The 576,716-nt window shown below is 44.3% G+C and overlaps 3 protein-coding genes, 1 long non-coding RNA gene, 3 other non-coding genes and 3 pseudogenes across 38 annotated transcripts; 2 read left to right on the forward strand and 8 right to left on the reverse strand.

Moving 5' to 3' along the window:
- Positions 1 to 4,519: 4,519 nt before the first annotated feature.
- Positions 4,520 to 4,609, reverse strand: LOC112449439 (uncharacterized; annotated as a pseudogene).
- A 2,713-nt stretch (positions 4,610 to 7,322) lies between these two features.
- On the reverse strand, positions 7,323 to 7,641 carry LOC107133051 (small nuclear ribonucleoprotein G-like; annotated as a pseudogene).
- A 6,733-nt stretch (positions 7,642 to 14,374) lies between these two features.
- LARP4B (La ribonucleoprotein 4B) lies at positions 14,375 to 105,671 on the forward strand. 9 transcript variants are annotated; one of them, XM_025000382.2, is made up of 18 exons: positions 14,375 to 15,237; positions 47,159 to 47,293; positions 47,916 to 47,975; positions 65,813 to 65,951; positions 66,179 to 66,319; positions 85,294 to 85,372; positions 86,054 to 86,190; positions 89,250 to 89,353; positions 90,632 to 90,742; positions 92,458 to 92,511; positions 92,600 to 92,809; positions 94,753 to 94,859; positions 95,340 to 95,591; positions 96,519 to 96,564; positions 99,048 to 99,212; positions 101,291 to 101,409; positions 101,506 to 101,620; positions 102,362 to 105,671. In XM_025000382.2, the coding sequence occupies exons 2-18, from the start codon at positions 47,213 to 47,215 to the stop codon at positions 102,632 to 102,634; spliced, it is 2,193 nt and encodes a 730-aa protein (XP_024856150.1). In that variant the 5' UTR covers positions 14,375 to 15,237; positions 47,159 to 47,212; the 3' UTR covers positions 102,635 to 105,671. The 9 variants fall into 9 exon arrangements, 8 of the variants coding, with proteins under 8 accessions (XP_024856150.1, XP_024856149.1, NP_001192502.2 ...); XM_025000381.1 differs by lacking the exon at positions 14,375 to 15,237 and adding an exon at positions 15,673 to 15,936; NM_001205573.3 differs by lacking the exon at positions 14,375 to 15,237 and having other exon boundaries at positions 47,213 to 47,293; positions 102,362 to 103,206.
- LOC112449304 (uncharacterized) lies at positions 61,717 to 65,817 on the reverse strand. Its single transcript, XR_003037819.2, has 2 exons — positions 64,393 to 65,817; positions 61,717 to 62,314 (listed from the first exon to the last, which is right to left on the reverse strand). It is a non-coding gene; the product is annotated as an uncharacterized lncRNA (long non-coding RNA).
- On the reverse strand, positions 79,386 to 81,430 carry LOC132346916 (small ribosomal subunit protein eS12-like; annotated as a pseudogene).
- A 46,912-nt stretch (positions 105,672 to 152,583) lies between the features above and the next one.
- On the forward strand, positions 152,584 to 446,675 carry DIP2C (disco interacting protein 2 homolog C). 8 transcript variants are annotated; one of them, XM_010811336.3, is made up of 39 exons: positions 152,584 to 152,755; positions 307,699 to 307,770; positions 309,303 to 309,470; positions 319,478 to 319,588; positions 330,346 to 330,471; positions 333,368 to 333,577; positions 347,421 to 347,555; positions 352,266 to 352,385; positions 353,800 to 353,997; positions 362,068 to 362,159; positions 368,135 to 368,245; positions 372,899 to 373,022; positions 373,281 to 373,390; positions 373,514 to 373,616; positions 375,241 to 375,305; positions 377,333 to 377,426; positions 377,506 to 377,625; positions 378,790 to 378,904; positions 391,760 to 391,899; positions 392,407 to 392,543; positions 393,698 to 393,906; positions 394,948 to 395,062; positions 395,533 to 395,734; positions 398,243 to 398,352; positions 399,597 to 399,677; positions 405,215 to 405,338; positions 405,804 to 405,925; positions 406,784 to 406,895; positions 406,984 to 407,093; positions 412,818 to 412,948; positions 420,731 to 420,899; positions 424,160 to 424,330; positions 430,194 to 430,223; positions 431,623 to 431,684; positions 434,937 to 434,994; positions 436,373 to 436,447; positions 438,066 to 438,240; positions 440,203 to 440,326; positions 443,001 to 446,675. In XM_010811336.3, the coding sequence occupies exons 1-39, from the start codon at positions 152,671 to 152,673 to the stop codon at positions 443,251 to 443,253; spliced, it is 4,869 nt and encodes a 1,622-aa protein (XP_010809638.1). In that variant the 5' UTR covers positions 152,584 to 152,670; the 3' UTR covers positions 443,254 to 446,675. The 8 variants fall into 8 exon arrangements, with proteins under 8 accessions (XP_010809638.1, XP_010809639.1, XP_010809640.1 ...); XM_010811337.3 differs by lacking the exon at positions 430,194 to 430,223; XM_010811338.3 differs by lacking the exon at positions 309,303 to 309,470.
- On the reverse strand, positions 354,128 to 354,208 carry MIR2285M-2 (microRNA mir-2285m-2). The gene has a single exon (NR_107752.1). It is a non-coding gene; the product is annotated as a microRNA mir-2285m-2 (primary transcript).
- LOC112449426 (U6 spliceosomal RNA) lies at positions 381,119 to 381,225 on the reverse strand. The gene has a single exon (XR_003037995.1). It is a non-coding gene; the product is annotated as a U6 spliceosomal RNA (small nuclear RNA).
- LOC112449447 (small nucleolar RNA SNORD31) lies at positions 439,280 to 439,348 on the reverse strand. The gene has a single exon (XR_003038012.1). It is a non-coding gene; the product is annotated as a small nucleolar RNA SNORD31 (small nucleolar RNA).
- A 15,329-nt stretch (positions 446,676 to 462,004) lies between the features above and the next one.
- ZMYND11 (zinc finger MYND-type containing 11) lies at positions 462,005 to 537,565 on the reverse strand. Of its 17 annotated transcripts, none has more exons than XM_005214444.5 (16): positions 537,480 to 537,565; positions 522,443 to 522,577; positions 501,843 to 502,002; positions 494,698 to 494,742; positions 491,886 to 492,047; positions 476,063 to 476,140; positions 475,526 to 475,618; positions 473,531 to 473,618; positions 472,987 to 473,042; positions 471,782 to 471,859; positions 470,842 to 470,960; positions 467,963 to 468,170; positions 467,520 to 467,588; positions 466,505 to 466,777; positions 466,013 to 466,198; positions 462,266 to 464,298 (listed from the first exon to the last, which is right to left on the reverse strand). In XM_005214444.5, exons 2-16 carry the CDS (start codon positions 522,556 to 522,558, stop codon positions 464,176 to 464,178), a joined length of 1,854 nt encoding a protein of 617 aa, XP_005214501.1. In that variant the 5' UTR covers positions 522,559 to 522,577; positions 537,480 to 537,565; the 3' UTR covers positions 462,266 to 464,175.
- Positions 537,566 to 576,716: the final 39,151 nt, after the last annotated feature.

Raw genomic sequence — 576,716 nt, forward strand, 5'->3', positions numbered from 1 at the left:
AAGGAGATAAAAGAAAGCCTTCCTCAGCAATCAATGCAAAGAAATAGAGGAAAACAACAGAATGGGAAAGACTAGAGGTCTCTTCAAGAAAATTAGAGATACCAAGGGAACATTTGATGCAAAGATGGGCTCGATAAAGGACAGAAATGGTGTGGACCTAACAGAAGCAGAAGATGTTAAGAAGAGGTGGCAAAAATACACAGCAGAACTGTACAAAAAAGAGCTTCATGACCAAGATAATCACGATGGTGTGATCAATCACCTAGAGCCAGACATCCTGGAATCTGAAGTCAAGTAGGCCTTATAAAGCATCACTATGAACAAAGCTAATGGAGGTAATGGAATTCCAGTTGAGCTATTTCAAATCCTGAAAGATGATGCTGTGAAAGTGCTGCACTCAATATGCCAGCAAATTTGGAAAACTCAGCAGTGGCCACAGGACTGGAAAAGGTCAGTTTTCATTCCAATCCCAAAGAAAGGCAATGCCAAAGAATGCGCAAACTACCGCATAGTTGCACTCATCTCACACACTAGTGAAGTAATGCTCAAAATTCTCCAACCTGGGCTTCAGCAATATATGAACCCTGAACTTCCAGATGTACAAGCTGGTTTTAGAAAAGGCAGAGGAACCAGAGATCAAACTGCCAACATCTGCTGGATCATGGAAAAAGCAAGAGAGTTCCAGAAAAACATCTACTTCTGCTTTATTGACTATGCCAAAACCTTTGACTGTGTGGATCACAATCAACTGTGGAAAATTCTGAAAGAGATGGGAATACCAGACCACCTGACCTGCCTCTTGAGAAACCTATATGCAGGTCAGGAAGCAACAGTTAGAACTGGACATGGAACAACAGACTGATTCCAAATAGGAAAAGGAGTACATCAAGGCTGTATATTATCACCCTGCTTATTTAACTTATATGCAGAGTACATCATGAGAAACGCTGGGCTGGAAGAAGCACAAGCTGGAATCAAGATTGCCGGGAGAAATATCAATCACCTCAGATATGCAGATGACACCACCCTTATGGCAGAAAATGAAGAGGAACTAAAAAGCCTCTTGATCAAAGTGAAAAAGGAGAGTGAAAAAGTTGGCTTAAAGCTCAACATTCAGAAAATTAAGATCATGGCATCTGGTTCTATCACTTCATGGGAAATAGATGGGGAGACAGTGGAAACAGTGTCAGACTTTATTTTTTGGGGCTCCCAAATCACTGCAGATGGTGATTGCAGCCATGAAATTAAAAGATGCTTACTCCTGTAAGAAGGAAAGTTATGACCAACCTAGATAGCATATTCAAAAGCAGAGACATTACTTTGCCAACAAAGGTCCGTCTAGTCAAGGCTATGGTTTTTCCAGTGGTCATGTATGGATGTGAGAGTTGGACTGTGAAGAGAGGTGAGTGCTGAAGAATTGATGCTTTTGAACTGTGGTGTTGGAGAAGACTCTTGAGAGTCCCTTGGACTGCAAGGAGATCCAACCAGTCCATTCTGAAGGAGATCAATCCTGGGTGTTCTTTGAAAGGAATGATGCTAAAGCTGAAACTCCAGTACTTTGGCCACCTCATGCGAAGAGCTGACTCATTGGAAAAGACTCTGATGCTGGGAGGGATCGGAGGCAGGAGGAGAAGGGCACGACAGAGGATGAGATGGCTGGATGGCATCACCGACTCGATGGATGTGAGTTTGAGTGAACTCTGGGAGTTGGTGATGGACAGGGAGGCCTGGCGTGCTGCAATTCATGGGGTCGCAAAGAGTCGGACACAACTGAGCGACTGAACTGAACTGAACTGATACCTATTTATAAGAATAACAATTATTCTCAAATTTGACTACTTAAAAATCTTTATAAGTCTTTATATATTCATTTAAACACCAGCCTCTGTAATTAAGAGCTGATATAAAACACACAATCTGTGAGGAGGATAAGGAATGTAAAGGCCTTTCCAGAAATTTTCATACAGAATGTGGAAATTAAAAGTCTACTTTTATTTTTAGCAGTTGATTTTCAGTATTCTATAATGTGGTGTTAACTTGAGAACAGATACATTTAGAAAAGTACCGGGAAGCAAGTACTATTTATAGAGACTTTTCCCCAAGGGGTCAATTCTTTCAGCACTGTGATATTCCTGGCTGTAAGTACTGTAGACTGGGTGGATTCAACAGTAGAAATTTATTTTCTCACAGTTCTGGAGGCCAGAAGTGCAAGATCAAGATCCTAGCCAGTTCGGTCACTGAAAAGGCTGCTTCCTGGCCACATTCTGGCCCTGTCCTCGCTTGGCCCTTCCTCGGTCAGCCCTGAGGGGTGAGGGCACCCAGAGCTGTCCATGTCTCTTTTCACAAGTCCCCACCCTTATGGCTGCTTTGAACCTTAATCATTTCCTTAGATACCTCACTTCTAAACACAACCATACATATAAATTCTGGGTGAACATATTCAAACCATAACAGATTGTTACTGTCATTCATCGCTAAGTCATATCCAACTTTTGCAACCTCATGGACTTCAGTATGCCAGGCTCCCCTTTCCTTTACTATCTTCTGGAGTTTGATCAAATTCATGTCCATAGAGTCAGTGATGCTATCAAACTATCTCATCTCTGCCGCCTCCTCCTGACTTTGATCTTTCCTAACATCAGGGTCTTTACCAGTGAAACAGCTCTTCAATTCAGGTGGCCAAAGTATTGAAGCCTCAGCATCAGTCCTTCCAATGAATATTCAGGGTTGATTTCCTTTAGGATTGACTGGTTTCATCTCCTTGCAGGCCAAGGGACTCTCAAGAGTCTTCTCCAGCACCACAATTCAAAAGCATCAGTTCTTAGGCACTCACCCTTCTTTATGGTCCAACTGTCACATCTGTACATGACTACAGGAAAAACCATAGCTTTGACTATATGGACCTTCGTTGGGAAAGTGATGTCTCTGCTCTTTAACACACTGTCTAAGTTTCTCATAGCTTTCCTTCCAAGGAGCAAGCATCTTTTAATTTCATGGCTGCAGTCACTGTCAGCAGTGATTTTGGAGCCCAAGGATATAAAGTTTGTCACTGCTTCCACTTTTCCCCTTCTATTTGCCATGAAGTGAAGGGACTGGATACCATGATTTTAGCTTTTTGAATGTTGAGTTTCAAGCCAGTTTTTTCACTCTCCTCTTTCTCCCTCATTGATGGGCTCTTTAGTTCCTCTTCACTTTCTGCCATTAGAATGGTATCATCTGCTTCTCTGAGGTTGTTGATATTTCTCCCAGCAATCTTGATTCTAGTTTGTGAGTTATCCAGCCTGGCGTTCTGAATGATGTACTCTGCATAGAAGTTAAATAAGCAAGGTGACAGTATCCAGCTGTCACTCCTTTCCCAATTCTGAACCAGTCCATTGCTCCATGTCTGGCTCTAACTGTTGCTTCTTGACCTGCATACAGGTTTCTCAGGAGACAGGTAAGGTGGTCTGGTATTCCCATCTCTTTAAGAATTTTCCACAGTTTGTTGTGATCCACACAATCAAAGGCTTTAGCGTAGTCAGTGAAGCAGAAGTAGATGTTTTTCTGGAATTCCCTTGCTTTCTCTATGATACAATGATTGTTGGCAATTTGATCTCTGGTTCCTCTGCCTTTTCTAAACCCAGTTTATACATCTGGACGTTTTGGTTCATGTACTGCTAAAGCCTAGCTTGAAGGATTTTGAGCATAACTGTACTAGCATGTGAAATGAGTCCAGTTGTATGGGTAGTTTGAGCATTCTTTAGCATTGTCCTTCTTTGTGATTAGAATGAAAACTGACCTTTTCTAGTCCTGTGGCACTGCTGAGTTTTCCAAATTTGCTGACATATTTTGTGCAGCACTTTAACAGCATCGTTTTTAGGATTTTAAATAGCTCAACTGGAATTCTGTCACATAGTAATGTTTCCTAAGGCCCATTTATTCATAGTAATGTTTCCTAAGGCCCATTTGACTTCACATTCCATGATGTCTGGCTCTGGTTAGTGACTACCCCTTTGTGGTTTTGTTTGGTTCTGTGTATTCTTGCCACATCTTTTTTAATCTCTTCTGTTTCTGTTAGGTCCTGTCAGTTCCAGTTTACCATTTCAAAAAGGAGTCAGGCTCGTGAAAGAGGCATAGGTAGGTAGTTCTCAGGCTGGGCATCTCAGGAGGCTGGGTCAACAAGTGAGCTTGGGCTGCGATTCATCTGAAGGTGTGCTTAGGGCTAGGGGACCCCATTTTCTTCTAGTAGAAATGAAGCTATTCTCCTCTGAGCATAGATGTCACAGTCTGACTAAATTTTATCAGAGAGTATTATAATAAGCCTGGTTGATTCTTTTTCTTTTTTTCTTATAACAATTTTCAGTAGGTTTTTAAAAAAATTTTATTGGAGTATAGTTGATTTCAATGTAATGTTAGTTTCAGGTGTACAACAAAGTGAATCGGTTGTACATACGCATATATCAACTCCCTTCTAGATTCCTTTCCCATATAGTCATTTCAGATTATTGGGCAGAGTTCCCTGTGGTATACAGTAGGTCCTAAATATATGGAATGCTTCACGAATTTGCATGTCATCCTTGGGCAAAGCTTCTGTATCATTCCAATTTTAGTATATGTGCTGCTGAAGCAAGTGCAAGTTTGATTGCTTCTTTATATAGAAAGTTATTTGTCTTCCACTTTGCCACATTAGGTAAGGTATAGCATAAAAAATTTCCACCTAGTGAGATGTGAGGTTTGCATGATTGGACCTCCATTCTGTGGACAGAGATGCGGAACACAGTATGGGGCGATGGAAAACGTACAGAGTCTGGAAGTCTGGATTCCCACTTGCTGGCAGATTAGTTTACACCTCTGGGTTCCCTTTCCTTACCTATACAGTGGAAATGATGGTAATTGACATTCCACTGTCATTTTAGGGATCTGAGACTGCGCAGTGGAAAACATCTTATACATTCAAAATGGTAAAGACATGGCAGTCATAATTACTAATATTATATAAAAGCACTATGGAGTGCTGGATAAAATTCTACATTACTGATAGGAACTACAAATAACACCCTCATCAGTATTAATATTACAGATCCAAAACCAGGATTGCAAGAATTCAGAACACTGCTGTGATGTTTGCTATGCTCCCATTCTGTGTATTCAATTTTCTGCTTCTTAAAAGTCTCTCCTATCACTCCGTGGTCACTCCCTGAACCTACTGTTCAGTAGGGAAAGTAGGGAACCTACTTTTCCCTTCTTGGCTTTCATGGTCAAACCTCTTGAAACAACTGTGTGTAAGTGAGATCTCAAACACAGGCTGTGGGTTACATAAAGACCCCTGTGGACACAGCAGTTTGTGTGTTTGTTTTTATTGGACTCTGAGCGCCTCCAGGCTGGGCAAACTCCCTTATGTCACCCCAGCCAGTCCCCATGTTTCTGTTAACTCTCTGATCCCTGAAGATGCCTTCAGCATTTATAACCTCTAGTGCTAAAGATAAAAATAGTAATCTACAGAATCACATACTTACAGACGTCAAATTAAGGAAGGAAAGATTTGCAAGTTAAGATACAATTTATACAATTATGTCATACTTTCTAAACATGGCCCCAAACTTGGCCTTCAAAAATAGTGACTTATACACACATGGACTTCCCTGGTGGCTCAGACTGTAAAGAATCTGCCTGCAATGCAGGAGATCTGGGTGGGGAAGACCCTCTGGAAAAGGAAATGGCAATGCACTTAGTATTCTTGCCTGGAAAATCTTAGAGGAGCCTGATGGGCTATAGTTCACAGGGTCACAAAAAGTTGGACACCACTGAGTGAATGCTTCAGTTTTCAGTTCAGTTTCATACACACACATACAGGGAATTGCTAGCTTGATTTTACTCACTCCTTTTTATTAATAGTAATAGTAATAATTACAAAGGTCCATCGAGTCAAGGCTGTGGTTTTTCCAGTAGTCATGTATGGATGTGAGAGTTGGACTATAAAGAAAGCTGAGCACAGAAGAATTGATGCTTTTGAACTGTGGTGTTGGAGAAGACTCTTGAGAATCACTTGGACTGCAAAGAGATCCAACCAGTCCATCCTAAAGGAAATCAGTCCTGAATATTCATTGGAAGGACTGATGCTGAAGCTCCAACTCCAATACTTTGGCCACCTGATGGGAAGAACTGACTCATTTGAAAAGATCCTGATGCTGGGAAAGATTGAGGGCAGGAGGAGAAGGGGACAACAGAGGATAAGATGGTTGGATGGCATCACCGACTCAATGGACATGAGTTTGGGTAGGCTCCGGGAGCTGGTGATGGACAGGGAGGCCTGGTGTGCTGCGGTTCATGGGGTCGCAAAGAGCCGGACGTGACTGAGCGACTGAACTGAACTGAATAGTAATAAAGTTTCTCAGTCATGTCCAACTCTCTGCAAACCCATGAACTGTAGCCCGCCAGGCTCTTCCATCCATGGGTTCTTCAGGAAGCAACGCTGGAGCAGCAGCTATTTCAAATGCTTTGGAAAAGCCACCAGCCCAGTAAACTGTATGAAAATGGAGTGAACAAGTTCACCTTCCAAGTCCTCAGGTCAGCATTTCACCAGCCAGCGGTGATCATGGTGAGTCATAAATCAACTTAAAGGATGATAACTAGACTTAACAAAAATAGAAGAGATCAAAGAAAATGGCATAAAGTAAGGGTAAATATTACCTCATAAAACTTCTTAAAAACTGTGCTAAAACATATATAACATAAAACTGACCATTTTAATCATTTTTAAGTGTACAATCTGTGGCATTAAGTACATTCACAAAGGTGTGCCACCATTAACAATATTTCATGAAACTTTGGTTTCATGTGTATGTATGTGTATGTGTGTGTGCGCACACGTGCGTGTGTGTATAATGGCCTGTACTATAAAATGTATTTCTTATTATGGGCCTTGGCTTTTTTTTTTCAAAAGTGTGAAAACTCTGCATTAGCTCACTTTTCCCATATGTAAGATAATGGCTATTTCACTAGGACTTCAGTGAAACTTGGTTGTCAGAAAAATATTTTAATCCTAAATGTGAGGAGATACTTCCAAAGAAAAAGATAAATTGAAACATCTGACATAATGAAAAATTTGTGATGCATATTTGTCTTTATGTGTGTAGGTGTTGCATATTTGTTCACGTTAACAAATGTGTGGAGACTGTGTATTCAAAGAGGGTAATACACCCAGAGTCAGGGTACAAGGTCAGAAGACGTTACCCTTAGAAACTGAAGGTAAAAAGAATGGACATACACTGGTTTAGACTTACTTTCTTGGTGGCAACTCCAACTGTGGTGCCTGCTGTGGTGTTTTTTTTTTTTTTTTGGATGACTATTATGAAAGCTTATTTAACAAAAAAGTTCAGTAAGAAAATGTACACGAGTCAATTTTTCTCCTAGTGAAGTGTGGAGAGGGGATGCATGCTGTTGATCTCGCTGGTGACATAGCCGTTGTTCGTGCTTCTTCCCTGGCTTCTAACGTGGTGACGCTCTTTCCTTGTGCTGCCACCATCCCAGGACTGTTGTGTTGCCCACCAGTTGCCACCTCCACACAGTTATCTATCACACGTTTCATAAAGGGTCAAATCCCTGCAACATTCCTTGGACATGTCTGCCACCATTTAATTTCGGTGATAACGTTTTATCCATAAGATTCTTCAACTTGGGAGGGTAAGCTTTGCTCGTGATGTCTGCTCAGTGAGTTCAAAGATGCCTCCAAATGGAACTTCAGTCGTCCCTCAGGCTGCAGCGGCACGCCTGGTGTTCTGTGTCTGACTGTGATGGCTGTGCTTCTGATGAGACTTAAGTGTTGCGCTAACCGAATCAAGGAAACAGTCTCCCAAGTCTGATCAAAGTGACTAAAATATATCCAGAGGAAAATGCTGATGTGTGGAAAATAGTCACACAACTGTAGTATATGTTATTTAAGGTTATGATGGTTGTTGTGTTAAGTCACTCAGTCTTGTCTTACTCTTGGCAACCCTGTGGACTGCAAACTGCCAGGCTCCTCTGTCCATGGAATTCTCCAGGCAAGAATACTGGAATGGGTTACCATTTCCTTCTCCAAATGTTATGATATCAAAACCAATAAACAAGGAAACAAAAATTGCTATTACCATGGAATCTAGGGGGGGAAAAAAGTGCAAATGATAAGGATTCCAAGCCTGCTGGACTCATTGTGGTGAATAGTGTCAGAAGCAGCTCACTGAGAAAGGACAAAAACCTGCCACAGGCTGGTGGGTGAGCTTGCAGAGCTGGAACGAGTTCAGTTCAGCAGACATCTATGAATGATGAATAACAATGAGGATGAATGAAGTTCCTGCGTTTGCGAAATTCCTAAGGAGGAGATAAACGACCACACACACTGGTGCTCCTACTCAAAGCAGCAGGAACTGTGATGCAGAGCCGTGGATGGCCCTGACGCCCCGGGGAGGGGCTGGGCACGGATTCAGAGAAGGCTTCCTGGAGGGGTCAAAGGGTCTGGGCTGAGTCATGGAAACTGTGGAAGACAACCAGCCGGAAGGAAGAAGGGAGTCTCAGAAGGGAAACACACAGAGGTGGAGTGGCTCGGTGTGCCTAGGAAACTACTCAGTTCAGAATCCGGGAGGGAAACCTCAGGCCCCTCCAGGTGGTGTTTAGAGGCTCCCTCCCCTGACCCTGACAGCTCATCACCACTAGGCAGCAACAGGAGCTGCCCAGCTTTTAAAGGACTGAGGGGTCCTCCTCAGGGGAGCCTGGAGCGGGGGTGGGGGTGAGAGGCACGCTTCTCGGGAGACTACTGAGAAGCCAGCACAGCACCCCCTGGCACACATGCTCCATCCTAGAGTGTGCGGGGCCAACTCCGGCCTGGGGGAGACGGGCCAAGGAAGCCAGGAGAGCCGCAGGGAAGAACACAGGGCAGCGTCCGGTGGCAGCCACGCACAGTCTAGAACTCTGGAGACAGGGGTGTCTAGACAGCAACCTTCCCTCCCCTTAGAGGAATGCCTCTGAGGGACATGGATGTGGGGCTGAGGAGAACGTGCACTTAACATGCTTCTTAAGTCTAGTCCTCTGCCTGAAACATCCAAACGGGATGTCTCTCATGATTCATCCACTTATCTTGCTTTCAATGAGAGTGACAGGCAGGCAGCAATCATAGTGAAAATACCACCTTTTCTGAGGCCTGGAGTGACGCATTTGCCTCAGTGCAGACAGGACTATGTAGGTCAACTATCCCAGAAGATATTGCCAAAAATAGTAGGAATTTAAGCCGCCATTACAGGAAGCACCCTTGGCTGAGAACAGAGATACTGTCAAAGGAAAACACAATCCAACTACAGAAGCATCTACTAGGTCTCTACTAGGAACTGGCTCCGGGGTGTTACAACATACGCTACACAGAAAAGTTCCTCAGAAACTCGCTCTAGATATGGCTCCTGTTGCCAAAATTGATCTCCCCTGGAGGCCCTCAGGCCTTCTCCCCCTGAGGGCTGGCACCTGTGGACACAGCTCTGCCCCACCCTCCCAACCTCTCAGTTTCCAGAACCAGAGGTTTGGCCCTATTGTTCCTCCTGAGGGAGGGCTGTAGAACATCCTGGGAAATGCAGTCCTCCTCTCTGACTGCTTTTTGGGCCACACGTGCTCATGGAATATTTGTAATGAATTGAAACCCTCCATTTTATCACCATATTTTTATTATCATGAGGAATTTAAAAACATATTCAAAAGTAGGGAGAAGAGTTTCATGAGCCCCCATGTATCCATCACCAGCTTTCAACAATTTTCAACACACTAGCTTGTCCCATTATTTCTTATGTATTCCTGCTGACCACCTTCCTTTACTTCCCTGGTGGCTCAGACGTTAAAGCATCTGTCTACAATGCGGGAGACCCGGGTTCAATCTCTGGGTTGGGCAGATCCCCTAGAGAAGGAAATGGCAACCCACTCCAGTACTACTGCCTGGAAAATCCCATGGACAGAGGAGCCTGGTAAGCTACAGTCCATGGGGTTGCAAAGAGTCGGACACGACTGAACGACTTCACTTCACTTTTCACCTTCCTTTAGATGGTTTGGAATCAAATGCTAGATATACATAATACAGTATCATTCATAAATACTTCAGTGTATATCTCTAAGGGCTTCCCTGGTGGCTCAGATGGTAAAGAATCTGCCTGCAATTCAGGAGACCCAGATTTGGGTGGGGAAGATCCCCTGGAGAAGGGAATGGCTACCCACTCCAGTATTCTTGCCTAGAGAATTCCCTGGACAGAACCTGGAGGGCTACAGTCCATGGGATTGCAAAGAGTCAGACATGACTGATCACTAAACAACAACAAATATATCTCTAAAGGAAAACTCTCTGCTTGACGAGCCTTATATCTACAGGCGAGTTACAAACACATATCTCACATCTAGTTCACTAATTAAGGTTCTGTTATATTCTCTTTCTGTGTAAGTGTGTATGTGTGTATTCCACTGAACTATTTGAGAGAAACTTGCAGATGTCTTGATCCCTCTCCTCTAAATACATCAGTTTATATCTTCTAAGATCAAAGATATCTTCTTACTGAGCCACAAAACAATTTACAAATAAATCCAATTGGGAAAATTGAACCTTGATTGTAAGATCAGAAGATTCCATATAGAGATTCTAATTATGATCTCTATAGTAAATTTTATTCTGATCAAGGATCTAGTCCTGGATCATACGTTACATTTAGTTGCCATATCTCCTTAGTCTCCTTAAATTTTGAAAAGTTCCTCAACCTTTCGCTGCCTTTTATGGCTGCACCGTGAGGCCTGTGGGATCTTAGTTCCTGGATCAGGGGTTGAACCCTAGCTGTCTGAGCGCAAAAGTGCAGAGTCCTAACCAGGGACTGCCAGGGAAGTCCTCAGCCTTCATATTTTTGAAGACTGACAGTTTTGTAGAATGTCTTCAGTTTGAGTTTGTGATTATCCATCATGGTTAGTTTGTGGCTTGACTGGAACATGACATTACCGATATCACGTGACGTCAGCAGGGCACCATTACAGGAGATGCCAACTTTCACCCCTCAGTTAAGATAGGGTCCATCATATTTATCCACTGTTCAGATCAGTTCAGTCACTCAGTCATGTCCGACTCTTTGCGACCCCATGAACCGCAGCATGCCAGGCCTCCCTGTCGATCACCAACTTCCAGAGTTTACCCAAACTCATGTCCTTTGAGTCGGTGATGCTATTCAGCCATCTCATCCTCTGTCGTCCCAATCTCCTCCTGCCCTCAATCCCTCCCAGCATCAGAGTCTTTTCAGATGAGTCAGCCCTTTGCATCAGATGACCAAAGTATTGGAGTTTCAGCTTCAACATCAGTCCTTCCAATGAACGCCCAGGACTGATCTCCTTTAGGATGGATTTGTTGGATCTCCTTGCAGTCCAAGGGACTCTCAAGAGTCTTCTCCAACACCACGGTTCAAAAGCATCAATTCTTCGTCGCTCAGCTTTCTTTATAGTCCAACTCTCACATCCATACATGACCACTGGAAAAACCATAGCCTTGACTAGACGGACCTCTGTTGGCAAAGTAATGTCTCTGTTTTTTAATATGCTGTCTAGGTTGGTCATAACTTTCCTTCCAAGGAGTAAGCATCTTTTAATTTCATGGCTGCAATCACCATCTGCAGTGATTTGGGAGCCCCTCAAAAAATAGTCAGTCACTGTTTCCACTGTTTTCCCATCTGTTTGCCATGAAGTGATGGGACCAGATGCCATGATCTTCGTTTTCTGAATGTTGAGCTTTAAGCCAACTTTTTCACTCTCCTCTTTCACTTTCATCAAGAGGCTCTTTAGTTCTTCACTCTGCCATAAGGGTGGTGTCATCTGCATATCTGAGGTGATTGATATTTCTCCTGGCAATCTTGATTCCAGTTAGTGCTTCTTCCAGCTCGGTGTTTCTCATGATGTACTCTGCATATAAGTTAAATAAGCAGGGTGACAATATACAGCCTTGACATACTCCTTTTCCTATTTGGAATCAGTCTGTTGTTCCATGTCCAGTTCTAACTGTTGCTTCCTGACCTGCATATAGGTTTCTCAAGAGGCAGGTCAGGTGGTCTGGTATTCCCATCTCTTTCAGAATTTTCCACAGTTGATTGTGATCCACACAGTCAAAGGTTTTGGCATAGTCAATAAAGCAGAAGTAGATGTTTTTCTGGAACTCTCTTGCTTTTTCCATGATCCAGCAGATGTTGGCAGTTTGATCTCTGGTTCCTCTGCCTTTTCTAAAACCAGCTTGTACATCTGGAAGTTCAGGGTTCATATATTGCTGAAGCCCAGGTTGGAGAATTTTGAGCATTACTTCACTAGTGTGTGAGATGAGTGCAACTATGCGGTAGTTTGCGCATTCTTTGGCATTGCCTTTCTTTGGGATTGGAATGAAAACTGACCTTTTCCAGTCCTGTGGCCACTGCTGAGTTTTCCAAATCTGCTGACACATTGAGTGCAGCATCTTCAAAGCATCATCTTTAGGATTTGAAATAGCTCAACTGGGATTCCATCACCTCCACTAGCTTTGTTCTTAGTGATGCTTCCTAAGGCCTACTTGACTTCACATTCCAGGATGTCTGGCTCTAGGTGAGTGATAACACCATCATGTTTAACTGGAAAAATACCTTTTCCCCCTTTGAAATCAATAACTTATAAGCAACTAAAAAGCCATGAAATGGCATACACAACTTTTTACTCACTGATTTTCAGCATTCACTGATGACTCTTGCCAGAATAAATGCTACCATAGTTGCAACATGGTAATTTAAAAAATAATTAATTCCTTCTCCATTCATTAGTCAGCCTTCTACTCTAAGGAACACCTTTCCCTTTTTCTTCTGCATCTCTATCACTTTTTTTACTTACTTATTTATTTCTATTTAGTAAGAACTCATGCAATCTTTTATTTCCCAATGCATTCTAATGTGTTACTGTCATATTCAGTTTGATAGTTCCATCTAATTTGACTAAGTTAGTTCCTTATTGCATTTCTACTTCAATGACTTTTTGGGGCCAGAGATTCTCTGTGAACTTAAAACCTTTTACAAGCCCTCTTTTGTCTCCTAATAAAAATCTTGACTCACTAACAAATTCAAACATCCTAAGCGGTTTAGAAGACCCTTGGGGTTCTTACCATGCTTACCCCTCCAGACTCCCATGCCTTCCACCCACCTTACCAGATTGGTTTCATGCTTTGTCATGTTCAACTATGTCCTCTCTCCCTGCTGGAAGTTGTGTTGACAGCCCCTCCACTGCGGTCTCTTTGGCCTTGGTCTACTTATCTCTTTATTTGATTCCTTCCCAAGCTGGCTGCAGACCCTCCTGTGTGCTTGCTACCTGGGCAATCCGTGCACATACCATGGTAATCCTTACTCCTCTTTATCCCTTGCTATCTGTTCATCTGTCTTATGGTCGGTGCTGCCCTGGGGCATCTCCCCAGCACTTGGCACAGACCTTGAGTACAGCAGGGATGTGGTGAGGGCTACCAGGGCCCAGGAGGGAAATCAATTTTCTGAATGGAAAATATACAAATGATTGACACTTGTGTAACTTGAAAAATAAGCTAGACTTTACCAGAAGTGGAAGCAGAAGGACACCAAAAGACCAACGTGCTCAGGAATGAAGACACTCCACTCAAAACTTCGTGAACTGCAAACACTCTAGAACTAGTGCTCCTCGCTTTGTTCTGTTCCCTAACAGGACTTAGCACACTCCGGTGACTACCTGCTGATTGGTCTTTTAGTAAACGGTAGGGTCATAGAGTGTAAAGCCTGTGTGTCATTCATATTCACACCCAGAGACTACCCCAAGGCCTTCAAAAATGCCTGTTAAAGAGAATGTGATTTGAAGGTTACGGTATCTAACCCTAGGGCAAGAAAAAAAAAAGGGGGGGGGGTACTGTGAGCTAGCTTGTGAAGGGTGTGCTAGCCCATGAAAGATAATTTGGACTTCACCCTCTGGGGCAACCAAGAAGTCTCAACTCAGAGGGGGATGGTTTTAAAGGAAAAGTAAGCTGGCATGGTGAATGGTGGGTAAGATCAGCTGTGAGGCTACTAAAACTAACTGGGAGAGAAGTAATAGCAGGCAAAACCACCAAACGCGGGAAAAGGAAACAGCTTTTGGATAGAATAGGTAGAACTTGTAACTGTTTTAGATGAGAGGTGGTTTTTTAAAAAATTGATCTTATCTAAGTAGAAATGCCATAAAAATTCACTGTGGTATATTTAACCTCACACCCTAAGGTGAAAATGGGTGCTTCTTTTGAAGTACAGGTTAAGATAATCACACAAGAAAAAAAAAAAGCCAGTTTTGATTGTTTGGGATCACACAACATTAATGGAAAGTAAGAGACGTCATTTTAATATAAAGCATTCTCCTATCCTTTAATCTCTTTTGTACAGGAATTTATCGGTGCATCAAAATTTCTGCCAGACGCAGACACAGGCAGACAAAATGGAGATCTAACTTGCCAACTTCGGAGGGTTCCCGGGTTTTCAAAGGAGGACCACATCACCGCGCCTGGGGATGACTTCCTGGGCCCCAGTCTGTGAGGTCCCATGTAGAGGTTCCTCAGAAGGGCTCCGCAACGTAGGCAACAGGTTCTCTTGGAAAGTGAACTCCAAAGGTGACTTTCTCCTCCTGAAATATGTATTGACACATGCTTTGAATCTTAGAGGAACTCTGTCTTACATGATTATCTTAGGGACATTGCCACGAGTAGCACTAGTGAAATGGCAAGTTTCTCAGAAGGGGTGTGACAACGTATCCCAAAGCAGAAAGTCAGCGCCCAGCACCGGTTGTCGATAAGTGATCTTCCCAGACCTGACGTCGAAGTCGGAGGCGCGCCTTGTGGGTGTCTGGGCCCTCAAAAGGCAAAGCTAAGAGGCGCTGGTGCACGGGTGAGGCTGGTCGGGGGGACCCTGAGCAGGCTTCAGGCCGCAAGCGTGTCTGCACAAAGCACGGCCAGGCGCAGCAGGCACGCAGGCAATCAGGCTTAAAACCGGTGAACACACTTCACTTTGTTTCCCCTCCCCTCAGAATGGGTTGGGTAGGTGGCACCAGCTCGGGTTTGGGAAGACGTCCCCAGTCTTCGGCATTTTCTCTGAAAGCGCGGAGAACGTAGCCGGCTGACGGGCAGTGGGCGCCGCCTTCCCCTTCTCTAGAGCGCACTTTGGGGTCTTTCCTGACCCAACCACCGGACAGCCGTACAGTCTCGGAGCGGAGTCTGATCTCGGGGAGAGGGTGAGGAGCCGGGGTCCGGGGCCGAGGGGCACTTGGGTCGCGGCCCTCTACTGACGGGGGCGGGGGCGGGCTCAGGGCCCTAGGGTGACTGGCGTCGGCAGTCAGGGTCCCTGAGTGAAAGGGGCGGAGTCAGGGACCCCAGCTGACGCGCCTCCTTCAGCTTGAGGCGGGGGGCTGAGCAGACAGCGTGCGCGGGCTGGGGCGGGGGCTACGTGCGCGGGGCGGGCCTGCGTGCGCGCCCCCACCAATCACAGGAGCCACCGGCAGGGGCACGCGCGCCTAGAGGCCTAGAGGAGGAGGCGGACCCGGCGCCGCGCTAGGCCAATCGAGACGCCATGTCGACATGACGTAAGGGCGCCGAGCGCCTGTCGGCGGACCCAGTGGGGAGTAGCGGGCGCGCGAGCGCGAGGGGAGGGACTTCCGGCAGGTCCCGGAAGCGGGAGCTGTGTGTTCTCATGCGAACGGGAAGGAGCGTTGGGGCGCTGGAGTCGCGAGGTTGAGACCTTTTCGGCCTGAAACGGGAAGGAGCCGCTGCTGTCCCGCCGTCAGCCCGCGCCGCTCCGACCCCCGCCGCTCGTCCGGGCCGGCCGCGCCCCTGCTCCCGCCCCTCCCTCACAGCCCGTCCGCGTGTGGCGCGGTCGCCGGGCACCGGGGCTGCGGCGGTCGGCGGCCGGGCGGCGGCGGCGGCGGCGCTGACAGGTGAGCGCGGCGGCGGGCGGGCCGCTCTTCCCCGCTCACGCTCCCGCCGCGCCGCACCCGGCCGCCGCCTCGGACCCGCGCCGCGCCCGCCTGTCACGGGCCGCCATCTTCCCGGAGGACGCGGCCGGGCAGGGCCGGGCTGGCGCAGCCGGGCCGGGGCGCGGGCCGAGGGGCCTGGGTGCGCGCCGGGGCCGGGTCGGGGCGGCGAGCAGGGCTGGGTCCGGGCAGGGCCGTGCTGAGGTCTTGGGAGCCGGGGCAGGGTCCGGGCAGCGCAGCCGTCCAGCCCGCACTGCGGCGGCCTCGCCCTGCCCTCCGCCCGGGCCCGGGATCGCGGCCGGCCGGGCGGGGAGGGCCCGGGTCCCTCGGACCAGGAAGTGGAATCCTGTTGCTTTGGGTGTGCTTGGGACGCGCCCACTCTCCTCTGAGAGGCTTGAGCACACGCACACTCTGGAAGAAATGGGAAAAAAATTCTAAAGATGCCCTGTGCTCGAGGAAGGGGCAGGTCGGGAGTCTCTTACCACCTGCTTCTCAGTCGTGTCCAATCAGAACGTAAAACTTAAGACTTGTTCAGACTTCACTGTAATTTTGTATTGCAACTTTCCGTGCAGGTCATCTTGTTTTCCCCCTCATTTCTACGTAAAATGGTCTTTAATTTAGGCTGAGTTGAAACTTGAGAAGATTTTCTGTAGAGTAGCTATCCTGTGCGTTCGAGACCCTCTGCTTGGCTGCGCTGTAACTTGCCCTAAATGTTAAGTGGAAGCTTGAAGTTTTGGAGAACTGAAGGAACGCGAAGATTTCCCTGAACTGTGCAGGGAAATGAGATATTTATCTGGTCTCTTATTTTGTGTTAAGTATATAAAATGCTTTTGAGATAGGTTCTGAGTTGTAGTTTGCAAAGACCACAGTGGGAAAGAGTGATGTTCATTTCTGTGGAGGTCAGTATGCGCAGTGTGCAATTTGCATACTTTCCCACCTACCTGGCTCCTTCTAATTTACCGTCGAGGTACTTTACAGAAATTGAAATGGTTGTGGCTTGTCAATTTTTCTCTGTATTTAATATTCTGCAAGGCAATTTTGTAATCAGGCTATATGAAACCGCTTGATAGAACTTTGCTCGAGTTGCTACGGTGAAATACTTTCTCAAAGGCATCAGATTAGCGTCTATTTATCAACCATACATTTGATTTGTGTACTTAGCTTCGAAACTTACATTTAGAAATTAATTTCATCCTGTATTTTGAAAAGTTGATATGAATTTACTTTTTAAGGAGAAAAAATGGGCGTGTGAACGAAGAGAGGTAGACATGGTTTCTTATTGATTAGAAATTACTCTCTGGGTGCTTCTCTTTCTTATCTGAAAGAGGGATAGTAATAATAACAGCTTCATAGGGCTATTTGTAACATGTTGATGTTGGTTGTTTTTAATATTTTGTTGTATTGTTAAGTTCTTACTTAGAATTTGGAAATGGTGTTTACCTTATTACTATTGTCAATATTCTTTTTGTGGCTGTCAATTTTAATTTATTAACAGAATTTTTTGTTTTTTAGTTTATCACATGCATTTGGGCAGAGAAAATAAGTTCCGAGGACAGGATGTTTATTTGGAGAAAGGAGTTTTACTATATTTGAGTAATAGGGAGAATGGATAATTTGAGTACAGAAATTTCTTGGCATTCATATTTATGTGTGTTGTTGAAGAATAGCTGCAATTAAATGGCAGCACCTTTAGGGAAAATTTTGATTTTATTTAATGTTCCTAGGGATTGTACTTCTAAAAAATTGAGATTTGGATAATTTATTCATACTAATACGGTTTTCACAGATAAGCACAAATTTTCATAAATGCATGTTTAAAATCTGTGGAAAGAAGTGTTTACACTCTTTTTTTAATGAAGCAGCCTTCATATATCATAAAGTAATTCTACAGTACATACTGAAGTGCAAGATGGGAACATCATGTTTTTAATGGTAATAACGATAATGCCTTAAAGTAGCCCCACTACTCTACACAGATTTCAACAATCTTACAGGTTTTTACAGTGATAGAGCTGCAGTTGATGTTACCCACCAAGAAGTGGCCGACAAACTCTTTTCACCATTATTTCAGAGTGTCCTGCTGGAGTTAATACTTCCTATAGTGAAAACTAGGATTATAATCTAGGTCTTCTAATTTAAGTAACGTGTTATCTTTATGATGGTTCCTTGAGGTTGCAAAACTATATATATATTTAGATCTCATTTGCTTTCATCCTAATGGGTAAGGCACAAGTTTCAAATTGGGTTTCATGCTTGTACTCTGTTGTAGAGTTCTCTCATATTTAAGGATTTTTTTTCAGATTGGTAAATGCAAGAAAATTACATATATTGTGATTCCTCCTATGAGACCATTGATTCAACTTTTCTAATGAAGAGAAGAAAATAAGCAGTAAATTTGTATTTATTAAAAGTACATTGTTAAATAGACACTGCTGCAGGGTTGGGTCACTTAAATGCTGTTTTTGTAAAACTTTATTCCTGTAAAGAGTTCTCCTTTTTCTGTAAGAGCTAATTTTAGAGCACAGTAAAGGAGGCACAGCCTTCTGAGAGGGTTACACTCACCCGACCAGATTTTAATTTAGTTCAGTTTGAACTTTTTGCTCCTAATTGTTGCACTTGTGCTATGTTTGAAGCTACTCTACTCCTAAAGTTATCTTGATTACAAAATGAATTTTTTTTTATTAGAATGTGGAATTGTAAGGTAGACAACCATTAGGGTCTCTTACTAAAAGGGGGAGAATAATTCCAACATGGAAATGAATTTTTCTTCATGTTCTAACACTTTTATTTTTCCCATGTGTAAATGTCTTTCTTATGATCAGGCAAAATGATTGACTCAGCTTGTTTCTCCTTCCTTCTCACTCTCCTCACCCACAGAGCCCTGTACCTTTTGTCACTTCATTGCCTTTGTAAACTCTTTGGCCATATTTTCTAAAGCTGTCGTGACACCTTTGTACTCAGGAAGGGTTGCAGGTGAGTGGTGCCTGTTATGCCTTGTGTCATGGTCTGGTTCCCTCTTCAGTGTCAGCCCTGCTTCCCTGCTGTAGCGAGACCTGGGCCACAGAGTGCATTCTGTAACATGGAGAGCACTTCCTACTTAACTTAAATTCAGTCAAGTCTTCACTGAAAATGTTCTTTATGAAATATGACATGCAAAAGTTTTGGCTCAAAAACTGGTAAATTAGGGTGGTATTTATTCGTGGGATAAAAATAAAATGCTCGTTTTTATTTGCACACACCATTTTTGTCACGCTGTAGCCAGAGATTGCTTTAAAGGCATATCCTGAAGCTTTAAAGGCCTTTTTGAAAACTCCTCAGTGACTGTCCCCCACCTAACTAAGATGTACCCGGGGCCTTGCCACGTCTGCTTTCTCCTTGCCAGCTGGACCACCCTTTGTTGGCCTTAGCTGACCACAGCCTTTCCCCCCAAATCTTGGTGTTGTCTTTGCTGTCTGTAGTTTCTTTGCCTGACATTGAAGGCCTTTTTTTTTTTAACTTCACTCCTTAACCCATCTTTATAAAAGTATTTCAGGAATCCTTGCCTTAATTTTTAAGGTTGTGCTGAGCACTTTCTTTTGTGTTTCCGTAGCACTGCAAGGCATTGCACTCATTAATTAACATAAGCTCCTTGTGGGCGAGATCCTTTTGTGTCCCTAACCTCTGCCCAGCCCAGGACCACATACACTACAGATGTTGTAAACTTTGTTTTTCTGGAGGGATAAAACACTTCCTACTTCAGTTTTAGAATTTTTTGCATGCTTTCATGAACAAACAGGAAAATCTTTACTCGAAAAGAATTCAATAGAAAATGCATAAAACATCATACTTAACAAAATGTTAACAGACTTGATAGCTATATGCAACGCATACAGTATTGTAGGTGGAATGATTTAACTAGGTGATCTCTTGAGAATATTCTTTCTCAGTCTTTAAAAATGTGCACCTTTTGAGAACAAATTTCTTTCTGTATTTTGCTTTAAATTAAATTATATCAGCCAAAAACAAAGCAGTTACGATAATGAAAATGTATTTTTAAACCTGAGTGGATTTTTCCATTTTTTATTCTCTATTGAGAATCATTGCTCCAGGACCTGATGCAAAGCAGGACTGCTGAGAGGAAACGCTTCATTCATTCCTTCTTTGATCAACCAGACATTAGCAGTACAAAGATGAATGCTACCGGAGCTTTTCTCTAAGGCTTGTGGTCTAGAAGGAAGTAATACTGTGAGTTGTTTTACTTGAAGTAAAATAGACCTGCATTTGGACTCTTGAAGCTTTTGTACGTGAATCTTGTTGAGGACTCTGCACCGCACATTTCCTCGAGCAGCCCCATCAGGACAGTCATGTCACTTGCATGGAGGGTGGTAGACACCCCTCATCCCTCTTTCCTGCTTTATTTTTGTTTGTATCACTTAGTACCTCGTTATAAGATGCCTTGTAATTTCTGTATCCCATGTACCTTCTGTCTTCTTGTACTTGAATGTAAACTCTGCAGTCGAAGGTTTGTCTCTTCTGTTCATTGCTGTGAACCCAGACCTTAGAACATGGTGTCCACTAAATAATTGATGAGTAAATACCACGGTTGTACTGGTGAACAAAAAGGGATAAGCAGTCCTCACTGTGAGGCAGGGAGACAGTCAGTCATGTTGTGCCAGGAGGTCATCATGTAGCCTTGCATGATGAAGCGGGGGAGGGGCCTTCCGAGCAGAGCATAAGGGTGCAGAGGCTGAGCTCAGAACTCCTTTGGAGAGGCTGCCCCCCAGGGAGGTGAGTGAGGCAGCAGGGGGTCCTGGGTGTCTGGAGCTCCTGGCGAGGGTGAGAACTGTGCTCTCTCTCCTAAGAACAGTGGGGCGCAGTCAGGAGGCTTTAAACTAGAGATTTGTGTGACTAGGATTGCCTCTTTTAAGTGGTCCTTCTGCTTTACTGTGAGTTATGTCCACAGGGAGGGATGGCTGCACATAGACTGGTATTGCTCGACCCCAGGGTGGCAAGCCCTCTTGCTTTCACTTGTGTTTATCACAGTGGAACAGTCGAAGCCCTGGTCTAAATGAAGGATACGATGCTTAGAATCCCTTTCACTTGTAATGAAGGATACGTTGCTTAGAATCCCTTTCACTTGTATTGCAGATAATCGCATGTGTGTAAAAGATACTTTAAAAATATGCCTTAAGTCTGCTAGTGTTTCTTGTTTAAAATATATTTGTTATTTCAGCTTTTATTAAGGCAGACTAATTAACAGATTCCTTTTTTAGAAACATCTCTGAAAAACGAGGACATTTTGTTTTCAGATTTCAAAAAGCTTTGTATTATTGTCAGGCTCGAAAATGCAGTGATTAAAAGCATAGTGACCAATTGGATATAGATTTACAAATTGCTTCAGTAGTGGTTATTTCTTGCTTAGTATATTAAACATTCCCTTTTCAAATATTTTTTAAATGATCAAGTCCTTTAAAACCTCTTCTCTAAGTACTTTATACTTTCTGAACATTTTTATTTGTTGATTACATATGTCTCTGTATTTTGTTGTTGAGATTTTTACCATCTGTATAATGTCTTGCAGTGTACAGTTGATCCTTGGACAACACAGGGGTTGGGGCACCAGTCCTCTGTGCATTTGAAAATTGGAGTAGAACTTTCTGGTTGGTTCTCTGTATCTGTGGTTCCACTCCTGTGGACTCAGCCAACTTTGGGTCATGCAGTACTGTAGTGTACATTTATTGAAAAAAAAATCCATGTAAAAGTGGATCTGAATAGTTCAAGCCTGTGTTGTTAAGGGTCACTTTTGTGTACGTGTGTGTTTGTGTGTGTGTATGTTATAAACAGTGCAGGTAGCATGTACTGTAATCCATTGCAGGCTAGCTTCTCACAGCTCCCATGGTCAGGGAATGCCAGCAACCTTTAAAAGCAGACTTGAAGTCCTTGTGAAGAGAGTTGCCTTTTAAACATCTGGACAAGGCAAAAGCATTTTGTCTTGTACTTTTTAGAAGGGGAAAAGATTTAAGCAGCTGATTGTCATTTAGTGCAGAAGCTCAGTGTGGAAAACCTTTGGGGTAAACTTTCCCTGGTACTCTTGTAAGGTCCTTATTTCATTTGAGTTCATATCTGTATCTCCAGCGATACTTCCTGTCAGACTAGAATGCTATTTCCAGTTTCCCTTCGTAGGTCACTTGGAGTACCGACCGTTGCACAAATGAGTAACTATGAATCAGCAGTATTTGCTTCTTCACACCTTAAATATCTAGGGAGGGGAAGGGCAGTCAGTGAAGACGGAAAGATGCAGTGAGTGAAGCAGCTCCTAGTACTTGCTCCCTGTGCCTGTGGCCCTTAGTTTTTCATAGCTCTTCCCATTTCTTTGTATACGTTGATGAGTTTTCCTACATTCTGCTGGAATCATTATCTTTCAGGGCTCAGTGCAGGAGAGTTAACCTAATCATGAAAGGACCAGAAGTAGAAATAGGATCGTCAAATAAAACTACAGAAGCATTCAGGCACACAGAATTTGAAAGCCTGTGACTTGGAGAAACTTCCAGTTAAGAGTGAAATGTTTCCCTGCAAAAGACTGCTTTGGGATACTAAATGACTTAACTTTTATTTTTATTTTTTTAGATTAATTTTTAATGGAGTATGGTTGCTTTACAGGGCTTCCTTTGTGGCTCAGCTGGTAAAGAATCTGCCTACAATGCGAGAGACCTGGGTTTGATCCCTGATTGGGAAGATCCCCTGGAGAAGGGAAAGGGTACCCACTCCAGTGTTCTGGCCTGGAGAATCCCATGGACTCTGCAGTGTTGTACAGTCCATGGACAATGGACTATGCAGTGTTGTATAGTTGTCCAATGTCCAACTGTACAATGTTGTGCTAGTTTCTACTGTATAGTCGAATGAGTCAGCCATATGTATACAGATATCCCCTCCCTTTTGAACTTCCTTACCCTGAATGACCATAACATTTGGTTTTTTCTGTCATGGACACTCTTAGCATACTGTTCCTTTGATGTTTAGAATGTCAAGAGTATTGTTTTTATTGTGGAAGTTTTTAATCTTTTAACCTAAAGTGTTTCATGAAATCACAAGATTATAGGTCAAGATGAAAACGCTATAGGTCAGGTGTTTTCCCAAAGTCACTGCTGTTGCTGCTGCTGCTAAGTCGCTTCAGTCATGTCCGACTCTGTGTGACTCCATAGACAGCAGCCCACCAAGCTCCGCCGTCCCTGGGATTCTCTAGGCAAGAACACTGGAGTGGGTTGTCGTTTCCTTCTCCAATGCGTGAAAGTGAAAAGTGAAAGTGAAGTTGCTCAGTCGTGTCCTGTATGGCCACAAATCACATTATAGTGATGCCCCCTTGTCTATGGGGAACACTTTCAGAGACTCCTGGTGGATACCTAAAGCTGTGAGTAATGCTGTAACCCATATATATACTATTTTTTCCTATAAGTACATACCTAGGGTAAAGTTTAATTTACAGATGAGGCACAGTAAGAGATTAACAACAATTAATAAAAATATGACAATTATAACCATATACCAAAATAAAAATTATGTGAGTGTGATCTCAAAATGCTTTATACAAATTTAATACCTTTTCCATCTTTGCTAGTCATTTTTCAAGCACAGTGGCTATAACTTTTGCACTTTGAGGTGCAACAGGAAAACTAGCACAAATTTCTTTTTCTTTCACAGTTTCACAGTATTCATACTGTAGATATTAACCTCAGCATACAATTTTTTTTCCTTTACTAAGTCAGAAACTTTTACCTTTTCACTTACAGAAAGCACTTTACAGCTTCTGTTTGGCATATCTCACTTGCCAGCATCATGACTCTTGCGCTTTGGTTGTTGTTCAGTTGCTTAGTTGTATCTGACTCTTTGTGACCCCATGGATTGCATGCCAGGCTTCCCTGTCCATCATTTCTCACAAGCTGTTCAAACTCATGTCTATTGAGTCGATGATGCCATGCAGCCATTGCCCTTTGGGGTAGTTATTAAATAAGAGTCCCTTGAACTCTAGCGCTGTCACACTGTGATAGTTGATGTGATGACCAGCTGGCAAAAGAGTGACTAACAGGCGGGGTACGCTGCACGCAGGTGTGAGTCACGTCCGGGCGGGTCAGTGCAAGATCAGGTCCTGCTCTGCAGACGTGCACCATTGAAAACGTATGCATTGTTTTCCTGGGATTTTCCATTTGATCTTTCTGGACCGCAGTTGACCCTGGGTGACCAAAAACATGGAACACAAACTATGGATCAGGAGAGAGTCCTGAGCTAGCTAGTCAGTTTACAGTTTGGGGTGGAGTGTGGTTAAGCTTATTGATAATTTGTGAAGAATAAGTGTTGCTGTTCAGTCGCTAAGTCGTGTCTGGCTCTTTGTGACCCCATGGACTGCAGCATGCCAGGCTTCCCTGTCCTCCACTGCCCCCCAGAGTTTGTTTAAGTTGATGTCCATTGAGTCGGTGATGCGTCTTGTCCTCTGCCGCCCCCCTTTTCTTGCCTTCAATCTTTCCCAGCATCAGGATTTTTTCCAGGCTCTTCAAATCAGGTGGTCACAGTATTGGAGCTTCAGCATTAGTCCTTCCAATGAATATTCAGGGTTGATTTCCCTGTAGGATTGATTGGTTTGATTTCCTTGCAGTCCCAGGGACCCTTAAGAGTCTTTCTTCTTCAGCACCACAGTTTGAAAATATCAGTTCTTTGGCGCTCAGCCTTCTTCATGGTCTAATTCTCATATCTGTACATGACTACTGGAAAAACCGTATCTTTGACTCTATGAACCTTTGTGGGCAAAGTGATGTCTCTGGTTTTTAATATGCTGTCTAGGTTTGTCATAGCTTTCCTTCCAAGGAGTAAGTGTCTGTCTGTACCAAGTGTTTAATAATAATTACCAATACACATAAAGCAGCCTTAATTCAGTTACATGGAGTAGTTTGTTTTTTATTTATGCCATTGTTCAGTTCAGTTCAGTCACTCAGTCATGTCCGGTTTGTGACCCCATGAATCACAGCATGCCAGGCCTCCCTGTCCATCACCAACTCCCGGAGTTCACCCAGACTCAGGTCCATTGAGTCAGTGATGCCATCCAGCCATCTCATCCTCTGTCGTGCCCTTCTCCTCCTGCCCCCAATCCCTCCCAGCATCAGAGTCTTTTCCAATGAGTCAACTCTTTGCATGAGGTGGCCAAAGTACTGGAGTTGCAGCTTTAGCATCATTCCTTCCAAAGAACACCCAGGGCTGATCTCCTTCAGAATGGACTGGTTGGATCTCCTTGCAGTCCAAGGGACTCTCAAGAGTCTTCTCCAGCACCACAGTTCAAAAGCATCAATTCTTCAGCGCTCAGCCTTCTTCACAGTCCAACTCTCACATCCATACATGACCACAGGAAAAACCACAGCCTTGACTAGACGAACCTTACTTGGCAAAGTAATGTCTCTGCTTTTGAATACGCTATCTAGGTTGGTTATAACTTTCCTTCCAAGGAGTAAGTGTCTTTTAATTTCATGGCTGCAGTCACCATCTGCAGTGATTTTGGAGCCCAAAAAAATAAAGTCTGACACTGTTTCCACTGTTTCCCCATCTGTTTCCCGTGAAGTGATGGGACCAGATGCCATGATCTTTGTTTTCTGAATGTTGAATTTTAAGCCAACTTTTTCACTCTCCTCTTTCACTTTCATCTAGAGGCTTTTTAGTTCCTCTTCACTTTCTGCCATAAGGGCGGTGTCATCTGCATATCTGAGGTTATTGATATTTCTTCTGGCAATCTTGATTCCAGCTTGTGTTTCTTCCAGTCCAGCGTTTCTCATGAGGTACTCTGCATATAAGTTAAATAAGCAGGGTGACAATATACAGCCTTGATGTACTCCTTTTCCTATTTGGAACCAGTCTGTTGTTCCATGTCCAGTTCTAACTGTTGCTGCCATTGTTGCTGCTGCTGCTGCTAAGTCGCTTCAGTCGTGTCTGACTCTGTGCCACCCCATAGATGGCAGCCCATCAGGCTCCCCTGTCCCTGGGATTCTCCAGGCAAGAACACTGGAGTGGGTTGCCATTTCCTTCTCCAATGCATGAAAGTGAAAAGTGAAAGTGAAATCGCTCAGTCGTGTCTGACTCTTAGCGACCCCATGGACTGCAGCCAACCAGGCTTCTTCATCCATGGGATTTTCCAGGCCAGAGTACTGGAGTGGGGTGCCATTGCCATTGTTACCTGCCTGTAATTACAAGACTGAGGGGGAGCTTTAATCCTTTTAAACTATTTATGTAATGTTTGATGTGGATGAAATAACACTTTGAAGTAAGTCATTTTCTGAGATTTTGCATTTTGGTCTAGATTATTTTATTAACTGAGATTTGATAATAGCTTCTGAAAACAACTTCCAAAAGTGTAGTATTGTGGTTATTTTCTTAGGATGTTAGAGCTCTAAAGATTCAGAGACGGAAGCCCACAGAAGTAAAATTAATTGGAAGTGCAGATCACAATAAACTGGAAAATTCTGAAAAGATGTGAGTACCAGAAAACCTGATCTGCCTCTTGAGAAACCTATATGCAGGTCAGGAAGCAACAGTTAGAACTGGACATGGAACAACAGACTGGTTCCAAATAGGAAAAAGAGTACGTCAAGGCTGTATACTGTCACCTTGATTATTTAACTTCTGTGCAGAGTACATCATGAGAAACACTGGGCTGGAAGAAGCACAAGCTGGAATCAAGATTGCCGGGAGAAATATCAATAACCTCAGATATGCAGATGCCATCACCCTTATGGCAGAAAGTGAAGAGGAACTAAAAAGCCTCTAGATGAAAGTGAAAGAGGAGAGTGAAAAAGTTGGCTTAAAATTCAACATTCAGAAAACAAAGATCATGGCATCTGGTCCCATCACTTCATGGGAAACAGATGGGGAAACAGTGGAAACAGTGTCAGACTTTATTTTTTTGGGCTCCAAAATCACTGCAGATGGTGACTGCAGCCATGAAATTAAAAGACGCTTACTCCTTGGAAGGAAAGTTATGACCAACCTAGATAGCATATTCAAAAGCAGAGACATTACTTTCCCAACAAAGGTCCGTCTAGTCAAGGCTATGGTTTTTCCAGTGGTCATGTATGGATGTGAGAGTTGGACTGTGAAGAGAGGTGAGTGCTGAAGAATTGATGCTTTTGAACTGTGGTGTTGGAGAAGACTCTTGAGAGTCCCTTGGACTGCAAGGAGATCCAACCAGTCCATTCTGAAGGAGATCAATCCTGGGTGTTCTTTGAAAGGAATGATGCTAAAGCTGAAACTCCAGTACTTTGGCCACCTCATGCGAAGAGCTGACTCATTGGAAAAGACTCTGATGCTGGGAGGGATTGGGGGCAGGAGGAGAAGGGCACGACAGGATGAGATGGTTGGATGGCATCACCAAAGTGATGGACGTGAGTCTGAGTGACCTCCGGGAGTTGGTGATGGACAGGGAGGCCTGGTGTGGTGCAGTTCTTGGGGTCTCAAAGAGTCGGACACGACTGAGCGACTGAACTGAACTGAACAGATGATTGGCTGGTGGTAGAGTGAGGACTGTGACTCGCTATGTTCTCCTTGGCCCTAGTATAGAACTCAGTGGGATACTTTTCAGTTTATACCCGAACAGAGGAATTTTAAAAGAAAAATGGAATTGGTAAAAGTGTTAATTTTATGTACACGATAGAATTTTGGGTCAACGTTTTAAAAAAAAATATGCATTTGTTTGGCTGTGCCAAGTGTTAATTGTGGCACGTGGGATCTTTCATTTGTGGCATGTGAACTCTTAGTTGTGAGATCTAGTTCCCTGACCAGGGATTGAACCTGGACTCCCTGCATTGGGAGCTCAGAGTCTTAGCCACTGGACCACCAAGGAAGCCACAGTCAGTATTTTATTGTTTCGTTTTTAAAGCATATTTGTAAAGCAGCCATTGAACTGTGCTTTTTAAAACATTGAATTAATGTATATATTCCAGGAAAATTAAGGGTTTTCTTTGTCATTTTAGATAGTTTAATCTGTTAGCTTTAATCCATTTAAAATCCTTCCTGTTAGCAAGGCACTAACAGGTCTTCTAGTTTGTATTATATATTCAGATTTGTTTTTGAGAACTAGCCTAAGTGAAATTCATTTAAATTCCATGGTCTCCTTCCTGAAGCGTTCAGTCCTTAACATCTGTGTCTGGTGCAGGCCTTGGCCTTCAGGCTTTGGAAGCGGTGCCCATCTGTTCACACCCACCGCGTGTCTGTTTCTGTGCAAACAGGGATCTGCCCTGAGCTCTGAGCACTGCTCAGGCCTTCATACTGGCTCCTCCACAGCCATCTTTGCTAAAATCTGTGCCTTCGAAGCCTGCACTGTTCTGGACTGGAGGCCTGAGCTGGGCCTTCCTCCACAGAGGACCAAGCTGTGACTTGGACCCAGAGCCCTGGCTCTTCCCCCCATTTGTTCTTTGGAGCACCTGTCTTGCCGCTTGGGAAACTGAGGCCTGGAGACAGGTGCCTTATACCACACAATGGCAGAAGAGCAGAAAATGGGGTTTGCCTGACTTCTTCCATATCCACTGCAAATAGTGCTCAAAGCATGGGTGTCTTGCATAAAGGTGTCTCAGGTCTAGTAACCTGGTAGATTTGAGAGCTGTAAACACAGCGTAGCTAAGCATCAGAAATGCTGGCTTTAACTAGAAAGTTTTAATGTTAGTTTTATAGTGATGATTGTTGAGATCGTGGGAGCCCACAAGACTGAGAGAAGGTTATTTACCTTGCTGAGCAGTAATTCAGAATTATTGGCGGTGATTCTGGTTCTCCTAGTTGCTTGGAACTTTTATTGTGATGTTACTTATTTTGTCATCTGTTAGAGTATTATCCTAAGTGGGCTAGGACTTGTGATTCTGTTGGAATAAGTAGTAGTATATCTTTTTAAGTTCGTAACTGTGGAATGTAAATTTTTTTTTGTTTCAAACATGGTATCACTTTTTCAAGGAGAGCTGCCTGTTAGGGGGTATTTGATGTATTTTAATATTAACCGATTTGCTGTCCTTTTGGTGAACATGAGAGTGTGTTCAGTTGTCACACCTCATCTCTCAGGCTGGTGGTTAGAGTGTGCTTGGACTCTGTGCTACTTTCTGAGTACAGTGTTGCACAGGTTCTCCCGCTGTCCTGTCTGGAAGTGGAACCTTCCATAAGCCAAAATAAAGAAGCAGTTACCTTAGGATGCATCTTGTTCAGAGAAGCACAGAATAGGTGGACACACTGCTCACAGCCGGGTGTTGGCCGGATGCTGAGTCTCATGTCTTGGGGAAGGAGCTTGGAGGGGTTGCTCACTGCTCAAGTGAGCACTGCTTCTATAGCTTTGCTGCAAAACAGACTCAGAAAGCTGGTTTTGATTTTCACAAAGGCAGAAATTCTCTTCAGATCTCTTGGTTAGCAAAAACAGGACTAATATAGGCCCTTTGTACAAGTGAACTTTGGCAAAGTGGGAGACTTCTGTGTTTCATGGCTCCCTGGGGCCAGTGCCTGACTCACTGCCACTCGTTTGAGCTCGTACCCTGTGCTGATGTGCCCTAAAGACGCTCATGGGAGGTAAAATCACCCCTGCGGAGTGGAGTCCCCTCTGTTATGTCCTCCTCCTGTGCTCTGCTGGGTGGCGAGGGTGGACTTGCATGAGGAGAATCCTCAGGCTCCTGGGTCGGTGTTTAATGTTTCTGGTCTCCATCCGCTTCTTCCAGTGCAAGGACTCATGACTTTCAGTGTATTTTCAAAAGGATCTTTTACTTCTGCTCTTAATACTAATAGTAGATCTTGTGTGTTTGCCACCTAGGAACTTCTTCTGTGAGTTGTTACTTTGAGAATTAAATGGACTTTTTTACTATCACTATCACTTTGCATTTAACTCTTCTCTATGTTCAGACCCCAAGTGCATACTTACATGTATGCATACACAAACACACAAATATACACACAGAAATGTAACAACAGAATGAGAAAGACGAGAAATCTCTTCAAGAAAATTGGAGATACCAATTTCATGCAAGGATGGGCACAATAAACGACAGAAACTGTAAGGACCTAAGAGAGGCAGAAGAGATTAAGAACAGGTGGCAAGAATATAGGGAAAAACTATACAAAGAAAGGTCTCAATGACCTGGATAACCACACTGGTGTGGTCACTCACCTAGAACCAGACACCCTAGAATGTGAAGTCAAGTGGGCCTTAAGAAGCATTACTATGAACAAAGCTAGTGGAGGTGATGGAATTCCAGCTGAGCTATTTAAAATCCTAAAAGATGATGCTGTTAAAGTGTTGCACTCAATATGTCAGCAAATTTGGAAAACTCAGCCATGGCCACAGGACTAGAAAAGGTCAATTTTCATTCCAGTCCCAAAGGAGGAGAATGGCAAAGAATATTCAGACTACCATACAGTTATACTCATTTCACATGCTAGTATGGTTATGCTCAGAATCCTTCAAGCTAGGCTTTAGAGAACTTCCAGATGTACAAACAGGTTTAGAAAAGGCAGAGAACCAGAGATCAAGTTGCCAACATCTGTTGGATCATAGAGAAAGCAAGGAAATTCCAGAAAAAACATCTTCTTTTGCTTCATTGACTACAGTAAGGCCTTTGACTGTGTAGATCACAGCAAACTGGAAAATTCTTAAAAAGATGGGAATACCAGACCACCTTACCTGTCTCCTGAGAAGCCTGTATGTGGGTCAAGAAGCAACAAGTAGAAGTGGACATGGAACAATGAACTAGTTCAAAATTGGGAAAGGAGTAAGACAAGGCTGAATATTGTCACCCTGTTCATTTAACTTAAATGCAGAGAACATCATGTGAAATGCCAGGCTGGATGAATCACAAGGTGGTATCAAGATTGCTGGGAGAAATATCAACAACTTCAGATACGCAGATGATACCACTCTAATGGCAGAAAGTGCAGAGGAACTAAAGAGCCTCTTGATGAAGGTAAGAGTAGTGAAAAAGCTAGCTTAAAACTCAACATACAAAAAACTAAGGTGATGGCTTTATTTTTGGGGGCTCCAAAATCACTGCAGATGGTGACTATAGCCTTGAAATTAAAAGACGCTGACTCCTTGGAAGGAAAGTTATGACCAACCTAGACAGCATATTAAAAAGCAGAGACATTACTTTATCAACAAAGGTCCATCTAGTCAAAGCTATGGTTTTCCCAGTAGTCATGTATGTATGTGAGAGTTGGACTATAAAGAAAGCTGAGCGCTGAAGAATTGATGCTTTTGAACTGTGGTGTTAGAGAAGACTCTAGAGAGTCCCTTGGACAGCAAGGAGATCCAACCAGTCCATCCTAAAGGAGATCAGTCCTGGGTGTTCATTGGAAGGACTGATTTTGAAGCTGAAACTCCAGTACTTTGGCCACCTGATGCGTAGAGCTAACTGATTTGAAAAAACTCTGATGCTGGAAGGGATTGGGGGTAGGAAGAGAAGGGGACGACAGAGGATGAGATGGCTGGATGGCATCACTGACTCAATGGACATGAGTCTGAGTGAACTCTGGGAGTTGGTGATGGACAGGGAGGCCTGGCGTGCTGCGGTTCATGGGGTCACAAAGAGTCGGACACAGCTGAGCAACTGAACTGAACTGAAGGTGATGGCATCCATTCTCATCACTTCATCACAGCAAGTAAATGGGGAAAAGAGTGGAAGCAGTGACAGATTTTCTTTTCTTGGGCTCTAAAATCACTACAGTGACTGCAGCCATAAAATTAAAAGACACTTGCTTCTTGGAAGGAAAACTATGAAAACCTAGACAGGAAATAAAAAGCAAAGACATCACTTTTGCCCACAAAGATCTGTATAGTCAAAGCTATAGTTTTTCTGGTAGTCATGTATGGATGTGAGAGTTGGACCATAAAGAAGGGTGAGTGCCTAAGAATTGATGCTTTTGAATTGTGCTGGAGAATGCTCTTGAAAGTTCCTTGGACTGCAAGGAGATGAAACCAGTCAATCCTAAAGGAAATCAGTCCTGAATATTCGTTGGAAGGACTGAAGCTGAAGCTCCAGTACTTTGGCCACCTGATGCAGAGAGCTGACTCATTGGAAAAGACCCTGATGCTTGGAAAGATTGAGGGCAGGAGGAGAAGGCGGTGACAGAGAATAAGATGATTGGATGGCATCACTGACTCAGTGGACATGAATTTGAGCAAACTATGGGAGATGGTGAAGGACAGGGAAGCCTGGCCTGCTGCAGTCCATGGGGTTGCAGAGAGTTAGACATGACTTAGTGACTGAACAACACATACACACCCATTCACAAAGCCTAGAGAGTATCAATTACAGTGAACTCACAATAGTTTTACCATTGTCTAAGAATGTTGTGTTTTCCCACATTAACACATCTTCTGGAATATGCAGCAACAGAAGCTTTCGCTTGGAATCATCTTAGTTTTTGCACTTTATGTTTTAACTACAAGGAGTTTCCTCCCACATGTTTAGTGGGTGAAAATGAAAATGATTAAGCATATTTCCCTGGATTCTGCTCTGCTGGGTGTTGTATCAGGAGAGCAGGAGTCAAGAAGGGAGACACTTGCCCGGCCTGCTGTAATGGAGAGGCGGCTGCCTTGCTGTGTTGTAGAAGGTTTGCAACTCAGGCTTTGTGCAAAGGGTGGGGGATGAGGGTCCAGCTGGCCTGCTTGGTTGGTTCCAGATATTACAGTGCATGGCGTGGCAGGTGCACGCTGAAGGTGAGAGATTAACTCCTTCGGGAGCATCATTCTGCAGAAGGATTGGTGCGACTGGGGGAGGGAGACCTAGGAGGTTGGGGTTGTGGTTCCATTCAGAGATGATAGTTATTGAAACAGTTTAGTGACAGTGGAGGTGAGGAGGGATAAGCTTATATGAGAGAAAGATTAAAAATTTATTTGCAGGTTTATGGTTAGAGCAGTGGGGTAGACGAGGTAGTGTATTTCCTTGAGCCTGGGGGAGTGTAAGTTTTTATTTGTTTTATATGAGGATGGATTTTTTAAACAGTTGATTTTGACTTATGAGGAATCCATAAGTCAAAAAATGTTCCCCAGATATTTGCTTAGATGCCCTGAAATTTAACAGGTGGTGGTAACTGAAACGTGGAGAAGCTGAGTGCAGGAGGCTCAACGAGGTGGAGGCTCCACGTGATGCTCTCCTATGAATGCAGCTGCCTGTGGGTAGCAGAGTGTGGGGCTGGTGTGCTGCTCCCTGCCTTAGCTCTGTCCTCTTCCTCCTCCCGGCTGGGTTGTTTGCTTATGGAAGCCAGTTCATTTTGTCCCTTAGTTTGTGCAAAGCAGTTGTGCTCATTAGTGCAAGTGCATGATTTAACTGTAGAAACTGCAGAGAAAAACTCATTTTCATTAAGTCTCTTAAAGTTTTCTAAGATGCAGTTTATATGTTTTTGGGTTCTTTGCCTTGACTTTCGAGGTCTAGTTTTTGAGAAAGAGTTGTGTAAGATTATAGTTGTTGTGGAATATTTCCCTTTCACTGAAGTGTACGGTCTTTTTTTTTTTAATTACTAAATTTATATGTGATTCCAGAACTTGAAACAGTCGTGCCGCCTCTAGTTCTGGTTCTTCGGTGCCCCCCCGGGATTGTCAGCGAGTCCCAGTTTGAGCAGCACAGGGTTGGAGGAGCTCTGAAGTGTGTGCAGTTCTTCAGAGTGCTGAGTTCTGAGCTGCTTGCTGCTGCTGCTGCTAAGTTGCTTCAGTCGTGTCCAACTCTGTGTGACCTCATAGACGGCAGCCCACCAGGCTCCCCCATCCCTGGGATTCTCCAGGCAAGAACACTGGAGTGGGTTGCCATTTCCTTCTCCAATGCAGGAAAGTGAGAAGTGAAAGTGAAGCCGCTCAGTCGTGTCCAACTCTTAGCGACCCCATGTACTGCAGCCTACCAGGCTCCTCTGTCCATGGGATTTTCCAGGCAAGAGTACTGGAATGGGGTGCCATTGCCTTCTCCGCTTACCCTCCCCCAATGTTCCTCTTGTATTGAAAGAGTATTATGTTTTTTCAACTGAAAAACTGCAGTTATGCGATTATAAATTAGAAAGCACAATAGAATGTGATAGTACTTGAAGAAATGCATGATTCATTAGAAGGATGAGATGAATTGAGGCTTTTTCCCTTAGAAAAAGAGTTAAGAAATGTACAATCTAGAGTTTATTTTTAAAGAGGACTTCTGGGTCTCTTGAAAGACTTGTGGTATTGATTCTGACTTTTGGTACAAGTGTATACTAGTACCAAATGCTGTATTTGGCCATCAGCATTTTTTTGTTTTCCAATGTAAATGAGAGAAAGTGAAGACTTTTGTGGAGAGTTTCAATAATCTCATGTTCAGTGATCACATATTCAGATTGGAAGTACTAAAGCTTTATAGTTAAAAAACCAAAACTACATATACGCAGTCCCCTAAGGTAAACATAAAATATAGAAGGTGGTTCTACATATGGAAGGTCAGCAGTAGTGGTTTTCTCCTGCTCTGTGTAGCCACATCGAGCTTTCCATCAGCACAGTGAGTGTATGGCTGAGACAGAGGTGCGGATGCTCACCCACAAGGGGCTTTGCAGCAGCTGAGCAGACTGATGTGAGAAGGACTTGGGGTCGAAGTGAGGGCCCTGAGGCAGGAAAGGATGAGGAGGTCTCTCCGCCTGGCAGACTACTGGCCAGACCCTACACATCTGGCCCCTGGCTGGGGTCGAGGAGGGGTTCACTTTCAACCTGGGAGGTAGTTCTTGGTGAAAACAAGTTGCTGCTGCTGCTGCTGCTAAGTCACTTCAGTTGTGTCCAACTCTGTGCGACCCCATAGATGGCAGCCCACCAGGCTCCCCGTCCCTGGGATTTTCCAGGCAAGAGTACTGGAGTGGGGTGCCATTGACTTCTCCGGAAAACAAGTTGAGCAGCAGACAAATGGTGGTCAGAGTTCATTCTCAACAGGCTGAACTCAGGACCGTTAACCTTTCAGCTGTGAAACAACATCATTCTGGGTGCGCTTACCCCTTCCACGTTAGGCTGGTGGTGTCGACGTGCTGCCTTGTGTCCTGCACAGGGTGTAGGCTTGGCCTCAGGACTTCCTGGTCCTGTCCAGAAAGATGTCAGTTAACAAAGCTTGCACTTTCCATTTTCTTCTCCCTCTGGTGAAAAAGTGTGTGACTGTTTTAGGAGATACTCTTCTCTTGGGAAAGAAGCAACTCATGATAAAAGCAAGAAGTTACACTTGGGGGGCAGAAGGCTGTAACTCTAAGGATGTGTTCCCCTTCCCCTTTACGCTCACATTTACCAGAATTTTACAGAACCACCATTACAACCACAAGCAGAGTAAGAGAAGAATTCTTATTTTTAAAAATATTTATTTATTTATTCAGGACTTCCCTGGTGGCTCAGATGGTAAAGTGTCTGTCTACAATGTGGGAGACCTGTGTTCAGTCCCTGGTTTGGGAAGATCCCCTGGAGAAGGAAATGGCAATCCATTCCAGTACTAAAATCCCATGGACAGAGGAGCCTGGTAGGCTACAGTCCATGGGGTCGTTCGGCTGTGCCTGGTCTCTTAGTTGCAGCGTGTGGGATCTAGTGCCCTGACCAGGGATTGAACCCAGGACCCCTGCATTGGGAGCGTGGAGTCTTAGCCACTGGACCACCAGGGGAGTCCTGAGAAGAATTTTTAAGTCCACTCCATATTGTTTTGGTTGTTTCAAATAGTTTATTTAGAATTCCTTATAACCTAGTAAAATAATCTTTTCAAATAATTGACTACTCTGGGGTAAGATTTCATGCTATGCTAAGTCACTTCAGTCGTGTCCGACTCTGTGCGACCCCACAGACGGCAGCCCACCAGGCTCCCCTGTCCCTGGGATTCTCCAGGCAAGAACACTGGAGTGGGTTGCCATTTCCTTCTCCAATGCATGAAAGTGAAAAGTGAAAGTGAAGTTGCTCAGTCGTGTCCGACCCTCAGCGACCCCATGGACTGCAGCCCTCCATGCTCCTCCATCCATGGGATTTTCCAGGCAAGAGTACTGGAGTGGGGTGCCATTGCCTTCTCCGGTGAGATTTCATAAACCAACTTTAATCCTTAAAGCTTGAAGGGACCTTTAAAATTTTTTTGTGTAGTATTATCTAGTTCTCAATTGAAAGCACTTTGTGTAAAAAGTTTTTAATGTAATTTTTAGGGTGTACATCTCATATAGATGCTTTCCCACTCTTACTTGGCTAAGACATAAGTTTTTGCATGTTGTGTTTGATTTTATGCTTTCCCTAAGAGCAGAACCAGGTTAAACTATGAATAAGAGTTACCTTTCCTCCTCCTTTCTTTTTTTGATAGAAGCACAGGTAGGTATATATAAAAGGAAATTAAAAAAAATCATACTTTATTGGCAGCATCTGTTTAAACATACATATTTCTGTACTGACTGCCAATTTAAAAGTGTAATTAAACAGCTACTACGGTGAGATTGGGTTGCTCTCTTTCATTTATCATTAAGACAACTCCGTGGACAAAATGGACCATCATAGAGACAGTGAGTCTTAAAAAACAAGAAGTTAGAGTAACAGCCCTCCTGGAAGCCGTATCCGTTGCTCTGTAGACATCCCCACCATTCAGGTCTACAGATTCAGTTAAGTATATAATCTGGTAATGTGCTGTGGAAAGTACATAGCTGATCTGCCCCAAGATACTCACAAGTTATTCTGGAGTGAGACAGGAATGTGCATTTTAGATACTATATGTGATGCAGAGTACTCTTGCCTGGAAAATCCCATGGACAGAGCAGCCTGGTAGGCTGCAGTCCACGGAGTCGAGAAACTGAGTGACTTCACTTTCACTTTTCACTTTCATGCATTGGAGAAGGAAATGGCAACCCACCCCAGTGTTTTTGCCTGGAGAATCCCAGGGATGGGGGAGCCTGGTGGGCTGCTGTCTATGAGGTTGCACAGAGTCGGACACGACTGAAGCGACTTAGCAGCAGCAACAGCAGCAGGGTGATGCAGACAGCAGTGAGGTAAACAGAATAGCCCAGCCAGCAACACAAAGCAAATGTATGAGTAACTGATTGCCATTGTGGTGTTTTATTTTCTTGTTTTTGTTTAATCAAGTTGTATCTGACTCTTTGTGACCCCATAGACTGTAGCCCACCAGGCACCCTCTGTCCATGGGATTTCCCAGGCAAGAATACTGGAGTGGGTTGCCAGGCCCTCCTGCCAGGGGATCTTCCCCAACCAGGGATCAAACCAGGGTCTCCTGGAACTCCTGGCTTGGCAGGCGGATTCTTTTATCACTGAGCCACCTGAGAAGCCCAAACACATGTTCTTCCAGTCCCAAAACGCTAGGGTTGTGCTTTAATGATTTGATTTAGCTTTTTGGACCATTTTTGTTTTTTCTAATGAGTTTTATCAGTTTCAAAGGTCTGCAAAGTAGACATGGAAAGTAACAGATTTTGACTTTTCTAATTGATTCTCAAAGGGGATCACACACTATTTAATGAAGACAATCTCTGAAGTTCTTAACAATCCATTTTCCATGTTTAGGTAAAATTGATTACTTACCTAGTTGAATGTTTACTATTTTTTTTTTTTTAATAGAATGATCCCTGTCATCATGCTGGAGCCCTCAGAACCCACGTCTGTGTGATAGCATCTTGTCTCAGCCGTCTTCTCTGCTCATTCTCTGTTCCTTGACTCATTCCTCTTGATCACACACAGTTACCAGGCATCAGAGGAGACTTGAGCATACTTAGCTGCAAATACAGAAAAAGTATTTAGACAACAGGATAGTAAAATATGTATTAGAGTTAGTGACAGAGCAAATCTCTTTGGGGTAAATTGTAGCATATCGTTGGTGGGATTTATTGTTCTGTTATGTCTTGTTCATGAGAAGAAGAAACACATGGATACCTTTGAGAAGCTCAGAGTGATTGTTGCTGTAAAGAGCAGAGAGGCTGTGGGTAATGAGGACGGGTTGAGAAGGGGACTCAAGATTGCCTCCAGGAAGGAGGAAGCCAGTTCCCTTGGGTATGTACCTAGAGGTGCAGTTGCTGAGTCATAATGGATTAAGCATTTTGAAGCTGTTCACCCAAGTGCCTGTGTGCTATTAAATTCCCACCAGCAATGTATGAAGAACTCATTTCTGCACACCCTTGTCAACACTTACTATTTGTTGTTTTGATTATAGCCATGCCAGTGAGTGATGTTTTGATTTGCATTTCCCTAGTGACTTAAGGGAGAAGGCAGTGGCACCCCGCTCCAGTACTCTTGCCTGGAAAATCCCATAGACGGAGGAGCCTGGTGGGCTGCAGTCCATGGGGTCGTGAAGAGTTGGACATGACTGAGTGACTTCACTTTCATGCATTGGAGAAGGAAATGGCAACCCACTCCAGTTTTCTTGCCTTAAGAATCCCAGGGATAGGGGAGCCTGGTGGGCTGCCATCTATGGGGTTGCACAGAGTCGGACACGACTGAAGCGACTTAGCAGCAGCAGCAGTGATTTATGATGTTAAGCATATTCTCACCTGCTTATTGGCTATTTTTATATCTTCTTTGGAGAAATGTCGATTCAGATTCTTGGCCCATTTTTAACTTGTCTCTTACTTAGTTTTAGGAATTATTTATTCGATATATAGTTATGTGTCCCTTATCAGATGTGTAATTTGCAAATATTTTCTCTCACTCTGGATGGTATTCTTGGAAGCACAAAAGTTTTGATGAAGACCAGTTTATTTTCTTCTTTTGTTGTTTGTGCTTTTGGTGTCCAATCTAAGAAGCCATTGACACAAGTACATTTTCTTGAAGCCTTTCTCTATTATCTTCTGAGTTTTACAGTTTTAGCTCTTACATATGGGTGTTTGCTTCATTTTGAGTTAATCTTTGTATAGAGAGTAAGTTAGGGGTCCAGCTCCATTCTCCTGCATGTGGATATTCAGTTGTCCAAGCATCATTTGTTGAAAAGAGTATTTTTCTGCATTGAGTGGTCTTGGTACCCTTTTGAAAATAATTGACCCTGAGTATAAGGGTTTATATCTGGATTTTCAGTTCTGTTCCATTAATCTGTCTTTTGGCCAGCACCACACTTTTGATTCCTCTAATTTTGGAGTGAGTTCTGAAATCAGGAAGGGTCCGTCTTCCAGCTTTGTTTTGTGGGTCTCTTGCATTTCCGTAGGAATTTTAGGATCAGTTCATCAGTTTCTGCAAAGAAGGCTGGTTGAATTTTTATGGATTGTATTGACTCTGTGGATCGATTGTGGGTTGATCTGTTGGCCATCGTGAGAGTGGCATGTCTTCCCAGCCATGAACACCAAGCACTTGTCAGTTAGAACTAGTTGTATCTTTTGTCAGTGGTTCTCAAACCTTGTGGGCTCAAGACCTCATTACACTTTTAAACATTGAAGGTCCCTGAGAGCTTTTGTTTACATGACTTGGTTCTTTCTATGTTAAAAATTAAGACTTAGAAATTTTAAATATGTATTTTTCTTGAATAATAACAAACTCGTTACATGTAATATAAATAACATTGCCTGTGAAAAAATAGCACTCTTTTCCAAAACAAAAAGTGATTTAATGATGAGAGTGGCATTGTTACGTATTTTTGTGAATCTCTTTAATGTGTGATTTAATTGAATCCCGGCTGGAATCTCGTCTGCTTCTGCGTTTGCTCTGTTAGTGACGTGCTGCTTTGGTGGACATATAAGAGGTATATCTGGCTTCACACATATATGTGGCTGGGAAAGGGAGTAGTATGTTAATAGTCTTCTCATGTACCCTTGAACTTTGGTCCTGTACCAGAAATCCACTGTGCTTCTGTGAGAAGAGAATAAGGGCATTCAGCATTGATCCTTTCAACCTCTTGGCCCCAGAAAGGGCTTCTGGGACCTCTCATGGGGTCCAGACCACACTTTGAGACCCCCTATCTCAGAGAACAAGACTGATGATATCATTGCATGAGAAAATGTTGTGATAACTGAACAACAGTTTTATTACCTATACTAATGGGCAACTGGGTCAGTATCTGCTCTTTCTGTAGACTCTGCTCGACCCTAAAGGATTAGGTAGTTGTTTGATAAACATGAAATCAGCCAGCCAATGAGTTTTATTAGGTATGTGTGATTATATAAATAGTTATTAAAAAAAAGTTGAACCTACAGAAATGAAGCAAAGTGGAACATGATCCTTGAGTTTTAATCTTAACTATACATTGTTAGTCATCTGGGGTCCTTCCTTTTAGTTTCGTTTGTTTCATTTTTAAATATTCACAGTTATATGAATTTTAAAAATATAGTTGCAATTATACTGTCCACAGCTTTTTAATATCCTGCTTTTTTTACTTTATATAATCATGGTGAATATTTTTAATACTTTTAATATATTGCTTTATTTTTTGCTTTTCTATAGTTCAGTGTTTATTTCCCCTTTTTGACTAAAGCTGCCATGAGTATTACTATAAAATGGTTTACATATTGTTGAATTGTTTCATTAGTACATATTTTAAATAGACGTAAGTATGGGGAGTTTTGGGTGTGTGTTGATACTGTATCCTAGTTAGATGAGTCTTGTTAGCTTTTATTATGGACTTTAACCTTAGAAGAAGGAGGATATTGCAGCAGTCCTCCATGTATGGTACCCATTACCTCAGTTTAGCTTCCATCAGCTTGCTGCATTCTTGTATTTTTGTTTCTTCTCTTTCCTTAACACTCACAAAAAAGTTATTAGCGTATTCCAAAGCTAATTATGTCCAAATTCCAGATGTGTAATTTCATCTGTAGTCTTTTAGTTTATATCTTTTAAAGATGAGACATTTAAAAATAAAAGCCAAAGCACCTTCATTGCACTCAACAAAATTATTAATCATTCTGTAATACCTTTGATCACCCACGCAACATTCAATTTTTCCTGTCAAAAATACGTTTTAATTTAATTTATTTGCATCTGGGTCCAGATACATTTCTCATACATAAGGTTATTTTGGTTAAAGCTTTTCCATTTTGTAGCAATAAAAATCTCCCCTTTTTTTTCCCCCACGTCTCAGGTTTGCTGTAGAAATGGGGCATCTGTCTGTAGTATGCCCCACATTTTGGGGTTAGCTTGTAACATTCGTTGGTGTTGTTTAACGCATACTGTTCCCAGGGTTTTCTTTAAATTGGGAGTGGGGTCTGGAAGTTTGGTTAAACACAGGTTCTGTTTTGGCAAGAATATTTCATTGACCTGATGCTCTTCATCCTGTTAAGAGTGTAATCCCCACTTGTTGCATGTTAGTCATCAGGTTGAAAAGTGGCTTCAGTCCCTCTGAGCTCCCCGTCAGCTCTTTCCCTCCTTTCTAGCAGATATCAGCGATCATTTCATTAGCGATCGCAACTTGATTTCCAGATTCTGTCATCCACCCTGTTTTTAGTTGTGACTCCTGTGTAGTGAACAGCATGCCCTGGTCTTTAGTTGTGCTAAATACTCATTCAGCAAGGGCAGGCTGATGGCTTGTTTCCCTGGAGCAATCTTCAGAAAAAGGTGTTGGTGTCTTAATAGCCTCCACTGGTCACTGGTGTAGTGGTGACCTGTAACCACTGTGGATTTTTGTACGTTTGTTTCCATTCATTCTTTGTGCCTCTCGCATTCTCTGTCTTTGGCCATCAGGAGCCCCTCTCTTCCTTTCCTGTTGCTTCTGTGACGGCACCACAGGGGTCTTAGAGAGCTTCCTTGCTGTCGCGATACAGTGTCCCAGGTTCATCTCAAACTGAGCAACATTCCGCACAAATGTGGCTAACTGAGGAGCTGTCACAGGTCGGAGGAGACTGGAGAGAAGTGACAGCTCAGTGCAGTGTGGGATCTGAGAGTAGGACCTGGCATAGGATGGGGATGTTAGTAGAACAAATAGCGAAAGCTGAAGAAAATCTATACAGCTGAGCTTGAACACCACAGGGGCTAGAGGTGCTGACCCCCAACAGTCGAAGAGCCACTTGTGATTTGACACGCAGCCCTCCCTGCCCAGGGTTCTGTACCTGGGTATCCCTGGTTCTGCATTTTGTATTCAGCCAACCACAGGTCATATCCATTTTATTGAAAAGAAAAAAATCTGCATATAAGTGGACCCACATGTGCCTCAAAAACCCCCTTGTTCAAGGGCCAACTGTAATTTTAAAAGTTACATTTACAGTAAATATAAAATGATTCTGTGGATTTTACCTAGCTTGTTTGATTTTATGTTTGTGTTTCCTTTTATGTTGAAAGTCTTAGTACTTAATGTAATTCTTATTTTTCTTATTATATTACAGTTTGTGTATGTGTGTGTATAATACATAAAATAGCTTCAAAATAATACCAATATTTGCCCCAAAGAACAAGCCTCCTGAGTGCATTTTAAGATTTTCTTGTGAGTTTTCAGGATTTTGTGTGTGAATACTCTCTTTTAATGTCACTTAGAATAACTCTTCTTTGGATATTTATGCCACCAGCTTGATAAATAGTTAGGTTTGAGATTGATTTATATTTTTTTAAGGATTGTCTTGAGTGTCCAAGAAGACCTAAATAAGTTTTTACTTATAAAACAAACATTTCAGGTATGTGTGAAAAGAATTGTTTAGAAACAGAACTAAGAGAACTATACGCTCCCAAGTAGTTGATAAGGTTAGTAAAACTTTCTGAGGTGGAGCTTTGACAGATGGAATTAACAGTCTGCTAGCCTAGAGACCACTTGGTTGGGGGGGAGGGGCCTCTGATTTCATGTCTTTGTTTTTTCATGTAAATAGAAAATTAAATCAAATCAGGAAGATGATCCCTTTTGTTTGGCTCATTAAGTTTTTGTGAAAGTTGCCTCTGAACACCTTTAGGTTGTCCTGTTACCAGATCTTACGCCAAGAAACAGTTTGCTTTGAAAGTAGATCTCTTCCCCCTTTGCCTTTTTCTCTTCACAGCCTTGAGACCTGCTTTATGCCAAGAAGCAATAGGTTATATAGCTGTAAGTCTTAAAATAGTTTTGGTTTCTTAAACAAGTAATGAAAAAATTATTTTGTGTTTTATTGGAGTTGTTGTCAGTATTCTTTAAGTCTTATTTTAGATTGAGATATTTGATAATAAAGTCTATAATTTCAGTGCTTTGTAGTTTACTCAGTATAACACCACTTGGCAACTTCAGCAATTGTTGGGTTTTTTTAAAAAAATGCATGTGTCAGGTTGGTAATTTAGAGACAGGGTGTATGATTGCTTGTTCATATGGGTTGCCCAGGTCAGAGCAGAACCACTGTTGTACTAAGCTGCTGCCATGGCTGCCTTTTCATCCTTGGCTTATACACTGTTGCAGAAATACAGAAGTAGACAGGATCATATCATGACCCCTCCTTCTCCTCTCCCGGGAAGAGCACCTGTGAGCCCCCATGTCTCTGCCCCCCATCACATTATCTCCCCTGGAAGTATTTCAGTATGCATCCCTAAAAGCTAGGGTCTCATTTTATTTATTATCATTATTAAACATAACAGATAAAGCCATATAAACAAAGCCACAGTTGGGACTGTATGTGTATCTTGTCCTTGTTTGTATTGAAGCCAGGCTCCTGGTCCAGCTTCGCAGAGCCCCTAGGCCTTCCTGTGTGCTTGTGTTTGCTGCAAGGTTGCAGTAAGATCACATCCTGGGTTTGTTGTGCAGGACTACTTCCTATCTGTGGTGTGCTGTTTCAGTCACAAGGGGCGTAATTTGTGACCGACTGAAAAAAATATAGGTAGTATATATAATAAAGGACTCTTGCAGTTGATTTTTTTCTCTTTGTATCTTGTTTTCAGCCAGACATTTTTTCCCCCCTTCGAGAATTTTAATACTCAAGTTAATAGTGTAAAAAAGCATCTGCACCTCCCTGCTGTGACTGTCAGTGCAGGTACCATCATATTTTCTGGATTTTACAATTTAACACATTGCAGGTGATTACAGTTTTACATATTTGTCATTCATTCTGCATTGTGGAAAACATGGATCTCTGAAACTGATTTGTTTCAGGCCTTTCTCCTCTGTTAGTAGTTTACATTTCCAAGTCTATCGTACAGCGTTTCAGTGATTCTGTGCTTCTGTGGTTGCTGATACATTTAACAGTAGGACTAGTTTACCTTTGATCATCAGATTATTTCATTATAAAGGGTTTTGAGAATTTATCATAAGCAGGTTATTGAGAATAGAAAGTGCCATCATAGAAACTTAAAAACCTACATGGTTTACCTAGTGACAAAAACAGCTTTTAAATTTATCTGCCACTTGGATGCTGTGTGTTTTTAGAAGAGCTTGAAAAATCTGTGTTAAATCAACTTTATCTTGTGAGGAGTCATAGCTTACAGTGAAGAGAGGGAACGCTTAAGTCACACCTGGATGTCTGAGAACCGTGGTTCTGACACTCGTAATACAAAATCATGATTAACTGATATCCCTTCTAAGCCAGTGTTACTTTATGATCCGTTTGGGAAAATTACATGAAGTTCAGTGTCCACCTGTTGAGCCAAGCAAAAGCTGTATGCAGCCTGCTTGGCATGCTTTGCCCTGTGTTCATATTGCTTTTGGTTTCTTTGCTTCAAGACTGTGAAGGGATTCCTTTAAAACAAACTTGTTTATTTCTCCAGACTACTGCTTTCCTAGAAGAAAATGAAATGGGCTGGTCAAAAACTGTATATGCATAAATTTGGGATTCATCAGTCCCAAATTAGAGTTCTATTAATTCGGTAATTTTCTGTTCTTAAAAAATGAATTTCTTTTATTTTTTCCAAAACTTTGAACTTTTTATTTTGTATTGGGGTATAGCTGATTAACAATGTTGTGTAGTTGCAGCTGAACAGCAAAGGGACTCAGCCAAACATATACATGTATCCATTTCCCCCAAACCTTCTTTCTATCCGAGTTGGCACATAACATTGAACAGAGTTCCACATATTACACAGTAGGTGCTTGTTGGTTATCCATTTTAAATGAAGCAGTACATACATGTCCATCCCAAAGTCCATAACTAGCCGTTCCACGCCTAGCAACCATAAGTTAGTTTTCTGTGAGTCTCTCTGTGTTTTGAAGCAAGTTCTTTTGTATCATTTCTTTTTAGATTCCACATACAGGGGATGTATATAATTTCTCCTTCTCTCTCTCTCTCTGTCTTCACTCAGTGTGATACTCTGTCAGTCCCTGCATGTTGCTGCAAATAGCATTATTTCATTCTTTTTAATTGTTGTTCAGTCGCTCAGTCGTGTCCAGCTCTTTGCGACCCCATGGACTGTAGCATGCTAGGTTTCCCTGTCTTTCACCATCTCCCGGAGTTTGCTCAAACTCATGTCAATTGAGTTGGTGATGCCTTGCAACCATCTCATCTTCTGTTGTCCCTTTTCTCCTGCCTTCAGTCTTTCCCAGCATCAGGGTATTTTCCAGTAAGTTGGCTCTTTGCATCAGGTGGCCAAAGTATTGGAGTTTCAGCTTCATCATCAGTCCTTTCAATAAATATTCAGGGTTGATTTCCTTTAGGATTGACTGGTTTGATCTCCTTGCTGTCCAAGGGATTCTCAAAAGTCTTCTCCAGTCCCATGATGTTTTCATGGTTTGAAAACATCAATTCCTTGATGCCCAACCTTTTTCATTGTCCATCTCTCTCATCCATGCATGACTACTGGAAAAATCATACCTTTGACTCTACGGACCTTTGTAGGCAAAGTAATGTCTCTGCTTTTTAATATGCTGTCTAGATTTGTCATTGCTTTTTTCCAAGGAGCAAGTGTCTTTTAATTTCATGGCTACAGTCACCATCCGTAGTGATTTTGGAGCCTAACAAAATAAAGTCTGTCACTGTTTCCATTGTTAATTGCTGAGTAATATTCCATCATATATTACTCAGTCATTAAAAGAATGAAATAATGCCATTTGCAGCAACATAAAGGGACCTAGAGAGTGTCATGTGGAGTGAATTAAGCGCCAGTGGTTAAGAACCCACCTGCCAATGCAGGAGATGTAAAATCCCTGGTTCAACCCCTGGGTTGGGAAGATCCTCTGAAGGAGGGCCTGGCAACGCACTCCAGTATACTTGCCTGGAGAATCCCATAAATAGAGGAGCCTGGAGGGCTATAATCCATAGGGTCACAAAGAGTCCATCCTAACTGAAGCTACTTAGCATGGACACACAGACATGCCATTGTATGTATGTACCACATCTTTATCCATTCCCCTGTTGATGGATATTCGGGTTGTTTCCATGTCTTGGCCACTGTAAAGGGCTATAAAGAACACTGGGGTGCATATAACCTTTCGAATCATGTTTTTCTCCAGATACATGCCCAAGAGTGGGATTGCAGGGTCATATGGTAGCTCTATTCTTAGTTTTTTAAGGAACTTCCATACTGTTCTCTATAGTGGCTGTACCAGTTAGCATTCCCACCAGCAGTGAAGGAGGGTTTCTCTCTCTCTACACCCTCTGCAGCATTTATTGTGTGTGGGTTTTTTGTATTTAACCATTCCGACTGGTGTGGGGTGATATCTCACTGTAGTTTTGATTTGCGTTTATCTAATAACTAGCCATGTTGGCATCTTTTCTTGTGCCTGTTGCTTATCTGTTTATCTTTGGAGAAATGTCTTTTCAGGTCTTTTGCCCATTTTTTGAGTGGATTGTTTATTTTGATGCTGTTAGGTGTCTTAAGCTGTTTGTAAATTTTGGAGACTAATCTCTTATTGGTTGCATTGTTGGCAAGTATTTTCTCAATCTGTGGGTTGTCTTTTCGTTTTATTGTTTCCTTTGCTGAGCAAAAGCCTTTAAGTCGGCCCTATTTCTTTCTTTCTGTTTTTATTTACATTATTGTGGGAGATGGATCAAGAAGATGTTGCTGTGATTTATGTCAGAGGGTTCTGCCTATGTTTTCCTCTAGGAGTATTACAGAGTTCTATATATACATAAATTTGGCATTCATCAGTCCCAAATTGGAGTTCTAGTACTTTGATAATTTTCTGTTTTTAAAAAATGAATTTCTGGACATGAGTGGGTTTGTATATGTTAACATTTGGTTTCTAAATCTTACAATATTATAGTTAGCAAATTAATATGAAGAAACTTTTTTTTTTAATGTAATTTCTTGGGTGTGAAAGGTGGACATTATTGGCACATTTCTTTAAACTACTTAGACTGCAGAGGGATAAACGTATGACCTAGAAAACTTGAGGATTTTAAAACTGCTTAATAGTTTCATTTTAGAATTAAATTACCCTCTGCACTTCAAGTTACCAATTTACTGTCTGTCGTTTTACAGGATTCTCTGGCTAACATTGAACTTCTCCCAGTGGAGCCACAAAGTAAACAGCTCATGACTTCTGATCAGGACACTAAGGTCGTGGCTGAACCGCAGGGCCAGCGAGTCCAAGAAGGGAAAGACAGCACGCATCTGGTGAGTGGGCGTCCAGGCCAGCGCTGGCCCGTGCACCCTCTTCTGTTGTGATAACAGGCTCTGCACTCTACTCAGAACACTTATGCTTAAATATAGGGGTAAATTCTGAGTATACTTAGGGCTTACTTAGTAGAGGAAATTTCAGATTTCTAAGTGATAGAGAAAACACAGGCATTATAGTTCTTAAGACTTAGAGCTTTGGACTTAAAATCACTAAGATAAAGGCAGTGATTTATAAATATTTTAATAATATGATAGCCATTGTAGTGGTATTTATTTAAAGAGTTAATTAGAAATTATAATACAGATTTTAAATTTTGAGTGTATTTGTTTATTGTAAGCTATTATCATGTCAGGCAATGATATTTAAAGTTTCTAAATGATGTTGGGAAAAGTAGGTTTTCTTAATTTTTCCAGTTGAAATGACAAAGAATAACACCAGTCAGAATTTAAAAGTATTTTAAATTTCAAGGCTCTTACATCATTTTGACTATCTCATTAAATTTCTTTGTCATATAAGTGTGCTTTTCTCAGTGGGTTTTGTTTTGCTAAATTACCATGGTTTGAAAATGTGTTTCTTTGCATGGTAGTGATGGTGTGTCTGGTGTTTTCAATTTTACAGATGAATGGTCCCATATCTCAGACAACTTCTCAGTCAAGTTCCATTCCAGCTTTGAGTCAGGTAATTCAGTTCAGAGATTAATCATAACTAAAGCTCACAGACAATGCATTATAGTAAATATTAATTGTAAAGAAATTAGAAAATGTGAATGTTCCCCAAAAAGAGAGTGGGGGAGGACCCGCTTGGGAACAGTATATGTCAGTACTGTGTATTCTCTTCTGGTGTGTGCGTGTAGCTCTGCAGACAGCTGAGTGCCACGTGTATTAATTTCATCTCTTCATCACAGTGTTGTTAATGGTTCACTCATCATCTAGTTGTGTGTGATTAGCTTTACATTTCAACAGCCTGTATTCCTTAAAGCACAGATGTCATATTTTTACTGAGAACATTGGTTTCACTGTTTGCGTTTTCATATATCAGATGCATTTGGAGTCACGCACGTTTAGGTTGGCAGTGTTCTAAGTGAATTTTAAAATTAAGTCTTTTTTAAAGTAAATGTAAATTTTTAAAAGTAATATTACAAAATTTATAGCGGCCTCATCTACACCCCAACTTATAAGCAGCTCATATAGAAGTTAAAGGCGGGGATTGCATTGTTGATATATTTTTAATAAGGCAGAATTTTAAAAAATGAAGGGTGTCCTCCAAACTACTGAATTTTATCATTATTATGTATGTAGGTTTTTTGCATACTGTATCTTACACTGATTTTAAGTGAATTTTATAATATTTTAAGTCATTTGAAAGTCAAATGTAAGAGTTAACATTATACAGAAATCACTGACAGATTTAAAAAACTGTTTTAGATCAAATCTCCCACGTCCTCTTGGTTGATTCATGTGTTAGGGCATAAAACTAGATACTTGGATTCTATGGGTGGGTTTTGGTTTGGGGTTCGCTTGTTTTTTAAATTATGTTGTGGAAAACAATTGCGATAAGACCTGCCTAGAAAAGAAGTATAACACTTGAGCCAGCATTCAATATTCATTTCTGTAGAGAAATGATTTGCAACTAGTGCTGCCTGCACATGATTTTTTTGTCATTGTAAAGAGTTTATGTCTTACGGTCGAGTATTACATGGCTGGTTCTTGGTCCAGCTTTGCTACGCAATACCCTGGTGTCACAGAACACATCTCTGACATCTGGTATTGTAAAGTATGTGTATTCTGCTCGCCAGTTTTTCAGAGTATTTGCACACTTTAGGTTTTCATAGGATCACTGAATACTAGAACTAGAAGGGATCATCATTAAGAGACCATCTGGGCTCACAACATGTGTGTTCTTTAAAACTTTATAACAGATTTGCCTTCTGTAGAAAGTGGAACTCTTATTAAAGAGTACATACATTTTTATGTAGTTTTAAACAGTATGTTTATACATATTTTACCTCATGCTTTCCCCCCGTAGCAGACTTCATCTGTATATACCCTTGTACTTGCGCTGTGGTATTTTATGTTGATTTGCCATCATTTCTTTAGCTGTTCAGTTTTTGGTTACATTAAACGTGTTTTCTTTTTTTCCTGCTATCATAAATGACATTGCTTTGAACGTTTTTCTAACTGGCATTATAATGGCACACCTGTGTGTGGACAGCTGAGTTGGTGTGGTGGCTCTGAGTACTGACTCTTCATAGTCTGCAGTTGTGCAACTGCAAAGTGTCTGTGCTTAGTGGTCTGATTTGGGAACCAGTCTTTTTTAAGGTTTAGTCTTTCCCCTAGTGTTGCATGCAGTGTAAATAGGAGGAGAATGGCCTTAGGAACACCCAAATAAATGTCTGAATAATTCACAAGCAAGTTTGCATTTTTGCCGTGGTGCTGGCACTTGTTATACAGCTCCCTGCTAATCTCCTTCCCTAAATAATACCCTTATTGAGTTGTAACTGTTTGCAAGTCTAGCCAGTGAGTGTAAAAAGTGATCTTAACTGGAGGAAACTGAGAGCAGAGAGGCTTTAGCAGTTTCCCTAAGATTGCTCATCTGTCCAGGATTTGAACCTGGGCAGCCTGGGCAGCTTCAGAGCTGACTCAAGAAGAGATATATCCTCTTTGGCATGTTTTATTTCCTTTAGAAAGAGAAGCAAGTAGAAAGTAATACCAGAAGCAAAACCTAGCTCTTGTCAGCATTAGGGAACAGTTTTGCATTGTCTCTGAGTGGTTGAAATTAATTTGGGATAGAGATAGAGGATTTTAGGTGGGGAATAACATGACATAAAAAGATTACTTTCACTTCATTGTATTAGTAGAATATATTGTAGTGAGCCAAGAATCAGTTCAGTTCAGTCTCTCAGTTGTGTCCGACTCTTAATGATCTCGTGGACTGCAGCACACCAGGCTTCCCTGTCTGTCACCAACTCCTGGAGCTTGCTCAAACTCTTTTTCTTGTCCATCGAGTCAGTGATGCCATCCAACCATCTCATCCTCTGTTGTCCCCTTCTCCTGCCTTCAGTCTTTCCCAGCATCAGGCTCTTTTCCAGTGAGTCAGTTTTTCACATCAGGTGGCCAAAGTTTTGGAGTTTCAGCTTCAGCATCAGTCCTTCCAATGAATATTCAGGACTGATTTCCTTTAGGATCTCCTTGCAGTCCAAGGGACTCTCAAGAGTCTCCTCCAACACCACAGTTCAAAAGCATCAATTCTTTGGCGCTCAGCTTTCTTCACAGTCCAACTTTCGTATCCATACATGACCACTGGAAAAACCATAGCCTTGACTAGATGGACACAAAGTAATGTCTCTGCTTTTTAATATGCTATCTAGATTGGTCATAACTTTCCTTCCAAGGAGTAACTGTCTTTTAATTTCATGGCTGAAGTCACCATCTGCAGTGATTTTGGAGCCCCCAAAAATAAAGTCTGACACTGTTTCCACTGTTTCCCCATCTATTTGCCATGAAGTGATGGGACCAAATGCCGTGATGTTAGTTTTCTGAATGTTGAGCTTTAAGCCAACTTTTTCACTCTCCTCTTTCACTTTAATCAAGAGCCTTTTTAGTTCTTCACTTTCTGCCATAAGGGTGGTGTCATCTGCATATCTGAAGTGATTGATATTTCTCCCAGAAATCGTGATTTCAGCTTGTGCATCATCCAGCCCAGCGTTTCTCATGATGTACTCTGCATATAAGTTAAATAAGCAGGGTGACAGTATACAGCTTTGACGTACTCCTTTCCCTATTTGGAACCAGCCTGTTGTTCCATGTCCAGTTCTAACTCGCTTCTTGACCTGCATAGAGACGTCTTAGGACGCAGGTAAGGTGGTCTGGTATTCCTGTCTCTTTCAGAATCTTCCACAGTTTGTTATGATCCACATAGTCAAAGGCTTTGGTGTAGTCAATAAAGCAGATGTAGATTTTTTCTGGAACTCTCTTGCTTTTTCTATGATCCAGTGGATGTTGGCAATTTGATCTCTAGTTCCTCTGTCTCTTCTAAATCCAGCTTGAACATCTGGAAATTCATGGTTCACATAGTGTTGAAGCCTGGCTTGGAGAATTTTTGAGTATTACTTTGCTAGTATGTGAGATGAGTGCAGTTGTGCTGTAGTTTGAACATTCTTTGGCATTGCCTTTCTTTGGGATTGGAATGAAAACTGACCTTTTCCAGTCCTGTGGCCACTGCTGAGTTTTCTAAATTTGCTGCCATACTGAGTGCAGCACTTTCACAGCATCATCTTTCAGGATTTGAAATAGCTCAACTGGAATTCCATCACCTCCACTAGCTTTGTTCATAGTGATACTTCCTAAGGCCCACTTGACTCTGCATTCCAGGATGTCTGGCTCTAGGTGGGTGATCACCCCATTGTGATTATCTGGGTCATGAAGATCTTTTTTGTATAGTTCTTCTGTGTATTCTTGCCACCAAGAATAGAAGCAAAGAAACCAAGTTAAAGAACTGGTAAGTAAGGTGAGAAATGATGGTGGCTTAGACTTGAAATGAATGGATTTTGGATTTCCTGGAAATCCATAAATGGCACCAATTTATGGGTTGGATGTAGGGATTGGGGTGAGGGAAAAATTGATCAGGGATAGTTGAGTAATTTAGTGGATGATGGTTCTATTTTGAGATGAAAAAAACTGGAGGAGTAAAGCTTTGTGGAGAGAAAATCCACCTGTTAAAAATTTAAGTGAGCAGTGAAGTGGGTCACTAGTGCCAGTTGGTCCTAATTAGGGAGGTTAGGGCCTGAGACTTAAATTTGTAATCCACAAATAGGTTTTTTTTATTGTATTCCCTGTGGCTGAGCTGGTAAAGAATCTGCCTGCAATGCAGGAGACCCCAGTTCAATTCCTGGGTTGGGAAGATCCCCTGGAGGAGGGAAAGACTACCTACTGCAGTATTCTGGCCTGGAGAATTCCATGGACTGTATTACATTAGTCCATGGGGTCACAAAGAGTCAGACACGACTGAGCGACTTTGACTTAATAACTTCACCTAATGATATAGAAAAGAATTTTATTGTTTATATGGATTAGGTAACTGAGTTACCAAAAATAAAAAATTCAATTAAAAAGTAACCGAGTTGCCCTTTAGAATAAAATCAACTCTCATACTTTTTTTCCTTCTATAATTTTTTGGCCGTCTTAAAAGTTTTTTGTCCTTCAGAGGTGATGGTGGCTTTGTAGGATGACTGAGAATGTCTTTTTCTTTTCAGTTGTTTGGAAGAGTTTGAGAAGCATAGGTGTCAGCTCTTCCTTGTATGTTAGGTGGAGTTCCCCAGAGAAGTCATCCAGGCCTGGACTCTTGTTTGCATGGAGTTTATTGTTATTTTTAAATTGCAGATTGTATTTCACATCTAGTGATCTGTCTGTTCAAATTATCTAATTCTTCACTTAGTTTCAGCAGGCTATGTATTTCTAGAAATGTGTCCACCTTCTAAGTTGGCTGTTTTGTTGACGTATAACTAACTGTTCATAATATTTTCTTTAACAGTATTTTGTATTTCCATGGTATTGGTTGTTACTTTTCCTCTTTCATTTCTTATTTTGTTTAGTTGTATTTCTTTTTTCTTCTTGGTCAGCCTGGTCAGAGGTTTGTTACTTTTGTTTATCCTTTCAAAAAACTAGTTCTTGGTTTTATGATCTTTTTCTTAATTTTCTGTGTCCTCTCTGATCTTTATTATTTCTTCCTACCTTCCGGCTTTCGGTTCTGTTTATTGTTCCTTTTCTAATTCTTTAGGTGATAGATTAGGTTGTTTATTTGAGATTTTTTTCTTCTTTTTTTGTGGAAGTCTTGTATCACTATGAACTTCCCTCTTAGAACTGCTTTTGCTGCATCTCATAGTTTTTGTATGGTTGTGTCTTCATTGTCATTTGTTTAGAAGTAATTCTAAAATTTCGTCTTTGATTTCATTGTTGACCCAGTGGTCTCCTAGTAGCATGTTGTTTAGTCTGTGCAGTTGTTTTTTTCTCTTTTCTCTTTCTGTGGTTGATGTTCTACTTTTATGCTCTTGTGGTCAGGAAAGATGCTTGAAATAATTTCTGTTCTATTCGGTTTGTTGAGGCTTGTTTTGTGCCCTAGAGAGTGTTCTGTGCACTCTTAAATTAAAAGAACGTGTGTTCTGGTTTTTTTGGATGTAACATCCTGGAAATATCAATTAAATCTAATTGTTCTGTTTTGTCATTCAAGATCTTTGTTGCCTTCTTATTTTCTGTCTGAAAGATCTATCCATTTATGTCAGTGGAATGTTAAAAGTCTACTGTTACTATATTCCCATCCATTCTTTACATTTATGTCTGTAGTGTTTGTTTTATGTATTAAGTGCTCCTGTATTGGGTGCATGTATGTTAACAAATACTATGTCTGCCTCTTGTGTTGATGCTTTTATATGTGTCCTACTCTGTCATTCTTTGTGGTTTTTGTTTTAAAGTCTGTTTTGTCTGATATGACTATTGCCAACTCCACTTTCTTGTCATTTCCCTGAGCATGAAATGTCTTTTTCTATCTCATTTCCAGTTTGTATGTGTCTTTTGCCCTAAAGTGCTCTCCTATAGGTACCATACTGTAGGTTCTTGTTGTATTATCCAGTCTGACACTGTCTTTTGATTGGAACATTTAGTCCATTGGCATTTAAAGTAATTATTGATTAGTATGTATTTATTGCCATCTTAAACCTTGTTTTGCAGTTAATTTTTTATTTTTTCTTTGTTTCTTTTTGTTTTTCCTTTTGTGGTTAATGGTTTTCTTTCATTATTATTCTTGAGTCTTTTTTTGTTTTTTTTTGTTTTTGTGAATCCATTGTATTTTTTTGATGTGTGGTTACCCTGGTTTTCCAGTATTTAACCCATAACTGTATCTACTTGCTTTATACTGATTGTCATATAAGCTCAAACACATTCTAAAATATGTACATTTTCTTACTCCCCTTCCCCACATTTTTCATAACCTTTTAAGTGAGAACTTTTTAAAGATTGTCATTGATTTAAAATTGTCTTTTTAATAGCATCAGTTCAGTTCAGTTGCTCAGTCGTGTCCGACTCTTTGCGACCCCATGAATCGCAGCATGCCAGGCCTCCCTGTCCATCACCAACTCCCGGAGTTCACTCAGACTCACGTCCATCAAGTCAGTGATGCCATCCAGCCATCTCATCCTCTGTCGTGCCCTTCTCCTCCTGCCCCCAATCCCTCCCAGCATCAGAGTCTTTTCCAATGAGTCAACTCTTCACATGAGGCGGCCAAAGTACTGGAGTTTCAGCTTTAGCATCATTCCTTCCAAAGAAATCCCAGGGCTGATCTCCTTCAGAATGGACTGGTTGGATCTCCTTGCAGTCCAAGGGACTCTCAAGAGTCTTCTCCAGCACCACAATTCAAAAGCATCAATTCTTTGGCACTCAGCCTTCTTCACAGTCCAAGTCTCACAACCATACATGACCACAGGGAAAACCATAGCCTTGAGTAGACGGACCTTTGTTGGCAAAGTAATGTCTCTGCTTTTGAATATGCTATCTAGGTTGGTCATAACTTTCCTTCCAAGGAGTAAGCGTCTTTTAATTTCATGGCTGCAGTCACCATCTGCAGTGATTTTGGAGCCCCAAAAATTAAAGTCCGACACCACAGTTCAAAAGCATCAATTCTTCGGCGCTCGGCTTTCTTCACAGTCCAACTCTCACATCCATACGTGACCACTGGAAAAACCATAGCCTTGACTAGACGGACCTTTGCATAGAACTACTGAAAAATTCTTATTGTATGTAATTCTTATAGAAATAAAACTTGATTGCCTAAACCTATATAATGCAAATTGGTGACTTTCATTTTTAGTCTGGCAGGTGGTATTTCGCCAAAATGAAAGCTCCTTCACCAAGTGCTCATGGTGTTACGAAGAATTTCTTTGAGTTTTCTGCAGCTTGAACTGCTGAGTGCCAAGTGAACAACTTCCTGCTGCTTTTATTGATTTACTTCTGTGTACACCTTGGTGTCACCTAGCCTTCCCTGGGCATGAATGAAATGATGTACTAGATTCAATTCTTTTCTCAGTAGGTTAGGTCTTCCCTGGTAGCTCAGCTGGTAAAGAATCCGCCTGCAGTGTAGGAGACCCCAGTTTGATTCCTGGATTGGGAAGATCCCCTGGAAAAGGGAACAGCCACTATTCTTGCATGGACAGAGGAGCCTGGCAGGCTACAGTCCATGGAGTTGCAGATCGGATACCACTGAGAGACTTTTACTAGGTCAGTTAAGTGTTGTTGCCTAGCAACAGTGCACTCTTAAACCTATGTTTGTGTTTGCATCTTTGAGAGAGCCTGCAGATCCCCCAGTTTGAGAGAGTCAGTGGTGCATTTACTGCTAGGATGCTTTCCCAGACGCTTGAACAGTGGGCGGCATGTGGGCATAAGAGAGTTGTTCTGCACAGTTGAGAGGGGTGGCCTTACAAAGCAAGATGAGATTTGGAAATCAGGGGGAGGAGAGTGTAGAACAGTCAGATTGAATTGCTATCATCATGTTTAAGCAGAATTCCTAAATTTTTTTTTTTAATCAAAAACTATCAGTGTTTTATAAAATGTTAAAAGTCCACCAGCCATAACTTGTAGGTTAACATAGAAAAATCTCTCTCACAAAAGAATTAACAGAATGATTTTGTTTTCAAAATGTCGTATTTGAATCATAGTCAGCAAAAGAATGCAGAGTTCCAAAGAATAACAGGGAGAGATAAGAAAGCCTTTCTCAGCGATCAATGCAAAGAAATAGAGGAAAACAACAGAATGGGAAAGACTAGAGATCTCTTCAAGAAAATTAGAGATACTAAGGGAACATTTCATGGAAAGATGGGCTTGATGAAGGACAGAAATGGTATGAACTTAAAAAAAGCAGAAGATATTGAGAAGAGGTGTCAAGAATACACAGAAGAACTGTACAAAAAAGACTTCATGACCCAGATAATCATGATGTTGTGATCACTCACCTAGAGCCAGACATCCTGGAATTCGAAGTCAAGTGGGCCTTAAGAAGCATCACTACGAACAAAGCTAGTGGAGGTGATGGAATTTCAGTGGAGCTATTTCAAATCCTGAAAGATGATGCTGTGAAAGTGCTGTACTCAATATGCCAGCGAATTGGGAAAACGCAGCAGTGGCCACAGGACTGGAAAAGGTCAGTTTTCATTCTAATCCCAAAGAAAGGCAATGCCAAAGAATGCTCAAACTACCGCACAATTGCACTCATCTCACACGCTAGTGAAGTAATGCTCAAAATTCTCCAAGCTGGGCTTTAGCAATATGTGAACCATGAACTTGCAGATGTTCAAGCTGGATTTAGAAGAGGCAGAAGAACCAGAGATCAAATTGCTAACATCCTCTGGATCATCAAAAAAGCGAAAGAGTTCCAGAAAAACATCTATTTCTGCCTTATTGACTATGCCAAAGCCTTTGACTGTGGATCACAATAAACTGTGAAAGATTCTGAAAGACATGGGCATACCAGACCACCTGACCTGCCTCTTGAGAAACCTGTATGCAGGTCAGGAATCAACAGTTAGAACTGGACATGGTTCCAAATCCTATTTGGAGTACGTCAAGGCTGTAGATTGTCACCCTGCTTATTTAACTTATATGCAGAGTACATCATGAGAAACACTGGGCTGGATGAAGCACAAGCTGGAATCAAGATTGCTGGGAGAAATATCAATAACCTCAGATATGCAGATGACACCACCCTTATGGCAGAAAGTGAAGAGGAACTAAAAAGCTTCTTGATGAAAGTGAAAGAGGAGAGTGAAAAAGTTGGCTTAAACCTCAGCTTTCAGAAAACTAAGATCATGGCTTCTGGTCCCATCACTTCATGGGAATGGTGGGGAAACAGTGGAAACAATGTCAGGCTTTATTTTGGGGGCTCCAAAATCACTGCAGATGGTGATTGCAGCCATGAAATTAAAAGACGCTTACTCCTTGTAAGGAAAGCTATGAACAACCTAGATAGCATATTCAAAAGCAGAGACATTACTTTGCGTCCATCTAGTCAAGGCTATGATTTTTCCAGTGGTCATGTATGGATACGAAAGTTGGACTGTGAAGAAAGCTGAGCGCCAAAGAATTGATGCTTTTGAACTGTGGTGTTGGAGGAGACTCTTGAGAGTCCCTTGGACTGCAAGGAGATCCAACCAGTCCATTCTAAAGGAAATCAGTCCTGGGTGTTCAGTAGAAGGACTGATGCTAAAGCTGAAACTCCAATACTTTGGCCACTCATGCGAAGAGTTGACTCATCTGAAAAGACTCTGATGCTGGGAGGGATTGGGGGCAGGAGGAGAAGGGGACGACAGAAGATGAGATGGCTGGATGGCAGCACCAACTCGATGGACATGAGTTTGAGTGAACTCCTGGAGTTGGTGATGGACAGGAAGGCCTGGCGTGCTGCAATTCATGGGGTTGCAAAGAGTCGTACACGACTGAGTGACTGAACTGAACTGAAGAAAAAGAATCTCTTGTTCAGAGAACAAAGCTTACGGATGTTGAAGTAAGTTCAGATCCATTGTGGTGCTCATGTTCCTGGGCCATGGGATGCACGATAACTGCACTCCTCATGCTCAAAGAAGGGCTTCATTTGGGAGCTTTTGGGGGGTCCCTGGACTGGGCTGCAGGTGTCGATTTTCTTTCTTTGTTTCTCTTGCTCTTTCTGGTTTTTTTTACCAAAACTTTTGAACATCTGCAGAAATACAGTAATAAAACAAACCTCAGTGTGCCAATTTTGACATGAACAGTTCCCGCCCTTGTAGTTTGCTTTTTCTTTTTCCTCCCGTCTGCACACATGGTGTTTGAAAGTGTTACGTCTGTATGTATTTACTTCTTTATTTTCAGGCCAGGTGTGTTTTAATGCAAATCCCAGACAGCATATGCTATTCACAGGGAACCCTTCAATATACATCTCTTACTGGACACCATTCCAGTTTTGTGCCTAGCATGATCATTACTGAATATTGACAACTATAAGAACCTAAGAAGTTTAAAGAACACATTTTTACTGTTGTTTCCCTTTGGGGAGAAGATATATGTTAACTCCTTTGGTTGCCACCATTCCGTGAAATGCAATTCAGAGAATGCTGAAATGGTATAAAAAGCCAAACTCTGTAGTGACTGCTTCTGGCTGGGATAATAATGTTAGTTAGTTTTCTATTGGATTTATGAGACTAAGAAAAATACCAGAAAGATCTCCTGTGTTATGTGTGTGTTTGGACTCTGGCTGCTGTTTGGACTGTCGGGCATGAGGAGATTGCCACTGGGCAGGTCTGCTGTGATTTGGATTTGGGACTTGAGTGGCAGAGACATGTGACTGCTGTGCGAGTGTTATTTTTGGGATCTGGGTGTCGGCTTCTCGTCAGAAACCATAGAAAGTTAGTGGGAGATGCACTTGTGGAGGTTCAGAAAGCAACAGGCATTGTTATGTGAGTTTTTGAACTTTTGAACATGGGTTGTTGCTTCCGCAAAGAATTAAGTAGTGACAATGACAATGAAAAAATTGGCCTGTTGCAGAAATCAGTGGAGGAGAAGGAACCGGAGAGCAAGATAAGTAAAACTTTATCTTCATTATTCAGTGCCTTTGGAGATGAGGCGCTTCCTGGTGGTGGACGCAGGGCCAGCGTGTGGGCTGGGGTTTTGGCAAGGCTGGAACGCAGACAGGGCCCAGCGCCTGGGTGGCTGCTGGACTCCTCTCCCACGTCCGGGCTCTTTACTGGATCTGGACACATAGGTGAGGCTGACGGGAACCCTGACGTCACCACCATGGGACACGGTGGTGAAGGTGCCCGGGGCCCTCCGTGTGGGGGTCTCCCCGATGGTGAGGGGCCCTGCTGTCCAGCCCCGGCGCCCCCTGACCAGGGCCTTGGCCACCACCCTCGCTGCCACTGCCCAGCCACCTGGGAAAGCTCCGAGGTGGGGAACAAGGTGCTGGTCACTGTTCATATTGGTAGTGCTGCTGATTCCTCAGATCTGAGTGGTGAAGAGAGGGCAGGGGGAGGTCTTGTTTGTGGTGACTGCAAACGGTATAGGAATTCCCGAGAGAGCAGGTTTTACAGTATTTGTGCTGTTGATCCTGACGGCCCAGAAGATGGAGGTGAGCTGTGTGCTCATGCGTGTGAAACAGCTACAGCTCCCCAGAGCCGTCCAGCTGTCACCTCCGAGGGGGCCCACAGAGGGGCCCAGCTGCCAGACAGTGCTGGCCGTGGGCCTGGGGTGTTGGAGGCCCCTGGGGCAAAGTTGCCCCTGCAGGTCAGGCCACTCCCAAGGGAGAGAGAGTGGGCTCTTGGTGAGAAAGCTCAACCTTGCTCTGCCCTGGTGAGTGACAGTGACCCACCCTGTGCCACAGACGTTGGTGCCTTGCTGGCACAGACCTTCGCCAGCTTCCCTGAAGCTGACACAGAAAGGAGTGCATTCCGTAATGTGGGCACACTCCCCACCTTAAACATCCACACAGACGCTGCCTGCCTAGTGAGTGCATGCACCATCCCTGAAGGGAGATCGCGTGGCAGTTCACAGCCTGCGGGTCTGGTGACTGATTCACAGAGTACTGTAATCAGTGGCGCTTCACTTGTTGAGAGAGGTGGTGATTGTGGGACTGTAACAGCTCATGCAGATCAGAGTTTAAACTCTGGAAGGGAAGGAGCGAGTAACTCTGCAAAACCACTGAAAGGCAGTGATTGTTCCAGTTTAGATGTTAGCAGATCAAACTGCAGAATCCTTTCCGTATGTCGCGATAGAATCAGTTTAAGTTCAGTAAGATGTATTACTTCAGGGACCTTTAGATTTCTGCCTACTCATGCAAATTTCCAAGAGCCAGCCCCTCACAGAGGCGATGGCCCGAGGCCCTTGGTACTTGCGGAGCAGCGCCTGGGCGACCGCAGTGTAGAAAGTGGACGCGGCCCGCATGCAGACAAGGCCGGCTTGTCTTTGCTGTCTCGGGATCATCCATCTTACCAGGATGAGGGTGACACTAGTGTTTTGGAAGATGGGGCTTGTGGTAAGAGGGCTTCTGAGTGGAGAGCTGCTGCCCAGGTGGACCTGAGTATGAACACCGGGGCCAGCAAGGCCTGGGCCCAGAGCCGCAATGTGGTATGTGCAGTGCGGGCCGCAGCCGGCCCAGGGATGTCCCGAGACTCGCAGGGAGCACCTCCACACAGCAAGTCCCTCCTCTGCTCCAGGTGGCCTGCAAGTGACCTCATTTCCTCTGCAGGTGTTTTCACCTGCGCCAAAGAGGAGAGTGAAACAAAGAGTGAGTCGTGTGTGAAGAGCTCAGGGAAGGACCCTCACAGACCAGAGAGTTCTGAGCAGGAACCCCCGAAAGCCAGGACAGCTGCCACAGAGAGGGTCCAGATAGACCCCCGAACAGCCTTTGACTGGGAAGCACATGCACAGAAACGCACAGCAGTGCCCAGTCAGAGTGTGCTTGCTTGTGTCAGTTCTGGTGAAGCAAAGAATCCTGACTTTGAGACAGCTCACACAGGAAGGAACGATACCTACCGAGTGAATGACGGCAGTCATGAGGATCTCAGCCTTGCACCACCTGTAAGCAAGAGTTCGGCCCCAGGCGTGCAGGACTTGGAAGGCGTGCGGGTGAGCCCTGTGCACAGCGGTGGCAGCCCTCTGCCAAAGCAGGTTCTCTCCCAGTCAGCCGGAGACGCTCCTGAGGCCTCTGGTGGGCGAGCGTCAGGGCTGAAAGAACCAGAGCGGACGGGTGGAGAAGAGGAGGAGGCACTGCGTCTGCAGGAAGGCTGTGGCGGGCCCGGCACTGCCAGCCACGCAGGCCTGTGTGGGACAGGTGCATGCGCATGCCATTTCAGCCAGAGCGGTACCAGGCCCATGGCACAGGGACCTGCCTTACAAGGGGACATGGGCTTGGTGGTCTCTGAAAGAGTGGAGTTAGGGGTTTTACGTGCAGGGTGCTCCTGCGTGACTGGTGTTTACCCTGCCCAAGTGGACGGGCCACAGGGAATTCCTGTTGTCCCAGGTGACAGCAGGGAGGTGGCCGTCCCAGATTGTGAGTACCCTGCCCTGTCGCTTATGTCTGAAGAGCTGTCTGAGGGGGATTTGCGGAGCCCCCCAGGGCATCAGCATCCCCAGTTTCTGAGTGCACTTTCCTGCTACCCGATGGCGGAGCTGGCAAGTCAGGTGTTTTCTGAGGGGCCAGCAGATGGTTGCAGATCTGAAGCGGGCTGTCCATGGACCGATACAGTCACGAAAGATACGTTAGAAGATGAGCAAATCTTTAGTGAGGACCTGCACTGTAAGCCCCAGGACCTGGAGATGTCTTTGTTTTGGATGGAAAAGCCTCCTTTTCAGCTACCAGTGGCAGAAGATACTATCATTTGGGGATGGCAAGAGACAGGTGCACACTTAGTAAGTATGCTGTATCAGTTTTTATTGCTGTGATGTGCTAATCTTTCATTTTGCTTTTTAACTTGGAATTAACAAAGATTTATTCTAAACAATTGTTAGTTGTTTCAATGTTGTTATAAAACGAAGTTAGTATAGCAGCAGTTTAATCATTTCCAAACTGCAGAGTGTCAATTCGGTTTCCTCGTAGTATATTGAAGCTAGGATCACTAGTGCCTGTGGTACAGGTCATCAGGCGTGGCTGTCCGTGGAGGCTGCCCTGCCCTGTTTTCATCCATCCTGTCCTCACCACTGGCTCCTTGTGGAGTGGAACAAACATTTGGCCCATTGGATGTTTAAAATCACGCAGAAGGTTACACTTGGAGAACACAGAGGAGTTGAAATCTGCTTTCTACTGCTTTTGCTTGGCAGTCGTCCAGGGAGGTACGCTTGATGCTTTTAACTGGCTCCAGGATGTCGGTTCCCTCTTCTCATCAGAAGCACCTGCAGGGCTTTGAGACCCTCACTGCCCAGGCCCCACTGGTTTGGGAGAACCAAACCAGCATGTGATCCTGCACCAAGCAGGTTGTTTGAGCATCTTCCTAGAATTTCTGTAATAAATGCAAACTTTCAAGAAACAAGAAGTTAGTCTTGTTCTTGATGCAGTCCTTTGGGCACGTATATTTGTAGTAGCAAAATAGCATTCATTCAATCTGTTTATTTTTAGTGGTTTTTGTTGTATTAGGCAAGAGAAATAGTAATAGTGAACAGATAGTTGTGGCTCAAATATTATGCCTATTATTTGGAAACAAGCAAGTAGAAATTAAATTCTGTAATTTATCCACTAACCTCCTTTCTTTCTATTTCATGCTCAGATTTGGGAGTTTTTCCCGAAACAGTTACGTTCAGGTTAGTCAGTTTTATTCCTACAGTAGTTCTGGAGGCGAGCACCACTTAACCACTTCCCTCAGTGGACGTGGCTGACAGCTCTCCCCAGCTGTCCACACCTGTCTCTCAGGTGGAGCACACATGGCTCCTGCTCTTGCACGGGAGGGTGAGGTGCGTGTGCGCTGCTCTGAGTTAGCTGTCAGCTGCGCCATGTGCCTGACAGTGTGCTCACCTGACACGCTACACTTACTGGTACTGCTTTTTGTTCGAAACTCCAGTCCTAAGTGCCTGTGCAGACATCTCATTATAGCTGCTACTATGCTGTTTTACAGGTAACAAGCCAGAGTTATAGATGTCATGATTGTGAAGTCTTTGAATTGCTCTGAATTGCTAAACTTAGTGCCAATCCAGGACTAGTCCAGGCTCACTTAAACTTTAGAAAATGGGCATTTCTTTCCCTTCCATATCTCACCTGTCTTACATTCTCCATCTGCCTCCCCCTCCTCTGATACTCGGTGTTCTGGTTCCTACTCACTAACTTGTCAGTGGGATGGTTTTATTTCCTGGCCAAAGTGTGTGAGTTGGTAGGTTATTTATTTCTGTTAATGGAGCATAGCACTGAGGGGTAGTGTTTCTTTGAGTGTCAAAGTTTGGGGATACTGCACTCTTCAAAGAGTAACACGGGTCATTTGTGTAGAATGGCTTCAGAATGTGGCCATTAAGGTCAGCTCACTGCTAGTTCTACCAACTATTGCTTGGCCATGACTTTTCAGGGGAAAAATAAGACTTAGGAAGCCACACAGATGAAACTTGAATTGTTGATAATCAGTTGGAGGTCCCTGTGACTGCAGGAAAATAGCTGCATTTTGAAGAAATGTATTTGTTTAGTACAAGTTGTTTCTCATGTGAGTTACAAGAAGTTAATGAGCTCTTGATAAATGTTTTGTTTTCTTGATATTAGAACACAGTTTTCTAATTAGGATCATTTTTGTGGGTGAGTTACTTAACCTTCCTCTGCCTTGGTTTCCTTACTTGTGTCATGGGGCTGTCATGACTCAGGTGTGTGCGTGGGGTGTGCCTGGCACCCAGCTGGCTGTCACATCTCCGTTCTTGTATCCCTGTCATACCTCAGAATATCCCTTGAATCCTGACTGGCTGCTGGAGATTGTGTGAAGCCCCTGATGCCTGATTGCCTACTGTAGAAGTAGTCACTTGTGCACGGATAGTGTTCCGGTCAGCTGTGGCATAAAGCCTTGCACAAGTTGTCAAATAGTAGAAAGTAGAATTTTATGTTATTACATCACGAAACATTGGTTCCTCCCACATGTTTCTCAGGCAGCTCCCTGCTGGGCTCAGGACTGCAGGTGTTAGTGTGCCCAGAGTGTGTGTGCCTTAGAGTGTGCCCAGAGTGGACGCCGGGAGCCTATGGGGAGGACAGGACATGCCTTATGGGCGAGCGGAGCGGGAGGAGCCCGAGGCCTGCGTGGCTTTCAGGATGCTGTTTGTGGGCAGTGTGTTTCCAGGACTCTGTGTGTGTTAGCTGTAAAATGTGTGTTGGTGATGCAGTATAGCCAACTGCAGGTGGTGCTAAAAACGAGGAAGACCTCATGCAAAGTGCAGGTTGGAGTTAGGAATTTAGAGAATGTATAGTGTGTCCATGAGGTCAGGGGTCTGTTCCGTGGGTGGAAAACTTGACGTGTGTCACGTGGGAGAACGAGACTGGGTGTAACCAGAAGAGGTGGGTTATGAGAGTATTAGTATAGGAAGGAATAAAGGCCTCAATTTGAAGAAAAAGAGAACAGAGAGAAAAGGTGTACCTGCTGAGGAGGGCAGTGGTGCCCATGAGGTGTGGAGGTTGTCTGTACTGTGCTTGGTGCAGTCCTTGTTCCCGGACCACCTCGTGCTGTGCCTGGCGCTCACTGAGGATGTCAGAAGTGTGTGTTGAAGACACAGGTGGACGTGCAGGAGCAGAGTCCAGCAATGAGCTGGACGTTTAGATGTCACATAAGAAGGGAGCTTGAAGACTCAGTGCTTCTTGAGGGAAACATTTTTGAAGGAGAAGGGGTACCCTGTTCTTTGCCCTGTCTGGTACTTAAAATTTAGAAGGACTCCAGATCAGCCCTCACATAGGTGCCTGGTTCTGGGCGTGATGTTTATTGTCCATGCCTCGAGGTATGGGCAGAGGATACTCTATAACTTTATCCATATCAGCCTCTACCTCAGTTTCACAAATCGTTTTTTCACTGCAAGTGTCAGTCATCCCAGCTAGAGTGAATTTATGATGTTTTTTCTTTTTTTTTTTTAAGGTTGTTGACCCACATGTTTTGTTTCCTACTCGGCTCATCATGGTGCACTGGCCTTAGAGATGATCTTTCTGGGTGGCACCAGGAGGCTGCTCCCAGCGTGGAGCTGCTGCCTGGGCTCCTGGGACCCGGCCTTTTCCCCTCTTGCAGCCCTGGCCCTGCTTGGTGGGGTTGTGACGTGCAGTGCCTGGAGAATGCAGGTCGTGGCCAGGCTTGCTTAGGAATTGGGGTGGCTGCCCCAGGACATCAGCTTCTTTTAGATTTGGGGGACTCTTCAGGATTTGTAAGCAGGAGAGAGAAAATTCAAGGGTGGTGGTGGGTTTAGTGAGGTGTGCCAGGAAAGACCCTAGCAGTCCCCAAGGGACGCAAAGGTGTGAGCCAGCCGAGCAGACGTCTGGGAGTGTTCTGACAGATGAGCCCAGGGAGTCGAGGGCCAGTGTTTTTGGAACAGCCTGGGGGTCACGTGACTGGAAATGGGCACAGTCACAGGGTGTCCGCATCTGGTGCCTCTCCACCATGACTCTTTCATTTTCTATGGCCTTTAACCTTTAGCAGTGTTCAAGCTTTATTTTAGAGTTTCATCCATCGGTTCTCAGATTTGCAAATGTTTGAATTGTGTTGGGTAGTCTGGACCAGAGAAATAACTGAGTCACCAGTTAAAAAAGTTGATCAGATACCCCATGAAGGCAGGACTTTGATTCCCATTTCTTGAGTGCCTTTCACTTGGTAAGAAATTAACATCTGGTGAGTGGAGTTCTGAGTGCATCAACTTGGATCACTTTTGCATCTGATTTCTCCCTAAAAGTACGTGTAAATAGGTTCAGCCTTTTTCACATAAATTCTCTAGCATGGATATGTTTTAACTCTGAATTAGTAAGTAAAATTGCAGTGATTGGAATTTGGATGCAAATAAACACATCATATTTTTTCTTAGGTACCAACAGCCAAAGTTTCAGAGCTAAACCCTAATGCAAAAGTATGGGGCACTCCACTGTTACAGCTGGAAGCGCGTGGAGCTGCAGATGGCGGTGTGAGCACCGTCTGGGAGGCGCCACCTGGCCGTGGCCACCTCGGTGAGTGGGCGGGGCTGGGCCTCTGCTCTGGGCTGCAGCCTTGTTTCCTTTGAGTTCACTTTTGGGAAAGTGTTTAAGATCTGTGTCATGGTTGGTGACAGTATTTATGAACCCTGAGGTCTCTCACAATCAAGTTGAAAAGGTCAGTAACTGCAGGTGTAAGTCTTTGTTTTAAGAAAAAGCTGTTCTTCTAACCCCTCCTCTTGGGTTGAAATTCTTAATTACAGGATTGGACACCAACGGTGATGGTGACAAAAGTCATGACAATGTTGGGCTGTCAGATCTACAGGAATCAGACCAGACAGCCATGAGCACTTTGGGTCTGGACCACTCAGAGTATGAGTCACCGCCTGAAAGTGGTGAGACAGGTAAAGCTGTTTTATGATTTCATTTTCATGTAGAGTATGGGCTGCTTTATGTTGCACTTTCAGTTCTTTGTTCATTTCTTCCTCTTCTTTGTTTCTTTCCTTGTGGTTTGATGATTTCTTTGGTGGCATGCTTGTGTTCTTTTCTCTCTGGCTTCTGTGTGGCTATTGTAGGTTTTCAGATTTGTGGTTACAGTGTTCCTCATATATGTTGACCTGTAACTTTATCTACTTGTTAATAGAAATGACTGATAGTCAGTTAAGTTGAGACACATTCTAAAAGATGTACATTTTTACTCCCTTCCCCCACATTTTGTTTTGTTATGTCATTTTGCGAATTCTTATCTCTCCCTTAATTGTATATAGTTGTAGTTGCTTGTACAGTTTGTATTTTAATCTGTATACGACTGGTAGCTATAGTTGCTTCTGCAGTTTGTATTTTAATCTGTGTATGACTTGTAGTTACAGTTGTATCTACAATTTGTATTTTAATCTGTATACTGACTTACATAAATAATCTTCAGTCCTTGCTATGTATCTGCCTTTCCTAGTGGGGTTTCCCTTTCCTATAGGTTCTTCTTTTCCACTTGGAGAAGACCCTTCAACATTTCTTCAGTGCAGGTTTAGTACTGATGAATTCTTTTAGATTCTTCATGTCTGAGAAGCTCTTTAATCTTTTCTTCAATTCCAAATGATTATCTTGCTGGGTAGAGTAATGGAGGTTACAAGTTTTACCTTTCAGCCATTGATACGTATCCTGCCACTCCCTTCTGGCCTGCAGAGTTTCTGCTGAAAAGTCAGTTGATAGCCTTATGAAGGTTCCCTTGATTGTAACTCCTTGTTTTTCTCTTGCTTCCTTTAGAATCCTCTTTATCTGTAACTTTTGCCATTCTAATTATGACGTGTCTTGGTGTGGGTCTCTGAGTTCCATCTCGTTTGGAATGGGACCCTCCGTGCTTCCTGTTCCTGGATATCTGTTTCTTCAGCTTTGGGAAGTTTCCAGCCATGATTTCATCAGATGCATATTTTACCTTCTCTGTCTCTTCTTTTTCTGGAACCTCTGTAATGTGGTTTTAGTATACTTGATGTTGTCCCAGAGGCCCCTTAAACTATCCTTATTTTTAAAAATAGCTGAAGTGGTTCTTTGCTATTCTTATTGAGTAGTTTCCGTTATTCTGTCTTCCCGGTCACTTGTGAGTTTTTTTGTGTTACTTGATCTGTTTTCAGTCCTTACACTGTTTTTCATTTCTGTTATTGTATTCTTCAGCTCTGACTGCTGCTTTTTAAAAAATTATTTCCTAGTTTCTTGTTAAAATTCTCACTGTGTTCATGTATTCCTTTTCCCAACTTCAGTTAGCATTCTTATTACTAATACTTTGATTTTTTTTAATCTGCTATTTATCTCTATTTCGTTAGTTTTTTCCCCTTTCATTTGAAACATACTCCTCAGTCATTGGTGCTGAAGCAGAAAGAAGCCTTGAGGGTTGGGTTCGAGCTGGTTCCATTCCCTCTAAATGTGTGTGCACCCCACCCCCTTCCTGCAATGGCTTCTCCACACTAGTGGAGAGTAGGCCAGAGCACGAGGGGCCGGAGTGAGCTGGGGTGCATGCTTGGTGGTCCCAGCTCACCATCAGAGCCCCAGGCAGCTTCCTATCCACTCCTCTGTGCACAAAGGTACTATCAGTGGCTGCCATCACCCCATCCAGACATTGATGTGCTTTAAAAGTTCTGCCTGTTAAACCTGTCCCTAAACAATGTACCTTTCACTGGTTCCTTTGGTTCTTCTGTAAACTGACTCTCCTGCTGATGCAGAGGTGAGGGGTGCCGGTCTGGAGGCCTCAGGGGAATGTAAGACCCGAATAGTTCCCGAAAGGCAGGTCAGATTTGAGTAGGAGAGGATGAGGCTGACGAGAAGGCAAAGTGCCAGGAGAAGTGCAGACAGGAAACGTTCATGTTGAAATTGAGTCAAACCCAGGAGGAGGTGGTTCTTTGTGAAAGGAGTATTTCAAGCATTTCAGAAGAAAAAGAAGGGAGTTCTCTTTTGGGGTGCAGGGTGTGGGCCAGCATAGAAATGCCCGTGGGTAATGGGACAACAGTTGCTCACCTCTGATTTTGTTTCTGCCTTAATCTAAAAGACCAGACAGTTTAAGACCCCAGAAGACCTGAGGAATAGGCTGCACGCTTGTTATTGATGGTCATATGGGCACGTGTGAGTGCAGAGAAGCAGCTCCCCCAGATTGGCTGCCAACACTTAGCAGAGTGGCTGCACAAGGACTGTGTTCAGGCCCCCGTGTCACTGTCTAGAGAAGGTTGCATGACTGAGAAAGCCTGCCTTCCCTTTCTTACCACCAGCTGTAGGGTTATGTACGAAAGGTTATTAATTAAGTACTGTGTAAGTGTTTGACGTTAAGTATTTATTTTCCCCTAGAAGAGGACCCAGAAAGACCTCGTCTGCACGGTTGCTGCTGGCCTTTGTGACCACGTTCCCGTCCCCGCCTGGCCCCTCACTTCCCTCGTCACTCTGCCTGGATTACATAGACCATCATTTCAACTACTTCCTTGCATCTAACTTCCTTCATAGTTGCTTAGCAGATGCCTCTGACTTGTTTAAATGTAATTCTCTACCTACTCTGTCTGTTCTGAGCAGATAGACAGATGTGGCTGAAGAAGACAAGTGTTGCAATGTAGAGTGGTCTCATTTTCCATTCATGGTTTCAGACTTGCCCCACAGCACTGCAGTCGAGCACCTGGATGGCCATTTCACACCTGCCAACCTTGGGGGTGTAGAGCACTAATGAGGCACCACTGGTGTACCGTAAACATCACGTTTGGAATATCCTTGCTTTCTCTGTAAGCTTTATTTTCCTTAGCTTGAAGCAGTATTCACATCATTCTAGAACTGACTCGCTGATTCTTCCAGTTGGATTTGCTGGGTAGACACCTGAGAAACCACCTCCAGTCATGACAGAGTCGTGCCGGCTACCACAGAGACTGCCTGTGCCCTTCCTCCTGCCCACACCCTGCCCCAGCCAACTACTCATCTGCTTTCTGTCACTGCACTTTAGTCTGGAATTGTATGTAAAGAGTTTTACAGTATGTGCTCTTTTTGTGAGGCTTTTTTACTTACTTGTTTTGAGATTCATTCAAGTGGTAACATTTTGGGGCCTTTACTTTTTGGACCTAGTAGTGTTCCATTCCATTACCTATCATAGTTTGTTTTTTTATTCACCTGTTGATGCATGTTTGGATTGTTTTCAGTTGGGGCTGTTACAAATAAGGTACAATGGACATTTATAAACAAGGCTTTGTGTGTACATCTGTTTTCATTCCTTTTGGGTAAATACCCAGGAATGGAGTAGATGGGTCATCCGCTAGGCGTTGGCTTATCTTTTTTAAGAATTGATAGAGCTGTGTTCCATAGCTGTCCCCTTGCACCCCCACTTGCAGTGCTCACAGCCTCTGCTGCTCCACACCACTGCTGGCACTTGATACCAACAGTCTTTTTAATGTTAACCATTCCAAAAGTTTGGTAGTAGAATCTTCCTGTGGATTTACTTCATATTTCCCTAGTGACTAATGGTGTCAAACATCTTTTCAAGTGTGTATGTTTCTTCAGTGACGGGTCTGTTCAAGTCTTTTGCCCATTTTCTTAATTGGATTGATTTATTATTGAACCAGAGATCAAATTGCCAACATCCGCTGGATCATGGAAAAAGCAAGAGAGTTCCAGAAAAACATCTATTTCTGCTTTATTGACTATGCCAAAGCCTTTGACTGTGTGGATCACAATAAACTATGGAAAATTCTGAAAGAGATGGGAATACCAGACCACCTGATCTGCCTCTTGAGAAATTTGTATGCAGGTCAGGAAGCAACAGTTAGAACTGGACATGGAACAACAGACTGGTTCCAGATAGGAAAAGGAGTTGGTCAAGGCTGTATGTTGTCACCCTGTTTATTTAACTTATATGCAGAGTACATCATGAGAAATGCTGGACTGGAAGAAACACAAGCTGGAATCAAGATTGCCAGGAGAAATATCAATATCCTCAGATGTGCAGATGACACCACCCTTATGGCAGAAAGTGAAGAGGAACTAAAAAGCCTCTTGATCAAGGTGAAAGTGGAGAGTGAAAAAGTTGGCTTAAAACTCAACATTCAGAAAACGAAGATCATGGCATCCGGTCCCATCACTTCATGGGAAATAGATGGGGAAACAGTGGAAACAGTGTCAGGCTTTATTTTTTTGGGCTCCAAAATCACTACAGATGGTGACTGCAGCCATGAAATTAAAAGACGCTTACTCCTTGGAAGGAAAGTTATGACCAACCTAGATAGCATATTCAAAAGCAGAGACATTACTTTGCCAACAAAGGTCCGTCTAGTCAAGGCTATGGTTTTTCCTGTGGTCATGTATGGATGTGAGAGTTGGACTGTGAAGAAGGCTGAGCGCCGAAGAATTGATGCTTTTGAACTGTGATGTTGGAGAAGACTCTTTGAGAGTCCCTTGGACTGCAAGGAGATCCAACCAGTCCATTCTGAAGGAGATCAGCCCTGGGATTTCTTTGGAAGGACTGATGCTAAAGCTGAAACTCCAGTACTCTGGCCACCTCATGCGAAGAGTTGACTCATTGGAAAAGACTCTGATGCTGGGAGGGATTGGGGGCAGGAGGAGAAGGGGATGACAGAGGATGAGATGGCTGGATGGCATCACTGACTCGATGGACGTGAGTCTGAGTGAACTCCAGGAGTTGGTGATGGACAGGGAGGCCTGGTGTGCTGCGATTCATGGGGTCGCAAGAGTCGGACACAACTGAGCAACTGATCTGATCTGATCTGATTGTTGAGTTGAGAGTTCCTTGGACAGAAGTCTTTATCAGTATGTAACTTGCAAATACATCCTTCCAGTCTGTGGCTTGTCTTTTTGTTCTCCTAATAGTATCTTTTGAAAAGTAAAAGTTTAAAACCTTTTACATTGTGGAGTTATGGACCTTGCTTTTCATGTTGTTGCTACAAAATCTTTTAATCCAGGGTCACAAATGTTTTCTGCTGTTTAAGTTGTATTTTTTTTTATTTAAAATTATTTTTGGCTGCACCAGCTATTCATCGCTGTGCACAGGCTTTCTCCAGTTGGGGTGAGTGGGAGCTGCTCTTGGTTGTGGCATGGACTTTCCCCTAGGGGGGTGGACTTCAGTAGCTGCAGCACTCAGGCTCAGTCAGAGCTGTGCTTGGTTGCTGTGCGTGGACATTTCTCTAGGGGCGTGGACTTCAGTAGCTGCAGTACTTCAGGCTCAGTAGTTACCGCCTGAGGGCTTAGTTGCTCTGCAGTGTGGGATCTTGCCAGACCTAGATCAAACCCATGTCTCATGTGTTGGCAGGCAGATTCTTAACCACTGTTGGCAGGCAGATTCTTAACCACTGTACCACCAGGAAAGTCCCAGTTACATGGTTTTACATTTTTTAGGTCTGTGGTCCCTTTTTAATTAATTTTTGTATGTGGTGGGAGGTGTGAAGCAGAGTTCTTCCCCTCCCCCCAGCACATGTATTAATAGATACTCAGTTGTTCCAGTAGCATTTGTCAGACAGACTCTCCTGCCCTTCCCCACTGCACTGCCTTTGTGCCTTTGTCAGAATCATTTGTCCCTGAGTATGTGGGTTTGTCCCTGGACTGTCTCTTCCTCATCAGTCTGATTGGACAACAAAACCACACTGTTTTAATTACTGTAAATAATGCTTTAAAAGCAGGTAGTATTATTTAGCCTTCCAATTTTGTTCTTTTTCAGACTTATTTTGGCTGATCTAGGTCCTTTCCATTTCCATGCAAATTCAGGTGACCTGGTCAATTTCTGTAGCGTGCTGAGATTTTTATTGAAATTTCATTGACTCTGTAGATGAGTTGGAGAAGATTGGCATCTTGGCTTGCTGTTCATGACTGACGTGGTATATGTCTCTGCTTGTTCAGATCTTTAGTCTCTCTTGACTGTATTTTTCACTGTATGTTTCAGTTTTCAGCCTGCTGGCTTTTCGCATCTTCTGTTAAGTTTATCATTAAGTATTTCATATTTTTTGGTGCTATTGTAAAAGTGTATGTTAGTCACTTAGTTGTGTCCGATTCTTTGTGACCCCATGGACTATAACCTACCAGGCTCCTTGGTCCATGGGATTCTCCAGGCAAGAATACTATTGTAAGTGGTTCTTAAAAATTCAATCTGCAACTATTTGTTACTAATAGATAGAAATATACTAACTTGTATAAATTGGAATCATACCCTGAATGCTTATTAAGCTCACATATTAGTTTTAGAAACTATTTTGTAGATTCCATTGGATGTTCTACATGGACTGGTGTTATCTGTGAGTAAATCCAGTTTTATTTCCTCTCTAATCTAGTTCCTTTTATTTATTTATCTTGCCTCATTGCACTGAATAGACCTTTCATTACAGAGGTGAAAGAGCAGATGTGGTAAGAAATTACAGATGTGGTAAGAGCAAATATCTGACTGATGGTGAGCGGGGGTGGGCATTGTCTTTTGCCATTAAGTACAATGGTGCTCTTGGTTTTGTGTTTGTGGCCTTTGCTGGGCGGACCAGATCCCCTTCTGTTATGATCTGCTGAGAGTTTTGAGGAGGAATGGTTAAAGAGGAATTTGTCATGCTTTTTCTTCATCTGTGGCAATGATTGTATTTTTTTTTTTTTGTATTGTATTTTTTGTGTGTGTGTGTTAAGATAAATTACATTGATTTTTAGAAAATGTTTAACCAACCTTAAATTCCTGGGGTATGCCTCACTGAGTCAGGATGTTATACATTTCTCATATATTATTGGATTGGATTGGCCATAATTCTGCTTAGAATTTGTACGCCTGCGTTCATGAGGGATGTTGGTCTGTAGGTTTATTTTGATGTTTTCCCTCCTACTGAATTTTTGGGAAGAGTTTATTTCTTCCTTAAATGAAAAATGAAGCCATCCAAATGTAGAATATTGATTGTGGGAAAATTGTCAGCTACACTTTGTTTGGTTTTTTATATAGGGCTAACCAGGTTTATTTCTTCTTGAGAGAGCTTTGGTTTCTTATGTCTCTACTTACGTACTTTGTCCATTTCATCTAAATTGTCCAAGTTATTGCATAGAATTGCTCACAGTACTCTATTTATCCTTTGAGTATCTATAAAATTCGTTGTCATGTCATAGCACTCATTCCTGTTGTTGGTAATTCTTGTCTTCTCTCCCCCTCTCCCCATAGTTAGTCTGGGTAGACGTTTGTGAATTTTATTCATCTCAAAGAACCAGTATTTGGATAATAAGTCAGATCCTGTTAGTTCCAGGATCTGACTTTAATTCAGGCATTTAGAATGTTAACGTTTACTATGGTAATTAATATGGTTAGATTTGAGTCTCTTACCTTGCTAGTTGTTTGAGAATAGCTTTCGACTTACAGGAAAATTGAGCAGATGGAGTACAGAGAGTTCCCATAGACCCAGCATTCGTTTTCTCCTGTTAACACCTTATATTCGTATGATGCATTTGCCACAGTTTCTGAACCAGAATTGGTGCATTTCACCTATTGACATTTTTCTGTCCCAGGACACCATATTACATGTGGTGACTTGTGTTCTTAGGCTCTCTTGCCTGTAACAGCTTCTCAGAGGTTACTTGTTTTTGATGACCTTGATAATTTTGAGGAGTACGGCTCAGTTATTTAATTTTGAGGAGTACTGCTCAGTTATTTTGCATGATACTGGAATTTGTGTGATGTTTTTCTTACCATGGTGGGTTTGAGGGAAGGAATACCACAGAAGTCAAGAGCCATTTTCATCCCATCACATTAAGAGTACATACTGCCAACATGATTTATTGCTGCTGTTGTTGACCGTGACCAGCTGGCTGAAGTAGGTTTATTATTAGCTTTCTCAACTGTGAAGTTACTCTTTTTATTCCCTTCTACATGCAGTCCTGTCACTGTGCCAGCCTACACTTCAGGAGTGTCCATGAAGTGTTCATGAGGGCAGAGCAGGAGGCGTGAGCTCCCTCCTTCCTTTGATGTGATCCTTCCCTGGCCTCAGGGAGTCCTCGTGCCTGTGCTATGCAGGGAACGTGCGCCTGCCTCCAGGGGTGCCTTGCACCTCTGGGTGCCCTCTTGGTGTGCTCTGTTCCTGCATTGTCCCACACCCTGGACTCAGGGACCTTCGGGCTTCTGTCTGCTCCCTGAGCCCAGGCCATCCTTGTGTCTCTCTCAGGAGCTAATGCTCTACATCTAGAAAACTGGTTTGTTTGTTTTTTTAATAAAAAAGATATTTAAAATCCACCATGTGCCAGATGTACTTGGGACTCAGTGCATACGATTGGTGAAAGCTCCTGTTCTCTGGGTGCTTACATCCATTCGGGCAGAGACAGACTGTCATCATACACAGAATATACTTATGTTCACGTTAGATAATGTGAGAGGGTGATGCACACCATGGAGAAGACAGGTCATGATGAGTAAATGGTGGGAGGTTACAGTTTTCTTTCTCTTTTTATTTAGGTGTAATTGACAAGTAAATGTTAATTATACTTAAGGTGTATAGCAACATGATGGTTTAATAGCTATCACCTCATATACTTTTTTTTCCCATTGGAATGCTGAGAACACTTAAGATCTGCTCTCTTGGCAAAGTTCAAGTATACAGTACAGCATTATTAACTATAGTCACCATGCTATACAGTAGATCCCAGAGCTTATGTCTTACAACTGAACGTTTGTATTCTTAAAGCAGCGTCTTTCCATTTCCTGCCTCCAACCCCTGGCAGCCATGGCTCTACCCTCTGGTTCTGTATGTTCACAACTTTTTTAGATTCCTCATATAAGTGGCATTGTGTAGCTTTGGGGGGTTCTTTCTGACTTATTTCACTTAGCACAGTAGTCTCTAAATTCATCCATGTTGTTGTATGTTGGTCGGGTTTCTTGTGGAATAATACTCCACTGTGTATATATTGTGTGTGTATATTTGTTGTTCAGTCACTAAATCGTGTCTGACTCTTTCGTGATCCCATATGCGCCTGCGTCCAGGGGTTTCCCACGTCTCTGGGCACCCTCCTGGTATGCTCTGTCCCTGCATTGTTCCATGCCCTGGACTATATATAGACAGACACACACACACAGACACATTTTTTTTATCCATTCACCCATTGATAGACACGTGGGAGGTTTCCATGTCTTGGGTATTATAAATAGTCCTTGTAAACATGGAGGTGCAGGCAGATCTTTGAGACTCTGAGCTCCTTTCCTTTGTGTGTATGCCCGGTAATGGGACTCGTGGATCATGTGGTTGTGCTATTTTAATTTTTGAAGAACCTCCACACTTTTCCGTGGTGGCTGTGCCAGTTTACGTCCCCACCAGTAATACACGGGGCAGGGGTGGGGCAGCGCGCCCTTTTCTTGACATCCTTCCCACACTTGTCATTTGTTACCTTTTTTTTTGGATAATGACAGTTTTGACAGGTGAGCAGTGGTCCTCATTTTGGTTTTTGACTTGTAGTCCCCTAATGATTAGAGATGTTGAACATCTTTTCATGTGCTGCTTGGCTATCTGTATGTCTTCTTTGAGAAACTCTCTGTTTAAGTCCTTTACCCATTGTTTCTTTTAATCATAGGTTGTTTTTTTTTTTTTTTTTTTTGCTACTGAGTTATATTAGTTCCTTATGTATTTTGAATATTAACCCCTTGTCAGGTACATGATTTGTAAATATTTTCTCCTGTTCAGTAGGTTGTTTTTTTCATTTTGTTGATGGTATCCTTTACTGTACAAAAGGTGTTTTTTTTGAGATTAAAAAAAATTTTTTTTTATTGAAGGATAATTGCGTTACAGAATTTTATTGTTTTCTGTCAAACCTCAACATGAATCAGCCAGTTCAGTTCAGTTCAGTCACTCAGTCGTCTGACTCTTTGCGACCCCGTGAATTGCAGCACGCCAGGCCTCCCTGTCCATCACCAACTCCCGGAGTTCACTCAGACTCACGTCCATCGAGTCAGTGATGCCATCCAGCCATCTCATCCTCTGTCATCCCCTCTCCTCCTGCCCCCAATCCCTCCCAGCATTAGGGTCTTTTTTAATGAGTCTGCTCTTCACATGAGGTGGCCAAAGTATTGCAGTTTCAGCGTCAGCATCAGTCCTTCCAAAGAACACCCAGGGCTGATCTCCTTTAGGATGGACTGGTTGGATCTCCTTGCAGTCCATGGGACTCTCAAGAGTCTTCTCCAGAAATGCAGTTCAGAAACATAGGTATACATATATCCCCTCCTTTTTTAACCTCTCTCCCATCTCCCGCCCCATCCTACCCATCTAGATTGATACAGAGCCCCTATTTGAGTTTCCTGAGCCATACAGCAAATTCCCATTGGCTATCTGTTTTATATATGGTAATGTAAGTTTCCATGTTACTCATTCCATACATCTCACCCTCTCCCCATATCCATAAGTCTATTCTCCAAATCTGTTTTCTCCATTGCTGCCCAATAAATAAATTCTTCAGTACCATTTTTCTAGATTCCGTGTATATGCATTCAGTTCAGTTCAGTGCAGTCACTCAGTCGTGTCCAACTCTTTGCAACCCCATGAATTGCAGCACGCCAGAGGCCTCCCTGTCCATCACCAACTCCCGGAGTTCACCAAACTCAAGTCCATCGAGTCGGTGATTAGAATACAATATTTGTCTTTCTCTTTCTGACTCACTTCACTGTCTATAATAGGTTCTAGGTTCATCCACCTCATCAGAACTGACTCAAATGCAATCCTTTTTATGGTTGAGTAATACTCCATTGTGTATATGTACCACAACTTCTTTATCCATGCATCTGTCGATGGACATCTAGGTTGCTTCCATGTTCTAGCTATTGTAAATAGTGCTGCAGTGAACAATGGTATACATGTGTCTTTTTCAATTTTGGTTTCCTCAGGGTATATGCCTAGGAGTGGGATTGCTGGGTCATATGGTGGTTTTATTCCTAGTTTTTTAAGGAATCTCCATACCATCTTCCATAGTGGCTGTATCAGTTTACTTTCCCACCAGCAGTGCAAAAGTGTTCCTTTTCTCCACATCCTCTCCAGTATTTATTGTTTGTAGACTTTTTGATGAGGGCCATTCTGACCAGTGTGAGGTGATATCTCATTGTGTTTTTGTTTTGCATTTCTCCAATAATGAGTAATGTTGAGCATCTTTTCATGTGTTTGTTAGCCATCTGTTTGTCTTCTTTGGAGAAATGCCTGTTTAAGTCTTTTCCCACTTTTTGATTGGGTTGTTTGTTTTTTTGGCATTGAGTTGTTTGAGCTGCTTTTATATTTGGGAAATTAATCCTTTGTCAGTTGTTTCATTTGCTATTATTTTCTCCCATTCTGAGGGTTGTCTTTTCACTTTGCTTATAGTTTCCTTTGCTGTGCAAAAGCTATTAAGTTTCATCAGGTCCCACTTGTTTACTTTTGTTTTTTTTTTTTCCTGTTACCCTAAGACATAGGTTGTAGAGGATCTTGCTTTGATTTATGTCATCAAGTGTTCTGCCTATGTTTTCCTCTAAGAGTTTTATATTTCTGGTCTTACATTTAGGTCTTCAGTCCATTTTGAGTTTATCTTTGTGTGGTGTTAGGAAGTGTTCTAATTTCATTCTTTTATATGTAGCTGTCCGGTTTTCCCAGCACCATTTATTGAAGAGTCTGTCTTTGCCCCATTGTATATTCTTGTCTCCTTTGTCAAAAATAAGGTACCCAGAAGTACATGAGTTTGTTTCTGGGTTTTCTATCTTGTTCCATTGTTCTATATTTCTGTTTTTGTGCCAGTACCATACTGTCTTAACGTCTGTAGCTTTGTAGTATAATCTAAAGTCAGGAAGGTTGATTCCTCCAGCTCCATTCTTCTTTTTCAAGACTGCTTTTGGCTATTTGGGGTCTTTTGTGTTTCCATATGAATTGTGAAATTTTATGTTCTAGCTCTGTGAAAAATGCCATTGCTAATTTGATAGGGATTGCATTGAATCTGTAGATTGCGTTTGGTAGTATAGTCATTTTCACAATATTGATTCTTCCTATCCGAGAACATGGAATATCTCTGCATCTGTTTATGTTGTCTTTGATTTCTTTCATTAGTGTCTTATAAATTTCTGTGTACAGTTCTTTTGTCTCAGGTAAGTTTATTCCTAGATATTTAATTCTTTTTGTTGCTGTGGTGAATGGGATTGATTCCTTAGTTTCTCTTTCTGAGTTTTCATTGTTGTATATAGAAATGCAAGTGATTTCTGTGTATTAATTTTGTATCTTGTAACTTTGCTAAATTCACTAGTAATTAGCTCTAGTAATTTCCTGATAGTATCTTTAGGGTTTCATAGGTACAGTATTGGAGAAGGCAATGGCACCCCACTTCAGTACTCTGGCCTGGAAAATCCCATGGACGGGGGAGCCTGGAAGGCTGCAGTCCATGGGGTCGCTATGAGTCAGACACGACTGAGCGACTTCGCTTTCATGCATTGGAGAAGGAAATGGCAACCCACTCCAGTGTTCTTGCCTGGAGAATCCCAGGGACGGGGGAGCCTGGTGGGCTGCCGTCTATGGGGTCACATGGAGTCGGACACGACTGAGGTGACTTAGCAGCAGCAGGTACAGTATCATGTCATCTGCAAACCGTGAGAGCTTTGCTTCTTCTTTTCTAGTAATTTTCTGATAGTATCTTTAGGGTTTCCTAGGTACAGTATCATGTCATCTGCAAACAGTGTGAGCTTTACTTCTTTTCCAATTTGGATTCCTTTTATTTCTTTTTCTTCTTTGACTGCTATAGCTAGAATTTCAAGAACTGTGTTGAATAATAGTGGTGAAAGTAGACACCTTTATCTTTTTCCTGATCTTGAGGGAATGTTTTCAGTTTTTCACCAGTGAAAATAATGTTTGCTGTAGGCTTATCATATATGGCTTTTATTATGTTGAGGTAGGTTCCTTCTATGCCCATTTTTTGAAGAGTTTTAATCATAAATGGGTGCTGAACTTTGTCAAAGGCTTTTTCTGCATCTATTGAGATTATCATATGGTTTTTATCTTTCAATTTTTTAATATGGTGTATCACATTGATTGATTTGCATGTATTAAAGAATCCTTTATTCCTTTATTCCTGGAATAAACCCAACTTGATCATGATGTATGAGCTTTTTTTTTTCCCAAGAACTCATTTTTTTATTTCACCATTTCTTGCATTTGAAGTGTTCCTTGATGACATCCTTGGCCTGGGACTCTGCCATAGTCCTTAACCACCACATAACTGCACCCAACCACTTTACGGGGTTTTCCCTCTCTGTCAGTTTTGCAGAGGCCTACCCATTCCCCTAGTTTCTTGTTATCAACATTAATCAGGTTGATTTGATGCTCAACACAAAGGACCTCCACCAACTTGAAATACATAGGCTCATCACAGTTGGATGCAAGCACACGTAGATGGGCTTGACGCTTGTTTAAGGCTTTGGCAGTTTCGTGAATTCCACGTGCTAAGCCATAGTGGATGAGGGCAGTGTTCAGCATCTCTTGCAGAGCAGTATTAATGTCCACTACGCCTCCAGCAGCAATGCCTTTCTCGGCCATGGCAGTGGGTTATAGGTGGAGCCGAATCTTTAATGCACCCGAACCTCCGCCTCCACACGGCTCCATGGCAGCAGGGAAAAAGCAAGCTTTTTGATGTGTTACTGAATTCTGTTTGCTAAAAGTTTGTTGAGGATTTTTGCATCCATGTTCATCAGTGATATCGGCCTGTAGTTTTCTTTTTTTGTGCTCTGTTTGTCTGGTTTTGGTATCAGGGTGGTGGTGGCCTCGTAGAATGAGGTTGGAAATGTTCCTTCCTCTGCAATTTTCTGAACGAGTTTTAGAAGGATAGGCATTAGATCTTCTCTAAATGTTTGATAGAATTCTCCTGTGAAGCCGTCTGGTCCTGGGCTTTTGTTTTTTGGGAGATTTTTGATCACAGCTTCAATTTCAGTGTTTGGGTTGTTCATAATTTCTATTTCTTCCTGGTTCAGTCTTGGGAGATTGAACTTTTCTAAGAATCTGTCCGTTTCTTCCAGGTTATCCATTTTATTGTCATATAGTTGTTCATGATAGTCTCTTACATTCCTTTGTATTTCTGCATTGTCTGTTGTGACTTCTTTTCCATTTCTAATTCTGTTGATTTGATCCTTCTCTCTTTTTTTCTTGATGAGTCTGGCTAAAGGCTTGTCAATTTGTTTATCTTCTCAAAGAACCAGCTTTTAGTTTTATTAACCTTTACTTGTTGTTTCTTTCATTTCTTTTTCATTCATTTCTGTTTCGATCTTTTGATTTCTTTCCTTCTACTAATTTTGGTTGCTTTTTTATTTTTCTTTTTCCAGTTGTTTTAGGTGTAAAGTTAGGTTGTCATTTGATGTTTTTCTTGTTTCTTGAGGTGGGATTGTATTGCTATAAACTTCCCTCTTAGAACTGCTTTCACTGCATCCCATAGGTTTTGAGTTGTGTTTTCATTATCATTTGTTTCTAGAAATTTTTTGATTTCCCTTTTGATTTCTTCAGTAACCTGTTGGTTATTTAGAAATGTGTTGTTTAATCTCCATGTGTTTGTGTTTCTTACAGTTTTTTCTTGTAATTGATATCTAGTCTCATAGCATTGTGATCAGAGAAGATGCTTGATACAATTTCAGTTTTCTTAAATTTACTGAGGTTTGATTTGTGACCCAAGATGTGGTCTATCCTGAATATGTTCCGTGTACACTTGAGAAGACAGTGTATTCTTTTGCATTTGGATGGAATGTCCTGAAGATATCAATGAGATCCAACTCATCTAATGTATCATTTAAGACTTGTATTTCCTTATTACTATTCTCTTGATGATCTGTCCATTGGTGTGAGTGGGGTGGTAAAGTCTCCTACTACTGTGCTACTGTCAATTTCTCCTTTTATGTCTGTTAGTGTTTGTCTTATGTGTTGAGGTGCTTTATGTTGGGTGCATAGATATTGCACCCAAGAGGGTATCTTCCTCTTAGATTGATCCCTTGATCATTATGTAGTGTCCTTCCTTATCTCTTGTAATCTTCTTTATTTTAAGGTCTATTTTGTCTGATACGAGTATTACTACTCCAGCTTTCTTTTGCTTCCCATTTGCATGGAATATATTTTTCCATCCTCTCACTTTCAGTTTGTATGTGTCTTTAGGTCTGAAGTGGGTTTCTTGTAGACAGCATATATATGGGTTTTGTTTTTGTATCCATTCAGCCAGTCTGTGTCTTTTGGTTGGAGCATTTAATCCACTTACATTTAAAGTAATTATTGAAAAAAAAATAATAAAGTAATTATTGATATATATTTTCCTATTGCCATTTTCTTAATTGTTTGGGGTTGATTTTGTAGATCTTTCTTCTTCTCTTGTGTTTTTTGACTATAGAAGTCCCTTTAACATTTGTTGTAAAGGTGGTTTGGTGGTACTGAATTCTTTTAACTTTTGCTTGTCTGAAAAACTACATTTCTCCATCAGTTTTGAATGAGATCCTTGCCTGGGTACTGTAATCTTGGTTGTAGATTTTTCCCTTTCAGTCCTTTAAATATATCCTGCCATTCTCTTCTGGCTTACAGAGATTCTGCTGAAAGATCAGCTGTTAAGTGTATGGGGTTTCCCTTGTATGTTGCTTGTTGCTTCTCCCTTGCTGCTTTTAATATTCTTTCTTTGTGCTGAGTCTTTGTTAGTTTGATTAGTATGTGTCTTGGCATGTTTCTCCTTGGGTTTATCTTGTATGGGACTCTTTGTGCCTCTTGGCCTTGATTGACTATTTCCTTTTCCATGTTGGAGAAATTTTCAACTATAATCTCTTCAAAAGTTTTCTCATACACTCTCTTTTTCTCTTCTTCTTCTGGGACCCCTATAATTCGAATGTTGGTGTGTTTGATATTGTCTGAGAGGTCTCTGAGACTATCCTGAATTCTTTTCATTCTTTTTACTTATTCTGCTCTTCAGAAGTTATTTCCACCATTTTATCTTCCAGCTCACTGATTCGTTCTTCTGTTTCAGATAGTCTGCTATTGATTCCTTCTAGAATATTTTTAATTTCAGTAATTGTGTTGTTTGTCTCTTTATGTTTATTCTTTAATTCTTGTGGGTCTTTGTTAATTGATTCTTGCATTTTCTCCATTCTGTTTTCAAGGTTTTTGATCATCTTTACTATCATTATTCTGAATTCTTTTTCATGTAGTTTGCCTATTTCCTCTTCATTTATTTGGACTTCTGTCCTTCTGGTTTGTTCCTTCATTTGTGTAGTATTTCTCTGCCTTTTCATTATTATTTTTTTTTTTTTTAACTTACTGTGTTTGAGGTCTCCTTTTCCCAGGCTTGAAGGTTGAATTCTTTCTTCCTTTTGGTTTCTGCCCTTGTAAGGTTGGTCCAGTGTTTGTGTCAGCTTCATATAGGGTGAGATTTGTGCTGAGTGTGTGTGTGTTTTTCCTCTGATGAGCAATGCTAAGTGAGGTGGTAATCCTGTCTGCTGATGATTGAGTTTGTATTTTTGTTTTGTTTGTTGATTAGATGAGGAGTCCTGCACAGGGTGCTACCGATGGCTAGGTGATGCCAGGGCTTGTATTCACGTGGTTTCCTTTGTGTGCGTTCTCTCTATTTGATACTCCCTGGGGTTAGTTCTCTGGTAGTCTAGAGTCTTGGAATCAGTGCTCCCACTCCAAAGGCTCAGGGCTTGATATCAAGTTTTGCGTGGTTCTGTATATTCTTTCCCTCTGGTCAGGTCCTCCTGTCCGCTCTCAGCCTGTGTTCTGCGTGCACTTCTGTGTCTGAAGGTGCATTCCTGATGTATCTGTGGAAGGAGATGTACTCCATGTCCACCTACTCATCTGCCATCTTGTTCTCCTGTACAAAACCTTATTAATGGAATGTAGTCCCCATGTTTATTTTTGCTTTTGTTGCCTGTGCTTTGGGTGTTATATCCAAAAAGATTGTTGCCAAGTCTGATTGCTAGGACATTTTTTTTTACATTGGCTGTTTCTTTTTTTTAAGTTATACAGTTTCAGCTCTTAATGTAAGTCTTTAAGTTTCAGCTCTTACATCTAAGTCTTTAAATCATTTTGAGTTGGTTTTTGTATATGAGGTAAAATAAGGGTTCCATTAATTCTCTTGCATGTGGCTGTCAGTTTTCCCAGCATTATTTATTAAAGAAATTGTCCTTTCTCCTTAAGTATTCTTGGCAGCCTTGTTGAAGATCAGCTGGTCACATGCATGTGGGTTTATCTCTGGGTTCTCAGTTCTATTCCATTGGTCTGTATGTCTATTTTATGCCAATAGCATATTTTTTTGATAACTATAGCTTTTCAAAGTAGTTTGGAGTCAGGAAGTGTGATGCTTCCAGCATTGTGCTTCTTACTCAAGATTTCTTTCGCTATTCAGTCTTTTGGTTTCATGCAAATTGTAGGGTTGTTTGATGTACTTATGCAAAAAATGCCATTAGAATTTTGATAAGGATTGATTGCATTGAATCTGTAGATTGCTTGGAATATTTTTACATGGAGATCTTCACAGTATTCTTCTAACCCAAGAAATGGGGATATGTTTTCATTTATTTGTCTTTAATTTCTTTCATCAGTACCTCCAGGTTTCCAGCTTACAGATCTTTCTCCTTTTGGTTAGATTTATTCCTGGATATTTAATTCTTTCACTTGCAGTTGTGAGTGGGATCGTTTTCTTAGTTTCTTCTTCGGATAGTTTGTTGTTAGTGTACAGAAATACTGCTGGTTGTGTATCACAAGTCAGGTAGGCTTTCTTCCTTGTTCTTCATTCTTTTTTCTTTGTGTTCCTCTAGCTGACTAATTTCATATGACCTGTTTTCGAGCTTGCTGATTATTCCTTCTGCATTGAGTCTGCTTGTGCCCTATGCTTTTCTCCTTTGTGTCCGATTCTACCTGTTTACTGTTTACTTATTTGGCTATTGATTGCCTCCTTCTAAGAGCAGAGACTGCCTCTTTGAGGCTGAGTAAGGAGCTCTACTGGGGCTTCCCAGGTGGCTCAGTGGTAAAGAACCCGCCTGCTAGTGCAGGAGATGCAGGAGACATGGGTTTGATCCCTGGGTTAGAAAGATCCCCTGCAGAAAAGCATGGCAGCCCACTCCAGTATTCTTGTCTGGAGAATCCAGTATTCTTGTCTGGAGAATCCAGTGGACAGAGGAGCCTGGCAGGCTACAGTTCAAAGAGTCACGAAGATCAGACATGAGTGAGCACACAGCACACACACAGGCAGCTCTGCAGCAGTGCCCAGCACGCAGGAGGTGTCTCAGGAGGCAGTGCTATCTGTTCAGTATGGACTTGAACATGTGTGCATGAGAGCCCTTTCTGGATGAAGGGATGGAATGTGACTGTGGCTTCAAGGCTTATTTCTAATTTTCAGTCTCATTAGGTCCATTAGTTTTGTTTGTTTTGGTTTGTTTTTTTCCTGGTGGGAGATAGATTTTATTGAAGCTCTTTACATAAAACATGTGCTGTCTCTTTGTCATCAATGTTTCCACTCTGTCTTTGCTTTTGATGGTCTTTAACTTTGACTTTTAAAATGCAAGTGTCTCTTGTTAGGAAATCCTGCATGTATTATTATGCCATGCAAATATATATAGTTGTGTCTAAAAACTCTTTAGTCACTTTATTTCCTTTATATTTTATTATATTTTTAGCATCTTATCTGCTTGTAGGTCACCTGTAAATCCTTTTTGAATTGAGACAAAAGCTCCTGCTAAACTTTGCTAATAAATCTTACTCCTCAGGTTATTTTTGAAACTGTTTTTGTATTGGGGGGTAAGGGATTTTTTGTTTCCTTTTGTTTGCCTATATGATTTCCTTGTAAAATAATTTTTTTAATTTGCTATTACATAGATAAATTACTATGTATATTGAAACCATTAAAATTGCTATACTGAATCAAGTGCTTGGTGAATTTAAGCCATTTTTCCTTTGCCTTTATGTAGGAGGGAATGATTCTCAACCAGAAAGCCAGGAAGACCCCCGGGAAGTACTTAAAAAGACATTGGAATTCTGCTTGTCTAGGTAAGGATGGTAGTGTTTTTCTAGCACCTGGTACCTAAGGTGTTGTATGTTGTTACTCTGTCTAGATGTAGTACTTTACATGTTAACATCTGTGTCTGTACCTCCATCTGTAGGAAGTCAAGGTCTCCTATTGCCGTCCCGTGCCCCTGGAATCAGACTTCGGGGGTGGGGCCGTAGGTGGTCAGTCTCACAGGTGGTGATGAGGTCGTGCTGTTGGTTACTTCCCTGCTTTTCCAGCCTCTGCTGCAGAAGCTGGAGGCCAGGGGTGGAGCCATAGCCTCTCTGATAGCTGTTCAGCCCGAACCACAAGCACTCTGGGCACCAGCTTTTCTTGGCCTTTTCACATTTTTCTTACTTTCTCATTCTCTCATCTGGGTTTCCTTACTTTAAGAAGTGTGTTTCTATTTTTAATAAGCTTCTCAAACACTTTTTTAGAACAAAGATAAGCTAGAAATAATTTTTTAAAGATTGACTTGCTTACTGATTTTGATTGTATAAACTGCAGTACACTTGCTCTCTCTGCTTCCCCAGATGTCTTTGACAAAATTGACCCAAGGTCAGAGAGATGGCAAATAGCAGAGTACATCGTACACGCTCATTTCCTCTCATGAAGCTTCCTTTTAATAAAGCTGTGAAAAATTAAAAAGCTGTGAACTAAGAAAGATTGTCTTCTTTCTGCAGGGAGAACCTTGCTAGTGACATGTACCTTATATCACAGATGGACAGTGACCAGTACGTGCCAATCACCACAGTAGCTAACCTGGACCACATCAAGAAGCTCAGCACCGACATGGACCTGATTGTTGAGGTGCTGAGATGTAAGTGGACTGCAGTCCAGGCTGTGTCGTCCATGGTCCAGATGGCATTTTTCTGGCCAGCGTGACACTTAGAGGCACAGCTATTCGTGCTAAGGACTCGACGGCAAGTGGTGCCTTTGTCACCCTCCAGACTTTCTGACAGTCTGGTGAGGCGCACGTCGCACTGGGCGTCAGTGTGCTGTGGAACCACAGCCTCAGGCGCATCCTAGGTTATGGGTGCTGAGAGTCGAACCGGCTAGCGGGAAGAGTGTGAATGAGAGGTGCAGTCAAGAGCTCTTCAGGGTGAAGGAGCATGCCCTTTATGTGTGAATCAGCACGCCCTGTCCGAGGAGTTCTTTTCAAATTCCTGCTTCCTGCTGAAGTACTGGTGATATATTATTGTGTTGTTCCTTAACAGCACATTGTGAATGAAGTTATTTCTTGGACATTTGGCCATGTCAAAGGGAAGTTTCACGGTTACTTCAGAGACCCATGGGAATTCAGAAAGGGTGGCTATTTTAGGTGTGAACTTCCTTGTGTACTTTGCAGACGGAGGTTCCACAACTTTACCATTTTATTTGTTTTTAAAAGCCACTGTGCTGCTGGCTGCTGCTAAGTCACTTCAGTCATGTCCGACTCTGTGCGACCCCACAGACGGCACCCCATCAGGCTCCCCCGTCCCTGGGATTCTCCAGACAAGAACACTGGAGTGGGTTGCCATTTCCTTTTCCAATGCATGAAAGGAAAAGTGAAAGTGAAGTTGCTCAGTCGTGTCTGACTCCTAGTGACCCCATGCACCGCAGCCTACCGGGCTCTTCCATCCATGGGATTTTCCTATGGATGGGAAAGTACTGGAGTGGGTTGCCATTGCCTTCTCCTGTACTGAGATATAATCGATACATCGTGAACTAGGTATATTTAAAGGGTACGGTTGAGTCAATCATGCCGTGTGCATTGGCAAAAGCTTTACCACTGTCAGGATTACAGACACTACTGCCTAGGGTCTCCTGGTGCCCCTGCAAGGCCTCCTTCACAGAGGGGCTGTTCTAGGTTTTCTAGCAGGTGTGTGATGGTGTCTCATTGTGTTTTTAATTTCTGTTTCTTTAGCACCTGATGACATTGAGCCATCTTTCAGGTGCTTCGTTGCTGAGGTGTCTATTCAGATGCCTCACTTCTGTTTTCTTTTTCTTTTATTTTTTTAGTTTTCTTACAGCTGAGATTTGAGGGGCATGTATATGTATGCAATTTTAGATATATGATCTATATTTAAGTCCTTATTAGAAATATGGTTTGCAAATATATTCTCCCAGTCTGTGGCTTCTCTTTGTTCTCCTAATAGTGTCTTTGAAAAGCAGAGTTTTGAATTTTTTATACAGCCCAGTTTATTAATTTTTTTCTTTTATAGATCTTGCTTTTGGCGTAGTACCTAAGAAATCTTGTTTAATCCAAGGTCATGTTTCTGGGGTTTTCTCCCAGAAGTTCGTAGTTTTAGGGCTTACACTGTTAGGTCTGTGGTCCGTTGTCAGCTGATTCTTGTATGTGGTGGGGGCTCTCTACCCCGTTGCATGTGCATGTGCTGCCATTTCCGTCCATTTATTGAGAAGGTTCCTCTTTCCCCAGGGCACTGCCTTTGGGCCAGTTGCCAGGGTAAACTCCCTGGGCCTTGTATCTGTCCTCCATCTGTCTGTCTTGATGCCATTGCTGCAGCGTGCGGGCGGGTGGTACTGGCTTCATTGTGTTGTCATTCTTAGAGTAATTGTGAATCTCCAGCTTGGTCTTGGCTTTTCTAAGTGCTGGCATTTCCATGTGATTTTCAGAAATCAACATTTTGGTTTTTCAAAAGGTTCTATTGGTATTTCTATTTGGGCTTCATAGGCTGGATTGGAAGGTATTGTCTTAAGTGTTTCAGAAGAGTTTGTACTGTAAAATAGGTGTTATTTCTTTCTTAATGTTTGATAGGATTTTCCAGAAACCTTGTGAGCCTTGAGCGTTCTTCTCTCATAGACCTTACTTCCCAAGCGTGAGCTTTGGTGCTAAGGAATGTTTCAATCTCATGTAGCTTGTCTAATTTATTAGCCTGAACTTTTTCATAGTATTCCCTTATCGTCCTCTCACATTAGTGAACCTATCATGAAATGATGATTCCACTCCTGGGGGTAGTAATGCATGTCTGCACAGGGGTGCACAGCTCTGGGCCCTGGTTGTGATGTTGCTGTGTGGTGACCCGAGTCTGCCTGTGATAGACTCTCAACGAGTGACTCCAGAAAATAAAACCCAATAAAAAGGAGATAAGGTAAAAGCTAGTGAAACCTGAGTTGGGCCTGTCCCCATGCTGGCTGGCAGTGCTGACCCTTGTTTCGATGGTGGACTGTGGTCAAGGAATATCCATCCCTAGGGGAGGCTGGGAGAAGGCAATGGCACCCCACTCCAGTACTCTTGCCTGGAAAATCCCATGGACAGAGGAGCCTGGAAGGCTGCAGTCCACAGGGTCGCTGAGGGTTGGACACAGCTGAGCGGCTTCCCTTTCACTTTTCACTTTAATGCATTGGAGGAGGAAATGGCAACCCACTCCAGTGTTCTTGCCTGGAGAATCCCAGGGACGGGGGAGCCTGGTGGGCTTCCATCTATGGGGTTGCACAGTCAGACATGACTGAAGTCACTCAACAGCAGCAGCAGCAGGAGAGGCTGAGGGAAGAGTGTGGCAGCTTCTCGGAGTTCAGAATCAAGCTGTAAGGAGACAGGGGAATTATAGAAAGGAGAAAGCCTTTGTTTTGCATTGTAATGGGCTTGGGGTGGTTTAAGCTGTGGAGGGCGTATGTCACAGAGTTGCCTCCATCGCAGCTCCTGCAGGACTCCCCAGAGCCCCTAAATGTAACACATGAGATTGGTCTGAACCTTTCCATAGTTTGTTTTAATTGTCACAGATCTGATGGTTTCCCCATTGTGTACAGCTTTCTTTAATGTGCCTGGGAATATGGTCTGATATGTCCTGCTGGAGTATCTCCATCAGATCGCAGTGGAGTGCAGATAGTGGATTTATTTTAATATCTGTGTACTGTCCGTTTCTCTTCTCTTTACAGCTTTACCTTTAGTCCAAGTGGATGAGAAGGGAGAGAAAGTAAGGCCAAATCAGAACCGTTGCATAGTGATACTACGTGAGATACCTGAGTCCACCCCTGTAGAAGTAAGTCCTTTCTCCTCGGAAAGACACTTGGAATTTTGGAGGCATGTTTTTTCCTTTGTTCTGTGGTTTTTAGGGAGATGTATTTGAAACCAAAAATACATACTATAACACTTTTCGGTCTCAAGACTTCACTGTACATTTTACATTAAAAAAAATAGAGTTTATGGTAATTGAGTATTTAGAAGTTAGAAATAAAAAAGATTTCAATACTTACTCATTTTGAAGTAAAAATAGTAAACCACCAAGTTGAGACAGAGAACATATTCATGTTGAATAACTCTCAGAGCAAGTGTTTTCATGGTGAGGGGTGCTGTGCGCACCCGTGTGGCTTGTGCTCAACTCGAGCCAACATACTAGTATCGGTGCATTTCTCGGTCTAATTTGGTGGTTGATTTTTTTCACTGTAAGTCATATTTTTCTATTTCTTTGTGCGCCTAGCAAATTTAGGGTGGATGCCAGGTATTTGGGGTTTTACTTTCTTGGGTACGGAGTGTTTTGTGCTCCTTCCTGTGCATGTTCCTGAGCTGTTTGCGACTTACTTCAGTGACTTGGACCCGTGGAAGCAGATTGGCCTTGCCCTGGGCCAGTGCTTCCTGAGGGCTCCGCCTGTGGTCCCGAGTGAGCTCCGTTTTCCACTCTGGCTGCTAGACACTCCCTGATCCTGGAGAACTCTGGGGGAGGAGGGTAGTTCTCTCCATTCCAGGTTACTGTGTCCTAAGCACAGAGCTTTGGGGGAACCCCCTGAGTTCTGTAGCTTTGTACTAGGCCTGTGCCCACCCTCCTGACACCACATCCTGGAAGCCCCACCCATGAGTCAGGCATTCTTAGAACATCTGTACCTGTTCTTCTTACAGAATGCTGTCCTACACTGTCTGAAAGCCATTATTTCATATATTTTATCTTTTGTTTGTGATTATCTTATGTGGGAGGGTAAATCTGGTTAGTCTCAAAAGTCCAGCTCATTTTTTGATTTCTTAAATTATCTTTCTCCCACTCTAAATTGTGTCGTTGTTAGCCTACTGGTATTTTCCTGTTAATTTAATTACTGGTCTCTTGGGGTTTGGGAGTGCTGTCAGTGGGTTGTGAGCTTATTTCCTGTCGCAATGGGATCGTAATTCTGGAAGCTACTTCAGCCACCTGGAGAGAGAGCCCTGGACTTCGGTGAGCTGGGGTTGTCTTTTCAGCGTCTGTCCTTAAGAACAGGCCTCATGTTTCTTTAGTGAAGACAAACGGTGCACAGTTGAGAATTAATTTCCAACTTCTCTCTGTTTCCTGTAGGAAGTAGAAGCACTATTTAAAGGAGATAACTTACCGAGATTTATAAACTGTGAATTTGCCTATAATGATAATTGGTTTATTACATTTGAAACAGAAGCTGATGCACAACAGGTAAGTTCTTCCTTGTGCACCCCTGCCCCATACCCCCTTTGAAGTGCAGTTTACCAGCACTTTGCAGTCAGTACACGGTAGGGCTCAGTGTGGGCACAGGGGTGACGATTGGCTATGAGTTCATTTCAGTCACTTAGTCATGTCCGACTCTTTGCAACCCCATGGACTACAGCATGCCAGGCCTCCCTGTCCATCACCAACTCCTGGAGGTTACTTAGACTCGTGTCCATTGAGTTGGTGATGCCATCCAACCATCTCATCCTCTGTCGTCCCCTTTTCCTCCCGCCTTCGATCTTTCCCAGCATCAGGATCTTTTCTAGTGAGTCAGTTCTTCGCATGAGGTGGCCAAAGTATTGGAGTTTCAGCTTCAACATCAGTCCTTCAGTGAACACTCAGGACTGATCTCCTTTAGCATGGATTGGTTGGATCTCCTTGCAGTCCAAGGGACTTTGAAGAGTCTTCTCCAACACCACAGTTCAAAAGCATCAATTCTTCAGCGCTCAGCTTTCTTTATAGCCCAACTCTCACATCCATACTTGAGTACTGGAAAAACTATAGCTTTGGCTAGATGGACCTCTGTTGGCAAAGTAATGTCTTTGCTTTTTAATAGGCTGTCTGGATTGGTCATAGCTTTTCTTCCAAGGAGCAAGCATCTTTTAATTTCATGGCTCCAGTCACCATCTGCAGGGAACCTAAAGTGCAAGGAAATCCTAAATAGGGGTGTGTGTGTGTGTGTGTGTGTGTGTGTGTAGACAGTTCTGTAGCAGTGTGCAGAACATAGGCATTATTTTCTAAGGACGTGTAACATGGGCAGCCCAGGAAAACTGGTTCTGTTCTTATCTCTGTGCAGAGAATGATTTCAATATTTGGAAAAGCATTTAGGAAATTTGTGCCTGACTCTAACGTTACCTGGGCAGCCTTGTGTTATGAGGTGCATGAGAAGGCACTGAGGAGCCCTGGGGGAGGCGGGATCTTTCAGATGGCTCCCTACCGTGGAAGGAAGCATCGTGTTCAGAGGAAGCACTCGCCTGTGTAGAGGAACAGCCCTGGAGTGTAAGGTGTGCATGGCGAGACCGCAGGGGCTTCAAGAGAGAGAGAGAGAGGAGCCTGAAAGACAAGTTTTACCTGAATGGAGGGAAAGAGAGGGACCAGGAGAAGCAGGGTGATGGGAGGTGAGAGAAGGCAGGTGTGTGGATCGGGTGCCAGCCGCCTCTCCAGCCCCCCACCAGTGTGGAGAACACGGCCAACTTGGGGGATGCAGAGCCCTCAGAGCTACATAGGAGAACTTGGAGATGAGCAAGGAGCTGTCTAACTAGTGACTTCTGAACATTGTAACCCCGAGCCCTGTGATTCTGAGTGCCCATGGGCCTATTACTAGGAGCTTGGTGTTCTCCCAGGTGAGGACTCTTGCTGTGTGTTTTCTGTTAACACTTAAATTATATACAGATACTGCTCGTGAGTATTTTTTTCCTTTTTTCTCTTTATTGATGGGTAATCTATTTATAACATCATACTAATTTGAGAATTTGGGTAGGGGCTCCATAGCTCTTACCAGATCTTTTAAGGAATCCATGACCCAAAAAAGGTGAAGAATCCTTGTTCTAGGTCTCATCCACCATATTCTACTACATAATTGCTTACTCAAGGTACTGAATTAATTGTAGGTTCATCTTATAAGATTAACACAATGGTATTATGGATGATTTTGTCCTCAGGCTTACAAGTATCTGAGAGAAGAAGTCAAAACCTTTCAAGGAAAACCGATTAAGGTAAGCAAGACCATTGGTTATGCTTTACCTGCAGATCAGTGTCCTTAAGTATTCTATTAATAACAGAAACTTCTGTGTTTTCACATAGGCACGGATAAAGGCGAAGGCAATAGCTATAAACACGTTTTTGCCAAAGAATGGCTTTAGGCCTCTGGACATGAGCCTCTACACACAGCAGCGCTACACGGCGTCGTTTTACTTACCTCCAGTCTATAGTCCCCAGCAGCAGTTCCCTCTCTACAGCCTGATAGCCCCCCAGACGTGGTCAGCGACACACAGCTATCTTGACCCGCCCTTGGTGAGTTGGCCTTACTGGAGCTCCTGTCGCAGACCCTTGGCGTGCTGGGCAGTAGATGCCCTCTTCTAAAAGGATGCCAGTTCAGATGGTGGGTGATAGAGACTTTCCTCTAAGGGGTATGCCAGTTCAGATGGCTGGCGGTAGAGACCTCCTCTAGGGGGATGCCAGTTCAGGTGGTGCGGTCAGATGGGCCTTGACGCTCCGTGGGGGGTTTTCAGTCACTGGGAGATAAATAGCTCCAAAAACTTGAAGAAATCTCTGATGATGTAATCCCCATCCTTTGCCCGTTTGCCTCCCTCCTGTCGTGTGTTTCCTCTCCTAGCTGTGTAGCCCTGAGAACAGCATGACATGTGGTCATGAGCTGTGGGATAGCTGGGCCCTTCTGAGCACAGAACGGGTGCAGTGGGACGTGGTTTGAAGGGGAGAGTGGGGTTTCCTAAGCTTGTGACAGTCCCGGACAGTGGAGGACAGATGGCAGGCTTCACTGCACTTTGCCAATGCTTGGTTTTTTGCAAACTAGGACTGTGGCAGTGTCCATCACTCTCAGGCGAATGGTTGCTCCAGAGGAGGCCTACTGTGTGCTTTTGTCTCTGGGCTCTAGTTGTGTTTGTCCTTCACCTCCGCATCAGTCGTCTGGACAAGTGGCTGGTCCCTTTGGTCTGGCTGGGCCATGTGAGGCCCAGCAACTGCTCTAAAACAGGTTGTGTCATTGTGAGCAGGAGTGGTGAGATGGGGCCAGTTAGTTCTCAACAAGTTGTGTTACCAACTGCCTTAGCAACCAGTTTATTTTTATTGAAACTCTTGAGCACAGTTACTTAAATTCCATAGTTTTATGTGTAAAACTGCACATACGAGGTGATTGATCTCAAGTGTTCTTCCATGATTTACAGTCTTCAGAATCTAGTTCTGGTGTGATGGGTATGTTTCTAAGTACACAATGGTTCCACAGAAGAACTTCAGAGGTGCTAACACAGCTTTCACTGCATCCTTCTCCCTCAGAATTTCCCTTTTGTTGGTTTCATTTTCTTTTTGAATGGTTTTATTTCGGTCTTGAACTGTTTCTAGTCATCCTATTATTATAGCTTTCGGTTAGCTCTAGTTAAGAGGAATCGCCAGCTTTTTGACTCTTCCTTTCAATTTAATGTAGGCGGGAACTGGGTGGCACTTGGGGGTTAAATGCCTTGGATCAATCAAGGAACGTTTTTTATACAGAAAGTGTTTGAAACCACTTCAGAATCCAGAAAACTGGAGTGATCCCTCTTCATCATTTTTTAAAAAGAACCATTTCAACACTAAGTTTTATCTTATTTTTGAGACAGATTTTTTAAAACAATGGGCTGATATTTAAAATTCTGCACTTAAGCTATTTTACATTTTAAGATTATATTTAGTATTGTGTCTTTTAAGGGCACTGTGACCCTGTTTAATTTTTTTCTGACATAATATGTTAGTATATTTATATGTAGTATATTACCATGAATTGTGAGTTGGGGCATAATTATGAATAATCTGAAAATACCATGGTATTCAGTCCAAGACTTACATGCAGGTGAGGTTAAAAGAGCCTCTCAGAGGTCATGATTATGACACAGATCCCTGACTGTCTCTAGGATTGAGGACTCTGATGGATTTTATTGAAGTCACCAGGAACAAAGAGTTGCTGGCTTGGTTTTGGCACAGTGGGGGTGTTGGCCTGGGCACTGGGACTCTGGAAACGAGCGAGTGGGTCCCGTGCTCTTCCTGTGCTCAACGAGGGAGGTGGGGGCCAGGGGGTGGGCTTCTGGGCAGGTGCTCCCTTCTTTGTGTGTGAGGCAGATTCCTAGGGGTTGCTGTGGGCTCTCAGGACACCTTGGCCATTGGCAGTCATCCTGCCTAGTGCTCTTCTCTGCAGTGAGTGCTCCAAGTGTGATGTGAACATAACCAACCTGAAGTCTGTTTTCTAGGTAACGCCATTTCCAAATACTGGATTTATAAATGGGTTCACGTCTCCAACCTTCAAACCTGCCGCATCTCCTCTGGCTTCACTCAGACAGTACCCTCCGAGGAGCAGGCAAGTCTGTGAGAGGGGAAGGTTGCAGTCTTTGCAGGGTTGTAACAGGAGGTCGCTGCCACACTGTGCACTGCCAAAGGCTAGCAGGTACGTGTGATCACGCTCAGTGGTCACACTCAGTGGAGAGGCTATGCCCTGCTCACTGACGGTGGGTGTGACGAGCAGTCCCGCCCACTGGGGTGAAAGACTCAAGCACGGAGCTCCCTGCTGTGTGTGCCCCCGTGCCCTGTGGGGACGGGTGCACTGCCTTGGTGCACGTCTGCTTTTCATTCGGATGTAGCTGCAGCCACACAGAACACTGATGCTGTGTTTAGGTTTGCTTTACCAGACGTGTCAGGAGCTGACTGTTTAAAGTATCATTGCTAATATTTTCCCTAAGTAGAGAACAGCCTTTTGCTCAGCCATTTCTGTGTTGGCACACCTGTTTCCTAAAACCGTGATCGTTTGGGAACTCAGTGTGCACAAACGTTATGTCTGCAGGAATCCTAGTAAGTCTCACCTGCGCCATGCCATCCCCAGTGCAGAGAGGGGGCCTGGGCTGCTGGAAAGTCCTTCCATATTTAACTTCACTGCTGACCGCTTGATGAACGGTGTGCGCAGCCCACAAGTGAGGCAGACAGCTCAGCCGCGAGCTCGGCTCCAGAACCCTCCGGCCTTTGCCAAGAGAGACGTGGGGCCCGGGCGCGTGGAGCAGAGCAGCTTCGAGTCCTCCCCGGGCTTAGGCAGAGGGAGGTGAGTGCTCATGATTTCTGTTGGACGGGTACTGTGGGCACTACATAAAACTATTAGTAATGTCAAATTCCATGAATTTAAATGTCCCTCACAGAAAATCAAAGGGAAGGCTATAACTATCCAAGGTCTTGTATAGTCACTCACAGGGTTGGTTACTTTTAGAGCAGAGACTTGACTGGTCCCATCTTTATGGTGACAGGACACTGTTCCGTGGGAACCAAGGGTGGGCCAGACCCTGGGTCCTGGTCATTAACGTGCTGGCCCTGGCTGGGCAGCTGTATGGATTTTCAGACCGTGGAAGCCATCAGGGCAGTGAAGTGTCTTGGTGCCCTCAGGCCTGCATGACATCCATTCAGAAGGTGGGGTTGTTGCTGGGCTTGAGCCAAGTTTGGGGAAGGGCACTGAAGCCAGTGGTTTAGACCTTGAACCTTGGAAACATGCCTTGGGAACCATGGAGTGAAAGGCTGGCAGACGGGAGAGGAAGCCCTGTGGGTGTTGTGGAGTGAGGGCTGGGGGCTTGGGAGTGGACCAGGCTGTCTGGGCGCTGTGCCCTTGGATGATCAATCCGATGGATCGTCGTTGCTGGTGGTTTTTTTTTTTTTTTTCGCAATTCACCTTTATAGCTCCGTGTCGGATTTTATACACCTTGCCACTCCAGCTGAATGGAAGTTCGAATATTCATATAACAGAAATTCTAAATGGGAAAATTATTTAAATCAGTGTTTTCTTTTATATCCCTATCTAGACCTCAGTTTTACTTCTTTATTATAAAATTTTTGTTTTTCTTATAAGATTGGGATTTTAGAATCTAAAGTCATCTATAGTAGATTACAAAGTTGTGAAGACTGAAATGTGCACACGCTGTGTACTCAGTGAAATCTGTTTCCAGTGGAAAAGGTCACAGTCTGCTGCTTTCCTCTTCTCTAGGAAGAGCTCCTTTGGTTATCGGAAGAAGCGGGAGGAGAAGTTCACAGTGAGTACCTCAGAGCCCTGCCGCTTTTGCCTGACGTTTCAATCCCACTTACACTGAACAAGCATGAGGTTTGACGAAGGTGTGAGAAGGAACTTTTAGACATGGTCCTGCGGTTTTCTCGCCATGTGGTGTCGGCTGGGTGATAATGGCCCCTTTCGATGTTCTGAAGAGGAGGTGATGGCTGGTTTCCTGAGAAACCCCTGACTTCCCTGTGCCCTGTGCAGCACACAGGTGCACCCAGGGGCGGCTTGCACACGTGTGGTCTATCCACAGGCATCCAGATGGGTGCTTTCTGTGTGGGTAACCAGGTAGTGGTGCACTTTGAAATTATCGGGACCATGAGTTTGGACAAGCAGAATGAACTTCTCCCATGTAGGAATTAGCTCATCAGTGTTTTTCATTCAAAATATTTTTCTCTGTACCCGCTGTGTGGAAAGCATTCTACACAGTGCCTTCTGTAGCTTACAGTCAGGACAAACCCAAAATCAGTCAATGATGAGCGTACAGTGGTGACTATGTCGCTTGGTGACTGAGCAGCTCTCTCTCTGGGTGGCTCTGCAGCACTCCGATGGGGGCAAGCACCTGCCATTGTGGGCGCTGTGCCTGTGGACGTGGGCTCTGTATGCAGAGCTCCTCACCTGGAAGCTGGAGAAGACCCTGAGGCAGTTCTCAATCTGGACCCCAAGCCATCGAGTTATGTGCTCCCCTTACAGGACATAGCTTTTATTTGCCTAGAGTTTAGAAAGTGCACGTTGGTAATAAGTGAACATCCTGATTTTACCATATTTGTCAATTCGGTCTAGTTTTTGGTGACTCCTTTGGTAAGGCAATTTGTTCGGTTGATTCCAGTTGGAATGCATGAATTCCTGTACATTAAGACCAACAGAACGGGCATCTGTCTCTTGAGATCCTGGTCACCCCACAGGCGTCATCCCCCTGCTCACTGCATCATCTCCAGGGGGAAATGTATCCCATCACCATGCTGGTCTCGTTCTGTGTTGTGTTCCTAATCTGTGTGTTCATGCCCGGAACCACTCAGATGCCCACTCACGTGGTGTGGGTGTGTGTATTCAACAGTGAGCCCGTCGCTGCAGTAGGTGTTCTGAGCACCTGAGCAGCTTAGAGGCAGGTGGCAGACATGAACTGGAGGCCAGGCCACACTCCCTGGGACCAGGGATGGCACTCAGGCCTCACGTAAAGCCATTCAGACTCTAAAAATGTTCAAACACTGCCTCTTTGGTCCTAAAAGCCAGGTCTTCCTTCCTAGAAATGCTCGTCTTCCGAAAAGCTGGGTTCACCTCAGAAACGTGCAGAGCTTTAAAGTGAAGCCTCTGAAAATTGGTTTGAGGTGAGCATGACCCAGCGTGTGCTGGGCTGCAGGGCACAGTGCAGCCTGGTTCAGAGGAGGGCACGCGTGTAAGCACGGTTGGCGGCTTGTAGGCACCAGTGCCACAGAGAAGACGGCCAGAGGCCCAGAGCATACTCGGGCAGTGGTCACAGGCTGCAGAGGAGACGGCCAGAGGCCCAGAGCATACTCGAGCAGTGGTCAGCTTGATTTCATCCTTGACCTGGGCTCCTGAGCTCTACCACAGTTTCTCTAGATTTTACTTCTGTAGAGATGCCTGTTGGTGTTAAGTTTCTGGGAAATTGTGGCCTTTCCTGTGAAGTAAGCCCCAGGAGGGCATGGCTTCCCATCCAAGTAGCCCACCATTCAGCTAAAAATACCTGTGTTCTCCCCAGTGTAAAGCTCACGTCCCTTTTCCGCCTCGTCTCTCTCAGCTCAGGAGCTGGGTGCTCAGAACGGTTCCTGGTAGGCTGACTAGGAGCGTTCCAGTAAAAAAATACATCACTGCCTTTCTCCTGAGGTCTTGGACTTAAGTTTTACTTGAGTATTATGCTGAGTTTACATTTTTGAAGTCATGGAGTGTGATAGAATCTCTTGTTAAATATCATGCTTTTACATGCTGATTAAAAATATTAGGAGTTTCAATAAGTTAATTTTCAGGTAACTAAAACCCCCCCTTCCCTTTTCTATTAAACTTTTTTTTAATGGAAATCCTTGTGAAATTTCTAACATAAGTTGTACAGAGTTGAGAGCGTGACTTTTGTTTTCTTCTTTATCCTCTATTTCTTAGATTATAGACTCTGCTGTGGTAACACAGAACTTGTGTGGAGGTGAATAAGGTTAATGTCAAGATGCAGGTTCTTGGGACTTTGCTGTGTCCCACTGGTCTGTGTCAGCTGCCTGGAGATCTGGGTGTCACACACACCTAGCTCTTACCGCATGTTTGAGCGTGGCTGGCAGAGCGCTGCGGTTCCTTCTGCCTTTTCAGCTCCACTTTCATGGGTGAAGCTGCCTAACCAGGTGACCTTTGACAGGTGACCACGTTGGCAGGGTTGAGGACCTCAGAGACCAGGGAGGTGTTTCTGAGCCCCTCTTGCCCAGCCACCCTGGGCAACTGCACCATGTTCTTCTCTTTCAGAGGAGTCAGACTCAGTCTCCAACGCCGCCCAGACCGCCGTCCCCCAGCTTCGAATTAGGCCTGTCCAGCTTCCCCCCACTGCCTGGGGCAGCAGGGCATTTGAAGACAGAGGACTTATTTGAGAACAGGCTGTCAGGCTTGCTCACAGGAACATCCAAAGAAAGGGTAAGATGTCCGAGCTTCCGAGCCTGATGCTTGCTCTTGCTCTTCACAGGCGTGCTGTGTCCACGTGTGGAAGAGGCTTATGGAGGGCAAGTGACGCAGTGGCCTCCCAGGTTTTGAGCAGCAGGGTCAGAGAGAAGGCCTGCGCTGCTGGGCTATAGAAAATGCAGGTTGCGTCATTATTCTTGTTTTGTAGGACCTGCTTGCATTTTCCAGATCAGCAGAGTAAAAAAGAAAAGTCTGAATCATGCCAGAAATAACATGTTTTGAATAATCTACATGAATAACTAGAAGCTTGAGCAACTGTACTGTAATACAGGGGTGCGGTCGGTGACCTCTGTGGGCTTCCACGCTCCTAGGTGTCACTCCTTAGCAGTGACTCCATCCTGGGCATGACGAGCACTATGGGCGCCAGGCGCTCCCTGTGGCTCTGCTGCCAGCAACAGCAGAGGGACCGAGCTGCTGCCAGGACCAGGGCGGGGGGCCGGAACGCCTCGCCCAGCCACCCCACTGAGCTCTCGACCTGGCTCTCACCACCATCACCCCCATGCCCTTTCCCCCTGCCATCACCCCACCTACTGCCCCCGATCTGAGTCAGAATCCCTCACTCTGGGTTGGGGAAGGCATTGCCTGGCAGACTCCATCCACAGCATCTGCAGCTGGGGAGCCCTGCAGAGCCCCTCGGTGCCAGGCAGGGTCGTGGTACCCTTTAGCCAGATCTTTAGTTGTCTCATACTGGTGTGTGGTTACTGCTCCTGTTTTTAGCCTTCGAGACTGAGAGGGTTCCGCGTTTTATTTTAGAGAAGCACTTACTAAACTTGATGTGCCCTGTGCGTTACTGTATACCTTAAACTCCAGATAGTGATGTCTGAGGTGTCAGTGCCCCATGGAGTGATGGCAGAGTTGGTGCGACCAGTCCTAGCTTCACATGGACCCCATTCCCCTCGAGGTGGGCAGAGGAGCAGGACAAGCAGGCTCCTACCCTGTTTCAAAAATAGCTTTTAAAAAATTCTTTTTACTACTTTTTTTTTTTTTTTTAACATTTCAAGTTTGTGTGAAATTTATCTTGAGAAAAGAAATGCTGCTTTTAAGAAGTCTGAGCCTGATTCCAGCTGGAAGGGCCCGTGTCACTGCTTCTCAGCAGAAGACCTTGGTGGCGTGTAGGGCCCTGGGAGGCCTCAAATTGGACAGGTTCTGACAGCACAGTAGCACCGCACATGCCCTGGGCGTGAGGGAGCTTTTACACAAAGGAGGCATTTCTACGCCCGTGTTTCCGCCACCCTTGAGTACAAGATCATGAGAGATGATTGTTCTTATGGCCCCCGGGTTGCCATCACCACCTCCCCTGTGCCTAGGTAGCCATTCCCTCCTCCAGGAGGAGGTATCTACCTGACCCAGAGATTGAACCCTGGTCTCCTGGGTGGGGAGGGCAGTGCTATTCCCTTCAGAGTTCTCATTTCTGAACTTTCTATCTGCTTTGAAGAGTGAGATTTTGAGAAAAGGCCTGTTGGTAATCAGGCTCCCTTCTGGCTCTTTATTTTCTCTGTCGCCTTTTTTAATTAACAAAATGGCTGTGTGTTTGAGTGGTCATTGCCTATCGCCAGGTATCTGCCTTAAACGGACTAAGTCTCTTTGCTTCCCGTTGAGTCAGGAGAGTTCACATCAGCTTTCAGGGGCTGCTGGTGAATTCAGGTGGGAACTGCCGCCCTCACCCCTCGAGGCACTCAGGTTCAGTCAGTGTGGAGCCATGCACTGATGTCCCTGCAAGGCTGAGCCATGCTGGACTCTGCTGGGGACTCTGCGCTATAGATGTGAGAGTTCAGGTGCCGGCAGCTCAGATGAGTGCGGTCCGGTCCCTTTGGGATGGTGGGTGTGCCAGCCGCTGTGCTTGCACACAGAGGAAGGCTAGAGACAGGCGGGGTCTGCCCAGAGGAGGGGCGGCTGCAGTGTCCACTCTGCCCGGGGTCGGCCCACGCCTGCTCCCGAAGACGGCGGACACCATCGCTGTGTGTTTAAGATCATTGATGGAGACCTGCTGGACGTGCCTCTGTGCGGTGATGAACTGTTCTTCATGGTTTCAGAGCCTGAACGCAGATGCCAGCACGAACACTCTTCCTGCGGTGCACCCGCGAGAGCCCTTGGCGCCCTGTGCCGTGTCCGCAGCCTGCGAGCGCACCCCCTCCCCTGCCCGCCCGCCTGAGTAAGTCCAGCCATGCCCGGGGCCCCGCGCCCAGTGCCCTCTGCGGGGCTGCCCACTCATGTCCACTCACGCATGTGCCCGGTGGCATCTTTCCAGGGACGCCAAGGTGGTGGAGAAGCAGAGGGAAACCCCGAGTGTGGACAGACCGCCTCCTGCCCTGGCCCTGAGCACCACTGCAAGTAAATCGGTGCAGGTGAACGGTGCTGCCTCGGTATGTGCCCGCAGGGGTTGGGGGATGCCCAGGGGCTTCCAGAGGGGTGGCCACGCACGTGCGCAGCAGGCCCTCTGCACAGGGTACCAGGGCCTTGGGTGATAATTCCAGCTGACCGCTGTGGCTGTTCATCATCTGAGGAGCTGCAGCTTTCAGCTCCTGTGCCTCGTGGATCAGCGGGCCCCCCGTCTCCCACCCTACTCCTCTTCCTTTCATTTTTAAGTTACAAATGGTTGATGGAGATGACAGACTTTAAATGTCGTCTTCTGTCATTTAGGCTTCATGCTTCCACTTACCTGGAAACCCCCTCCCCTTTTTTAAGTTGTTACCTCTGACTTTCCTTTTGTCACACCTCCAGTCCCCGATATGGGCCGGCCATCCTCTTCCCCAGTCCCAGAGGCCGCGTGGCCAGCAAAAGCAGCTGCTGCTCTCATTCTTGGAGCTGCCTGGTGTCTGCTGCCTCTTTGGGCTTGTCTGTGCCTTGGAAAGTGCCCACAGGCCAGAGGCTGGGAGTTCAGTCTGCACTCTACTTCTCCATGCCTTTTATCCATTTTTACAAAGTATTTGTAGAGTGTCTTGGAGGGAAAGTTGTGCTCCAGGGGAAACTCAGTTGTTGAAATGTAGGAACTCTTCATTTAAGATACTTCTGAATGTGGTTAGAGCTGGAAACTTGTACCTCTGCCTCTGTGAACCTGATTCTCATATGTCATCACACTAATCCCAGAGTTGTCCGTTTCCCAGGAATTGCGAAAACCCAGCTACGCAGAGATTTGTCAGAGGACAAGTAGAGAGCCGCCGTCTTCCCCGTTGCAACCCCCAAAAGAACAGAAGCCAAACCCGGTCGGCTCTGGGAAGGAAGAGAGGAAGGTCACGGAGAGAGAGCCCCCCGCCCCCAAATCCAGCCCAGGACCACCCAAAGACCAGAGGAGGCCGCTGGGCCGCCGGCCGTCACCCCCAGGCTTGGGGCGGCGTCCGCACAGAGAACAGAGCCCCCCACCCAGGCCCCCTCAGTGAGCACCGAAGTCTGGGAGGGCTGCGAGGAGCTGAGGTCGCCACAACTAGGCACTATCCCGCTCGGACGTGAGTGAGCCGCTGGCTAGGAGCTTGCAGTGTAGGCGAGGCCCACAAGGTGCCTGCAAGTTATTTTTCTTCTATGAGTCGGATTTCCCCCCTCTTGAAAAAAATCTATTTTTCAGGATTTAATTAATATAAACCTTATTTTAGGTTGGTGCTTAACTGGAGGTGATGCATAAGTCTGATTTTTTTCAGGATAGAAAATGCATTTATCCTAACAAATTGATATTTTTTATTAAGCCTCCATGTGGCTATGAATGCAAGCTATATATATAGTGAGTTTTTCTAAATTAAGCGGAACTATGCTACTTCATTTTTTAAAATAACTGGTTAGCAAGTGCGTATCTCTGAGATGTCCAGGCCGCCGGGTGAAGCTGAGGACCAGGGAGGAGGACTGAGGTGATGCTGTGAGCGCAGCCTGGGGGAGCGGGCGGGCTCGCCAGCCTGGGAGCTGCCCTTCACTCGGAAGCCTAGCAGGTGGTTCTAGCATTTTCTAAGCAGAGTCCGGTTTTGGTCCGCTGGGCAGAGTAAACCTGCACAGCCCCGAGAGCCCTCTTGTCCTGCCAGCAAGTAACCAGCTCCTCACTCTAGTCTCAAGTGGCTGTTATGTAAGATAAACTCAAAGCACATTGTGAATAGAACTCAAATGAAATATAAACTTTGTAGCCCACTGACATGTTACCGCGAAATTGTACCCTGATGTTTTGCTCCCGCAAGTGGGTGGGGAGTGGGTGGGGAGGGCGTGGAGCCCGGCTCGCAGTCGGCCCTCCCCCACCCGCCCCCAACTCCCCGGGCCTCCCGGGTCCTCCCGGCACCGCCCCCAGATCCTCCCGGGCCCCCGTGCGGATCGTGGGGGATGTGGTTGTGGTGCCCTCTGGTGGCGGAGGGTCCCAGCCCGCTCTCCTTACCTCCAAGACAGGGTCAGTGATCCCTTCTCCAAGTGCTGCTCTCCAAGAACACGCATGCACTAAAGCTAGCAGTTGATAATAAAGTTTAACATAACATAAATTATTTTGTTTTAAAATGCCTAAATTCTTTCTTTACGTATTCTAAGCAGCAGACATTAAAGTATTTCCTGCTAAATGTAACCATACAGTTTATTCCACAAAACGTTATTTAATAAGACTGAGGGTTTTTTTTTTTTTTTTAAAGAGATTATTTCCATCCAATATTTAAAGACTTGAATTTTATTTAAACTTGAAAATGACTTTGCCTTAACTTTTGTATAGGACAGCTTAAGAGTTCTGAGATGGGCCTGGGTTGGCATGAGTGGGGTCTGCTGTCACGGTGTCACTGGGTGAGCACTGTAGGGAGGACTAGCAGCCGTGTTTGTAATTTACCTGGAAGATCTTACACAATTGATCTTTTTTCAGATTGTTGAAAAATCCTGTAAATGCAAATAGTCGATACTGTATTAAATATGTGCACTTGGGAGTGTGTGCTTTGCTTGTACAGTTGTAAATAATCAGAACATATTAAAAAGGTACCCTAAAGAGAAAAATCTGATAAAAATTGATATATTATAAATGTTACTATTGACCTGGATGTAGATAAACTCAATGTTGTGGTTTGAATATTATTTTAATTTGTTGAAGTTTTTTTTCTTTTTCTCTTGTACTGGTGTGTTGAACTGATTTCTGCCTCTTTGCTGCTGCGAAAGGGAGATGGAAGTCTGATTAAAACCTTCGAATGTTTTCATGCTCTTCTTAAAAGTATGTTAAGTATGTACTAATCACAGCTAATTGTGAAAGGGTTTTCAAAATATAATCTGTAAAGTGGAAACTGGCAGGATCTGCAAGTGAAAGTGAAAAATAATCTCTTTAGAATCACAAATGGCTAATAAGCATGACATGCCTGCGGAGGAAAGCAGGCCCGTCTCCTGGAGAGCAGCGTCTTTGTTCAAAGGCCTGGACACCCACACGGTGCTCATGTTTCCGAGGCCCCTGAAAGGAGCAGGGAATTTACTTCATTGTAGTTGTGAGATTGCTGACTAAGAGAGTTTGAAATGATTGACCTGTTCCACCGAAACCAGTGCATACTATAGGAAGAGCTGGAGAGGCCCAGGACCCCGTGATGTGGCTGCCAGAGGAGGGAGCGATGCAGCATGTTGCCCCGAAGTCCAAGCCCTGTGGAGCCCAGACACTGGTTTTCAGTAGGTCCCTCCCTGGAGGGCCATCTGCGCTGTGTGGCCCTGTGACGGCAGCCGGGCCCTCAAGTGGTGTGACCCATTTGTCACATGAGGCCTCCGCTCCCGCAGCCTCAAGTCTAGACTTCACTTGGATGTCATTTTTATCGCATCCTTTTAATTAAGCAAGGGTGATATGCCAAATAGCCGTGTAATGTCCCCCAACCCCGCCTTTCTGAGGTTCCTGAGATTTTCCACTCACAGAAAGCATGGGGGTGTCTGGCTTCCTGCCACGTAGCATCTCTCTGCGGGCAGTTCCTCAGGTAGAGTCAGAGACGGCGGCACAGACGGCGTTCTCCTCGGACAATTGTGCAGTGTCGTTTGGAGAGATGGGGGGAGAGTCCCACCCTGTTTCACATGAATTTCGCACAGTCATTGCTCTCTGAGAGTCCGTGTCGTGCTGTTTCTCATCAGGCCCTCCTGTAACCACCACTGGTGGTCGCTAGTGTGGCAAGAAATATGTCATGTTGCCACGTGGTCAGGGCCACCATGGTGCCACATGGAGTCTGCACTGGGGCTTTGGCCTCGGGGCAGGCGTGGCTGGAGTCTGCATCCAGGTCTGAGGAGCAGCGGACGATGGGCCTGAAGGAGCAGCCGTGGTGCCAGCTTGCAGGAGGGCAGGGGCACGGACGCCTCGCCAGGGCTGTTTCTGTTCTACTTTTTTTCATTAAGACTGGAATCAAGCTTATGTGTAAACTATTGGTAATTTAAGTTTCCTTTTGTGTCATTCAGTGTAAAACTGTCTAATTTGAAAAAATGTAGGTTATGAAAAATAAAGATTTAGGCACTGTTTGGGTTTTCTTTTGACTTTTTTAAAATTATAATTTTCAAGAATGGAACTTTTTAAAAAATAATATTTTGTCTGATCCATGTGTGTCGTGAGAATGAAGTACGGGTTCCATCATCTCTTAAGTCCTTGCAGTGGGAGTGCTGTGGCTCAGTTGTAAGCCTGCAGGGTGGGCGCTCAGGCAAGTATTGGTGAGGATACAGTTCATTAAATCCAAGGTTTACCACGAGAATAAGTATCCCTGTGTCGGGCTCTTCTGTTTCTTCTGTTAAATGTCCTTGACTCAGGAGATGCCCACATAAAGTCACCTGGGGTAGAGATGGGGCCATCATGTTCAAATCCTAAGTGAGCCTCAGAAACTGTGATGGACTTGACCCTAAGTTCAGCGGTAGCCCATGCCCACGCTGACCCCTTGGAGCCATCCCATGCCTGCAGTAGCTCAGGCTTCTGGACCTCCCAAGGTCTGTTCGGAGACCAGGTCTTTTTCAGTGCAGTAGGTATTGTCCACAGCAGGTGTGACCCCACTGAATTAGCCTGAGACAGCCATGGAGCCTGCACATGTTCCTGTGCACGTGGGATCAACACACACACCTGTGGACACAGGATCCCAGCACCCTGAGGAGCACCGACTGATTTCAAGCTGCTCAATGTTGTCAGAAGCCCCTGGGGCCATGCTGAAGCTCCAGTTCTACCCCAGCCTGGGGAGCCTGGTCTGATGGGCTCTGTGGGGCCAGGGGGTGAGGCTACCTCCAGACCCCTTTGGTCTGCACCTGTCTGCCAGCCAGTTGACTTTGGGGTCCTGGTCCAGACAGACGAACCCACCCCTAACCTTTATCCTCTTCCTACCATGAAATGCTCAGTCCTCCTCAAAGTGGGATCCCCAGGACGGCAACCCCCTCACCCCGGAACTTGAAGTGCAAGCTCCCTGACCTGCTGGGTGGGACCTGCAGCAGGTCAACAAGATGCACACATGCCCCCCACTTGGCCAACCCAGGGGCCAGTGGGCCTCCACGCGAGGAACAACCCCTGGGCCGAGGAATGCGCCCAGCATCCCACAGGTGACAGTGCTGGCTGGGAGGGGCCCTTGTGAGCAGAGGGACCTGGGAATTCTCAGATGGCCCTCAGGGCAGCCACGCTGCTCCCTGCCCATGTGGGCAGGCCTTGGGTCTTGGGCAGCTGGAGAAGACCCAGTTCAGATTCCTGAAGTCACGCCTGCCCGGAAGTGGGTCAGAAAAGAGCAGTAAAGACGGGGAGTGAAGGGTGCTGGTGGGCTCTGTCACCGTAAGCAGGGTCAGGCTGTGTGCTGCTCTCCGGCTCCAACCCCTGTGCTGCTGACAGGATGCCACAGCCGACACCAGGTATTTCCCTGGAGGTTTATGTTTCCTAAGAGGTGGAATTACGTGATTTTTAAACTACTGAGTTGTAATCAACAGGTAACAGTAGTGTCAGATGTATGTATAGCATAAAGATTAGAAACACGTGTGTTCTGAAATGGTCCCTATGATTTTTTGTGATTAGAACATTAAACATTTACTCTCAGTAGCTTTCAAGTACAGCATGGTTGGTTAGTCACCACACTATACAGTACATCCCCAGGTCTTAATTACTTTAACCTCCACCCACCACTCACCCCTGCCTCTGACGACCACCAGTCTGCTCGTTGTATCTGTGAACTTGGTTTGGTTTGTTTTTAGGTCCTACATGTAAGTGAGATCACGAGAAAAATTAGCACAGTGCCCTCAGGGTCCATCCATGTTGTCTCAAATGGTAAGATTTTGTTCTTTTTTATGACTAATGTTTCACATTACCTTCATCCATTAATCAGTTTCTTTATCCATTTATCCATCGATGGACACTTAAGTTGCTTCCATATCAGCTATTGTAAATGATGCTGCAGTGAACATGAGAATGTAGATGTCTTTTCGACTGTTTTCATTTTCTAAAGATAAATACCCGGAAGTGGGATTGCTGGATCACATGGTAGTTCTGTTTTAGCTTTCTGTTTCCCATAGTGATTGCACTAGTTTGCATTCCCACCAACAGTGTCTGAGGCTTCCCTTCTCTCCATATCCTCACTTGTTTGCTGTCTCTTTGAGGGCCATCCCGGCAGGCATGGGTGAGACCTTGCTGTAGTTCGATTCACACCTGCCTGGTGATGAGTGACGTGGAGCATCTTTTCATACATACTGTTGGCCATCTGTGTGTCTCCTTTGGAAAAATGTCTATTCAGATCCTTTGCTCAATTTTAAATGGGATTATTTGGGATTTTTTTGCTGTTTGATGAGTTATACATTTTGGACATTAACTCCCTATTGGATGTATGACTTACAGATATTTCCCCTATTTCTGTAGGTTGCCCTTTCAGGTTACTGATGGCTTACTTTTCTGTGCAGAAGTTATTCCGTTCGACTTAGTCCCACTTGTTAGTTTTTGCTTCTGTTGCCTTTGCTTTTGATGTCACATTGCTCCTGTGCTGCCCTCAGGAACGAGTCACCACGCTTTGTGATGGACATGGCCAAGATGCTGAGCCTGCGCCCCAAAAGGGGGCATGTCTGACCCCAAGCCTGCACCCTGGTTCTGTCACCAGAGCGTGGACAAGGGGCACCCAAGCCTGCAGCCTCCGTCCTCAGCTTTGTCCCTATGGACGAGCTTGCACTGTGGACTGGGCTGCAGTGATTTGTGCTCTGGGTGAACACACATGTGGGTTCTAACCTGGACTGGGTCATTCTACCCAGATCCTGAGGTGGCCCCAGAGGAGGCAGCCATGGGCTTACTGAGCCTGGGAGCTTCCAGAGGGTGCAGGAGGGTCATTCTCAGGCACTTACTGGCCCTTCCACTTGCCAAACAAGAAGTTGGCCTCAAAATGTGGGCTGCACGTTTTTGTCTAAACTTGTGCATTTTTCTCTCCTCCAATGGAGGCCTCTTTGCTTGTGACCCCAGGAGACTTCCAGACCCCTCGAAGTGCAGTTAGGGTCTCCCTCCCAAACCCCATGGCTCAGCCTCTGGGTCCCCAGCACCCAGGCACAGGAGGAACCACCGGGGCTGGGTCCTAGGAAGTGAAGACGGGGGAAGTAGAACCACGCATGGGAAGAGCCAGGGCACCTGACACTGGGAGGCAGCCCGAGCTGGAGGACACCCCAGCCCCCTTGCAGGACCGCCGCCCTACCCACCTGCCCCATCCCTGGAGCCACGGCTCCAACACCCAGGGTGGCACCCACACCTGTGGTCCTGCCTGGCCAGGCTGAGGCCATCTGCTTCGTGCTGAGTTGGTTAAGATTTCAAAGACCATCCGTAAGTTCAGACTTGGGTCAGGGGAGGCGGTAAGGCCACCGTCATCCAACTAGATTAGCCTCCATGTAGACCAGGCTCATCCTGTGTGAGGAGGACAAGTGGAAAGCTGGACGTGTGGCTGAACCCAGGGGGCTGTTGTGTCCAGCGGTCCCTCTGGCCATCCGGGCTTCTAAGGGGCTCCCTGAGCCTTCAGCCCACCCTCACCTCATGTGGAAGTGTTTGTTACTTGGCACCCATTTCATGGCATCGAAGTATCGCTGCCTCAGCAAACACCACATACAAAGGCCTGGACAACACACGTTGATTTCCATGCCGGCTGGGCTGCTTCCTGGTGGTTCCGCTGTCTCCCCAGCCTTAAAACGGTGCCAGTCCTGGTCCAGTCAGCAGGGAGGATGGGAGGTGGTGGAGGGCGTGGGCAGATGGGAACCTTGTGCCCTTGTGCCCCTGGCAAGATCACTGGCTCCTTCAGTGACCTTGAGAGGTCTGGAGACATGTGATGGCCTTGCGGAGAGGTTTGGAGTGCAGGGAGGGACCCTTCCTAGGTTCTTGGCACCCTGCATGATTTCCATCTGTGAAAAGGAATTATGTTCTATCTCCCTTTTTAACGGGAAGACCCTGAGGACTGAGTTTTCACGTTGAAGCATTTTAATCAGTGCTTTGAATTCAATCTCAGATGCTGCCCTGTGTTCCTCTGGCCTTACCCACACGATGATGCCCCCAGGAGTTTGTCCCTCCATCACTGGCTCCATGGGGTCTCCTTCTTGGACATTAACTCTCTTCCCAGGTCAGCACCCACTGCCTGTTTGCTGTCAAGGCCGTCCCCAGGGTCCTCTGACTCCTGAAAGGGGACAGCAGCGTTCTGCCCCTACTCTGTGGGGAAAACCCTGATCTCTGTCTCTTCATCCTACTTCCACTCTGTTCCCGGGGGCGGGGGGCGGGGGGTGGGGTGGGAGCCTCCCCGCTCCCCGCCACCTCCCCGGAGACGCCGCCACACTCCCATCCCCTTGGACCGGCATGAGGGGGCTGGGTGACGTGTACCCGAGGGACTAAGCTGGATCCTGATTCTCCCAGTCCTCCTTGGCCCCTGTGTGGAGCACCCTCAGAGATCAGAGGTCAGACACGTGAGCTCAGCTGCTCTTGAGGTCTGAGGGCTTGAAGGTCCGCGGGCTGGTCACGGCGTCGTCATAGGAACACCCACCGGCTTCCTGCAGAGGCTCGGCGACGGCGGGACACCCCACCCCGCGCCTCCGCCTCCCGGAGAGAGCCCCCAGCCTCCCGGAGTGACGGACTCAGAAGCTGTGAGAGGGCACGCCCTCGCTCCCTCCCTCCCGGGGCCGGGTGCCGCGCGGCAGGCGCGGGTGCTCGCCGGGCTGGCAGAGCCTGGGAGGGAGCGGGAGCGGGCGAGCAGCGCGTGGCTGTCGGACAAGGAGCCTGCGCCTTCCATCCGGCCTCGCCCCGGCCGTGAGCCCGCGGCAGGCGCGCTTCCTGGACGCGCCCCGAGAGCAGCCGCGCCCAATCCCGGGAGCGTCGCCCCGTTAACGGGCGATGAACCCTCCAGTGTCTGGTTCCAGGTTCCTGGCCGGTTCCTCTGGCTCTCGTGAGAGCTTGTCAGCTGAGCACGGAGAGATCCGCAGTGAGACCAGGACACAGCCGCGGGCGCTTCCTCTCTGCTTCTCCGGCTCCGGGGAGAACCCCGCCCGGTCCACAAGCCACAAGCGCCTCAGATACGGATCCCGGGAAGCAGGGAGCCGCTCGGCTGGGCACCCAGCGCGGCGAGGGGAGCGGGGCCGCGAGAGCGCCGCGGCGGCTCGGACGCTCGGGGGAGGAGATGGGGGTCATAGGTCACGTACGGCGGGCGGTAGGGGCCGTCCCTCCTCGCTGCGGGAAGTCGCTCCCGGCACCCTCTGGCCGAGCTCTTTTCTTGGCAGCGCGGGGCTCCGGGGAACTCGGGTGCGGGACCCGGAGTGGGCGGGGACTCAAGCCCTTCCCTTCCTTCTGACCGAGTTCCTGCTGGAGGCACCTGTGCGCGAGGCTCTGCTGACAATGCTGGAGGGCGTGGACTGGCTTTCAGGGGTGGGAGGGCGGCAGCGCCGCCTCCCTCTTTCTGCACAATGATCTTGGGCCCACAGTCCGGCACCAGCTTCTTGGCGCTGCTTAGGTTCCTTTGAGCCCCAAGCATCAGCTCTGATTCTCGTCTGAGAAGCAGGGGCAGGCTGACCAGGCGTGACTGACACCCACTGTGGACCTGGGCAGGGGCCAGGGAGGCCGGAAGGCATGAGGCTGCCCTATCCCTGCGCCGGCTTCCGGCACAGACCCACCCAAAGTGGTTGAAGCAAGTCCTGGGGCCAGCGCCACAGGGGAGAACCGTCTCTGCTGCAGAGAAGCAGATCTTCCCCCCAAAGCCTGGGCCACACCATCCAGCAGGAATATGAGGCGTTGGTGTGACTTTAAACTGCCTAGTAGCCAGGCTATGTTGATTTGAATGAATTTTATTTACTCAGTTCAGTTCAGTCGTTCAGTTGTGTTGGACTCTTTGCAACCCTGTGGACTGCAGCATGCCAAGCTTCCCTGTCCTTCACCAACTCCCGGAGCTTGCTAAAAAGGTCCATCAAGTCGGTGATGCCATCCAACCATCTCATCCTCTGTTGTCCCCTTCTCCTCCTGCCTTCAATCTTTCCCAGCATCAGGGTCTTTTCCATTGAGTCAGTTCTTCAAATCAGGTGTCCAAAGTATTGGAGCTTCAGCTTCAGCATCAGTCGTTCCAATGAATATTCAGGACTGATTTCCTTTAGGATGGACTGGTTTGATCTCCTCAGTGTTTACTGAGTATGCCCCAAACACCACCAATTCAACAGTTAATGAGTATCAGACATTATCCATTCACAGTCACATGTACCTTGGTGGGTGATTGTGTTTCAGGACCATGCGGCTCCCTCTTTTCTCAAGAGCCAGCAGCTCAGGGCCAGTGGCCACCCCTGGGGACCACTGGTTTTGCTGACCCTGAGACTGTAAAGCCACAGAGCTAGCAGCTGATGGAGGTGCCCACCCCACCACAGCCAGATGTGGCCCACCCAGAGCAGGGTTGTGATGGGCAGTGGCAGGGAGAGGCCCCACCAGCCAATGTAGCCACCTTGGCTTTCAATGGTCAATGGTTGGAGAAGGGCCAGCTTGCAAAGAAGTACTCGAGGAGGAAGTAAAGAGCAAGTGTGGGTAGGTGCTGGGCAGGTTATGGGCAGAAATGGTTTTCTTTGTAGGTACAGCTGTGTGTCTGCACGAGTGTGCACAGGTGCATGAGAGAAGAGGAGCTGAAGCCTGAGAAACCCATGTCCACTGCACAATCTAACAATTCCTCCAGTGAGCTGGTTGGGGAGCTCCCCACCTGACAGCCCAAGGCACAGAGGGCTCGCAGCTGCGGCTGAGTCGTCCTTAAGCCGCTTCTCTCGGCTGAGGCAGGGGCAGTCCAGCTTAACACATACCCTCCCACCATCACCACAGGGGAGAAGCCCTGGACAGCGTTGGCTCTGGGCATGGTGTCCTGCCAGCAGTCCAATGAGGCTGAGGGGATGTGTCGGGGGTCCAAGTTCTCCTCCATCACTTAATAGCTGAGTGACTCGGGCATGTCATCTAACCTCTCTGAGCCCAAGCTTACTCACCTGACAAGTGAACTGACCTGTCTGTCCCCTCATACTGCACTTACACAACTCAAAGAGATGCCCGGGCTGAGCAGGGTCTTTGAAGAGGATCAAAGGCAACTGCATGAAATTGCTGAGACCAGGACCAAGGACTCCAGTTCATCCTCGCCTTGCTTGGGGGACAGCAAAGCCCCCTCACCTCAGAACAGGGAGCTGCACCTCACAAGGACCACCTGTCCATCCAGGACCACACGGCCCCAGGTCTGGCCACCCTTCCTGCCCACGTCCCATCAGCCTCAACCCACCTCCCACACAGACCAGTTCCCTGGGGAGGTGGTGACAGAGCCCTTGGCCTGTGCCGGCCCAGGGTCTGGCCTGGGTCCAGCCCGCGGGAGGCCTGGTGGCACCCCCAAGCCTTATGTCACAAGACGCTCCTGCCTGGAGGTGCAGAGGCTCCTGGTCCTCAGTGAGCCCTGAGGCTGCCCAGTCCAGAGACCCACACTGTCCCCACAGCCAGGGGATGGCATCCCTCCCCAAGCCTGCAGTCCTGCTCCTGGTGTGGTGGGGGCCCACCTCCCGCCAGCACCTTGGGCCTCCGTCTGCTCCATAGGGATCCCAGTCATTACCACCCACATGCCCTGCCCCGCCAGACTCTGGTCGGCCTCACGCTGTGGAGGGCACCCTGTTCAGTCCAGGCAGCTCTTAGATTTGTGCAAGTGGGGTGTGAGCTGCAGACAGGCTGTGTCCCCTCCAGCCAGCTGACCCGGGCAGCAGGGCCTGGGTCCAGGTTCTCATCCGGCCTTATCCAGAAGACCTTGGTGCTGGTGTGAGTAGCCAACTGCCCACCTGTGTGCACACAGACAGGGCTCACACCAGGCTCTGCAGTCCTGGCGCCTGTCCCTGTGTGAACCCCTTTCATACCGTCTAGCAGGGACTGAACCCTCAGTAGAGGCTGGGTCCCAGGGCCTGTGTGGGAGGCCTCATTCATCGTGTGGGCTTCTTCCCTTCCTGCTCTGCCTGCTGGGAAATAGTGCTTCTGGAGCTTCTATTTCAATAGTGGAAATTCTGATTCACTGGCACTGAACCCTCAGCAAGGCTCTAAAAACGGCACTTCCGAGGCCTGACTCAGTGGCTAGGAGGCATTTGCCGAGGAGAAGGGAATGACTCACCCTCTCTGCACAAGGATCGGGAAGGTCCTTTGACCCAACTCAGGAGTCCGATGCCAAGTCTGGGCTGGTCCCCACCCAGGTGAGGGCAGAGGAGACTTCACCACAGACCCAAGTGTGGGACCGGGTGTCCCTGCCCCGAGGGTTGGGTTCTGTTCACTTCTCCCAGGTAGGTGGGGACCTGCCCCCAGTGGGCATGACAGTGGGCTGTGCTCTGTCAGCGGAGCCCTGGTGTGTCGGGGGGTGGATGCAGAGGCAGGGTGCCCCCCTCAACCAATGGTCAGGGCAGACCTTGGGCCCAGAACAGAAGGTGCTCAGGTTCTGGTTTCCAGCTCCACTCTCATTTGCTCTCTTTTCTCCCCTCGGCGTTCAGACCACAGATTCACAACTTCCTGGGAAAGTCTAGTTAAGGTGAAGACTCTTCAACCCCAGGCCTCCACCTGTGTGGACCCCCTCGCCCTCTGCTGGCCCTCCCTACTGCCCAGCCCTGGGGAGCTGGGAGCCAGAGGGACTTGAAATAACCTGCTTCTCTCAGGGGCCCATGTGCGCCTAACTCGGCCAGGGTTCCCCAGGGAAGAGCTGAAGCCGGTGTTTCAGGCGCAGAGGTTATCTGGGAGGTGGTCGCAGAAGAGCCAGTTGGGGAGACAGGGAGGGGCAGCAAAGCCCAGAGCCTAGTCCAGCTGCGGGACAGTTGTGGGCATGCCTGGGGCCCCTGGAAGAAGAAATCTGGGACCTGCCCCCCACTTCCACACAGGAGACACTTCCACTGCCTTGGAGAGTGGGGCTGGGTCTTGGGTGATCAGAGGGGGTGTCTGACAGCAGGCAGGACCCAGGTGGCCATAAGGTGTCCAGGCTGTGCCATTCAGCCGCCTTCTCCCTGCGAGGCCAGCAGAGGGCTGGGCTGACAAGTCTTTCAAGATGCTTGGCAAATGCCAAGGGCCCATCACTATAGGATGAGAAGGACAAATATCAGGTACCGTGGGGTCCACAGGTCTGCCCACCTATGCAGGACGGGGGTGGGGGGCAGCTCCGTGGGGCGTCACCTTCCACGAGAAAGCGCTCCCGGCATCCAGCCTTTTGCGAAGCCGCGGCTGTGGCCGGAGTGCTTCCCTGGCTGCCTGCCAGGCCCTGAAGAGCAGCTGCTGATGGCTTGGCCGGGGTTCTGCACCTGATTGATCAATAATCCAGGAGCGCGAGGCGTCTCCGCAGGGCTGCGGTCAGCCTGGCCCTGGGCAGGGCTCTGCGGACTCTGCACTTTTCCCTCGGTGAGCCGGACAGCCCTTTCCGGCTTCAGGCCAGGAGCGTGCGGTCAGGACTGGCAGCAGCGGCCTGGGAGTGAGGTTGGGGGCGGAATGCTGACTGCAGGCCGGGGCGTCCCTAGGCAAGGCCGGCAGGCCGGCAGGCCTAACGGAGCCTGGGCACGTGGTCTGGGCCTGAGAAGCAGCAGAGCGGCTCCCTCTCAGCAACGAGGCAGGGAAGCTCCTGGGGTACCCCCACCCCGACCCCGCTGGGGCTCTGGGTCTCCTGCCGGGCCCCCCGTCAGGGTCAGCGTGGCTCCGTAAGCATCCTGCAGTGTCACCCCACTTCGGGGGCTCTGAGCTGTCCGCCTCCCTTCCAGCTCCTGGACACCCCCATCGCCGACCGCACAGGGCCCTCCCTGTGGCCCGCCCGAGGCCCGAGCCACTGGGGCCCACCAAGCCTCAAGTCCACCGCAGGCCGGCGTGCAGGTGGGAGCAGACACTCGTGGGAGGAGGTTGAAGCCCCGCCCACTGATCTAAACTCGCGAGAGGTGCCTCCAGGCCGCGAGAGCTCCCACGCTTGATGGCGGCAGGTGGGGCGTGGCGTCTTTCAGACGCACTGTATGAGGTCGCCTGAGGGGACAGTGGGGCCGGTGGAAACCAGACTCCTGGTGAGGCCCCCGAGGCTCCGGAGGCCTTCCCGTGACCGCCTGCTGGTAGGGATGAGGGCGTCGCTGACAGGACAGCCTATGGCATGGACGTCGGGCGAGTAGGGGCCGCTGCCTTAGAGGGGCCGCCCTCAGGCCCCGGGGTGGAGGTGAAGGCCACTCGGGGCAAGTCCACTGCCACAGGCTGAATCGGCTCTGCGGACTGCCGCATGTGCGCGCTGCATTTGTCTCCGTGGCCTTTGCTGGCGCTGGCATCCTTCCTGCCTGTGCCTCAGGGTTGGTGGCCTGGGGCAGCCTTACGAAAAGGTGCCCTCGAGTCTGGCCTCGAAGTCTTCGGCCGTCACTGGCCCACTCCGGCCATCCTCCCATGCAGCGGCGTGGGTTCATATTTGGGCCCCAGGCAGACATCCGGAAAGGCCACTTCATACCTGTGAGAGCCGGAACTCGAGGGGTAGACAGACTCCTGAGGTGGAAAATACCCGACTCTGCAGCGCGAGCGCCCCCCCTCCCCCGACCCGGAATAAGAATCTGCATTTTGGCCTGGTCTCCCAGGGAGGGCCAGCACTGAAGCTTGACGCAGGCTGGCGGAATTGGGGCTGGCTCCCCTTCAAACCCCTTGGCTCCTGGAGAGTGCTAATCCACCACCTCACCTTCCTCACTCAGACCAAACCTAAAGTTCCCAGTGTCTTTTAGAAGGTTCCTGACATCTGGTACCCCGCACAGCCCAGGCTCCAGGTGGTTGCACTTCAGACGCCACCCCAGGTCCCCCATGTCTCTGTGTCCCCTCCCTGTGGCCCCAGCTCTGCTCTCCCTCCCACATGCTGTGTACTTCCCATGTGGCAGACGGAGGCCCCGGAGCTGGTGGCCGAATGAGTGAACAAACAGCAAATACTTTAAAGCTACTGCTAAGCTGACCAGACTCTGGTCCAAATGGCCCCCACCCCTGCACAATAAGACCCCCAGGTTCTTGCCAGTCACCAGGAGCCACGTCTCCAGCACCCATACCTGTGCTGCCCTGGGCTGGCTCTGAGCCGAGACTTGCCTGTCTCTTGAAACGGAATCTCTCCAGATTCAGGATCTTTTCAGAGATTGTGTCACCTGAGCAGGCTGACCCTGCCTCCAGTTCCGCTCTGACAGGTCCCAGGGGGTGTTCTCGTGTCACTTGGCTCTGACACAGTCACCTGAGAGCCTGGCAAGGGGCCCAGGGCCACTGAGGGGATGGCAGCCTTTAATCAACAGGCAGCTGGCTGAACTGCGTCCTTTCACTTAGCCTGACATGTACAACAGGGCAGGACCCTCGCCCTCAGTTCATTTACATTTCCCTAATGGCCACACTTAATAAAAAGAACCGGATAAAATTAACTTTAATAGTTTAAACATCATATCCATTATGTTGTTTAAACATGGAATCATATAAAAATTACTGAGACAGTTTGTGTTGTCTGTCTTGGATGTCTGTGTGAGCCGTCTCACTTGTCTTTCCATCCTCTCTTCAGACCTAATGTCCCCCAAGCACAGGTCCCAGTCTGTCACCCCCGCCCTCTCCTCTCCTCTCTCCCACAGGGAGGGCCGAGTCCTTGGGACTCTGTCTCTGCCCTACCCCAGCTTGTCCCTCCCTGCCCGTGTGCATGGGGACAGGCACCTAGTGGGAGCACCAGAGCTCAGAGCTGGTGCCTCTCTCGGCTTCGCCTGCTCTGAGGGGCGGGGTCTGAGGGTCATGGCTCTGTAGCTGGCAGGTAACTGAGTGGGCTTTGTGGATCCTCCTGTCCAGGGGCTACTGGTCCCTGCACCTGGGCAGAGCAGGCCCGCATGGCTGAGGGCCCGCAGAGCCACCGGCAGACTAGTGTCCTGTGGGGACAGGCAGCCCAGGTTCTGGGGCATCCCCTTTCTCCACGTTTTCTCCTGCTGCACAGGGTTGGCACCTAAAATCTTAAGAGTAGATCTCATGTGACGCGTTCTTACCATAGTAACGTTATATTTTAAAAAAGAAATGCTCATGTTACAGGGAAAGGAGGGGAGGTGCTACAGTCTTAGATGAAGTTTCAGCTTTTGACTTTTAGGTGGTTGCAAAAGTGGCTGTAAACTCTCCTTGTGTTTCTTACTGCAAGCAAGTGTCGCAACTTGGAAGAGTCCATTCTTAGAAAGTCTTGGTAAGAAATTATGTGTGACTGTTTTGGGGGCTAAATCCTGATGTACAGAGGTTGTTTTCTAAAGCAAGCTTTACAAGGATTTCTGCAAAGATTGATTTGGAAGTTTTATGCAAAGTCAATATTTTTCTTGTCTTGACTACATAATTACAAAGAAAATGCAGTGTATTGTTTTGCCAATCTCCATATCACACCACCAAAGTTCCCATTTCACCCAAATTTTCCCCCGTCACCTCAGCAAGGATGCCATTGTCCACATCTGAAGGTCCCTGGGCCACGTGATGTGGGCCCCAGGTCAGCACCTGCTCCTCAGGACCTTTAATCTGCCTTTTCATCCCTTGTGTCGTGAACATGCTTCTGAACAAGCACACTTTCCTCATCTCCCACGCAGCCATGGGGCTTTAGAGACCACCAGCCAACATTCCTCTACCCCCTCCTCTGTTTATTTCCCAAAGAGCCAGTATTGTGGGGCCCCGGGAAGGCTGGCAGGCTGCAATTCACTCTGCCTCTCACAGAGAGGTGTGAAATGGCTTTGGCCGACTCAGCTGGGGTGACAGCAAGGCAGGGAAGAAGACTCTCTGTTTATTTGGTGGTTCTGTGAGCTTTGCGGCTGAGTGGTCCCCGAGAAGACTTGGCCCTCAGACTCTCCAGGAAGCACTGGGAGGGGCAGCCATGCTGGGGTTGCTCAGGTCAGAGTTTCAGAGTTTGTCTGTCACCTCATTGTGCATACAGACAGACGCTGGTACAATGTGAAATCTAAAATCTAGGAAGATGAAAAGAGGAAGCAAAGCCAAAATGAATTTCTGGGTGTAAAAATAGGAAAAGTGTTAGATGTGGGATGTCCTCTCTGAGCCACCAGGGTGATTTCGCCAGCATCTACCGCACTGTTACTTGTGGTTTATAAAGCTAACAAATCACAGATTTTACCAGTATCTACATTGTACAGAAAGTAATTTCCTTTTTGCAAGAAATTAAGAGTGAATACCAGTTAAACTTCTAGTGAAAAGAGCTTCTGGGGTGGTTCCAGAAACCCAGGGCAAGCAGCTGCCTCAAATCCTTTTTAGGAAGGAGGCAGAGGAGAAATGCATGAAGCACAGGACACATATGGGGCTCACCAGGGAGGGGAGGGAACTTGGACGGGACTCGGGCCAGAGCTGCAAGGATAGAAGCTCTCTCGCCACCTGCATCTTCTCTTAAATCATGATGAAGGCTCCTTTAGTCCAACACCAGGCAGAGGGGGGGCTGGACAGTCCATGTTCTGGAGTTCTGTCCTCTGGGGCTACTCCCTGAGTTCTCATCCAGGCCCGTGAGCCCCACCTGGCTGAGCTGACCAGCCCCTGGAGATTCCAAAAGGGCTCTGGGTGAGGCCTGGTGTTAGCAGAAGGGTCAAGAGTATGATCTTTGCTGCTGGGCAGTTGCCCCTGTTGAGCCGCTCACCCCAGGTGAGCCACCAGGAGGAGCAGTCTGTGTGAGGCCGGCTGATGGACACTGGCTGCCCGGGGCTGGGGGCTGTGTCTCCCCCTTCTTAATAACAGTGTCTTCTGATCTGTTTATGTATGGCGCCTGGAGCCACCTGCCCCTCTGCCCCCTTCCTGCATCCTCCCCAGCCCACCCTGCATATGACTGGGGCTGGCCAGAGCTGTGTCACGCTGACCCATGGGGTCACTGTCTGCCATGGGCAGGGGCCCTCTTCTCCTTCCAGCCCTCCCCTGTCTGCCTGTTTTGTCTCTGCTGGTGGACTGAGGCCAACAGACAGAGTTGTGTCCTTTCAGTGATTCTGAATACAGGTTAAATGCTCTGATGTTTGCATTTAAAACCACATTGCATGTATAAAGATGAATGGTAAAATTCATGCTAATAATTGAAATTCTTAGATTTTCTTAGAAATAATGAATAACAAGTAAAAAAATATCATAAATTGAGAGAACAAACTTGGAAGAAAGGAAGGGCTGTAAATGTAGCTCTCACAGCACTTCCCCTGGCCCTTTGGATGAGAGGCCTGCATCTTCACCCTGGCTGAGGATGTTGTAAGAGTCCTGGCTTGTGTGTCTGATGGAGATGCGCCCAAAGCACACACACACGCATGCATGAGAAAAAGCCCCTTTTCACAGCTGCATGGAGATACATGGAGAGAAAGCTCTCCAGGTGTCGTCTCAAGCTCCTCAGCACTGATCCAAGAATCAGAAGCATTTCAGAGCTCTACACTTGATGCCATTGGAGCTAAAGGAGCTTCTTTTAAAGATTTTGTTTAGTATTACTGGTTTAAGTGTTTTCATTGTGATGTGTCTCATGGTTTTCTTTGTGTTTATTCTCCTTGGGATTTCATTGAGTTTCTTGAATCTGTAGGTTTATGTATTTTATCAAATTTGGAAAATTGCATTATTAAATATTTTCTGTGACCCCAACCTTTTCACGGGCTCCCACCTACACACATTAGACCCCTGGATGTTGCCCTTGGTGCAGAAGGCTTCTGCTCACTGTTTTTCAGTGTTTTTCTCTGTGCCTTGTTTTGGATAGTTTTATTTTCTACATCTTCAAGCTCATTGACTTTTTTTCTTCTGTTCTAATCAGGTGTTAATACCACTTAAAATTTTTATTTTAGCTGTTGTATTTTTGATCTCTAGAATTCCCATATGGTTCTTTTTATATCTTTTCTATCTTCCATTTTCCTCTTCATTAGGTTCATGTGTTTCATACATTCTTGGGCATACTGAACATATTTAATAACTTTTATGCTTCTGTGTGGTAATTCCATTATCTTTGTCATTTCTACATCTGTTTCTACTTACTGATTTTTCTTCTGATTGTATTTCACATTTCTTACATTAGTGCATGTCTAGTAATTTTTTATTGGATGTCAGTAATTGTGAACTTTAGATTAATAGTACATTTTGTTGTATTCTTTTTAAAAAATATTGAAGCTCCTTTCAGTTCTGCTTTTTCCTTTTAAGGCTTGTTTTGAAGCTAGTTTAAGACAGGTGTAGGTTAGTCTTTTTTGTAGGGCCAGGGCAATCACTGATGGCCCACGTACTCAATAGTCTGGCTGTGGGGAATGTGAACAGTTCTAGCCCTGTGAGAGCTCTGGGAAGTGCTCTGCTTGTAGCTCCCAGCACCTCGTCTTTCCCTGGGATTTGCTCTTTGCAAACCAAGGAGTTTTACCATGGTCATGAGCAAATGACTTGAAATTAAAGATTCAGGATAAGCCCTGTGCAGATTTCTGAGCTCCTTACCTGCAGGATTTCCTCCTCTTTAGGACTCTGCCTCAGCTTCTCTGGCTCCCAGCTCTGTCTCCACAATGCGGTGAAACCACCTGTGCCAAGATCCCTGTTGCCTTCTGGCAGAAGTCTCAGCTGCTTAGGGCTCGTCCCCACAGGTTTCCCTCTCCTAGGGCTCTCAGTCCTGCACTGGCCTTTAACATCTAAAAGTGGTTTTATGTGCCCTGGCTGTTTTGCAGATGCTTTGTTTAACACACTATGTCTAATATTCTAGCTGTTTCAACAGAAATACAAGTCTGGGCATTGTTACTCCCTTACAACCAGAAGTAGAAGATTTGGTTTTATACTTTAAAATATTTTTTATTAATTATAAAAATAACACATGCTTATTTTAGAAAATTTTAAATTATAAGTAGACACAAAAATGAAAATATAAATCACTCACATGACAAAGAATAACCACCACATTGTGACTATATATTTCTGATAGTCCCTATGAACGTATGTGTATGTGTGAGTGTTTATATGTATTGTATGCTTTTTACAAAAATAGGGTGCTATTGCAATACTAATTTATAATTTGATTTTTCCATTTACTATTTCTCCACTTTATTACAGTTTTGAGACCATCTGTCTCATCCCTCTACTTGTATCCACCCCTTGTCATCTACCTCATTCCCTACCTCTATCAATTCCTTGAACTTTGATTTTTCCTTAAAATTCTATACAGTCGATGCTATTGCTAGGACTATCCTAGATTTTGCCGTATACACACAGGAAATGGAGGTCATGGCCTCTGTGCTTGAGGAACTTAAATCACACTGGGAAGCGAGAGAAACGCTGCACCTTTCTGGAGATAAGTGGCGAAGCAGTGTCCAGACAGGTATCTTATAGATTGGGTATTTGTGTAAATGCAGAGTGAACAGGAATGGACAAGATTGTTTTGAAAAATGCAGAATCATAGACAAAAAAGAAATTAACTGGGAGCTTTCACCGAGGTTACCTCTAGAGATTTTACAGTATTGGAGTGATATCATGAGGACTGGTTTGCTGCAGTTTTCCTCTCTTTATAGGAAAGATTATTTCCCAAGCTTAAGTGTCAGAATCTGCCATGATCCCTCTTGCTGAAGCTAGCCCAAGCCAACCCATAACCCTGCTGACAGCTCACTCACTCACACACAAGGCAGAAGGCAGCCTGCCCTGCTTTGTAGTATTTTGATTACACACTTATTAGGACTCCTAAGAGTGTGAATGTGAGAGCTTTATTTATGGGATGGTAATCACAGATGTTAATTAATTATGAAAAGCAGCCTTCCAATTATATGTGAGGTAAGATAAGGTGAAGGGCTAACATTTAGAAGTCTTATTTCCTTGGGGTATATTCTTTAATGTGCCAATTAAATTTCTATTTTTTATGAATCAGATAATTTCATGTTTTATCCTTTTCAGCAGTAGGTATTTATAAATGATTTATAAAAGGTATTTATATTATATATAAATGATTTATAAAAGGTATTTATAAATGATAAAAATTCAAATTTGTAAATGCACACATGTCTATTTCTGAGCCACTGGTCCATCCATAAACCAGTCTCACCACAGTGGGCACTGGGTTGATTTCTAAAACTTCGTAAATCTTGGTGTTGGACAAGTCCCCACTGTGTGCTCTTTAGGAAAGTCTTAGCTATTCTTGGCTCTTTGCCTCCATAGAAATCTTATAATTAACTCAGATTCCACAAAATTCCTCCAGGGCTTTCCATTAAAATCACACTGGATCTGTTTATCATTTCGGGGGAGGGGAATAAAACTTTTATGATCTTGGGCCTTTCTATTCATAAATATGAATAAACACCTTTACTTTAAGGTGTTCTATAATGGTTTTCAGATAAATTTCAACATTTTCTCCATAACAGTCTTGCACATAATTTTTTAGATATGTTCAGAGTTACTGGAGTCACATCAAATACATTTTTGCAAATACCAAATGCCAAAACAAGTATTTGGCCAAAGTCATGGCAAAAACTAATTTCTGAAAACTAAATAAATGTCTGAAACACATCCATAATACAAAATTTTATCAGGAAATTTATATTATGAAAAATATTTCAATTTTTAAATAAAATTTTAGTATGAAAGTTTGATATTGTGATGTAGAAGCAGTCTTAAAGCTGACAGCAGTTATATTGCTCCCACAGCTACTGATGGCATATCAGCAGTGCTCTCACCCTCAAATGTGGTGACAGGGAAGAGTGTTTTTGAGGAATATAATTTCTTCTCTAAAAATTTTATTTTCTTATTTTTTTGTGTGTTTTATTGGCGAGATCTTTTCTTTCTAGAGAAAATTTGAAGTGGCAACAGCAATGTATTGATATTTTTAATTTATCTTTGTGAGATGTGAGGGGTTCCTAAAAAATACTTTTTCTTAAAGATCTAATGATTTAAATGAAATTAAGTAACTGAAAATTAAATGCAGGTTTTAAAGTTTTTTAATGTAATGAATGCTAGTATGCCAAATAAGTCTGTGATGACTAGAATAATTACATAACCTAATTCTTAGTACTGTGCTTGTATAATTACATAAAGTTTTAGGAGCACTTATTAGTTCAGAAATGATATAATGTTTATGCTAAATTTATTGACTAATGCATTCGCTTAATATTCATACTAACCTGCAGTCTTTCCCCTTGTTTATTTAACTATTTGGAAAGCTCTTGATTGTTTTTTCACATACAATTAGCTGCTTTCACAACCATCATTAATTATTATGGAATTTTACTCCTGCAATAATAAATACAGATAACATTTCAACATGGAAAGAACCTAAGTATTCTCTCCAAGTTACATATAGAATGTTTACCTATATTTGTAAAAATTTTGATATTAGCAATAAAATCTAATAACATGCTTTGTTTACTAATTACTAATACACAGTCTTATGGTCTCACAGGTTCAGGGATACAAGAAATTATATTAAAGTAGACATTTGACCTTCTGACATCCAAAATTAACAGCAAATAGCAGATTCAGGTGAAAAATAGGTTGAAGATCAACTTCAGTGATAGTAGTACTAGATAATGTTTTCTTAATTGCTATTATAAATGGCATTTTAAATGTTTTCTATATAATATTATATATTGTTAAATATTATTGGAGAAGGAAATGGCAACCCATTCCGGTGTTCTTGCCTTGAGAATCCCAGAAACGGGGGAGCCTGGTGGCCTGCTGTCTATGGGGTCGCACAAAATCGGACACAACTGAAGCGACTTAGCAGCAGCAGCAGCATTGTTATATATTATATGTAGCATAACTATACCTTATATAGAGAACATAACATATATTATTATATACTATATGAAACTGCAGTTGTTTTGCATATTGATTTTATATCTAGCAATTATGCCAAAATTTCTCCATAATTTTAATACTTTATGTATTTTGGGGGTCATTTGAAACTGTTGTGAATACTGACATTTGGTCTTTTCTTCTACATTGTGTTCTTTGTAGTGCATTTTCTTGAGTGCAAGGGCCTCAACAATGTTGAATAGAAGCAAAACTGGCAGGTATCTCTCTTGTTCTGATTTTTAAAGAGCATGCTTTTCAACACTACTTCATTCATGATGAGGTTTGTTGAGCTTGGTGGAGATGCACTGAGTCCAGGCTGGATGACACTGGAGGGAAGCACTGGAGACTCACTGCTAATCCGGTGATATTTCACATTGTTTCTTCTCCCCCTGCAACTGCTGGCTTCCAGTGCCCTCAGCTAGTTGTTCCATGCCTTGTATTCAGGTTTTGTTTTCATGTCTATAACTGCATCCAGTGGAGAGACAAGGTGCAGTGTGCTTGCTTCACTAGAACGGAAACCTGTATTTTACATTTGCAACTTTTCACCTTCTAATTATAGTTAATATTTTAAAATTTCACATAAAATGTAGAAATCTTGCAGTTACAGGTCCCTGTTTCTTCCACCCCACATCCTTTATGCTATACTGTTATCTACACATACTATGGTCTCCACAAGGTACTCTTACAGTATTTGCTTTGAATAGTCATATGTAGTAAAAAGACATTAAAGGCAAATAAAACATAATGCCTTCTGTATTTGGCCAGATATATATGCCATTTCGAATGCTCTTCTTTCACCTCTAAGTCGAGATATCTACCTTACACAACTTATTTAATTCTGAAGAACTTACTTTCTCATTTCTTGTAATGCTAGTTTGCTGGTAACAAAGTATTTGTTACATGAGAAGGTATTCTGTTTTGATTCTTTTTTTTTTAATACTTTATTTTCCAGAGCAGTTTAGGGCTTACATTAAAATTGAGAGGAAGGTTCAGACATTTCCATATACCCCTGACACTACATCTGCATGGCGTCCCACATTATGAACATCTCTCATCAGAATGGTACTGTTTATTATTTATTTATTTACCACGGATGAACCTATGTTGACACATGATAATCATCCATAGTCCATAGTTTATATGAAGGCTCACTCTTGGTGTCCTACAGTCTCTGGGTTTGGACAAATGTAGACATGTATCTACCACTACACTGTTGCATAGAGTCGTTTCCCTGCCCTAAACATCCCCTGTGCTCCACCTCTTCTTCTCTTCCTCTTTGCACTCCCTGGAAACCACTGATAGTTTTACTTTATCCATAGTTACAGCTTTTCCAGAATGTCATAAATTTGAACACATGTAGTATGTAATCTTCCAGATTGGCCTCTTTCAGTTGGTAATACACATTTACAGTTTCCCCTTGTCTTTTCATGGCTTGATAGCACACACATTCCCTGTCTGTATGTACCACAGTTTATCCATCACCCACTGACGGACATCTTGGTGGTTTCCATGTTTTGGCAGTTATGAATAAAGATGCTGTAAATCTGTGTTCAGAGTTTTGTGTGGACATAATTTTTCAACTCCTTTGGGTAAATACTAACGAGCACAATTGCTGGATCGTATGGTAAGAGTATATTCAGTTTTGTAAGAAACTGCCAAATTGTCTTCCAGAATGGCTCTATGAGTTTTGGCAATTACAAATAAAGCTGCTATAAATCCATGTGCAGGTTTTGTGAGGACATAAGTTTTCAACTCATTTGGGTAAATACCAAGGAGCATAATTGCTGGATCGTATGGTAAGAGTATGTTTAGTTTTGTAAGAAACTGCCAAATTGTCTTGCAAGGTGACTGCCACATTTTGCATCCCACCAGCAGTGAGTGAGGGTTTGTGTTGCTCTACATACTGTCAGCATTTGGTGTTGGCAGTGTTCTGGATTTTGACCATGCTAATAGGTATGTGGTGTTATGTCATTGTTGTTTTTATTTGCATTTCTCTGATAACATATGATGTGCAGCATATTTTCATATGGTTATTTGCCATCTGGATATCATCTCTGGTGAGGTATTTATTCAGGTCTTTGCCCCATTTTTAATCAGCTTGCTTGTTTTCTTGTTAAGTCTTAAGGGTGCTTACATGTTTTGGATAACATTCTTTTATTAGATACATCTTTACAGATATTTTCTGCAAACAAGTCTGTGGCTTGTCTTCTAATTCTCTTGACATTGCCTTTCACAAAGCAGAAGTTTTTAATTTCGGTGACATCCAGCTTATCGTTCTTTTTGATCATATTTTGATTGTATTGTATCAAAATAGGCATCACCATATCCAAGGCCATCTAGGTTTTTTTGTATGTTACCTTCTGGGAAGTTTTTAGTTTTACGATTTATGTTTAGGTCTCTGATCACTTCTGAGTTATTTTTTATGACTGGGGTAAAATCTGCATCTTTATCACCATTTTTTTAAGATGCTGTCTTCACTGCATTGCATTGTTTTACTCCTTTGTCAAATATCAGTTGATTATATTCACATGAGTCTACTTCTGGGCTCTCCTGTTCCACTGATCTACTTGTCTGGTCACATCAGTCAGTTCTATAACTCTGCTTGTCTCCTTCAATATAGTGTTGGCCTTTCTGGGTCTTTTTGCCTCTTTACAAACAATTTGTTTATATCCACAAAATAACTTGCTAGCATTTTGATTGAGATTGATTGAATCTATAGATCAAGTTGGGAATAACTGACGTCTTAACAACATTGAATCTTCCTATCCATGAACACCTAGAGCAAGACATCTTGGAGTGTGAGGTCAAGTGGGCCTAAGGAAGCATTACTATGAACTCAGCTAGAGGAGGTGATGGAATTCCAGCTGAACTCTTTCAAGTCCTAAAAGATGATGCTTTTAAAGTGCTACACTCCATATGTCAGTGAATTTGGAAAACTCAGTAGTGGCCACGGGACTGGAAAAGATCAGTTTTCATTCCAATCCCAAAGAAAGGCAGTGCCAAAGAATGTTCAAACTACCATACAATTGAGTACCATATGTACTCATTTCACATGCTAGTAAGATCATGCTTAAAATTGTTCAAGCTAGGCTTCAGCAGTTACATGAATTGAGAACTTCTAGATATACAAGCTGGGTTTAGAAAAGGCAGAGGAACCAGAGACCAAATTGCTAACATTCACTGGATCATGGAGATAGCAAAGGAATTCCAGAAGAACATCTACTTCTGCTTCATTGACTATGCTGAGTCCTTTGTGTGGATCATAGCAAACTGTGGGAAATTCTTAAAGAGATAGGAATACCAGACCACCTTACCTGTCTCTTGAGAAACCTGTATGTGGCTCAAGAAGCAACAGTTAGAACTGGTCATGGAACAACTCACTGGTTCCATATTAGGAAAGGACTACGTCAAGACTGTGTGTGTGTGTGTTTGTCTTTCGGTATGCCCCCCTTTTTTTTTTCTTGGTATCTGGACATAATGTACTGAGTAATAGGAACTGCTGTAAATAGGCTGTTAGTGATGTGATGGGAGGTGTGTGGGGAGAGGAAATGTTCAGTAATCCTATGACTGTGTCTAGGTCCTTTAGTGAAGCTCGTGGCTCTTCATTTCTGTGCCTCTGTGTTTCTCAGCTTTTCTCTCCCTTAGCGAGATACAGGATGGATAGAGCAGACAGGCATCAGTTTTCCTGCTGCCAGTTCAGCTGGCTCTGTTAATACCAGCAGGTTAGGTTCCGGTTAGCTAGTTTTCCTAAAGCCGGCCTTGTTAAGAACAGCATGCTCTAGAGCATTTTTAAATGGGCAGGGTCCCTGGGGCTGGAAGACTTGAGGGGGGCCAAGCCATGTTAAGCTGGGCCCTTGCCTGCTAAAGCCCTGGGGACCCCAGGGGAGGTACCTTGGCCACACTGAGCAGAGAAGGACAGGAATACAGGTCCTCCCTGAGAGCTGGCCTTGGGATGTGCTCAGTACAACGCTGGCAGGCAATGATCCTGGTGAGGCACAGAAACCTTTCAGGACTAACACTGGTCTTACATAAGTGATTTCAGAAAACAGAAAAGGAAGAAAGATCCCAACTTGTATGAGACTGGCACAGCCTTGATATGAAAACCAATTAACGACATCACCAAAAAGGGAAACCACAGGATGAACATGGATGCAGACATCCTTGACAAGATATTAGCAAACTGAAATCAGTAAAAGAAGAGGGAAAAACATCTCATCATCAAAGTGGATGTGTTTTAGAAATAGCTTATCATTAGAAAATCAGCCAATAAAATTCATCATATTGGCTCATTAAATGAGAGAAACATTAGATTCACCTGCCAAGTTTAAGACACAAAAATCATTGGATAGAGTTCGGCATGCGTTTATAATTTTTGAAAAAGGACATCTTTTAGTGAACTTAGACAGGGACTCCCTTAATCTGATAAAGGATAGACTTGGACCAAACACTGTACTCAGTGGTGAAATGCAGAGAGATTGCCTGCGAGGGAACAGAAGGCAGGGCGATCAGCTGACACCACTTCTGTCCAGCTCTGTGTGAAGACGTCTCAGCCAGGTCAATAAGAACTAAAGAGAAATAAACGTTATTAAGAATAAATAAAATTGTCATTATTTAAAGATAACTGCACATAGGGAAGCCAAAGCAACCTATAGATAAAACTAGAATTAGTAAGTGAGCTTTGCATTGTGTGCCTGCATGCTCAGTCGTGTCCAACTCTTTGCGACCCCATGGTCTGTAGCCCACCAGGCTCCTCTGTCCATGGGATTTCCCAGGCAAGAGTACTGGAGTGGGTTGTCATTTCCTCCTCCAGGGGATCTTCCTGACCCAGGGATAGAACCCACATCTCTTGTGTCTCCTGTGGGTAGATTCTTTACCACCGCACCACCTGTGATGCCCTTACATTGTTGAATATACTAAAAATTGTCTATTGTGTTGCACTGTATTGCTATAGTCAGGAAAGAAACAAAATAAACATTTGTAAAATACACTATTAGAATAGCATGAAAAAAATGTCAAACACTCAGAAATCTAACAAAAGACCTCTATAGCCAAAATTGCAAAACTTCATTGTGTGACACTGAAAGAGCCTAAAGAAATGGCAAGCTAGGAGGCCCATGAATTGGTAGATGCTACTCTGTAATATGAAGTCTTCTTAAAGTGATGAGTGTTTCCACGTGGCCTCAATCACACTTCCAACAGGTCTTTGTTCATTTTATTCTTTGGTGTAACTGGATAAGCTAGCTCTAGAATGTAGGTGTAGTTCCAGAGTGAGGTGGGAAGGATGCCGTGTCAGCCTCAGACAGCGTCAGGCAGCTGTGTAACCATAGGAGTGCTGGTGGACAGGGGAGCCCACCAAGCAGAACAGAAAATGTAGCACTTTGTGTGACTCACAGCTGCATAAAGCATGGTGGAAGCTGTGCTCCAGATCAAGGAGGCAAGGAGGTTGGGTTTTTTCCCGATGAATGGAAGATTGACTGACCAAACAGTGGAGGAGGAGGAAAAGAAAGGAAAGAAGAAAGAAAGAAAATGAGACCCCTTACTAACAACCCACACGTTCATGAAGAGACTAACAGTGGAAATGTAGATTCTAACATCTGGAAGCAAACTTGGAGTCAGACTCATGGATTTCTTGGCCCTTGGGAGTGTGGCTGTTTTTTGGCCCTTCATGTGCTGAGTGGTCTGGGACTGTAAACTGGTCATGTGGAAAGGAAGCTGTGCAGGTCAGAATTCTGCTGTTTTTCTCTATGGAGCTGTTTTTGTTTGGTGGGTGTTTTCTGGGCTGGACTGGAGCTACAGGCAGTGTCTTGGGTGATGTTTTCAGTCTGTTCAGATCTCTTCCCTTCAGGGGATTTTGAGCTATCGCTCACGTGTGAGGTTTCTCTCAGAGAAAGGATTTTTAAGTTTTCTCGACAAATGTGATGAGTTTTCTGTTACGTGCAGCTATTAGGAGACAACTGTCTGGATGGAGAGGACTATTTGACAGTTCATCATTGAAGACTCATTGTTGGGTAGTTCTTCTGTTCCGTTAAGAAAGAAATCATTTGGTTCAGAAAAACCTCAAGCTGGAGTCTTTGATGGGTTTCACATTCAGTGTGAAGATGCAGTGTGGCCACCGAGAGAAGTTACTGGAAATGCAATCAGTGACTGTTCTGTCTAAACGTCTCTTATCCTCATTCCATGAACTGTTTAAAAACTGAGCAGTTAAAAAAGCCAGCTAAGATCTAGAGGCCTGTAAAACAATACTTTCCGCTTTTCTAACACCATTTATTGAAAGAGAAGAACATATATTAATCAATGTTGATATGGGTTCTTGCGGAGCCCTAGGTGTTTTCCTGGGATAAGTTACACATCATGAGAACCTATATTAATCCCACAGTCCACAATCCAGAGCAAACTGAAGGGGTGATGGGAGCCCTCCATGTGTCAACTGTGGGATTCTCTTTCCTCTTCTCACCACCCATTGAGTGTTGGCCTCCAGGTTTCTTCCTGGATCACTGATCTCCTGATCCATAATCTAGCTGACCCACCTCATCCTTTCTCAGTGTTTCAGTTACCACTTGGATGCTGCTGCTGCTGCTAAGTCGCTTCAGTCGTGTCTGACTCTGTGCGACCCCATATCCGGCAGCCCACCAGGCTCCCCCATCCCCAGATTCCCCAGGCAAGAACACTGGAGTGGGTTGCCATTTCCTTCTCCAATGCATGAAAGTGAAAAGTGCAAGTGAAGCCGCTCAGTCGTGTCTGACTCGCATCGACCCCATGGACTGCAGCCTACCAGGCTTCTCCATCCATGGAATTTTCCAGGCAAGAGTACTGGAGTGGGGTGCCATTGCCTTCTCCACTTGGATGCTTAGTTCAGTTGCCAAGTCGTGTACGACTCTTTGTGGCCCCATGAATAACAGCACGCCAGGCCTCCCTATCCATCACCAACTCCCGGAGTTTACTCAAACTCATGTCCATCGAGTTGGTGATGCCATCCAGCCATCTCATCCTCTGTTGTCCCCTTCTCCTCCTGCCCCCAATCCCTCCCAGCATCAGAGTCTTTTCCAATGAGTCAGCTCTTCACATGAGGTGGCCAAAGTACTGGAGTTTCAGCTTTAGCATCAGTCCTTCCAATGAACACCCAGGACTGATCTCCTTTAGAATGGACTGGTTGGATCACCTTGCAGTCCAAGGGACTCTCAAGAGTCTTCTCCAACACCACAGTTCAAAAGCATCAATTCTTCGGTGCTCAGCTTTCTTCACAGTCCAACTTTCACATCCACACATGACCACTGGAAAAACCATAGCCTTGACTAGACAGACCTTTATTGGCAAAGTCATGTCTCTGCTTTTGAATATGATTTCTAGGGTGGTCATAGCTTTCCTTCCAAGGAGTAAGCGTCTTTTAATTTCATGGCTGCAGTCACCATCTGCAGTGATCTTGGAGGCCCTCAAAATAAAGTCTGACACTGTTTCCCCATCTATTTCCCATGAAGTGATGGGACCAGATGCCATGATCTTAGTTTTCTGAATGAGCTTTAAGCCAACTTTTTCACTCTCATCTTTCACTTTCATCAAGAGACTTTTTAGTTCCTCTTCACTTTCTGCCATAAGGGTGGTGTCATCTGCATATCTGAGGTGATTGATATTTCTCCCGCCAATCTTGATTCCAGCTTGTGCTTCTTCCAGCCCAGCGTTTCTCATGATGTACTCTGCATAGAAGTTAAATAAGCAGGGTGACAATATACAGCCTTGACGTACTCCTTTTCCTATTTGGAACCAGTCTGTTGTTCCATGTCCAGTTCTAACTGTTGCTTCCTGACATGCATACAGGCTTCTCAAGAGGCAGGTCAGGTGGTCTGGTATTCCCATCTCTTTCAGAATTTTCCACAGTTTATTGTGACCCACACAGTCAAAGGCTTTGGCATAGTCAATAAAGCAGAAATAGATGTTTTTCTGGAACTCTTTTGCTTTTTTGATGATCCAGCAGATGTTGGCAGTTTGATCTCTGGTTCCTCTGCCTTTTCTAAACCAGCTTGAACATCTGGAAGTTCACGGTTCATATATTGCTGAAGCCTGGCTTGGAGAATTTTGAGCATTACTTTACTAGCATGTGAGATAAGTGAAATTGTGCGGTAGTTTGAGCATTCTTTGGTATTGTGGCCACTGCTGAGTTTCCCAAATTTGCTGGCATATTGAGTGCAGCACTTTCACAGCATCATCTTTCAGGATTTGAAATAGCTCAACTGGAATTCCATCACCTCCACTAGCTTTGTTCGTAGTGATGCTTCCTAAGGCCGACTTGACTTCACATTCCAGGATGTCTGGCTCTAGGTGAGTGATCACACCATCATGATTATCTTGGACATGAAAATCTTTTTTGTACAGTTCTTCTGTGTAGTCTTGCCACCTCTTCTTAATATCTTCTGCTTCTGTTAGGTCCACACCATTTCTGTCCTTTATCGAGCCCATCTTTGCATGAAATGTTCCCTTGGTACCTCTAATTTTCTTGAAGAGATCTCTAGTCTTTCCCATTCTGTTGTTTTCCTCTATTTCTTTGCATTGATCGCTGAAGAAGGCTTTCTTATCTCTCCTTGCTATTCTTTGGAACTCTGCATTCAGATGCTTATATCTTTCCTTTTCTCCCTTTGCTTTTCCCTTCTCTTCTTTTCACAGCTATTTGTAAGGCCTCCTCAGACAGCCATTTTGCTTTTTTGCATTTCTTTTCCATGGGGATGGTCTTGATCCCTGTCTCCTGTACAATGTCACGAACCTCATTCCATAGTTCATCAGGCACTCTATCAAATCTAGTCCCTTAAATCCATTTCTCACTTCTACTGTATAATCATAAGGAATTTGATTTAGATCATACCTCAATGGTCTAGTGGTTTTCCCTACTTTCTTCAATTTAAGTCTGAATTTGGCAATAAGGAGTTCATGATCTGAGCCACAGTCAGCTTCCAGTCTTGTTTTTGCTGACTGTATAGAGCTTCTCCACCTTTGGCTGCAAAGAATATAATCAATCTGATTTTGGTGTTGACCATCTGGTGATGTCCATGTGTAGAGTCTTCTCTTGTGGTGGAAGAGGGTGTTTGCTATGACCAGTGTGTTCTCTTGGCAAAACCATTAGCCTTTGCCCTGCTTCATTCCGTATTCCAAGGCCAAATTTGCCTGTTATCCCAGGTGTTTCTTGACTTCCTACTTTTGCATTCCAGTTCCCTATAATGTAAGATGGTAGGTGTTGGGAGAGGGCATCAGAGGGCAGACACACTGCAACCATACTCACAGAAAACTAGTCAATCTGATCACACAGACCACAGCCTTGTCTAACTCAGTGACACTAAGCCATGCCATGTGGGGCCACCCAAGAAGCGTGGGTCATGGTGGCGAGGTCTGACAGAATGTCATCCACTGGAGAAGGGAATGGCAAACCACTTCAGTATTCTTGGCTTGAGAACCCCATGAACAGTATTAAAGGGAAAATGATAGGATACTGAAAGAGGAATTCTCCAGGTCGGTAGGTGCCCAATATGCTACTGGAGATCAGTGGAGAAGTAATTCCAGAAAGAATGAAGGGATGGAGCTGGTGATAGAAGCAAGGTCTGATGCTGTAAAGAGCAATATTGCATAGGAACCTGGAATGTCAGCTCCATGAATCAAGGGAAATTGGAAGTGGTCAAACAGGAGATGGCAAGAGTGAATGTCAACATTTTAGGAATCAGGGAATTAAAATGGACTGGAATGGGTGAATTTAACTCAGATGACCATTATACTTACTACTGTGGGCAAGAATCCCTTAGAAGAAATGGGGTAGCCATCATGGTCTACAAAAGAGTCTGAAATGCTGTACTTGGATGCAGTCTCAAAAATGATAGAATGATCTCTGTTCGTTTCCAAGGAAAACCATTCAATATCACAGTAATCCAAGCCTATGCCCCAGCCAGTAACACTGAAGAAGCTGAAGTTGAACGGTTCTGTGAAGACCTACAAGACCTTTCAGAACTTGGATGCTAATTACTCTTAAATCTTTATCGTTAGTTCTAAGTTGGGCTTCCCAGGAATCTCAGTGGTAAAGAATCTACCTACCAATGCATGGAGAAGGAAATGGCAACCCACTCCAGTAATCTTGCCTGGAAAACACCATGGACAGAGGAGCCTGGCAGGCTACAATCCGTGGGATCACAAGAGTCAGACACGACTTAGTGACTAAACCATCCACCACTACAGAGTGAATATATGCCTAAAGATAATATGTGAAAAGGATATTTGCCATATACTAGCTAGTTTTTTGGTGGGAGGGTGGGAGTCAAGGAAGACTTGGGGTTATTTTTTCATCAACTTCCATTTTATACTTATTTATAATGGTCATTATTTTTACTAATACTGTAAAACTATGAAAATGAATAAAATACTAAAAGTTTCATATTAAAAAAAAAAAAAAAGAATCTACCTACCAATGCAGGAGACATGGGTTTGATCCCTGGGTCAGGAAGATCCCCTGGCGTAGGGGATGGCAACCCACTCTAGTATTCTGGCCCAGGAAACCCCATGGGCAGAGGAGCCTGGCGGGCTCTGCAAAGTCAGTCATGACTGAGTTACTGAGCATGCCCACACTAGTTTTAAGTATCCTTCTAGTACTGGACTTACGCATGCAACAAACTACTGAAATTTCCAGTTTCTCAGACTCTACACGCTTCAGATTTAACTTATCTTCTCTTACAAACCTGCTTCTCCTTTCTCTGGATCTTGGTCATTAGGACCACTGGCTGTCACAGGAGGGCCCATAGTGATGCAGGTCGCTTGGCACCAGGGCTTTAAATTTAATTTGAAAACCTACTAAGGGAATCAGGACCAGAAAGAGACAGAGGGGAGTGAGAACCATGAGTGGCTCAGGACTGGTGCAAGAAGCAAGTCTTCACATCACATCTGATGAGTAGGGGCAGGGCTGAAACTGGGAAGTAAGTTGAGTCAGGTCAGTCAGAGGTAAGGAGGATGGGTCTTTAACAGGACAAGGAGAGGGGGAGTTGAAAGTGCACAAGAGCTGCTGTGCTGGCACCTTGCCCTTTAGATGGTGACTGGTATACTGTGCCACTCCCTGGACACACCGAGCTTGCTCACTCCTCCTGACTTTGTACTTGCTGCTTACATTTCCTGATGTGTCCATAGATTTGTCTTTGTCTGCTCTTTTCTTCTAATTGCTCGACTCAATTGAGGTATCTTCTCTGTGAAACCTTACCTTATACCCTAGACAGAGTCACTCTCTGCTTTGTGTCCATAGATGTTTTTCTGCAGTCCCCACATTTTTGATGTCTGTTTATGTTTTTCTTTTACTTTTGTTGTAATAAATGTAATATATAAGAAATTTGAAGTTAAATAGTGGTTTCTGATTTCCAAAAACAGCAGACTGGATTAGTCAGATTGACTCTTCAACTAAGGACAATGAAAAATATTATATAACATAGCTTTACATATTAAAAAAATAGTTTAAAAGTATCAGAAATCTGAAGATGTTAGAAACTCCAAATTATTGTATGAGAACCTGTAATGAGAGTTATAAGCACACAGATACACTGTACGTGAGGGCACTTGAGCTCACCAAGGGTGCTCATGCCCTGAGGGCACTCTGCAGCCACACAGGGCAAGAGGAACAAAAGCCAGTCCTGGTACCCAAGACCTTAAAGGAGACACTCCTGACGTGTCCAGGAAAGGGAGTCACACTCAGTGACAATGAACCTGCCCACATCCACCCTCTGCCCCAACCCTAGGAGTTTCTATAGGGCTATAAGGAGAGACAGACAGATTCAAAATTATCGGGGGAATTTTACTCAACTCTGCTCAGGGATTGATAGGAATAATGAGACCAAATAAGTAACAGTTGGTTAATATAGAAAAGATTAATGTAATTAACAAAATAGATTTATGGCATATATTGAACATTGTAACCAACCACAAAACCCTCCATATTATTTTTTTAAAGCACAAAAAATTTACAATGAAAAACAACATTTGAAAGGATTGAAACAATCTTCAAATATTTTCTGGTCATAACATAAGGGAGAAATCAATAACAAAAAATGAGTAGAAATTCAGTCCTTGGGACTTAGAATCATCAGTCATGTGTCAGACTTCCCTGGTGGTCCAGTGGTTAAGAATCCACCTGCCACTGCAGGAGACACAAGTTCCATCCCTGGCCCGGGAAGATTCCACATGCCACAGGGCAGCTCAGCCCATGTGTCACAACTACTGAGCCCGCCTCTAGCGTGGTGCCCTGCAACAAGAGAAGCCACTGCAATGAGAAGCCCACACGCCACAACTAGAGAAAGCCTGCATGCAACAGTGAAGACGCAGTGCAGCCAAAAATAAAGTCATAGAATAAAAATTTTTAAGATAAGTCATATGTAGAATAATAAATTATGATGAAAATTAAATTTTGAACTGAATCATGAAAATGCTATATATTAAAACTACAGATGAAGTCAAATGGAGAAAAATTTATAGCTTTGTATCCACATGTTAGAAAAGAAGTAAGGTTAAAAATTAGGCTAGTACGCATCAAAAAAAATTAAAAAGCAAGTGCAAAATAACAGAAGAAGTAAATAATTTAAAGATAGGAGCAGTAATTAGATGAAACAAAATGTACAATAGGAAGGGTCTAGATGGCTAAAGGAGAAGGCAATGGCACCCCACTCCAGTACTTTTGCCTAGAAAATCCCATGGACGGAGGAGCCTGGTAGGCTGCAGTCCATGGGGTCGCTAGAGTCAGACACGACTGAGCGACTTCACTTTCACTTTTCACTTTCATGCATTGGAGAAGGAAATGGCAACCCACTCCAGTGTTTTTGCCTGGAGAATCCCAGGGACGGGAGGCCTGGTGGGCTGCCGTCTATGGGGTCGCACAGAGTCGGACACGACTGAAGCGACACAGCAGCAGCAGCAGATGGCTAAAAGCTGGTTCTTTCCAAACACCAATAAAATTGATAAAACTTCTTGTGAAACCAACCAAAAATAGAAGGTACCAATAGCCAATAATGGAATAAGAAAGACACTATCACTACAGCTGCCACATACACAAAGATCTTTAAAAGAAGATAGTATTAATAACTTTTTACCAATAAACTTGAGAGTATAGATGAAATGGATGAATTTTGGGGGAAGTATACCAAGACTGACGCAAGAAGAAACAGAAAACTGTGACAGTCCTACATCTTTGAAGAATTAAATCAGTGGCATATGTGTAAATCCTAAAGGAAAGCCCCAGGTCAGCTGAGGTGGTTACTCCAGACATTCAAGAAAGAAACAACTCCATTCTTACCACACTGCTCCTGACAACAGAAGAAATACTTATTTTATGATAGAGCAAAACTTGAGACCTAGGAGGAATGGGTAAGGAATATCTCTAGGCTAATTTCACTCATGGACATAGATGTAAAAAATTTCAAGATACAGTAAAGCCCCATCATGACATGATGAGACTGAAATAAAGTCAAGTGTTTAAACATGTCTCATGGTTGTGAAGTTCATGCAGGGCCGCATGAGACGTGCACACGTGCCTCAGCCCTGGTGTTGGTTTATATGAGCGTGTATGCAAAGGGATCATCTTTTTTCCTTTTACTTATTTATTTATTGTCATTTATTTTCCCCCTTCCTCTTCTTTTCTGTTTTTTTTTGTCAATTTTTGGCTTAGATATCACTGGGGAAGTTCTGATTGTTGTGGTGGCTGTGCTGGCAGACACTGACATGGGCATCAGGACCCACAGGTGAGGCTGGGAGAATTCCAGGGGTGAGGGAACCCCTCTGTTCCCCCAGCCCCAGGAAATAACTGAGGACCTGCAGCTGCCTTCACCCCTCCACAACTCTGAGGAGGTTAAGAACTGCAATCAGCTTCTGTTTGAGCAAAGATCAGGGAAATCGCCAATTTACTTCCAATTTCAGATGATTTGGGGGAAATACTGATGAGTTTTTCATAAGACTAATTCATCAGTATGTTAAAAGGAGAATACGTTTTGACTAAGATTCATCCAAGGAATATGAAGTTGATTTAACATTTTCAGAAAATCAGTTAAATATTGTCTGTATTTCCTAATACAGGAAAAATTATATGATCATCCCAGTAGATGGAAGAAAAGCACTTGATAAAATTCAGTATCAGCTTAAAAACTGAGAAAACTAGAGTTTTCTTAATCAGATAAAGGGTGCAAAAATCTACAATAATGGTCATATTTAACAAATACTGTTTGAAAATTTTGAAAAATTTCCCTCTGAGATGATGAACAAGAGGAGGATACCTCCTATAACCACTGTCAGCGTTGCCACTCAGCTGAGCAGGAGATCCTGGCTGCTACACTGAGACAAAGAAGTAACGACTAGGAGCCTTAGATAAGCAGAAACTGAACTATAGTTGTTTTCAGATAAAAAGATTCCATATGTATTAAATGAAACATTTTTACAGATAAAATATTATAACTAATAAGAAAGTTATAACTAAGTCACCAAAACTGAAATAAGTATAAAATTCCATTATACTTATATAAAAGCAACAAATAGAAACATAATTTTAAACTCTACTACTTCAAAGCATCCAAAAATAGCAATTAGGATAAATATGAAAGTGATATGAAAGACTTTTTTTGAGGAAAATTACATAACTTTATTGGAAGACATTATGTGTCAATAAAAATAGGCCATGTTTACAGAATAGAAGACTCAAAATGCAGAGGTTATTCATCTCTAAACTGACCTCTGTACTCGGCACACTCCCACTCCAAACCCCAGGAGGTATTTGGGGAAGTGACAGGTGACAAGACAATCCAACCTGGGAAATAGTTCCAGAGAGAAGAGCCAAGGCTGTAAAAGAGGAGACGGGAGGATAGAAGGGGGAGACCAAGAAGCAGGAGAGACCTCAGTCTGTTCATTCTGCTTCTGGGGCTCTCGCGGCAAGAATATTGGAGTGGGCTGCCATTCCCTCCTCCAAAGCTCTTCACCACGACTGTGCATCTAGGGTGGCCCTGCGCGGCATGGCTTATAGCTTCATTGAGTTACACAAGCCCCTTCTCCATGACAAGGCTGTGATCCATGAAGGGATAGATTCTGTGAAGCTAATAAATCAATACCGTGGTGTGTTGCTGCAGAAAGAGACAAACAGAAGTGAAACAGAAAAGACTGTCTGCGTATGCATAGTCATCTATGGCGCAGGAGCGAGTCAGAGCAGAGGAAAGGTGCACTTCTGTTCACCTGGATATAGTGTATGGTGGATGAGAGTGTATCAGGTATGTACGTGTACAATGTAATCATACAACACTAAAATATATTACTGTATTTTCCATCATAGCCCACGTCTGGAAATAACTCAAATGTCCATCAACAGTGGAATGGTAGAATAGATCAATAAACTCTGATACAATCATTCAAAAATATTTGCTTAGAACCAACAAGAAGTAGGTTACATGAAATAATATGAATGAATCTATAAACCTAAAGTTGAATGAATAAAAAATAAAACAAAATTATACTTACAGTATAATGCTATTTATATAAAGTTTGAAAGTAAGCAAAATTGAATGTTTTTTTTTAGGGATGTATGTGAGAGTGCTCAAGAAAAGCAAGGACAGAGTTATTGTATGAGATTGGAGGACGGTCTGCTCTGGCCAGAATGAGTGTGTTGTAGTCAGCAAAGTCCTCTGGGCTATAAACAATGTTCAGTTTCTTTACTTAGTTCTTAATTACTTGGCCTTATAAGTGTTATTCACTCTTTGCATATTATATTTTCCATAGAAATGTTTAAAAATTAGACTTCCAATGAAAATTAATTTTATAACATAGTTGAGAGTTAGTTGGCTTTCTACATATTTGTTAAATGCTGAAACATTTATGCTCATTCCTGTGTATATTATCTTTCACAATAAAAGTATATACTTGTATAATTAAGCTCCTAATGAAAAACAGCAGTAATCAGACTTATCTCTTCTTACTATGTAGAGCCAAGCACAATTGGATCTTCAGGCATTTCTTTTGGTGTTTACCTCTACGTTTATAAATGTAAGCTTACAGTTCTGTGTCTTTAATTTTCATCTTTAGGTGCTATTTGTTGGCTGCTTCATGATGAGGACACAGATTTCTTACTACCACTTTCTCTAGGCTCTTATTCTTTCCACCTCCCCCCCAAATAGTAATATATTGCTTTTCATTTATGTCAGTATTCAGAATTTACATTATCCAGACTGTGTAAATAGCATTCATCACCAAAATAATTCAATTCCATACCTCTTTCATTGTGTTCATTCATTTAGTATCAGTTATTTTTTTGGAAACATTCCCCCAAATTCCTCATATTTTCCTACAGTTTGGACTGCTCTTTACATTATTGTGTTATGAAATGTTACCAGCCAGGAGAGAGTAAGTGACAGCAGACTTGCTCTCCATTGATGACCACAGTATTGGACAGTATGTGGTACATTCTTTTCAGGCCTTGAAAAACAAGCATCATGGGACGAGAGACGCTCACTGGGAATTCCCGACCCCTTACAGTGGTCTCTTACTAAGATTTTATGCAAGATCCATAACAGCAATGATTTTATCAATTCCATTTTTAATCCTTTTCACTTTTTATTAAGGAAAAAACATCTCCGTATACTTCGTGTTTCCTCCATGTGTCATGGTTCTGTTCATGTAACATTCCTAGGCTTCCTGTGTTTATAAACAGACACACACAGGTGCGCGTGTGCATGGACGCTCTGCCTCAGTGGGCAAAGTGTCTTAGCTGACTGTGGGAAGAAGACACAGCACAATCAGGATGTTGGCTCAGTTCCTCTTGGGGATGAGCCATGTGCGGGGGACACACACTGCATGCTGGCCAATGCAGGCAGACTCTGCGTGTGGAGGAGCCTGCCAGCCCAAGGCAGCTGCCGGAGGGTTTTGCCAGGGCCCAGCCATGGGCGGCCCGTCAGACTGCAGGGGTGAGACACGTTCACCTCTAACAGTGTCATTATAATAAAAGTGAATCAGAGGCCCTACCAGAGCCGGGGTTCATCTCTTTAATACTCATGTGACTTAAGACAGGCTAAAGCTATTTTAAGTGACAAAGAAAAGTGGCTTATCAGTCAGCGGAGTCAATTGCTGTGTGCTGTCCATTTGTCCTATGCTAGAAATAAAGCTAATCTCTTGTAATCATCTTGTATTGCTTTTGTTTTAGTTTAGTATATTTTGTTATTCAAAACATTTTGAAGTTGTATATATATATATATCCATGTTGCTAATGGTTTTTACTGCTTCAGTCCCAGTTGGGTTCTGGTCTATTTGTTTCATAGCTTTCTCTTTAGTACTTAATCCTTTTTAATTTCTTAGTTTTGAGATGTGAAGTTTTTATCTAGACTTCCCCCCTCCATATCTACAGCTATTATGTTCAGTTGAATGCATCCCCTTAAAGAAGGTATGTTGACCTCCTAGCCCCCAGTTCCTCAGAAAGTGGCTTTACATGGAAATAAGATCTTTGCAGAGTCAGCCAGGTAAAGGTGAGGTCAGGAGGGTGGCCCTGATCTGGTGACTGGTGGTCTTATGACACGGGGAAATTTGGAGATAGACATGGAGGGAGGAGGACATACAGCAGCGTGACGGTGGAGTCAGCGACTGGAGTGACACAGGACAAGCTGTGGACTGCTGTCCCCATTCCCAGCTGACACCCTGAGTGCAGACCTCTGCCTCCAGAAGGTGAGATGGCACGTTTTCCTGGCTTTAAGCTCCCAGTGTGGCCATGTCATTACAGCAGCCCCAGGAACCCAAGATCCAGTTTCCACAGCAGCATTTCAAATTGCCATTTTGCTTCCCTAGTTAAAAATTTTATGATATCTTAAAAATGGTTAGTTTTCACCTGCCTGTATTTGTGTTTTGCTCCACGAGTCCTCTGTCCTGTTCTGACGCTGTTCTTGCTGAGTGTGTCCTTGAGATGGTGGCTGGTCTGTCTGTGTGTCCTCCGCCCCCTGCGGCTGCCGCCTCAGTTCTTTCTCTGAGTCTTCCTCTGTTCACCGTCTTTCTCTTTCTGTCTTCAGTCTCTCCTGTGCTTGAGAGCATCCTCATCTAGTTTTGTGGAGACTCAGCATCTGAGAGAAACGACCGCGGTGCATCCATGAAGGGGGCGAAGCAGTCTCCACCGGACTGGCCGGCCGCTGTTAGACCTCAAGGCTCCTCCTGGAGATTTAGTGGGCTTTCCAAGTCAACTTCCTCCTCCGCCGCCTTCTTCAGAGGTGCATTGCCCTCTGTTCTGTGGTTGCACGCACACCCTCCTCTCCCCGCAGGCTGAGACCACCGATGGGCGGATGGATGCCTGCTGGGATAGAGAGGGTGCCCAGGACGCAGCTCTGGGGAGTCCGGCGGGTACAAGATGTTCAGGCCCCTCCCTGCAGCCTGGGTGCTTGCGGTGGGCGGGCACAGATGTTTGGTCTAGAACTTTATGAACCGTAAGCAAGGTCATGGCTCGTTCCACTTCAGGTCAGATTCTCAAGAGGTCCGAGGCCTCAACACGACTGCGTGGTGAGAGCCGAGGGTGAGGCGTTCTCCGTGGGGGCTCTGAAGGGCACCAGCTTGTCTCCAGCCGAGGCCAGGGTGGGGCTGAGAGGCACTCGGAGCAGACAGATCTCAGGAACTTGTGCAGAGAGCGAGACATCCCAGGGTCCTGACCCCCACCCCCGGGGTCAGTGAGGAGAGGTTGGAAGATGAGAGGCCCGCCTGTGCTCGAAAGGCCAAGGGGACTTGGTGCAGCTGGGCGAGGCACTGGGCAATCAGCAGACCAGGAAGGCCCGAGGAGAAGCTCGCCTGCCGCTTGTACCCGTCCTGGGCTCAGGCCACCTGCTGCAGGCCTGTGAGTTTCCAGAAGCGCAAACCACATCTTATACAGCATTCAGCACAAGCCTCATGCCCATCACTTTGTAAAAATTTCCATGAATGATGGGCATTGTATGAAATCCTTCATGACCCCATGCAAAGCAAAGGATGTCATTTTTAATAATTCTTTGATTTACTAAAAATAAAACCCAAAGTATATTAACATACAGAAAAAAACCCCAAATACTCAATCTTGAAGTCCAGGTTTGCCACCCTGAAGGTTCCTGACTTCCTGTGATCTGTCTGCTCCGACCAGCTCCAGGGTGGATGGAGTAGCTCCAGCCGAGTCAGCAGTGATCCCACAGACATCGTGGGGACAGAGTGCCACCCAGAGCACTGCATGGGCTGTAAGTGTTGCTGCTGGTGGATCACAACACGTTACCTTCTTGATGGGACAAATTGGTAGTGGGTCCCCAGTGCAGGTCAGCGACCTAGTGACCCCTGCTGCAGGGCTGTCCGTGGGCCAGCCCGCTGAGGCCTGCTCTTCCCCTGCTCTGATGTGCTCCCTCCCCAGAGGCCCTGCTTCCTGGGACTCCGCCCTGCAGCACCCGGTCCACCTACTCAGCTGTGAGCACAGCACGACGCTGGAGCCTCAGTCTGACCCAGGCAATACCTCCCTGGAGACTGGGCTCCGGCTGTGCTCTGCTGGTTCACCCTCTCCGGTTCTGCCCATTGCCATCAGAGCATAAGGCTTGTCCCCTAGTTCAGGGTGGGTGTGCCAGGGTGCCCAGGCCCCACAGTCGTTGGGACCCTCAGAGCAGCACGTGGTCAGCAGTGAACAGTGTCAACAGCTCAATCTTATTTTTTTATTTACTTGCATTGAGTGTGTGTGTGAGCTCATACAGACTGACTGAAAAGCACTGCTTTTAATTAACTTCACAATAACAAGATTCTGCATTTTACACAATTGAATCTTTAGACTCCACTTGCAAGCCTTGTGTGGAGTTTTTCTTGGCAAAGTATATGCCCTTCAGGAATGTGCCTGACTCTGTGTGTTTGGTTCAGTTCAGTTGCTCAGTCATGTCAGACTTTGCAACCCCATGGACTGCAGCATGCCAGGCTTCCCTGCCCAACACCAACTCCTGGAACTTGCTAAAACTCATGTCCATCGAGTCAGTGATGCCATCCAACCATCTCATCCTCTGTTGTCCCCTTCTCCTCCTGTCTTCAATCTCTCCCAGCATCAGAGTTTTTACCAATGAGTCAGTTCTTCGCATCAGGTGGCCAAAGTATTGGAGCTTCAGCATCAGTCCTTCCAATGAATATTCAGGACTGATTTCTGTTAGGATGGACTGGTTTGATCTCCTTGCAGTCCAAAGGACTCTCAAGAGTCTTCTCCAACACCACAGTTCAAAAGCATCAGTTGATGCTTTTGACTTTCTGTGTATGATGAGTCTCCATTTAGAAGGGATGAGGTCACTTTTACAACTTTGTTTTAGGGTGCTGTTCCACTTTGTGGATTTTTGATGCAAAATTTTAGTTGTCAACCACTCCCTTCTCTTCTACTTCAAAATCTTATGTTTCAAACATCCAATAAAGTCTTATATCTTAGAACACGTGGTAAAATATTTTTTTTTAAAAAGCCTGTGTGTCACTTGTCTCAGCCATGAGTTCTGGGAGCGAACATTACCCTAATTAAACCAAACAGTGGTCGGTCATAACAGGTAAAGGAAGTATGCTGTGAAAACATGATGCCATTTAAGACCAAACACAGTAATTTTTGAAAAGTTTGTTGTTTTGTGCTAGTCACGTTGCTATTAGCACAAGTGATTGTAATTCACTAAAATGATCAGAAGTTGTTACATTACTGATAATTGTGTATCAATTTGTAATAACAAATACAAAGAGACACTCAGGCTATTTGTCCAAGATAAATTTCACACTCTTGTTTTCCCTTGGACTCAAAGTTGAATTCTTAGCACTTCCAAAAATGATATGTAGGATTAGATTAATTTTGCTGTGAGATTCTGTGGGGTTCCTTCTTGTTCCTCTGTTTCATGGGTATACTTGTTCTTATGAGAATAGATTGGATAACCCTTAATTCCAGAGGAAGACAGTATCCGTAACAACACACACACATGTGTAGTTCAGAGAATTCAGTCCACATTCACATTATGTAGTTAATTCTATAGTGATGTGAAAAAAAGTCACAAAAATGTTAATGATATCTTTCATGCATAGAAAAGTTTCATTCAAAGATTCAAGGTGCTTTCCAAGTACTAATTCATTAAACCTGGACTTTCTGTGTCACATTACTCATGTTTGTTCTTTCTTTAAACCTAAGTTTCTACCCAAGCTGAATTTCTAATATAGTTAAGGCCAAAATGAAATATAACTGAAAATATAAATTGCCAGGCATAGTTCTGTAGGGAAGTTCCAGTTTAAGTGGGTTTTCTGTCATAACAGGAATTATGAGGGACTTGGAGAATCTGACCAGAGTGCTTGACAACCAGCTCTTCTTGGCCACTTTGGAAAAGGGGAAAACTTCATGGAACTGGGATTCCTAGGAGAGAGAGCATGACATGAACCAGTTCTGCACAAATCTGATGAGAAGTGAGACAATTAGCTCTCATCAGGAGCAAGGCTTAGAGGTGAAGGTGTGAGCCAACTGGGGGTGTCACCTGCAGGTTACCTCATTAATCCACAGGCCCTGCCCCCACGCACACCTGAGTCACAACACCCCTCTTCTACCCCAATCAGGTTTCCTTGAGTCCAGAGCCCAGTTACACATAAGTAATGAAGTTTTCATCCAGAATTTGCTTGGAATTCAGTGAAATAGAAAAAAAAATTGACATGAGATGCTGGGTGAGGCAGAGTAGTGCAAATCACCCAGAGCCCACGGTCAAACAAGATACAGACAGAGGCCTTCCATGCAGGCTGTTGGGGTCAGTCACTTAATTATCGCTCTGTCACTGCCACCGTGGAACTCTGGAACTCAGCCTGTGGAGGAGCAAGGCCAGCTCATGTGTCCTGTGTCAGCTTCCCTCCAGGCTGTGGGCCGCCTTCACGCTTAGCACCGCCTCTCAGACCCTCTGGGATTTGTTATGCAAAAACTGGCTTATTTCACAAATTAAGCCGTGCTGGTGTGCAGTGCTGTCTCACTCCTCCCAAGCAGCAGTCTTCAGAGGTCACAGTGGCTTTCTGAAGAGAAATGACCACTGTCCACAGGTGCAGCTCTGAGGATGGGATCTTGGGGCTTCTGGGAGCTGTGGAAGCATGTAGCCCCCAGTGGTCATTCAGTTCATTCTAATAACCCTCTGTTGGGTGTTATTATGCCCACCTCGACATCCACTCAAACCAGGTTTTCATACGTGTAGTCACACAAAGCATAACTAGGTTTTCACTAAGCCCAGTGATTGCTGAGCCAGGACTGGTATAGAAGAAGGTGAGAGAGCCCAGAGCAGAACTGCATCTTGAGGACCGTGTGCCGCTTACATTGTCATTCAGCACAGTGGGAGGATCACGGTGGACTACTTGCCCAGTAAAACGCATGTGTCTTCCCTGGTGGCTCAAGATGGTAAATAATGTGCCTGCAATACAGGAGACCCAGGTTCAGTCCTTGGGTTGGGAGGATTCCCTGGAGGAGGGCATGGCAATCCACTCCAGTATTCCTGCCTGGAGAATCCCATGGGCAGAGGAGCCTGGCAGGCTACAGTCCATGGGATTGCAAAGAGTTGGATATAACTGGGGAACTGACACTTTTTTAAGATGCACACATGAGCTGCAAGCCCTGGGAGGAACAAGTAGAAAAAGAGATATGTGTAGTTTCAGGTGGGAGATGAAGGAAGGCTTCCTGGAAGAAGTGATATTTGAAGCTGCACTTGGATTGGTAAAATCTGTCTTGTGACTGTGACTCGGAGAACAGGGAGAGGTAACGAGAGGCACATATCAGCAAAAGGGACACAAGTAGAGGAGGAACCCCACAGACAAATCAGGATTTCCCAGGTGAAGCAGGTGTGTTCAGGGAGCCCCGGACAGGAAGTAGGGAAAGAAGTGTTATGTCTGTGAAGCCTTCAGTGTCAAAACAAGGAGCTCTTTTGTTTGCAGGCGGAGAGCTGTCACAGGTTGTGGAGCAAGGGGACTGTAACCCATGGCAGCTACAGGAGAAAAGATTCAAAGGGGGAAAACAGGGTTGGGGCTGTGAGGGTCTGACAGGCAGTGGCAGTGGGCCTGTGGGTTTGGGGTCGGGGTTGGTGGGCTGGGAAACGCTGCAGGTGGTTGTTACTGAAGCCTGACAATGGGCTTGACTCAGCACAGAAACCAGGAGAAAGAGTGGCTGCTCTAGACTGAGAACAGAGTGAGGAGTTTGATCTCAGACATAGGTGTTTTGAGGATGGGGCAGGACTTCAGACAAAGATGTCTCTCGGGCCACTGGAAGTGCCATGAGCCTTCTCCCACCATTCTTGTACTCAGCAGTCATACAAACTGTATGAAGACACACCGCTCAGAATCTAGGTAGATGATCATGTGTGTGTGAGTAGTGCAACACAGTGTCTTCTTTGGAACCACCCAGGAATTAGGAAAGAACACACTTTATTCTGACACCATCGGCCCTGGACTGACTGACACATGGTGTGGCTGTCAGACCCAGTGTGCTGTCATGGAGTGAGCCCAGAGCTCTGCTCTGCAGACTGGGGTCTGAGTCCTGGCTCTGTTGTGTTTTATTTTTCTAAGGCCTTTCTTTGCCTGTAGCCCCAGATCCTCCTGGAGGCTTTCTGCCTTGGGGATGTGTCATCATGATGGGGAGAGACTCAGGGGGATGGGGGGTGCAGCTGGCCACAGTCCAGTGAATCCACATCCCAGACCACAGAGCACAGGTGCTTGGGGTTCACCAGTTTCATGTGAGATCAGTGGATCCGGTGTGAGGAGTGCCCACAGCGCTATAGTGGTCACTGCTGTCCTGGCCCCAGAAGAACAAAGAGGAGGAAGGCTTGGTACTTGTCCCCAGAGCTTTCACTTGGGCTAATGAACAGTATGAAAGGGCAAAATCATAGGATAATGAAAGGGGAACACCCTGGGTTGGTAGGTGTCCAATATGCTACTGGAGATCAGTGGAGAAATAACTCCAGAAAGAATGAAGGGATGGAGCCAAAGCAAAAACAATACCCAGTTGTGGATGCGACTGGTGATAGAAGCAAGGTCCGATGCTGTAAAGAGCAATATTGCATAGGAACCTGGAATGTCAGCTCCATGAATCAAGGGAAATTGGAAGTGGTCAAACAGGAGATGGCAAGAGTGAACGTCGACATTCTAGGAATCAGCAAACTAAAATGGACTGGAATAGGTGAATTTAACTCAGATGACCATTATATCTACTACTGTGAGCAAGAATCCCTTAGAAGAAATGGGGTAGCCATCATGGTCAACAAAAGAGTTTGAAATGCAGTACTTGGATGCAATCTCAAAAACGACAGAATGATCTCTGTTCGTTTCCAAGGCAAACCATTCAATATCACAGTAATCCAAGCCTATGCCCCAACCAGTAATGCTAAAGAAGCTCAAGTTGAACAATGCTATGAAGACCTACAAGACCTTTTAGAACTAACACCCAAAAAAGATGTCCTTTTCATTATAGGGGACAGCAATGCAAAAGTAGGAAGTCAAGAAACACCTGGAGTAACAGACAAATTTGGCCTTGGAATACGGAATGAAGCAGGGCAAAGGCTAATAGAGTTTTGCCAAGAGAACACACTGGTTAAACAAACACCCTTTTCCAACAACACAAGAGAAGACTTTACACATGGACATCACCAGATGGTCAACACCAAAATCAGATTGATTATATTCTTTGCAGCCAAAGGTGGAGAAGCTCTATACAGTCAGCAAAAATAAGACCAGGAGCTGACTGTGGCTCAGATCTCCTTATTGCCAAATTCAGACTTAAATTGAAGAAAATGGGGAAAACCACTAGACCATTCAGGTATGACCTAAATCAAATCCCTTATGATTATACAGTAGAAGTGAGAAATAGATTTAAGGGACTAGATCTGATAGACAGAGTACCTGATGAACAATGGACGGAGGTTCATGACATTGTACAGGAGACAGGGATCAAGACCATCCCCATGGAAAAGAAATGCAAAAAAGCAAAATGGCTGTCTGAGGAGGCCTTACAAATAGCTGTGAAAAGAAGAGAAGGGAAAAGCAAAGGAGAAAAGGAAAGATATAAGCATCTGACTGCAGAGTTCCAAAGAACAGCAAGGAGAGAGAAGAAAGCCTTCCACAGCGATCAATGCAAAGAAATAGAGGAAAACAACAGAATGGGAAAGACTAGAGATCTCTTCAAGAAAATTAGAGATACCAAGGGAACATTTCATGCAAAGATGGGCTCGATAAAGGACAGAAATGGTATGGACCTAACAGAAGCAGAAGATATTAAGAAGAGGTGGCAAGACTACACAGAAGAATTGTACAAAAAAGATTTTCATGTCCAAGATAACCACAATGGTGTGATCACTCACCCAGAGCCAGACATCCTGGAATGTGAAGTCAAGTAGGCTTTAGAAAGCATCATTACAGACAAAGCTAGTGGACATGATGGAATTCCAGTGGAGCTATTTCAAATCCTGAAAGATGATGCTGTGAAAGTGCTGCACTCAATATGCCAGCAAATTTGGGAAACTCAGCAGTGGCCACAGGACTGGAAAAGGTCAGTTTTCATTCCAATCCCAAAGAAAGGCAATGCCAAAGAATGTTCAAACTACCGCACAATTGCACTCATCTCACACGCTAGTAAAGTAATGCTCAAAATTCTCCAAGCCAGGCTTCAGCAATATGTGAACTGCGAACTTCCAGATGTTCAAGCTGCTTTTAGAAAAGGCAGAGGAACCAGAGATCAAATTGCCAACATCCGCTGGATCATGGAAAAGGAAGAGAGTTCCAGAAAAACATCTATTTCTGCTTTATTGACTATGCCAAAACCTTTGACTGTGTGGATCACAATAAACTGTGGAAAATTCTGAAAGAGATGGGAATACCAGACCACCTGACCTGCCTCTTGAGAAACCTATATGCAGGTCAGGAAGCAACAGTTAGAACTGGACATGGAACAACAGACTGGTTCCAAATAGGAAAAGGAGTACGTCAAGGCTGTATATTGTCACCTTGCTTATTTAACTTCTATGCAGAGTACATCATGAGAAACGCTGGGCTGGAAGAAGCACAAGCTGGAATCAAGATTGGCGGGAGAAATATCAATCACCTCAGATATGCAGATGACACCACCCTTATGACAGAAAGTGAAGAGGAACTAAAAAGCCTCTTGATGAAAGTGAAAGAGGAAAGTGAAAAAGTTGGCTTAAAGCTCAACATTCGGAAAACTAAGATCATGGCATCTGGTCCCATCACTTCATGGGAAATAGATGGGGAAACAGTGGAAACAGTGTCAGACTTTATTTTTTGGGGCTCCAAAATCACTGCAGATGGTGATTGCAGCCATGAAATTAAAAGACGCTTACTTCTTGGAAGGAAAGCTATGACCAACCTAGATAGCATATTCAAAAGCAGAGACATTACTTTGCCAACAAAGGTCCGTCTACTCAAGGCTATGGTTTTTCCAGTGGTCATGTATGGATGTGAGAGTTGGACTGTGAAGAAGGCTGAGCACTGAAAAATTGATGCTTTTGAACTGTGGTGTTGGAGAAGACTCTTGAGAGTCCCTTGGACTGCAAGGAGATCCAACCAGTCCATCCTAAAGGAAATCAGTCCTGGGTGTTCATTGGAAGAACTGATGCTGAGGCTGAAACTGCAATACTTTGGCCACCTCACGTGAAGAGTTGACTCATTGGAAAAGACCCTGATGCTGGGAAGGATTGGGGGCAGGAGGAGAAGGGGACGACAGAGGATGAGATGGCTGGATGGCATCACCGACTCGATGGACATGAGTTTGAGTGAACTCCGGGAGTTGGTGATGGACAGGGAGGCCTGGAGTGCTGTGATTCATGGGGTCGCAAAGAGTGGGACACAACTGATGGACTGAACTGAATGAGAAGGATAAACAAAGGCCAAGAAGATAAGGCAGAGATAAGCAGATAAGGTAGTGGGAGGATGGGTGTAGGGAAGAGAGGTTTTCCTAGTGTTGATAATAGGGACGCCTGGGAGCCTGAGGGTGGAGAAGGGGGCACTTGGGTGAAGGCTATCAGGTCTTCAGGAACCAGCACTTGGGTGTGTGTGTTCGTGGCAGGGGGGTGGTTGTGGGTTGGGGCCAGGCAGTGGAGAGACTGGAGTGTCCGATCAGAGGGTGGATGTGTATTCAGTGGACAGCACAGGAAGTACTGAATTGCCTATTTTTGAAAGGGAATAAATGCCACTGAAATGCCACTGTTTCTCCGGAGCCAACTTAGGTCACTCCTGCGCCACAGGGTTAAGCGGTTGGCGTTGAGGGAACCACCAGGAGGAGGCCGTGAGGATGACCCGGGCCTGCCAGAGGTGCTGAACTGTGGGAGGGGAGCCGGGTGACAGTGACCCGCGAGAGCTTCGAGGGGCCCAAGGAGTAGAGGCTGCGCGGACGACCGAGGAGGACAGACCCCGGACTCTTCCTAGCCTCGCTCCCTGGGAGAACGGTGGAAGCCACCAGTAGCCAGGAGGAGGGGCTGGTGTGCGGATTCTGGGTTTGGAGGCGTCTGGGCGAGGTTATTCAGGTGGACAGTCGGAGGGGTGAGCTGGCCGCCCCAGACCGCCAAGACTGGAGGCCCAGACTGCTGATGCCCGAGAGGTGACAGCGCTGCGGTGGCAGCGAGAGAGACGAGCGACCTGCCGGGAACCGGGGCCCCGGGAGAGGACGCGCTAGGGGCGGGCGTGCGCGCGGTCTGCCAGCACACGTGGGGATCGGGGACACCCCTCCTCCTCGGCCTCACGGTGGGGCCTGAGCCGAGGCCGAGCCCTGACTGTGGCCCCAGGGCCTACAGCTGAGGGAGTTAGGAACCTCAAACCCGGTCCTCTTTCCATGGCCCCTGTCCCCAACCCACAGGCGCATTTATTAAAAAAAAAAAAATCAGCCCGCAAAGACCCGGAACGCAGAGGCCGGGGCTCCAGCCGGTCATTTTCTGCCTCGGGCCCGGGGAGGGCGGGGGAGGGCGGGGGCCGGGCTGGGTGGGGAGGCCCGCTGCGCCGGTGCGCGCGCCCGGGCCCCGGGAGCGCGCTCCGCCCCCGTCCCCACCGTGCGCGCGCCCCGCCCCATGTGTGCGCGCGCCCCGCCCCCCTCCCCCCGTGCGCGCCCTCGCCTCGCGCGCGCTCCGCGGAGCGGCCGGTGCAGCGGGGCGGGCGCGCTCCGGGCGGGCCGGGGGCGCGGGCGCGGGGCCGGCGAGCCGGGGCGCGCGGGGGAGGCGCCGGGGAGGAGCGCGCTGCGCCGCCGCCCGGCCTGCCGCCGCTCGGTGCGGGTCCGCGGGGCGCGAGGAGCGGCGAGACCGCGGCCTGGAACAAAGGGAGGCCGGCGCGGGCGGGGGCGGCGCGAGCATGGCGGACCGCAGCCTGGAGGGCATGGCGCTGCCCCTGGAGGTGCGCGCCCGGCTGGCCGAGCTGGAGCTGGAGCTGTCGGAAGGTAACAGGCCCGGCGCTCGGCCGGCCGCGCTGTCACGGGGCCCGGGCGGGCGGGGGTCCCGGCGCAGGGCGAGAGCGGCCCCCGCCCTGCGGCTCTGCGTCGTCCGCCGCGGTCCCGGCGCCGGGGCCGGGGGCCCTGAGGGGTTCTGGGGGTCCGGGGCCGCAGGGCGGGCCTGTGGCTTGGGGCGCAGGGCGAGCCTCGGGCCGGGGGCGCAGGACGGGCCTGGGGCTTGGTACGCAGGGCAGGCCTGGGCCAGGGGCGCAGGACGGGCCCGGGGCTTGGGGCGCAGGACGGGCCGCGGGCCAGGGGCGCAGGGCGCGACGCGGGCTGAGGCGCCGCTGGGGCCGCAGGACGGGCCGCGGGCCGGGGGCGCAGGGCGGGCCGCGGGCCGGGGCGGCCTCGCGCGCGGCCTGGTGGACCGGGCTGTGTCCTTGGTGCGCGTCCGAGCGCTGCCCACCGCGACCGGGCCGGGGGCGGTTCCGCGACGCGCGGCCTGAGGCGCCGCTGGCCTGGTTCTAATGCGAAACTTGTCGTTGGACTTGAGGGTCTAATCGCGGGGTCCGCGGCGTCCGGCCTGGACCGGCCAGCACCGCTATTGTTTCCGTGCGCTGGACGCGAAGGTTGGCTGGGACTGGAGAGCCCCCTCCGACAGGCCGGGTCTGTGCCGCGTTCCCAGCGGCTCATGCTTCCAATTTGTGACAGATTCGCTACAGTGATTTCATGGAGTGTTATATACGGTTTCTCATTTTCTCTTAAGGCCGGGATCATGTGCTCAGCTGTCATAAGTTTTAGATCGGGGTTTGCTATATCTTTTTATAAAACCCACTAAAAGTTCCGAAATGTTGAATGTTGACTATAGATTTAGAATTCACCCGGCCCACCCTGGGAAGGCCACTAATACACTCGGGGTGGAGAGAGGCCGTGTCCTCTCAAATTTATATTTGGAGCAGTTTAGTAGTGAACTCGTGTGTGTGTGTGTGTGTGTGTGTGTGTGTGTGTAATGGTTTTGTGGGGCTGGCAGCCAAAAAGTAGATTCACTGGTGCCAGTTTTCATCAGCTGGGAGAAACTGGTGTTGACCTGATGTTTTCCCTTTTAACACTTTCGGGGGGAAGGAGGTGATAAAGGTGGGGGCCTGGGTGAGGTGCCTCTTCAGATGGTGCTCTCTGGAAGGCTTCTGTTTCATGTTCGGGATCCTTGGGGGCTCTGTGATGCTCAGCTGTCCCACAGGAGATGTTTCCTGGACTCTGCTCAGCAGCCGCTCTCTGAGGGGCTGAAGGGGTGCAGGCACTGCTGGACCTCAGTGCCGAGCTCAGCTGGGGAGCAGAGCTTAGTCCACACTGGTGGGTAAGGAGTTCTGTGTGGACAGGTGGCTTGGAGGGGCGCAGGACCCACTAGAGAATATTTGCCCAAGTTCTTTGGCTTCATCACTGCTCACATGGGTTCTTCTCCCCTGCCCCCTACCCGCCACAGCTCTGCACCACAGCTGTGCTGTTTGCAACACCCTATCCTTCCTGCCTTGTCTCCAAACAAGCTCTTCTGCACCATCTGCCTCATCTTGATGTTGTGTCAGTATGCCCCTGTGCAGCCTCTGGACTGACCAGAATCTCTCTGCCTCCCCAGTCAGCCTGGGCTGGGCTCTCACCTTGCTTCTGCCTGTCTCGGACAGTGTGTGGCCCCTGGTGGGAGTGGCTGGTGTGAACGTGGACAGAACACACTCACTTACTAGGTGGCAGTTACTGGTCACCCTCAGTCACTCCTAGACTGTGTCCCTGTTGCCCAGAGGATGGCAAAGCATGTGCTCAGGCTGGTTCTCTGTGAATACCCTGTGTCCTTGCAGATTTTAAAAAGGGTTTAATGAGTTTCTTATTGAGTGTCAGGACAGAGGAAGGGGCGTGTGTTTGCATGCGCGAATCACATTATTGTTTCTCCCTCTCTAAACCTCCCTAGGCCTGGCTGGAAGACCCGAGAGGAGAGGGTTGTTGCTGTGACTGCCCAGCGTGAGCCGCCCCCCTACTCCCCCTTTAGCTGTGTCATCTTTGACTTGTGTTGTCTGCATTGGGTTGATTGGGTCTGTCTTTAAGGTCATTTGGAATTTTGTGTATTGTGACCATATAGTATAGTTTACCGGCTTAAGCTAGGTGAATCGATTTGCTTTTCAGTATTGTTTACCAGAAACCAAAGAATGAAAGGATCAGAAATTCTTGTCTCCTCACATTTTGGAACTTAAAAAATCCCTCACCATATCCACTTGCAAAGTGAAAAGTTAAAACAACTTTTAATGCTGAATTGAGAGTATTGCTTTCATATTTATCTTCAATCAGGATTCATATGAAGAGAATTCTTTAAGTTAGTCATCATTTTATTAAAAGGCTAGAAAATACTGTGGAAACGTGTGTGGACTTTCTGGCACTCAGTTCTTACAGAGGAGCATGGAAAGCAGTTCCGTTTTCAGCACATAATGTAGGCTGAAAAACCAGAGTAGGCTATTCTCTCAGTGTTCTACGTGGCCTGCCAGCCGCTAATGGTTGTGTATAATCTAGATCAGTAGATGCTGGTCCAGCTTTGGTTTGCCCTGTCTGCTGTGCTGTTACAGACACTAATGTTCTGTTTTATGGGCCACTGTTGGGTGCAGGGTTGCAGATTGACTTCTTGGCTGCAGAGCTCATATTTCCACCCTCCTGCCCTGCTGGTTGCCCCCTCTTTACTTTCCACTGTCTGTTGCTGTCCGGTGCTTCCCCTCGGGACACTGGGCTCCTCTCCCCAAAGAACTAGTGCCAGCAAAGAACAGGAGCTCTCTGTAGGGAGAGGCCTCTGATCCTTGCCTCTGGGGGAGTCTTGTGGGGCCAGGAGGATGCTTGGCACTGAATGTGAGATGGAGAGGAAGTCGGTGAGCTGGCTGGTCGCTGGGGGCCAGGTGGGGTGGTGAGGCTTTTTTCCCCCACACACTTTTCCCTGAATCATTTTTTCTTCCCTCTCCTCCCTTCCCTTTCCCTTCATTCTTGCCTTTTGGAATCATGCATTTTTCTCTTTGGCTTTAAGAGAGCCACTAAGTAGGTAATATGTGAATAAACATTATTTGGCTTAAAGGAAAACTTTAAATGGAAACATCAGCAAAGCAGAGCAGAAAGAGAAAATTTCTCAATAAAGGCAGACTCATGTCTTACTAAAAAATTAGCTGTTGATTGAAATTCAGCAATACATTTGTCTGTTAACTGATGGTTTGTGTCCTGGGCTGTGCATACCCTGGACTTGCAGCTCTAGAGGATCTCATCCCACTCTTTCAGCAATGGTTCCATTCTTATTTTGGTAGGACTCTGGGAAATTGCCTTGTGATACAGCCTGTGAAAACTGTGATGTTTGCAGAAGAGACGTCTGTTAGCTTTATACTTTGTGGTTTTTAATTGTGAGTGTGCCTACTGACTTCCTAACTCTTGCTTATGGGAGTTACTCAGTCTGTAAGGTCCTGAATTCCTGCAACTAGCAGTTATGTTCTATAATCGACTCCAACTTAACGTTTTCTAGTAAGCGCAAAACTGCCCAAGGGAGGTGGTGGGTGCCATCAGTTCATTGTACTGGTCAAGGAATCAGTCTTTTTTTAAGTTACAGATGAGTAGTTCACATGCAGCTGGCATAATCCTGTCACGAGGGTAAAATCTTAACGAGATGGCCGGTTGGAAGGTTTGTAGGTTGGGGGGCAGGCATCTTCAGGGCTGCCAGCACACTGGCAGATGCACCTAGCTCTGCGGCCTGAGCTCCGTCCCCTGCAGCCCCCAGCTGTTCTTGGCGGTACGTGTGAGCAGAGCTGGCCTCCCGAGCTGAAGTCTGGGACCACCTTCCACGGGTGGGGGAAGGAGACCACTGTCTCTCATGCAATCCAAAAGTTCTCCTCATTGAAAGGCAACAGTGGGCTCTGGAAAACAAGTGTGTGAAAAAAATGTTTTCTTCCAGAGTCTCACTGGTAACTTGTCACTGGGAGGGGAGGAAGGAAGGGGGTGCAGATTCAGGGAGTGACAGCTGAGCTGCTGCACCTGCAGTCGGTCCTCATGCAGTTAATAAAGCCCGTTACCTCTGGGGCAGCATGTCAGTGCTGGTCCCGGGAGCTGGAGTCCTTGGCTTGATAAATCTAAAATAAAAGATTATTACCTGAATTACAGATATTTACAAAATGGCAGCATTGATATGGGTGGGATGTGAAATGTGTGGACTTGAGTTTTAAGAGTTGTTCAGAGTTAGGAAAATTGTTACATTTGAATGTTCTTTTCTTGATGAGTAAATATAGATGTCAGATTTAGCTGGGAAGGTAAGGGCACATATTCAAGGCCCTAATGTGTAAGGTTGATCCCAGCGCTCAGAAGGTATTTATGGTGCTGTAGTCACACTTAGAGCTGAATGCCGTGAGGTCACAGCTGTAACAGTGACTATTTTGTTTCATTCTGGGCCCACTGGCTTTATATTCTTGTTATGGTTTGGAGGCTACGGGCTGTTGGATGTTATGAGTCACTTTTTGCCTTCCTCCTCCCAGCCTTTTTCAAATGAGAAGTCTCTTTTTTTAGAGCTGATTTTTTTTTTTTTTTAAAGCAGTGATTTATGGGATGAGTTGTAGCATTCTTCTGAATTGCAGAGAGAATGTATTGGATAATCTTCATTTTGATGTCATGTATATGGACTGACTCACCAGTTCAAATCCTAGTCATATTAAGGTTCTCATAATTGCTCAGGCATCTTCCTAAAATCAGATGCTTGCCTGCAGATATCAGCTAGGTTTTGCGCATCAGTGTTTTTCCTGGAACAGGGGGCACTTCACTGTGCGTGACATGATGGGCTCCGACCGCTGTCGATGGTTCCCGTCCTCCAGTCTCTTCGTCTGTATGCCTCTACTTTCACGGTTGCCAGTGGTGATTTTCCTTCTTCTCAGTCTTCTCGTGCTGCCTACAGAGGTCACCTGCTGTCATTGCCTCTGCACCTTTCTTTCTGCTGAGAGGGTCAAAAGCTTGTGACGTCTCAGAAGCAGCAGTTGCATCAGTTTGTTGATGATGTATAATACATAGTGCTCTCGAAGAGGAGACTCTTAAGTGAGAATTCATGTGTGAGATCACAGGAGTGGGGTTTGTACATATTTGGCCCTTTCTTCAGGATTCAACGCGGTGTTAATGTTCATAAGCACTTAAGACTGGTAAAGTGGGGAAGGGCTGATATGTTGGGCTGTAAAGTCAACATGACAACAAGCAGCCTTCTTTTGGGGGAGGGGACTGGGGAGGTGGCTCTTTAGTTTTGCTGCTGCTGAATATTGTGCAAAATGAAATGTGCTCTGAGAATCACAAATTGAGATCCTTCTTTACCAAGCATTTTGTGTGATAGGTATGAGAAGTCAGGGGGAAAAAGACCCAAGATAGTGAGCACAGAAGCAGTCTGTGATTGATAGTGTTAAACAGATCTTTCCCTTCTGGGCTGCTGGTTTTTAAATCATATTTTTTTGCTTATTAGGTTGGAAAGTTTCTGTGTCCCCATGAAAAGATTGAAAACTGCCGGCCAGATCCAAACCAGTTCTGTCGGCACCAGACACAGCAATTCTTTGCATACTTGTCTGCAGTTATGCACAATTAGAATTTTTTTTTTACTGAATTATCTGGTTAGTCAAGTCAGGTATTTTTCTGTTTTTTTATCAGAGGAATACTAAAACATTTTAAAATTATGAAGTAAAGAATTCATATGGGTCCTGTTCATTGTGGGCTGGTTCATACCCCCAGACTCAGGTCTGAGCCTCTGGCCGAGGAGGGAGGTAGTTCATGCATCTGACTTCCCTGTGGCCGCTCGGTGCTGGGCAGAGACGCTTTCTCCTAAAACCACAAGCAGTCTCTCGTGTCCTGACCACGTGTCTTACCAGTGTAGCTTGCCATGTGTCAGGCATTTATGAAACGTCCTGTTAGTGGGGAGAGACCCACCCATCCCAGTTTCCGTGCTGCCCAGTCTTAATCCTGCCTTCGTGGCTTTGTTTTGGATGTTCTCTTCTGTTGGCAGAGCCTCCTGTCAGGACCTCTTCACTCTTGGGAAAATCATGAGCACTCACTTAGAGCCCTGTCCCGTTTCTGGCCCAAGTGTCATGTCCCTGAGAAGATGTGGGTGGTGTGGCTACAGTGAAGGGGGTGGTGGTGTGTGTGGCTCCAGCTGATGCTTCCTGGACAGTTTACCTGAAATGAGAAGAGAAATGTAAACTGTGTTGCTAATTAACCTTATCAGAAGATTCTAGGTCTTTATGAGTAAAGTAATATAAGTAATGGCACCCCACTCCAGTACTCTTGCTTGGAAAATCCCATGGATGGAGGAGCCTGTTAGGCTGCAGTCCATGGGGTCGCTAAGAGTCAGACACGACTGAGGGACTTCACTTTCACTTTTCACTTTCATGCATTGGAGAAGGAAATGGCAACCCACTCCAGTGTTCTTGCCTGGAGAATCCCAGGGACGGGGAAGCCTGGTGGGCTGCCGTCTATGGGGTCGCACAGAGTCGGACACGACTGAATTGACTTAGCATAATGTAAGTAAAGACTACGGGCTTTGTTGCAACTAGAGCACATTGGGTCATGTCAGTGTCATGGTGACACAGATGACAAGATCTGTATTTACACGATCTTACCTGCACAGAGGGTGAGAACGGTAGCAAAGCCCGATGGTGTCAGTGGCCAGAACGAGTGAAATCTGGAGTTGGCCAGACTCGTTGGGAAGGACGGGTTCACCCCAGAGCCATCAGTCTCGGGGGCTGGGTTTAGTGGAGGGGGCACGGAAAGCACCAAGTCCATGTCTCACTCGTGGGTGACCTTCGGTGCTTCCCGAGCCTCTTTGGGTCTTTTTCTGAGTCTTATTTGTGGAGATTTGTGTGCAGATCCTGAGAATTCTCATGTGTGTCCTCTGAGGAGTCTTCCTCCAGATCTTCATGTGTAGGGAGGGTGTCCCCTGCTGTCAGATCGGGTTAAGAACCCTGCCTTCGGGACGGTTGTGGGGATCAGTGATACAGTCACAGTGTGTGCTCCGTAAACATTCATCCCCACAGTTCCCCCGAGGCGCTGTCACTGGGACAGGGTTTCCCAGCCCCGCCTTTCTCTCTGTGGTTTGAGTTACACGGATTGTGAGAGCGGCCCTGGGAGAAAAGCAGGGTGCGGAGTGTGAGGTGGGGAGGGCGTCTCTTAATAGTTGCTGCCTGGGCACTTACCCTGCCTGGAGCAGCTTCAGAGCTGTGAGGCCTCTTTTTTTTTATTTTAATGATAAATCTTCCTTTCTGGTGGACTCTCTGTGTCAATACCCCTGGAAACCCCCTTTTCAACCCTTTTACTTTTCAAGAGAAAAGGAAGGGTGTCCTAGGTCAGACTCCAGCCCAGGTGTGTCTGGCAAGGACGACCTGTTAGGTCACAGTCATTGAATCCGGGACCATGTGTGGATCTCCGCTCAGAGTCCTTCCCGGTGCCTCGTGGAGGCGAGGCTGACCTCCACTGGCCCTGACTCTGGAATCTTCCTCCTGGAGCTGCATGTTCCCCAGCCCTCAGTGCGTGTGGAGAGGGCTCAGCTAGCTAGCTTCTCCTTGTTTCCCATGACAGAGGACATGTATGCCACTACGGGCCACACAGGTGGGGCTGCGTGAGCCCGGGCAGCTCTGAGAGGCCAAGTCAGAGTCAGGCTCGCTGTGGCCATGACCCCGGGGCTTGGTGCACCCCCCACCCCTCCGCCCAGCACTCACCACAGGGCCTGGGCTTTTACCCTCTACAGTCACCTGGCGGTTATGTCGGTGGTTCTGTGTGGGTTTGTGAGTATGAGTGGCTCTTCTCATCAGTTTTTATAAGCTGCCTCTCTCTTCCTTTCTGGCTGCGCTAGGTCTTTGTTGCTGCCTGCAGGCTTTCTCTGGTTGTGATGCGTGGGCTTCTCGCTGCGGTGGCTCCTGTGGTTGTGGAGCATGGGCTCTAGGGCGTGCAGGCTTAGCTGGGATGTGGGCCTGTGGGATCTTCCTGAACCAGGGATTGAACCCTTGTCCCCTGCTTTGGAGGCAGATTCTTAACCACTGGACCACCAGGGAGCCTTTGTGCTTCAGTGAAACCTAAGCTGGTTCTTTTAAAATAAAAACCGGAGATAGTCTAAAGTGCCTCCCCCACCCCCCTGCCATGAACTTGTGTGTGTATGTGTGTGTGTGTAAGTCTCTCAGTTGTGTCTGACTCTTCGTGACCCTGTGGACTATACAGTCCATGGAACTCTGCAGACCAGGATACTGGAGTGGGTAAGCCTTGCCCTTCTCCCAACCCAAAGTTATGTATAATAACGATTAATACTTGAGTAACAGCAAGTAATAGGATGGAGCTGTGTATGGATGTGTGCTCAGCTTCTTCTGACTCTTTTCCTCCCCGTGGACTGGAGCCCACCAGACTCCTCTGTCCATGGAATTCTCCGAGCAAGAATATTGGAGTCGGTTGCCGTGTCCTCTTCCAGGGGATCTTCCCAACCCACGGAGTGAACCTAGGTCTCCTGCATCTCCTGCATCGCAGGTGGATTCTTTACCCCTGAGCCACATGGGAAGCCCATAAGGTAATCTTTAAGGAGCTGTTTAGGCAAAGGTGCAATTCCACTAAACTTAGGTCATTAAAAAACACCTATTTAAATCCAAGGAAAAATCAACTTGCCAGGGTGGAAACTCTTTTACTATGTACATTGTAATGTATCTCAGGCCCACACTTCTGTTGCAGTGCTGTGTCCTGTAGGGACATTCTGTCCACATGAGATTTGGTGTTTGGGTGATTTTGTTGTTTCATTCTGCTCTTCAGTTCAGTCCAGTCGCTCAGTCGTGTCCGACTCTTTGCGACCCCGTGAATCGCAGCACGCCAGGCCTCCGTGTCCATCACTAACTCCCGGAGTTCACTCAGACTCACGTCCATCAAGTCAGTGATGCCATCCAGCCATCTCATCCTCTGTCGTCCCCTTCTCCTCCTGCCCCCAATCCCTCCCAGTATCAGGGTCCTTTCCAGTGAGTCAACTCTTCGCATGAGGTGGCCAAAGTACTGGAGTTTCAGCTTTAGCATCATTCCTTCCAAAGAAATCCCAGGGCTGATCTTCAGAATGGACTGGTTGGATCTCCTTGCAGTCCAAGGGACTCTCAAGAGTCTTCTCCAACACCACAGTTCAAAAGCATCAATTCTTCGGCGCTCAGCCTTCTTCACAGTCCAACTCTCACATCCATACATGACCACAGGAAAAACCATAGCCTTGACTAGACGGACCTTTGTTGGCAAAGTAATGTCTCTGCTTTTCAATATGCTATCTAGGTTGGTCATAAAGCTCAAGTGAATACAGTCTTACTGCAAATAGTGGGGCTAGTTGTCCCCCACCAAGCCCAAAATTGACTTGGACCAAATGAAAAATAGCACTTGGAGTCATTTTGCTGTTGATACCAGAGTCCAGACTTTAAGAATTTGTTACTTGTACGTAAATTAATATGAAAAGAAAGTAGAATTCTGCCTCCTGTGTTTCTATGGTGATGAATTATTATTTAGCTGTTATACTGGTAAGGGATAATATAGGCATTTATAATGCTTGTTGGTGTTTTAGAATTTCTTGCCTGTTATTTGGAAGATCTGGCTCTGGACACAGGGATGAAAATAACCTTGATTTTGCTTTTTTCCTTCATGACTTGTTGAATTTGACACAGGTAGGATTCTGGTTGAAATCTCTATGGAAAGTGTCTTAAGTAAAACACACTTTCTGAAAGTGTTATACAATGTTCTATCTCCCATGGATGCAGCGGAACAGAGCCTTGGGGAAGGAATGTGGGCAGAGGTTCCTTGGAGGGACTGCCGTTCTGCAGGTGACAAGTGTCTGCTGTGGCAAGTGCTTTGCACAGGAAGTAAACTTGTGGACTGGCTGTGTCAGTGGGGTTGTAGGGCAGCCTGACCACTATCACTTATTCTTTCTAAGATTTATTTTTTGGTTGTGACGGGTCTTCGTTACTGCGTGCAGACTTTCTTCAGATGCAGTAAGCGGGGGCGCCTCTTCGCTGTGGTGTGTGGGCTTCTCTTGTTTCGAAGCAAGGGCTCTAGGGCGCACGGGGTTCAGTAGTTGCGGCTCATGGACTCTTGTAGTTGTGGTGCATGGGTTTAGTTACCTGCAGCATGTGAGATCTTCCCAGACGAGGGATCAACCTGGTGTCCCTTGCATTTCAAGGCGGATTCTTAACCAGTGGACAACCAGGGATCCCCTGTCGTTTATTCTTGAAAGATGATGTGAGGTGGGAGCAGTATTTAGAACACTAGCATTTCTTGAATAGAAGAGATGAAATAAACCTTGTATATCTCATGGTGTCTTAAGGCTTTCAGCTCTTTTCATGTTGACATTTTTTTACTCCTTTGAAAGTATTTTCTGGGAAAATGACATTAGCTTCTTTGTATAGATGAGGAGACTTCAAACGAATAGAAACTCATGAGCACTAGAATATTGGCTTCGTGACACATTTCCACCATCACGAGTTAACTGAACCATTGGGCGGCTTTCTTCTGAAGCAGGATGGGGACCCCATCTTCTCCTATGAGATCTGCAGGAGCTCTGGAGTCCGGGGGGCTTCTAGGAGGGTGAGCAGTGGGCAGCCTCCTCCCCAGCAGCCTGTTCCCGTCAGAGGAAATCATTCATCTTTCCCTTGCACAGGGTTGTAATGGGTGGAGGCTTACGCTGCACATTTTCTTTGCTGTCTGCCTCTAAATTTATATTTAAGATTGAGTCTGTCATCTAGGGGATGGATATGTGGGTGTTCACCATACACTTCTGTTTTCTATATGTTTGAAATTTTCCTGTTTGTCGTGGAAGATGAACAGCATCCTTTAGAATCAGGAGACTGGATCAGGTTTATCAGAAATCTTGATTGTTTTGCTCAAGAGATGATGCTGTTAATTCTTGTGTTGTTTCCTGGAAAAATATTTAACTTGAGGTTCCAGGAATAACTTCTTCAGTGTCTCTACAAGAGTGACCTCTCTCCGAGCTTCCTATTACTAACCAGGATGATGGCGAGTGTGTTTAAGCCGCCACCAATCACTGACAAGGTGATCAATCTTAGGTCTTTTAAGCAGAGTGCTTTTCTTCCAAGCAGACTGCCTGTCTAATGACCTCCAGGCTTTGCAGAGATGGGGGCCATGTCTGATGGATGTGAACCACCCGCTCTTGGTCCCCAGAGAACTGGAGTCTTGTCGGTAGGAGTGGACAGTGCATAACTCAGACTTTTAAATCAGATGTTGCAAAGTAATGTCTTTTTTTGGCATGAACAGAGCTTGTTACCTGTCTGTTGGGGAGGACACCTACATGTCTCAGGGCACCAATCCCTGATTGCTCACCTGTGCTAAGCACTGCATTAGGTGTCTACATAGATCACTTTTTTTTTTGAAGGACATTTGTCTCACAAAAAGGGAAGCACGTTAGCAAGCTTGCCTGGGGCCCTGTGGCTGAGTGGTGGGTGCCACTTGGCTGGTTTGCCCTGGAAGCCCTCTCAACACCAGCCTCCTCAGTTCTGGCTCCTGACTGGACAACACCCTCATGGAGTGAGCCAGGAGTCCAGCTCACAAATGGAGTGTGGAAGGAGATACCAAGTTTCTTGGTATGTGTGGTGACTTCTCTTTTTTATGTATTTACTTTCACATACCCTAATAATATGTTTTTTTCACCTGATAGAACAGTTAATTACCAGCCATTACTGGTACAGAGTTCCATGAAGGATATTTTAGGAACCTGTAGTCTCAAAAAAGAGCCTTTATATTCATAACTATAATGTTCTTAATAACGTTGTTGGGATTGTGGCTTTCTTTTGTTTCTTATTTTTAGATCCTTGAGTGGAAGCTATTTAGTGATTACTCATAATTGTGAAAATAATCTAGCAATGATAGGAACTTGTTAGGAAAATCTGTGTTTTCCTTTCTTTTATGTAGATAACAATATTAATCCAAATAAATGTTGGCAGGAATGACCATGTGGGTAAGATTTTTATGTGATGTGGCCATCTTGAGATATCGTCTCAGGACTTTTCTAGAGCACCTATCTTTATTCTCAGTACGTGAACGCTCCCCATTCCCTGATTGTTCCCATTTGAACCAGAAATTTGAATCCACATGTCCGAGATGGTGCGCGCGTGTGTGCGCACGTACCGCCGTACTGTTTTGCTGTGAGAGGGGCTGTTTGAACACTGCTTTTGGACAATTTCCAGTCTCGGTCAAAAAACCTGTCAGTTCTTATTAGTAAAGGTGAAGATTCTAGAGACCATGGACTATTCTATCTCCAGATCATTTTTGTGTATTTATAGTTGTACCTGTTCTGTTAGCAATGAAGGCCATCAGTCTTGGCCTAGTCAGGCCACGCTTATAGAATTAAGGGAAACAAGATCACTTCTAGCTTGTTTTAAATCTAAAGCTGCTAGCTATCTCCATAATAACCCAATCTTAAAAATGATACAATTAGACTTTTAGTGAATTAAGTTAATTTGGTTTATCTACAGTTGAATCATTTCACTGCATTGTGAATTAACTTTTTTTGATTTCTTCATGATATGGAGTCAGTCCAGAAGGTAGGCTGTAGCCTTAGACCAAAGCATTAACGTTGTTACTTGTCACTTGAGACCAGCTCTGGGGTGATAGCCGTAGCCTGTGTTTAGTTCCTGCTTTCTACCTTGTTCTTGATTCCGAGTCCCTCTTGGTCTGCCCGTGTTCTTTCCACATCCCTGCTCCATCCTTCTGTTCTGTTGGCTTTCCGACCCATTGTAGATGTGTGTGAGGGAGAGAGGGTTCTAACTGCTGTGAATTTTTGATAACCTGTGGAAAGGACTTTGTTTTTGAGCAAAACACCTCTAAATGAACCTCCAGTCACCTGAATATCACGGATTTGTGGACTGTGGGTGGAAAGTTTTAATTGTTTTTTGTGGGGTTTGGCTGACCTCTCTCTGCCCCACCGATTACTCCTCCCATCCCGTGTACTCAAACTCTGCAAGCCTGGTCAACACTGTTAGATGCAAAATAATGAACAGAGCGCTATAAATAAGAATTCACGTGTTGCCACACAAATGCTTTCCCTGTCATTTCAGTGTGGATTGCTGCTCCTGTGGGGACCCTGAGGATTCTGGCCTTTGTTTGGAAGCACCTCACAGTAGGGTGATATGAAATGTGAAATCGGCTACAATATTGTTATCACTCACAAGCAGACAACAAAGATACTTTCATCAGCTGAAAATTAGGACGTGCTCAGTTTGGATGTTGGATGACCTTTTTGAAAAATGCATCTGGCTTTCGTCACACCTTGAAAGCTGTGCTTATACTGTTTTCTGTGTTGTACTTAGAATGTCTACAGTTCTTAAAGGATATATTTACTTATTTTAAGGAGATAAATTATTTTACAGTAAAATACTCTCTGGGGATTTAGGTGGAATAGGTTTGCCATGGCTTCCCTCTGGTGGCTCAGTGGTAAAGAATTCGCCTGCTGATGCAGGAGGCACAGGAGATGTGAGTTCAATCCCTGGGTCGGGAAGATCCCCTCGAGAAGGAAATGGCAACTCACTCTAGTGTTCCTGCCTGGGAAACCCCATGGACAGAGGAGCCTGGCGGGCTACAGCCCATGGGGTCACTAAGAGTTAGACACGACTGAGTGAAGTTAACACTGCCCTCCTGCACACAGGTTTGCCATATTGTCCACTGTTTAATACCAAATGTAGTGGGCTCTTAAGTGGCCGACATGCCACACCACCTTGCAGGTGTGTACTTGGGGGGAAGTTGTGTGTGTGTAAGTGCGAACATACACACACACACACGTATATATAACTGGTTCAATCACCTTTGATTCCAAAGATGGGTAGAGATTGTTTTTGGCACATGAGAGCTTTTGAATTGTTCTGTTCCTTAAGCATTTATTTCACTTGCAGTTTATTGAGTGAAGCTGTGTTAGATACTGTGAGAGTGGTGACAGCTGTTTTTATAAAGACAGGGCACAAGCTGGTGGGAAGTTCAGTATCCGTCAACGAAAGTTGAGAAGGCCCCTGTGAGGCTGTGTGGAATCAGGTGCCCAGTGAGTGGTGGCAGCCGGGAGGGCTCTGAGTCAGAGGAGGGAGCCGCTGGGCGCCCCTTCGTTGTGCCCAGGCATCTGTGTTTGGGGGTGCCATCCCAACCCTGCTCTCCGCCTGGCTGGCTCTGGCTGCGGCGTGGGACTGGGCTGGGCTCAGGCAGGAGGCCCGTGGGATTGTGGCACTGGAGCCTCTCCTGGCTTTCAGAGGCCCATGAGTGCTTGTTCATGTTCTCCGTGTGTCCTTCCTCTCCCCCTGCCCTGTGTTTCCTCTGGATCTGTGCTCATGGCCTGTACTCATGGCAAGCTCTGTAGTTGCTTCCAGCATGGGGACCAGTGCTTATCATGGGGGACCTGCCTGTGGGGGTGGTTCCTGGGGGAGCACAATGTCCCTTTGTCTTGTGGGCCTGGGGGAGCACAATGGCTCTGGCCCTGTGCTCGAGCCTAGGCACCTGTTCCCAGCCCCCTGCCCAGTCCCCACAGGGTAGGCCGTGGCCTGCATGCTGGGTGGCCACCTGTGGAAAGCCAGTCTGTGGCTGTCACTGCCCTTGACACTCACACAGGTGGTGACACTTGGCCCCCGTGGACAGCCAGGCTCTGCTTCACCATCCGTGTGTTCTCTCCTGTGGAAAGCAGGCCATTTACTGTGGTTACCTGGGAGGCCGACTGCCTGCCCCAGCTCCCATTTTCAGAAGGGTGGTCTTGGGTGGGACCAGGGTGTGGGTCTCCAAGTGAGTCCGGTGCAGCTGGCCAGCCTGTGGGAGCTTGGGGCCTCCCCATCCACTTCGAGCTAATTGTATGTTTCTTGGTACAAGACTGTTAGAGTGAAAGGTTGTTGTTGAATCACGCGAATACACCAGGATTCTTGGCCCCCGGAGGAGAAGAATTCAATCCGGGGCCAGAGACGAGGCTTGATCGCTCAGAGCTTTTGTGTAATAAAGTTTTATTAAAGTATAAAGGAGATAGAGAAAGCTTCTGACATAGGCATCAGAAGGGGGCAGAAAGAGTACCCCCCTGCTAGTCTTTAGCTGGATGTTATATAGTCACTAGCAGTCTGTTAATGAAAGAAAGGAGTATCTTAAAATTCAGAATGGCACCAGGCCCCTCACCCATAAGATGCATTTTGGGATAATCTTGGCACCAAATGGTTTATCCTGGGCCATAAAATGATTAACTTGAATCTTGAAGAAGGGCAGACCACCGTACAAATAGTTTCATTTACATAGATTAGGGGAACAATATCCATACTGGTTTGTCAAGTAGGTTCTGGGCCAAGAGGCAGAACCGACTTGGAGACAGAGTTTGGGGTGAAGGCATAGTACATTAGCATAGCTTAAGACAAACATTTCCATAAGAAAAAGGCATTGGTTATCTCTAGACTCGAGAATAGCTAACTTCAGGGGAAGCTGGGTGTCATTATGGCAACACAGTATTTTAAGAGAAACCTCCCTTTAAATTTGTATAGAGAAGGAAAAAATATTGCTAGTTTGTTTCCTCCTGCCGCTTAAGAGAGATAAAAATGTCTGACACTGGCAGGCTATTTCCTCTATTTGGAGACCCCTGGCCTTCCTGCCTGTTACCCTCTCAAGAGTAGAAGGAAAAGAAGTAGATGGTAGGAAATTCTAGTTGAGTCTCAATGCTGGGAGTATTTGGGATAAGTAATAGCATCCTAGGCTTTATGTTCAACTTTCCCAGTAGGTACGAAAGGAATAATTGTGAACAAATGGCAAGCTTGAAGAAAATGGAAATCCACAATTGCATTGTGTGAACTTTTATTTCAAATTTTTTATCCCCCGTGTGGCTCAGACAGTAAAGAATCTGCCGGCAATGCAGGAGATCTGGGTCCGATCCTTGGGTCAGGAAGATTCCCTGGAGAAGGGAATGGCTACCCACTCCCGTATTCTTGCCTGGAGAATCCCATGTACAGTCAATGGGTTCTCAAAGAGTTGCACAGGACTGAACAACTAACACTTTCACTTTCCCATTAATGCAGAGGAGGAACACTAAGAGTGGGCTTCTCCCCTCTCCAGCCTGCAGGCGGGGAGCCCAGCAGAGATGGGATTGGTGATGCCAGGTGTCTGCCAGCCTCAGTGGTCACTGTGGGTCCTTACACGTTCAAAGTTGGGGTGGAGCCTGAGCCTTGGGAGAGAGGAAGGGGACTTCTCTGAGGGGTCTGCCCCCGACTGCCAACCTGTGCCAGCAGGCTGTGTTCAAGGAAGCAGGGATGCTGAGCCCAGGGTTGGCTTTGTGGTCTGTTCTGGGCAGTAGATCCCATGAGAGAGAAGCTCAGCTCTTGTTTCTTTCTGACGCTCGCACGTTTCACCTGGTTCCTGTGGTTGATGGTTTCCAGGGAGGTGGTGTGGGGCTTGCTCAGGGGAGAAGCAGCTTTTCACGTGTGTTGGGAGTTCGGTCATCCCCGCCTGGTCACATGGTGGTCAAGACTTAACCTCTACAGACTTTTTAGGGAAAATGCAGAATCTTCTGAACACCTGTGTATGCTTTTCTACTGAAAAGGTTATTCATATACTGTAAAGCTTTCTGGAACTGTTAATATTATTTTCCCTGTTAGAGGGGATTGTTAGTGGACTTGTACTGTTAAAAACCTTGTTCTAGATTGTCTATTTACTGCTTACTCTTTCCCACTCTTCTTTCCCTGAAAAAAGCACCAGTTACAAATGAAGTTAATAATGAAATAGAGGTCACAGAAACGTAACAGTGTATTAAAACATGTTAAAATATGTACGTATACTTTATACAAGTCATCAAAAAGGGAAATAAAGACCGAGAGGACCCATGGTGCAGAAGTCTCACTGTGATGTGACCTGAGTCTTTAGAGCTCTGTGTTACTTCCTCAAGCTCTGTGTTACTTCCAGGCGGGTCTCTCTTGACCAACCCCGGAGTAAAGAGTGAAAGATGGAAAGGTGATTTTGGCATTAGCCAGTCATAATTCAACAAACTTGTTTTATTAGTTGATAATTTAAAGCATTTCACAGTTATACAAATTTGCTAACGTACTTTTTTTTTTTTTTTTTAAGTTTTCTTACTGTATGTTTCTTCCGGAGTCTGTGACAACTTGCTGACTTTTCTGCTATTCTGAATTACAGTGTGTTGAATTAGGAGTTGTAATTCCTTCTGCTTTAATATTTATTGAAAAGTTCCCTATATATTTTTAGGTGTATATTTGGTACAGTTTAAAATGTTTGATACACTACAATTTTAAAACATCACAAGTATTATTATAGGATATAAATTGATATTTTTAGAAAGTAAATAAATATAAAAATTGGGACAAAGATTTAAAAAAACTATCTGTAATTTTACAGTTCAGCATAATGCCAAAACATTTTATTTCTCCATATCATTTGAATTAATCCAGAACTATAACTAAGTGGTGAAACAAGGTTGATGCTATGTAATTTATAACATGTTGTATGTATCGTTGTGTTAGTTTATTGAGGGAGTCATTCACCACACGAAACAGGGTTTTGTTCTTTCTAAGTAAAAGCAAGGTTCACAGTTAAATCTCTTTCTCAGGCTCACAAGAGTTGAAGCTGGCAAAGACCCATGATCAGGATTGCTGACCGGATAATTTCTAGTCAAGAACTCACAGAAGTTCAGTGGACTTCCCCAAACTAGTCCTCCTTTTCTTCCCCCTGGAGCAAAATAAACTTGCTAGGAACTTACATTGTGTCTTATAAAGGTCTGTCTATCACAAAGCACTGTGCTTGGTTAAAGAAAAAAAGGCAGAAGAAAGTTTACACATGAAGATGCCTCTGAACTGAACTATGTTGAAAACACAGAAGCTTAATCCTTTTGATTTTGGATGTTAACCCTTTATCAGATAAAAGGATTGTAAATAACTTCTCCTGCTCTGTAGGCTGCTTTTTCAGTTCATTGATGGTTTTTCCTGCTGTGCAGAAGCTCTTTAGATTAATGTATTCCCACTCGATTTTGCTTACATTGCCTGTGCTCTTGGTGTTCTTATCCAAGAAATTATTGCCAAGATCTTGGTCAAAATCTTTTCCTCTGTGTTTCTTTTAGAAACTTCCAGGCCTTACCATTAAGCTTTTAATTCATTTCAAGTTAAATTTTCTGAGTGGTCATTTTCTGCTTGTGGTTTTCCAGTTTCCCTAATGCCACTGATTGAAGATACTTTCTCCAGTGTCCTCATACAGTTCAATAGCAAAATAACAAATAAGTCAATTAAAAATGGACAAAGGACCTAAAAAGACATTTTTTCAAAGAGAACATATAAATGTTCAACAGGTACGGGAAAAGGAATCCAGATCCCTAATCATCAGGGAAATGTGGATCAGACCCCACTGAGATATCATCTCACATCTGCCAGAATGGCCCTCATCAAAAAGACAACGAATAACAAGTGTGGGTGAGGGTGTGGAGAAAAGGGACCCTGCGCACTGTTGGTGGGAATGTAAATTGGTGCAGCCACAATGGAAAACAGAACGGAGGTTCCTCAAAAAGTTAAAAACAGAAATACCATAAAATCCAGCAGTTCCACTCTTGGGTACTTTTTTGAAGAAAATGAAAACACTGGCTTGAAAAGATAAGCACCCCCATGTTCATAGCAGCGTTGTTTACAATAGCCAAGACATAGAAGCAATATAAGTATCCGTGGACGGATAAACGGATAAAGATGTGTGTGTGTATGTGTGTACATACACGTGTACAATGGAAAGAACAGGAAGAATAGGATCCTGCTCTCTGTGACATCATAGATGGGCATTATGCTAAGTGAAATTGTTGTTTAGTTGCTTAGTCGTGCTCAACTCTTTTGTGACCCCATGGACTGTAGCCCACCAGGCTTCTCTGTCCATGGGATTTCCCAGGCAAGAATACTGGAATGGGTTGTCACTTCCTTCTCCACAGGATCTTCCTGATCCAGTGGTTGAACCTGCGTCTTCTATATTGCAGGCAGATTCTTTACCACCGAGCCACCTGGGAAGCTCCAGTGAAATTAGCCAAAGACAAATACTGTATCATGTATATACAGTTATATTTGTCAGTTGATGCTTTCGAGCTGTGGTGTTGGAGAAGACTCTTGAGAGTCCCTTGGACAGCAAGGAGATCAAACCAGTCCATCCTAAAGGAAATGAGTCCTGAATATTCATTGGAAGGACTGATGATGAAGCTCTAATACTTTGGCCACCTGATGTGAAAAACTGACTCATTGGAAAAGACCCTGATGCTGGGAAGGATTGAAGGCAGGAGGAGAAGGGGACGACAGAGGATGAGATGGTTGGATGGCGTCACCGTCTCGATGGACACGAGTTTGAGTAAACTCTGGGAGTTGGTGATGGACAGGGAGGCCTGGTGTGCTGCAGTCCATGGGGTCACAAAGAGTTGGACACAACTGAGTGACTGAACTGAGCTGATTCTTGTCACTTACACTTTGGAAAGTTGGGGGAGGAACTTGATCCTTTAGGCCGGGCTTCTCAGCTGCAGCTGGTGGGTGCCCAGTGTGTGCACCGTGAGACGTTGAGTGTCATCACTGCCTCCTACCCTCAGGTGCCATGAGAACCCTCGCTCCTAGCACTCTGCCCCTGGCTGAGAACCACTGCTGTTGCTGGCATGTGAGGCATGCAGGTTACACTCCCCAATCAATAGCTGTTTCTAGTTTCTGGAAATCTGGTTGTGTGACATAGTTCAGTGTTGGTGTTTGGTTAGACAGACACACAGGCCTTACTGTCCAGACCTCAGTTGTGTGTTTTACAAAGATGCAGCCCTGCTGATGCCTGGATCCTGCATGTTTGTGTGGCCGTGGGCACGTGCGCTTCTGCCTGTGTGTGTCTGAACCTGACGTTTCCACTTCTGGGGCGCGGCTCCCCAGGGGGAGCTCTGAGCTCGGAGGTCCCAGTCCCCCTGCAGACTTTCCTCACTTCTCAGTGAGGGTGGAGGGTGACCCCACTGCCCTCCGCCATGTTCCTTTGCTGTCCCAAACCAGGTCCAGTGTGTGGGTGGTTTCCCTTCTGGCCTTTCTATTTGTTAATTAGTTTAGTTGCTTCCTTTACCATCCCCGAGTTTCCCATGCTTTTTTAAAGCTGGATGTGGAATTACAACAGAAATGCAGCCTGTGCCAGGGCAGTGAGGGGCACAGCTGGCCATTTAGGAGAGTTTGGAGCGAACGGGGCAGCGGTTTAGGGTTATGGGCGACCCTGGGGAGATGGGGCCCTGGTGCTGCGGAGCAGGAGGCCAGGCTTGGGCCGGGGGTGCCTGGAAGAGTGGTGGGTGGGAGGTGGGCCTCCGGGTGATGGCGCTTCTCTGGGGAGGACGAGCCTGCAGACGGGTGGGGGTGGAGGGAGAGGCCGAGAGCCCAGGAAGGCGCCCAGAGGACCTGGGAGCCCTCGGGGGTCTTGGGCTCATGCCTATGGGTGTCGTCTATACCTGGTCTTGGGGTGACCACCCCACACAGAACATGGTTCCTGGGCCCCTGCTCTGGGACCCTGTGCCCTGAGATCGGGTTCATGATCGGAGCCCATTGGGAGTGTGGTCCCCAAGTTGTCTGATTGCATTTTGAAGCAGCCACGTTGGGGGGCCAGGCGCTGGTTCTCTTCTTCAGTCCCATGTGTCCCTTCCTCTCTGGTGCTGGGTGACGGGCGGGCGGGAGTTAACAGCGGAATCTGCAGAGCCAGCCTCAGGCACACTGGCTCTGAGCTGAGGGAGGGGGAGGGGAGAAACGTGCGTTTTCACTTGGACACTGGGTCCTCATGCAAGAGAAAAGCATGGGATTTTTGCCAGATTGTTTAAATATTCTAATTGTGCTCACTTTTATCATCATCATACGGGAGCTGGGGGTAAAAGTAGCTGAGGGAAGGGAAACATTTAGGAGAAGTTCAGGTTATCACTTGTGTTCTGATTCTGGGGTTTTGTCTGAAAATGCCACTTTTATTTTTGGTAGGATGCTTTTTAGCACTTGTGCTACAGCATTTGGAACTCTGTATTTTTGTGATATGTTCACTGGGAGGTGTTTAAAATTAGATTCCTAGAAATCAGCTGTGGAGCGCGTGGCCATACCTCGCACCTGGCAGGGAGCCCGGCCGGCGGCAGTTCCTGGTGTTTGCAGGATGCCCAGCACCTGGGGTCTTCTCTGGGTCTCAGGACCAGCATGGTGTCCTTACAGCCCTTCCTCAAGTGAGCCTTATGGCCCTCACGGCTGTCAGGCGGGTGCGTGTTTTTACTGTTGTCCTGCTTCTTCCACTGAGGGTTACTCTTCCTGCAGTTGCGAACAGAAAGGAAAGGGGCATCTTCCTGCAGACTCCGAGCTCAAGCTGAGCTGCCCCGGTCACTTCTGTGCATTTCTGGCTTCAGAGGGACCCATCCTGGGGTTCGCTTTTCTGACTTCCCTGGTTCACTTTACCCTGGTGTTATTTCTGAAGGCTGTTTCTTTGCCTTCAGTTTTGAAAGCTGTGGTTTGGTTTCCAAGATGATGAAAGGGTGGTGAATAGGGCGTGGAAAGAAGGAGCAGGAAGGGCCGGGCGGATTCTCTCTTCACTGTAGTCAGTAGGAAACCACTCAGAAGAAACATCAAAGTGGGTCAGTCCCAGGAAGTCCTGGGGGCATGTGGGACCACCTTAACCCTAACCATACTTCTAACCCCTAACCCTAACTTCTAACTCCTGACCCTAACTCCTAACCCCTAACTCCTAACCCCTAAACCTAACTCCTAACCCCTAAACCTAAACCTAACCCTAACTCCTAACCTCCCAACCCCTAATCCTAACCCCTAACCTCTAGCCTCTTACCGAACCCTAAACCTAAACCCTGACTCTAACCCTAACAGGCCTCTTTGGCCTTGTCGCGGGGTGGAGAAGGAACACCCTCAGTGTGAGGCCTGAGCCGCGTCTTGGCAGACTCTGACCATGACTTAGCTTCGTTCTCCTGGTGGCTTTGGCTGGAGCTGGGACAGCTGCTCTCAGACCCGCTGTACTTTCTCCATGAACTTGAGTGCGTCAAAGATGTGGGAGGTGGTGGCCTGACCCCTCCCTCCTTAAAGCCACAGTCGCTGGGAGAGCAACAGCATCAGCAGAAGTCCAGGCTCCTTGGGGTGGGTCAGGCACAAGCCCTTCTTCCTGAGCTGCCTGGCACCCCCCTCACTTGTGCTGGCCTGGAATCGTCCGTATGCTTTGCGCCTGTGGTCCCTGACGAGAGCGCGGGGAGACTTCTGCCACGCCCTCCACATGGGACGGGCGAGTGTGCCCGACGATGACTCTGCTGTTTCCCGGGAGCCTGCCATAGACCTTGCTCTTGTCCTCGTAGGAAACCAGAGACACCAAAAGAAAAAGCCAGGGGAGGCCGAGCTGTAAGAAATGGCTAATTGTGTAGGAGAGGGAGTGGCGCTGGTTATAGAGTGTGCATTTCCTATGAATAGACGTCATTACGTGGAAAATGCGGTGTTTATAAAGTCACATTTGAATATTTTGAGAAGAGCTTAGAGAAGAGATGCTGTTAAGTGTGACAGGCTTCTTGGGGCAGTGTCTGCACATACACCGGCAGGACGCTGTGTGTAGCTGGCAGGGCAGAGCACCCACTTCAGGCTCTCGGTTCTTCTTTTCTTCACTGTGAGAACCAGGACTGAACATTGTCCTGGGAGCCACACTGCGAGGGGCTGCTCTATCTTCCTTCTACAGCCCTTCACTTCTCAGGACGTTTGATGGCCCCTGTGTGCTCTGGGAAATTGATGTTCTGTGTAAACAAGTGCATCATGCCTGATACATGTCACATGCGCAGTGGCTTTTAGCTGTTGTTAATTTTCCTGTTGCGTCTCTAATGTGCTGTCCTTCATTTGAAGAAAAGGGCACATGTGTATAATACATAGCAAACAGTGTGGAGAGAACCAGAGCCTTTTCACGAGCCGAGGTTTCATTCTAACGAAAGCAGAAATGTGCTGGGAACCCCCCAGGACTCAGGATGCACATATGGCCCCCTAGACATTTTCACCATGCATGGTGCTGCCTGCCCAGCTGCTGTGCAAAGGATTCCTAATGATCTGGCTTTTCTCCTCTTTCATCGGTGGGCTTTTTAGAGAAACCCTTAGTTGTCAGAAAAGCTCGATGCGTTGTGTGATTAGAGGTAGCTGTGATGAGGGGACACCGGGAAGCAGTGTCTGGGGGAGGTGCTCTGCTCTGTCACCCCAGGGGCTGCTCTGGGTGCCATGTGGGGGCAGCTCTCATCCCTAGCCTGTCCCTCAGCAGTGGGGCTCCTTTGGGGGACCCTCTCCTGAGCCCTCTTTGGGGGAGAGCAATTGGCACGGCCTAGTGCTGGGTCCTCCCGCGGAGCCTAGGCCCTGCTGCTGGCAGCTGTGACCCTGGCCCAGGAGACATGTCTATAGGCATCTGTGAGCTCAGGCAATAGGCAGGAGCCCTCCAGGAGGAGCCAGGACCTCATCTGCTGAGCTGTGCTGGCTTCATCCTTTCCCAAGGCCTTAACAAAGAGAACTTGGGCTTATGAGCTAGCCGCAGGACCATTTGGTGTGCTTTTGGCATTGCTGGCCCTGCTAGGAGCCATGTCCAGCTGCTGACCGGTAGGGGCCTGTGGCCCCATCCCAGTGGAGGACTTAGTGTTTCTGAGTCAGGAAGTTCAAGGATGGAGAACATGCTGATTCTCCTTTTAATGTGTAGCAGATGGTCTCTCCAGCAAGCTCAAGACTCAGAGCTGTGGGACGACGGGCAGAGCCCCGGGTGTAGGCGGAGGGCTGGGCGTGGGTGCGCTTTGCCTTACGCCCCTCTTGCCCTCGAGGCCCACCTTCCTCGCCACATCTGCTCTGATGAAGATGCTGTGGGTCACAGGGCGTCCTGGGGTTTCCATGCCTTTGGTCTTCACACAGTTTGGATGGTGGTGCGGGACTTGGGCACCCAGAGGTGGGAATTCCACCACCTATTTCTGGGACCCAGGGTGACTGTTCGCACTGGGGACATGCTTGCTAACTTGGAGATTTCTTTAGGGTTTGTGCAGCTGTCTTTGTGGGAAGCCCTGATGCTTCTGCACACCCTGGAATGAAGATGCATCAGGAGGAGTGGCTGGGGGCCCTTGGACTTTCTCAGAGGCCTTGTCTTGAGGCCAGCGCCTCAGTCAGAAGCCTCAGGGCAGCGTCTGTCCCCATCTCTCCCCCCCACCCCCAGCAGTGGCTGCACAGCCTGGCTGAGCCTGGGGGGTTCGACCGAGGGGCTGCCCCGTGAAGCCACGGGGTCGGGCCTGGTCCTCTGCTCCGGCGTGGTGTTGGCATTTCAGGTCTTAGCAACATGCTTCTTGAAAATTTTCAGTCTCTGACATCCAGATGTTGTCTTCTAATCAGAAATGAGTGGTTTCCGATAGGAGGAAACATGCATGGTGGGCCTCTGTGACATGCCTACACTCAAATCTGGAAACACTCAGTTCTGGAGGGAGATGCCGGGGCCACCCGCCCCTTCCAGGGAGATGTCCCGCTGGAGGGACCAGTCTCGTGGCCCTGGGTTCCAGGTATTCGGCTCACACCGCATGTGGGAGGGGAGGGTGAACCGTTTGTGTTAGAAGGAAACATTTGCTTGGCTCCAAAATGTGAGTGACTGTGGCCATGGCTGGAAGACTCCCCTACCCTGGGTGTGATGTCCATTTCACCACCTGAAGTGAAGACTGGGTGGCTGGTAGATTTCCCCCTGCCCTTTCTGACCACCCTCGGGCTCCATGCCACCTGCTGCCCACAGGTGCCCAGTAACATGCAGGCACCCCAGAGGGCGAGGAAGTGGTGACTGGGATACCTGATGTGCTGGGTGCTGGGGGCTTCTGTGTTGTCCCCTCGTGGCTGAGAGAGGCCTGGCTGCCCCAGCCTGTGGTGAGGGCCCCCGGGGCCATGACATGGCAAGGGTTTGGGGTTTTCAGGGAAACACTCACAGTTTAGCAGGATGAAATCACAGTGCAGCCCGCACAGGACTGGCTAAGAAAGAAAGAGCAGGATCTGTGTTTCTGGTCGGGGAATGTGCACAACAAAGTGAAGAAACAAGACAAAAAGGTCATCTCCTGTGATCCTGTTTCTGTTAAAAAAATAAAAATAAAAGATGTCCCTGTATAGATTCGTCTGATTAGAGGAGTTGTGTGGAAAGGGGCTTGGGGTGAGCCCAGAGGGATGATTTCCTGTTACTTCCCAATGATTTTGTTTTTCAAAGCAAATAGTGACGTGGGATCTGAGTGGTGGATTGGCCTGGCTGTGGAGACATGTGGATGTCAGCCTGGAGCAGTGTCGACTGCTGACAGAACTCGGGGTCCTGGGTCATGGGCAGGGGTGGCTGGGCTCCTGCTCCTCAGGAAGGTCCTGGTGTTCCGTTGTGTCCCCATGAGTCCCAGAGCTCTTCTGTCTTGGTCTCCTTCACAAGTTACTCGTCACTCATGCCTCACCGTCAGGAGGGATCGCAGGTTGGGGTGCTCGTCTCGTTTGTCCAGCTGCTACATGCCCCACGATGCTTACATGGAGAGAGTTTTTCTGTGCCAAGAGTGGTGTTTGGAAAATCCCCAGATTTTAAGATAAGGAAAATTTTGAGACTATAAAGTCATTTAAATGAATATTCCTAGTTGCTTTCAGGGGCCTGTGTTCTTATAAGGTGAAAGTGAAGTCACTTCAGTCATGTCTGACTCTTTGCAACCCCATGGACTGTAGCCTGTCAGGCTCCTCTGTCCATGGGATTCTCCCGCAAGAACACTGGAGTGAGTTGCCATTTCCGTACCCTTTTGGGAAACTATTTTTTTTTTTTAATATATATTTTATTGGAAAGGCATTGAAACAGTTGAAGAAAAACTTGACTCTTTTGCATAACATCCTCAGATGGATACTATAATTATAGCATTCACATACATTCTGCCATATCTTCTGTTTTTTTAATGAACATTGTAGTTTATTCAGTCCATCATGTGGTCCTTTCAGAGTTCTGTGGTGAGTCCCTTGAGCCGAGTGCTGGGTACAGAGACAGAAATGAGAGGCACATGTGGACCCTGGTCTGGTGGGGCCGATGTGCCTAGATGAAGGGGCCAGTGACGCCCGGGGGCCTGGGGCCTGGAGCTGGGTGGGGCTGGAGCAAAGGCTCTGGGTGTCTGTGCCGAGCGGGAGGGTCTCTGGGTGGATGTGGAGTTGGTGGGCCACTCCCAGATGCAGGGTAAGGGCTCTTCCCACAAGGAAACTGAGTACCCTGCTGGACAGCTGGGTGGACATGACTTAGGCCCACAGTGCTGTCTCCGCCCCATCCATGTGGCTGTGTTACTGGTGTGTGACAGGGTAGTGCCACACCAGAATGTTGGTGCCACTAGGTCCCCTTCAGGGGCTTATGAGAAAGGCTTCCTCTAACTTCATATGCTTAATGATTTTCTGCCAGAAAGAACCTGTTCTTCATTTATACTAGAGGATGATTTGGCAAGTGATTTGGGATTTTGGCTTAACTTAAAAGTAAGTTAATTTTATCTTACAGTCCTCTGATGTGACTTCTGACTTAATTATTCAAGGAGAATTAGGATAGTACTCACATGCTGTGTTCTCTGGCTTCCCTCTAATTTGTGACATTTGCTCTGACACGGAGAAACTCTAACCCTGAGCATTGTTGCATAATGTGAGAAAAGAAAAGGTTGGTTCTCTGGTGTTTTGCTTTAAGGGAGTTACATTATTTTACATTTATTTAATTTTCTTCTTTTCCAAAATGAAGAATTATTTCTCTACCAAATATAAACTTATCTGAAAATTAGCAAATATAAATGTAACAAACTTGTAAGTGCATATATTTTAAGTGCATATATTTTAATTTGAGTTTTTGCTCTTTTTTTCCTGTCCTTCCCTACTTGCAGCCCCATTGCTCATGTTCAAGTTTGACTATGAAAAATAAATATTATTATTCACAAGCATTAATAAAGTGGTTTTCAACCCAAGGAATAGGTTGACTTCCAGAAGTGGAAATTCTGAACTGTAAGAGTCCATGCGAAGTTTGGAAGTAAAAAGATGCTGTGTGCTGTGTGCCCCACGTCAGGAATCAGACGTAATTAGCTGAATTTCCAATTTCAAATAATTTGATGATCTAACATACACTATTACAACCCTATAAAATTCTACTTGTGTGTTATTTTTTTTCAGTTGCTTAACTTGATATGTCTAATGTATCATGAATTTTTTTAGTAATTGCTATAAAAACTAATGTGTTACAACCAAGTCTTATAAAATTAACAGCAAAGATAAAACTGCTCACGTGTCTTTTGTGACAAGGTCACCTTTTCTAAGAGTCTGCACATGCTCAGAGGTGGACCCACCATCTTTCCTTGCGTCTCTGGTCATGTCATGTCTTCTGGTCCTTCGGGTCCTCACCCGTGCTGGACATTCAGCCCACACAGGGCCAGGGTCTCCTGAGCAACAAACAGTGTCACCCCAGCTTTTACACATCCCCTTTACAGATGTTCTTGAGTCAGCATGAATGTTACTAATTCACTTTAATTAAAAAAATAATTATACCGTGTGCCACTCCTAGGACAAAAGCCCAGTTGATTTAAAAAGTGAAATCGGAGTGCTGGATGGGAGAGCATTTGAAGGGGGAGGCTCAGGTGCCATGACTGAGCGCTCCCTAAGCCGGGCGTTCGGTTTACTATTACGTTTGAAAAGTAGCACACTTGTTACTGCAGGAAAGCAGAGGAGAAGCAGTCCTCAGCCCTCCTTCCAATGAGAGAGAAGCATCGTCAGTGTGTTGATGCTCCCTAGAGTTTGCTGCTCCCTTTTTATCATGTGACGATCTTATGACAGGTACTTTGTTGTTCTTGATGACTTCAAAAGCACTTGTGTTGTTCAAAATAGTATGTGTTTATTATGGAAAATTGAATGTTTTTTGTTTAAAAATTACTGATAATCCCCAGGAAGTCATTCATGTTCTGTAGTTATTTTGGTCTTCTTATATACTTAAATATTAGCTTTTATAAATAGTAATCTCATCAACACTCCTGGGTTTGGGGGTGGGGCAGTCAGAGGGCATGCTGGCGGAGCGCTGGCTCTGAGTCAGTCTGAACTGCTTTTTGAGCTTGGGGTGCCCCTGGGCCAGGAGACCTGGAATCAGTTCTGAACCTTGGTTTCTGTGCTGATGCGAGCGTGTCCCTGGGTCAGGCTCGAGTGAGTCCCCTTGGCCAGCCCTTGCTTGTGGGAGCCTGGGCCTGTGGTTTCTCTGGGGACTCATCGTGGAGGTGAGACCTGAGGCGGCTTGACTTCTGTTCTGTGGAAGGAACCTCGCTTTCAGTTGTTTGGCCCTTTGTCTTTGTGACGACAGTGACGAACGCCGGTCCCTTGCCCGTCCTGACGTCCTTCGCTCTCATCCCCCCAGCCGCCACTTCCTTGTTACTCCCATTTCCAGGTGTGGGTGGCCCTTGTTCCACTTACTCCAGGTTGTGCGATGCTGGGTTTTGAGGGTTGATTGTGTCCAGGCCGTCGGTGGCTATGACAGTGTACTTGTCTCCATCAGGACTTCTTAGGTGCTGGGGAGCTGATAGCAAGGTGATGGGATGCTGTTGCGATCCAGCCCCTCAGGCTGCCTGAAGCAAGGGGTCCTGTGTGTACCCCGGGTTGGGGACTGTGGCCCGGGTAGGAGCTGGTTCCCAGCCTGCCTTCGGAGGCGTCTGCAGGTCATGTTCTTTGCTAACGCGTGTCTGGAACGCTGTCTGGAGGGTCAGGATTTCACCAGCAAGTCTCAATCTTCTTAGAGCCCAGAGCACAATTAACTAAGACGGAATTGCTGCAGGTGTAGGTTGTCTGGAAGCTCGGGGAAAAGCTGCCCTTCCGAGCTCCTATCATGCCTTGTGGCCGCTCCTGACCCTGGGCCACGTCCCTGCCCTGCCCTCGAGGCTCGCACGTCCTTAGTTCTTTGAGGTGCTGAGGACTTCTCTCAACAGTGTCTTTTCTCTTGTTAAATGATGGGTGAGCATGCAGAACCCTAGTCTTTTATTTGGGGTGTTTCATCTGTCTGCTTGGTGTGGGCTGCAGCCTTCTCTCCTGTGCATGGAGATGGACTCGCTGGATCAAGTAGTGGAGGGTGGCATGGCCGTTCCCAGGGCACACGCCTGCCTTGTGTGTCCTTCTAGTAACACGTGTGCCTCGATGTGTTTCTCTCCAGTTCTGTGTCCCGGCTTCACCTCCTACTTCTTCTGTTTTCCCCTGACTTAAACGCATGCAGTAAGATTTATTAAAGCAAGTGCATCAAAAGAGAGTTCCTTTGAAAATGGGGAGGATAAACATTAAAAAGCACTGCAATTATAAACAGTGCTGCTATGAACATCGGGGTACTCGTGTCTCTTTCCCTTCTGGTTTCCTCAGTGTGTATGCCCAGCAGTGGGATTGCTGGATCATAAGGCAGTTCTATTTCCAGTTTTTTAAGGAATCTCCACACTGTTCTCCATAGTGGCTGTACTAGTTTGCATTCCCACCAACAGTATAAGAGGGTTCCCTTTTCTCCACACCCTCTCCAGCATTTATTGCTTGTAGACTTTTGGATCGCAGCCATTCTGACTGGCATGAAATGGTACCTCATAGTGGTTTTGATTTGCATTTCTCTGATAATGAGTGATGTTGAGCATCTTTTCATGTGTTTGTTAGCCATCTGTATGTCTTCTTTGGAGAAATGTCTATTTAGTTCTTTGGCCCATTTTTTGATTGGGTCATTTATTTTTCTGGAATTGAGCTGTAGGAGTTCAGCAGATGAATGGATAAGAAAGCTGTGGTACGTATACACAATGGAGTATTACTCAGCCATTAAAAAGAATACATTTGAATCAGTTCTAATGAGGTGGATGAAACTGGAGCCTATTATACAGAGTGAAGTAAGCCAGAAAGAAAAACACCAATACAGTATACTAATACATATATATGGAATTTAGAAAGATGGTAACAATAACCCTGTATATGAGACAGCAAAAGAGACACTGATGTATAGAACAGTCTTATGGACTCTGTGGGAGAGGGAGACGGTGGGAAGATTTGGGAGAATGGCATTGAAACATGTATAATATCGTGTATGAAATGAGTCACCAGTCTAGGTTCGATGCACGATACTGGATGCTTGGGGCTGGTGCACTGGGACGACCCAGAGGGATGGTATGGGGAGGGAGGAGGGAGGAGGGTTCAGGATGGGGAACACATGTATACCTGTGGCGGATTCATTTTGATATTTGGCAAAACCAATACAATATTGTAAAGTTAAAAAAAAAAAAAAAGTGCTGCAGTGTGTAAAGTGACAGAGAAGCCAGAACCAGCGCCGAGTGGACAGCACTGGGGTGGACACTGGGGTCATTGCCATGCCTGATGCATGTTTATTGACCAGATGGGCTTAGTGGAGGGGTCATGGTGAGGGCACGGACCTTAGCTCGAGTGTCATGGGACCAGAATGGTGAGTCTGGTGAGGTAGAACTTGAGACCTTGACCTTGGCACTTTGCTGTGATGTGTCGTGCAGCCTTGCAGCTGGTTTATTCTGTGGGCTCCCATGCTGGTGGGCAAATCCCTGTGGCTTGCTCCCTGGAGACTGTGCAGGGCGTGGGGAAGGTGGAGTGCACACGTGTCTGCATTGCATTCCTTTCCTAAATTAGCATCTGGGGACACCAGCTGTGTCCCCAGAAGACTGTCCTGTTCTGTGGACTTGGGAGGTGCTGCCGGCCCCACCCTGTGATGGTGCTGGGCCTCAGGCCCTTGTTCTGGACAGAGGGAGCAGAGGTCTAAGGTAAGAAGCTGCTCTAGAAGGAGCTGGTGCCAGCGTGTCTTTAGGGACGTAAGCTGTTCAGGGAACCTGCTTGTTACTTCTGTGTTTAAGCTGGGCATGGTCTAAGGGCATTTGCCCTGTAGATGTGCCCATTTGCACATCTTGGAAGATCAGTGGTTTACTGCAGTGGTTCCAGGGTTTGTGTTTGTAACACGCACTCTGGCCCCACCCAGACCTTCAGAATCAGAAATCCCGGGGAGGGAGCCCCCCCACACCCCTGTAATACGCCCTGCAGGCGATTCTGATGGAACTCGGGTTTACTGGCTGCAGAGATCCAGGCTCCTGCTGAACTTCCAGCCTCAGGAGGCCAGGTTCTGAAACAGCTAGTTGACAGTATTGTGTGGCAGAAAAATAGAAACATTTTCCTAAAATGGGCATGTAAGAAAAATGTTTTCTTTCATTGTGTTTAGAAAACATTTCTAGTAGGTAGGCCCTGTTTGGAATTATGGTGAGCTGTGTTCTTCTGTCTTTGCTTATTGCAGCTGGAGAGGAAACCGTTCACCCTGGTCAGTTAGAATACGAGCGTCCTCAGGACGCTGGGACATGCTGGGTGGCTGTGGTGACAACACCAGGTGTCTACTGAGTGTCGCCAACTGACATTTCCTCAGGAACCCAGCAGGAGAGAAGGCTGTTTCTGTGAGTGACCGAGGGTCCTGGGTCTGAATCATCGAACAGGAGCTGCAAGCGTGTGACCACAGAGAGCAGGATGGATGGAGCTGCCTGGCTGCTCTCCGGTTAGGGTTGCTGTGTGACCGCCCTGCCCGTGGCCCTGGTGACCCCAGAGCACACAGGTACCTCGGGTTTTCACCCTACAAATTGTCCTCAGGAGCAAACCCTCTGTGGTCACCAGGCCATGGCATGGGTGAGGGCCTGACCTAGAGGAATGCGGTGTGACCTTGAGATCCTTTTAGATTAGAACAGATTTTTCACTTCAGTTATCAATAATTTATCAGAAGTGATCTTGAACCTGTTCACACCCCCTTTTTTGATAGAAAGGGAGGAGGAATCTATCTTAGAAAATCTCTATATGCCAGCTGGGATGTAATGAAGTCATAGAGGAGAAACGCGGCCCTGTGATCATGTGATACCACATGGTGGCTGGACCTTACGCATTTCACGCATGTGCCACGCGTGTGCACGCATGGCCCTGGTGGTCACGTGCTCCCTGTTGCCCTGACACAGGCCATTGAGGGCGGGACATCTCTGCTCCGTGGTCTGTATAGCTGTGGAAGGTGGAGTAGGCCCTGCCATCTCTCTGTCCTCCTCCCACCTGCCCCTCCTGGCGGCGTGTGGTTTGAAGTCCACCAGCCGCACTGTTTCAGGGCTGCCTGGCTCTCAGGACCTTGTGTTGGGGTTGTCTTTCCCTCCAGCTGATCTTCCAAGCTGAGGTCCCCAGGGCAGAGCTGCAGCTATGGCTGCCCCGTTCAGCGGCCGAGCTTCCTGCTCTTGCCCGGGGGACACCCCATGAGTCTGCTTATGTGTGTGGCCTCATCCTCATACACGGGGGCACACTGCCTGCTCCAGAGCAGCCGTGAGTCAGGAAGCAGGCTGGGCGGCACCCTGGGGTGTCCAGACTGGGCAGGAGGCTGCCCAACTCGGGCACATTTGTCGCCATGAGGGGAGGTCGCTTCTGCCTGGAGCTCATGGTCTACCCCGTTACCTTCCAGGAGAAGCTGTGTTTTCTTGTGTTGCTGAAGGCAATATATTTATTCATGTTAATGTCTTGTTTTGCAGGAGCTGTGCTGGGAATTTAAATATTTAGGCTCAGTTGTCATGTATGATTGAATTGCACTATGGTATTACTCTTTGTAAAGACTTTGGGTTTCTCATTAGAAGTATTTTCCTTTTCTTCAGTTAACTGAAGCAAAACCTGCTGTTGGTATGAAGAAGCAGATGTATAGTTACGATGTCAAATTATATAGTATTTTCCTAAATAGCTCATGCTCTTCTCAAAATTTCTGAAATTCATTTGTTCATCAATCATGGATTGAATGCTTCTGTCCCAGCTCCCTAGTCATTGTTCATATACATTGCTAAAGAGTTACTTCCCTCTGGGAAATAAGAATGAGATAAGAAGGCACTTAGAATTGGGCTTAGAGATGATTAAGCAAGATGCTTTGGCACAGCGCTTGTGTTGTATTTTTACTAGAAAATGTTTTCTCAGACCTGACACTCAGGTGTTGGCAGGCCTTTGTGCCCGACGCCCACACCTGCCCTGCATGCGTGGGGCGTGTGCCTGGCCTTCTCGAGTGTGCAAAGGGTCGGGAGATACTGACCATTTCACATTTTGTTGTGGAGAGTTAGTCCTTGGGCAAGAGTTTTGGTTATTTCCTTCCAGATTAGTTATCTACTTAAATCTCCCTTGTTAAACTTTGGAAAAGAGAGGAAATGAATTGAATGTGATTTTGTCCTTCTGAGCAGTGAAAACACTGGAGCCCTGGAATTTATTATCAGCTACTGGAACACTGGGCAGCCCGGGGTAGAAGTGGTGGGTGGGGCGCGTTTGCGCTTTGGGAGGATGCGTGGGTTCACGTGTCTGAGGCTCCTCCTTCCCATGTCACCCTGAGCCATGTCAGAAGCATAGGCACTGTTTTCTGTGGATCAGTGGCCTTTTCCATCAGTGATGACTTTGGTCTTACGTCATGTTGCCTCATGACGTGCCCTCATGTGGGAGGAGTGTCCTGCTTCCTTCCCTGTTTGGGAACCAGCTGGAACCTGGTGTGACGGTGTGGTTTGACCTGGTTCTTGCCCGTCTTTGAAACTTGACACTTATTCCAACAGACATCATGTCGTTTGTCATGGAGCAGAGTCAAGGTGATAATGTATTAGGAAGATAGAAGTGTTTGGAGAAAACACATGGATGGCATCTGTGACTGTAGTTGTCAAGAAATACTGAGAAGGCTGGAAGAACACCTCAAGATACCCGTGGGAGAGACCTTGTGGGGAATGAAGACCCACTGCTGTGTCTCCTCCACGTCATAGCGTCTGTGGTTGCGTCCTGCACACGCAGGTGAGGGGCCCTGCAGCCTTGGGACTGCCCCCTCTCCAGGAGGGTTTTATAGCAAGAGGGGACGGTTACCAAACACTCTATAGATAAAGGCCTTCCCCACCAACTTTGGTGTGCTAGGGGTGTAGGAGGTGGGTCTGGAAAAAACAACCCCGAGGCCTGGAGAAATGTAGATTAGGATCATGTAAGTTGTCTTGTGACACAGGAAGTCTTGTGAATGTGCCTTGTAAAAGGAATGTTAATAACCACCTTATTATGTGTTATGTTTTCACAGCAGTACTTACGCAAGGGCAGAAGTGAATGCCAGATTTTGTGTGTCAAAAGAATGATTATTACTCACCACACTTCACTGAAGAAATAAGAGTTCACAAGTTAAAAAATAAAAATCCACATTTAAAGCAGAAGGGGAGGGGTGAGGTGGGAAAGGAGCACTTATTTACTGATGCTGGTCCAGGAGGAAGTGACGGATGTGGTCTGTCAGCCTTTTTTAAAATTGGAGGATAATTGCTTTACAACGTTGTGTTTCTGCTGCACAGCACTGTGAGTCGGCCATAAATAAACACATACCCACTCTCTCTTGAGTCCCTCTCCTAACCCCCAGCCCCAGCCAGCATCATTTAGCCCGGTGTGGTCGCTGGTTCTGTGAGGCTCTTCCCTGGGAGCTGTGAGGGGTGTAGCTGGGAACTGACTGAGAAGAGGGAATTGTCCTTCCTGGTGAAGAGGCTGCTGACCTCTGCACAGGCAGCCTTGGGTCCTGATAGAGCAGCGCCCGTTTCCCGCAGGATGCGGTGTGAGGTGGGCCTGAGCTTCCAGACTTGGTGGGCCACGTGTCCTGGAGAGCCTTTTGGGGTGGGGTTGCCGGGAGCCTGTGCTCTGGTGGCCAGTGTGTGACCTTAGCCAGCCGGATGGATCTGGAGAGTTTACCTGGGTGTGAGTGGGAGGTGTGGGCAGGTAGAGGAGTGGCTGTTTAGGGTGACAGTGCTGTTCAGGACACCGCCTGGGACTCGTGAAGGGACTGTGGGTAACAGGGCGGGAGTGGGGGGCTTGTGGGGAGGGGTAGAGACAAGACAGACAAGAGAATAACCAAGTGCAGCTGTGACCTGAGAGGGATTGGTTAGAGACATTTTGGGGATAATTGAGCTAGTTTAATATAAGCTGGACGATGATAATATGAAATTATTGCTAGTTGTCTTATATGTGATGAAGGTTGGTAGTTGTGGAGGGTCCTGATTCGTAGGGAAAGTCTGGCTGAAGAGTTGGGGTGAGCAGTCAGAAGTCCCCCACTTACCTTGCAGTGGGCCGGGGGAGGGGGTGCTGGTCAGGTGGTGGGTGGTGGGCCCGTTGGTCAGTGGATGACAAAGTAAATATAAGTAAGTGTGAACAGTTTGTTGGATGCATGTGGAGAAAGTCTGGGTAATTCCATTGAAGCAATCTTTCAACTTTTTGGTGTGTTTGAACATTTTCATGATAAAAAAGGTAGGAGAAAATAAGAAATTGAGAGAACTGTGTTCTTTGGATCCAGACGGAGGGTTAAAGTGTCTGTGACGTGGTTCTCAGGATTGGGTGTAGGGTTTCGTATCTGGCTTTCCCATTCAGTTTTCCTTTCTCATAGAGTTACTTTGTGCGTAGTTCAAAGTGTAGATGATACTAAAAGTGTCCATTTGTGGATTGTCTTAAAAACTGAAGAATTGGTTAGAGAAACAGTCTATAAAGCTTTGAGCTTTAATGTCTATAGTCACAGTTGCCCTCAGACACAGATGTTTTGTTTGAGTTGGTTTGTGTGGACCACTTCTCCACCCTGGGCTAGAAAGGACTGTCCTGACCCTGAGGATGGCCTCTGTGTCTCTTCCTGTGCCCTTCACCACGCCAGGGTCTATGCCTCGCCCCCACTGGACTCTGCCTTCCTCGGGGTCCCCCAGCCAGTGGATGCAATAGATGCCCTCTCACCTACCCTGGATGGGTGACTGAGGGAACCATGGGTCTCTTTTCTCCCCCTGGGGGCTCAGGATCCCTCCCGGGCATGGCTGTCAGGACCCACCGGTTTATGCAGCCCGCCAAGGTGGCCTTGACTCCAGGGAGGCGGAGGCTGATCCTTAGGCCAGTCTCTGTCTCTGTGACTGTGTTCTGCAGTCCTTTACCCCTGTTTGGAGGAACAGGGGGTGCACAGGGCAGACGCTGCCATCCCAGTGCAGTCCTCACAGGGCTGCAGGCTGTCCTCCGGTTCCTGACTCACCGGGACCCACTGCTCTGCTGCTGCTTGTTTTGGTCTGAGATGAGCCCCAGCCCCTCTCCTCTGCCTGAGCCCTGGGTCTTTGTTCAGTGTCTGACATGGACATCAGTCCAGCCATCCTAGATGCATTGCCCCGACACTGGTGATGTTTTCTGTCCATTTGGAAGAGCAGAGGCCATTTAGTTGCCCAGGTAGGCTGTTGGGATAGGGTTTGTACCTGTAGGAAGTTCACAGCTACAGTTCCTGCTTATCAACAGCTGGAAAACTGTCAGACCTGCTTCTGGTGTGTATGTAGTAGTTGTTGTGGGGAAGGGGTGGGGAGTAACCTCTTTTTATTATGTTAAATCAGAAACCATCACAATTTATTGTGAGTTTCTTCAGCATTAGCAGTGATAGAAATCTGTCACTTCCTCCCTGTCTCCTCTCCTGCTGGCTGGAAAGGGGGGCGGGCTGTCTGCCACCACCGTTTGTAAAATCCTCTGTATATCTTGTGCGCCAAGGGGACCTCTCTTCTCCAGGTGAATTCCTTGGCTCGATTCAGAGCAACTGGAAAGCTTGCTTGAATCTTGCATGTTTATGATTGCTCCTGGAAACTATCTTCTCAGTCTGTTTGAATCTTGGAGAATGTGGGGCCAATTTGAAGTAAAGATTTATGTAGGTGGATCATTGAGGACAGACTTCTGATCATGTTTCTTTACATTATGTATAATACTTCTGTTTTATTCTCAGAAGAATTTAGGATGTTGATAGTTTTGTGAGAATCTTTTCCTAAGTAGCATTAGTTATTTGGTGGTTCATCGTTTCTAGTTAATGTTAAGTAGTGGCCCGAGCTAGACCAAAGTTAGGTTGGTGCCAACACCCTTCACCACTGAAGAGACTCCTTGGAAGAAAGGGAGGGGGACACTTCCATTTATGACCTTCCCACTCTGCGGTGTCTTCATAAGCTGCTGCCTCTGTGAGCAGAGGCTGGTTAGTGCAGCTCATGCACACAGGCAAATGGAAAATGACAAACACTGTGAAACTCGGAGATGCGACATCAGGAGAGGAAAGGGGACAGGGCAGTTCCCTCGGGCGTGTGTGAGTGTGGAGTCTGTCTAGAAGATGGTGTTACACAGACACTGATATTTTTGTTGGTGTTTTCCCTGATGAAATGCTGCTAATTTGGCTGCTCAAACCAAACTGCCCAGATAGGAAGGCTTCATGTTCTTTGATTATTGAGGTTAGGAAGTGTAAGGCTCATCTTACCAGGCTGACCCAAGGGAGTTAGAGACAGTGGAGACTGTCCTGGGGTGGGGGTGCTTCTGGAAGCAGGACCAGAGGATCCTCCTTCCAAGAGGCAAAGACAGGAGAGTCTTTCCGAGAGATAGAGAAGGGTTTAAGGAGAAGAGCTGCTTCAGTTGCCTCTGTTTGGGGGTTTGAACACATTTCTTCACATTGATTAAAGGTACTCTTTGTGGCTCCCCGTGTGTCAGCCCCGTGCTTTGGGTAAGGGTACCCCGACAAGTAAGTCACAGTAAAATGTCCTGGTGGTGATGGTGGCACGGTTGTTGACTGTCAGTCATAGTCAGCTCCTTTCATGTCTCTCCTCCTGCACAGTGTCTGTGTCCCAGAGCGTGTGTGGACCCAGGTCTCCCTTGAAAAGTGCATTAGGACAGGGACGGGAACGTGTCCCTAAACACTGAAGTGATGCAAAAGCATGCAGAGGCATTTAGGATCAAGTTTTTTTTTTTTTTTTAAAGTGTCCTAAATACAAAATCAGCACCAGTGAGATCACCAGTGAGATCTCCACTGAAATGGAAGGACCCCTTGAAGGTTCTTGTCACCTTGGATGTGCTTCTGCAGAAACAGTTTTGAGTTCAGCTGCAATGAGGGGGAGGGGATGAGGTTGACTGGCTTCCAAACAGAAGCTGCCCAGGGCTGAGCTCCTGTCCTAACCGCCACGGTCCCACGGTCCTGCCCTGGGTGGTCCTGGTGGAGCTGGTCCACCAAGTTAGAGGACTGGTCCTCACGACCTTTCTGAGATTAGAAATGTAATTGACCCGAATAACATTCTTCATCTTAAGAGTTTATCTCATCTCAGACCTGGATAGAAAAGGGACCCTCTGTGTTGTTATGACCTCCTTCTGTCTTTTCTGAAACCTGCTTCAATATTGCTTTGAATAATCACACTATCTCTTTTATTAATTCCATTATCCTTTTACTTAAATCATGTGCTCTTGCATGCTTCATTCAATCTCCATTCTGTTCCCTGATACAGGTTCTTCCCAACTCAAAAATTAAAAATGACATTTGATTCTACCTACTGCAAGTTTCTAAAAGTTTCACAAGTCCATTGAATATTGGTTATAGAGTACTGGTGGTTTACTTACTGGAAAATTACATTTTAAGTAGAGCATTTGAGCAGAAGTGATGCTTTATTTTCCATCCTGGATCCATAGTGTTTCGAGATCTCCTGTGGACTGTCCTACTCCTTGTGCTGCTGCTGGTGGTCACAAAGTTAAATGTTGAAGCAGTATTGACACTGATAGTCAACTGTGGTTCCGATGTGATCACAGGTGTCGCTCTCCCTGAAGCAAAATTGAGCCCCTGCTGATGATACATTCTTATGCAGATTAAATTTAAATGGAGATTGCTACAAAGCTATAAATGCCCCCAGGGACAGATAAACACCTGGGAAAACCAGACTCCAGAATACTCACTCTGCTTCCCCTAAAAGATGGGAAGTGCAACAAATCCAAAGAACTCAAGCAAACGGTGCTTTAAAAATGGGCTTATTTTACTACATTAATTAAATTAATAAGTGAAAGTTTGCATTAATTTTAATTATTTAAAATTAAAATTAAATTCATAATTGAAATAACTTTAGTAATGTGAATTAGCTGAATTAATTTTAGTTACTTTAATTAAGTTAACATATGAAATGATGTAAATTATTGATCTGAATTACATAAGTTACTTATTTTATGCCTAAGAAGCCTTAATGTTCTTTGAGGGCAAGGTCCCTTCTTGCTGCTTCTTTTGTGTTTACACATTGTCTGTTTCCTGAAGGTTTTCATGTGATGTGATAACCCTGTAACACAGTCTAGAAGGATGGAGAGGAGACCCCTAGAACATCTGCCAAAGATACACTGTCTCCACTCTGGACTTCAAGGTATATTAGCCACCAGGCCTCACATCTGCAGTATCTGTTTAAGTGTGAAACTAATTAGAAGTTTTCACCTTTAGTTTTAGGCAAGGTAAATGCTTATTATGAACTCCTGCTTCTAGTATCACATACTTGGTTTATTCAATCAGATTGTCCCCACACCAAAGATACAGAGGGCGCCTGTTAGCTCTGCTACTCTGGTCTGAACCAGATCAAAGAGGTCTTATTAATTATTCATTATGACATTTCATACTTTATTTTACTTTTCATAATTACCAGAGTCTGTATAATTAACCTCTCATTTAGTGGAAGTGCATAACATTAAATAGGGCTATAATTACAACTATTAAAGAAAGTATATGGAAGAATTTAAAGATCTTTAATTAGAAAATTTTTTTTTGTTTGGCTCTATAGTGCAGTTTTTCCTTGTGTACAAGTATCTTTGATTATTTAAACAAAGAGAGAAACCAGAAAAGCAAGCAATCAGTGCTGTTCTGATTGGTGGTAGTTGTGTGGTTTCATTTCTTGGTTAGAGATGTGGGCTGTGTGTGAGTGCCTTTGATTTTACGGCACAAGTTTTACAGCACAGAGATGCTTGGGTGCTTTGCTGTTTTATGGGTGAGAAAGTGAATGTTCTTCATTGGCCGCTGAGGGATCAGGTACCATCCCCAGAGACAGACACGCAAGGGTCTGCTCCTGGCAGGGAGTTCAGGGTACCAAACATTGTAAAGAATTTAGTCCAGACCTAGTTAGAACGGACTCAACCTGAGGCTGGTGGTCAGCTTTGCTCTTATCTCAGCCCCCGCGTGAAGACACCTCCCGTGACTCAACATTTGTGATCCCCTGCTGGCAACAACAAACATGAGTCTGGTCCACTGGAACAGTGGACCTATATTCCCCATTGTCAGAACTGCGTGTCATCCTTCAGGACGAGGTCCATCTTTGAAGTGTCTGTCGGGAGGTGTCTGTGTGGGCAGCCACCTCAACCTGGCCTGTGGCGGGTGGAGGGGTATGGATCTCAGACCCCCATCCATTCTTGCAGTGCCAGGGGCAGTCTGGGTCCAGGGGTGTGGATCTCAGACCCCCATCCATTCTTGCAGTGCCAGGGGCTGCTCTGGGTCCAGGGGCCCTGACGCCTGGGAGAGACAAAGAAAGGCTTTGAGGTGAACACGGATCCTTCTGTGCATTGTGGACCAGCTTTTTTTCTCTGGGACAGGGACCACTGTAGCTGCCTCTCAGGGTCAGTTGTAAGAACCCCACACACCAGGTGACTGAGGGCTCTTTGCACATGCATTCTGAGGGTTGGGGCCTTGGGGCTCATATCTTTTCCATGTCTGTGCTGCCACCACATGTCAAGCCCCTGCCTCCTTTTCTGTGGACCCAGCCATGAGGACCCAGCTGGGCTACCCCTTCTATAATCTGTGCCACCTGCTGTCCTAAGGACAGAGCCCTGATCAACCATTCCTGGGAGCAAACCCCACAGAAGAACACATTTCTGGTTAAGCTGCTCAGAGCCCTCCACGCCCACACTCCATGAATCCACCTCATCTCATCCACCTGCTGGGCCCAGTGGTTGCTGGCCTCTGTGACCTTGACCCCCAGGGCAGGGGACACTGGGCGTTTCTGGAGGTATTTTTGATGGTCAGGACTGCAGTTGGGGTGATGCTGGCGTCTGTCGGGAGAGAGGGACACTACTATGGACCCTGCAGTAGGACCGCTCCCGCGTCCCCCCCCCCCCCCTCCCCGCCCCCCCCCCCCCACCACAATAGCTGATCAGTGTGGGTAGGGCTGAGGCTGAGGAGCCCGTAGGTGAGACGAAAGAAAACTTGATGGTTCCTGGGGACTCTTGGTTCTCTCTCCCTTGTGAATCAGGCCCTTCCTTTTCTCTGACAGGGCTCCCACTCGGCCCGTTTTCACATGCTGCGGGCCTCCTGCAGGGTGGCTGTGCCACGTGTCCGATTTGGACCTGCCCCGAGTGGAGGGCCTGTTCTCAGTCCGCACCTCCATCTGCTCCCCTGGGCAGAGCACCAGCTCCTGGAGCCTGGAATATGCTTGTTTGGGCTGATTTTAGGTATTATTGGGTGTTTGAAAGTTTTAGTTTGGCGTTGGAGACTTTTGAGCCCACGGACCCCAGTCTGCAGTAAAGACAGGCCACCCAGGACCACCTTTGCCTTGTTTGTAGGGTGGTATTTTATCTCGTTAATTCTGGATGTTATTTCGGCCTAGAGAACGAGGTCAGCGTGCTGTTAACGTTGTCTTGAACCTGGTTCTGCTACTTGGCGGCTGTGTACTTTCCAGCATAAACCTTTCTGCCTTCATTTTCTCATCGATTAGGTGGGAGTAAGTTTTTATTAAGTGGATTAGTACACGTGAGGCACACGGCACTGTGCATGGAATGTGGCTGATGACGCTGTTAACAGCCGTTCAGGTTTCTGAGTCTGCAAGTTAGTGCCTGCTATGTCCCTGAGTCTCGGGGTAACACCTCATGTGCAGCAGACCCCAGCCCGGCGGGCGCTGGGGGCGGGGCCGCGGGGCGGGGGGGGGGGGCCCTGTGGGGCGTCTGCGCACGCGTGCTGCCTGGCACGCGTGCTGCCTGGCGACGCTCCTGCGGGTGGAAAAGCTCTGGAGACGCCATCTTGTTTGTGCGCACCCGGGCGGCCCGGCCGGTGTCGCGGGCTGGTCACCTCCGTCCCATCACCTGGCCTTAGTGCTACATCCGAGGCAGCCCCTGGGCTGTGGAGGCAGCTGGTGCCCGCGGTCAGGTAAGGTGGGATCCCTCGTAGGGTCTTCTCGGCCGCTGGTCGCCAATAAGATGCTCGTTTTCTTTTATTTTTATGAACAAATTAACGGCTTTGCTCGGGAAGCAGTGGGTCCAGCTTAAAACTCGCTTCTACAATGAGCAGTGGCGGGGAGACAGGTTCTAGAGAATGTGGCCTTGGTCAATATTGCTGAGGAGGGCGTCCCTTTGTGGATAAAAATCCAAACAGCTCCCAGCCTCCAACCGTTTCTTCTTGTCACGGCTGTGATGCCTGGTGGCACAGCAGCTTCTGGGAGGTAGGAGGAAAGCCTTGCGAGGGCCGGGGGTGGGGGGGTGGTGACAGTGTGGTCCGTGAAACCGTCGTGGGCGCCGCTCCCCAAGGCCCGCGTCCTCTCCGCCAAGGTGAGGGCCCTGGTCTCAGGAGCCCCTGTTGCTCCTGGCCCAGCGAGTGACGGGATGAGATCTGCCTTTAATGACGGGACAGAAATGAATTTTGTTTGATATACACCACTCTTCTTCCCAGTATTCTTGGGCTTACCTCATGGCTCAGCTGGTAAAGAATCTGCCTGCAGTGCCGGAGACCTGGGTTTGATCCCTGGTTTGGGAAGAGCCCCTGGAGAAGGAAAAGGCTACCCACTCCCATATTCTGGCCTGGAGAATCCCATGGGCTGTATAGTCGTTGGGGTCGCAAAGAGTCGGACATGACTGAGAGACTTTCATTTTCCTATGAGTTACAGATAAGAAGATCGGAAGCCTCCAAGTGAAAGTGAAGGTCGTTCAGTGTGTCCGACTCTTTGCCCAAAGCCTCATGTATGAGTTTTGTATGATGTATGAGGCTTTGGGCTTCCCTGGTAAAGAATCTGCCAGCAATGCAGGAGCCCTGGGTTGGGAAGATCCCCTGAAGAGAAGAAAGGCAACCCACTCCAGAAGTATTCTGGCCTGGAGAATTCCGTGGACTTTATAGTTCATGGGGTTGCAAGGAGTTGGATACCATTGAGCAACTTTCACTTTGAGGCTTTCGATCTTACTTCTTATCAGTAACTCATAGGAGAGTGGTATCTGAAACCAAAGAATAGGTGCCGGTGGTTCTTGGGGGAGATTAGCAGATTGGTTCAGGGGTGGTCTTTGATGGGAGTTCCAGTGAAAGAGCAGGAACAGGTTTCACCAGACTCAGGATGTATGGGCCCACTGTTCTCCTGAGTTGCCTCAGTGGTCTCCGGCCCCTGTTCTGCACTGGCACTTCCCCATCTCGAATCCTGTCCAGAATAGGCCAGAACGTCGTGGGATGCAGCGCTGGGCTTCTCTAAACAGGTGGAGCCACTTGATGGGCTCTGGGAAGAAAGCAGCGGAGAAATGAAGTGTGGGTGGTGAGAAAGAGACCTGAAACGGAGGTGAGGTGAAGATGAGGCGGCACTGGGACCGTTCCTCCAGGGCTTGCTGGTCGGGTGGGTGCCCCCGTCCCAGTCCCCCGTGTGGACGCACCTGACGGCAGGTGCACGCAGCTGAGCTCCATGGGGGTGGCCGGTTGCTGGTTTAAGTGGGTGTGTGGGTCCATGTCCTGGAGGTGGCAGCTATCCTTTCCCACTTATGTGGCTGTGGCAGGTTCGGTAACCCGTCCTTCCCTCTGTTTTCTCATCTGTCAGGCGGGGTCCTAGTTTAACCCCAGTGGTAGGGTGGTTGTGAAGATCCGAGGTGTGCGAATGGCACCCTGCAGGTCACACGTGTTTAGCTAGTGTGGCTGTTGTTGAGTGTTTGTGTTGACAGGATTGAGGGTTAATAAGATTGAAACTTGGAAGCAGCATCTCGTCAGAACACTGTTTCCAAGCTTATGTGTTTTCATTTATTCACAGCGTGGAGTTTGCTTTACTTTTGAGTACAGTGTAGGTACTTATCTTGGGACGAGCCCAGTGGCTCATCTTGCGTCTCATTAGATGCATGTCTTCTGTTTGTTTTATGGAAATCTCCGCACTCTGCTTAGGGGCCCTTTTCTAGGGCCTTCTGTGGCAATTAACCTTCACTGTTTTATTCTATTACCATCTAATGCAGTATTTCTCACTATTTAATTCTTTTAAGCTTGAAGGGTTGTTATTTTCAAATAAATTTTGTCATATACAGTTTCAGGTTAAATTCCTTTATTTTTGGGGGCAGGTAACTGTTCCCCAGTTGTGAGTAATAAAGCAATATAATTTGGAGAGGTGGTCTCTATTGGATATGTTGGGAGCTACTAATGGCCATCACCTGAGAGAAATGGCAGTACACGGGTCAGGTATGTGTGAGGCCCTGCATGGCTTCACATCTTTTGTAAAATCAGGAGACTTTTGTTTTCCCCCAGGCCTTCTCCTCCTGTTCATAACTCCTCTGTCCTTCCGGAGCCCTTGTAAGTTGCGGAGAGGGATGTCTTGTCTGCTGTTGGCCCACAGGCCCTGGCGGAACCAGACTCTAGTCTCCTTCCCTACGGGGTGGGGTGAGGGGTGGGGGCGAGCCCCATCAGAGCCACACTGGCCACAAAAGCCCTCTGAGCAGCATCCAGTTCAGGAATCGGGTGCTGCCAGCTGCCTGTTTGTAGTACGTATTTAACTTTTTACATGGTTTTTCCTCTGGGCTGAAGCTGGTGTGTGAGTGACTATTAGTCATGGTCATGGGACTTAATGTCCATCTGACTGGCCTTGGCAGATGCTGGATATAGAGAGCTTGTCTGCTAGCTGCAGTGGAGTTGAGGTTGTTTTGTAATTGTTGGTATGAATGATGGCCAACTGAAGAAACGCCTGTAAATTAGGTTGACATATTTTTATTTTCAGAGTTGTCTTTTGGAGCCTGGATCAAAATGTGGGAGATTTATTTAGCAAAAGTGCAATGTGAGATGATGTTTCCTGGGTGTCTGCTTTAAGATGGACAGTGAGTCGTCTTGGTGTTGATTGTGCTCCTAGAAGCCAGAGCGGGTGAAGGTGGGGATGTGGGTGCAGCCTGTTGCACCCAGAGAATGTGCGGAGGGTCTCAGGGTTTCTGGGCTCCTGGGACCCAGCTCTCCAGCCCACATGCTGTTGCTTCCTTCTCTTTGTTGTCATGGTGATGCATGTGCATCTCTGTCTTAGCACCATCAGCGTTATTTTGCCGTTTTCCTTGTGCCCACTAGGGCGAACAATTGTTTGGGGTTTGCTCGTTAATCCTTCTTGAATGAGCAAGTTGCTTAGTTCTGTATCTTGGATATTTAAAGTGTTTATAAATGGGCTTCAGCTGACTTTGAAAGGCAGTCCTGCACCAGGCTCTGTGGACCTTGGCTTGCGTTGCTTTGCTCTTTGATGCAGGCAGGAGCTGCATGCCTGCCTGGTGTTGGTTGGAGTGGATTTCAGATCACTCCAGAGTGGACTCCACTGTAAATTTGCAACTATATTAAAATAGAATACAACATTTCTTGTGTCTTTTGGGTGAGATGCATAGTGAATAGTGGAGGAAGCAGCGAGTCTCCAAGAGGAGCTGAGGAGCCAAATCGATCGCTGACTTCACCTTGCATTTGTGCTCTGAGGTTTCCGGGAGCTCCTTGTGTGTGCTTTCATGTGTTCTTTGTGGCCCATTGAGGTGGAAGGGGAGCTGCTGCCTCCAGTATACAGAAGGCAGAACTAGGTTTTTGGACTCAAAAGATATACTTTCCCACTGTGTCACACTCCCTGGGATGAATAAGAATGAGCATAACCAATGAAAGTGACCTGATCAAGAAGTGTCAGGAAGACACACACTTCCTAAAGCATTTTCAGGCAAGTTAAAGCAACTGATTTTTTCCTGTTACTAAATAGTGTTAACTGAAAATCATTTGGTAAAAAACACAAATTATCTCACCATCATGAGTAACCTCTTCTAATATTGTAATTTATCTCCTTCCAGGGATTTCTCAGTATCCACCTTTTATGCATCCATCCACTTAATCCATCCAACTATCCACCCAATTACCCATCTATCTACCCATCTGTACTTTAAACCAGTACTTCTGTGTTCTGAAATACAGCCTTATTACTTGCTGTTTTTCTGCCAGTACTGTATCATGAAAAATTTCCATGTTGACAAATGTTCTTACCGAATGTTATTTTTAGCGGCTGCATGCTGTGTAGCAGATCTGAATCAGGAGAACGTCTACTCATCTGCCGTGAGGCGGATGGGACTTTGTTGTTGGAAAGAGCAAGAGAGCCTCGTCACACAAGGGGGGCTCCCTGTGCAGACTCAGGAGGGTGCGAGGAGGAGCAGGAAGTAGCTGAACTAAAGCCAGGTTGGTCCCTTGATGTGCCGAGGAGGGCAGTTTTCCAGGGGGGTGGGGTGGGGCTCCAGTGTCTCTGGCCCGGTAGTGTATCAGGAGTGAGCTGCTGGGCCAGCCCGGCCCTGCAGAATCAGAAGCTGGGCACCGGGAGGACCTGCCAGCCTGTGTTTCATTGAGCCTTCTTGGGGGCTTTGGTGCAGGATGAGGTTTGAGAACCACTGCTGGAGTTCTAGGCCAGTCAGGTTCAGACCTACCTGAGAATACAGGCTTGAGGTAGAAGGCTTCTTGCTGTATTTGTCAAGCCCGCTGTGAGGATCTCTTGGAGCCACAGAAGCCTCAGACTCTTTCGGAGGGCTCAGTCTGTGGTTGCAGGGAGTTGGGAACATGGGGCATGAATCCAGAAAGGTGGATGTTGTTCAGTGGAACCAGGCACGAGCTTCAACAGGGCAGATGTCCACGCAGAGGGCTATGGGCTTTGGGTCCACAACTGCTAGCCAGACGAATTACTGCCCACTGTGTTGTAGGCACTGTGCTGGAGATTTAGATTAAAATAACTTATTGAGTGGATTTTAAGGCTTTAATAATTAAAGGAGAATGTGTCAGCTTTGAGCTCTTTCCTGGGGAGGCATTTCATCAATACCTTTATGTTTTGAGATAAATGTTATGACATCAACCAGGATTATCAGAGGTTTGTCCTTTTATGGAGTTGTTGCATCCTTTCACTAATGCAGGCTGAATGCAAACCATGGGGTTTCAGATCTGGAGTCAGTCCTGGGTTTTACCTGATCACAGGATTTTATAAGAAACTCGCAAAACTAAATTAAAAAAAAGAAAAAAGAAAACCAAAATCACAACAATCCATTTTAAAAAAGAGCAGAGAGTCTGAATAGACATTTTCCCAAAGAAGACATACTCGTGGCCAGCAGTACATGAAAATATGCTCAGCATCACTAATCATCAGGGAAATGCAGATCAAAACACAGTGAGATATCACCTCACACCTGTTGGAATGGTCCTTATCAAAAAGAAAAGAGATGGCGAGGTTGGTAAGGGTGTGGAGAAGAGAACCTTTGTGCACTGTTGATGGGAGTGTAAATTAGTGCAGCCACTATGGAAAACAGTATGGAGATTCCTCAAAGAATTAAGAATAGGACTACCATATGACCTAGCAAGTTCACTTCTGGGTATTTATCTAAAGGAAATGAAATAAAAATCTCAGAGACACCTGTACCCTCATGTTTATTGCTACATTATTTACAATAGCCAAGATGTGGAAGCAACGTAAGTCTGAAAATCAGTGGATGAATGGATAGAGAAAATGTGATATATATATAATTCACCCATTAAAAGAAGGAAATCCTGCCATTTGCAACAATATGTGTGAACCTGAAGGACTTTATGCTAAGTGGAATAGGTTGGAGAAAGATAAATACTACATGATGCAAGCTATTATATAGAGAATGGATAAACAGCAAGGACCTATTACATATCACAGGGAACCACATTCAGTATCCTGTGATAAACCATAGTGGAAAAGAATATGAAAATGAATATCATATCCCTTTACTGTGTAGCAGAAATTGACCCAACATTGTAAATCAACTATACTTGAATAAAATAAAGACAAATACTATATGATCCTGCTTATATGTGAATCTAAATATGCCAGACTCATAGAAGCAGAGAGTGTAACTGGTGCCAGAGGCTGAGGGAGGGACAGATGATGGTCACAGGGCTCAGACCCAGTCGTAAGATGAGAGTTCTGGGGGTGGCATGCAGTGACTGTAGCTCACAACACTACTACATACTTGAAAATTGCTGAGAGAGTAGATCTGAAGTGTTCTCACGGCGAGACAAAGTGAGACTGCAGGGTTGGAGGAGTTCACAGCCTGACTGTAGCGTCATGTGACGCTGTTTAAATGTATCAGATTGTTACGTGCACCCTGAACTAACACAGTATCACATCTCAGTTATGTCTCAGTAAAGGAGGGAAAAGAACCTTTTTTTTTTTCACTTTTTAAAAATTTTATTATTTTTATTTTTAATGTACTTTCATTGAAGTTGACTTACAGTGTGGTATTAATTTCTGCTGTAAGCATAGTGATTCATTTATATACATATCATGTATGGATGTGAGAGTTGGACTATAAAGAAAGCTGAGCGCAGAAGAATTGATGCTTTTGAGCTGTGGTGTTGGAGAAGACTCTTGAGAGTCCCTTGGACTGCAAGGAGATCCAACCAGTCCATCCTAAAGGAAATCAGTCCTGGGTGTTCATTGGAAGGACTGATGTTGAAGCTGAAAACTCCATACTTCGGCCACCTGATGCGAAGAGCTGACTCATTGGAAAAGACCCTGATGCTGGGAAAGATTGAAGGCAGGAGGAGAAGGGGATGACAAAGGATGAGATGGTTGGACGGCATCACCGACTCAATGGACATGGGTTTGGGTGGACTTTGGGAGTTGGTGATGGACAGGGAGGCCTGGCATGCTGCAGTTCATGGGGTCCCAAAGAGTCTGACTGAGCAACTGAACTGAACATTCTTTTTTGTGTTCTTTTCCATTATGGTTTACCCCAGGATATGTGCTCTACATGTGAATAGTGTGCATGTCCTAACTCTAGACTCGCAGTCCATCCCTCAGGAGGGAAAAGAACTTTTGAGTTTGTGCCCTGAGTGGGGCCCCCTGATTCCAGTCTCCTGGCTGGGAACCCCCAGTCACCTGCTGCTCCCAAGGGCACTAAGGGGGGTGCCTTGTTCAGAGCCCTGGGCATCGGTCCTGAGGCCTGACCCCATGTTCTCTGCTCGTTACAGGAGCGTGTCCCCACTGGCTGCGAAATGCTCTGGGGACTCAGCATTGCATCCTTCAGGTGTGCAGTCACATCCACCGCACAGGACCCTGTGGGGCGCTGCATGGTGGGGGAGCTCTCCAGGAGGTCCTGTGCCCCAGGCTGGTTCCCGGCCTGCCCCTGGACCTGCGGGCGCTCTCTGTGCTGCTCCATTCTGCTCGGCGGGCTCACCTTGTGAGAAGGAAGGACGCAGACGGAGGCTTGTAGATTCATGGCATTTCCTTCTACCACAGGTTTAAAAATCTCTTTTGGAAATGAAGATCTTTGATGAGGGAAGTGAATTAATTTGCATTTGACTGAAGACACTCTTTTTGCTTGAATAGCTGGTTTGTTTATGAAATTGGTCCCACAAACAATATGTACAGATTAGTTGAAGTTTTCATCTGTTTGTCTGTAATGTAATAGGAGCTATTATTGCCGCCCAAATTACTTGAGAATTTTGCATCAGATTGTGGTCCAGATTACAAACTGCTGCTTGATAATTTAATTGATGAAATTGTTCAAAATTATGTACTTGTTTTGGAACCCAAAGTAAAAAGAACTCTTTTTTTTTTCCCCCACAAAAGCCTGTAATTGAGGGGTAGACAGAGTGGTGGGTGGGGAGTGGGGCCACAAGCCAGAGTTGTTGCACTGAGGAAGGAGAAAGGCCCTTCTCAGCAGTCTTCAGGATAACACTGGAAGAAAGGGTGCTGGCTGTGCAAGGATTCCCCCGGAGTGTCTCCCTTAGACCCTGAGCCTCAGTCCATCAGTGAAACACTGGCAGACAGAGAGTAATTTGGTTGGGAGTAGGAAATGAGGTGGTATTTGGTAGGGTTGCATTCCAAGAGCCTTTTTGTATGATCTGACATGAGTTGCAGTTCCTATTGTTTGGAGGCTCTTGTAAGCAGTGCCTGGTATGGATTTTCAACACGAAAGCCCAGGAACTCTTCCAAGTGGTTGCCCCCTCCATTGGTGAAACGCATCGGTGATGCTGCTCCAGGTGAGTCAAGTTCCAGTGAAGAAAGAGCCCTGGACACCTGCTGTTAGCTGTCTCTTCTAGCCTCCTAGGAAAGTGCACATTTCATAAACATTTATCTGGATGGGGCCGTATCTTAGAGAACTGAAAGTGTCCTTACTTCCCTTGTGTAGTTGTGGGTAAATGACTATAAATGACCTTGATGTCTCAGTGGGGGACACTTGATCAGTTGAATGTATTGGAGGAGACAAAACCCTCAGCACGGCAGCCTGTTCCCTGTTATATACAACCAAGACTTGGTGAGACTATCTGTGAGTTTCTGGGCCTGACAGAAAGGGGCCATGTGGTCTGTGGGCTTAGATTGAAGACATATACCATTTGATTTCTTCTTAACAGCTGCACAGATGACTTCTCCTGAAAGACAAAGCAAGTGGCTCACACATGATTTCTATTTTTATCACTTGAACATTGGCAGAAGCAGTGAGAGATGGAGCCCCCAGCGGCTGTTGGCTATCTCAAGAATACTTGGCAGATCCTGCTGTCCATGCTGAGGGAAATGGCAGAATTAATTCCCTGTCGTGTGGACTGATCATGGACCCACGTGGGGCTAGGCGCAGAGTCCCGCCCAGGTGTGGAAGCTGCATTGTTGTCTGTGTGGTCGCTGATGTGAATTCAGTCGTTCTTGCGTTTTGAAAGGAGAACCTGGGAATGGCGGCGGAGTTTGCCTTCCTGGCCCTCGGCAGCCGCGGGAAGTGGTGTGTGTGCAGTCGCTGGTGGGGAGAAGCAGGCTGCCTGGCCATCTATCAGGAAAAACTCCCTGAGCCTCTTCGGCTGGAGGAAGGCGAGGGCAGGGGGTAGGTTTGGGTGTGCGAAGGTCAGACATAAATGTTGCACAGAGTCGGGGTCCGGGTCTCTCCCCGCTAGGGGTTGCAACCCAAGGGAGCCACGGGGAAGAGCCTGTTGGACTGCGTTTCTAGGCCACAGTTCCTGGTATAAGGTCCACTTTTATTACGAATGTGTGGCATTGTAATTCAGTAGCAGATGGTGCAGTGGCTTAATTACCTGCTGTTAAGTTCCCCTTCCAATTATCATGAATTAGGAACAATGGCAATTATTAAAAGAAGTTGGAAGCAAAGCTGTCCTGGGTGGATGCTGCTGCGGGTTTTGCCTGGTCCAGCCTTGCCAAGAACAGAAACTTTGGAGCCGTTTGATGCCTTGACTTTCCTCCCAGTTGATTCCCGGGCCGGTGGTACTGACCCCTCCCCATCTGGCAGGCGCATACATCAGATGCCAGGATCAGTGATTATGTATGGAAGTAAACCACAGTATTTTATTTGTTGAGCTGGCATTGTGTATGTGTGGACGCTGAGTCTGGGGGAAGTTACTTTCGTTGATTTTAATCTCTGTGAGTGGTAAACACCCTGCACGGGTACGAGTGCACAGACCTCGCACACATCCTGGGGGGAGTCCCTTTTCGAACCCTCTCTCACATAGGACAGGCTGGCAGCCCCTCTGCTGGCTGATGGTGGGGGCCTTACTGGGAGAAGAATCCAGTCAGGAGGCTGCAGTTCTCATGCGTGTTTTCTTGTGGTGAAATGTGCTGGCACCGGGCAATCGTGGGCCAGCTAGGGGATAGATTGTGGCCTTTATGGGTGTCATTTTGCAACTGTGCTTGCCAGCTGAGAGAAGGTTTCTTGCTGGTTTTCCAGTGGGTCCCACACTGGGATGTGCCCTGCTTGGGGGAAGGGTTTCTGAAACTGAGTGTCCACTCCCGGCTCAGCTTGAGGAGGATGGTGGAGAGAGGTGTTAGGTGTGTTTTCTTGTAATTAGCTTCTGGGGATCCATTGGCCCTGATGCTTGTGAGTCCTACACCTGGGTGAGTTTGAGGACTGCCCTGGCCCCTGTTGTCCCTGGCTTTGGGTGGGGCCTGAGCATGTGCTAGTTTCTAGCCTGGAGGCACGGGTGCCCTGCCTGCCTTTCTTGGCCCATCCTTACTGCACCCCTGTTCTCTGGCATTCTTAGGGAACGTAACAGAAACCTCCTGTGAGCTCTTAACTCATTTGTTATGAATGTTTGCAGGCATTTTCTGTAGAAACCGGAGCAATGTTCTTGCACATTTGAGATGGTCAGTGCACAGCTCTTACCCTGACCTTTGACTCTGTTTCACATGTGTGAGATGTTTCATGTTGGGCAAGATCAGGGAAGCACGTGGCTGGACTTCATCCCTATGGCAACCAATTCCGAGTACACACCAGTTGAGAAGGGCCGTCCTTTAACTTCTGAGTTCATTTAAGTATGAGACCAGCACGTAAGCATTTCTTTCAGTAACTAAACTGGCCCTGTTTGACTTGGAAGAGTGAACACTGGCTCCAGGGAGCACCAGTACCGGTGTTGTTTCTGGAAGCCACTCCTGTGCTCAAGCAGTGAGGAGATGTGTGGGTCAGGCCCTTTCTAAGAGGCCGTGTGTGGTCCCTCCGGGGCCGCGGTGCGCAGGAGGCAGACTGGGAAGGGTGGTGCCTGGTGAGAGCACCCACTGCCACCCAGGAAGGGACACAGAGCAACACACAGTACTGGAAGGTTGTGGGATGTTGGGGGAGCTCACATTTTAAGTGCTCTTTTGAAGTCAAATTCAAAGAACAAATGTTGCTTGGAGGTCTTTTCTCCTCCTTCCTCACTCTTTGTCCTTGAGGTTTTTAGGTTGTCTGATAACTTATTTCCCCGCATAGGAGAACTTTCCATTTTCATATCCTCATTTAAAGATGTGGGTAGACTTGCTGTATTGGATTTAAATAATACCTTTCCTTATGATTTTCATCTTTTAACATATGCTTGACATTTTAATTGTGAAAGTTAATTAGGTGAATTAGTCTTGGTTGTAAGTGGTGTAATCTAAGGAAAAAATAAAAGACCAAAAAGGCAGACATGTCTGAAAAGTCCTGAAAATAAATGAATTACCTGGACAGAGATTTGGATGCCCATTTAAAGTGGCTCTAGTACAAATGCCAGTCTTGTGGGCCACTGGGGTACTCAGGGTGTTTGAAGTCCTAGAGATGCTTGAATTTCAACCTATAGACATAATATCAGTCATGCTAATTCAGCTGCTGTGTGTTGAGTGTGGAAGGACCAGGCCCTGTTCTGTTAATGGGAGATGGGGATTCAGTCGTGAATAAGAAACAGTTCCTGTCCTCAGGAACCTTGTTTTTTCACTTTTCTTTCATCCTTCCTTTCTTTTTTTCTTTCTTCCTTTCTGTTAATTGAATAGGAAACATATTCAGTTCAGTTCAGTCGCTCATTTGTGTCTGACTCTTTGTGACCCCATGAATCACAGCATGCCAGGCTTCCCTGTCCATCACCACTCCCGGAGTTTACTTAAGCCATGGAGTCGGTGATGCCATCCAGCCATCTTATCCTCTGTTGTCCCCTTCTCCTCCTGCCCCCAGTCCCTCCCAGCATCAGTCTTTTCCAGTGAGTCAACTTTTCACATGAGGTGGCCAAAGTATTGGAGTTTCAGCTTTAGCATCAGTCCTTCCAATGAACACCCAGGACTGATCTCCTTTAGAGTGGATTGGTTGAATCTCCTTGCAGTCCAAGGGACTCTCAAGAGTCTTCTCCAACACCACAGTTCAAAAGCATCAATTCTTCAGTGCTCAGCCTTCTTCACAGTCCAACTCTCACATCCATACATGACCACTGGAAAAACCATAGCCTTGACTAGACGGACCTTTGTTGGCAAAGTAATGTCTGTGCTTTTCAATATGCTATCTAGGTTGGTCATAACTTTCCTTCCAAGGAGTAAGCGTCTTTTAATTTCATGGCTGCAGTCACCATCTGCAGTGATTTTGGAGCCCCAGAAAATAAAGTCAGCCACTATTTCCCCATCTATTTCCCATGAAGTGATGGGACCAGATGCCATGATCTTAGTTTTCCGAATGTTGAGCTTTAAGCCAACTTTTTCACTCTCGTCTTTCACTTTCATCAAGAGGCTCTTTAGTTTCTCTTCACTTTCTGCCATAAGGGTGGTGTCATCTGCATATCTGAGGTGATTGATTGATATTTCTCCCGAGAATCTTGATTCCAGCTTGTGCTTTCTCCAGCCCAGTGTTTCTCATGATGTACTTTGCATAGAAGTTAAATAAGCAGGGTGACAATACACAGCTTTGATGTACTCCTTTCCTAATTTGGAACCAGTCTGTTGTTCCATGTCCAGTTCTAACTGTTGCTTCCTGATCTGCATATATATATATATGCTCTTGTATATAATGAGTGAAGTACATAGTGAGTGAAGCACATAATTTCTTCTACATAATGTATGAAATACACTTGTTCCTTGGAGGAAAAGCTATGACCAACCTAGACAGCATATCAAAAAGCAGAGACATTACTTTGCCAACAAAGGTCCATCTAATCAAAGCTTTGGTTTTTCCAGTGGTCATGTATGGATGTGAGAGTTGGACTATAAAGAAAGCTGAGTGCTGAAGAATTGATGCTTCTGAACTGTGGTGTTGGAGAATGCTCTTGGACTACAAGGAGATCCAACCAGTCAATGCTAGAGGAAATCAGTTCTGAATATTCATTGGAAGGACTGATGGTGAAGCTGAAACCCCAATACTTTGGCCACCTGATGCAAAGAACTCAATGGAAAAGACCCTGATGCTGGAAAAGATTGAAGGCAGGAGAAGGGGACGACAGAAGATGAGAAGGTTGAATGACATCACCGACTTGTTGGACATGAGTTTGAGCAAGCTCTGGGAGATGGTGATGGACAGGGAAGCCTGGTGTGCTGCAGTCTGTGGGGTCGCAAAGAGTCGGATGCGATTGAGCAACTGAACTGAACTGAATGACATCAAAGGAAATGCTTAGCTTTTCTGCTGCTAAATGTGAAAAGGCTTTGTGGAGGAAAGTATTAAGAGTTGTCTGTGAGAGGGAGGACTTTGCAGGCCCTGGGGCCTCTTTGGGAAAAGCTGTGCTGGACGAATGAGGCAGAACAGGCAGGAAGCCTGGGGCGGCCTCGGGAGTTCTGTCAGATGGTTTATGAAACAAACGAAACGTACGTTGCTGACGTTTGTTGGATGCTTGGGGACCTTGTGCCACCTCCTCCCGCAGGGCAGCCTGTGCGGTTTGCTTTAGGCTCCGCAGCAGGAGCGTGGAGCCACCCACACAGGGCTCCCATGGGCAGTGCGCTGCAGGACACACACTGTGGTTTCTGCTTCCCATCGGGCACTGGCTTGATCTGACCAAGGGCAGACGAGATGGAAACTTGCACAGAGCTTCACGTAAGCCCCAAATGTGCGGGCAGATTTTGCTCCCTTCAAACCTGGCTGGACTGTGGGATTATCTGTTAAGGTTTTGATATTGGAGGTATTTTATTTTCAAAGAAGTCAAGGAACTTGAGTATCTTGTTAAATACCCCGAATTTTAATCATTTGAAAGAAAGGGAAAGTATTTTGGGGAAAAAATTATCCTCTTATTTCAAAGATGCAAGGATGACTTCTGTTATTTGTGAGTTGAGTTAACTATGAGATAGCATGAAATAATTTTGAAAAGATGCTATGGGTGTATAATTCCTTAAAGAAACAGCTTTGATAGGATGTGCTGCTGCTGTTTACACTCCCTCACTGTTGCTTGCTGGAGTGGATGTGCAGGTTAAAAAGCTCAGGCTGCTTCTCCCTCTCTGATATTTTGCTAAAGAAAAGTTCCTGACAGCTGAAGGAACAGCTTTCCACCAATTTCTTCCTGACTCCACCACAAGAAAAAGTCATCATCTTGTTAATTCCGGAGTTTATTGGAAAGTTCATATTAAGAGAGAAGGTCAAGTGGTTGAACAGAGCCCTGAAGTTAGGGGGCGGTGGTTAAATGTGTTCTAATCGTTAATTGTCTCTTGATATTCTTAGCTGTTCTACATTAAATTTGGAGCAGTGAGTCAGAACAGCTGGTTGCGTCCTTTTGTGATTCAGCGTTACTTTGTTTATGTGACTCCGACAGCAAAAGAACGATGATGGAGCAGTTGTGCTCCTGACACAAGGGTTGGCTTCCTGCTTCGAATGTATCAGGATTTTTAGGGGAACAACTTAGTCATACTTTCAATATTGTGCTGTGCTTTGAAAAAACCAGGGCATTAGTTGTCCCTATAATGATAATCATATGAAATGATTCTGTTTTTATCCAGAGTCTTCTATATGTTGAACTTTTTGTGTTGTTTCACATGAGAGTATGCAGCAGTCAGGGGAGAAGTTGATGTCCAGAAAGTCTGTTCTGAATGGGCAGAGTTCGTGTGTGTGAGGATGCTGGTGTGTGTGGGTGTGCTTCTGAGTGTGTGTGTCTGTGCGTGTGTGTGTTTGTGGGTGTATGTGGGTGTGTTTGTGTGCTTATGGGTGTGTGTGTCTGTGCTTGTGGATGTGGGCAGATGTGTGTGTGTGGGTAGGGTGGGTGCATGTGTGTGTGTGCCTGTGTGTGTGCTTGTGGGTGGATGGGTGTGTGTGTGTAGGGTGTGTCTGTGTAGGGTGTGTCTGTGCTTGTGGGTGTGGGTAGATGTGTGTGTGTGGGTAGGGTGGGTGCATGTGTGTGTGTGCTTGTGGGTGGGTGTGTGTGTGTGTAGGGTGTGTGTGTGTGTTTGCGTGCATGGGTGTGTGCTTGTGGAGGGTGGGGAGTGTGTGTGTACGTGCTTGTGTAGGGAGTGGGGTGGGCTGAGTGGGTGTGTACGTGCTTGTGGGTGTGGGATTGGGTGTGTTTGTGTGCGCTTGTGGGTGTGTGCGCGTGCGTGCTGGGTTCTTTTTCAGGCAATGGGAGGGAGCTCTGATGTGCATTTGTGTGTGTTCCCGTGAGACTCAGGGTTTGGGTTTGTGTCCTTCAGGGGTGGCTGGGCACAGCCTCTTCCTCTGGACCACACCTCCATGGAATTGTCGGAGTTGCTCTCTTCACCATGGATTCATGTGTCTTAATGAGGATGGCACCAGTGGCTGACTAAGCCTCATTTGGTTTTGTCTGATCCTGTAGCATGTTAAGAATTGTATCCTTTTTGAGGATTGTAGATTGCGGTTCTTGTCTGAGAAGGCAGCTCTGTTGAAGAGAGCAGCCATACTCTTGTCATAAAATGGAGACAGTTTTTTGTGGTATCCAGGGCTGTGTGACCTGAAAAGTCACGTTCATCTGAGCCAAACTGGAAGGGGAGGGCTGTGGTTGGCTCCTGAAGTCACCGTGTTCCAGGGTCACCAACTTTTGGATGTGTTCTGCATGATCCCACCCATGCTTTTATGTTAGCTCTGAATTACTAACTACTTTCGAGGGGCCTGTTGGTCAGATGGTTTAGACGTGGGTCTTGGTGTGTCTGCCAGTTGTGCACCTGCTTGACCGCCAGCAGGAGGCGAGCGGGTCAGCCGGTGCAAATGTCCTCACCGCCTCTGGGGCAGAGCCGAGTTCCAGAGCGTTAACAGTCTTAGGCTTGAGGGCCCCCATCCCTCAGTGGAGGAGCCCATTTAGAGTTAATAGGACATTATGTGGGTGCTCTCACCTCTCCGTGCACACACCACTTGTGTGTGTGTATGTGCATGTGTGTGTGTGTGCATGTGCTAGTAGCTCTGGCATGTCCATGAGTACAGACGGTGGTTTGGGGTTTTTTGGGGTGTGTTCTGGCTGCCTGTCGAATAGTTTCTAGAATGCATCTTCAGACTCTAGTCTGACTCCCCCGGATAAAGCCCTTCCAGCTTTACACCCCAGATGGCACCAACTGTGAGGGTTTGACACGATTGCTAGGTCAGGGATCCCACAGGAGTGCTCGTGTGTCTCCCAGGCTTTCGGGTGGGTCTGATTCTGAGATGGCAGAAACATTGTTCTTCAAGAGGGGTTTTGGGTGGAGTCCTTAGACTGCGGGACCCTCATCCTCGTTGAGCACTCCAGACCCCAGAAGAGAAGTGTGGGTGGTGTCTGCTGGGGTCCCCCGAGATGGGGGTGGAGCCCGCAGGGACTGCGCAGGTGGAGAGGCCTTGTTGGCTGAGCTCTCGGTGCTGAGGCTGTGACAGGGTGAGTCTGACTTCCTTATTTACACAGCATTGATTCGGAAGATCTTTGTTTATGGACATTGACCCCACATTCACCGGTGCCTCCCAGGCCCCGTGGCAGCTTAAGCCTGGCCACACAGTCCCAGGATACAGCCATGAAGGTGTCCTGGGAACCAGAAGTGGGGGCTTGATTTTTCACAGTGCGAGGAGTTTCACAGATGTGGACACTTTGAGATGGGCCCAGAAAGACCAGTAGACATTGTGTTCGTGAGGGGAGGCGTGAGGGACTGGGCCGTTCTGTGTGTGGGTTCCGCACCCTCCAGGTTCATCACCTGTTTTCTTCGGTTGTGACTAGTTTGATGGAGGACCTGCTCCCTTTGGCCTCATAGCATCCTCCACCTACCTCTTTGTTTAGTTATGACTGTGTTAGCAGGAGAGAAGTTCCTAAGAAGGCATCTTTAGTGCATCAGTTCAGTTCAGTCGCTCAGTCATGTCCGACTCTTTGCAACTCCATGAATTGCAGCACGCTAGGCCTCCCTGTCCATCACCAAATCCCGGAGTTCACTCAAACTCAAGTTCCTTGAGTCGGTGATGCCATCCAGCTATCTCATCCTCTGTCGTCCCCTTTCCTCCTGCCCCCAATCCCTCCCAGCATCAGAGTCTTTTCCAATGAGTCAACTCTTTGCATGGGGTGGCCAAAGTATTGGAGTTTCAGCTTTAGCATCATTCCTTCCAAAGAACACCCAGGACTGATCTCCTTTAGAGTGGACTGGTTGGATCTCTTTGCAGTCCAAGGGACTCTCAAGAGTCTCCTCCAACAACACAGTTCAAAAGTATCAATTCTTCAGTGCTCAGCTTTCTTCACAGTCCAACTCTCCCACCCATACATGACCAGTGGAAAAACCATAGCCTTGACTAGACGGACCTTTGTTGGCAAAGTAATGTCTCTGCTTTTCAATATGCTATCTAGGTTGGTCGTAACTTGCCTTCCAAGGAGTAAGCATCTTTTAATTTCATGGCTGTAGTCACCATCTGCAGTGATTTTGGAGCCCCCCAAAATTAAGTCTGACACTGTTTCCACTGTTTCCCCATCTATTTCCCATGAAGTGATGAGACCAGATGCCATGATCTTAGTTTTCCGATCTTAGTTTTCCGAATGTTGAGCTTTAAGCCAACTTTTTCAGTCTCGTCTTTCACTTTCATCAAGAGGCTCTTTAGTTCCTCTTCACTTTCTGCCATAAGGGTGGTGTCATCTGCATATCTGAGGTGATTGATATTTCTCCCGCCAATCTTGATTCCAGCTTGTGCTTCCTCCAGCCCAGCATTTCTCATGATGTACTCTGCATATAAGTTAAATAAGCAGGGTGACAGTATACAGCCTTGACATACTGCTTTTCCTATTTGGAACCAGCCTGTTGTTCCATGTCCACTTCTAACTGTTGCTTCCTGACCTGCATATAGGTTTCTCAAGAAGCAGGTCAGGTGGTCTGGTATTCCCATCTCTTTCAGAATCTTCCACAGTTTATTGTGATCCACACAGTCAAAGGCTTTGGCATAGTCAATAAAGCAGAAATAGATGTTTTTCTGGAACTCTCTTCCTTTTCCATGATCCAGCGGATGTCAGCAATTTGATCTCTGGTTCCTCTGCCTTTTCTAAAACCAGCTTGAACATCTGGAAGTTCGGCACATATTGCTGAAGCCTGGCTTGGAGAACTTTGAGCATTACTATACTAGTGTGTGAGATGAGTGCAATTGTGTGGTAGTTTGAGCATTCTTTAGCATTGCCTTTCTTTGGGATTGGAATGAAAACTGACCTTTTCCAGTCCTGTGGCCACTGCTGAGTTTTCCCAATTTGCTGGCATATTGAGTGCAGCACTTTCACAGCATCATCTTTCAGGATTTGAAATAGCTCAACTGGAATTCCATCAGCTCCACTAGCTTTGTTCGTAGTGATGCTTTCTAAGGCCCACTTGACTTCACATTCCAGGATGTCTGGCTCTAGGTGAGTGATCACACCATCGTGATCATCTGGGTCATGAAGCTCTTTTTTGTACAGTTCTGCTGTGTATTCTTTAGCGCATAGTTAAGTTTGTGGTGGATAAATGACCTGCGAGTATCAGTGAACTACTGTTAGTAGTTTTGAGGAACTCAATATATGCCTCCCCCCAGGCCCCCTGCAGGCCTGGAAAGTAACACAGGTCCTACTTTAGAAGCGAGGCCTGGTTCAGTGCAGCCTTCACCAGTCCACAGTGGGGGTAATGAAGTGTTGTGGCTTCTAGTTTCTGCTGAGAATTCACCTCAAGAGCAGCCTTGGGTAAATTCACTTTCTATTTTTAGACCAGTGTATAAGCTGATCTTGTTCTCTGCAGTGATGTTCTGTTTTTTGGTAAGAAATTTGGTCCATAATAGATTTGGCAAGGGAATCCTGAGTGCAAACTGAGAGAATGTTTCAGGAAATTCTGGGATCTGTTGTGATTTTAATAGATTGGGGTTCTCATGACTTCCTAAGATTCTCTAAAAGCCAGTGGCTGAGATAGTTGTAGAAATTCAGTTGTGCTGCCCTGAATCTGGTTCTCTGTCTTAAGGGAAACCTGGTTTGGCTCTAAAATGTTCCACGTTGAAGCTCTGATGACTGATGCACCAGCTGGGGAAGGTTGTGATCTCCCGGAAGCATCACCAGGAAGGTCCTGGCCGGGAGGAGGGCGTGCAGACCCTGCCCCACGCCAGGTGTAGGCCGTCCTTACTGTTCTTTATAAACCTTCAGGTGTGTGGCTTAAACCTGAGTTGCCTTGAACAGTCTAATTGTTTTGGCTATTGATTCACTTGTAGATTGTAGAAGTTTTTCAAATGTTGATGAGTTTTTCTGCTTCCTTGAACTCTAGTTTTTTTAAGAGACTAGAATTGAGAAAATGTGTAGGAAAAGCAGCAAGCCAGCACTTTGAGGAGAAAACGCAGAGTATATGGCCTGGACCCAAGTGAAGAGTCATGTTTTCCTCTCCCCTTCAGATTCTAGGGCTGCTGTTCCCTCAGTGTGGTGGTGGTTTAGTCTCTTTAAGTGTCTCTCCCTCAATGGCCAGGAGTAAATCGAGCTTGGCCAAGTCACAGGCAGCCTCCTGAAGAGTTCTTGCCTTTTTTCTTTAGCACACCTATTTATGGAGGAATTCATTTATGTAATTGTAGAGAAATCTTTTTTGGGGGGACATAGTTACTTTGAAAAGAAAGCCAAAACCCCAAACTATAAAAATATATGTGCTCAAGAGGCTGTTTTATTGTAGTAAGATTTAGTTAGAGTACTAAAGTTGAAAGCTACTGATATTTGATTTTAAACTTTTGTGGGTGTGCATATGGTTCTGTTGGTCCCTGTGTGTCTCTCTCTGTGCATATGAACACACACACACATTCTCCATCACATTACACAGCTCTGGAAGTACTTTGGCTCTTAGTACTTGCTGATTGGCTGATTTTTTTGGTTACGTTGGTTGATATTCCATGACTGTGTGGTTAGTGATTAATATGGTTGTTGTGTGATATAATACTTGGGTCCTAAATTTAAAAGTTAAATATAAAATTAACCACAGACATTCTCTAAGTAATTTTTACTCGTCAGCACTTGTGGTTGGAAGGATAATGGCCCCCTAAAGATGGCCATGTCTTTATCCCCAGTGAGAACGTGTCCCCTTCCGTGGCAGAAGGGGGAGCTTGCAGGTGTCGCTGAATTAGGGACCTCAAGATGGGAGACGACCTAGGTATCAGGGTGGACCATTGTTAGCACAAGGGTCCTGGTGGGCTGGAAGAGGGTGGGAAGAGGAAGGGGATGTGATGGGGCAGAGGTGGGGGTGGTGGGCCTCCTGGAGCTGGAAAAGGAAGAGGGACGGACCCTCCGGAGCCTCAGGAGGAGCCAGACCTGCCCACGCCTCATGGTTCGCTGGGTGAGACTTCCGATCTCCAGAACTGTAGCAGGTACATTTGTGGTGTCACAAGCTGCTGAATTTGTGATAATTTGTTACAGCAGGAATAGGAATTAAAACAGCACTTCTGTTCATTGCCTCTGAGTGTTTTAGAAATGACCCTGTTGAACCAGCCTTTCAGTGTGCCTTAAATTATAGCGAGAGGTGGTTTTCTAGGAGGTAATAGGTATTTAAACTATGGTGGAAAGAAAATCGGACGGAAATAGTTTATCGCCTCTAAGTCTATTATTGGGATCTTTAGAAACGACAGTAGAGTCACATGACGTGGTCTTATTAATAACATATATCAGAAATACTTTTCAGATCTCACTGGGGAGTTATAGTGCGTTGTTGATGAGAATAAGGAATTAATATCAGGTAGACCTGGATCAGCACTGATCTGTGTTTGAGGGCTGGGATTGTGTAAGCCTGCATACTTCGTTGAACGTTCTCACTTTGCTGTTTTGTGTCCGTTGTAATAAATACATTCACATAGGTATCAGGTACTGATTGACCTGTGGAAACTTAACGGTGAACTTGTGACATTTTCCGGAGCACGCTGGTGTGACAGGGTCCCTGGGGCAGTTTGGGTTTCCTTTGGAGGGTGTGGGACAAGTTCTGGGCCAGGTGTTCCTCAGGGGAACCACCCTGAGTGTGAGCACTGAGAGCTCTCCCTCGGCCCGCTGGGTGGGTTGTGCCAGCCCCGTGGTCACTAGGGTGGGATGTGGGCTTAGGAGGATGGGCAGTGCCTCCTGTGGGATTGCCTGTTCCAGGGGGATCATCTTTGGTGACCGTCCCGCCCTCCGGGGAGTTCCTTGAGTCTCTCTGTCCGTGAGGTTCTCTGGCCCATGGAGAGGCAGCAGTCAGTAGTGTGAACCACCTGGGCTGCTGTGATCGTGTGTCTGTGGAGGCTGCGAGTGGGTGTGGGTTGGTGCAGAAACTCTTCGGGAGCTTGGGCGGGAGGTGTGGAAGCAGGACCGTGGGGATGGATGGCAGGCCTGCAGACCATGGCTGACCCTGGAGTCCCCGCGCCCTGTGTCTTGTTGGGCACGGTGGCTGAGAGAGCCCCCCAGGATAAGACTGTGTGCCCGTGAACCAGGAACAGCCCATTCAGACCCTCCCAGATCCCGCCTGTGTCTCCTTAGCGACAGGCTGCACCCCTGCCCCGCTGATCAGTGGAGCCAGGTGTCAGGACCTCTCCTTCCCCAGATCCCTGAACTGAGCCCTCCTCAGGCACCCGAGCACCCGGCCTCAGTGGCGCCTCCCTTCCCACTCCCTGCACGCTTCCTGGCCTCGCTGGCTCCCCCTCTGAAGGAAGCACCTCAGCCTCAGCCCAGGGTGCTGGCCAGTCTCAGGGTCACAGTGTTCTGCCCCCCGTGCCAGGAGTCTCCTCTCTCCGCGGCAGCAGTCCCCTCGAGTCAAGTGTCTCCCCCCCAAGTTCAGGTCTGTTTTCATTTGCTGTCATTTCAGCAGAGAACGGTGGAGTGGGCAGGAAGAGTCCTCCGCCGTCTGCATTCCAGGCGTGTTTGAGCGCACGGGGAACCCTCATGTCTGGAAAAATGTATTTTTAGTTTTCCAGCTTCAGATGGAATTGAAATTGAGTGAGCCGATCCTTGGCATCTGTCTGGAACTGTGAACTGCTGTAGTTATAAAAGGAGTTGTTTCTTAAAAAAAAAAAAATTAAAAATAATAAAAGTGGTCATTTTTGTGTAAGATTTTTTTTTAAATTGAGGGTGTTTCTACTTCTCTTGTATGCATTTTGGCATCTAAAATAGGAATGGCGATTTCTGAAGCACAGGTGTATTTTTAAACTATTATTGAGTGTTATAAACCTAATATGGTTTTATTTTCTATTTTTGCCTAATTATCTGTAAAGCAACCAAAGTGTTAAAATTTAAAACGTATGTAAGTGTAAAGTGGTGATTGCCTGAAAAAAGGCAGCCTTTTGGTTTTCTTCCTTTGTTATCACTCGCATAAGCACAGTGAGTGTAGACAGAGTGGTGAATTCATTTTGGGGCACATGAACAGATGTGGTCTTTCATGTTAGTCTGACACACCCTGCATTTCGGCACAGCTGGTTACTGTGTTGTCACGCTGTTTGGTCATACCTGGGAGAGTTTTAATGAGCCTTAGAAGACTTTGGTTCACTGTAAATACCCACCTTTGCTGTAGAAGGGGCTACAGGGAGGAGCTCAAAGCCTGGATCCTGTGGCATCCTGACTTGATTAGCGAGTCACTTTCCTATGTGCGCATCGGGACGTTTGCTCATCTGTACTAGTTTCTATTCTTCAGGCTTCACCGAGTGGTTGCAGGACCAGAGGGACACCTGGCCTGTGCTCCCTGGGCACGCAGCTTACCACATATGATCACATTGCTCCCCTTTCAGTTCTGTGACCTCCTGTAGCCCAGTCCCACACCGAGGCTGCTTGTGTCTTCAGACTTCTGTGGCGGTGACCCTGCTGCGGCCCCTGTGCAGCTGGTGGAGCACAGACTTGGTCTTGCCCCTGCACTGGAACTCCTTAGTTTTTATTTCAGCTAAGGTTGGAGGTATTCAGTGAATAAATTTTACTCATTATAATAAAAAGTTAAAAAGATTCTGGAAAGGTTTAGAGAGCTCCTTCATGATAATTAAAGGTGTGTATTTCTCTCAGAGCCCAGACTTGGATTCTAAAAATACACAAACTGTTTCTACGTTATTAACTCTTGGGCCTCATTTCAGTGGAATCAAAGGCTGAATGTGTTGAAATGATCTTACAGACTTCATTGTTGATCAGTTCTAAATCATGTCCAACTTTCTGCGACCCCATCGACTGCATGCCAGGCTTCCCTGTCCTTCACCATCTTCTGTAGCTTATTCAAACTCATGTTTATTGAGTCGATGATGCCATCCAAGCATCTCATCCTCTATTGTCCCCTTCTCCTGCCTTCAGACTTTCCCAGCATCAGGGTCTTTTCCAGTGAGTTAGCTCTTCCCATGGCCAGATGGCCAGAGTAGTGGAGCTACAGTTTCAGCATCAGTCCTTCCAGTGAATATTCAGGGATTATTTCCTTTAAGATCGACTGGTTTGATCTCTTTGCAGTCCAAGGGACTCTAAAAAGAGTCTTCTCCAGCACCACGGTTAGAAAGCATCAATTTGGCACTCAGCCTTCTTTATGGTACAACTCTCACATCCATATAGGACTACTGGAAAAACCATAGCTTTGACTATATGGATCTTTGTTGGCAGAGTGATGTTTCTGCTTTTATTATGCTGTCTTCCGTTGTTCCATGTCTGGTTCTAACGGTTGCTTCTTGACCAGCATACAGGTTTCTCAGGAGACAGGAAGCAGACTTCATTGGTCAAGGGCAGTAAGAGGAAAACAGTTAAAGAGTAACTGCTCGTCCAAGGAAGACTTCTTGTTTTTTCTGGACACGGAGCATTTACCTGGCTTTTCTGCAGGGTGAGGACAAAGAATTGTTAGGTGATCCATAGCACAGCACCTTTCCCTCTTACTGTTGAAATGTGCTCTGTGGATTTTCAGAGCTCACACCAGGTGTTCACGATGTTCTTGTCTCTGTTCACATACATGCTGCTTAACAAAAACTGTGTTGTACATGTTTAAAGCTGAAAACCCATTTTATTATGAAACAGAGAGAGAGGAACAATAAATGTTTTGTGAAAGGGACTTTAAGAGTGATCTTAGCCTTTTCTCTGAAATGAAGTAACTGTTGGATTTTTGATGTATTGAAAGGAATTAAAAGGGAAAAAGGAACTAGATCACTCTAGGTTCTCAGTGAAATTTAAGAAATAATTGAAATTTAAGAATAATTGAATTCATCTGATCTCCTTTTAGAAGATGAGTTTTGAGTTTGGGTATTCAGTAAACTCGGAGAAGGCAATGGCAACCCACTCCAGTACTCTTGCCTGGAAAATCCCAAGGACAGAGGAGCCTGGTAGGCTGCAGTCCATGGGGTCACGCAGAGTCGGACAGGACTGAGCGACTTCACTTTCACTTTTCACTTTCATGCATTGGAGAAGGAAATGGCAACCCACTTGTGTTCTTGCATGGAGAATCCCAGGGACAGCGGAGCCTAGTGGGCTGCTGTCTATGGGGTGGTACAGAGTCAGACACGACTGAAGTGACTTAGCAGCAGCATTCAGTAAACTAGGTTAATTTCTGAAGTTTCTTATCATTCATCTTTATGTTTGTAGCTTGCATTTTATGCTCAGAATCTAAGCCTGCTTTTTGGAAACACATGACTTCTGTATTTCTTCAGTAAACACCGTGAGCTGCGTAAGGACAGATGAGAGAGGTTGGTGAGCAGGTTGCAGGGCTCAGTTTGCCCCAGTTCACACTAAGCGCCAGGCAAGTGGTGTCAGCTGCAGGGCTGGAGGAGGTGATCTGGGCGCTTCCAGCTTTTAGTTTCATCGACGTTTCCTGTTGTTTTCTTCGTTTCTGTTTCATTTACTTCTGCTCTGATCTGTATGATTTTTTTCCTTATACTAACTTCGGGTTTTGTTTGTTTTGTTCTTCCTTCAGTTGCTTTAAGTGTAAGGCTACGTTGTTTGAGACTTATTTCTTGAGGTAAGATTGTATTGTGATAAATTCCCCTCTTAGAATTGCTTTTGCTTTGTCCCATAGGTTTTGGATCATTGTGCCTTTTTTTTTTCTTTTTTAAGAAAGAGAGGACAACAGAGGTCCACGGACTCTCTTATTTTTTATTTTTTGGCCATGCTGCACAGCATGTGGGATCTTAGTTCTCAGACCAGGGGTCAAACCTGCACCCCCTGCAGTGAAGTGCAGAGTCTTAACCACTGGACCACCAGGGATGTCCCCTGTTTCTAGATGCTTTTTTATTTCTTCTGATTTCTTCAGTGGTTGGTTGACAGCACGTTGTTTAGTCTCCAGGTGTTTCACAGACAGAATGAACTTACGGTTTCAGGGGGTTGGGGGAGGGATAGATGGGGAGTTTGGGATTGACATGTACACACTGCTATATTTAAACTAGATAACCAACAAGGACCTACTATATAGGACAAGGAACTCTGCTCAGTACTCTGTAATAACCTAAATGGGGAAAGAATTTGAAAAAGCATGGACAACATGTATACGTATAACTGAATCACTCTGCTCTACATGTGAAACTAACAGAGCACTGTTAATCAAGTATACTCCAATATAAAAATGAAGAAAAGACTAACAGCATTGTTAATCAAGTATACCCCAACATAAATAAAAATGAAAAACTAACCACAGTGTTGTTAATCAAGTATACACCAACATAAAAATGAAGAGAAAACTAACAGTGTTGTTGAATCAAGTATACTCCAACATAAAAAAGAGGAAAAAACTAACACAGTGTTGTTAATCAAGTTTCAGTTCAGTCGCTCAGTCGTGTCCGAGTCTTTGCGACCCCATGAATCGCAGCACGCCAGGCCTCCCTGTCCATCACCAACTCCTGGAGTTCACTCAGACTCACGTCCATCGAGTCGGTGATGCCATCCAGCCGTCTGATCCTCTGTCGTCCCCTTCTCCTCCTGCCCCCAATCCCTCTCAGCATCAGAGTCTTTTCCAATGAGTCAGCTCTTCGCATGAGGTGGCCAAAGTACTGGAGTTTCAGCTTTAGCATCATTCCTTCCAAAGAACACCCAGGGCTGATCTCCTTCAGAATGGACTGGTTGGATCTCCTTGCAGTCCAAGGGACTCTCAAGAGTCTTCTCCAACACCACAGTTCAAAAGCATCAATTCTTCGGTGCTCAGCTTTCTTCACAGTCCAAATCTCACATCCATACATGACCACTGGAAAAACCATAGCCTTGACTAGACGGGCCTTTGTTGGCAAAGTAATGTCTGTGCTTTTCAATATGCTATCTAGGTTGGTCATAACTTTCCTTCCAAGGAGTAAGCGTCTTTTAATTTCAAGGCTGCAGTCACCATCTGCAGTGATTTTGGAGCCCCCCCCAAAATAAAGTCTGACACTGTTTCCACTGTTTCTCCATCTGTTTCCTATACTCCAACATAAAATGAAGAAAAAACTAATGCAGTGTTGTTAGTCAAGTAGACTCCAACATAAAATAAAAATGAAGAAAAAAGAATAGGCTGAATTCTTCTACTTCAAGAAAAATATTGGCCCATAAAACTCAACTGTGAGGATTTTATAATTGGCAGTCCCTCAGATAGTATCTTGTTTACCAATAAAAATTATAATATATTGTTCCAAATATTATATGTTTCAAACTGTTTACTAAATACAGATTAAGCTTTCTTCAAGTTAGTTAGAATTAATGACCTTTGCTTATGAAGTCAAGAATATCTTTTATTTGAAAAAAGTTGAAATGTTATTCAGGAAAATTAAAAAGTTTGTGCTTAGCTAAACAGATGGAAGTTAATTTTTAAAATTGTAAAGTTTAGCAATAGTAAAGTTGTCTTTTTTTTTTTTTTTTAAATAAAGGCTGAATTTATGCTGTTTTGGAGCCTTGGAAAGCAGGGATGCTATTCTCAGCCCCCTGCAGGGATGGGATGGGAGGCTGCCCACCAGCATCCTTGAGTAAATGCTGCTCTAATAAAATTTTCCTTTTATGTAAGAACCGAACATTGTATCCCTGTGGTGATTTACAGGGTACCCTTGGGCCCTTGTCTGGAAAGATGTGGAGTTTTCCTCGGGGATGACTGGTTATCACATCAGCTTCTTCCAGAATTGACTTGACTGCAGCGCTGACGGGGTCCAGGGAGGATGCCTGCTGCGGTCCCAGGTGGTAATGTCCAGCCTGGAGCTGTGGGGTTAGGGCTGAAAGGAGGGCACCCCTGCCCCGCAGGGCGTGTTCTGGGGAAGAAGCTGCGGTGAGCCTTGGGAATGTGGGGCGGGGGAACGCTCAGTTCTGACTTCTGGTTTCTTCTGTGTTTTCGTAAACAGGAAGAGAAGGAATTGGGGTCAGTCAGTACTTGTGGGTATAAGTGCTGCCCTCGGGATGTTTCAGTTGTTGTCAGTAATATTATTTATACTCCTCTAACCTTAGGCGGCTTTGCTATAAAAATATGAGGGGACGGAAATAGTTCAAGGACATTTAAAGACTTACATAATCTTCAGTAGGCATTGTTTTTTGATGTATCATGTATTACGAGATAAGCATGAAACAAATTCATTTAAATTAAAAAAATTATTATTATTGTGGCAAACGTTTATTATTGATTGATACTTAGTAAAATGTCCCACATTTTTGTCTCTGGATGTCCTGGCCTCTCAGTGTCTGCTCGAATTCTGCTCATGGCCCAGGAAGGATAGAGGGTGCTGGGTCTCAGGGCTGTGAGGAACCACTGCAGGGAGATAACTCTTGGCTGTGGAATAGCTTCCAGCATTGTTTGCTGTTCATTTCCCTCTGAATACTTGTTTACCTGCTTCCCTCTCATCTCCTCTCTTAATTGTGAACTTGTCAGGGTGGTTCCTATGTGTCTCTGTCAGGTGCTGGTAGTGAGCATTCATGAGCGGGAGGAGCTGGCCAGGACCTCAGATGGGACACGACGTGACCGACAACTCTGCTGGGACCTCTCATCTGGTTCAGTTCTCAGAGTGTCCTTTCCACCTGGACTCAACATCTTCCTCAAGGAGAAGTGGGCTTACTCATCTTTATGTCTCTTGAAGTATAAGTTTTTAAAATAGTGGAATAAATGTATATAGAATAAATGATATGTCTCTTAAGGAGGAAACTTAATACCAACTATCACATGACTATCTTGCACTCACTCTATTTACATTAATATAATGAATTTCATTTTAAAAAGCGAGAGTATTCTGTTTATGGAATTTTTCCGTTTTCCACAATGCTTCCTGCTTGTGTCACCCCAGTGCTCTTCAGAGTGGGGAAGGTATGTCATGCCTTTGGCAGGCAGGGAAACGGGAACAGACCTTAACTGCTCATCACAGTGATTCGGTGGCCCATGTAGGTCTGTGACCCTGGCCTCCTGGAGTTTGCGTTTGTGTCCCTTTTAACACAGCAGGTCCAGCTGTGTCAGGTTCCCTGTTGATCAGTGGACGATAGTCAGTTAATTCATTTACATTTCAAAAATGATTACTTTCAGACCGTCATGCTCATAACACAAATAGTAAATAGTTGTATAAGAGTTTGTATCCTGCCTGCAAGATTCTCCTATTAGTAGATTTCTGAAATAAACTAGGCAATAGATGATCAAGGCATGAGTTTGGAGTGAGAGGATAGGCTGAGATACTTAGGAGGTGAAATTAATGGCAATCAATGGTGACTTGAAGGTCTTAGGAATGAATGATGAAAAATCAATTTTGCAGTTTGGGACAACTGGTTAGATGACAGGTATCATTTTCCAGCAAGGAAGATGGGAGGAAGCAGGGATCAGGGAGGCAGTAAAGGAGACTGAGTTTTGTTTTGGAGAAGTTTTATTTGTGGTTGGGGGACATCCCCAGTAGGAATGTCCAGTGGGATGTGGGCACCAGAGTGGAAGAGGCTGCTATTGAAATCATCTGGGAAAACCACATAAATCAGGAGACTTAGCATCACCCTTGAGGTGGGCATCTCTAGGGTTTGGAGATGGAGATTTATGAATCCTTAGGGTGGAGCTGGGCCAAGACAAGGATGAGACACCGAGGTGCAGTTGTTGACCAGGGTAGGTTGGATACTGTAGCTTCCTTCTGTTTATACCTGAGTTTTTATTTGAAAGTTTTTTTGCCTGATACTTTCCCTATTTTTATTTCATGGACTTTGTGTTTTATCTAACTCGTAAAGTAAATAAATGAGAAGGAAAATTTCAGTCAGTCACCAGCGTGACTTTATTTGCAAGGCTCAAATCAACTAGGTATTAGGAAACTTCTTTGCAAATTAATTGTTTAAAATATAGTTTAATTGTGTTTATTTGTCCTCTAAATTAGTAACTGTGAAAAATACAGAAAGATGGAACCATGAAACTGGTTTCAAAAGATGTGAAACATTGGCTTACAGATTATACCGAAAGTGAAAAAGCTCCCGTGTCATCTGTGGTGAACGGGGTGAGTGTGTCACTTCCAGTGGTGCTATGCATGGAGTCCCTGTTGCAGCTTTGATCTTGACAGGTGAAAGTTAAGAACGGACACTTTGTTCAGCTCAAGCCTTATCACTTGTAGATGGTTTTTGTGGTTCCCTTTGAGGACACAGTGGGTTTCCATGAAAGTGAAGTGAAGTTGCTCAGTCGTGTCCGACTCTTAGCGACCCAATGGACTGCAGCCTACCAGGCTCCTCGGTCCATGGGATTTGCCAGGCAAGAGTACTGGAGTGGGCTGCCATTGCCTTCTCCAGGGTTTCCATGACTGGGGCATAATTAGCCGGTGGTGAAGAGGGGAGAACAGCTGCAGGTCCTGGTGGATCCAGCCATCTGAGTGGGGTTCCCTTTGGGCTCCTCAGGTCTTCTGTGTGCTAACCCTCCTCAGGTGCCTGCAGGTGACCTCGGGAGTGGGAGTGACCCGAGAGGAGCAAGCAGGGGTTCTGCAGGGGCTTCAGGGGCTCTTGTTCTGCCTACGGAGCCCCCATAATAGGACAGACAACATCTGGGGCCCTGAAGGCAGCCAGGTTCTGACCCCAAGAATGGGGGTTTTCTGGAAGAGTACACTGTCTAGACAAGGCTGTGCAGGGGGAGGGGCAAGATGGCATGGGTTTTCCACCACCTCCCCTCCTCCAGGGTCCAGAGGGTGACAAGGAGACCCTCCCTGCAAAGACTGTTCCTTGGGCACCGGATCTGCACCCCAGCCTTCTAGAGGATGGGCAGTGCTGGCCAAGCTCAGCCCCTTCTGTGACACTCAACGTTTGCCTCATTTTTAAGTCCAGTTTTCCAAAGGTGTTAGAGTCTTGGGTCACAGGAGTCAGTTTCGTCCTATCTTCCCTGTCATCCAGTTTATCCACCATGTGTGAAAAGCCACACACGTTAATTTGTGTTCATACCTGGTGTTTAATTCACCAGAAATAGTTCTCTTTCACTCTGAGCTATTTGCAAAAATTTAATCCTTCACAGAATGAGGATTGCTATTATTAGACTCTATATAGCATGTCAAAAGGCAGTTGGCTTGGGAATCACTGACTTCACCTCATACCTGAACAGAGAGGATTTATGGTTAAATAAGGACATCTTTGAAGTCCTTCCCAGCTCAAAAATTTTATGAGTTTTGTTAGATCACTTTAGATGGAAGAAAAGTTTGCATGAAGAAGAGCCCAGAACTGTGTCATTAACTCATGGGTATGAATGTATTGTCTTCTGAGGAGCCCTTTTGAAAGGGACTACACTTTGAATACATTCCTTCTGGTATGTTTGTTACCAAAATGTGCCCATCCCATGGGGTTTTGCACTGTATGGTCCACATATCAATTCTGCGCTATTTTGTGATGTTGGGGTCAGGAGGGTTTAGCAGTATAGCGTTTTGATAGCAATTAGTCAGTGTGTGTTGATATATGTGTGTATTTTTGTCTTAAGATGGAAACGTTTCCCCTGTAGTAGTGCTTCATCAGAGTGGTTACTGCCAGATATCTGATTGTTACTTATTTTGTGAGTTTCCAGGTTCCTTCTCCTGTTTTTAATTTGACTTCTAGTACTCTGAAGGCAAGGGCTTCCCAGGTGGCACTAATGGTAAAGAACCTGCCTGCCAGTGCAGGAGATATGGATTTGGCCCCTGGGTTGGGAAGATCCCCTGGAGGACAGCATGACAACCCACTCCAGTATTCTTGCCTGGAGAATCCCCATGGACAGAGGAGCCTGACGGGCTACAGTCCATGGGTTGCAGAGAGTCGGACACGACTGAAGTGACTTAGCATGCATACATACACACTGAAGTTGAAGAAATGGAAAAGGAGAACCATCCAGCTTACATGGAAATATGGTATAGGAATAGACAGTAGCTTCTTTCTGGCTCTGTGTTTATTTAAAGACTGCAGTAAACTCTTCTCTTTACCAATCAGGGTGTGAGTTGTCTTGTTTAACCTGGATGTGAATGGATCAAAGCTGGCATGTGCCTTGCTGATGACATCCCAGAGTTAAAGGAGTATGTGCTGCCAAAGGGAGTCCAAGCATTATTAGTTTGCTTTTGCTTCTAGACAAAATTTTTTTTCTACAAAGCAACATTTACTAAAGTAAGTAGTAAATTATAATATGTTCAGGATACAACATGGATCAATGGACAGAATAGAGAGTCCCAAAAGAGAACCACACAAATATGGCCACTGATTTTTGACAAGGTACATAAGCAATTCAGTGAAAAATGGATAGTTTTTTCAACAGATGGTGCTGGAAGCATTGAGCATCCATATGCAATAAAATGAAAAACACCTTATTCAAAAGTTAACTTTAATGGATTCTCTGAAACTTTTAGAACTAAACATAGGAGAAACTGATCTTGACCTGAAGCTAGGCAAAGAGTTCTTAGGCATAGTATTCTGATTCATAAAAGAAGAATGTAAGTGGAATTCATCAAAATGAAAAACTTCTGCTCTGTGAAAGATACTGTTAAGGAAAATGGAGAGACAGACTGCATACTGGGAGAAAATATTTACAAACCACATATTCTACAAAGAACTTGTATCCAGAATATATAAAGGACCCCCAAAATGCAATACTAAGAAAATAAACAATTTAAGTGAACAGAAGACTAGAAGAGGTACTCTGTTGCAAAGGATATACAGATGGCAAATAAACAAATAGTCAGTGTGACTAGTCTTACTGAAAGGCAAATTAAACCAGGACGAGATGCTGTATTAGAATTTGTTGTTGTTCAGTTGTGTCCGACTCTTTGCGCCCCCATGGACTGCAGCATGCCAGGCTTCCCTGTCCATCACCAACTCTCGGAGCCTGCTCAAACTCACGTCCATTGAGTAGGTGATGCCGTCCAACCATCTCATCCTCTGTCGTACCTTTCTCTTGCCTTCAATCTTTCCCAGCATCAGGGTCTTTCCAGTGAATCAGCTCTTCACATCAGGTGGCCAAAGTATTGGAGCTTCAGCTTCTGCATCAGTCCTTCCAGTGAATATTCAGGGTTGATTTCCTTTAGAATTGACTGGTTTGATCTCCTTGCAGTCCAAGGGACTCTCAAGAGGCTTCTCCAACACCACAGTTCAAAAGCATCAATTCTTCGGCACTCAACTTTCTTCACAGTCCAACTCTCACATCCGTACATGACCACTGGAAAAACCGTAGCTTTGACTAGACAGACCTTTGTTGGCAAAGTAGTGTCTCTGCTTTTTAATATGCTGTCTAGATTTGTCACAGCTTTTCTTCCAAGGAGTCAGTGTCTTTTAATTTCATGGCTGCAGTCACCATCTGCAGTGATTTTGGAGCCCACAAAAATAAAGTCTGTCACTGTTTCCATTGTTTCCGTATCGATTTGCTATGAAGTGTTGGGACCGGATGCCATGATGTTACTCTATTAGAATGGCTAACATAAAAATCCTTGACAACACCAAATGCTGGTGAGGATGGAAGACCACAGCTCTTGTGCATTGCTGGTAGGTTTGAAATGGTGCAGCCACTCTGGAAAACATCTTGTGGTTTCTTAGAAAAGTAAGCATACATTAACACTTGACCCAGCAGTCCCACTCCTAAATAGTTACCTGAGAAAAGCGAAAGCTGATGATCAAAAAAAACTTGTACTTGAATGTTTATAGCAACTCTGTTCATAGTTCCCCAAGCAGGTGCAAGGTTAAACTGTGGTGCATTTATAGCATGCAAAAATAGGCAAATTATGAATGCACACAGAAACTTGGATGATCCTCCAGGGCCTTGTGCTGAGTAAAAGCAGCCAGTCTCAGAACATTACATTCTGTAAAATGCTGTCTACATGAAGTTCTGGAAAAGGTAAAACCATAGGAATGGAAAACAGATCAGTGGTTGCCTCTGGCAATCATCACTCTTTCTGTGCGTTTTGCTTGTTTAGACTCCACATATTAGTGAGAATATACAGTATTTGTCTTCCTCTGTTGGCTTGTTTCAGTTGGCTTAATGCTCCCAAGGTCCAATCATGATGTTTCAGGATCTCCTTCCCTATAACTAACATTCCATTGTGTGTGTATACCACATCTTCTGCTGTTAGTGGACATTTAGGTTATTTACACATCTTGGCTATTTTAAATAATGCAGTAATGAACATGGGAGTGCAGGTATTTCTTTGAGAAAGCAGTTTCATTTTCTTCAGATAAATATCAGAAGTGGAATTGCTGGGTCATATGATAGTTCTATTTTTAATTTATTGAGGAACCTCTGTACTGATTTCTTTGTCTGCACCAATTTACGTTCCTAACAATGGTGCATAGGGTTCTCTTTTTTCCCACATCCTTAACCAAAACTTGTTTGACATATTTGCATATAAATATATGTAAAACGTATAGATACATGTTTTTTGATGATAGACATTCTAACAGTCATGAAGTGATATCTCGTGGTTTTAATTTTCATTTTTCCTTATGATTAGAGATGTTGAACACATTTTCATGTATCTGTTGGCCATGTGTATGTCTTTTTTTGAGAAAACGTTCAAGTTCTTTGCCCGATTTTTAATTGGATTTTGTTTTTACTATTGAGTTAAATGAGTTCCTTATGTATTTTGGATATTAGCTCCTTATCAAGATAAATGGTTTGCAAATGTTTTCTCCCATTCCATAGATTGTTTCTTTTGCTGTGCAGAAGACTTTTAGTTTGATACAGTTCTACTTGTTTAATTTTGCTTTTGTTGCTTGTGCTCATGGTGTCTTACCCAAAAATGGTTCCTGAGAACATCATCAAGAAATTTCCCCCTGTGTTTTGAGTTTTACAGCTTCCAGTCTTCCATTTAGATCTTTTAATTCATTTGAGTTGATTTCTGTGAGTGGTGTGTCATAGGGCCACTACTCTGTGTGGTGACCCAGCTTTTCCAGCACCATTTATTGAGCTGTCCTTTTCTCTGTTGAGCATTCTTAGCTCCCTTGTCAGATATTAGTTGACTATACATGTATGGGATTATTCTTGGGCTCTCAGTTGTGTTGCACTGGTTGATGTGTCTGTTTTATTTATTTATTTTTTGATGTGTCTGTTTTAAATGCCAATACCATAGTGTCTTGATTATTATAGCTTTGTGATGTAAGCTTCAAATTAGGAAGAGGATGCCTCCAGCTTTTTTCTTCCTTCCTTTTCAGGATTACTCTGACTCTTTGGGGTCTTTTGTGGTTTTGTGGGATCATTTTTTTGATCTCTGTGAAAAATGCTTTGGATTTTTGATAGTTACTGCATTGAATAAATGACTTTGGATAATATGGATATTTTTAACAATATTACTTCCTCTGATCCATGAACATGAGATACCTTTCCATTTATTTGTCTTCATTTTCTTTCGTCAGTGTTTTATAATGTTCAGGAAGCACTTGTATTTTCTAGTTTGACATAAAATGGAATTGGATTTCATAATGATTTTTTTTCTGGAGTCTTGGTAGGTTAGGAAGACAGCACAATTAAAGTTAATTTTAAAATACAAATTGAAAATCATTCTGAACAAGAACAGCAATAGTTCTAGGAAAAGTCACCCTAAATAGGTTTCTGTAATATAACTTTGTACTGAATTTTATTTTTATGTTTTGATGTGGTGAATTGAAAGAAAAGCTATAAATATTGGTGGGCCTATAGATTGGGGCAGTTTAAAGAGAGGCAGCTAGCTTGGAGGTCTGGAGTATTACGTAAATCGGCTTTGTAGCTGGAAGGGGCTCTTGTAAGTGATGTGGGCAGGAACCTCAACTTCTGACTGGGTGTGAGTCTGCAGCTTTGGATGGATGGGTAGATAGGTGCTGGTCTCTATACCAGCTGCTCGAGGGCATAGACAGACACACCCGTCTGTTCAAGATCCTCAGTGTCTTGGCCTCCTTCCTGGCAGTGGTCAAGTTTTGGGGTCATGAAACCTGTGTGCCTGAATTTGCGTCCAGGAGGGACCCCTTCCTCTGTGTTCATAGGACCTTTCCTCTGGGGGTATTGGCATAGATTTCTCTGAGGAGAGGATCTGGGAGCCTGAGCTCAGGCAACCCTTTTCTCCAGCCCTGAATTTAGCTTTAGTTCTCCTGACCCTTTTGTTCAAGCCCCGCTCCTCACCTCAAATCAGCATCAGGTGAGTTTGTTGGAAATGCAACCTCTTGGGTCTAGCTTTTGCTCCATGAAGACAGAGAGACTGACAAGATCTATGTGACCTGCATGCACACTGAGGTTTGAGCAGCACTGACCTCTCTGACCTAACACTGGTAACTTAATCCTGGAGATTAATCCTGGAGATGTGCTGGAGCCCTCAGTCTACCATCAGTGTGAACAGCTGGGGCTGCAGGTTGGAGGCTGGGGGTGTCTCATGGAGAAGGCTTGACAGGAAGGGTTTTCCAGAGAAGCTGGGGAGTCACAAACCAAATCCTTTGCACATGACTACTCCGTAGTGTTTATTGCTTAGTATCTCAAAGGTGGTTAAGATCAATGAAATTTAGGGAATTAAGATCAATGAATTTTTGTTTCTTTTTGGTAAATTCTTGATGTGGATTTTCTGTTCTTAATCATGACAGCAGACACTCTTCCTGTGTATGCCCCATTGAGTTCCACGTTGACAGTGTTTTATCCCCACAACTGTTATCATCCACAGTGTGCTGAAGAGGAAATTAGAGTTGAGAGGTTTAAGGGCACTTGGCTAAAGTTAGCAGGGAGTCAGGTAGTCTGGCTTTAGAATTAGTGCTCTTAGCTATCCCCCACCCTGGGTGGTGTGGATTTTTCCTGCTTCAGGGCAGTGTTTTATGGTGTGTGAAGTGAGGCTAAGACCTATTATTAATGAATGGGACCTTATTAACATTTTGAGACCCACATGTTACCTGAAACTGGTGTGGCCGGAATGTGGAACCAAGGTAAATACAAGTTTTCTGTGGTTTGTGTGCATTTGTATTTCATCAGGGCTCATGAAAATGTGTTTCACAGCAGAAATTTTACTTGTGAAAATTTGTCTACTGAATATTATGTAAACAGGAACAGGGTTTTTTTGGGGGGGGGGCAGCAGGAGGCATTCTAGTTTTTCTAAAAATTTTTTAGGGCCACACACGTGAATGAGCTCCAAACATTAGTGCGTAGCCTGGTGGGTTCAGCCCAAGTGGGTGAATTGGTGATAGCCAGCTGAGAGCATTTAGGTGTTGGAAGTTTGCTTGGACACAGTTCACCACAGAGCGTAGTTGACTATAGAGCTGGGCCTTCTTGTGGCTCCTTCAGGGTGGTTTGGTTCATCCAGTGGCTGGGGGTGGTCATGAGTAGGTCACTGTAGAGCTAGTTCAGGAGGCAGCCCCCAACAAGGGCTCTCAAACCTCTGGCTCTGCCGGTTTTGGGTAAAGACTCACCACTTTGGATACAAAGCAGTGTTTTAAATCTTAGTTTCATGGGTTTAAAACATTTTTGCACTCCCATCTCATGCCAGTTTAGATGAATTTGGAAGAAAATTCAGAGCTGTAAAAATACAATATAGTACAAAACTACTCTTGTGAAAATTTACCTTCTGTACCTTCATATTCTTTACCTGTTAAGAGGCTTAAAACAGTTGAATTCTTTTTTCTCCCAGATTCATTTTGAGAATTAATTAGGCCGAAACTTAGGAAAAATTAAATTATTGAAGAAAGATCCCACATAAGTACAGGATGCTGTGGTGGATGTCAGGCATATTTTACTCTTGTGTGTTACTAACCCTAGCCTTGGTAGGGCCATTTCTATGACAGTTTTTTTTTTTTTTTTTTTTAAATTTCATTACCCTTCTCAGTTTTGAGGGCATTATCTCCTTGGGGCCTTTTGGGTCTCTTGAAGAGCTTTGTTTCCTGGTTGAGCAAATTGCTTTGCCTTTTTATAATGGCAATTCATTGTTGTTCAGTTGTGTCCGACTCTTTGTGACCCCATGGACTGCAGCACACCAGGCTTCCTTGTCCTTCACTATCTCCCGGAGTTTGCTCAAACTCATGTCCATTGAGTTGGTGATGCCATTCAACCATCTTATCCTCTGTCTCCCTCTTCTCCTGCCCTCAATCTTTCCCAGCATCAGGGTATTTTCAGATGAGTAGGCTCTTCACATCAGGTGGCCCGGGTATTGGAACTTCGGCAGTTAGGAATGTTTCAGTTCAGTTGCTCAGTTGTGTCCGACTCTTTGCTTCCCCATGGACTGCAGTACACCAGGCTTCCGTGTCCATCACCAACTCCCGAGCTTGCTCAAACTCACGTCCATTGAGTCGGTGATGCCATCCAACCATCGTATCCTCTGTCATCCCCTTCTCTTCTTCAATCTTTCCCAGCATCAGGATCTTTTCCAGTGAGTCTAAACAGTTAGGAATGTTTAATGCAAAACAAAACTGGAACCCTTTCCCCTCCACCCCCACATTTTTATATGGTGATTAGTGTATTTAGGTGTAGATCCAGTTCATTCTCTAAGGGCCACTGGTTTTGCAATTAGTGTTATTTTAATTATCCTTCACTTTTGAATGGCATTCTTCCGGTGGAAAGGCATTGTAAGCCCAGAGGGAACTCAGGGTGTTGTTGGTCTAGAAGCATCTAATTCAGCCAGTCTTCCTGCATCCCTAGTGCCCTGTGAATGGCTCCAGGTTTTCACTGACTCCACCTTAGCAAACAGTCAGGAGTTTTAGGGTGTGTATCATCTCAGCTTAAAGCCCTGGTTTGTGGCTCTTGGTTTCATTCATTCATTCAGAACTATTCATTCATAACAGAATTATTCATTCAAGTATTATTAAGTAAATTATTATTATCAAGTAAAAGTTCCTGAGAGACCTTTGAATGTTATTTGCTGAATGTCATCTGTGTCCATTTCTTCAGGAACATTTCTGAAGTGAGGAGTTATCCACCATTTTCTTCATATATGCTGTTTAGTTCCCTCTACATTTAGATTGGAAATTTCTAAGACAGTCTTTTCAGTCTTCTCCCAAGTTCCATTAGTGTCGAAGCCAGAAGATTTATTCTCACCCTCCTGCTCCTCAGAGTCTTTATTTTCTCAATCTGTTTGGGCTGCTGTAACGGACCACCACAGACTGGGAGCTCAAATAACAGACATTGATTTCTCATGGTTCTAGAGGCTGAGAGTCGAGGATCAAGGCACTGGCAGATTCCCTGTCTGAGGAGGATTCACTTCCTGGTTCATGTGTGGCCTCTTCTGTGCCCGCATAGGTGGAGGGAGATCTGTGGGGTCTCTTTTGTAAGGGCACTAATTCCATCATGGGGCTGCACCCTCATGACCTCATCACCTCCAAAGGTCCTGTCTCCTCATGCCCTAACGGTTAGGATTCAACATACATTTGGGAAATTCATGTTCAGTCCACAGCAACTACTCTGCATGAGGCCTTTCCTTAACTGTGCTGGACCTCTTACACTTCAGTGAATGCCTATATAATTTTGCATCAGACCACCTACCTCTCCTGGGAGAAGACTCTTGAGAGTCCCTTGGACAGCAAGAAGATCAAACCAGGCAATCCTAAAGGAAATCAACCCTGAATATTCATTGGAAGAACTGATGCTAAAGCGTCAATACTTTGGCCAACTGGTGTGAAGAGCGGACTCACTGGGAAAGACTGAGGTGCAGGGGGCGGGGCGGGGATGGTTGGATATCATGGCCAATTCAGTGAACATGAGTTTTAGCAAACTCTGAGAGATAGTGAAGGACAGGGAGACCTGGTGTGCTGCCCTTTGTGTGCCCTGTATTAGCGGACCACGCGCTCTCGGGCTCAACTTGCCCGCATACTCCTGGCTTGTCCATGGCCTCTCGCCTGTGCCCTGTAGTCTCATGTGCCTTTGCCTCATGCCCTCTGCCTGTGCGTGCAGCCTGCATTCTGAGAGCGTGCACTGTGGGGCTTACGTGCCCCCTTCCCAGCATGCTCTCTGCCTCTAACCTGTGTCTTGTACTCCCTGGTGGCGTGTGCCATGGGAGTAACCCGCCACTTGCTCTCAGCCTGCGGCATGATTTGTGAACTGGCGGAATTGCTTGTTCCGCATTTGCTGCATGGTACTCTGAGAGAAAGTAGGCTCTCAGTCGTTGCGCGACGACATGTGGCTAGCCTTTGGCCTTCCCTAAGGTAAAAGAACAAGGCCGACACCTGCCCCTTTCCTCAGAGTGGTTGGCTTCCGCATCCTCAGTTGTCAGCTGGGACCAGCTTTCGTCAGCTGGAATCTGGCGCCCACCGCTTGCCTCAGGGGCGCAGCCAGCTGAGGTCTGCAGACCCAGTGAACCCAAAGGGAGACCTCCCCGCACATCGCTCTGCAGGGACCTCTTCGGCCACGGGCTCAGGTTTATCCTAAAGCATGAGGGAGCCCAGTGGAGAGTCGCGTCATTGCAGGGTGAGCACCTGCCCTGCTTCACGCCTTCCTCTTCTGCCTTCCTGGGGACCTCCCGTATTGGGGGGTGTGGGATGTGAGTGGGGAGCGTGAGGGAGCCGGGGGTTCGAGATGTAGTGGGGGTGTGAGGGGTGTGGGGTTTGTGAGGGGCCTGGGGGTGTGGGGAGCTTGAGGGGCTGGGGAGGGGAGACTTTAGGGGGTGTATGGGGGCGTGAGGGGGCCCGGGGTGTGTGTGTGGGAGTGAGGGGGCCGGGGGCCTTTGGGCGTTCGCACCCTGGGGAGGGGTCAGGGGCTGGGCATGTGGAAGCAGCGCCAGGTGTGTGGGCGCCGGGCTTAGCTGCTCTTAGGAGGCGCTCTCGCACTTCTTGTCGAACCAGAAGCAGAAAGGAGCCAGCAGCTTTGGGGAATATGGTGTTTGGCCTGGCAGATCAGTGAATAGCCTTTTGTGCTGCACACTCCTCTTTACCATCGGAGGCTGTGTGCGTTTTACAGGTTTGGAAACGCAACTTTATTCCTCTTCAAGTGTATTATTGAATTTTAATGTTTAAATTGTGAGCAGTATTTTATGGCCTTTGATCTCTCTCTCAGCTGATTTTTTTCTTTTCCTCATCTGAGAGGAGGTGTTTTAAGGGAGATAGCTAGATGTAGGCCCTTTCCAAGGACTTAAAGTGAATTCTAAAAGTACTTTGTACAGGTAGTAAAATGTCAGCCCTGCCTGTGAACATAAGTTGCTGTATGTGACTCCAGAGCAGAAAAGGAGCCCAGCCCTGGAGGAGGGTAGATGCTTAATTCAGTTTCTGTGTCCTGTTTGCTGAGAAGCTGGTTAGGAGGGAGTTAGCTTTTCTGCCTGCCTCATTTCTTCCCCTGCATTTAGTGCCTGGTATGCTTGTCCTCTGGTTCTGAGGTGGCCAGGATGGTTGTTGCTGACTCAGGATGTGGAGTTGGGAAGAGCCCTCTACAGCTGGCCCGTTACTAGCTGATTCAATGGAAATAAGCCAGGGACCCTTTCTTGTCCTGGTTCTGGAACCTCTGGAACTTGGAGACTGTATTTTGATACACTCATACTAGGCACACTGCTTTCAATGAAATTTAAAGAACAGCATTAAGTATTGAAAACATTATATGGATAAAACTTTGTTCTCACTTTTTAGTAAGTGTTGTGGATACTTTGTTTTCTCCCTTGTAATTATCATTGGGGCATCAAGTCCTTCTGCCCTGATAGACAGGCATGGTCTTGCTGAAAGTGAAAGGAAAGTCGCTCAGTCGTGTCCCACTCTTTGGGATCCCATGGACTGTTGTAGCCTACCAGGCTCCTCCCTCCATGGGATTCTCCAGGCAAGAGTACTGGAGTGGGTTGCCATTTTCCTTCTCCAAGGGATCGTCTCGACCCAGGGATCAAACCCAGGTCTCGCGCATTCCAGGCAGAGGCTTTAACCTCTGAGCCACCAGGGACTCCTGGAAGTCTTGCTGGAAGAGAGCAAAAGGTTTGCACAAAGCTGAGGACTGCAAGCAGATCTCCTCCCAGATCTTTGAGGTGTGCTCCTGTCTTTTACATTACACTAAAACTGTAAAGTTGTAGAGGAGGAATGGTTAAATGTTTGAGGCCTCACCCCCAGGTTGAAAGTGTGAGAAATGGTTTGCATGTTTTCTTGTTGGGTCTGGCATAACTAGGTTACATTCTGAGTCCTTGGATTCTTAAGATCTGTGTGGCTCAAGTTTTGGTTCAGATACCAATGTCTCTGACATGTGTTAAAGTGGTCAAACCATTTCAACAAATGATCCTTTGCCTGTGGAGACACCCGTTTATGCCAGACAGGAAATAAAGAACATTGTTCTATAGCTTTATTACTTCCAGGAGATGGTAACCCTCCCTTTTATTTTTGTGCTTTTTAACTAGGCTGTAGTCCAGCAAGACACTAGCAGGAAGACTTTTCAGTTTGAAAAGATCCCTTTTATATCTCTTTAAAGTCAGGGCAAAACAGATGCTTGTTCCTTTTTAGTTCATTCTATTTGGAATTGGTTCAGTTCAGTTCAGTTGCTCAGTCGTGTCCGACTCTGCGACCCCATGGACTGCAGCATGCCAGGCCTCCCTGTCCATCGCCAACTCCTGGAGTTTGCTTAGACTCAGGTTCATTGTGTCTGTGATGCCATCCAACCATCTCATCCTCTGTCTTTCCGTTCTCTTCCCATCTTCAATCTTTCCCAGCATCAGGGTCTTTGCCAGTGAGACAGTTCTTCTCATCAGGTGGCCAGAGTATTGGAGTTTCAGCTTCAGCATCAGTCCTTCCAATGAATATTCAGGACTGATTCCTTTAGGATGGACTGGTTGGATCTCCTTGCAGTCCAAGGGACTCTGAAGAGTATTCTCCAACACAACAGTTCAGAAGCATGAATTCTTCCGTGCCCAGCTTTCTTTGGAGTCCCAGCTCTCACATCTGTACATGACTACTGGAAAGACCATAGCTTTGACTAGACAGACCTTTGTGGGCAACTTGCTTTTTAATATGCTGTCCAGGTTGGTCATAACGTTTCTTCCAAGGAGCAAGTGTCTTTTAATTTCATGGCTGCAGTCACCATCTGCAGTGATTTTGGAGCCCCCCAAAATAAAGTCTTTCACTGTTTCCCCATCTATTTGCTGTGAAGTGAAGGGACCAGATGCCATGATCTTAGTTTTCTGAATGTTGAGCTTTAAGCCAACTTGTTCACTCTCCTCTTTCACTTTCATGAAGAGGCTCTAGTTCTTCTTCATTTTCTGCCATAAGTGTGGTGTTATATGCATGTCTGAGGTTATTGATATTTCTCACGGCAATCTGGATTCCAGCTTGTGCTTCATACAGTCTAACATATCTCATGATACACTCTGCATATAAGTTAAATAAGCAGGGTGACAACATACAGCCTTGATATGCTCCTTTCTCAATTTGGACTCAACCTGTTCTTCCATGTCCAGTTCTAACTGTTGCTTTTTGACCTGCATACATATTTCTCAGGAGGCAGGTCAGGTGGTCTGGTATTCCTATCTCTTTCAGAATTTTCCACAGTTTGTTGTGATCCACACAGTCAAAGGCTTTGGCTTACTCAGTAAAGCAGAAGTAGATGTTTTTCTACTTGTTTTTTTGGTGATCCAATGAATGTTGGCAATTTGATCTCTGGTTTCTGCTTTTTCTAAATCCTGCTTGAACATCTGGAAGTTCACAGTTCATGTACTGTTGAAGCCTGGCTTGGAGAATTTTGAGCATTACTTTGTTAGTATGTGAGACGAGTACAGTTGTGCGGTAATTTGAGCATTCTTTGGCATTGCCTTTCTTTGGGATTGGAATGAAAAGTGACCTTTTCCAGTCCTGTGGCCACTGCTGAGTTTTCCAAATTTGTTGGCATATTGAGTGGGGCATTTTCACAGCATCATCTTTCAGGATTTAAAATAGCTCAATCGGAATTCTATCATCTCCACTAGCTTTGTTCGTAGTGGTGCTTCCTAAGGCCCACTTGACTTCACATCCCAGGATGTCTGGCTCTAGGTGAGTGATCACACCATCGTGATTATCTGGGTCGTGAAGATCCTTTTTGTATAGTTCTTCTGTGTATTCTTGCCACCTCTTCTTAACATCTTCTGCTTCTGTTAGGTCCATACCATTTCGGTCCTTTATTGTGCCCATGTTTACATGAAATGTTCCCTTGGTATGTCTGATTTTCTTGAAGAGATCTCTAGTCTTTCCAGTTCTATTGTTTTCCTCTATTTCTTTGCACTGATCACTGAGGAAGGCTTTCTTATCTCTTCTTGCTATTCTTTGGAACTCTGCATTCAAATGGGTATATCTTTCCCTTTCTCCTTTGCCTTTTGCTTCTCTTCTTTTCACAGCTATTTGTAAGGGCTCTTCAGACAGCCTTTTTGCCTTTTGCTTTTCTTTTTCTTGGGGATGGTCTTAATCCCTGTCTCCTGTACAATGTCACGAACCTCCGTCCATAGTTCTTTAGGTACTCTGTCTATCAGACCTACTCCCCTGAATCTATTTGTCATTTCCACCATCGTAAGGGATTTGATGTAGATACCTGAATGGTCTAGTGGTTTTCCCCACTTTCTTCAATTTAAGTCTGAATTTGGCAATAAGGAGTTCATGATCAAGCCACAGTCAGCTCCTGGTCTTGTTTTTGCTGAATTGGTTATGGTCTGGTAAACGTCATTTGCCCCTTCCTAAATTGGGCAGAGGCCTGGCATGCTACAATTCATGGGGTCGCAAAGAGTCGGACACGACTGAGCGACTGAACTGAACTGAAAAGTCAGTTGATACAAGAATAAGACTTTTAACACTAAGACTATTTTTTTTTTCCACCCTGTAAAAAAACAGAATGAAAAGGAAGGACAGAGGATCCTTCAAGATCTAATCTGTTGCTCAGAATTGGTGGGGATGATACTGTTGTGTAGGGTCCAGAGACCTATTCTGCACAAAATGTAGAGGAAGCTCAGGCAAGAGAATTTTTCTCCTGAACCTCAGTTTACTCATATGTTAATGGAGTTGATGTGAGGGTTAAATTGAGATAATGCAGGTAAAGTTCTAGCCCAGTTTAATGACATAGTAAACTCTCAAAATTTCAGTTACCACCACAGCCACCACCCTCGTCATTATCCTAGTAAGCGCAGCATTTTGTGACTTCAGATCAGAAAAATCACATTTCCCAAATGCAAGATATTTTTTTTAAGGATTCTGATATCTACCTGTATGTAAACCAAAATTAGAAGTGCAAGAAATAACACTTTTCTAAATTCTTATACATTGATTTGAAATAACCATTATAGATTTTTTAAGTTTCAGGAGGACTTGAGGGGTGGGGGAACTCTTCAGTTCAGTTCAGTCGCTCAGTCATGTCCGACTCTTTGCGACCCCATGAATCACAGCACACCAGGCCTTCCTGTCCATCACCAACTCCCGGAGTCTACCCAAACTCATGTCCATCGAGTTGGCGATGCCATCCAGCCATCTCATCCTCTGTCGTCCCCTTCTCTTCCTGCCCCCAATCCCTCCCAGCATCACAGTTCCAATGAGTCAACTCTTCGCATGAGGTGGCCAAAGTGCTGGAGTTTCAGCTTTAGCGTCAGTCCTTCCAAAGAACACCCAGGACTGATTTCCTTCAGAATGGACTGGTTGGATCTCCTTGCAGTCCAAGGGACTCTCAACAGTCTTCTCCAACAACACAGTTCAAAAGCATCAATTCTTCGGCGCTCAGCTTTCTTCACAGTCCAACTCTCACATCCATACATGACCACTGGAAAAACCATAGCCTTGACTAGATGGACCTTTGTTGACAAAGTAATGTCTCTGCTTTTGAATATGGTATCTAGGTTGGTCATAACTTCCCTTCCAAGGAGTAAGCATCTTTTAATTTCATGGTTGCAGTCACTATCTGCAGTGATTTTGGAGCCCATAAAAATTAAGTCTGACCCGGTTTCCACTGTTTCCCCATCTATTTCCCATGAAGTGATGAGACCAGATGCCATGATATTAGTTTTCTGAATGTTGAGTTTTAAGCCAACTTTTTCACTCTCCTCTTTCACTTTCCTCAAGAGGCTTTTTAGTTCCTCTTCACTTTCTGCCATAAGAGTGGTATCATCTGCATATCTGTTATTGATATTTCTCCCGGCAATCTTGATTCCAGCTTGTGCTTCCTCTAGCCCAGCGTTTCTCATGATGTACTCTGCATAGAAGTTAAATAAGCAGGGTGACAGTATACAGCCTTGACGTACTCCTTTTCCTATTTGGAACCGGTCTGTTGTTCCATGTCCAGTTCTAACTGTTGCTTCCTGACCTGCATACAGGTTTCTCAAGAGTCAGGTCAGGTGGTCTGGTATTCCCATCTCTTTCAGAATTTTCCACAATTTATTGTGATCCACACAGTCAAAAGTTTTGGCATAGTCAAGAAAGCAGAAATAGATGTTTTTCTGGAACTCTCTTGCTTTTTCCATTATCCGGCGGATGTTGGCAATTTGATCTCTGGTTCCTCTGCCTTTTCTAAAAGCAGCTTGAACGTCTGGAAGTTCTCCGTTCACATATTGCTGAAGCCTGGCTTGGAGAATTTTGAGCATTACTTTACTAGCGTGTGAGATGAGTACAATTGTGCGGTAGTTTGAGCATTCTTTGGCATTGCCTTTCTTTGGGATTGGAATGAAAACTGACCTTTTCCAGTCCTGTGGCCACTGCTGAGTTTTCCAAATTTGCTGACATATTGAGTGCAGCACTTTCACAGCATCATCTTTCAGGATTTGAAATAGCTCAACTGGAATTCCATCAGCTCCACTAGCTTTGTTCGTAGTGATGCTTTCTAAGGCCCACTTGACTTCACATTCCAGGATGTCTGGCTCTAGGTGAGTGATCACACCATCGTGGTTATCTTGGTCGTGAAGATCTTTTTTGTACATTTCTTTTGTGTATTGTTGCCACCTCTTTTTAGTATTTTCTGCTTCTGTTAGGTTCATACCATTTCTGTTCTTTATTGAGCCCGTCTTTGCATGAAATGTTCCCTTGGTATCTGTAATTTTCTTGAAGAGATCTCTAGTCTTTCCCATTCTGTTGTTTTCCTCTATTTCTTTGCATTGATCACTGAGGAAGGCTTTCTTATCTCTCCTTGCTGTTCTTTGGAACTCTGCATTCAGATGCTTATATCTTTCCTTTTCTCCTTTGCTTTTCGCTTCTCTCCTTTTCACAGCTATTTGTAAGGCCTCCTCAGACAGCCATTTTGCTTTTTTGCATTTCTTTTTCTTAAGGATGGTCTTGATCCCTGTCTCCTGTACAATGTCACGAACCTCATTCCATAGTTCATCAGGCACTCTATCAAATCTAGTCCCTTAAATCCATTTCTCACTTCCGCTGTATAATCATAAGGAATTTGATTTAGGTCATACCTGAATGGTCTAGTGGTTTTCCCTACTTTCTTCAATTTAAGTCTGAATTTGGCAGTAAGGAGTTCATGATCTGAGCCACAGTCAGCTCCTGGTCTTGTTTTTGCTGACTGTATAGAGCTTCTCCATCTTTGGCTGCAAAGAATATGATCAGTCTGGGGGAACTCTTATCTGTCTTCAAATCAGTGTGTTAACAGGAAACATTTCTGTATTTTGTCTCTTATTGGAAGAAGATGGTTGATGAATCTAATAAGTTGTTTTTACTCACAGGGAAAAAATAACACACAGGGTTTGTTTTTCTCAGATGGTTTGTGCATCTTGTTTTCCTCAGATGGTTTGTGTGTGTGTGTGTTCTTTTTTAACCTAAAATGTGACTCATTAAAACAGGCATGTTTTTGAGAAATGACTTTTTGTTTGTTCGTTTAAATTACAGATAGAAACATCCAGTTAAAATTTTGTCCAGACATTCTTCTTTGATTGTATTGGGGACTATATGACTGGTGGTTATTCCTCTATTAAGCAAATGGCATGTTCCCAGAGAGTGGGTTTTAGGATTATGAAGGAGAGTAGGGTGGTGACTGTTACTGAAGCACATATGTCACTCTGTTGCTGGTGCAGGCAGCAGCCTGGGCTGATTTCAGTGGGATGTCCCTAGAGACCAGAGAGATGGGGAAGGAAAGGATGCTAACCAATGCTTGTCCTGTGGCAGCAGGTGGGGAGGAGCACGCTCCCAACCTCCATCTCTATGCAACTGCTGACTCTGCTGGACGGTGGGCCTTGGTAGGTGGGGCAGTTAAGCGCTGAGGAGGAGAAGGAAGTGGCACTTTGTCTAAATTTCTGGAGGGACTGGCTGGTTAATTCATGTGGGTCAGTCCAGGGAGCCCTGACTGTGAGAGTGATTGGTCCCTCTGTGCTGGTCTGCAGTGAACACCGGACCCCTAGTTCTTGAGTCAGATCCCATTGTTCTCCACTGGAAAATGGATGAAAGTAGTCTTAGAGAAACGCATGTACTACCATTTGGTCGCAGTGTCTCTTTCCTGACAGCCTGGTGTGTCTTTACTGACCACCAGTGGGAGAGACTGTGACAGTGGCTCTTCCTTGCAGAGTGAACTGAGTTCACGCAGGTTTCAAGGTAGGTGAATTTGTGAGTATGCTGGTGCTTAGGATGCTTGCTGTGGCACAGCTTCAGTAGGGTGGTGCATGCTTTCACCGCATGGCTAGCACTGGCTCATGTTGTGGAAAGCCAGGCTGCCCCAGCTCTTGGAGTCCCTTCAATTAAATGTATCTGCTAACATCTAGTCTGATCAGCTTTGCTTATTCTGTCTTGTCTCCTTGTGCCTTTTCATAGAATACTAGGGTGAATTCCACTTCACATTCTTTGTGGATCTGGAAGCTTTTTATTACACAGTGAAAAATAAACTTAGGTGAAATACTTCTTTATAAAATCCTCTGTGTGTACAGGGTTCTTGCCCTCACCGCAGGCTTATTTCCACAGTGATATTTCTCATTCAAGTTGAGTCTCTACCTGCCAAAAAAAAAAAAAAAAACTGCCAAAGAGCAGCTGGTGTAACTATTATTTTTTTTTTTTTAAAAATTAGAGTAAATATAATGAAGGAACTATATCCTTTTGGACTCCTTTGTGAGATCTGATTTGAGGTATATCAGCCTTTTTTCTATGCTGTTTACCATAGCATACCTTGTGTTTTATCTGAAGTGGTACAGAGCCAGTGGGACAAATTTATTTGAACTCCTAGGAAATGTTTAAATTAGGTACTTGTTACCATTTTATTATCACATCAACATATTGCCTCATCACGTTTATCCATATAAATTATTCCCTCGTTCGAGAGTTTAGAAGAAAAGTCTCCAGAAATATGATATTTGTCTTATCTTTTTCTTTTTAAAATAATTTAAGCTGTAACTGACAGAGGAAGATTCTTCTGTTTGGTTGTATCCTTCCTTTTGAATATTTGCATTGTTTTATCCATGATCTTCTCCTATTGTTGTCTCCTGTTGGCAATGTCCAGTCTCCCCCAGATTGGTCACTTGGATGGGTTCTCCTGAGATGGCTCCTCAGTGCCCAACAGCAGCACACCTCCAATGGCCTGGTCAATGGATGCTGAGCTGCAGGTGGGTCGTCTTGCCTTCCCAGCTCCTTTATTGTCCCTCTTCCCATTTTCCATCTTTGGGACACCTCCAAGAGGCAGAGTGCAGGACAGGACCTTCCTCGTGGCTTCCTACTGGTGCACCTCCAAGTATGGCGGATGGACTAGGCGAGTCTGGCTCTTGTCATCAGCTTAGGAGGAGGAGCAGCCATCTCTAACTGAAGTCCTTTCATTCCTCTGAAGTTTCTTTTTTTGGTTTTGTTTTGCTGATTACATGGTTCTTTGTCTGAGAGTCATAGACATGGTTTCTTGGCTCTGTCTTCTCCCCATGATGAAAGTATATCCATGGACTTTTCCTCCACTTATCTACTGTCTAGAAAACAAGAGCTCCAGTACTACTTAATACTGCAGTGAGTGTTTTGCTTATATTAACAGCATGTAATCAAATGTGTGTTTTTCCTGTATTGCAGATGATTTCTTTGATTAAAAATGAGAATATAATTACTGGCCTGGAAAGTGCAGGTTTTCAGGGCTCTTAGTACAGATATCGAATGCCTCCCCAGAGGATGTGGTGCTTGTTTTTCCTTACTGCCTCATCTTCCATCCACGTGGCTCCTGTGTCAGGGGTGAAGCTGGGTGTGTAATACAGCCTCTAAAAAAGTGTGAAAGGTTCTGGAGGAAGTGTGTTCTGCACATACCTGACTTTTCAGAAGCAAATAAGTAGTGGGTTTGTGATACACTTTTTTGATAACCATTTTTTAAAATAGAATAATTATATAGATAATTTACAATGTTGTGTTAGTTTCTGGTTACTTAATCTCATGTGATAGCTGTTGCTTAGTCTAATACTGGGGAGAGTAGTTTCCCGACTACACTGGTCTGTGAGATAACTCTCCAGATGTTTACCTGTGTAGCCTGAGGGAGCCTTTTTTCCTCTGAATTCACACATTTAACTGTCACCTATAGATCTTTTGGAGTTTTATGAAAGAAGAAGTATATCTGTACCTACTGTATGAGTAGATGTTATACTAAAAAGAATGCTCATCTCCGATTTGTCTTGGGGATTATTGGGGAGTTTTGTCCATAGCAAGCTGTGAATCACCCTATTGTAAAGTTTAATTTAGAAAGCCTTGACTGCGTTGAAGTGTGATACTGTATACATTTAAACTCACATTCTTCACGACTGTGATACTAGAGAAAGTGACAAATAATGGAAAAATAGATTTCCTCTCATTGAATTCTCTTTGGGCAGAAGAGTGTGGAAGCAATACTAAAAAGTATTCCCATTAAGACATGCCAAACTGTCATAAAAATGATTCCACCTTCTTGTCAGATCTTTTGAATGTTTAAGGAAAAAGGTCATTGTTCTTGCCAGTATGAGCTAGTGTGGTATGGGCTATTACAGTCATCACTGGAACATGTGCCTTGCAAAGAAGAGCAGATCCCAGACAGTGTAAAAGCAACATAGATCCACTGCTTTGAATGGTGATTCCTGAGTGGCCATGCCATGCAGAGCCCTGAGCTGGCTGGAATGGGAACCTTTGCCCTGATGGAGATAGGGAATTTTAGTGGAAGATAGGATGCATAGTTAGTTGTGGTGAGGCAGGGTGTGATATGCTGTGAAGCAAATTATGACATTGCTGATATGCTGTGAATATGAAATCAGATATACATTCCATAATGCTTGTAGTTCCTCTGTAACTATAGATCCAAAGCAAATTGCAAGTTAATGATAAAATGATGGGTTGTGGAAAAAATGAGCTGCCTATAGGTTGAATGTAGTGGGAGATATCCTCCTTCCCATGTGCTTCTCTCCCCACCAGCCTTGGCAGGTGGAGCTGCTTGTGCAGTTGTGCACTCCTGATGTGGATGTTGCAGGGCAGGAGATGGTTATGAGGCAGCCATCCAGGTGGGCTGGAACATAGTTATATTAATGTTAGAAATAATCACTGCAATGAAAACAGAATGAAAAAAATTCCGTAGTGAACCTGATGGGCCCTGAAAATAAGTTGGCTAACTTGGACTGAGAAGCCCTGTCCAGGACAGAAGATGAAAGAGAATGGGGAAGGACAGGGGGGCAGAGAGAGGAGGACGGCAAAAGGGGGAGAACAACGGAGAGGAGGAGGGAGACTGAAAAGTTACTTCTCTTGAGCAGCGATAAGCCCTGGTTGCAGCGGGTCTGGAAGGATCCCCCTTCCAGCAGAGGCCAGTGTGAAACAACAGGCTGCTAGGGGAGGTGAAGGGAGATAGGCGCTGTCATCTGTCCTATGCAGTGGGTGGCTGATGTGGGTCTTCAGCGTGTGTGACTCTTCACCAAAGAGATTGTTGTCACAGTTGTCATTCATAACGTCCAACCAGAAAGAAAAACACTCCTCCTTGTGGATTCTTTTTAGTTTATGATATTTATCATGGTTCATATGAGTGGTTTCTCCCTGGGAATCTTTTTTTCTGTTCAGTTGCTCAGTCATGTCCGACTCTTTGCAACCCCGTGGACTGCAGCACACTAGGCTTCCCTGTCCTTCACTATCTCCTGGAGTTTGGTCAAACTCATGTCCACTGAGTCGGTGATGCCATCCAACCATCTCATCCTCTGTCACCCCCTTCTCCTCCTGCCCTCAATCTTCCCCAGCATCGGAGTCTTTTCCATTGACCAGGGAATCTTACAGACTAATAATGTCTCCTACTCTTCAGAGCGATTGGGCAGCTTTGGATTCATGAGTTGGTGGAGAAAATCTTGTCTGTGTTTTGTTCGCTAGAGCAGGTACATTGTGGCCAAACAGAGAAGATGTATGATACCATTGTTGTACAGGAGTTTTGATAAAAGTTTTATACTGGAAAACAATAGCCTCTTATTAAATAAAGCTAAATAAGGAGTAGTACATTTTTATTATAATGCAGTAAATGTAATTTTGAATGACTAATGAAATGCAATTTTTTCTTTTCCTGAAGCCCTTGTGATCTTCTTTTCTTTGAATGGAAATATCTTGCTGATAGTAATTCAACAATTAATTGCTTAGCTTGTGCAAGGCAGTGTTCTGGGTGGGATATGAATTTATGGAGGCAGGTCCCACTCTTAGTGGATTGTAGTCAGATGGCTGGTGCCTCACAGGAATATCTGAGAATCCATGTAATGAAAGAAGAGGAAAAGTACAGACTGAAGCTGGATATAGTTAGAGGGGAGAGGCGTTCACTTCTAGGTTTCAGAGGACCTTCTGAATGAAGTGATGCTTGATCCTGTGTTGAAAGATGGTGAAGTTTGAATGTGTGGGCTGCTGGAAGAGGATTAAGGGAAACAGGAGATGCAGGTTGTGTTTTGGGAAAGGTGGTGATTCAGCTGGCCTGGAAGATGGGCTCATGACAGACAGCAGTGGATGTAAAGACTGGGGAGTGGTTCAGGGCAGAGGTTACTGCCCAGCCTTGGAATGAAAAGGGCGTTTACTGGCGTTAACCCATGTGTCACTTTGGACTGTGTACTTGGCTTATTTAAAACCCAGTTTCCTTATCTATAAAACAGGCAAAATTAAACATACCTTAGGAGTTTGTGAAGCTTACATAGGTGGATGAATGTGGATTTTTTCCCTCTTTCCTGGCACATAAAGTCAATAAATGGCAGCAGCTATGAGTGACATCAGTAGACTGGATGATGGGGGAGCTATGCAGAACCAGAGGAAGCAGCATGGACTTATCCAGGGCCCTGGTCTGCTCATTCAAGGTAAAGCCTGACAGTGGCGTCTGTTACACTCTGGTCTGTGGTGGGCACGGTCATTGGCACTAAGAGGCTATTGAAATAATCCAGGGATGAGCTGATCAGATCTGAAAACCTAGGTTAAGGTAGAAGAAACACAGGTCTGATGCCAGAAACAGTAGGGCCTCTGGCTGCCAAGACTTACTGACTTGTAGATAAATGAAGATGAAGAAGTAGAGAACAAAGCCCAGGTTGCTCTAAAATGTCCAGCAGTCTAGAAGGATGGAACTATGGTAAATTTGTTAAATAAGGGGACCTGGTCTGCTTCGGGTGTTCTGTCTCCTCCCCAGTCCTGACTTAGAGAACAGGCCTCTGGGCTCATTTCGTGCAGGTTCTGGAGGACTCCTTAGAGGAGGCCCTGAGGGTATCCGAGATGCTGTTTCACACTGGTCTCAGAGCATCCAGTTACAAGTCTCTTGACTTCATTGTGCAGTGATCTCCAAGTAAAGTTGAGCAGTGATTATAAAGTGCTCACATTGTTAGTTATCACTAGCTGATTGATCGATTGCTTAGAGAGACCAGACTCTGCTTGGGTTGGTGGTGTTCTACATTTGACTTTATTTTGGAGTTTATTTATTTGGAGTTTATTTTCACACAGGAACACAGGTAGATATTCTGCCATCATAGATCATTGTTCTCTAGTCATTTTGTTGTTTTAGTTGCCAAGTTGTTTCTAACTCTTTTGTGACCCCAGGGACTGTAGCCCTCCAGGCTTCTCTGTCCATAAGATTTTTCAAGCAAGGATACTGGAGTGAGTTGCCATTCCCTTCTCCAGGGGATCTTCCTAACCCAAGGATCGAACCTGCGTCTCCTGCATTGGCAGGCAGATTCTTTATCATTAAGCCACTTGATTGTACTACTGCTTAGGCGGAATTGCATCCCTTGTTTCAGCTTTTACAAAAATTAGATCTGTTTCAAGCACACAATGTCCACTACAGCCCCGTATGTCCCACACTTAGTTTTAAAGAATTGGTGACATTGGTTTTTTTTGGTGGTTTAATCACTAAGTCATGTCCGACTCTTTGCAACCCTATGGACTAAAGCCTGCCAGGCTCCTCTGTCCATGGGATTTTCCAGGCAAGAATACTGGAGTGGGTCGCCATTTCCTTCTCTTTGTTGTTGTTGGAGTAATAATATTCAGTAACTTATTGAGTACTTCCTCAAAAAGTCCTTGTCTCCAGGCTGTCAGGCTGGGGTTGGGTGACATAGTTTACAAAAAACTTTCTGGCTGGAGCTAGGCTGGCCAACCTTCTGCTTTATCTTTGCCAGTCACATGGGTCTCTGTTGCATATTATTCTTTTTTTTTAAACTTTAAAAAATGTAGCCATCAGTTTTAGCTCGCTGGTCTCCCTCTGGGGCCATTGTCTACAGACTCCTGAGTGAATTTTACTTAAACGTCTGATCTTTAATTTCATCATGAGCAGGAGTCTCATTTAATTACTTCATCACTTCTGCTAAGAATGCTCAACTTGATTTTGAAACTTACTTCACAGATTTTTGTTTGTTGTTAAAGATATCTCCTTTTTCTGCAAAGCTAGTATCTCTTGCAAGTGGATGCTGTAGCTACACCGTTACAGGCCCAAGAAAACACCAAATGTACTTGGGTGAAATGTTCAGGTAGATCCACAGCCATTGTCTAGATCAGAAAGGAACTTTATTTGTTCCTAAACACGTGTCACGAGACATAGTTGCTAATGTAATCCTATGTAATTGGTCCGTCTTTTGCTCTTACTTGAATCTGTGAGATGCATAGAAAAATCACTTTTCCTCCTAATTTAGGGCTTCAACTCTGGATTTCACTAGTGGGTTGTTATTCTTACTCTTCTTTAGGGATCTAGGGGGAAAAAAGCAAAGCTAAAAAACAAACCAATTTCAACATGTCTTATGTTTTCCTTCCTCTCCTGCCTTCCACCTTGTTCTCATGTGCGAAGGTTCCTGACCCTGGGCTTTGCTGACTGTTCCACTCCCAGTGGCCCTCCCGCCAGGGTGGCAGGAGTGCCATTTTGCTTGTGACACACATGCCTCCTCTTCCCTCTCCTCAGGTGGCTCTGCTGTGTGACCATTCACACAGCCATTCCATTTGTTTACAGGGTGCTGTCACCACTATGTCGTCCTCCATGAACTTGGTGACTGATGGCCACAGACGCCCTTCAGTGCTCTGAGCCTTGATCAGAAACTCTTCTCTTTGTATCATGCTGATGCTCAACAGGTAGCCAAGCTGAAAATAATTTTCCCAGAAACATTCACATGACATGGGAAGCACGTATGACAAAGAGAAACAGCAGCCCGGTTAACGTCTACTGTCTGCCCACTTTGGTGAGCACTGTTGAGAGGATCACAACTGTCAGGGGGCTGGTTAAAACTCAGGTTACTGCTGTTGGGCCAGTGTTTGAGTTTCTGATTTGGTGGGTCTGGGGTAGCCCAGTGTGTGCATTTCTACTGAGGTCCCAGGCCATGTTGAGAATCACAGATTCAGATTCTATGCAGCCTAATATATGTTTGATTAATTCCGTTTACCTAAAATTACTTTGCCCAACAGGTCAGTTATCAAAAGAGATTTATATAGGGAAGCTAGAAAGATGGTACTGATGAGCTGTTTGCAGGACAGCAGTGGTGATGCAGACGGAGAGAACAGATTTACACAGTGGGGAGGGAGAGGGTCGGACAAATTGAGAGTAGCGTGCAAACATTTATATTACCGTATGTGAAATAAATAGCTAGTGGGAATTTGCTGTATGATAAGGGAGCTCAACCCAGTGCTCTGTGACCACCTAGTAGGGTGGGATGGGGTGAGAGACAGGAGGGAGATTCGTAAGGGAAGGGACATATGTATACTTGTGCCTGATTCATGTTGATGTGTGTGTGGCAGAAACCAATACAATATTATAAAGCAATTGTCCTCCAGTTAAAGACAAATAAAAAGAGATTTAAACCGCTGGAACAAGCAAGTTCTAGGCTTGCTTGGTGGTCATTTCGTGGTTTATGAAATAGGATTTCTGTAACCTGAGTTTTGATTCAGAAACAGAGCATTGATGGAGTTAGGGGTGCAGAGGTGAAGCCGTGTTCTCGTTGAGGATTTGGGCAGCACTAGCTGTTGGATCCTGGAGCCTGGTAGGCTGCTGTCTATGGGGTCGCTAAGAGTCGGACACGACTGAGCGACTTCACTTTCACTTTTCACTTCATGCATTGGAGAAGGAAATGGCAACCCATTTCAGTGTTCTTGCCTGGAGAATCCCAGGGTCGGGGGAGCCTGGTGGGCTGCCGTCTATGGGGTCGCACAGAGTCGGACAGAACTGAAGTGACTTAGCAGCAGCAGCAGCAGCTGTTGGATCATGGGCATTCCTTCAGATGAAAAAACTTACAGGCCACTCCTGTGCTCCTGTTTGAGCCACTCTAAGGAGTTGGCTTTGCAGTGTTGACTTAAATACTCACAACCTAAAAGTTGAGAGCTGTGTTTTATAGGGTGGGACTTTTTATGACTTTGAGCTGGGAGATAGCATCTCAAGTAATCCTGAGAGAAATGCCCAAGGAGGCGAGGGTAGGAGCCAGATTATATGCAGTTCTGCAATGAAGTATATGGGTATTGTGAACATCAAAAGATTATTGTTAAAGAAAACGAGATATCCCAAGTTAAGGAATTTAGTTCTTTTCTGTGTATGGGAAGATGCAAGAGTCTGGGCTCACTGAAATCATTCCTTTCATATGCATTTCAGCTATCCTGGTCCAACGTCCTGTATATTTTCTAGTCCTGAACTCCCTTGGGGCTCACTTTCTGGAGTGCCTGCAGTCTGATGGCTGGTATTCTTTTCCTTCCTGAGTGCCCTTAGGGCTCACCAGCTCACATTGGGGGGTGGCATTACTGATGACTGTAACATCCTTGTTTATTGATACAGCAGGCAATACTTCATTTCTCAGTGATAAGATCCTCACATTCTCTGCCTTCTGCTGGCCAGGGAGCCCTCATGTGGATGCCTGCAGCTGGGCATGGGCTGGGGAAGCAGCTGCTGTCCTGTCCCCTCCATACTGATTTTCCTCTTGCTTTCCATGGCAGCTTCAAAGTCCAGGTGAACTCTGAAAGCAGCAAGAGTGTTAGGATCCTTTTATGTTGTAATACTGTTTCACAGAAGAGAAAGGCAACCACAGAAGTGAAAGGTTTGGTTGTGTCTCCTCTTGGCTAATTGTGGTTGCATATAATGAGCAGATAATAGTGTGCCTTCTGAAGAAAAATGCACATATTTGGACTGTAAATACATTAAATGGAAAAATGTAAAATTTCTGACAGTAGGCTTTTAATAAATGGTAGTCATTGTAGTTTTAAGGTTGGCAAATATTATGATAAAGCTCTTTAGATTAAGCAGAAATATAAACTTCTGCATTTTATTGGACTGAAAGTTTTAATATAAAAACACCCTGAAAAGAAGTATTGATTTTTAAAAGTTTTTAATCCCTGAAAATGTGGTCCAGTTGTGAAACAGACATTATCTCTGCTCCTTTGTTCCATAATGAAGTTCCAATGGCATTAGAATGTAGATCTTCATGGACAGTAGTAGGAGCACTCCCACACCAGAAAATGCAGGATCATGTATTTAAAATAATCCTAACTTTAAAATGAAGTTGGAGACATGGTTCTTTTAAATGCGTGTTCTGATCAATGGTTTCTTTCTTATTTCTGATTCAGCAATTTGGTTGTCATTTGTTGTTCAGTCGCTAAGTCATATCTGACTCTTTGTGACCCCATGGACTGCAGCTTCCCAGGCTCCCGTGTCCTTCACTGTCTCCTGGAGTCTGCTCCAATTCATGTCCATTGAGTTGGTGATGCTATCTAACCATCTCATCCTCTGTCGTCCTTTTCTGCTTTTGCCTTCTATTATTCCCAGCATCAGATTCTTTTCCAATGAGTTGGCCCTTTGCATCAGGTGGCCAAAATTAGGTGGCCAAAAATTTTGGAGCTTCAGCATCAATCCTTGCAATGAATATTCAGGGTTGGTCTCTTTTAGGATTGACTGGTTTGATCTCCTTGAAGTCCAAGGGCTTCTCAACAGTCTTCTGCAGCACCACAGTTTGAAAGCATCAATTCTTCCATGCTCAGCTTTCCTTATATTCCAGCTCTCACATGCACACATGGCTGCTGGAAAGACCACAGCTTTGACTAGATGGACCTTGTCTGCAATGTGTTGTCTGTAGTTTTAAATATGCTATCTAGGTTTGTTATAGCTTTCCTTCCAAGGAGCAAGCAACCTTTTAATGTCATGGTTGCAGTCACTGTCCACAGTGATTTTGAGCCCAAGAAAAGAAACTCTGTCATTGCTTCCACTTTTTCTCTTTCTAGTTGCTGTGAAGTGATGGGATCGGATGCTGTGATACTAGTTTTTGAATGCTGAGTTTTAAGCCGGCTTATTCATTCTCCTCTTTCACCCTCATCAGTAGACTCTTTAGTTCCTCTTCACTTTCTGCCACTAAAGTAGTATCATCTGTATATCTGAGGATGTTAGTATTTCTCCCAGCAGTCTTGATTCCAGCTTGTCCTTCATCCAGCCTGGCATTTCATGTGAGGTACTTTGCATGTAAGTTAAATAAGCAAAGTGAAAATATACAACTTGATATACTCCTTTCCCAATTTGGAACCAGTCCGTTGTTCCATGTCTGATTCTAACTGTTCCTTCTTGACTGCATACAGGTTTCCCAGGAGACAGGTCAGGTGGTCTGGTATTCCCATTTCTTCAAGAATTTTCCACGGTTTGTTTTGATCCACACAGTCAAAGGCTTTAATGTAGTCAGTGAGGCAGAAGTAGATGTATTTTTGGAATTCTCTTTCTCTATGATCCAACAGATGTTGTCATTTTGATCTCTGGTTCCTCTACTTTTTCTAAACCCAGCTTGAATATCTGGAAGTTCTCAGTTCATGTACTGCTGAAGCTTAGCTTGAAGTATTTTGAGCATAACCTTACAAGCATGTGAAATGAGTGCAATTGTATGGGTTGTTTGGACATTTTTTGGCATCTTTCTCTGGGATTGGAATGAAAACTGACCTTTTCCAGTCCTATGGCTACTGCTGAGTTTTCCAAATTTGCTGGCATATTGAGTGCAGCACTTTCACAGCATCATCTTTCAGGATTTAGAATAGCTCAACTGGAATTCCATCACCTCCACTAGCTTTGTTCATAGTGATGCTTCCTAAGGCCCACTTGACTCACACTCCAGGATGTCTGGCTCTAGGTGAATGACCACACCATCGTGGTTATCCATGTCATTAAAACCTTTTTTGAATAGCTTTTCTTTGTGTTCTTGCCACCTCTTCTTAATCTCTTCTGCTTCTGTTAGGTCCTTACCATTTCTGTCCTTTTTCTTACCCATCTTTGCATGAAATGTTTCCTTGATATGCCCAATTTCCTTGAAGAGATCTCTAGTCTTTCCCATTCTATTATTTTCCTCTATTTCTTTGCATTGTACATTTAAGAAGGCCTTCTATCTCTTCTTTATATTCTCTGGAACTCTGCATTCAGATGGGTATATCTTTCCCTTTGTTTCTTGCTTCTCACTCTTCTTTTTGCCACTATTTGCAAGCCTCCTCAGGCAACCACTTGCCTTCTTACATTTCTTTTTATTTGGGACGGTTTTGGTCATTGCCTCCTGTACAGTGTTATGAACCTCTGTCCATAGCTCCTTAGGCACTCTGTCTACTAGACCTAATCCCTTGAATCTATGTATCACCTCCACTGTATAATCATAAGGGATTTGATTTAGGTCATACCTGATTGGCCTAGTGGTTTTCCCTAGTTTCTTCCATTTAAGCTTGACTTTTGCAATAAGGAGCTCATGATCTGAGCCAGTCAGCTCCAGGTCTCATTTTTCCTGACTATATAGAGCTTCTCCATCTTTGGCTGCAAAGAATATGATCAGTCTGATTTTGATATTGACCATCTGGTGATGTCCATGTGTAGAGTCATCTCTTGGATTGTTGGAAAAGGATGTTTGCTATGACCAGCATGTTCTTTTGTCAAAACTCTGTTAGCCTTTGCCCTGCTTCATTTTATACTCTAAGGCCAAACTTGCCTATTATTCTGAGTATCTCTTGACTTCCTACTTCTGCATTCTAATCCCCTATGATGAAAAGGACATCTTTTTTTTTTTTTTTTGGTGTTCTAGAAGGTGTTGTAGGTCTTCATGGAACTGGTCAACTTCAGTTTCTTTGGCATCAATAGTTGGGGGATAGATTTGCATTACTGTAATGTTGAATGATTTGCCTTGGAATAGAACCGAGATCATTCCGTTATTTTTAAGATTGCACCCAAATCCTGCATTTTGGGCTCTTTTATTGACTATGAGGGCTACTCCGTTTCTTCTAAGGTACTCTTGCCCACGGTAGTAGATATAATTGTCATCTGAATTAATTTCGCCCATTCCCATCCATTTTAGTTCACTGATCCCTAAGATGTGGATGTTCACTCTTGCCATCTCCTGCCTGACCATGTCAAATTTACTTTGATTCATGGACCTAAAATTTCAGGTTTCTGTGTAATATTGTCCTTTACAGCAATGGACTTTACTTTCACCAACAGATAAATCCACAACTGAGTGTCATTTCTACTTTGGCCCAGCTGCTTTATTCTTTCTATAGCTATTAGTAATTGCCCTCCACTCTTCAATATCAGTGTGCCCAGCTGGAGTGTGTATAACTCAAATGTTTCACTTCTCTTTGCTCTTGTTGTCGGTTTATATAAATGTGGTTATCACTATGCTTCCATCTTTTAGATTTTGAGTGACTCTGACTCCAGGAGTTTGAAATTTAAGTGTATTCGATAATATGCTCTTAGAAACATAACTTGGATGTAGCAAATTGGAAAAAGCTGAATTTTACATCTTACTGCTTTAGTACATGTGAATTCTGAAGTTCTAAATTCTAGGTGTTAATCAGGATAGTAGTCTGTGGGAAATGCTGCCTTTTAAAAAAATTATTTTAATTGGAGGCTAATTACTTTACAATATTGTAGTGGTTTTTGCCATACATTGATATGAATCAGCCATGGGTGTACATGTGTTCCCCATCCTGAATCCCCCTTCCTCCTCCCTCCCCATGCCATCCCTCTGGGTCATCCCAGTGCACCAGCCCCAAGCATCTTGTATCATGCATCAAACATGGACTGGTGATTCATTTATAATTAATCCTCAGAATACCATTGTACACCAGCCCTGAGCACCCTGTGTCATGCATCAAACCTAGACCGATGATCTGTTTCACATATGGTAATATACATGTTTCAATGCTATTCTCTCAAATCATCCCACCCTTGCCTTCTCCCACAGAGTCCAAAAGACTGTTCTTTACATCTGTGTCTCTTTTGCTGTCTCACATATAGGGTCATCGTTACCATCTTTCTAAATTCCATATATATGCGTTAGTATACTGTATTGGTGTTTTTCTTTCTGACTTACTTAATTCTGTATAATAGGCTCCAGTTTCATCCACCTCATTAGACCTGATTCAAATGCATTCTTTTTAATGGCTGAGTAATATTCCATTGTGTATATGTACCATAGCTTTCTCATATATTCGTCTGCCGATGAACATCTAGGTTGCTTCCATGTCCCGGCTATTGTAAACAGTGCTGTGATGAACATTGGGGTACACGTGTCTCTTTCCCTTCTGGTTTCCTCAGTGTGTATGCCCAGCAGTGGGATTGCTGGGTCATATGGCAGTTCTATTTCCAGTTTTTTAAGGAATTTCCACACTGTTCTCCATAGTGGCTGTACTAGTTTGCATTCCCACCAACAGTGTAAGAGGGTTCCCTTTTCTCTGCACCCTCTCCAGCATTTATTGCTTGTAGACTTTTTGATAGCAGCCATTCTGACTGGCATGAGATGTCACCTCATAGTGGTTTTGATTTGCATTTCTCTGATAATGAGTGATGTTGAGCATCCTTTCATGTGTTTGTTAGCCATCTGTATATCTTCTTTGGAGAAATGTCTGTTTATTTCTTTGGCCATTTTTTGATTGGGTCGTTTATTTTTCTGGAATTGAGCTGCATGAGCTGCTTGTATATTTTTGAGATTAATTCTTTGTCAGTTGCTTCATTTGCTGTTGTTTTCTCCCATTCTTAAGGCTGTCTTTTCACCTTGCTTATAGTTTCCTTTGTTGTGCAGAAGCTTTTAAGTTTAATTAGGTCCCATTTGTTTATTTTTGCTTTTATTTCCATTACTCTGGGAGGGTGTCATAGAGGATCCTTCTGTGATTTATGTCAGAGAGTGTTTTGCCTGTGTTTTCCTCTAGGAGTTTTATAGTTTCTGGTCTTACATTTAGGTCTTTAGAGTCCATTTTGAGTTTTGTGTATGGTGCTAGAAAGTGTTCTAGTTTCATTCTTTTACAAGTAGTTGACCGGTTTTCCCAGCACCACTTGTTAAAGAGATTGTCTTTAGTCCATTGTATATTCTTGCTTCCTCTGTCAAAGTTAAGGTGTCCATAGGTGCGTGGATTTATCTCTGGGCTTTCTATTTTGTTCCATTGATCTATGTTTCTGTCTTTGTGCCAGTACCATACTGTCTTGATGACTGTAGCTTTGTAGTAGAGCCTGAAGTCAGGCAGGTTGATTCCTCCAGTTCCATTCTTCTTTCTCAAGATTGCTTTGGCTATTCGAGGTTTTTTTGTATTTCCATACAAATTCTGAAATTATTTGTTCGAGTCTGAAAAATACCATTGGTAGCTTGATAGAGATTGCATTGAATCTATAGATTGCCTTAGATAGTATACTCATTTTCACTCTTGATTCTTCCGATCCATGCTGCTGCTGCTAAATCGATTCAGTCGTCCGACTCTGTGCGACCTCATAGACGGCAGCCCACCAGGCTCCCCTGTCCCTGGGATTCTCCAGGCAAGAACACTGGAGTGGGTTGCCATTTCCTTCTCCAGTGCGTGAAAGTGAAAAGTGAAAGTGAAGTCACTCAGTTGTGTCCGACTCTTCGTGACCCCATGGACTGCAGCCCACCAGGCTCCTCCATCCATGGGATTTTCCAGCCAAGAGTACTGGAGTGGGTTGCTATTTCCTTCTCCATCCGATCCATGAACATGGTATATTTCTCCATCTATTTGTGTCATCTTTGATTTCTTTTGTCAGTGTTTTATAGTTTTCTGTATATAGGTCTTTTGTTTCTTTAGGTAAATTTATTCCTATTTTATTCTTTTCGTTGCAATGGTGAATGGAATTGTTTCCTTAATTTCTCTTTCTGTTTTCTCATTGTTAGTGTATAGGAATGCAAGGGATTTCTGTGTGTTAATTTTATATCCTGCAACTTTACTATATTCATTGACTAGCTCTAGTAGTTTTCTGGTGGAGTCTTTAGAATTTTGTATGTAGAGGATCATGTCATCTGCAAACAGTGAGAGTTTTACTTCTTTTCCAATCTGGATTCCTTTTATTTCTTTTTCTTCTCTGATTGCTGTGGCTAAAGCTTCCAAAACTATGTTAAATAGTAGTGGTGAGAATGGGCACCCTTGTCTTGTTCCTGACTTTAGGGGAAATGCTTTCAATTTTTCACCATTGAGGGTAGTGTTTGCTGTGGGTTTATCGTGCTGCTGCTACTGCTGCTAAGTCGCTTCAGCCGTGTCCTACTCTGTGCGACCCCATAGACGGCAGTCCACCAGCCTCCGCCATCCCTGGGATTCTCCAGGCAAGAACACTGGAGTGGGTTGCCATTTCCTTCTATGGCTTTTATTATGTTGAGGTATGTTCCTTCTATTCCTGCTTTCTGGAGTGTTTTTTTTTTTTTTATCATAAATAGATGTTGAATTTTGTCAAAGGCTTTCTCTGCACCTATTGAGATAATCACATGGTTTTTATCTTTCAATTTGTTAATGTGGTGTATCACATTGATTGATTTGCAAATATTGAAAAATCCTTGCATCCCTGGGGTAAAGCTAACTTGGTCATGATGTATGATCTTTTTAATATGTTGTTGGATTCTGTTTGCTAGAATTTTGTTAAGGGTTTTTGCATCTATGTTCATCAGTAATATTGGCCTGTAGTTTTCTTTTTTTGTGGCATCTTTGTCTGGTTTTGCTGTTAGAGTGATAATGGCCTCTGCCTCCAGCAGAGGCGTGTGTTGGTGGTGGCCTGCTGCAGGGTCGGGGGCACTGGGTGCAGCAGTGAGTGCACAGGGCCTTTTGAAGGAGGTCACCATTATCTTCATTACCTCCACCATAGTTTGGTCTCAGATCAAACAACAGGGAGGGAACACAGCCCCACCCATCAACAGAAAATTGTATTAAAGATTTACTGAGCATGGCCCCGCCAATCAGAACAAGACCCAGTCCCCATCCCCCACCCAAGTCAGTCTCTACCATCAGGAAGCTTCCATAAGCCTCTTATTCTTATCTATCAGAGGGTAGAAAACCACCATCACAGAAAACTAATCAAACTGATCACATGGATCACAGCCTTGTCTAACTCAATGAAACTATGAGCCATGCCGTGTAGGGCCACCCAAGACAGATGGATCCTGAAGGAGAGTTCTGACAAAACGTGGTCCACTGGAGAAGGCAGTGGCAAACCACTTCAATATTCTTGCCTTGAGAACCCCATGAATAGTATGAAAAGGCAAAAAGATAGGACACTGAAGGATGAACTCCTCAGGTCAATAGGTGCGCAATATATTGGAGAATAGTGGAGAAATAACTCCAGAAAGAATGAAGAGACAGAGGCAAAGCAAAATCAGAGCCTAGTTGTGGATGTGACTGGTGATGGAAGTAAAGTCCAATGCTGTAAAGAACAATGATGCATAGGAACCTGAAATGCTAGGTCCATGAATCAAGGTAAATTGGAAGTGGTCAAACAGGAGATGGCAAGAGTGAACATCAACATTTTAGGATCAGTGAACTAAAATGGACTGGAATGGGTGAATTAACTCAGATGACCATTATATCTACTATAATGGATAGGGAAGCCTGGTGTGGTGCAGTCCATGGGGTCGCAAAGAGTTGGACATGAGTGAGTGACTGAAGTGAACTGAACTGGTCCTTGAGTGGGTGAAACTCTGTTCACACTTGGAGGCATGCACATACTCCAGTGCTGCTCTGCACAGAGTATGTGATTGCAACTCTTTGTGCCTGGTCCGTTGACAGAAGACATGTTACTCTGTCTGCTATGAGCACTTGGGGACCTGATGCTGACCAGGGGTGAATACAGACTTGAGCTGGCTCAGCTGCCCTTGGTAGGGGTGTCCTTGGGCTCCCTCTCTCTGATACTGCACCCCACTGCCCCACCTCCAGGAGTGATGTTACAGTCCTACACCTGCAGGTACGGCAGCCTCATGCCTTCTTTTAATAGAAGAAGTGAAATTTGTGGCAGGTAAGGGGATCAAAGAAGTGTCTTTTTTATTCTATTCATCCTTAAAAAGGCTTTGCTCTTCAAGGTTTTGCAGTAGACAATTGAGCTTACCTAGTTGTGATGCAATCTTGCTTGAATATGATAAAGGGGAAGGTCAAAAAGAGAATAGAATGACCGTATTGTCTGGTTGTTTTGAGTCTTCCATCAAGTCAGGCTGGAAAATACCTGGTGTTTTTGTTTCTGCCTATATGCTTGTGAAATTCCGAAGCAGATGGGTGGATGTCACCAGTATTTGGTCCAAATACTCTGTGTCAGGCAGTGTTCTCAGTGGTTAGGTATATTGACTCACTAAATCCTCAAAAAAACCTCAAGAGGGAAATACTAATATTGTCTTCATTTTATAGATGAGGAAATTGAGGCTGAAAGTGCACTTGCAATAGATGATAAAGTGAAGTGACAGGTTTTAACACACGTGCCTACCTTCTGAGTTGGTACCCTTGGCTCTAGGCTACCCTGTAGCTTAGTGTGTTACAGGGACTTCAGCTTCCAGCCAAGGTGGAGTTACAGTTCTTTGCACCTCAAAGAAAATACTAGACAATATGTATGGATAATCAGCATTTAAAGAGGACCAAGACCTGAGAGCGGAAACACATGAGGGAGCCCTGTGGTGGTCCCTTAACTGCATGGGATTTCCCAGCCGTGGTGCAGGGCTACAGGTGGGCTGAAGCAGGATCCATGATTGAGGGGTGGAGACCAAAGCCTGAATGTAGTCTTGTCCTCAGAGTTAGTGAAGTTCACATGATTCTCTTCCTTCCAGAAAACGAGAGATCAAAGCAGTTCCAACAGCACACCTGTGAGTAAACAATGCAGTGAATACTATGGTCCTTCAACACCCTACATTTTTGCTTTTTGTATGATAAACTTGTTCATCTGAGTCTTTTTGTTCTATGCATAGTTTTACCGTCATCAGTGTGAGGACATCCTAGCAGATTCCATTTTAGGTGGTACAAGACTACACAGAAGAACTGTACAAGGAAGATATTAATGACCCAGATAATCACAATGGTATGATCACTCACTTAGAGCTAGACATCCTGGAGTGTGAAGTCAAGTGGGCCTTATGAACAAAGCTAGTGAGGGTGATGAAATTCCAGCTGAGCTATTTCAAATCCTAAAAGATGATGCTGTGAATGTGCTGCAGTCAGTATGCCAGCAAATTTGGAAAACTCAGCAGTGGCCCCAGGACTGGAAATTGTCAGTTTTCATTCCAATCCCAAAGAAAGGCAATGCCAAAGAATGTTCAAGCTACTGCACAATTGTACTCATCTCACATACTAGCAAAGTAATGCTCAAAATTTTTCAAGCCAGGCTTCAACAGTACATGAACTGAGAACTTACAGATGTTCAAGCTGGTTTTAGAAAAGGCAGAGGAACCAGAGATCAAACTGCCAACATCTGTTAGATCATAGAAAAAAGCAAGAGGATTCCAGAAAAACATCAACCTCTGCTTCAATGCCTATGCTAAAACCTTTGACTGTGTGAATTACAATAAACTGTGGAAAATTCTGAAGGAGATGGGAATACCAGACCACCTGACCTGCCTCCTGAGAAATCTATATGCAGGTCAAGAAGCAATAGTTAGAACCAGACATGAAACAGCGGACTGGTTCCAAATTGGGAAAGGAGTACTTCAAGGCTGTATATTGTCACCCTGCTTATTTAACTTATATGCAGAGTACATCATGTGAAATGCCAGGCTGGATGAAGCACAAGCTGGAATCAAGATTGCTGGGAGAAATGTCAATAACTTCAGATATGCAGAGACAGAGCCCATATGGCACAAAGTGAAGAGGAATTAAAGAGCCTCTTGATGAAAGTGAAAGAGAAGAGTGACAAAGCTGTCTTAAAACTCAACATGGCATCTGGTCTCATCACTTCTTGACAAATAGTTAGGGAAACAGTGAGAGACTTTATTTTCTTGGGGTCCAAAATCACTGCAGATGGTGACTGCAGCTATGAAATGAAAAGATGCTTGCTCCTTGGAAGAAAAGCTATGCCAAAACTAGATAGCATATTAAAAAGCAGAGACATTACTTTGCCCACAAAGGTCTGTATAGTCACAGCTATGGGTTTTCCTGATGTGCATCCATGCATGCACATCACATACATGGATGTGAGAGTTGGACCATAAGGAAAGCTGAGTGCTGAAGAATTGATGCCTTTGAACTGTGTTGTTGGAGAAGACTCTTGAAGAGTCCCTTGGGCTGCAAGGAGATCCAACCAGTCAATTCTAAAGGAAACCAGTCCTGATTATTCATTGGACGGACTGATGCTGAAGCTGAAGCTCCAATACTTTAGCCACCTGATGTGAAGAACTGACTCATTGGAAAAGACCCTGATGCTGGGAAAGATTGAAGGCAGGAGGAGAAGGGGATGACAGGATGATATGGTTGGATGTCATCACAGACTCAATGAACATGAGTTTGAGCAGGCTCCAGGAGTTGGTGATGGACAGGGAAGCCTGGCGTGCTGTAGTCCATGGGGTCGCAGAATCAGACACAACTGAGTGAGTGAACTGAACTGACTAGTGTTTTCTCAACTTTGAAAATTTTCTTCCCTGTAATAGGTCCACTCAGACTGATTTACAGGGACCAATTCTTTTGTTGTTTCAAAGCTTGAATAAGCTGTAACTGAGCAGTTTTGGGACTCCTGAACACCTGGGTTTTTTGGCTACGGGCTCTAGTTTGCTAACCCTCAACCTAGATTTTGAGACAGGTTTAACATAGTTGTGTTGTCATTTTCTCCTGGAGATCGATTTAACCTAGTCTGGTAAATTCGATTATTTTCAGGGAGGTTTTCAGGGTTAGACATACAGATGATACTGGCCTGAGTTTTTTGTTTTTTTAGGATTCAGTAAATTTGAAAAGTGTTTGTTACTCTCATGAAAGAACAAATATGAAGTAGTCACTGCTTTCAGTCTTTATAATGCTTATGTTCATCTGAGATGGGGAAAAGAACAGCAACCCCAGAGCAGACCTGAGAACTGTCCATGTGAGAAGAGCCAGCCTGCGGGGAGCTCCAGGAAGAGCAGTCTGGCTGCTGTCAGTGGCATGTGAGCCCTGAGTGATGTGTGTGCTGAATTAAGTGTTTGACTTGGAATTTGGGGAAGTACAAGGACATCTGAATACTGGGGTGATTTCCTAAAGGTAGATAAAATTGGTACAGAGGCAGTGCCCTGTGTGTCTGTGTCCAGTGGGTTCCAGGGGCCTAGTGGTGCACAGGCAGCAGGTGAGAAGAGTCTTGGCAGGAGATGCCTGCAGGTTGGCGCAGTCCTTGCCAAGTGGTAGGGTTTTCCTAAGATTGTACACAAGTGTATGTGAATCATGACTGTATTTATTCCTTGTAAGCAGTCAAAAACCACCAGATGGCTCTTTTGTCTTCATCACTGCTGATTCTACTCTTCTTGGTCTGTCATGATTATATTCACTCTTCAACCTTCTCAGCTTCTAGAATATTCCTGGGTGGACTATTTACTAATGAAAATTTGAAAAGCTAGTTGGAAGCAAGAGAAAATGATTTGAAATACATTTAAGTGAGGAAAAATTCTGCAAAACTGTTGATACAAATTGTGCTGTAAATGTTTAAAATAGAACATTAGCAGTTAAATGATGTTTTAATTTAGAAGTTCTCTGCGGATGCCAATTTAAAATTACGGCCGTAATATATACATACGTATATAGTGTAAAAAGAATGAGTGTGACTGTTAAAAATGGAGTTTTGTGTATTTGATAGAGATTTGACAATTTATCAGGTAGGAGTCCCCTGCTTCATGTTTCATATACATGAAAAAATTATAAAAATGATAAATCACATTTCTTTACAAAAAAGTGACTTATTTTCTTTAAATTTTGAACCTTTGTAGATCTTAAAATAATTCAGTTGCAAAAATATTCATAAGGAACTTTGTCAAGTGCACATTTGTTGCGTTAGTTCTCAAGTGAGCTCAATTTTCTTGACAGGAGAATTGTTGCTTCTTAAAGTTTCTGTTGATGATGATGTTGACCAGAGAGAATTCTTTAGCTCTCTGATGCCTCTGTATATTCTCAACATCAGAAAGTAGCCTGTTGCACTCCTTTTGTAAGTGGGACTTAACTGTTAGGATTATTATTGAGAACCTTGGGAAAGGAAAAGAAAACTTGAGTAACAAAAGGTGTAACTGATTTCATGCAGTAAAACTTATTTTTGTTGAAGTAATATCCTTCTGAACTAAACTTTCAGTTTATTGTTTATTTTCAAATTATAATAATCTTGATTGTCTGGTTTCTCTGCCCACAGTCCATTAAGAGAAGTAATTAGAAAGAGCGCATGACCTAGCAAGTGGGCAGGGACACAGACAGCAGCAAGAAGTATCCTCAGATACCTCAGAAGACCTAGCAGACTGTGAAGACATCTCCATGTTGGTGGCAATGTGTGGGCATGTGGTCTTGATAATATCTAGAAGAGAATAAAGCAGAGAGTCTCTCAGGAGGGAGGAGCATTCATGAACTTCCCAGTAGTTCCATCCCTGTTTCTCTGGAATCTTTCCTCATCTTTGGAATGAGGATTCTGCCCTTCCCAGCAGACAAACTCTAGAAGGGCTTGTCTTTAGGTATTGTGGTTACTTAATTGTAGAGATGCCCTTCTCAGGGAGATGGTCTTTAGGTTCATTTTGACTCCAAGGACAATACTAGGTTGCGAGCCAGGGCTCTGGGTGCAGGATCTGGAGAGATTTAAAGTAAAGGCTGGGCCACCACCTTGTCACCCCTCTGTCTGAGTGCTCCCATTGCAATAGTTGGATGGTAATCTCCAGGAAAAGCTAAAGAAAAAAAATAAGAAAACAAGCCTTGACAAATACTTTGTGATGTTGGTCAAGTTTAAGAGCTTTTAGTGTTGACACTTTGAAATAAGAAGCCCTGTGAGGTGCAGGTTTGCCAGTAGACGAGCGCAAGTATGTGCACACTTGTGCCTGTGCAGGAACGTCTCCTCCAGCGGGTGGGATCCCTGACCAGAGGTTGGTTGTCAGTCTTGTTTTGGGAGACTTTCATCCAGCAGGATGATTACCTCCTCTTGTCATTTGTGAGCCATCCCTGCCTTAGAAAATGGACACACACATATGAAAAAATACCAGAAAGTGACTGGTGGTGGTTGTTGATAGTAACCGGTGTGGTAAAAGTGTGTGTTAGTTGCTCAGTTGTGTCCAGGTCTTTGCAACCCCATGGGCTGTAGCCTGCGTCTGCCCATGGAATTTTCCAGGCAAGATTATCGGGAGTGAGTATCCATTCTCTTCTCCAAAGGATCTTCTGGACCCAGGGATCAAACCCAGGTCTCTTGCATTGCAGGCAGATTCTTTACCATCTGAGCCACCAGGGGAGCCCCCCAGTAGTAATTAACATTTTCTTAAATTAGCTGATCATTTTTGAAGTTATTGAGTGTTTACATATGTCAATTACTGATTTTTTTAGCAAAGGGAAAGTTTACTGTGAAACTGGCCTGAGAAACAGTAGCATTTCAAGGAAACGGTGGCTCTTCTTCAGTAAGATTGATTCAAGGACTGATTGCCAAGAAGTGGGACATTTGAGAAGCTTGCATGCTGGTATGTCAAGTGGTTCAGGAATTTAAATCTTGATAACTCTTAATTAACAGTGAGGTAGGTATTCTCCTTGAAAAGATTAGTGTTTGTAGGACTCACATGTCACTGTGGCTTTTTGTCTCTGTTTGTATCCTGTTCCAGCCACTGATTGCTTTGTCTTCCAGGCCTCTCCTTCCCCTGAGTTCCTGCTCCGCCTCCTGATGCTGCCTCTGAGGCAGTGCCCTTCCTTTGTGCCTGTGTGTCCTCTCCTCACAGGTGTTAGTCTCAAAGGAGCCCTGCTTGTGCTGTGCACACAGTAGGTGCTCAGTAACCACTTGCCTCAGAGGGCTCTGAGCTTCTGAAAATAATAATTGTCTGGATTCCAGAAGCCTTTGTCATGACAGAGACGGGGCACTGAGTGCACTGAGGCTGCCAACAGGGAGGAGAATTTAGTCAAGGGCATAGATAAGAGTCTCACGTTTGCTGTGTCTCTGGTTCTTGGTCCAGTGAGTGGATATTTCCTCTGGTGTGGCTAGGCTTCCATTTGGCACACCTGGGGCCCCGCTCCTACAGGCCTTGTAGCCACACCTGCTTGTCTGCTGCCTCCCTGCCGTTGTGAGGGGATCCCCTGAGGTGAGGCTAAACATGCTAGAGGGCGTGGGGACAGGAGGGTCCAGGGACCAGGGTGCGTGGGCACCTAGACAGGAGGGACACCATGAGCCGCTTCACTGGCAGAGTCGTGAGCTCATCTTGTTCAGGGGATTTCTCCTGCTGGAACTTTCCCCAAAGGACAAAGTGAAATCTTGGCTTTCGGGCTGCTGCTAGAACTTTGTATAGGATTTGCTGTTGTTACTATGAAGGTGCCAGTTATCCTGGCCATGTCAGAACATCTGGGGCTCTGGCATAGTGGCACTTTTTTAGGGCTAATATGTTTCCTCCTGAATTAAAAAGTGTCTGGCTGATGCTGTAGGGGAGGAAAAGTGATTTTCCCTCTACCCTTCTGAGTTCTTAACTGAGACTCCTATGATAAAGACAGATTAACAAGAGAAAAACATACATTTATTAACATTCACATCTCAAGTAGAAATAAGAGATACCCAGGGGGAAATGAGTGACTCCTGAGGTGGCTTAGAATTCACACATGAAAACCACCCTAACAGGCGAAGGGAAGGTGGGAAGTCACTCTTAGGGCAGAGGAAGAAATTTTAGGGAAGGTGAGGGGCTTTGGAGGATGGGTAGAGCATGGCAGTTTGTGACAGAGTCTGTGTGTGTGTGGGGCCACTTCTAGGCTCCTCTCCTGTGACAAGAGTCAGTCTTCCTGGTGGTGAAGCTGCTGGGGAGGAGACTTGTGATACCAAGTTCCTATGGAGCCTCTGTGTTCTGGCAGATGAGGGGGTTCAGGCAGAGCTCCCTCTGCACCTGCTGCCCTTCAGGTGCCTTCTGCTCAAGACAGACAGTGCACCAAAGCAGTACTGAAGCCGGTGTGTCCTGACCTCCTGCAGTCGTGTGTGTTCTGCTGCCCTTCCTTGCCGAGTACCTTGTGTAGGAAGCACAGAACTTGCTCTGGGTTTTTGCAGTCCTCTCCTGGCTCTTCCTTCTGAAGTTCCCCCATAAATACTAGACCATCTAGGCTAGGCTGTTTTCCCAGTTGCTTGTCATCTCCAGCATCTGGTGGTTCAGACCAGACACATCACTGCCTGAGATCTTCTGATCAGCATAAAATATGATCAGTGCTATCACACCCAGTTGATTATAATTCTAGAGGAAAAATTTTAATTAGCTTGTGTGAGGTCATAGATACAAATGTGTAATTCCTATTTAACTTTCAAAATCTTTAAAGTCTCTTTCAGACTCTGTTGGAAATCCTAGGTTTTGTTCAGTGCTTTACTCTCCTTCTTACCAAGGAGGAAATCGAAGAGAGAGAAGTAACTTCCTCCGGGTCTCAGTGAATGCTCCTGGATAGCTGGGTCTTCTGGCAAAGCTGGAACTTTTGCTGGTTCTTCCCTAGTGGGTTATCTGACGTTTGTCATTATTTTGTTTCAGTGTTGCCTCAGTTAACTTAGAAAAATAATATTTCCCAGAGACAAAGTTAGGGCCCTTCCTTTGCATAGCAGTGGAATTCTTTGTGCTTAAGTGCTTTCTGTAGAGTGACTGTTGATAGAGGAATATCCCAGAGTTTCAGAGCTGGGAGAGAGTTAATCGTCTTCATACAGGTAACTATCTGGCAAATCATTGATCATAATGTTAACTTATGCTTACCTGTGTCAGTGGCCCACCTTAAGGTATCAGGTTCACACTGAGGAAGAGTGACTTCCTTCACTGTGACATTCTGACAGACCATGGCCATGCCTTGACCCTTGGGCCCAGCCAGGCTTGTTCCTGCCTTTGCCCCTTGTCTGAATCTCTGGGTGTTTTGTCTTTAAATTTCATCAACTCAAGAGTTGTCTTGAGTATTTAATCTGAAGTGATAACTCCAGACACCATCCTCTTAACCCTAGCAATTACCAGTATTGATCTTTTATTGTTTCTTACTATTTCCTCCTCCTTCCTGGCTCCTTCCTTCCTCCAGAACAGTGACGCTCTGAGAGCTGTCCTCTGTCCTATAATAGTGATGGATTCGTAGGGTCATCTGATAAACATTTATAAGAGGATGTGTGACACAGTCATTTCTTAGTAAAGAACTATTTTCCAGAATTCTGGGTGTGAGCTCAGGCTTTATTTGTATTAAGGCTGCCCTATTTCTGCTGGCTTACAGGTAGCCAAATTATGGATTGAGGACTTTGAAATACATGTGTGTCTGTGTGTGTGTTACAGTGTCAGTGTATCCAAAAGGAATACTCACTTAAAAAACTGTTTCATATGGCAAAAACCCCCAAGAAAACTGCCTTATAAACCCTCTGCAAAGGATATCTAGAGTAAACACTGAAGACAAATGTTTTCATGAAAAGCCAAACCAAACAGTGAGAACTTGTTGGAATTATGTATAAATAAAAAGCAGTACCAAGAATCTTTGCATAAAGGGTCATTTCACAGAACACTAGTAATTTACCTCAGCTCCCCTCTGCTAATGAAGATCTTTCACTCAAATGTTGACAGATGACAGGGGGCTTACTGTGACCTGTCTCCTGGTCACTCATGTCCTACTGATGCATTTGCTGCAGGGGCCAATTCTGGACTCTAGTCGCCCCCATCTCCCACCCTCTCTGTGTCCTGTCCCCGGCCAGGTGCCCTGGGTAGAGGGGCCTAGAGCCTCCCCAGATTTTTTTATGCTAGGAAAGCTATGATGATTCACCTCTTTAAATTAATATAGACCAAGAGTAATACAGTCATGCAGATCAGTACTGTCTGTAATATGGTAGTTTACAAGCACAAAATTGTATCTTTCTTTACACGTATTTCTGAATAATAGAGATTGTGAGATTTGGGGGTAAATTTTTAGTGTTGTATGAAGCAAAACTGATTAAATTATGCAGATGGCTCACGGCTTCTCATTTCAGGTAACAATAAGGAAGGTAACAGGGTTTTGTGTTGGCTGTGTAACCTGGTAATTTTCTCTGAGCCCATTTCTTGGTAGAGAGAATGAAGGGAGTTTTTCCTGTCCTGTTAGCTGTTGTTAGGGAGCCCCAGCATCTGGCCCAAGTTCTCAAGTGTGATATGGTTTTTTTATATTTAATATTTTTGTAATGGTATGTCTTACAACAACATGGATTATCTTTACAATTTATAGAAAATTGTATGAGGAAAAGAGTAAACCAAGCAATACTAGGCTCCTCTTGAAGCACTTCTGTTACTTCAGTCCTGGCGTATAATCCAACTGTGCTGACAATGGTGCCGGCCCTGGGGCACCCCTGGGGATGGGATGCTACCCAGGAGCATTTGCTCTCCCTGCCTCAGGCTGCTTGCTCGTGTGTTCTCTCGCTCGCTCGCTGTCTCTTGTGTTCGCTTTTCATCTGTCTCTCTCCCTGTCTCCTCAGCTCTCTAACTCTCTGTCTTTCTTCATCTCTCTGCCTCTCCCTCTTCGCCTCTCCATCTCCCTCTCTGCCCGTCCCTCTCCATCTCTCTTAGTAGACTCTTTCTGTCCCCTTCCCACTATGGCATAGGACCAGACTCTGACACATCCCAGCTGTCCCTTCTTAACACTTGGCTGGAAACCTAGAGGGAAAGAGCCCAGTTACTACAGAAATACAGGGGATTTTATGTGGACTACTTTTGTATCTTGTTTTTCACTTTAATCTAAGTACAAAAGGCAAGTGTCAAAACAAAGTCACTGTTATTTATGCTTGCATCCTCTGAATCTGGAGCCTTCCGTTAGAGCTCCAGTGGCCGCAAGTGCCTTATACTGAGCCTTCTGGTTTTCTTGGTGACAGTCCTTCCAAATGTTTAGAAGTTCCACAGGATTCACTGAGGAAACAATAGTGTGGTCTCTGATAAAAATCTCAGATCCTGTTTAACAACAGTTTTTCAGATTGTCCATGGGCAAGTCTTTGGTTTAATAAATATTTACTGCTGGTCTATGCTGGTTGCTGGAAATTTAACGGAGAGAAGGCACAGCCGGTGTACTAAGAGGCAGGTGGAGGGCTGGTATGTGTGATGGCATGTGTGGGCTACAGGGGTAACAACCAGTCTTGATGGAGTGAGCAGCCAAATACAATGGTTAGAGTTTGGAGAATTTCCACACAGATGCGTGTGTATCTGTGCATCAGTTCAGTCGCTCAAGTCGTGTCCAACTCTTTGCAACCCCATGGACTGCAGCACGCCAGGCTTCCCTGTCCATCACCAGCTCCTGGAGCTTGCTCAGACTCACATCCATCGAGTTGGTGATGCCATCCAGCCATCTCATCCTCTGTTGTCCCCTTCTCTTCCTGCCTTCAGTCTTTCTCAGCATCGGGGTCTTTTGCAATTTGTCATTTCCTCACATCAGGTGGCTAAAGTATTGGAGCTTCAGCTTCAACGTCAGTCCTTCCAATGAACATTCAGGACTGATTTCCTTTAGGATGGAGTGGCTTGATCTCCTTGCTGTCCAAGGGACTCTCAAAAGAGTCTTCTCCAGCACCACAGTTCCAAGGCATCAGTTCTTTGGTGCTCAGCTTTCTTTATGGCCCAACTCTCACATCCATACGTGACTACTGGAAAAGCCATAGCTTTGACTAGATGGACCTTTGTTGGCAAAGTAATGTCTCTGCTTTTTAATATGCTGTCTAGGCTGGTCATAGCTTTTCTTCCAAGGAGCAAGTGTCTTTTCATATCCTGGTTGCAGTCACCATCTGCCGTGATTTTGGAGCCCAAGAAAGTCGAGTCTGTCACTGTTTCCATTGTTTCCCCATCTGTTTGCCATGAAGTGATGGGATCAGATGCCATGATCTTAGTTTTCTGAATGTTGAGTTTTAAGCCAGCTTTATCATTCTTCTCTTTCACTTTCATCAAGAGGCTCTTTAATTCCTCTTTACTTTCTGTCATAAGGGTGGTGTCATCTGCATATCTGAGGTTATTAATATTTCTCCCAGCAGTCTTGATTCCAGCTTGTGCTTCATCCAGCCCAGCATTTCGCATGATATACTCTGCATATAAGTTAAATAAACAGTGACAACATACAGCCTTGATCTACTCCTTTCCCAATTTGGAACCAGTCTGTTGTTCCATGTCCGGTTCTAACTGTTGCTTCTTGACCTGCATACAGATTTCTCAGGAGGCAGGTCAGGTGGTCTGGTATTCCCATCTATTGAATTTTCTACAGTTCGTTGTGATCCACACAGTCAGTGCTTCAGTGTAGTCAGTGAAGCAGAAGTAGATGTTTTTCTGGGATTCTCTTCCTTTTTCTGTGATCCATTGGATGTTGGCAATTTGATCTGGGTAGTGGTGCATACCTACCCATGTAGGATCATACGGTGTACTTTGCACACTGCTCTTATTTTCGTTTAACATTATATTGTGAATGTTTTATCATGTTTTAAAATATCCTATGGAAAAAAATCTGGCAAGCTTTGAGGTACTGAGAGGAGTGTGGTGTTGCTAGTGTGTAGGGAGCTCAGTGGGTGATTCTGGATGAGACTAGAAGGATGGGCAGGGGCCAGTCACACACGCCCTGGAGCCTGTGAGTATCAGTTACCTGTGGCTGTGTGTCAGATTACCTTCAGACACCCAGCATTCATTGTCACACCGTTTCTGTGGTCACAGGTTTGTAGCAGCCTTGCTACACGGGTGGTTCTGGCTGTGGTCCTCTTGTTGTGGCCCCAGTGCTGGCCCGGTTGTGCTTGTCTGAAGGCTTGCCTGGGGCTGGAGATCCTGTTTCCAGGATGGTACCCTCACAGGGCTGTTGGTGGTAGGCCTTAGGGCCTCATCCCTGGCCTTTCCCAACTTTGGGGTGGCTGGCTTCCCCAGAGCCAGGATATGAGGGAGCACCAGTCTGTCACGATGTGGGAGGGGCTATGCAAGAGTGAGCACCAGGAGTAGGTCCTGGGGCCTTCCTGCAGCTGGCTCCTCTGCCGTTAAAGTGGAGCCTTGGAAGGATTTTAAATGGGGAATTGATATAATCTGACTGCAACATAGAGAATGAAAGGGAAAGTGGACAGGTGTTTGGGTGCTGATTGCAAGAATCAGATCAGGATGGTTCTCAGGGAAAGGAAGGAAGGTGCTGTGACTGGGCCAGGCCTTGTGTGAGCTTTTGGAGTGGGTCACAGGATTTGTCTTGGTTGTGGTTAGAAGGTTCACTTTAAAGTAATTCATTAGGGCATACATTGGTTTGGGGTGGTTTTCTATAATTGTTTGATGTTACAATAAAAAGTGGACTTTTAATAAAGTGGGAGTGGGGGCTTGGGTGAGGCCTGTCCCAGTGACCCTGGCAGGAGACAGGATGTCCTGAAGGTGAATTGCAGCTGTGGACTTGCAGGAGGGCCAGGTTGGCACGAGAGGAGGGCTGTTAGGTGGGCAGATTCGTCTGTTTACCTAGTGGCGGGGCAGCAGGGCGTTGGGGAGACTCCCAGGTGTGCTCTGGGTGCCAGCAGGATGGTGGTGTCACTTCTGAGATAGTTTTGTGGGGCACAAGGTTGACATTAGCCTGAGCAGGCTGAGTGTGTTCAAGTTCCTGGAGATCTTCCATGGAGATGGGCAGTGGGTGGTGGGCTCTAGGGACCTTCTTCGCAGGGAGAGTCTGGATGGAGTGAGGACATGCATGGGGCTTGGGGGAGAAGGAAGTGGAAGGTTGGGGCAGAGCCTGAGCAGCAGTCTGGAGTAAAAAGGGCCGGTGGGGGTTGGGGGGGGCGCTGCTGACCGCAAAGCTGAGGCACTGTTGCCTTCGAGTCGGACATTTTCCTCAGAGGCCTGTTCTGAGTGTGCTGCAGTCATGTCAGGGTGGTGAAGGAGTTTAACAGTGTGATAGCTTCTAGGAAGAGTGATGGGGAGGCCATGAAAGTGACAGCACGACTTGTTGGCATCTTACTTTTATGTTTTTTTCTTTAATTATTTTGCATTTCTGATAAAATAGTTGGATTTTGAAAGTAAGTGAAACAGAAAAAGTAAGAATGAGAAAGAATGTGGAACAGGCTCAATTGGATGCATCTCAGGGAGGGGGTGGTGTGAGCAGCAATGAAATATTGATATAAACTAAAATTTGAGTATCATGTGGGGAAAGAGGCCATGGTTTACCTTTAGTGGGCATGCATTTCTGCATTCATTATCCTTATTTTCTTTGTTGAATTTGCTCTAGTTGATTGCAGGTCATTATTTTGAAAAAAATGCAAAAAAAATCAAGGTAATAAATACAATCCTGGAGATATTTGTCTACAGTCTCTTTGTGACATTTCTGTACCTTGATCTCTATGTTTAAGTAGGAAGCCCAGAACACGTGTCTTTAATGCATAAGAAGGGCCATCTGCCTGTGCGATAGCACAAGAACGTGTGTGGACAGCGTTCCCAGTCACCGTCGTGGGTGTCCAGGCACAGTGAGTTGTCCAGGCATGAGGTCCGCACTGTCCCATCACAGCCCTGCCAGGATGTTGTGTCCCGGTTTTAATGCCTAAAGTAGTTGTCCAGCTTGTCCAGTTAGGAAAGGACGAAATTGCTGTGTCCCAGGGGTCTGCAGCCCTCCCAGGTCCTGTCTGTCCTGGGGCTCTCATGTCATTTGTACTTCCCCTCCACTGTCATTCCACTGTGCCCAGTTTTCAGGAATCACCTGGACACTTTGCTATTGGTTCTTGCTCTGACTGGCCTTCTGGAGGCACACGCTTCTCAGGGAAAGCCTCTCTGCCAACTGTCAGTCCATGGTGGTCTCTCCTCAAAGCTGTGCTTCCTTTTTTTGTGTGGAAAGGGTCTAGTCTGTGCACTGAGAGCCCTGGTTCCGGCATCATTTCTAACAGCACATCCTCTGTTCCCTTGCCTGGTGGGGAAGCAGGAGGAGGAAGGCTGCACAGGGCCTTATCCCTTTTCTGTTTCTCAAGAGCTTGGGGCAATGGCAAGGGAAACCCACGTTGCCACTCCACTGAACCCCTGGAATGTCACCTTGAGGTGGCAGAAGTATGTAAGTTACTCAGTAGTAACTTACAGTCTCTCCTAACAGTGGTGCGTTTTATATAGATGACATTAGAATTGATGCTTTTGAACTGTGGTGTTGGAGAAGACTCTTGAGAGTCTCTTGGACTGCAAGGAGACCCAACCAGTCCATTCTGAAGGAGATGAGCCCTGGGATTTCTTTGGAAGGAATGAGGCTAAGGCTGAAACTCCAGTACTTTGGCCACCTCATGCGAAGAGTTGACTCATTGGAAAAGACTGATGCTGGGAGGTATTGGGGGCAGGAGGAGAAGGGCACGACAGAGGATGAGATGGCTGGATGGCATCACTGACTCAATGGACGTGAGTCTGAGTGAAGTCCGGGAGTTGGTGATGGACAGGGAGGCCTGGCGTGCTGCGATTCATGGGGTTGCAAAGAGTTGGACACGACTGAGCGACTGAACTGAACTGAACTGAATGTGGTAATTCATTATCTGATCAGACCAAAATTTAAACAACAAAAAGCAGGTCTCACTGTAGATGTTACTTCCTCCAAGAAACAGTGCTTATCTGCTACAAGTGGCAGAGACCGCTTCCTCTTCTTCCTGGAGTTCTTCCTGCTAAGTTACTGCTAAGTTGCTTCAGTCGTGTCCGACTCTGTGCGACCCCATAGACGGCAGCCCACCAGGCTCCCCTGTCCCTGGGATTCTCCAGGCAAGAACACTGGAGTGGGTTGCCATTTCCTTCTCCAATGCATGAAAGTGAGAAGTGAAAGTGAAGTCGCTCAATCGTGTCCGACTCTTAGCGACCCCATGGACTGCAACCTACCAGGCTCCTCCGTCCATGGGATTTTCCAGGCAAGAGTACTGGAGTGGGGTGCCATTGCCTTCTCCGGGAGTTCTTCCTAAGTAACCTTTTAAAGGTTCTCTTTGGTTCTGTGTTGTATTGTAGTTACAAGTGTGTGTATGTGTATAATTTTGTGTGTGTACTATCTTTTTCTTGAAGGTATGAACCAAATCTTACTCTTCATTTCCACCGCATTGGGTGCAAATACTTGAGACACTTGTTCAATGAATGAATGGACAAATGAAAAATACAAGTAGTGACTTGAAATTTTATGTGAATTCTGAATCATCATGCCATCCTTAAAATTTTGAACTCAAACTTCTGCAGTGTTCTGTGTAAGCTGGATTTTGAATGCTGTGACCTAAAGCTATGACCTAATGTATTAAAAAGCCAAGACATTGCTTTGCCGACAAAGGTCCATAGTGTCACACAAAGACACACCCTCCCTCCCTAGGCCCCAGATCCCTCACAGATGTGCCACAGCTGCTTCCACCTGAGAACACCCACACATGGGAATTAGAGGAAGGTCCTTTCCCTCCTAAAAGCAAGAAAGCTTTTGAGAAGGTTAACAGAGGGGGGACAGAGGAAAGAGCTGGCACCTGGGCAGGGAGGTGGAAGCTGAGGGAGCTGGAAGCCATGGTGGGTGTGAATCAGGGGCCTGAGTTGTCTTTCTTCCCTGTTACCAAATATCCCGAGGATGTTTGTTTACTCTTACTGTCGAGATTATACCAGATGCTAAAGGTATTTAAAAAAAATACAGACAAGCGGAGGGGCCTTGGGATTTGAAGGGCCTAGAAGTTCAGGTTTCTGCTAACCCTTAGTGTGGGAGTGGAATGGGGATGCTTTGCAGATTCTTGTCTCACTCGAGATGAAGTCTGTGCAGATCGGACGTTGTAACGGCTCTGATTATCTCATGTGGGAAGAGAGCCAACATCTATAGCTTCAGTGTATGGGATGGTGCTGCTCAGTAGAACTCTGTACAGTGATGGGAATGTGTTTCTGAGCTGTCTGCACCTGAAATGCAGTTAATGCAGATGAGGAAGTGAACTTTTAATGTCATGGATTTTGAGCCCTGCTAGGCCAGCAGGGCCCTGGAAGGGAGGCCCGGTGCTGGATAAGGTTGCAGTGTTGAGTTTGTATGTGGCTCCTGCTCTTAAAGGCAGGTGTTCTTGTGTCTGCCTTTCTGTGGCTGTGCTAGTGATCTGTCTCACAGATGCTTTGTTTTGTGGTGAAGTTCTGCACCTGAGGAGTGGGGGAGAGGAACAGTGAGAGGGGGAACATCCCATCGTGGGGTCAGGCCCCTCAGGGTCTTCTGGGAGAGTCTTGGTGTTTGATAGCAAGCTGCCTGCGCTGCCTCTTGCTTGGTGGTTCTGGGTGATGTCTGAGCGTGTTAGCGTTTCCCTTTCATGTGCCACATCTCCTGTCTGCTAACATAGACAGTTCAGTTTTAATTGTGGGGCTTTTATCCATGCATGTGTGTGTCATGCTTTCCAACAGGGTGACTTGCTCTTGGGGAGAACCTAACAACTGTTAGTGCCCCTCTCAGCGTGTAAGTGGGTAGTTTATCTAGTTGTTCAGAGTTCCTCGGGGTGGGGGTGATTAGCACAGAGTTTAAAAACACGTGTAGGGAGTTGCGAATCAGTGATGAAAAACCTTTGTGTACACACACACACACACACACAAACACACACATGCGCATACGTAAATGATTGATTTAACTTTGCAAAAAGGTGGATTTTTAATTGGAGGATTGATGAAACCATTGCTTGTGGTGTTTCCTGATGGATTTCTTGTTTGCCACCAAGTAATAAGTACAGTTGAATGGTTTTCATTTCTGACTCTATAATTTACATTTCTTTTTTCCATTCCCATCTGGGTGGAAACTAGACAGATGAACCATAAGGACTGTTTGTTTCTAATCTTCAATCATTTTTTCCTTACTCACATTTTTTTGGGTGAGTTGAGCTGCCCTGTATTTCCTTCTGCCTGTACTCTGGTCTCGGAGGTGTGTTGTATTTGCACCATGCTTTAAATGTATACACAGCAGCCTAAACTGCAACGTTTCTTTAAAGTTAGGCACAACATTTCAATTAAAATGTCACATGCAACTCAGCTCCCAGCCAAGCTGTGCAGGTGTGGCCGATCCAGAGTCTGAGGGTTCTGGAGGACACCCCCACCTTTGCCCTCCTGAGAACCCCCTCAAACATCCACCAACCACCTGTTCTCTGGGTGTGTTCTGGAAGCGCAGCACCCTCCGGTGTGCTCACCGAGGGGCCTCAGAGCCTGGATGCTTCAGGTAACAGTGCTTTGGAAGTTGAGCACAACTGTCTTTCCCCCTCTCATCCTGCTCCCCTGTAGGGGGCATAGACTGGCACGTGTGGATCGGAGAAGACAGGTGCCAGAGGGGATGCAGGCGTGTGCGGGAGTGGGGAGAAGTGGCCTTGGGTGTCATGACAGGCAGCAGCACGTGTGAGAGCACTCTGTAAGCCACAGTCACACTCTCACCCTACAGGGAGTGCTTTTGAAGGGGGAGCAAGCGGTCCAGACCCAGGGAGCTGCAGAAGCAGAGCAGGGAGTGGTGGTGTGGTTGCAAGTGGGGAAATGAGCCCCAAAATCCCTGCCCAAGTGAGGGGCATGTCAGTGTGTGGTTTTGTTTATGTCATAAATGTGTATTTATGTGTGTCATGTACATGTATATACACATGTGATATATATATACACACACACACACACACACATGCACATAATCTCTCTCTTTGAAAAATATTTTGGGGATTCTGTTGGGAGCGTATATTCATCAGTTCTGTGGATCTCAGTTTTCAGTTATAAAATGGTAAAAACAATAATTCCTCTTTATCAGATTAAACTGTGTATGGAAGTGCCTGGGGGCTCTTGGTGTCAGCTTGTGGGCTGGGACTACTCACTGCCCCTACAATGGGAAAAAAAAAATAGGTGGAAATCTTTGACCATAAATTAGGCAATTGTTTCTCAAGATATGTCACCTAAGAAAAAAATAAATTGGACATTTATCGAAACTTAAAATGTGTGCATTTCAAATGACATCAAGAAACTGAAAAGACAACCAACCCACAGAGTCGAAGAAATTATTTGCAAGTTATATATCTGTTAAGGGTCTGATATTCAGAATACATACAGAGCTCTTACAACTGAACAATAAGAAAACTAACCCAATTTAGAAATGGGCAAAGGATTTGAATAGACATTCTCCAAAGAAGATACACAACTGGTTTAAAAAGTACATGAAAACATGTGCAATATAATGTGTCATTATAGAAACGCAGTTTAAAACTACTATGAAATACCTCTTCATACCCACTAGGATGGCTGTAATCAAAGTATTGGACAATGACAAATGTTGGCAGGGTTGTGGAGAAATTGTAATTCTCATACACTGCCGATGGGATATAGATGCTTTGGAAAAGTTTGACAGTTTCTCAAAAAGTTAAACAGAATTATTATTTGTTGTTGTTGTTTAGTCACTAGGTTGTGTCTGACTCTTTGCAACCCCATGGACTGTAGCCTACCAGGCTTCTCTGTCCATGGAATTCTCCAGGCAAGAATACTGGAGTGGGTTGCCATTTCCTCCTCCAGGGGATCTTCCCCACCCAGGGATCGAATCTGTATCTGCACTGGCAGGTGGATTCTTACCTCTGAGCCATGAGGGAAGACAACAGGGAAGAATTAGCATATGACCCAGCAATTCCACTCTTAGGCGTATAAGCTCGAGAAAAGGAAAAACATATGTCCACACAAAAACAAGAACGTTCACAGCACCATTATTCATAACAGTGGAGAAGTAGAAATGACCCAGATGCCTACCAGCTGATGAATGGATAAAATCAGATGTGCTGTATCCACGTAATGAAATAGTAGTCAGCCTTGAGAAGGGATGAACCTTGGAAGCATGCTTGGTGAAAGACAGACAGGAAAGGTCATGTAATGTGTAATCCCATATATATTAAAGATCCAGAACTCCTGGCAAATCTGTGGAGACAAAGTAGGTGAGTGTTGCCAGGGACTGGGGGAGGGAGGAATGAAAAGTGACTGTTCGAGGCTATAGGGTTTCATTCGGGAGTGGTAACCAGCATTCTGGAATTAGTGGTGAGAGTTATACGACCTTGTGAGTATATGAAAACTTACTGAATTTTACACTTTAAAAGAGATTTTGTGGTATGTAGGCTGTATTTCAGTTTAAAAAGAAACTCAGAACTTATTTGGCTGGTATTGCTCTCTTAGAATGTTGAGGATGCTGCATTTAATGTGTGTAATCATGTAACTAATGCTAAGATTCATCGGCCTTTCTCCATCTTCATAGGATCTTAAATTGTATATGTGAGCATATTAGACACAGTTCTGTTTCATAGCCTGTATTCTTAGTTTTTGTATTACATAGCAACCTAACTGCTCTTCTTCCTACAGGGAAAGAGTGGACTTGTAGGTGTTACCTGAGCACTGTGCAAAAGAAAGTTTCTTTTGCCCAGATGGCCCTTGGTTTGGTAGCGTGGCAAGAAATGCAATCATAGTAAGTTAGTTTCATCTCCATGGCAAAAAAAGTTTGGCACATTTAATCCTTGCAGGTCTTTTCCTGCAAGGTTATTCTCAGGGTTGCCCGTGTCCATACCCATAGAAATAGGTAACAGGGCTTCACAGCTTCTTTCCTGGAAAGGTGCGTAGATCTGGCAAAGGTTCACAGGACAGGCATGTGCGAGTCCTAACTCCAGAGAGACTTCTAGATATTTTTCCCCTGTAAGTTAATTTTTATTTCTGCCAATGCAGGATATGTGAGTTTGATCCCTAGGTGGGGCATATCCCCTGGAGGAGGCCATGGCAATCCACTCCATTGTTCTTGCCTGGGGAATACCGTGGACAGTGGAGCCTGGCAGACTACAGTCCATGAGGTCACAAAGAGTTGGACACGACTGAAGCAACTTAGCTCACAGTTTATTTACAATGTTGTGTTACTTCCTGCTGTATAGCACAGTGAATCAGTTGTACTTACATCCACTCTTTTTTAGATTCTTTTCCCATATAGGTCTTTGAGTATTGATTAAAGTTCCCTCTGCTATACAGTAGGTCCTGACTAGTTACCTATTTTATATAGTACTGTGCTTATCTGTTTCATTGATTATGCTAAAGCCTTTGACTGTGTAGATCATAACAAATTGTGGAAAGCTCTTACAGAGATGGGGAACACCACACCATCTTCCCTGTCTCCTGAGAAACCTGTATGCTGGTCAAGAAGCAATAGTTAGAACCATGTATGGAACAACGAGCTTCCCTCGTGACTCAGACTGTGAAGAATCTGCCTGCAGTTTGGGAGACCTGGGTTCGATCCCTGGGTTGGGAAGATCCCCTGGAGGAGGGCATGGCAACCCACTCTAGTATTCTTGTCTGGAGAATCCCCATGGACAGAGGAGCCTGGCGGGCTACAGTCCACGGAGTTGCATAGAGTTGGACACAACTGAGTGACAAAGCACAGCACAGCAGATGGAACAAATGATTGGTTCAGGATTGAGAAAAGAGTATGACAGGGCTATCTGTTGTTACCCTGTTTGTTTAACCTATATGCTGAGCACATCATGAGAAATTCTGGGCTGGATGAGTTACAAGCTGGAATCAAGATAGGTGGGAAAAACATCAACTTTAGATATGTGGATGACACCACTCTAATGGCAGAAAATGAAGAGGAACTAAAGAAGTTCTTAATGAGGGTGAAGGAGGAGAGTGAAAAAGCTGGCTTAAAACCAAATATTAAAAAAAAACTAAGATCAAGGCATCCGGCCCCATTACTTCATGGCAAATAGAAGGGCAAAAGGTGGAGATAGTGACAGATTTCCTCTTCTTGGGCTCTAAAATCACTGCAGATGGTGACTGCGGCCGTGTTATCAGAAGATGATTACTTCCTGGCAGGAAAACCTTGACAAATCTAGACAGTGTGTTTAAAAGCAGAGACATTTCTCTGCTGACAGAAGTTCATATAATCAAGGCTATGATCTTCCCAGTGGTCACGTACGGTTGTGAGAGATGGACCTTAAAGAAGGCAGGGCACTAAAGAATTGATGCCTTCGAACTGTGGTGCTGGAAAAGACTCCTGAGAGTCCTTTGGACAGCAAGGAGATCAAACCAGTCAATATTAAAGGAAATCAACCCTGAATACTCATTGGAAGGACTCATGCTGAAGCTCCAGTATTTTGGTCACCTGATGTGAATAGCCGACTCATTGAAATAGTTTCTGATACTGGGAAAGATTGAAGACAAAAGGAGAAGAGGGCGTCAGAGGATGAGATGACTAGATGACATCACTGATGCAATGGACAAGAACTTGAACAAACTTTGGGAGATGGTAAGGGACAGGGAAGCCTGGTGTGCTGCAGTACATGGGGTCACAAGGAGTTGGACACGACTGGGCAACTGAACAGGAAGAAGAAGTATATATATGTCAATCCCAATCTCCCATTTATCCCTTTCCACTTTGCCCCAGGTAACCGTGTTTGTTTTTTGCATCTTTAACTCTATTTCTGTTTTGTAAATAAGTTCATTTGTACCTTTTTTTTGGGTTCCACACATAAATAGTACTGTGGTATTTGTCCTTTTCTGACTAACTGTATTCACTCAGTATGACAATTTGTAGGTCCATCCATATTGCTACAAATGGCATTCTTTCTTCCTTTTTATTTTTTGGTCTTAACAGCTTGAGCTGTGGGCAGGATGGTTACAGCCCTTCACAGGTGTTCCTTGTATCTGAGCATTTAGCCACCATGGCTGTGCAAGCATGCATGTGACCATCCCTGCCAGGATTGGCACCTGGCACATACTGAGTTCACATCATTGCCCTGTGCTTGCTGGGCCCCCGCGGACTGGGCTGGCTGGGCAGCAGCATCTGATGCTCAGTGAAGAGGTTTCTTATGCCTGCTTGCTCTGTCCTTTTGCACACTGGCCAGGGCAGGCCTTCTGAGCATTCTGCTGGGCCAGAGCTTGGCTTGTGCTCCTGAACACCCTTGAGACCTGCCCACCCACTTCAGCCTGGGGACTGTATGGAGGAGGAAGGGGGCATGTTGACATCATGGAGCTGGGGCCAGTTCTAGAGGTTTCCAAACCTGGCTGCGATCAGAGCCAGCTGAGGGACTGTTGATAAGCTATATTTATGGCTCTCTCTATAATCTTTATTTCTAGGACACCTGTGCTTTTCACAGATGTTCTCCAGTTCTTCCTGCTCTAACCTGAGAGAGCCAACGTACTCACTGATCTGTCTTCTAAGGCAAATGCCATGTTGCACAGGTTGGTGAGAAAACCCAGGTTAGGGTGGACCCAGCAGTTGAGAAGATGATTTTCAGGAGAACAGTGTCCCTGTGTTTCCTTCCTGTCACCTGGAAAGATTTCTTCTGCTGGCGTGAGAACGTAAGGTTGCTTTCAAGAGTTCACAAATTGGTATGAATTTATTTTTTGACTTACCTGTACAGGCATGTCCCTTCAGATCATTGACCTGCAGTGTTCATGTAAATTAGCACGTTAGTGAATGATAGTTTCTGTAATTTTATTAGGCAGATTCTTGGTGAAGCTTTGCTTAAAGAATAGCTTCTTTCTGTAAACCCTTTTATTGTTGGCACAGATTTTCTTTCTGAGGATTTTGCAGCACTGAGAATTGTTGTGGTTTTTTTTTTTTTTTTTTTTTTTTTAAGAGACAAGGGCGCATCCTAATGATTGTAAAATATTTAACTGTGAAACTCACAACATTTTAAAAATAGCTTGCAGAAAAATGCTAATTTTTAAAAAATGATCAGTATTTCGTTATCTGTGCTATTAAGGGGACAGAATTAGAATACGTATTCCTAGCTAGGTCATTTAAAAGTGTTAAAGTGTCACTTACTTGGCTTTGAAGCATTTTTACTACTTTTTAATTACTTTTAATTAAAATATTAAGGTTACTCTGCATATCCTGAGCCTGAGCTGTCAGTAGTGGGTAGTTTGGGAATGCTGGGTATATGATTTCTGAAATACTAAGGTGATCCAGGTGGTTGACCATGCTGTTGAGTTACCTCCTGAGACTGCTGTCCAATTCTGAGGCTTATTTTTTCTAGTATAAGAAGTAGGAACCCAGAGGAATCAGCCTTCTTTCTAGACTGTGCTCCTCGGAGAGGGGAGAGGGAATGCTTGCTGAGTAGTGCAACACTCTAGGCACTGCATTGTGTGATACAGTTCTGAAGATAGGCCTCAAAGTCAAAGTCACTGTAATCTGGTAAAAGCTGGGAGGTTGCATAATTTGCCTGATGTCACATAGGTAAGAAGTGGCAGAAGTGGAATTTGAATCCAGGGCTAATTGTGTTTCCAGAACTTAGAAGCAAGGTTGGGCTGGAAATGTCGACTTGGCAGAGCAGAGACAGCATGGAGTGAGAGAGGAGGAGGATGTCGGCACAACCTGCAATGTGTTTTCACAGGAGTTTCAGAGGACGAGGTATTCAGGGAGCAGAGGATTGGGTGGGCCAGGCCTGACAGGTGTGGTGTGGGCTGCAGGTGCCCATGGTACTTGCTTAAACATCCCTCTTCTCCAGGACCATTTCTCTGGAGCCGTGCGGCTGGCGCTGGCTCACAGGTGAAGGCATGTGTCTTGTGGGAAGTCAGCCCACTGCCCTGGAGGTCTGCCAGCATCCTTCCAGGCCAGCTGCCCCTGAGGTCATGGAACCAGAAGGCTCGCAGATTGGACTCACATGCCTGTCACAGTTTATTAAGTCGATTTAGGACACACATCAAGAAAGCAAGGGGGAGAAGTGGGATAATTCATGCACATGCTAGATTAGGGCATAACCAGGCAGGGTGCTGCTCTGCTTGGATCCCAGGTTGTCTTGTTTTTAGGCCTTTCTCTGAGCAACTGAGGTTCCAGCAGGGCCCTCGTGCCTGGCCACAGATGTTTGCCAATTAGCCTAGTGAATAGCCATGGGTTTATTGGTGCTTCTTGGGCAGAGAGCTTGTGGGGCCAGGATGGTTGTCAGTGGTGGCAGCTGACTGAGGCCTCATGGATATTCAGCGAATGTGTTAGATAGTCATCCTTACTATTTCATATCCAGGTGCCTTGGGACATTAGCATCTGCTGGTGCTTCCTCTCTGAGCATAGCTGTCACCATCTTTTTACCACAGATTTGTCATGTAACTTTTTACAATTGTATTTTGAACTTAAAAGATCGTACTTGTTTCACACACCACAGTGTGGAGGTTACAGGATGCATAAAGTTGGAGATAGTAGTTTAGGTTACTTTTTATCTTTAATTGAAAAATTTTATTGTGGTAATATTTACATAACTTAAATTTTTACCATTTCCATCATTTTAAAATGTACAGTTCATTGGCATTACCTGCATTCACAGTACGGGGCTGCTATCATCAATATCATTTATAGAACTTCTTTATCTTCCCAAACTGGAGCTCTGTCTTTGGTAAACCCCAACTCTCGTGCCCGTCCCAGCCCATGTCCCCCACCATGGATTAGTCATTAGTAAACTTTAAGAGAAGGGCTGGGGGAGACTGTCTTTAGGTCTGAGGATTGTTAGATCATCTTTTCCTGTTTCCATGGGAGATGTAGGGGAGCAGGGTCATGTGACCATAAATCCCCACAGCCTCGAGGTTTGTTTCCCTGCGTGAACCAGACACATGTCCTCAAACACAGATAATCATGGCGGGGGAGAGGGGTGATGCTGTCATGGTAAGAATTCTGAACTTGCTCTCTTTCCAAGTTTCCTTTCCTAGTACTTGAGTTTGGTGACTAACATCTAATGTTTCAGGGAGACTTGGGAGTGTGAATGTTCGCCATCGATCCTAAAGCACACGTGTCACTTGTGGGATGTGTGTTGGGTCCTCCTCGGTGTGTCTTGTTAGTGTTCTCATGGTGATGTATGTGTTTGATCCACAGTTTCCTGCTCAGACAGACACTGAAGAGTGAAGGGACTCAGTGACAGGCCACGGCTGTCTCCAGCGTGGGGTTGTCTCCAGGGTGCTTGTGGGTCATGTATTTCAGTATTTTTGGGTTTTGTGATGTGCTTTACATTGTGGGTAGCTTTGAAATTATATATTTTGCATATTAAGAGTCTGCCTTATTCTGTAAACCTATAATCTTGCTGCTTTTCAAAACTGTTGGTTCCTTTAAAAACCAAAACAGCTCTCTCAAAATATGAATGGGATTTTTGTTAAGAATTTAGTTTTTAAAATGGTCAGCTATTCAGTAAATTGATTGGGATGATTAGTTCAATATTTGGACACAATTAATTTTCTATTTTTTTTTTTCTAATCAAAACACAGAAGACATCAAGTGTGTGGACCAGGAAGGACTTCCAGATAATATAAGTGACTTTTTAATACAAGATTAGCTAGATTTTTTAAAAAGAAACTTTAAAAAACTTCGGCATTTCCAAATCCAAACAAAATAAATTTAAAAATAATCAAATTGAGTGAGGGATTAAAGGACTAATATGACTACTATATCAAGGACTTATTCCAGTTGGTAAGAAAAACACCTTACGACTAAAAGGTAGGTGTGCAGAGATGAATGAGCAGGTACTTCACAACTGAGATGATACAGAAGATGAACAAACATCTGGAAAGAACTTTTTTCTTACTAGTTTCACAAAGGTTTAAATTAACACATGCTCCTTTTCCATCTCTAATTAGGAAATTTTTCAAAATTACATTACGGTGCTTGCATTGATACAGTCCTTGGTAAAAGTATTAACAGGTTTTTTTAAAAACAATTTTGTAAATTAGAAACTTACAATGTTTATATCCTTCTCTGGCTCTTCCAAGGTTCTTAGACATATATTTGAGGTTCTTAAGATAGAGTTGAGAACCACAGTAAAGCCAGCTGACTGATAGCAACTTAGATCGGAGAGCACTGACTGGCCCTCTTGATCACCTTACCCTGAAATTCCTTAGCTTCAACTTCCTCAGTAATCAGTCCCTTCTGCTCATGGGAAGGGCCTGTGATTGTGGCCTCGTCTGAACCCCAGAAGACCCTCAGACGGGGGGCACAGAAAGCTTAGCACTTGAATCTACTTCATGGGCGGGCAGGAGGCCTGCCTGCTTGATAAGGGGTGGGGCTCTGCTCGACCTGGCGTGTTTCTTAGTCTGTGTTTGGGGAGTCATAGTTGAGGGAAACAGAGAAGGCAATGGCACCCCACTCCAGTACTCTTGCCTGGCAAATCCCATGGATGGAGGAGCCTGGTAGGCTGCAGTCCATGGGGTCATTAAGGGTCGGACATGACTGAGTGACTTCACTTTCACTTTTCACTTTCACTTTTCACTTTCATGCATTGGAGAAGGAAATGGCAACCCACTCCAGTGTTCTTGCCTGGAAAATCCCAGGGACGGGGGAGCCTGGTGGGCTGCCATCTATGGGGTCACACAGAGTCGGACACGACTGGAGCGACTTAGCAGCAGCAGCAGTTGAGGGAAAAATGGGAAATTTGATTGGGTGGGGATGACACCCATGCCAGTGGGCTCCAGGACGCCACGTGAACTTGAACAGGTTTCCCGCCACCCCGAGCCAGACCTGTGGACTTGACATTCTCTGGCTCCTTGGGCATTAGGAGGGGATGTGTTGGGCCTGAAAGGACCAGAAGTCTGTGCCAGGGCCATAATTCCTGTTTGTTAACAATGGGAGTTTTCAGAGAGGTTTTATTGGGCCTCAGTGGATATTATGTACCTGCAAGAATCTGATACAGGTATTCCATAGCAGCCACCGGAATTGCTGACTTTATCTTATGATCTTTGTGTGGCCATAGGTTTAGTGTGATTTTGATTATCAGCTCACTCTGTAGGCCTCCCCCACCCCATGGGGTAAATCAGACTGCAACAAAGGAGACCCCTCGCTGGGTGGAGTCCTCCAGGCTGTTCACTGGGTGTTAATGAAGACTGACTTGGGCCCCTTATGCTCCGTGCTGAGGAGGATGCGCTGTTGACACTAAATACTGAAATCCTCTGGTTTATCTCCCATTATGACAATACAGTGGCATGTGTAATGGGGGAGGGGGAGAACAAAAAACTGAAATGTGTTAGCGGGGCTTTGAGACACTTCACAATTGAAAATGGGACCGTGGTAACTAAAGAGAAATAACATGTTTTCAGACCTTCACCTTCCTGCTTCAGATTTCATACAGTTTCTCTTTTCTGCCCACATAGAAACAACATGCTATTAGGAAGGTTTAGCCTTAAAAACTGATTAGACTTCCAAAAATAATTCATGACTGCCTCTGTTTTCTCTCCCTCTCGCAATGACTTCTGCCTCCACGGCTCTCTAGAGTTAAAATGAGAAAGTTTGTGATCCCTTTGGCTGTTTCCATATCTGCTGTAGGTTAAACTGTGTCTTCCTAAAAGGTTTCAGTTCTGGTACCTGTGGATGTTCCCTTATTGGGAAGTAGATGAGTATCCCAAGTGAGACTATCCTGGTTGGTGGAGTGGGCGCTCCAGCCGATGACTGGCACCCTTGTAAGAAAGGAGAGGGAGGTCTGGAACATAGAAACACAGACCAGAAGGCCATGTGGAGACAAGGCAGAGACTGGAGGATGCATCCGGAAGCCCAGAAATGCCAGAGGACTCCAGAAGCTGGGAGAGGTAGGAGGCTGCCTCTGACAGAGCCTCCTCAGGAAGTGCAGCTCTGCCCACACCTTGACTTTGGAGTGCTGTCTGCACAGTTGGGAGAGTCAGTGTCTGTCGTGTTAGCCATGCATCTTGTGGTAATTGTCATGGCAACCCTTAGCAACAAATGTAGCATACATCTGACTGTTAATTGCACACTCTCAGTACCCAAGACGAAAGTTACATGGGCATGGAGATAGGTGTTGAAAGTATGGCACAAACACGTACATATGTGCACACATGCATGTGCATAGACATACAGTATGTCATACCTCCCAAGTTAATGCAGGAATTGCATGAGTGAATCCACATGCTCTCCGCGGCCATTGAGCTGGAGATTTGAGTGAGGGTTTGTGGCTCGGAGACTACAGTCCACGTAGGCACCAGTGTTTGTGTTTTTAGACTTAACTGTTGCATCTTGGTCCCTAAGATAAGATTTTGGTCTGCTGTGAGTTCTGTGTTTGGGTCACGCTGACTCTTAGCATGCATCTCAGCAGAATATTAGCATGGTGACCATTTGTAGCTCAGGGTGAAATATCTAAGAGAAAACCCATGGGGACCTACTGGGACACACCTGTCACTGAGTGCTGGCCTTTTTGTGAAGAATATGTATTAAGGAGAATCCTGGACATTGATGATTTAGTGTTTAACTTAAATACCCTCAAGGAATTTAGGTCAAACGATCAGTTAGAAATTGGGTTTGGCAGGCACATTGGAGTAGATAATGGTTCATGTCAGCACCAGTGATTTTCTCAGTTCCTTTCTCCTAACCAGCTTGTGTTTCCCTCTCTCCAGGCTGATCGCTGATCTGGGGCAGGGGATGGTCTGGGGCAGAAAGCTTTACTGCGGGGCCAGGTGGCCAGTGACAAGTACTACTCTGAGGCAGAAGGTCTCTTTGGGCAGTGCTCCTGTTTGCTTCTGGACATGCACAGTTGTCGGCTGACTGTATTGCAGGCTTGAAAGATTCTGTGGTCCAGTGGCCTGCTCTGTGGACCCAACATTTCTGAGGCGGCTTCACATTATCTGGGAAAGTGAGTGTGAATAGAATAGTGGGCATGGCTCCCACCTCCCCAGAAGCAGAAATGAGTTTCTTACTTGCTCTTTTGAGAACAGTTGTAATTTAAAGTCACTGATCATCCAGCAGTTAAGAAATACTGTGAGATGAAATAACTAAGTATCTTGAAGTCATGTGGCCCATTCATGGTACATCAGGCTGGAATTGGGTCTCCTAAAACAGAGTGTTCTATATTTTCTGTTTTGGCTTTGTTTGATCTAAACTCTTAAATAATTAAGATGCTGTCAGTCAGTAAAACATCCATTTCATATTTCTGAGTTTTTCAAAAGGAACAGAAGCAAACATTTTTTGTACTAGAGACCTTAGACCAGCTGTAAGGGTTACCTCTCTTCTGCAAGGTACAGGTCGGCTGGTGTGCAGTGGGTTCATGGTCACTGTCTGAAGTCTCGCAGGGACCAGGCCGCCTTCTCTCATTCCAGCCAACAGGAAGGAGGGGAAGGAAGGTGGTGCACCGTGCCTTCCCCATCCAAACTGGGACTGACCAGTTCACACCCCACGGTAAATTCCTGATCACGAGGCCTCACCTGACTGGAGGGGAGGCCAGTGAACATTGTCTTTGTGTGGGAGGAATGTGCTCTGCTGAAGGTGGAGGTTTGTTGCTCCAGGAAGAAGAGAATGGACATGTGTGTGTGTGTGTGTGTGTATTGGGGGAGGGATAGCAAACAGCCTCCTCTGCAGTTTGTCAGTGCTGTATTATTGACTCCTGAAGATGTAAGTTGGGCATCATGGCCGGGTACCTTCTAGGAAGGATTTTGAAATGTTTTTAGCATGCTGAGCCCTCCCATTTCTTGAGATGTCTGTAACATGTTGTTTTGTAATTCCGGATGGTCCTGTCTCTGTTCCCAAGTAGAAGCCAACATTAGATGAACTCATTAGCACCTTGAACAGTATCTTAGGAAGCTGTCTACCCTAAAAAAAAGAAGAGACTATTTTGAAGGAATGGAGCACTTCCTTGGCTTAAGTTCTGGTGTGTGGCCAAGTGTAGTATCTGCTCATCCTGATGGCTTTAGAAATCTGTGTCCTTAGAGCATCTGCTCAAGGGGAAAAGGCTTGGCCTTGTGGAGTCAGGTAGCTGCTGGCAGTTGATGTGCAGCTAGATGCTTAGGAAAGTAACTGAGGTGCATCTTAAAAAGACTAATTATGATTGGAGCATCAGAATTGCACTACATTTTTAATTTCACTAGGTTTTAAACCTGTCTCTCAACTTTTATGGAATTTAACTATTTTTACCATTGGAATTTACTAGGGGAGGGGAGGTCAATTCTGACCCTTCTGTAGATAGTGACCTTCAATGGATAAGAGTGGAAAATCTCTGTAACCCCTGAGGCTGGGCTATGATCTGCACAGCAAAGTTCACATGGTCAAGTTAAATCATTTTAGCTTAAGAAATATCGGTTCTGAATGGACAAAGACAGCGAGATCTTTTAAGTAAGAAAAAAAATGTTTTGGTTGCGTGATGTAAGAGGACAGTTTTGACTTGTTTGCTGATGAGAAATGCAGTGCGGTTTCCTCTTAATTGAATGGTGGTTCTGGATTAAGCAGTTTTCTGCTTGGGTTTCCTACTTTGAGAAGGGTCTTGTGTAGCAGAGAACAGGGCTCTGGGGAGGGGCAAGGGGAAGGTGTGCCAGCTCCAGCTTGAGGTGCTGTGACTGACGGGGAATGTTCACGATTGTGTGAGAGAGGCTGTGAACCTTCATATACTGAACTCAGGTAAGAAACTATGGCTGTGCCATCCCTTTGCGGGTGCTTACATATTTTTTGAGGGCCAAACTCTTACTTGTAGATATCCTGAAAAATAAAGAGTTTAGCCCTCAAAACAACTCCTGTTCACATCTTTTAAAGCTACCTTCACTGACTGGCAATCAGCATAAGTATGAAAATCAGTCTTGGAGTAGAAAGGAATATATTTCAACTGAGTAAATAATAACTATGCATATGTTAAAAATATCAAATAAAATTACTCCAAGTGTCAACCGTAAATGGATACGAAATGCAAACCGATAAGGGTTATTCTTTCAGTATCAAAATTTTAAAAATTTCTGTGACAATTTTAACTATGGACAGATTACTATTAAAACTCAGTTGCATTTATAACATTTTCAAGATTTCATTGTTTTACATTATTTGTTAACTTTTCCTGAGGCATTTTGCATAGTTACATAATTAATGCTAATTTCTTTGCCAGAACTCAGTTCATTTTTCTTAGATCAGAAACCTGAAATAAAACATTTCCTTTCCATTAAATTGATATTGAACTATGTAACTATCAATTTGTGAATGTGAGAACAAGATTATCTTGTCTCTTTTGGGATAATTCTTGCTTCATTGCAATAGAGCAGGGCGAACGCAACTCTTAGCGTGCAGCCATGGTTATGCGTCATTACACTGTTACCAGGCAACGGGTCCTGCTTAGCCGTTGGTTGGCAGCACAGTGGGCCCTGCCCAGTGGTAACCAGCTGTCAATGAGGGATTAGTGAGGTGATTCAGCCAATGTGTGGTTGAGGGTGTGGTCGTCAGGGGGAGAGTGAGGTAAGAGGGCTTCCTTGGGCTCTTTAGCCTGTTTCCTGTCCTTGGGCCAGTGGGTGATCTGGGAGGCCAAGGGACCAGGCGGGGGCGCTGTGTCCTGCTGGGCTCCAGAGCCCTCAGCAAGGCCACCCACTGGCGTGGCCCAGGCCTTAAAGCAGTGGTGAACCTCTCCCCTATCCTTGTCTCTCTGACCTAATAGCAGCATCAGTCTGCCTGAGTCAGTCTGTGGGACCTAGTTGCCCCCCCCGCCTTACTTGGGTGGCCTGAGGAGCCTATGGGCCAGTTGGTTTGGTCACTTGGCTTCCTCAGCGATGACAGCTGGACAGGGTCTGGGGGGCCCCTGAGGGAGCCACCAGCTGAGATTTGCCACTTCTTAGCCAGGACTGAGACCTTGGAGGGTGAAAGTTGTGCCTTGGGACCTTGCCCTTTCTTGTCAGGACAGAGAATAACATCGTTTGGTAGAGATTTACAGGAACATTGTTACCTGACAATGACCTGACCTCAAGAACAAAGGATCTGACACCCAAGAGTTTGCAACAACTAACCACGCCCCTCCCTCACCTTTTGCTTTAAAAAGGGTTTTGCTGAAAACTTGCAGTAACTTTGGGGTTCTTAAGGCACAAGCCACCCATCTTCTCACATGGCCCTCTAATAAACCTTTCTTGGTTCCAAACTGCAATATTTTAGTATTGTTTGGCCTGTCTGTGCATCAGGCACATGGACTTGGGTTTTCGGTAACAATAATGCTAAATGTTAAAATTGTAGGACAGCTTATTTCTTTGGAAATTGGTATTTGCATACTTGCCAGGTGAGAAATGTTGAAAATGTGGACATGAAAAAATTAAATTGCATTCATTTTGTATAGAAAGAAGATGTTAAAAACCCATTTTGCCTTTTGCCACTACGGTGGTTGCTTAGCTACAGAAATGAGGTCATTGTAGGCACTTAAAATCTTATCTTTCACTTCCACAATACTAAGCAAGCATAGTCTCCTACAATTCCAATACTCAGATTCCTGATTATTAGATGCAGAGAAATAGATGATAATATGCGTGAACTTGACATTTGTCATTTGGGAGTCCTAACCATACACGGGCTACTAGAGTGGGAATCGCTGGGCCAGCAGGCATGTGATGCGCATGGGCTGGGAGCAGTGAAGACAAGAAAATGCTGGTGAGAAAAATGACAGCAGTGCCCTTGAGGATTGGAGTCTGGGACCCTTAAGAATGAGGAGGAGTCAGATACCTCTGGACTAATCCCTGGGGCCTGTCCCTGGAAAAAGCCATTGTCTGGCAGGGCCAGGACAGCTGCCTTGGATGGTCTGAGCTTGGCCCTCCCAGCTTTAGCTCTCTTGGCAGCAGCCATTAGCAGGAGGAGTTGTCCCAGAGGCAGGCGGTGAAGATTCTGTAGACAGGGATGGAAAGATGCTGAGAATGTGCTGATGCTCTCACTACCATAGGGCACCAGCAAGCAGGAAATGCTTGACCGGCTCCCTTTCCTGAACTGGGCCACAGGTCTGCTGTTTAAACTCCTCAAGCAATCAGTGGAAGCTCAGATTTTGTGAGCAGCAGGGCTGAAGGGAACACTCCTGTTGGTTAGAATGTCTGGGTAGAATGAGGCGTAAGGAGACAGTGTAGTTCGTTAGTGTGGGCAGGTGTCCGTAATGGGATTCAGTAGTCATCCCTCAGAGCCAGTGAGACAGACAGGACCTTTTTCACTCTGATGTGGCTACATTCATGCTGTCCTTGCCCATTGGTGGACACAACTGGGTGTCACTGGGAGCTGCTTCATTTTCTTGTTTTCTAACTCTGTGGAAATTTACAGTTTAAGTACATCGGGCATCAGAGTCTTTACATTGTTGAGCTGAGAAACTTTGCATTCACTGTGTGAACAGGGATCATAGAGCGTGGCTTCTGCCTCCTGTGGCCTGCACGACGGATAGCCTGGGGTGAAGTCCCGTCTTCACCATTAGTGTTTGCAAATGCCTATCTCTGCATAAAAGTTTACTTCTCTTGAAGGTTCCAGTTAGATCCTTTTACTTAACAAGATACTTAAAACTATTGTGCAGAGGACATCGTACAAATCTGCCCGCCATCAAGAGTGAACGTGGGTGGGTTTTGTTTGTTTTCCTGTGGTGAATATTTTACTAGTGTAAATACCTACATGAATGCTAAACACTGAGACTGTTGTCACCTTTCTGCTCATACCCTCTTGGTTATCATTACTGACTTCTGCTTGGAGGGTATGTCAGGCACAGTGAAGGGTCAGGGTCACACTGAAGAGTGACGGTTGGTCAAACCCTGTACAGGTGTCTGTTGTTTTTGAATAAAATTAGGTGGATATTTCCATTCTCAAGGGAAACATACACAAACACAACAGAGATAACTTAAAAAACCAAATCTTTTAGCTTATATGAGGTCCAGCAAATTTAGCTTGAAAGTTTATCTTTTTTCCCCCTAAAAGTCATTAATTCAGTAGCTTTTTTTCTGGAAGTCATTAATTCAATATCAGAAATTAAATATAGTTCTTTTACCCAAACTAATCACAAATTCTAAAACCAGTGACTAAAAATGGAATGTTAATTTAGGAATAGTGACCCCGAAGGAAAATACCCCTATTGGGTACATGTATTTAGAAAGTGTAGTGTAGGACTCTTAAAAGTCGCGTGGTTTTAACTTACAGTTTTTTAAGTAGTTGGACCCACATTTGTAAGAACACTTAAATTGTTTGGATACCACTGCAGATACGTGTGCTCATGTATGTATAAATATTCAGTGTTTTTCTCCCTTTAAGAAGACATCAACATTCTTCTATATCAGTATTAATAGTAGAAAGTCATTTTTCCCCTTGTAATTAGAAGTTAGTTTTCAGGAAACCTTTATAATTTTTGTGAATTTGGTTTACCTTAATAATGTGTCTCTAGGGTAAAAACAAAACAGAAACAAACTAAAACCAGAAATATTTGTGGACTGCATTAAAAATTTTTTTTAATATTCATTTGGCTGCGTCGAGTCTCAGTTGCAGCATGTGGACTCTAGTTGGGGTGCTAGACTCTAGTGGTGGCACGTGGGCTTAGTTGCTTCACAGCATGTGGGATCTCAGTTCCTCAATCAGAGATCAAGCCCGTGTCCTCTGCACTGCTAGGCAGGTTCTTAATCACTGGACCACCAGGGACGTCCCTGGACTGCGTTTTAAAGTTTTTAACATCAAAGCCTTAGGAAGGTAAATATTTATGAACAGAAAATGTAAAAGGACCCATTAAGGGTAATAGGTGAGCCGTACACTTACTGTAGCCACGATGCAGGGAAAGGAAATAAAGACAGGCTTTTTCTCGGCTGGGGGTGTGTTGCCAACAAGTGTGAGAGCTTGATGGATGGAGAAAGTTGAAAAGCATCGCCTTAATCTTCCCCAACTCGTGTGCTACAGCAGCACAGCACAGAAGCAGCCCCACCCTGACATTTCCTCTCTGTTCCCCACAACAGTGTCTGTTGCACTCCCTTGTTGTTGTTTAGTAGCTAAGTTGTGTCTGACTCTTTTGTGACCCAATGGACGATAGCCCACCAGGCCCCTCTGTCCATGGGATTTCCCAGGCAAGAATACTGGAATGAGTTGCCATTTACTTCTCCAGGGGATCTTGCCGACCTAGGGATCGAACCCGCATCCCTGGTGTCTCCTGCATTGCAGGCAGGTTCTTTACCACTGCACCACTTGGGGAGCCTGGGACTCTTTAGATGGCTCATGTATGCTTTAAGAAGGATTGTAGGAGAAGATGGAGTGTTACTAACTCCTTATTTATGAGGTGCTCACTGTTAGTTGTTTCCTTTAAAAGTTTGAAACTGAAGTTGCTCTTCAAAATACTTGGTAACTGCACCCCATCCTCTGTTCCTCTTTGAGTCTCTTCCAGGACAGACATAGGTCCAGCGAGGCAGCTGGGCTGTTCCAGTGTCAGCACATGTGTATGTTCACGCTAGAACCTGCTCTCCTGAGCAGGGTTTCACAGCCATGCTCATTCAGTGTTGAATGAATGAATGAGTTGAACCTAGCCACCAGTCATTCACATGTGCTCACATAGAGGTATTTAAAAGTGGCTCCAAGTGTTAAGAAACAAAGAGCCTACCTGTTTTTTTTCTTAAAGTAGGTTCTATTTGGGACAGTGAGGGTTTACCATTTGAAATAGGGGACATTGAAGATACAAGGTGTGATAACTTCAGTAATTTTGATTTGTTCCTGTTTTTAGTAGGAAGCTGAAAAGAATTAGGTTAGCTGTCATTTTTTGTTCATTCTTTATGATTTTTTTTTTTAAGGAAGTTATACCAAGTTATTTAGTTGCAAAGTGAGATAACAGAATGATACTAGGGAAAAAATCTCCATTATCTGTAATTTAGATCAGAGTTTTCTGGCTGTTTTCCTCTGAATTGGCATCTTGTAACTTTCAGATCCTGTTTTTATTTATCCTGTATAATTTAGTCCTAACCGGGATGCTGGTGGTGAATCTGTTTCAGCCGGTGCAGGAACTGTGGACTGTTTTCGTCCTGGAACTTGCAGGTGGTTCATGCCTGGGATTGCTCTGTGGCATCAAGAGGCTACACCATGTGGGGGATTCTCGATTTTGCCCACCTACAGCAGAGGTGTTGGGAAGCAGGAATGTCAGCTCGGATTGGGGTGGAGATCCTCCTCCTCAGAATTGCTTTCTTCATGTGTCTATCTGAGATGGCTTTTATTTTCCACAGAGCATTTGAACAGATTTCTGTCCAGTGGTGATTTGACAATGACATATACAGTATGGGGCCCTGAGGATAAATATTCTCTGTTGCTCTTTGTAACTCTGCACCGGCAGGCATTGGGGTTGAAGGCTTGGGAGTGAGGGCATATGCAGACACCAGCAGACGAAGGGGTTGAGGTCTTTCTTTTTTTTTTTTTGGAAAGTAATACTGTAATTCATACACATTTTGGATTAGAGGTCTTTCTATGTAATTGTCTCTCAGTTCTCAAAACTGTTGAGAATGGCTTTTGTCTGTTAGCCAGAAGTTGAAAGGAGTTGACTTTTTCACTCTGAGTGTCATTAGGGATCTGGAGTTTCATTATTGGGTGAAGTAATCAGGAAGGGAATGTGCCTTTTGAGTTGGAATTGAAATCAGAATGTTGGGGCGATGGAGGGAAAGTCCCTGCAGTGGATTTAGACAGGGTCTTTCATGACTGCTGTGATGTTTATATGATATATAGAGAATCTTCATGAAAACCATAGGGAGAAGAACAAAGATTCTTCTTAAAAGGAACTTAAAATATGTTAAAAAAATACTACGTAATTTTCTATACAGTGGTTCACCAGGACCTAAGACAGTTTTCTGGGTAACAGCAGGTTAAGAGCTGGGTCAATTATATTTCTGAATATTACTGAAATTTATTTTTCTCTTTCATCTTGTGCATAAGCCATCATCTCCTCACTTGCTCACTGTCTCCTCCTGGGTTAAAGTGTCACTTGCGGCAAGCAATCCTTTCATGGACTTGTAATAATCTGTAAAATAGATGCCTTGGAGCCCCTGGTACAAGTTCTCTTTCTCTCTAATAGTAAAGTAGTTTCACTTTGTTTTTAAAATTAGCATATATTAATAGTAAAATTGACTGTCCAGTTCTATGAATTTTATTGTGCTCTTTGCAAGCTGTTCATCTACTTTATTGAAATGTCTGAGTCTTTGCCAGTTTTTAAATTAGAATGTTAGTTGTTAAATACATGGTGTGAAGATATTTTCTCACAGTCACTGGCTGAGGTTCCATTCTCTCGAGTGCATTTTTTTCAGAAGAAAACTTTAAAATTTTTATGAAGTCCACCTTATTTTTTCTTTTACAACTCATGCTTTTAGTGTCATGTCTAAAATTCTTTGTGTTCCCCAAATTAGGATTTCCCCTATGTTTTCCTGTACAAGTTTTTAGTTTTATGTTTTGCATTTAGAGCTGCCATGCATCTCGAGTTAATTTTTATAGAATATGTAAGGGTTGATTGAAGATGGGTTTGTGTGTGGTTTCTTTCCCCAAATAGATGGCCAGTTATTCCAGCACCATGTGTAAAAGGCTGTCCTTTCTCTATTAAATTTGTTTTGTGCCTTTGTCAAAATCAACCATATTTGGGGGAATCTATTTCTGGACTCTGTTCATCTGTATCTTCACCACATTGTTTTGATTATTATAACTTTCTGATGATCTTAAAATCAAGCAGGGTGATTGCTCCAACTTTATTCTCCTTTATCAAAACCTTCCTGCTATTCTAATTCCTTTGCCATTTCATATAACTTTTACAATTAGCTTTTCTGTATCTACAAAAAAAAAAATCACTAAGATTTTAATTGGAATTGTGTTAAATCTGTACATTAATTGGGGAGAATTGGTATCTTCATTATGTTGAGTTTTTTATTCCACATATATGGCATGCTTCTTTTTAAAATTTTTTCATTAGAGTATAGTTGGTTTACAGTGTTGTTTCTACTGTACAGCAAAGTGAATCAGTTATACATATATCCATTCTTTTTTAGATTCTTTTCCCATATAGGTTATTACAGAATATTGAGTAGAGTTCCCTGAGCTGTACAGCAAGTTCTTATAAGTTACCTATTTTACATATAGTAGTGTGTGTATGTCAGTCGCTATTTACGAGGATTCTTTGATTTCTTTAATCAGCATTTTGTAGTTCTCAGCATGCAGAGCCTTTTGATCCTACAGATCCTGTCCAGGTCTTGCATGTTTTATTAGATTTGTACCTAAGTATGTCTCATTTACATAACTACTGTAAATGAGATTGTTTTTTAAATTTTAATTCCAAATATCCATTGCTACTATATATTCATACGGTTTGCCTTTGTATGTTGTGACCTTGAGAAAGTCAGTTATCGGTTCTGGGAGTTGATTTTGTAGACACTTTGGGATTTTCCTTGTAGGTTTTGGTTTGACTGATTTTTCTTGTTTTCAGTTTCTTCCATTTCTGCTCTTAATTTTTCCACTCACTTTGGGTTTATTTTTCTTTTTCTATTTTTCTTAAGGTAGAGGTTTAGATTGTTGACTTGAGACCTTTCCTCTTTCCAGATGGGTACCTATGGCATTAAAGGTACATGTCTATATCACTGTGTTGGCAATGTTCTACAAATTCTGGTTTTCATTTTTGTTCAACCGAATATATTTTTTGCTTTCCTTTGAGGAATTATGGCAGTTTCACGTGTTCCCCAAATGTCATTTTAACTAGTGATCAAGATTAAAGTTCACCCAGTCTTGTTTCCTGTATTGACTCTCTAACGTTTTCACATTACATGCTCTCACCAGAGAATGACAGTAGCTGAGCTTATCAGGGAGTTGGTTGATGTGTGGTATGTGATGATGTGAAAGGTATTACCATGTGGGAATTTGAATTTAAGTGCCAAGGACTGGAAGCCGTGCTGGGCATGTATAGGCACAGAAGAGTTACTGCAGAGGTCTGAACACAGTTGCACATCGTTGGCACTGTGCTTGCACACTGAGTTAGGTCGTCTCTGTTTCATCTGTGCTTTTCTGCCCTGACCCGTGGCTAGTCTGAATTGCTTTCTGTCCAAGCTGGTTTGCCACATTAGCACATTTTCACATTATCTTTGCAGTTGATTCAGACTTTGATTACTCATCATTTTTTTTATTTTAAACGAAAGATTTTTTCCTTATTCTTTGATTGTATGGTTCACATATTGGAATATGCATGTTATTTTATAACGATTACCTCTAAATACACATGTACTTGAATATCCAGCAGATGGTTGATTGCAACTATAGAACACGGATCATTGTTTATAGTGCCTCCTCCTCTAATGACACATCACTGGGTAGAGGATTATGTACTTTATGCTTCCTTATTTACCTTTTGAATAAGTATATTAAGAATTGCCACTTGATCAAAGTTGGGCAAAATGTTTAGAAAACATATTTCTGTAAGTTAGAAGTTTTATACTGTCATGGTTATTATTATTTATTTAGGTAGTGGATTCATCAAAACTTTATTATACACATTATGTGCCAAGATTGTCCAGATATGTTACTCCCAATAGTTCAGGGTGATTCTGATCTTGAAAGTGATTTTGTGCACAAGAAGCCTCAGAGCTTTTGTTGGAGTGTTTCCTGCAGCTCATTAGTCTTATAAAAAGAAGTAACCATTATACAAACTAGCTCAAAATAACTAGCTTACTACATGTCTTATGTATATAAATATTTAAAGACATATTTATATATATTCACATTATATAATTTGAAGATAAAATAATATAAAATCCTAGAATATTCTGCATCTTGCAAAACTAAGGGAAATAATATTCATTCGTTTTAATGTTTCTAATAAAATCTTTGTTTCCATTTTATTCCTGTTACTTGTCCAGATGGGGCAATTTGTTTAAGACAGTTCCTGGACTCATTAATTTAGGCATCCCTTTATATATACCTTTAAACAGGTTTTAAAAGTGAGAATATAACTGTTTAGTCTTTCATTCAGCAGTGTTTAGGGACTGTATCTGTTTCTGGCACATGGTAGGATCTCGATGAACGAGTAAATGAATGCAAAAATGAAAGTCAGGGTCACTTCCATCGCATTTGGGAATTTTGAGGTAAAGCTTAGGAATGAGTAGGAAGCTAATTCAATAAGGGCCAAGTGAAAGTTGTATTTTATAGTCATTTCAGAGGTCATTCAGCGTTGGGCAGTAGTAGTGTGCCCTTCAGATCCTGGATTTCCAGAAGGTCAGAGTACAATGTTTTATCCTCTTTGGTAGAAGAAGCAGAGGGCTGTGGTGGCTCCTCATTTCAAAGAGGAAAGCCAGGCCTATATCACCTTGACTTTTGACATGCTGGCCACATCTTGGGCTTCTTGAAGCTGCCTGGGGGCCTACTGGTGGAATAGACAGCACAGGCCGCAGGGGATGGAATCGTATGTCCCTGTGTCATATGTCATATGTCCCCATGACATATTGAAACATGCTTTATCACAGGGTCAGGATGATGAAAATCACAGATTGCTGGTGAAAGAGATCAAAGAGTTAAATACCTTGTTCACGGATCAGATGATGCAGTGTGTAAAGATGTCAGTTCTCCCTAAACTGATACATGAATTTAGGAGAACTCCTATCAAAGCAGTTTGCTTAGCAAAGTTTGTGGTAGATACCACAGACATTTCCTAAAATTTATGTGGAGAGGGAAAGGGCCTCAAATAGCCCAAACAACTTTGACAAAGAAGAATAAAGTAGGAGAATCATTCTTTCCAGTGCTAATAAGTCTTCCTGAGTAGCCACAGTTGTCAACAGTGTGTGTTAGACCCACAGTGCAGTGGAATGGGATGGGGGACTCAGGCCTATACAAAATGCCCAATTTTTGACCAAGAAGCAAAACTAATTCAGTGGTGGCAAAGGGATGATCTTTCCCATAAATCACATTGGAGCAATTGGACATCCATAGACCAATAACGATAATCTAGACCTGAATCCCATGCCTTGTACAAAAATTAACTTAAGTCTCATAGATCTCAGTGTAAAATGTAAAACGACAAAACGTCTAGCAAAAAAAGAGAAATCTTCAAGTCTGATGGCGAAGCAAATCATTCTTAGATTGAAACTAAAAGCACAATCCCTGGAATGAAGAGTGGGTAAACTGAATTCATCAAGATGAAACTTCTGCTCTGTGGAAGACTCTGCAAGAGAAAGAGGCCCCTGTGATTGTGGACGTGCACGCCCCCTCCGGACTCTTGACACTTGTCAGAGTGTCTGACACTTGACAAGTGTCAGAGTTAAGTGATAGCATCTGGGCATTACTGGCTAGAGTTACGATTTCAACATCACTTCATTTCAGTTCAGTCGCTCAGTCGTGTCCGACTCTTTGCGACCCCATGAACTGCAGCACTCCAGGCCTCCCTGTCCATCACCAACTCCTGGAGTTCACTCAGACTTGCGTCTATCGAGTCAGTGATGCCATCCAGCCATCTCATCCTCTGTCATCCCCTTCTCCTCCTACCCCCAATCCCTCCCAGCATCAGAGTCTTTTCATACTGCATGTTTAAAATACATATTATTCTTTCTGGTCATGCCATTTACTAAATGTTTTGAGAAACTTTTTGGTTATTGACATAAACATGAAATCTGAACCATGTTAATATGTAGTTCTTGAGAATTTTTTTCCCATTATACTATTTGAATAAGTCCTGGTGATTTTATAATCCTGAGATTATATTCAAGCCTGGTAGGTAGGCTACAGTCCATGGGTCACAGAGTCAGACATGCCTTAGCAACTGAACAATGGCCTTATTTAAAGAATGTTTTATGAAACTCCAATTTCTAAGTTTTACATGGAAAATACGACATAAACCTGAGAAAAATGAGTGATAACTCCAGCAGTACATATATTATAGTAACAAAGGAAAACATAATGAACTGTGAAGTGATACTGTGTTGTGAGACATGGGCCCAGGCTCTGGAAGGACGTGAAGGCCCAGCTGATGGGTTTGCCCTCAATCCTGAGAGCCGTGAACAGCCTCCTCCAGGCTACAGGACGAGGTTGTGCAGTCTCACCACCCTCTTAAGTGGGAAGCCAGTCTGGCTGCGGGTGCAGAGGACTGAGATCCGGAGCTGTGAGTGGCTGTGTGGGGGATGCAGGGAGAGCTGATAACATCTGGGATTCAGTGATGATGATGGTGGCAGGGGTGAAAGAGAAGTGTGTGGATGCCTAAGAGGTTGGGCTTAAGAGTTCCTCAGGGTTTCTGATAGCTCCATTATCTGCTGTCTTCCATCTGGCTCCCCTGGAGCCATCACGCTCTTGGCTTGCCCTGCCGCCTGCCTGCTGAGCTTGGAATTCTTCCTGCCCAGCTGGAGCAGGAGCCCCGCCTGAGAGCCTACAAGTTTGCCCTTGTGATAGATTCCACACAAGTACATGCTGGGTTTTTAAACTGTGTTTTCTTCCTTACTTCGTGCTTTCTGAGACATTTTCACTTTCTGTGTATTCGATCTTTTCAACTACGGTGGAAGGTAATAGGCATTATTTACCGATATTTTGTTACTGAGAAAGATGAGACCCAGAGAAATTAGTTGATGTGCGGACCCCCCAGTTTATGTTTAAGGTGAGGAGAGGTCCCCGGTCTGCCTGCTTCTACTCCCCTGGACAGGTGGGTTCTTGCCAGGACAGCAGAATCTATGCGGAAAAGAGGACAGACGCTGCCTTCAGCAGCTAGGCGGGAGGGAGAAGGCTGTCAAGGGTGCTCCCTAAGCCTTATAAAGCCATTGGCTTAGGAGAGAGGCATTCTGAAGGTTCCTGACAGCCATAAAATTCCAAACATGGAAATGATTGCTTTGTTAAATAAAGCATTCGTTCCAGCATTAAATAATAAAATAAACTCCTGACACCAAGAATGGAAACCGTCCCTGTTAGGCTGATCTGTTTCCCTGGTGCTGACCCAGCCATGTGGTGGCTCACATACTACCCTCCTGGGGGCACTGCTGGCTCTGCAGGTTTCCCTGTTCTGACCAGAGGCCCGCAGGGCTCTGCAGATTCCCGAGTCTGACTGCCAGAATGAAGCCAGGATGGAAGAAGAGAGGAGCTGCAGTATCATCTCCCTCCTTGCATTTCCTGGGCCAGTTTTCCCGTCATTTTCCTAATACTCAGGGTTTGCCTGAAAACTCTTGACTACAGTATAAATAGGAAAAAGACTTCTTCACGACCTGGGAAGGAGAATGATTTCTGAGTCAGTGAGATTCAACCACATGTTGGGGGCTTCACTTGACTTGCATTTTCAGTTGAGATTTTTAACTTGACTGTAAGTCTCTTTTCTTTGTTACAGAACACATGAGAACTTTAATTTCTACTGTTGAAATTCTCAATTTTACGAAACTCTTTTGTCCAGGAATAGTAATATAAATAACTTTTGATAAAGTATTAATAGAAACTGTCTCAAAAAACCACTTTTATTTTCTCTTCACTGAGGTTACAAATGATTTCTGCATTTACTTATTTCTGAAATGAGTTAAATGGGTATCTTGAGTATCAAAACATGGGAAAATAGCTCTTCAGGATTTTGTATGGAAAATTCTCAAGCAAGGCATCCTGCAGCCTATGTCCTTCAACATTAGCAGCTATCTGCTCCTTTTCAAGGAACAACATGTAGATGCAGCATGTGGAAGTGATCTACACGTTTCCTTGATACAGTGTTTCTTTTAGCTTCCAGGTTGAAAGAATACTAATGAACCTGCCATAAACCATGGAATAGTCTTTGTAGATTGATAGGTTTTAATAACCTCTTGCTTAGAAATGTGGTGTGGAGCATGGTTCCTCTTGTAGTGTTTCTGCCTTGAGTTTGCAAGTTTCACCCTGAAGACAGTGTGCTCATTACAGATCCAGAGGGAGGAGCAGAGGTGGGGAATAGCCAACTGATGACACCATGGCCTTGATTGTAGGTCAGCCTCAGGCAGAAACCAAGGAGCTGCTCTGGGTTTAGTTGTGTGTAAACCTGGCCAGCATCGATCTTTTATAGAACCTTCTTTAACCCATCTTGTTTCCTTCTCTCGGCCATCTAGGCTTCCAGTTTCTCTCTTCTGTCTCTAGCCACCTACCTTACTGTATTTTCCCAAGATCCTCATTGGTTGAACACAAGATTCCCCTATTTATATAAACTTGTAGTAACTTTGATATAAATAATCTGATGGACCTCTGTCTACCAGAAGCTGAAGTAGCCCCAGAGTTAAAATAACTGAACTTTGTGTGTGAAAAAGGAAATGCAGTGAGGACGTTTCAGCTCTGATGCCTGGGGTGGGGCACCCGAGGAACCTGCCCTTGTTGCAGACTAGATCCTTTGTGTGACAGTGAGCCAGGCCAGTGTCTCACACACTTTAATCATGGAGTAATCCTCGATTTCCCTCTGCCTTTCTCGATGTGGCCACGAAACAGTTAAGTAGTCACCAGCCATTTGCCCTGATTCTGAATGCAGTGTCTATCCAGTCACCATTTGAAGTCCCTCTGTATGTTGGTGTCTGCAGCTCATTTGTGACTAACTCCATCAACATACAGTTCTGGTCTGTAGAACAGTGGAGCCACACTTGGTTCTTTAGGACACTGACCCTTCATGGGAAGGTAAGCCACTTGTATGTGTTACAAAAAAACAAAACAAAACTGAGCAGCCATCCCAAGGCTCATGAGACTTGTGCAGAATTCAGTGTGGCCTGAGGTGTTAGTGAGACAGGGCAGGGATGGGGGCATGGAAACAGGCAGTGGGGTGCGAGGGTTCCTAGTCAGGTGGAGAACTGGGCAGGACATCAGGTGGTGAGAATGCTGACCAGTGGTCACATAGGGAGGCTTGAGTGAAAACTCCAGGTGTGGTTTCTATGGGAAAAGTTTTGGAGTTGGACAAAGGTTGTTTTCTTTTTCGATTTGAGGCCCTGGGCGAGAAACAAATACAATTTGCACCTTGACTGCTTACCTGTAAAATCAGTGGTTATAAGGATTAAAAGAGATTACTTAGGACATGTAGGAGGGGGCTCAGTAGTTTATACTTCTGGCTTTGCAGGCTGCACGGTGTGTGTTGTGGTGCTTACCAGGCAGCATAACTGTGTGCCGGTAAAACTTTATTTCCAAAAACAACTCACAGGCTGGATTTGTAGTTAGCCAACCTGTGATTTAGATAAAATTCATGAGGTGTGGAAGTCATTCAGTAAATAGTGTTTCCCTTTCCCTCTGCTTGGTTTGGAGAGATGATAGCACCCTGGGATTCCCGAGTCGTGTCTGCAGGTTCTCCGAGCTGACTGCTTCATGCCAGCATGTAGCAGTGGGGCTAAAATAGAACGCCTGTGTGGAAGTCCTGACTCCGCCTCCCACCTAGCTTTCTGAGTCTGTGGGATTAGGAACCTGTGTGGAGGCGTCTGTGAGGCCGACCTTAACATCTCCCCTTTAAAGAAGAGCTGTGGCTTCGTGCCGAAAAGTGCCTGTTTTGCTTTGGGCCAAGATCTTTAGCAGCTGGAGCTTTCCAGAGTGAGGGTGAAGAGTCAGTATCCGCTAAGGTGACCTCTAAGGTTGGCTTCAAGGGAGGGGACCTCTGCCCCTCTCCCCCCTCCTGCCCCCCGCGTACTTAAACGTTCATCTGGGAAATTTTTAGAACTTGAACTGAACTTTGAATCTTTCTCCTAGCTTGTTTAAGTGGCTGAGGATCAAGTATGTGTCTGCCTTTATTAGTGGGATTTTTCTCTTTCCTAAAGATCCTTCTTGTGTAGCCTTTTTGCTTCCACTAAGAGAAGATCCTTTAACATTTCTTTTAGGGTAGGTTCAGTATTGATGAACTCTGAGTTTTTGCTCCTCTGAGAAGTTTTTTTTTAATTTTTTTAATCTTTTATTCGATCCTGAATGATAATCTTGCTGGGTAGAGTATTGTAGGTTGCGAGAGTTTTTACCTTTCAGCACTTGATATGTATCACGCTACTCCCTTCTGGCCTGCAGAGTTTCTGCTGAAAAATCAGCTGACAGCCTTACGCGGAATCCCTTGAATGTGACTCCTTGTTTTCCTCTTGCTGCCTTTGGAATCCTCTTTATCTGTAACTTTTGCCCGTTTGATTATGACATGTCTTGGTGTGGGTCTCTGAGTTCATCTCATTTGGGATGGGACCCTCCATGCTTCGTCTTCCTGGATATGTTTCCTTTTTCAGTTTTGGGAAGTTCCCAGCCATAATTTCATCAGACACGTATTTTACCCTCTTCTCTGTCTCTTCTCCTTCTGGAACCTCTATAACATGGTGGTTAATATGCTTGATGTTGTCCCAGAGGCCATTTAAACTGTTCTCATTTTTAAATTTGCCTTTCTTTTTACTGTTCTTATAATGTGTGATTTCCATCCTTCTGTCTTCCAGATCATTATGTGTACCTCTGTATCACCTAATCTGCTTTTCTTTCCTTCTAGTGTGTTTCTCATTTCACTTACTGTATTCTTCAGTTCTGACTGATTCTTTAAAAAATATATATATTTTCTAGTTTCTTGTTAAAATTCTCACTGTGTTCATGTGTATCTTTCCCAAGTTTAGTTAGGATTCTTATTGCTAATGCTTTAAATTCTTTATCTCTTAAACTGTTTATTTTTGCTTCATTACTTGTTGTGAGCACAAGTCATGTCTTCCCAGGGTGTGGTGGCAGCTCTGGCCTTGGTAGGAGGAGGGGCTGGAGGTGGAAGGGCAAGGCCTGGAGCCTTGTGTGAGCTGGGCTTCCCCTCTGCTCCTCTCTGCTTGGTGACATCACCACCCTGTGGAGTGGGCAGGGTCCCAGGTTGCTTGGAGCAGAAGCCCTGAGAGTTAAGTCTGAACCCACTCTGTTCCCTTTAAGTATATGTTTCCCCCATCCCGGCACCAGGCCCCTCACCCCAGCAATGCTGAATCAAGAGGTGCCTGTGTGGGCTCTCAGCAGAGTTGAGGGGTTCAGCCCCAGACAGAGGTTGGGGCTGACTTACTACCTGTCTGAGCACCAGCAGTGGTGGCCACCACCCTGCTCAGTCACTGCTTCGGGTCTACGCTGCTCTAAGTCTCACAGCCAGACCCTCTCCCCATTGAGAAGCAGGCGGGACTGGGCTCAGGCTGTGAAAAATGGGCAGTGGCTAGAGCAGCCTTCATGGCTAGACCAGCCACGCTTGGGGTCAAGCCAGCTGTGCTGCTCACCATGGAGCCCAGGCTTCCCACAGCCCTCCTGCTAGTCTGCAGGCCCTCCAGCCAGCCATGGGGCTAGTCTTGCTGTCAGACCCCAGGACCAGGGCACCGATCTGTGGCTGAACTGCCTGCTCCTCAGGGCAGAGCTCCGTCCCTGTGACCTTCCCGTTCCACGCAGCTGTTCCCTGGTATACAGGTCCTGACCTGATCACTTCTTTTCCCTTCCTACCCTGTTCCATGTGGATTGATCTTACAGTCTCAGTTGTACTGCCGTCTTTCTGCCAATCTCTGGTTAGTTTTCAGTGAGAATTGCTCCACGTGGAGATCTGTTTTAGAATTTTCATGGTGGGAGGTGAGCTCTACATCTTCCTACTCTGCTGTCTTGATCTGCTCCTCACAACTGAGCTGAACTCTGGGTGAAGAACAAGCCAGAAGGGACTAGTTCACCAGACTAGGACTCTGTGGTAGGACTGTGCAGAGCACCTGTGAGATTGGCTGGGAAGGGAGGGGCTGAGGGAAACACCAGGTAAAGAATAGGTACCTGCCATGCTCAGGTGACCTTCTGGCAGGCCAGGACGTGATTTTCCCACCAACACACCCTGACGCAAGTGCTCGGTCCCCTGCCACGTGCTTACATTTTCCTCTGGGCATTCCCTCTGCGGGAGGGAGCAAGCTGGTTTCGAGTTTATAAAATGCTGAGCAGCAGCACAGTTAGCACAGAAACTAGCATTGTTATAGGTGTATTGTCTTCAAAGAATGGTCAGTTTGTTTTAGCATCAAAAATGCTCAATAGTCAATGGGGGATAGTTCTTCCTATATCTGTGTTGTTTACAGCTCTGTGTATACAGACTAGTCATGAGTTCTGTGGGCCGGAGTGGACTGCTGGGAACAGTGGTGGCCCAGGCAGTTCTTGGCCCAGGGTGCCTCTGGATTGATCAGATGTAGCAAGCATCACCACCAGGTAAAGCAGGCTTAGCAACTTGTGTGTGACTCACAACAACTTTTCATTTGTTTGCTGTATTTTTGTTAAAACTTTAATATTTAACTATTTTAGGAATGATGGTTTGGTCAGGATATTAGGGGAAAAATTAAAGAGTTTCAGAAAAATTCAGTGGCACAAATCAGCATTTGGGGTATGTTCGAGCTTGCAATTGGGAAAGGCTGTTGCATGTCATAAAGGTTATTTGTCCCAGGTACTTGGCAACCTAGCAGCGAACGATCCTTGAATCTCTGGCTTTAGCAATTTAATTCCTGTTTTAATTGTAAACATCTTAGTCGTATATTTTGGATTCCATAGATCGTACGTCCTCTTTATTTGTTTTTATCTACCTTTTTTTGGCTTTAGACACTTATTTTCAAAAGTACCTTATCAGTGTATAGTCCCTGAAACTGACATGTCTGATAAGTTAAAAAAAAATCTCCTTAACGAAGGAAGATGCTCATTATTGGTGGTTTGGGCCAGCTCTCACTGGGGTAGACACCAGCAGAATCCGTTGTTGATTAAGTTAATGAGCGCTGTGTAGATCAGGGAGGTTTCCTGCCCTGCAGATGTAAGATTGCAATACTCTTAATTCTGGACTCCATCAGAGCCAAAACCTTGTGAGAAGGGGCCGGAGACCAGAGTGTGCATGCACTGTAAAGGATTTTATCTAACTTAAATGAATGTTTGCAAGCAGAAGAAAAGTCGAGGTGAATGATGTAAAGTGCTTTCTTCTTAAATTATAAGGAAACAGAAGACACCTACATGCGTGACTATGTCTTCTTAGTTGAGTGCTCAGCTCTACCAGAGAAAAGCATTCTGAACTTCCTTTCCTTCTCTTACAGGTGACATCACACAAAAAGGATATGAAAAGAAGAGATCAAAATTGATTGGAGCCTACCTGCCCCAGCCTCCGAGTATGTAAACCTTACTGAGTAGCATAAGGTGTCCAGCTTTAAGAGTTAACTGCAACTCCTGAGAGAACAGCTGAGCACCAGTCCTCTCCCAGTCCCCAGACTGCATGCGGATCAGGCCCTTGAGGTGGCATCAACCCCATCCCACTCCTTTGCGTGACTGCAGCATATTTTGTGAATTCAGAAGACACATAGGATTTTTCTGTGAAGGTGCCAGATAACTGTAATAGGTATTCATCCACAGAGGAAAGTAATATGTTTGATTACTTTAAAATACTCTAATCATAAAAAAATATGAGAACGTTTATGGTTTAAACATGAATTTTGGCTTAGTTAATATTATTGATAATGGTTTAAGTTAATCAACAGTTTTTGTTGACTTCATTGGTGGAGGTTGGGGGAGGCAAATCTAGAAAATGATGTAACATCTTGGCTGGGATTTTGAAATCGTAAAGGTTGGTTGGTTGTGTTTTGAAACATGATTGTCTGCATTATGAATTCTCAACCAAGTACAAGTTCTATTTAATTCTGTGGTTTTCACTTATGCAAGTACGTAGGATTCTACACTTGAGCTGGTTCTGTACATTTCAGGGAAAGGAGGGAAACCCTGGGCTGTAGGTAACACCTCTGTTCTGAGGGCAACCTTGAGAATTTTCTGGGCATCAGGAAAGGGCTTAATGCTATCACAAGTCCTCCAGGAGGTAGGACAGCAACAGAAATGGACTCTACAGTGTTCCCTGTTGGAGCAGATGTAAAGCCATGCTGAGATGTTCCAGCTAGGAGAGCTTCAGCTCCGCATGTGCAGGCCTTTTGGCTCTCCGGGCTGTGACGTGGCCTCCAGTGTTGGGGGCGAGAGGAATGTCCTCACCTGCGGCTCACCTTCCAGGACATTTGTGTGGAGTATGCTGCATTTTTAGCCTCGTTTGATTTTGTGTGGTTTCTTTCTTTCCTTGGAGCTTAAGAAAGTTAACGTAAAGATTGGCTGGCTGTGCAGGGCTGCCTTAGCTGGCGACCTGGGTTTTCTTGCTGTCTGGTCTGTAAAAGGAAGGAGCTATGCTCTGTCTGAGTGGATGGAAGAGCAGTGTGTTGTCCGGCTGACCCCGTGTGTGAGAGCTTTAGAGAACACACGGGGGCAGACGACTAGATGTGGTCTCCCCGCTTTCCTTCTCATCCTCCAGCAGAACTGCTGGGATGACTTCCTATCTGCAGGTGGCCTTTCGTGGTTTTGGAGGAAGGCTGGTGTGAGGTGGTAGGTCCTTGTGTTGCTAGATTTTATTTTCTGTGCCTTACCAAACAAAAGTGAAACAGAAGCAGTTCTGTGTATTCCCAGGAGATGGCTCTGGGAGATGGAGCCTCTACAGTCCCAGGACGAGGCTGACCTGTATTGCTGGGCGCTGAGGGTGGCCCTGTGTGACATGGTCCCCTTGGTGTTTTTTGTGCTGTTCTGCATGGGGTCGGCAGCTCTGCTCGGCGCTGTAACAAATTTAAAAAAAACTAAAGTTTGAATTAATTAGTTTTTTTTCAACTTGTTACAGCAGCGAATGGAGCTGCCGTGGTCCGGTGTAGACTGCAGCACAGTGAAGGAGCCCCGAGAAGAATGCTGCAGGCTGGCAACATCGGGGTGTGTGACATCCGAGACGCCGCGGTCAGAGAGCGGGCGGCCAGCACCGCAGGAAACCGGCCACTGTTTTACTTTCGTTTCGGTGAGCGCACTTAACTGAGAGAGAATCCCATGGCAGGGCACATTTGCAATGGACTGTCTGCCTGATGCCATTCTAAACAGAAGTGTAGGGCTCAGCCTTGGGGGAACCTAGGAGGTCATATTTCTCAGCCCCATCCTCCATTTCAGCTCATTCAACTTACCGAGGCCTCAGAGCTCCTCAGGCACAGAGCTTGTCACAAGCCCTGGACCATGATTATCCTGCTGATTCAGGGCCCAGGTCTGAGTGTTTTCTGTTAAAATATAATACTCAGTTTTTGCAACCATATTTTCGCAGTTGGAGCACCACTTACAGAACACTTAGGAAAGAAGAATCCATGACGGATCATACAGTTTTTCATAAAATTGTTGATCTTCACTGACCTTTGTCTCATAGTCAGAGACTTGGGTGAGGATGAGCTCTAGTGTACCCTGGCCCTTTAGATCTGTTTCAGGGAGTGAGGTCCATAGCTCCATTATATTCCTATCTCCAGAGGGCAGTCATGGAGTTTTGAAATTGAAAAATTGAACTGGTTCATCACAGAGTCGTGATTCTATCCAGAGGTCAAAATTATTTAAGTGAACAATATTTTGAATATAAGAAGCTCAGAAAGATGAGTTCAGTGCACCTTTTAGTACAATAAGGAATAAGCATAAACTCAAATAAAAGACATTGAGAATCATGTACAGATAATAAGCTGTGTGTCACAGTTGATCCGCAGGATCTTAGACGAGGACACACAGCCTGGTCTCCCTCTGTGCCTCTGCTCTCCTCTCCAGGCCAGCTTGCTAACAGGCATGAGGCATGTCCTTGTGGGCAAAAGTGGAGCATTGATGGGCAGGTGGCAGACTTGGGCCTTAGCTGCCGGGCCCCGTCACAGTTTCTGTTTGCCTCCTGCACCTGTGGATGCTTGAGGCTGAGCGCTGCTGGGGAACGCTGCTCCCTGGGCCTCCTGCCTTACCATCCCCAACCGGGAAGGAGAAGGCAGGTTCACTGGGGATGCTGGGGTCAGGAAGATGGATGCCTGGGTAGTTGTGCAGTTTTTATGCTGATTTGTATGCTGAGAAGTTGCCCTGGGTGAACAGTCACACTCTGTACACAACTGCCTCTGGGGAGCAGTAAGAAGAGTGCGCGGCTCCGCATCAGAGGGTTCTTTCTTGCCTAGGTCAGCCTTAGAAATGACACTTTTGGTGTAGGATCTTCATGAGAAACATCTTGTTTTCCTTTTCAGTTACCCTTATCCTGCTTTACACTTTCCTAAAGGGAGTTTGTGTTTTGATGAACTTTACCTTTTTTCCTTTTTTTATGTTATTTTTATTCATCAGAGAAAAAGACTTCTCTAGGAAGTACTCTAAAGATATTTCAAAGATCATTGGGATCTGTGGGATATTTCAAAGATCCCAAATTTTGGGAATTTGTTTGGGACACATGATTGTGGATTAGGATGGCTTACGCAGCTTTAAGCAAGAGATGCACCCTGAGTCTGAGCTCCTGTGTGTTACCCCATCCCAGGGAAGAGTGCTGGGGAAGCAGGTTTTCCCTGGTTTTCTTCTTTTCTTCCCAGAAGTGAGTGACGGGCGAACCCAGTCAAAGGTATATTGACTTCAGGAAGCATGGTGTTGAGTGCTCACCTAAAACTAGATGTGGGAAAGGGTCCAGAGCTGGAAAGAAAAAAAAAATTACGTGTTTAATCAAGTAATGGGTCAGAATGTATTAAAAGTCATCATCAAAGAGAAAATGTTATTCAGGAGAAATTATTTGGTACTAATGCTCTTGGAGTTTTTCAGCTATGTATTCTTTTGTTAGTCTCTAAACCTGCTAAAATTTATAAAATTAGAAGACAGAATCCACTCTCTACAGCTCTGTTCAGGGATATCTTAATAACATGGTGTCAGGGTCTATGAGTCTTCACTGCTTTCATGGTAAGGTCATGGTGATGTGAAGTAGTAAAGTTCCACCATTACCATAAAGAGTAAAATCTTCCTTGACCAGATGTAGTCCCTCTGTTGTCATGATGTGTGTATTGGCTGGATATTACTTTCTCCATGATTGGCAACTAGTGTTTCGAGCAGCGGGTGACTTATGTGAATCCAGTCTTCTCCAGGCCCAGCTTGCCTTTCCTCCGGCAGCAGGTGGCTTGTGCTCTGTTAGAGGGACCTACTATGACTGCATTGTCGTGAAAACTTTGGTGAGTTTGGCTGCAGGGACCAGAGGGCAGGTGTGTTTCCCTCTTGGTCCTAGGGATTCTGCCTTGGGGTCCACGTGGACAGTGTCCTCAGAGAGGAACTTCCCTAGGTTAGGGTGAGTTTATCGTCCATCCTTGCTCCACTAGAGAAGGATGGCCCCACTGGGAGTGCAGACTTGTCTGCATCGCAAGGGCTTCACACGCAGGTGCCTGGCCTCCCTCCAGCTCCCCAGCCTGCATCCCATGTCACACTGTCGGCACATGCTTGTATCCCCTGCCTGCACCTGCGCACCTCTTAAAGCTCAGTGCAAGTGTCACTTCAACAAGGACTCCTTCCCTGCTCCCTGGGGTTAGGACAGGCCATTGTGTTTCATATGCTACAGGAAATGCAGCTTCCCGGCACTGCGGGCCTGATTGGTTCTGCTGCTTCGTGTTCACACCCGCTCTGCCCCGGGGTCAGGTACACCGCTGGTCTGTTTTCATACCTGCTGCGCTGCTCTGGTACCTGGTGCACCATTGGTCTGTTTTTATCCTGCCGGAGAGCCCTGTCCCCCGAGTGCAGCCTTCCCTCCCTGGGCACAGCAGTGAGCTGCCCTTCTTACCTGCTTTGTAGGGACACAGGGCTGATCCTGGGGGCCTTCCTGGGCCATGCCACCTGTTGGTGGTAGATGGGGTGTAGCGTGCAAGGTTAAATACCAGAAGAGAAATACGAATAGTTAAATCGGGATGGCCTGTGACTTAGCATGAATTCTTTTCAGACTGAGTTGCTCCAGGAAAGGAACTTTCATCACTAGAGGTAATGACTTGTATCCTAGGTAAGCTGTGGTCATGATCTTGATACACAACTTAGTGCCCTAAGTTGTCTAAAGTGTATTCTTATTTTATCACACACAGCTGCTGACTAGATAGATGGATGGATGGTTTTCTTGTTCTTTTTGATGGCTTTGAACCAATCAGGTTCCTCCCCCAGACACCAGTAGTTACTGAGGAGTTCTTGAGTTATTGAATAGTTCTTGGGCTTCGCTGGTGGCTCAGCTGGTAAAGAATCCGCCTGCAATGTGGGAGACCTGGGTTCGATCCCTGGGTTGGGAAGATCCCCTGGAGACGGGAAAGGCTACCCACTCCAGTATTCTGGCCTGGAGAATTCCATGGACTGTATGTATAGTCCATGGGATCACGAAGAGTCAGACATGACTGAGCGACTTTCACTTCACTCTGTTATGGGAAGCAAAGTATAATTATGTGCTAGAAGAGAATGGGAGGATTCAAAACTTGCCAGTGTACAAATATGGAAAGATCCTCGGCAATTTTACCAACTGTCTAGGGCATATTTTCACTTAAGTGAGAGCCCTTGGCGTGCCCAGTGAGGTCGCAGGACGCTGAGATCCATGAACCCTGTAGGTGGGGAGCGGAGAGCCTTGAGTCACGACGAGGGTCCTGGGAGTAACAGTCACTCTTTATTACTGTGTCCATGTCTGCGCCCCAACACGTGTGGGAACTGAGGTTCAGAGGTTCGGTGACTTGTCTGCAGTTGAAATAAGACCAGAATTTGGACCAAGCTCTTTGTTTTGTTTTACATGTCCTTCATGATTCCTTTTAAAACTGTTGAAAACCAAGGTGTTTTTTTAGTGTTTTTCTCTTACTATCTGAATTTAGAAATGCTGACTTTTTCTAGAACATTTAATGTTCTGCGCAACTATATGGTGTCTGTACTGCAGGTTTTCTGGCCTGCAGTGCACCATTGTGTCACAGTGAATGGACCAGCCCCTCTAGACCCTATGCTTAGGTTACTCTTAGGATTACTGTGATTTCTAGTGTCTGGTTTACCATAGTGTTAATAAAATGACTACATTGGTTTAGTAATCTGAAATTGCTGGATTGTTTAGGTGCCAGAACTATGCTATTAGGGTTTTCTTTGAGGAGCCTTTTTTAATTAAGTGTAGTTGTTTTACATTATTAAGTTAGTTTCAGGGAACCTTTCTTAAACCTATGTTGAAAGTAACTGACATTCTAATTTTTAAAAAAGGCTTATTTCTCTGCTTTATACCCCTTGAGCTCGGACAAAGTTTTCAGCTCTGCAGAGGAAAAAGCATCTGGAGGAGTGAGTGGTGATAAGCAGGTCAAGAACTTGGGAACAGCAACTGTTTCTCTGTGCCAGGAACCTGGAGGCAGGAGTGGGAGGTGGCTCATGAGGAGCGTGAGGTGGAGAGAGGCTGGCGGTCAGGGAAGGAGCCTGGGCCTCGGCTCTGGGGTCCACAGGGTGCAGAGGAATGAACCAGGCACAGTCTGGTTGGATTGAAGAGAGACTGACATTCATGGCTGTGGTGGCCCTGGGGGTGGAGAGGTGCCTGGAGCAGCAGGTGGCATCTGACTGTGACGGGTCAGAGCAGTGAACTTTTAACCTTGAAAATAAAGTGCAGGGTGGGGAAGAAAGGAGCCGTGAAGGATGGGGGTGTCTGAGAATGGGCTGGGGATGTGCCACAGGCATAAATGGAAGTCCCAGGAGGGTGCACACTCCAAGGCGTGGACAGCTGGGTTTTCCTCTCTCCTGTGCTGTCGTTTTGTTTCCTCTTTTCGTCTCATGCATCTCTGCTCTCCCCCCACTGATGAAGAGTTTTATTTAGAGTCCCATTGCGATTCTAGATGGAACAAAAACTCACTGAATTGTATGTGAGTTGACGTGTTGCAGCCCTCTGCACGAGCCTTAAATGTTTTACTTACTGGTTCAGCAGTGCTTCCTGAGTTCCTTTTGTGAGCCATGGGCAGCACTCAGCTGCAGGCAGACAGCCAGACAGTTGTTGCCTTTTCTGGACTCTTAACATGCCTGTTAAGAGTGCTTTAACATGTCCAAAGTGAGGATCCATGCACACACCTTCATCACACAACCTCAGCAGCTTTTAGCTGCTCTGAGTTTGTTACTGGGTAACAGTCTGGAATTGTGGCAGTTCCCATCTCTCTTTATAAGACTGTTGGTTGAACAGTAGTTTTGTGGTGAGATCACAAAACTACCTCTTCCCAGATTCAGAGTACCAACTGGACTTGGTCTGTGTGACAAGTGACCACTGCATCTGGAGTGCAGTACTGAACAGCAGGGAGCCTCTGCTTCAGGGGCCTGGCCTCTGCCTGGCTCTGAGTGCACCAGGAAGGGGTGCCCATCACACATGGATGGACACTACCAGAGTGGCACAGACACAGTTCTGGGCCTTCGATTGTTCCCAGTGAAATGGCAGAAGCCTGTCTCGTACAACTATGTTAGTAATTTAGTAAATACACAGTGCTTACACCAGTGCTGTAAAGCATTGGCTGTGCCTGTCAGTGCTGCCTAAAGATGGGAAACTGAGGCCCCGGGTCACAAACTGTGCCGCCAGCAGGTTGGGGCACCATCTTCAGAGCATGGCGTTGTCCAGGTGCATTGCCCTCATGTCACGTGGGATCTGAAGCAAGTGGTGCTTGATCAGTGTTTGTGGGAGAAGAGATCCAGTCTTGATCTTTGTCATGTTTTTACCTGAGAAGAATTTTTTTTTTTTTTAATCCACTTTGCGTTGCGTGTTTCTGGACAGTTACCCCACCTTCCTTGGGACATCCTCCCTTCTATTGAAGACACACTGGCCATCTTGGGCTGTCCCGAGAGCTAGGTTGCAGGGATGCCTGAGTGTGGGACCCCAGCAGTGGTGAATACTGGGCTGTAACTATGTATTTTACTGATTATTTGTGGTTACTCTTGCTGGGAGGCAGCCCATCCCTCCAGCAGCATGTAGTCAGCTCCTCTTACAATGGGTCACAGGCAGGGCCCCTTGGTTATTGCCCCAGGTCCTCCTGTGTACCAGGTCATTCTAATTTGGAACTGCTTATTTGACTGAAGTATGTTTAAGCTACCTCAAATTTCATTCACAGTGAGGTCAGGTAAAATCCAATATTTGAAATATGCACACTTATATTTTAATCTCTGTTAATGTCCTGAGGCTGGTGACTTATTGAAGCTATCCTCATTTTGTCTAATTTATTCATTTTCTTTTTAAAACTTTTAAAACCTTGGGTTGTAAACTCTTATTTTTCTGCCTTTGAGAGTTTGCATACTGCTGTAGGCAAACTTAGCTTTCTGAACACAGAAGTGTAGGGTCCATAGCAGGTGAGCACTAAGTTACATGTCGTATAGCTGAGCTGATTTAGAAAAGGCAGAGGAACTAGGAATCAAATTGCCAACATCCATTGGATCATAGAAAAAGCAAGAGAATTTCAGAAAAACATCTACTTCTGCTTCATTGACTACGATAAAGCTTTTGACTGTGTGGATCACAACAAACTGTGGAAAATTCTTCAACAGATGGGAATACCAGACCACCTTACCTGCCTTCTGAGAAATCTGTATGTAGGTCAAGAAGCAACAGTTAGAACTGGACATGGAACAACAGACTGGTTCCAAACTGGGAAAGGAGTATGTCAGGGCTGTGTATTGTCACCCTGATTATTTAACTTATATGCAGAGTACACCATGTGAAATGTCTGGCTGGATAAAGCACAAGCTGGAATCAAGATTGCTGGGAGAAATATCAATAACCTCAGATATGCAGATGACAGCACCCTTATGGCAGAAAGTGAAGAGGAACTAAAGAGCCTCTTGATGAAAGTGAAAGAGGACAATGAAAAAGTTGGCTTAAAGCTCATCATTCAGAAAACGAAGATCATGGCATCTGGTCCATCATTTCATGGCAAATAGATTGGGAAGCACTGGAAACAGTGAGAGACTTTATTTTCTTGGGCTCCAAAATCACTGCAGATGGTGTTTGTGGCCATGAAATTAAAAGACGCTTGCTCCTTGGAAGAAAAGCTATGACCAACCTAGACAGCATATTAAAAAGCAGAGGCATTACTTTACCAACAAAGGTCCATCTAATCAAAGCTATGGTTTTTCCAGAAGTTAGTGTATGGATGTGAGAGTTGGACCATAAAGAAAGCTGATCACCAAAGAATTGATGCTTTTGAACTGTGGTGTTGGAGAAAACCCTTGAGAGTCCCTTGAACTGCAAGGAGATCCATCAGTCAATCCTAAAGGGAATCAGTCCTGAATATTCATTGGAAGGACTGATGCTGAAGCTGAAGTTCCAATCCTTAGGACACCTAATGTGAAGAACTGACTCATTGGAAAAGATCCTGATGCTGTGAAAGATTAAAGGCAGGAGATGAAGGGGACGACAGAGGATGAGATGGTTGGATGGCATCATGGACTCAATGGATATGAGTTTGAGCAAGCTCTGGGAGTTGGTAACGGACAAGGAAGCCTGGTATGCTGCAGTCCATGGGGTCGCCAAGAGTCGAACGTGACTAAGTGACTGAACTGATAGCTGGTCTGCAAGTGCTGTGACTGCACTTCCCAGAGGAGGGATATGGCCACCTATGGACCTGGAAGGGTCAAGGTTGAAACTAATTCCAGGAAGCATATTTGAAAGGAGTTGATGGGTAATAGTACTGAGACTGAAAGCTAAATGTGTGTGTGTGTGTGTGTGTGTGTGTGGCACTGTTTAATCTTGGCAGCTTGACAGTGTGTGTTAGCTCTGCCTCTTCCCAGAACTGCCCTTTGATGTCAGTAAATGAATAAAGTATGAATCTCTAGGACAGGAGAGTGGAGAAATAATGACGTGTTTTTAGGCTCTATAAGGTTGATGATTAGAGGCATCTTACTTGGCCACGGGAAGGAAGGCAGCAGGTGAATGGACTGATGAAACCGTGATGCTGGGCAGTGTGGGTAGGCATGGCTTCTAGGCAACAGGTGATCACTCCTTCTGCGTTCCTGCAGAGAAGTTTGCTGTCTGGAGAAAGGGAACTAAGAGCCTCCAGAGTCAGGGACACCAGGCAATACTGCACCAGAGGCCCTAAATCAGAGCACAGTGCTGAAGAAGGAGAACAGCTCCACCCTGGTGATGAACACTGTGCTTAGTCACAGGCAAGAGACTGCACCTTTCTTCTTTGGGCAAATGGAATAGCCTGGGTAAAAGACCTGCTGGAAATAGATCTGGTTATGCCCCTGCTGCAGAACGTAATGCTTGTTGGCAGCTCCTAATGTAAAAAAAGGTGTAAATGGTGACAGAGGAGAGAAGAAAAAAACAGATTTACATAAAGATATAGCATCAGATTTGCATTTAATAATTTAACTTCTTGACAGTGATTAACATGAAAGGCAATGATTATCCCTAACCCTAACCCTAACCCTACTTGCAGGGCAGTAATAGAGACGCAGACACAGAGAATAGACTTGATACAGAGTGGGAAGGAGGAGGTGGGACAGATCGAGAGAGTAGCACTGACATACATATACACACTACCGTATGTGAAATAGACAGCCAGTGAGAGTTTGCTGGCTGATGCAGGGAGCTCAACCCGGTGCTCTCTGCCAGTCTAGAGGGCTGGTGGGATGGGGTGAGAGATGGGAGGGAGGTTCAAGAGGGATGGGACATATGTTTACCTATGGCTGATTCATGTTAATGTATGACAGAAACCAACACAACATTGTAAAGCAATTATCCTCCAGTTAAAGATGAAATAATTTAGCTTCTCAACAGTAATTGGCATGAAAGACAATGATTATACATAATTTTCAAATAAATACATTTATACAAATAAATTAAAAAAATTTTTAATATATGAATAATGTTGCTTAGAATTCTAAGGTTTAATAATGTAAGCACCAGGTAATTACTATTTTCCTATGAGACTTAATAGTACTCTTTGATTTCATAAATTATGTGCATCTGTTTGATAAAAAATATAAAGTAATTCTTTCACAAAGTAATTTTTTCAAAGATCCTCTGTAGCAATAACTTGAGAAAAACTTGGAGCTCTGAATGGTTCAGTGACAAGAACTGCTAATTAATGACAGTGACGTTAACACACTTGCTAGATGAAGGACTCGTGGAACCTAGCACAGAGCTGCAGTGTACAGTACACTTTTGTGCAGTTCTAACATAGCAAATGTAATATGTGGAGTCCACAGACATTCTGTGAAGAAATGAGGTGCAGAAATCCCCAGTGTAAGAGGAATATTAAACTTCAAGGATGAGTAGCTGGCTCTTGTGGAGCCATCATGGTAAACCAGGGACTAGACAGTTTTGGGTTAAGATTGCTTTTTCTGATTCAGTTTCTGTCAAGTATTACTGGCCCTTTTCTGAAGAAGCAGCAGTTAATCTTTAATGCCTAGCATTTCCTTATTCTGAACTGTGGTAATTAAATCTCTCCTGTAGTACCTAATAATTTTCTCTGGATTGTGCCTCTGGCTACTCTGTTTCTGAATAGCTGTCACGTTGGCCAGAGTTAGGTCAGCTTTTGGCCAGATACTGAATCATTTTTATCTGATGATTTTAACAGTTTTGGTAATTCTTCAAAGCTATATTGAAATATGGTTTGTTCAGTTGTTTAGCATCAGGTGGAGTAAGGTTGCAAGAGTTTGAAATTTTGAATGAAGAAAGATGAAAGTTTATTATGTTCAGTCCTGGCAACCTGGATTATAAAAAGACTCTACAGGACTTATTTACAGTTACTTTTAATTTAATGATAATTATAATTTTAAAAATTGTTGCTGTGGCTTATTCTGTATCACTTCATGTGCACCTAACAGGCATTTGTGACAGGAAGGAGCCTGGACTGGTGCTTCCTTTCCTGTTCCTCATCTGGGCTGTCCCAGCCTTCCATGCCCACTCCCCTATGTGCCTTAGCTTGGCTGTGGGAAAACAGAGAGTCAGGGCTTTATTCTGCCAGATGATTTGCTTGGCAAAGTTAGTTAACTCCAACTGCCAGTCAACCTCACCTTACTTTGCTGTTTTCCTTAACCCAGGGGTGGATCAAGCTTTGCCTCCAGAGCGCCGGGCTCCAGTTACTCCTTCCTCTGCCTCTCGCTATCACCGCCGAAGGTCCTCAGGGTCACGAGATGAGCGCTATCGGTCAGGTAAGCTCAATGTATTACAATTACTACATATTGCCAGATGTAATGTGGGTGGTGGTGAAATGCATGAGTGGACACATGTCTGCAGAAGCTGTGTGAATGCACAGCAGTGTATTCGGGTGTGTTTGTGGTTGGTTGTGATGTGCAGATGACCTCTTACCTCAGACATAGATACACCCTCCAGGGCACACAATAAAATTCAGTAAAAAGTAACTCTTTTTATATTTTTAAGATAGTGTCCATTATTTAGAATGTTACAATAATTTAAAATGTAGTAACCTTTTGTAAGCCAAATTTTGCTCATTTTTTAGGTGTTACAAAGTTTAACACTGGTTTCAAAAATCTTGGTTTTACTGTTCCGATCTTAGTTGCTAGTATTTTTTCCTTCTCTTTTAACCTCAGTGATTTGTTTCTCAAGTAGAGTTTTCAAAAAAGAAATAAAATTCTTAATAATTTGTATGTTGTTTATTTCCTTTGTGTTTTACGACACTGCGTATAAGAATGCTGTCTTCATAATTCTGCTTTATAGCAGTCATCTGGGTTCAACAGGCTTAAATTTCTTCCATTAATTTAGCATCAGGAAAGTTGTATTGTGATTAATGTTTAATTTTTTCCGCCACCATCTGGATTCCAGTTGTTTTCTATTGATTCCCTAACTATAATTTTTTTTAAAGAAAATTATCAGTAAGTGTTGTTGCTGGAACACCAGTTCAGGATACATGTGGATTGCTGATGATGACAGTCCAAACTATAACATTTATATATCACTTTATATTTTCAAGTACTTGCAATGGTGTTACCTCAGTTGGTTTTTATAACAGAAAGGTGGCATACATACGGCTGTTTCGTGCTGCAGAAGAGGACGCTGAGGCTGCGAAAAGTGAAGTAGCTCAGCCACTTCACATGGAGGCAGGTGGATCAACCCTGTGAGCCTCTCAGTGTTGTGAGTCTTTCCCTTACTGGGGACTTGAAGGATAAGCCGCCACCCTTTCCACCAAGTTCAGGAGCTGTGTGCTTGACTTCCTGGCCCAGCTCTCCTTTCTAGATGGGAAGATGGCATAAGACAGACTTTATGGCGTCAGGAATCTTTATGTGCAGAAGCAAGAAGAATGGACTGGAGAAACTAGGAAGAAGGCCAGTGCAGCTTCACTGCTGCGCCTTCTGCCTTCTTGGCTGTCTCAGGCCTGATGCCTGGGACAATGCGTGGGGGTGGGATGAAGGCAGGGGTTTGTAACCGAGTTTACATTCTGTGTTTTCTCAGGTAGTTTTATCCTGGCACATACCAAGAGCTTGTCTTACGTTATTCAGGCATCTCAGAGGCCCCTTTCAGATTAATTAGAAGGGTAGCACATATATATGTGCTGTCAACTTGCTGTGGAATGCTAAGATTTACTCCCTTGTCATGATTCTGTTGTGCATTTTATATATCATGCACACACACATAAGATACATGTACATAGTCACACATACGGGAGACATGCAGGTAGAGACCCACATGTACACATACACAGACATATGTGTAGGCATGTGCATAGACAGACAGTAGACAAGTGTTCACTCTTATCCGTATCTTTTGGCACTTGGACTTTATCCTGAAGATGATAGGGTTCCATTCAAAGATTTTAAGCAGAGTCACAATTGGAGCAGGTTGGGGTTTGCAGATGACTTTGGTAGCACTGTGGAGTACGAGTTAGAAGGGAGGATCCGGAAGCCCCTGGATACCTGAGGTATTTGTACAGGATATGAATCAGTGCCAGTGAGACGTGAGATGTGGTGAGTTAAGGCAGGGTTTTGTGAGAGAGGGGGTTTTGGTGACCCTGAGATGTCTAGGTTGTACAGCTGTATAGATGATCCTCTCCGGGTCTGCCATTCCAGAATTCAGTTTCCCATTTGTAGGTTAAAGGTGGTGGAATTTGCCCCAGCTATTTACTTACTATGTAGAGAATACATGAAAAATAGTTCAGGTACGCCTTCAATTATCATGTAAGATGTGAAAAATATTATTCCATATATAGTTTAAATTTTTTTTTTAATTTATACTCTCAATTTTGAATAAATAATGACTGCTTAGTTTTAAGGAGCAGACATATCCAGAGGATCTTTCTATGTGCTTTTGAAAGCTCAGCTGGGTTCTTATTTTCTTTAACTGACTCAGTTCCACCATCATATGGGATGACATCCACCCTAGAGGAAAGCTAAGGAGGGCCTTTGGGGCATCCCTGGGCTCATTTGATAGTCTCCTTCGCTATATGTCATTATCTGCTGTTTCCTGGTTTTAAAATACTCTAATTAGTTTTCTTAATTTAGGCATTTCAATGCTAAGTTACTTTCTTTTAGAGTTTATGCTCATATATTGTGTTTTTTTTTAAGTGGTATAAAATCTTAGAAGCTTGTTTTAATCTGTTTTGAGTATACATGTTTCAGGATTTTATTTTCTCCTGTACCAGCACAGAAGATAAAGGACATTTAAGAGAAAAGGGAGGAGGGAGGAGGGTTCAGGATGGGGAACACATGTATACCTGTGGTGGATTCATTTTGATATTTGGCAAAACTAATACAATTATGTAAAGTTTAAAAATAAAATAAAATTAATTAAAAAAAATTAAAAAAAAAAAGAGAAAAGGTTTTGTGACTCTCAGAATATTTTACTTTCTAAAATTCTTTGACCACTCTCAGTAGAGTTACTTTAGTTGTTTCAGTGACCAAATTTATCAGCCAATAGGTAATTCTGTTATCCTTTAGACAGTTGACTTAATTAACAGTCAGTCTGGTCAACCATATAGCCACAGACTTAACATCTCTTGGCTATATGTTTTTATTTTTAAACCCATTGCCTTACATGGTAATGAACTCCTACTGGAATTCTTTATAGAGTAAAGTGTACCTCTCTTTTTAAATAATTTCCTTTCGGAACTAAAATTTGATTTGGAAAGTGAATGAATAAATAGGCATTTACCAGGTACCTAGAAAACATCTACCTTGTGCTCGTTCCACCTCGAATGTCTTGGAGTGCTGTCTTCCTCCAGGAGGAAGAGCTCAGAGGCCAGGGAGCTGTGGTGGCGTTTCAAGACCCTTTCATGAAGGTCTGTGAGGACAAGCCATTTCCAGGATAATGCTAACACATTACTTGCCTCTTTTAGTCTCATTCTTTTGTGAATGTACAGTGGGTTTTTCCAGAGGCTGCCTGACATGATGATGTTATTCTTACAGCCAGTGGAATCTGTGATTATGAAGTCGTGTATTTTTAAAAGTTTTTCAGTTTCCTTTCTAATTCAGTAAGTATCAAAGCATTAATCCCATAAGTAAAACTTTAAAGGTTTTCATCAATTTTGGGGTATAAATCAAAAAATAACATTTTCTTATTTAGAAGACTTAAATTAGACTGCATACTCCACTTAGCATTCCTAGTAAAAGACAAGCTGTCTCTGTAAAGCTGAATCATCCAGCATGGTGGTCAGTATGCACAGGAGAAATTTTATATTTAAATTAATGAAATTAAATAAGATTTGAAATTCTGTTTCTGTGCTTTTTTTACTAGCCACGTTTTAAGACAAGTGACTACTATACTGGGCAGTGCAGATATGGAAAATCACCACCACAGCAGAAAGTTGTCTTTCATAGTGCTGTGCTAGGTTGTGCCGAAGGTTGTGTAAATATGGAGGAGAAGGCAGAAGATGCAGCTGAAGACAGTTTTTAAAGGTCTGCTTGTCTAAAACTAATAAAGCTTGATAGTTATGCCTAGTCATTTAATAGAAAAAAGACACAGAGTTGGATTTCAGAAATATGTATAGGTAGTTGGGTTGGGGTAGGTTCCTGGTTGAAGCAGGGATGTGTTAAGAGGATTTGTATTTCAGGTAAAAAACAAAAAAGTGATTAATCAATTTATGGAATATACCAAAACAGTACTTTGACATTGATACAATAGTTACCAAAAAATACTTATATTAGGTAGGAAGAGATCCTGGAAATTAAATAAGGATTTAACTTAAGAAGCCAGAAAAGAGAAATTGAATGAGTTTACAGAAAGAAGAAATGAGAAAATAACGTGAAAAAAATGGAATAGAGGATATAGATTTGGTTTCCACTTGGGCATGTGGTGGAAGCACAGAAATCCTCATACACAATCCTTACACAAGAAAAGGCTTCAGTTCAGTCCCTCAGTCGTGTCTGACTCTTTGAGACCCTGTGGACTGCAGCACACCAGGCCTGCCTGTCCATCACCAACTCCCAGAGCTTGCTCAGACTCATGTCCATTGAGTCAGTGATGCCATCCAACCATCTCATCCTCGTCATCCCCTTCTTCTCCTGCCTTCAATCTTTCCCAGCATCAGGGTCTTTTCCCACGAGTCTGTTCTTCACATCAGGTGGCCAAAGTATTGGAGTTTCAACTTCAGCATCAGTCCTTCCAGCGAATATTCAGGACTGATTTCCTTTAGGGTTGACTGGTTGGATCTCCTTGCAGTCCAAGGGACTCTCAAGAGTCTTCTCCAACACCACAGTTCAAAAGCATCAATTCTTCTGTGCTCAGCTTTCTTTATAGTCCAACTCTGACATCCATACATGATTACTGGGAAAGCCATAGCTTTGAATAGATGGACCTTTGTTGGTAAAGTAATGTCTCTGCTTTTTAATATGCTGTCTAGATTTGTCATAGCTTTTCTTCCAAGGAGCAAGCGTCTTTTAATTTCATGGCTGCAGTCACCATTTGCAGTGATTTTGGAGCACAAGAAAATAAAGCCTCTCACTGTTTCCAGTGCTTCCCCATCTCTTTGCCATGAAGTGATGGGACCGGATGCCATGATCTTAGTTTTCTGAATGTTGAGTTTTAAGCCAACTTTTTCACTGTCCTCTTTCACTTTCATCAAGAGGCTCTTTAGTTCTTCACTTTCTGCCATAAGGGTGATGTCATCTGCATATCTGAGGTTATTGATATTTCGCCCGACAATCTTGATTCCAGCTTGTGTTTCATCCAGCCTGGCATTTTGCATGATGTACTCTGCATATAAGTTAAATAAGCAGGGTGACAATACTCTTTTCCCGATTTGGAACCAGTCTGTTGTTCCATGTCCAGTTCTAACTGTTGTTTCTTGACCTGCCAGCAACCCTTCTTTGAGGCATTAAAGAACTGAGGTCATTGGGCAAACTGCTGATCCCAGAATTGGGCATGGATAATGGAAACTATGAAAGACTAAAGACATTGCTAGAATTCAGAAACACTGTAGCAGAAATGAAGAATTAACTCATTGATAGACTAAAGGTGGATAGGTCAGAAACTCAGGTCTGCATAAAGAAAGGAAGAATGCTGGAGAAGGAATAGATGAAGATAAAATCCTTTGTTTTTCTTATTCTTAATGGTAAAGAACCCTCCTGCCAGTGCTGGAGTCTTAAGAGATGTGAGTTCAATCCCTGGGTCAGGAGGATCTCCTGGAGAAGGGCATGGCAATCTTCTCCAGTATTCTTGCCTGGAGAATCCATGGACAGAGGAGCCTGGTGGTCCGTGGTCCATAGGATTGCAATGAGTCAGACACAACTGAAGTGACTAACACACACAGTTGATCTTACAGATAAACATTTGGGTGATGATAGCATATTAATTAGTGAATGAATGAAAACAATGTTACAGGAGAGAGGAACTAGAAATACTCTGTTGTAAGGTATTCATACCACCCTAGAGTTACAGTGTTATTTGAAAGTGAACTCAGATTAATTGTGAAATATATATTATGAACTCAAGGACAATCACTGAAAGCAGTTTAAACATGAAGTATAATTGATACGCCAGAAGAGAAGAAGAATGGGATCCTATAAAATACTTAGTTAAGGCTAGAAAAGGCAGGAAAAGAGTGGAATACAAAGAATAAATGCAACAAACAGAAAACAGTAACAAACATGGTAAATAGTAATCCAAGTATGTCAATAATAACTTTGTTAGTAAGTGATCTAAGTACACCAGATAGAAGGTGGAGACTGTCAGAGTGGGTAAGAAGCGGAACCCACTTATATTGTCTATTTGAGAAATCCACTTGAAATTGAAAGACACAGATGTAGAAGGATACAGTGCGGACACTAATCCAGAAGCATGAGTAACTATATTAATTTCACGTAGAGCAGACTTCAGAGCAAGGAAAATTATCAGAGAAAAGAGCATTGCATAATTGTAAAGGGGTCAGTTATTTAAGAAGATACAATAATCCTTAATGTGTACATGCCCAACAACAAAATATGAAAAAACATGTGAGATAAGAACCAGTAAAACAGAAATAAATGGACAAAGACTTTAACACCTCTGTATTGATAATTGACAGATCCAGCAGGCAGAAAGTCAGTAAGGGCATCAATCAGCTGGATTTAATTGACATCCAGCAATAACAGAATACACGTTTTCATGCTGGATACCTCAAGATATACTGTATTCTGGGCCTTAAAATAACTCCTAACACTGAAAGTGGTAGAAATCAAAGTATACTCTCAGACCACAATGGAATTAAACTGGAAATCAGTAATAGAAAGGTAACTGGGAAATCCCCACATACTTCGAGGTTAAACCACACACTGCTAAATAACACTTGGGTCAAAGAAGAAGTCTAAGAAGTTTTAAAATATTTTGAATTGAAGAGAAAATGAAAATACAGAGGATCAAAATTTGTGGGATGTAACAAAAGCATTGCTTAGAGGAAGACGTACAGCATTGAATGGTATAGTTGAAAGTTCAAGAAGCATTAAGAAACCAGGAAAAGTAGGGAAAGTAAATTAAAAGAGGAAAATAAATAAAAGGAGAAATAATGAAATTGAAAACAAAGTAATAGAGAAAATCAAGCCTAAATCCTGTTTAAAAGATCATTAAAACTGATACTCTAGGCAGGTTAAGAAAAAAATAGAAAACACACAAGTTACTAATGTCAGAAATGAAAAAATTAACATTACTACTAATCCCGTAGACAATAAAAGAATATTATGGGGATATTACAAACAACTCTGTGAATACAAATACAAAAACCTAGATGAAAATGACCCATTCCTTGAAAGACACAATCTGCCAAAACTCACCCAAGAAGAAAGAGGCCATCTAAATAGGCCTATGTCTATTAAAAACACTGAAACAATAATAGCCTTCCAAAGCACCAGGCCCAGATAGGTTCACTGCTGAGTCTATCAGACATTTATGAAAGAAGTTGTACCTGTGTCCTGTATTCTCTTTGTGCAGATAAAAGCAGAGGGGCTACTTCCTAATTTATTCTGTGTGGCAAGCATTAACCTAATACAAAAACTAAACAAAGATACTACAAGAAAGGAAATCTACAGACTCATATCTCTCATGAACATAGGTGCAGAATTCCTCAAGAAAATATTACTAAATCAAATCCAAAAACAGAAACTATTACACAACACAACCAAGTGGGATTTATTCCAGGTATACAAAGCTGGGTTAACAGTGGAAAATCAGTTAATGTCATCTATGCTATCAACAGCCTAAAGAAAAAAAAGGCCGTGTCAATAGATGCAGAGAAAGCATTTCACAAAATCCAGTACCCATTTATGACAAGAATTCTTGGCAATCTAGGAGTAGGGGAGAACATCCTCAATTTGATGAAGAATATGAAAAAAATTAGTTAATATTTGGTGGTGAGACTTCCCACTAAGATCAACAACGTGGTAAAAATGTCCCATCATCATTACTTTTCAACATCATACTGAAAGTCTTAGCTAATGCAGTAGGCTAAGTAAAGGAAATTAAAAGTATACATGTTTGGAGTGATGTGATTGTTTATGTAGAAAGCCCTAAAGAATCAAAAATTTGAAAACTCATAAGTGATTATAGCAAGGTTGTGGAATATAAGGTTAATATTAAAAAGCCACTTACATACCAGCAATAAACAATTGGAATTTGAAATTAGAAACAAAGACCATTAAACTATAATTTAAAAGGATACATGCACCCCTATGTTCATAGCAGCACCTTAACTAAGGACCGAAGTTAACTCCATCAGTAGGGGACAGACTTTAGTGAAGTCCCCACTAAAATGCATGGTCTGCATCTAGTCATGAGGAAATATCAGAAAACCCAGGCTGAAGACAATCTACAAAATAACTGGCCTGTATCCTTTAAAGTCCTAAAAGAAATCAGTCCTGAATATTCATTGGAAGGACTGATGTTGAAGCTCAAACTCCAATACTTTGGCCATCTAATGCGAAGAACTAACTCAGTGGAAAAGACTCCCATGCTGGGAAAGATTAAAGGCAGGAAGAGAAGGGGCCGACAGAGGATGAGATGGTTGGATGGCATCACTGACTCGATGGACGTGAGTTTGAGCAAGCTCCGGGAGTTGGTGATGGACAGGCAAGCCTGGTATACTGCAGTCCATGGGGTTGCAAAGAGTCGGACACAACTGAGTGACTGAACTGACTGATCCTTTAAAATGGCCAGTTTCATGGAATGCAGAAGCTGGGAAACTGGTCCAAATCTACAAGGGCAAAGAAAATCTAATGAATATGTGCACCCATGATCCTGGATTGAATCACAGACTAGAAAGACAGAATAACTGCAAAGGAAGTTACTGGGACAGTTGGCATCATTTGAACTTGCAGTTTGAATTAGATGATGGTAGTATATCATTGGATTTCCTGGGTGGCACTAGTAGTAAAGAATCCACCTGCCAATGCAGGTAGGCGTAAGAGACATAGGTTTGTTTGCTGGAAGAGCCCTTGGAGCAGGGTACGTCAACCCACTCCAGTATTCCTGCCTGGAGTATCCCATGGACAGAGGAGCCTGGCAGGCTGCAGTCCATAGGGTCGCAGAGAGTCAGACACAACTGAAGCAACTTAGCATACACACACAAAGGCTATCATTGTTACATTTCCCAATTTTGAGAATTCACATTATGTAAGAGAATATCTTTGTTTATAGGAAATATGTTGAAATATTTAGGTATAGAAAAATATGGTAGCTGCAGTTTATTTTCACATGATTAGGGGAAAATCTTATTTAAAGAAAGCATGGGGTCAAATATAAATGGTGAGTTTGTGTAAAAGTTATACCAGAGTTCTCTGTACTATCCTTGCAGATTATTTTTTGTAAACTTGAAATTACATCCAAAAACTTAAGAACGAGAAGTATATAAAGCAAAGTGTTTGATGTGTGGAGAACCAGTGTGCTCATTAATGAGCCCTTTAGTTTTGTTCAGTAATGTAAATTCAAGTCATTCGGTTACCAGTTTTCAATCTAGGAGTTTAAGAGTGACCAGAAACTGGGTTTTTGTCTTAAAGTACTTTGAATTTAGGTGAGGAGAGAAGAGCAGTACACACACAATCTGAACAAAAAATAATAAAGTCATTGTGTTTGGTATGTGATATGGTCTAGAACAACTGTTGGCAAATATTTTCTGTAAAGGGCCAGATAGCAAATATTTCTAGCTTTCTAGGCCATTATGGTCTCCGTCACAACTGCTCAGCCCTGCTTTACAGTATGGAAGCAGCCATAGATGACACACACAGAAATGACGCCTCACTGTTCCAGTGAAACGTTATTTTAAGGAGAATGCAGGCTGCATCTGGCCTAAGGGCTCGTCTGTGTTTGCCCTGACTCTCAAATGTTAACAGGGTGGGGTTTCTTAGGAGCAATTACAGAACAGTGTGGTTAGTGGTGAAGCTGTGGGCCCTGGAGGTGCTCACACCTGGTTCACACCCAGTCATTGCCACTGACAAGTTACACTGGGAGAGCTTTACACCTTTGCTTTCTTGTTTGTGAAATGGGAATAACGAGAGCCTCCTCCATAGAACGTGTGGAAGTTGGTGAGTGTAGTCATACCCTGACTGCTGCCTTCTGGCCGCTTTTCCTGGCTCCTCTCTCATTCTCTAGATGGCACCTTCCCAGCAGCCAGGATGATCCCTCATCCACTCTTACTCCTCAAGCCCATGCTTCCCTGTCAGACTTACAACCACTCCTGCAAAGCCCTCATCCTGGTGGGTCCCTTGGCTGGTGCTGTATGTGTCTTGCTGGCACCACCCTTATGCACAGTGCAGGGCCTTTGAGTTAATTGTTCCCTGTCTTGGAGGTTCTTGCCTTACTATTCAGATTTCCCAGTAATAGATCTCTTCCCTGGCTTCACAATTAAGTAGCCATTCAGTCTTTTTATCTGATTTCCATTCCTATCCCATTTGACGGTCTCTTGTCTGTCTTTGGCCCTTTAGAAAGTGACCTATGTGACAGGTAGTACCTTGTCCACTTGATTCTCCACACCCAGTCCTGAGGCCACTATCTTACAAAACAGGCATTAAAAAAGATGGGTGGAGTTAATGTAATGGGTTAATATACAAAGATTACCTAATATAAGGACTGCTCCATAACTCATATTTAAACTGTTAGCTAAAATCATTACTGTACATATCTGGTGTACATACTTCCCTTAACAGACATGAAAATGAATTATGAAGCTGGAAAATGTGACCCATGAAGAAATATTTGAAGATCAAGGACTAAGAAAAAAAAAAACCACAGAGATTTACATCCAGTATCTGATTATACAGATTCTAGGGTAATAAAATGAATAGTTAAAAGTCTGCAAATGAATTTGAATGCCTTTTTCCTAGCGCTTTCAAACTGTCAGGCTTATATTTACTTTCCTTCCTTCCCCACTCTTCCATTTGTGACAGTGTCTGTAGGAAGATAGACTCTGTTACAGGAACAGAAACAAGGCAGAGAAGCTTGGGGCCTTGGGGCTGTCTTCAAACAATAGAGTGATTGAGCTCCCGCTTTGTTTCAGACGTCCATACAGAAGCTGTCCAGGCTGCGCTCGCTAAACACAAAGAAAGGAAGATGGCAGTGCCTATGCCTTCCAAACGCAGGTCCTTGGTTGTGCAGACCTCGATGGACGCCTACACACCCCCAGGTGAGCAGCAGGCCTTGTTGGCTTCAGAGAGGGATGAGCAAGCCTTAGAATTAGGTTAGTGCCAGCAACTGCAGTCTCTTTAGCTTTCAAAATCATGGTGCTATAATTCAGGCTTTTAAGAACCAGAAGTCCAGAAACAGTGTATATGCTCTAAATAAAACTCGGAAGGAAAATTGGCATGATTATGTATGCATTATAATGTCTATGTAAATATGCATTTTAAGATTTTAGACGCATAAATATGATACAGACTTTTGTTAAAGTCCTATAAAATTGAATTCTTCACACAGCAAGAGAAGTTGGATTTCTTCTCTGCTTAGACTGGTGTATGCATATTCTCAAGTCTTCAAACTATCAGTAGGTTGTAATGTTCTGTTAAGAAATTGAATGAATTGAAAAATTTAGGCAGTTACTTCCCTGGTAGCTCAGTTGGTAAAGAATCTGCATGCAATGCAGGAGACCCTGGTTCGAGCCCTGGGTTGGGAGGATCCCCTGTAGAAGGGAAAGGCTACCCACTCCAGTATTCTGGCCTGGAGAATTCCATGGATTGTCTAGTCTATGGGGTCGCAAAGAGTCGGACACGACTGAGCGACTTTCACTTTCAGGCAGTTACTTAAATCTGGTGACATCAGTTTTTGCTGTAAAGTGCAGATAGTATTTTTGGGTATCACAGTTGCTTGCTTTGCCATTGAGTTACTAAAGCTGCCAAGGGCAGCATATCAGTGAGAGACGTAGCTCTGTGCCAATAAAACTTTGTCATGAAAATAGGCAGAGAGTTTGGTCCACAGGTCTGTCTACCCCTGATATATATGGTTGAAGGTAATACCCCATTTATATTTCTGCTTTTGTTTAATCTTGAGTTTTATGTAACTACCTAATATCTCTACTTAACTCTGTGCAAATAATTATAATCTATAACATGTGGCACTAGAGGTAAAGAACCCGCCTGCCAATGAAGGAGACACAAGAGATGTGGGTTCAATCCCTGGGTTGGGAAGATCTCCTGGAGGAGGGCATGGCAACCTACTCCAGTGTTCTTGTGGCGAATCCCATGAACAGAGGAGCCTGGAGGGCTACAGCCCATAGGGTTGCAGAGTTGGTCACGGCTGAAGCGACTTAGCACGCACATACGCACGCACGTTATTATCTTCAAAACTGAAGTGAAGCACAAAATTAAATGTCCACGTGTCTGTTAGAAACACAAAGTATTGAGCCTAATTTACTTGATTTTGTACGTATGTATGTATGTATGTTTGTGTGTGTGTGTTTCTTGTTCCAGCATTATTCATGGTGTGGTTGCCACTCTCTTTTCTGCAGACCTGTTACCTGGCACACCCCTTTGTTCACAAGAGAAATTTAAGGTGGAATAAGAATAGTTGAATATATGAAGCACTTTTTGGAGTCTTGTAAAGTTTAGTCCTGAGTGTTTGCAAGCAGTGAGGGTAATAGAAGCACGTACTTCAGCTTAGGGATGTGATCAGGTATGTCCGGTACTAATTCAGACCACTCTTCAACTTCTCATGCCTTCAGAAATGAAAGTTCTGAACTTTGTAAGACAAAATTTAAATATAAAACTTAGTTATTTTGTGTTTTCTTAAAAGATAATACAAGAAATGTTCTTTATCTCAAGAATAGAATTTTCTAATAGGAAAGGGAGTCCTTTTTGCTGATTTCCTTACATTCCTTCATTTCTTAATTCTGAGCCATAACATGTAATTTGAACTGTTTTTAAATCAGCACGGGATTCACTGATGGCTCAGATGGCTAGGAATCTGCCTACAATGCAGGAGACCCGGGTTCAGTCCCTGTGTCGGGAAGATCTCCTGGAGAAGGGAATGGCAACTCACTGCAGTATTCATTCTTGCCTGGAGAATTCATGAACAAAGAATCCTGGTGGGCTACAGTCCATGGGGTTGCAAAGAGTCAGACACAACCATAATTAGTATACTTAATCCTATTTGTTTAGTTTGTGGTTATAATTTGCCAAAATACGAATGTGAAAATTTTACTTTTGTATGTGTATAACAAACAGAACGGATTTACATGGATAACAAACCCACTTCAAATATATTTTAACCAGATCTTTGAAACTAGACAATATTCAGGGAGTTGGACATTTTTCTGAGCCACTTTTTATGGGAAATACTGAGTCTGAAGTACAAGGTGTGTGTGATTTATTTGTGTGTGCACTTTTCTTTATGTTGACTCCATCCTCTGGGGTGTTACTGTGTCATTCATGATGAAAGACAGAACTTCCAGGAGAACAAATCCTGTACAAGTGTCTTTGCAAAATATAAAAGAACATTATTGGAAATGTCATTTTTGGTGCATTTAATTGTTTGGTTAGCATTTTCAGGTATACTGTATAATACATCTTGTAAGCTGTCATTTAGAGTCTTGAGATAGTTTTGTACAATCATAAATGCCAACACTATCATTATAAAATTTTTTATTCACAACCTGCCACACTCACACACAACTTAAAATAGCATATGGCTCAGAGAAATACTTTGAATAAAGAAGGGCTACAGAGCATCACACTTTGAACACTTTAAAGCTTAGTGTCTTAGAAAATGCCACCATGGCCTTCTTGCTTGGTGTCTGAGTGCACAGAAAAACATCTGGTTATCCCCAGCGTCTGGAGTGGAGGACAGGTGAGGATGTCTTTGAGTTTGGAATTTTAAGAAGATTCTGGCATATATATGTAAGGTAAGGTGCTCTGGATGAAGACCTTGCTATACTGAAAAATAATTTGTCACCTGAAAAGCTTGTGACTTCTCAGGAGTGTTCGAAGGTCATTTACCAGTTAGTGTGTGGGGTGGGTCTGTGTTTGGAGAGGGCCTGGGCCTGGGAGTGCTGCTTGCCCCAGTTGCAGCTAACTGCCTCTGTCCCACAGATACCTCCTCTGGCTCAGAAGACGAAGGCTCGGTCCAGGGTGACTCGCAGGGGACTCCCACATCCAGCCAGGGCAGCATCAACATGGAGCACTGGATCAGCCAGGCCATCCACGGCTCCACCACCTCCACCACCTCGTCGTCTTCCACCCAGAGTGGGGGCAGCGGTGCTGCCCACAGGCTGGCTGACGTCCTGGCGCAGACACACATAGGTGAGTGCCTCGTGGCAGCCGGCTGTGCTGTTCTCCCTGTCCGTGCATCTGAGTGGCTGCTGAGTGTCCCTACCCCTTTTAGTTTGCATTTTCCCTGTCTGTGCATCGTGGCCTCAGAACCCACTCGAGGGACAGGTCAGACCTGTTTCTGCCCCTGGGCTGCTTTGCTGCGTTGGCTTTACTGTTCTGTGAAACCCTTGGTTTTTACTATTTTTTACATCCTAGACGTCTTCTACAACTATAATTTAGAAGTTTTCTGTTCGTAGAGAAATGCGTTCTTGCTCATTAGGGAAACATGCAGCCATAGCTGGTTACACATTTTCTTCTCTTCATGCTATAATGCACTCCTAAGTAACATTTTAATCATGACTAATAAGCATGACTGGGCCCTTGAGAGTGAGTTTGCCCTTACTTTGAAAAGGGGAGACTTTCATCACTGCAGCTTTCATCATTATAGCAGTTTTCTGCTGTAGGCATTCAGATTTCTGGGGTGGTTCCCAGAATGTATGTTAGGTTATGAGAAGTGGGATCCTTTGTATTTAAAAAAGCACAGAGTTAGGAAGCATTGGCAAGGTGTTTGAAAACTGTAAAAAAGGAAATTAAGTAAGAGTTGTTAGAGGAAAAGAGTGTATTGAATGAGCACTGGGGCTCTGTGAGCCTGGAGTACCTGACGGTGTCTGTCGCTGCCTCTACCCTCGCCTGACGCTCACTGTGCCACATTCATCTGGTGTATGAGCTCCAGATCTGTTCTCATCCATTTCCAGCTGTGGATTGAGATTTTTAAATACTTAAATAATATTAATATTCATAAAAATAAATCGCTTGCTTTGAACTTGGTGCCAAGATGGTTCAGTATGTTCTCCATTCAAATGATGTGGAGCAGGGTCAGCCACGTCCAGGGACACCAGTGCAGTGGTTGAGCACTGAGCACAGGGCAGGTGCATGTCCTTCTCCCACATCTAGCCTCATATCCAAAAAATCCCCATTTAGAAAATAGGCTAGTGAAATGAATGAATTCGATACTCGGCCACCTTCTCAGATTCACATTCACACAGTATTTTTTTCTAGATTACTGTCTCCATGACAGTCAGAGGAGTTCCATACTGACTTCTAGGAATTGGCCCCAGTGGCACTTGCTCAGCGTGCAGCTGAGGTTAAAAGCCGCAGCCTTTCCAGAATCAGCAGTGAGGCCGATTGTCTCCCAGCGGGACACAGGGAGGGCTGGCTTCCTCAGCAGTCACTGTTGGCCTGCTCTAGTTTGTTAGTGGAAAGAAGAGGAATGATCTGTCCTTCCTTTGCCACCTTTCCGTTGCGAATAAAAAGGGGAAAATAGGAAAATTCTTCACAGTTTTTAAAGTAATGCTCACATGCAAAGTGGCATTATTAAATTTGAGTTTAAAACATTTTTGGTAGCATATGTTGATTACTGTGTACTGAGAAACTCTATTTGAAATCAGAGAAACTGTGACCATTACATATTTTTGGACACTAAAATTTTTCCCGAGTGTTTAGGAACCTGAGACAGTCCCTCGGCGCTGTCAGCGTGCTGCATCCAGCAGCCACATGCACAGGTGGGGCATAAAGCTCCTTCCACCTCTGCCCCTCACTCTGACCTTTGGAATGTGTGTTTCCTGATTCAGTTCACTTTTAAGGAAATATCTTCAATCTTACCAAGAGAAATACATAATTTTGGACATATTACTCCCTGCATTTGTTTCTCACTTTATGAAGTTACACACGGAATATTGGAGGAAATTATAGCACAGATAATTTAACCTACCCAGACTATAAAAGATTGCATTACTCATGTGTGTTAAGCCTCAGTGTAACTAAAAGAGAGCTTCTGTGTATGTGACATTTCACTAATTTCTAATTTGGCACAAAGATAAGCTCCTAGAATATCTAGGAATTTTCTATAAATGCAAAACAAATTTTGTTGAAAAAAAGCAGTGGCAAAATAAGAAGAAAAGGAGAATTAAGATTTTTTTTATCCCTGTGACAAAAGCCAAAGAAGTGAAAATTCAGAATTGACAGTATTGGACCTTTTGTTGAGGCCATCAAAAGCCTGCAAAATAAGAAAGTATTATGTGTACGTGTGTGTTTTAAGGTACGTAGGGTCAAATAAACCACCACTTTGTACCTTGGGTGCAAAGAGGAATGCACCTCTCGAGGTGAGGCACTTGGATAGAGTCTATGGAAATGTCTCTCACCCGGTGGGCAGAGGGAAAATGAGTGGTTAGAGACCACCAAGTGACAGACAAGTGAGTGGTACTTCTGCACTGTCGTCTTAGAAGGAAGTCCTGTATCCTTGTATGTCCATCCTGATGCACAGGGGCACCACGCACCTCCTGTCAGACTGGCTTAGTGGATGACGTGGTCCCCATCCAGGGAATCTTTGTTCCTGTGGCTCTGCTAGATGGTATTCACACTTGAGCACTGACAATGAGGGCTCGAGGCATCCCTGTCACAAGATGCTAACGCCTGAGGTGTGCACATTTGTGACTCAGGAAGATGGACGCACCGTGCAATGGCCTCTGCAACCTATACAGAACAGGGCCTCCACATTGTCAAGAGAGAAAACCAGAACATGTTTACAGAACCTTCGTGCATGCCGTGTTCCTGAGACAATTGGCAAAGGATTAGTACCTCTAAAATACTTTATCAGAAGTCAAGGGGCATAATTTAGAGTAACCAGAAGAATTAAAGCAACACTTGAAACTTCAAGAAACATATTTATAAAAAGGCACTGGAGTAAAATATTATAGGAATTAGCTACATGGAAATAGAGAAAGTGAGGAGAAACTATTAATACATTTCTAGATTAAGAAATAAGAACAAAGCAGAATAGATAACATTGTTATACATTCAGCATCAAAATTTGTATAGTCAAGAAATTAAAGAGACTTCTTAATGAGCTACAGATGTATAGGTAAGATGTGTGTCATCTTTGTGACTGATGCATTTGAAATGATGTCTCATTTATGTTTCATCTGCATGTGTAGGGGTATATTGTCATTAGCCAGATATTCATAGAAGTAATTGCATTTCCAGAGTATCATAGAGTTTATCAGCATGAATGCTGCTGTTTGTATCAGCAAGGAAATTCTCATCAGTTTTCCTGTATCGATCCTGCTAAGCAGGTAGACATGCCTCCATGTGCTTGATGCATAATTAGCCTGGAGCCTGGCATTTGTTCAGGATCTAGATTCTGGTTTTCTAGGGAATTTGCTCAGAGGGCTGAATGTAATAAATAACCATAATTTATTTATGTATAATCATCCATAGTATCACTTCTTTCATAATCTCTTTACTGATACTTCTCAGACATTTACAATCTTAAAATACGAACTACACACCAAGGATGGTGGTATTAGGAAAGCCTGCACCACTGGGGCTGGGGTCTCTCTGCAACATTCTTGCCTCCCTTCCTGGCCAGGGCGTCCCCAGCAGCTGGAGTTTCCTGATTCAGAGGCAATGTCCGCCAGTTTTTCCAGGAAAGGGCCAGAGAGTGGGTGTCAGGCTTTGTGGGCCATACAGTCCCTGCTGCCGTTCCTCAGTGCCCTGGCTCAAGAGCAACAGACAGTGCGTGAACAGCAGGCATGGCTGCGCACCAGCAAGACTTCATTTATAAACACAGCTGACAGGCCACCCCGTGAGCCATAGTTTGCCAGCTCCTGTTGTAGAGAATTTTAAACCATGCTATTGAAAAAGTAAGCAGGAAAAGAAAATTTGCATTAGGTAACACAAGGCCTGTGAGACTCTTCCATCAATTACTGCGTGTTTCTGTGGCTCTGTGGGTGATTCTGTACTAAAAGAAGCCTGGCTTGAGAGGTATATCTCTTTGGCCAACATGACTGTGGGAATTTTTAGTTAGGTCCTAGGTTTGGCTTCTAATCCTGCATTTTCTTCATCTGTTCATAATAAAGCTGAGATCTACAGATACTGAAATTAAGGGAATGTCACCATGGATCTTAGTCTATCTCCTTGTCGAACATCTCTCACCACTGATCCCTTTCCAGCTCACATGTTTCCCTGTCTTTCTCCATTCATGTTTTTTTTTTTTTTTTTGCTGTGATTCCTTTTCTGGGAAAGAAAGCTCCTTCTTTCCAAGGCTCATCTTCTTGTCCTCATTCTGGATCCTGGCTCCTCCCACATCTGCTGACTCAACTCTCTCCTCTGTTGCGGCTTCACTTCTCTCCTCTGGAAACCAGAGCTCTGGTTGTGATGACTACTTTTTCTCTCCTCGCCCGCTGGTACCACACCCTGGTTCTCCTTCCCCTCTGCCCTTGCCTCTCCTCTGGTGGCTCCTCTCCCCATCCTGTCTCTTTGTGTTCTTGCCCATGTCATCCACTCCCACAGTCTTTAAGGCTACCTGCTCTTTCATGACTTTCAAATCCTTACTTCCTTCTCCCATCCACATTTCAGAGTGCCTCTTGACCCTGCCCCTCAGCCTGGCCTGTGTCCTGAGATCAAGCTGTCTAACGAGGTCCTGCTGTCCTCAGACCAGCAGAACCCTTGTTCTGGGCATTCGACTGCCACGTGTAATGCAGGCCTCCTTCTGCTCCATCACTACTCCCTGGATCCCGGCTCCAGGCACCACACCTTTAGTCTCATTACTGTAGCCCTTCTGGCCTCTGTCTGTCCTGTTCATGCTGTCCTTGTTGCCCTGTTGATGTTGTCAGGGCACAGATCTGCTCCTGCCGCTTTTCTCCAAAAATGCTTTGGGGCTTTTGCAGCTTGAAACTGATTTTATTTATTTGAATTTTATACTTAGATTCAAAGTCATGGCTTTTTACCCATAATTATCCTAACCCTTCATCCAGGACATGCTTCATGCTGCAGGAGTACCTGGGGCCTGCTGCTCACACCTTGGTGCATAGAGCAGAGCGACATCTGTTCAGTTCAGCTCAGTTGTGTCCAACTCTTTGCGACCCCATGGACTGCAGCACGCCAGGCTTCCTTGTTCAACACCAACTCCCAGAGCTTCCTCAGACTTGTGCCCGTTGAGTCGGTGATGCCATCTCATCCTCTGCCATCTCTTTCTCCTAGTGCCTTCAATCTTTACCAGCATCAGGGTCTTTTCCAGTGAGTCAGTTCTTCGCATCGGGTGGCCAAAGTATTGGAATTTCAGCTTCAGCATTAGTCTGTCCAATGAATATAAAGGACTGATTTCCTTTAGGTTGACTGGTTGGATCTCCTTGCACTTCAGGGGACTCAAGCGTCTTCTCCAACACCACAGTTCAGAAGTGTCAATTCTTTGGCGCTCAGCTTTCTTTATAGCCCAACTCTCACATCCATACATGACCACTGGAAAAACCATAGCTTTGACTAGACGGACCTTTGTTGGCAAAGTAATGTCTCTGCTTTTTAATATGCTGTCTTTTCCCAAAGTTCAAATACGTATGACTCAGGAAGTAGTAACAGTTATTTACGCTTTATGCACTTGAGTCTCACAGATTTATTTCCTGGAACTCATGAGAGGAAAGGATCCCCACACAAGGGGAGAAATGGCAGAAGCAGAGCCTGTGGGCTTGAGCACGAGGATGGCAGTGTCACCATCACTGCCGAATGTGTGGGTGCAGTGTTGCTTGTGCCCTCAGCCTCAGTGAGGAGCAAGTGTCAGCACACTGCAGCTCCACTGATGAGAACGCCGAGGCCTAGGGAGTGGATGTGGCGCCCATGGCACCAGCTAGTAAGTGGTCCTCAGGAGCCAGACCCCCATCTGTCGGATGTGGGAGCACCTGCTCGTGACACCCGGGGCTGGCTTCCCGTTGGCTTTTTTGTTCCAGCTTGGACCTGCTGGTTAAAAACACACAGAAATACAGTTAAACTTAGCATAAATGATAAAATTCCAGTGTCCCCATCACAGCTGTCTGCATCTGTGGTCCTGCAGGTCTGTGGTAGTTGGAGCCCTTTGGCAGGAAGTTAAGTTTGTGGATGTAAAAGTCGAGAAGCTATTGTCAGGAGTTAAAGGTTTCTCTTCTGACTGCTATATTTAGAATGGATAACCCAACATGGACCTACCATACAACACATGGAACTCTGCTCAATGTTATGTGGCAGCCTGGATGGGAGGGGAGTTTGGGGGAGACTGGGTACATGTACACGTATGGCTGAGCCTTCCCTGTTCACTTGAAAGTATCACAGCATTGTTTGTTAATCAGCTATGTCCCAATACAAAACAAAAAGTTAAAGATTTCTGTTCTGATATTAGACTATCCTGAGATTTGTCTAACAGTAGCTGTCAAATTTTTATGGGATATTTGTGGCATAAATGTGGGAAGAAGGCCGTTCCAGGTCTGAGAACCTGTGTAATCCTGCTAAAGTCAATTTCTTAGAGCTTTGGCTAAGAGAAATATTTGAATATTGAACCCTTTCTAACCATCTCCAGGTTTAGTCTACAAATCTGAAAAGCAACTGTGAATTGCCATTAGCAGTGTTTCACACACGCTCTCACTGGTAACCACGGCATACTGTTCTTTCCCCAAGTGATTATTAAAGAGTAAGGAGATAAATCTTCACTTACATTGTCATGTGTCAGTATGACACATGGGTGACACACCAGTAGAACCCTCCTGTTGGGACTTCTGTCAAACTGGGGAGGTGGATGTTTTGGGGGAAACCAAGGAGGAAGGCCTGCTCTTCTGGTGACCCACACGTGGAAAACAGGTTGGTACAGTGGGCAGCCAAGCAGCATCTCCAGCGACAGGCTGGATGCTCTGACTGCTTTGCTCAGCGTCGTTGCAGGCGCCTTTCACCGGGTAATATTACCTCCACGTTTCCATTGAGGAACCCGGTTTTCTGCTTCCATGTGGAGGGCACAGCCATGTCGTCTTAGGAAGCCAGAGCAGCTGGATGGACGGGTGGTCTGAGGGCCTACATCACTTCCTGCTCAGTGACAGAAGAGGTCGTATTGACCAGGGGAGACTTGGGAGGGCCCTGTTGACAGATGGAAGGCTGGGTTCCTTAACACGGCTCTCCTTACTTGTCATCAGTTAGTGGACAATGAGTACTTAGCTTTCTACACATGAAGAACAGATTTCCCCTTTTTCTTCTCTTATTTTAGAAGTTATTTGGGCACTAAAAATAACAGGCTGAAAGTAGCTTCTCTGACCACTGGACCCCTGAGGTCCCTAGTCAGAATTAAGGAAAGTTGCTTTTTAGCAATGTGAGAAACAGAAGCACATTATCTCCAGTCATTAAGTGCTCTGGTGTACTCATTCTTGTGTTCATTCATTCTTTGAACTATCATGCCAATGTTTGCTGAGTGCAAGCGATGTGAGCTGGGTATTGGGCAACTTCAGCATCTGAATAGGACACAAGAGCCGGACTGAGCTGGACACCTGCAAGAGTGGAGATAGGGAAGGGGGTGGTTCAAGGACGCATGGAATCCATGGTGGAGCTGAGCAGGAAGGTCAGCTAGTACCCTGAAATGGTCATGGCTAAAACAGCCATCCACAGGGTTGGATGGTTGGCAAGAGTAACAGACTAACATCCCAAATGGGAGGGGATGCAGTGAGTGAGATGGACCTCTGGTACTGGTGGCGCCAAGACAGCAGATACTGTCCTGGAAGAAGGCCAAACACACTCCCCTCCCATCTTCCCCTAGTGCCTTGAGTCCAGGGTCTTCAGGAACCCATGGCAGCTGCTGGGAACAGAAGCCATACCAGGGTGGATGGAACAGGTCCCACCTGTCAGGAAACAGGTGCAAAGCTGTCACAGTAGCTCTGGGGCAGTCACAAAAGAGGTGACACCTGATAGGTGGCTGGAAAGATGGCTGCCATTTTTCTGTTTATTTTAAGAGTTTTGGGAAATTGAACTCAGGAACGGTGGGTCATCTGGCTCAGAAGATGCAAACCTGCTCTGATGAGAATCCTTGGTCTTCAGCTCCTGGTACATTTGGACCTGATAGGTCTCAAGCCTGGGGCTGATGTGCACTTTAGACCTTTGAACCTGCACCTTCAGCCACACTCTGTTTTATCTTACCCATCAAATGTTTCTTGAGCATCTTTTATATACAAAGGTCTTTTAAACACTACCAAAAAATAGATATCGAACTCAGAGTTAAATGCCTGGAGGCCTTATCTTTATCCAGATGAATCAGGGCACTGTGTGTCACTGCAGTGGCAGAATGTTCTTGGCTTCATAACAGCAGCCAGCTGCTGGGTTTATGATCCTGCAGTGACAGCATATGTGGGGAGTTTGCAGGGGAGGGGGAGGGGCTGGCATATAAATAAATTTGGAAAGCACATTGAAGTCACGCAGCTGTCACTGCTCCTATGTCTTAATCACCAGATGTATTGGAATGGTTCCTTTTCCCACCTTCAAAGTGGCCGCTCAGCACAAAGACTTGTTGGCCATCACAGTGATGTGGCTACCATGTAACAAGAACAAGTAAATCTGAGTAAGATGGAAATGCAGTAAGCTTAACGTTTTAGCTGCTTTTGTCTTATGTGGCTAATTTGAAATGTTATGCATCATATGTTGGCATCTATTGTAGTTTTATTTGAAATATGAGGCCCCTGTGAGTTAACTACTCAGCCATGGAGAACTAGATTATATTAAAACATGAAATAAGGTCTGTTTGGCAAAAGCAAATGCGGGGGAAATGAAGAGAATGAATGAATGCAGTGTCTGAAATATTAAGGAGGTCATTTAAATGGTCCTCAGCAGTCTGACAAAGCATCCCACCCCCACCCTCCTCTCTCTAACAGGTGAGCTTTTTCTGGGCTGTGATCTAAGAAATTTACCTTAAGGGTGTATGTCAGGTGGCTCAAGCAGCCATAACAAAGCACTTGAAACACAAACAACTTTCATTCCGTGGTTTGCAATCCTGGAGGCTGGAAGTCTGAGATCACAGTGTCAGCAGTTTCTTCTGAGGCCTCTCTGCTGGGCATGTAGACAGCTGTCTTCTCTGTGGGTATCTGTGACCTCATCTTTTCTCACAAGGACACCAGTTAGATTGAATTAGGGCCCTTCTTGGTGGCTTCATTTATGCCTTAATTATCTTTTTAAAGATCACTGTCTCAGATTTCCCTTGTGGTCCAGTGATTAAGAATCCACCTGCGAATGCAGGGGACATGGGTTCAACCCCTGGTCTGGGAAGATTCCACATGCTACAGAGCAACTAAGCCCTTGCACCACAACTACTAAAGCCCGTGTGCCCTTCCCCACGGTCCACAATGAGAGAAGCCACTGCAGCAAGAAGCCCACACACCACAACTGGAGAGTAGCCCTTGCTTCCCACAGCTAGAGAAAGCCTATAGGCAGCAATGAAAACCAGTACAACCGTGAATAAATTTATTTTAAAAAGACCACTGTCTCCAAACAGTCACCTTCTGAGGACCTGGGGACTAGATTCCAACATGTGAATTTCGAGAGGACATAGTTCAGTACATAACAGCCTGGGCACTTCTGGAACAGGGAGATGAGAAGTGGGGAGCTGGGCTCTCTACTGATGGCCTATGCTTAGGGGCTGATGCCAGCTGTTATTTCTCAGCGATCTGCAGGCTCAGACTCTGGAAGAGTAGTTGTGGGTACCATGAACTGCCCGTGTGTTCCTCTCCTGGCACGTCTGTCTGCATGTCTGGTAACACCAGTGCTTGTGTCCCTTTATCTGTGTGATTCCCACTGTCACTCAGAGGTAGGCACTGTCATCATCACCTCCTTTTACAGGATGAGGGATGGAGGCATAGGAAAGTCGATAACCGGTCCCAGGTGATGAGCTCTGAGACGTGGACCTGAGGACTAGTCAGGTGACTCCTGGTGGCCCAGCACTCAGCTCCCATGTATGTTTTCCAGGCGCTGATTAGTGTGCCTGGGCTCAAGGGGCTCCAGAGGCCCAAGCACCTGCATTGGTTGGACTGTTGCTACATTTGAAGCTTACCTAGGAGTTCAGGTTAATATTTCTCGGCCTCAAGTCTCACTTGGTGTAATATCTCTTAATGTATACATGTTCACTGCCACAGAAGTCAGTCTCTTCACTCCAGGCGGATTCGGGACTTGCCAATCTACCTACTTGTTAAAATTACCTGCAACCTCAGGACCATACCCATGACTGAGGTGGTTTCCAGACATTTGCACAACAGCTAAAATTTGAGTCCCCCGGCATACAGGTCCCAGCAAAATCAACTGGACATGCCCAGGCTTCTTGTTTAGCACAGTCTGTAAACAATGTTCTTTCTGTGATCTCTTTGGTGTTCTGTTTTACCTTGTTCTTGTGCTTTTCATTAGTGAGTTCACAGTTTAAACTGGCCTTCATTTGTAGTGCCAAGGTAGGCAGTGGCCACAGGAGAAAGGCTTTCCAGCACCTGTTCCCCTTTAACAGCACAAAATACTATGCTTTTGTCACGTGGAATTACAGAATCTTGACAAACTAGTTAAATCTTAGTAGTTTCTGTGTCGTAAGGCTTAACAAATCAAAATTAATAGTATAATACCCATTACTAGAACTTACTATGTATAAAATGACATCACAAGTCTCATTTGACATACTCAAAATATTTATTTATGGTTGGTTGTGCCTAGGTCTTTGCTGCGTGTGGGCTTTCTCCAGTTGCTGAGAGCAGGAGCTACTCTCTAACTGTTGTCTGTGGGCTTCTCATTGTGGTGGCTTCTCTTGTTGAGCTCAGGCTCTAGGCTCATAGGTTTCAGTAGTTCCAGCATGCAGGCTCAGTCGTTGTGGCACACAGGCTTAGTTCCTGAACCAAGGATTGAACCCATGTTCCCTGCATTGGCAGATGGGTTCTTATCCACTGTACCACCAGGGAAGTCATATGTCTTACTTAATAAATGCAAAATTGTGCTTTCTCCATTTAACCATTTAAGTTCTTAGGTTTTATCATCAAGTAATGTGTGGAGGGCCCACTGCATGTCTCATGTGCAGAACGCAGTCCCATACAATAAATGTAAACAATTGTTTTTTGAATGACTGGACTGTTCAATACTGTTCATGCTAAAACAGATACTAAAATAGCCACTATTTTTTAGATGTTCACTTTCTATCATGAATTGTTCTAAGAATTTCACATGTGTTGTTCAGTCACTCAGTCATGTCTAACTCTTTGAGACCCCATGGACTGCAGCACGCAGGTTTCCCTATCCTTCATCTCCCAGAGCTTGCTCAGACTCAGGTGTGTTCAGTTGGTGATACCATCCAACCATCTTGTCCTCTGTTGTCCTTGTCTCCTACTGACTTCAGTCTTTCCCAGCATCAGGATCTTTTCAAATGAGTGAGTTCTTCGCATCAGGTGGCCAAAGAATTGGAGCTTCAGCATCAGTCCTTCCAGTGAATATTCAGGGTTGATTTCCTTTAGGATTGACTGGCTCGGTCTCCTTGCAGTCCAAGGGCCTCTCAAGTCTTCTCCAATACCACAGTTCAAAAGCATCAATTCTTTGACACTCAAATGTCTTTATGGTCCAACTCTCACATCTATACATGACTACTGGAAAAAACATAGGTTTGACTATATGGACCTTTGTCAGCAAAGAAATGTCTTCGTTTTTTAATACTCTGTCTAGGTTTGTCATAGCTTTTCCTCAAAGGGGGCTTCCCTGATAGCTCTTTACCCTGATAGTTGGTAAAGAATCCACCTGCAATGTAGGAGACCCTGGTTCAATTCCTGGGTTGGGAAGATCCGCTGGAGAAGGGAAAGGCTACCCACTCCAGTATTCTTGGGCTTCCCCTGTGGCTCAGATGGTAAAGAATCTACCTGCAATGTGGGAGACCTGGGTTTGATCCCTGGGTTGGGAAGATCCCCTGGAGGAGGGAAAGGCTACCCACTCCAGTATTCTGGGCTGGAGAATTCCATGGACTGTCTAGTTCGTGGGGGTCTCAAAGAGTCAGACTCCGAGTGACTTTCACTTTTTTCACTTTTCTTCCAAGGAGCAAGTGTCTTTTACTTTCATGGATGCAGTCAGCATCTGCAATGATTTTGGAGCCCAAGAAAATAAAGATTCTCACTGTTCCCAGTTATTCCCCAGCTATTTGCCATAAAGTGATGGAACCAGATGCCATGATCTTAGTTTTTTGAATGTTGAGCTTTAAGCCAACTTTTTCACTCTCCTCTTTCACTTTCATCAAGAAGCCCTTTAGTTCTTCTTCACTTTCTGCCATAAGGGTGGTGTCATCTGCATATCTGAGGTTATTGATATTTCTCCCAGCAATCTTGATTCCAGCTTGTGCTTCCTCCATCCCAGCATTTCTCGTGATGTACTATAGAAGTTAAATAAGTAGGGTGACAATATACAGCCTTGACGTACTCCTTTCCCGATTTGGAACCAGTCTGTTGTTCCATGTCCTGTTCTAACTGTTGCTTCTTGACCTGCATAGAGATTTCTCAGAAGGCAGGTAAGGTGGTATGGTAATCTCATCTCTTGAAGAATTTTCCACAGTTTGTTGTGATCCACATAGTCAAAAGCTTTATCGTAGTCAGTGAAGCAGAAGTAGATGGTTTTCTGGGATTCCCTTGCTTTTCCAATGATCCACTGGATGTTGGCAATTTGATGTCTGGTTCCTCTGCCTTTTTAAAATCCAGCTTGAACATCTGGAAGTTCTTGGTTCACATACTGTTGAAGCCTACTGGGAAAATTTTGAGCATTACTTTGCTAGCATCTGAAATGAGTGCAGTTATGTAGTAGTTGGAACATTCTTTAGTATTGCCCTTCTTTGAAAACTGACCTTTTCCAGTCCTGTGGCCACTGCTGAGTTTTCCAAATTTGCTGGCATATTGAATGCCAGCAGTTTCACAGCATCATCTTTTAGGATTTGAAATAGCACAGCTGGAATTCCATCACCTTCACTAGCTTTGTTCATAGTGATGCTTCCTAAGGCCCACTCAAGTTCACACTCCAGGATGTCTGGCTCTAGGTGAATAATCACACCATTGTGGTTATTTGGGTCATTAAGATCTTATTCTTGCCACCTGTTCTTAATATCTTCTGCTTCTGTTAGATCCATCCCATTTCTGTCCTTTTTGTTTTGTTTTGTTTTTTTCCATTCCTGTACTTTATTGTGCCCATCTTTGCACGAAATGTTCCCTTGGTATCTGACTTCCTTGAAGAGATCCCTAGTCTTTCCCATTCTGTTGTCCTCTTCTATTTCTTTGCATTGATCATTGAGTAAGGCTTTCTTATCTCCTTGCTAATGTTTGGAACTCTGCCTTCAGATGGATATATCTCTCCTTTTCTCCTTTGCCTTTCGCTTCTCTTCTTTTCTCCACTGTTTATAAGACCTCCTCAGACAACTATTTTGCCTATTTTGCATTTCTTTTTCTTGGGGATAGTTTTGATAACCCTGTGTAGTATTACAAACTTCACATATGTTAACTCATTTACATATGTGTATCCAACAAGCAACTAGTTACCATTTTTCCCATTTGATGGATGAAGAGACCAAAGTATAGGGGTCAGCATGCTTTCCAAGGTCTCAAGAATTTGCAGAATTGGGAGTCAAACCCCAGGCTCTCTATGTCTAAAGCTTGAACTCTTAACTGCCTCTGCTATGACAGACAAGAAAATTACTCTGTTATGAGCAAACACATAACTTACACTATCTTCTTCCATTGGCCACTTGATGACATTATTCTAATTAAAATGTTACAGTGAGTCATTGATGTGGGTCCTGCAGTGATATTGTGTCTGAAGTTTTACCTAACTTTGTTCATGTTGAGCAGTGTAAATTATGGTAAAGACCATCTTTATGCCTAAGTTTTTGTTTTAGTTTTTGATTCAGAATCTTGTCCTCTTCTTAGGATGTGGCATTTTGGAAAACTTAACTGCTTATGTAGCTTTCATAATAAATGTATCATGATTACCAGAAAACTTACAGTTTGCTTCTTTACAGAAAATCACTCTGCACCTCCTGACGTAACCACTTACACCTCAGAACATGCAATACAAGTAGAAAGGCCGCAAGGCTCCACGACGTCGCGGACAGCCCCGAAGTATGGCAATGCCGAGCTCATGGAGACTGGCGATGGTACGTCTTCCAGCAAGTTTTCCTCCTTTGTAAATTCCAGGTGCCCTTCTGCGCCCTGCCTGGATGTGTTTCTTCTAGGGACACAGTCGGCTCATGAGCTCATCAGGGCCTTCATGAGCTTCCCTAGAAGGTGGCACAGTTACAGGAAGTGCAGACTGTCTCCAAGGGCAAGAGTTACTCCTTGTTGTAGGAGTTTAGTCATGAGAAGAAAAAAATTTGATAAAATCCTGCTGTTTTTGGTGGTGAATGATGTTGATTCCACAGTTAAAAATTAGCACAGGTGTCAAGACTATGACCAGGTACTTGGAGGTCAGTATGGAGCTTAACGCAACCAAAATAATTGACAGAGATGGGCAGTTTCGTGCTTTAGACTTTGGAAGAAAGAGGGTCCTTTTCTCCCTCCATGTTGAATAAGGTGTTGGTGATTTGTGTACAGCCGTTGGGGTTCTCTTATTACTCGAATCTTTCATCTTCACGTGCTCTAACATCTTTCTGTTACCCATTCTGAAGTGACAGGCTGGAACATGAACTTGATGCTTTATTCTGCATTCCTTGACCTCCAGGGTCATGACAGTTAGCATGGAACCTGATGATGATGTAAAGTGTTCTTTACTTGGAAGATGTCTGTAGTAGCTTCTGTGTGCCCTCTATACCACTGAGCTTGTGTCTGTGACACAGTGACTCAGGAGTGATGAGGAGGCCTGAACCCAGCCTCCAACAGGCTGATGCCTCCTCACTGTGATCAGAGCCCAAGGTCGCTGGATTGTGAGTTCTCTGTTAGTACATCTGGAGTCAATCCAGTATCCAGTATGATTGGTTTCTCTGGACTGCTTCTCAGTGTCGATGTCTGTGTAGTTCTCCACTAAATCCATTGTTTCTTGAATCTGTCATTACTGTTGTCCTTGTCTTCACCACTTTAGTATCTTTGTTGCCTTTGAAATTTATCATCTTCACCTCCTCCCCCAGGTAAATTCATCTGGTGTCCAGTCCAGTGGTGTGATAGCATCTTGTATCAAAACCACATGGGGCAGTTGTTGGAAAACAGATTGTGGGCCACATCCCAGACCTAACACATGAGATGCTCTGAGCTGGGTCCTAGGATGATGTGTGTGTCCTGTTTAAGCTGGAGCACCATTTCTCAGCATTATTTCTCAGTGGCCTTGAGAAATAATCTCTAATTCATCCAAACCAGATTCAGTTGAGTTCAGTTGCTCAGTCATGTCCTACTCTTTGTGACCCCATGGACTGCAGCATGCCAGGCTTCCCTGTCCATCACCAACTCCCGGAGCTTGCTCAAACTCATGTCCATTGAGTCGGTGATGCCATCCAACCATCTCATCCTCTGTTGTCCCCTTCTCCTCCCGCCATCAATCTTTCCCAGCATCAGGGTCTTTTCCAATGAGTCAGTTCTTCACATCAGTTGGACAAAGAATTGAACTTTCAGCTTCAGCATCAGTCCTTTCAGTGAATATTCAGGGCTGATTTCCTTTAGCATTGACTGGTTGGATCTCCTTGCAGTCCAAGGGACTCTTCAAGAGTCTTCCCCAACACCACAGTTCAAAAGCATCAATTGTTCAGCGCTCAGCTTTTTTTATAGTCCAAATCTCACATCCATACATGACTACTGGAAAAACCATAGCTTTGACTAGACGGACCTTTGTTGGCAAAGTAATGGCTCTGCTTTTTAACATACTGTCTAGGTGGGTCATAGCTTTTTTTCCAAGAAGCAAGTGCCTTTTAATTTCATGGCTGCAGTCACCATCTGCAGTGATTTTGGAGCCCAAGAAAAGTCTCTCACTGTTTCCAGTGCTTCCCCATGATCTTTGTTTTCTGAATGTTGAGTTTCAAGCCAACTTTTTCACTGTCCTCTTTCACTTTTTCGCTTTTCATCAAGAGGCTCTTTAGTTTTTCTTCACTTTCTGCCATAAGGGTGCTGTCATCTGCATATCTGAGGTTATTGATGTTTCTCCTGGCAATCTTGATTTCAGCTTCATCCAGTCCAGCATTTCTCATGATATACTCTGCATATAAGTTAAATAAGCGGGGTGACAATATACAGCCTTTATGTACTCCTTTCCTTGGATTTGGAACAAGTCTGTTGTTCCATGTCTGGTTCTAACTGTTGCTTCCTGACCTGCATACAGATTTCTCAGGAGGCAGGTCAGGTGGTCTGGTATTCCCATCTCTTTCAGAATTTTCCAGTTTCTTGTGATCCACACAAAGGTTTTGGCGTAGTCAATGAAGCAGAAGTAGGTTTTTTTCTGGAACTCTTGCTTTTTTTGATGATCCAGCAGATGTTGGCAATTTGATCCTGGTTCCTCAAGGCTTTTATAAATTCAGCTTGACCATCTGGAAGTTCATGGTTCATGTACTATTGAAACCTGGCTTGGAGAATTTTGAGCATTACTTTGCTAGTATGTGAGATGAGTGCAATTGTGCAGTGGTTTGAACATTCTTTGGCATTGCCTTTTTTTGAGATTGAATGAAAACTGACCTTTTCCAGTCCTGGGGCCACTGCTGAGTTTTCCAAATTTGCTGGCATATTGAGTGCAGCACTTTCACAGCATCATCTTTTAGGATTTGAAATAGCTCAACTGGAATTCCATCACCTCCACTAGCTTTGTTCATAGTGATGCTTCCTAAAGCCCAGTTGACTTCTCATTCCAGGATGTCTGGTTCTAGTTGAATGATCACACCATGATGCTTATCTGGGTCATGAAGATCTTTTTTGTATAGTTCTGTGTATTCTTGCCACCTCTTCTTAATATCTTCTGCTTCTGTTAGGTCCATACCATTTCTGTCCTTCATTGTGCCCATGTTTGCATGAAATGTTCCCTTGGTATCTCTAATTTTGAAGAGATCTCTAGTCTCCCATTCTGTTGTTTTCCTCTGTTACTTTACATTGATCATTGAGGAAGGCTTTCTTATTTCTCCTTGCTATTCTTCAGAACTCTGCATTCAGATGGGTATATCTTTCCTTTTCTCATTTGTCTTTAGCTTGTCTTCTTTTCTCAGCTATTTGTAAGGCCTCCACAGACAACCGTTTTGCCTTTTTGCCTTTCATTTTCTTGGGGATGGTGATGCATCCTATCCAATGTCATGCACTTCCATCCATAGTTCTTCAAGCACCCTGTCAGATCTAATCCTTTGAGTCTATTTGTTACTTCCTCTCTGTAATCGTAAGGGATTTGATTTATGTCATACCTGAATGGTCTAGTGGTTTTCCCCACTTTCTTCAATTTAAGTCTAATTAGCTGGGATCAGCTAACCAGATTAGCTGGGACTATTTAATAGGGGAATATTATGTTTAGATATTGAGAATTCTGGGTTGTATATTTTTATATATTTTCAAGATTGTAAAATATTTAATATCTCAATTCTGAAAGTGCTCATAGGATATTTTGAGACTATTAAAGTGGTTATTTGATTGAAAAATTTCCTTGAAAGCTGTCGTACTCATTCCAAAAGCTGAGTTGTGTTTTTGTGACACTGTGTGGTGGATGGCTTCCCAAGTGACGTTAGCAGTAAAGAACCCACCTATCAGTGCAGGAGACATGGGAGATACAGGTTTGACCCCTGGGTCGGGAAGATCCCCTGAGGAAGGTGTGGCAGCCCAGTCCAGTATTCTTGCCTGGAGAATCCAATGGACAGAGGAGTGTGACGGGCTACAGTCCATGGATTCACAAAGTGTCAGACTTGACTGAGAGACTGAACACACACGCATGTGCCATGGATAAAGGGCTCTGGCTCAGTCAGAACAGGAAAGACCTCTTGTGGTTGTGGTTCTTTTGTCCAGGAGCTTAGAAGGTTCTAGGCCTGTAAATTTACAGGTTCAGGTTTCTAAGCACCTTTGAATGGGAATGAAATCTGCCTGCAGAGGAGGGTACATTTGATCCAGTTGTGGCTTCAGTGTCTTGGTGCTCCTTTTTGTTCATTCATTTAAATTTTTAAAAATTCCATGTCTTTTTCACTCATCATTTTCAAAACTATGTAGCATTTATTATCCTAAGAAACGTATTATAAGGTGGGGTTTATTTTCCTCCGTACATATGGATAAATACTAATATATGTGAGTTCTGTGTTAATATCATAAATTGAATTTAGAGACTTTGGTTGCTTTGCTTCTGGGATGTGTTCCCTAAATGTTCACTCAGGAGAGTGGGTCTGAAAGGCATATAGAAGGGACCTGACTGTCACCTGAAAGAGGATAGTGGCACTTGTAGCTCCTCAGGTTCCTGTACTTTCATTGGGAGGTGTCGGGGTGACAACTGGAGGCTGAGCACAGGTGGTCTCAGGAGACGGGGTCTTGGGGAAGGTCTCGCTGCTTCATCAGCTTTCTGATCAGACAGAGGAGAACCTGAGACGGGTATGAATGAGGAGATGACAGACCCTTTTTTTAGGAATAGAGGTGGGACCAAGCCCAGTCTGTGGTCTGGAGCTGTTCCCAAGGTCACCAGAGCCAGACAGCTCACAGTGTAAAGAGCATCATTTCTGCTCCATCTTGATTCTCTGTTGAGGCTTCCCAGCAAGGCCACATGCTGGGACCACTCTCCTTGGAATGTTCTTGTTGACAGAAGTCATCTAGGGACACAGAGGGCACCAGGCTGAGATGGGACAGAGTGTGGTTCCACAGCCGTTTTTACTGTGGCTGCTTGTTCATGGTGGTTTGTGCTGAGAGTCAGTCCACCTGCCTCATGATTCTGTTTTCAGGTGTGCCTGTAAGTAGCCGCGTATCTGCAAAGATCCAGCAGCTTGTCAATACCCTCAAACGACCCAAACGACCACCCTTACGGGAATTCTTCGTCGATGACTTTGAAGAACTACTAGAAGGTGAAAGAGCCCCTCCCTACCCCCTCGTCCAGTGTTTCTGTGACTCCATAAACTGTAGTTATTTCTTGACCAAGGTTGTTTGATCTTTAAAAACAATAATCTTTGTGTTCACAGGAAACAGGAATCCTGCCTAGAAACTGTAGGTACTGTTCCGCAAGGTCCCTTTAAACATATGCTCAGTCCCCAAACAGCTGGGTCAGTACCACTGGTTCTGACTCTGAGAAGCATGTGATTTTGTTCCATGAGCCAGTCCTCTTTCTAAGGACTCCATGAAGCTTCAGGAATGCAAGGAAATCAGACAACCTGAGCTCAGCAAGCAGTGCATTCTCTCTCTGTAGGCTTTAGAGGAATGCAAAGTGAGCTGTGGGAATCTTGCCTTGCTGCCTCTCTGGACAGCTTCAGGAGCTGGATGTCTTCACTCTGAACACTGCTGAACCTTTTAATACAAGAAAACCCAAAATTGAAACAAAGTACTGCTTGTTTTATCAAACCCAGTCTCCTTATTTTCTTGGTCTTTGTGCCACAAGAAAGACATGGTTGATTTTCTAGCCAGCATGTGGAAATCATCTGTCATATGCTGTAAGAGAAACCTTCCCAGAAGTAAAAAGAATCACCTCTCAGATTCTCACCCATCTAAAGAGTCGGGCAGATTGTTCTTATTATAGGGCATTTATCTTTGTTTTACTTAAGAAAATATGAGCTGTGCTAGTTACTCGTAGTGGTTGTAGCAAATTCAAATTTACATCTCCATATTTAAGGGCACAATATACTTCAGCCAGATTTGAACTCTTTGGAGTCTACAATTACTGGTGTATGTTGAGAATTGATGTTTTAAACATGGCACCCCACTCCAGTACTTTTGCCTGGAAGATCCCATGGACAGAGGAGCCTGGTGGGCTGCAGTCCCTGCAGTCGCTGGAGTCGGACATGACTGAGCGACTTCACTTTGACTTTTCGCTTTCATGCATTGGAGAAGGAAGTGGCAACCCACTCCAGTGTCTTGCCTGGAGAATCCCAGGAACGGGGAAGCCTGATGGGCTGATGTCTCTGGGGTCGCACAGAGTCGGACACAACTGAAGTGACTTAGCAGCAGCAGCAGCAGCATTGTAATGTTAGACTCTAGGTGTGTTAAAATGCATAGTTTTACTTGTCAGTTTATAAATGCATTCAGGTCTCCCTAAGTTCCACATCCTGACATTGCCTTGGATGTTGGAAGAATTATGTGCTTTGGTTATATCCATGAGGCTCATATGTCAGATGTAGCTCTAATTCTAGAAAAGCACCTGTGCATGTTTCCTGTAATAAATTTCTAACTCAAGTATAAGTCTTCTGGCTTCTTTAAAATGAATAAGAATGATTGTGCTAATAATGGATGTATTTTTCTCGAAAACCTTCTGTGTTCAAATGTATTTAGTTCAACAACCAGATCCAAACCAGCCAAAGCCAGAGGGAGCCCAGATGTTGGCGATGCGTGGGGAGCAGCTGGGTGTGGTTACAAATTGGCCCCCATCTTTAGAAGCAGCGTTACAGCGATGGGGGACCATCTCACCAAAGGCCCCGTGCTTGACCACGATGGACACGAACGGAAAACCTCTCTACATCCTTACTTACGGTAATCCTTTGAGGCTTATCCATCTTTTGTCTGCTTGTGCCTGCACACAACTGCCACTTTCAGGGTGGAAGTTTATATTTGTGTTGCCTTATGTTTCCAATATGGAAATAAATGGAACCCAAAAGGAAATATTGGATTGGCCAAAAAGTTCATTTGCGTTTTCCTGTAAGATACTATTGAAAACCCAAATGAACTTTTGGGCCTAGCCAGTATAGGAAAATTATTCGATTTGAATGTGAAAAATTATTATTTGTTAATGATTTTTAGTAAAAACCAGAAAGTGATACAAAAATTAGTGACTATAACTCTAATAATAAGATGTTGGATTTTATATCTTGGAATGTATATTAAATTAATGCTTTGAAGAAGGATTGGTAGTTAAAGAAATGAAACAAGAAAGAATGTATATAGAACTCTTTGACATGCATCACTTAGAAGAAACAACATTTGTTTCCACAGTACTTTTCTAGCAAGCAAGGGAAGCAAACTTTTGCTCTTTATTCAGTATGATTAATGCAGTCCATAAACTTTGGGAAATAGTTAACTATACAAGAGAGATCCCTTTCTCTTTGCTTCACAGATAAGGGGCCACGGAGAAAGCAAATTGTCAGGTCATTTTCACACACTCTGGTGCAGCATTGCAAAGAAATCAGCTTCATAACTAAAAGACAAAATGGCTTATATCTGCACGTGTGAGGTTACATTACCATTTTTAACTTCCGGTTTTATTTCTATGATAATAATGCTCTTCTAATTGCAGGTAGGAAAGAAACTGTTTTCTCCATTAGCAGTGGAGCTCAAGAGCCAGGTGTTGTGTTAAGTAACATAACCCAGCTTTTAGTGGGGCCCAGAAGGCCCCCACTGTAGACTTCATCATTATCCTCTGCATCTCATGGAAGGAAATGGGATTCAGGAGCGTATGTTTTCATAGTCTCAATTTTTTTCTTCTAGCTTTGTTGGGAAATTCTTAGTGGATAAAGGGTATTTTACCCATAATGGGACATAGGATTGATTTTTTTTTTAAATTATACTCTTAGAAATAAATTTTAGTCAGAAAGATAGAAGACTTTCCTGTCTGACCCTCGTCCCTGGCCAGGTTCAGACCAGGAGCTGATTGGGTACTGTTTTCCAAGCATCATTTATTGAAAGACTGTCCTTTTCCCTTTCTTGGCTGTTTTGTCATACATCAGTTGACATATATGCATGGGTTTATTTATGGGTTATTCTGTCTCATTGATCTATATGTCTGATTTTGTGCCAGTATCATACTGTTCTTATTACTGGTAGTTTTGTAATGTCAGGGAGCATGATGTCTCTAGCTTTGTTTTTCTTTCTTAAGATGACTTTGGCCATTTGGGGTCTTTCAGGGTTTCATACAAATTTTAAAATTGTTTGTTCTATTTCTGTGAACAGTGCTGTTGTAATTTTGATTGGGATTGGATTTAGATTGCTTTGAGTAGTACGGATACTTTAACACAACTGCTTTTTCTAATCCATGAGCACAGAATATCTTTCCATTTGTTTGTGTTATCTTCAGCTTCTTTATCAGTCTTACAGTTTGGTTTTTTTTTTAAGATGCAGATTTTATGGGGCTTAATTTTCATTGTGCTTTTTGTAGTGGGTTTTTTTTGTTTGTTTGTTCTTTGCCACACCATGCGGCACACTGGATCTTAAGTTCCCAGCCAGGGATCGGACCTGTGCCCCCTACAGTGGAAGCACGAGGCCTTAAACCACCAGACCTCCAGAGAAGTCCCAAGTCTTAACAGTTTTGAATGTACAGGTCTTTTACCTCCTAATTAAATTTATTTTGAGGAATTTCTTCTTTTCAATGCTGTTGTAAATAGGATCTTTTTCTTGGTTTCTCGTTCTAGTAGTTTATTATTAGTATATAGACACAGCAGTTTTCTGATAACAGCAGTACATTGATTTTGTATTTTACTACTTTACTGAATTCATTTATTACTCTGTTTTTTCTGTATTGTCTTAAGGTTTTCTATGTATAATGTCATGTTATCTGCAAGTAGTGACAGTTTTTCATCTTCCTTTTCCAGTTTGAATGCTTTTTTTTTTTTTTTTTGGCCTGGCTACTCTGGCTAGGACTTAAACAATACTTTATTGAATAAACATGGCAAAAGTGAGCATCCGTGTCTTATTTCTGAATCTTAGAGGAAATGCTTCAGGTTTTCATTGTTCAGTATGCTATTAGCTGTGAATTTGTCATCAGATCAGATCAGTTGCTCAGTCGTGTCCTACTCTTTGCGACCCCATGAATCGCAGCACGCCAGGCCTCCCTGTCCGTCACCAGCTCCCGTAGTTCACTCAGACTCACGTCCATCGAGTCAGTGATGCCATCCAGCTATCTCATCCTCCGTCGTCCCCTTCTCCTCCTGCCCCCAATCCCTCCCAGCATCAGAGTCTTTTCCAATGAGTCAACTCTTCGCATGAGGTGGCCAAAGTACTGGAGTTTCAGCTTTAGCATCATTCCTTCCAAAGAACACCCAGGGCTGATCTCCTTCAGAATGGACTGGTTGGATCTCTTTGCAGTCCAAGGGACTCTCAAGAGTCTTCTCCAACACCACAGTTCAAAAGCATCAATTCTTCGGCACTCAGCCTTCTTCACAGTCCAACTGTCACATCCATACATGACCACAGGAAAAACCATAGCCTTGACTAGACGGACCTTTGTTGGCAAAGTAATGTCTCTGCTTTTGAATATGCTATCTAGGTTGGTCATAACTTTCCTTCCAAGGAGTAAGCGTCTTTTAATTTCATGGCTGCAGTCACCATCTGCAGTGATTTTGGAGCCCCCACAAAGAAAGTCTGACACTGTTTCCACTGTTTCCCCATCTATTTCCCATGAAGTGATGGGACCAGATGCCATGATCTTCGTTTTCTGAATGTTGAGCTTTAAGCCAGCTTTTTCACTCCACTTTCACTTTCATCAAGAGGCTTTTTAGTTCCTCTTCACTTTCTGCCATAAGGGTGGTATCATCTGCATATCTGAGGTTATTGATATTTGAATTTATCATATAGGACTTTTATTTTGTTAGGTATGTTTTCTCTGTACCCACTTTGTTGAGAGTTTTTATCATAAATGGATATTGAATTTTTAACATTTTTTTCTGCATCAGCTGAGATGGTCATATGATTTTTATCCTTCATTCTGTTAATGTGCCATATTATTCACATTAATTGATTTGTGGATGTTGGACCATCCTTGCATTTCTGGAATAAATCCCATTTGATCATGGTGTATTATCATCTTAACATATTATTGAATTTGGTTTGCTAATATATTGTTGAGGATTTGTGCATTTGTTTTCTTCAGACCTCTAATTTTTTCATGGTGTCCTTATCTTGTTTTGATATGAGGATAACACAGGCCTTGTAAAATGAGTTTGAAAGTGTTTTCTTGTCTTTTGTTTTTTGGAAGAATTTGTAAGACTGCTTTAGTGGTGATGAATTTCTTTAGCTTTTAGCTTGTCTGGAAAACTTTATCTGTCCTTCAGTTCTGAATGATAACTTTGCTTGGGTGAGTGTTCCTGGTTGGGAATTTTTTTTCGTTCTCCCTTCTAAATCAGTTAAGAACTGTTGTATTGTCTTTAATTTAAATCAGCAATTTGCTGTTTATTTTTTCTACTAGAAGAGTATTTCTAGAACTTTGCCAAAGTGTGTTGTTGCCTTTTTCAAATTGTCTGTTGTAAATTGGCTTTTGTATGACTTTATGATGATACCAGCTTTAATATTCCAAACTGAGAATGAAATTGAAATTTTTAAGAAAATATAATGGTGCTAATTGATTGTAATTGATGTGTTAGTTTACAACACATTGATTTTTTGTTTCAGTTAAAACAAGTTGATTGTAATTGTTTGTTCAGCCAAAATAATTTCCTAACATTGTTCACAGTGGGAGAGGGAGAGGGTGGGAAGATTTGGGAGAATGGCATTGAAACATGTAAAATATCATGTATGAAATGAGTTGCCAGCCCAGGTTCAATGCATGATACTGGATGCTTGGGGCTAGTGCACTGGGACGACCCAGAGGGATGGTATGGGGAGGGAGGAGGGAGGAGGGTTCAGGATGGGGAACACATGTATACCTGTGGCGGATTCATTTTGATATTTGGCAAAACTAATACAATTTTGTAAAGTTTAAAAATAAAAATTAAAAAAAAAAGAAAAAAAAAAGTTATAGTGGTTTTCACCTATGCTTTTCAGCTCCATTAAAAGATTGATTTTATTTAAAAGAAAGAAAGAAAGAAAGAAATCTGACAGCACAAAGTATTTGTGATTTCTTTAGGAAAAAAATAACTCCCTGAGTTATTTCTAATGGCTAGTAACTCTTTGGGGAGAAAATACAATCACCAAATAAAAACCAAATAATTGTAAAGTAGACAGTCTTGAGGAGATAGAGTTAAGGAAGGTGGAAGAGGTGCGTGAATAAAATGTCACAGTAATTACTGTTAGTACTCAAGAAGTAGGCTCAAATGAATACTGTAATTTTGTGCTTTTTACAGCTTGCTTAATTTGCTGTTAATAAAACAAACATTTGTTGAGCACATACTGTGAGCCAGGAATGTCTAGGAATTACAGGAATCAGAAACAGTGGAAAAGTCCTCTTTGTTCCCTAATCACTATGGGGGGAGACAAGTTGATAAATCCATTGGTAGGAAGACAGGAGCAACCCTAAATTGTGTTGCTACAGAATCCAATATGAAATAAGACAAATTCAGATTCTTTTCATTTAAACTGTATATTAATTTAGCTTTTACATTTTAAATAGGAAAGAGATTAGAACAGAGATTACATTTATAGGAAATAGTTCAAATTGTTGTTATCTTTACTATACTATTGTTTCCCTGGTGGCTTAGCTGGTAAAGAATCCGCCAGCAATGAGGAGATTCTGGTTCGATTCCTGGGTCAGGAAGATCTTCTGGAGAAGGAATAGGCTACCCACTCCAGTGTTCTTGGGCTTCCCTCATGGCTCAGATGATAAAGAATCCGCCTACAGTGTGGGAGACCTGGGATTGGTCCCTGGGTTGGGAAGATCCCCTGAAGAAGGGAATGGGTATGCACTCTAGTATCCTGGCCTGGAAAATTCCATGGACAGAGGATCCTGGCTACAGTCCATGGGGTCACAAAGAGTAGAACAAGACTGAGACTTTCACTTTACTATTATTGCAAATCTCTTAACACTTTGACTGCTTCTGAAAGGTTATAGAACCTAATGTTATAAAAGGCATTTATGTGTCCCAAGAATTCATGTTAGGTTTTAAAAGTCATTTTGATTCAATCTCAGACTGTTTGCTGTCACCTAGACCTGCTGAGAAAATGTCTGGCACTGAGAGGTAGGCAGGGATTTGAATCTGCAGGTTCTTCAAAACTGGTCATTTTTCTTATGTTCTTAAAAATCTTTTTAATCCTATTTTGGAGTGTTTTTTCCCCCAGCGTTCAAAACTTTAGTTCAAAATTCTTACCATAATCTTTATCTAAATTCAAGGGTTACTGTCTAAAAACTGTAAAACTCTGAAGTTAGGAAAAATTAAAGTTGAGAAACTTAGGACACAGGGAAGGAGGGGTATCAGACCCTACAGAAGCCATCCTAAGTAGCCTTTATGTTTTTTGCAATCACACAAATCACTTATGATTATACAGTGGAAGTGACAAATAGATTCAAAGAAAAATTCCATGGACAGAAGAGCCATGATCTGATAGAGTTCCTGAAGAACTATGGACGGAGGCTCGTGACATTGTATAGGAGGCAGTGATCAAGACCATCCCCAAGAAAAAGAAATGTAAAAAGGCAAAATGGTTGTCTGAGGAGGCCTTACAAATAGCTGAGAAATGAAGAGAAGCTAAAGGCAAAGGAGAAAAGGAAAGATATATCCATCTGAATGCAGAGTTCCAAAGAATAGCAAGGAGAAATAAGAAAGCCTTCCTCAATGATCAATGCAAAGAAATAGAGGAAAACAATAGAATGGGAAAGACTAGAGATCTCTTCAAGAAAATTAGACATACCAAGGGAACATTTCATGCAAAGATGGGCACAATGAAGGACAGAAATGGTATGGACCTAACAGAAGCAGAAGGTATTAAGAGGTGGCAAGAATACACAGAACTATACAAAAAAGATCTTCACAACCCAGATGAGCACAATGGTATGATCACTCACCTAGAGCCAGACATCCTGGAATGTGAAGTTAAGTGGGCCTTATGAAGCATCACTATGAACAAAGCTAGTGGAGTTGATGGAATTCCAGTTGAGCTATTTCAAATCCTAAAAGATGATGCTGTGAAAGTGCTGCATTCAGTATGTCAGCAAATTTGGAAAACTCAGCAGTGGCCACAGGACTGGAAAAGGTCAGTTTTCATTCCAATCCCAAAGAAAGGCAATGCCAAAGAATGCTCAAACTACCACACAATTGCACTCATCTCATATGCTAGTAAAGTAATGCTCAAAATTCTCCAAGCCAGACTTCAACAGTATGTGAACCATGTACTTCCAGATGTTCAAGCTGGATTTATAAAAGCCAGAGGGACCAGAGATCAAATTACCAACATCCGTTGGATCATTTGAAAAAGCAAGAGAGTTCCAGAAAACCATCTGCTTCTGCTTTATTGACTATATCAAAGCCTTTGACTGTGTGGATCACAAGAAACTGTGGAAAATTCTTCAAGAGATAGGAACACCAGACCACCTGACCTGTGTCCTGAGAAATCTGTATGTAGGTCAAGAAGCAACAGTTAGAACTGGACATAGAACAACAGACTGGTTCCAAATTGGGAAAGGAGTACGTCAAGGCTGTATATTGTCACCCTGCTTATTTAACATATATGCAGAGTGTGTCATGAGAAATGTTGGGCTGGATGAAGTACAAGCTGGAATCAAGATTGCAGGGAGAAATATTACTAACTTCAGATATGCAGATGACAGCACCCTTATGGCAGAAAGTGAAGAAGAACTAAAGAGCCTCCTGATGAAAGTGAAAGAGGAGAGTGAAAAAGCTGGCTTAAAATTCAACATTCAGAAAACTAAGATCATGGCATCTGGTCCCATCACTTCATGGCTAATAGATGGGGAAGCACTGGAAACCGTGAGAGACTTTATTTTCTTGGGCTCCAAAATCACTGTAGATGGTGACTGCAGCTATGAAATGAAAAGATGCTTGCTCCTTGGAAGAAAAGCTATGACCCACCTAAATAGCATATTAAAAAGCAGAGACATTACTTTGCCAACAAAGGTCCATCTAGTCAAAGCTATGGTTTTTCTAATAGTCATATATGGATGTGAAAGTTGGACTATAAAGAAAGCTGAGTGCTGAAGAATGGATGCTTTTGAACTGTGGTGTTGGAGAAGACTCTTGAGAGTCCCTTGGACTGCAAGGAGATCCAATTAGTCCATCCTAAAGGAAATCAGTCCTGGGTGTTCATTAGAAGGACTGATGCTGAAGCTGAAACTCCAATACTTTGGCCACCTGATGCGAAGAACTGGCTCATTGGAAAAGACTCTGATGCTGGGAAGGAGAAGGGGACAACAGAGGATGAGATGGTTGGATGACCTCACTGACTTGATGGATATGAGTTTGAATAAGCTCTAGGAGTTGGTGACGGACAGGGAAGCCTGGTATGCTGCAGTCCATGGGGTTGCAAAGAGTCGACATGACTGAGCTGAACCACACAAAGCAGGACTCACTAAAAAAGGAAAATATGTGTCATTTTGAACAACATAAATTAGTGGTAACTCACTAATGCCGTAGTCCCTCCCGTGTTTTACTCTCTAGAAATCCTCGTCTACTTCTGTGATGATAGTTAAATTCTCTGTGGCTTTGCTGTAGGTTCTTAGCACCCTAGGTGTTTGTATTTAATACCTTATTTTGTTGTTCATGCTGCTCAGATTTTATAAGTCAGAGTTGCTGGCTTTTGTTTCCCATCTGGATTCTAAGGACTCAGAATAACTTGAAAGCTTAAAGTGAAAAAGTAGTACTCTCAATATAGGTTAATTTACATACATATACACAGTAGAAAATGCATGTGTACAATTAATTGTGTCTTTATAATTTGTATTGATAGGCAAACTGTGGACAAGAAGTATGAAGGTTGCTTACAACATTCTGCATAAATTAGGTACAAAACAAGAGCCTATGGTGCGACCTGGAGATAGGGTAAGTGCAATTTAAATTATTGCATCTGCAGGACACGTGGTCTGAGGTGGAGAAGATACCTACTGTTTTAAAGTTGCAAATTTTAATGCCTCCTAATACTCATATTACCAAATCAGGCTCCCACAAGCCAGAAGAGATTATTCAGCAGGTGTAACCTTTATAGTAGCTCAGTGAGCTTGACTGGAGTAGTTCTCGTGGGTTATCCACAAGGAAACTGGGACTTGAGAGGATAAGAGTCATATCAGATGAAGGCACGTGTCCAGAAAATGGTGTAGCCAGTGCTCACAGCTATTTCTGTCTAGCCCCAGGATGTATATTCCTAACCCCTGACACATATGACCTAATGGGAAACAGCTGTCTGTCTGAGGATGCAGGACAGTTGTGTGCTCGTAGACTGTTTTGTATCAGTGAGTGATACCAAGAATCCTTGCAGCAAACCACTGGTACATTCCTTTCCTACTATTAAATTTGTAGATACAGGCTACTGTCTTTGGTCGAAAAGAATTTTATTCTTACTGCAGTATGCCAATTTACTGAGAACAGATGTTAGTATTTCCTTTTTAATGTTACACACAGAGCAGTTAATCTGGCCCAAGCTTTACCCATGAATAAGATGTGGGCCTGCATGTAGAACCTACTTTTCTTGCCTTAAGTGGAGTGACTTTTTTTCCATACGTTGCTCTGTACCTTCATGCCCCAAGACTGGGTTATCCACCTGCACCAGAGACTCCAAATGAATTTTATAGAAGTTTCATTGTGGAGCACCATAAATGAGCAAGAATACAAGCTATGATTTACTTATGAGATATTACAAAAGCATGGGTTCGTTATGAAGAATGTTTAATAAGATTGCTGCAGCCCTAGGATTCTGTGGTAGGCTATGATTCTCTGCAGTTTAATGAACTTGTTTGACCTCTAGCTTTTAAAAGTCAATCATGGGTCTCACATGTCCTCATTATTAAACTTACTGTAAAGCTACAGTAATCAAAACAGTATGGTATTAACACAAGGACAGATACAGACCAAAGGAATAGCATAGAAAGCCCAGAAATAAATCCTCACATGTACGGTTAAGTCACTTTCAAGAAGGATGCTAAGACATTAAATGGGAGAAGGGTTAGTGTACTCAACAAATGGTGCTGGGAAAACTGAATATGTATAACCAAAAACCCAAAATTGAACCTTTATAGCATATATTGGGGCTTCCCAGGTGGTGCTAGTGATAAAGAACCTGCCTGCTGATGCAGGAGACCCAAGAGACGTGGGTTCGGTCCCTGGATTGGGAAAATCCTCTGGAGAAGGGCATGGCCGTCCACTCCAGTATTCTTGCCTGGAGAATCCCATGGACAGAGAAGCCTGGCGGGCTACAGTTCATAGGGTCACACAGTCAAACATGACTGAAATGATTTGGCACACATGTAGTGTATATTAAATAATTAACTCAAAATGAATTAAATATCTAATTACTATTATCTAAACTCTTTAGATAAAACATAAAACATGTTTCATGACATTGAATTTGGCAATGATTTCTTAGATATGGCACCAAAAGCAAAGGGAATAAAAAAAATTGGTAGGTTGCACTTCATCAGAATTAAAAACTTCAGTGGACCAAAGGACATTGTCGAGAGTGAAAACATAGAATGGGAGAAATGTTTACAAATCATATATTTTACAAAAGTTTAAAAACCAGCCACAGTGCTTGAATAGACCTTTTTCTTTGGAAGATTTACAAATAGCCAAATAAGCCCATGAAAATATGCTCAGCATCACTAATCATTAGGGAAAAATACATCAAAACCACAGTGAGATACCACCTCACACTTACTAGGATGAAGAAATAATAAGTGTTAGCAACATTGAGAAATTGGAACCCTTCTATTGCTTTTAGGAATATATAGTGGTGTAGCCATTGTGGAAAACAATACTGTGGTGGTTCCTTAAAAAACTTAAACATTTGACCCAGTGATTCAAAAGAACTGAAAGCAAGAACTTGAACGGATAAACATCTACACTACTTTTCACAGCAGCAGTATTCACAAAACCCAAAAGGTGGCAGCAGTTCAAGCATCCATGGAGGGGTGAACGGATAAACAGAATATGGTATATTCTTACTGTGTAATGTTATTTAGCCTTAAAAAGGAAGGAAATCCTTATATGTTCTACAATGTGGAACGACCTTGAGGACATTATGCTCAGTGAAATAAGCCAGTCACAAAAGAACAAATATTGTATGGTTCCATTCATACAAGGTACTTAGAGTACTTAAATTCCTAGAGACAGAAGAATGAAGGTGACCAGGGGCTGTGGGAAGGAGGAAATGGGGAGTTAACTGTTTATGGGGGCAGAGTTACAGTTTAGGAAAGTGAAAATGTTCTGGAAATGGATAGCTGATGATGGTTTTACAACAGTGTGAATCTACTTAATGCCACTGAAATGTATACTTGAAAACAGGCAGCATGATAAACTTCGTTAGATTTATTTTATCACAATAAACTGTCAGTTGCATGGATAATGTCTCCCTTATAATTTGGTTAGTAGGTCTCAGTAGAGTCATTTTTTTAAGTCTTGGCCTGCAAATTTTTAAAGTTCATTTTCAGTACCAGTTGTAAAATAAACCATCTCTGTTCAGCTGTAAGAAAGAATGTGGGGACAGATTTTGATAGACTATGTGAAACTCTTCTTTTCAGCAGCAGGTGGTTTGAATTGTGTGAGGAGGGCTGCATTTCTAAATTATTCCTTTGAAAGTATTCATGTGGCTGGGATACGGCATGTGTATATAAATGCCTATTAATAAGCATATGCCACTGTAGTGTTCAGTTGATAGTAACCTTCTATCACAATAAACAGGTTCTTTACCTCTTTGAAAATTGTTTTAAATTAAATGTAATTCTCCCAAGGATAATGAACAGTCTGTCTTTGGCATAAAAATTGTAGATGCTCTTTATGTGGGTGACCCTCTTAATGCACTTTGAGGGGGGTACCTGCTTGGGCTTTGAAAAAACATTTATGTGCCTAAGCTGAAAAGGTTTCAGGATATTGTAGTAGGAGCTGTGGAATACACAGAGATGCATCATATGTGAAGCCTGCCTTCAGGGAGCTTACTATGTTAGGGAAAAATGAAGATACTGATAATTGGCTATCTGTAAGTTGGAAAATGAAAAAGGTCTCCAAAAAGATGGTGAGAGATACAGATACTTACTGTTTTAGAAGGACAGAGAGTGTTCTCATTTTGGGAGCTTCTGGAATGTGAGACAACTTCTTGGGGAGAAAAAGCAAGCCCAGAGCTCTTGGTCAGTTTCTAGGACAGAGTGGAAAGGACTGAGGGGAGTTCTGTGGTATGTGGCTGGTACGGGAAGACCAGTGGAGGAGAGCAGACCAAGGAGGTGGTCTCTTGATGCCTGTTATGCTCTGTGCATAAAGTGCAATGAAATGCCAGGGAATACATAGGGAATCGAACAGAAAGAAACCGTGTGGGTTTATGAAAATGAAGTGTCCATATGTGTATTGCACTGGAATCACTGTGCAGTTAGCAAAACACAGGACTTGTGACTGATAGAGATATAAAAGGGAAATGTGGTGAGAATGATACAAATAGTCTTCCCTTTCTTAAATTCTTAAAAAAAAAATTCAGTTTTGATTCTAAAAGAGGTTGTAGGTATTGACTGTTTTCTGTCACTTTTATATTTTTGAGAGTATAATATACAATTTTGTATCTTGCTTTGATTCCCTTGATGTTAATATAACATTTCATCCTGTTTTAACCCAACTCTGCAAGGTTATATAACATGACATTTTCAGCATGAACTTTAGTGATCAAGCAGTGGGAATTTAAAATCCTGGATCAAATTGACTGTCCTATGAACAGAGCTGGGATGGCACCAGACCAGAATCTTGGGATTCGTTGACCCACAGTCTAGCTGTGGAAGCAGCGCCTTCTTTTGCTCAGTGCTGTGCTCTTGAAGACTCCTGCTTGCAGACTAGGTACTCTAGGAGGACTTTGGGGTGGAGTCACTGGTCTGGGGAGGAACTGCATCTCCTGTATTTTCCTCTGTTTTGGTTCAGGGAGAGCAGTCTTAGCAGCAGTGGTGCCCTGGATGCTTTGCAAACGTTTGACTGAATATCGTTGTTTTGCCAGATCCAGATCTAAAAACAGATGCTGTCTACTCTCAGACCACCAGCTGAAGACAGAATACCTGAGGCCAGTGTAAACCTCAGATCATTTTAAAAATAGTTTGTGGTTTATATGCAGAGACATGCAAATAAATCCTTTCGTTCCTCCTTGGAAGTCCTACTAATGGTAGCCTGGCATCTGCTTGGGTGTTTTGGGGACAAAATTAAGATTAATATCTCATTAACAGTTTTTTCGCAGAGTTTCTTAAAATTCTTCAGTAGTGCAGCATGGCTTTTAATGGCCTTATGGTTTCATTTGGCTCTCATTGTCTGATTTTAGTAAATTATAGGAATGCCATATAGAAAGGAAATCTTCACATAATCCCAAACTTAATTTGTTTCCATCAGCTATCCTGAGTTGCTTGCAGGGTCAGGGTTAAGATGCAGCCTTCTCTGTCCTTAGCTGTCATCTGAATCCTTTATGCCAACCTGCTTACTTAGATGTTGAGGTGATTAAGATGTTTTATCCAGCTGTTCATGACAAAGTCAGTAACTTCTAGTTAGGATGTTTCTAAAGAAAAATGGGTTAAATTTCTTGATAGAGTAATACAAAAAACATACATCTGCTAAATCATGGGTGTATGTGGTTAATTATTAACAAGGAAGGGCAGTGCGGATGCAACAGTAGCACCTGGGAAGAGCTTGTGTTCTCATGAGGCAGAGTCCTGCAGAGCTCGGGGCAGGGGTGGGTGCGGATCCGAAAGTAGGACTGCCTGTTCCATCCTAAAGGTGGCTGCTCAGGCCGGAGTAGGGAGGGCTGCTCCAGAAGGAGCGTTGGGTGATGAAGAGCAAGCAGACGGGCCTGCGCTAGCCCCACTGCAGATGCTGGCCTGAGCGCCCGGTGAGCATGAATGTGGCGAAGAGCCTGTCAGACACTGGACAAGTGTACATACGTCACTAAATGTCTCGTGAGAATGGAAAGCATTATATCAACAAGTTTTTGCATCAAATATGAGTTAATACTATAAAATGTAAATACTAGCAGATAAATAGACACAGGAAATGAAACACAGTTCGTACAAGAATAAATAATTATCAGCCCATCTGGTAAAAGATTGTTCTTAAGGTTCTTTTGAGAAACATTTGAAAAATCATACAATGCATTATTTGGCTACTTGGATAATTTACCTTTTAGAATTCCATGATTATTCTGCTCCTAGCTCTTCACAGGCTGAGCCCAAGAGGCAGTGTGTGGCAGAAGGTGTGGGCCGGTGTTCACAGAAACCTTTGCTGTGAGGGCCGGCCAAACCCAGGGCCTTTTGGGTGGGTGCCATTCACGGCTGCCCGCCATGTGCCAGGCACAGTGTGAGCCTTAGACATTTTCTCACTTGACCTTTACTACAACACTGACATGTAGGTTCTACTAGCTAGTATTCTCACTTTTCAGGTAAGAAAACCAAGGCTTGGGGTGCTGAAGTCAAACCGGGGTCAGAATAGCATTGCTCGGAGTCCAGCACTTTAGGGAGGACGTGCCCAGCATGCAGTCACCATGGTGAAGACCATGTGGAAGCACAGGGACACACTTTAGAGCCCAGTGACAACAGTGAGAGACAAGTAGTGTGGGCATACTGGTTTCGTCTGTGTAAGAGTACATGCCTTTGGGGAAGATAACATGTAAACAGCATGGATAGTTGCATTCTGATGTGGTGACAGAGAGGACCGTGGATAATCTGTTTGCCTTCCACATGAGCTAAAGGAAGAGTATCTGATAACTTATTAAAATGCATTTTTAAATGGGGCATGTTAATTTTTTCTAGTGGAATGGTGTCAGTGTTAATCCTTCTCTGTCTCTCTGGGTCCAGGTGGCACTGGTGTTCCCCAACAACGACCCCGCTGCCTCCATGGTGGCTTTCTACGGCTGCCTGCTGGCCGAAGTCGTGCCTGTGCCCATTGAGGTGCCCCTTACCAGAAAGGTAAAGAACCCTTCTTTCTGTTGAGGCCTCTTGGCCATGCTGGAAGGTTCTGTTGTGGGGTCGGAACGTGCAAACAGTGTCTGTAGAGCGTTCCTCTCAGCAGCATGTGTATCGGAAAGGCCAGGGCTGCCTACCTTGTCTCTGAAACTCTGTGCAGTTCTCATCGGCCATCCCAGCCCTGATTCCAGTCAGCGCAGTGGCCAGAGTCAGCTGCTGCTAGTGGTGGTGCCTTCCGTGTGTGAGCAGGGTGATCTGCCGGAAAGCCAGGCGTTCCAGTGTCTTGTTTTTCAGTGTCACTGTGCTAGAAATCTGAGTAAATGGTGGACTTTTTACTTATTTTTCAGGGGTGGCAGTTGTCGCATTTGTTCGGGTGTTAGGATGTTGTCAAGTCCCAGGTTCAGCTATAATTTGTTGAATCTTATTCTAAAAGAAGAATAAGTAACTTATCTTGCTGTCACAGTTGTAGTGTAGTCCAGCGTCAGAATCCTACACAGCAGCGTGTGTCTTTGTCCACGTAAATGACTGCTTCTTGCGCCGTAGACCTGCAGTAACTTTGGAAGGGAGGGTGAGGAGAAGAGGCTCTGCTGGGGTTGGTGCTGATGGTCCTCCAGAGACTCTCTGGTATTGTGGACGGAGACGGAGCCCATGGCTGTGGGGTGGTTCTGCCACTGCTTGTGTTACGGCTTGTGCCCTGGGGCTCCACCCTGGATTTATCTGGCATCGTTTAGCACATCATCGTGAACAGACTGTGAGGTGACTCTCCCAGCTCCAAAACGTAGGGCTTTCACGTGCTCAGGCTGAGTTTCCAGAGAATCTTCCAGCTGTCTTTGTGGCTACTCTGATATAAAAATGGGGAAATGCCTCAAGGTCTGCTCATGGTGTGTGGGTGCCTTTGAAACTCTGCTCCTGAGTTGGAAGGGAGAACATGGGGTTACTTTAGAAAATGATTGGGGAATGGTTGCTGTTTCCATTTCCTGGGTACAAAATATGCAAGCTTCCTACTTGGCCTCCTGGGTGCACTTGCAAGGAGGGCAGGGCTGCAAGTGGCTCTGGAAGTGGGGTGAGCCCTGCAGCCCTTGACATCAGAGCCCCTTCTAGTGGCCTGAGGAGAACCCCGATATTTGCAAGGGTTTGCCTCTAGCATTCCTGGGGTATAATACACAACCAATAACGTGCTTCCTCATCTCCCTGAGCCCTGTGACCTTCACAACTGACAGGGAATGCAGAAGGGCTTGAAGATTCCCCGAGCAGTAGCCATGGTCTCCCCTGTGGTTCTCTGGTGGTGTTGCTGATCTGGGAAGGTGCTCAGGTGTGTGATGCTCCTTTTTAATTGACACCTAATGCAGGGGACTGGGGTCCTTTGGATTCTCTGATGATAATCAGGAGGGATTTGTAGGTTTACACGTGGAGACACAGATTCTCCATGGGCACTGCAGTAAGTGGACCCCTGAATGTTTATCATTGTGAGTGGCAGTTGTTGTTCACTCATCACATGCAGAAAGTATTTGTCTACTTTATGTCTAGAGCCTCCTGTCTTCCAGACCAAGGCTGGTTTGCAGAGGAAAATCACTTGAACGAAGAGGCACCTGCCTCTGCCACATCCTGGCCAGGGGTTGCTGAGTGAAGGCTGAGTGTCTCACCTGCATCTGTTGGGGTTCCTGAGACTTGCCTGTAGCCATCATAGGTGTTCCTGGCTGTGGCCTGCCACGTGGCTCTGTCTCACTCATCTCCCAGGCGCATCAGACCCTCAGATGGTCACTGTTAACCTCAGGACCGGGAACCCTCTCTCAGAAGAAAAAGCTGGGGTTCCTTCCTGGCCCTCTCTCCCTCAGAACACGCCTGAAAGGACAGAACCAGGAGATGACTCACAGGCTGTCCTGAAGCCAGAAGCTGTGAATTGGGCTCAGTCTGTGCCTTCAGAACAGAGTGTTTGTCCTCAGAAAACTTTTCTTACTTTTAAATGAAGAATGCACTGGCTTGGTTGCCATAGAGCACGAGGTGAGAGGTGCACAGTGGCACTGGTGATGAAGTTTTGAATCTTCTAGCCACGAGTCCTGTGCACACTAACCTTGTCTTAAAGGGCCTAAGGAGAACCAGATTTTCCAAAGTTTGAGTGTTGTTGAGCTTCACAGAACAACTTGGTCCCATGTGTATTTCTTTATTCTTATTCTTGGAATGAGGGGTGAAGGCTGGTTTTTCACTCGAGAAGTTCATAGTAGTAGAAAGGGATATCCCCCTGGGACTGTGCCACAGTGGGCAGGTGTGGACGGTGGTTGGCTTCTCCACCCTCTTGAGGGTGCTGAGCTGGTCTGTGAAGGCCAAAGGACAATAGAGTAGACCTGTGGGCTGGTGGGAGCTGTGAAGCCAATTCCCATCTGCCAGCATGGGGAGTGGCAAGGCTATGCCAGAGGTGAAATTGTGCATTCAGTTCCGTAGACCAGAGACCGAGTGAGCCCTGAGGCCACAGGAGTCCAGCCCGGCAGCACTTGGCGCATCAGCATCTGCCTCTGGACTCAGAGGGAGCTCGCTGTCCTGCACCAGTGCAGACTGTCCATACCTTAGAATCTAGCACATGACCCACTTGCTGAGAAGCTAGCAGTTTGGGCAGACAAACATCAAAATTGGAAGAGTACCAGCTAGTAGTTTCAGGGCCACAAATACAGAGTTCATGAAAGAGGGCTTCCATATACTCACCTCACATTTACTAGAGAGAATCCTTCTCATGAGTATGGCTGATGCTCTCTGACTGGGAGACTGAGATGGGACTGGGTAGGGGATGGTCATGTGCCACGTTTAATGCTGCTTGGGAGGTTACCTGTCACGGACTGTGGGTGTGGAGAGACTGCCTAGCAAGTGATGACACACATCAGCTCTGTTGGAGAAAGGATGACAGTGAGAGAGAGGTTTTCACTCAAAGGTGGTCCACCTTTTCTTCCACAGCACAGGAGAGTTTGTGAGATTTTGTGGCCCTATAGCTGAGCTCTACAGAGGAAGGCCCCAGCCAGCACAGGCCAGAAAGAGCTGTTCCAGGGAAAATCGCACAGGCAGCATGGGAGAGGGGAGCGCTCCAGCCGCAGGACAGTGGTTCTCATGCCTCCTGAGCAGCTTCTGTGGAGCTTTTTCCGCACGGTGGTGGTGTGGGGGTGTGGGTGGGTTCCCAAGGATCAGGCTCAGGGTGCTGACCCGGAGTCCAGGAGAACTGACCTGTGGAGGGCTGAAGATGGAGGCTCTGGGGTCAAGCTGGGCTTAACTTCAGGGGTCCAGGTGTGTGAAGGAGACTCTGGGGACCCTCTGAGAGCAGGCAGCGGGGTCTTATCTCAGCCCAGTGGGCAGGCAGGGCTGGCTCTGCGAAGTGGGCATGCACCTGGACCTCTGAGTCGAGTTTCCAGACCAAGAAGATGCTGAGGAGCAGGTGCAAAGCTGAATTTCATGGTAGCCACGGATCCTGATCCTGGTTTCTCTCAACCTCTCCTCTCTGTTTTAAGGTCTTTAGGAGGAGATGTTAGAAATACAGGACCTAGGGGACAGCAGGCCTCCACTGTGAGCCCTGACAGGTCTGACAGTTGCCCTGGGAGCTCCCCTGAGCCACTATGAGTGCCCTGTTTGTAGGTGGTCCCTGAAAGTTCACTATCACAGAGAAGTGCCTGTCTGTCCCTGAACCTGGCTGCACAGCCATCTCCCTGCCCCTGGCCTGGTCCAACTTTTGATGATGTGACGCCCACATTCACAGTGAAGTGACAGATTATATAATTCTCTTTGAAAAAGCTCTACTTGAAGGAAAAGTCTCACAAGGGTCCTGGGATGGGAAGGTCCCCATGCGCCAAGCACCAGGCTGCCTCCCCTTCTTGGGGCTTCAAGGCCATGTGGAGGCTGGTCATGCAGGGTTCCTTATAGAGAAGAGCTTGTCAGTCTGCAGTGAAATGTGGGAGCTAGGCACTGGGAAGATGTGGTTCTGAGATGTTGATGCTGCTGATTTTACTGCAGTGGGAAAGAAGGAGCTGATGGCCTCACCGCAGTCCTGATGTTTCCCTTCCAGGAACACTGGCTGCTCTACAGCTTTGTTTTCTGAATCATAGCTGGAGGGAGTGGTGGGAGTAAGGAAAGTGAATTAACTGACTTGTGGGCAGCTGGGTGCTTGGGATGGCGCCACCCAGGCCTGCCTCTCCCACAGTGTCTGCTCCCAAATGCTGCTGCTCAGTCCATGCGGTGGTGCCCTCACTCCATGCGGCGTGTTTGTTTCCGTGGTGGGCATGGGTGTGATCATAGACTTCTTGGGGTCAGTGTCCTGACCAGAGGCATGTTCTTGGATCCTCTCTGTGGCCCATGGTCATGGTGTTGTTCAACCAGAGGGGAATGAAACGAGACCCCATGAGCGCACCAGCACACACCGAGCTCCCTCTCTTCGTCCCTCACAGCAGGCCAAGGGGATGGTGCAGATGACACCACTGAGGCCAAGCTCTTGCCCTGTCCAAGGTTAGGCAGCGGGCAGAGAGCATAAGGTTTGGCCCCCACCATGCAGACGTCAGCCGAGCCCTGACTCTCTGATTGAGCCTCTGCTGAGGGGTTGGTGCCATCCCAGGGTAAGACCATGCTTTGTCGGGAGAGCGGCCATCACCTCTACTCGTGACCCTATCTCCTTGCTGCTGTCTCCAGGATGCAGGAAGCCAGCAGATTGGGTTCTTGCTTGGAAGCTGTGGGGTGACTGTAGCCTTGACGAGCGATGCTTGCCACAAGGGGCTGCCAAAGAGCCCGACTGGGGAGATCCCGCAGTTCAAAGGTGAGCCCGGGCTGGGTGGGGAGGGTGTGCCCCATGGCCTGTGCTAACACGCTGTCCACACAGGAGGTCTCCTAGCCTGCATGTGGCAGACTTCGGCTCCTGGAGGCTCACAGCACCTTGACCATGCCCTTAGACTTGGAAACACAGAGACTTGATCTGGCCTGTGCTGCTGTGGATCTTGCCATTAGCAGGAAGGTGGTGTCACACCTGTCTTCTGAGTGATGCTTGCCTGAAAGGAACTTGTTCTTTATTTCCAAGGTTGGCCAAAACTATTATGGTTTGTCACAGAGTCAAAACATCTCTCTAAACCTCCTCGAGATTGGTTCCCGCACATTAAAGATGCAAATAATGACACTGCGTATATTGAGGTGAGTCGCTAGGTCTGGACAAGGTGGGGAGCTGAGTGACGCGTGCTGCAACCCTTACACAGCTCAGGGTCAGCGGCGGCTGTGGGCCTGGAGCTCTACCCTCGTGGCCCCTTCTCTTTGCAGTACAAGACGTGCAAGGATGGAAGTGTGCTCGGGGTGACCGTGACGAGGATCGCGCTTCTGACCCACTGCCAGGCCCTCACACAGGCGTGTGGCTACACAGAAGGTATGGGCAGACCCCTGCTGGGGGATCCTGACCCCAGATCCATCCCTGAGAAGTGCGTATTGTGCCCACCAGTCACGAGGAGAGTCGGATTAAGTTTCTCTCCGGCTGCCTTGAACAAGGTCCATTTGTCGGACGGTTTAGTTGGCGTCTTACTAGTCTGCAACCAAAACAGACACCATAGGCTGGGGCTTGAACTGCAGGTGTTGCCTCCTCACAGTCTGGAGGGTGGAGCCCAGTGCCCAGGGCTGCAGGCCCTGGTTCCTGGCCCATGATGGCGCCTCTGGCTGTGTCCTCACAGGGCCTCCTCTGTGTGCCAGGCGAGCTCTGGAGTCTCTTCCTCTCCTTGTTAGGACACCATTCTGTTGGTCAGGCCCCACCCTATAGGCTCCTGTTTGTCTCCTCAGAGTCCCATCTCTAGACATAGTCACACCTGGGTTAGGGCTCCAGGGTAAGAATTGGGGAGAAAACAGTTCAGGCTGTAACACATAGCTGACATGGTTGGAGTGTGTTCACCCCTGGATGCACACCGGAACCTCTTTGGGGGCCTTACAGACATGCCCCGTGCTACAGCGCTCCCTTCCCTGTACTGCCTCGGTTCTGGGGCTGCACTTCACAGTCGAGCATTGGTTTCCATGATGTGCTGTCCTTGCGCTGCTTGGGGTGGTCCTGGGAGCACAGGGATAGAGTGACTGAGGTAATAACCATGCTGACAGTGCTGACGGTTCCTGGGAGGAAGGGTCAGATCACATACCCAAAGCTCCCTCCGCTGGAAAGGCTGCCATCAGGTGTCCCCTGGCCATGTTGCAGGCTGCCGCCATGCTGGAGCCTCTTCCTGGAGTCTGGTAGGGGTCATGGAGGAGACTCTTGCTCTTCTTGCTGTTCTCATTCTCTCTCTCACCATCCTTCTGGCAGTCTCCCTTCTTAAGAGCAGTGCACTCTCTCAGGAGATGTTCCACTGATGTCCGGTTCCTGGACAAGTGTCCAGATGTTTCACATGTAAAGACACATCACTTCTGATGATCACCCTGTTTGTCAGTTTGAATTCCAATTTTTTTTTCACCACCTCATGACCTGTATTCCTTACCCTAATTTCCCAAAGGTCCAGAGCCGTCACTCTTGTGGCCACTGGGGAGGATAGATAATGTAAATTTGCTCCCTAATTCTCTGCATTAAAAAATATTGCATAAAATAGAATACAGGCTGTGTATTTTGAATGTCCCTTTTTGAAATGGGGGCAAGGCACCTGGTATGAGACTTTGGCGTGCATTCTAGTGGTGCGTTTGCTGGAAGTCACCTCCTCCTGCAAGTACACATCATTTCCTTCTCTTGAGAGAACATATGAGGGACATGAAAAGAATATTTTAAGAAAGAAAAAGGAAGGGAGGGGGAAAACACATTATAAAAGGAGAAGGAGTGGGGTGTTGTAAGTGATGGTTGAAGAGCTGCTGTTCCAGGCAGGCCACTGTCTCTGAGCCTCTGACTGGAGGCTGCAACATTTCTTCAGAGACAGTGGAGTGATACGTTTCTAAGACCCATTCCTTGCCACCGATGTGATACTGAATTTCCTTTGTCCTTTGGTCCGTGACTGTCTTTTGTTAAAATCTTTGACTCTCTATTTGTACAGCTGAAACGATTGTGAATGTGTTGGATTTCAAGAAAGACGTTGGGCTCTGGCATGGAATCCTTACGGTGAGTGTGACCGCCTGGCTCTGCTGTCCTGTTTACCTTTGCATGTGCTGCGTGTCAGGGTTAGAATCGTGATCTGACCCCTTCCTCCCACATGATAAAGAGAAGCTGCCACTGCTGGAGGTCTTCGGTTGTCAGCTAACATAACTTTTAAAAGCTCAGCAAACCAGAAGGTTGGTAGCTGCTGGCGTGTGTTGGGGGCCATGTTCTGGGGCTGCAGTGTGACCATGGCCTTTCTCAGGCTCAGAAAAGTTCAGGATCTCCCTTCCCATGGGCGGCAGCTCAGATTGGCAAGCTCAGAAACCTTGACGTCTTGCGTTTGGGTCACTTTGCCCACACATCTGATTTGGCTGCAACATTCTTGTTTTTCTGTGAATTGTTGTTTAATGAACATTTCAGGACTTATGCTGCAGGGGAAACATACTTACAGATTTCCCCTTGGTCAGAACTTCAGCATGAATTGTAGAGGCCTCGTTTTGTTAGTGCTGTGAGAAGTGATGGCCTTGTTCAGGATGTATTTAGCATCACTGCTTAGAGGCTCCCTGTGTCTGTTGTACATGTGATGATTTCCGCTCACCCATTTTTCTTTTTAAGTTTCTTATGCTGAAACTTTACATCTTTTTTGAAGCAAAAAATTCTAGTAGTTTTACACAAGTGATTGGAACATAACTATAAGAAGTGGGATTTGTTATTTCCTGATAAACCAGAAGTTACTAGAACAAGAGCTTGCAAAAATCCTGCAGACAAAGGTTTGGGGCTCCACCTGAGCAACTTCTTCCCATATGCGCCTGGACACTCATCATTAAGACATACAAGCACAACCCCACATGCACGTCCCCCTTGTCTGCTGGTGTTGCAGGAAGAGTACAGCCCAGAGGACCCAAGTTGGACTTTGGTCCTTCTCCTATGGCGTGTGACATGGCACATCGCTTGCTCCCATGCCCAAGAATCGTTTGTTGCCCAAGTCACTCTGAACCTCAGTTTTCCCATCTGTCCAGTGGGAATGATGACCTTTCATGAGAACCATATGGCCTCATGTGTAATGAGTACCTGGCCCATCTACTTACTTGACGACTGTTGCTTTTGAAGTTCTTTTGTGACAATCTTGCTTTCAAGAGTTCTGTGGTAGATCTCGTGAATGTTGTCACCAGCTGGTTGCTGTGCTCTGGGTTGCTGCCCCAGGAACTGGCAGTTGCGAGTCTCTTTCTGGTTGCCACCTTCTGGAACAAGGCTTGTCCCTGACTAGACAGCTCCCACTCTTGCAAAGCATCATCTTTATGATGAAAAATGCTTCACACCTGCATGGAGTGGGCAACAAGCCCAAGGTGTGGGGTGAGTGCTGACGGTGAGCAGGCTCACAAGTGCAGGGAGGGGCACGTGGTCCTCTTCCGTCAGAGCTGCTCCAGAGCTTCTACGCCCTCTTGTACCACTTCACCAACAAAGAGGGCAGAGCTGATGGGGTAGGTTTGTCCAGTGTGTCCCCACATCGTGGTTCCTTCTTGCCAGCTCAGGGGGTGCAGCCACAGAGGATGAGGATGAGCCACGTATGAGTCCGGGCTGCACGTGTGAGTGCCGACCCATTTACCTAGAGAGCTAGTTTTTGCCGTCCATTGAAAGAAATAAGTGCTTTTTCCAGGCCCTGGTCTACATGAGCCAGGCCAGACAGAAGAGTGGGGGTTCAGACAACTCTCCCCTGCTGCTTGGAGTTCAGCGTAACATTTAATAAAGGAAATTAAGTTTGCAAATCAAAATGAATAGAGTACACTAGAGAGTTAAGCTTCAATACTGAAAGCCCAATAAAAAGTGATTGTTCCACTTAAGTTTTTCTAAGAAAAGGATTTGAATTTAGACTTTTGAGTTGTATCAGTAGAAGCTGGGGGCGCCAGGACACCCTCTGAGGAGTCACCTCCATGCCCACAGCCTCTTGGAGGGTCATGCCCATGTGGACCTTCCCTCACCACCCCGTTTACCCCCTTCATGGGATCCCCACACCACCCCACTGCCCGCTCACCCCTGTATCCTGCTTCCAGAGCGTCATGAACATGATGCATGTGATTAGCATCCCCTACGCGCTGATGAAGGTGAACCCGCTGTCCTGGATTCAGAAGGTCTGCCAGTACAAAGGTGCGTTGGGGGGCTGCTGTTGAGTGTCAACACATCCCACGATACAGGCGGTCACTCACTGCACCTGCTTCTCCTTTAGCAAAAGTGGCCTGTGTCAAATCCCGGGACATGCACTGGGCCTTGGTGGCGCACAGGGATCAGAGAGACATCAACCTCTCCTCTCTCCGGATGCTGATAGTGGCCGACGGTGCAAACCCCTGTAAGTGAAGGACCAGGCGGGCAGGAGGAACCTCATTCCCGGGGCTTTGGTTTTCCCTTTCCTAGTGTTCATCTTAGTGAAGGAGAGTCTTACCAGGGCCTCAAGGCACCAGGGCCTGAAGGTCCATCCACAGCCCTGGGGTGGAGTCCTGGCTCTTCTCCTTCCTGATTCTGAGGAAAGGTGACATGTTAAATTCTTCTCTTTCTTTTAGCTGCAAGACGGTACCCAGTCATCAGATATGCAGCAGTCCCTATGTATAGTTCTCAAGTGCTCAAGAAATACTAATTATGATTATTTTATGGTCCATAGCAGGTTTATTGATCAGGAAATTTAATTTGTCATTTTTAATGGAATTTCATTATCAAATTCTGTACTGGAAACTACCTGGGTAAAATAAATGAGCAATTGCACAGAATACTATTAATATACCTTGAGAACTATTTCAGTCAGTTGAAACAGAAACTCTGTTAGCTTGTTTTTCATGAGAAGAGCATATAAGCTAGAAGCAAAGTGAATGAATGAAAATGAGTGAATGAATGTTTCTGATCACATTGGTAAACTTTGCGGCATCTGTGTTTCTAAATTAAAGCATCATACACTTAAAGAACATCTGATCTGCAAACAGATAATTTTGTATATTAGTTTTATAAGTGATTCTTCTGTTTATAGTAGAACTCCACAAATTGTGAGCTGTTTAATACACAAATGGTTTTACCCATAACTCTGCAGAGTAATAAGTCTTAAAAGAAGCAAGGTAAACTTGTATTGGGGACTAGTTTAGCAGATAGGTTCCTAATAACTGTATATCTTGATCTCATCACTCATATTAATATAGAGGAATGTTTTCTTCATTTAGTTGGGTTTAGAGTTCTCTCTTGGAACATGCATGTGAAAAATGGTGGAACAAGTCTCAGAAAAGTTATTAAAATTAAGTTCTTCAGTTAGAAAAAATGTATGGTTAAATATAGAAGTTGCATTTTTTAAATTCTTGAGTTCTGTGTTTGAGAATAATATTAGCTTTCATTGTAACAGATGGTAGGTTAAGTTAAATGAAGTATTTGTCCATGCTACCTAATTCCACATGTGCCTAAATTGTAACCTCAAAGGCATTTTATATTACGGGATATTTTTAATTGTCCACTGTCATCCCTTCTTTCTGTTTAGGGTCTATTTCTTCCTGTGATGCATTTCTCAACGTCTTCCAAAGTAAAGGTCTACGCCAGGAGGTCATCTGCCCCTGCGCCAGCTCACCAGAGGCTCTCACTGTGGCCATCCGGAGGTACAAATCCATTAACTCCGTGGGCAGTCTGGGGAGGGGTCTCATTCAGCAGCTAACAGAGGCCCAGAAGTCTTCGCAGTTTATCTTAGTGTGAGAATAAAAATAGGACCCAACTTTCAAGATGAGTTTTCATTCTTGTATATGCTAGAATGGATTTTCTTAAATAGTCTAAATTCATTAGTTAGAAACTTACTTATCACTCTGGAGATTGACTGTGATTCCCAGGTCAGTGGAAGTCTGTCTGTAGGTATGCTGAGCAGTGAACCTCGTCCTGGCAGGTTATGCATATTTTCATTTGCTTGTATTAGGCTCAGGTTTAACTTGAAGCTCCAGTACTTTGGTCACCTGATGCGAAGAGCTGACTCATTGGAAAAGACCCTGATGCAGGGAGAGATGGAAGGCAAAAGGAGAAGGGGACAGCGGAAGATGAGATGGTCAGATAACATCACTGACTCATTGGACATGAATTTGAGCAAACTCCGGGAGATAGTGGAGGACGGGGAGCCTGACATGCTGCAGTCCATGGGGTTGCAAAGAGTCTGACATGACTTAGTGTCTAATCAACATCAACAGAACAGAGTAAACAGATGAAACGAAAATTTTGTGGCCACCCCTTTTCCCTTTTACACATGGTTTTTATGTTGTCTTCATTTTCGGCAGTTCTACACACACTACACAGTAAACATGCTGGTTTTCTGAGCTTTTGAACTATTCAACAGCACTTCAGAGGAATCTGGGGCCTGGGGTCTCCTGCTGTGTGGAGCTGGGCTGCCGGGGCTCTTGCTAAGGTCAGCAAATGCAATGCTCTTGGTCCTAAGTTACTCCGGCATCGCCGCCCATCTCAGAGCCGTTGGTGCCTAGCAGAGACAGGCTGTGGTTACGGCTCATAAGAGCTGACTTTGTCCAGGGTGAGAAGGGCTACAAGGGCCTGTCTGGATTTGTCAGTAGTTCCCAGAAACACCTATGGAGAAAATAAGCTTATGGTCACCAAAGGAGAAGAGGTGGGGGTAGAATAAATCAGGAGTTTGGATTAATAGATACACACTGCTGTTCACTGAACACCAGAGACATGCTTTAGAGTAGCGATCCCCGACCTTTTTGACACCCGGGACCAGTTTCCTAGAAGAGAACTTTCCATGGATGGGGAAGGAGGGGGAGAGGGACAGGTGGTGGTTTGGGGATGATTCAAGTGCATTACTGTTTATTGTGCACTGTATTTCTATTATTACTACATCAGCTCCACCTTAGATTATCAAGCATTAGATCCTGGAGGTTGGGGACCCCTGCTGTGCTTAGCATGTTGTTGTTCAGTTGTTCGGTTATGTCCAGCTCTTCCATACCAGGCTTCCCTGTCCCTCACTATCTCTCAGGGTTTGCTCTAACTCATGTCCTTTGAGTCAGTGATGCTGTCTAACCATCTCATCCTCTACCACCCCCTTCTGCCTTCAACCTTTCCCAGCATCAGGGTCTTTTCCAGTGAGTCAGTTCTTCTCATAAGGTAGCCAAGGTATTGGAGCTTCAGCTTCAGCATCAGTCCTTCCAGTGAATATTCAGGGTTGATTTCTTTTAGTATTGACTGGTTTAATCTCCTTGCAGTCCAAGGGACTCTCAAGAGTCTTCTCTAGCACCACAATTCAAAAGCATCAATTCTTTGGCACTCAGCCTTCTTTGTGGTCCAACTATCACGTCTGTATGTGACTATTAAGAAAACCATCGCTTTAACTATACAGACCTTCCTTTGTTGGCAAAGAGATGTCTGTGCTTTTTAATATGCTATCTAGTTTTATCATAGCTTTCCTTCCATGGAGCAAGCATCTTTTAATTTCATGGCGGCAGTCACTGTCCACAGTGATTTTGGAGTCCAGGAAAATAAAATCTGCCACTGTTTCCATTTTTCCCCATCTATTTGCCATAAAGTGATGGGACCAGATACCATGATCATATTAGTTTTTTGAATGTTGAGTTTTAAGCTCTGAGTGGTTGTATACATGGAAGATTTCTAGGCAGAAGGTGGGCAAGGCAAGGAGTTTTTAGTGAAAGAAAAGAAAAAATGGTTTCTGTATGGTATGTTTTATTCCTTCCTCCTTATTCTGTTTCAGGCTTTTGGTTTGTGGTTTCCGTGAAATTCATACCTTTTTTTTAATTGGAAGATAATTGCTTTACAATGTAATGTTGGTTTCTGCTATACAATAGCATGAATCAGCCTTAAGTATAAAAAATATGGAATGCTTCCTGAATTTGCATGTTATTCCTGCACAGGGGCCATGCTAATCTTCTCTGTATCATTCCAGTTTTAGTATATGTGCTACTGAAGTGAGCACTGTATATTTCAACCTGTGTATATATGCATCTGTTTTAAGTTGATGGTCACTTAAGTTTTCAGTAAGTTTGAGCACATTCTAAAAGCACTCCATTTTTACTCTCCATTTTGTTTTTGATGTCCTGACTTACATTTTTTATTTTGGTGAGTTGCTTAACTGCGTATTGCGGATGTAGATTTTACTACTCTCGTCTTTGAACCTTCCTACTAGCTTCACAGGTGGTTGATCCACTACCTTTACCACTGCCACTACCTGTTTGCCTTTACCAGTGAGATTTTACATTTATTTACCTTTACATGTATTTACATTTACAATGATTTTTCTTTCATAATTTTTTATTTCTAGTTATGTCCTTTTCCACTTATGAAAGTCCCTTGAACATTTCTTGTAAGAATGGTTTAGTGGTGATGAACTCCTACAGCTTTGCTTTTCTGTAAAATTCTTCTCCCTTCTTCAAGTCTGAATGAGAACCTTGTGGGTAGAGTCGTCTTAGTTCTATGTTTTTCCCTTCAGCATTCTGAGTATGTCTTGCCAAACCCTCTGGGTTGCAGAGTTTCGCTGAAAAGTTGACTGATAGTCATAGGTGGTTTCCCTTGTATGTAACTAGTTGCTTTTCCCCTGCTGATTTTAAGACTCTCTCTTTATCTTTAACCTTTGCCATTTGATTGCAGTGTGTATTGAGGAGATCTCTTTGATTTCATCCTGACACCCACAGTGTTTCCTGGACTTCAAGGTCTGTCTTCTTTCCCAGGTCAGGAACGTTCTCAGCCATCGTTTCTCTAGACAGGGTTTCTGTCTCTCCTTCTTCGACCCTGTACTGTGAACATCGGCACGCTTGGCATTGCCCCAGAGGCCGCGTAAGCTGTCCTCCTGTCTTTCGTTTCTTTTCTTTTTCTGTTGGATGATTTCCACTGCCGTGTTCTCCAGATGGCTGATCCGTCCCACGTTCTCTAATCTGAACTGTTGGGTCCCTCTAGTGTCATCTTCATTTCTGTTATTCTTTAGTTCTGTTTGGTTCTTTTTACATTTTCTGTGCCTTTGGGGAAATTCCCACTCAGTTGCTCCATTCTCCTCCCGAGTTCAGTGAGCATATTCATGACCAGTAGTTTGAACTCTGTTTGATAAATTGCTGATCTCTGCTTCACTGAGTTCTTTTTCTGGGGTTTTCTCTTGTTCTTTTATGGCTTTGACCAGGTAATGTCATGTCTGAGGTGCCCTGTGGTTCTGGAGATATGGCACCTGTAGGCAGCACACATCTGTCTGCAGTGCCTCAGAAAATGGTTTACTTTGTGCAGTAAAGTGAACAGAGCACTGGTGATGACTGGCCTCAGACAGCCAGCAAATTCCCACGTGCTGAGCTGCTCACAGAGGCGAATACGCCATTGTACTACCTGACGACCCATTTTGGTTTTGATGTGACTTGAAATCACAAACTTCATTTCCATCATACCTGGTAGGAGAGAGGTCCTAGGGGGCAGTGCAGGGTGCATTTCAAGACCAGCCAGGTGCTTGTCATGGTGTTATTTACCTTGAGTTTGTCCAAAACGTGTACATTTGAAAGAGTGCTTTTCAGTCTTAGGTTGATTTTCACAGCCACCTCCTGTGATAGAAAGGGCGGAGTCACTGTGGACCAGTTAACCTGTGCCTCCTCCCGCACCTGACACACCAGCCCCAGGCCTGCACCCCGTGCCCCTCCAGGCTGTATGCAGCCTATCCCTCCTGCTGCCCCTCCCCGGCTTCCCTTGTGCTCCCTGCCCGTGAGGAGTTCAGGCTAGGTCCAGGGGCATGTGGAAACTGGGGGCTGGTCTTCATCTCTTGGGTCTTGGCCACTGTGGACTCAGTTCTCCTTTCATGTGGGAAGGAGAGGTGGAGGCCAAGGAGACGTGATTTTTAGTTTAAGCCTCCACTACCGTCCTCTCTTACCCTCCACTGGAGCCACATGCACACCCCACACCTTCCACCAGCTCCAGCATCCTGTCCAGTTTGCCAGGGGACATCCAAGCCCAACACTTCTTCCACCAACTCACCGAGTTCCTGCCCTTCTGCCCTGCTGTCCCATCTGACCAGGAGCCACAAGGCCACACAGTCTGGTCATGCCCCTTCTTGGTCCCATCCTGTCTCCCTGTGGCCAGACCTCCTGGTCTCTGGTGTGCCCCTAGGGCAGCATGGCTGAGGCCTGCCCTGACCACCCCGTGCTCACGTGACTCACTGTGATGCCCTCTCAGCATTTGCTTCCTTCTCACAGGCTGGCAGATTCACTGGTGTATTATTGCTTATTCTCTGTCTCTGGCTGATGGTTGGTGTTTAGCATATATTTTGTTAATAGATGAATAAAAGGAAAATGGAAAATATGTAAAGTGAGGCATAAAAGTCACTTGCTGTACAGTTACAATGACCCTTTGTAATTCACCAGCAGCAAAGGCTGTGAAGAGTTCAGCCCTTGCCCGCATGTCTGTGTACTGGATGTATACACTCACCTAAGCAGAAAGATGTAGGTTTGCATTTTACCTGAGTGAAGTTGTGTGGGGTTTTGTTTGTTTGCTTTAATTTCACTTGACTGACTAGGTGCAGCTAACTGCATAAAGTTATAGTATCATGATCTGATGCTCTGAGAAAGCAGCATCAGCAGAAAGGCCATGTCCCTACTGCCCACACCCCCATTAGTCTGGTCCTGAGAAGGGCCGAGACAGGGGAGAGGGAGAAGGCATGGACACAGGTAGGGTGTGGGGCAGCCGCCTGGGGCTCTGGGGTGATGCTCTGATGCCAGGGAGGACCTGCATGTGCTGCATTTGAGCTGTGAGTGCTGGCTGTGCAGGGAGGGCATTGCTCTGTGACGGTGTCACACTCGGACGGCATGGCAGTGAAGTGGGTGACAGGGTCTCTGTCTCAGGGGTGAATGTAGAAGGAAAACACATGCTAAACTCTTGTTTAGAACCTGTTTCATTCACCATCCTTGTTTTTTACATGTTCATATTTAAGTTCATTTTCAAGCAAACTTGTGAAAACACATATTTTTTTGGAACATCTTCCTCTACAGGCTGTGTGACCAGTGACTAGAGGTCAGATTCCTGTTCTGTCTGGTATCCACACACATGGCTGTGTCTACAGAATGGTCTTGCTTTTGGAATATGAATCTGTCTTTTTGTGCTTTGTGCTTATTTTTTTCCCAAAACTTGAAGTGCAGTTTGCACATGTAAGAAGTGAGAGGGCAAGTTATTAAGTAAAAACAGCTTTGATCCATTCTATTCATTCAAGTTTTGAGTGGGGGCCCGGGAGGCCTAGTCATTGCTCCTGTGGATTTGGGAGTGAGGACAAACTGGACACTTTGTTAAATATTATAAAGTCAGCATGGGAAGCATTGCAGCACTCACACTTTGTCTACTACTTACTCATAGGATGATCTTTAAAAGAAAAAGTAGAAAAGTGAAAACCGAGTGATTGGCTGCCTTGCCAGTCTGTTTCTGTTGCTGAGTCCTTCGTTCTCACTTGAAGGGTTGGGAGCTGATTTTCCCTTTGTGCTGTTGTCTGAGCATTGGTGTCCTCTCTGAATAACTTTCCCAGGACAGCTTGTTTTGCCCTGTGGTGAAGAAGAGATTGAACTTGCAGTAAAGAGCCGGGAGCAGGTGATTGCCCGCTTGGCTTTTGTCCATTTAAGTAGAAAATGGGACTGGGTGGTTGGCCTGTGGTCCTCAGTGAAGAAAAATTGCTGCTGTATCTCCACTGCTCAGACTTGCAGAGCCTTGGCCCTTTCTGAATATGTATCACTCTGTGATGGTCTTCTGTTCAAATGTTTGTAAATCTGCAAGCCAGCTTGTTACAGGGAAGCTGCTTGGGCAGCCAGTGGATCTGGGTGTGGAAGCCAGGAGGGCTGGCCTTGTGAGGCTGCTCTGAGTTGGTCCTGCCAGAGTGGACACCAGGTTTGGTGGCTTGGCGCCCGTGGTCATGGCCACTAAATATGTTGATGTCCCTGTTCTTGAAGGCAGCAGCAGGCCTCTCACCTACACAAAAGGGAGTGTCCTGGAAGGTTCGGGTGCGAGGAAGTCACAGTCTCCTCCGAATTCTGCTTGCAAAGGAGCAGGGAGTACCTGTGCACTGGAGAGCTGGCAGCAGGGCCCTGGCCAGTGTCTGGATGCCAGTGTGCATCCAGATGAATGTTTAGTATTTTTTTCTCTGCAGGCTAGTTGTAGAATAAAAAATACTGGAGAAGTAGGATCCATGATGCCTAAACTCAACAGGAGAACTACAAAACCAGGATAAGATGGATGCCAGTAGGTTGTTTTCTGACTGGGTTTCTCCTTGGTTGCATTTGATTGTGTCTCCCTCTAAAATATAGATGATGGAGCCCATTGTTTAACAGCTACATTGTGATAATGTTGATTGAACTAAAAAAGCTTTTTGTGACCCTTTTAAATACAAGGTATTCTTTCAGTACCATGACACTTTGGCAATTAAAAAAAAGGTGTGATATATATATATATGTGTGTGTGTGTATACGTATGTATGTGTGTATATATATATAAAACACAGTAGTTAAGTCAATAATTCCAAAGAATGGTAAAGATACCCCTGTGCTACCATAAATATTTTCCACTTTGAAAAAGCGTCTAATTTAGTAGTTAGAAAGCTGGGCGGAAACAAAGGGCAAAGATAGTAGACGTGGAACTGTCCTTACCATGTAGCCCCCAGGTGAAACTGAAATTTGACGATTTCTGACAGAGGCAAACTAACTAGTGATCCAGACTGAAAAACAGTTAACACAGCCTATGGGGTTGAAGTGGGGGGTTTTCAGAGTTTGGAGATCCATAATCTTATTTTGGCTTCCCTGGTGGCTCAGAGGATAAAGCGTCTGCCTGCAATGCAGGAGATCCGGGTTCAATCCCTGGGTTGGGAAGATCCCCTGGAGAAGGAAATGGCAACCCACTCCAGTATTCTTGCCTGGAGAATCCCATGGACAGAGGAGCCTGGTGGGCTACAGTCCACGGGGTCACAAAGAGTCAGACACACCTGAGAGACTTCACACACAACCTTATTTTTAAAACATAAGAGATAAAAATACATTGTCATTTTATCTAAAAATTTAGCCAAAAATTTAAAACTTCTCTAACACGAAATAGTTTGGAGATGATAATCATGTAAATTAAAATGACTTAATGAGGTAGCAGTGAAGAGCAGAGTAACCATGTTATCTCATTGTCCTGATCATGTATGTTTGAGTTGATTTTACTGTATTTGGTGTTATACTGAATTGAGCACAGAAGTTTGCTTTGATGGAGACTGAGGTGCACAGAGGGAGATGCTGGGAAGTAGCCTCCCTAACCCCAGACTTGCAGGCTGTCTCCCTGCTGGTTCTGGATGATTGCTCTCTGACAGGGAAAAGTAACCAGGACAAATGAAGAACACATCTTGTAAACAATGTGTATGGTGTGATCCCTTTTCTGTCTGAGAGAAAATTAAGCCTCTGTAAGTAATAGATGTAGCAGAAAAAAAAATCTGCTAACTACATACTTACTGACTAGGTAAGAATGTGATATAGGGAGAAACGTTCCTTTGTATGTTACTCAGCTCTTAAAATGGTTTTTTAATGTGGCATGTATTGCTCTCATGGGACAAAACTACATTAGGGATAAAACTACATTAGGGACAAAACTACATGAAAATAACTCCTAATTTGGGGAGTACTATGTTTCAACCTTGTGTCTTTGTTGTCCCGGCTAGCTGAGGGCTTGGAGGATGGCATTGGCACTAAGAAGATGTAGTTACCTTGTTGAGTCCCAGCAGCGGAAGTCCTCAGAACCTTTGTTGCTGACTTGACCCCACTTACTTGGCATCACTGCATGTCTGAGCCTGGCTGGCTGTTTGCAGAGTGTTGATGTGTTCACTGCATGTGCGGGAGCTCTTTCTTTAGGCTTTGTAGAAGCATGATCAGCTCAAGGCTGATCATGTCAAGTGTGTTAGAGGCTAAAAATGGCACCACAAATAACAGTGGGTACAGACTGCCCACTGAAGGCCTTCTCCATCAGCTCCTTCCTTGCAGGGCCTCTACTTTGGCTTCAGATGGGATTTTCCCTTTTTATACCATGGTGGTGTTGGCCATTCCTAGCTGTGTGCTTTCTTAGAGTGTGAAGACAGCTCTGTGTGGTCCTGAGATTGCCAGGATGATTCCTCCTGTAATTTGTGTTCTGTGTGAGATGCATAATAAGCACACTGTTCATCTTGGAATTGAACCTGGAAGCTGACAGTTGGGTCTTTGGCACCCTCGGCCATTATTTAGTTTACTTGTTTTGATTATTAGAGTAGATGTTTTGAAATTCCTAAGAATCTTACTTATTGAGATTGGTTTTTCTGCCCTCACCTAGTTTCTCTCCTTGGACTTTTTATTTCCTGCTGCTGCTAAGTTGCTTCAGTCGTGTCCGACTCTGTGTGACCCCATAGACAGCAGCCCATGAGGCTCCCCTGTCCCTGGGATTCTCCAGGCAAGACCACTGGAGTGGGTTGCCATTTCCTTCTCCAATGCATGAAACTGAAAAATGAAAGTGAAGTCGCTCAGTCTGACTTCACTGAAAGTGAAGTCCGACTCTTAGCCACCCCATGAACTGCAGCCTACCAGGCTCCTCCATCCATGGGATTTTCCAGGCAAGAGTACTGGAGTGGGGTGTCATTGCCTTCTCCTAGGAGGGTGTTAATGGAGCAAAAAGATTACCTGACTTGGTTAATAGTCCTGGAAATACAAATTGAAACAACAATGAGAAATGCACTTTACTCACCATATTGGAAACAGTTATAGGGTTGGTGATCAATGTCAGCACAGGTGTGTGGAAACGGGTAAGGCTGAGGGCAGCTTAGCACTGAGGTGGAAGACACGGGTTCTAAAGCCATTCTGGGCATGCTGCCCGGCCAACCCCACCACCGTTGCCCTGGCGGTGCATGTCCTGTCTATGAGTGAGGAACGGTCATGCCTGTCTCATGGGCTTGTGTGAAGAAGACATTAGTTACCATACATAAAATGCTTAGAACAGCATTCTGAGTCCACTCAATGGACTGTGAGTGAAAACATAGTAATATTCATTCACTCTTGGTGGGATTGCAAAATGACACAGTCTTTTGAGAAGGTGTGTGCGTGCATGCTTAAGTCGTGTCCAACTCTTTTCAACCCCAAGGACTGTAGCACACCAGGCTCCTCTGTCCATGGAATTCTCCAGGCAAGAATATTGGAGTGGGTTGCCATTTCCTTCTCCATTTTGAGAAGGTGTTTAGGCTTTATTAAAATTTTAAATGTATATGCTCTTTGACTCCTCCATTCCCTTTCTAGGTATGTATCTTACAGAAATATTTCCAAATGCATACAAATTAAATGAAAGAAAAATGTGTTCATATTATTGAACACCATATAATAATTAAAGCAGGTTAGTTCATTGGTGTGTCCAGGACACATCCTGTGTGTGTTAACATGCACACACCCATGTGGGAAGTTCTGTGAGGTGTTTGGTGAGAACAGCAAGTTGCAGAAGAATGTGCACATGGGGTTCTGCTTCTCTTTGGTGTAAACACATTTGTATGTGCGCATATTTTATAGGCAATAAGGCCAAAAAGGCTGAAACTTCACTCTTGCCGTGAGTAGCGGCTGCCAGAGGGAGTGGGGCTGGAGGTGAGCAGAGTCTTAGCCTTCTGCCGTATGTTCTCATGCAGAGCTTGCCGTGTCCGTACAAAGGGTATGCTCATGTTACTCATACCCCTGTTTGGGGCTAGTGCACTGGGACAACCCAGAGGGATGGTATGGGGAGGGAGGAGGGAGGAGGGTTCAGGATGGGGAACACATGTATACCTGTGGCGGATTCATTTTGATATTTGGCAAAACTAATACAATTTGTAAAGTTTAAAAATAAAATAAAATTTAAAAAAAATAAAAAAGAAAATTTCATGAAAAAACTAACAGTGAACTAAAAATTGCCTAGTCTTCTAGGCCAGAGGCAGGGCAAGTGTTGGGAAAGGAGACAAAATGGTTGGGCTGGGGCTCCTCTGTGGGTCTGAATCTCCACAAGCCCTTCCACTCACACAGGCAACTAAGTTAATATTTCTGAGCCTTGGTTTTCTATTTTGTAAAATGGGATAGTAGCAATGCCTCTGCAGGTTCACGGTCATGAGTAAGTTGGTGTGTAAAGGGCTCAGGAATATCTGGCACATGAAACACCCAGTTGAGCACAGCTCGCACTCCCTCCATGACACAGCAGGTCCTGCGGAAAGCTGGGGGGACACACAACCAGGATCGCAGGTGTGTGAGCAAGCGAGCAGCAAGGCCAAGCACTGTGCCTGGGAGTTAGGGTGCTTCTGTGCTGCCGCCTTGGATGTATTTTGCAAAGCTGCCAAGAATGTCTGACTTGCAGGGACTCTGTTAAATATAATATATAGCATAGATTACAGTAATGCAGAGTTAGTGCTGTTGGTTTACATTTAGGTGAGTGAACTCAGTCTTCCCATAACTAGCATTTTACAGACATAATTGAAAAATTCCTGTAATAAATGCAGTTCATGATTAAGTGGATCTCGTAACTAAGACAGACTGTATACACTGCTGGGTCGTGAAAGAACTTCTCCCTCCCTGCTTCTTGGTCACAACATATCAGTTCTTAAATCTTCCCATACTTGGGATATGTCTTGGCTGGTTCAGCGTTTTGCTTTCATGTGGATTTTTAAAATAAAAACAGGCGTACCTATAAATTTTATTAAGAATGTTCATTTGCTTGGGCTTTTATAACAGTTCACAGCTCTGGGGTCTTAGTGTCTGAGGTTAAGTTGTTGGCAGGGTTGGCTCTGTCTGGAGCTCTAAGGGGAATCTGTTCTGGGCATCTCTCCAGCTTCTGGTGGTGCCAGCAACCCTGGCTTATAGACCTATAACCCTTTACTAACTATTTATATTCTGCAAAGACCCTGTTTCCCAATAAAGTCACGTTCTGGATACAGGGGGTTAGCACAGGAACATGTCTTCTGAAGGGAACACAGTTCGGCCCACGGCAGGTGCTCAGGCTGACGATTCTGACTCTCAACATGGGGTCTTGACTGAGGATGAGGGTGAGGGAGTCCTGGCCCCCTTAGGGTTTCTGCGAGGCTCCTCTTTCATTTTACAATTTTACTGGGGCCTTTGGAAAAGATACAGCCAGATCAATATCAGTTCCACTGTTTGGGGCTCATTTCCAGGTGGTTTCGTGTGGGTCTTATTATTTGGGCAACTTTGCTTTTGTATTCTTTAGTGCTTCTCTTCTTGATTGTTACAGATGGAATAGTTTGGTTTTCAGACTGTTACTTTTTTTTGATTGAAATGCAATTGATATATATGCTTTTTTTTTAAATATACCAATAATTTAATTCAAATACCCATTATTGCAAATTTTAGCTTTTGTTTCCCTATTTATGTTTTTTAGTTTCATTATAAACCTTCATGAAATACTTTAAAGCCATATGGCAGACTGCTATCTGTAGTTTGTATTTTAGGTCCTAAAACACCTTAGGCGTTTGTATTGGGTTGGCCAAAAAGATCGTTTGGCTTTTTCCAGCAATCTTATAGAAAAAATATTTGGGAAATTAGAGAAACAAACGTGATGCTTACCTAAATTATATTCTCTCACTTTGCTCACATTGAAGAATCTTTCGTTTTCAGGGATAAAATCCATGATCTTGTAAATGTTTTGTTTATTCACTTGATCTAGTCAGCAGACATTTTTTACTGGACACGACTCCAAGGGTGGGGGTTCAGCAGTGACCAGAGGAAAGCCCCTGCCCTCATGGAAGAGGCCTGGGTGGATGGTTAGAAGGTACCTGTTGTGGAGGACACCATGGAGGTGCTGTTAGTGGGGTGACGAGCCACCCCGGGGGACAGTGAAGGACAGGCCATGAGGCACCCTGCTGGAGGCGAGGAGGAGGCCTGGGCCCCAGGGAAGTGGGTGGGCATGGAGGGCGAGCCCTACCAGATGCCGAGTGGAAGCAATGAGGACTCAAGTGGGGGTGAGCTGGGGCGGCGGTAGCAGACCCCGGATGTGTGAAGCTGTACCTTCCCTAGCTGCCGAGCACTTGATAGCTGGTCTCTCATCCACATAATTGCCAGTTCTTACAACTGAGAGTGTGCATACTCAGCATACGTCTGACCTGGAGGCCACATTCACAGTCTGGCATTTCTGCTCACTGCTGTCATTCTCCTTCCTGGAGACTTGAGTTTCCCTTCTGAGCCATTTTCAAACCTAGGAGATCCGACCTCGCAAGGAGAAAGAGTAAGTTGGAGGAGTTGGTTGGTGTCTAGTGGACACATGTAAGGGGAAGGCAGGGAGACAAGGGAGCCCTGTGGGATCCCCATGCTTCTCAGGAGTCTAGCAGTTTTTAGGAGCAGACCTCAGTGTGTCCTGAGCAGAGAACACAGGGCATGTGACAGCTGTGCCTGCCCTTAGGGCCCGAAGGAGAAGCCTTGGTGTGCAGGTGGCATGTGGACACGCGTGTCTGTGTTCAGACAGCTGACGTGCTTCTAATCAGACTCAACCTGTCCTCATAGGCCCACCGATGACAGCAACCAGCCCCCGGGCCGTGGCGTCCTCTCCATGCATGGGCTGACCTATGGGGTCATCCGAGTGGACTCAGAGGAAAAGCTGTCTGTACTCACCGTGCAAGATGTCGGCCTCGTGATGCCTGGAGGTGAGGGTGGGTGTGGGTGCAGAGCCACAGACTGGAGAACTAGCACCCCCCAGCCTTTCCTGCAGGGCCCGCCTTGATGGGGAGTCTGAGACAAAGATGGAGCTTCCCATGGGACAGGGAGGCTTTCTGTTCAGACAGGCTCAAGAGACTGGAGCAGGTGTGCCGTGCTCATTGGTTTCAGGGCTCAGACCGTCCTGGAGGCCGTGTGCACTGGCTGACGACACACGCCATGTGGTCTTTTCTCAGTGTCATCCTCATGTCTGCATGGTGTGTAAATCCCATTTACACCCTAAGCTTACAGCAGTGCACAGCTATGAAATGTTGTTTTACCGCAACAAGAAAATCACAGCTTGCTTCAGGGACTGTGAGGGCCTGTTCTCTTTCACTTGTGGTTTTGCTGCAGATGCTACTTCTTTTTGTGTTCTTTTTTGTACCCATTCATTTCTCCTCTCCAGCTCCCTGCAACTCCCTTTCTAAAGTAACCTGTGCTTGCTGTTTTGCATTCAGCCATCATGTGTTCAGTGAAGCCTGATGGGGTTCCCCAGCTGTGCAGGACAGACGAAGTCGGGGAGCTCTGCGTGTGCGCGGTGGCCACGGGCATGTCCTACTATGGCCTCTCGGGTATGACCAAGAACACCTTCGAGGTAGGTGGCAGGTGAGCCCCATCAGACAGCTTTTGCCAGGTGTGTGGAATAGATGTAAAAGGAGATGGTGATTTCTCAATAGAACATGTTCATGGTAATTAAAATGGTTGTACTTTCTCCTGCCATTTTCTATAGCTTTTAATAAATTTGGCTTAGCAACCTTGTTTTCACCTCATAACCAGAGCTGAGAAAGAGCAAGTACAGTTTATCTAGAGGCAGCCTTTTTCTCATTGCCATTCTCACCCATCTAGAAAGAGCAGCAGCTGATGGGTGGGGGCTGGGGAGCGCGCAGCCCTGCCGAGGCGGAGAGCAGCGGCCTCCTCGGGGACTGTCCGCCTCGACCAAGCATTCGCACTGCACAGCTGCCTCCACCACACAAGCGTGTGTCCGTGCTGTGTGCACATGGTGTGGCGTGCAGTTAGCATACACAAATGCACACTGCCTGGTAGACCCAACATTCTCAGAATTCTTACCATTTCACCAAGTGTGCTGACCTTAGGAGGAGCACACTTTGACTAAGTTGTATGTTAGCAAATATGAGTTGATTGGGGATAAATTTTTTAAAGGCTATAAATAGAACTTTGGATGCGAACACATATGATGTGGCTTGTACAGGCAGATCCGTTGGGTCAGGATTCAGGTTTCTAAGTGCCCTTGAAACTGAGCCAGACACAGTCTAAATAAAACCTATCTTCTTTTCTGTGTGGCTTATGTGTTCAAACTAGGGGTCGAGTTTGAACTCGTGGTGGGGCTGCTCCCTCTGTATTTTTGAGTGTGTTTCCCGTAAGGAAGACAGCAGTGTAATGAACAGGAATCATTTTACTACTGACAGATGTTATTTAAAGTGCACCTTGCTTCTCCACTTAACCATTTTTATGCTGTGGTTTTATAAGTAGAAGAATGAATTAATGTTCGTTAGACTGTGGCAGGCCTCTTCAGAGGGCCCTGCGTGTGGGCCAGGGACGAGTTGTGGGAATGGGAATGGGGATGGGGGAGGGGTGTGCAGCCTGGCACTCACGGCAGCTGTGCAGACCTGGACTTCTCCCACCAGGGCCAGGTGAAGAGACCCAGTGGAGGGAAGCAGGAGCAGTGGGTTCCATGGAGGAGGGCGGAGGTTGGGCTCCAGCAGGCACTCAAGAGTTCATTGTCCCCAGGTGTTCCCGGTGACGAGCTCAGGGGCCCCGGTCAGTGAGTACCCCTTCGTGAGGACGGGCTTGCTTGGCTTCGTTGGCCCTGGAGGGCTTGTGTTCGTGGTGGGCAAGATGGACGGGCTTATGGTGGTCAGCGGGCGCAGACACAACGCTGATGACATCGTGGCCACAGCACTGGCTGTGGAACCCATGAAGTTCGTCTACAGGGGAAGGTGGGTGTGCTCTGTGGTTGGTATGGTTCTCCACAGGCTACACTTTTTATATAAAACTGCAGAAAATTGCTTAAACTAATGGGACTCGGTGTCCTCCTCTGTACATTGAAGCCCCTGAACTCTGTGACTTCTAAGATTCTGTGCAGTTCTTAATGTCCAATTTTATGAAAATTTTCTGAGCCCAATAAATGTATCTTCACTAAATTCTCCAAGTTAAAGAATAATGTCCATTTGAAAAGCATGTTTTTATTTATTTATTTTTGAAAAGCATATTTTTAATTAGTAAACTACACAAAAGAACCAAGCATTTATCTTGCTGTAGTTCATTCACCCAAAGGTAACAAATGAGCCATAAACTGCCTGGAAACTGCCTCACGTGGGTTCCTTCTGGGTGGTGTCCCTGACCCCTGCTTGGCACACAGCCAATGATGGATCACTGACCATGGCTCCTAAGGTTTTGCTGATTTGGAGGAAGTCAGCTGCTCTGGGTTTCGCCCTGTGTAGCTTAGCTGACAGGAGCAGGAAGACGCAGAGCTTTGGGTTGGGTGTAACCCAGCCACCTTTGTGCACAGGACCCCCCAGAGGGCCAGTCTGTGCTTCTCCTGAGAGAATCTGGGCTAGCAGAAAATCATCAACTCCCCAATGGCAAAGTTCTGCTCATTGGGAGAATATTGCTTTGCAGGTACAAACTCAAGATGCAAACTGCAGGGCCCAGTAAGTTTCAGCAGTTTTGATACCTGCACAGCTCCTGCCTGTCCTGAGGCTTGAGGCCCATTGCCCAAGCTGCAGCAGGCTGCTTCTACAAGAAGTATGGCAGTCGTCCTCCACCTGCCCCCTGGCTTTGTCAGACTTCTCCCCTGTGCTTTTGTGGGTGAGCGCCTGGGAGTTGGAAGCTGCAGTTTTCCTTTCTTGGGGAGTAGTTGGTGCTGAGAACTCCTGAGCTCTGTGGTCATAGTAGCTGTGAAGCCCTTCATGGCAGGGCCAGTCCTCTGTGAGCATCTCCAGCATGTGCTCACTACCATGTCCTATCTGTATCCACAGAATAGCCGTGTTTTCAGTGACTGTCCTGCACGACGAAAGGATTGTGATTGTGGCTGAGCAGAGGCCAGACTCCACGGAAGAGGACAGCTTCCAGTGGATGAGCAGGGTGCTGCAGGTAGCTCGCGCCTGCCCTGAGCCCCCTCCCTGCTCACGTCATTTTCCCTGTGCCATTGAGTGCTCTGCTTATCCCTCCTTCTGACCACAGACTCATCAGCTACTGAACCTGGGCTCGCCTCCCGGGGCGGGGTGGGGAGCTAAACAGACCCGGCCTAGGGGTCAGAGGTGTGCAGAGCTGCTCCCATTCGCTCGTGGAGTTCACAGCAGGAGTTCTTGTTATGACCCTGAGAGCGTGCTTTTTTCCTCCCAGTGTCCACTGTCGTGTGTGTGGTGTTCCACACGTGTTCCGTGACCTGTGTGTTCTGCTTGGGTTGGCGACCTGCCCTCCTGACCTCAGTGTCTCCATGATGGGAGCTTTGCGAGTGCTGCATGTACTTCTGCGTGGTGTGCTCTGCACAGTCTGAGTATTTGCTCCTTGTCTGTTCACTATACCTGCTTCACACGGTTCTTTCTCTTTTGGCTTTCCAGGCAATCGACAGTATACATCAAGTTGGGGTTTATTGTCTGGCCTTGGTTCCAGCAAACACCCTCCCCAAAACTCCACTCGGGGGCATCCATTTGTCCGAAACAAAGCAGCTCTTCCTGGAGGGCTCACTTCACCCCTGCAATGTCCTCATGTGTCCCCACACGTGCGTTACAAACCTGCCTAAGCCTCGGCAGAAGCAACCAGGTACGTCTGAAGGGCTGTGAGGGCCTGAGGTGGTCCTGGGTCTGGGCAAGGGCCACACAGACCCCATTCTCAGCCTTCGTCTTCTCCAGTCTCTGGTTATACACTCTGGCAGGTCAGCCTCCTCCTGAGCACTGTCTTGCTGCCACATATGGGAAGAAGGTAGTGGAGTCCAGGCCCAGGGTGAGGGCCACAGGGGAAGGAGAGGTGCTGGTAGTTACCCGAGCCCAGCCTCCCTGGCAGGTGTCAGACGTCCTTGAGGACTCTGGCAAAGCACCTCTCAGGGTCACTGCTCTTTCCTATAGACATTAGAATAAAGCCTGCAAACCTGTTCCATAACTTGCAGCCCTTGGAGCCTGTGAGGAGTTCTGCAGCTTCGTTTGTGGTGTCCTCATGATGCTGAACATTTGTCTGCTGCTTTGTAGTTTAGGGAAAGTGAAAGTTGCTCAGTTGTGTCCGACTCTTTGCAACCCCGTGGGCTATATAGTCCGTGGAATTCTCCAGGCCAGAATACTGGAGTGGATAGCCTTTCCCTTCTCCAAGGGATCTTCCCAACCCAGGGGTCGAACCCAGGTCTCCTGGATTGCAGGCAGATTCTTTACCAGCTGAGCCACAAGGGAAGCCCAAGAATACTGGAGTGGGTAGCCTATCTCTTCTCCAGCGGATCTTCCCATCCCAGAAATCAAACCGGGGTCTCCTGCATTGCAGGCAGATTCTTTACCAACTGAGCTATCAGGGAACATGTAATTATAAACCATCTGACTTGGTCCTCCTAGCAACGATTATGCTCTTTAAGGTGGCACCCAGTTACCAATGAAGAGGAATTTATTGCAAGAATGTGGTGCTAGTATAGTGATGAAAAGCCCCCAGCCCCCAGCCTTGACGTGCAAACAGACCAGGGGGGTGGCTGGGCGAGCCCAAGGGGTGTTAGAATGACGAGTAGCAGGCCTGGCACAAGCTGCCCACGCCTCCACACATTGCTGGTATTAACCTGACTCATCCTCTTGGAGTCTTAAGGAGTGGGCGTTCTTGTCTCCATTTTATAAGGAAATGAGATCATGCCACAGAGAGGTTCAGGAACTAACCCAAGGCTGTAGGGCCAGAGTATTGGAGAGACAGACCCAGGCCTGATGCTCTTTGCTCCACTGATGAAGCATGGCGGGGCAGAGATCACAACAAGTCAGCTAGAGATAGTTGACGGGCCATGGGTATAGCGCAGTGGCGGTAGACATAGGAACCAGGCCACCTCCAGAAGCGAGCTTGATGCAGTGAGAGTGAGCAGTCTCTCCAGATTCAGGTGAGGACACCAGTGCTGCAGGAGGAACGGGGTCACCCACTGGCTGACCACCACGCTCTGCCAGCAGAGTAGCCTGTGGGGCTGGGCTGGGACTCCCATGGTAGAGCTTATATCCTCCTTGAAAGAGCACACAAGGCCTCAGCTCTCACTGCTTTTCGGGCACCTTAGGTTGGCATTTACCAGTAATCTTTCTCTAAAGTTTTCTAGTATTCTCAGATTCCTTATTAATGTTCTTCCTCTCTTTTTTTCCTCTTACCTCCATTTTGTTGTTTCGACCCCTGTTTGTGGTATGGAGGGTAGAGTTTATTTCCCAGTGAAGCACCCACTTCTTCACATCCTGTGGGCACTGGCTTCGGGTGGCCAGCCAAGAAAGACATGGGGCACAGCCCTTCATGAGCATGAGAAATGGATGGGGAAAAAGCCTGGCATGTTTTTACTGAATGGACAAGAGTTTCTGGGCTCCCCAGGGAGGCTTCACTCACTGATCCTCCCTCTCCCTCCTCTAACCCTGTTCATTCCTGGACACCTTGACCTGGTGTCCTGGCCTCCAGTGGGCCCAGGTGCTGGGACACAGTTGGTAGCCAGAGTTCACGACAGATGCTTAGGATGAAGGATCGCTGGTAAATGCATGACCACCTCAGGGCTGTAGTACTCAGATGTCGCCGGATGACTGGGAACTCTGGACAGGGAAGTGTGACCCCATGAGTGGGCTCTGAGAACCGGCTGGTCACCTGCCTCTCGGGCACTGAGTAGTGCCAGGGCATCCACACCACTCTGAAGCAACGCAGACGGCACAGCTTCATGTAACTGGCAGTTTTAAGGAAGGATGCTCTAATGGTATCTGGTGCCTCTCATCTGTTCTTGTTAAATAATGAAGGTTATGTGGCTCTCTATCATCAAAAAGCTAGTTTTTTCCAGCAAAATACTGAATGCCCTTCACCAGCGAACAAAGGCAGTGGCCTGGGAGGGTGCTTAGGGGAGATGCTGAAAGCTTTATTTCTGTGCCCCCTCACTTGAAGTTTGCTCCTGTTTGTCTTTGTTTTCATGGTAGTGACTTACTTGAAACCCTGTTCTAATCAGGCTTTTCAAAGTCACATCTTTGAAAGGAAATCAGAGTAAGCTCCTTCCTGAATTGGGAAGTCATATTTTCAGGAACTTCGCTCGTGTCCTACCTCATGTATCTCCCTCATGTGCGTGCTGCTGCTGCTTTGCAGAGATCGGCCCTGCCTCTGTGATGGTGGGGAACCTGGTGTCTGGGAAGAGGATCGCACAGGCCAGTGGCAGAGACTTGGGCCAGATAGAAGACAATGACCAGGCCCGGAAGGTGAGAGCTTGCCCGGTTCCTCTCCACTCCTGCCCAGATGCTGTGTCACAGGTGTTACCGACTCCCACTTGCCTTCTCTGCCAGCCCAGTGTTAGCATTGATGGCCTTTCTTCCTGTCTCCCTGCAAGACCCTCCTGTAATCTTGTAAGGAAAGCGTGTTTGCTGGGGTGCAGTGTTTTAGGACTCCTCACGTGGCACAGAAATGGGTAGGTGATGCAGCCCATGACCAGCAGGCCTGAAGCCAGCATCTGCAGTCCCTATCCTGTCTTGGTGTTCCCTGCACACTTGTTCCTGGTTATCCACCAGCCCTGATTGTACACTCACACTGCCTCACGGCCACCTTATAGTGAGGTTTCAGTCTTTGGATCTTTGCAGTTCAAGGAAGTGTCAATTCAAAACCCAGGTTTAAAAGCCAGACATTCTTAAAGCAGCATTGGGAGTTGTAGGAGGAATATTTGGGCCCCACTCCACATAAGCACTAGAGACACAGTTTGTCCCACGCAGCTGCAAGTCCCTGTTATAGCATTCAGCTGGAGAACTCTGGTGATTTCACCAAAAGGTGGTCCCACTCTGTGGGCTCCAAGGAAATATGACAAAATCAGCCATTTAAGATGTTGCCAGTCTGGTAACATGTAGTAACATGTTCAAAGAAAGTACTTGATGAGCATGTTCCACACCTCACACTGCATTTCTATCATAAAATGGATTAAATGTGGCAATTGCTGTGTCGGTGTCATGAAACAGGGCTGTCCTTGTTACTGCAGACATGTTAGTGGGTACATGTGATCTGTGTGATCTCAGGGCTGTTGCGTGCCTTCAGAGTTGACCACTGTAAACACAGCAAATTTAAGAGAGCCCATTTTTGAAACAGGGTAGATCTGAGTCTATCATTGCAGCCCCCAGAAATCATTGTTAAAACTTGTGGAAGCCCCAGGAGAAGGGATGTTTCTGTGTCGACTACTCTGTCTATAAGGGGAATGGCATCTTCCCATCCTTGGGCAGATTTCAGAGGCCTTCCCTCGTGGTGGCACGGCCCCAGCCCTCCAATTGCTGGGTCTGAATCATGCACAGTGAATTCCAGTCACTGCCAGGAAAGCATTGTAAATGCCTGCTTATCCTGTTGATTATATTTGTCAGAGATTATCCTCTCCCGACTTAAGGCACTGACAGACCCTACTGTTAGATGCTGAGGCCAGCCCAAATGCCCAGGATGGTCTGGACCTAACAGCTGTGCTCTGTTTCAGTTCCTGTTCCTCTCGGAGGTCCTGCAGTGGAGGGCGCAGACCACCCCTGACCACGTGCTGTACACGCTGCTCAACTGTAGGGTGAGGCCCCACCCGTGTACCCTGGTGTTGCCTGTGTGCGCGCCATGATTTCATGCTGCTGTTCCATACTCTCCACTCAAAGCTTTCTCCGTCTTACCTGAATCCTTTTGTTTGTTTGTTGCTATTTTGATTGAGACCTTTTACCTAAGAAACGTCACTTTTTAATACAAGGGTTTGAGTGTGTGCATGCGTGTGCGTGCGTGTGTGTGTGTGTACATGTGCTTAGTCGCTTGGTTGTGTCTGACTCTCTGCAACCCTTTGGACTATAGCCCTCCAGGCTCCTCTCTCCATGGGATTGTTCAGGCAAGAATACTGGAGTGAGTTGCCATTTCCTCCTCCAGGGGATCTTCCCAACTCAGGGATCGAACCCATGTCTCCTATGTCTTCTGCATTGCAGGCAGATTGTTTACCTGCTGAGCCATCAGTTGTATATATACACACATACATTTATATATGTATATACTTATGTACTTATATATATACACACACACATATATATAGCATGTGTGTATGTATACACATATACTTGTGTATGTATATATTTTAGCAATATTTTTGCAGTATCTCCCCCTAAATGAGTGGAGAATGTCTACAATAGAGAACAGTTGTGGATCTGAGAGGTATTTATGTTTCTTTTTATTATTTAACTACCTTTTTTTTTTTTTTTTTTGGTAAAAAGTCATGTTTTAGTTATAGGCTTTCATTCTTAGGAGTGAAAATAATTTTTGTAATTAAGGTTCACATTTACATTTCTCATTAGAAAAGTAAGTCATCAGATTGTGCTCCATAATAGTACTTAAGAGTAAGGCCTTAAATGCACAAGCAAATAGTACTGACAATGAGCAGTAAATGCAGAAGTCTTAAAATACACCTGTTTTTGTTTACTCTGGAAATAAAGCCTGAAAACTAGATTTAGTTAGGTCTTCTTGACTAGTGTGGATGCTTGCAACTTTAAGACATTATAGCTCTTCAGAGATGCAAAATATCACAATCTTTGTGCACAAAGGTGCCTCTTGTCACTTAGAGCAATCAGTTAAGGACAGTGAAAGGAAATGCCAACTATGTAAGTCCCTCCCTAAATCTGTAAGTTGGACATCCAGCTGCAGACCAGTTTCGCAGTGATTTAGTTTGTAGAAGTACCTCTGGTCCTCCTCTGACTCCGCTCATCTTGACCCTGCATGCTGAGCTGACCTCAGCAGTTCTTGTTCACTGTGTCTGTTCAGACCGACCCCAGGAAGAGCCTTAGAAAGCCCTCCCGCTCCCCAGCTTCTGTGAGGAACGCTTGCTGTCCCTGCCGTTTGGTGCCTACACTTGGACCCTCTTCGTAGGATTACCTCTCTTGGCTCAGGGCCCATCGGTGCACATGGGGCATGAGCCCAGGGATACGGTTACCAGGAGCCTTGTGTCTGATCTGAAGCCAGCCTGCCTGCTGCATTCATCTTTCTCCCTTGGCTCTGCCTCAGCCTGTAAACACAGATAAGGCTGCTTTTCTGGCACTGGTGCCTGGTTGTGTCCCAGTTACTCTGTAATCATTGCTTCTGACTTTCTTTGTCCTCTGCCCTGGCATTTCTCCTGGAGACTGTTGGTGACTCCTTTTTTTCTGCAGCATCTCTTGTGGTGTCTGGTGGTTCCCAGCAGCACCTCCAGAGGGGCCACTGGAGCTGGAGCCTTATCCAGCCTGGCTTCAGCTTCGGGAGGAACTCCTCTTCGGAGCCCCTTCCCTGAGCTCCCTGAGGGTGACCCTTCCAGAGCTCTGGGTGAGAGGAAGTTTCATTGCTGTCACAGACACAAAGATTCAGAAATGATTTGGTTGTATTGGTAGACTGTAGTCCGGTCAGCAGGAAGAAACAGCTGGTCCAGCTACATATCACTTGGGGGCTGGCAGTGTGCTGGACAGGTCAACTGTGTCCCCATTCCCAGATCCTGAGTTCACAGTCCTTTGCTGTGGCCAGACACGAGGTCATTGGGGAAATGTGTTCACCAGAAATGAGTCATATTCTCGAAGGGGTGAGTTGTGGAGGTCAAGCCCATGTGTAATCTTACTTCAGGTCAGCGTGGGGACAGCATGGCCCACGGTAGTAGCCTTCCTTCAGACAGGAGGCCTTCCTTCTGTCTCCCAGGCCTTCTGATGTGGCAGCAGCTACATCCACAGAGCTGGATGGGTCAGCAGGGAGTTGGTGCCTGCGCTCATCCCCATCCTCCCAGAGCCCTGTGCGCACTCAGCATAGGTGTTCAATCTGAGCCGCAGGTCAGGAGCATCCTCTCCATGGCGGTCACAGTGGAATTTCCATTCACCCAGCCTTCTAGCTCAGCACCATCCAGTAGAAATCAGCATAAGCCAAATGCACAGTTTAATATTTTCTGAAAGCAAAATTTTGAAAAGGTGAGAAGAAACAGCTAAAATTCATTCTATTAATATGTTTTGCTCAATATCCCCAAATATTGTCCTTCCAATGTGGGGCCTCAGGCCGCTTCCAGGCATCCTCCATTCCGGATGGCCCCTCAGTTGTTGCAGGTCCCAGCTGCGTCGTGCCACCTGTTTACTGCCCACAGCACTCATTTGTATGCCCTCCTCCACGGCATCATAGTCCATAGTGTCGGAGCTGTTGTGCTAGGCTTGTAGGCAGAAGTGAGGATTCATTTCACTGCAAATGGGGAAGGACTTATGTTCTTGGAACTTACATACAAAGAGCATCTGTTACTTTTTAAAGAGAAACACCAGCCAACGCTTTTAACTTTTTTTACATTTTAAAATGTGAATCATTTTTGGCTTTTTCTTCATTCCTGAGTATGTTTTTACTTGTCATTATTTAATTTAATGTAAAACTTTGCAGTTGTGCCATGTTTACAGTTACCCACACTGAAATCGTTGTCTTCAGAGTAGCAACTGGGTGGTGGATCATCCTGCATTGCCGTTTTGTTATGATACCAGCCAAAACCTCTTTCACAGAAAGTCAGCCCTAATTTTCTGTGATGTACCTTTTCCTAGAACCTTCTTATGCGGTGGGTTTCTGTACTGAAAACCCACCTTTTTCCATGAATGTTGATGAGGATGCCAGCTAACCACTGACCTGAAGATAAATGGCGTTTTATTTTTTGTCACAGTGAGCGCTTTGGAAAATGAAATGCGTGATTGAAAACTAGCTTTTCTCCTGAGGTGAAGGGCCCCATGGCAAGTGATGTTGCATGGTGTGGGGCTGGCCAAAGCCTGTGTCCTGTGATACTCTTTCAATGTTGAGCCTGCAGGCAGAGACCTGGGCGGGGGGAGGCTGTGTTGGGCGTATTGGCACCAGCTTGCCACGAGGGGCCCCAGGTCTGATGTAAACCCTGTGGGTGAGAAAGGGTATTTTGAAGCAGTGGCGAAGATTGCTGAAGGACAGAATGCAAGTAAATCTCACCATTTTGAAGCATCTGGAGATGGATGTTCTCAGAACCAGTGTCAGAGCGTTCAGCTACTCGTGACTCATCGGTGCTTCTTGCGTCTTATAGGCTTTGTTATGTGACCGGAAAGCTGATACTGATAGGGGATCAGCACTGGCTCTTTGGATAACTCAAAGAAGAGCAGTTGAAAGAGTTTTAACAGCTCAATCCCCGAATGCTCGCTTCTTAAGATAAGACCTGCTATGGACCAGCACAGGCAGCAGGGTGGTGGTGGGAGTCCCCAGTTGGTACTGCCGCCCCACCAGCAACTCAGCTGGTCCCTGGCCACAGCCAGGAGTGCAGTGATGGCATTCCTCCAGGACAGCTGGCATGCAAGCATGGGGGCTCATGGTGGGGGGTTGGGGGTGGTGGTGTGGGCCTCACCTCGGTGTGCTGGGGGCTGGTGCCCCATCTTCACTTTGAAGAGCTCGCAGGACTGTTGGGTGAAGAGGGATATGTTTTGGTTCATGTGCACACATGTGTTGCACAGGAGTGATTGCTCAGAGGACTGGTCCAGCTGCAAAGGCACCAGTTCTCAGATTTCAGCTGGATCCCAGACACCAGCCTCGTAGGTCTTTCTGTGTTTACCCGGCTTTGCCACATTCTGCTCTCTGGCTCTTCCACTTTCTGTGTCTTTTTCTGTTTATTTTTTAACTTTCCTCACAAGGAAGATGATTAAGGAAAATATTTGGGATGAGTAAGTTCAATTCAGAGAATGGTAAGCATAGCCCCACTGTGGGGGAGGCTGGTCTCAGCAGGAAGGGGCCTGAGTCTGCCTGGCAGCTGTCTGGATGGCCCCCCTTTTCCACCGGCCTATATGCCCCAGGCCATCAATGATCTCGTGAGTGTTTTGGGCAAATGCTGGCCGCTGGTATATATATCCTTTTAGGGTTCACATCTCACTGGATCCCACACACCCCGTGCAGATGTTCTGCTTGGGTGGCATTTCTAGTGTCTCTTCACACACTTCAAGTCACCAGGTCACCCATATCCTTTAACGGCCCCAAAGATTGTGGTCTCTCCTGTCCACGTTTCTCCTCCCACACACCAGCTGCTCTCACCACCTCCCTGTGGACAGTCTTCTTCATGTCACTGTCCTTGGAAACTCCCCACCTCAACAGATGCATCAGGCTCCTGGTGCCCACCATCCTGTGTCCAGCTGCAGGGTCTTCCTCACCCAACACTCCTGTCAAGTTTGCACTTAGTGTAAGGAGAGGTCCTTCTCCCGTTCATCCCTTTTAAGTCGTAATTGATGATACAGCAGTTTTTAAATAGCTGTAGACAGTGATCTCCTCTTACCTGGGAATATGTGCAAATAAAAAGTGAATCCTCAAGGGAAACTTTTTTGGATAAGTTGTATGTTTATAATTTATAGTTTATTCTTGCTTTTATAAATAAAGAGTAAATGTCATGTATTTTGATATCTCTTAGTACCTGTTTTGCTACTGATTTTCATCCTCAGTGTTTTTTAAGGTACTTTTCAATCCAAATGTGTTTATTTGTTCCCGCGTATTTAAAAGTCTACATTACGCGTATTTAAAAGTCTACATTAAATGAATTTGACAATTCCCATTTTTCCTTTTGTTTGTTTGTTTGTTTTTTTTTTTTTTTTGGATGGTTGCTTTTCTGGGAGTTGGTTTGTTTGTTTTCTGACCTCCTTGACTTTTGATGTAGTCTTTTTTAAAAACAGTTTCAATTAGTCCTATTTTTCATAGTTCAGATCCTCCAGATTTATGATTAATTTCTTATTGCCCACGACAATTACACATAAGTCCCCAAATTACTAGATTGATTTTGTTTTATACTTTTAGCTGTTTTTTCATGTCCAGTAATTGTTTTTTAAATGTTTCTTGTTAATGCAGATGTATCTGGAGTCAGCTTTGGTGTTGTACTTCCTAGCTACTGGGGAGGAGAGGAGAGCAGAATGCCAGTGGTGGGTGGTCTTTTGAGGGGGTAACGAAAATGTTTTGAAGCCGGCTGTGGTGGGGGTCACACAACTCTGCAGATACATCCACTTAATTGTACATTTTAAATCAGTGAGTTGTATGGTATACAAAAGGCATCTCAAAGCTGTGATATTAAAAAACATCATACCCATTTGTTCTTGTGATACTCAGGGCACAATAGCAAACTCGCTGACGTGTGTCCAGCTGCACAAGCGGGCTGAGAAGATAGCCGTGATGCTGATGGAGAGGGGACACCTGCAGGACGGGGACCACGTCGCCCTGGTCTACCCACCAGGTAAGAAACGGGGTTGTACAGACCAGCCCGTGCCTGAGGGACCCATCGGTGCTCGATGGCCTTGCTGTATTACCACCAAAATGGGCCCCGACCCCGGCCTGGCTCACAGGGTGGACTGCGTGCTGCGTGCTGTATGACTGATGATAGGGGCACAGACAAATTGGTATTTCAGAGACTTTTGTATCAAACTTTATTAGCTATCTGAGGCAGTTCATTTAATCAGTAGTTAAATACTTGACCACTGAGTGGATAATCAGGAAGTTGAGTTTAAAGACTCCTTAGAGGGATGACAGCAGTGAAGCCTCTGGGCTGCGTTGGCTTCCTGTGCCTGAGAGAACGGGGCTGCTGGGGGGCTGTCCCTGAAGTCTGACAGACATGTGGGGGCGGCCCCGTGCCTGCCTGGCTGCTCCAGGTTGGTTGTCCTGCTGCTGAGTCTCACTGAAGACTGCTCCTCTCTCTGTGCAGGGATAGATCTCATCGCTGCATTCTATGGCTGCCTGTATGCAGGCTGCGTGCCCATCACCGTCCGTCCCCCACACCCACAGAACATCGCCACCACGCTGCCCACCGTGAAGATGATCGTGGAGGTAATGGCTGCCTGCAGGGTCTGGCCCGAGTGCTGGGCTTATAAACTACAGAGCCTGGGCTCCGGGGCTGGTGTGGGTGACTGTAGTCCCAGCGGTGGAGGGGGTCCAGCCTCTTTGTTCTAGGAGCTTGCTGTTTTGTTCTGGAATCAAGATAGCAACTTGTGCGTAGAGTTAGGGGCTAGAGAGCAGTTTTGCCACAATGCGTGGGAATCAAATTCACTCCCTAGAGAGGGCACCTCTCTGGACACTGGGCAATTCCCCACCAGCCCAAGGAACAAACCAAGAGGAGTGGGAAAGTCAGACATTTTAACGTTTCTTTCCTCAAGACTGAAAAGCAGCCTGTTCCTTCTTGAAAGTATAGTTTGTTTTAACTTTTTTTATTTTTATTTTTGTCTGGTGAAGTTTAAGAGGATTAGGGTAAGTTTTTCCCCTTAGAGGAGGAACCCCAAGGGGCATCACAAATAAATACTTGTTTGTAGTTGTGTCAGAGGACCTTCAGGGTTGTCACTGTGGCAGTAAGTGCTGAGGCTGTGTGTGGAGAGTGAGCATTTCTGGAGGATGGGGAGGGTGTGGTGAGAGTGGGTAGTTTGGGTGGTGCTTTCTGAGGTGACGGCCACACAGTTGACACCACTCAGCTCTAGTAATTGCCAGGGCCTCAGTCCGCACGAGCTCTGCTCATGTGGTCTGTGGTCAGATTCCCAGTCACATGGACCTCCGTTGGCCCTGAATGAGGCGGCTGTGCACGCAGCCTACCCTGGAGCTACACAGCTTCCACGTGGTACACAGCTGGCACGCAAGCAGGCATAGTCCCCTGTCCTTTACCCTCTTCCTCTCCGTGCCTTGTTCTCTGACCCTCAGGTGAGCCGTTCTGCCTGTCTGATGACAACACAACTGATCTGTAAATTGTTACGGTCCAGGGAGGCAGCTGCGGCGGTGGATGTCAGGGCCTGGCCCCCTATACTAGACACAGGTTGGTTCTCAAACTCACCAAAAATGTTTGTTTGCTCATCTGCTTTTCCACTAAGTCAGAGATGCTAACAGCTTGTTTTCCTCTCCAGATGATTTGCCAAAGAAGCGGCCTGCCCAGATCTACAAACCTTCCAACCCAGACACTCTAGCTTATCTTGATTTCAGTGTGTCCACAACCGGGATGCTAGCTGGAGTGAAGGTGAGAAACAATCTGAGCAGTGTGCAGTTAGCAGGCCATAGAGTGATGCTTAATTTTCATTCTTATGTGTATAGGGCTCTGGTGGGGCCTGGCATCGAAACACGGAGAGAGGTATATGCATACGTGTGTGTTCTGGTCAAGCTATAAAATGCGTGACCATTTCAGTAGTTAGCTAGGCTGACTGATTCTTTCCAAATGTTCAAACAGTGTTTTTGTGTATAACCACAGCTTCACCAGCCCCTAATAAAGAAACTGCCTATGTTTTCCTTTCTTGCTGGTTCTCAGATCCCAGTATTCTATTATAAAACTGTGTGCACAGGAGTTCCTTGCATTTTTAACACAGGTCTCATTGTAACAGGCCAGAACGCTGCTTGTTGCTGTTGCTTTTTCCCATCAAAAAAAGGAACTAGTACGTGTGTCACCTGAGTTAGGACTCTCCTAGGTTAGGCAGGGTCCTCATCAAGATACCGTTGAGTTCTCTAGCCTCAGGAAGCCCTGCACCTATTATTCGTCTGATTGCTGAGCTTGCATAATTTTCAGTTCTCTTGCTTAATTTTTTTTTCCAATTTTGTATTTGTAGTAAAATACATGTAACACACACTTACCACTTAACCAATTCAAGTGTGTGGTTCAGTGGTATTAAATTCATTCACAGTTCTGTGCTGCTCTCAGCAGCACTCACCTCCATAACTCATCTTCTAAACTGAGACTCGCCTCTACCTGCCAGCTTTCTGTCTCTGCAATTTTGACTGTTCTAGTACCTTGTTTGCAGTCCATGGGGTCGCTAAGAGTCGGACACAACTGAGCAACCTCACTTTCACTTTTCACTTTCATGCATTGAAGAAGGAAATGGCAATCCACTCCAGTATTCTTGCCTGGAGGAATCTCAGGGATAGGGGAGCCTGGTGGACTGTTGTCTTTGGGGTCGCACAGAGTCGGACACAACTGAAGCGACTTAGCAGCAGCAGCAGTACCATGTTTACGTAGAATCATACAATATATGTCTTCTTGTGTCTGACTTATTTCACTTAGCATAGTTTCTTCAAGGTTCATCCATGTTGAAGTATATATCAAAATTCCTTTTTAAGGTTGCGTTAAGATTTCACTGTATGTATTTACCACATTTTGCTTATCCATTCATTTTTCAATGGATACTTGAGTTGCTTTCACATTTTAGCTATTGTGAATCATGCTGCATTGAGCATGGGGTGTATAAATATCTCTCTGAAACATGGCCTTTAACTCTTTAAAATATGTATCCAGGAGTTGAATTGTTGGGTCAAAGGGTAATTTTACTTTTATTTGGGAGGGAATTGCCGTACTCTTTTCTGCAGTAACTGTCCCACTTTACCTTCTCACCAGTGATGCACAAAGTTTCCAGTTTCTGTACATTCTTGCCAACACTTGGAATTTATTTTCTGTTGGTTTTTCTCTTTTGAATGTCTTCTTTTTCTGTGGCTGAGCCTCATGGCTTGTAGGATCTTGGTTCCCTGACCAGCGATTGAACCTGGGCCATGGCAGTGAAAGTCTGGAACCCTGATGATTAAATCACAAGGGAACTCCCTGGGCATTTCCTTTTTGTTTGTTTGTTTGTTTGAAGTGGCCTTCCTAATGTATGTGAGGTAGATCACACTGTAATTTTGATTTGCATTTCTCTGAGGATTAATGATACTGAGCACCTTTTGGTGTGTATTCTTTGGAGAAATGTTTATTCAACTCCTTTGCTGACTTTGAATTGATAGTTTTCTTATTGGTGTTGAGTTTTAGAAGTTCTCTGATACCCTTATCAGTTACATGGTCTGCAGATATTCTCTCCCATTCTTTGAGTTGCCCTTTTACTCTATGTAAGTGTTAGTTGCTCAGTCGTGCCCAACTCTTTGCGACCCCATGAACTGCAGCCCACCAGGCTCCTCTGTCCATGGGATTTTCCAGGTAAGGATACTGGAGTGGGTTGCCATTTCCTTTTCCAAGGGATCTTCCCAACCCAGGGACTGAACTCTGGTCTCCTATATTGCAGGCAGATTCTTTACCAACTGAGCTACAAGGGAAGCCTCTTTTACTCTATGGATAGTGCCTTTTGATGCAGAAAATTGTTTAGTTTTCATGAAGTCTAATTTTGTCTGTTTTTTTTTTTAACCAGTGCCTTTGGTGTCCTATCCAAGAAAGCATTTCCAAATCCAGTGTAGTAAACTTTTGTCCCACGTCCCATGTTTTCTTCTACAAGTTGTATTGTTTTAGGTCTTAAATTTAGAACTTTGATCCATTTTCTGTTAATTTTGTTTATGGTATTAGGTTAAGAGTGTAGCTTAATTCTTTTGCATGTGGATATCCAGTTTTCCAAGCACCATTTGTTGAAAGGACTGTCCTTTCATTGGATGGTCTTGGCATTCTTATCAAAAATACATTTGATCACCCCCACTTAGTTAGCATCATGCTCGAGAGTGAGAGGTTGAAAGATTTCCAGAGAAAAGGCAAGATTTCCTCTAAGATCAGGAAGCCACTCTTGTTCAGTATAGTGTTGGAAGTCCTAAGCAGAGAAATTAGGCAAGAAAAAGAAATACAAGGCATCTCAGTTGGGAAAGGAAGAATTAAAATTGTCACTATTTGCAGATGACATGATGCTTTGTATAGAAAACACTAAAAACTCCACTGAAAACTTACAATAAATAATTCAGTAAAGTACAAGATAACAAAATCAATACAGAGAAATCTGTTGTATTTCTGTACACTAATAATAAAATAGCAGAAAGAGAAATTAAGGAAACAGTTTTATTTACAACTGCATCAAAAAGAATACCTAGGAATAAATTTAACCAAGGAAGTAAAGGATCTATATACTGAAAACTGTAAAATATTGATGGAATAAATTGAAAAGGGCAAATGAAAGATATTCCATACTTTTGGATTGGAATAATTAATATTGTTATAATGTCCATACTACCCAAAGCAATCTACAGGTTCGTTGCAGTCCCTATCAAAATTCCAATGGCATTCTTCACAGAAATAGAACAAACTATTCTAAAAATTAGTATGAAACCACAAAAGACCCAAATAGCCAAAGCCATCTTGGAAAAGATCAGAGCTGGAGGCATCATGCTCACTGACATTATAAGGCTACAGTAATGCCAACAGTATGGTACTGGTACAAAAACAGACACAAAGACCAGTGACACAGAATAGCCCAGAAATAAACCCACATATAATGTTAACTCGTTTATGGCAAAGGAGCCAAGAATATGCGATGGGAAAGAACAGACTTTAAGTAAATGTGCTTGGAGGATTGGACAGCCACATGCTAAAGAATGAAACTGGAACAATTTTCTGCGTCTGTAAAAATGAACTCAAAGTGAATTAAAGACTTGAACATAAGACCTGAAACCATAACTCTTCTAGGAGAAAACATAGGGGTCAGCTCCTAGACATCGGTCTTGGAGATTTTAGTTTGACATCAATAGCAAAGGAAACAAAAGTTAAGCAAGTGGAACTACATCAAACCAAAAGCTTTTGCACAGCAAAGGAAACCAACCAATGAAAAGGCAACCTAGTGAACGGGAGGAAATATTTGCAAACCACGTATTGATAATGGGTTAATATCCAAAATATGTAAAGAACCCGTACAACTTAAGAGCAGAAAAACAATTGCTTAAAAATGGGCAGGGGATGTAAATAGACATTTTTCTGAAAAAGATATACAGATGGACAACAGGTACAAGAATATATGCTCAGCATCACTAATCATCAGGGAAATGCAAATGAAAACCACAGTAAGCTATCGCTTCACACTTGTCAGGATGGCCATCATCAAAAAGACGAGAGAGAACATGTTGATGAGGGTGTGGAGAAAGAGAAACCCTTGTGCACTGTTGGTGGAAATGTAACCTGGTGTAGCCACTATGAAAAACAATGTAGAGGTTCCTCAAAGAGTTAAAAATAAAACTACCATATTATCCAAAAATTCCGCTTCTGGGTATTGATCTGAAGAAAATAAAAACACTAACTCAGAAAGATGTCTGCACCCCAGTGTTCATAGAGCATTATTTTACAATAGCCAAGATATGGAAACAATATCAGTGTCCGTTGGCAGATGAATGGATAAGAAAAATGAGACACGCCTGCCCACTCACCCACACCATCTATAAGCACACAGTGCAGTATAATTCAGCCACTAGAAAGAAGGAAATTCTGCCATTTGTAACAACATGAGTGAACCTGAAGGACATCATGCTAAGTCAGAAAGACAAATGCTATGTGATCTCACTTATATGTGAAATATTTTTTTTTAAAAACCAAGCTCATAGAGAAAACAGATTGGTGATGGGCAAAAACAGGTGCAGGGAGCCAAAAGGTACAGGCTTCCAGTTATAAATAAGGGCTGTGGATGTATTGTACAGCATGGAAATGGTAGTTAATAGTGTACTGTGTTGCGTACTTGGAAGTTGGTAAGAGAGTAAATCTTAGTAGCGCTCTTCATTAGACTTACTGTGGTGATCATTTTGTAAGACATACACATATATATGTTGTGTACCTGAAACTAGCATAATGATGTAGATCATTTATACCTCAATCAATCAGTCAATTGTATGTGAAGTCTAGGGAAAAATAAATTAATGAAAAAAAATTTTTAAGTCATTTCACCATGTATGTGAGGTTTTATTTCTGGGCTATCTATTCGATTCTGTTTTTCTCTGTGTCTGTCTTTATGCCACTACCACACTGTTTTGATTACAGTAGCTTTCTACTAAGTTTTTAAATCAGAAAGGGTGAGTCCTCTGACTTTGTTGTTCTTTTTCAAGAAGCATCAGTAACATTCAGAGAAATCCAATCAGATGACCAAGAGCTTTTATTAGCCAGCTTGGGAAAAGAGATGAGACACACCAGGAGTGAGGGCCTTCCGTCCTAGCATGTAGGATCCCTGTCAAATTCTGCTCAGATGCTCTGCGCTGGTCCCTTTTACAGTTCAGCTCTGGGTGATGTGCAGTCCACACTAACTTGAGAAGTGTCTAAGACCATGAAGTTGGTTAAGTTTTCTGGGCTGCTTTTACTTTCCTGTTCCTCTTAGATTAGTTTGGCTAGAAAGCATCTGTGAAAATTGATGTTATTAGATATAATTTTTCTGTATTTTAAAAGAATTCACATTCCATACTGACTGTTGTGGGACTGGCTGCTGCCTTTAAAGAAACTCTTAACTGTAGCTATGCTGAGACTGGACTTGGGTTTCAGTCAAATGATAAGCTTATCTCACTGCACAAATGGGTGTGACCTTCAGCGAATCTTTACCAACAGGAGTTGTGCGTCCAATGTGCTCTGCTGGTCCCTCTGCTGCATGACAGGTGCAGGGCTGGGTCTGGAGGTGAAGCACGAGTCAGGTGTTGTCTCTGCCTGGAGAGGGCACATGATTGGTCACATGTCCCCATGTACTGTACAGGCTGTGGTGGGGTCGCAGTCGAAGCCACCATTCAAATGCAAGACGTCCTGACCTCATGGGCTAGAGTTACTAGACCAGGAAATTTTGCTTGTGGCTTACTCACTGAAAACGGGAAGACTATTGAGAACCCACAGCCTACCCTCTCCTAATGGAACCAGAGCTTGGCTACAATTGTCCTGTCTGAGACCACCCTTAGCATTGGTGTCTGGTCCAGTGCGTTCTGTGCAGCCTGTGGTGGTGCAAGAGTCCTGAGGCTGGGCTGCAGCTCTGGCGCCTGACACAGCCTTGCTGTCTTGCAGATGTCTCATGCAGCCACCAGTGCCTTCTGCCGTTCTATTAAGCTGCAGTGTGAGCTCTACCCCTCGAGAGAAGTGGCCATTTGCTTGGACCCTTACTGTGGACTTGGGTTTGTCCTGTGGTGCCTCTGTAGGTGAGTTTTCTCTGTATCTCTATGATATAAGTAAATAATCATGCATGCTTTTTCAGATCACCTGTGAGCTCAGACCTGCTCATGGGAGGGGGCTGCCTGCAGGATGTGGCTCCCTCTCAGCTTGGCTCTGCATGCTGGTAGCCAGGTAGCCACACTGTCCAGCGTCTGGAAAGTTAGTCTCTGTAAAATTTGCTGAAACTAACAGAGACAGCATCTGGGTCCGCTCTGAGAAGCTGTCTGTTGGGAACCTGTTTTCCAAGCAACTCCCAGACCTTGGGCTTGCTTCTTATAGCTCCAAATCGTTGCATATGTCCCAGGCCTAGAACTGTGACCAGGGGCATCCAGGCTCTTTCCTCCTCAGCTTCTCCCTGACTCTAGTTGGGGGATGCTGGGAGCAGGCTCCTCTCCCCTCCTGGCAGGTATCAACAGTATGTATGGAAAGAATGAATGTTTATTGGCATTTTTCTCTAATTGTACATATATGTTCATCGTAGAAACTTTAGAAAACACAAAATAATATAAAGAAGAAAATTAAGCTTTCCATAAGTATACAACCTAGTGAAAGTGAAAAAAAGTGAAAGTCGCTCAGTTGTGCCCAACTCTTTGCAAACCCCATAGACTATACAGTCCATGGAATTCTCCAGGCCAGAATCCTGGAGTGGGTAGCCTTTCCCTTTCCCAACCCAGTTCTCCTGCATTGCAGGCAGATTCTTTACCAGTTGAGCCACAAAGGAAGCCCAAGAATACTGGAGTAGGTGGCCTAACCCTCCTCCAGCGGATCTTCCCAACCCAGGACTCAGACTAGGTTCTCCTGCATTGCAGGCAGATTCTTTACCAACTGAGCTATCAGGTGATTCCACTAAATACACTATTAGCATTTTGGCATATAGTCTTTCAGATTTTATTTTCTAATATAGTGTACTACTTTTTATTAACATTTTCAAATATATGCAAGTATTTTAAGTGTGTAGAAATGCTATAACAAACACCAGGGCCCAGCAGCCAGCTTCACATGGACTGTGTTTTGCCAGTTTTGTGTCAGGGTGATGGAAGTGTTCTAGACTGCATTGTGGTGAGCATTGTTTGACTCTGCAAATTTGTCAAAGTTCTTTTAATTCTGTGCTTCAAATGGTTGGATATATGGTATGCAAATTATACCTAAGTAAAACTTGTTTTGTTTTAAAAGAAAACTCCTTTCCTTGAAGTAACTGAGGTATATGGCACAGACCCTTCCCTGCCCATTCAGGAGGCTAACCAGTGTGACACCACAGGGCGACATGTGTTATCCTGAGTTGTACAACTGCCTTGCTCAGGGTGCCCAAATTGTGAGAGTTATCAATTCTTTGTATGTTTTATCAAATTAATAATCTGAAATCATTGAGTTATAAATGTATACCTTTATATTAGTTACCAGAATGTATTTTTTCTCTTGTTTCCTGGTCAACCATTTTTTATTTTAATTTTTTTTATTTAGGTTTTCTTTTTCAGAGCACTATTAGCTTCACAGCAAGATTGAAGGGAAAGTGCAGAGATTTTCTGTTCCACCCCACCCCCACATGCACAGCTTCCCCATTATAAGCATCTCCCACCAGAGCATATGTTTTTTACAAACTAGGAACCTACCTTGATGTATTATCATCCCAGAGTCTGTAATTTACATCAGAGCTCACTCTTGGTATTGTAGAGAGCCCAGAAACAGACTCAAGTAAGTACAGTCCTTTGAGCTTTGACAGATGTGCAGAAGCAGTACAGCCATACAATGACCTTTTCAAGAGATGGTGTTGGAACAACTGGACATCCATCCCCGCCCCCTGCAAAAAAATGACTCTACACAGAGGCTTTGTGGCCTTCTCAAAAATAGATCAAAATACATCATATACCTAAATGTGAAACATAAAACTATAAAACTAGATGATAACTTGGAAGAAAATCTAGATAATCTTGGGTTTGGTGATGACTTTTTGACATACCTCCAAAGGCTTGATCATGAAAGAAATAATTGACAGACTGACTTTATTAAGATCAGTTATCTCTGCTCTGCAAAAGGCACTGTCAAGAGAATGGGAACAGGCCAGAGACTGGGAGAAAATGTTCCCAAAGTGTTTTTAAATTGTTCTGTTCTTTTTGAAGTTAAGATCTAAACTGAAATAGTTGAGGTTTGAGAATTTCGCAGGAAATAATTTCTTCCCTATAAGCAACCTGCTATTATTAAGTTGGAAAGTATAATAGACAGTGCCAAGAATTCAGTATTGGTTAATAAATGAAACAGCAAGCAATCAACTTTTGTTGGATTGAGACCAAAAAAAGGCAAGTAGAAACTTGGTGAATCAGGTTTTCTGTTGTCCTGTATTAGGATTTAATAGCTTTTTTATTAATGTTGACTTCCATTTACAGAAGTGAAGACAGAGGTGAAACTATGCTTAATTTCCACAAATGTGCTTAGTTTCTCCAACCTTGAACTCCACCCCATGGACCCCACCTTTTCATGCCCATAGCAGTCTGATCAAGCGAATCTTTTATCCTGATGTGTATTCTTAAGAAAGCTAGTAATAGGTGATTTGCATTTTGTTTTCTTCATTTTGGGTCTCCTTATGACAGGATTTAAAAGGAAAATGCTGATAACAATATGGAAACGATAGATTGTCATAATTAAGAAGTGTATCGTTATAGGGTGTTTATGTACATTTTGGTTCCCTAACACACAGGACTCCAGTGTTGTTAACTGAGCTTGGTGTGTGCTGGAAAATGGGATTCCATGGTGACAGAGAAGTGTGTAAACTGGAGCTGGAACAGAAGCCAGGCAGGGGTTCTAGTTCAGGTGGTCCAGTTCATCCTGATTCACGAGTGGGTTGAATAACATTCAGCGCTCATGGAAAACTCCCAAGCCGTGTTTCCTGGTGGATAATTATGACTTGTATGGTGCACGATGTGCAGGGTTGTTAGATCTTGGGCTGTTACCTGGCACTGATCCAATTTTGGCCAGGATTGTTCTTTTAACATCCATTCAGCAGAGGTAAATTTTTCATTATTTTTATTTCTTCCTGCTTAATGCTGCCTTGAGGATTCTCATTGAAGTTGGCACCTGAGCTAAAAAGAAAGCTCTAATTCAGGGTCATTCCACACATGGTCTGTAGGCTGATTCTGGAGTGCCACATTGCAAAGGGCAGAGGGTGCGTTGGTGCCTATGGCACTAAACACCAAGGAGTCGTTCACTTGGGGGCTGCCGCTCGTGTTGGTGTGCTCAGGGGCAGGGATCTCCCTTAGCTCTCATGGCCCCTGGAAAGAAGACGAGAGCTCCAGGCACAGTCACAGGACCTGTGTGTGTGAGGGGCACCCCTGGTGTGCTGTAGATCTAGGCTTCTCTTCAGACCCCAAGTGTGTATTCTTGAAAAGCTGATTGGTTAGAATTGAGAAAACAAGTAGGGCATGCCGGTTTCTCAACCAAATGGAAAAACTGGTTTTAAAGCACTGCAGTATTGTATCGGATACAAGAACTTCGGATAAAAGCGTGTTTTCACAACTGCAGGGCTTGGCTCCATTTGTGCAGGAGTGTTGTTGGATCCATCTGACTTGCAGTAAGTAGCTGTTTGACTAGGATGTCAGTATTGTAATACAGATGTATTTGCTGTTGTGCTGTTTGATCTTTTAAATAACCACCATATTATAAAGTGATCCTTAAAGACGTCAATCAGTTTCCGAAGGACAGATCTTAGAGAAAAATTGACAGAATTTTGAGTGTTACAATTATTGGAATGGCCTCTTACTGAGTTTTATATAATGACTATGAAAATAATTTTTATACGTTTCCATAGGGCTCCAGTGGAATGTGCAGTTTTGCATCTTATGTGAATAACAAAACTTTTACATTAGCAGGATTTCAGAGGAAATATTTGCAAACTTTCAAAGGAAAGTTTGGGGTATTAGAATCCTTTATCCTGAGACCAGGATGTACTGAGACCTGTCAGTATATCCTCAGAAGTCTTGGATTACCTGGTGGCTCAGATGGTAAAGAGTCTGCAGGCAATGCGGGAGACCTGGGTTCAAGCCCTGGGTTGGGAGGATGCCCTGGAGAAGGGAATGGCAATCCAATCCAGTATTCTTGCCTGGAAAATCTCATGGATGGAGGAGCCTTTTGTTCTTATGGGTGGGGCCATGCTCAGTAAATCTTTAATCCAATTTTCTGTTGATGGGTGGAGCTGTGTTCCCTCCCTGTTATTTACCTGGGGCCAAACTATGGTGGATGTGGATGTGATATTGTGGATGTGACTGGTGATAGAAGCAAGGTCCAATGCTGTAAAGAGCAATATTGCATAGGAACCTGGAATGTCAGGTCCATGAATCAAGGCAAATTGGAAGTGGTCAAACAGGAGATGGCAAGAGTGAACGTTGACATTCTGGGAATCAGTGAACTAAAATGGCCTGGAATAGGTGAATTTAACTCAGATGACCATTATATCTACTACTGAGGGCTGGAATCCCTTAGAAGAAATGGAGTAGCCATCATGGTCAAAAAAAGAGTCCGAAATGCAGTACTTGGATGCAATCTCAAAAACGACAGAATGATCTCTGTTCGTTTCCAAGGCAAAACATTCAATATCACAGTAATCCAAGCCTATGCCCCAGCCAGTAACACTGAAGAAGCTGAACGGTTCTATGAAGACTTACAAGACCTTTTAGAACTAACACCCAAAAAAGATGTCCTTTTCATTATAGGGCACTGGAATGCAAAGGTAGGAAGTCAGGAAACACCTGGAGTAACAGGCAAATTTGGCTTTGGAATACAGAATTAAGCAGGGCAAAGACTAATACAGTTTTGCCAAGAAAATGCACTGGTCATAGCAAACACCCTCTTCCAACAACACAAGAGAAGACTGTACACATGGACATCACCAGATGGTCAACACCAAAATCAGATTGATTATATTCTTTGCAGCCAAAGATGGAGAAGCTCTATACAATCAACAAAAACAAGACCAGGAGCTGACTGTGGCTCAGATCATGAACTCCTTATTGCTAAATTCAGACTTAAATTGAAGAAAGTAGGGAAAACCACTAGACCATTCAGGTATGACCTAAATCAAATCCCTTATGATTATAGACTGGAAGTGAGAAATAGATTTAAGGGCCTAGATCTGATAGAGTGCCTGATGAACTATGGACAGAGGTTCATGACATTGTACAGAAGACAGGGATCAAGACCATCCCCATGAAAAAGAAATGCAAAAAAGCAAAATGGCTGTCTGGAGAGGCCTTACAAATAGCTGTGAAAAGAAGAGAAGCGAAAAGCAAAGGAGAAAAGGAAAGATATAAGCATCTGAATGCAGAGTTCCAAAGAATAGCAAGAAGAGATAAGAAAGCTTTCCTCGGGGATCAATGCAAAGAAATAGAGGAAAACAACAGAATGGGAAAGACTAGTGATCTCTTCCAGAAAATTAGAGATACCAAGGGAACATTTCATGCAAAGATGGGCTCAATAAAGGACAGAAATGGTATGGACCTAACAGAAGCAGAAGATATTAAGAAGAGGTGGCAGGAATACACAGAAGAACTGTATAAAAAAGATCTTCACAACCAAGATAATCACGATGGTGTGATCACTGACCTAGAGCCAGACATCCTGGAATGTGAAGTCAAGTGGGCCTTAGAAAGCATCACTATGAACAAAGCTAGTGGAGGTGATGGAATTCCAGTTGAGCTATTTCAAATACTGAAAGATGATGCTGTGAAAGTGCTCAATCAATACGCCAGCAAATTGGGAAAACTCGGCAGTGGCCACAGGACTGGAAAAGGTCAGTTTCATTCCAATCCCAAGGAAAGGCAGTGCCAAAGAATGCTCAAATTACCGCACAATTGCACTCATCTCACACGCTAGTCAGTTCAGTTCAGTTCAGTTGCTCAGTCGTGTCCGACTCTTTGCGACCCCATGAATCGCAGCACGCCAGGCCTCCCTGTCCATCACCAACTTCCAGACTTGACTCAGACTTATGTCCATCGAGTCACTGATGCCATCCAGCCATCTCATCCTCTGTCATCCCCTTCTCCTCCTGCCCCCAATCCCTCCCAGCATCAGAGTCTTTTCCAATGAGTCAGCTCTTTGCATGAGGTGGCCAAAGTACTGGAGTTTCAGCTTTAGCATCATTCCTTCCAAAGAAATCCAGGGCTGATCTCCTTCAGAATGGAGTGGTTGGATCTCCTTGCAGTCCAAGGGACTCTCAAGAGTCTTCTCCAACACCACAGTTCAAAAACATCAATTCTTCAGCTCTCAGTTTTCTTCACAGTCCAACTCTCACATCCATACATGACCACTGGAAAAACCATACCCTTGACTAGACGGACCTTTGTTGGCAAAGTAATGTCTCTGCTTTTCAATACGCTGTCTAGGTTGGTCATAACTTTTCTTCTAAGGAGTAAGCGTCTTTTAATTTCATGGCTGTAGTCACCATCTGCAGTGATTTTGGAGCCCAAAAAAATAAAGTCTGACACTGTTGCCACTGTTTCCCCATCTATTTCCCATTACTCAGCTCTAAAAAAAGAATGAAATAATGCCATTTGCAGCACCATGGATTGATCTAGAGATTATCATGCTAAGTGAAATAAGCCAGAGAGAGATAACATATGACATTGCTTATATGTAGAATCCAAAAGAAAAAAGATACAAAGGAGTTTATTTACAAAGCAGAAATAGACCCACTGACATAGAAAACAAACTTATGGTTACCAAAGGGAAAAGTGGTGGGGAGAGGGATAAATTAAGAGTTTGAGATTAACATATACACACTATTATATATAAAATAAAATAGGTAACGGGAACTATACTCAATATTTTGTATTGCCATATGAGGAAAAAGAATCTGAAAAAATACATCTGTGTGTGTGTATAACTGAATCACTGTGCTGTACCCTACAAGCTAACAGCTTTGTCAGTCAGCTACTCCATCCAGGCGTCCCTGGGGCTCAGATGGTGAAGAACCCGCCTGCTGTGTGGGAGACCTGGGTTCAACCCCTGGGTTGGGAAGATCCCCTGGAGAAGGGAGAGGCTACCCACTCCAGTATTCTTGCCTGGAGAATTCTATGGACAGAGGAGGCTGGGGGGCTCCAGTCTGTGGGGTCACAGAGCAGGATGTGACTGAGCCTGCACACAAGAGAATGCATGTATTTTCCTTAGTTCTTTTTTGGTATTTATTTAGATCATTTTGAGTGAAATTATAATCCTATTCTAGTTGTCTTAGTTTTATTTACTCTGAATGTCAGTTTTCTGAATTCGAGTTGGGCATGCTTTTCCTCAGTTGGCTGTTTAGTACACATGTAGCCTGCATGGCCTCTGTTGCAGCCCTCTTCTCTGCCTGTTGATGTGGCCACGGAAGACAGTACTGCAAGGACTGAGGGCCAGGTCCCAGTGAAACTTCGGTTGCTAAACCAGATAGCATCCAGTTCATTAACTGCTCTTCCGAACTTTCAGACCTTTTAACCAAAATTCAGTCCTATGTTTCCTACTGTGAGATTCAGTTTGTTAGTGTAGTAGCTTTTAGAGAAACCTACCAGCATCGTAGCTTTGAGATACCTCACTTAAGTGCTCAAAATGACAGTAACTGCAGATCATAGTTACATAATTCTTTTGTATTGTTCAGAATGTTTTCATAAACACCTTTTGTTTTTTATTTAAAAACACCGAGAGTAGAGTTGATGTGACTGTACCCTCTTGCAAATGGAAGCAGATGTTTCTCAGAGGCCAGTGGATCCCCCTCCTCCATCCTCGCTGAGCCCTCCCGTGTCTCTCTGCAGCGTGTACTCTGGGCACCAGTCCATCCTCATCCCACCGGCAGAGCTGGAGACCAACCCTGCCTTGTGGCTGCTTGCTGTGAGTCAGTACAAAGTCCGGGATACGTTTTGCTCCTATTCAGTGATGGAACTGTGCACCAAGGGGCTGGGATCACAGACAGAATCCCTCAAGGTAAGCAATGCAAGAGTGCCTGGAGCATTGCCAGCATCCTGGGGAAACACAGTATTGGAGGGCATGGAAGAGGTGTGGTGGGGCAGCCACTGTCACCTGAGGATTTACAGAGTTGCTTCTACATGAAAACCTCGTTTTATACCATGAATGTTTTCCCACTGCCAGAGTTAGAGATCAGAACGTATGTTATTGATGTCTTTAATTCTGTTCGGGCTGCTCGGAGTGGCCTGAACTGCCTTTTTAATTGTTGGTAGATTCAGTTTTATTCCAGTGATGAGGTTACAGTCATAGGTCTTAATTTAGCCACTCATTTTGTTTTTCTTGACGACTTTGATTGGTATATCTGGATCCTAACCAGATTTCATTTGTACAGTTCAGTGAACAGTGGTTTGGTTTTATTTGTTAATATTCAATTACCATTATGTGATAGCCGAGGACATCTGGGTAGACATACCATAATGTTCAAGTAACTAGGAGAGAATAATTGTAAGACCTGTTATTGTTAGTATTCCAATTGTTCACTGTTTCTATGCTCATATGTGAGAGAGAGAGAGAGAGAGTGTGTGTATACCCAGGTTATATTTGTGTGTATGTATATATACATACAAATTACCTATACACTTGGCATTAGTAAAGCAATGTATTTCTCTCTCCTGGATTTTGTTTCCCTATTCAGATCCAGTGCATTAAGCTTGAATGAGAAAGCAAAATGCATGGTAACTTTGATATTAAGCTACAGAAATAAATTATTATTTCTTCAGTTCAGTCGCTGAGCCATGTTGGACTTTGCGACCCCATGGACCGCAGTACGCCAGGCCTCCCTGTCCATCACCAACTCTCAGAGTTTATCCAAACTCATGTCCATTGACTCAGTGATGCCATCCCACCATCTCATCCTCTGTTGTCCCCTTCTCCTCCCGCCTTCAATCTTTCCCAGCATCAGGGTCTTTTCAAATGAGTCAGCTCTTCGCATCAGGTAGTCAAAGTTTTCAAGTTTCAGCTTCAACATCAGTCCTTCCAGTGAACACTCAGGACTGATGTCCTTTAAGATGGACTGGTTGGATCTCCTTGCAGTCCAAGGGACTCTCAAGAGTCTACTCCAACACCACAGTTCAAAAGCATCAATTCTTTGGTGCTCAGCTTTCTTTATAGTCCAACTCTCACATCCCTACATGACTACTGGAAAAACCATAGCTTTGACTCTGTGGACCTTTGTTGGCAAAGGAATGTCTCTGATTTTTAATATGCTGTCTAGGTTGGTCATAACTTTCCTTCCAAGGAGTAAAGTGTCTTTTGATTTTATGGCTGCAGTCACCATCTGCAGTGATTTTGGAGCCCCCCGAAATTAAGTCAGCCACTGTTTCCACTGTTTCCCCATCTATTTCTCATGAAGTGGTGGGACCAGATGCCATGATCTTAGTTTTCTGAATCTTGTGTTTTTAAGCCAACTTTTCCACTCTTCTCTTTCACTTTCATCAAGAGACTCTTTAGTTCCTCTTCACTTTCTGCCATAAGGGTGGTGTCATCTGCATATCTGAGGTTATTGATATTTTCTCCCGGCAGTCTTGATGCCAGCTTATGCTTCATCCAGCCCAGCATTTTGCATGATGTACTCTGCATAGAAGTTAAATAAGCAGGGTAACAATATACAGCCTTGACGTACTCCTTTTCCTGTTTCAAACCAGTCTGTTGTTCCATGTCCAGTTCTAACTGTTGGTTCTTGATCTGCAGATAGGTTTCTCAAGAGGCAGGTCAGGTGGTCTGGTATTCCCATCTCTTTCAGAATCTTCCACAGTTTATTGTGATCCACACAGTCAAAGGCTTTGGTATAGTCAATAAAGTAGAAATAGATGTTTCTCTGAAACTCCCTTGCTTTTTCTATGATCCAGTGGATGTTGGCAATTTGATCTCTGGTTCCTCTGCCTTTTCTAAATCCAGCTTGAACATCTGGAAGTTCACGGTTCACGTACTGTTGAAGCCTGGCTTGGAGAATTACTTTCCTAGCGTGTGATGTGAGTGCAGTTGTGCTGTAGTTGAGCATTCTTTGGTGTTGCCTTTCCTTGGAATTGGAATGAAAACTGACCGTTTCCAGTCCTGTGGCCACTGTTGAGTTTTCCAAATTTGCTGGCATATTATTTCTTGAAGTTATATTTATATAGCAAAAGAAATTTATAAAACATAATTATTATTCATGTCCACCTATGTATGCTACAAAATGATTATGTTTCATGAACTTTCCCACAGGGTACATATGTAAATGACCAAATGAAATAAATGAAATCTAAGCACTTCACACTTTGATTAGTTTAACGCTTACAGTGGCTCTCTGAACTGGATCCATTATTGTCTCCATTTAAAGATGAGAAGACTTACATTACAGAGAAATCAAGCACCTTTTCCAAGTTCTTATATTTAATAAACTTCAGGGCCAAATTTTGAATCTCTGGCCCCAGGTGCACCGTCCAGAGCACAGGCTGCATTCCCCCAGAACATGTGTGTGTTAGGGGACGTCCTGTTTGGCACACTCATCTTGCCCCATGTAGCAGCATGTCTGGAAGGTCGCCCTCAGCACAGGGACCCTGTCAGCTCGCCCAGCTGCGGCTGGCTCCTGGTGACTTTCCTGTGTGCGCTGGAGACCCCGTCGCTCCCATGCTCCCATGTCAGTGCCATTCCCATCACGGTCTGTGCTCTTCCTGGGCTCTGTCTGGGTGTGTTATGCTCAAGACACTTAATTTCCAGCTCCAGGGTGTTTCCATGTCATTCGCTTGATGGAATTTGGGCAGAAATGAGCTGTGCTTCATCGTGACAGTTCAAGCTCAGGACCTGAAAGGAGAACGGTGTTTAAGAAGCTGCCCAGATGTTTTTGTTTTCCATTCCTGTATTAAAAGTAGGTTTCTCATTTCTCTCCAATGTGTGTTCTGTGTGTCCAGGCTCACAGGAGTATATACAGGTGCTTCTGTTCCTCCCCGTACCCTGTCCTTTAATTATGTTATCCAGATCTTGTTTTTCTTCAACTTTGCTCCTTATTATGCTGCTTCAGTTACTTAAATGCTTGTAATGGCATCCTTGATAATCGGATATGGGCCGTTCTTTGTTTACACGTATGTTCTATAGCATTTTGATTACTAGTGTGGACTCAGAGCTCTGGGAATGAATATCTTTGTGGAGTTGCTGCGGGTTTTGTGGGTCTGGGTGAGGAGCCTGCAGGTCACACCGTAACACTGGCAAGTGTGACCTCCTGCCTCTGTCGTTATTCGTAGGCACGAGGACTGGACTTGTCCCGCGTGCGGACCTGTGTGGTGGTGGCAGAGGAGCGGCCCCGAATAGCACTCACCCAGTCTTTCTCGAAACTGTTCAAAGACCTGGGCCTCCACCCGCGGGCCGTTAGCACCTCGTTTGGCTGTCGAGTGAACCTGGCAATTTGCTTGCAGGTGAGTTTCCTTGATGCCAATAAGTGCGTGGGTTACAGAGTGACTTTTAAAGACAGGCATACAGCGCCAAACTGCTCACCACAGTTCCCTGCTGATGCTAACCCATATTTAGAAGGAATCTTTCAATCAAATGCATGTGGTTGGTGCACACTTGTTTCCTTTTTCTTTTAGTTAAAGTCTGCATTTGTCAGTAACCATTATTCATAACTAGCATTCACAGGCTTATTCTGTCCTGGGACATTTCAAGTTTTGTAGCAAGAGTTGCTGTTTGTCCAAACCTCTCAAGTCAGGCTCTTTAAAGATGAGATACTAAACAAATGTTTCACTGTGGCAAGAAATCCTGTCCCTTGAAGTAATTAGTCTCTTGTATGCAGACAGTGATTTCTGTAGGGAGAATTCCAGTACGTTATGCAGGTTCACAAATTTGCTCCTGTGGTGACACCATTGAAGTAACACTTCAATGCCGCACTTAATTGCCGCATTTCTAAGGTAGAGCTATAAGTGAGGCTGACCTCGTAAGGTAGCCTGTATCCTATGTGGCCAAAAATATTTGTTTCCTGTCTCTTCATTAGCCCACTTCTGACCATCTTCACTGTTCTCTCCTGCTCTGAACTCTTTACCTGAGATCTAGTTTATGAAGGAGAGGAAAGTCATGTGGGAACCTCCCCCCAGTGCCCTTCAGGCCGCCTCAGCCAAAATGAACTGCTCCCAGGCTCAGCTGCAGGCTCAGTTCCTTTGCGCTTATGAAAAGGACAGGAACTTCCTTTACAGCAGGTGCTGGAGTGGAGGACAGTTGCCTCAAACCAACTCCCCGAGCTCCCCTCCCTGCCACCCATCATGTCCCCCATGTGTAGCCCAAGATGCTGCTTCTAGTTCCCCTTGGGCAACCATGGAAAGCTCCTGGTCTGCTGACTCCTGGGCTAGAGCTCTCAGTATTTAGACTTCAGAGACAAAGGACTGACTGTCCCCACATGATCAGTCTAATAAGATCACTTTAGAAAAATCAGCGACAGGAAGGTTTTCTGATTTTCATTAGATGTTCCTTGCCTCTGTCTCCCTTCTCTTTGAATCAGCTCCATTTTTAAACGTGTGTAACTACCAGAGTCCTCAGGAGTCCACTGAGCCTTGTTCTGTGATTGAAGTAATCTGAAGGATTGGATTGATTTGCCCAGCTAGTCCTTTAAATGCTGAGATTTTCTTTTCCTCTTCACCTTTATCTGTTCTGCTTGAGAAGAAATGAGAAATGCACTCATTAGATGAATCCAGCTATAGGATTCTGTAACACTCCCTTCTCCTGCAAGCAGTGAATCACGAGTCCACAGGAATCTGAGAGAGACAGGCTCCTGCCCACAGCAATGTTATTCTTCTCTCTCAGAATGCTGGAAAATGAAGGGAGAAGGACATAGAATAGATCCCATATTAACAAACATTCAGCACTTGTCCACTTCACACAGGCAACAAAGAATTCTACAACACTTTATAATATATAAAATTAAAACTTTGTAGACACTAGAAATAAAGCACTTATGTTATTTACCTCTTTTTTTCATTTATTTCCATCTACTTAATCCAAAATGTTTTAAGAAGTTTTTATAAGGAAGCAGTAAATTAAGTAGGGAAAAGTAAAATACACTAAAAATAATAGAAAGGGTAGAGCTGACAGAAAATAAGGGTAAGAAGCCAGGAATGAAGTTGGCACATAGGTACTTGGCACCTTGTGGCCTGAAATACAAGCGCCATCTGTCTGTGTCCTTACCACCTAGCACTGGACCTGGTGGTGCTTTGTAAATATTTAATAAATATGTGTTGCAAGAATGTGGAATACTTGAAGTTCTATACTTTTAATAAAGAAAACTAATATATTCTTTTATGGAAAGCAACCCCATCAGCATGATGCGGAGGCAGAGTGGGCATTGCCAGTCCCGGGCCACAGTGCTCGTTTGGGATCTTGGCAGCGTCTCTAAGGGGTTTTGTATGTTTTAAGTTTTTCTGCTTGTGTGCTTTACTTGAATCTAATTTTCAGCCAGTTTTCCTTTTTCTGAATGATCAGTATTAGCAAAGAGCTGACAGTATTAATGAGTCTGGCAGCAGAGATGAATCAGGTGAACTCAAGTGCGTCCCCCTGAGCAGTGCAGGCCTCCCCCTGCTGTGCCTGCAGCCAGGTGTGCCTCAGAGTTGTGGAGTTCTGTGGTTTGGGGGGCTGGACCATGTGTGCTCACAGCAGGCTGTGTGCAGAACCCTGTTACCCCACATGTGGATGTGGGGTCTCTGGCATGTTCCATCCTGGGAGTAGCCTCATGTCAGCCAGAGTCAGATTTTACTTAGATAAACTCAAGACACAGTTCTGGCCCTCAGGGACCCACATGGACAGTAGACATACAGATGAATTTTTCAGTAAGTGAGTAAAATATTCTTAGGAAAACTGAAGTAAGAGCATAAAAGGGGTACAGAGGAGGCAGTTTTATGGTTAGGTTAGCCAAGAAGGACGTCTCTGAGTTGACAGTTCTGCAAAGCGCCCTGTGACATGAACATACAAAAATGTGGGCAAAAGCAACAACAAGCGCAAGGCAGGGTTGGTCAGTGGAAATGTTTATTTTCTATTAATTTTTGCATAAATAAAAAAATATGTGATTGTGATCCCAAATAAGATCTTCATGACGAAGATAACCACAATGGTGTAATCACTCACCTGGAGCCAGACATCCTGGAGTGCGAAGTCAGGCGGGCCTTAGGAAGCATCACTACAAACAAAGCTAGTGGAAGTGATGGAATTCCAGCTGAGCTATTTCAAATCCTAAAAGATTATGCTGTTAAAGTGGAAATTTCTATTTGGAAATTTAAACTCCAAATTTAAATTTAGAAAACTCAGCAATGGTCACAGGACTGGAAAAGATCGGTTTTCATTCCAATCCCAAAGAAAGGCAACACCAAAGAGTGTTCAGACTATCATACAACTGCACTCACATCACATGCTAGCAAAGTAATGCTCAAAATTCTCCAAGCCAGGCTCCAACAGTATGTGAACTGTGAACTTCCAGATGTTCAAGATGGATTTATAAAGGCCTGAGGAACCAGATTTCAAATTGCCAACATCCGTTGGATCATAGAAAAAGCAAGAGAGTTCCAGAAAAACATCTACTTCTGTTTTATTGACTAAGCCATAGCCTTTCACTGTGTGGATCACAACAAACTGGAAAATTCTTCAAGAGATGGGAATTCCAGACCACCTTACCTGCCTCCTGAGAAATCTGTATGCAGATCAAGAAGCAACACTTAGAACCAGACATTGAACAACAGACTGGTTCCAAAATGGGAAAGGAGTACATCAAGGTTGTATATTGTCACCCAGCTTATTTAACTTATATGCAGAGTACATAATGCAAAATGCTGGGCTGGATGAAGCACAAGCTGGAATCAAGATTGCTGGGAGAAACATCAATAACCTCAGATACACAGATGATGCCACACTTATGGCAGAAAGTAAGGAAGAACTAAAGAGCCTCTTGATAGAAGTGAAAGAGGAGAGTGAAAAAGTTGGCTTAAAATTCAACATTCGAAAAGCTAAGATCATGGCATCTGGTCCCATCACTTCATGGCAAATAGATGGGGAAACAATGGAAACAGTGAGAGACTTTATTTTCTTGGGCTCCAAAATCACTGCAGATGGTGACTGCAGCCATGAAATTAAAAGGCACTTGCTCCTTGGAAGAAAAGCTATGACCAACCTAGACAACATATTAAAAATCAGAGACATTCCTTTGCCAACAAAGGTCTGTCTAGTCAAAGCTATTGTTTTTCTAGTAGTTCATGTATGGATGTGAGAGTTGGACCATAAAGAAAGCTGAATGCCACATAATTGATGCTTTTGAACTGTGGTGTTAGAGCAGACTCTTGAGAGTCCCTTGGACAGCAAGGAAATCAAACCAATCCATCCTAAAGGAAATCATTCCTGAATATATTCATTGGAAGGACTGATGCTGAAATAACTGCAATACTTTGGTCAACTGATATGAAGAACTGACTCACTGGAAAAGACCCTGATGCTGGGAAAGATTGAAGGCGGGAGGAGAAGGGAACGACAGAGAATGAGATGGTTGGATGGCATCACTGATTCGATGGACATGAGTTTGAGTAAGCTCCAAGAGTTGGTGATGGACAGGGAGGCCTGGCATGCTGCAGTGCATGGGGTTGCTAAGAGTCAGGCATGACTGAGTGACTGAACTGAACTGACCCAAAACAGAGAAGGCATAGCTTGAGGTTGAGGTCTGAGAGCAGAAGCCCCACATTTCTTGTTCCCATTGTATTTCTGCAGGGCCTGACACATGAGAAATATGTAATAAAGATATTAAATATACCAAAACTGAATTTTTAAGAACAATTATACAAATAAGGAAAACAACCTGAAAAGTTATGAATTTTTAGAGACTGAATTTTTTACCAAAGAATATTTATTTTAAGAAGCAAAAAATCGGGAAATACAGACCAGCCAATAAATAATACCCATCTGCCTAGAGAGAATCACCATCAATTCCTTAATGTAAAAACATGAAAAACAGAAATGCTAAGGTATTTCCCAAATTCCAAGCCCCGTCCTAAGCGCTTGAAGGTATTGTGAAGGTCATGCCATTTTTCTTATGGAACCCCAGGGTTACCAGCGTGTGTCAAAACAGTGAGTGTTTTCAGTTGATTGGTTGTTGTTTGAGGGCATGTTTTCTCAGCTGGATGGCCCGCCATGCTTCCTCAGGGCCTCGACTGGGCTGAGTGCTCTGGGAGAGGGCAGGCCTCCATCTCTCAAGGTACGTAGCCAGGGACCTTATCCAGACAAGGAATGGAGCCGCATCTGAGCTGTGCTCTCAGAATCACGTTTCTAGTGTCCGTGGGCCCCCTTCTAGAAGTGTCCCTTGGTCTTGGGGAGGCTGAGTTGTGCAACTAGCAGGTTGTGGTGACTGTAGAAAGAAATGTTGGTGATGCATGAGATTCTGAGGGACCTGAGTGGGGCGGCACAAGGCCAGACCCACACAGGACTGTTCCCATGCAGAAACCTGGGCTTGTTCCAGCTTTCTCAGGATGTTGGGAGGGACAGTCAGCCGGGGAAGACATGCAGCATCCGAGGAGAGCTGCCCCTAGTGGCTTTAGGGTCTTTCGCCTGTGGACTCGGTTGCTTTTGGATGGTGGAGGTGGGCACCGGAACCTGGCAGATGAGAGGGAAGGGGATGCAGCGTCTTGGAGGACAGAGCTGAGGGGGAGGCAGTCTGGGGAGTCCCTCCCGCACTGCTGAGCGAGGAGCCTGAGGTTTGGTCCATGCTTCATGCGTACTCTGAACTCTTTTCTTGTCCTAATCTTGTAGATGAGCAGGGCTAGAAAGCCTGAAGATTCACAGACTTCCAGGGTCACCTTCATTATTGTAGTAAGAAACTTGAAGCTATTTCAGTGAGGAACACTCGACAGATTTGGTCAATTAAATTCATACTCCCCGCTTTCTCAGTAAAGAACAGAAACTAGAGAAAAGTACCATAAAATCAACACCCACTGACCGTATGTATGAAAAGCAGTTCTTCAGGCCCACCTGCCCGTGGCCAGTCATCTGTTACCTCCTCTGTTGCTCTGTGGATATGTGAACATCTTTTTAGATTTTTTTTTAGCCTTTAATGGTACAGTGATTGATTTTAATGATTTCCATATTTGACATTGTTTTTGATCTTCTTTTTACTTTGTTCTCTGCTTTTTGCATTCTCCTCCCCACCCCTCCCTCTTCTTCATCCCACTTGTACTGCTGGGTTGTCTGTTTCTGTGTCTGTGTGTGTCCTCGATGTTCGGTTTCTGTTGGTCTGGTGTCCTCTGCTCCCACCTCCTGCTGCTGTAGCCTCACCGGCTGTGGAAGCTGGCCGAGCAGGTAGGGACTGCCCGCCCGTCCACACCAGTGCCTGTAACCACACAGTCTCATCAGCTCCCAGCAGTGGGCAGACGAGGAGTTGAGTGCGGAGATGGGCTGGGCTTGTGGACCCATGGGCAGGAGGGCCGACAGCCAGCGTGATGTCACGTCTCAGATCTCTTCAGACGTCTTGCATTTGTGACAAACGCTGTGCTTCCATTTACACGATCTGTGGTGTCTTTGCCAGTTTGGGGTCATCTCTGTTTTGCTTCATTTTTTGCTTCTAGTGACCTGTTTTCTGATTTCTTGGTTTTTAATTGGCCTCTTGTGGTTACGTGCTTTGCATTGCTCAGACCACAAACTGTTCCTCCACTCAGCTCTGGTCTGTGACACAGCCCCCGGAGTAGCCGCAGGTCAGCAAGGGTGCTGTGTCCTCACGGCAGGGCAGCTCCTCCTCCAGGCTGATTGCATGTGCTTTCTCAGGGGACGGGGGAGGTTATCGTGTGGTCCAGTGTGGTGTAATGAAGGTGTCTTTATTTTTTTCTTTTTCTTATATTGAAGTGTGCCTTTGATATAAGGTTACGATTCTCTCATGAAGAATTTTAGTGTAGTTCTTCAAATAAATCTGAGAGTCTCCTTATTTTTTGACAGATTTTTTTTTCTTTTAGGTTCTGTCTTTTTCTACCAAAAGTAGTGCATTACTTTCCCAGGAAATGTATGTAGAATTTTTGTTTGTAATGTAGCTTTAATGCCATTGCTTTTATATAAACAGAGATGATTGTTCAGAAATCAACTCGGTATGTATTTTGAAGAGATTTATGATCCCAGGATTTCAGGACCCTGTGTTTAAATAAATAGTTCAGACCACAGGGTGCTGCTGAGATGACCAGTGATAAACATGCTACCTCCCTGACTTACGTCTTGGGCAAAAACGGCCTCCCACCCTGGAGGAAAACCAGGGCACAGTGAACCAGAATGAACAAGATCATTGTCTTTTATCTCTTCTTCCTCAGTCTGTCAGCTCATGTAACATGTTCTGCCTCAGTACCTTGAGCTCTGAAAATACACTTTTGGGGATGCATGTAGTGAAAGCCTCTCAGCAAATGATGCTTCACTTCCTCAACAACCTGCTTTTGCCAAACCTCTGCTACCTCTGTAATTTCAGCCTCTTTTTATTTGGAGAGATGCCCCTTTCCTTTCTAATTTTCATAAATGATTAGCAGTCAAGCTATATGAAAGTCAGTTATCTTGGTAAGATATTCTTTCAGAGTTAGGTTATCAAGGGAGAGGTGTGGTTTTAGTGCTTTGGGGTTTTGTTCAGTTTCAGACCTTACCAAAGAAACGTTCCCAGCCAGTAGGAAGCACAGATGCAGCTCCTCCCAGGCAAACAGGATTAATCGCATTGTGTCCTTGCTTGCAGGGAACATCGGGGCCCGATCCGACCACCGTCTATGTGGACATGAGAGCTCTGAGACATGACAGGTATTGTGAATTTGTCTCCCGGCACCCAGAGTGCAGTGTTCCTCTGAAAGGAGGAGTGCAGTCGTCTGCCCTGAGCACAGGGGCCACAGAGTGAGCTTTCGCAACACTCCACGTACGTCACCTCACGTCCCACCGGGGCAGCAGCTCCTGATTCTGACAATAGCTATCCCAGAGCCGCTGCAGTCAGAGTGGCCTTTTCTCAAACTCTGTCAGACTTGACATTTTCTTGAACACTAGTCAGCTGCTGTTTTGCACCTCATAAAATATCAACGCTGCTCACATTTCTTTGCATGAGTCAAAAATTTTTGTCAAGGCATTTTCAGGAAAAACTGAACTGTAAGTCAAGTTACCTTTCTGTGCAATTTCCTAATAAGCAACCTTGAGCAAGAACGAAAGGGAATGTGCTGGTGGATGCTTGTGAATCCACCTCACGGGGTGGGACAGAAGGTGGGGAGAAAATCAGAAATCTGTCACAGAATTTCAGCTCCCAAAGGGGTGCCTCCTGATGTGCCTGAGGGGGAGAGAATTCTGTCGTTTTTCTACAGACGTCCCCAGTGATTGGGTTGTTCCTCTGTGTGGTTGTGGAGATTCCCGTGCATTGCTGTTTCTTTGACGTGATAATAGAGTGATTCTGATACAAAGAGTCCTTTTATAAGTGGCTGGAGGTGCTTGTGGATGTGTTGTGAGGCCAGATACTGTGCTCCGTGTCTGCTTGTTCTCAGTGGTGCCTACCGACATGTGCATTTGCTCACAACATGTGAGAGAGCTGGGGAGAGTTGTGGGTGGGAAACCAAGAGCCACCACTTGGCCTGGCCAAGTGTGTTCCTCTTGCCTGCTGAGTTCCCATGTGAGAGAGTGTCGGGGGCAAGGCTACAGAGGGGCCTGCCATGCCATTCAGGCCAGTCATACCCAGGTGGTATGCCCCACTGCAGATGGGTTGCCGTGGTGCCCTGTCTGATGAGCATGATGTGGGAAGTGGTCCTGGTGGCATGTGGTGGGTGGAGGCCAGTGAGGCAGCTGAACATCTTGCAGTGCCCAGGACAGGCCTCTGCCACACAGCAGATGACCAGAACGGCAGTGGTGCTGAGACTAAGAAGCACTGTGTTCCCCTGAACACTTTGTTCTGCTTCACTCTTGGTGGTGCCTCCGGATCCCCTGGAACCCTTGTTTTAGACCCTGCTGTTCACAGGGACTCCCAGGAGACAGCCCGTCTGGTAGCAGAAAGAACCACTGGCTCCCAAGAGACACCAGCCCCCTGCAGCAGAGGCCTATCCAGACATCTTCAAGATGCAGACCCTTAGTGCTGAAGAGATTAAGGGATCTCTTTGGGGGCATAACATTTCCAAACATAACTAGTAGGCTTTAAAAAGAAATTTGCTTTACTCCCTACAAAAATTATTTGAAGATAATTTTATGTTGGGTTGGCCCAAAACGATCATTGGGGTTTTTCCCTAAGATGCTGTTGTGGGCGCATCAGATACAGAACACCGTCAGTACACTTAAGGCAGGGCCGCCTGGTGGACCACACTAGGCTCCATCGGCTCCTCTTGGTGTGAGTGGCGCTCGTCCTCCAGGTCACCAGTGACCACTGGAGTGGCCATCAAGAGACAGGCGCCCCCATGCCCTCCTGACCAGCGCCAGGACATGCCATACTGGCTGTTTTCCATGGCTCTGAAGTGACCGGCTCCTGACAGCACCCGTGGGGCAGAAGGTGTGGTTTCCTGATTGTGCCATGTCCTGGGAGTGCTGGGTGGCGGTGTGCAGTCAGGAGAGAGCCTCCCTGTCTGTGGTGCACAGGCGGTGGACAGAGCTGCCCGCCCACTCCAGCCTACGCCCTCTTATGTCCCACAAGTTTCCTGGGTTTCTGTGAGCCTCCATCCCTCTCATATGTGCTGAACGCGTGTGCATGTCTCTCAGCTCTTCCAGGAGACACAGCTCTGCCTTCTTCTAGGGGTGGTTTTTTCTTTGCTCTTGTGGATATTCTCAAGTGGGTGAAAGACCACCCCACCCCACCCCCCCCCACCATGTGGCATTTGCTGACAAGACAGGACCACCCCTGAGTGGTCCTGGTGCCCCTTCCTGCTTGCCTGAAATCACTGACATAGAGCACTGTTCCATGCTGACCAGAGAAGAAACTCTTTGTCCGGCCGGCATGCTTGCCCAGGTCCCTGCCACCACTCAGCAGGGAGGAGGCCACAGGGAAATTCTTAGCAGTAGAGTTTTCGCATTTCAGATAAGATCCACCTGCCCAGCAGGGACAGGAGACAAGATGAACTCTGAGGGCAGGATGAGGACGAGAGGCCGGCTGCCCTGAAGCAACTAGAGAAACAACATAATCTTATACCTGAAGCAACTAGAGAAAGAAGGACAAACAAAACCCAAAGTTAATACCAGAAAGAAAGCATACAGATCAGAGCAGAAAAAAGTGAAATAGAAGCAAAATAGTAGTAAAGATGAATAAAACTAAAAGGATGGTTCATTGACAAGACAAATAAAATTGATAACTTTTAGCCCAGATGTATCAAGGAAAAAAGAGAAATCAAATTGATAAAATTGGAAATGAGGGGGTTCCCTTTCACTCCATTTTCCTGAAGTAAAAGTTGTCTGTAGATGATTGGTCAGCATCACACTCTGAGAGTAACATGGAGAGAACTGAACCCAGTCATGGGATAAAGTAATACAGCTGAGGAGGGCTCAGTGGGCTGGGTTGTGACTGGCACCAGGGTCCTCCACAGTTCTTGAGTACCTCACCAGCAAATAGTTCTTAGATTGAAAAGCACTTCTTTCCAGAAAGGAGATTTTGCTGTCTGAACTGACCAGTCCTCTCCAGTGTCCCTGGCTGAGGCGGTGGATGCTGTGCTATGGGGTCTGTGGCCCCTGTGTTGCAGGGGACAGGCCCAAGAGGTCTGCTGTCACAGGAGTGGCAGCTCTTTGAGGAATGCAGCTTAATGCTCACTCTCCCTTTTCTGCACACGCTGTATTGACCCCGTTACATCAATGCACAGACGCTGTGGGTTGATAGGTGGGGCTGCGTCTCCATGCTCTTGTGGCCTGTGTGGTGGCCCCCACTGTCTCCTCTCTGCAGTTGTCTGCTTTTTCTTTGACTCCTCGACTCCCTTTGCATTGGGTAATGCTTGTCAACAGAGCTAATGTGCCCATCAAACTGCTGGGCGTTGACCCAAGTGCTAGATGTGGAGGAGGGAGCCAGGGTCCAGAGCACACAGTAGTAACACCTTCTGTTTTTCTTTGTAGAGTACGCTTAGTGGAAAGAGGCTCTCCTCATAGTTTGCCCCTGATGGAGTCAGGAAAAGTAAGTACGGAAGAAAGGTACATGCATATACATTTGAACACAAGTCTCAGTTTGGGGGCTTTGAAAAGTTAAGAAGTACATGGAAGACTGTTTTCCAAAAAAGTTTTCTTGAAAAGTAATAAATCCAAAGAGTTGGACACGACTGAGCAACTGAACTGAATATATCAACTGGTTTTGACTATGAGCACAGAACGTCAAAGGAAGCCCCAGGGCCATGGCACCTTCTCTCTTGTTCTGTTCTGTTCTGCGTGGCCTCCACTCCCACGGGTGTCTCCGGGTCTACAGCAGCTTTTCCAACTCCAGCCCTTCCTTGCATTCCACCCAGAGGAGGAGCAGCAGGAAAAGGAGGCCATAGGGACAGCTCCTCAGCCTCTTCACTCACACTTAGCACCTCTGGGCATGGTTACCCCAACTGAGAAAGGCAGGCTGGCAATGTTGTCGGTACATTGGGTCCAAATGTGCATGGGCCTTGGCCGGCAGGCAGAGCTTGTTTACTGTGGAACTAGACAAAGACTGGTTATCATGACAGCTAGTCGCCTGCCGTGTCATTTATAGAACTGAAGTGCAAGGAATGTATTTAAACCTGAATGAAGACTTTTTTTCACCCCGGCCCCTATTGTCAGATCTCTTCTCCACTTAACATAATTCTAGAGGCATGTTGTTTGGGACCTTTTACAGTCTGTGTCTTCACGGCTGATGGTTAGAGTTCTTGGTACTGTTTTCTTTAAGGTGGGATTCAGCACTGCCCACCCACCCAGCTTGACCTGGTGGGCCATTCACCAGACGTGCTCCCATAGCTCTCACTACAGGTGTGTTGCCTTATCTCAGCTGTACAGTTAGTAGCTGAACCAAGAGGGGCTCCATTCTAAACTTCCAGAATCAGCTTTTGATTCTTTACATGGTTCCAGTGGAATTCAGAGCATTTCTGAGCTAAATGTCCATTAAGAAGGAGGTGCTCAGTATCAATGTTGTGCTATTGTCAGCCAACAGGAAAAGTGGGCGGTGTGGCAGAGGAGGGGCAGGGCCGCAGGGGCGACATCTGCTTGGTGCGGCAGACGCTCTGGCGGAACTGCTGTCTCTTCTGGACACCACAAAGCAGCTCCGCTAGTTCTACTTTGCAAGCATCAAGCTTGTTAAATTATGTCATTTATCATGTTTTTGTTCAAAGTCTCACTTTTAGGATCATTTTAACACAGGCTTTGTCATTGTACATAATTACAATGAAATGTCATTGATTTGCTGTCATTATGTGATGCTGTGGTATACAATTTTGATTTAAAGCCATTCACTTTCTAAACCATTTTAATAGGGAAAACACGCACTTTGCATGAAGCATCTGCCTGTCTGCCTACTAACAAGACTGTTCCTTCCCACTTAGATACTTCCAGGGGTGCGGATCATCATTGCCAATCCAGAAACGAAAGGACCCTTGGGAGACTCACATCTGGGCGAGGTGAGGAATGGGATGGGTGTCTGTGAAGGTTCAGGATTATGAAGTGGTGTTTGCTTAGCGACTATCACATTTCTCTCCAAAACATTCAGCAAAGAGGAAACTTCCTGTGTGTGGGCAGAGTTTCCTTGTTTTTCAGCTCTCCATTTGAGTTCCATGTGCTTGCTTCACAGCAGAGAAGTCTTTCATCAGGAACATGATAGAGAATGTGCAGAGGGAATCTTGCCAAACCCAAAATCATAGCAGCACCAACAACCATGGCAGGCAGACTGGGGACACGACAGGTGTTTGTCTGGGTCAGAAAGTCACTTTTACTCCCTTGTATTGACGATGCAACCTATCCAGTGACCCCCCCACCCACCCTGTGCCCCACACACCACTGGCTGCATGCGGCCACAGGAGACCCTTCCTGGGCTGCTGTCCTGAAACGCCCTGCTTGCTGGCCATGAGCGCCCTCTGCCCTTCCCGTCCACTTCACTCCCTGATTAACCTGCTTCAACATGTCTGCCACCCCGCCCCCGTTTTCCTCTCCAAGGCCAGGCCACAGTGACCATGACCTGCCCACAAGGACTCTCCTATAGGTGCCACCCAGCCTGTGGTCAGCTGCCTCTCTTCTTCTAACCTGTCCTGGTCGCACACAAAGCACTGCCTTTGACGGGACCCGACTCACACACCAGCCCCTCCGCTCTCTCAGGCACCGTGGCACACACGCATACGTGTACACAGGGAGGGAGTGGTGTTGAGGCCTGAGTCTCAGCCACTGTCACCCCCAGACCCTTTTCCTTCTTGGGCAGTTTATTGGCCCCTCACTCATCTCTCTCCATGTGAAGATCAAAATCGAGATGATGAAATGCTATACGGACCGTATTTAGGAATTTCCTTTAAATGCACGTCTAAGAATGAAAATTAAACATGGTGCCTGCCATCTCTGGCCCCTGCTGTCCTCACAGCACACGGCCTTTCAGAGCTGAGCGCTGGGCCGAGGGGCGGAGACCCCTGCACCCTGGCATGCTGGGAACCTGTCTGACAGGTTCTCTTCCCCTCACTTGCTGGAGACCCTCATCCCTGGGCTGCTGCCTGGTTTGCCCTGGCAGGTGTGGCGGAGGGCTGCTGGCCAGACCCTTTGTCCCTGACTCAAATACTATTTCCCAAGATACAACATGCAGGCATTTTTATCCTCCATTTTTTGTTGTTACAATGCCTTTCTCTTCTAGAGTTTTTGTGTTGTGTTACTTTACTTTACAATATATTCCCCAAAGTATACAAGCCAGAAAGCTTTTTAACATTTTTCCAGCTTGCTTTTTGGAAACAATCAGTACATTTGAATAAATATAAGGAAACTCTTACAACCTCATTCATTTGATATTTATTTCAAAAGCCCTTAGTTCGTCTACTTCAACAGGATTCTCCGAGATGTTGGTTGGGGGTTTGCTCAAACGCGAGTGTGCTGCCATGTTTTCATTTCAGCAGACTTTGTGGTGACTGTGTTTCCCTGGAAACAAGCCGTCCTGTTTTTGCAGGCCAGGGACAGACAGAATACAATCCGTTGAATTGTAAAAGTAGTTTCTGCCCTGGACATCATGTCAGGTTAACTTATGCAGTCCATTTTGCTTCCTTTCAGATCTGGGTTCACAGTGCCCACAATGCCAGTGGTTACTTCACTATTTATGGAGATGAATCCCTCCAGTCGGATCACTTCAACTCAAGATTAAGCTTTGGAGACACACAGACAGTCTGGGCACGAACAGGCTACTTGGGATTTCTACGGAGAACTGAACTCACTGATGCAAATGGAGGTGAGAATTCCCAATAGGAGGCAGGAAGTCCCAGCCCCAGGAGAACATGTGTGCTTGCGTGCTTGCTGCAGGCAGCCTGGAGACAGCCAAGGGTGAGAGAGCCGGGGTGGGGCGAGAGAGAGCCCAGGGTGAGAGAGCCTGTTCAGGCTGTGTGCGTCAGCAGCTGAGGATGCACGTCCCATGCTCTGTCCTCCTCTGTGAGCTAGGAGCACGTGTGAAATCAGGGCAGGGGCCGGGGGCTGTGTTGTCTGTAACAAGTGCCTGTAAGTGCAGCTCACTGGCTTGTCACCAACTCTGGCACTTCCAGCCCCACCCAGGATCCCCCGAAGCTGCATTGTTCTCTTCCAAGCGGGAGGCACTGGCCTTGAGTGCTCTGGTCCTGCCAGGTGCCCTCAGGGAACAGTAGCGCAGAGGGGTAGCGCTGGGTGTGGGTGTGACACAGAACCGACATGTAGGAGCCTGTCTGCTCCTCACGTTGCTGATCCTGGAGTCCTCTCTCCACTCCTGAAAACAGAGGCAGGACTTGAGTGTTACTCCGGGGTGGGGGGCCTGAGGTTTCTTGTGAGATCTGCCAGCCCCGGAGATCAGTGAGACTTCCAGCCCACCTGCCTGGTAGGAGCCGTGCCAACCAGGCCAGACCAGCAAGAATGCAGGGGAAAAGTACCGAAATATTCTGGTGTTGTATTTTCTTTTACTTTTTTAAGGTTTAAAAAACAAAACATTTATGTAGGAAGGCTGAAATGATTGTATGCTAATTTGAAACAGGTAAGTTGTATAAGAACATTCCGTATTTTATATCCTCCAAGGATTGGATTCCATTTTGTGTGCTGTGTTCTTTCTTCAGACCTTCTAACTTCAGACTGGTGTTAAGCAGGAGCGTGGCTCGCTCCTTTCCGTAGGAGCCCAGCCTCTTCACCCTCACAGAGGGCAGGCACGTCCGTGCAGGCTGTGGAGTCTCAGCACAGACACATTATAAGGCTGGCAGCTGGTCGACACAGTGTCCTGGGCTGTGAAGCCCGCTCAGCTTCTCACTGCAGGCAAAAGCTCAGAAAACACCTTCCCATCACAGGGATCAGACTGGGGCGGCATTGATCTAGTCGCTGGCTGGCATTGTATTTTCAGTTTGGGGAAGTCATAGACTGTTTCACTGGAGGGTGCCCTCTGGGATTCCTTGAGGAACTAAGCTTAGCACTCAGCACTGTGGAGCCCAGTGGGGCTGGGAGGGTGGAGGCCCCAGCAGCTGTGAGCCCAGACCTCAGCACTGTGGAGTCCGTGGGGCTGGGAGGGTGGAGGCCCCAGCAGCTGCAGTCAGAAGTCAGCAAGTGACTGCCTCCATCTAGTCTGCCTTAGCCTGGAGATGGAGAAGATTTATTTTCTGGTATTGCACGTGTCAGTCACTTCTCGTAAACTCACCCTGATGCACTCAGTACCCTAAAGATGAAAGAGGTCTTGTTTTTAAGAGATGGACTGCATGTTGTCATTATCCCAAGGTTTACACAACTGACAAGAATAACTTTACCAATTACTTGAACTAAGGGAATCTTTGATTCAACATTCTCGGAAACTCAGCTTTCTTTCCCACTCAGACGTGTAGTGATAAGAGAGTTGAACCCTCATGTGATGGAACCACAGGGAGCTTGGTGTTGCTTTGGCTGTGCTGGGTCCTCTCATGTGACTCTACTGCATCTCAGGCAGTGCTGCCGAGGGATGTATGTGGAGGCTGCCCCTTGGGTGAAGGGACTGTGCAGGCATGTGGCTGGCCACACGGCCCCCACCCCCCACCGCCACACCTCGTCCCTGAGCATCTGGGGCTGCAGGTTCCCTGAGAAGGGAGACTGGACCCTTGCTCAGGGGTCTTTCTTGTACCTCTCTTCCATGTTCAGGGGTAGCGCTCGTCTTTATTCTTTAAGAGACTCGAGCAATTTTGCAGTGAAGCTCACATAGAGTCCATTCCCCACGCAGAGCGCCATGATGCCCTCTACGTGGTGGGGGCCCTGGACGAGGCCATGGAGCTGCGCGGCATGAGGTATCACCCGATAGACATCGAGACCTCGGTCATCAGAGCCCACAAGAGCGTCACGGAATGGTGAGGAGCGGGCAGGCAGCCCGAGGGCCAGGGTGAACCCGAACCTCTAATGAGCACCACTGGTGCGGTTGGTGCTCTTCCTGAGGGTGATGGACGGATGGCTGGGGGGTGTTTCCAAGGAGCCGATTGTTTGGTTTTTTGTTGCGGAAAACGTGATATAGGGGAAAACACTGTCCACAGGGAGCCTGAACCCAGCGAGCCCTGTGGGAAGGCCTCAGCTCCAGGAGAGGCCATGCTTGCCAGCGTCATAGGGTCGTCAATGACGGGTCACCCATCCCACCACCTTCGGAGGCCACACCGTGCCCGCCCTGGCCACTGGGTGGCTGTAACTTGCACGTGTCAGTCACTTCTAAACTCATCCTGATGCACTCAGTACCCTAAAGATGAAAGAGGTCTCCTTGCTTTTAAGGAAAGATGGACTGCATGTTGTCATTATCCCAAGGTTTACACAACTGACAAGAATAACTTTACCAATTACTTGAACTAAGGGAATCTTTGATTATGAACATTCTCGGAAACTCAGCTTTCTTTCCCACTCAGATGTGTAGTGATAAGAGAGTTGAACCCTCGTGTGATGGAACCACAGGGAGCTTGGTGTTGCTTTGGCTGTGCTGGGTCCTCTCATGTGACTCTACTGCATCTCAGGCAGTGCTGCCGAGGGATGTATGTGGAGGCTGCCCCTTGGGCGAAGGGACTGTGCCTGGAAGCAGCAGCACCAGTCACTCCTCAGGGCCTTCACATGGCACTTGAGCATGGACAGTGGCTTCGGCACCACTGGCCACTGTTCTCTCCCCTCCCAGTTCCCTGAAGGGAGGAGGCCTGAGGGGCCCTGTCTGTAAGCTCAGGGCAGGAGACCCCAGGGAGACTCCTTCTGAAATCTCTAGGGGGGCAGATGGGTTAGCCTGCGAGTGTCGGCTGCCTCTTGTCAGCTGACACAGGCTGGTGTTCTCGGCCACATGCTGCACCGCCAGAGGACTCGGCAGACAGAAGGGGCGAGTGGACGGCAGAGCTTCGTCCCCACTCGGTGCCGTGTTTCAGGGTGAGCAGCAAAAAGCCCGTCTGAGCACAATTCCTCCACTTCTAAAGCTGCCTCTCCACTCGCGTGTCGTGTGTCGAGGCAGGAGCTCCAGAAAGGTGTCAGCCAGAAACGGTAGGGGTCCGTCTCAGTTTGCACTGAGGTGTAAATAGCCATCTCAGCCTTCTGTTTTTGTATTTTTTAAGAAAATAATTTCAAGTGGCTTGTATTGCCTCCACATATTTTCTGTCTAGTTGGAAAGATGCCATTTCCACTGGGAAGTGTGCGGCCAGGGTTCCCCTGTGGGTTTCTCTTGCCTGCTCTGAGCGTCACTTAGATGCCATGAAGCTTGCTCCTTTCTCTACTCTCAGAGGCCCCAAGAGGGAAGGAGCAGCAGGCTCGGTCATGAGGGGCTTCTCTCCTCAGACTGCGAGCAGCACCACAGCTCTGCTGTCACCCCCTCCCCAGGTTTGTGTCTCCCCCAGGCAGCCCCATCAGTCACTTGGTGCAGAGAAGGGAGTGTGTGAGGCTGGGTCACATCGGTGACTGCCTCACTGAGCACGGCCCAGCCACCCTCAGCCGCTGTGGCCCCAGGCAGGCTCCAGCAGCCTCCCGCTGCCTCCTGCACCCCTTAAGTGAACTGTGGGATCCACACTGACCCTGATGCTGCACCCTCAACACCAGATGTCAGGATAAAACCATCCCCAGCGTGGCCACGAACAGTCCCATGTGACTCACAGACATGCAGTTCTCTCGTGCAGCTCCCTTGGGGTGACGCTCGTCACAGAGCCAGCCCCAGGAGTCTCCAGTGTCCCTCTTCCATTTTAATGTCATCATCGGCCATACTAAGCAAAATACACATTTTTTTTTAAACAGGCATACCCTATGCTTTTAGGAAACAGTGATGACTTTCCCCAGACACTTCCTGCCTCACAGCTGAGACAGAACATTCTCTGTATCTGACTCCAGCAGGCCCCGGAGCTTGACCCCGCCATCTACGGGGCTCCGGTGCTCTAAGGTTCTTAAACATTCATGTTTTAAAAGCCCTACTACCTGACGTCAAGGTGGCCTAAAGTGTAAAACATTGGACTTAGTTAGGCTTTTAGAAACTGGGCAGACAAGATACTGTGGGTGGTCCTCCTGAAAGATCCAAGTAAGACACTTCTGGATGGAGCTCTGGTGTCCCCAGGAACTCACCCACCTGAATCAGGTCCCCTGTGTTGCTCTCACCCAGTTCCTGAGACAGAATCTGTCCGTGCGCCCCAGGTCTGCAGTCGAGCTCTGAGGTACCTGACCCAGCATGGTGGCTCTTCTGCTCATGGGCACACATGTTCACCCCCTGGGGACAGAGGCAGGCCTGTCTGACTAGCCCTAGTGCCCACTGTCCCAGCTCAGCAACGGTCCTGCCGACTGCACTGCAGGCTTCCCAAGTGCCTTTGGGGATGGGCTGCACCCTTAGGGCCTTGGGTGGATCCAGGGAAGGCAGGGATGGGCTGCCACCCCGAGAGCAGGTTGGTAAGAGGTGTGGACGCATGGAGTGTCAGAGCTGCTCTGGAACCTGCAGACCAGAGAAGGCTCAGTGCCCAACAGGAACCCAGTGGGGCGTCCAGACAGAATGGAGTCGTTGCAATTGTACAGTGATGCTTCTTTTTCTTCCAGTGCCGTGTTCACCTGGACAAACTTGCTGGTGGTTGTGGTTGAGCTCGATGGGTCCGAGCAGGAAGCCCTGGACCTGGTCCCCCTGGTGACCAACGTGGTCCTGGAGGAGCACTACCTGGTGGTGGGGGTGGTGGTGGTGGTGGACATCGGCGTCATCCCCATCAACTCCCGGGGTGAGAAGCAGCGCATGCACCTGCGTGACGGCTTCCTGGCCGACCAGCTGGACCCCATCTACGTGGCCTACAACATGTAGACGCCATGTAGTGTCCCTTCTACGTGGCCTACAGCATGTAGACGCCCGGGGCCCACATCTACATGGCCTACAGCATGTAGACGCCCGGGGCCCCCATTTATGTGGCCTGCGGCATATAGACGCCACATAGTGTCCCATCTACATGGCCTGCAACATGTAGATGCCCGGGGCCCCCATCTACGTGGCCGACAATGTGTAGACGCCCACGTAGGACACCCGGGGCCCCTGTCTACATGGCCTACAATGTGTAGACGCTACATAGTGTCTCATCTACGTGGCCTACAACATGTAGACACCTGGGGCCCCCATCTACATGGCCTACAACATGTAGACGCCCACGTAGTGTCTTATCTACGTGGCCTACAACATGTACACGCCTGGGGCCTCCATTTGCGTGGCCTACAGCATGTAGATGCCCGGGGCCCCCTGTTCAGTGTCGCAAGTGTGGGCACCAGGGCACCTTCCCCAGCAGAACCTCACCATGTGGTGGGGAGACTTCCCATGCATCCTGGTCACACAGGGATGAGACGTGAATGTGAAGTTTGCTCACGAGGACTTTGCGTTAACTGCCTTTAGTTTGTTGGAAAAGCCCTTTTCAAGAACTTTCTTTTCTTTTTTTTTACTTATTGAATAATAAGTGCTTTCTTCGTAAATGTGGTATTTTGTTAAGCCAAAATAGCAATTAAAAAAAATATTCTGCCCTCCAGATGGGTTCTTTTAAACAATTCATGTAGTGTGACAAAGAATTGTTTTCTCTGTTTTAATGTGTCATGAAATCTTAATGCCATGGACCTGCTACTGATTTAAGCCATTGCTGGAGCCCATCCTTTTAGGACAGTGTGTCAAGGTACGAGAAAGCCTTCCAAATAGCACCTTCCAATTAGATTTTAGCCGCTTTCTTTGTCAGAAACATACTCAAGAAACAGACTGATGATCGGCCCTCCAAGTTATCATAGAATGAGAGGAAATTATAAATAAGGTGTATTTCGGCAATTACCTTGCAGATATCTTTGTACTAAACTAAAAAGATAAAATAAGTTAACTCCATATGTAATTATGTACAAAACGTTTAATTTATTTTGATCTCTTTAGAAGTATAACAGAGAAAACATTCAAGAATATTAAAGTCTTGTAATGTTTGCTAATATAAAAAGTGTTGTATTATCTTGCGTGGATAGCATCACAACAGATATATATATATATGAGATATAAGTTCACTAAGAACAAAGGGAATTTTAAAGTTTAAAACACAGAACCTGTCACTTGCATGGTGTCCCCTCCGCTGCACTGTAGATAGACTCTCGCCGTTGCTGGTGTGAGCAACCAGACGGCCTGCAGCCCAGAGCTTCTATTCTGGAGCCAGAGACCAGCTGTGGGGCCAGCGCCTCGGAGGTGGCGGACTGGAGCCGGGTGTGCACTTTCCCTCTGCCGCGGGGTCGTGACGGACTGTCGGTGCCGCGTGCCCACCGCAACGCGTGGCCTGGGGAGCAGCGGGCCCACTGCACGCGCTCCCTCGGCTACAAGAATCATTGCACAGTGTTTTCATCGTTTTGTCCCTTTTTTTGGTCCTTGGTATGAAAAGGAATGTTGTTCTGTGGTCATTGGCAGCGGGTTGCGCTGACTCCCTCAGCGGCTCTAAGGGAGGAGACTCACTAGGAGGTCATGCACGGAGCTGCCCCAGCTGTGCTGGCTGGAGTGGGAGGTCCCCAGCCCCGTCGTCACTCCTGCTGCAAGGACATGCTTCTGATTTCCGTCTCTTGCTGCTGCTGCCGCCGCCTCATGCACCTTGAAATTTTGAAAGCCCCTCGCACACTCCTGGATTGAACCAGCTCATCGGCGTCCAGCCAAGAAGAGGTACCAGCTTCCGAGTGAGATCCCCTCCATGATTGCCCCAGTGTGCCCGGGGTTCCTGTGTGGGGTCTGCCTGGTTCAGAGTGTTGCTGGCGAGACTGAGACCCTCTCTGTGTGGTGGTCTCACCTGCCTTGCTCTGTGCACTGGCACTGAGCCCTTTGCCACAAGAGAGTTTTGTTTGACTTCGGAGATCCAAGGCTAATTGCTGTTAGAATTTTAAGTGGCATTTTTTAAAAAATTTGTCTGCATGTGGGGTTTCTTCCATCTCCACAGGTTATTTGATTTTTAAAATAATATTTTGATTTCATTGCTGTGTATGAGTATTTCTCCACATGCTTCAGATAAACATTCCCAGTCTTCTGCTTCCCAAGGGGGACCCCACCACACACAGAGAAGACACCTGCCCACCATGTGGAAGGGCCAAGGGGACCCCACCACACACACAGAAGAGAAATACCCACTGTGTGGAAGTGTAGGGGGGACCCCACCACACGCAGAAGGTACACGCTCACCATGTGGAAGGGCTGGGGGGACCCTACCACACACACACAAGATACACGCCCACTGTGTGAAAGTGCCGGGGGGGACCCCAACACACACAGAAGATACATGCCCACTGTGTAGAAGTGTAGGGGGGACCCCACCACACACCCACCGTGTGGAAGGGTAGGGGGGACCCCAACACAGAAGATACCCACCATGTGGAAGGGCCGGGGAGAACCCCACCCCCCACCACACACACACCCCCCCGTGTTGAAGGGTAGGGGGGACCCAAACACAGAAGATACACGCCCACCATGTGGAAGGGTACGGGGGTGACCCCACCACAGAGGACACATACACCCACAGTGTGGAAGGGTGGGGGGGCCCACCACACACACAGGACACACACCCGCCCTGTGGAAGGGCAGGAGGGGGGCAGTTTCGGGTCAGACACTGATGAGGAAGCGGGACTTAGGCCCAGCAAGGGGGTGTGAGGTTGCTGGTGCCCTCGTGAGGCCTCGGTCCTGCTGCCTGTGCCAGCGGTGAGGGCCAAGGGCTCAGGGCTGGGATCCAGGTTCTGTTGTGCAAGAAAAAGGGAATGAGACTCTCAGTACCACCCACTTAGCAATAAAGGAGGATCGTTCTGTACTGTTAGTGGAAACTGCTGGGACGAGTCGTTCATGAGAATACAGCCAGTGTTTGTCTCGTGACCTTGTGCTTTTGAAGTCAGACAAAACCGTGTGGTCAACTTGCACAAAGGAGGGTACACAGCGACCACCAAGACTCAGACCAACCAACAGGGCGGCTTCCTCATGGTGCTTGTTTGTTATATCTATCTAACCCTGCTTGACACTTTCCCAAGGGAAATGGTCCCTTGATAGATGCTAGCAGCGTTGCTTCATAGTGTGGTGACTGGTTAGAGAGATTCATGTGCTCAGCCAATCACGGTTCCAAACAAAATTTTTATGTGCAAAGGACAGCAACCTTCTCGTATGTTAAACCACCAGTAAGCTTTGTACATCTGTGATAACGCCTGTTTTATATTCAAATGAACAAATAAAAGCTTTTATTTTTGTTGCTCTGAAAATAGCAGTTTCTTAATTGGTCCCCTGGAGAGCTGGGCCAGCTTCCATCCCAGGAAGGTAGTGACTCCTACCAGGAATGGATCCCACTCTGTTTACATAATTTGTTGCATTATTTATCAGTACAGATAATCATACTTTGAACAATGTTTAAATTTTGATGTGGGCATTTATTGCTAAAAAATTCCTATGGCAACAAATGTTTTGTGAAATGTTTTTTTTTAATTCTTTTAAATATATCTAAATATATTTGTTCACATTTTCTCCAAGTGTACAGATTATTGGTAACCTTGAGGGACAAGGAGTGTGAGTCTGTGTGCACAACCTCTGCTGCTCCTTGGCCAGGACCGAGGTCTCGCTGACAATTCCAACCCAAATTATCTTTGTGTTTCTTTTGTCTTTGTGTCTTGGAAAGTGGTAGTGGGTTAACTGACTTCCAGCCTAATGGTTAGGAAAGGATAAAATCACCAGGCCTCACTGAGTGCCTTTGTGTTAGAATTCCCCTGGAACCAGGACCACCTGTGCTAATTGGGGGTGTGGACATCAGTAGCTGGTGTAGACCACCTGTTTGGGTGACTGGGCATTGCCAAGAGATCCGCCTAGAGTGGCCGTGCTCGGGCAGCACCTGTGTCCCCGCGCGCACATGTAGAGTTCCTTCTGCTGCCTTGCTCCACGCCCTCCAGCACTGTGCTGAGGCCAGGGCACACAGGCAGGAGTTTGGTTGGCAGATTGATCATAATTCTGGGTCTTACTGTCCTTGTTGACGTCTTGGTGGCCTGAGTCAGGTGGCCAGTCAGTCTGGCCACGTGGAGGGACTCAGTGTCACTGCTTCTGAGGAGAGAGGTTCCATTCCCTCCACGCCAGGTCCTCTGTGACTCACTCACTCCCCCTGCTCAGCAGAGCCTGCCCGGTGCTGACCGCTGGGCCCGTCTCTGTCTTCTACCGTCCCTGGTGGCCGGCTCTGGTCCCTGAGCGGCATCTTCCCGTCATGGCCACTCTGGCTCCCCTCCAGTGGGTCCTTCCGCCTATCTCTGCTGTCTTCTCGATTTTAAGGTTAATCCGTGAACAAAGTATTGGCAGCACCAAGGTCAGTGTGAGATTTGGGTGGGCCTTGCTGCCTTGGGACAGCCGCAGTGTCAGCTCCTCAGGCTGGGATAGACCCTCCTCTCCCTTCCTGCCCCTCACCCCTCCACCCTGCATGTTGCTGTCACTCCCTGACTTCATTATTCATGGGGGGAAGAGTTGGGGACCCTCCCAGGGCTGGGGCAGGAGGCCAGCAGGTGGGCAGGCAGGGGTCCGGCTCTGAGCACAGTCAGCGGGAAAGCCTCTCCTCCAGCCCCTCACTTGGCGCCGTGTGGGAGGGCGCAGGGCCCACCTGGGCTGTCAGGCTCTGGGGACAGGCTGACCTGCAGAAATGCGAAGGTGCGGTGGAAACGGAAGTCAAGACAGTGGGCATGGGGGGCTGAGCCTGGCCTCAGCTCCCCTGCCACTTTGTTTCCATGTTAGTGTGGACTCTGGGGGGACAGAGACCAGTGTTGTCTGCAGGTGCAACTCCCTCTTGCCCTAGGAGGCATTCAGGAGGTGCAGGGGAGCAGCCCTAGGGCCGAGGTCAGCAAGCTTGATGCCTCCCTTCTCTGCTGACCATCAGGAGGATAGGACAGCGTTGGGACCCACACTTTGGTGAAGCCCGGGTCAGAGCAGAGGTGAGGGTAACCCAGCCAGAGCCATCCCCTCACAGCTTTCCCACAGATGCTTTCCAAGGGACTGGATGTACCCACACGTCTTGTTGAGTCACCCCTGGCTGCACCGGAAGTGGAGGATGGCATTGTCCCCCTCCACCACCCTCCAGGAGAGGACAGAGACCACCTGTCCTGACTGCTGTCCAGGGGGGCTTCCCCGCAGGTCAGGCAGCAGCAGAGGCATCTGAGGCCAAGAACCAGTGTGGATCCTTGAAGATGGATGCTCTGATTGTGAAGCTGCTCCAGCTCCAGAGGGCAGCGCGGCATGGAGGGCATTGGCGTGTCACCAGCCCAAGTTCCTGGAGGTACAAGTGGACCGCAAGGGGTCGGCTGGTCTCAGCGGGGTTTGGGGATGCTTGGGAACCACTGGTAGCTAGTGGGCACTTACACCAATGGACCACGGCACGTTGAGTGTGTTGTGTCCCAGCCACAGTCCTGTGAGGCTTCAACTAGGCCGCCACCAGCCTGGAAGACAGGGTAACACGTGTGTCTGACGGGCCAGCCAGCTTCGGTCTGAACCCCTCTGTCCTGATGTAAGTGCAGCCCTCCGGTCGCTGGGCAAGGACCTGGCCCCACAGCACTTGACTTATGACATGAGTACAGAAACACAGGCTTCAACCTTTCTCTCATCATGAATACTATTCTGTGGATTCTTTTCAAGTGTAAATGTGATATTAGCTTCTGGTCCCTACATAGTAGCTGGATTTGGCCAGGTTTAGGATTGCAGTTTGCTGATTGCTGTTGTAAGACACACAAGTAGGGAGGCAAACTTTTGAGAATGAACTGCTGATTCTGGTTTTCCTTTCAAAAGCAATTAGTTTCTGAGTCAAATAGTTTGGGCTCTAAATGTTTTCGTTTCTGAGCTTCTGTCTCTTTCATTTTTTCAGTCAGTAAATATTTGAGCACCAACCACGGGTCCGTGCTGTGATGAAATGGCAGAGCAGTCCCCCTCCTTTGAGTCCATGTCCACCAAGGACTGCAAGGCCTGAGCTGACTTCTGACTCCAACTCAGACACTTGATGGTCAGTCAGTCTTGGTTCTGCCAGGGCAGGAGGTCACATAAACTCTTCTGTCGCCATGAAGAAGGGCTGAGGCCAAACAGTCTCGTTTCCCTACACTCGCTGTTCCTCAGGTTTGACCTCTAACCAGACAAGCGCCCAGCAGCTGCTACTTCTCATATCTGACTGGCTCCATCCAGGGCTGCACGGAGAAAGGGCTCTTGTTGCTCAGAGTGAACTGTGGGGGCAGGATGACCTCTGGACAACCGTGTACGTGCGGGCACGTGGGGCAGCTTCTGCTGATGCTCCACCCTTTGTGGAGTAGGAGCTGGGGTGTCTGATGTCCTGCACTGAACAACAGGGGAGTCCCCTAAATGTCAAGATTCTTTTTGAACAGCCAAGTTCAGAATTTTCTTTTTCTGTGCCTGATTGATCATCTGTCAGCAGAGGTTCACACATTTGCTATTAGTTTCTAACTCAGATGTTCAGGATATAAGGAGAAACACTTGAGAAGCTGTTTATAGAGACCCTACACCCTTTGTAATGCGAACAATTAAGGCCTCTATTTTGTCTGTTTAAGTTCAGTCAGTTCAGTTGCTCAGTCATGTCCGACTCTTTGAGACCCCATGGACTGAAGCATGCCAGACCTCCCTGTCCATCACCAACTCCTGGATCTTACTCAGAGTCGTGTCTATCAAGTTGTTGATGCTATCCAACCATCTTACCCTCTATCATCCCCTTCTCCTCCCGCCTTCAGTCTTTCCCAGCATCAGGGTCTTTTCCAGTGAGTCAGTTCTTCACATCAGGTGGCCAGAGTACTGGAGTTTGAGCTTCAGCATCAGTCCTTCCAATGAATATCCAGGACTGATTTCCTTTAGGATTAACTGCTTAGATCTCCTTGAAGTCCAAGGTACTCTCAAGAGTCTTCTCCAACACCACAGTTCAAAAGCATCAATGCTTCAGTGCTCAGCTTTCTTTATAGTCCAACTTTCATATCCATATATGACTACTGGAAAAACCATAGCTTTGACTATACGGACCTTTGTCAGCAAAGTGATGTCTCTGCTTTTTAATATGCTGTCTAGGTTGGTCATAGCTTTTCTTCTAAGAAGCCAAGGGTCTTTTAATTTTGTGGCTGTCCCCAGTGATTTTGGAGTCCAGGAAGATAAAATCTGTTGCTGTTTCCACTTTTTCCCCATCTGTTTGCCATGAAGTGATGGGACTGGATGCCATGATCTTAGTTTTCTGAATGTTGAGTTTTACACCAGCTTTTTCACTCTCTTTCACCCTCATTGAGGCTCTTTAGTTCCTCTTTGCTTTCTGCAGTTAAAGTGGTATGATCTGCATATCTGAGATTGTTGCTATTTCTATCAGCAATCTTGATTCCAGCCTGTGATTCATCCAGCCTGGCATTTCACATGATATACTCTGCATATAAGTTAAATAAGCAGGGTGACAATATACAGCCATATCTTATGCCTTTCCCAATGTTGAAACAGTCCGTTGTTCCATGTAAGGTTCTAACTGTTGCTTCTAGACCCACATACAGGTTTCTCAGGAGACAGGTAAGGTGGTCTGGTATTCCCATCTCTTTTAAGAATTTTCCACAGTTTGTTGTGATCCATACAGTCAAAGGCTTTTGTGTAATCAGTGAAACAGAAATAGATGTTTTCTTAAAATTTCTTTGCCTTTTCTATGATCCAGTGGATGCTGACAATTTATTCTCTGGTTCTTTTGCCTTTTCTAAATCCAGCTGGTACATCTGGAAGTTCTCAGTTCACATACTGCTAAAGTCTAGCTTGAAGGATTTTGAGCATGTGCATAGACTAGCTTACTTTTTTAAAATCTCTTTTATTGTACAGTCTGGAACAGAATTCTTGGGGGGAGGAGGCGGGGAAGAGACGCATAGTAAAGCACAGGTGCGCCGGGAGCTAGGGCTCAGGGCCACTCCTGGCTTTCACCGCCATGTGTTTCACAGCCCAAAGCCTTGGAATGTGGTCGCTGACCGGAGGAGCCTTTCCAGGAGACCAGGAAGTACCTACATGCATCAAGACAGCGACCATTACTGCGGCTAGAGGAACTGGTCATAACTGCTAATCAGACCAGAGGGAAAGGACTGATTTTCAAAGAAAAGTTCACTGTGGGACCTAAGCTGGATGGTTAAAAGAGAAAGGAAAAAAAAATAGGTGTGAACAGGTAGGGGCTTGGAGACAGCTGTCACTCCCAGAGCTGCAGGCAGGGTTTTAGAACAGAGGTAAATGATACATAGATGGACAGACTTGGAAAGGTAGCTTCCACACAGATAAGGAGCTGAAATGCTGGTTGCCCTGACAGCTGCTTCCCCAAGTAGACAGTCAGCGTAAGGACTGAGACATAATTTGTATGCGGAACCTTCTGCCAGGTGAACTTCCTCTTCCACCGGTCTATCCTTCCCTCATCCTTTCTTCTGAGCCCTTCTTAATTATGGATTTTCTCTGTTCAGACCCAAGCTCAGGGCAGCCAAGGATAAGGACCAGGAGCAGAGCAGAGGCAGCTCCTCACCCACAGGCCAGATGAGGAGCCCCCCACCCAGTGTAGGGGTGTTACAGCCACTCTTCAAGAAGGTGCTGGGGTCTGAGGGAGGGCTCTGTGGGATTCTTGGGCAGTGCTTAAGACTGTTTTTTGCTTCTGAACAACCTACCTCAAACTCCTGTAAAATCCAAAATAAAATGTTTGGAAGTGATTTATTTATAAGAAGAACTCCTACACTTTGCTCTAAAGATCTGCAGCAGAATAAAGCTGAACATGGGTCACAAGATGTAAACCGGAGGCAGACAAATGGAGACAGTGTGGTCCACAGCCACATCTTCAGCTCTGGGAGCAGAACTCAGCAGCTGTAATTATTAAAAGCTTACAGGAATTACAGTTTCATTGTTCTTAGTTTTTATGATCCTCTTTAAAATGAATTAGAAAAGAGTAGGTATTTTTTTTTTCAACAAAGGATGTATAATAATTTGTTTTATTTAAACCAAACCTTGCCTACTCCTTGTGACCTTACTCAGGAAAGCCTGTCTAAAGCAATTACAGAATCACTTCTTCATCTGCCGTTCTGAGCCATCGCCCCTTGCCTTCTGCAGTCACTGTGCTGGTTTCCCTCTAGATGTTCAGTTGTGGCACCTCTCAGTCCTGCTTCCTCTCTGATGGCTTCCTTAACCATGTCAGATCTCTCTCATTGCTTGAAAAAAATTGTTCTCTTGCCACCTCTCTAGGCAAGAATTTTGTTTTTCTTCTGTAAGTTTTTTTCTAATGTAAGTTTTTTCCTGGTCTTAAAAGTTACAGTTACTATAGTAAAAATATGAAGGAAAAAATGAATCATCCAAAATCATGTTTGATTCTTGAATGCCTTACTTCTCCAGCAACTCCTACTCACCTTTCTTGTCTCAGCTTACATACAGGTTTTTAAACCTCCCCTAATGGTTTCCCAAGACAGGCGGGTCATGCTGGAGATATCTGACAGAATGTGGTCCACTGGAGAAGGGAATGGCAAACCACTTCAGTATTCTTGCCTTGAGAACCCCATGAACAGTATGAAAAGGCAAAATGATAGAATACTTAAAGATGAACTCCCCAGGTCAATAGGTGCCCAATATGCTACTGGAGATCAGTGGAGAAATAACTCCAGAAAGAATGAAGGGATGGAGCCAAAGCAAGAACAATACCCAGCTGTGGATGTGACTGGTGATAGAAGCAAGGTCCGATGCTGTAAAGAGCAATATTGCATAGGAACCTGGAATGTCAGGTCCATGAATCAAGGCAAATTGGAAGTGGTCAAACAGGAGATGGCAAGAGTGAATGTCGACATTGTAGGAATCAGCAAACTCAAATGGACTGGAATGGGTGAATTTAACTCAGATGACCATTATATCTACTACTGAGGGTTGGAATCCCTTAGAAGAAATGGAGTAGCCATCATGGTCAAAAAAAGAGTCCGAAATGCAGTACTTGGATGCAATCTCAAAAATGACAGAATGATCTCTGTTCATTTCCAAGGCAAACCATTCAATATTACAGTAATCCAAGTCTATGCCCAACCAGTAACTCTGAAGAAGCTGAAGTTGAATGGTTCTATAATGACCTACAAGACCTTTTAGAACTAACACCCAAAAAAGATGTCCTTTTCATTATAGGGCACTGGAATGCAAAAGTAGGAAGTCAAGAAACACCTGGAGTAACAGGCAAATTTGGCTTTGGAATACGGAATGAAGCAGGGCAAAGACTAATAGAGTTTTGCCAAGAAAATGCACAGGTCATAGCAAACACCCTCTTCCAACAACACAAGAGAAGACTGTACACATGGACATCACCAGATGGTCAACACCAAAATCAGATTGATTATATTCTTTGCAGCCAAAGATGGAGAAGCTCTATACAGTCAAAAAAACAAGACCAGAAGCTGACTGTGGCTCAGATCATGAACTCCTTATTGCCAAATTCAGACTTAAATTGAAGAAAGTAGGGAAAACCACTAGACCATTCAGGTATGACCTAAATCAAATCCCTTATGATTATAGAGTGGAAGTGAGAAATAGATTTAAGGGCCTAGATCTGATAGAGTGCCTGATGAACTATGGAATGAGGTTTGTGACACTGTACAGGAGACAGGGATCAAGACCGTCCCCATGGAAAAGAAATGCAAAAAAGCAAAATGGCTGTCTGGAGAGGCCTTACAAATAGCTGTGAAAAGAAGAGAAGCGAAAAGCAAAGGAGAAAAGGAAAGATATAAGTAAGCATCTGAATGCAGAGTTCCAAAGAACAGCAAGAAGAGATAAGAAAGCCTTCCTCAGTGATCAATGCAAAGAAATAGAGGAAAACAACAGAATGGGAAAGACTAGTGATCTCTTCCAGAAAATTAGAGATACCAAGGGAACATTTCAGGCAAAGATGGGCTCGATAAAGGACAGAAATGGTATGGACCTAACAGAAGCAGAAGATATTAAGAGGTGGCAAGAATACACAGAAGAACTGTATAAAAAAGATCTTCACGACCCAGATAATCATGATGGTGTGATCGCTGACCTAGAGCCAGACATCCTGGAATGTGAAGTCAAGTGGGCCTTAGAAAGCATCACTACAAACAAAGCTAGTGGAGGTGATGGAATTCCAGTGGAGCTATTTCAAATCCTGAAAGATGATGCTGTGAAAGTGCTGCACTCAATATGCCAGCAAATCCGGAAAACTCAGCAGTGGCCACAGGACTGGAAAAGGTCAGTTTTCATTCCAATCCCAAAGAAAGGCAATGCCAAAGAATGCTCAAACTACCGCACAATTGCACTCATCTCACATGCTAGTAAAGTAATGCTCAAAATTCTCCAAGCCAGGCTTCAGCAATACGTGAACCGTGAACTTCCTGATGTTCAAGCTGGTTTTCGAAAAGGCAGAGGAACCAGAGATCAAATTGCCAACATCTGCTGGATCATGGAAAAAGCAAGAGAGTTCCAGAAAAACATCTATTTCTGCTTTATTGACTATGCCAAAGCCTTTGACTATGTGGATCACAATAAACTGTGGAAAATTCTGAAAGATATGGGAATACCAGACCACCTGATCTGCCTCTTGAGAAATCTGTATGCAGGTTAGGAAGCAACAGTTAGAACTGGACATGGAACAACAGACTGGTTCCAAATAGGAAAAGGAGTACGTCAAGGATGTATATTGTCACCCTGCTTATTTAACTTCTATGCAGAGTACATCATGAGAAACGCTGGACTGGAAGATGCACAGGCTGGAATCAAGATTGCTGGGAGAAATATCAATAACCTCAGATACACAGATGACACCACCCTTATGGCAGAAAGTGAAGAGGAACTAAAAAGCCTCTTGGTGAAAGTGGAGAGTGAAAAAGTTGACTTAAAGCTCAACATTCAGAAAACTAAGATCATGGCATCCAGTCCCATCACTTCATGGGAAATAGATGGGGAAACAGTGTCAGACTTTATTTTTGGGGGGCTCCAAAATCACTGCAGATGGTGACTGCAGCCATGAAATTAAAAGATGCTTACTCCTTGGAGGGAAAGTTATTACCAACCTAGATAGCATATTCAAAAGTAGAGACATTACTTTGCCAACAAAGGTCCATCTAGTCAAGGCTATGGTTTTCCCTGTGGTCATGTATGGATGTGAGAGTTGGACTGTAAAGAAGGCTGAGCACCGAAGAATTGATGCTTTTGAACTGTGGTGTTGGAGAAGCCTCTTGAGAGTCCCTTGGACTGCAAGGAGATCCAGCCAGTACATTCTGAAGGACATCAGCCCTGGGATTTCTTTGGAAGGAATGATGCTAAAGCTGAAACTCCAGTACTTTGGCCACCTCATGCAAAGAGCTGACTCATTGGAAAAGACTCTGATGCTGGGAGGGATTGGGGGCAGGAGGAGAAGGGCACGACAGAGGATGAGATGGCTGGATGGCATCATTGACTCGATGGATGTGAGTCTGAGTCGAGTCTGGAAGTTGGTGATGGACAGGGAGGCCTGGCGTGCTGCGATTCATGGGGTCGCAAAGAGTCGGACACGACTGAGCGACTGAACTGAACTGAACTGAATGGTTTCCCCTCTTGTCATAGCTTTCTCGGTATCCTGTAGCCCTGTATTTTTTCTTCATTGCACCCAACTCTGGGTTATAATTAAAGCTGCACTTACTTGGACGATGCCCTCACTAGAGGATAAGCTACATAGAGACTGGAAACATGCTGTTTGTCGTGCGTTTTGCATCCAACACAAGCGCTGAATGAACGTCTGCACTGTGTCTGCCCGAAAGCTGCTTTAGCAATCTGTCCCTACACTGTTTCCTGTTCCTGGAGGGCAGGGGTTATTTCTTATTATTGCAGGATTTTATTAGGCCACAGACCATCTTCATGGGGCTGTGGAAGAGCAGGTATGATACCACGAACCTGGTTCCTGAATTGAAGCAGCCCTGGGTCTCGACTTTCTCCTGTGTGAGGTTGAGGAGTTAGATAAAGGTTTTCCAACTGCCCTGTAGAGCCAAAGGCATCCTTAGGACACCTTTGCTGAGCCATCTAATTGAAATGTCAGTTTAGAGGTTTGCTGACTTGAAGATTTCTAAGCTTTCAAAATTCAGACTGAAAAACTAAGAACCTACCATTAAAAGAGGTCAAGTTCTGGTGAAAACTGATGAATTCTCATCAATACCTAAGTATCAAGCAGGCCCTCTAATACACATTTGCTCAGTGACTACCGACACCTGGTCAGGTGCTGACAGGAGCACTGAACTTGGTGACACAAAGCTCTTGTTTGTAGCTTGCTCTGTCCAGTGTGGGTAGTCATCAGCCACAGGAGAATGACACATGGCTGGTCCAAATGGAGATTTGCTGAAAGCATGAGACACATGCTGCATTTTGAAGACTTGGTATAAACAAGAATGTAAAATATCTCACTGTTACGTAAGTCAAATTTTGAAGGATTTTGGACACACTAGGATTGTTGCTGTTCAGTCACTAAGTCATGTCCAGCTTTTTGCAACCCCGTGGACTGTATATTAGCACTCCAGGCTCCTTTTTCTTCCACTATTTTCCAGAGGTTAGAATTAATTTAACCTGTCCCTTTTATATGGTTTAATATTTAATGTTACTGGATACTATTTAGTGGTTTAATATTTAGTAGTAATATCTAATAATAGTTATTTCAGTCACTCAGTTATGTCCAACTCTTTGCGACCCCGTGGACTGCAGCACGCCAGGCCTCCGGCTATCACCAACTCCCGGAGTTTACTCAAACTCATGTCCGTTGAGTCCAATGATGCCATCGAACCATCTTATCCTCTGTCATCCTCTTCTCCTGCCTTCAGTCTTTCCCAGCATCAGAGTCTTTTCCAATGAGTCAGGTGGCCAAAGTATTAGAGCTTCAGCTTCAACATCAGTCCTTTCAATGAATATCCAGGACTGATTTGATTTAGGATTGATTGGTTTGATCTCATTGCAGTCCAAGGGACTCTCAAGAGTCTTCTGCAACACCACAGTTCAAAAGCATCAGTTTTTCAGTGCTAAGCTTTCTTTATAGTCCAACTCTCACATCCATACATGACTGCTGGAAAAACCATAGCTTTGACCAGATGGACCTTTGTTGGCAAAGTAATGTCTCTGCTTTTTAATATGCTGTCTAGGTTGGTCATAGTTTTACTTCCAAGGAGCAAACGTCTTTTAGTTTCATAGTTACAGTCACCATTTGCAGTGACTCTGGAGCCCAAGAAAATAAAATCTGTCACTGTTTCCATTTTTTCCCCACCCATTTGCCATGAAGTGATGGGACTGGATGGCATGATCTTAGTTTTTACAATGTTGAGTTTTAAGCCAGTTTTTTTACTCTCCCCTTTCACATTCATCAAGAGGCTCTTTAGTTTTTCTTCTCTTTCTGCCATAAAAATGGTGTCATCTGTGTATCTGAGGTTATTGATATTTCTTCCGGCAGTCTTCGTTCCAGCTGTGCTTCATCCAGCCCAGCATTTTGCATGATGTACTCTGCATATAAGTTAAATAAACAGAGTGACAGTATACAGCCTTGATGTACTCTTTTCCAGTTTGGAACCAGTCTGTTGTTTGATGTCTGGATCTAACTGTTGCTTCTTAGTCTGCATACAGATTTCTCAGGAGGCACGCAAGGTGGTCTAGAATTCCCATCTCTTGAAGAATTTCCCACAGTTTGTTGTGATCCACACAGTCAAAGGCTTTGGTGTAGTCAGTAAAGCAGAAGTAGATGTTTGTCTGGAAGTGGTGCTTTTTCTGTGATCCAGTGGATGTTGGCCGTATGATCTGTGGTTCCTCTGCCTTTTCTAAATACAGCTTGAACATCTGGAAGTTCACAGTTCGCGTACTGTTGAAGCCTGTGTTAGAGAATTTTGAGCATAACTTTGTTAGTGTGTGAGATGAGTGCGATTGTGTGGTAGTTTGAACATTCTTTGGCATTGCTTTTCTTTGGGATTGGAATGTAAACTGATCTTTTTCAGTCCTGTGGTCACTGCTGAGTTTCCCAAATTAGCTAACATATTGAGTGCAGCACTTTCACAGCATCATCTTTTAGGATTTGAAATAGCTCAGCTGGAATTCCATCACCTCCACTTGACTTTGTATTCCAGGATGTCTGGCTCTAGGTGATAATCACACCATCAAGGTTATCTGGGTCATTAAGGTCTTTTTAATATAGTTCCTCTGTGTATTCTTGGCACTTCTTGTTACGATCTTCTGTTTCTGTTAGGTCTGTACCATTTCAGTCCTTTATTGAGCCCATCTTTGCATGAAATGTTCACTTGGTATCTCTAATTTTCTTGAAGAGATCTCTAATCTTTCTCAGTCTTTTGATTTCCTCTATTTCTTTGCATTGATCATTGAGGAAGGCTTTCTTCTCTCTCCTTGCTAATCTTTGGAATTCTGCATTCAGATAGGTATATCTTTCCTTTTCTCCTTTGTCTTTAGTTTCTCTTTTCTCAGCTATTTGTAAGGCCTCCTCAGACAACCATTTTGCCTTTTTACATTTCTTTTTCTTGGGGATGGTCACCACCTCCTGTACAGTGTCACAAAACTCCCTCCATAGTTCTTCACTCTGTCAGATCTAATCCCTTGAATCTATTTGTCACTTCCACTGTGTAATTGTATGGGATTTGATTTAGGTCATACCTGAATGGTCTAGTGGTTTTCCCTACTTTCTTCAGTTTAAGTCTGAATTTGGCAATAAGGAGCTCATGATCTGTGCCAGAATCAGCTCCCAGTCTTGTTTTTGCTGACTTTATAGAGCTTCCCTATCTTCAGCTTCTGAGAATATAAATCAAGCTGATTTTGGTATTGACCATATGGTGATGTCCATGTGTAGAGTCTTTTCATGTGTTGTTGGAAGAGGGTGTTTGCTATGACTGGTGCGTTCTCTTGGCAAAACACTGTTAGCCTTTGCCCTGCTTCATTTTGTACTTCAAGGCCCAACTTGCCTATTATCCCAGGTATCTCTTAACTTCCAACTTTTGCATTCCAGTCCCCTATGATAAAAAGGACATCTTTTGGGGGTGTTAGGTCTAGAAGGTCTTGTAGATCTTCACAGAACTGATCAGCTTCTTCAGCATTATTGTTTGGGGCATAGACTTGAATTACTGTGATACTGAATGGTTTGCCTTGGAAACGAACAGAGATCATTCTGTCATTTTTGAGATTGCATCCAAGTACTGCATTTTGGACTCTAAAATTGACTATGAGAGCTACTCCATTTCTTCGAAAGGAATTCGTGCCCATGGTAGTAGATATAATGGTCATCTGAGTTAAATTCACCCATTCTAGTCCATTTGAGTTCACTGATTCCTAAAATGTCGATATTCACTCTTGCTATTTCCTATTTGACCACTTCCAATTTACCTTGATTCATGGACCTGACATTCCAGGTTCCTATGCAGCATTGTTCTTTACAGCATTGGACTTTACTTCCATCACCAGTCACATCCACAACTAGGCGCTGTTTTTGCTTTAGTTCCGTATCTTCATTCTTTCTGGAGTTATTTCTCCATTGATCTCCAGTAGCATATTGGGCACCTACCGACCTGGGGAGTTCGTCTTTCACTGTCCTATCTTTTTGCCTTTTCATACTACTCATGGGGTTCTCAAGGCAAGAATACTGAAGTGGTTTGCCATTGCCTTCTCCCATGGACCACGTTTTGTCAGAACTCTCCTTCATGACCCATCCGTCTTGGGTGGCCCTACATGGCATGGCTCATAGTTTCATTGAGTTAGACAAGGCTGTGGTCCATGTGATCAGTTTGATTAGTTTTCTGTGATGGTGGTTTTCATTCTGTCTGCCCTCTGATGGATAAGGATAAAAGCTTATAGAAGCATCCTGATGGGAGAGACTGAGTGTGGGGTAAACTGGGCCTTGTTCTGATGGGTGGGGCCATGCTCAATAAATCTTCAATCCAATTTTCTGTTGATAATCTATGGTAGTTTTCTGTTTCCAAACTATGATAGTGGTAATGAAGGTAATGGTGACCTCCTTCAAAAGGTCTTGTGCAGGCACTGTTGTATTCTGTGCCCCTGATCCTACAGCAGACCACCTTTGACCCATTCTCTCTACTGGACACTCACGGGCAAGTCTGGGTCAGTCTCTTGTGGGGTCACTGCTCCTTTCTCCTGGATCCTGGTGCGCACAAGGTTTTGCTTGTGCCCTCCAAGAGTCTGTCTCCCCAGTCCTGTGGAAGTTCTGTAATCAAATCCCACTGGCCTCCATAGTCAGATTCCCTTTGTCAGATCCCCAAGTTGCAAAATCTGTTGTGTGTCCTAGAACTTTAACTGTGTGAAAACTTCTTTGGTATAACTTTTCTGCAGTTTCTGAGTCATCTGCTCAGCTTATAGTGAGGCTAATGGCAGCCTCCTCCAAGAGGGCTTGTGTTACACGCTCCATGACCCTGGTCTGCTGCAGCCAGAGCCCCTATCCCCAGGGCAGGCCACTGCTGACCCATGCCTCTGCAGGAGACACTCACTCAGGCAGGTCTGGCTCAGTCTGTGGGGTCTCTGGGTCCTGGTGCCCACAAGGTTTTGTTTGAGCCCTCCGAGCGTCTCTGGTGGGTATCGGTTTGATTCTAAATGCAATTTAACCCCTCCTTTGGGGCTTCTCCTTTGTCCTTGCTGTGGGGTATCTTTTTTTGGTGGGATCCAACATTCTCCTGTTGATGGTTATTCAGCAGTGAGTTGCAGTTTTGGAGTTAAGAACTTGCCTCTCAGGTGTCATCCGTGGCCAGAATGGCAGAATGCCCAGCTCCACCCACCCCAGGTGGTCTAAGTTGGACTCTGCACTTTAGACCCCCAGGTTATCTGTGTGTACTTGGACGTTTGAGAGCCTCTGATCTAAATCAGTGACAGGACTCTTGCTACCAATTCTATTCTTGGCTTGCCTAATCCTGCTGGATCCAGGATTGTTAACTTGAGGGACCTGGATCCTTCTGGGGGTAGAAGTCTAAGCATGGGCCCTAGGACTCTGTAAGATACTGGGACCTTCTGCATATCTGTTTATTTCCATCAGTAAAGCAGTGCCTTTGAAAGGATGGCCTCGTCAGCAACACCTGGGAGCTTGTTAGCAATCAAAGTGGGGGTGGGGAGAGAACAAGCCCTCTTGTGATCCTGAAGTCAGAAATTTGAGAACCACTGAATTAGAGGGGGAAGCAAAGAGAGGGTCGGGCCACTTCTACATCATGGTTTGGCAGGAGGGTGATGCTGGCTTGAACTGAGATCACCATCATGGAAACTGGTTGGAGGAGTGAAGTGAGAAAGAGATAATGGATTTGAGTCTGGATATATTGAAATGGATATTATTGACTAATTTCAAATGTTTACTGAGCAATTTTCTATCTGTATGTTCAGCCTAAAGGTCAAGAAAAAGGGCTTTGTAGTCAAACTTGAATTTTTTGAGAACTGGTAAAAGTAAATCCAACTTTACATGCAGTGTTTAAAAGAACTGTTTTTAACACACTGATTTTATAAACAGTCACCAGTGGATAGCCAACAGTATATGATTACTATGTGATATACTTGTGTTTGTTTTGGTCTAGGGGAATGGACTAAATCAACAATTTATTAAAGGCAGTTTTTTTAAATACATTTATTAACCAATGTTAACACATTAAATGAGTCTATATATTGCTAGTCAGAGCAGCTTACAAAATGCCAGAATGCATCGAAGAACTGGACAGCCACAATGAGTAATTACAATGTGCATAGTGGCTAAGCTCAACACCTTGATATAGCTTTATGATTTGCAGAAAATTTTTAATAATGATTCCTAAACAATCAATTGTAATTTTACCTAAAACTTTTACAAAACCAGGCCACAATCTCTTTTTTTTAATTTTGTTTTTTTTTTTTTTTTTAAACACACAGTTTTCACGCTGTAGTAACTTGGAAATGTGCAACCGTGTCAACGGAGACAAAAAAGCCAAAGTAACACGAGTCTTACTTTCATGCAGCTATCGGTAAATAGTACACACTCTGGAATGATTTCACACCAAAAATAGTTCCACAATAACTTGCTCTCATAGGGGTGGATCGAAGTTTTTAAACTTGGAAAACAATCAGAGACGGTAAGTGTTCTCAGTTACGTCGTCTGGACCAGACCATGGCACTATGGCGACGCTGACCAATCACACAGCAACGAGGAGGGACCGAGAATGCCACGTGCCTGCGTAGTTCAGGGATGGTGTTGACGTGTGGCTACCAGACAGGTCCTCCAAGCCATTGGGCACCACTGGGCAGTAGCTTGTCGATTAACCTGTGTCACCACCATCTGCAACAGCATCAGGACTGGGTGGGGGATTATTTCACAGAAGACTTAGGTACATTTTTGTCTTTAGAGTGACCCTGACAAACCTGGAGAAAACTTTTTGAAAGGTTTTTTCTCCTGATTCTCTCACTTACATTGTGTGTAATTGCTTTAATAAATATCGAAGGTGTAAATAAATATTTACAAATTATTTCTCTAACCTTAAAAATAACTAAATGATAAATGGGAATTTGACTTGGTCTAAGATCAGTCTTTGAAAAAACATAAATTGCGAGGGTTTGTTTTTTTTTTAAAATTAAGGTTTCCTGGCTGTATTTTATATATCTATGTATAAAAAAAATTATTTAACTATCGATCCATTCCTATTGGTAATGCTTCTTAGTCCAGACATTCCGCAAAATACAGACTTTTTACAAATCACGGCATCTTTAATACAAGAAAATTAACATGCATTATTCTTCATTCTGTGTACAGTGATGGAGTTCATTAGTAGGTAATGATCCATTACTACAAACATAACGGCTTCTGTGAAACTTAAGTGCTTTCTTTCCTTTCAGTATTAACTTATGCTAGAAGAGGTGACACCAGATAGTAGGCAATCAGATGACACTTGGGGAGGGAAGGGAAGCATTAAAGAAATCTGTATGCCTCATCTATAATTTCATGTATGGATAAAGGTAGTTTTTGGCTTTTTATTTTTGTTGTTTATTTTGTTACAAGCACTCATGTTAGGACAAAGATGAAATGTGCAAACTTTAAAATTTAAATATTCATTTTCTCTAAGATCCAGCTCAGTAAAAGATTACCCCCAGTTCCCTGCAATTTTAAACTACAAGATCAAAGCTAATAATTTGTTATAAAAGTTATATATTGAAAAGAAATAATGAAAAACACAATTGGGAAACATTTAAGAAAAAATATGCAGGACTAGCACCTGCTGTGTCAACCCTGTTCCCTAAATTCAATCATATACCCACTGGCATAACCAATAGATAATGCCTTTAAACAGTAAAGTAAGCTGAACAAAACCAGCTCAACAAGGTTAAGAAATAAATTTCACATCAAGGTAGTATGTTTTATTTCTGAAACAGTTCTGTAGTTCTTACATTCAGATCTATTTTAAATGTTTCTTTGTTAAACTCACTTGTAATTCACCTGTTTTTTAAAGATCTGTTGTTTAAAGGTTAAAATCTCTGTAAAACCTAAAAATGTTTTAAAATTTGCTGAAAATGCAACAAACTCTCAATTAAAATTTATTTAAAATAATACCCTCCACTGATGTTACTTTTACCCCCTGAAAAACTCCAGAGGAGTGTTAACAAAAGATTTAAACTACTGTGCAAAATTTCTTCACGAAAAGTGTTTAAAGGCTGGTGCAAAATGGGAAGCAAATTCTAAACAATTTTGGCTTCTTGGAAACAAAAACCGCTGTGTCTGAGAGGAATAGTCGTCAGTGATTCTCCAGGAAGAGCCAGCCTTCATCTTTTCCGGCGACAGGTGCGCTTGTGCTCCGCGTGCCAGTGCTCCTGCTGACACTTGATGGAGCAGTACGATGTGTTCCAGCAGCAGTGGTACATGGCCTCCTCCTCACAGTTGTAGCACTGCAGCAAGAAACCGTGACCAGCAGGTAAACGAAACTGGGTACAACTACAGACTTTAAAACTGTGCTTTCAAAGATCTTTCTGACTCAAGTGTAAACTAGGATCACCAAGAACATCAACACGGTTTCTGTCCTGAGCAGGACAGTAGGGAAACAATGGGATGACTGAGGCTCAGCACGCAGTCATTATCAGCAAACTCAAAGCTTACTCGGCACATCAACTTCTTCCATCTGTACTAGGTCATTAACAGCAGCAGCACACAAGCATAATTTCTCTTTTCCTAAAAAGGTCCAAAGGTTCTGAAAAGATGACGGAGCAGCAGCACAAGGACTCCCCTCCATCCTCCCCACACAGCAGCTCTGCTGCACAATCTAAAGGGACTGTTCTGGAACTCTGAGGTCTGGGGAAGGGTGGAACAATAAGTTATGGTCACTCTGGTTATTCTGGCTCTCAGCACTGAAACAGCTACCTCTTGCCCATCGACAGCCCCAGATGGCTGTGTGTGGAGCCCCCTGGCAGGTGTCCTGCAGACTGCTGCTTCTGGTCACAGATGGGCGGCCACTGTATTAACAGTTGCACCCCTCCCCAACCAAAAACAAGTCCTCCCTCTGAAGTGACTTCCCTTTTGCAAGCCACTCAAAATCAATTGCACATATGTGGGAATTAGGAAGTCAATGTGCAAACCCAAGGAGAGGCTTAGAAAAGACCTAAGAAGAGATTTAATTTACACCTCAGTCTGATCCTGGGAATAGACAGCCATAACAATCAAAGAAACAACAACAGCAAACTATGATAAAGGGGAGAAAATGAGTTCCAGTTACCATGTTATTAGACTCAAATGTTTAGTGTTCAACAACAAAAAACATCACAAGGCATACAAAGAAGCAGGAAGTATGACCATTCAAAGGAAAAAGAATCAATCAACAAACTGTCCATGTAAAAAACCTACTGGCAGATATACTAGACACAGACTTTAAAACACCTATTAAAGAAGTGCAAAGAACTAAAGGAAGACATGGAGAAAGTCAAGAAAATGATGTATGAGCAAACTGAAAACATCAATAAAAAGATTCTGATGGAAACCAAAAAGCAGACTTGCGGCTGAGAAGTCCATTAACTGAAGTGAAAAATGACTGGAGGGATTCAAAGGCAGATGTGAGCTGAAGACGACAGGTCAGTGGAAATGAGCAAGACTGGGGAGAAGACTGGAGAGCAGACAGCCTAAGAAGACCCTCAGGGCACTGTCCTTGGTGAACTGTCAGTTCTTACGTTAGAGACCAGTGAGATATTACTTTTATAAAGCAATCAATTTCTTTACTAGAAGCTAATGTATGTTAAGTGCAGTAAAATCTGAAAATCCTTAGTTTGCTATTATGATACTTACATTTACAATTTTATAAGTTAATATCACCTATCAGGGCCAGCCCACTTATCAAAATAAAATACCTGCATAGATGGAAAACTTGTATAAATTATATATATTATGTCCCAAAGTATCATAATCTCAATGTAACAAAATAATTTTGAGCAAATACTGAGAAATGTGGGATCTGGAGTTAAAATACAGTTTAAGTTAATTAAAGTTGACAGTTTCACATTAGACTGTATTTCAGGATTTTTACATATGCCATATAGATCTTTCTGAATTAATTTTCATCATACCTATGGTATTTTTTTTTCATAAATCAGATTCTAAGAAAATAGTGGTATTTACCCACTGCTTCTTCTTGGTCTGAGAAATTAGTTGTTTGTGCTGTGTTGCTAGCTTCTTGATTTCCTCTACAAATTCTTCTTTACACTTTTCCTTTACTTGCTTACATTTTCTGTCCATCTCACCCTGCATATTGGCTACAGCTTTATTTACAGCTTGTCTTTTTTCTTCTTCCATTTCAGAACGCAGCTGAGATGAAAAAAAAGTTAACCCAGAGTATGTCAGCTCATAATTTACACAAACCATTAAGCAAAACCTTAATACATAGTTTCTACTTAAGTGATGTACCTGTTCCCTTTATTTCATTAAGGGCTATAAAATATTTAGGTGAGAAAAGTACCTGTTATTTAAAATATTATAAAAAGATGTTTTATTCCTTGTTTTAAAGAGCTGCTACCTGGTTGATGCCTAAGCGACGTAAAGCCACAACAGGAAGACTAGTCACCTAACCCGCCCGTGTGTCTGAGGCAGCGCTGGCACTGAGGGCTGTGTTACCTTTTCTAGAGCTTCTCGAACAACTCTTTCAGTTTCTCGTTTGTGATCAGACTTCATTCGGTCTTTAAAGTCATTGAAAATTTTGGTGTACTTGTCATGGCACATGCTTTGACACACTCCATCACTGGTGGTCTGGGTGCTTCGATGCAGCATTCTTGGGGAAGAGGCACTTAACTTCTTGGTCTGAGTTGACACAGAAACTTTTTCGATTGGCTGAGGCATCGTGGGGATTTCCTGGCTGGAACTTACAGCTTCCGTTTCAGGCTCTGGTTCCTAAAGGATAAGGAAAGTGCCAGAGGATTTACTAGTTCAAGAGCAAGCTCTATCTGAAAAAAAACAGAGTGATACAAACAGCCATACAACTGCTGTTCAAACAATCATGTAAGAAAATGGAAAATTCTTTTGTGTATTTGATCACAATTCAAAATAAAAAAAAATTAAAACATATGCAATTTATAGGTACAATCATTCTACAGGAACTTCATTTACAATTCCATTAAATACTAATATTAAGGTGTTTCCTTTCAAAGAAGGAAACTAAACAAAAAGTTTACCGTGTAAGATCATTAGAATTTATCGTTACTTCTTTGGATGAGATTCATAAACAAATACCCTATGTGGTGGTACTGTGCCCTGGTTTTAAAATGTACCTGGATTACAGAATTGTAAAAGCCTGAACTTAGCCACAGTTTCTTTCAGTTTTCAAATGCTGGTCTCATTGATCTGCTGGATAAACACTAAAAATTGTTTATTAGTGCCATGAGAAAACATCAGTGTTCCCAGACCGTGCAGCAAAGGACTGTCCCACTTCGCCAGACGTGGTCAGTGCTGCTTAACTGGATACTCCCATGTGTTACCCTAGTGACAGGGCAGCGGGCAGTCTGGGTCCAACCTGGTTGCTATCTGATGGCAATCCTTTTTGCAAGTTACCTGTCAGGAGCACTGCCTGGATCACAACTGTGAAAGTATTTCCTGTTTCACTTGTCACCGGGACACTGCAAGGTGGGCAACTTACTTCTTTTTTGGGTTCCACACTTTGATTACGTCGTCCTTTCTTTGCTCTTGGTTCTTGAGTGACCTTTAGCTGTGGACATCATCAAAGTAACAGCACGTTATTCCTGACACCACAAAACATTTCTCTGCTGGAACTAGCCATGGACCCACAGGGGAGAGGTGGGCACCTGCTGTGTCCCTCTCACATTAACTCTTTCAAGACCACATGGTTGGCACTCACTGAATGATTCCTCTGGGCGGAGGGCTTGAAAGAGCTAATGTGCTGGTCGAATCCGGATCAGTAGTGGTAGCTTCTGTGAACTAGGACTGTTTCTGGTTTGTTTTGAGGAGCACTTGACAAATGTTGTGTGAAGGAAGAAGTCACCACCTGCTCATTCCATGCCAGTGCGTCCTGGCACCCGCACCTCCGGAGCACAACTGACAGGTTCTCACTGGCGCCCTCACCTGCTCGTTGCTGGTGGAGGAGATGCTGGACTCTGCCTCCTCCTCCCCTCGGTCCTCATTCTTGGACTTCCAAAACCTCCCTTCGCGGAGGAAGCGCTGGTGCAGCTCCAGTTCGTCGCAGGCCTTCTTCCAGCCCATACTGCGCTTAACATGCAGCCGGTGAACATTGACTGTGATGTCCTGGATGTTCTCAGAAGGAATCCAGGCCCTGTGAACAACATTGAAAAGGGACAGTTAGAAGTTTCCCAAATGGCAGAAACTCTGTGCATTGTAAAGCACAGTTTGTGACTTGAATAAAAACTTTTACCAAGTAGAAAAAAGGTGAATTGACTTGTTTTTCACAGTCATCAGAGTAAAGTCCTCAGGGTGAGAATGACTTATAAGCCTTTTTTAAAGTGTTCAATATCTCATTGTTTTGAATACTATAAATTACTCAAAATCTAGCTACTTGCATGTTAGAATTATAGAAAGTGAAAGTCGCTCAGTCGTTTCCGACTCTTTGCAACTCCATGGACTATACAGTTCATGGAATTCTCCAGTCCAGAATACTGGAGTGGGTAGCCTTTCCCTTCTCAGGGGATCTTCCCAACCCAGGTCTCCTGCATTGCAGGCGGATTCTTCACCAGCTGAGCCACAAGGGAAGCCCAAGAATACTGGAGTGGGTAGCCTATCCCTTCTCCAGCAGATCTTCCCAACCCAGGAATCGAACTGGGGTCTCCTGCATTGCAGGCGGATTCTTTACCAGCTGAGCTACCAGGGAAGCTATAGAGTCATTTGCAAATGCCCAGAAATGTTCATGAGACAGTTACATATAAAATGAGGTCATTACATCCCTATTCATTAGATGGACCATGACTAACAAGTGGGAAAGTGTATACCATTCTGCAACCAAGCACTCAATTGTGAGCCCACAGTTGATCTACAACTACATTTGGTTCTATCAGGAAGAAAGCTAGAATAGAAACTGAAGAAAGCTTTCCTGGGTACTAATCACTTACTGGCCCTAGTCTCCCACTGCATCCACTCACCTGGGGCTGACTATGGGCCAGTGAAAGCACCACAGAGTGTACAGTCCTAGGACTGTTCCTGCCTCATCTGATGGCTCACGGAGATGCTGCCCAGATGGGCTTAAGGTAAGCTATTAACTAGCAGCTGGAACGCAGCGAGGGTCCTAACGGTTAGCTTTCCTGGTAACTACGCTAGTGCTCCTACGTGCACTGCCACTGCCCTGAACTGAGGAACGAGGAGGAACAATGCAGCACACGCAGTCTAGGTGACTCTGGACACGAAGAGAGAAGGGTGTCACCAGTGAGGACATGCGGTGGGATACAGCACTAGGAATAAACCAGGATTTACTGTTTCCAGTCTTACTATGGAGTTAAAGAAATACTAGACCTAAAACTGTTCTGAAGGCATCAGAGAATCCTGGCATATATGCCTAACGTTATAAACGTAGACTTCTAACTTGCTTGTATAAACTAAGCTATTTGCTTTAGAATTTAAAACCACATTTTTAATATACAGTAATCCATATGGTTACATGCTAATGACAGCTGAAATTGTTAAATTTGAACTTATTTATAAATATTACATTAACAGTGTCATCTGACAGTGCTATATTAGAAACCAAAGTAAACTACACTTGAGGAGAAGTGCAAATACAATTCTGCTTGTGGAAGAGTTCCTTGCCATTAAATCCTGTATTCTTATTTACTCTTTCAGTCAGCAAACATTTACTGGGCAATCAAAAACTGTTTAAACACTTTTTAAAAGCAGTATGTTTTTGAGGATTTCCATCATAAGCAGTGCTGACTACCTGGAATGAACTTGTGACCTAGGAGAGAATTTTATCCTGTTAAATTATGTATCCCTTGGATTTAATAAAACTGAATGAAGAGTCTTAATGTGAGACCTTATTAAGTCTCAATGCAATTCATACAACATACCTATTCTCTCAATCATCTCCATTACTATAATCAGGTTTCAAGTTTGAGACATGCAGTCTGATCTACACTATAAAACGGAAACAGAACACACCCCACAATTTAAAGTTTAATAAAAAGAGAGAAAATTGGATCTGGCTATACCTACACATCTGTCAATCTGAATTCAGAATTCTCTGAGTCTGTGCACAATAACATGGGCCTGCGATCTGACGGGATGTGCCCCTTCTTTCTTGCCTGTGCCATCCACCCTCCAACCACAGGCAGCACGGAGAGTCAGACATGCGTGCCCTGCAGACCTGCTCACCAGGACAAAGCATCACAACCTGCTCTGTGCTCGGGAGGCAGCAGCAGGCTCTGGTTTGAGCATATGGAGGGACAGTCCATAATCACGTGTCTACCTTTTCTTTCCCCACTAGGTGCAGAGATAAGAGGAACTAGCTAAAGAATATTTACTGTATTTATTCATGGTGATCTCTGCATAACAATTCTTCACTTTTCTAAATTAACTGTTAATGAAATTCAAAACACTAGGTCAAAGTTCTTCCCTCATATCCATTCTTAGATCGCAAGACCCACACTCTCCTATACTCCCGAGTTGATTATTTTTGTCTGTGACTCTGACAGAACCTTGAAAAGTTGGTTGAAACTTCCACAAGGACAATACAATTCTGTGAAATGGACCATGCTGAGAAGCTCTCCACTTAATTCCCACCACTGACACCCTTCTGAGTTCACCCTTCTAAATTCTGCCACTGAAACTGTCCCATTAAGGTGCCCAGTCAAGTTACATGCTGGTTTGTTTTTTAATTTAAAATACACTTCACATTGTTCCTGATGGCAAAGCACCCAGAGCACCGGTAACTGCAGGCCTGGGTCCACCTCAGGGCTCCTAAAGGCCCAGGGGTGATGGTGGCTCATGGGTCATGATATTACCTCTGGTGATGGTGACCGAAGAAGCGGACATCAACCTGATTGTCCTCTTTCTGCATGACTTTGGCCGGCCAGAATCCAAAACCTTTCATTTTAGCCCAAACCAGCTCATGATTAGGTATCTGGAAATAAAATGTTTTATCTTGTCATATTACTTGTAAAGTATTATATACAAGTATATCATTAATACTGACCTACTTAAGTATAATATTTGCAATACTTCTTTTATAAGTCCTAAACGCACAGAATGTGCTTTCCCACCCCAGGACTGGTTGATTTTTGCCTCCAAGAAAAACACCAAAAAATTAAAATTTCCATAAGCAATGTGGAGTGAAAAGAATCTCCTGACAGCCCATGGAACTCTGGAAGGAAACCAAGACCCACGTGAGTAACAAGGGCAAACGGAACACCCTAACTTTGCTTCATGAAATACAGTCCAACCCTGGGAGCTTGTAAGAAATGGGAGATTTTCAGGCCCTCCTCCCAACCTACGAAGTCAGAGATACAAATTTTAATGAGACCATCAAGTGACTGAAGAGCACAGTAATGTCTCAGAAAGTGGGAGCTTTCAGGCAGGCTCTTATGCCCTTGTCGGGGGGAGAGGAGAAACCTTTGGCACTAACATGTCATTCTAGGGGAAATCACACAGCTATATATAAAGACTTAGATTTCTTGTGAGATAATGAAAATTTTTATTTATTAAGGGATTCGATGTTTATTCCTATTCTTAAAGTTCTCATTTTAAAGTAAGAAATGGATACTGACCCCAAGTTGTTTTTTTCCTATGTTTCAGTTTTCTATACTCATTAAAACCATGATATGAAGAGAAATATTTAGAAGGATTATAATCTTAAAGCAAATTGGAATAAACTTCCTTAGAGCAGTACATCAGAGACACTGAAGAGGTTAAAAAAAGAAAAGAAAATCTCAAAATTTCACATACACAAGGATAGCAGAACCAATTGTCAGGACGAGCATTTGATAAATAGAAGCAATTCTTACAAAGCTGTAGTTCATCCAGCTGAAAAAGAAAAGTAACTATTTAGCCTACATAAAATATATGCATGCACACAACTAGCCAGATGCCTGTGAATCAGCATTCTCTTTCATGTTTATAGTCTGCAATTGTGTTCTTTAAGCTTCACATTTGAATTCTCCAATGCCACTTTCTTGTCTGAACCTCCCAAGAGGGCCCTGAGTACACTCGGAATAGAAGACTGATTCCTCAGGGTGCACTGCATCTGCCCTTGGCTCCCCAGCCTCACTGATACCTTCCAGTTCAACACACAGATGAAAGGCTATTTCCCCAGAAATGTCTTCTTGATATGCCCACAGAAAATACCACTACCAATAAAAGCAGCCCTTTCTCTGCCTCATTCTCCATTTTAGTCTTGTTTTCTTTCATATTTTCCGTAACTTTTGTAAAGAAACTGATTTGTCTCTCCTTTTCCTGAGTCTCCTTCCTCAGAACGCAGCTGTATGAGCAGGAAGCCAGCATCCTGACTCCCATTTTATTCCTAACTCAGCACACAGCACACACTCAATAAATATGTTTAATGAATGGAAGAGTCATATCATAAATGGAATAAAGAAACAAAACTTTTTATATAAATTGAGACACTTTTGCAAAGATAATATGGTTATAGATGAATGTTTTAAATAAGAAAGGCCACCCAAAAAAAATCTTTCCTAAATATATATTTCATATATTGTTAATTATGAATGCTGATGTTGGGTTGCTTTTTTGCCTGTGTAGTGTAGTAAGAACTCAAATTTGTATCTTTCATTCAAAGAGGGTAACATTTTTGAGTGCCTGCCCAGTGCAACACACTTTACATGCAGTCATATTAACTAATTCGCTTTAGGGTAGTTAAGGAAAACAATTTCCTCTTGTTCTAACTAGAAGTTACTTAGTAACTAAGTCTAATTCCCAGAATTAGAGTCTCTGAGAACAGTTCTACCAGAATTCTAGCCTCTCCCCCCGCCCCCGTCTCTCTTGTTTGCATTGTATGTACCATGTATGTCAAACATGGAAATACGATTGTATTTAAAGAAATGGCAAAATTAAAGGGTACATATCAGAATGGAATTCTAAAATAGGTTAATGTAGAGAACAGCAAGCATTCAGGTATTAGGTGTGGCCAGTACCTCATGACAGGTGTCTTTATAGAGCATCCGTGCTATGTCAGCCTGCTCACTGTCTGCTGTAATTATAAAGACAGATACCTATTACCAGCAATCACAGGACTACCAGGAAACACAAGACTACCAAAAGTAATATAGCCATTTAAATTTTCTTTCAGTTTAACAAAAGTGGACATATACCACGGAAAATAAACACATGTATTCAAAATATAATTCAGGCAGTAAAAGAAAAGTAAATAGGCAGCTTTAATTTTATATTCAACACAACTTAATACTCTCAGTATAGATTGGCCTCTTTCACTACTTTTGAATGAGGGGATATTGAAGGGAAAAAACAAATACTAGAGTTCTGCTTTTGGCCAATCACTTCTATAAGCTATATATAGTTATCTATATTACTAAATATTTTTAAGTTTAAACCCTAACATTATCACTCACTTACAGATTGTTCAGGTATTGTTTTAGTGTAATGTTTTATAAAAGATATTTCTCAACATGCGATGTAAACACATGAATAAAAAAAACTACACAAAAAAAAATATTGAACCTCCATAGAAAATGACTGTGTTGTGGAGAAGCAACTGAGCGTCAGCTTTGAACTCTTCGTAACTTCGGTATTTCCCTTCGTTCACTTTCTGCAGAGGGGAAAAAACCAAAATGAACAACGGTTAATAGTGAAAACACTTGCCATCAATTTAACAGTGTGAGAGTGTGGGAAACAGCAAGATTTTCCAGAATGGCATTACGACTGCTCCTGTGTCTACTGCTCCTGTGTCCATACTGACAGAATGTTCATAAAAGAAACCCACAACTCCGTCTACAGTCAGGGTATTCCAGGACGGTGAAGTGCAGAAGGTCCCACATTCTCAGCCACGTTGTTACTGCAGCATGAACACCTCATCTGTAACAATGATAAAAGCTGCGGCTAAGTGCTGTACATAATGAAAGCTCTGGTAGTGGGGTTGATGAGACCTAACTACTTATCTACCATGTAGGGAATATGCTACGCACAGGCCTGTACTATAATTAACAGGGCTTCTTTGAAAAATAAGAATGACTTTCTCAGCAACTCTCTCAGGGCTCTGGTTTCGAGAACAGTCACTAATATGAAAAGTGAAAGTGAAAGTCGCTCAGTCGTGTCCGACTCTTTGTGACCCCATAGACTACACAGTCCATGGGATTCTCCAGGCCAGAATACTGGAGTGGGTAGCCGTTCCCTTCTCCAGGGGATCTTTCCAACCCAGGGATCGAACCCAGGTCTCTTGCATTGCAGGCAGATTCTTTACCATCTGAGCCACCAGAGAAGCACAAAATTTATGTAAGTCAGGAAAATAAAACTGAAAGAAGAAAGAGCTGTTAGCCTCTGTGAAAGATTACCACAAAGAAGACAAGGCAATTCTGAATTCGAGCTAGGTGGCTGACACAGTTTTAAAATCAAGTCCTCACTGGTCCTCTGTGCACCAAGACAGTCGATGGTTTCTGTCTGGCATCGAGGGTCACAGGGCTCTTCCATGAGCACTGATACCCAAACTCCACCCTGAGCGCCTCACGGTCTTTGGCTCAGGGGCGCAAGGTGCCACCAGGCTGCCTGCCTGCACCCAGGTGGGTACACCCACACCCAGCAGTCCTCATGCAGCACCACAGCTAGCATTTTGGTCTCCACCGTAAACCTTTGGAAGCATAAAAACCTGGTCTTCTTCCTCTTCATTTCCTTCAGGGTGCTTCTGCTCATGGTCAGCACTTGCTAATAAGACACCATCAGCCCAGCTACTAAGCTCCCTGAAATGAGGGAGTCAAACTGCAGAATGTGGGGGTACCATGGGGGGAGGGCAGGAGGGACAGCCAGGCTCTTCACTGTTCTCAGAAGTTACGCAGTGTAGGGCTAAGAGGTCGAATTAAAATTTCTCGTTTTTATGAACAACCTTCATTTGCCCCTTTCTTCCACTGAAATAATACACCTTCAGTTTTTCCAGCTATTAAGCAGATTAAGGAATGAGCAGATGATTTAAAATTACTCCTATTATGGCCAACCATAAGATTTTAAAACTCAAATGACACACAGGTTCAGAATTGGTGTATCTGCAAATCTAACTGGAAGCACATCAAAATGTTCATTGCATTTGTAATTAAACATTAACAAACCCATTAACAGCCCTCAGCTAACTAGGTAAAATCAAGAACTCCACCAGAAAGATTAAGTTTTCTAGTTAAAATCTGCTTTGTTCAAGTGCATGTCAGTGTTCCCCAAGACCTGAGAGCACATCTGCGCTCTCATCTTCCCTGGGGAGAAACTCCCAAGTGCTGCCGCCGAGCCCAGGAAGACACAGCTGCATGGCGACTGCATCTGGAACGTTACACTGATCAGGCTGTAATATATTTTCTTTAATCAACATGTGTCAAGAATCTACAGGTTGCTTAAAACAAAGACTCTTAAAAGATGACCCCTGCTGAGCACCAGCGGGTGAGCACGCCCCTCACAGGACAGCTGCTGAGGCAGGAGTGGGGCAGGTGCACAGCCAGGGCTGTGCTTGGCGAGCTTTACCTCCTGTATGGCAGGGACATCCACCGCCGAGTGCACCAGTCGCCGGTACATGGGGTGTTTGTTGTCCTTCCCCTTTTTATTAAGGTCAATAGCCTGAAAGGTCATGAGACACATCAGTTTAAACGTGGCTAGAGGGGTAAAACACCAATTTCTAAACAACAAGTACTTGAGAACTTAACGAAAGATGTATATGCACTATAGTTTAATGTGGCATTCCTTAAGGTCTGAGTAGAAAGAACAGTTATTTTGGAAAATTCAGTTTCATTTTAAAGACTTAAGTATCAATGAAAATGTTCTTTCTGATAAATGGAAGTTTAAAATGTAAATGTTTCTAACCTAAGGCAGCTAAAGAAATGCCTGTGTTGAAAACAAAGACAAAACAAATCTAAGAGCATTTTATGGAACTAGAGCACAAAAGCGCAGGACAGCAGCGGTGTCCACCCTTCACGCTACGTTGCGCGTATCTGCCACCTGTCGGTCAGGAACTCTGAAGGAATACACACACTTGAGGCGATTCTAAGAGCCCTTGGAACTCACCCTCTCCTTCATGCGGGAGACGATGAACCTGAGGTAAGTGCTCATCTCCTGCTTGTTGGTGTTTTTCTTCTTGATGCTCTGTTGGAAACAGAGAAGGCCAAGATAAAAAATCTGATCATCTGTAAGTCTATATTCTTGCTAAAGATGTCTATATATATAAGATTATAGTATGCAAATATAGATTTTCTTAAACGATGTAATATTTCCAACACATCTCCAAAATTTGCATACCAAAAGTAGCGTTTAATGTAATAATGTAAGAATCAGAAAATATACTGTCCTTGACATAACACCTCAGAGAATGATGCACTTTTCTTTTCTCGATGTTTTAAAATTTGTTTTCAGATGACAAAAAATAATGACAATAACAATAAAATAACAATAATGATGTAACGTAGAATCACTTATTTTATTTAAAAAACCAATGGCTGAAATCCTTTAAGGGATATTTTAAAATAACAATGTTGAACGGTGAATTTCAATATAACATTATTTTCTATTAAAAAGGTCATTAAAAGTCTGTCACTTAGGAATTACATACACTGAAGCACACACATCTACATCTCTACTTTGAAGTGTTATGGGTCTTTTCAGTAATAACTTCAATTTCCATTAGTCTTGCCTAAAAGCTAATTAGGTTTCTTAATTTCTGTCTCAGAAAACTTAATTTTACATGAATTAAAGAAGGATTTTACCTTTAATGTCACTTCTAGACAACTAGGAAACAAGGACCAATGTTCCAAACTTCTTAGCTGAGGCTAAGACAACCATGAGAGACACTGGACCATAAGCAGGCCGCCCTGCAGAGGACAGAGCAGTCTGGCCCACTAGTGAATCAATGCTCTAACTTTTTCAGGCTGCTGCATTATGAGTCTCTACCCAGTGACATTATTACTTACTCCCCTAAGAACTTTACACACAGGAAGTCATCTCAGTAATGCTAAATACGTTGGAAGGAGCAAAGTTTTCTCGTGTAAATGACAAACCTTTGCTACGGCTTAACCAAGTGCTTATACATTCACAGCACGAAGGCATCTGAGTCAAAAGTGGAAACCGTCCTCTGAGCTGAGAAGCAGTTTCGCACAGGTCATGCCTGGCGCCATCGCCGCCCCGCTCCCCAGACTCTCTGGGGCGTGGCTGGTGCTCTCCCGGCTCAGCTTTACTCCAAGGCCGTCTGAGTAAACAGCCTTACTGTCTACAGACTGCAGAACACATTTCTCACCCTGGCCACACTCCAGATACACTGGTGGGCTCCCACCCTGAGCATGTGAACTGAATTTCCAGGCAAAGGTCTCCACCATTTGTTCCTTCATTTACTGTTAACTCCTCAGGTGGTTGTGACATTAAAGTGAAAGTCGCTCAGTCACGTCCGACTCTTCGTGACCCCATGGACTATACGGTCCATGGGATTCTCCAGGCCAGAATACTGGAGTGGGTAGCCACTCCCTTCTCCAGGGGATCTTCCCAACTCACGGTTCAAATCCAGGTCTCCCTCATTGCAGGAGGATTCTTTACCAGCTGAGCCACCAGGGAAGCTGGGTTGTGACATGAGGCCAAGACCAGTGCCAATGGTGTACATGTGGAGTTTAAAATGCAATGGTATTTCCTGAACCCCAGGTTGTATAATCTTTGGGAAAAGGGACTTTGATGTAGCTTGTAAATTCTCACTTTAAACAAAATCCCCACATGGGGAGAGGGGAGGAGAGGGTGAGATGTATGGAGAGAGTAACACAGAAACTTACATTACCATATGTAAAATAGATAGCCAATGGGAATTTGCTGTATGTTTCAGGAAACCCAAAAACAGGGGCTCTGTATCAACCTGGAGGGGTGGGATGGGGCGGGAGATGGGAGGGAGGTTCAGGAGGGAGGGGACATATGTACACTTACGGCTGATTCACGTTGAGGTTTGACAGAAAACAACAAAATTCTGTAAAGCAATTATCCTTCAATTAAAAAATAAATAAATAAATCCCCTGTGTAAGCCCCAGGCACACAAACACGTGAGAACTATTAGTTGCTCCCTCCGGTAAGCCAGAGCAAAACAACAGATCTGAAACCGTCAGCTGTTAACACTGCTGTGGAAACACTCTTGCTGACACGGCCATCCCTCCATGCACCGCTTTCTCTATTAAACAACTTCTGTTGGATACAGGGAAGAAATGTTAAGAAGGCCAAGAAACCTTTTTTCTTACCTCTTGGGAAACCTATATTCCCTTAGAAAGAGAGGAGAATAAGAACAAATGCTTCCAGGGAGTTCCCTAGCGGCCTCATGGTTAGGATTCCAGGCTTTCACTGCCATGGCCCGGGTTCCATCCCTGGCTGGGGAACAGATCTTGCAAGCCACAGACAGACAAACCCAGTGCTTCCAACTACATGCTCTGTCCTGCTCACTCTGAAGTATTTCAGGAGCACTAACACTGCTGATCCCAAACATCACCCTGATCATTAAATCACACATCTGTGTAAGTTCAGGTGTGACAGCAACCTACATCAGATCAGAAGTCTTGTCATACTGATACTACTTGTGGGATCTGTGTTCTTTTAACAGGTAACACAATATTCACGGGAAACACAGAACCAGCATTGTATGCAGTGCTCAAGTATTACTAAAAGCTCACTAACATGTGCCAGACCGAGCAGGGTCAGAAGAGTCTCACTCATGGTCTCCCACTGAACAGCTCGAGCTCAACCAGGCAAGGAGTGCCCCGGAGGCCGACGCCCACCACTTCGGGCAGTCTGCATCACTGGAGAGACCGCCAGGGAAGGGGTGCTCACTGAAGCCCCCACAACCGGGCTGCCGGGTCTCCAGAGTGGCTGTGTGCTCCACAAGTTCACAGGATGCATTTCTCTCCTCTCTGCACTCTCAACACCAACGGATGAAGGTTTTCACTGTGAGTCAGAACCCAACCCCTTTTGATTTAGAGCCTCAGAAAATAAAGCAATTCAGTGTTTCTCTATGGGTGAGATTTATGCAGTGCTAGAACCAAAGTGTCTCTACAGGCATACCTCGCTATATTGCACTTCGCAGATACTGTGCATTTTACAAACTGAAGGTTGTGGCAACCCTGTATTGAGCAAGTCTGTCAGGGCCCTTTTTCCAACAGCATTTGCTCGCTTTGTCACTTAAGGCTTAGATGATGGTTCGTTTTTTGTGATAAAGTACTTTTTAATTAAGGTAGTTACCTCTTCTGACATAATGCTACTGCATGTTAACAGACTACAGTTCAATGTAAACACAGCTTTTATATCCACTGGGAAACCAGTAAATGCGTGAGCTCACTTGACTGTGATATTCGCTCCACTGCTGTGGTCTGGAACCAAACCTGCAGATCTCCGAGGTCCGCCTGTGTAAGGGCTTCCCCCTAAAGAACACACCTGCCAATGCAGACGTGGGTTCGATCCTGGGTCGGAAAGATCCCCTGGAAGAGGAAATGGCAACCCAATCCACTATTCTTTCCTGGAGAATCTCATGGACAGAGGAGCATGGGGCGGGGGGATGCGGCTATAGTCCAGGGGTCGCAAGAGCCAGACAGGACCTAGCAACTAAACCACCACCACATGCCTGTACATCCTTACCAGCTTGCTCTTCCTTTGAAACAAAATTCTGAACTTTTTCAAACAGTAGGGAAAACCCTATTTCACTTGGCTTAAGTTTAGGTGACAGTGCGTTATATTGTTCGTGTAATTCCTTTGCTTAAATAAAGCTCTATTTTCAGTTACTATTTCCTTTCCATAGAGAATCTACAAAATAGATGGATATTACGTGCTCACAGAACACTTGTACTTTGGTTTCACCTGTTTAAACATTTTCAGATTAACTGCTAATTAGGATAACCAAGTGCAGCAACATTTCTTTTAGGGAAGACTCCAAATGTACAGAATTCAGGTCGAAGGCCTTAATTTGACAAAACTAAATGATAATTTAGAGGACAGAAATCTAATTTTTGTATCATGTTTAAATTTGCTTCGGGTAAGGTGCTAGAGCGTCTCTCCTCTCCAGTGTGCGATCAAGTGGTGGCACACGCTTGCAAGAATGACTATTGCAGCAAAAACTGCAATGTGACCCACACCCACCCTTCACAGCTCCAACTCTGGTAAAATATTACCACCTCAGAAAGTCTGCTCCTGTTTTATAAAGTGCCACCTAGATTCAGGCATCTCTCTCGAGTGCTCACCACCTCTGGCTGTGCGTTAGAACCGCCTGGGAAAGCCTTGAACAATGGCCTGCACCCATTTATACAAAGTTCTGGGCCAAGCCTGACTTAGATCTGACGGAAACTGATGAGAGTGGTGTCTGTCTGGTGTGGGCAGCACTCAGCGTTAAGTCGGTGGACTTGGGTCCACAGCTGTGTGTTTGCTTGTCTATTTCTCAAGTGACACATGCAAGACTTGTGCAATCACTGTGCTGTAAATTTTACCCCCAGGGGAAAACGTGTTACCAGAGCTGTTGTCACTGGTTTACAGGGAGCCTGGGCACCGGCAGTCTCCAGGCCACAGGCGCTTCTCACAGGCGGTCCTGACTGAATGCCACTGCCAGCACCAGGTGAGAGCCACTCCGCACACAGGCATGGGCAGTGCCCACCCAACCTCTGCTGCTACACCGAGCAGAGTCGAGAGGCAGGGCCGCCAAGCTGGCTTCTCGAGTGACGCCGGATCTAGAGTCTCTCTCTCTACTTGCTCACAACAGCAGAAAGGCATCTTTCTGACATTTTAACTACTTCTTGGTTCTTCTCACTTTACATACTGGAAGCTTCACTGACTCTTGCTGTATAGGAGTCAACAGAACAAGTTTCATGTCAAAGGAGGATCATTTTGCTGAAAGCCTCTGTGTTAACTTGTTTAATGTTTTACTTGCTGCCCAATACATCTTTTCTGGGGACAAATACGGGATTCTACTGAAGATGCAGGGCAAGAACTCAAACACATGTGAACACTCTGGTTGACTGGGTGGTAGGTGAAGAGCTGCCAGGACCTCATGCTGCTCCTGGTGTATTCAGGAGCTGGGGGCCCACTTCCCACACACGCGGCTGAGGAGCTTGCTCCGAGAAGGCAGGCAAGTAAAAGAGAAGACCAGAACATGTGCACAGCCTCTTAGAACAAGCTGTAGGGACAGAACATTTCTCGTGTTTTCACATTTGCTAAATTCTTTGGCTTGCTTTGTAACACTTTCTGGTTATAATTTAAAGATCTGGTATTTCACAAAAGACATCAACAGCACACACAGTTCTGTCCAGGGCTGCACCCTAAGACTTCTGAGGAATTCTTAGGTAACGTGTTGTGAGCTGCCTTCCATGACATTCACACCAGAGTCAGTGCCTGTTGGCCAAACCAGAACATTGATATGCCTTGAGAAAAAGCCACTATAATGGAAATTAAAGGGGTAGCTTCTAGGGTAAACACAATCCCGTCTGTAACACAACTAAGCAGACAGCTCTTGACAAAAGGGGAGAAAAACAAAAAATAATGCTGCATGAAACCTGCAGATTATCTCAGATCTAATTTTTTTCTGAGGCTTTGAAGAACCACACCTATCCTCCACAAGCAGACCTCAGGGCTCTTCATAAAGGGGCAGCTCAGGACTCATCAGAGTGAAGTTCAGGATGTTTTGATAACTGCTCTTACCACCCGACTTCGGTCAGTATCTACAGATAACAAAGAGGGGAACTTTTTATTACACACCCAAAGCTGCTGCAGCCGTCATCAAACGACAGCAACCCGTGGCTGAAGCTGTCACAAAGCGGGCGACAGAGCCCTAACCTAAGGATGCGCGTAGGTCATACCATTTTCCTGAGGGGCTGCTTCCCTAGAAGGGAAAAATAACAGAAAATCTTGAGTATCTTCTTGACTTAAGAATTCTTAAGCCAGTTACAGTAACTGCTGGATTATAGCAAACCAGATGTGCCAGGTATATATCACAGACAAAAGCCCAAGTGGAATAACTCAGCCAAACTCAGTGCCTGACAGTGTTTTTGGCTGGAAGAGGGCACGAACAAGTTTTGGTCCTGTCAAGGTCCATCCACAGCTGATTATTGATAACAATGCCCAAGCACCATTATTTGAAGGAACATTTAGGACTGGATGGTCTGGAGTTTCCAGTGTGCCCTAGAAATATAGTACTTCAGGAGCAGAAACCTACTTTAGCAGAGAATTAACGTCTGTGAATACCACTTCTGAATACCAAGTATCCGAGAGAGAGAGAGCAAGAGAAGTGTAAAATCAGAAATCCAGGCATCTTCTTCTTAGATACACGTTTGTGCTGTGCACCTAACCAAACCCAAGCTTCCAAGTCTGTTACTAACAAGGGCTTCCCAAGACCCAGAATGTTCTTCCCATAGCAAGCTGGACCAGAGGCAGGAAAATTTCTGTCAGGGCCTCATGGTAGGCTTTGCAGACATTCAGTTGGTGGCTGTCTTGACCACTCAGCCCTGCCACTGTGGTGAGAAAACAGCTATAAATAATGCATGCCTTCCATGAGCAGGACTGTGTCCCGATAAAGTGTGTGGATACTGAAATTTTCATTTCTTATAATTTTCACAAGTCACAAAATATTATTTCTCTTTTGATTTTTTCCCCCACCGTTTAAAAGTATAAAACCCACTGGCATGAGCAGTACAAAACAGACAGTGGGCGTGATATGCCCGTGGATCATGGTCTGCCAACCTCTGGGCTGTAAGCTTTTTGACAGCAGGCCCATGATGGTCTAGTTCAGCGTTCTTTGGCCCATCCAGGGTCTTGTACAGTATCCATCACATAGTAAATAAATACTCAATAAATACTAGCTGAACTGAACTAATGGCCATCATTACTGACCAACCTCACTGCCTACGAGAAAAACATTTCATGTAATTGAATTCAAGAATACAAGATATCCTTCCAAAACGTGAAATTCTTACAGTGTTAGCACATCCTGACCACTATAAACCACTGTGTTAACTGTGCTGTGCTCACCGTCTCACTGTCACCTGAATACAGCTGAGGGCCCCTGACAACCAGAGGCTCGCCTGACGGGAGGTGCCTGTGGGCAGGCTCTCCTGCGCCTCCACCCGGGACACGTCCTAACCAGCACGTACAGGGACTCTGCTACCGCGGTCTCTGGAGCTCACTGGAGAAACACCACTCTGCATGTAAATTACCTCCAGTGTTTGAGGAATTAAGATGTTCCAAGCTCTCTTCTATAACCATCTGTAATAAATGAATCACAATGGCTTTTAACCGCACATAAACTGCCTCTATAGTATTGTCTGTAACCACCTGTACTGCTGGAATATAAAAGAATCAAAGAACTTATAAGAAATCCACTATTTAAGACTAACAGTAGAGCTGGTCTGGTGGGAGTGGCCCCAAGCCCTGCCATTTCTCCTCCGTACCACTGTGCCCAGCAGCCCATCAGTGATAATCACTTTCTAGGACAGTTTTCTAAAAACACACCTACGTTCAGTTTTGTTCACCTCCAGCACCAACACACAAAAACTAACTCTCCACTATAAGGACAGAAGACTGGAACCCACACCCACCATCGGCACCAGGACAGGAACTCGGCTAAACGCCTGCGCATCCAGAGTGCCTGATCCCCCACAGCTCCATCCTACGTCTCCCACAGCCAGGCCAGCAGCAATCATTTGCACTTGAGTTTCTGGCAATAGTTTTTTGGGTTTTTCTTTTTTAAACTTAAGTTAAAGGAACTTTAAGTATAAAAACCTCCCCTCAGATGTCACCAATCTGCCTTCTTGTCCACAGGAAAAGCTGAACGTGGAGGGTCACTCACACCACAAAGACGGTCTTGAGGTGGTTCTCGGAGAGTGCTGGCGAACGAGACTCTGCTCTCAGGTGCTCTGCTTCCCGAGAAGCTGTTCCTATAGAATCACTCATGCACAGGTTTCCAGACTGTTCAGACAGACTTACAAAACAGCACGGAATGCTACTTCAGTTGTGTCTATCTTCACTAATTTTTACAAAATCGGCTCTTTGCTCTCTGACTGAGGTTGGGAGGCTTTGGCTAGATTCATATGATACAATCCGGCTCTGCACCACCCAGTCTAGGGTGATTTACCAGCTATTAAAGTACAGTCTCAAATTATTCTACAAGCCATACAACTGACTGTACTGTGAACATGTGGTATTCCTATATACACTACATCCACACAAAAATTGCGAGAACACTAGATCTACCGAGACGGATGCTATGTTATTTCTACTGTGTCAGGAGTTTCATCATTCAGGATTAAGTGTACTTTTGGGGGTGACTTTCAGCTCTTCTGCACGACGTTACAGGGATTTAGGAAGACGAAAGGGACATTCAGGAAAAGTTGACAGAACACAGGCTGTCTACTTGTTCCTTCCCTCCTCTGTCAACACTGGTCTGTAAATAAAGAATAAGTTTCAAAGGCACAGGGAGGATGGATTCCTCACTGTAGTAAGCCTCTCCTGCCTCTTCTGAAAACAACTCACACGACTTTGTTTCGGAATCACAGAATGTGTATCACACAGTCTCTGCTCAATGAAGCTGACAACCAGCCAACAATACTACTACCTGCCCACCCCTCTATTCCTTCCCCTCCTGCTTCAACACCTGCAGAGACAATAAAAGGAAAGTGTGTGCACTTTGTACATATTTTCAGTACATCAATGCTGCTGCTGCTGCTGCTAAGTCACGTCAGTCGTGTCCGACTTTGTGCGACCCCATAGATGGCAGCCCACCAGGCTCCCGTCCCTGGGATTCTCCAGGCAACAATACTGGAGTGGGTTGCCATTTTCTTCTCCAATGCAGGAAAGTGAAAAGTCCAAGTGAAGTCGCTCAGTCGAATCCGACTCTTGGCGACCCCATGGACTGTAGCCTACCAGCCTCCTCCGTCCATGGGATTTCCCAGGCAAGAGTACTGGAGTGGGGTGCCATAATGCTACAAACACTAAGCAAGCCTTCTATTTATCTAGATTAACCACCTATTTATCTTGATGTAACCAAGATGGTAACCATCTTGATGTAGGAACCAGGCCAACTAATTACCTCTTTAGTCCCTTACAGCTAAAAATAAAAGATAAAATTCAACTAAGGTTCTAAAAAAGCCACTAAAATGATATATCACCAAGACAAAATGCACCACAAACATTTCACACTCACATCCAACCCTTTCTGACTATGTAACTTGTTAATTTAGTGTGACAAGGCAATGTGGGGATACATGGATTTTTTCCTTTCTTGCTTGGTCCAGGTAGTTTTATAGAGATTATACAATACATGAGGATTTTACAATTTTATATCCTAGATCCAATTTTAAAATTCCTTTACTTTTTCCTCTAGTAAGCCTAGACTGAATAGCAAAACTGCCTTATAAAGTAATTGGTTCAGACACAGACCTTTTTAAAAATTAATTTTCTACTTTTGTGAGTATAGAAATACAATCCAACTGTCTTTAAAAAATGTAAAAAAAAAAAAAACTGATGTTCATTTGTAACTTTCAATACTATGACTGTCTACAACATAATTTTTTTTTTAAGTGTTTCTATTTTATCTAAACATGAAATCTCCACTCCAGAATTGATAATATGTATCTTAAAGGTAAAGGTACTTACTTTCAGGGTGAAAATATTAATAAATTTCCTACATTAAGAAAGGAAGACTAAGCAGAAAGCAAGAACAGTTACAGTTTTGCAGTAGATACATAAAGCATATATGTTTCAAAATATTTTCTTTTAGCATTCTTTCCTGTTTCATTCTGAATACATTAAATGAGAATTCTCCTTAATTTTGAGATTTAAAAAACTATACTGCTTACATACCCAAAAGAATGAAAAATTAATTCAGAAGTAAAGTTTTATCTCCAATTTGAAGAAACAGCTTTCATCATGAGTCTCAGTGCAAATGACTCAAATATAACTTAACCAGAGCTGAGTTAACACTGACCAGTCAGTATGCACCCATGGTGATGTCCTAACAGAGATTTACTCTTGGTTTAGTTTTAGCAAACCAATTAAATTCCTTCATTTTCAGTAGCTGTCTAATGAGTATACTATACCTTATGTGAAAAAAATATACAGTACCTGGGGCTTAACATCAACTTTAAGTTCACTTTAAATGCTCTCTGTAAACTTCTTTCTGTATTTCTATTAAGTTTCCTGTAAAACAGACCTATTTTTTCTCAATTTTAAAGAGAACCTGCAGCAGTAGGTAGACTGCAGGGATCATTTCTACTAGTCCCTCCCCTCTTTGCATCTTCTTAAATGCCGAGGAGTCAGGGATCAGAAAACCAGGAGCTGCAAACCTGGGAGAGCTTCTCAGATTAGATGTAGAACCAAAGTATTCTTAAATAAGTAAAATTTTCCCATATGCATTCATTTTCTTCTCTGCATTTTCTAGTGTTTCTGTATTTTGTTAGCAGGCTAAGTTAATTCTCCATACTCTTTGTATATTAACACGAATCTTAAAATTTGTGACCTTAAACAGGGGAAAATACCATATGAAACATTTGTAGGCAAATGAATATTTTATAAAAGTTTTTAAAGATACACTGGAATAATATATCCCTTATCCAACTCCCTGAATGGCACTTTTTCTTTTGTGACTTAGGTTGATCTTTTCATAGATAGATTATGATAAGTGTGTCATAAAAGGGATGAAAAGTGAACCAAAGATATTAAGGGTATAAACAGTAATACAAGATTTTTATGCTACAATGAGACAATTTAAAAGGCCTAAGATATGGGTAAGGGATTAAGAGGTACAAACTACAATGCATGAAGTAAACAAGCTACAAGGGTATCTAGTACAACACAGGAAACACAGCCAATATTTATAATAACTAAATGAAATATAACCTCTAGGAATTATGAATCACTATGTTGCACACCTAAAATCTACAATACTGTCCATCGACTACACCTCAATAATAAAGATATCTCAACTTAAAAAAAAAAAAAACTTTGGATGGATTTCACTGGAGCAGCATAGAGGGCCGAACGTGGAAGAAGAGGTGAGACGCTCACCGTGGCCCACCCTCTAGTGAGGAGGTGAGACACTCACCGCGGCCACCTCCTCTGGTGCTTCCCACCTGCTCACAGTTCAGAGCTCTACACTCTGCTCCCTAGTGACGGATTTTAGTCCAAACATAAAATTTTCATTTATTTAAATTTGAAAGGAGCAGAAGCATGAATCTGTAACTCCCCAAAGTTATGAAGAAATTCATTTATATAAGGAACACTAACATATTAAAAGAGGATGTAGGAAACAGGGGCCGATTTCCAAAATACTATTGTATCAGGATCATTAACCTGGAAAGTGCCAACTATTTCGCTATTCTTTGCCCCTGCATTTCGTATTCTGATTTTTAGGAACAATCGGCCTCAGAGCAAACACAGCACCATCAGGTACTGCAGCCATCAGCCTGTGCACTGCACGTCACGGAGCGCACACTGTAACCTGCGCAGCACGATGCAGGGCTTGCCCGTGGCCTGCTATGGAGCAGAGGGCAGCAAGGCAGAGGCTGCGCTACACCCTTCCTCTAGAACTCTTTCAAGGCGGAACTGTGGCATCACGGGGAGAACAAATGCCAGGCCACTCATGTTTCTCTTGCAGTAGTTACTACAGGCATTTAGATTTGCATTTATAACGCTGCATCGCCTAGGACAGTAAGTAGCCCTAAGTCACACTGCCAAACTGAAAACCAGTGCCTGGGTCTCCACACCGCATGCAAGCACTCAACAGACGTGCCAGTGGCTCCCACTGGACAGCACAGGGAGAACAGTCCATGCCCACAGAAAGATCTACCAGTAACTATGACCTAAAAGGCAACGTGGTGCCAACCTAGGGAATGGTTTTAGGGTTTCCCATAAGATGTCACCTCGCCCATGTATTAAAAAACCCAAGCGGAGATCATTCAAAAAGCATGATGTTTACCAGTAGGGCTGGAGCCCAGCAAGGGTGCAGTGCATGTGCAGACACACAACTCAGACATTCACTCACACACGCACATTCACCCGCAGACATGTATGCTTACAGGCCACACACACAGGCCTGCTTTCTGCAACTACAGCGTCAAGGAGCAAATGGCTGTAACTTTGAAGCTGTGCAAATGAGAATGAAGGGACATTAAAGTGAGATATCCCTCTGGAGCCTGTCAAATTGGTAGCAAAAAGCTGGAAAATATTTTCAGTGTTGGTATAAATGGGTTTGATCTTCTGACAAACAACTTGGTAATTTTTATCACAGATTGAAATGCGCCTATCTTTAAGAATTCTGCTTCAGTGAATTTAACTTGTAAAGGCAAACAAACAGACCTGCATAGATGTGTATATATCTAATTAGACATGTATATGTCTATACATGTATATGTATAATTCTTTTTTTAGAAAAGTAAAATTGACTACATTTTGTTTTAAAGATACAACCTTTAAGCAAATAAAATTTTTAAAACAATTTGCATTTAAAATTTAATGGTTTCTTTTTTCCTGAAAATAATAAAATTCAATATTATTTAAAATTCAGATAACATCTAACAAAATATAAACTTCACTTTCATACAGAAATAATGATAAGAAGAGTGCTCTTCCAGATGGAATGGGTCATGACCTTGGAACGGAGGTGCCGGAGTCCCCACCATCCCTCTGCCCCGGACAGGTGAGTTTCAGTCAGTGTTGCTGGTCAGACAGCACAGGAGACAGCGCCCCAGACAGCGGCCCAGACAGCACATGGACACAACATATGTGCATCAGCGGAAACCGTTCACATCTCAGAAAAAAGGTGTCTGGGTCATTGCTGAGTAGAAGCAAGCCAGCTGCCATCAGCAGTGTACCTAATCCATGGGTCCAGCCAGTTAGTTACACAGACGGAGTGTGCACTCACAGAGGTCTGTGAGCACACTCACCTGTGATATGGTGGCATTGCTGGGATTGTTTTTCTTCTTTATCCTCCTATAATTTTGAATGTTTTAAAACTTTTAAAAAAGGGATTTAAAACTCTTTTTTCCAATTAATAGGAATTCTTGGTATCATGAGTATGAAACTGGATATAACTTGAATTTTTTCAAAGCAAAATGCTAACCTGATATTCAAAGCTACATTATAGTAACTATCAATTGTATTTGTATAGTAGTAGTTTAACTGTTGTTTAGAAAGGCAGATATTTCAAAGAAATATCCTCAGGGTTCTGAGATTCTTGAGATTATTATGAAAATTGAAAAAACTATTTTAAACTGAGAAAAATTCCCATCATTGCCTTCTTAAAATATTTTGGAATTTGTCAGACATATGAGATAAAGTTGTTCAACAAGCTGAAGTGAATCTGGTAACACAGCTGACAGCTGGGTGAGAAATAACCTATTCAATGCTGTAAGGGTCAGAGGTTACATAAAACAAAAGTCTTCTGACCAGTATAAAGTATTAAAAATATTTTTATCTTCAAATTTAGACACAGTGATTGGCTTCCATCCACTACTTTTACCTGTACTGAAATTTGGCCCTGGTATTTTACCTTAAAAATTCCTCATTAGTAAATCTAATTACTATATATTCTTTCTAGACATTAATTAAAAATGAAAATAGAGATCCTTAGGTTGACATGGAACCATAATCTTTAAGTTTCAGTCTATAGCTTTAGTTCTCTTAGTTCAAGAAAATGTAAATCTGGTCCGTCACTCTCAAGTTAGATTATTAAAAAAACAGCTTTACTTGAAGTCTTGACATACTGTTTAAACAAATATATCAACCCAATACCAATCAAAAAAGATATTTAAAATTGCATTAGAATCTCAAGTTTATTATTATCCCTTTTCTTGGGAAAGAAACTGTTAGTACTTTTCTTTTTCCTGAACATAACAATTTAAAAAATTGAACAGATCTAACATAGAAATAATTATTTCTTTGGAATTTTTAAAGCTCAAGCTAAACTCACCAACCCCAACACAAACACAGGCTTTTTGAGTCTAAGGAAAGAGCCGCGCGGTCTGTGAAAGGAATCTGAGTTCCAGTGTTTTACTGACTCATAGCATCATTTCAGTAAGCATAATTACATCACAATGTGAGAGTATCTAGGCTGACAAAGATGAAAAGAAAACCAAAGGGAAGAACACAAAGGCAGGATGGGATTGGCTAAACTCCCCTTGGCTATCATGTTTCTGTGAGCCAGCAACCCACTGAAGTTTAAAGGTTTTCATCTTATCAGTAAACGGTAAAGCAAACATATTTAGAAACTGGAATATGACAACTTGATATTGAATTCTGACAGAAAAAGCATTACACATCTTCTTCAAAAGTTTAAGTGTTAAACTTCAACTCTTAATGTAAGGAGTACAAAACACCTACCATAAAGTTTAACCCATCCTCAAAAATCCCAGTGTTTTTATTTAAATTCTTTACTATGACATAGGAGCTAAATATCAGATGTTACAAAGCTACAGCTACAGCTACAAAGTACAGCTGTAAAGATTCAGGAGTGTCCAGAATTGTACTTCCTAAGTCCCTGAGCCCCTATTTTTTGATCAGTGACCTAACCTCTTTTATATTTTTACTACCTTAATACTTTTGTTCTTCAGATGTAATTAATTCTTTACTTCCTCTAGTGTAAACTGGTAGTGAAAACCATGATATTATTTACTTGTAAAACACAAATCCATGAGAGTAAATTGTAGGACACTGGTGCAGCTCCATACTGATTTATTGTAGCCTTCAAATTCTTGCAGGCCTCTAGAGAAGGTCCACACCCTGAGGCTTGATACTGATCTGTTCAGACCTAGAGGTTTATCACTAATTATCTAGAATTTAGGCATTTGATTACACGTCATCATAACACATGTATTTAAAATGTTATACCAACAGTCTTCTGTCTGCCTACAGAACGAGTATAGTAGGGCTGCTAAGAAACATACTTAGGTAACACAAAGCCACAGTCACTAAAGGAAGACTAGAAGGGACACTGTATTTTGCTCATCATGCTGGCAAATGAACCAGATGATTTTTGGCTGGTACCAAAGAGGAGATAAAGACATAACTTTTTTGAAGAAGAAATGAATATTTAAGTTATACAAGTATTATAAAACATGTTCACAACAGAACCCATGAGTAATCTCGGCAATTTGCATGATTCCAAGTTAAGTATATTAACAATAGTGAAGTACAAAACAATAGAAGTTCCAATCAAATAATTCCTGACTGATGACCATCAAGGCCATACATCACGTGGTATTTAGGCATCGCGATCACTCACTCACACACACACAGCACATCGGCAGCCAACAAGCACAATCATGTACTCTTCTCAACAGGGAAGTAATATAAATGAAAATAATCGTGGGAAGTACCTATTTTACCTACCAGACTATTTCATTTTGGAGAATTCTTGATATACAACTCTCCCATCCCTCCACCCTCCAAAGAAAAGAAATAAACCCATGACATGACAAAAAAATAAAGGCAACATTACATGGATATAAAATGGAAAGCAGATACAGAACTTTTCCAACAATGTGCCTTTTGCTACCTGTGTTTTCTGAGCAGCCAAGAGGACTGACTGAACAGACCTTGGTATGGGACAGTGGTTCTTGATTCCCAAAGTCTGTCCATTAAAGGAGTCACACAATTCAGAGGGAATTGTAAAAAGAAGAGAGTATATTTTTACATGATTGAAACTTTCTAAAATCCATACCCTGAGTATGTGTTCTGTGATATTCATTTATGAGTGTTCTATGTTCATTAACCATCATTTCAGTAGATAACCCCCACCCTCCAGTACTTTATCCATTAACCTGGCAAGACCACCTGGGATATCTTTGTGCAGCTATTATCAATGAATTCCAACCCTCTGACCAGCACATTAAAGCTCATAGGTACTCACCCTGCAAACTGGGCACTGCCAGTGACTACTGCTGTCTCTAAGCCTGTACTCATCAGACAAACACTTGGAATGATACACACGAAAACACAGGTCACATATCAACACCTCTCCAGGCAAATGGCATTCAAAACAATACCAGTCATGATTTTCTGTTTCCCAGTCCTACAAAAAATACAAAATAATTTCGTATGACATTTTGTCAATATCCGCAATGACTAAGAACAAAATTGAAACTAAAGTCCATCAGAAGTTAGGCATTATAAACAATTTTAAACATTTACTGTGTTAAAACAGGAGGGAAAAAATACCTAGAAATTTGCTTCTTTCAATTTTCAATTCTCTCCTAAACATATTTATATTCAGAAATATCTTAAGGTGATCTGATAACAAAACCAGTCCAAAATGAAATAAGCCCAAAGCCAATACAACTTCTAACATTATCTTTCAGTTTTTATAGAATCTATGGGATAATTTCTTCAGTAAATGGAATACCCCAAAGCAACATCTATAACTTAGTATTTCAAATAAACAAACCTCTGTTTTGTCCTGATTTTCTTTAAAGAAATATACTAAGTACTTAGCATACTTTGGAAACGGAGAGAATAGTAATAAATGGTGATGCTCACTATTCTTATCTTCTCATCCATGGTATTGGATGCTTTATTGAAAATAATCATTAATCAGAATGTCCATGTTCTGATAGGTTGTCAAATTTTCAGGGTCTGTTGAATTTGGAAAAATAAATTGAAAATGTGAAAACTAAAGGTTTAATCACATTCTCCAAAGGACATTACCATCAAAAAAAAAAAAAAGGAAGCTGGCTTATTTTCTTATTGGGACTATTCCTGGAAATAAAAGACCATAACAGGTGTTCAACATTTTCTTTGTTACACTTTTTTTTTTTTTTTTTTGTACAGCCAGTACCATTTAAACACAAACAGGAGACCAGTGTAACTTCCCTTAATTTGGAATTCATTCTTCATAAATATCACTCTTAGCATATATCAAAAACACCCCCATTAAGAGTGATGGATTAATTCTCAACCTTCTCTTGCAGATGTGGTAGTTGAATGAATAAGGGTTAAACCCACAGTTAGTATTATCAAGGCCATTTCCAATGAGGATCTTGAAATTCTAAACTAGGGCTCTGCCACCATTTTTCTTTTTATAAATCACTGTCTACACTCTGCTTCTGAGAGTGAACAGCATTCTTAGCCCCTCTTAGGTCAATAACTCCTGCAATAAATGGCTGTGATAGAGCACTTGTTCAGTCAGCACTAATTCTGGCACCGAGGGTTCAAATGCAGTGCCGCCCAACCATATGAGAAGGCTACGTCTCTCTCCTTCAAAATGGAACATGAGCAGCTCATGTTCTGAAACTTAACACCTTCCAATCCACATTCAGAGACACAGCTAAAGTACACTAGTAAGTTCTGCAGAAATGTAAACTCTTGCTTGCTTTTTAGTAAGAAATTGGCAACCTGTAGCAACCACGGTAATAAAAAAGCACAACCATTTTTAGTTGTTTGCTGCACATGTGTAGACTCTGCTCACTCAGTAAGGGAGGAATAATTTCAGTCAGACTGTTTCAAAGACCGTAAGGTACTGATTTGACATAAAAGCCTCATCCGTGCATGGCAGAAAAAAGCTCTCCCACAAAGCCTGACATAGCGGCGCCACAGTAAACTGTGGTGCTCAGCTGTACTAAAGTAACAATCTTTGGTGTATCTCTCACACAGCTTATAAGGAAACTGTGTTTTAGCTATTTCCATGTTTGCACCAAAAATCACTGATAATTTAGGTTCCAATGGAGATAAGATGGCTTTTTAAAATTTACTCTTTCCAAATTTAAAACCAAATATTTCAGGATATGTTCCTCGTAACTGTTCAGAGACATCTTAAAAGGATTTTGGTGGCTTATATATACTCATTAACAAAAGAAACTGCCATTCTTCATCATTTGAGATTTTTTTACACATCAATTCATCTCCCTGTGATTCTCAACGTGGCAATTACTAGGTTAACTAAGAAGAGGAAGTCAGAGAACACAATGCTGGTGGACCGCTCTGGCCTCCTCCTGTCACCTCCTACCTTCACCTAACCCTACCTTCTCCCATCCACCCATGAAACAAGGATGAAAACGGATCTTTCTTCAATGGGGTGTTTAATTCTAGACCTAGTTTTTCATAAAAATTATAAAAATGAAATTATAGCTCAAATGAAGTAGAGAAACATTTGGATAAACGTCTGTATAATGGCATCAACTAACTTTGTTTCTGATATAAAAGAGAGCATGAGCTGGGAATGAATGCGTTATTTACTCTTTCAATCACTGCAATAGCTGTTTAAATATACAGAACATGCAAAGTCAAGCTCAAAAGTGTCTACACTCCGAATCCAGGAAACATTTTTCTGAGGTATAAATGATATGTTTATTATAAGTAAGAGTTGCAAATGGTTTGTCTTGTAGTAAACAGAATTCATTTATGTAGTGCTCTTGACTAATACTCAATAGTGTATACCAAAAAACTAAGCCTGCATTTTCACTGAATTTCACCAGAAGTCAGCAACTATTCAACATTCAGCCTGATCAACAAAATATGTGAAATGCTACTTCAATACAAGAAAGTTAAAAAAAAAAAAAAAAAAGCAAACCTATGAGCACAAAATCCAAAACTAGAAGCAATGTAAAGCGTATGGTTTAAATGAACAATTCTAGCAAGAATTAACTAAGCTGGCCTAAAGAAAGAGAAATTCAATTTTTTTAAAAAGCAGAATTAAAGTAAAATAATATAGTGCAAAATCGGTTCACCTTGGCTGGGGTTGCTGTCCTGAAGAAAGGCTGCATGCTGTAGGCCTTTCAAAATAAAAACAAAATAATCTTGGTCTCTCTCCTATAGCTTTGCTCAATATCAGGCAATATACAGAGCTAAAGGGGTTTGGTACATAGTCAAACTGTTTATTAGTTGCTATACATAGTATTTGGCAGATGATATCAACTGGTAATCTATCACTGTAGTAATCATTAATGAAATGACAGTAGCATGCAAACTCAAGAATCATTACGAGTTTAAGAGTAAACTTTTTTCACTAACACAAACACTACAAAATGAACACAGAGAAAATCTATAGGAATTCATGTTCCATGAAACCTATAAAGATGACAGAAAAACATTTTATTAACAAATTCAGTGTCATTTAAATCTGTGCATGATCACAAATGTATGTCTTATTGATCCCAAACTGGTTCACACTGGTTTTTTTTTTTTTTAATTGGGAGCTGCTGCTATTGTTGTTCAGCTGCTAAGTTGTGTCCGACTCTTTGCAACCCCATGAACTGCAGCACACCAGGCTTCCCCGTCCTTCACCATCTCCCTGACATCCGACAGCCAGTGAAGGTTTACAAGCTCAGTGAGAACCAGCAGTGGGACAACCAAGGCTCCAGGCGTGTCCCATCCAGCTACGTGGAGTGGCTGAAGGGCATGTCCCAGCTACTCAGGGACTGACAAAACGTGGTCCACTGGAGAAGGGAATGGCAGACTACTTCAGTATTCTTGCCTTCAGAACCCCATGAACAGTATGAAAAGGCCGAAAAAAAATAAAAAAACCTGTCGAGTGATGAATGTAAATGTGGTCAACTTGGTACTTCAGCACGGTGTGAAATTTATACAGGTTGTCTTCAGAACTGAGTAGAAAACATTCTACCATCAAGAGGCAGCCTGCTGATCTATGGCTCTGTCACCACTTAGAGCATTTGGTTAAGACTCTGGAGCTAGACTAGCACAAATCTCAGCTTATGGGGCTTTTGCAAGGATCAAACAAGTTACTATGCTTAGTAACTGTTAGCTGGTGTTAAGATGATCTATTTGCTATAATGCACAAAATGGGAATTGATAAGCCACTAAATGGTGTGACACTTGCAATTACCCACATGTGAATTTCATCTTCAGGACCCTAAGTGCATTAGGACTGTAACCCTCCCAACATTTCTGAAAGCAAGATGGGACAATAAACACTGTTAACTGACTGAGAGTTAACACTGCAGCAAGAAGGCCAAGAGAACTGTGCCTGGAGAGGGCCTCCCTCACCATATTCAAGAGACTTAACTTTTACACTAACCCCTTGTTTCTACACAGTGAGCAGATAAACCTCACATCATCAAATATGTGTTTTACACAGAAACAATCTAAAATTAATTCTATGCAAATTCTAGATTTAGTTTAATTCTGATGATAAATTCAGTTCATCACTGAGAGGTAAGATTTTTATGGTTAAAGATTTCCAATAATTTTAAATGTAATTTTTTAATTAGAATATTAAAACATTGCTTAATGAAATAAAATTTAAAAAGAGGAAAACAAAAGAACTCTCACATACACACACACAAGCTGAAAAGAGTGTAACAGGACAGCATGACCCAAAATATTCTATTGAGTAAAACAGAAATTCATTACCAAAGCAAGAACAATGTCCAAGTACGTAACAGTATGTTTTGCACATAGAACCACAGTATAACTGGTTTGTAATTAATAACCACCAATACATCACTTATTACTTAATATTTATTTAGTAAATAAAAAATTGTATCTGATGCAGGTAATGGACCTTTGGGAGAAATGTGTACTTCTGCACATAATTAAAACAAATATAATAAAATATAATTCACATTTAAAAAACCAACAGAATCCAAGGGACAGAAAGTTTTAAAACGTGACTGATTAATTTATAAGTATGATAAGAAAACACAAAGATGTAAACTTTTAAAAAAAATTGTTACTTCGCTATGCTGTATTTATGAAATGGCTGTTTGCAGGCCTCTCTTAATGTTTTTTCGGGAACAAAGCAGGGCAGCACATCTTGCCACGGCTGTGTTTAATTGTGTAATTTCGGAAGAATAAGACATAAATCCAATCCTACCTCTTACACAAAAGATGTGAGCTTTCAGCCAAGTCTCAAGAGGTATATAAACCTCAGTGTCTCTCAGACTGGTTCTTTTGAATCAGGAAAAGGAGATGAAGATGGGGAAAAAAGTACCTATCTCGTCCCTCTGTAAATTAAAACTAAATCCATTTATCCCCAAGATGTTCATCTATTCAAGAAACCACAAAATTTGTATTTTCATTAATGCTGCTTCTTAAAAGGTACCAACCTTAACTCAAGACCTATGTAAAAACTAGCAAGAGGTCCTGCTTGTCAGAGAACAAACTAGGTTACGTGAAAACTGCTGAAGCTGAGCAGGGCTGACCAGCCGAGATGGGAGCACATGTCTGCAGCTGCTCTCCAGTCATCATCAGCAAAACTGGTGGAGGCACACTAACTGAAAGCCAGTATTTTGTTTTTGAACTGGCATGACCCACACAAGAAGAAAGGAGACCCTGAGTCCAGATCTGGCAGGCAAGTAAAGAGACAAGTAGTCTTGTAGCAAATGTCACCTTTTCACACTTATATGCCATCCTCTACACTGGTGACCAAAATATTTAATGTCATATTAAAAAGTGTCTGTCAAATACTAGAGAGTCATAGCTTTGTGCCAGGGACCATGAATCAAGCTGGGAGTCACCAAATAAATAATATCAATAGCCTCAATATCAAAGCACATATTTGATATATTTTATCTGCACAGGATCCATAATTCAAGGTCACCTGCCCTGCTACACTTTTACAGGCACACCTCAGAGATACTATGGGTTCAGTTTCAGACCACTGCAATAAAGAAACTATTGCAAGAAAGTCACATAAATTTTTCTGGTTTCTCATTGCATGTAAAAGTTGTGTTTACACTGTACTGTAATCTATTAAGGTGCAATAACAGTATGTCTAAAAAAGGTACAAACATTAATTTAAAAATACTTTACTGCTAAAAATGCTGGACAACGCAGAGTTGCCACAAACCTTCAGTTTGTAAAAAAGCACAAGCCAAAGTACAATAAAATGAGGTATGTCTGTGTTAAATCTTTTATAAGACTTTCCTATCTTTAGTGAATTAAGAAATTAAGTTGCATTTATTACAAAGGGAGCTACTAAATACCAAACTCAGCTGAGCAATGGTAAAATTTTCTGCCCAAGAAATATATTTCTCAAGTTGTTAAAATAGAGGACATGAAATATCATGATGGAATAAGGACTGAATGTAGCCGTCCATGTACATTAGTTTAGAGCAAGCAGATGATGAAGCAACCTAGGCAAATGTAATTTTCCTTTAAAAAAAATAAAACGAAACAAGCCTTGAAATGAAACAAACACAACAGTTTTAGTACATATCTAGATCTACTGGCCTTTTACCAATATAATTTCAAAAGCTTTAAAAATGATCTCTAAAAGAGGTATTTGGATCATCTGAGTGAATATTAGTAACAGATACCTGAAAATTAAAGATGACCAGAGAAAACTTACAAGAGTGTTGCCCAGGCTCAGCAAGCGTGTTTTAACAACTGGCTGGTACATATACTTCCACTGTTTACTAATATTTAAACTAACCATTTAAAATTGAGAGAGGCTTCATTTTTAATAAATATGGTTTTCATTCTGCTATCTCAAATGGACATTTTAAAATATCACCATGAAGATGCTTATGTGCTACTGAATTTCATCACAGTTTCTCCAAATGAATTCTCACTTCAAAAGAGAAACAAAATGATGGTTAAGATCAGCATCTCAAACTGTCTAGAAATCAATCCATTCCTAGCAGAAAGAATCTCAGTACAATGGAGGTTACCGTCTTTGACTTACACAGGCTTCCTCTTTAATAAATAATATATAATTGTATCCTGAAATAGCTTTTTCAGAGTTAGGCTTTTATTACATGATAGCTGGATTTAATAAAACAATAGTATTTAAGACATGCATATTTTCCAATTGTATCAAGTTTTTAAAAATAAACATTGGAAAAAAGGTAGCAAGCCAGAATAAAAACATGACACAGCAGACTTGCTCAGTGATGGTTTAGAGGCCTAAGAAACAACACTTTTGCCTACCTTCTCTCTCTCAACAGAGCCATGGACATGAGGACAAGGAGTCCAGCCTCATTACTAATACACAATACCCCAGGGATACAACTTGTAGGACTTATCAAGAGGAACCAACTTGCTCCTACATTTCTCAAATGACAGAACTCCCTGAGTAAAGAGTCTTTGTAACTCTGAATAAAGTTTTAAAAATGAATAGTAGAAAAATCCTATCCCTTTCCTTACATATATAATCTATTTGACTTTTATAGGCCATATATATCTACTTGATTTTGTCTTCTCTTAATAATTAGTAGAAAGTCAGTGAGATAAATAATAATGCACACCCTCCAATCTAAAACCTCAAGCTTTCAGAGGTATCATCTCATATAAAAAGTGGAGCAACTATAAAGAAGAGCCCCAGACTCATATGCCAGCATGCAGGGCTGTCAAAGACCACAGAAAACCTTTGTACTGATTAGAAAGTTGACCTTCCCTAAGACTGATTTTGTTAGAACAAGACACGTCACTGCCATGTGCTAGAGAACTGCTAAATAAACATGCAAGGATATCTGAGGAGAAGGTGGCAATTCCTAAGCTGTGCAATTCACACCGGCCCCCGTACACAGCAGCCTGCATGCACAGGCCACACAATCCCTACTCACACACAGAACTGGCCACTGCAAGATGCCTGCGCTGTGCCAAGGGTAACACAGGTCAGTTGTGTGTCCTCCAGAGTATTCTCAGGGCATGAAAACTGCAACACACAAACAGCCCTGGGTAGCTGGTGGTCCACCAGCCACAACCATGAGATACACATAAAATCAGTCTCATCATTTTATAGCTACAACTTTAAATACAGATCCAGCATCCTAAAGGAAAATCTCATTACAAAACTTGTGTTTGGAGTTACAGGTTAAATGTAAAAAAAATCATGATGAGAATTTTTCTTGCCGTTTAGTAAGAAATTTGTGTGCTTTTGCTACACAAAAGGCATTTCTTATTTTAAACATATTTATTCACTGGTCAAAACATGCTTTGAGTGCACAGTTAAATGCTTTCTATAGATAATCTCATTTAACCCTCAAAACAACCAAATGAAAGTGATATTAACATGCTCATATTACAGCTGAGGAATGAGTATCAGAGGTTAGAAACTCCCTCACACAACTAGAAACAATATCTGAGACAGGACTGAAACCTTAACTTCTTTTTATTTCACTATTTCATAAAGTAGGTACAATGTTTATACTCAGTTGTACTTAAATCATACATGTATACTTGGTATAAAAATGCCTGTGAATAAGAACCAACCAGAATTAATAAAATCTGTATACACTGTTTGACTTACATGTGAGATTTCATCTAGGAAAAAGAAAAGGAAGATGCTATAAAAACAAATGCAGTGAGGACATGTACGCATAAAACTAGAATACAGAACCTAATGTGGCTGAACACATACAACTCATTAACTGCTTGCTGAATTAAACTGAACAAAGAACTTCAACTTGAAGAGGGGAAAAAAGCATATGGAAAAGCACAAATCTAAATAGGAGAAATAAATCACTTTTATGAAAAAGTTGTACATATGATCCACAAACCAAAATCTTATGGATTAAGTTGCTTTTACTACTGGCCAGTTGCTATAGACATCTCAGAAATTATCCATATAGCCTTCTATAGTAAATCTTTATGTTTCTAAGTGGTTGTGGATTAAAAATTTTATATAATCTGGATCATTTTGAATATATAAGCTATCAATTATCAGTGGCCCTCCTTTAAATGTCTGCTATAGATAAGATTTATATCACCTGACATTATTATCACTATTATAGCTTGGCACCCAGTTTCTTCATTGGCAAAAACTTTAATTTTCTGTAAAGCACTTCCCTGGTGATTCAGTTGGTAGCGAGACTGCCTGCAATGCAGGAGACATGGATTCAATCCCTGGGTTGGGAAGATCACCGGAGAAGGAAATAGCAACCCACTCCAGTGTATTTGCCTGGGGAATTCCACCCACGGTCAGAGGAGCCTGGTGGACTACAGTCCATGGGGTCACAAGACTCGGACACAAGTTAGAAACTAAACCACCAAGGATGGCAACTGAAGAATTATTCTAATATAAACATTTTCACTTAAGTTTTCAAGAATATTTCTAGTGCACAAATCAAATGATACCAGTGAAATTAAACATTTTTTATTCCATGCTATGTGTGAAAAATGTGAATTTTCTTTCCTGAAACTTTAAAAGCACTTATTAAATTGACAAAAACAGTGTTAAAGCTAATAGTCTCCCACAGAAAACTGTACTGTTAGTTTATTGCTCTCAGACTTGACAAGCGAGTGTCTGTGTTGGCTCAATTGCCTAGAGTCATGAACGGAAAGACAATGTTCTGGGGAAATCAACCAATTTTAAGATACTGTGTCATTTTTATAATTCTAGGTTTTAGAGAATTCATGATAAAGCACTCTCAATATACCTAATTATCAAATCTATTCATTTTAGAACTAAAAAATTAATGTTTATCCTATTTTAAACCTTTCTGTTCCCAAAACAGACTTTTCATTAAAGTATTAGAAAAATTAAGAGCAAATAAGGAAAAAAGACAGACATATTACACATGAAACCAATCTTCACATTTAAAAAAGGTACTTCTGTATGTGACCCTGAGTAGAGACGTATACACCCCTTTCAGTCTGTTTGGACGGCATCAATATTATCCTCACTGAAACTTTTTTTTCTTTTTACTAATATTTACTGAAGAAAATGCTTAGGAATACCATTAACTGTGTGTACATTCAAAGGGCTTTCTTTTATTTTTCAGATTCAAGGCAACCCAAACAGGAGAAGCAGACTCCCTGCACAGGTGAGTTTTCTCCCAAACAATCAGGAAGGAAAGGAGCCATCCTACCAATGCCAGTCCTTACTGTGAAATATTACCAAACTTCTGAAAACAAATCTCTATGGGGCATACATAAATAACGTTCCAGATTTATGAAATACAAAACTTACAATTTCGTCGCCTGGTAACCAATATCCTTCCTGTTCGATACCAGCTTTGGAGCCTTTGCAGCCCACTGTCAGCGTCTCCACAATAAGACCATCTTTCACAGCCAAGCTCAGCTGACGAGTGGTCTCCTTTGGATGCATACCGTGGACTCGAGACATGTACCTGAATACAGAGGAAAACAAAGTTTAAATCTCTTAGTACTGAAAAATGAAAATGAATAAAAACAAGAAAATATTTTTCTTTATTGTGACATACTTATCAGAGCCCTACGGAAAGAAAAGAAAAGAAAGAAGTCAGTCAGTCCTGAATACTGAACTCTTTCAATTATCATAATATTTTAAACCTTAAATCTATTTTGCCTATTTAGAGGAACATTTGTTCAAAATACTCCCAAACCAGCATAAATAAATCTTTTAACAGATTTTACAGTCAAACATCCCATTTAGTTCTAGCCTCTGTGGCAACTGCCACTAACCTCCACTCTGCAGATTCTCAATCTAGAATTTTATCGTGATCTTCAGGATGTTGGAATATAAAATACTTTTACTCAAAACTTAGGAAATGACACCAAAGAAAATACAGAAAACACAGCTGATTGTCAACATATAAAGAAAACAAGAATGCATGCTATGATCAATAAGGCAAAAATGTGATCTTCAATTAAATATATTTTGAACTGCATCACTAAAGCATACAAGCTCTTCCTGATTTATAGTTACATGGCATATTTATTAAAAAATTTTGTTCCAAACACACCCTGCACCACAGAGAATGATGTTTATAGATTCTCTTGCACTCAGCAATTGTACTAAACTCAGGTTAACATTATGGCATATTTGCTTCATATCATTTTATTTTTCAAGGAAATAAAACGTTACAGCCACAACTGAATTTGTGCCATTTTCCATTCCTCTCCAATCAAACCCTAATACCCTCTTACTGGTAAACTAGGATATCTAGACACAAAAACATACTGGGAGACAAATCAGGCTGGCCTCAGTCTCTCCAGAAAAACATCCTGTGCTGCAAGACAGGGCTGAGTGCCCCAGGGTATTCAAGGAATTAAGAGTACAACAGAAGGATTCTGTATCCAGTTACCTGTCATTTAAATATCTATCAGAGCAGTCAAAACAAATGATTTTCAAAAGGCACGAACTCAGGACTTCCCTGAAGGTCCAGGGTTGCTCAGCGCAACCACAAAAAAAAAAAAAAAAAGCAAGATCTCATCACTGAAGAACCTTCAAAACTCAGGAGATGAATTTCAAGCTACACAAGGAGTAAATCGTGCAGAAGGAATGCAGAGCCTCTGTGTCTACAGCTTGTGGAAGAGAACTGTTTTTTGTTTAGGTGTTAGATAACTGTAAAGAGTTATTTTCTATTTTCTCTGCCAATGCAGTTAAATGAGAGATAAAAAGGAAGTGACATGGGAGCAGCAGCCCCACTGCCCTAACAAACAAGGGCAGGAAGAGACAAGGTGGAGTGGTCCACAGACTAATGTGTTGGCTTTGCCGCCTACCAGCTAAGGGTGGCAAATGATGCAGCAGAGCTACAAGTATTTTTTGATATGTAAAAACACCAACAGAAATAATCAACCCAATCAGAAACCCGGCAGAGGACCTGAACAGACACTCTTCAAAGAAGACATACACACAGTCAACAGGTACATGAAAAGATGCTCAACCTCACTGATCATCAGGGAGATGCAAACCAAAAATCACAATGAAATGTCACTTCACACATGTTAGAATGGCCATCAGCAAAAAGACAAGAGATAACAAGTGTTAGTAAGAATGTAGAGAAAAAGAAACATTTGTACAGTGTTAGCGGGAATATAAACTGGTTTAGCCACTATGGAAAAGAACATGGAGGTTCCTCAAAAAATTTAAAATAGAACTACCATATGATCTATTTCTGGGTATTTATCTGAAGAAAATGAAACACATCTGCACCTCCATGTTCCCTGAAGCAGTATGTACAACAGTCCAGATATTTACAATAGACAAGATATGGAAACAACCTAAGTGTTCATGGACAGATGAATGAAGAAAATGTGACATACAGATATATATAATGGAATATCACACAGCCATAAAAAACCCTTGCCTTCTGTGACAACATAGATGATCTTGAAGGCATTATGCTACATGAAATAAGTCAGACAGGGACAAATACCATATGATCTCACTGATATGTGAAACAAACCAAAAAAACACTCATTAGATACAGAGAACAGACTGTTGATTGCCAGCCATGGAGAGTGGGGAGGGAGTGAACAAGATGCATGACAATCGTTAAAAGGTACAAACTTTCAGTTATTAGATAATTAACTCATGGAGATATAGTGGATATCATGGTGACTATGGTTAACGATACTATACTGCATATGTGAAAGTTGCTAAGAGAATGGATCTTTGAAAAGAAATCATGGAATAGGTACAATTTCTCAAAAACATTATACGATTATCTTTGTATAAGAGTTTTAGGGGTATATTCCAGGAACTGTCAAAAGAGGTTACTTCTGAGAACAGGGGTTCACCCAAAAGGGATGTGAGGAGTACTTTCTTTTTCAACAGTACTCCCTTTTGATTTTGTTGATGTATCTACTGGCTGAAGACTATTTATATAAAAAAAGCAGCCACCATTTACCACCCCTCCTGCATGAGCTTGCCAGTCTTGGGCAGGTTCCTTTCTTTCTTTCCAACTCATCTTAGCTCTTCTGCCCTTTACTTATCCATAATGATTTTAAAGTCAGTTGGCAAAGATCCATGAAAACCATTGCTGTAATTTAGATTCAGTTCAGTTCAGTGGCTCAGTCATGTCTGACTCTTTGCAACCCCATGAATCACAGCAGCACACCAGGCCTCTCTGTCCATCACCAACTACCGGAGTTTAATCAAACTCATGTCCATTGAGTTGGTGATGCCATCCAGCCATCTCATCCCCTATCGTCCCCTTCTCCTCCTGCCCCCAATCCCTCCCAGGAACAGGGTCCTTTCCAATGAGTCAACTCTTCGCATGAGGTGGCCAAAGTATTGGAGTTTCAGCTTTAGCATCAGTCCTTCCAATGCACACCCAGGACTGATCTCCTTTAGGATGGACTGGTTGGATCTCCTTGCACTCCAAGGGACTCTCAAGAGTCTTCTTCAACACCACACTTCAAAAGCATCAATTCTTCGGAGCTCAGCTTTCTTTATAGTCCAACTCTCACATCCATACAGGACCACTGGAAAAACCACAGCCCTGACTAGACGGACCTTTGTTGGCAAAGTAATGTCTTTGCTTTTTAATATGCTATCTAGGTTTAATATGCTATCTAGCATATCTATCTAGAATATGCTATTCTGACAGAATGTGGTCCACTGGAGAAGGGAATGGCAAACCACTTCAGTATTCTTGCCTTGAGAACCCCATGAACAGTATGAAAAGGCAAAATGATAGGATACTGAAAAAGGAACTCCCCAGGTCTGTAGGTGCCCAATGTGCTACTGGAGATCAGTGGAGAAATAACTCCAGAAAGAATGAAGGGATGGAGCCAAAGCAAAAAGAATACCCAGTTGTGGATGGGACTGGTGATAGAAGCAAGGTCCGATGCTGTAAAGAGCAATATTGCGTAGGAACCTGAAATGTCAAGTCCATGAATCAAGGGAAACTGGAAGTGGTCAAACAGGAGATGGCAAGAGTGAACATCGGCATTCTAGGAATCAGCGAACTAAGATGGACTGGAATGGGTGAATTTAACTTAGATGACCATTATATCTACTACTGTGGGCAGGAATCCCTCAGAAGAAATGGAGTAGCCATCATGGTCAACAGGAGAGTCCGAAATGCAGTACTTGGATGCAATCTCAAAAACGACAGAATGATCTCTGTTCGTTTCCAAGGCAAACCATTCAATATCATGGTAATCCAAGCCTATGCCCTAACCAGTAACGCTGAAGAAGCTGAAGTTGAACGGTTCTATGAAGACCTACAAGACCTTTTAGAACTAACACCCAAAAAAGATGTAATTTAGATTAGAGGAGAGTGAATACCATTACAATTGTAAGTAATATAATTTTTCCTGATGAACTTTGAAAAACTGCATAATTACAACTTTTTCTACATCCTTAACAAGATCTTTTTAAAAAAATGAAACAAAGATGATTATTTTTAATGATAAAAGGTACCATTCACAAAGAAGATAAACATCATAAACCATTAGGCACCTTAACAACAAAGAAACAAAGACCAAAAAAAAGCAAAACTCAGGAGAAATATAAGGGAAAAGACAAAAAATATATAATCATAGTGAGATATATTAACATTACTCTGAGAATATTTTATCAAGTGCAGAAAAAATGAGAATAGGAGCATCTTGAATGGTGTCATTAATAATTTAAATAGATTTATATATAACTAATTTGTATTAATCATATCCTACACAAATATATTTAAAATTCATACTGTCAAACTATGAATCAAAGTGGAATCAAAATGCCGTACATTTTTAATTAGGCAAAAATTTATAAGTTTTCTAAAATGTATCTGTTATACATATTATTTATATGTATGTATACAAAAGCTCTTCTACTACACTGATAAAGGCTTAGGAAAGAACATTAAAAAAAGAGAGATGGAGAAATTAGAAAACATTAAATGAAATGGAAGCACTGAATATGAAATAGAAAAAGTAAAACAAACTGGATAAAAGTAAAAGATCCTCAAGTAGTCCAGCTGTTTTTAAATATGGCTGTTTATAAGAAACATTTCTTGGATGAATGGAAAAAAAAAAAGACATATCTGGAGCTCTGGCAAAAATAAAAGCAGTACCTGGGCATTTGTAATTTTCAAAAAATTTCAAGATAATTCTGATATGCATCTGGATTTTAAAAAGTGATTACAGGTTTTTCTATTAAATGGTAGTTTCAGTGATACAGATTTCTATAATTTTTCTGCTGACAAATCACGATACTATGGTATTAAATTAATAATAGTTACATAATCACAACAGTAAAAGATGTTTATCAATTTTTCACAATGAATAGACAAAAATAAAAGATAATTATAATTGCAAGCCATAATGGGAACATGATTAACCTAAGAATATAAAATAATCACATATAATTTGTGGGGTCAAGCAGACTGATGTGGTCAGTGGAACTGCATATGTGCACGTTTTCATCTGCTCAGCCAGTCTTTGTCTTTTGGTTGGTGCATTTAATCCATTTAAGGTAATTATTGATATGTATGATACTATTACCATTTTCTTAATTGTTTTGGGTTTATTTTCTATAAGTGGGGTTTTTCCTTATCTTGTTTTCTGCCTAGAGTTCCTTTAGCATTTGTTGGAAATCTGTTTTGGTGCTGCCAAATTCTTTTAACTTTTGCTTGTCTGGAAAGTTTTTGAGTTCTCTATCAAATCTGAAGGAGAGTCTTGCTGGGTTGAGTATTCTTGGTTGTAGGTTTTTCCCTTTCATCACTTGAAATATGTCATGCCATTCTCTTCTGGCTTGTAGAGTTTCTGTTGAGAAATCACCTGATAGCCTGATGGGAGTTCCGTTGTATGTTATTTGTCGTTATTCCTTTGTTGCTTTTACTATTTTATCTCTGTCTTTAATTTTTGTCAGTTTGATTACCATGTGTCTCAGTGTGTTCCCCCTTGGTTTTGTTCCTTCTGGGACTCTGTGCTTCCTGGACTTGGTTGATTACTTCCTTTCCCATGTTAGGGAAGTTTTCAGCTATTATCTCTTCAAATATTTTCTCAGGTCCTTTCTCTCTTCTTCTGGGACCCCTATAATGCAAATGTTCCTGTGTTTAATGCTGTCCCAGAGGTCTCTTAGACTGTCTTCATCTCTTTTCATTCTTTTTTCTATATTCTGTCCTGCAGCAGTGATTTCCACCATTCTGTCCTCAGGTCATTTATCCATTCTTCTACCTCAGTTATCCTGTTATGAATTCATTCCAGTGTATTATTCATCTGCTTGCTTGTTCTTTAGTTCTTATAGGTCTTTGGTAAACATTTCTTGCATCTTCTCAATCTTCGCCTCCATTCTTTTCCAGAGATCCTGGATCATCTTCACTATCATTATTCTGAATTCTTTTTCTGCAAGGTTGCCTATCTCCATCTCATTTAGTTGTTTTTATGGGGTTTTATTTTGTCCCTTCATCCGGGACCTAACTGTGTGCTCTTTCATGATGATTCAGTTCAGTCGCTCAGTCATGTCTGACTCTTTGCGACCCCATGAATTGCAGCACGCCAGGCCTCCCTGTCCATCACCAACTCCCGGAGTTCACTCAGACTCACGTCCATCGAGTCAGTAATGCCATCCAGCCATTTCATCCTCTGTCGTCCCCTTCTCCTCCTGCCCCCAATCCCTCCCAGCATGAGAGTCTTTTCCAATGAGTCAACTCTTCACATGAGGTGGCCAAAGTACTGGAGTTTCAGCTTTAGCATCATTCCTTCCAAAGAAATCTCAGGGCTGATCTCCTTCAGAATGGACTGGTTGGATCTCCTTGCAGTCCAAGGGACTCTCAGGAGTCTTCTCCAAAACCACAGTTCAAAAGCATTAGTTCTTCTGCGCTCAGCTTTCTTTACAGTCCAACTCTCACATCCATACATGACCACAGGAAAAACCAGAGCCTTGTCTAGACAGACCTTTGTCAGCAAAGTAATGTCTCTGCTTCTCAGTATGCTATCTAGGTTGGTCATAACTTTTCTTCCAAGGAGTAAGCATCTTTTAATTTCATGGCTGCAGTCACCATCTGCAGTGATTTTGGAGCCCCCAAAAATAAAGTCTGACACTGTTTCCACATCTATTTCCCATGAAGTGATGGGACCAGATGCCATGATCTTTGTTTTCTGAATGTTGAGTTTTAAGCCAACTTTTTCACTTTCCAGTTTCACCTTCATCAAGAGGCTTTTTAGTTCCTCTTCACTTTCTGCCCTAAGGGTGGTGTCATCTGCATGCTATGCTATGCTATGCTAAGTCACTTCAGTCGTGTCCCACTTTGTGCGACCCCATAGACGGCAGCCTACTAGGCTCCCCTGTCCCTGGGATTCTCCAGGCAAGAACACTGGAGTGGGTTGCCATTTCCTTCTCCAATGCATGAAAGTGAAAAGTGAAAGTGAAGTCGCTCAGTCGTGTCCGACTCTTAGCGACCCCATGGACTGCAGCCTACCAGGCTCCTCCGTCCATGGGATTTTCCAGGCAAGAGTACTGGAGTAGGGTGCCATTGCCTTCTCTGGTCATCTGCATATCTGAGGTTATTGATATTTCTCCCGGCAGTCTTGATTCCAGCTTGTGCTTCTTCCAGCCCAGCATTTCTCATGATGTACTCTGCATATAAGTTAAATAAGCAGGGTAACAATATACAGCCTTGACATACTCCTTTTCCTATTTGGAAGCAGTCTGTTGTTCCATGTCCAGTTCTAACTGTCGCTTCCTGACCTGCATACAGATTTCTCAAGAGGCAGATCAGGTGGTCTGATACTCCCATCTCTTTCAGAATTTTCCAGTTTACTGTGATCCACAGTCAAAGGCTTTGGCATAGTCAATAAAGCAGAAATAGATGTTTTTCTGGAACTCTCTTGTTTTTCACATGATCCAGCAGATGTTGGCAATTTGATCTCTTCTTCCTCTGCCTTTTCTAAAACCAGCTTGAACAACTGGAAGTTCACGGTTCACATATTGCTGAAGCCTAGCTTAGAGAATTTTGAGCATTACTTTACTAGCATGTGAGATGAGTGCAATTGTGCGGTAGTTTGAGCATTCTTTGGCATTGCCTTTCTTTGGGATTGGAATGAAAACTGACCTTTTCCAGTCCTGTGGCTGAGTTTTCCAAATTTGCTGGCATATTGAGTGCAGCACTTTCACAACATCATCTTTCAGGATTTGCAATAGCTCAACTGGAATTCCATCACCTCCACTAGCTTTGTTTGTAGTGATGCTTTCTAAGGCCCACTTGACTTCACATTCCAGGATGTCTGGCTCTAGGTCATGAAGATAACTTTCTGTAATTTGGTTTTTAGTTGCTGTGGAATTGTGGTTCTTGCTTCTTCTGTCTGTCTACTGATGGAGGAGGCTAAAAAGCTTGTGTAAGCTCCCTGATGGGAAAAAATAGGTGATGGGAAAAAATCCCTGGTGACAGGAAAAAATGGATCTTGCTCTAGTGGGCTATAAAGAAAGCTGAGCACTGAAGAATTGATGCTTTTGAACTGTGGTGTTGGAGAAGACTCTTGAGAGTCCCTTGGACTGCAAGGAGATCAAACCAGTCAATCCTAAAGGAAATCAGCCCTGAATATTCATTGGAAGGACTGATGCTGAAGCTCCAATATTCTGGCCACCTGATGGGAAGAACTGACTCACTGGAAAAGACCATGATGCTGGAAAAGATTGAAGGTGGGAGGAGAAGGAGACAACAGAGGATGAGATGGTTGGACGGCATCCCCAACTCAATGGACATGAGTTTGAGTAAGCTCCAGGAGTTTGTGATAGACAGAGAAGTCTGGTGTGCTGCAGTCCACGGGGTCACAAAGAGTCGGACACAACTGAGTGACTGAACTGAACTGAACTGGGAGGCAGGGCCTTACTCAGTAAAGCTTTAATCCAATTATCTGCTGATGGGTGGTTTTGCACTCCCTCATGGGTAGTTTTTTGGTCTGAGGCGACCCAGCCCTACAGGCTGCATGGTCAAGTTAGGAGTGTTTATGCCAAAGGGGACGTTCCCAGACAGCTGCTGCCAGTTCCTCAGTCCTGCAGTCAGCCCTTGCTGATCCATACCTCCACAGGAGACCCTCCAACACTAGCAGTTTTGGTTCAGTTTCCTATAGATTCACTGCTCCTTTCCTCATGAGTCTTGGTGCACACAGGTCTTTTTTGTGCCCTCCAAGTCTGCAGTCTCTGTTACCCCCAATCCTGTGGAAGTCTTGTAATCAAATCCTGCTGGGCTTCAAGGTCAGATTCCCTGTGGATTCCCAATCCCTCTGTCAGGTCCCCAGGCTGGGAAGCACCCAAGTTCCAGTGTCCTCCTGTTGATGGTTGTTCAATAGCTGGTTGTGATTTTGGTGCTCTCACAGGAGGAGATGAGTGCACGTCCTTCTACTCTACCACCTTGAACCAGAAGTCTAACCCGGCAGAGCACAGAACATAACAGATCCTCCAGAGCCCAGGAATGCAGGCCGATCTAAGTGGGAAGCAGCAGGAGGTGATGCAGATGAGGAAGGTCAGGTACTGATACCCTGCACAAGGACTGGAAAGCATGGGCAACAGAAGACTGTCAATTGTGGAACATTTGATAAGATGGTGGTTTTGAAAAACATCTCTGACACCACTGATGGAAAGAAGAAATAGACCAGCAAGACCAGGAGAAGGCCAGACCCAATTAGGAACCAGCTGCCACTGCACAGGCAGGAAATTACACAGGTTAAAAACCAGGCCAGGTAAAGAAGACAGACATTTTACAGGACCATTCAGTCTACCCAGTCTAGAGTATTCCAAACACATTTCTCATCCCCTCTAGCCACAGGATAAAAATCTCAATACTGGCATTAGAGGTCTTCCTAGTTTGGCCTTTTGGACTTTTCATTTCCTAAGACTCTACAGTCCCTCTGTTTCGACTCCCCTCTGCCTCACCAAGTCCCATTCAACTTGCAAGGCTCAATTAATCCCATATCCTCCTAAGGCCTTCCTGATTCTCTCTCAGTGACCCAGCACTACCTCCTCCCCCTTCAATTAAGGCCTGTCATTGTTGTTCAGTCCCTGCCATGTCCAAATCCTTTCTGACCCCATGGACTACAGCAGGCCAGGCTCCCCTGTCCTTAACTATCTCCTGGAGTTTGCTCAGAATTCATGTCCATTGAGTCAATGATGCTATCTAACCATCTCATCCTCTGCTGTCCCCTCCTCCTTTTGCCTTCAATCTCTCCCAGGAAAGGCCTGCTGCTACTGCTGCTGCTAAGTCTCTTCAGTCGTGTCCGATTCTGTGCCACCCCAGAGATGGCAGCCCACCAGGCTCCCCCTTCCCTGGGATTCTCCAGGCAAGAACACTGGAGTGGGTTGCTATTTCCTTCTCCAATGCATGAAAGTGAAAAGTGAAAGTGAAGTCGCTCAGTCGTGTCCAACTCTTAGCGACCCCATGGACTGCAGCCTACCAGGCTCCTCCACCCATGGAATTTTCCAGGCAAGAGTACTGGAGTGGGGTGCTATTGCCTTCTCCGGGAAAGGCCTGTCATACTATTAATTAAACATTCCACTCACATGGGGCAGAGCTGCATTCTGTCTAGGATACCTTTTCCATTATTTGGTACTATTCTTTTATTATATTTTAATTGGAAGCTAAATACTTTATAATATTGAGGTGGTTTTGCCATACATTTACATGAATCAGCCACAAGTATACATGTGTCCCTCCGTCCCAATCCCCCCCCACCTCCCTCCCCATATTCTTTTACTCTTTAATGGTACTTTTCTGTGCCTTGTCTGTATGATTCCATCATAGAACCGCAGAGAAACATGAAACATATGAAAGCACGTGGACAATAATCCCAGCCAAAGTGAGTGCCCCAGGAATGTGGCATGCTGGACAACACTCACTGTGGGACTGTGGTTATGGCTCTTCAGAACCAGTAACTCTTCTGTAAGGCTGTTATATAAAATAAAATAACAATGGTAACAGTGGTAAACTGTACCTGTCAACCTACCATAAGACAGTGTGTAAGAAAGAGTAAATCAACACAGATTGAAATGAGAATGAAGAATTCTTGGGAGTACATATACAACATAACATTAACTGTTAAGTTTTTTAAAATTAACTTTATCGTAACTTCGGCAATGGCCACTTTCCTATCCTACAATAAATCTACTGAGGGAATAGAAATTGACAGGGATAAGACAAACAGTTCCTAGAAATCATAGGTTTCATAAAACTGAACTATAGTAAAAAAATAATTAATGGGTACCTAGTTGCAACTTCAAAGACAACCTACACATGAAGAAGACTTACAATCTGGATTTATGTCTGTCTGTAGTGATAAGAAGAACTCCAGGAGAACTCAAATTTCAATGCCAAACATGTCACAAGAGGTCAGAGGTCACATTTTCTAATTGGGGTTTGACCCTAAAGTAAGCAATACATGTAATTAATTGATGCCCTAATCTGAAACATTAACTTGAATGGGACTAAGTCAACCGATCCAATGTCAGTCTAATAAGCATGCTAGTCACAAATGTGGTCACCTCTAGAAACACAAAATCAAAGTTGCTCAAGACAGAAAGGAAATGAGACTTCAACTGCTTTTTCCAAGACAAGAAAAAATAATTTGATCTCTCCCAATGACACCAATAATGTTAGCTAATAATACTGGCAGAGACTGTAATAAAACCCATACTTCTTTCAAAAATATGTCTTTATCTTATAACTATTATTTAGAATACTTATGAAAGTCTAATGTTGTATTATAATCATCTAAATTAGATATGAATAATTTGGATTAAAGAGGAAAAAATGACATGTAACTTATTTTTATTGGGTATTAAAATATAGGAGACATTTTAAAAATAATAAGGCAATGAATTATGAATCATACTGGAAATCTTAGGGATTCAAAGTTTAAATTTCATTTCTGTTACTGGTTTTGATGTCATATGCTTCTTTATCTCTTTGCTCATTTATTTAAAAACTGTAAAACAAGGGCTAAAAACATCATGATGTAGTACAAACATAAAAATATTTTATAAACAATTGTTTTATATAAGTGCTGCAATCAAATATTTCACAGCTTTAATTTCATGACACCTAGCCAAATTTCATAAAACTGACGAATTCATATGTACTACTTATAATTTAGCATTATAGCTACTCTTGTCTATGCTTATGTTCATCTAAACTGACTCATGTAATTCTTTTTTAAGATAAAACAACTCATTTGTTTTCATCTTATGATTAAACATCACAAAACATCTTTTATCTTCTAAAAACATAAAGTGTTTTTATGGACAGGCCAAAATTTATTTGTGCTTATTTACTTTTCAAGTAAGAATGGAAGTTTATACCATTATTAAATCACATTTATAAACATGAGCTTTTAAATCAGAGGCACAAGTTAACAATTAATTTTAAACAATCAAACTTTACCCTATACATGTATTTTGATTTCAGATTTGACTCATTCTGTAAAAATACTTTCCATCCCCAGGACTCCCTGGTGGTTCAGTGGTAAAGAATCTACCTGCCAACACAAGAGACATGGGTTCAATCCCTCATTCAGAAGATCCCACATGCCATCGAGCAACTAAGCCTGTGTGCCACAACTCCTGAGCCTGCCCTATAGAGCCCAGGAACCACAGGTACTGAAGCCTGTAAGCTCTAGAGTCCATGTTTTGCAACAAGAGAAGATACTGCATCGAGAAGGCCAGGTACCACAGAGAGTAGCCTCTGCTCTCCACAACTACTGAAAAGCCCTCGAAGGAGCGAAGATCTAGTGCAGCCAAAACAAATAATTTTTTTAATTAAAACAAACAAAGAAACACAAAAACATCCATCCCCAAATAACAGAAATTTTCAAAGAAGTTTCTCTTAGTGATATTTTTTAAATACTTGAAATATTCAATAAAGTGAAAGTGAAAGTCACTCAGTTGTGCCTGATTTTTTGCGACCCCATGGACTACAGTGCATGGAATTCTCCAGGCCAGAATACTGGAGTGGGTAGCCCTTCCCTTCTCCAGGGGATCTTCCCAGCCCAGGGATTAAACCCAGGTCTCCCGTGTTGCAGGGAGATTCTTTACCAGCTGAGCCACAAGGGAAGCCCAAGAATAGTGGAGTGGGTAGCCTATCCCTTCTCCAGCGAATCTTTCCAACCCAGGAATCGAACCAGGGTCTCCTTTATTGCAGGTAGATTCTTTACCAACTGAGCTATCAGGGAAGCCTATAAATCTCAACAGTGCCTCTGTAATTTATAGTACCTTTTCTACTTATCTGAACAGAAAACTAGCAATTAGAAAAAAAGAAAGTAAAAGGTAGTATTAAAAAGACTCAGGACTCTTTCCAAGGGAGGTGTACTGACAACTAACAAAACGCTACTGCCATGAACCCTGAAGTTAGATATCATCAGATTACATAGAAGAAACATTTGCAACACAAACAAACCCTACTTTGTTATAGAAGTTGTTATTAGTACCTATTTGTTCAATTAACTTTGAGGATATGAAACTTCTACTCATAAAATTTCTTTTCAAATTTCAACACAAATGTAACATTTTAATGATATTCTGAAGATGATACTGCTGTATATTCTGTATGTTCTAGTGTCATATACAAAAATGAAAAATACTGCTTGAATCTGCCTCTGCTAGAACGAATTTTTATTGCTTTCAGCTCTGCTTTAGGACTTCAGAAAATACCCAGTGCCTTTAGCAATTATTTTTCTTTTTAGAAAAATGACTCGATGCTGTGAGCTGGGAAGATGGCAAGAAGTAACATGGTTTTAATGTCTCCCAACCTCCTCGACAAAGTCACAGGAAGCGTTAGCAAAAAACAAGTTGATGACCTAACCCTTGGAAAACAAGTGACAAGAATTCTCATGAATCCCAAAGTCCAGTAGCGGAGGACAAGCCTCCAAAAGCTGGAACTGCAGTTGGTACTGACACCTGTGCAGGAGGAGGCAGAGGGACATGACACAGCACTGAGAACAGGCAGATAAAACAGCTAACAAGCAGTCACTGGAGAGCAAAGAGGGCCAAATCGAGAACAGCAGTGGACATTGGACAGGGTTTACACACCTCTATTTGCAGGTAACTGATGGTAATTCACGAGCTCATGGTAAAGTTCTTATGGGGCTGGAGCAGAGAAACTTGTGAACACTCACCATCAGCCAAAGCTCCCTTCTAGTACAGAACTCTACAGTGTAGAGAAACTGCTAACAATAAAAATATCAAACCCTACTGAAGTCTGGTCATAAAGATCTCCAATGTAAGGACAATGGGCACAAAAGAAATTGTGGTTCTGGCAAAAGGTACAGAAGCAGGAGATCATGGTAAATGTGAGACATTATTTTTAGCACTTCATAAAAATGACAGAAGATGCTTTAGAGCCATACCTCCAAAAACTGTTTGCAACCACCTTCCCTTGACACAAGTTCAGGAAAAGTGATTTCACATGACAGGACTGTGGCTGAAGGAACAGAACATCCCTAAAGTGGAAGCATGCCCAAGACAGGTGCCCACAACACAGATCAGACTATAACTACTATTTAAACACATGAAAAGACATTAAGAAAATTATATAAGATACAGGAAAGATATGTCAGAATTAGAAAACTCAGAAATGATGTAAACATGAGAAGTAAATGAAAAAATTCACTTCAGAAGAAGTCCAAACTAGAAGGCACACAGGAGTCAGTATGTAGCAAAAAATGTGGTCAGTATAAGTCATAAAGAAAGAAAATATGAAAAAAAACAAAACTGTTTAGCAGCTTTATTCACAACTGCCCAACCTGAAAATTACAAATATAGAAGACAGGAAAAGAAACCAACAGAGTATAAGAAAAAGCCCCCCAAAACAACAAGTAAACAAGATAATAAAAGTCCACAAATGATATATATATATACAATTGACCCTTGAACCTATAGGGGTCAGAGCCCACCACAGCCCAATGCAGTCCAAGACCTGCGTCCCTCTTTACAGTCAGCCCTCTGTGTGCAGCTCCACATCTGGATTCAGGCAACCCTGAAGCATGCAGCGCCATGGCACAGGGGATAAGTGAACCTGTACAGTTCAATCCACGCTGTTCAAGGGTCAGTTGTACAATTTTTAAATTAAAAATAGTAACAAGCTTCCTCAAAAAAGTAAAAACAGAAATTACCATATGATCCAGCAATCCCACTCCTGAGTACTTATCAGAAGAAAATGAAATCACTATCTTAAGACTTCTGTACCCTCGTGTTCTCAGCAGCATTATTTACAACAACCAAGACATGGGAACAACCTAAGGGTCCATCAAGAGACAAACTGATCAATAAAACATGGTATACATGTACAATGGAATATTATTCAGTCATAAAAAGAAGGCAATTCCATCATTTTGTAACAACATGGATCAATGCCAATTGTATCTCAGTAAAACTGCAGAGTGGGGAAGTGAAAAAATTTTCTTTAAAGACTCTACTAGAGAATGAACTTCAGATGTCAGTGGTAAGCATGAAACAAACACTTGGAGAAGTAAGACTAAATGCCAGCTCTAAGTACAAAGTATGACATGTAATCGCTACATTCTGTGACAGTTTAGAATCAGTACAGTTGTTCAGAGAGGCTAAAACAGCTTGTCTGGTTTCCATGAGATGTGCTGTCAGTTCCAGCACCGGTGATGGTATTCTCAGACAGCCTGGGACATAGCTGGAGAGAACGACTGAGTTAACTATATGACATCTAAAATGCACCACCCATAGTGTCCTTAAGAATCATGACTCTTACTGTGTAAGAAAGAAGGCAAAGATTTTAGATAGCTCAGTAAAAACCAGTAGCCATAAATTCAAGGGGGAAATATCAGTATGAATTCATTACAACTATATGTATTTCCTAGCTGGTCCACTTAAAGGCCTAGAGACAGAGACCAACCTGGTAGCAACAAGCACACTGAGGGCCAGAAAATGCTCTTGAGACACAATTTCTAACTGTAAGAAACCAGCGTCCCCTGGAGAAATCAGTGGATCCAGGCTTGGGGCACGGTGTGTCCTAGGTGAGCCCGAAAAAATCCTGTCATATCAGAAAGCAGACAGGAACTTCAAAAGACATCACGAAGAGGCTCCAACTGGTCAAAGAAGGGAAGTTAAGCATCAATAGGGATTATAACAGAAACAGACTGAAATACACCAGAAAGAACTATTTGGTCGCCACTGGAGGATGCTATTTTGAAAACCGCTAGTTAAAAGAATCAGTTGTTCTACCTTTTCGATGTGAACCATACCAAATTGGTAACCACACCCTACATGATAGGAAGTTTATGTTCTTATGGAAGTGTTTCAGTTGAAAAATAAAAGATAAACTATTTGACAGATTATCACTATTTCACAATCCTTAATGAATTACTGAATCTAGCCACTGTACAACAGGCTGAGTACTAACCTTGCCAAATGAAACACATTACCACCTATGAGGAAGTCTTACACTGCTAGGATTCACTACTCAGCTCAGTTCAGTCACTCAGTCGTGTCCAACTCTTTGCAACCCCATGGACTGCAGCATGCCAGGCTTCCCTGTCCATCATCAACTCCCAGAGCTTGCTCAGACTCATGTCCATCGAGTCAGTGATGCCATCCAACCACCTCATCCTCTGTCATCCCCCTCTCTTCCTGCTTTCAGTCTTTCCCAGCATCAGAGTCTTTTCTAATGAATCAGTTCTTCGCATCAGGTATCAAAGTATTGGAGCTTTAGCACCAGTCCTTCCAATGAATATTCAGGGCTGATTTCCTTTAGGATTGACTGGTTGGATCTTCTTGCAGTCCAAGGGACTCTCAGGTCTTCTCCAACACCACAGTTCAAAAGGATCAATTCTTCTCGGCTCAGCTTTCTTTATAGTCCAACTCACATCCATACATGACTACTAGAAAAACCACAGCTTTGACTAGAGGGACCTTTGTTGGCAAAATGATGTCTCTGATTTTTAATACGCTGTCTAGGTTGGTCATAGCTTTTCTTCCAAGGAACAAGTGTCTTTTCATTTCATGGCTGCAGTCACTATCTGCAGTGATTTTGGAGCCCCCCAAAACAAAGTCTCTCACTATTTTCATTGTTTCCTTATCTATTTGCCATGAAGTGATGGGACCAGATGCCATGATCTTAGTTTTCTGAATGTTGAGTTTTAAGGCAGCTTTTTCACTCTCCTCTTTCACTTTCATCAAGAGGCTTATCAAGAAAGTGAAGTTCTTCTTCACTTTCTGCCATAAGGGTGGTGTCATCTGCATATCTGAGGTTATTGATATTTCTCCCAGCAATCTTGATCCCAGCTTGTGCATCACCCAGCCCAGCATTTCGCATGATGTTCTCTGCATATAAATTAAATAAGCAGGGTGACTATATACAGCCTTGACGTACTCCTTTCCCGATTTGGAACTAGTCCGTTGTTCCATGTCAGGTTCTAACTGTTGCTTCTTGACCTGCATACAGATTTCTCAGGAGGCAGGTCAGGTGGTCTGGCATTCCCATCTCTTGAAGAATTTTCCAGTTTGTTGTGATCCACACAAATGCTTTGGCGTGGTCAATAAAGCAGAAGTAGATGTTTTTCTGGAACTCTCTTGCTTTTTCAATGATCCAACGGATTGCTGGCAATTTGATCTCTGGGTCCTCTGGCTTTTATAAATCCAGCTTGAACATCTGGAATTTCACAGTTCACGTACTGTCTCAGAGAATTTTAAGCATTACTTTGTTAGCGTGTGAGATGAGTACAACTGTGCGGTAGTTTAAATATTCTTTGGCATTGCCTTTCTTTGGGATTGGAATGAAAACTGACCTTTTCCAGTCCTGTGGCCACTGCTGAATTTTCCAAATTTGCTGGCATAATAAGTGCCAGCATTTTCACAGCATCATCTTTTAGGATTTGAAATAGCTCAACTGGAATTTCATCACTTCCACTACTTTTGTTCACAGTGATGCTTCCTAAGGCCCACTTGACTTCACATTCCAGGATGTCTGGCTCTAGATGAGTGATCACATCATCTTGGTTATCTGAGTCATGAAGATCTTTTTTGTATAGTTCTTCTTTGTATTCTTGCCACCTCTTTTCAGTATCTTCTACTTTTGTTAGGTTCATACCATTTCTGTCCTTTATTGTGCCCATCTTTGCATGAAATGTTCCCTTGGTATGTCTAATTTTCTTGAAGAGATCTCTAGTAGCCTCCATGAGATGCAAAGAAATGAGCATCAGGATAAGGCACAGCACAGGGATGCAATCACAAAGGCAGACTATAAGAAGCCACAGAGTAAATGAACCAAGTCCTTAGATAAATAAATTGCAAAGAAAAAACAAAAACAAAAACAGATGAATGAGAGGGACTTCCCTAGCAGCCCCAGTAAGACTCTGGGCTTCCACTGCAGCAGGGGCAGCTTCTATCCTTGGTTGGGGAACTAAAAACCCACACTCCACATGCCATGTGATGTGACCAAAAAATCAACAAAATTGCTATTATTTTAAAAAAGATGAATGAGAAACATAAATTAAAAATGTCTTTAAAAAGACATTTCAAATAAAAAGCAGCAGAACTGAACATAGAGCGAGTGGTAAACTACAGTGTTTAGGATTGCCAGACTTCTAAGTAAAAAGAGTCATGACCCCAAAGCCCAAAACTTTTAATGTGTGACTAAAACTGTGCAACTTTTATCTTAGGGAGTAGCTCACCAGTCAAATACAGGATGAAACCTAATGACTACATATACATTCTTCATAGTAACTCCACTAAAACCTTCAGCAGCTTAAGATATTTGATAAAGATGGAAAGGCACTTCTGTGCTCAGACTTAGTTGTAACTGAGTACCTTGATTTACCATTAAAGTTTGAGAAGTATTTACCTACTTAGAAAACAGAATAAGATGATTAGGTTTTAAAGCAGAAGATCTGACTTCCTGTCATGGTCCAATGCCTCTTCCTACCTTACCTTGGCAAGGGTTACAAGCAAGGAAATTAACACTGCTGAGAAGCCACACCACTGGGCTAGGCAGTTATCTAGACAGCTCCTTTCTGGTGCTGACAGTCTGGCAGGGAAATAATTACATGTGACTAGTGTTATGAAAGTACTAGATGCTATGAATGCATCCCGTACTAAAAAGAGACACAGCATACTCTCAGACGAGGCAGAAGGAACACCAGAAACCTCTCAAACACACATTCTCTGATTTTCTATTTTTTTTCATCTTTAGATAAGACTGATATAACAATGACTAACTGACAGATAAATGAATTTATTCTTAGCTATCTTAAGACCTATGGACGAACCTTTGGACATGAAGGAAAATACACCCTGGCACCCTTAAGGCTGTACTGATAAGGAAAGGAGAAGAGAGAATGTTTATGGACAGTCCATTGTGCATACCGAGAAGAGGTGTGCAATGCTGTCCATAGCCTCTGCGAGTCTCTCACAATTTAACATGTAAACCCAAGCACACACAGCCTGGTCATCCAAAGACTACTCTGACACACATGTCAGCAACCTTGGCGGACAAACTCTGAATACCTCACCTGGAGATTCCCACAGGTTCCTAGAGAATGTCCCTAGAGCTTTAGAGAAAGATGCCATGGATTAAGAAGAAGTAACAGCCTGTAAGTTGAAATAGTTCAGTCAAGATTAAATGAATTTTAAAAATTAAATCCAAAGAACAGTATCTTATTTCCACCATTCATCTGTAAATTTTGATATAAACAAACTATGTTGGTTTTTTTTTAAATCCAAACCATAGGAAAATACTTTTATATTTCTGTACTTAGAGGTTTTTTAAAAATATTTTTATTCCAATATCACCAATATTAAAGGTAACTTATTTATTATATACTATTATTTTATCCTTATTTTCCACACAGCTATTACCTATTTCTTCCCCTTCGAGTCACCTATAGGAGAGAGTTGTACATGGGCAACTTTAAAATATCCAAAGAAAGGATACAGAGTTAAAACAACATACAACACCATCTTTCTTTCTCCTGGCCTTTCCCTCTTAAGTAACCTTTATAAACCTCTTCACTAGAATATGACTACGTGACAAAAATATAAACATATATTACTTAACTTTGTTGCCTATTAACAAGGACAAAAATAATCGCTTATTTAAATGAGCTTTTGTAAATCATCTGTTTTCCATTTTCATAGTTAACGTTTAAAGGATGTGTCAGAGAATAAGTATAAAGAAATTCTATCGAAATTATTCTAAAAAATTAAAACATTTTAAAAAGATTAATTTAATTGTATTCCTTTAAAAATACAAAGCAAAACAAAATCAATTTCTATTTGAAGATTCCCTTATAATTAGTACATAACACGTAAACAGAGCATTCATACAGGAGTCAGATTTTTTGCTATTCTGAATCCTGGACCATCGAGATAAATAGCAATGGAAAATAAAATAAAGAAGAACTTCCTTCTTTCAGCTGAAGATATACTGTCTGTAACTTAAAAATATAGAATGAAATTGTTGAAAATTCTGGTTAGTGTACTACAAACTAATAATAAGTTATGTACCGTACCTACACCACATTATATGGTAGCATATATTATTCATACATTAAAATAAACAATGACCAGTAGACTTTTAGATAGTTTACATAGAAGAAAGTAATTAACCAAATACCTTTTGATAAAAGACTTAAATAAAGACTGGCTTTCAAGAGTTAAAAAAATTTTGAATACTAAAAATGTATTAGTGTACTATTGGAAATATTACACATTGATAGTCTATATAACCTCTAAACACAAGGTGCTTGTGCATGTTTCAGTATTTCCCTAACAACTTTACAATCCTACAAGGCAAAAAGTGACTAGTGCTTTGTAATACATGTTGATTAACATAATAAATAAATGATTCTTGGACCTTTTCTCCCAAAATTCCACATAAAATTTGAGAGATCTGTCTGTATAAAATGACTTACTTTGTAATACGGTCAATGTTGGCAATTTGCTTCTGATTTCGTATAATCTCAATGGCTGCCCAAAGATGCTGGATAGCTTTTGTGTCCGCCTGCCGTCTTTTTGTTAAGCGTGCCATGACCTGTTTACTCCTTTAGCTGTAGCAATATATGGAAACATAAGGGAAAAGCACAGATTACCAAATCAATTATCATCAATATAAGTGAGTTAACAGTCAGCACCTCACTATATAGTACAGCCAACTTTTTATTTTCTACCATCCACATCACCAATTACTCCATTAAAATTTTCACTTCATTACTTCACAAAGAATGACACTAAAAGACCAATAGTCAAAAAGGTCTGCCCAAGAAGGAGCAGTCATCTTACATCAATACGCCAAAGAAATACACATATAAAACTTATTATAAAGCAAAAATATTACTACATAAAATTTCATTTTTTGATATTACATTGTGTGTAATTTGACAGATCAATGCAAAATGGAAACTAAATGTCCAAATTATTAGGTACTTCATCATGAAAGAGGCTTCCGTGCTGGCTTAGACGGTAAAGACTCCGCCTGCAATGCAGGAAACCCAGGTTTGATCCCTGGGTTGGGAAGATACCCTGAAGAAGGAAATGCCAATCCAGCCCAGTATTCTTGCCTGGAAAATTCCATGGACAGAGGAACCTGGTGGGCTACAGTCCATGGGGTTGCAAAGAGTGAATATCTTTATTCAATATAGACATACTGATAGATGAAAACAACATTCCTTTAAAGAAGAATAAGACCACAAACAGAAAGTACAGAACAGTTGTTTCTGACTGAGGTGTCAAAGGCTGGCAGTTGGTATACCGGTGATGACATGAAAGGACCCACATTATCAGAAAGGTTCAGGTGCCAGCCATTCTTTAAGTTATAAGCAATCAACATTGTTAATTTACTCAGATTTCTATATTCTGAACAGACTGAGGCAAAAGGCCACCGGCTACATCCCGGCAAGACTAGGGGGAAAAAACAGAGTTGCAGCCTGAATGTCTGCTAAGCGATGGTACAACATGAAGAGGCCACACGTCTGAACTCCCCACTGGGCACGGGCACAGACCTGCTGGGCAACGAGAGGCCTGAGCCCTAAAGCACACAGGTTACGATGCCGAGGCCCAAAGGCATAAGACAGACAAGCAAAGCTCTGGGGATGGCTGCACGCTCCCTGGCCTGATCCTTCACCAGCAGGGATGCTCCTCCTCCGAGCTTCCTTGCGCTTCCCTGTGCTCTGGGGAGTCAGCAGAGCCTCGCAGACCCCTTTCCCCGCCTCCACACGTCTTTTCACGGCTAAGTCGGTTCTCCCTACTTCTCCAAAATCCCAAAGAGAGCCAGCAGTTGCCACAATTTAACAGAGACTCACTTCTGGTGAATCTAGGACCAGCTAGGCTCCTGAAATAAGACAGTTCTTTTCAGAATTACAAAATCAGTTCAGAATCAAAACAATAACGCCAACATTCAAGATTTCAAGAAAACTTCAGGATAATTAGTTGTACAGTATAGACTGAAATATGAAACTAGAAGATTTTCTAAATTTTAATTATGATTTACAAATGTGTCTTTTTCTAAAAAGTTGAAACTTTAAAACATACAGAAACTTCTCAGTTTAAGTGCACTAGTACAGGTATGTCAAGTTTCCAAACCCAGTAACATTATGATGAGGAATTTATTGGTAAAAGTGACATCTAATGGTGAACCACAATAATACAACTTGTCAGATTATACAAATACCCAGATAAAAGAACAAAATTTCATTTTCACACACTTAAAGAAAAATAGCTGCCTATTTTGTGTAAGGCATTGTGCTAAACACAATGAAGTATTTTTAAATGTATAAACTCTAGTCCTTGACAGAAAATGACCTAAAACTAGCAGAGGAAATTTGACATATACATGGCACTACTAATTATAATATCATATACGACATAAATGGTCCAAAATATATGCTGTGAGAATCCAGAGAGACATTACTTCTAGATTAAGTAACACTACAAAATGGTAAATGTGGGAAAATATAAAATTTCTTAAGTCTTGAAAAGATAACTGATTGTTTAAAGCAAACATAAAAATAACTGTTAGGTATCATTAGATTTACAACATATGTAGAAGCACAATATAGATGACAAGAATAATACACATGAGGGGAGAGGTAGTAAGCAGTTATATCATTGTAAATTCTCACATTTTATGTGAAGTGGTATTTATTACATTAATTCAAGGGGAAGTATATTAAATCATGGATGCATATTACAATCCCTGAGTCAAACAATGGAATACAAACAGGTACAGTTGACATGTAACTCAACTTGTAAGATGTTTTCAAAATACACGCAGGTAAAGTTAAGAATACTTTACTCAGAAATACAGAAAATATATAATAACAAAGTTAACATTTACAAATACTAAAATAAATAGCAAATATAACTATTATCTAACAGGAGAATATAGTAGAGACTGGTAGCAGAAATTTTAAAAGTGATGTCACTTAATTCCTAGAAATGATTAAATTCAAGATTAAAGAATTAACCAATGCTACATTTCAGGAAAACAGATGTGAAGTTAAAACCAAGATTTCTGAGATCTACCTATCCAAGTCACACAGACAGAACAGAAGAGAGAGCCCAGAAACAGACCTACCAGCTGTTAAGTGTCAGAGTCAGCTCATTCCTGACAAAGCAGCAAACGCAATGCAATCAAGCCGTCTGTTCATCAAGTGTTGCTGTACAACTGGACATCCACACATACAAAAATGAGCCTAAACACAAACCTATGCCTTTAACCAAAATTAACTCTCTATTCTGTTCCACTAATCTATGTAACTGACTGTTACTTCACCAATACCACACTGTTTTAAGTACTATATCTTTATAATAAATCTTGAAGTCGGGTAGTATCAGGCCCTGATTTTGTTCCTCTCTTTCAATACTGAGTTGGCTGTTCTGAGTCTCTGAAAGGCTGGAGAATGTGTAAAGACAAAGGAACACTCCTACACTGTTGGTGGGAATGTAAATTGATGAAGCCACTATGGAAAACAGTAGGGAGGTTCCTCAGAAAACTAAAAATACAATTACCATCAGCAATTGCACTCTTGGGCATTTATTTGGAGAAAACTCTAATTCAAAAAGATACATGCACCCCTATGTTCATAGAGCAGCACTATTTACAGTAGCCAAGACATGAAAGCAACCTAAGTGTCCACCAACAGATGGATAAAGAAGATGTGGTCCATATACATAATGGAAATTACTCAGCCATAAAAAAGGCGTGAAATAACGCCATTTGCCGGAACGTGGAAGGACCCAGAGAAGATCATACTAAATGAAATCAGACAAAGACAAATACCATATGATATCACTTATATGTGGAATCTAAAATATAACACAAAGGAACTTATTTACCAAACAGAAACAGACACAAAGAGACCAGAATTATGGTTGCCAAGGTGGAGAGGAAGGAGGGAGGCATGGATGGGAGTTCGGAATTAGCAGATGCAAACTATTATCTACAGAATAGATAAACAACACGGTCCTACTGTATAGCACAGGGAACTATATCCAATATCATGTAATAAAATATAATGGAGGAAAAAAATGAAAAACAGAACTCCCATATGATCCAGTAATTACACTTTTAGGTATTTATCTGAAGAAAATGAAAACTCTATCTCAAAAAGATAGCTGTACCACCACATTCACTGCAACTGATTCACAATAGGGACTTCCTGGTGGTCTGGTGGCAATGGTCAGGGAACTAGGTCCCACATGGTGCAGCTGGGAGTCTGCATGCCACAGCTAAAGGATCCCAGGTGCCAAAACAAAGATCGAAGATTCTGTGCACTGTAACTAAGACCTGGTGCAGCCAAATATTTTTTTTAAAAACCAAACCTATATATTTAGAGAACAGACTGATGGTTGCCAAAGGCAGGGAAGGTGGGAGAAAAATGGGTAAATGTAGTCAAAAGGTAAAAGTTTCCAGTTAAAGGTCATAGTGAGAAAGACTTGGTATATTTCAAGGGGAGAAAAGACAGTGGCTGGAATGTCATAAAGAGAGGTGCTGTGTGAAAAGAGGCAGAGAGGCAGGATCTAAGATCAAACCATGCAGGATCCGAAGTCCAGAATAACCAGCGTGGATTTCCAAGTAATTTCAACGGCAGTAACTGAGAGGATTTTAAACTTAGGCGAGCAGCCGTGATTTGCTTTAAGAAGGATACCCTTAGATCATGGATGTTAGGATGCTGAGTAAAAGACCTTTCTGCCCCTCCCCCCAAAAGTGGACAAAAAAAACAAACATCTTTGATGAACATATACTCCGCAAAAAGTGAAGACACACAATGAATACAGGAATTGTATGTTTCTGGCCAAACAAAGGAAGGTCAAATTTACATAGGTAAGTACAGTCAAAGCTAAGGTCTTTCCAGTAGTCATGTATAGAAGTGAGAACTGGACCATAAAGAAGGCTGAGCACTGAAGAATCGATGCTTTCAAATTGTGGTGCTGGAGAAGACTCTTGAGAGTCCCTTGGACTGCAAGGAGAGGAAACCAGTCAATCCTAATGAAAATCAACCCTATATATTCACTGGAAGGACTGATGCTGAAGCTAAAGTTCTAATACTCTGGCCACCTGATGCGAAGAGCCTACTCACTGCAAAAGACCCTGATGCTGGGAAAGATTGAAGGCAAAAGGAGAAGGGTGTGGCAGAGGATGAGATGGTTGGATAGCATCACCAACTCAATGGACATGAACTTGGGCAAATTTCAGGAGATAGTGAGGGACAGGGAGGGCTGGTATGCTCCAGTCCATGGGGTTGCAAAGAGTCAGGCACGACTTAGCAACTGAAAAATAGTGACGAAAGCAAGCCACTTGCCTAGAACTCCAGAAAAATTTGGGAGTAGAAGGCAGCAGATATAGGGATAATTACAGATGCTGAATAAAAGATGTTATTTAATAATGTGTAAGAAGCAAACAGACTTGTAATAGTATACTCATCTAACATTTTCCACTCTATTCTTCAAGGTCCAATTTTATAGGAATATTCTATTTAAAACGGGATTCTAACGCCATAATTCCTCACTCTATCTGGTCATCTAAAACTGAGAAAATTATGTTTATTTAAGAAAATCTGACTTGAAATATTTTAAAATAATTAGAAAAAACTGAGAGGACTGATGTCAGTGGGAAATGAACTGCAGACGAAGCTATGCCAACCAGCTGGAAGAGCAAATGACCAGTTCAGAACTTGCTGAAGACAACACCAACAGTCAGCAACCAAGCCAAAGGAGGCTTCTCCAGGTCACTCCTCCTCCTCTAAAAGCCCTGACTTCTGCAGACTGATGGAGTCTACATTAGAGAGGAAAGAAGAGAAACCCGTGGGAATTATCAGACACTCCACAGGTCCTCAGGAAGCCCTCTGGTAGACGTGCAAAAACATGAGAAGGCAGGTGTCGGTCACCAGTAACTGGAGTGGCAGTGAATTTCACTGCTCACAGGCTTCTTCCCTTGGATTTCTCTGGGACTCGATTAAGACAATGAAGCTGCTCCTGCTCTGCTCCGACTCTGTAAGTGGAAACGACACTCTCAATCTGGAGGAACATCAAGGACCACCTGACATGCAGACAAAAGCCAAGAATACCGAGGCTGCTCAGCAGCAGTGCCAGGAAAACCTCCTCAGGTGGTCTAACTCACTTGTAGGCACAACTTCACCATGGCTGGCACACCAACTGCCCAGGTGCTTCTGATACCTGTCAATGTCACCAGCTTACTCCACAACCTGCAGAACACTAGGCTGCTGCTCAAACTACAGGAAATCTCAGAGACACTGAATTGGGTGGCAGCCTGGACATCAATGAACCAGACACAATGCAGGACCATTAGGAAACACTAACCAACCCCACCTTTGCTATCCAGCCCCCTGATCATCAGCAAAGCAACAATGCCAGAGTATTTTTGAGGAACCTGAAAAGACTACTGGTTTTCTTCTGGGACACATTTATTTTTCAGGTCATTTAGATTATCCTCTGTAGGAAACTTCAAGATTAAGATTCCTGAAAAATAATTTCTGAGACAGGCAGCTAAACGTCACAGGGTACATCATTTTCTATAAGTCATTACAAAAAGAACTTTCTAGAAGAAGGCATATATACTTGGACTACTTAAAAATAAAAGTGTGGCATTTAAAAAGTTAAACAAACAAACAAACCCAACTGGAACTTTAAAATAGAGCCCAGAACCATCCCCAGAGATTCTGGCTTAATGTTCTTGTTAAGAAGAAAAAAATTCAGGTGCTTAGTCATGCTTGAGAACCAGTGTACCATCAGGAGCTTCCCACGTGTCACCCTAAATCCCAAAGAATTTATTTAAAAGATGCAAACACTACAGCAACTAAGGTTTACAACAGTATGTTTTTCATTAGGATTTGTTTAAATACACAAATGAATCAAGACAAAGTCTAACTTTGTATTGGTAGCTGTTCAGCTTTTATTCCACTTGGAAATAACTGAGACTACAACTTTTTATTTCAATAATCATAAAAATTTAACTTTCAAGTTACTCAAATGGAAGTTTCTGAACTAAAACAATCTAATACAAATACTGATCACAATCGGGAGCCTACTTATATGTGCAGAATAAGAATGTATGTATTTCAAACTAAAAAACATAAGGTATTTTGACATTACACTAAGTGCAATATTTTTAAAATTTGTTTATTTTTACTTGAAGGATAATTGCTTTACAGTATCGTGTTGGTTTCTGCCAAATATCAATACGAATCATCCACAGGTATACATATGTCCCCTCCCTCTTGAGCCTCCCTCCCAATCCCACCCTTCTAGGCTGTTACAGAGAGCCCTGCCTAGTTCCCTGAGTCAGTACAGGGAAGCCTGGCATGCAGCAGTCCACGGGGTCGCAGAGTCCAACACGGCTGAGCGACTGAACTGAAGTGGATCATACAGCAAACTCCCACTGGCTATCTATTTTACATATGGTAATGTATGTTTCCATGTTACTCTCTCCCTACATCCCACCCTCTCCTTCCTCCTCACCCCACACTGTGTCCACAAGTCTGTTCTTTATGTCTGTGAGAGAACCCACGCACCACAACTAGGGAGTACCCCTCTCCACAACTAGAGAAAAGCTCACACGCAGCAACAAAGGCCCAGTGAAGGCCAAAAATAAATAATTCATTAATTTTTAAAAAGATAACATTGCTAATGGTAAATAAAATGCCCCAAAAAACTTTTACACATATCAATAGCAAGCCCAAATAAATTAATCTCACTTGTTCCTACAAGTACTGGCCAGCTGAAGTAGATATATTCCATATTAATTTGAGAAGGGCTTCATGTCAAAACTCAATTGAAAATTAAGAGCTTTATCTCTCTAACAGTATTTCTCAGATGCAGTTTTGAAACAGAAAAGCAATCAATAAGCAGATAAATCAAGAATCTACCAAAAAACAAAAACAAAAAACTATAGTGTTCATAATAACTTTCAAGCTGAGATAGTTTAGCCTTCATTAAGCGTATTGCTCTTTAAAAAATCTTCCTATAGTTATTAAACATAAGAAAACCTTGTGTAATATCCCCACTGATGAGCATCAACATGATCTGAACCTAGGCATGCTACCAATCAGTTCATCAGTTCTCTCCTCACCACATTTCATATTATTTTATTTTTAGACAATAAACCCCTTCTGAATCCTGAAGCCTCCGTACTTGGAGTAACTTTCAAGAAATGATCTATTTTAAAGGAAACAATAAACAAAAAGAAAAGACAACCTGTAGACTGAGAGAGATATCTGCAAACGACCTGACCGACAAGGGATTAGTCTGCAAAATTTACAAACAGCTCATGAGGCTTCCCTGGTTGCTCAAACGGTAAAGAATCTGCCTGCAATGCAGGAGATCTGGGTTAGATCCCTGGGTTGGGAAGATCCCTTGGAGAAGAGAATGGCAATCCACTCCAGTATGCCTGCCTGGAGAATTCCATAGACAGAGGAGCCTTGCGGCTACAGTCCATGGGGTCGCCAAGAGTCAGACTGAGCAACTAACACAAACACATATGAGGCTTAACACCATCAAAACAAATAACCCAATCAAAAAATGAGCAGAAAACCTAAGTAGACATTTCCCCAAAGAAGACATACAGATGGCCAAGAGGCATATGAAAAGATGTTCAACAGTGCTAGTTATTGGGGAAATGCAAATCAAAACTACACGGAGATATTGCTTCAAATCAAAACTACACTGCGATACTGCTTAACAGCCGTCAAAATGGCTATCATCAAAAAATCCACAAACAATAAATGCTGGAAAAGGTGTAGAGAAGGGAATCCTCCTACACTGTTGGCGGGAATATAAACTGGTATAGCGACTATGGAGAACAGTATGAAGGTTTCCTAAAAATTAAATACAGAGCTTCCATATGACCCTGCAATCCCATTCCTGGTCATATATCTGGAGAAAAACATAAGTCCAAAAGGATACATGTATCCCAATGTTCACTGCAGCACTGTTTATGACAGCCAAGACATGGAAGCAACCTAAAAGTTCACAGACAAAGGACTGGATAAAGGAAATGTGGTACATACATACAATGCAAAGTTACTCAGCCATTAAAATGAATGAAATAATGCCATTTGCATCAACATGGATGGACCTAGAGCTTGTCATACTGAGTGGAGTCAGACAGAGAAGGAGAAATACCATATGACATACTTATATGCAGAATCTAAAAAGAAATTATACAAATAACTTATTTATAAAACAGATCCACAGACTTAGAGAAGAAACTTATGGCTGCCAGTGGGGAAGGATAGGAGGAAGAGATAGGGAGTTTGGGATGGACACGTACACTGCTACATTTAAAAGGGATAGCCAACAAGGTCCTACTGTATAGAACAGCGAACTGTCCAGTGTGGCAGCCCGGATGGGAGGGGAGCTTGGGAGAGAAAGGACACCTGTACATGTACAGCTGAGTCCCTTTGCTGTCCACCTGAACTATCACAATAGTGATAGTTGGCTATATTCCGATATAAAATAAAGAGTTAAAAATAAGAAATTAGCTATTTCAAGCCAAAGTCAACTTATCCAGCAATGGGAACAATAGAAGATTCCTTGAGACAATGACTGCCCCGTGTAACGCAAGACGAAAACTTCAGTGAGAAAGTTAGTCCCTGGTGACTCAGATGGTAAAGAATCCATCTGCAATGCGGGAGACCTGGGTTCAATCCCTGGGTTAGGATGATCCTCTGGTGAAGGGAATGGCTACCCACTCCAGTATTCTCGCTTGGAAAATTCTACTGACAGAGGAGCTTGGTGGGCTACAGTCTATGGGGTCACAAAGAATCAGACACGACTGGGCAACCAAGCACAGCACTGCACAACAAGCTCTTCAATACACTTCTAAATATTTGTATGTATCTTTCTTTCATTTACATGGTAAACGGATAGGAAAGATGTACTCTTTCTTTAAATTTTAAGTTTACTTAGCATACAAGGAGGTCAAATTACAAAAAGATATTAATGATTTTAAGTGGGTCTACCTTTCATTTAAATGCTTAGATAATAACAAAGGAATAAAAAAATTACTAACCATAATAAAGTTGCCTTTAAAAATCATCAAGTAGCTAATAAAAGTCACAAAGTTAAAATCAGAATGAATCTGAAATCAGTGTTAAGAACTCAAAAGTAATTTCAGCTCAAATACAACATGCCTTAACTCACATATATGGTTCTATAGCACCTGTACTTAATTTCTTCGGTTATACCTTATTGCATTTGCTTCAGTAATTCGTTACCAAGTGTCTAGTATAAAGCAGTCTCAATAAATAACAATGTGAATGAACGAATGAACACAAGATATTAAAACATATTCTACTTATTATAAATAATGTCAATATATTTTAATGTGATCTTACAAAACAACTTTATAAAAGCAGTTACTTAAAATTAGTTTACTAGACTTAAATGTTCCTCAGTTTACAAAAAGGCAAATACTGTGTATAAGTTTTTAGCAAAACACATTTTTCCAACTACTGTATAAGAACAGTGTAATCTGCTCAACATATTCCTCTCATGAGTCCATATGATCCCTTAAAAACCCTATTTTGACAGTATTCCATTGTTATTTCTATCCGTTTCTTTAATTTCACATAAAGTTAGGCAAATATTAGCCATTTATGTATTGACTGAATAGAAAGCATGTTGCTAAAATACAATGAAAGATTAGCTCAATGTCTAAATATTTACTAGTTGTACATAAATTAGATTTGTAAAATTGAGTTGAGTATCTAAGCCTAACAATTTGCTAAATTTGCCTACTAAATACATACTGCTCTCTATAAATATTTAAATTTCCAAATAAATATTTTATTTAACTTTTAATACTATTTATTTGCATTTGTAAGTAACTTTAACATCAAATATTGTATAGTATTTTCACAATACAAACTACAGGCATACCTTGTTTTATTGCACTTTACCTTGTAGCCCCTTACAAATACTGTTTTTACAAATTGAAGGTTCGTGGCAATCCTGCATTGAACAAGTCTATTGGTGCCATTTTTCCAACAGCATTCATTCTGTTTCTCTGTCACAGTTTGGTTATTATTGCAACATTTTAAGCTTTTTCATTATTACTATATTTGTTAGTGTGATCTGTGATCAGTGATCTTTGATGCTGCTGCTGCTGCTGCTAAGTCGCTTCAGTCGTGTCCGACTCTGTGTGACCCCACAGACGGCAGCCCACCAGGCTTCCCCATCCCTGGGATTCTCCAGGCAAGAACACTGGAGTGGGTTGCCATTTCCTTCTCCAATGCAGAAAAGTGAAAAGTGAAAAGTGAAAGTGAAGTCGCTCAGACACAACACAGATAATGGCTAGTATTTTTTTAACAATATTTTTAAATTAAGGTATGTGTCTTTTTTTAGACATAATGCTATTGTACACGTAATAGACTACAGTATAGTCTCAATGTAACTTTTAAACACATATATTGGGAAACCAAAAAACTCACGTTTTATTGTATCTGCTTCACTGTGGTGGTCTAGAGCAAAACCCACAGTATCTATGAGGTATGCCTATAAATAGCTTTTCAAGAATTTTCTAACTGGAAACAGTAATAGCAGGCACACACATGCACATAAAAAAATCTTAAGGGAGTACATATGTTTAAAATATTACATGTGAGTTATTACATCATACTGCTGGGCATTTAGATTTGAATTTTATCTCCCTTCCATTATGTTCATTTCTATCATTTCAACTCTAATCATAGAGATTCTCAAACTTTTATGTTGCTGCTGCTAAGTTACTTCAGTCGTGTCCAACTCTGTGCGACCCCATAGACGGCAGCCCACCAGGCTCCCCCGTCCCTGGGATTCTCCAGGCAAGAACACTGGAGTGGGTTGCCATTTCCTTCTCCAATGCAGAAAAGTGAAAGGTGAAAGTGAAGTCGTTCAGTCGCGTCTGACTCTTAGCGACTCCATGGACTGCAGCCTACCAGGCTCCTCCGTCCATGGGATTTTCCAAGCAAGAGTACTGGAGTGGGGTGCCATTGCCTTCTCCAACTTTTACATTACGTGGATTATATTCTCTCATTTGCTACTCTCACTCACTACTACGTCATTCACTTCTTATGAGAGAGACTATGTAAATGTGTTGAGGGGTTTGGAGGTGCTACAAGGAGGTCAGACCTTATACAATTAAAAGGAAGACTGCTATGCTTTTAAGATGATCATATGTATGATTTTTAAAAGTGGGATAGTATACATAAAGAACTTTGTGAAATGGTTGAGACTTAGTAAACATACAATATATGATACCTATTTTCATCATGGTACTCAGTTATGTAACAAACCTGTGGATACAAAAACATTTCAAAACTCAAGACCAAAGGAGGACAGACCACACTGTACCAAAGCAGATTTATTAAACTTTTTGAACTTCTGACAATGCCACTGAAAGAAAGTAACTGAAAGTCATCAGGTAAGAAATAGTGCTAGCAATTAAACTCTTTCAGATGGGGAAACTGAGACCAGGCAAAGCAAATTTAAATAATTTGTCCAAGGTCACTTTGCTAGTAAATGAAAGATATGAGATTCAGACCCAAGCCACAGGCCTCAAACTCTGCTGGTATACTACCTCTAATCAATTACCACAAAATCTAATCAACCTGTAAAGAAAATTCACTATTGAGTCCAAGTTAAGGTTTTGAAACAGTGAAACTTTTTTCAAGCCTGACTCTTAACATTTTCCCCTTTCCAGACACAGCCTCTTTGCTTTTCAACTGAAAGGTGGTTGGAGAAGGGCATGGCAACCCACCACAGTGTTCTTGCCTAGAGAATCCTCATGGACAGAGAAGCCTGGAGGGCTACAGTCCATGGCGTCCCAAAGAGTCAGACACAACTGAAGCGATTTATCACAGAGGTAGGTAAACAAAATCTGCCACCAGAGGTTTAGGGCTTTAGGCAACAGGAAGACAGCATTCCATACTTTATTATGAATGCTAAAATTCTTAATTACATTCAATTAGTATCTCAATTTAGGTATGCCAAAGGGTATGAAGGTCTTTCTTACACACTATCTGAACAACCCTTAAAGGAAAAGCGGGTACAATTACAAAAGGGTTAAAGTGTGAACACATTCAGGGCAATTCATGGAAACATGCAACATGACAAGCATTCAAAGTATCAACATAATGATCATCTAGGAATACTGCATATGAAATAAGGAGATAATTTTAACATTTTAATTGATTTTTCTTTGTAAAGCTGGGAATATTTACATGTATGTTTATTTAAGTACCTTGCAACAGGTAACTGAAAAAATAAATTGCCCAATTACAAAACGTAAAAGAGAAATTCTGTTTTCATATAAACAATATATAAGTGGGAAAAGTACCACAAAAACAGAGATCCTCTGTTAATCATGCATTGAGTTAAGCAAGAAAAATATTTTATTGAGTCTGTCATAATCATATTTTCTGACCTCTAATTTTCTAACTTGGCCATCTATAAAGGACAGTCCATCAAAATAATGACTGTAACCAATGCTAAAGACCAGGAAAATAACATGCTAGAACAAAATTCACATTTTATTTCCTGCTTGTACAAATTAGAATTCCGAAAAGTCACACAGGTGACTCTTATAAAGAAGCACTCAAACTTTGAAAGTATAGCTAAAACGATTTCCCTGATAGCTTCAAACCATTAATGAGAATCAATGACCCCCAAACCTGAAAAGTTTATGCAGCCCACAATCACTAAGCTACAACTCCCACATTTCTGTCTAAAAGAAAACAAAGGTTTTACTTTCTGCCTTCGAATAGACAATTATTTTTAACCAGTCTCTTGCTTCCACAGGACTCTGCTTACTGTAGGATGCAGCACACCTGGGTGAGCAGACCAAAGGACCCAGGACCTAAATCTCAGAGGGCCCTGCCTGGGCCTCTCAAAGTCTGACCCAAGCATCTCTTCCATCCCTCAACGGGGTGTCGGCTCTGAGTTCAACAGGACCCTGTACTGGGCCCACACCCCACAGGAGCACACGAAGCACCATGAACACACAGTGTGTGACCGCGGGTATCACATGCCCATACCAGGTATGCACACACCTGGTGTGTCACCCGGCACCGTAACTCCACAGGGTAGCATGTCCCTACCACATGTGACACCAAGCTCCAGGTGCACGCCGAGCACCAAACACTCACCAGGTATCATGCAGGCTTCCACGTATGTAACAGCAGGCGCACACCACGGACACACCGGGCAGCCAGCCCACACGGTCCGTAACACCGAGGACCATGGACACTGGCTCTCACGCCCCCACTGTACAAACACCGGGCACCGCTGGGCCAGAAACGCATGAGGGTACGGTCCACGCGGAAGTTGGGGCCCCGGGCCAGCCCGCTGGGCCGCAGCCTAGCAGCTCCCCTCCTGAAGCCGGGCAGGACCGGCGGCGGACACGCAGGCGGTGCAGCGCCCGGGAGGTCTGCGGAGGAGGCGGAGGCCTCGCTGCCGCCTGGTTCCCGGACCCGGGGGGCCGAGCCTCGCCTGGGCCCTTGCGGACCGACCAACCTGCCCAGCCGCCGCGGACGCCCCCAGCCCACCCTACCCACCCCAGACACTCACAGGGCCGTGTCCCGGCGGACCCCAACCCGGACCGTGGCCCAGGGGCCTGGCCGCGCAAAAAGGACCGGCCTGGCGGGCGCCGCTCACGCGACTCCCCGGCTTCGCGGCCCGCGCAGGCCCCGCGCGTCCCTGCTCCTGCGGGGCCTCCCCCGGCGGCGGGCCCGCCTCCCCCGCCGGCCAAGGGCGGCCCAGCAGGCCCGGCCCTGCACGAACAAAGCTCCGCGGGCCGGAGGCGAGCGGCGGTCACGCCCGCGGCCCGAAAGGCTGCGGCCGGGCTGGGCCTCACAAAGCCCCCGCCTCGGACACCCGCCCGCGCCCCGCCCGCGCCCGCACCCCCGCCGAGGCCGAGCGTCCCCACCATTATGCTCCGGTGCTCGCCGCCGCCGCGCCAGGCCCTGCCCCTCCGCGCCGGCCCGCCGTCCGCGCCGCCTCCTCCGGGCCGGGCCGGCGGGGCGCGGGGCGGGGGGGCTGCGGTCTCCGGGCCCGGCTCCCCGCCCCGGCCTCCCCTCCTCCCCGCCCCGGCCCGGCCTCCTCCCCCCGCCGCCCGCCTGGACCCCGCGCCTCAGGGGCGCCATGTTTACAAGCTTCCACCACAGAAACTCGCGAGCACCCGGCAAGGCGGCGCGGAGGTCCCGCCGCCGCACTTACGAGGTCTCCTCGCCGAGCGGCGGGCCGGGCCCGGGCGCGGAGTTGCGGCGCCGCCGCCGGGAAAGTTCGCGTCCTCGGGGCCGCGGAGCCGCTCACACGGCGGGCTGAGCGGGGCGGCCGCCCGCCGGCCTCCCACCGCCCGCCGCCGCCCTCGGGCTTTATTGTGTGGCCGCCGCCGGCCGCGGGCTGGGGCTCCGCGCGGGCTCCCTCCCGGCGGGCTGCCCACACGCCCACACCCACCTTCCCGCCGTCCTGTGCTCCGCGCCTCTCCCTAATCCGAGCATATTCCTACGGACCCACACAGGCACCCGAGTCCACACGCACGTGAAAGCTACGTACGTGCGGGCGCGCGGAGCCCGGCGCGGGGCGCACAAAGATCCGGCGCCCGAAGCATCGCCCGCGCGGGCCGCGGCCGCGGGCGCTGCAGGCGCGGGCTCTGTGCGGCCCGGAGGGCACAGGGTTGGAAAAGCAGCGAGGCCTGAATCGGCGAGATCGGCAAAAGGACGTTAATACCCTTTGGATTCTGTTAACGAAACGTATTGCAGGAACATGCTGAATTCTTCATTCCGTGTGTACACAAACAGGTCTTAAGAAAGGACGGGAGCAAGCATTATCGTTTCTGCAAAAACACTACCAGTTTGTGTAAGGAGAAGGAGGTTATCTTTCTTAGTTTGTAATTCTAGAACCAACCTGAGGAGACCCAATATGTGGGTTAAGAAAGTCTCAGTGATAAGGAGACTTTTATAGATTTCACAGTATTTTTTCTAATGATCTTTGTCCATAAGAGTTTGGAAGGAAGACCTACCAACCAAAACTTCCTAACTCTGATTCTCTTTGGACATGCATACCTGAAAATTGCTGGAAGACTCTTGTCCAAGATATGCTGGAGTCTAATCCAGTTCATCAATCTTTCATAGCTGGTCTCTAGGGCTAAGTTAGAATTTCGAAAGGGAGTTCTAAGAGACATGGCCTTTCATAGGCCCTGGTTCTGATACATTCCAGAGAGTTTTTCGTTCTCTCAAGGGACATTACAAAATAATTTTAACTGATTTTAATTGTACGGATAAATATATGCCAATAAAATCGAGCAGAGGGGTTAAAGATGTCAGAAAAAAATCAAGCCATGCTTTTGAATGTGGGACCAGGAATTCTAAAGGTGAATAGCTTTGAGTAAATCATCTTTCTTTGGAAGTCATCTATAAAATAGAGGACTGCATGTCCACACATATTTCACAGAGGCCACTCAAGTTAGACATCACATATGTGTAAAAGGAAACTTACACTTTAGGAGAGAGATCACTAACCCTAACTGCACATTTTTCTCCCGTTAAATTTTTAGCCATCATTTTTATTTTTGTACCTAGATATTATCTCTTATTCTTCTGTGGTTTTGCCTAGAATTTAACCCTTGGCCCTATTTTCCCTTCAGAACAGTTTTATTTACCTTATTTTCCTCCCAGCTGAATAAATAATAGGCAGGGGAGATGGTTGCAGACAACTAGTTTGGGATTGGGAGCTGGGGAGAGGCCCAGAAGACTCAAAGGATTATTTCCATGCAACTTATGTTATACCATGAATTTATCTGCAAAGAGAGGGCAAGGAACAGAGGTATCAAGGAGAGGAGAGAAAGGGAGAGTAATGGGCTGTGAGGAATGGTTTACACCAACTTGCCAACGTCTCAGAGACTTTGCTGTTGTTCAGTCGCTCAGTCGTGTCCAACTCTTTGTTACCCCATGGACTGCAGCACACCATGCTTCCCTGTCCTTCACCATCTCCTGGAGTTTGCACAAACTCATGTGCATTGAGTCAGTGATGCCATCCAACCATTTCATCCTCTGTCATCCCCTTCTCCTCCCTCCTTCAATCTTTCCCAGCATCAGGGTCTTTTCCAATGAGTCAGTTCTTTGCATCAGGTGGTCAAAGTATTGGAGCTTCAGCTTCAGCATCAGTCCTTCCAATGAATATTCAGGACTGATTTCCTGTAGGTTTGATTGGTTTGATCTCCTTCCAGTCCAAGGGACTTTCAAAAGTCTTCTCCAATACCACAGTTCGAAAGCATCAATTCTTTGGCTTTCAGCCTCCTTTATGGTCCAACTTTCACATCTGTATATGACTACTGGAAAAACCGTAACTTTGACCAGATGGACCTTTGTCGGCAAAGTAATGTCTCTGCTTTTTAATCCACTGTCTAGGTTTGTCATAGCTTTTCTTCCAGGGAGCAAGCGTCTTTTACTTTCATGGCTGCAGTCACCATCCGCAGTGAATTTGGACTTAGCACTACCCAAAGAAGGACCCACACAACACTCCTAGTTCTTCCCCAAACCTGGCTGACACTTGACACTTAAGTAACATCTGACTTGATCAACATATCACTTTTTCCAGATTCTGCTTTAAGAAATATGTAAATAAAAAAAATAAAATAAAAATAAAAAAAGAAATATGTAAATAGAGAGGGCATGGGTTACTCAACAAATTGGTGTGGAATTTTTGTTTCTTTAAAAAACGAAATCAAATCATATCCTTACCTTATATACCATACTTTAAAATAATCCAAATGACTTGAATAATACAACCGTATAAACTGACAGTAATTATTCTAAAGGTAGAAGAAAATATAGGTGAATGTTCGTAAGATTAATGTGGAGAGAAACATATGAAGCTCTGCAGTTGATCTTAACCAAAAAGCCAATAAGTGATATCCTAAGCTCTAATCCAATTATTTTTATCAGAAAAGAGTGATAAATTTGACTATATAAAAATGTATTACTCTAATGTGTCAAAAACAAATATACACCTATTTTAAAATATGCCCATTAGGGTTACAACTTTTATACTTTATAAGGAGTGCCTTCTAATATCCTTTTCTCTACTTTCCTCACATAATGTGGATGAATTCAGATTTTTTAGGGCCGGTTTAGAGAGGGTGGCTTCCCAGTTACATAGAGTTTGGGTTTGCCTAATAAATTCCCATCTCAGAGTGTTTCTGTCTTGCTAGTATATAGCAATAATAAGTTCATGCATGTGCTCCTGAAAGGCTTGCTTTTATTTCTTTAAAATTTCATTTCATATTTCTGTTTTGCTTCACAGGTTGAATTACATAAACACTGTATGTAATGCATGAATACTGAATATATGCTTTTGGAGGACATAATCTTAAGTGTAATGTAGAGAATAACTATGGAAAATCTTCAGGAATGCAGATGAACAGTACATTATACAGAAATTAGTGGATAGAAATTATTATTCTGTGTTATCACAGTACTATAAACCATTGAAGTAAAATAAGTCCATTTGAATGAGACTTGGCGTTTTCATTTATGGAGACTCAGGAATATGTATATCACCCTATGTAACTTAAAATACATTACTTTGCCAACAAAGGTCCATCTAGTCAAGGCTATGGTTTTTCCAGTAGTCATGTATGGATGTGAGAGTTGGACTCTAAAGAAAATTGAGCGCTGAAGAACTGATGCTTTTCAACTGTGGTGTTGGAGAAGACTCTTGAGAGTTCCTTGGACTGCAGGGAGACCCAACCAGTCCATCCTACAGGAAATCGGTCCTGAATATTCATTGGAAGGACTGATGCTGAAGCTGAAACTCCAATACTTTGGCCACCTGATGCAAAGAACTGACTCATTGGAAAAGACCCTGATGCTTGAAAGATTGAAGGAGGGAGGAGAAGGCGACGACAGAGGATGAAATGGTTGGATGGCATCACCGACTCTATGGACGTGAGTCTGAGTAAGCTCCGGGAGTTGGTGATGGACAGGAAAGCCTGGCGTACTTCAGTCCATGGGGTTGAAAAGAGACACGACTGAGCGACTGAACTGAACTGAACTTAATAGTAGCTGCATTTTCAAATTACATAAATGATTTCTTGGTAACAAAGTATTAATTTAGTAGTCATTTGAGTAGTCATTGAGTAGTCATTTCTTCATAATCAAAAAGGAGTCCAAAATACAGTACTTGGGTGCATCTCAAAAGCGACAGAATGATCTTGGTTCGTTTCCAAGGCAAACCACACAACATCACAGTAATACAAGTCTATGCTCCAGCCATTGATGCTGAAGAAGCTGAAGTTGACTGGTTCTATGAAGACCTACAAGAGCCTCTAGAACTAATACCAAAAAAAGATGTCCTTTTCATCATAGGAGATTGGAATGCCAAAGTAGAAAATCAAGAGATACCTGGAGTAAAAGGCAAGTTTGGCCTTGGAGTGAAAATGAAACAGGGCAAAGGCTAACAGAGTTTTCTCAAGATAACACACATCACTTTCCTGACAAAGGTCCATATAGTCAAAGCTATGGTTTTTCCAATAATCATGTACAGATGTGACAGTTGAACCACAAAGAAGGCTGAGTGCCAAAGAATTGATGTTTTCGAACTGTGGTGCTGAAGAAGACTCTTGAGAGTCCCTTGGACTGCAAGGAGATCAAACCAGTCAATTCTAAAGGAAATCAGCCCTAAATATTCATTGGAAGGACTGATGCTGAAGCTGAAGCTGAAGCTTCAATACTTTGGTCACCTGATGCAAACAGCCGAGTTATTTGAAAAGACCCCAAGCTGGGAAGTAGTGAAGGAAACAGGAAAAGTGGACAGCAAAGGATGGGATAGTTGGATGGCATCATTGACTCAATGGACATGAATCTGAGCAAACTCCAGGAGTTGGTAAAGGACAGAGGAGCCTGGCATGCTGCAGTGCATGGGGTTGCAAAGAGTTGGCCATGACTTAGCGACTGAACAACAACAAATATATATATATATATATATATATATATATATATGTAAGAAGTAAAAACTAGGATAACAATCTTTAAATATAAAAAACTATGTCACATTAGTAAGATAAATGTCACATGCATGTGTACTCATTTGCTTTAGTCATGTCCAACTCCTTGCAACCCCATGGACTGTAGCCCACCAGGCTCCTCTGTCTATGGATTTCTCTAGGCAAGAATACTGGAGTGGGTTGTCATATCCTTCTCCAGGGAAAAAAGATGCCACACACTCCACCAAAAAAGAAACAAAACGATGGATAATTTACAAAACAGGAAAAATAAATTACTAATAAATTGACAAATGTTCAAATTCACCAATAATAAAATGACAAAGTAACGCAACGCTGCTTTTCTTCTTCAATGATAATATTATAAAGGGTTAGCAAGATGGACATACTTTCATACACTATTGATAGGAAATTGAATTGGTATGAATATTCTCGAAATACCAGAGCCTTAAGAATATTTATATTTAATATCTTTAAGCTCAGACATCCACATTTAGAAATCTATCCTAAATATATTTTCTGAAAGACAAGCAAGAATGTATGCACAATTTATCCTTCCCAACTTAAAAAGCATCAAAGATTTTCTGTTGGATCTTGAATGAAATCAAACCCTGTTCTTTGGCTCAAGAAGGCCAGCTTTGTCGGACCTCTACCTATCTCATTTAACTTTAACCTCATTATACATTTCACCCCTGCCTCACTAACCTTTGTCCCATATCAGGACAGTATACAGTTTGTTCCCTCCTTCTGGAATATCCTTCCCCCATCTCCCTGGCATGATCCTACTCATTCTTTAGGTGTCTATTCAATTGTCCGTTTTTCAAAAAAGACCTTCCTAAGTCCCCAGTCTAAAACCTCTATCTTTCTCCATAACATAAGATTATTGTAATGATATATTTACCTTAGAGTTTATAGACTAATGAGATAATTTGTTCTCCATAGCATACCAAGGTACCCAATGAATACGGTTAAGTGGAAAAAATATCACAGATACAATTGGTGGTCTCATTGCACTTGAGAAAGTACTATCAAGATATTAGTGTTTTGCTTTTAAGTAATATAATATCAGCAGCTTTGTCACTCCAGAAAAGTAGACCTTAATGCAGTTTAATCAAAATTATATGTTAATTAGATCATGTTATACTTTGGTTACTAACTCAGGACTGTGGGATAAAGGATATTGTAAATGCAGGTCTCCCAAACCCTGAGAGGAGCCAAATAATTTTCTCTCTGGCCGTGTATGCATGAGTGAGTGTGTGAGTGTGTGAGTGTGTGTGTGTGTGTGTATGAAACAGAAGACGTATGTATACCTGGGATGATATTTTTGAAGCATATTAATATGCTTTTCTCCTTTGCATTTTCATGCACAAACTCCCCAGTTTGTCTGAGGCATTCGTGTACCTTCAAGGGCATTAGGATTGGCACGGCAAGAATTTATATAGAAGGAAAGTCAATATCAGGTGGCTGACACCCCAAATAAGAAATACTAATCTGCAGCAAGATGAAAGGATTAGGACCATGGCTTTGTTATAATGCAATTCTCCAAATCACTTTTCCTTCTTTTTTCAAGCAGTTTTATTTCTTTTAAAACTTTTTACTTTGTATTGGAGTATAACTGATTAACAATGTTATGATAGTTTCAGGAAAGGAAATTCCCTGATGGTCCAGAGGTTAGGACTCGGCGTTTTCACTGCTGAGGGCCTGGGCTCAATCCCTGGTCAGGGAACTGAGATCCTGTAAGCTGTGAGGTGTGGCAAAAAAAAAAAAAGAAGAAAGGAAAGAAAATCTGGTATACCATTAAAAAAAAGATCTGGCATAGGAGACCTGAACTTCACCACCCAGGGTGGGGGCTGGAATGAAATTGGGGGAGAGAGGAGGCAGGAAATTGGCAGTAAGGTTTATAACTGCTTAGGGTTAGGCACTTTTTCCTAATATTTGTAACTCAAAAATATTTGGCACTCAAAACTATTTGATAAATTAGTTAATGAGATTCATCATAATGTTTTTGTAATATCAATTTTAAAAAGTCAAAATAAGATAAAAATCCAGCATTAAAAACTGTTAACTGGAAAAGAATATAAAATCACATATGTATATATTTTTTAATTCTGTGAGATATTAAAAGGAAGTACTGTGGAAGAAAATGTTAATCATGAATATTTCTCTGGGTTACAAGATACCTTCTTTTTTTAAAAATCTTTTTTCATAATTAGGAAAAAAATTGCTAATAATAATATCCTAAGAAACTGGTTGTTACTACAACACTGTATGTCCCTTACTTGAAATAATATATGCTTTTTAGAACACTATAAAATTAAGTTCTATAGCATCTTACTTTTCATTGATTTCTTTGCTTAGTGTGTAGAGAGATTTAGTGGCTGCAATCTATCCATAGCTCACATCTAAAAATTTATATAAAAAGCCAAAAAATATAATTATTGGACAATTGAAGCTAGTAAAAATGAATGTGAATACATGTGGGTAGCTATCAGAGCAAGGTCTCCAGGCAGCGGTTTTCTGCTTTGTAAAGGAGGGAGGCTACCTCACGCCTTTTCCGGCTTCATCGGCAGCACACTTCTGGGACCTCCGGTGCTCGTCTCACACCCGCTCCTGGAGGTCCTGTTGTCGCTATTGTTCTAAAGACCCTGGTGAACGTTTGCTTATCAGATATTCTTTCTCTTCACATGCCCTTGTTCTCTTTACCCCTGGCTTCCTTATTTTCATTTCCCCCTTTCTGTTATTATTATTTTTTTTTTTTGGAGGGGGAGATGGTAAATGATTCCTTGGCCTCTGAACAAACACCATCAGACCTGTTGGCTCCAGGTAGACACCTCTTTCCCTCTTCTTTATTTTAACATAGAAAATACCAGGAAATGCACATGTACATTTTTGTAATCACCCTCCAACCTCTTGTCAGAGATACCTTTATATTGTCACTTTTTAGGGAGGACAAAATTTAGTCACATTATACAACATCATTTTAATAAGAATTTCTTGCATTGAGTTTACATTAAAATAACAGACAGCTGCATTTACCCTTTATTAACCCTTATTACCAAGGTCTATACTCTCAGAGATTGTGGATGAGCACATCTGATCACAAGGAATTGTGAACTGAAGTTCGTTTTCAATGCTACATTTTACATAAATTCTTTTCTCTCCTTGCCACCTAACAAATGAGAACCTTTGAGAAATATTCTGAGTTTCTTTAAAACCCAGCACTGTGGTATATAGTATTTAAGATATTCTTTTTTATTCTCTTCCTTCATGATAGTTGTTATTGGGTAGTTATTTCCCTTCCCACACAAATTCATATTTAAGAAAATGCCAGAGCTATTCAGCTCACTGCAAGTGACAAGTCCTCACTGCAGCAATTTGACAAGTAAAAGAAATAAAATGTATCCATATTGGAAGGGAAGAGGTAAAACAGTCATTATATTCAGATGACTTGATACTATATAGAAAATTCTAAAGAATCCACGTAAAAACTACTAGAATTGCTAAACAAATTCAGCAAGGTAGTAGGAAACAAGATTCAGTTCAGTTCAGTTCAGTTGCTCAGTCGTGTCCGACTCTTTGTGACCCCATGAACTGCAGCACACCAGGTCGCCCTGTCCATCACCAACTCCCAGAGTCCACCCAAACCCATGTCCACTGAGTCAGTGATGCTATCCAACCATCTCATCCTCTGTCGTCGCCTTCTCCTCCTGCCCTCAATCATTCCCAGCATCAGGGTCTTTTCCAATGAGTCAACTCTTCGCGTCAGGTGGCCAAAGTACTGGAGTTTCAGCTTCAACATCAGTCCTTCCAATGAACACCCAGGACTGATCTCCTTTAAGATGGACTGGTTGGATCTCCTTGCAGTCCAAGGGACTCTCAAGAGTCTTCTCCAACACCACAGTTGAAAAGCATCAATTCTTCAGTGCTCAGCTTTCTTTATAGTCCAACTCTCACATCCATACATGACTACTGGAAAAACCATAGACTTGACTAGACGGACCTTTGTTGACAAAGTGATGTCTCTGCTTTTTAATATACAGTCTAGGTTGGAGAAGGCAATGGCACCCCACTCCAGTACTTTTGCCTGGAAAATCCCATGGACGGAGGAGCCTGGTAGGCTGCAGTCCATGGGGTTGCTAGAGTCGGACACGACTGAGCGACTTCACTTTTACTTTTCACTTTCATGCATTGGAGAAGGAAATGGCAACCCACTCCAGTGTTCTTGCCTGGAGAATCCCAGGGACGGGAGAGCCTGGTGGGCTGCCGTCTAAGGGGTTGCACAGAGTCGGACACGACTGAAGTGACTCAGCAGCAGCAGCAGCTAGGTTGGTCATAACTTTCCTTCCAAGGAGTAAGCGTCTTTTAATTTCATGGCTGCAATCACCATCTGCAGTGATTTTGGAGCCCAGAAAAATAAAGTCAGCCACTGTTTCCACTGTTTCCCCATCTATTTGCCATGAAGTGATGGGACCGGATGCCATGATCTTAGTTTTCTGAATGTTGAGCTTTAAGCCAACTTTTTCACTCTCCTCTTTCACTTTCATCAAGAGTCTCTTTAGTTCTTCTTTGCTTTCTGCCATAAGGCTGGTGTCATCTGCATATCTGAGACAAGATTAACTTACAGAAATCTGTTCAATTGCTGTACACTAAATGAAATATCAGAAAGGGAAATTTAGAAAACAAATCTTTTTTATAAAATAATTTATGGGCTGTGGTGGGTATTTGTTGCTGCATGTGGGCTTTCTCTAGCTGTAGCAAGCAGGGGCTACTCTTTGTTGTTGTGTGTGGGCTTCTCACTGTGGCTTCTCCTGTGGAGCACAGCTTTGGGCATGCAGGCTTCAGTAGCTGCAGCACACTGGCTCAGTGGTTGCAGTGTGTGGGCTCTAGGGCACACGGGCTTCAGTAATTGTGGCATATGAACGTAGTTGCTCCACAGCATGTGGAACCTTCCCAGACCAGGGATCAACACTGTGTCCCCTACACTGGCATGCAGATTCTTATCTACTGCGCCACCAGGGAAGTCCAAAAACAATCTTTTTCTAGAGCATATTTTTTAAAACCCTTAAGAATAAACCTGACCAAGGAGGTGAAAGACTTACATGCTGAGAACTATAAAACACTGATAAAGGAAATTGAAGATAATTCAAAGAAATGAAAGATATCCCATACTCTGTATTAGAAGAATTAATATTGTTAAAAGCTCTGTTCTGCCCAAAGCACTGTACAGATTTAATGTGATCCCTATCAAATTACTCATGACATTTGTCACTAAACTAGAACAAATTTTCCTAAAGTCTATCAGTTCAGTTCAGTTCAGTTCAGTTGCTCAGTCGTGTCCGACTCTTTGCGACCCCATGAATGGCAGCATGCCAGGCCTCCCTGTCCATCACCAACTCCCGAAGTTTACTCAAACTCATGTCCATTGAGTTGGTGATGCCATCCAGACATCTCATCCTCTGTTGTCCCCTTCTCTTCCTGCCCTCAATCCCTCCCAGCACCAGGGTCTTTTCCAATGAGTCAACTCTTTGCATGAGGTGGCCAAAGTACTGGAGTTTCAGCTTTAGCATCATTCCTTCCAAAGAAATCCCAGGACTGATCTCCTTTAGAATGGACTGGTTGGATCTCCTTGCAGTCCAAGGGGCTCTCAAGAGCCAGACATCCTGGAATGTGAAGTCAAGTGGGCCTTACAAAACATCACTATGAACAAAGCTAGTGGAGGTGATAGAATTCCAGTTGAGCTATTTCAAATCCTGAAAGATGATGCTGTGAAAGTGCTGCACTCAATATGCCAGCAAATTGGGAAAACTCAGCAGTGGCCACAGGGCTGGAAAAGGTCAGTTTTCATTCCAATCCCAAAGAAAGGCAATGCCAAAGAATGCTCAAACTACCGCACAATTGCACTCATCTAACACGCTAGTAAAGTAATGCTCAAAATTCTCCAAGCCAGGCTTCAGCAATACGTGAACCGTGAACTTACAGATGTTCAAGCTGGTTTTCGAAAAGGCAGAGGAACCAGAGATCAAATTGCCAACATCTGCTGGATCATGGAAAAAGCAAGAGAGTTCCAGAAAAATATCTATTTCTGCTTTATTGACTATGCCAAAGCCTTTGGCTGTGTGGATCACAATAAACTGTGGAAAATTCTGAAAGAGATGGGAATACCAGACCACCTGACCTGCCTCTTGAGAAACCTATATGCAGGTCAGGAAGCAACAGTTAGAACTGGACATGGAGCAACAGACTGGTTCCAAATAGGAAAAGGAATACATCAAGGCTGTATATTGTCACCCTGCTTATTTAACTTATATGCAGAGTACCTCATGAGAAATGCTGAGCTGGATGAAGCACAAGCTGGAATCAAGATTGCTGGGAGAAATATCAATAACCTCAGATATGCAGGTGACACCACCCTTATGGCAGAAAGTGAAGAAGAACTCAAAAGCCTCTTGATGAAAGTGAAAGTGGAGAGTGAAAAAGTTGGCTTAAAGCTCAACATTCAGAAAACTAAGATCATGGCATCTGGTCCCATCACTTCATGGGAAATAGATGGGGAAACAGTGTCAGACTTTATTTTTGGGGGCTCCAAAATCACTGCAGATGGAGACTGCAGCCATGAAATTAAAAGACGCATACTCCTTAGAAGAAAAGTTATGACCAACCTAGATAGCATATTGAAAAGCAGAGACATTACTTTGCCAACAAAGGTTTGTCTAGTCAAGGCTATGGTTTTTCCAGTGGTCATGTATGGATGTGAGAGTTGGACTGTGAAGAAGGCTGAGTGCCAAAGAATTGATGCTTTTGAACTGTGGTTTTGGAGAAGACTCTTGAGAGTCCCTTGGACTGCAAGGAGATCCAACCAGTCCATTCTGAAGGAGATCAGCCCTGGGATTTCTTTGGAAGGAATGATGCTAAAGCTGAAACTCCAGTACTTTGGCCACCTCATGTGAAGAGTTGACTCATTGGAAAAGACTCTCATGCTGGGAGGGATTGGGGGCAGGAGGAGAAGGGGATGACAGAGGATGAGATGGCTGGATGGCATCACTGACTCGATGGACGTGAGTCTGGGTGAACTCCGGGAGTTGGTGATGGACAGGGCGACCTGGTGTGCTGCAGTTCATGGGGTCACAAAGAGTTGGACACGACTGATCAACTGAACTGAACTGAACTGAATGGCTTTGTACACCAGAAACTAAGGCAACATTGTAAATCAATTATTTGTTGTTGTTGCTCAGTTGTAAAGTCTTGTCCGACTCCCTGCAACCCCCTAGACAGCAGCATGCCAGGCTTCCCTGTCCTTCACTATCTCCCAGAGTTTGCTGAAATTCATGTCCATTGAATTGGTGATGCTATCTAACCATCTTATCTCTGCCACCCTCTTCTTTTGTCTTAATTTTTCCCAGCATCAGGGTCTTTTCCAACGAGTTGGCTCTTCACATTAGCTGGCCAAACTATCAGAGCGTCAGCTTTAGCATCAGCTATTCCAATGAACATTTAGGGTTGATTTCCTTCAGAATTGATTGGTTTGATCTCCTTGCTGTTCAACAGACTCTCAAGGGTCTTCCCTTGGGACCACAGTTCTTCAGCACCCAGCCTTCTTCATGGTCCAACTCTCACATCCTTAAACGACTACTGGAAGAACCATAACTTTGATTATATGAACCTTTGTAGGCAAAATAATGTCTGCTGTTTAATATGCTGCCTAGTTCTGTCGTAGCTTTCATTCTAAGGAGCAAGCATCTTTTAATTTCATGGCTGCAGTACTTTTGGAGCCCAAGATAACAGAATCTGTCACTGCTTCCACTTTCTCCCTTTCTATTTGCCATGAAGTAAAGGGACCAGATACCATGACCTTGGTTTTTTGATTGTTGAATTTTAAGCCAGATTTTTCAGTGTAATCTTTCACCTTTTTCAAGAGAGTCTTAGTTCCTCTTCATTTTCTGCTGTTAGAGTGGTATAATCTCCATATCTAAGGTTGTTGATATTTCTCCCGGCAATCTTGAGTTCCAGCCTGTGATTCATCCAACCTGGCATTTCGCATGATGTACTCTGCATATAAGTTAAATAAACAGGGTGACAATATACAGCCATGTCTTATGCCTTTCCCAATGTTGAAACAGTCAGTTAGTTGTTCCATGTAAGGTTCAAACTATTGCTTCTCAACCTGTATACAGGTTTCTCAGGAGACAGGTAAGGTGATTTGGTATTCCTATCTCTTTAAGAATTTTCCACAGTTTGGTGTGATCTACACAGTCAAAGGTTTTTGTGTAGTTAATGAAGCAAAAGTAGATGGTTTTCTGGAATTCCCTTGCTTTCTCTTTGATCCAAAGAATGTTGGCAATTTATTCTCTGGTTCTTCTGCCTTTTCTAAATCCAGCTTGTACATCTAGAAGTTCTTGGTTCACATATTGCTGAAGCCTAGCTTGAAGGATTTTGAGCATAAACTCATTAGCATGCAAAATTTAAAAATTAATTAATTAAAATTAATTTAAATCTGTATGCCAGTCAAGAAGCAACAGTTAGAACTGGACATGGAACAATGGACTTGTTCAAAATTAGGAAAGGTGTACGTCAAGGCTGTACATTGTCACCCTGTTTATTTAACTTATAGGCAGAGTACATCATGTGAAATGCCAGGCTGCATGAAGTACAAGCTAGGATCAAGATTGCCAGGAGAGATGTCAGTAACTTCAGATATGCAGATGACACCACCCTTATGGTGGAAAGTGAAGAGGAACTAAAGAGCCTCTTGATGAAAGTGAAAGAGGAGAGTGAAAAAGCTGGCTTAAAACTCAACATTCAGAAAACTAAGATTATGGCATCTGGTCCCATCATTTCATGGCAAATAGATGGGGAAACAATGGAAACAGTAAGAGACTAATTTCTTGGGCTCCAAAATCACTGCAGATGGTGACTGTAGCCATGAAATGAAAAGATGCTTCCTCCTTGGAAGAAAAGCTATGACCAACCTAGACAGCGTATTGAAAAGCAGAGACATCACTTTGCTGACAAAGGTCCATCTAGTCAAAGCTATGGTTTTTCCAATAGTCATGTATAGATGTGAGAGTTGGACTATAAAGAAAGCTGATGCTTTTGAACTGTGGCATTGGTGAAGACTCTTGAGAGTCCCTTGGACTGCAAGGAGATCAAACCAGTCCATCCTAAAGGAAATCAACCCTGAATATTCACTGGAAGGACTGATGCTGAAGCTGAAGCTCTAATACTTTGGCCATCTGATGCGAAGAACTGACTCATTGGAAAAGACCCTGAGTGTGGGAGAGATTGAAGGGAGGTGGAGAAGGGGACAACAGGGGATGAGATGGTTAGATGGCATCCCTGACTCAATGGACATGAGTTTGAGCAAGCTCCGGGAGTTGGTGATGGACAGGGAAGCCTGGAGCGCTACAATCCATGAGGTTGCAGAGTGACTGTACTGAACTGAATTTAATTTACTTCAATTTTAAAGTTAATTAACTAATAATAAAAGAAATGTCAGAGTATTTTTTATCATTGACTTTGGAATTGTTTCTTCTCCTGAAGGATCCTCTATTTTTTAATATTTAAAGAAGCTTTTTTCAGATTTGGGTAACTGACATGATTTAAAAGTGGTATTATCTTTATTCATGTTTTGGATATGTAATGCCAGCAGAGCTGAGAGAAATTTTTTAGAGCTTTAGGAGACAGGAACACTAAAGATTACAATTGTAAATAAGTAGTTCATGAGAAGATTGTCTTCTGTCAGTAGTGAAATATAAACTGTCCTATTGTGTTCATACCTTCTCTGTAGTATTTGAAAAGAGAAACAGCTATCTTACTGTATTGCCCAGTGAAAAATCCCTTAAAGAGCTGAAGAAGAATGTATGAGACATTTTAGATCTCCCAGGGGAAATGCGTAGCAGTTAAAAATCTAGATGAACAGTAAAATGTAAAGTAAATAATTGCAGGGCTAAATTATACTTTCTTAGAATTATTACAGTCTAAAAATATTTCCCAAATCATTTGGTCATTGTCTCTGTATCTCCAGTTTGATTTCTTTGGCTCATGTGTAGTATTTAGATAAAGTTAGAGACAAGCTGCAGAGAGCCCTATGTACTTCCTATTTTGTTCTTTTTATTTAACTGCAGACACAGAATTTCAAACACAGGAAGTTCTGCTTCCTCGACAGCTGCATGCAAAAACCAAAGCATTTCTTCTGCTTCTGACCGACCCGAGTCGGTCCAATAGGCTGCCTCTTGTGGTCGAGGCTTTATCTGCCTTTCTCCCCATTCTAACACAGTGGTGAAGGCCTGTGTTAACTTTCACACACGTCATTCAGGAGTGAATTCTCCTTTCTTATTTGTACTCACTTCCCTTTTCTTATTGCCATTTTGAAAACTTCAGAATGCGGGCAAAGAAAGTCAAAGAGAAAGTGAAACTCAGCACAATATTTTTAATTAGCAATTGTAGTTTTTAAAAGGAAAGTTGCTGAAAGAAGAACTACATGAATCTACGAATTAGAACAAGATCAAAGGATAAGTATGGAGTTGCTTACATAGTTGCTAATGTTATTGTTCGTTGTTCAGTCAGTGGCTAAGTTGTGTTAGACTCTTTGTGACCCCATGGACTGCAATATGCCAGGCTTCCCTGTTCTTCACCATCTCCTGGAATTTGCTCAAACTCATGTCCTTTGAGTCAGTGATGTCATCCAACCATCTCATCCTTTGTTGCCCTCTTCTCTTCTTGCCTTCCCTCATAGCTCAGTTGGTAAAGAATCCACCTACAGTGCAGGAGACCCCAGTTCGATTCCTGGGTCGGGAAGATCTGTTGGAGATGGGATAGGCTACCCACTCCAGGAGTCTGGTCTGGAGAATTCCACGAACTGTATAGTCCATGGGGTAGCAAAGAGTCAGACAGGACTGAGCGACTTTCACTTTCTCTTCTTGCGCTTAATCTTTCCCAGCATCAGGGCCTTTCCCAATGAGTAACCTCTTTGCATAAGGTGGCCAAAGTATTGGAGCTTCAGCTATCAACATCAGTCCTTTCAGTGAATATTCAGGGTTGATTTCCTTTAGAATTGACTGGTTTGATCTCCTTGCTATCCAAGTGACTCTCAAGAGTTTTCTCCAGCACCACAATTCAAAAGCATTAATTCTTCGGTGCTCAGACTTCTTTATGGTCCAACTCTCACATCCTCACATGACTACTGGAAAAACAATAGCTTTGACTATATGGACCTTAGTTGGCAAAGTGATGTCTCTGCTTTTTAATACACTGTCTAGATTTGTCACAGCTTTTCTTCCAAGGAGCATCTTTTCATTTCATGGCTGCAGTCACTGTCCACAGTGATTTTGGAGCCCAAGAAAATAAAATCTATCACTGTTTCCACTTTTGCCCCATCTATGTTCAGTTCAGTTTAGTCGCTCAGTCGTGTCTGACTCTTTGCTACCCCATGAACTGCAGCACGCCAGGCCTCCCTGTCCATCACCAACTCCTGGAGTTTACCCAAACCCATGTCCATTGAGTTGGTGATGCCATGCAACCATCTCATCCTCTGTCGTCCCCTTCTCCTCCTGCCCTCAATCTTTCCCAGCATCAGGGTTTTTTCAAATGAGTCAGCTCTTCGCATGAGGTGGCCAAAGTATTGGAGTTTCAGCTTCAACATCAGTCCTTCCAATGAACACCCAGGACTGATCTCCTTTAAGATGGACTGGTTGGATCTCCTTGCAGTCCAAGGGACTCTCAAGAGTCTTCTTCAACACCACAGTTCAAAAGCATCAATTCTTCAGCGCTTCAGCTTTCTTTATAGTCCAACTCTCACATCCATACATGACTACTGGAAAAACCATAGCCTTGACTAGACGGACCTTTGTTGACAAAGTGATGTCTCTGCTTTTTAATATGCTGTCTAGGTTGGTCATAACTTTCCTTCCAAGGAGTAAGCGTCTTTTAATTTCATGGCTGCAATCACCATCTGCAGTGATTTTGGAGCCCAAAAAAGTAAAGTCAGCCATTGTTTTCATTGCTTCTTCATCTATTTGCTATGAAGTGATGGGACCAGATGCCATGATCTTAGTTTTCTGAATGTTGAGCTTTAAGCCAACTTTTTCACTCTCCTCTTTCACTTTCATCAAGAGGCTCTTTAGTTCTTCTTCACTTTCTGCCATAAGGGTGGTGTCATCTGCATATCTGAGGTTATTGATATTTCTCCCAGCAATCTTGATTCCAGCCTATGCTTCATCGTTTGTGCTGAGAAATACCCAGTATTTCTCATGATGTAATATAAGTTAAATAAGTAGGGTGACAATATACAGCCTTGATGTACTCCTTTTCCTATTTGGAACCAGTCTATTGTTCCATGTCCACTTCTAACTGTTGCTTCCTGACCTGCATACAGATTTCTCAAGAGGCAGGTCAGGTGGTCTGGTATTCCCATCTCTTTCAGAATTTTCCACAGTTTATTGTGATCCACACAGCCAAAGGCTTTGGCATAGTCAATAAAGCAGAAATAGATATTTTTTCTGGAACTCTCTTGCTTTTTCCATGATCCAGCAGATGTTGGCAATTTGATCTCTGGTTCCTCTGCCTTTTCGAAAACCATCTTGAACATCTGGAAGTTCACGGTTCACGTATTGCTGAAGCCTGGCTTGGAGAATTTTGAGCATCACTTTACTAGTGTGTGAGATGAGTGCAATTGTGTGGTAGTTTGAGCATCCTTTGGCTTTGCCTTTCTTTGGGATTGGAATGAAAACTGACCTTTCCAGTCCTGTGGCCACTGCTGAGTTTTCCAAATTTGCTGGCATATTGAGGGCGGCACTTTCACAGCATCATCTTTTAGGATTTGCAATAGCTCAACTGGAATTCCATCACCTCCACTAGCTTTGTTGGTAGTGATGCTTCCTAAGGCCCACTTGACTTCACATTCCAGGATGTCTGGCTCTGAGTGAGTGATCACAGCATCGTGATTATCTGGGTCATGAAGATCTTTTTTGTACTGAATGTTAATTATAAAACTGTCTATGTGTATGTCTCCATTCTAGATAAGCCTCTAACAGAAGTAAAAATTTGCTGTCAGTTTTAAATTCTTATGTATTTATTTCTACTTAATATTTAACCAAGAGTTTCTATTAGAGGTGTTTAGTTGTTCCGTGGTAAAAAACATTTTGGAATCCTTTATGTAAATATGTCATATGTCAGCAAGTTCTCATGAGCATGGGCACGCAGACACAATAGCAGCTTGACTAAATAAATTGTGATTTATTCATAGATATGTTTAATGTAACTATTAAAGAAGATTTTTGATAAAGATATTAAGTGAAAACTATGATATATTTAGAGAAAATGATCACAATTATATACAAATATGTATTAATAGATAAAAACAAGAAAGATAGATGGTAAATTGCTAAATACATTCATCTCTACAAATAAAATTATATGTAGTTTACTTTTTTCTATTTTTATTTTCTTGATCCTGTACTCATTTTGCAATCATAAAAAAAGTTGTTCCAAAAGTTAAATATTTTTCTAGGTCAAAGGAATTGAATATTGACACTTTTATATTGTTCATGCATATAGTATTGGTCTTCAGATTCCCTGAGTGGGATATTTTGAAAAATAAGAGGTAAACCATACTTAAGTGTGTTTTTAGGAAAATGGTAATCTAGTAGAATCAGCTGGAGTTCAATTAGAATGAAGAGCTCTTGCACTTAGTTCCTTGCCCAGGGATTGAACCTGAGCAGCTTGGATAAAAACTGGAAATGGTAGCCGCTGCTCTACCAGGGGCTATAGGCTAGAAGCAAAGGTCCCCTGGCCCTTGCCCCCATTGAAAAATGCATTTCTCAAGGAGAAAAAAACTGTGAAACCAGGTACAAAATTTATTATTAGAGACAAAATACAACAAATGGGAGAGCACACAGAGAAACAGTTTGCTAATTTCAGACAGAAGCAGGGCAGAAATATACATGGGAGAGTGAGCCTGTGGGCAGCTCCCTAAGGAGGAGGAGCCCAGTAAAGAGATGGTTAAATCATTTATACCAGCAGTTCTTCTGGGTCTGTGTTTACCTTTGGATAGTTGTCTGGTTTCTTTTTCCACACCTGCCCTGCCCTGGACTCCTCCCCAGCACGCATGTGCAGCTTTTTTCCAGGATGGATTCCCGCCCAAAGGCCTGCAGGATGGCCTTGGCATCACCTATCCTGGGGTGGTGGCCCCTTCTTTTGACCCTCAAGGGGCCTTTCTGTGCATGTTTCCCTTGCCCCAAGGATGGGAGATATACCATCTACTGATCTTTCACCCTAAAACAGGGTTTAGCCCCTCTCCGTTTCTGCCATGACTGTTGTCTTAACATGTCCTCAGGAGACAAAACCTGACTATTTACCCTTTTTCTTGTTATTTCTATTTCAAAGTACAAACAGGAGGCTCCTAAGCTGGAGCACACATATCTCCTATCTCACCTTCAGCTTCTGCACTTGGCAGTCATTTCACACAAGGTGCAGTGATTACCAAAGAGAATTAGAAAGCTTTTCTCTACCTAAACTATCTTTGTTAAATAATGTGTTTTAGAAGAAAATAAATATTTATCTTGCATGTTGACAAAGTTGGGTAAAGTTAAATTTCAAGTCCTTCATCTGAAAGTGATCACCATTAAAGAAGTGTTTAGCAGATCTGCTTAACCCTGGACATGAACTCAGTCATGGATTCACCAACGGCTGAGGAACAAAATCTCTCCAAGTAATGATAATTTTTCTCTCTCAGGAGGCACTACCTCCACATAGCTTAAAGAATTCCCTCTTTTGATCCCTGTGGGTCTTGGTTATGTGGGCTCTGATTGTAACCATTAAACAAACCTCCTTGTATACTCAGCCTCTATTTTTATGCCTGGCTGGAGGGAATAATGGCCCTGTAGTCACTACAGCCTGCTGTGTGGTTGCTGGGAGAGTGGATTAGCTATGCCTGTTTGGGTTTTGAATGACTGGCAAGCTATGCAGCCAAAATAGTTTCTTAGGTGGCACATTTACAGAACCCGTAGCTCAGCCATACAAACACCCTATATCCCTATGGGGCGAAGCTTACTGTATCAAAAATGCACAGACATGGGAGCGGCACTCAGCATAAGCCTCTTTCTCACTTTGTTTCCTCCTTCTGTCACTTGAAAAAAGAGAAGCATGTAAGGACACATCCCCAAATCTCTATATTGTTTCATTCCTATCACATCTCCAGCAGAATCAGAGCAACTAATTTATATGAATAACTTGAATCAGAAGATTAATAATCAGTCCCAGCATGACCTAGAAATGTGTTTATAAGGCGCAGAAAGGGCCGGGAAACACACTACCCTGACTCTGGAAGTTAGGTCCTCTGGGTAAAACTGCAGCTCTCACATCTTCAAAGCAAGACAGTTCCTGCTAGATAGAGGCTGGAAAACACACTCTCTGTTGATGCCTCTTCCTCCTTGAAGTAACACAGCTTTCCAGCATTCTGTGTGCTGACAGTCACGCACTCCTTGAAAACGTTTGCTTGAAGGTCATTTTTCAATAGCAATTTGTCCTGACTGTGTGCCTTTAGGGAAGGCCCTGACATTCACAGAAAATGGCAAACCAACAACCATCACATTTTCTCTGTTGCAGAGATCCAGGAAGCCCAGGTCTGTATGTAAAACTCTTGGATTCAGTGGGGTCGCATACTGAGTGTGAACCCGGATATCAGACCTTGGTGGCAACATTCGAAATTTTCCCTCAGTTGGCCCTGAAAATGTGCGGCCTAGCAACTGGTTGAAAATCCATCCAATTGCTGTGTTCTTACTTCGGACAGTGATAGCTTTACTCCACACTTTGCGGAGGCGGCTCGCAACTCTTAGGCACTGGCCCATTTCCAGTGAATGCTACCTCATCTGGGTAACCACAGTAAGGCAACCAGCTCTCCCAGACACACTTCTGCAGCCTGATTCCTCATGGACAGCCCCCAGTATGATGTAGGAATGTGCTTTCAAGGCACAGTAAGTACAGGGAAACACACTGCCCGGACTCTCTGGAAGTTAGGTCCTCGAGGCAAACCTGAAGGTCCCACATCTTAGAAGGTAGACAGTTCCTGATAGATACTGCTAAGCCACTTCAGTCGTGTCTGACTCTGTGCGACCCCATAGACAGTAGCCCACCAGGTTCCACTGTCCCTGGGATTCTCCAGGCAAGAACACTGGAGTGGGCTGCCATTTCCTTCTCCAATGCAGGAAAGTGAAAAGTGAAAATGAAGTCGCTCAGTCATGTCCGACTCTTAGCGATCCCATGGACTGCAGCCCACTGGGCTCCTCCATCCATGGAATTTTCCAGGCAAGAGTACTGGAGTGGGGTGCCATTGCCTTCTCCGTCCTGATAGATAGAGGCCTGAAAACACACTCTCTGTTAAAGCTTTCAAGGAAAGCTTTCACTTTCCTTCCTTGAAGGAACATAGCTTTCTCAGCATTCTGTATGCTGAGAATCACACATTGCTCAAAAACGCCTCCTTGGAGGTCATTTTTTGGTAACAATCTACCCTGATGGTGTGGCCATAGGGAAGGCCTCCATCAGTTCAGTTCAGTCGTTCAGTCATGTCCGACTCTTTGCGACCCCATGAATCGCAGCACACCAGGTCTCCCTGTCCATCACCAACTCCCAGAGTTCACTCAGACTCACATCCATCGAGTCAGTGATGCCATCCAGCCATCTCCTGTTGTCCCCTTCTCCTCCTGTCCCCAATCCTTCCCAGCATCAGAGTCTTTTCCAATGAGTTAACTCTTCACATGAGGTGGCCAAAGTACTGGAGTTTCAGCTTTAGCATCATTCCTTCCAAAGAATTCCCAGGGCTGTTCTCCTTCAGAATGGACTGGTTGGATCTCCTTGCAGTCCAAGGGACTCTCAAGAGTCTTCTCCAACACCACAGTTCAAAAGCATCAGTTCTTCGGCACTCAGCTTTCTTCACAGTCCAACTGTCACATCCATTCATGACCACTGGAAAAACCATAGCCTTGACTAGATGGACCTTTGTTGGCAAAGTAATGCCTCTGCTTTTGAATATGCTATCTAGGTTGGTCATAACTTTCCTTCCAAGGAGCAAGCGTCTTTTAATTTCATGGTTGCAATCACCATCAGCAGTGATTTTGGAGCCCCCAAAAATAAAGTCTGACGCTGTTTCCACTGTTTCCCCATCTATTTCCCATGAAGTGATGGGACCAGATGCCATGATCTTCGTTTTCTGAATGTTGAGCTTTAAGCCAACTTTTTCACTCTCCTCTTCCACTTTCATCAAGAGGCTTTTGAGTTCCTCTTCACTTTCTGCCATAAGGGTGGTGTCATCTGCATATCTGAGGTTATTGATATTTCTCCTGGCAATCTTGATTCCAGCTTGTGCGTCTTCCAGCCCAGCATTTCTCATGATGTACTCTGCATAGAAGTTAAATAAGCAGGGTGATAATATACAGCCTTGACGTACTCCTTTTCCTATTTGGAACCAGTCCGTTGTTCCATGTCCAGTTCTAACTGTTGCTTCCTGACCTGCATACAAAGGCCTCCATACTCCCATGCAAATGCAAACCAACATCCAAACATCTGCTCCATCATATTTTCTCTGTAGGAGAGATCCCGAGAGCCTAGGTCTGTCTGGAAAATTCTTTTATTTTACAGGGACACATCCTGAGTGTGAACCTGGATACCAGGGCTTGGTGGCAAAAATAGCATTTTTCCCTCTGTTGGCCCTAAACCCGTGCAGCTTGGTGACTTCTTGAAAATCCACCCAATTGCTGTTCTCTTACTTCTGACAGCAATAGATTTGTTTCCCCTTTAGTGATTTCCGGACCAAACAGCTGGCTCACAATTCCTAGCCACTGAGCCATATCCAGTGGAAAGTCACTTCGTCTGGGTAACCACAGCATGGCACCCAGCATTCCCAGACACTCCTGCAGCTGCTCCCTCGTGGCTAGTCCCAGCATGACCAGGAATGTGTTTACATGGCACGGAATGGGAGGGAAACAATGCCCTGTCTCTGGAAGTTGGTCCTCTGGGTAAACCTGCAGCTCTCACATATTCGAAGCAAGACAGTTCCTGCTAGATAGAGGCCTGAAAACCCTCTCTCTGTTGATGCCTCTTCCTCCTTGAAGTAACACAGCTTTCCCAGCATTGTGTGTCCTGACACTCACACACGGCTTGAAAACACCTGCTTGGTGGTCATTTTTCAGAAGCAATTTCCCCTAACAATGTTGACGTAGGGAGGGCCAGCACATTCACAGGGAAAGGCAAATCAATATCCAAACGTCCTTTCCATCACATTTTCTCTCTACGAGAGATCCAGAGAGCCTAGGTCTTTCTGTCCATTTCTTGGGTATTGAGGGGACACAACCTGTGTTGGAACCTGGATTCAGGACCTTGGTGGCAAAATTCACCTTCTTGTCTAGGTTGGCCCTAAAACTCTGCGCCATAGCATCTGCTTGAAAATCCATGCATTGCTGTTTTCTTCCTTCTGACAGAGATAGCTTTGGTCCTCCCTTTTGGATTTCTGATGCAAGCAGGCGGCGCGCAACTCCTAACCACTGGCCCAATTCCAGTGGAGTGTCACCTCGTCTGGGTAACCACAGTAAGGGACCCAGCAATCCCAGACACACTCCCGCAGCCTGCTTCCTCATGGGCTGTCCCGGTATAATGAGGAATGTGTTTACAAGGCTCAGAAAGTGCAGGGAAACACACTGCCCTGTCCCCGGAATTCAGCTCTTCTGGGCAATGCTGGTGTTCTCACGTTGTAGAAGCTAGACAGTTCCTGAGAGATAGTGGCCTGGATGCACACTCCCTGCTGAAGTCTTCACTGTGTCGAAGGATCATAGCTTTCCCAGCATTCTGTGTGCTGAGAGTCACACACTGCCTGAAAACTCTTGATTGCAGGTCATTTTATAGAAGCAATTTCCCCTGATGGTACACCTGTAGGGAAGGCCCCCACACCCATAGGGAAAGGCAAACCAATTCCAAACATCTATTCCATCACATTTTCTCTGTAGTGAGACGCAGAGAACCAAGGTCTGTCTGACACATTCTTGGATCCTGTGGGGACACAGGATACCGGGCGTAGGGGGCAAAATTTGCATTTTTCTCTCTGGGGCCCCTAACGCAGTACAGCCTAGCAACTGCTTGAAAATCCCTCCAATTGCTGTTTTCTTCCTTGTGACAGAGCTGGCTTTGGTCCACCCTTTGGGATTTCTGAAGCAAGTGGGTGGCTCACAACTCCTCGCCTTGGGCCCATTTGCAGTGAATGTTACCCCAACAAGGTGACCACAATATGGCACCCAGCCCTCTCGGACACACTCCCGCAGCCTGCTTCCTCATGGACACTATCCCTGTGACCGAGGAATGTGTTTGCAAGGCTCAGAAAGTTCAGGGAGACACATGGGCCTGACTCTGGAATTTAGGTCCTCAGAGCAGGCCTGGAGGTCTCACGTCTTAGAAGCAGAACAGTTGCTGCAAGATAGAGGCCTGAAAACACACTCTCTATGGATGCCTATCCCTCCTCAAAGGAAGATAGCTTTCCCAGCCTCCTGCGTGCTGAGAGTCACACACTGCTTGAAAGTGCTTGCTTGGAGGTCAGTTTTCAGTGGCAATGTCCCCTGAGGCCCTGCCCATAGGATGGGGTCCCACACTCACAGGGAAAGTCAAAGCAACATCCAAACATCTGTTCCATCATGTTTCCTCTGCAGGAGAGATCTAGTGAGCCTAGGTCTGTCTGGAACATTCTTGGATCCTGCCTGTGTGTCAACCTGGATGCTGGGCCTAGGGGGCAAAATTGGCATTTTTCTCTCAGGTGGCCCTAACACAGTACAGTCTAGCAGCTGCTTGAAAACCATCCAATTGCTGTTTTCTTCCTTCTGACAGAGCTAGCTTTGCTCCACCCTTTGGGATTTCTGAAGCAAGCAGGCAGCTCAAAACTCCTCGCCTGGGGCCCATTTGTACTGGAATGACAACTCAGCAAGGTGACCACAGTATGGCACCCACCCCTCTCAGTCAGACTTCCACAGCCTGCTTCCACGTGGGCAATACTGGTATGACCTAAGAATGTGTTTGCAAGGCTTGGAAAGTGCAGGGAGACACGTGGCCCTGATGCTGGAATTTAGGTCCTTGGAGCAGGCCTGGAGGTCTCACGTCTTAGAAGCGAAACAGTTGCTGTAAGATAGAGGCCTGAAAACACACTCTCTATGGATGCCTTCTCTTCCTCGAAGGAAGATAGCTTTCCCAGCCTCCTGCGTGCTGAGAGGCACATAGCGCTGGAAAGCGCTTACTTGAAGATCATTTTTTAGTGGCAATGTCCCCTGAGGCCCTGTTCATAGGGAGGGGCCCCACACTCACAGGGAACATCAAAGCAACATCCAAATGTCTGTTCCATCTTGTTTCCTCTGCAGGAGAGATCTAGTGAGCCTGGGTCTGTCTGGAACATTCTTGGATCCTGTGGGGACACACCCTGTGTGTCAACCTGGCTACTGGGCCTTGGGGGCAAAATTTGCATTTTTCTCTCCATGGGGAGGCCCCAAATGTGGTGCGGCCTAGCAACTGCTTGAAAATCCATCCAATTGCTGTTTTCTTCATTCTGACAGAGCTAGCTTTGCTCCACCCTTTGGGATTTCAGAAGCAAGCAGGTGGCTCCCAACTCCTCGCCTTGGGCTCATTTGCAGTGGAATGTCACCTCAATGAGGTGACCACAGTATGGCACCCAGCCCTCTCAGACATGCTCCCGCAGCCTGCTCTCTCGTGGCTAGTCCCAGCATGACCTAGGATTTTGTTTACAAGGTGCCGAGAGGTCAGGGAAACACACTGCCCTGTCTCTGAAAATTAGGTCCTTTGGGCAAACCTGCAGCTCTCACATCTTTGAAGCAAGACAGTTCCTGCTAGATAGAGGCCTGAAAACCCGCTCTCTGTTGATGCCTCTTCCTCCTTGAAGTAACACAGCTTTCCCAGCATTGTGTGTCCTGACACTCACACACTGCTTGAAAATGCCTGCTCGGTGGTCATTTTTCAGAAGCAATTTCCCCCTAACAATGTTGATGTAGGGAGGGCCAGCACATTCACAGGGAAAGGCAAACCAACATCCAAACCTCCTTCCATCACGTTTTCTCTCTACGAGAGATCCAGAGAGCCTAGGTCTTTCTGTCCATTTCTTGGGTATTGAGGGGACACAACCTGTGTTGGAACCTGGATTCAGGACCTTGGTGGCAAAACTCACCTTCTTGTCTAGGTTGGCCCTAAAACTCTGCGCCATAGCAACTGCTTGAAAATCCATGCATTGCTGTTTTCTTCCTTCTGACAGAGATAGCTTTGGTCCTCCCTTTTGGATTTCTGATGCAAGCAGGCGGCGCGCAACTCCTAACCACTGGCCCAATTCCAGTGGAATGTCACCTCGTCTGGGTAACCACAGTAAGGGACCCAGCAATCCCAGACACACTCCCGCAGTCTGCTTCGTCATGGGCAGTACCGCTATGACCTAGGAATGTGTTTACAAGGCTCGGAAAGTGCAGGGAGACACATGGCCCTGACTCTTGAATTTAACTCCTTGGAGCAAGCCTGGAGGTTTCACGTCTTAGAAGTGAAACAGTTGCTTCAAGATAGAGTTCAAAAAATACACTCTTTGTTGATGCCTTTCCTTCCTCTAAGGAAGACTGCTTTCCCATCATACTGTGTGCTGAGTGACACTCATTGCTTGAAAACACTTGCTTGCAGGTCTTTTTGCACTCGCAATTTCCCCTGAGCCTGAGACCGTAGCAAAGGTCCCCACACTCACAGGGGATGGCAAACCAACATCCAAACATCTTTTCCATCAAGTTTTCTCTGTAGGAATGATTCAGAGAATGTAGGCCTGTCCTGAAATATCTGGGAAACTGCAGGGACACACCATAAGTGTCAACCTGGATACAGGACCTTGATGGCAAAATTTTTCTCTCTGTCGGTATTAAACTGGGGCGGCCTAGCAACTGCTTGAAAATCCATCCAACTGCTGTTTTCTCACTTCTGACAGTGCTAGCTTTACTCAATCCTTTGGCATTTCTGAAGCAAGTGGGAGACTCGCAAGTGCTTGCTGGGGGCCCATTTTCAGTGGAGTGTCACGTCTAGTAGGTGACCGCAGTATGGCACCCAGCACTCTCAGACACACTCACACAAATTGCTTCCTCATGGGTAGTCGTAGAATGGTCGAGGAATGTGTTTGCAAGGCTTGGAAAGTGCAGGGAGATACACTGCCCTGACTCTGGAAGTTAGATCCTCTGGGCAAGCCTGGAGGTCTCACATTTTAGAAACTAGACAGTTCCTGCTAGATAGAGGCCTGAAAACACACTCTCTATGTCTCCTTTCCTTCCACGAAGGAAGGTAGCTTTCCCTGCTTCTGTGTGCTGAGTCTCCCACACTGCTTGAAAGACTAGCTAGGAGGTCTTGTTTCAGTTGCAATTTCCCCTGAGGCTGAGACTGTTGGGAAGGTCCCAACACTCACAGGGAAAGGCAAACCAACATCCAAATGGCTGTTCCATCACAGTTTCTCTGTAGGAGAGGTACAGTGAGCCTAGGTCTGTCTGGAAAATTCTCGGATCCTGAGGGGACACACCGTGAGTATTAACATTGATACCCACCTTGGTTTCAAGTGTCCCATTCCTCTCTTTGTGGGGCCTAAAGGGGGTCAGCTTAGCAACTGCTTGAAAATCCATCCAATTGCTATTTTCTCACTTCTGACAGCACTATCGTAGGTCCACCCTTTGGGATTTCTTAAGGAAGAGAGTGGCTCGTAATTCCTCACCACGGGCTCATTTGCAGTGGAAAGTTACCTCACAGAGGTGACCACAGTATGGCACCCAGCCCTTTCAGACACACTTCCGCAGCCTGCTTCCTCATGGGCAGTTGTGGGGTGGCCTAGGAATGTGTTTACAAGGCTCGGAAAGTGCAGAGAGACACACTGGCCTGAATGGAAGTTAGGTCCTCTAGGCAAGCTTGGAGGTCTCACGTCTTAGAAGCTAAACAGTTCCTGCTAGACAGAGACCCGAAATACACTCTCTGTTGAAGCCTTTCCTAGCTCATCAGAAGGTAGCTTTCCCAGCATACTGTGTGCTGAGGGACACACACTGCTGGAAGGTGCTTTCTTGGAGGTCATTTTTAACTCGCAGTTTACCCTGAGCCTGAGACCATAGTGAAGATCTCCAGACTCACAGGGAAAGGCACACTAACATCCAAAAGTCTGTTCCATCACGGTTTCTCTGTAGGAGAGATCCAGTGAGCATAGATCTGTCTGGAAATTTCTTGGAACTATGGGGACACACCATGAGTGTGAACCTGGATAACGGACCTTGATGGCAAAACTTGCATTTTTCACTCAATAGGCCCTAAAGCGGGGCTGCCTAGCAATTGCTTGAAAATCCATCCAACTGCTGTTTTCTCACCACTGACAGCACTAGGTTTGCTCCATCCTTCGGCATTCTGAAGCAAGCGGATGGCTCAAAACCCCGTGCGCCAGGCCCTTTTTCAGTGGAATATCACCTCACCTAGGTGACGACAGTATGGCACCCAGCACTCCCAGACACACTCCTGCTTCCTCACGGGCAGTCGCAGTGTGCCTGAGAAATGTGGTTAGAAGGCTCAGAAAGTGCAGGGAGACACACTGCCCTGGCTGCGGAAATTAGGTCCTCTGGGCAAGCCTGGATGTCTCACGTATGAGAAACTAGACAGTTCCTGCTAGGTAGAGGCCTGAAAACACACTCTATGTTGAAGCCTTTCCTTCCATGAAGTTAGATAGCTTTCCCGGCATACTGTGTGCTGAGTGACACACACTGCTTGAAAGGGCTTTCTTGGAGGTCATTTTTTATTTGCCAATTCCCCTGAGGCTGAGACCATAGAGAGGGTCCCCACACTCACAGTGAAAGTCAAACCAACATCCAAATGTGGATTCCATCATGTTTTCCCTGTAGGAGAGATCCGGTGAAGCTAAGTCTGTCTGAAAATTTCTTGGACCCTGTATGTTCACACCCTGAGTGTGAACCTGGATATTGGACATTGGTGGGAAAATTTCCATTTTTCTCTCGGTGGGCCCGAAGTGGACTGGCCTAGCAGCTGCTTGGAAATCCATCCAAATGCTGTTTTCTTACTTCTAACAGCACTAGCTTTGGTTTGCCCTTTGGGTTTCTTCAGGAAGCGGGTTGATTGCAACTCCTTGCTGCGAGCACATTTGTAGGGGATGTCACCTCGACTAGGTGAGCACAGTATGATACCCAGCACTCTCAGACACGCTGCCGTAGTCTGCTTCCACACGCGCTGTTGAGGAAAGGCCTAGTGTTCGCAAGCCTTGTGTTTGCAAGGCTCGAAAATTTCAGTGAGAAACACTGCCCTGACTCTGTAAGTTAGGTCCTCCGGTCAAGCCTGGAGGTCTCACATCTTAGAAACTAGACAGTTCCTGCTAGATAGAGGCCAGAAAATGTACTCCCTGTTGATGACTTTCCTTCCACAAAGGAAGATAGCTTTCCTAGTGTTCTGTGTGCTGAGACTCTCACACTGCTTGAAAGCGTTTTCTCGGAGGTTATTTTCAGTCGCAATTTTCCTTGAGACTGAGACCATAGGGATGGTCTGCCACTCATGGGAAAGGGAAACCAGAATCCAAACGTCTGTTCCATCACGTTTTCCCTGTAGGAGTGATCCACCGAGCCTAGGTCTATCTGGACAAGTTCTGGATTCTGCGGGTACACAAACTGGGTGTTAACATTTATACTGGAACTTGTGGCAAAAATCCCATATTCCTCTTGGCGGGACCTAAAGCAGTGTGGCCTAGCAATTGCACAAAAATCCATCCAGTTGCTGTTTTCTCACTTCTGACAGCACTAGCTTTGGTCCACCCATTGGGATTTCTTAAAGATGCCAGCATATTGCAACTCCTCACCACGGGCCCATTTGCAGTGGAATGCAGCCGGGTCTAGGTGACCACAGTATGGCACCCACCAGTTTCAGACACACTCCTGAAGCCTGCTTCCTCGTGGGCAGTTGCAGTGTGGCCTAGGAATGTGTTTACAAGGCTCGGAAAGTGCAGGGAGACATGTTGCCCTGACTCTGGAAGTTAGGCCCTCAGGGCAAGTCTGGCGGTCTCACGTCTTAGAAGCTCATCCGTTCCTGCTAGTTAGAGGCCTGAAAACACACTCTCTATAGATGCCTTTCCTTCCATGAAGGAAGATGGCTTTCCCAGCATTCTGAGTGCTGAGAGACACTCATTGCTCGAAAGCACTTGCTTGGAGGTCATTTTTCAGTTGTAATATGCTCTAAGGGTGTGACCATAGGGAAGGGCCCCAAACTCACACAGAAAGGCAGACCAACATCCAAAAGTCTGTTCCATCACTTATTCTCTCTAGGAGAGTTCTAGTGAGCCTAGGTCCATCTGGAAAATTCTTGGATCCTGCGGGGACACACCCTGAGTGTGAACTTGGATACTGGACCTTGGTGGCAAAATTTGCATTTTTCTCTCAGCAGGCCCTCAAGTGGTGCATGCAGCCTAGCAACCGCTTGAAAATCTATCCAATTGCTGTTTTCTTACTTCTACAGTGCTAGCTTTGCTCCACCATTTTGGATTTCTGAAGCAAGCAAGTGGCTGACCATTCCTTGCCACGGGCCCATTTGCAGGGGAATGTCACCTTGACTAGGTGACCACAGAATGGCACCCAGCACTCACACTCCCACAGCATGCTTCATCATGTGTAGTCAAGGAATGGCTTACGAATGTGTTTGCAAGTGTTGGAAAGTCCAGGGAGACCCCCTGCACCCACTCTGGAAGTTAGGTCTTCTGGGAAAGCCTAGAGGTCTCATGTCTAAAAACTAGACAGCCCATGCTAGATAGAGCTCTGAAAACACTCTCTCTAGATGCCTTTCCTTCCTCAAAGAAACCTATCTTTCTTAGCATTCTGTATCCTGAGAGTCATGCACTGCTTGAACACGCTTGCTTGCTGGTCACTTTTCAGTGGCAATTTTCCCTGAGGCTTTGACCATAGGGAAGCACCCCACAATCACAGGGAAGGGCAAACCAACACCCAAAAGTTTGTTCAATCACGTTTTCTCTTTAGGAGAGATCCAGTGAGCCTAGGTCTGTCTGGAAATTTCTTGGAAAATGCGGGGACACACCCTGAGTGTGAACCTGGATACCAGACCTTGGTGGCAAAATTTGCATTTTTCTCTCAGTGAACCCTAAAGCGGGGTGGCCTAGCAACTGCTTGAAAATCCATCCTGTTGCTGTTTTCTTACTTCTGACAGCGCTAGCTTTGCTCCACCCTCTTTTATTTCTGTAGCAAGCTGGCAGCTCACAACTCCTCGCTGCAGGCCCATTTGCAGTGGAATGTCACCTCGACTAGGTGACCACAGTATGGCACCCAGCAATCTCAGACACACTCCTGCAGCCTGCTTCCTCATGGGCAGTTGCAGAATGGCCTAGGAATGAGATTGCAAGGCTCAGTATTTCTAGGAAGACACACTACCCCGACACTGGAAGTTAGGACTGGTGGGCCAGCCTGGAGTTCTCACGTTGAAAGCTAAACAGTTCCTGCAAGGTAGAGACCTGAAATCACACTCTCTGTTGATGCCTTTCCTACCTTGAAGGAAGATAGCTTTCACAGCATACTGTGTTTTGAGTGACACACACTGCTGGAAAGGACTTTCTTGGAGGTCATTTATTATTCAAAATTTCCCCTGAGGCTGAGACCGTGGGAAAGGTCCCCACACTTACAAGCAAAGGTAAGTCAACCTCCAAACATCTATTCCATCACTTATTTCTGTAGGAGAAATTCAGTGATCCTAGGCATGTCTGGAAAATTCTTGGGCCCTGCAAGTTCACACCCTGAGTGTGAACCTGGATACTGGACCTTGGTGGCAAAATTCCCTTTTTTCTCTCGGTGTGCCCTACAGCAGGGCAGCCTAGTAACTGATTGAAAATCCATCCATTAGCTGTTTTCTAGCTTCTGACAGCACTAGCTTTGGTCTACCTTTTGTGATTTCTTAAGGAAGTGAGTGGCTCGTAACTCCTTGCTGCGGGGCCATTTGCAGTGGATTGTCACCTCAAGTACGTGACCACAGTATGGCATGCAGTACTTTCAGATTCACTCTCGCAGACAGCTTCCTCGTGGGCAGTCATGGTGTTGCCTAGGAATATAGTCACAAAGCTCGGAAAATGCATGTAGGCACTCTGCCCTGACTCTGGAAGTTATCTCCTCTTGGCAAGCTTGGAGGTCTCAAGCCTTAGAAGCTAAACAGTTTCTGCTAGACAGAGGCCTGAAAACACACACTCTGTTGATGCCTTAATTTCCTCGAAGGATAGCTTTCCCAACATATTGTGTGCTGAGTGACACACACTGCTGGAAAGCGCTTTTTTAGGTCATTTTTCACTAGTGATTTCACCTGAGACTAAAACAGAAGGAAGATCCCCACACTCACAGGGAAAGGCAAAGCAACATCCAAATGTCTGTTCCATCACTTTTCTCTGTAGCAGAGATCCAGTGAGCCTAGGTCTGTCTGGAGATTTCTTGGAAACTGCAGAGACACACCATGAGTGTTAACCTGGATATCGAACCTTGATGGCAAAATTTGCATTTTCCTCTTGGTGGGCCTTAAAGAGGTCTGGCCTAGCAACTGCTTAAAAATCAATCCAATTGCTGTTTTGTCACTGCTGACAACACTGGCTTTGCTCCATCCTTTGGCATTTCTAAAGGAAGCAGTTGGCTCGCAACTACTCTGGGTGCGCACATTTGCAGTAGTATGTTACCTTGAATAGTTGACCACAGTATGACACCCAGCAGTCTCAGACACACGCCCGCAGCCTGCTTCCACAAGGGCAGTCACAGAATGGCTTATGGTTATTGTTACAAGGTTCGGAAAGTGCAGAGATACACACTGCCCTGACTCTGCAAGGTAGGGCTTCAGGGCAAGCCTGGAGCTCTCACATTTTAGAAACTAGAGAATTTCTTTTAGATAGAGGCCTGAAAACACTCTCTCTGTTGATACCTTTTCTTCCATGAAGGAAGAAAGCATTCCCAGCATTCTGTGTGCTCAGAGTCTTCCACTGCTTGGAATCCCTTGCTTGGAGGTCTTTTTTCGGTCGCAATCTCCCTTGAGGCTGAGACCATAGAGAAGGTACATACACTAACAGGGAAAGGAAAAACAACATCCAAATGGCTGTTCCAACAAGTTTTCTCTGTAGGAGAGATATAGTGAGCCTAAGTCTGTCTGGAAATTTCTTGGAAATTGTGGGGACACACCAGGAGTGTGAACCTGGATATTGGACCTTGATGGCAAAATGCGCATTTTTCTCTGGATGGGCCCTAAGTGGGGCGGCCTAGCAGCTGCTTGAAAATTAATCCAATTGCTGTATTCTCACTTCCTACATGGCTAGCTTTGTGCCATCCTATGGTATTTCTGAAACAAGCAGGTGGCTCGCAACTCTTCCCCGCTGGCCCATTTGCAGTGCAATGACACCTTGACTAGGTGACCACAGAATGGCAATAACCACTTTCAGACACTCTCCCACAGCCAGCTTCCTCATGGGCAGTCGCCCATGTGGCCTAGGAATATGTTTGCAAGGTTCGAAACCTGGTATGAGATACCCTGTGCTGACTCTGAAAGTCAGGTCCTCTGGGCAAGCCTGGAGGTCTCATGTCTTAGAAGTGAAATAGTTCCTGCAAGAAAGAGGCCTGAAAGCACACTCCCTGTCGTAGCCTTTGCTTCCTTGAGGGAAGATAACTTTCCCAGCATACTGTGTGTTGAGTGACACACACTGGTGGAAAGTGCTTGCTGGGGGTATTTATCAGTCACAAATTTCCCTGATCCTGAGTAGTCCGTAGGGAAGGTCCCCACACTCACAGGGAAAGGCAAAACACATCCAAATGTCTGTTCCATCATGTTCTCGCTGTAGCAGAGAGAGCCTAGGTCTGTCTGGAAATTTCTTGGAAACTGCCCAGACGCATCATGGGTATCAACCTGGATATCAGAACTTGATGACAAAATCAGCATTTTTCTCTCGATGGGCCCTAAAGCAGGGTGGCCTGCTTGAAAATCCATCCAATAGTTGTTTTCTCACTTCTGACAGTGCTAGGTTAGATCCACCCTTTGGCATTTCTGAAGAAAGTGGGCAGCTCGAACTCCTTACCAAGGGCCCATTGCAGTGGAATGTCACCTCAACTAGGTGACCACAGCATGGCACCCAGCACTCTCAGACACACTCCCACATTCTGCTTCCTCATGGGCAGTCGTGGAATGGCCTAGGAATGTGTTTGCAAGGCTTGGAAAGTGCAAGGAGACATACTGCCCTGACTCGGGAATTTAGGTTGTCTGGGAAAGCGTGGTATTTTCATGTCTTAGAGACTAGGCATTTCTTCCTAGGTAGAGGCCTGAAAACACACTCTGTGATGATGTCTTTCCTCCAGGAAGGAAGACAGCTTTCCCAGCATTTTGTGTGCTGAGATTGTCAAACTGCTTATAAGCGCTTGCTTGGAGGTCATTTTTCAATCTCAATTTCCCCTGAGGCTGAGACCATAGGAAAGGTCCTCACACTCACAGGGAATGGCAAACTAACATCCAAATGTCTGTTCCATCAAGTTTTTTCTGTCGGAGAGATCCAGTGAGCCTAGGTCTGTCTGAAATTTCGTAGAAATGCGGGACACACCATGAGTGTCAACCTGGATATCGGACCGTGAGGGCAAATTTTACATTTTATTCTTGGTGTGCCTAAAAGTGGTGAGACATAGCAACTGCTTGAAAATCCATCCAACTGGTATTTTCTCACTTCTGACAGTGTTTGTTTTGCTCCACTGATTGGCATTTCTGAAACAAACAAGCACCTCGAAACTCCTTACCTTGAGCCCTTTTGCAGTGGAATGTCACCTCAATTAGGTGAACACAGTATGGCAACCAGCACTCTCAAGCACACTCCCACAGCCTGCGTCCTTATGGGCAGTTGCAGCGTGGCCTAAGAATGTGTTTATAAGGAAAGTGCAGGGAGACACACTGCCTTGACTTGAAAGTTAGGTCCTCTGGGAAAGTCTGAAGGTCTCCTGTGTTAAAAGCTAACTAGGTAGAGGCCTAAAAACACACTCTCTTTTGATGCCTTTCCTTCCTCAAAGGAAGATATCTTTCCCAGCATACAGTAGGCTGAGTGACACACACTGCTGGAAAGGCTTGCTTGGAGGTCTTTTTTCACTCACACTTTCCCCTGAGGATGAGACCATAGTGAAGGTCCCCACACTCACAGGAAAGGCAAACAACATTCCAACATCTGTTCGATCACGTTTCTCTGTAGGAGGGATCCAGTGACCCATGTCTGTCTGGAAATTTCTTGGAAACGTGGGGACACACCCTGAGTGTGAACCAGGATACTGGATCTTGGTGGCAAAATTTGCATTTATCTCTCGGTGGGCCCTAAAGTGGGATGGCCTTACAACTGTTTGAAAATCCGTCTAATTGCTGTTTTCTCACTTCTGACAGCGCAAGGTTTGCTCCACCCTTTGGCATTTCTGAAGCAAGTGGGCGGCTGGCAACTCCTCGCCGCGGGCCCATTTGCAGTAGAATGTCACCTCAACAAGGTAACCACAGTATGGCACCCATACTGTCAGACACACTCCTGCAGCTTGCTTCCTCATGTGCAGTTGTGGTGTGGCCTAGGAATGTGTTTGCAAGACTCGAAATGTGCAGGGAGACCCTCAGCCCTGACTGTGGAAGTTAGATCCTCTGGGCAAGCCTGGAGGTTCATGTCTTAGATGCTAAACAGTTCCTGCTAAATAGAGGCCTGAAAACACACTCTCTGTTGATGCCTTAACTGCATCGAAGGAAGACAGCTTTCCCAGCATACTGTGTGCTGAGTGACACACGTGCTGGAAAACGCTTGCTTGGGGGTCATTTTTATCTTGAAATTTCCCTGAGCTCGAGACTATAGGGAAGATCCCAACACTCACATGGAAAGATAAACCAATATCCAAACATCTTTCCCATCACATTTGCTCTGTAGCAGAGATCCAGTGAGACTAGGTCTGTCTGGAAATTTCTTGGAAACTGCGGGGATACACCATGAATGTCAACCTGGATATCAGAGTTTTATACCAAAATTTGCATTTTTCTCTTGATGGCCCATAAAGTGGTGTGGCCAGGCAACTGCTTGAAAATCCATACAATTGCTGTATTCTCACTGCTGACAGGGCTAGGTTTGCTCCACCCTTTGGCATTTCTGAAGCAAGCAGGCAGCTCGCAACTCCTTGCCATGGGGCCTTTTGCAGTGGAATGTCACCTGACTATGTGACCACAGTATGGCCAGGATTCTCAGACTCATGCGTTCAGCCTACTTCCGCTTAGGCAGTTGCAGTGTGACCAAGAATGTATTTACAAGGCTTGGAAAGTGCAGGGAGACACACTGCCCTAACTCTGGAAGATAGGTCATTTGGGCAACACTGGAGGTCTCACGTCGTAGAAGCTAAATAGTTCCTGCTAGATAGAGGCCTGAAAAGACACTCCCTGTTGATGCCTTAACTTCCTCAATGGAAGATAGCTTTCCCAGCATACTGTGTGCTGAGAGAAACACACTGCTGGAAAGCACTTGTTTGGAGGTCATTTTTCTCTCCCCATTTCCCCTGAGCCTGAGACCATAGAGAAGGTCCCCATACTCACAGGGAAAGTCAAACCAGAATCCAAACATCTATTCCATCACGTTTCTCTATATGAGAAATCTAGTGAGCCTAGGTCTGTGCGGAAATTTCTTGGAAACTGCAGGGACACACCATGAGTGTCAACCTGGATATCGGACCTGGGTGGCAAATATCCCATCTCAGCGGGCCTGAAAGCAGTGCAGCCTAGCAACTGCTTGGAAATCCTTCCAATTGCTGTTTTCTCACTTCTGACAGCGCTAACTTTGTTGCATCCTTTCCATTTCTGAAGTAAATGGGCAGCTCACAACTCCTTGCTGCAGGCCCATTTGCAGTGGAATGGCACCTCCACTAGGTGACCACACTGAGGCACCCTGTACTCCCGTACACATTCCCACAGCCTGCTTCCTCATAGGCAGTTGCGGTGTGGCCTCAGAATAGGTTTACAAGGCTTGGAAAGTACAGGGAGACAAACTGTTTGATTCTGGATGTTAGCTCCTCTGGGCAAGACTGGAGGTCTCACGTCTTAGAAGCTGAACAGTTCCTGCAAAGAAAGAGGCCTGAAAACCCACTCTCTGTTGATGCCTTTCCTTCCTCGAAGGAAGAGAGCTTTCCAAGCATACTGTGTGCTAAGTGACAAATACTGCTAGAAAGCGCTTCAGTTTAGTTCAGTTCAGTCGCTCAGTCATGTCCGACTCTTTGCGACCCCATGAACCGCAGCATGCCAGGCCTCCCTGGTCATCACCAACTCATGGAGTTCACTCAGACTCACGTCCATCGAGTCGGTGATGCCATCCAGCCATCTCATCCTCTGTCATCCCCTTCTCCTCCTGCCCCTAATCCTTCCCAGCATCAGAGTCTTTTCCAATGAGTCAACTCTTCGCATGAGGTGGCCAAAGTACTGGAGTTTCATCTTCAGCATCATTCCTTCCAAAGAACACCCAGGGCCGATCTCCTTCAGAATGGACTGGTTGGATCTCCTTGTAGTCCAAGGGACTCTCATGAGTCTTCTCCAACACCACAGTTCAAAAGCATCAATTCTTCAGTGCTCAGCTTTCTTCACAGTCCAACTCTCACATCCATACATGACCGCTGGAAAAACTGTAGCCTTGACTAGATGGACCTTTGTTGGCAAAGTAATGTCTCTGCTTTTCAATATGCTATCTAGGTTGGCCATAACTTTTCTTCCAAGGAGTAAGCATCTTTTAATTTCATGGCTGCAATCACCATCTGCAGTGATTTTGGAGCCCCCCAAAAAGAAAATCTGACACTGTTTCCACTGCTTCCCCATCTATTTCCCATGAAGTGATGGGACCAGATGCCATGATCTTCGTTTTCTGAATGTTGAGCTTTAAGCCAACTTTTTCACTCTCCTCTTCCACTTTCATCAAGAGGCTTTTTAGTTCCTCTTCACTTTCTGCCATAAGGGAGGTAGCATCTGCATATCTGAGGTTATTGATATTTCTCCTGGCAATCTTGATTCCAGCTTGTGCATCTTCCAGCCCAGTGTTTCTCATGATGTACTCTGCATAGAGGTTAAGTAAGCAAAGTGACAATATACAGCCTTGACGTACTCCTTTTCCTATTTGGAACCAGTCTGTTGTTCCATGTCCAGTTCTAACTGTTGCTTCCTGACCTGCATATAGGTTTCTCAAGAGGCAGGTCAGGTGGTCTGGTATTCCCATCTCTTTCAGAATTTTCCACAGTTTATTGTGATCCACACAGTCAAAGGCTTTGGCATAGTCAATAAAGCAGAAATAGATATTTTTCTGGAACTCTCTTCCTTTTTCCATGATCCAGTGGATCTTGGCCATGCTTGGAGGTTATTTTTCACTCACAAATCCCCTGACCCTGAGACCATACTACAGTAAGGTTACGCATACTACAGGAAAAGGAAAATCAACATCAAAACATCTGTTCCATCACGTTTTCTCTGTAGGAGACATTCAGTGACCCTAGGTCTGTCTAGAAATTTCTTGGAAACTGCAGGGTCACACCATGAGTGTTAACCTGTATGATGGACTTTGATGGCAAAATTTGCATTGTACTCTCAGTGGGCCCTAATGCGAGGCAGCTGAGCAACTGCTTGAAAATACATCCAACTGCTGTTTTCTCACATCTGAGAGCACTAGGTTTGCTCCACCCTTTGGCAATCCTGAAGCAAGCGGACGGCTTGTAATCCTTACTGCGTGGCCATTTTCAGTGGAATGTCATCTTAACTAGGTGACCACAGTGGGAACCCAGCAATTTCAGACACACTCCCACAGTCTATTTCCTCATGGGCAGTCGTGGTGTGGCCTACAAATGTGTTTACAAGGCTCAGAAAATGCAGGGAGACACACTCCCTGACTATGGAACTTAGGTCCTTTGGGCAATTATGGAGTTCTCACATCTTAGAAGCTAAACAATCCCTACAAGATAGATGCCTGAAACACACTCTCTGATGATGCATTTTCTTCAATGAAGGAAAATGGCTTTCCAAGCATATTGTGTGCTGAAAGAAACACACTGCTTGAAGGGTTTGCTTGGAGTTCATTTTTCTCTCCCAATTTCCCCTGAGGCTGAGACTGTAGGGAAGGTCCCCACACTCACAGGGAAAGGCAAACCAACATCCAAACATCTGTTCGATCACATTTGCTCTGTAGGAGAGATCCAGCGGGCCTAGGTCTGACTGGATAATACTTGGATCCTGTGGGAACACACCCTGAGTGTGAACCTGGATACCAGACCTTGGTGGTGAAATTCCCATTTTTTTCTCGGTGGGCCCTAAAGTGGTGCAGCTGAGCTACTGCTTGAAAATCCATCCAATTGCTGTGTTCTCAGGTGTGACAGCCCTAGATTTGCTCCAGCCTTTTGCATTTGTGAAGGAAGTGAGCAGCACACAACTCCTCATCGCGGGCCCATTGGAAGTGGATTGTGACCTCGACTAGGTGACCACAGTATGTTGCCCGGCATTCTCAGACACACTCCTGCAGCCTGCTTCCTCATGGGCAGTCGCGGTGTGGCCTAGGAATGTGTTTGCAAGGTTCGGAAAGTGCAGGGAGATACACTGCCCTGACTCATGAAGTTAGGTCCTCTGGGCAAGCCTGGGTT

Source organism: Bos taurus, chromosome 13 (assembly GCF_002263795.3).
Source record: "Bos taurus isolate L1 Dominette 01449 registration number 42190680 breed Hereford chromosome 13, ARS-UCD2.0, whole genome shotgun sequence".
NCBI lineage: Eukaryota > Metazoa > Chordata > Mammalia > Artiodactyla > Bovidae > Bos > Bos taurus.

What these genes read in the sequence shown, in the direction of transcription:
- LARP4B (XM_005214439.5), top strand. Translation starts at nt 58,787, where the DNA reads ATGGGTTGTTGCTTCCGCAAAGAATTAAGTAGTGACAATGACAATGAA. An exon ending in ACCTGGCCGTGGCCACCTCG is followed by an intron (nt 65,952 to 66,178) that starts GTGAGTGGGCGG and finishes TCTTAATTACAG; the next exon opens with GATTGGACACCAACGGTGAT. An exon ending in CAGTACCCTCCGAGGAGCAG is followed by an intron (nt 94,860 to 95,339) that starts GCAAGTCTGTGA and finishes TTATGTCTGCAG; the next exon opens with GAATCCTAGTAAGTCTCACC.
- DIP2C (XM_059892706.1), top strand. Translation starts at nt 194,419, where the DNA reads ATGTGCAGCAGACCCCAGCCCGGCGGGCGCTGGGGGCGGGGCCGCGGG. An exon ending in TGGTGCGACCTGGAGATAGG is followed by an intron (nt 362,160 to 368,134) that starts GTAAGTGCAATT and finishes CTCTGGGTCCAG; the next exon opens with GTGGCACTGGTGTTCCCCAA. An exon ending in CACAAGAGCGTCACGGAATG is followed by an intron (nt 440,327 to 443,000) that starts GTGAGGAGCGGG and finishes TTTTTCTTCCAG; the next exon opens with TGCCGTGTTCACCTGGACAA.
- ZMYND11 (XM_005214444.5), bottom strand. Translation starts at nt 522,558, where the DNA reads ATGGCACGCTTAACAAAAAGACGGCAGGCGGACACAAAAGCTATCCAG. An exon ending in TCTCCCGCATGAAGGAGAGG is followed by an intron (nt 475,619 to 476,062) that starts GTGAGTTCCAAG and finishes ATGACCTTTCAG; the next exon opens with GCTATTGACCTTAATAAAAA. An exon ending in GTGTGGAACCCAAAAAAGAA is followed by an intron (nt 466,778 to 467,519) that starts GTAAGTTGCCCA and finishes CTTATCCTTTAG; the next exon opens with GAACCAGAGCCTGAAACGGA.